This window comes from Chiloscyllium punctatum, chromosome 12 (genome assembly GCF_047496795.1).
Source record: "Chiloscyllium punctatum isolate Juve2018m chromosome 12, sChiPun1.3, whole genome shotgun sequence".
Taxonomy (NCBI): domain Eukaryota; kingdom Metazoa; phylum Chordata; class Chondrichthyes; order Orectolobiformes; family Hemiscylliidae; genus Chiloscyllium; species Chiloscyllium punctatum.
In genome coordinates this window covers 48,237,758-48,730,408 of record NC_092750.1, presented here as the reverse complement: position 1 = coordinate 48,730,408, position 492,651 = coordinate 48,237,758, and the positions used below count along the sequence as shown (strand labels likewise).

Below are 492,651 nucleotides of genomic sequence, written 5' to 3'. Positions count from 1 at the left end.
GATCAGTCCTCAGCAAAGGACTCACCTTCATCCCCCTCCGTCCACGCATCAATGAATTTAATACACGCCTTGACGTCGAACAATTCTTCCATCACCTCCGCCTCCGAGCTTACTTTCACAATCAGAACTCCTGCCCACCTTCCGAGGACCCCTTCACCCACCTCCAACACACTGCATCCACCTGGACACCCCGCGCTGGCCTATTACCTGCCCTCGACCTCTTCATTTCCAACTGCCGCCGGGACATTAACCGCCTCAACCTGTCTACCTCCCTCCCCCACTCCAACCTCTCACCCTCACAACGTGCAGCACTCCAATCCCTCTGCTCCAATCCCAACCTCGCCATCAAGCCAGCGGATAAAGGGGGCGCACTGACCTCTACACGGCTGAAGCCAAACGTCAACTCGAGGACACCTCTTCCTACTGCCCCCTCAACCATGAACCCAACCCCCTTAACCAAACCATCCATCTGCCAGACCATACAGAACCTCATCACCTCAGGAGATCTCCCACCCATAGCTTCCAACCTCATAGTCCGGGAACGCTGCACTGCCCGGTTCTATCTCCTTCTCAAGATCCACAAGCCTGACCACCCTGGCCGACCCATTGTCTCAGCATGCTCCTGCCCCACTGAACTCATCTCTACCTACCTTGATGCTGTCCTATCCCCCCTAGTCCAGGAACACTCCACATACGTTCGAGACACCACCCACGCCCTCCACCTCCTCCAAGACTTCCGTTTCCCCGGCCCCCAATGCCTCATCTTCACCATGGATATCCAATCCCTCTACACCTCCATCCGCCATGACCAGGGCCTCCAAGCACTCCGTTTTTTCCTCTCCAGACGTCCCCATCAGTACCCTTCCACCGACACTCTCATTCGTTTGGCCGAACTGGTCCTCACCCTTAACAATTTCTCCTTTGAATCCTCCCACTTCCTCCAAACCAAAGGGGTAGCCATGGGCACACGTATGGGCCCCAGCTATGCCTGTCTCTTTGTTGGCTACGTAGAGCAGTTGATCTTCCGTAATTACACCGGCACCACTCCCCACCTCTTCCTCCGCTACATTGATGACTGCATTGGCATCGTGCTCCCGCGAGGAGGTTGAGCAATTCATCAACTTCACCAACACATTCCACCCTGACCTTAAATTTACCTGGACCATCTCTGACACCTCCCTCCCCTTCCTCGACCTCTCCATCTCCATTAATGATGACTGACTTGACACTGACTCCCAAACCCACCGACTCCCACAGCTACCTGGATTACACCTCTTCCCACCCTACCTCTTGCAAAAATGCCATCCCGTATTCCCAATTCCTCCGCCTCCGCTGGATCTGCTCCCAGGAGGACCAGTTCCACCACAGAACACACCAATGGCCCCCTTCTTTAGAGACCACAATTTCCCTTCCCACGTGGTTAAAGATGCCCTCCAACGCATCTCGTCCACATCCCGCACCTCCGCCCTCAGACCCCACCCCTCCAACCGTAACAAGGACAGAACGCCCCTGGTGCTCACCTTCCACCCTACCAACCTTCACATAAACCAAATTATCCGCCGACATTTCTGCCACCTCCAAACAGACCCCACCACCAGGGATATAATTCCATCCCCACCCCTTTCCACCTTCCGCAAAGACCGTTCCCTCCGTGACTACCTGGTCAGGTCCACGCCCCCCTACAACGCACCCTCCCATCCTGACATACCCCTGCCACCGCAGGAACTGTAAAACCTGCACCCACACCTCCTCCCTCACCTCTATCCAAGGCCCTAAATGAGCCTTCCACATCCATCAAAGTTTTACCTGCACATCCACTAATATCATTTATTGTATCCGTTGCTCCCGATGCAGTCTCCTCTACATTGGGGAGACTGGGCGCCTTCTAGCAGAGCGCTTTAGGGAACATCTCCAGGACACCCATACCAATCAACCACACCGCCCCGTGGCCCAACATTTCAACTCCCCCTCCCACTCTGCCGAGGACATGGAGGTCCTGGGCCTCCTTCACCGCCACTCCCTCACCACCAGACGCCTGGAGGAAGAATGCCTCATCTTCCGCCTCGGAACACTTCAACCCCAGGGCATCAATGTGGACTTCAACAGTTTCCTCATTTCCCCTTCCCCCACCTCACCCTAGTTCTAAACTTCTAGCTCAGCACTGTCCCCATGACCTGTCCGGACTTGTCCTACCTGCCTATCTCCTTTTCCACCTATCCACTCCACCCTCTCCTCCCTGGCCTATCACCTTCATCCCCTCCCCCACTCACCCATTGTGCTCTATGCTACTTTCTCCCCACCTCCACCCTCCTCTAGCTTATCTCTCCACGCTCCAGCCTCACTGCCTTTATTCCTGATGAAGGGCTGTTGCCCGAAACGTCGATTTCGAAGCTCCTTGGATGCTACCTGAACTGCTGTGCTCTTCCAGCATCACTAATCCAGAACATTGTGGGTGCACCTACACATCAAGGACTATAGCAGTTTAAGAAGGCAGCCAACCAGCTCTTCTCAAGGGTAAATAGGGAGGAACAATAAATGCTGGACCAGCCAGCAACGTTCACATCTCTTAAATTACATGCATCCAAAAATGGATTTGCATATTGAAATGGCATATAAATCAAACATAGGACTTAAGAGCAAGAATAGACAACTAAATCTGAGTGAATTATGAAATATGGGAACAGAGATTGTCCATTGCTTTACCTGTTTAGAAGGCCCAATATGAGGATTATGGAGCTTAATTTTGAGATGTGACCTTGCGCATTCAATTTGAATGAGAAATCAGCAACCTCGGTACTTGCAGGATATTCACTTTAGTTACCATACCAATGCAAAGAGAACCAAGTACAGGACCTTCAACAAAATTGATCAGAAGAAGTTGTAAGGCTTCAACTCGACACACTTAGCCCAGTTGTTCCTCAGTTTAATTTATATGAGCAATTGTTCTTAAATAGGCCGTTTGCTATCAGCCTTTTTTTGTTATCAGTGAAGAACACCACTTAGGTAATGAAGGTAATGATCCACAATGCAGCATTCTTTTTCGGAATTGGTATAAATTTACATTAGTGGCACAATGCTGAAATGGGACATAGGGTAGAGTGACTCTAGGCACACAGACACACAAGGCAAAAGTGAGGACTGCAGATGCTGGAGACTAGAGTCAAGAGTAGAGTGGTGCTGGCAAAGCACAGCAGGTCAGGCAGCATCCAAGGAGCAGGAAAATCGACGTTTTGGGCAAAAGCTGAATGGCCTTTGGGACGGTGCTGGGACAGTATTATGGGCCAGGAGGTACAGAAGTCCCCACTGGTTAGGAACACTTTACTGTTGGTGGTATCGGGGGTACACAATCTGTTAAATAGCACATCTAAGTTTTAACGGGGATACTGCAGGTTCCCTGATTGAGAGATACAAGGCAGACAGACAACGGTTGACAGAGCAAATGAAGAAAAATGAGTGCCTTCACAAGTAGGTGAAGAAAGGACCAAGAACAAGTTAAAGAGCTGGAGGATAGAATACAAGAGTTGGAGCAGGAGTTAAGAAGAGTCCACAAACATTCAGACGTGGATTCGCTTCTTCCTTACGAGACCGTCCAGCAGGGACCAACTGCTCCCTGTGTTGGACGAACAAGAGTATAACTTAGCACCAGTTACTTGAGGAGGAATAGACTTACAGCCCAAAGTGAATTATAAACCTTTCACCACAAGGGAGAGGCAGCAGATTATGGCCTCCCTGGGAATATTACAGACCTCGAGCACAAACACCAGATTCTGGGAACCGCTGGATAGTGTACGGGCAGGGCACCAACTACATCTGACAGATATACACCAGCTGGTCTGGGCAGCTTGCCCAGCGGACAAGTGGAGACAGGTAGCTGGTGGACCCGATGCCACAGCAGCCCGAAACTTTAGGGGAGGATGGTGGACACCTTACAGCTGAGATAGGTGTCCAACAGGTCCCATTCACCAATTTTAAAGAGGAAATCCAGAGTGTGCTAGGAAATGCTCACATGAGCTGGAGCAAGATCACTACCAACTTAAAGGGGAAGGAGCCTCTGAATATGGCGAACAATTATTTATGGTCTATCAGGAATGCTCAGGGCAAGCAAACCCAGATATGGGGGGACCGGACATTCATCCAAGCTTTTAGAAATGGGCTCTCTAGCGCCCACCAAGCCATCCTGAAAATGGGAGTAATAATGTCCCAGGATTATGATGATCTAGTTGAGTGGGCTAGCAGGATGCAGGAGGCAGAAGCTCCTGTGATAAAAGCTAGACCTGACAAAGCAACCTCCCGGGATAAAGGTGAGAGTACAATAAAACTATCCTGCCACAACTGTAACCAACAGGGACACTTTGTTAGAGAACATAGGGCCACATGAGCAGAGAATACTGCAGGTGGAGGCCCGTAGGGTACTACTCAACTACAGAAGGGCCAGTAGTCACCGGGTTGCCCAGGTGCATAGCAGCCTTAGACTGTGCTGCTTGAGCCATTAGGGTTAGCAAGCCCATAGCAATGACAGGGAATGTCATTCTCCACACTAATCACACCATAGTAGAGATGCTAAACACAGGGAAACTGAGGGCCGTTTCCAATATGAGAAGGGCAAAGTGGGAGGCAATTATTTTATCCCCCAAGTCGGTCCATGGTAATAGTTCAGGATACAGGAGAAAACCCAGCTGAGGGAATTCTAGACACAGCGAAACCACACAACAGTGGGGTTATAGATAGGGACGAAGATAGGGGGAGAGTAAAGGAAACCCCCTAGACACAGCTGAGGAGACCCTTTTCGTGGACGGGTCATGAAAATACGTAGCAGGATCACCCTGAACAGGATAGGCTGTGGTAAATGATAAGTTATGTCCAGGAGGATTGATGGAAGTTGGTCCACACAAGTAGCAGAACTGGTAGCACTCACCAAAGCACTGGAACCAGCAAAAGGAAAAATCGTGAATATATATACAAACAGTCAATATGCCTTCAGTGTAGTCCACAACTACATGGTGGCATGGGGTAGAAGACGGTTCACTGCTGCAAGGGGAACCCCTATCAGACACCAGTTAAGAACTCAGGGACTATTGCGTGCCAGTGAACAGCCAAAAGATGCTGCAGTAATAAAGATAAAGGCCCATCAAAAGGAGCCAGCAAAAGAGAGCCCATGTTGGCTAAAATTCAAAGGAAACTAGGCAGCAGACTGAGCAACTCAGAAAGCCCTAGAACAATCAGCCATTGAGGAGGCTGCAATAGCCACTATTGAATTAGCAAAAGATGCTATCCAAATTCAGCAGCTACAGAAGGACTCCCTGCAAGAAGAGAGAGAGAGAAATGGGAACAGCAGAGGGCATTCGAAGGAAAGGATGATGTCTGGAGGTGAACAGGCACAGTGGTAGCAAAAAGTGTGTATATAGAACACATTGCTTGACCTGTACCATGGACTCTCCCATAGAGGTAGAGAGGCAACGATAGCAAGGGAGAGAGTGGTGATGGAAGGGAATGGGAAGAGATGTGGCCAAGTACTGCTGCAGATGCATGGGTTTTGCACAACATAACCCAGGGAGACCCATAAAAGTTAGGATGGGACACCAGCCCAGACCTAGGGAACTCTAGGAACACCTTCAGATAGATTTTACAGGGCCACTACCACCTTCCTGTGGGAAAACATACTGCCTGGTCATCATAGACCAATTCACCCGGTGGGTCGAGGCATTCCCGATTTAAAAGCTGCACTGCGGCCACTGTAGCCAGTTGGGGGGGGGGGGGGGGGGGGGGGCGGTGTCCCTCCAGATCGAATCTGACCAAGGGACACATTTTACAGACAAATGCATGTAGACTGTCTGCCAATTAGTCAGCATTAGACAAAAATTTTACATCTCCTATCACCCCCAGAGCTCAGGGATGGCAGAGAGAATGAATAGAAGGCTTCAAAATACTTTAGCTAAGGCTATGCAAACCTCAGGCAGAACATGGGCCAAAGTGCTGCCAGCCATACTCATGAAATTAAGAGCCACCACAAATCAGGCAATTGGGCTAACACCATGTGAATTAATGACCGGGCAAGCAATGCAACTGCCAGAGACAATAACCACAGGTGGCACCGATGTGGGTCCACGAAAAGACAAAATTCAGCGGTATGTGATAGAATTAAACAACCAATTGAAAGGGATGCAGAAATCTGTAATTGATAAACAGGACAAAAAAGGACAAGGCAGGGGAACTTGAAATCTTCCCTCAGGTCCCAGCAGCAGGAAGCCGTGTCCTGGAAAGAGCTCTGCCCAACAAACCAGGCTTTGCCCCAAAATGGAATGGGCCATATGACATGGTAATAAGTGGGGACACCTGTGCCTGCACAGATATTAAAGGGAAAGGCACATGGAAGCACTGGACCCAACTAAAACCATTTCAAGACTTCTGTGACCAAACTGATGTCATTGACCATTCCACAGGTGCAGACAGGAACGGTGGACAAGATGGTCACCCCAGGGTAGGGGAGCAGTGAAACACAACAGAATAAACCACACAGAAGCACGACAGCACCTCCTGACGAAAACAAAGACTTTGACTGATAATTTTATTTAACTACTAAAATGTATATACCTGTATGTATTTTGCTGTGTTTAAGTATCGCGACTGTCAGGAGCACATCAGGATTTGAAGATAACTGCTTCTATAAACCCACCTAAGTTTGCATGGGAACCAAACTGTCTGCTACCCGCTGGCACAATCAGTAGGATCCCTATTTGTGGCCACCCCGATGTGGACCCCTCATGACCTGTATATAATAGACACCTCGAGGGGACTCCAGAGTCGATGTGTGCAGCTGGGCAGGACCACTGGCCGATGGGGCCAGGTTCCCCAACCAAGGGAAGGGAAGACCCATTTAAAACCCGGTAATTACCCAAGGTGTTTCACAGGGCAGGGATGGGGGATGAGTTTATGCCTTGGTTCCCAAAAATGATTCATGCACTTATCAGCACGGTACAGTCACCAGGGGACAGTTTACCTGCACCTGCAGCAAGCAGGCATGCTCGAATGTGACCGAGGGCAGACAATTCATATGTGGTCAGTGCAACGGCACCCAGGCCAGCTCTGCCACATGGATGTACCCGTTAGGCACTTACCAGCTAGAGGGGGCACCCCGGGGGATCAGGGGCAACATGGGTGGACAGACTGATGGAAGGACAGGACGATATATGTTACCAAGTGGCAAAGGGATTTGTTTTTCTATTTAAGGGGACTTAAGCGACAGGCACTCCTGACCTCCCAAACCTGTTCATGGTAGGGACAATTGCATCCCTTACTGTACCATGCCCCAGTGGGGGACACATTGGGAGGAGGATAGTGATCCGCTCCACTTGCCAGGTGTACTGTACTGACTGGCAGGTCCCCACCAATTTGAAGCCATCATTGGGATATGGATTCTTGGGATTTCTATCTTTGGGAGGCACAGCAGGGGGTTGTCAGTGCTAAAAAATGAAATTACCTTGTATATGGCCTGACTATCTTCGGCACAATACATCAAAAGCTCTGGAAGTGATAAATACACAGAGCCGGCTGAACTCAGTCTCTACTCACAGCAGACACGTTACGCAGTGGATTATCAATTGGCACAGCAAGGGGGAGTTTGTACAATTATTGGTGGCAATTGTATCATCCATGTTATTGATGTGTCTTGTAACATTACAGAAGCTATCAAAAATATCCGAGACCAGCGAGATAATTTTCGACAGTGAGCCACAATTACAGACAGCTGGCTAAATTGGTTGATAGGTAAATCATGGGAATCCTACTTGGCACACGGGATAGTTCTCCTCATTGCCCTCATGCTGGTATTCTGTATGGGCCTCAGGTGTTTGAAGCTCTGCCGGAAGGCACCACTGACGTGAACTGCACCAGCAGCGAGTGTCACCACAGAAGAGCCCCTAACGAAATTGGCACTCCATGAGCCCCCTCCAGAGGAGGAGCTCCTACAGATGACCCACCTCTACATGTAAATTGGGTGGTCTGCGAGAGATCACCAACGTTGCCTCCTTAACCACAAAGGGGAGGGTGTGAAGTGGGAGATGGCACAGGGCAGGGTGACACTCGACACTGGGACACACAGGATGGCTGCTGAGTCATAAGTTGGCCACTTGACACATGAGATGGCCGCCAGACCACAATATGGAGAGAGACAGCACAGCAAACACAGGGACCACCAGGATGCCAGCACAATGCACTCACAACCTAGTTGATTTGTTTAATGTGGGTGAGGGAGAGAATACACATGAGTAATGTATACTGTCTGCTGAAGTTTCTGGGTCCAGCCAACACCTTTGATAGAAATGCTAACACTTTGATACAGACTCAATACAAAGTACAAATAGTCAGGGCTGCAGTAATCATGCTCCTTAGGAAGAACGATTAGCACCCATTACTACAGCAATGGACTTCTGCGCAGATGCTGAAATTGACAATGTTTGCGCTGAAACTGACAATGACGACGCTGAAATTAACAAAGGCTGCGCTGGAACTGACAATGACTGCACCAAAATATCAACGATTTTGCAATGTTTACAACAAACAAGCAATGTCACAGAGACAGTAACCTCATCACTGATCTATTATATTACAAAATGTATAGAAGAATCTTGACATGTGCTCCGGGTGGAGATAAGACTCGCAGCTCCAGCATTTCATTGTCCAATAAACTCTGTCGCTGAACCCTGAACCTGATTCTAAAGCTGGTGACTTTCCCCACAACAATACCAACAAAAGTCTCTCCCATTAGCATTTTTTTTTAAAAAAACTTCCATTTCTACAAAACTAAAATGAACAGGTCATTTCTCCTTGCTCCATAATAAAGTAGTGGACCTTTGTGGATCCAGACTCATCATCGCTCATTTTACAACGCAATTTCACATTTTGTTACACCTTCTGAATCTGTCACCCTGGATTAAAATCAATCCGGATGTCTGCGTTTTCGAGAACAAATCACTATCCATTAGGTATCAGGCTCGAATCAATTTTCCAATTTACTGCAATTTTTTTTTTAGAAATGGATCATCCACAGTGCAAAATAAACTACTCGCAATAAGTGACTTTGCCAATTAGAGAATGCTAATGCGTAAAAGCCAGCCAATCAATCTCAGAAAGCAACTACACTGGCACATATCACATGGAAACTAAATTACTCCTTTAAGTAAACTCAGTGTAAACCTTTTCACTTATGTAACAGAAAAAGGAAAATACACAGTGGATAAAATCCACTGAGACTGATTTGTCTTCTGCTTTGCAGATAGCAATGATTATTTCCCAAATGAAAAGCAATGGAAAAATGTTCCAGAATCTTGTGATAGAAAGTTCTGCAATCTGAAAAAAAAAAGACAAGTCCTACACATTACTGTGCCAGCAGGGTCTGATATGGAGTTGGATGGCTTTAGTGTCTGTTTTTGTATAGGAACAAGAATGACCATAGCAGTCGCCATACATTTCATTCCAGATTTCATATTAGAAGCAGTTGGCTTTCATCATGACCTACTTTGCCAAGTATGACATTTGTAGTAGAAATGTGCTATCAATATCCAATTTTCATCATCTTAATGTCATATTTTCATGGACTAAAATGGTTTTAAAATAATCAGACACCGACCTAAAATGGTTGCTGTGATCACCTGATGACAAATTGAGGCAAACCCAGAATCCGTATGAAATAATTTAAACTGGCTGCATTAGATTAGCATATCATCAAAACACTGAAAGCAGTCAATTGAGTCAACAACAAGAAATTTACATACTTTCCTGATATATTCAAATACCAGGAAAGAAGAAGCTTGCTGCAGCGCATTCAGTTTGGAAGGACAATTGAACAGACTCAGGAATTCACAAATAGAGCAACATCAACAGCTGCTTCAAGCAGCAAAGCAAAACGAGGAAGGAAAATGAATCAATAAGAGACTGGACATTGCAAGCTTCTCTCTCCCTGTCTCTCCATCCTCAGGCATCAGCGCTCAGTGGAAAAGCGAGACATGACAGCAACTATTCACCTAGAACTCAAGAATATCTGCAAAATTTGCCAGTACTGAGAAAACAAGACAATAGTTAAGCAACAGTAATCTCAGGTTTTGTGCTCACAATTCAGGAACTCTAAGCACTTTAAACAATTACCTGTATTGCCTTTACCTTCTTTTTTTTACTCGACACCCTATCCTTTCCCTCATCTTTATAAACTTAATATTGCTGTGTGTTTTGGATTGTGCTTCTTTATAAATTTTCTTAGGATTAGTTTAATAAAGTTCCTTGTTCTTTCACTCTAGAAAAGCTTGTAATTTGTCTCCTGCATTGTGTTCTGGTTAATTATATTTTAATTAAAGTGTAATAGCTGTGTGTTAGGAAAAAAATTGGAACTGACCCGAGAAGGGTTTAGAAAGAAAGAAACCGATTGCCCCTGCTCACCTGATCATATTGTGGAAAGTTACATTAATGAAAAATAACCTACATGCAGAGATGAGGATGGATTAATTTCAGATGAACCAAATCAGAAAAAGCACTTTGCGTTTTACAAAATGACCTTGGGAAAGTCTTGTGTACTTTACTAGAATCACAGTCACAAAACTACAATGCATCTGCTATACGAGAATATATCTTTAACTTTACCAATCTGGGTAAAATGGCGAGCTAAAACTTGTTCAGGCTGTGATTTAAAATACAATCCATTTTAGTTTATTTTAATTCAATTATAGGAAGTGGGCACCACTTGCTGACCTAGCATTTATTGTCTGTCCCTGTATGCCCTTGAGAAGATTCAAGATGGCAGCAGGGGAGCAGGGCCATATGTGGGCACTTGCCCAGGGCTCATCCTCTCCCACATGCTTTTTTTTTCTTAAGAGGGAAATCAGCAGGTCAAAAAGGGACATGAGATAGTTTTGTCAAATAGAATTAAGGAGAATTCAAAGGGTTTTTACAAATACATTAAGGACAAAAGGGTAATTAGGGAGAGAATAGGGCCCCTCAAAGATCAGCAAGGCAACCTTTGAGTGGAGCCGCAGGAGATGGGGGAGATACTAAACGAGTATTTTGCATCAGAGTTTACTGTGGAAAAGGACATGAAAGATATAGAATGTAGGGAAATACTTGGTGACATCTCTAAAATGTCCATATTACAGAGGAGAAAGTACTGGATGTCTAGAAATGAATAAAAGTGGATAAATTCCCAGGACCTGATCAGGTGTACCTGAGAACTCTGTGGGAAGCTAGAGAAGTGATTGTTGGGCCCTTGCTGAGAGACTTGTATCATCGATAGTCACAGGTGAGGTGCTGGACGAGTGGAGGTTGCGTAAAATGGTGCCACTATTTAAGAAAGGTGGCAAGGACAAGCCAGGGAAATATAGACCAGTGAGCCTGACGTCGGTGGTGGGCAAGTTGTTGGAGGAAATCCTGAGGGACAGGATGTACATGTATTTGGAAAGGCAAGGACTAATTCAGAACAGTCAACATGGCTTTGTGCATGGGAAATCTTGTCTCACAAACTTGATTAAGTTTTTTGAACAAGTAACAAAGAGGATTGATGAGGTCAGAGTGGTAGACGTGATCTATATGGACTTCAGTAAGGCATTCAACAAAGTTCCCCATGGGAGACTAGTTAGAAAGATTAGATCTCATGGAATACAGGGAAAACTCACCATTTGGATATGGAACTGGCTCAAAGGTAGAAGACAGAGGATAGTGGTGGAGAGTTATTTTTTCAGACTGGAGGCCTGTGACCAGTGGAGTGCCACAAGGATCGGTGCTGGGCCCATTAATTTTTGTCATTTACATAAATGATTTGGATGTGAGTTTAACAGGTGAAGTTAGTAATTTTGCAGATGACACCAAAATTGGAGGTGTAGTGGACAGCTAAGAGGGTTACCTCAGATTACAACAGGATCTGGACCAGTTGGGCCAATGGGCTGAGAAGTGGCAGATGGAGTTTAATTCAGATAAATGCGAGGTGCTGCATTTTGGGAAAGCAAATCTTAATAGGACTTATACACTTAATGGTAAGGTCCAAGGGAGTGTTGCTGAACAAAGAGACCTTGGAGTGCAGGTTCATAGCTCCTTGAAAGTGGAGTCGCAGGTAGAAAGGAAAGTGAAGAAGGCGTTTGGTATGCTTTCCTTTATTGGTCAGAGTATTGAGTACAGGAGTTGGGAGGTCATGTTGCGGCTGTACAGGACATTGGTTATCACATTTGCAATCTTGCGTGCAATTCTAGTCTCCTTCCTATTGGAAGGATGTTGTGAAACTTGAAAGGGTTCAGAAAAGATTTACAAGGATGTTGCCAGGGTTGGAGGATTTGAACTACAGGGAGAGGCTGAACAGGCTGGGGCTGTTTTCCCTGGAGTGTTGGAGGCTGAGGGGTGACCTTTTAGAGGTTTATAAAACCATGAGGGGCATGGATAGGATAAATAGGCAAAGTCTGTTCCCTGGGATGAGGAGTCCAGAACTAGAGGGCATATGTTTAGGTTGAGAGGGGAAAAATATAAAAGAGACCTAAAGGGCAACTTTTTCACGCAGAGGGTGGTGTGTGTATAGGATGAACTGCCAGAGGATGTGGCGGAGGCTAGTACAATTGCAACATTTAAAAGGCATTTGGATGGGTATATGAATAGGAAGGGCTTGGAGGGATATGGGCTGGGTGCTGGCAGGTGGGACTAGATTGGGTTGAGATATCTGGTCAGCATGGATGAGTTGGACTGAAGGGTCTGTTTCCATGATGTGTATCTCTATGATTCTACTTCAGTTCATTTTCTTTCAGTGTTTCCTTATTTTCTTCTCTTTCCAGCTTTTTGCAGTGGGTTAGTCCGCAAAATCGGCCTGTCAGCCAGAGTGGGCTGTGGGCAGAATGCTGGCTCCTCCCGGTGGTCAGAGGCAGTGGCGGACATGGCTCCTCATGGCAGCAGCAGGATTGTCCTCCCAGCATTCAGGGCTGGTGGTGGCAAAGCTCCACCAGCGATCAGAGGCAGCATCAGCGGCAGATGTCACATTATTGCGGCACCGGCAGGGCGGCATCTCAGAGGAGAGCAGCCAGTGTGGGACTCTTGGTGAGATGGCAGCGCCAGACTGGTCTGGCAGTGGAGTGAGGGAGTCCTGGTTGTGGTAAGGCCCAGAGTGGATACTCCTGATATTGGTGAGGCAGCAGCGTGGTATGCCCGCAACTAGGACTCCTGGCATCATCGAGGTGACAGCAGAGTCTGGTTGTGGGTCTTTGTGAGCTCAGCATAAGACCGGGCATCGGCATCAGAGGTGGTATCAGTGAGGTGGGCCCAGTGGCAATGAGATGGTACCTAAAGACTGGCGACTCCCATGTTGGTGGGTTTGGCAAAGGCAGCGGTAAGGCTGGTCGCAGGGGTGGTCGCACCGGCGTCGTTACTGAGCCTGCTTAGGGCTCAGGGCTCTCTTTCCATTACATCTTTTATCTGTTTTATTCTTAAACTACTCAAAATGGTGCTAGATTGTGGTGATTGTTGAAGCTTTTCACTATACGTCACTGTATTTATTAGACAATAGACAATAGACAATAGACAATAGACAATAGACAATAGACAATAGACAATAGACAATAGACAATAGACAATAGATGCAGGAGTAGGCCATTCTGCCCTTCGAGCCTGCACCGCCATTCAATATGATCATGGCTGATCATTCCTAATTAGTATCCTGTTCCAGCCTTATCTCCATACCCCTTGACTCCACTATCTTTAAGAGCTCTATCCAATTCTTTCTTAAAAGAATCCAGAGACTGGGCCTCCACTGCCCTCTGGGGCAGAGCATTCCACACAGCCACCACTCTCTGTGTGAAGTAGTTTCTCCTCATCTCTGTCCTAAATGGTCTACCCCGTATTTTTAAGTTGTGTCCTCTGGTTCGGCACTCCCCCATCAACGGAAATATGTTCCCTCCTGCCAGAGTGTCCAGTCCTTTCATAAGCCTATACGTTTCAATCAGATCCCCTCTCAGTCTTCTAAACTCAAGGGTATACAAGCCCAGTCGCTTCAGTCTTTCCGTGTAAGGCAATCCTGCCATTCCAGGAATTGACCTCGTGAACCTACGCTGCACTCCCTCAATAGCCAGAATGTCTTTCCTCAAATTTGGAGACCAGAACTGTACACAGTACTCCAGGTGTGGTCTCACCAGGGCCCTGTACAGCTGCAGAAGCACCTCTTTGCTTCTATACTCAATCCCTCTTGTTATGAAGGCCAGCATGCTATTAGCCTTCTTCACGACCTGCTGTACCTGCATGCTTGCCTTCATTGACTGGTGGACAAGAACACCCAGATCTCTCTGAACAGCCCCTTTACCTAATTTGATACCATTGAGGTAGTAATCTGCCTTCCTGTTCTTGCCACCAAAGTGGATAACCAGACATTTATCCACATTAAACTGCATCTGCCATGCATCTGCCCACTCACCTAACTTGTCCAGGTCACCCTGTAATCCCCTAACATCCTCATCACATTTCACCCTACCACCTAGCTTTGTGTCATCAGCAAATTTGCTAATGTTATTGCTGATACCATCTTCTATATCATTTACATATATTGTAAAAAGCTGCGGTCCCAGCACGGATCCCTGCGGTACCCCACTGGTCACTGCCTGCCATTTCGAAATGGAGCCGTTAATCACTACCCTTTGTTTCCTGTTAGCCAACCAATTCTCTATCCAATCTAGTACTTTGCCCCCAATCCCGTGCGCCCTAATTTTACTCACTAACCTCTTGTGTGGGACTTTATCAAAAGCTTTCTGAAAGTCCAGGTACACTACATCCACTGGATCTCCCTCGTCCATCTTCCGAGTTACATCCTCAAAAAATTCAAGAAGATTAGTCAAGCATGATTTCCCCTTCATAAATCCATGCTGACTCTGTCCTATCCTGTTACTATTATCCAGATGTGCCGTAATTTCATCCTTTATAATAGACTCCAGCATCTTTCCCACCACTGAGGTCAGACTAACTGGTCTATAATTTCCTGCTTTCTCCCGCCCACCCTTCTTAAAAAGTGGCACAACATTAGCCGCCCTCCAATCCTCAGGAACCAACCCCGATTCTATTGAACTCTGGAAAATAATCACCAGCGCATCCACGATTTCCCGAGCCACCTCCTTCAGTACCCTGGGATGCAGGCCATCAGGTCCCGGAGACTTATCAACCTTCAGACCTAACAGTCTCTCCAACACCAAATCCTGGCAAATAGAAATTCCCTTAAGTTCAGGTCCTTCAGCCACTGTTACCTCAGGGAGATTGCTTGTGTCTTCCCCAGTGAACACAGATCTGAAGTACCCATTTAATTCCTCTGCCATTTCTTCGTTCCCAGTAATATATTCCCCTGCTTCTGTCTTCAAGGGCCCAATTTTTGTCCTAACCATTTTTTTGCCTTGGACATACCTAAAAAAGCTTTTACTATCCTCCTTTATATTCTTGGCCAGTTTACCTTCGTACCTCATTCACTGTAAAGTTGCGAGTGAGAATGAATAAACCATCCATTCAAAATTGCAGTGAGTCACCTTTTTGAACCACTGCAATCCTTGTATTCAGATAGTCCCACAATGCTATTAGGCTGGGAATTCTGGGATTTGAACCCAGTGACATTGAAGGAATGGTGATATATTTCCAAGTCAGGATAGTGAGTAGCTTGGAGGGGAACTTGCAGGTGGTGATGTCCCCCCTGTATCTGTGTCTTTCTGGATGGGAGTGGGTGTGGATTTGAAAGGTGCTGTCTGAAGAGCCTTGGTGAATTTGTGTAGTGCGTCTTGTTGTTAGTATACACTGCTGCCACTGAGCATTGATGGTGGAGGGAGTGGATGCTTGGGAATGTGATGCCAATTAATCGGGTTGCTTTGATCTGGATAGTGTCAAGCTTCTTGAGTGTTGTTGGAGTGCATCCATCTAGGCAAGTGGGGAGCATTCCTTCACACTTCTGACTTGTGCCTTGTAGATGGTGGACAGGTTTTTGGGAGTCAGGATACAGGTTACTCACTGCTGGATTCCTAGAAGTTTATACTTAAATATTATTGCGCCATTCCATTTGTTTATTGTTTTAATAAACATTTTTATAAATTGGCACCAGTGGGACCTGGATTATGATGTTTGATCAGATATTCCAATTGATCAGGAGGTCCACATAATCAATGTAAAAACACACATTAAGTAATAGAAAAGAATGGAGTGAGTATACACATCACTGTTACACTTTATTTACAGCATAAATCACTTAAATGATAATGCAACTTTGCCTTAGATAGAACTTAACAGCAAGAGCCTTTTCACTCATGGATATATGAATAGAAAGAGTTTGGAGGGATTTGGCCGGGTGCTGACAGGTGGGACCAAATTGGATTGGGATATCTAGTTGGCGTGGACAGGTTGGACCGAAGGGTCTGTTTCTATGCTGTATATCTCTATGACTCTATGACTATGACTATTTGGACATTGCAGAGATCACAATAGTACAGTAAACTTCTGGTATTGAGGGTTTTTTTTATTTGCCGGTTTATCAAGAGTACTGGTTCATTGTGTGCAGGTAAAACAAAGTTTGCCGTATTACTTATAGAAAATCTTCTGAAATTCAGAACTTCTTGGGAACTAGATGGTGCTTTGATCCCTGTCACAAAACATTGTGGTCCAGCAAGACTTTCTAAGTTGATTTGAAAGCTAACTTCTTATTTCCAATGATGATATACTTTAACCTCTGTACTCATAACAGTGAAATATTCCCTGTATCAGGAGATTTGAGCTCAATGTTGCCTCATTGAGATTAAAGACTTGTACAGGTTACACTGTGTCAAAAATTTGTTCCCTACAGCTTCATAAATCACAGATTGGAGCAGTTCAGCTGGGAAGAGGAGTATACCATTGTATCTGCTGTATCAAATTTGACACAGGAGGATACTTTATTTGCATGGAGTCAATACAACTTAAAAACAATTCAATTTGCTTTTAAAACTCAACCATTTATTTTTTTCTGAGATAATTGTTTACTAATGAACAAGAACTTTTCCTTGAATTCTTCACAATTGAATGCTTGCATCAAATTATATGAATATTTACAAAAGGAAATCCATTTTTTAGCTTGAAACCATTTTAGATTTCAGTGGACCATGACAAGTTAACCAACTGTCTATTAAATTTGGAATAGAAAATTCATATGACATTTAAATTCTCTTCCTAAACATTCACAAACAAGCTGCTATCCAGCTCATCAAGTCTTTCGTAAACTGAATGATATGGATTTTAATGCTGCTGAACGGCAATTTTTACATCAAGTAGTATTATGCAATCTAATACGAACCAGGGAAGCCCATTCAACATCAAATTTATTCTTTGAACTGCAGATTAGTACCTGGATTCTTACATGTCTTAGCCTCATGTCCCTTAATACCCCACAGTTTTCACAGTGGTTTATTCACGTTAGTCACCAGGATTAAGCCAATGATACATCATTGTCTGCGGCACATTATATAGGGAAAATAGAAGCCTGCAGTATTCTCATCATTTAAAGAAAATACAATAATATAAAAAATCTGGAAGGATGATTCATAACATCATAAATATTTACAGCCCACAAGGAGACCACTCAATCCATTGTGACCATGCCAGTCAAAAAAAAAACTCACTACACTAATTGCATTTTCTAGCTTTTGACCCATAACTGTGGAGGTAATGCCAACACAAGTGAATATCTAAATACTGCTGAGATCTCTGACTCAACTACCCCTCAGGCAATGACTCAAACCACTCAGAGTGAAAAGATTTGCCTTAACTCTTCTCATAACTTAAATCTATGCCTCCTGGCTATTGGTCCTTCTAGTAATGGGGAAAGCCTCATCCTAGCCTTTCTATTTTTGACTCCCAAAATCATATACACATTATCAGGTTGCCTTTCAACCTTCACTGCTCTATGGAACACAACACAACCGTTTATAATCTTTCCTCTTATCTCAGACCCACCAGCCCAGGCATATTCCTGGTAAATGCTCTCTGCTCCATCTGTTGTATAATTATATCCTTTCCTTTAACGTGGTTACCACAACTACACACAGTGCTCCAGTTGTGGCCTAACCAGCATTTTTTGCAGTTCCAGCAGAACCTTATTGCTGTTGTATTCTATTCCTCAGCTAATAAAGGAAGGTATCCCATATACCTCCTTAACCACATTATCAATCTGTTTGCTACCTTCAGAGATCTGTAGATATGCACATCACGTTCCCTCTGATCTTCAGTACTTTCAGGGATTGCTATTCAGAGTGAAACTCCTTGCCTTGTTTGCCCTCCTCAAATGCATTGCCTCACACTTTCCCTTTAAATTCTATTTGCCACTGCTCTGCATTGCTGACCACTCTATTGACATCCTGCGGTTGACAGTTGTTCTCCTCACTATTTCCCATCTTACCAAATTTTGTGTCATCTGTGAACATTTTGATCATACCCCCTTCACCTAAGTTCAAATCATTAATACAGACCACAAACAGCACTGAGGCCTCTGAAATGCCATTAAAAACAGACTTCCCATCACAGAAACATCTCTTTACCATCAACCTCTGCTTCCTGCCTCAGTCAACTTTGTGTTACATTGCCTTGGATCCCATGTGCCCTTATTTTCTTGACAGGTCTGCCATAAGGGTTTTCATCAAGAACCTTGACAAAGACTATGAAGTCCACTATTTCTTTCCCCAGCTTTGCTCTAGCTCTTTAGAGACTTATAAAACTCTTTGGGTCTTTCTTTATTCTACCCACCAATGCTTTCTCATGCACTCTCTTGGCTTTCCTAATCTCCTTTTTAAGTTTCTCTTAGTTTCCTGGTCTTCAGTTTCTCTCAGACCTCTGCCATATTGGGTTCTTGGAGTCTTGCCATAAGCCTCTTTGTTTTTCTTCATCATGACCTTTACGTTCCTTGACATCCAGGGTTCTCTAGCATTAGCACCACCTTTTGTATTGATGGGAACATATTTGCCTTTTTTTGCCAAATTGGTTATTTCGTTCTTGAACACCTCCCATTGCTCTAACACAGTTTTATGTGCAAGTAGCCAGCCCACCTAGCCAAAGATAACTTAGATTCATAAAATTAATCTTTCCTAAATTTAGAAGCGTTAATTCCAGTTCATCCTTATAAGTCCACAAGAAATAGAAACAAGAGTAGCCCGTTTGGCCCTCAAGTCTGCTCTGGCATTCAGTATGATCATGGCTAATCTGACATTCCTCACATCCACTTTCCTGCATTGTCCCTGTAACCTTTGGTTCCCCTATCTTTTCCATAATGATCTTAAATCTGACTGAATTATGGTCACTATCTCCAAAATGCTCCCTATTTTTCCCTAGATCACTCAGCGGAAGAAGACATGGCTGGCTGGCCAGCATTAGAGAGGGAAATTCAGAACTTTGACCTCATGACATTGAAGTAAGAGTAACTTATTTCCAAGGCAGCATAGTGTGAGGCCTGGAGGAAAGTTTACTATGCATCTAGCCTGCTGAGGTTCATTTTGAAATTTTAGGTCCAGGAGTGCCCTCTCTCTTTGTTTGGCTTCTGGGCTTTCTAATATTAGCTTAAAAAGCTTTCCTGAATGCAATGTAAAAACATTGTTCCCTCCCTACCATGCACATTAAAATCATTCAAGTCAATATTTAAGTAGTTACATTCCACAAATATTATTGCATTATTATTCTTACACTTCTCTGAAATTGGATTACATGTTTGATCCTCCCTGACGGAACAGAATGATTTAAACAGAAGGATCTCCAAGAGTTCATATTGTCAGAGGAGAGGGCTTTCAGCTCAACAGAAAGCCTTTTCAAGAAAAGAACCAAAGTTCTGCTAAAAGAGTCCAGGCAATCTGCAAATGTGATAACTGCAAAACACTCTCTAATGCTTGTTCTGCCAGCTATTAGCAGAGGCTATTGCCAGCTTCAGTGGACTTTAGGACACAGAGGTACTGGCCTCTGATTGGCCTCTTACTGAGCTAATTAACAGGCAATCATTGCCTTATCTGACCAGTAGATATGGCGTGTTATAGAATCATAGATTCCCCCCAGTGAACAAGCGGGCCATTCATCCCATCGAGTCCATGCTGACCCTCTGAAGAGCATCCCACCCAGACCCACCCGCTACCCTATTCCCGTAACCCTCCATTTTCCATAGTCAATCCACCTAGCCTGCACATCTTTGGGCTGTGAGAGGAAACTGGAGCACCCAGAGAAAATGCACGCAGACACGGAGAGAATGCACAAACTCCACACAGTAATTTGCCTGAGACTGGAATCAAACCTGGCTTCCTGGTGCTGTAAGGCAGCAGCTACTGAGTCACCAGGCCAGCCTGTGCTAGTCACCAACTGTTTACACCCACTCTTGGAAAAAAATGGAATATCGTGTCCAATATTGTCTTACTTAATGTCACTTATGAATAGAGTACCTGCCCTCTAAACAGCAAAAATAGGGGAATGCTGGTCACGAATCTGACATTAATTAAAATAAAATAATAGATCTTCTTTCTGGCTTGCTGAGAGAAAATTTATGGGCTGTAAATGGTGCACAATGATCTGAGTGTTGGCCTCCACTCAGCTTTCCTGGACATTATACCCAAAACAGTAACTCTGTGTTAGTGATTTTTGAGAAGATTTGCAGCTCAGGTTGATGATAAGTATGTTAGTTAGTTCGTTGAGCTTGAAGGTTTGTTTTCAGATGTTTTGTCACCATACTAGGTAACATCATCAGTGAGAATCTCTGGTGAAGCGCTGGTGGTATGTCCCACCTCTCTATTTATAGGTCTTGGATTCTTAAGGTGGGTGAAGTCATTTCTGGTTCTTTTTTCGAAGGGAAGTTAGATAGGATCTAAAACGTTATGTTCATTGATGGAGTTCTGGTTAGAATGACATGCCTCTAAGAATTCTCAAGCATGTCTCTGTTTCGCCTGTCCTAGGACGTGTGTTGTCCCAGTCAAAGTGGTGTCCTTCTTTATCAGTATGTATAGAAACTAATGATAGTGGGTGTCTTTCAGTGGCCAGTTGGTATTCATGTATCCTGGTGGCAAGTTTCCTGCTGATGTAGAGTTTTTTTTACAGTTCTTGCATGGTATCTTGTAAATGATGTTATTTTTGCTGGTAGTATCTAATGGATCCTTCGGGTTCATTAGTTGCTGTTTAAGTGTGCTGGTAGGTTTGTGATCTACCATGATGCCAAGGGGTTTGAGTAGTCTGGAAGTCATTTCTGATAATTCTTTGATGTAAGATAATGTGGCTATAGCTTTTGGTTGTGTTGTGTCTGCTTGTGTGGTTTATTTCTGAGGAATCAGCAGATTGCTTTTATTGGGTACCCGTTTTCTTCTTCAAAACATTGTATAGATATTTTTCTTCAGCTTTTTGTAATTCTTGGGTGCTGCAGTGTGATGTAGGTCGTTGACTCTGTGTCTTAATTGTGACTACAAAGATGAATTCTGGAACTTCTTCTAAGTTTAAGATATACTAGTGTTACATAGTCCTTATTAATAGTGATACCTTGAATAAGTTACCAGAGGATGTGTGTTACAGCAATTTTATTCTAGCCTTGGTTCAGCAGTTTGAGAAGGGGATGGAGGTAATGGGATAATATTTTTGTTTAGAGCTGTTTTCAATGGAAGCCAATTAACTTAGTCTACATTGCTGTCATGACACCATCATTTTTAAGAGGTCTATTTTGTCCTTTTTTTTCAAGAAAGGTTTTAAGGCCAAGGTAGCGAGAGGTCTATTGAAAACTTGTAAAGCAAACACCTTATGAGACTTTGTATTGTTTTTAAAGTTGGAACAATAGAAGCAGCATGAATGGGTGTGGTCAAGCTCCCACCAAACTAGTACTTTTAACTTTCAGTAGTAACAGTTGTTGCTGGATCTGTCACTGCAATATATCTCTCCCTGCTATACTCTCTCGGAGTTCTCTTGATGTTCTTACTCTTGGGCTGCTGGAGTTGCACATGAGACAGTCTGTTTTCTGAATTTGCCTTTTGCCAAGGGCGTGTTTGTGGGATGCTACAACATTGGAACAGTTGCGGTTTAAGTGGCTAAATAAACTATTATTCTGATGAGTTACAACCAAGCCTGTTCTTTTCTTTATTCTTTCTTTTGTTGTATTTTAACTAGAGAGTATGAATAAACTGTGTTTTGCTTCAAATTTGTTTGACCAATCGAATATAACACCTTAGACTTGCCTTTATAATAAGAAAAAAGTTCAGATCCAGACTATCTTCATAATATATTTTGGGTGGTCTAGTCTGGTCCATAGCATTGCTACTTGCAGTCTTTCTTTGCCAGCAATGCATCCCTCATCAAGCTAATTAATCTAGGGTGATGTTTGTCCTCCAAACTGATTTTCAAAGGAGAAATACATTCTGCTAGCCTTCTTTACCCTTGAAAATAAGACTTATAGATTTTTTACAAAATGTTACTTTATTATAGGAACAAGAACAATGAATGTTTCCAAAACTTCTCTGCTCTGGTCCCTAGACCAGAATGCAACACCAGCTGTACCTCTCAACAGAAGCAATTCATAAGATCCACTTATATTGAACTAACCCAAACTGTAATAACAAGCAGGCTCCACTGGAGCTGTTGAATTCTCCAACTTAATTAACCTTTTGCCTAGATAGTGAAAAAAAGTCTCCTTGTTACTTTGGTTGCTTTTTACAGGACATCGCTTGTGATTGATTAGAGAATTCTGGACTTTTACACCATTCAAAAGCTACCTTCACTATTTTTGTAAAGGGATCATATTTTTACTGAGCTTTCTCGAGTTGTACAATGTTCAAGAAGGGAACCCACTGAACAAACGTTTCTCATGTTCTCGCTGAGATTCAAGTTCAGTTTATGCATTTTTAAAATTCCATGCTGGTACACATGCTTGAATACTTATACATGTTCAGCTCGCTCTTCGATAAATTAGAAATGGTTAGGCACTTCTCGCACGAAGACGAGCAAATCAGTTTTCGCAAATGTCTCAGGAATTATGTTGACAAAAAATTGTGGAATGCAATTGAAACAGCAACACCAACAGGAGGAAGCTCTGTACTTCTATCCATAGGTTTGGCAGAGCATTCAAAAGGTGTTTTCATATGAAATAAATAACTGAACAAAAATTGGTTTCCCACAAAGAAAATCATGCGTGTTTCAGAACAAGAACATTTGAATCATTTGCCATGTTACGTTTAGAGTTAGTGACTTCAAGCAATATGGAAGAGTCATTACTGAATCTGTCAATATCTGTACCTCGTGATAATCGACATTACGCCTTAACTGACAGAAAATGTGGCAAACTATGAAGGATGGAAAGCATGATGTCTTTTAGAATTGACTAATTGATATGAAGTTGTCCAGAAAACTGAGTTTACCAGCTGGGTACACAGCAGGATCCAGTCAGTTCTTGAAGGTTTGAATGTCCTCTAGGCTGACCTAAGTTACTGGTTGTGCCTGAAGTAAATCCTCCCATCGCTACTGGAAACTCCAGCAAGGAAAGGGATGGGTACAGAAGAGCCTAGGGCTGACAGTAAGAATTTTGAGCTTTATTTGTTTCAATGATGAAGTACTTTCCAATCTCCTTTGAATATCTTGATGCTGCTCAATTACCAAATTACCTGGTCAACACACATTTAAACTTCATTCAATATGCATCTAATTAACATTGTGGAGACAGAGATTTCCAAGTGGAGAGTATATACCTTTTAGCTGCTGTAGATGGTCAAAGACTATGGGAGGACTCTTAAGGGAACCTGAACAATGTGAGGTATGATGAGAATTGTGACAGGATTGTGTGAGACATCCAGCAACACTCATCTCAATGTTAAGAGCAACTCACCGCACTTTTTTCAACAAAATTCCAGACGTTGAGGCAAAATACTACACATTATGGTGACACAGTCACATCTGGGATCAGATCAAGACTCAAACAGATGTATTGCAAAGAAACAAACATTTATACGAGCATGGGACTTAATATAAAATATGTTGCCTGTGCCACCAGACCTCAAAAGGATTTTTTTTCTTTTTGTTCCATTACATCTCAGTGTAGTCTCAGTATCTACAGCTGGGGTGGATGAGGAATGCTCAGCAGTGGTGCCCTATGGCACTGGAGGTTTGATCAGGCATTTTCAGGAGCTTTTGTGTCATGATGGCCTAGATTTGCTGAGGGTGTCCTTGAGGCTCTCCTCAGCTTGAGTTTGATTTTATTGTCACATATATTTTAGAGTAAGTAATAAAACACAGTGAAGAGCTTTTATTTTTGGTCAAGAAACATCACCGTTTTGAATAATTTAAGAGTATGGGAAAAAAAAAGATAAAGCTTGAAGAGAGTCCATCAGTCCCATCACCATCACCATCAATGACATCGGCACCATCATCCCTCTACACTGGATCCAACGAACATTGAAGTTGCTGATCCTCAGGCGCCGTCTTTCGCTACAGGGCATACCTCGCCATGACATCTCCGCCAACGTAGCAGCCACCAATTCAGGTCCAGTGCTTGCTCCGAAAAAGGAAGGAAAGGCTCACTCTCCTCCATACTGGGCCTGCTTGAGGTCCACTGTAGGCCCACCCAGGGTCCATGCCCTGGGCCCGGCCAGAGAAATAAGTGTGTCACTTACAGTGGCACAGCAGAGAAGATCACAAAACTTCTTGCAGCTCTGTTACTCAACCATCCTGGCTGAAGATATAGCACTGACTCAGGTGCCAACCTTGGACCATTTTTGCTGCTTCTGGTGGCATGGTCTCATCTGTTGAATACCTCCCCTATGCACTAATTTGTCCCCCAAGACATCCATGACTCTGTCAGAGAACCATAGTCTCATTTTCCCCTTCTCAGACATGTTTGGAACATTGCGGGCATTGGAACACCAGTGGTGGGTAGAAAGTAGCCTTTTACAGATGGAGAGGCACCAGGGATGTCAGTCTGTCAATGCTTATTCAGTGAATGGTGAGTTTTTCCAGGTCACCATATTGGCAAGGTAGATAATTAATGGGGAAAGTTTGGAAAGATGCAATGAGAATTCTTAGGCAAATCAAATCATAAGACTCAGCTCTGTGTTCATTTTAGAAAGCTCAACTACCACAGCTAGGATGCCTTACACATAATGTAGGTCGAATAAGACATGTCATATTCGAAGAGATTTACCACTTCCCCACATAGTTTAGAATTTTGAGTGTTCCTATTGAACATGAAGTAATTTACTTTCCTTGGTACAATATTTTTAGAATTTAAAGGAATCCAGCAATCCCAACCACTTATTCCAGCTGTTGGTAACACAGCATTAATTTAAAAACAAGTCATTGCAAGTTATGTGTTATGTATGACTTTTCAAGTAACTGTGCATATATGATGCCATCTAGTGGAATATGATAATCTATGATATACTAATACAAGCTTTTTTATGAGACTATTTGTAGGAATTGTTATGACTTGCTCATCCTTCCTATCTGTGTCCTTTAAAATAAATAAGCAACATTTCAAAAGTGCTTAATATTCCAGTACTAATCACCGTTGCATGTTCCACAGAAAAGGCTTGATAACTACTCCAAACATATTTGAGTTGAGAACAAAGGGAATCACCAATTATTCAGATTAATTGCCACCACTCTTCATTACCACACACAGAGGAGTGGAACTTTCTTTGCCAATGAGTGAAATGTGACAGACAATTTGACAGACAAAGGGAAGAAGCCATATTTTTACAGATTCTCCCAGAAGGTTCTAATACAAGACCAATTCCAGGATTTGAATGTAGGCTCGCACAGCAGTCCTCTGCTGATGGAATGCTATACTGTTGGAGGTGCTTTCCTTCAGATAAAGTGTTCAACCAAAGTTCCGTATGCCTTCTCAACAGACCATAGAAGAACCCCTGGCACTAACTGATGAAAATCAGGGAGTTCTACTAGTTTGCTGAGTAGTATTTTCACTCAAACAGCACCACCAAAACAAATAAACTGCTTTTGGGAGCTTGCTGTGCACAAATTGGCCAGGACATTTGAATACATTGTAAAAGTGACGACACTGCAAAATTAATTAATTGGCTGTGAGTCACTATATTGTCTTGAAGGAATAAAAAGGGATTCGTTCATTGAAGGTGTTTATTTACTAATTATCTCATGTTATTTAAAGCACAAAGTTTTTTTGGTAAAAATGGTAAAACTTTAAAAAGACATTCAATTCTGAAAAAGCAATAATACTGCTAATAAATCAATGAATAGAAGTTAGTATTACCAAGGTCACAAGAATGGTAGGAGAGGAAAGCAAGATTATTTTTCATAATCAAACAAAAGCCTATTGAATTGATGCATTATATTATAATTTACTAGGCCTATATATTCAGCTATTGAATGGCTTTGAAATTTGCAAGTAGATGTGATAATATGTTAAAAAATCATCAGCATTTTGGAATACAGGCTTATCTTTAGGATTACTTGCTAAATTAGATTTCTGTAAAATGCCTCGATGTCTGTAAAGTTTCCTAACTGGTTTGTGACATTAGCAGAAATTGTCTTTGTCATGTCAAAGCATTTTTAACTCATCAATTGATTAAAGTTCAGTGACGTGATGTTAGGAAATTAAAAAGGAATCCAGATTTTTCTTTTACAGTGACCTCACATAACCCCAATCCTGCTGTTCTTCATTGAAATTTGCCTATTGGATTTCATTGCTCACTGTATCTCACATTTGTCAAATTTGAGTGCAAGCCTATTCCACGAAGGAAGGTATCACAATAAAAATCAGACTGTCCTCATCTCAACATCACGCTCATATTTGAATTTTCCACAAAGGTCATCAAAGAGCAATTGGGAGTAGGTTCCTACTTTAATTTGTAGGATTCAGTCAGATACATAGATAATGGTCAGGTGGGACAGTCATGGCTGAGATACTGGATTAGTGGTGCTGGAAGAGCACAGCAGTTCAGGCAGCATCCAACGAGCAGCGAAATCGACATTTCGGGCAAAAGCCCTTCAGCCCTGTGGCTATTCCCCCGTCAGACAAGTATATTGTTTTGATATTGTTAGGGGGCATGAACTCGTAGAGGAATGCTGCAGCAGCCAGATCAGAGGCATTGTGATTTGCTCTGTTATACAGCAGGGAGATCAAAGTGTAGGTGAATAGTAGTGATAAAGGACTATATAATCCAGGGCACATTGAAAGTTACTGTGGCTGTGAGCGAGACTCCAGGATGGTGTGTTACCTTCTTGGTGCCAAGGTCAAGGATGTCTTTAAATGGGTGCAGAGCATTCTGGAAGGAGATGGTGAGCAGTTACAGGTCATGGTCCATATTGGTACTAATGATGTAGGCAGAAAGAAAGATGAGGCCCTGGGAATTAGAAATTTGAAAAGCAGGACCTCGAAGGTCATAATCTCAAGATTACAGCCTGTGCCACATGCTTGTGAGGCCAGAAATTGGAAGATAATACAGTTGAATGTGAGGCTTAAAGCTGGTATAGGAGTGAGGGCCTCAGATATGATTAGATTAGATTCCCTACAGTGTGGAAACAGGCCCTTCAGCCCAACCAATCCACACTGACCCCATGAAGAGTATCCCACCCAGACCCATTTCCTTCTGACTAATGCACCTAACACTATGTGCAATTTACCATGGCCAATTCAACTGACCTGCACATCTTTGGACTGTGGGAGGAAACCAGAGCACCCAGAGGAAACCCACGTGGATGCGGGGAGAATGTGCAAACTCCACACAGACAGTCACCCGAGGCTGGAATTGAATCTGGGACTCTAGTGTTGTGAGGCAGCAGTGCTAACCACTGAGCCACCGTGCTACCCCATCTGGATCATTGGGATGGCTTCCAGGGCAGGATGGACCTATACAAGAAGGGCAGGTTGCATCTAAACTGGATGGGTACCAAGTTAATTGCCAGGAGGTTTGCTAGTGACCCTCATGAGGGTATAAATTAGTGTGGTAGGGCATGGGAGCTAGACCAGCAGGTCAGCCTATGGAGTGACTGAGGAGAAGGTGCAAGTTAATTCAATGAAGTCAAACAGGAAGAACAAACAAGGTTAATGAATGCAGCAGGACTGGCAGTCTGAAGTTTATTTAGACAATAGACAATAGACAATAGACAATAGATGCAGGAGTAGGCCATTCTGCCCTTCGAGCCTGCACCGCCATTCAATATGATCATGGCTGATCATTCCTAATTAGTATCCTGTTCCAGCCTTATCTCCATACCCCTTGACTCCACTACCTTTAAGAGCTCTATCCAATTCTTTCTTAAAAGAATCCAGAGACTGGGCCTCCACTGCCCTCTGGGGCAGAGCATTCCACACAGCCACCACTCTCTGTGTGAAGTAGTTTCTCCTCATCTCTGTCCTAAATGGTCTACCCCGTATTTTTAAGTTGTGTCCTCTGGTTCGGCACTCCCCCATCAACGGAAATATGTTCCCTCCTGCCAGAGTGTCCAGTCCTTTCATAAGCCTATACGTTTCAATCAGATCCCCTCTCAGTCTTCTAAACTCAAGGGTATACAAGCCCAGTCGCTTCAGTCTTTCCGTGTAAGGCAATCCTGCCATTCCAGGAATTGACCTCGTGAACCTACGCTGCACTCCCTCAATAGCCAGAATGTCTTTCCTCAAATTTGGAGACCAGAACTGTACACAGTACTCCAGGTGTGGTCTCACCAGGGCCCTGTACAGCTGCAGAAGCACCTCTTTGCTTCTATACTCAATCCCTCTTGTTATGAAGGCCAGCATGCTATTAGCCTTCTTCACGACCTGCTGTACCTGCATGCTTGCCTTCATTGACTGGTGGACAAGAACACCCAGATCTCTCTGAACAGCCCCTTTACCTAATTTGATACCATTGAGGTAGTAATCTGCCTTCCTGTTCTTGCCACCAAAGTGGATAACCAGACATTTATCCACATTAAACTGCATCTGCCATGCATCTGCCCACTCACCTAACTTGTCCAGGTCACCCTGTAATCCCCTAACATCCTCATCACATTTCACCCTACCACCTAGCTTTGTGTCATCAGCAAATTTGCTAATGTTATTGCTGATACCATCTTCTATATCATTTACATATATTGTAAAAAGCTGCGGTCCCAGCACGGATCCCTGCGGTACCCCACTGGTCACTGCCTGCCATTTCGAAATGGAGCCGTTAATCACTACCCTTTGTTTCCTGTTAGCCAACCAATTCTCTATCCAATCTAGTACTTTGCCCCCAATACCGTGCGCCCTAATTTTACTCACTAACCTCTTGTGTGGGACTTTATCAAAAGCTTTCTGAAAGTCCAGGTACACTACATCCACTGGATCTCCCTCGTCCATCTTCCGAGTTACATCCTCAAAAAATTCAAGAAGATTAGTCAAGCATGATTTCCCCTTCATAAATCCATGCTGACTCTGTCCTATCCTGTTACTATTATCCAGATGTGCCGTAATTTCATCCTTTATAATAGACTCCAGCATCTTTCCCACCACTGAGGTCAGACTAACTGGTCTATAATTTCCTGCTTTCTCCCGCCCACCCTTCTTAAAAAGTGGCACAACATTAGCCGCCCTCCAATCCTCAGGAACCAACCCCGATTCTATTGAACTCTGGAAAATAATCACCAGCGCATCCACGATTTCCCGAGCCACCTCCTTCAGTACCCTGGGATGCAGGCCATCAGGTCCCGGAGACTTATCAACCTTCAGACCTAACAGTCTCTCCAACACCAAATCCTGGCAAATAGAAATTCCCTTAAGTTCAGGTCCTTCAGCCACTGTTACCTCAGGGAGATTGCTTGTGTCTTCCCCAGTGAACACAGATCTGAAGTACCCATTTAATTCCTCTGCCATTTCTTCGTTCCCAGTAATATATTCCCCTGCTTCTGTCTTCAAGGGCCCAATTTTTGTCCTAACCATTTTTTTGCCTTGGACATACCTAAAAAAGCTTTTACTATCCTCCTTTATATTCTTGGCCAGTTTACCTTCGTACCTCATTTTTTCTCTGCGTATTTCCTTCTTACTAATCCTCTGTTGTTCTTTAAAAGCTTCCCAGTCCTCCGTTTTCCCGCTTATCTTCGCTAAGTTATACTTTTTCTCTTTTAACCTTATATGTTTCTTTACTTCCCTTGTCAGCCACGGCCGCCCATGTCTCCTCCTGGGATCTTTCTTCCTTTTAGGAATGAACTGATCCTGCATCTTCTGCATTATACACAGAAATATCTGCCATTGTTCCTCCACGGTCTTCCCTGTTAAGGTATTAAACCATTGAACTTTGGCCAGTTGCTCCCTCATAGCTCCATATTTCCCTTTATTCAACTGAAATATTGTCACTTCAGATTTTAATGCAAGGAATACAACAAGTAAAGCAGATGAACCTAGAGCCTGGATTAGTACGTGGAACTATGATGGTGCAACCATTCCAGAAACTGGGTTGAGACAAGGGCAGGACTGGCAGTCAACATTCCGGGGGCTAGATGTTCCAGGTCAGATAGAGAGGAATGTAAAAGCGGTGGGGGACTTGCATTACAGATTAAGGAGACTGTCACAGCTGCACTAAGAGCATTCAGTAGGGTCATAGAGCTATAACTCAGGAATAAGAAAGGTGTAAAAACAATGACTGCAGATGCTGGAAACCAGATTCTGGATTAGTGATGCTGGACGAGCATGGCAGTTCAGGCTGCTCCTTGGATGCTGCCTGAACTGCTGTGCTCTTCCAGCACCACTAATCCAGAATAAGAAAGGTGTGATCACTATGATGGGGTTATACTGTAGACCTCCCAATAGCCAGAGGAACAGATATGTTGGCAGATCATGAAAAGATGTCAAAACAACAGAGTTGTTGTGGTGGGTGATTTTAACTTCCCCAAAATTGCATGGAACTACCTTAATGCCAGGAGCTTAGATGGGACAGAATATTTTTTAGGTGCAACCAGGAGGATTTCTTGAAACAATATGTAGACGGTCCAAGTAGGGAATGGGCCATACTAGACATTGTATGGGGAATGAGCCTGGCCAGGTGATTGAGGTTTCAGTGGGGGAAGCGTTTTGGGAACAGCGATCATAGTGCCATAAGTTTTAAGATTGTTATGGATAAAGATAAGCCTGGCTCTTGGGTGAAAGTGCTAAACTGGAGGAACTCTCTTACAAAAGTATTACTCAGGAATTGAAAAAGGTAGATTGAGGGTGGCTGTTTTAGGGTAAATCTGTATCTAACATCTGGGAGTCTGTTAAAGACCAATCGATCAGAATTCAGGACCAGCATGTTTCTGTGAGGATGCAAGTTAAGGATGAAAGTTTTAGGAACCCTGAACGACAAGTGATATTGAAAGTCCAGTCAAAAGCAAAAGAAAAGTTTAAGGTTTAAGAAACTGAAATTAGACAAAGTCCTTGAAGAATGTAAAGAAATTAAAGGGAAGAAATTAAACAAGGAACTAAAAGGGCTAAAAGGGGTCATGAAGTGTATTTGGCAAACAGGAGTGAAGAAAGTACCCAAGGTCCTTTATACATATATAAAGAGCAAATGGGTAGTCAGACAAAAGATAGGTCCACTCAAGGACAAAGGAGGTAATTTATGCATGGAGCCAGAGCCAGAGGTCCTTAGTGAGTAGTTCACATTGTTATTCACTAAGGAGAAGGACATGGATGATGACAAGGAAGGGGCATGTTAATACTCTAGAGCATGTCAATATTAAGAGGGAGAACATGTTAGCTGTCCTCCTTGAAAAATAGCTGAAAATGTGTTGGTGGAAAAGCGCAGTAGGTCAGGCAGCATCCAAGGAGCAGGAGAATCGACGTTTCGGGCATGAACCCTTCTTCAGGAATGAGGAAAGTGTGCCCAGCAGGCTAAGATAAAAGGTAGGGAGTAGGGACTTGGGGGAGGGGCGTTGGGTATTCGATAGGTGGAAGGAGGTTAAAGTGAGGGTGATAGGCCGGAGTGGGGATGGGGGCGGAGAGTTCAGGAAGAAGATTGCAGGTTAGGAAGGTGGTGCTGAGTTTGAGGGTTGGGACTGAGACAAGGTGGGGGGAGGGGAAATGAGGAAACTGGAGAAATCTGAGTTCATCCCTTGTGGTTGGAGGGTTCCTAGGTGGAAGATGAGGTGCTCTTCCTCCAGCCGTCGTGTTGCTATGGTCTGGCGATGAAGGAGTCCAAGGACCTGCATGTCCTTGGTGGAGTGGGAGGGGGAGTTGAAGTGTTGAGCCACGGGGTGGTTGGGTTCATTGGTCCGGGTGTCCCAGAGGTGTTCTCTGAAACGTTCCGCAAGGAGGAGGCCACATCGGGTGCAGCGGATGCAGTAAATGATGTGTGTGGAGGTGCAGGTGAATTTGTGGTGGATATGGAAGGATCCTTTGGGGCCTTGGAGGGAAGTAAGGGGGGAGGTGTGGGCACATGTTTTGCATTTCTTGTGGTTGCAGGGGAAGGTGCCGGGAGTGGAGGTTGGGTTGGTGAGGGGGTTGGACCTGACAAGGGAGTCATAGAGGGAGTGGTCTTTTTGGAACGCTGATAGGGGAGGGGAAGGAAATATATCCCTGGTGGTGGGATCCGTTTGGAGGTGGCGGAAATGACGACGGATGATACGATGTATATGGAGGTTGGTGGGGTGGTAGGTGAGGACCAGTGGTGTTCAGTCCTGGTGGCAATTGGAGGGGTGGGGCTCAAGGGCAGAGGAGCGGGAAGTGGAGGAGATGTGGTGGGAGCATCGTTGATCACGTCTGGGGGGATATTGCGGTCTTTGAAGAAGGAGGCAATCTGGGTTGTACGGTATTGGAACTGGTCCTCCTGGGAGCAGATGCGGCAGAGATGAAGGAATTGGGAATATGGGATGGCGTTTTTACAGGGGGCAGGGTGGGAGGAGGTATAGTCTAGGTAGCTGTGGGAGTCGATCGGTTTATAGTAAATGTCTGTGTTGATTCGGTGTTGATTCGGTCGCCCGAGATAGAAATGGAGAGGTCTAGGAAGGGGAGGGAGGAGTCTGAGATGGTCCAGGTGAATTTGAGGTGGGGTGGAAGGTGTAAATATTAAGGTAGATAAGTCCCTAGGGATTGATGGGATTTATCCCATGACTCTGAGGGAGTCAAGGGAGGAGATTGCCGGGGCCTTGACTGAAATCTTTGTATCCTCTCTAGCCAAAAGTGAGGCCCCAGAACATTAAAACATAGCGAGTGTTGTTCCCTAGTTTAAGAAAGGAAACAGGGATTAACTAGGAAATTAAAGGCCGGTGATCCTTACATCAGTAGTAGGGAAATCATTGAAAATTCTCAGGAACAGGATTTCCTTGGATTTGGAAATAATGGACTTATTAGGGATAGACAGTGTGGCTTTTTCTGGGGGCTGTCTTTTTATTACACCAGTTTGATTGAGTTTTTGAAGAAATGACAGAGATGATTGATGAGGGTAGGGCAGTGGATGTTGTCTAAAGCATTTGACAAGGTGCCTCATGGTAAGTGGTCCTCAAGATTAAGACACATGGAACCAATTGTGTATTGGTAAGTTGGATACTAAATTATCTTTGTCATAGAAAAGGGAGGGTGGTTGTGGAGATTCTTTTACTAGATATCTGTGATCAATGGAGTCCCACTGGGATCAGTGCTGGGACCACTGTTATTTGTAATATATATAAATGATTTGGATGAAAATCATTAGTAAGTGGTCTGATTAGTAAGTTTGCAGATGATGCAAAACTTGGTGGGGTTGTGGATAGTGGGGAAGGTTATCAAAAGATGCAGCAGAATATAGATCAGCTGGAAAGTTGGGTGGAGAATGACAGATGGAGTTTAACCCAGATGAATATGAGGTGACGCACTTTGTGAGGTCAAGAGGAAAGTATATTCTGAACAGCGGGACCCTTAGGAGCATTGATTCCCAACATAATCTCAGGGTGCATGTCCATTGCTCCCTGAAAGTGGCAACATAAGTGTATAAGGTGGTTAAAAAGGATGGCAAGTCATGTTGCAGCTGTATAAAACCTTACAAAGGCCACATCTGGAGGATTGCATTTCTGGTTTCCACACTACAGGAAGGATGTAGAGGCCTTGGAGAGAGCACAAAAGAGATTTGCCAGGATGTTGTCTGGATTGGAGTGCATTAACTATAAGGAGAAGTTGGACAAACTTGAATTGTTTTTGCTAGAACATCAGAGACTGAGAAGCGACTTGATAGAAGTATATAAAATAATGAGAGGGATGGATAGTGCGAATAGTTGGAGTCTTTTTCCCAACTAAAATGTCAAATTCTTAGAGGCATATGTTTCAGGTGAGGGGGGAAATTTGAAGATGAGTAATGCACATTTTTCACACAGAGGGTGATTGATGCCTGGAACATGCTGATATGGGACGTGGCAGAAGCAGATATGATGGCAATGTTTAAGAGGCATCTAGACAGACACATGAACAGGCAGGGAAAAGAGGGATATGGACTATGTCCAGGCACATGGGATTAGTTTAGAATGCATTATGGTTGGCGCAGATATGGTGGGCCAAGGGATCTGTTCCTTTGCTGTACTGTTCTATGTTCTATTCCGAGATTTATGACAGGGTTACGTAATAACTGTGAGCCCTAGACAGTTACATACTCATCACTTTGTATCAAGTGAGAAGTTCCGTTAAATTATTTTAAAGATATTGTGACTGATGTTGAAATGCCAATTTTAATGTCAACAGGTAACAGCCTCAAAATGGAGTTCGTAACTTCACTACTACATTAATCCCAGAGAATAGCATGCTGTGCCTTTGCAGAGCTTTTCAATTAGAAAGCTGAAGACCCTGTTTGAATTATTGTTTATTTATTTGTTTGTGGGATGCGAGCATTGCTGGCAAGGCCAGCACTTATTGGTCATCTTTAATTGCCATGATTAGCCATTTTGAACCACTGCAGTCCATGTGGTATAGAGTGCACTTAGACAGGGAGTTCCTGGATTTTGACTTGGTGACTACATTGGTACACTGGAAAAAAGAATATCAATATATTTCCAAGTCAGGATGATGGGCTGACCCATAGAAGAAAAAGGGTGGTAGTATTCATCCTGGACTCAGTGACCAGTGGTGTTCTGCATGGATTGGTTCTGGGACCACTGTTTTTTATGATATTTATAAATGACTTGCATGAGGAAGTAGAAGGGGTTGGTTAATAAATTTGGTGAAGTGGTGGATAGTGTGGAGGGCTGTTGTAGGTTGTAATGGGATATTGACAGGATGCAGAACTGGGCTGATAAATGGCAGATGGAATTCAACCTGAAAAAGGGTGAAGTGATTCATTTTGGAAAGTTAAATTTGAATGCAGAATATAGGGTTAAAGGCAGGATTCTTGGCAGAGTTGAGGAACAGAGGGATCTTGGGGTCCATGTCCATTGATCCCTCAAAGTTGCCACCCAAGTTGATAGGATTGTTAAGAAGGCATATAGTGTGTTGGCTTTCATCAACAGGGGGATTGAGTTTAAGAGCTGCTAGGTTATGCTCAGCTGTAGAGAGCCCTGGTTAGACCACACTTGGAATATTGTGTTCAATTCAAGTCACCTCATTATGGGAAAGATGTGGAAGCTTTAGAGACGGTGCAGAGGGGGCTTACCAGGTTGCTGCCTGAACTGGAGGTCATGTCTTATGAAGTAAGATTGAGGGAGCTAGGGCTTTTCTCAGTGGACCAGAGAAGGATGAGAGGTGACTTGATAGAGGTGTACAAGATGATAAAAGACATAGATAGCATAGATAGTTAAGGACTTTTTTTCCCCAGGGTGAAAATAGTTATCACGAGGGGCACACTTTTAAGGTGATTAGAAGAAGATTTGGGGGGAGATGTCAGAGGTACATTCTTTACACAGAGAGTGCTGTGTGCATGGAATGCACTGCCAGCGGTGGTAGTAGAGTCAGATACATTACAGGTATTTAAGCGACTCTCGGATAGGCACATGGATGATAGTAAAATGAAGGGTATGTAGGTTAGTTTTATCTTCAAGTAGGATTAAAGGTCAGCACAACACTGAGGGCTGAAGGGCCTGTACTGTTCTATGTTCTATGTCTGCTACCTTTGCTTTTCTAGATGGTAAAGATCGTGAGTTTGGGAGATGCATTAAGGACTCTTGACAAGTTGCTAGTGTGCATCTTAATAATCACTGATGACATGGCCTTGGATGTTAATCCCTTTTCAACATATAGACTGGGGTGTTGTTGCAAAATAAAATTAGCTGGATCTTGGGCAACTCAGCCCAAACCAACAAACTACCCCAATAAACACATTTGGGACTACAGTGCTTCTAACGAGAGCTGGCCTTAAAATACTGCTTCTCTTCGACATAAAAACCAAAAGAATTGCGAATGCAGGTCTGGCAGCATCTGGAAAGAGAAATCAGAGTTAACATTTCAGGTCTGGAAGGGTCATCGGACCCGAAACATTAATTCGAATTTCTCTTCACAGATGCTACTAGACCTGCTGAACTTTTCAAGCAACTTCTGTTTTCGCTGCTCTTTTACCACTGAAATGAACCACAGGCTGGTCACCCAAAAGTTAAACTCTCTCCCATCATGCTAACAACCATCTGAACACAAATAAACGCATCGACACCTTTTGCAATAAACAGGCAAGACAGTTGATGTGATAAGGGAAAATTGAACTTTGACTTAATTTTAATTGATTGCATTACAAATATCTGTCAACAAATCAAATTGAGTTGATTATCCTAAGTTCTGGTAAATCAGCAATTTTAAGCTTTTAATTATTGTTTGTGAAAAAATGTAGAAACGGAACACCCTGTTTGACTGGAATGAGAAACCCAGACTCAGCAGACTTCTGGCGTGTGGCCATCAGTGTCTTCAGAAATCAGGAATGTGCAGATTTTCTGTCTTTAAAACTCATAAAACACAATATGGCATGAATTGAGAAAGTAAGATTGTATGCAAGTGAAAATCTTCAGCAAAAGAACTGCAAATATCACTTTTGTTAAGCTCGGCAAGAATACAGACTTACTTCTTCCTTCAATTGGGTTTAAAGTATAAACAGCAGCAACTGCCAGAAGCCTGAGGCTATTGGCTCACTGCCTACAAGAGTCTAAATAAACACTAAGGTGAAGTCCACAGTTTTACATTGCATAGTATCTGAAAAATAAGCTTCCAAAGTATGCAGAAACAATGAGAGTAGTGCCCTAGGGTAATGTTTGAGCACTGGCATGTTTTATTGATTTAAAATGAGTGTAGTTCTGTTAGTGTTAAATTGGGACACTTTAAAAAAAGTGTGAGGGAGTCACACCAAAAGAAAGGAAAATGCTGCTGCTACAGGTATGCTCTGTTGGCAATAATTTGCAGTGACAGAAATACACTCCCCTAAGTTCAATGCGACAATAGTTCATTGATAAAATGGTACTCGTTTGTCCTGTTATCCACGTTCACACCATTGTTACATTTAAGGCTGAAGTCCCTCTATAATTAGACCTTATTTGCTTTTTTGGGTGCAATTTGTCTTGATAGGTTTTGAAAGCAAAATGGAACCTTGTTGAAACCATTAGCCACATTTGAATCTATTTGAAGGAACAAAATTATAATTTCATAAATCATTTTGTATAATAACACTTTTTTTTAAGAAATCTTAGCCACTTTAGAGTAGCAAAATCTCCACAAACATCAATATTAAACACACTTGCGCATTGTGCATAATGCCAAAAAAATACAGCTTCTCCCTTGCAGTTGTTCCAGCTGCTTGAGGCCTTCTTTAAAGTGAAACCATGTGAGCAATTTATGCATTCTGGCAGGGTAAGCATTTTCAATTGTTTGTTTATGACAAGCCACCCACAAGAACAATCTGTGTAAAATAAATTTAATACATAAGGTCTTTGTTGTTCTCTTTGTAATGTCTGGGTGTATAACACATGGTGCACACCCTATCCAAGGCTGCATAGATACATCAAATGTGTTAATCAAAAAGAAAATTGTGCTACCAACATTTCAAAATGAGTTGCCTGATTTTTACACATAGACTACTTACCAAAATAGTGGCACACACAATCTTTTGACATCTTTGGAACAACAAAAACTGAAATATGACTTCAATACATTTATTCAGTTCCTACCCTTGTTCTACTCTAGATTTTGAATCTACTTAAGCATCAATATTGATCTTCAATATCTGGGAACTATCTGCATCCCACAGGGATTCAATTCACCTCATCCTCTCACCAAGCACATCTACATCTTCTTTTCAAGAACAATTAGCAAATATGCATGTCCTACCTCCACACTTCTGAAGGCTCACTTACTGATGCAACATCCCAAAAGGATGAAGTTACTTTTCTTATCATACCCTATTAACTTCAAATAGCTGTTCTACCTGGGAATAGCAATTTCCTGTTTCTCGGTTGCACATGCTTATGTAGCATTTGAATTTCAAGTGAATTTTTAATTTTGCTGATTTTTCTTTCTCACATCTGTTTTAATGAATGAAATAAATACATTAGATAACTCTTACAGATATTTTTCACAAGTGTGTGGTTAATATTGTATAATTGGGCAGAGGCAATAATAAAAAAAAGCCTTATTACAATAAACCACCACTTTGTATTTGCAAAGCATCCAAAATTAACTTTATAAGAAACTAAATTCGCTTCTGGTTGGTGGCTGGAATAAGAAGGCCTCATTCATATAATGACATTTTTGTAAATCACTGTGTTCCAGGTCAGACTTAAAGTACTGGGTGGATGGTTTATTGTTTTAAATCACAGGGAAATATTTTCTTTACACATTACAAGGGAAGTTGAAGCATAGGTTTAAAAAATAGAATAAACCTCAATTAAATGCAGCGATTAAACCATAATCAATCAAACAGTAATTGTTCACTGATGACCATAAATCAATCTGATGACTTTTCGGCTTCATTTATGCACATATGAATCAGTGCATAGAAGATGTAAAGCAATTAAATTATTGCTTAGTTGTACCTTTTTTTTAAAACCTTAGATATACAATTATGGAATCTAGTTGAATTTAGATGACTTACAACATGGGCATTGCTCCTTAATGTTGTTTCTTGAATTAATCATAATTCTGTTTGTTACTTGAATGGCCAAAGTTTGAATTATGTCTATCACATCTCATTGTGAGTGCAGAGGTGAATTTCTACAGGGCTTTTCCCACTGTCCACAGTAACATTTATGACAGATCGACAGAAACTGCAAGCAATGGTCTGAGTTGTATGTTATTGGGCTTTCTCCAAATTCTCCACCAATATTATGGCCTAGGAATGGGAGAACCATTGCAGAAAATTACTGCCTCAACTATGTTTGGTTTAACTACTTGGCTTTAATCTTCAGATATCTTTGATATTAAAAGGAGTTTTGTTTTAATTGATCTAGATTCCTTTGGCTTGAATTTCAGAGTTTTCCAGTGCTATAAGGAACAGGGTCATCATAATTCAGATGATGAATGAGGATAGGATTCACTTGTTTCTACCTAAATTAAGAAATCTATTTAGCTCAGGCATTATGCTCCAGGAGACAGACCAAGTACAGTGACCATACTTAAATCTGGTGACAGGGTGGACACAGGCCATTAGGATAACTAGTGGTAGAATCTTGTTTCTCTGAGACGAGTGTGGAGATGGATAGAAAAGCAGGAGGTCCTACCACTCAGTGCTCAGTATGATTGCATTCCTCTCAGCTAATGACATATCCAGGTGTGGGTAAAATGCCAGGTTTGGTGTATGGTCAGGCAGAAAGTTCTGAAGCCCAACAAGACTTTCTATGTCCCAATATTCTTACATCAATGCCCTTGAAGCATTGCTGCAGCATGCCCAGGACTGAAGGAATGTACTTTCTTTGAGACATGGCAACAAGAGATCATTCTGAGTGACAATGACTGCCCAAACTGCAGAATTCAGCAGCCGTGGATGTCTGAAGAGAGACAGGATGCAGGGTTACATGAGGACAAATGATCCGCTGCATTGGCTACTGAAAGTTTTCTGCTGCTATGTGTAAAAGGAGCTACTGCACTCAGCATGTCACATGCAGTCAGGTCACCGACCTTTCACCACAACTCAGAAACTGCATTTCTGAAAGTTTTACACCAAAGGCTTGTGTGAGACGAGATCACAAACACAAATGTGCCTTTGAGGTAAATACCTCACAGAAATATCAGGCACATATAATATTTGAAGCTTGATTCATTTCCATTAGCTCTTTGATAACACTTGTTAAAGAACACTTTAATGGCTAACTGCCCCCATATTTGATTTATTAGATTCCCTACAGTGTGGAAACAGGCCCTTCAGCCCGATAAGTCCACACCAACCCTCCAACCCTCCAAAGAGTAACCCACTCAGACCCATTCCCTCTGAATGATGCACCTAACACTATGGACAATTTAGCATGGCCCATTCACCCGACCTGCACATCTTTGGATTGTGGGAGGAAACCAGAGCACCCAGAAGAAACCCACGCAGACACAGGGACAATGTGCAAACACCACACAGTCACCCGAGGCTGGGATTGAACTCAGGTTCCTGGTGCTGTGAGGCAGCAGTGCTAACCACTGAGCCACCATGCCACCCATAAATATATATTGTGCTTATAAGAGAAGATGGTAAGACTATAACACAGAAGCAGAAGTAGTCCATTCAGCCTGTGTCCACCCTGAATGGCTGAATGCATTGCCTCACATTTTCCTCCATCTGCCAAAATTTTGTCAGCTCACTTAATCTTTCTATATTCCTCTGCAGATGTTATGTCATCCCAGCTTTTGCCGTCCCACCTATTTTTGTGTCATCTGCAAACCTGGCCATATGTCTTGTAATCCAGACTTTGAAAAAACCTAGTAACTCGAAACTGAGCATTCCTGAGGTGCTGTGTGGCATTGGTAGCAAGAATTGTATTCAACCACAATCAGTAACCTCATGACCCAGCATATTCTGCCCTCTACCATTATCATCAAGTCAGGAGATCGGCCCTCACTCAAAGAAGAATGGAGGAAAGCATCACAGATTCTTCAACTAATTTGATTCACTCCAGATTATATCAAGAAATGATTGAAGGCACTGCATACTAATGGAAGGTGTTGTTGACAATGCTATAATGTGGCACTTACTAAGGAATGAAAATGCTTATTGATACTCAGCTTTGTTCTACTAATCTACCTAGCTTCAGCCTACATTGCAAGTAAGATTAAGGAAGAGTTAAGCAGCAGAGGTGAGGTGAAAGTGATTGCTCTTGACATCAAGGTTGCGTCTGACCAAGTGTAACATTAAGGAGTCCAGCAAAACTGGAGTCAAAGTGTATCAAGGGAATATTCTCAATATATTTGAGTCAAGTCAAGCACAAAGGAACATGGTTGTGATGGTTGGAAGCCACCCACCTTAGCCCAAGTATACTTCTGCAGGAATTCCTCAGGGTAGTGTAATAGGTCCAACTGTCTTCAGCCGCTTCACCAGTGACCTATCCTCCATCATAACATCAGAACAAAGGGTGTTCGCTGATGATTACACAATATTCAGCATCATTTACGACTCAGATACTAAAACAGTTCTTGTCCAACAGTAAGACTTGGAAAGTAACCAGGTTTGGACTGGTGGAAAGTAACATTCATGCCAAATAGTTATCCTGTAATGGTAATCTCCAAAAAGAGAAAATCTAACTATTGCCTATATATGCATCTCTAATAACAGCCATTGAATCCTGACAGTGTGGAAGTAGGCTCATCAAGTCCACAATAACCATTCAAAGAGAATCCCACTCAGAAGCACCCCATCCCTGTTATGCTGAATTTCCCATGGTTAATCCACATCCCTGGATACTATGAGCAATTTAGCATGGCCAATCCACCAACATCTTTGGATTGTAGAAGGAAACTGGAGCACCCATAGGAAACCCACACAGGCACCAGGTGAACGTGCAAACTCTGCACAGACAGTTATCCAAGGCTGGGAGCAAACCTGGGACCCTGGTACTATGAGGCAGCCAAGTTAACCACTGAGCCACTATATAGCCTGAAAGTCAAGAGGCTTAACACCATGCAGGACATAGTAGCCTACTTAATTGATACTACATCCACAAACATTCATTCCTTTCACTTTTATCCCACAGGAGTAATAGTGTGTACTATCTAAAGGATGTGCTGTAGAAATTAGGTAAACCTCCTTAGACGGCACCTTCCAAACTCAATGCTACCATCATCTGAAAGGATAACACAGCAGATAAATGGGAACACCACGATCTGCAAGGTCCCCTCCTAGTAACTTACCATCCTGACTTGGAAATGTATCACCATTTCTCCACCATCACGCGATCAACCTCCTTTAAGTCCCTCCCTAAGAGCAGCTAGGGCCTCTCTAATGGACTGCAGTGGTTCAGAAAGGCATTTCACCATTACTTTCTTCAGAGCAATCAGGGGTGACCAATAAATGTTGGTCTGTCAGTGAAGCCCACAGCTGCTAAATTAATAGAAACAAATTGTCGATCCGTTCAGCATGAGCATGAGGATTTTCCACGGATGTCATTATTTTTGCTTTCTGGGAGTACCCCACATCGCTCACAAGCCAACCCTGGACAGAATGCAAGGGCAAATTTTCAAGGAACTGTTGAATATAGATATCCTAACATTGAGCTGTGCAGTTGGCCACCTAACAGCAACTAAATGGTGAGCCAGAATGTTAAAGAAAATGTGATGGGAGATTGTCAGAGGATTAACATGGTACTTTTTATCAATATATGGACTGGAAAATCTGATGCTGGATTAGTGGTGCTGGAAGAGCACAGCAGTTCAGGCAGCATCCAATGAGCAGCTGCTGCCTGAACTGCTGTGCTCTTCCAGCACCACTAATCCAGTATTTGGTTTTCAGCATCTGCAGTCATTGTTTTTACCTTGGAAAATCTGATGGGCAATGCAGGAGGAATTCATAGAATGTTTTCAATTTAGATTTTTACAACAACATATCCTAGCCCCATCCAGATAGCAGGCTGTACTTGATCTTGCATTGACCAAAGGGATAGGATTAATGAGCTCATGGTTAAGGTGGCCCTTTGTAGTAGTGATCATGATATAACTGAATTTTAAATACAGTTTGATGGAGAGATGAGTGGGCCTAAACTTAATATTTTAACATATGTACTGTAGCCAAATTTGCAGATGACTCAAAAACAGGTGGAAACACAGGTTGTGAGCTGGATACAGTTTACAGAGAGATATTGATAGACTAAATAAGTGAGCAAAACATGGGAAAATAAACCGAAATGTGAGAAAATGCGAGATTGTTCATTTTGGAAGGGAGAACAAAAGAACAGAGTAATACTTAAATGGAGAAAAACTGTAAAAAGCTGCAACACAAAAGGGACTTGGAGATATTTCTGCATGAAAGTTAATACATGCGAATCAGGAAGGCTAATGGAGCATTGGCCCTTCTTTCAATGGATTGGAGAATATGGGTAGGGAAGTCTTACTGCAACTGTATAAGGCACTGGTGAGATCACATCTGGAGTACTGGGAGCAGTTTTGGTGCCCTTGTTTAAGGAAAGATAATATTTCAATGGAAAAGGATTCACTAGAATGGTCCGTGGTATGGAGGGATTGTCTTAAGAGTAAAGGCTAAACAGGTTTGGACTCTACTCACTGGAATTTAGCAGAATGAGAAGTGATTTCGTTGAAACATAATATATTTTTAAGGAACTTGACAAGATAACTGCTGAGAAGATGGTTCCCCTCATGAGAGAGTCTAGGATCAGAGGACATAGTCTCAAAATTAAGGGGCGCCCACTTAAGACTGAGATGAGGAGGAATTTTTCCCAGCGAAGGTTTGCGAGTCTTTGGAATTCCTTGCCACAGAGAGATGTGGGAGCAGGAAACGTGTACTTTAAAGGCTAATGTAGATACTTGATCAGGAATGTAAGCAAGGGTCACGGGAAAAATGCAGGGAAGTGGACATGAGAAATGTTGGATCAGCCACGACCTTATTGAATGGTGGAGCAAGTTCAAGGGGCCAAACAGTATACAGCTGTGCTTATTTCTTATGGTCTTATAGCCTAAACGTAAGTAAGGACAAGGTGAGGGCATGAAAACAAAGCTAGCAAAAATGAACTGGCAATTTAGGTTAAGGAATAGATTGTGATGATAATACATAATTTGTATATGTATGTTTACAGACTGGTACCAGTTTTAGAGATAAAATTTTTTTAAGAAGTTGCATATGGGCATTGTTTAGTTTTATGAAGGGTTTTCTTTAAAAGTAACAAGGTCAGAGAGGCCTTCCAGAACTGTGACAAAATCCAGCATTGCTCAGGAAGCAAGTGGCTATAGATCATTTTGGCGTGTTAATGGAGAATTGTTTATAGTATGGTAGTTTACTACAGCTTTGAAGACCAGTTGCTTCTTTTCAGTTCAGGATAATTAAGGATTGATTTTAGTTCTGGAAACTCAGAGATTCAGACTTTTAGGGCTGCTCAGAGGAGACCTGACTGAGGTCGGAAACAAAAACAATATCCCCCCTAGAAAAAAAACCTTTCAGAGATGTTCAGGGAATAATTTGCCTCAGTGGATGTTTAATGTTTGCAGCTCCCAGACCAGAAATAAAGGCAATTACAGAGTTATGAAGAAAGTGATATCTAAAGCAGTCTGGGAAAATAGACTAAGGGATAAGTCAGTGCATGATCAATGTAGATATTAAACAGATATTTCATAATGCTCAGCAAAAATTTATTCCAGTCAAAGAGGATTTGACAAGAAGGATGAATCACAAAGGCAGTCAAAGAGAGAATACAATGAGAAACTAAGTTAAAAGTCACACAGCACCAGGTTATGGTCCAACAGGTTTTTTGGGGAGCATTGACTAAGGCATACAAAGTGACAAAAACTTGTGGTCGGTCAGAGAACTGGGATTTTTCCTTTTAGAAACTAGCAGCAGATGACTAAAAAACTAATAAAGTGAACAAAAGTTAATTATGAAGGTAAACTGGCAAGAAAAGTAAAAATTAACCACATTTATTTCTGTAGGCATATAGAAAGAAAGTGATTTGGAGGAGCTGGTGTGGACTGGGGTGGACAAAGTTAAAAATCACACAACACCAGGTTATAGTCCAACAGGGTTATTTAGAAACACTAGCTTTTGAAGCGCTGCTTCTTTACCAGGTGGTTGTCAGACCAGGTAAGGATGGCAGATTTCCTTCCCTAAAGGACATGAGTGAACCAGAGAGTAGCTAAAGTAAGTGTGGAACCCATGAAGGATCCAACTGGTGAATTGATAGCAGGAAAGAAGGAAATAGATGATAATTTAAACCAATTTTTGTATGGGTCTTTATAGTGGAACACTACAAATATCCCAAAGATATCAGATAAGCAAGTTGCTATTGGGAGGAAAGATCTTGTAACAATCTCTATCATGAGAGAATAAGTACAGAGGAATCTCGATTATCCACCATTTGATTATCCAAATATCAGATTATCCCACAAGATTGCAAGGTCCTGATGTTTGGCTAAACTATGTTATCTGACATTTGACTATCTGGAATATGATTAACCAAATGAAATACTCACCGCCGGTGTCCTTTCGGATAATTGAGGTTCCTCCTCATTTGGCAAATTAATAAGACTAATTTCAAGCAAGTCACTAGGACTTGATAGCCTGGCTTTAAAGAATAGGGGTGGAGAGATATTGGAGGCATTCATTGAGATATCCAAAAACTCCCGAGACTTTGAGAGGGTTCCAATGAATGGAAAACCGCTAATATGATGCCCTTTTGAAGAAGGGAATTCCAAAGGCTTATAACCCTCTGCTTGTCTGTATTGGTCAGGATTGCTGAAGTCAGTCTTGAACATGCTAGTGAACCTGGTCAACCTTCATTCCTAGCAATGTTAGCATTTAACTACAATAAGGTAATCTGCATTTAAGTGTGAATTTTCATGAACTGCTTCACCCTGAGCTGTCACCTCTTACATAGCTCACCTGAGCAAACCTGAAAACTTCCGACAGTGCAATAGCAACAGCAACATTTAAACTCCCTATTAGGAATTTCAATTTCTTCCTTCCACCCAATTAATCTCATTGACCTACCCACCCTCCTAAAAGGTTTTGTCCCATATCCTGAGTTTCCTTTCCATTTAAATTAATGGAATCTGTAATCTAGAACAGCGTAAGGTCCTGTAGGAGGTGGCAATGACCTAGTGGTATTATCACTAGAATTATTTAGAATAATTCATTAATCCAGAAACCTAGGCAATGTTCTGCAGACCCAGGTTCTAATCCTGTCATTGCAGAAGGTGGAATTTGAATTCAATAATAATCTGAAAATAAGAGTGCGATGATCACCATGAAGCCATGGTCAATTGTCAGGAGAAACCCATCTGGTTCACTCATGTCTTTAGGGAAGGAAATCTGCCATCCTTACCTGGTCTGGCCTACATGTGACTTCAGACCTGCAGCAATGTGGTTGACTCTCAACTGGGCAATTAGGGATGGGCAATAAATGCTGATCTAGCTAGTGATGCTCATGTCCTTTGAATGAATGAGAAATATGCATACAGTAACAATTTAATGAAAATTAATTCAGAAAGCAAAGATGCTTTGTTAGCTGCTTTGAGAAAATGACAATTTGAAGGAATTGTGGTTGGCCGTATGATGTGGTGTACTTGTCATTCCAATAATAAAGATCTGCATGAAAGCCTTTTAATTAATCTAAATGTGGTGGAGATTTAGTGCAAATCATTGGAATGGATAAGGAGTGGCTGCATTGGTTCAAACAATAAGCATCGATTAGAGCAGTTATGTCATCAGAATGAGGGAAAAGCATTAGTGTGGTGCCTCAGGGCTTGGTGTTGGCATCCTTGCTGGTGTGAATTTACATGAATGATTTGGATTCAGAACCTCAATGGAAAATTATCAAATTGTTATGTGATGAAACCAAAGTTGGAGATGCAGCGAAATAGGAAGACGCAGTTCAGAAATAGCAAAATATTTAAGTAGGCTAAATAAGAATAAATGGAAGCATAAAGTGGTGAGAGTAAGAAGGCAAAATGTGCACAAATATTGAACTAGCTAAGTTAAAAGCTGTGAAAGATGCAAGTGTCTTAGATTTGACACAAAAGATGTAGTAGCCTTGCAGAACAGCGAGCCAATAGAATGGTAAACTACACGATCAAAGTAGTAAAATGTAAATCAGAGAAGTTATCAAACTTTAAATGCAGCTCAGAGCACATGTTGGATTCTGCAGCAAGTGCCGATTCCCAGAGATACTTTCAAGTTCTGGAAACAATACAAAGGGAAACCACAAAGCTGAGTCACACTCTCTGATGTCTGAGACAGGAGTCTAGGGGAACTTGACTTTTCAGTTTACAAAGGGGACACCTGGCAGGCTTCTCCAGAAGAAGTTCACATTGTATGTCAAGAACATTTTGAAATAGAGGGACAGATCAAACTAAATTAGAAGCCACGTTCGTTTGGAGCAATTAATTAGCCATTGCTTGGTGATTATAATTATACTTTTTGCAATTTAGCATTTGCCATTTGTTCTGTTTTAATACACTATCAATGGAATGTCCTCTTCTTCTCTGCACTCTCTAATTTCTCCTGCCGCTGCATGGACCTTGGAGTAGATAGGTGGCTGCACAGCTTGGAGAAATGATTGCTCCTCACCTGCCCACAATGTCATTGCTAGTGGTTCAAAGGCCAGTGACTGTTCACCACTTCCTCATAATTTATAGCGTGTCCTTGAGCAAAAGCAACATGGAGTTGAATTTTTCCAGTTCTGAGTGATGGCAACACAGCTTATGGTGACCCAGTGACTAGAGTGTGGACCTGCATTAGGATAGCACCCCCCCCCCCCCCCCCCCCCCCTCACTGTCCCATGCTGGGGAAAATTCCTCATTACTGTCCCACTGCTGCGGAAGATTTGCTACATCCAGACCTCAGATGAGGTTCCTCAATCGTTTAGAAAAGATACAAGTGCTGCCTTGCCGTCTTTATTCACCCCACCTCTCAATTGGTCACAAGAAGGTTAATTTAAACAAATCAAAGAACTGCTGGTGCTGGAGATCTGAAACAAGCAAAACTAGATTTTTTTGGAGAAACTCAGCAGGCTAGGAGGCACCTGTGAAGAGAAAGCAGTGTTAACATTTTGAGTCCAGTGACTGAGTTCCAAGTCTGAGTTCTGAAGAAGGGCCACTGGACTCAAAACGTTAACTCAGTTTTCTCTTCACAAATGCTGCCAGACCTGCTGAGTATCCCAAGGTTAATTTAAAAATGGGTCCTTCCTCCTTGCAGATACATTATTTCCTGAACTCAAATGAACCTACTTTTAAAAGGTATCTATTTATCGTGGCTTTCTTGAGTTAACAAAGGGTTGGACACAGAATGGGAATCCTGACCAGTGGTGGGTTAGTTATGAGGAATCTACTCCAGCAGTTTTTAATTGAAGTATGATAGATCTGTGTACTAAAATTGAATTAAAACATTTGTTTTGACTGGCCAAGGTGGTTAAGAAGTGGGCTAATGATTCACCCATCTGCACTTAATCATAAGAAGATTGAAATCGATTGCAACCAATACGTAAACTTCTTTGATCCATTTAAAATCCAGAACAGATCAGCATTTCCAATGCAAATATATTTATCCATAATGGCCACTCTGCTTTATACAAAAGAATAATTGATTATTTTTAATCTGAAGAGGCTCACAGAATATTTTTTAACGATTTGATTAATTTCATTTTAAAGCAATGGTGAGAATTTTATTGTGAATTCTCAATAGCTTCACTATTAACACCCAGTGAAAGTGAGAGTAAGCAATGTTCATGGTGCAGTTCAAAAATAAAATTACCCCGTTGGTTTCTTTTATGAAATGCATATTGTTAGAATGAAAACTGTTGGCTCAAGATGTTTATGACAGTGGGATGGAAGTTAGGAAAATATTTTGGACACATGGTGCTACTCAGTTTAGTGTGGAAGAAGAAAGGAAACCAAGGACATTCAGGCATGATCATTCCCTATGAACTATACCAATGCACACTGTAGCCATAAAATAAATTACCATCTGAGTTAAATACTTTGCTAAGAATAACAGCATTATTTCCCATTCTTTGTTATTAGTGGCATGGGATATTTATCACCTATAAGCTACCACAGCTTGGTAAGACCTTAATGAATTTGAAAAACAGGGCGGCAAACAGGAATATGCATATGTGTGTTTCTTTCCAAATCTAAATGAGCATTAGTGTCCTGATTTAGCAATAAGGACAGTTTGTACCTGGTCTTCACTGATATTGGTACCATTGTTAGATTAGTAGTGATTGAGTGGGGGTCTGCAGGAGGAGATATGATGGTAGTTTAAGATCAAACCCTAAAACATTTGGAACCATTATCTCTCCTTGGACCCTATTAATTTGTCAGAAAGAAGTAGAGTGTGTTCTCACTAGTTTCTTTGACTGGGAAGTTATATTATTTGCAAAATATTTTTGGTGTAGCCAAGGTCTCTGCTTCAACCTCACCACACCATCACCCATCCCTGCCCCACTCCCACCTAACCATTACCTTCCCAGCAACTTCTACTGCTGTAGTCAGCAGTCAACTTATATCTCCTCATCTGGGCAAGCTACTCATGGAGATTGCATCAAGTATGCAGTTAAAATCTGAGAACAAATCTCCATCATTTTTTTGATTTCATTATTCAGGAACACAGTGCTTATGCAGCACTGAATCTGGGATTACTGGACTATTTCATGTGAGTGCTAATCAGTTATATCTGTATTAGAAACAAAAACAGCAGTTGTCACCAAAAACACTCAACTGATGAGATGGCACATGTGTTGAGAGAGAACGTCTTAGGTCTATGATGTTTCATTAGTTTTTATTTCAGATTTCTAAGCATCCACAGTATTTTGCTCGTTGACATCTATATTAGATATGTGCTGAGACTCCCCCAGAGAAATAAGTCCTAAAATGTAAACATATGGTATAAAGGCAACACCCCCACTTCGTGGCAACATTGTGGCTTGGTGGTAATGTTACTATGGCAGCTGGTGGAAGTTAAACTTAATAAATGAATCTGGAATTTAGTTTTTAGAAAGCTTGTCTAAGTAATGGTGACTCTTGAACTATTGTTGTAAAAGCCCAACTGATTCTTAATGTTCTTTAGGAAAGGAAATCTGCCACCTTTATTTGTTCTGACCTAAATGTTACACCAGATTCATAGCAATACAGATGCCTCTTAAACGCTCTTGGAAATGGCCCAGCAAGTCATGTGGTTGTATCAAACTACTGCAAACAAAGTGTCAAAAGAAGAATGATGTAGGAGTTGCTCCCTGGCATTGATCTAGGCAATGGGAATGACAACAATACACACATAAACACAGTGTCATCAACCCCACAAAATCCTCCTTAAAAACATCTGAATGCTTGTGATGGGAGAGCTATCCCACACACCAGCCTGACATAGCCATACTCATAAAACCATGCTTTTCAGATACCACCATTACCAATTCTAGGTGTACCTTATCCCACTGACAAGCTGTGGCAGCACAGTGGTATGCATGCAGGAGAGAGTTGCACTGAGGATGTGCAATATTGACTCTGGACCTTGTGAAATCATATCCTTCAGTTCAAACATGAGCAAGGCAACATCCTGCTGATGATTATCTACCACAATTGCTCATCTTCCCTCATTCAGCGGCTGATGAATTTGTACTCCTCCACACTTGGAAGAAGCACTGAGGGTGGCAAGAACACACAAAATCTACTCAGGATGGGTTACTTCAAAATCCATCATCATGAGCATCTCAGTAGCATCATTACAGAACAAACTATTCAAGTCCCAAAGGACATAGCTGCCAGATTGGGTTTACAGCACATAGTGAGGGAACCAATAAGACTGAAGATAAACTTGCTTGACCTCTTCCTCACCAATCTACCTCTCATAGATGTGTCTATCCATGATAGCAATGATAGGAGTGACCAATTATTAACCATTTTGGAAATGAAGTCCTGTCATTGCATTGAGGATGCCCTCCATTGTGTAGATGACGTTAGCAAATTGCGAAGAGGCATGATCTACTAACTCAATCTTTACCTCTATGAGGCACTGTCAGCCATCAACAGTAGCAGAATTGTACTCAACCACAAGCTGCTACCCCATGGCCCAGCATTTCCCCAAGTGTACCATTCCAAGCATGGCTGAAGGAGCACCATTTTCATATGCAGAGACCCATCTTCCTTTCCATCTCTTTAAACAGACTGTCTTTACAAAACTTGAAATGATTCCCCCCTCCCCCCCATTACACACACCAACAACATGATGGTGTGGGCACAGTGATATTGGGACCAATTGAGCTTTCAATGAGCTCAATTAATTCTTTATATTTCTTTAAATATGGAGGCAGAAGGGCATCAAAATCAGCATATCATGCAGGTCACCTGATGGTAGATGGTGGGCTTCATACGCTGTATGCTTTGTACCCCCTGCCACAATCCATCCAGTGGGCATTTGTAAGGTCCAGTCCCATGAAACTATCAATTGTTGCAAAAGCTCAGCTGATTCACTTTTAGAGAAAGAAATCAGCTGTTCATACATGGTCCAGTCTAAATGTAATGTCACACCTACAGCTATGTGGTTAAATCTTCTGCAATTGCCATTCAATTCAAAGACAATTAAGTATAGGCAACAAATGTTTGATGCAATTCCTACATCTTACAGAATAAAAAGCTGGGGATCAATGCTAATTCACTGAGCTGTGCAGATATGAAAAAAACACCAGTTATACCTGATAATAAGTATCATGCAGGTGCAGCTAATAACATGACTACCGACATGCCAAGCAGTATAAGCAGTATTCAATAGACAGAGTTAAGCAATGCCACAACCCGTGGAGCATATTCAAACCTCTGTACATCCATTCATGAATATTGGTGGTTAATTGAACAATGGACAGGAGAAGAAGACTTCACAACAACCAATCTGTTCCAATTCATCTACAACTTTGATCCAGTCAACATAGTAAAACATTATTTTGATATGTCCCGTCCATAAAAAAAAGCGAGGCACTACACTGTCAGTCTATTCTCAATGATCAGCGAAGCAATGGAAGATATAATTTATACTGCTATCAAGCGCTCAACAATAACTTGGTAACTATTGCCCAGTTTGGGTTCCATCAGCCATGACCCCATGGTGCTGGTGCAAATGTGGACAAAAAAGCTGAACTCCAGAGGGTCCTGGCATTCTTCCTCCAGGTATAAACATACCAGTCACATACCAGAACTGGTGAAACAATGGTTCTTCATTTGAAGGTAGGACTATAGACAAATATAGTTTACTAGATTGCTAATAAGTCCAGCTGATATCTATTACTGCTTCTTCAGACTGTCATCAAATCATGGGATATCAATTCTTGTTGGTTGACAGTGGTTGAATTTACAGCTTCTTAATGATTTATGCATCATATCACAACAAGGGTGACTGCCTGGCAAAAATAGCATCAATGGCAATGAGTGGGATAAAGCTCCAGTGGCTGGAGTCATATCTTGCTTATAGGAAGATGCTTGTGGTTATTAGAAACCAATCATCTCAGCCCCAGGATATCTCCACAGGAATTCCTCATTATAATTTCCTTGGCCAAAACAAGCAAGAAGGCGGTATTTAATTTATGTCAAACATTAAGTTAGTCTCAGAAACAGAACTCAGTTCTGAGAAAGGGTCACTGGAGTGGAGGTGTCAACTGTGATTTCTCTCCACAGATGCTGCCAGACCGACTGATCATTTGCAGCAATTTCTGGTTTATGGCATCCACAGTTCTTTTGGAATTTACTAACTTAGTCCCTTTCTAGAAGCAGTTATTTAAGAAGGATGTGAAACCTCTTTAGAGTGTGGAAACAAAAACCACAAGAATGAGTCCAGAGATGAGGAACTTCAGTTATGTAGATTGATTGGAGAAGCTAGACTTGTTTTCCTCAGATAAAATAAATGACTGAGAGGAGACTTGGTAGAGATATTCAAATTCATAAGTAATCTGTACAGAGTAGATAGTGAGAGGCTGCTCCCACTTGTGAAAGGATCATGAATGAGAGAGAAGAGATTTAAAGTAATTAGTAAAGACAGTAAACGTGATATGTGAAAAAGCTTTTGCCCACAGTGACTTGTTACATACATACAAACAAACATACAAATTCAGAGCAGATATAGTGGCTTGGCTTCTCAAGCATCCTCTACAATTCGACAAGAGCATGGCTGATCTGATTACTCCACAATTCTATGTACCCGAGAAACCTCTCACCCCTTGCTTATCAAAAATCCGCCTACCTCTGCCTTAAAAATATTGAAAAGCTTTGCCTCCAATCCCTTTTGAGAAGACAGTTCCAAAAATGCATCACCCACTGTGAGAAGAAATAATTCCTCATCTCTAACTGAAATGAATGACCTCTTATTTTTAAATAGTGCCTCCTAGGTCACAAGTTTAAATATTCACTTGCAACCTATCAAGATCCCTCAGGATCTTATATGTTTCAACTGAGTTGCTTGTTAGCATTCAGCGAATACTCCAGCAGACAAAGTCTAGTCTGTCAAACCACTCCTCATATGAATAAGCCTTCTCTGAATTGCTTCCAATACATTTATATTCTTCCTTAAATAAGGACATCAATACTACACATAGTTCTTCCAGATGGGGTCTCACCAATGCTCTATATCTCTTGGGCATCTACTCCCCACCTCCGTATTCAATTCAACATTCCATTTGTTTTCCTAATTACTTACTGTACCTGCATGTTAACTCCTTGCAAATCATGCACGAGGACACTCATATCCCCTGAAATTCCTCTTCTCTGCATCTCCTTGCATCTCAGAGCTTTACAATTCCTCATTGTTTAAATATTATGCATTTTTTGTTCTGCCAAAAAACGGTTCAAATAATTGCTCCTAGTGTTTGACATAAATTGAATACCACCTTTTTGCTGGCTGCAAATGATGAACTGCCTTCGTGTAACGTAGGCACACTAATGGTGCTATTACGAATGACGAAAATTGAGAATTTCACATTTTCCCACAAGGTGCATAAGGTGTGGAATGCATTGCATGAGAGTCTGTTGTTGGTAGGTTCAATGTATTGAAAGGAGAACTGACAGTTAACCAAAAAAGGAAGAATATGCAGGATCATGAGGTGAAGATGAAAGAATGGCTACAAGTGTGTTACTCAATTGGACCGCCAATGCAGACTTGATGAGCCAAATGACTTCCTTCTGTGCTGTAAAAATTCCATGATTCTCAAGGGCTATTAGAGATGGACACTGAATGCTGGCCTACACAGTGAGACCCATACCCATGAAATAATGAAGCTTTAAAAGTATCAAATTATAGAGTAGCTTTTACTACAGTACAACCTCAACAGTGAAGATCAAGTTAATTTTGCAGAAAAGAGTTAAAAATCACACAACACCAGGTTATTTGGAAGTACAAGCTTGCAGAACGCTGCTTGTTCATCAGGTTGCTACCAAGTAAACCTGCTGGACTATAACCAGATGTTGTGTGATTTTTCACTTTGCTGAAAATTTGATTAGATTAGATTACTTACAGTGTGGAAACAGGCCCTTCGGCCCAACAAGTCCACACCGCCCCGCCGAAGCGCAACCCACCCATACCCCTACATCTACCCCTTACCTAACACTACGGGCAATTTAGCATGGCCAATTCACCTGACCTGCACATCTTTGGAATGTGTTGCTGGAAAAGCGCAGCAGGTCAGGCAGCATCCAAGGAGCAGGAGAATCGACGCTTCGGGCATGAGCCCTTCTTCCTGATTTTTAACTTTGTCCACCCCTGTCCAACACCAGCATCTCCACATCATTGCAGAACAGACGCAAACCATTTCTACAAGATGCCTTAAATGCATGTCAAAACACATTGCAAATATAAGATTCTTTATTAATAACATCTTGATAATATAAAGAGGGCCAGAACGTGAAGTTATTTAAGTTCAATTTTTCAACTGTGAATGCATGGAATATGTTGCCAGCGGTGGTGATGGAAGCAGAGTCATTAGGGACATTTAAGTGACTGATGGACATGCACATGGATAGCAGTGAGGTGAGGGGTGCGTAAGTTAAGTTATTATATTTTACATTAGGATTAAACCTCGGCACAACATCGTGGGCCAAAGACCGTGTTCTATGCTGTACTTTTCTATGTTCTATGTTACACTAAAAATGGCAATAATACTTAACCATAGTAGGAACCACAACTGTTTGAAACTGACAATAGTTACTGTGTATAAGTTCAGATCTAGAGACAACATCACATGTATTTATAAAAGTACACAGTTGTTTGATTTCTTATCACTATATTTGATAAGGTGGCTAGTTGAAATTTAACTAATCAAACCCTGTCGGAGTCAACCGTCTTGGCATTAAATATTATGTACTCTCACCTTTATAAAATTTTAGCACTGCTTATCCTAGAAGTATTTTCAAAACTAAAGACTTTTTAAAACCAAACTTGAACTATAAGTACTTTAGCCCGACTGGAATCTAATTGGGGCCTGACCCTGGTTATCTTTTTTACCATTATTTATAGCCTAATTAAATTGTACCACTCTGTAAGCAAAGCTAAAACAATGTACAGATGACTTGAAATATTTTGTTACTGTTGCTAGCCATGATAATCTTGATTTAATATAATGTCGGTCTATTTGCAGTATAGTTGCACTCTACATATGGATTTCATTAGATTTGTCAGTGTTAAAAATAAGCAACTAGCTACTACCTATCCTGTTTATTTTAAGTGTTCTTATAGTGCAATTATATGATTATTTTTCTTTACCTTAGTGCAGTGGGAAAGAATTTTAGATCTGCAAGATTCTTTACATATATAGAACAGTATCTCTGCCCATGTTTTCATTTGTCTCACTACTGATGGATATTTTAAAAGTAATGGTATGCTGGAATATAGAAATTTACCAAATTTGAACCATTAACATTGAATATAAAGAATAACAACTGGTATTGTACATCAAGAGCAAATATTGGACCAGGTCTTGCAATGGGAAGATAGTCACTATGGCAGCATAGACTAACGTCATACATTGGAACCATGCAGAAGTCCCAACTCAAATTATTCCACAGAATCACCAAAGAAGCTGAGAGTTCTGATGTGCAATTACCGATTGTTTGGAACTTTCCAGCAAACCCCAATTCTGAGTTAGATTCTGAGACTTTGGTAGGTTCTGACTTACTTATGGAATAGTTAGCCAGGAAAAGTAAGCAGAATCAAATCTGCTGTAACTACTAGTTAGCCATGAAACTGACTGACCCATCAATTCACCACTGATCCTGCTGACTACAACTCCCTGAGCCACCAATAATACCCAACCAACTCATCCCAACCTGATGCCTGACTTCATCTTGACACCACCATCCACTCTCCATGGACACTTCAGATCCAGCATCCTCACCCCCCCTGACTTGACACAACTCCCATTTCCTACTTCAGTAATAGTATTGGCCTGATAGGGCATTGACTCTAAAATTTATCAAGCTTAAACTTAATGGGATGCGCATTGACAAAACTTTTTCTATGAAACTTAAATTGTTTGGATCACCAATCTCCCCTGAGAATTCTATGGAAATCTTTTCCAGTTGTGGAATATCATCAAATTCACATACTGTACCCTTTATTTTGAAAGGTCTGGTGGATTAATTGCATTAACATTTGTATGAGGAAATATTCGGCTTTTTTTGTTGCTATAAGACTGTGCCCTAATCCTGCACATCTCTGGAGCTGAACTATAATGTAACAGCCGTTGCATTCTTCTGTCATGGCTTGGAATTGCTGTGAGATTTTGTTGCTCCAGTGCACTAGCACTAAGTCTTAGAATCTGCTTTATGGCTCACTCTTTGTGTTCACTTATCATGTGCCTTTTAAGGTCTATACTTTATCAAATGAACATGTTCGGTAGTTCTCCAGACCTAACGTTGTTCATCTCCTCTCAGGATCTTTTTATGAGCCTTTTTGGGTTTTTTTTCCTTGTTATGGACCAGACCAGATCCCCCCCCAACCAAAATATTTTAAGAAGGTAGCCCGGATCCTCACTTTTTCTTATTTTGAACGTAGATGTGGAGTGCTATGTTCCCGATGAGATGCAAATGATCAAGTGACTTGACATGAAGCAAAACATAATTTATTTAACACTGTAGTTAAAATAGAAACAAAAGAGAAAGGAAGTCAGAATAACTTAATTATTGGAAAACTTAACCGAACAATCGACACAGCACCAATTACTAATTAACCGTTCCAATACAAAAACATTCCATAAACACACCTCTTGGCAAAAAAGGCAAATTCAGACACAGATTCTTACATGCAGTTCTCCAATGCAGGAGGAAGTAACATCACAAAATAAATTCAACCAAGGAACACTCACTGAAGCTCCAACTTTTGTGAGACTCCAAACAGCTTTTCTTGCTAAAGCTGAAAATAAAACTAGAAAGACTGTTCTTTGAGAGCTGGCCACAATCAGGCCCCTTCCATCACTGCAACTTTTAAAAAAAAACACCCAATGCCGCACCAGTTTCCAGTACAGTAGCTCTGCCTTACAACGTCTCTTCAAATCAAAAGGCAGGATGAAACAATCTTTTAAAGTGACAGCATCATCACACCTGTACAATTTGAAAAGATTTTTCCCATAGTTAAATCTTCCTTGGACTTTAAGAATATCTGATAAATGTTCATTAGAATTCCAACAACATTTCTGTATTCCTATGAATTCTGAATTGAATTGAATTGAATTTATTGTCATGTGTGCCGAGGCACAGTGAAAAGCTTTGTCTTGTGAGAAATACAGGCAGATCACAGAGTTAAGCAGCATAGATAAGTAAATAATAGGTAAACAGCAGCAAAAATAAAAACATAGGTACGGGCGAATGTTAGGACTTTGTGAGTCCATTCAGTATTCTAACAACAGTAGGGTAGAAACTGTTTCAAGACCAGCTGGTGCAGGTGTTCAGGCTTCTGTACCTTCTCCCCGATGGTGGAGGTTGTAGAAAAACATTGCCAGGGTGGGATGGATCTTTGAGAATGCTGGCGGCCTTTCCTTGACAGCAGGTCAGGTGAATGGATTCTATAGATGCGGGGGTTGGTCTTTGTGATTGTCCAGGCCAAGTTCACCACTCTCTGTAACCATCTCTGATCTTGAATGGTACAGTTGCCATACCAGGTTGTGATGCATCCAGACAAAATGCTCTCGATGGTGCACTTATAAAGATTGGCAAGGGTATTCACCATCATGCCAAATGTCCTCAGCTGCCTGAGGAAGAAGAGACATTGTTGGGCCTTTGTAACCAGTGTGTCCACATGAAGAGTCCAAGAAAGCTTGTTGTTGATGACCACTCCTAGGAACTTGACACACTTCACTCATTCCACCTCTGTGCTGTTAATGTGTAGGGGGCATGAGTAACATCCCGTCGAAAGTCAATAATGAGTTCCTTGGTTTTGCCGCTATTGAGAGGTAGGTTGCTCTCAGTGCACCAATTTTCCAGGTCTTCTACCTCCTGTCTGCAGTCTGTTTCATTGCTATCTGAGATTTGACCGACTGTGGTGGTGTCATCAGGGAACTTGTAAATGGCATTAGTCTGGTATTTAGTGATGCAGTCATGGGTATACAGTGAGTACAATAGGGGGCTGAGTATGCATCCCTGGGGGGCTCCAATGTTGAGTGTTAGTGAGGATGAAATATTCTCCCCAATCTACACTGATTGTGGCCTGTGGGCCAGAAAATTGAGGATCCAGTTGCAGAGAGTGGGGCTTAGTCTGAGATCACTAAGTTTAGTAATCAGACTCGAGGGGATAATAGTGTTGAATGCTGAACTGTATTCAATGAGTAGTATTTTTATGTAGCTGTTCTTAGTGTCAAGGTGTTCCAGGGATGAGTGAAGGGCAAGTGATGTGGCGTGGATCTGTTGGTCCAGTAGGCAAATTGGAGTGGGTCCAAGAGTAGTGGGGAGGCCTCGAGTTGATTAATGCCAGGACCAGCCTTTCAAGGCTCCACAAAGCCTCTCATTTCAAAGCTCCACATGCACAGTTTTCTATTAACCTATAAAATTCATTAATAAAATGATCTCCCATACCTCCATATTATGGTTAGTTATTTTTAGGCTGTAAAGATGTTTATAACCTGTCTTTTCATATTCTTGCATGTAATCAATGCTACTTTAATCTGTTACCTTATAGTTTCTTTATTTTTCAAACTCTGCGTAATAGCAATGCTACAGTATTTTCTTTGTCTGCACACTCTTAAATTCTGCATTATAATAATCCACTGTATAATTCTTCCAAAAGGATTTAAATTCAGTTAATGAGCAAACTTGTATTTGTTCAAACTTTAAGTTATATTAAATAGCAAGACTGTATCTCTATATTCTTTACTGGGCTTTCCCACCTTCTGAAGCCAAGGTTTCCCACATCTTCAGGAAAAAATTATGTTTACCCACCTTTCATGAGCCAAACCACAATGCATATTCCTTTGCAATCTTTCAAAAATAAACTTCTTTGGCTTGGCCTCTTCCCACCGAAATCAAAATTTAAGCCATGTGTATCAATCTTCTAGAATTCTTAATATTCTTCAAACTTTCTTCTTTTGCTAGATTCTTCCTTTAAGTACTTTAAATTTGCCTTTTTATACTGAAGAGGGAGATGGCACGGTGCAGGGTGACACTAGGAGCATGAACACACAAGATGGCCACTGAGCCATCAGTTGGCCAACTTGACCCACAAGATGGCTGCCGGATCACAATATGGAGAGAAACAGCAGAGCAGATACAGACACTGCCTGGGGCCACCAAAATGCCAGTGCAATGCACTCATAACCCAGTTGATTAGTTTAAGGCGGGTGGGGGAGAGAATGCACATGAGTAATGAACACTGCCTGCCGAAGTGTCTGGGTCCAGCCAACACCTCTTACAGAAATGCTAACAGCTTGATACAGACTCAATATGAAATGCTAATAGCCAGGGCTGCAGTAATCTTCCTTCTCAGAAAGAACGATTAGCACCCATTACTACAACAATGGAGACATTGAAACTGACAGTGACCACCAATACCCACAACAAAGGCTGCGCTGGAACTGACAAAGACTGTATCGAAACTAGCAACGATTCTGCAATGATTGCCATAACTGGACTAGTGGTGCTGGAAGAGCACAGCAGTTCAGGCAGCATCCAACGAGCAGCGAAATCGACATTTCGGGCAAAAGCCCTTCATCAGGAAGCAAACTATGCTACAAAGACATAATAACTTCATCACTGACCTATTGTATCACAAGGTATATAAACATGTCTTGACACGTGCTGTGGGTCGAGAGAAGACTTGCAGCTGACCAATGTGCTGAAGATGTCTTTCTCTCCCCGGTGCTCCAGTATTTCCTTGTGCAATAAACTCTGTCATTGAACCCCGATCCTGACTCTGAGACTGGTGTTTTTCCCCACAACAATACCCTTTAATAAACTCACAAGTTTACTAGTACTGCAGCCTTCATACTAATTAATTTTCTGGTCCTGACACTATCCATTGCACCCAGGCCTCATGGAGTTTATTTGCAATGGCAGCAACATGCATTTTGCAGGCCCAATAATCCTTTCCCCTTCTATCCTTCCCAACCTTGTCTTTAATACTTTTATTGTGAAGTGTTTCCTCCCTTACCATTAGGAATCTCTATCTTTACTCGTAGACCTCTCAAAGTGCTGCTGAGATAGTTTCTAAATCTTCAGAGATGTTATGATACATCTGAAGCACCTGGGACTTGAAGCCAGCATAACTAGGAGGCTGCTGGGCAAACAGGACAAAGATTTGGCCAACCAAATGGAATATGGGAATAAAGGGGCAGCATAGTGGCTTTGTGGTTAGCACTGCTGTCACAGAGCACCAGGGAACTGGGTTTAATTCCACCTCAGTTGACTGCATGGAGTTTACACATTCTCCCTGTCTCTGTGTGGGTTTCCTCCAGGTGCTCCCACGATCCAAAGGTTGGGAGGATTAGCCATGCTAAAATGCTCATAATGTCTAAGGATGTGCAGGCCAGATGTATTATCCATGGGATATGTAAGGATACAGGGTTATAGGAATAGGTTGGGAGGGGAGGATCTGGGTGGGATGCTCTTTGGACTCAGAAATGTAGAGTCATTGGACTCAAAACATTATCTGCTTTCTTCCAGGAAAGGTATACAACACTGGATTTGGCCTCGGGTAAGCAGCAGGGACTTCAGCAGGGGCTGAAGATACTCAAGGTGAAAGGAAACACGTCCTAGAGAATTTAATTGAGACAGAGAGAGACTGTCGACAGTCAAGAAACCCCTCCTCCAACGTTAACCCCTGTGTGTGACTACCCTGGCAAAATAACTGTGGATTCCCATACCTGGTCCTATTTTAGCTCCAGCTATCGTTTTAGGTCAGCTCCAGCCATCGTATTGGCCTCACGTCATTTCTTCACCTGATTAGGTTTTTAGATTACTTACAGTGTGCAAACAGGCCCTTCGGCCCAACAAGTCCACACTGACCCACTGAAGCGCAACCCACCAAGACACATTCCCCTACATTTACCCCTTCACCTAACACTACGGGCAATTTAGCATGGTCAATTCACCTAACCTGCACGTTTTTGGACTGTAGGAGGAAACCGGAGCACCCGGAGGAAACTCATGCAGACACGGGGAGAATGTGCAAACTCCACACAGTCAGTCACCTGAGGCAGGAATTGAACCTGGGTCTCTGACGCTGTGAGGCAGCAGTGCTAACCACTGTGCCACCGTGCCGCCCATTAATCTCACTTATCACTTTTGTAACTTGATAGGACAACGGATTCCACCAGCACCTTCATGTTGGTATCCAAAATCCTGCCTCCCTGTGTTTTTGGAGACCCTTGTCCATAGGTGTCTGAGTTCACAAAACAAATACTGTGATAATCAATAAAGAACCATAGAATCACAGAATCCCTACATTGTGGAAACAGGCCCTTCGACCCAACAAGTCCACACCAGCCCTCTGAAGAGTAACCCACCCAGACCCATTCCCCTGCCCTATTACTCTACATTTACCCCGACTAATGCACCTAACCTACACATCCCTGAACACCTAATCTGCATATCTTTGAATTGTGGGAGGAAACCAGAGCAATCGGAGGAAACCCACGCAGACATGAGAAGAATGTGCAAATTCCACACAGACAGTCGCCCAATGCTGAAATCGAACCCGGGTCCCTGGTGCTATGAGGCAGCAGTGCTAACCTCTGCTAAAGACCCCAGGGAAGCTTACAACTTAACCTCTTAAACCTTTTGTTTCATATCTCCCGACTAAAGGTGGCCCTGGTCATTAATTTTCACTATTCCACCCTGCAATAAAGCCCTCTGTTTTTCAAATAACTGCACCTCAAACTTGTTAAGGTACAGACCAGAGAACCAGAGAACCCTCCAAAATACAAAATTTATGGCCTCCCTCTGCACCAGAAGGAAAAGGGGGAGGGGGGTGGTGCAGGATGATGATAAAGTGTTATTACGGAGTGGGGAGGAGAGCAGCAATGGGAAATTACAAAAATTCCAACTTCCTATTGATACGTTCAAAGGGGACCAAGAAGTCAGATATTGAACAATGTTATTTGCAAAAACTAGCCTTGTATCATTTTCAGGTGGTATGTCTGAGGAAACTCCATGAAGCAACGATGGATTTGATTCATATCATCTCATTATATTTGTGCATGAGTAGTTTTGCTTTGTGTCAGTGTTGTTGCACAGATAAACAGGAGACCAAATTGCACAACCCAACCGATTAAAGGATGGGATCCTCTGAGGTCTCCCCTCTCCCACAAAAGTGGTCATTCTTGGTTGCAATAACCAACTTATGGTATATAAAAAGTCTAAGGGGAGTTCTACCCTTTGCTACGTAAGTATTGGGATCACAGATGATTGATGGGCATTCTCCACAAATGAGTGTATTGTGGTAAGATGGCTAGCCCACAACCAGGGAAAGGGTTGGAAATAGGCAGACAGTCCCTAGGAAAGCCAAGTCATTGGGAGAATTCCAAGAATACAAAACCAGACCAAAACCAGCAATGAGAGTACTTCTAGTTTGTCCTAAAGTTACACCTAGTCCACAAAATAGACCGGTGTTAAAACTGCAGGCAAAATTCTGTTTGATGACATCCACCACAAATTGTTAGGTTTAACAGGGATCCAATTACACAGTGTGGTGCCTGACCCAACCTGCTCCTGGCCCGTAGAGTCATGGAGCAGGGAACAGAGAAACATGAAGGCAAGCCTAGACGATCTCCAAGCAGTGGCAGGCCTTATCATTTTGCTGACTTCTCTGCAATTATGTATCCCTTTTACATAATCTGATATTCTTATTTGGCTTACAATGTCACTCAGTATGTGAAAAATCTCATTTATTCTCCCATTAATACACTCTAGCTGATGATTAACCATCACAGACCTTCTACACACATGGGTAGTTTTCTTGAGAGTCAACTTCTCTCTGTAGATGTACTCTCATGCCAAGATTTCTTAAGCCTAAGACAATCCTATCTCTGATGAGATTGTCTTTCAGTTATCCAAACACTTCGGATTTGGGTAGAAATATTAGCACGTACTGGTCAAGAGTTTCCTTCTCCACAAGCTCTGATGCTGAGCAAAGTAAAATTAATCTGGGGCTCAAAGTGTTTTTATTAATCTTTTAAAAATTTCTCCAGTCAGGCTTTCCTGCTTTTCGGTGAGACCTCGGCTATAATGTAATGTATAGTATTCTTTCAAACACACTAATAGTAGGGCTGCCACACTTATTTGCTCAGGATTTTAAAAAATTAACATTGTAGCTATTCGGAGTTTGCCACAGAGACGGGGCTATCATGGAGCAGTGCTTTTCTCCACTCAGAAAACATTGGCCATTTTGGTGTAAGATCTTGCAAACTATTGATTTGTTTGGTTGATCAAACAAGGTAACAGCATCTAACAGTCAAGAGCTTGGTGCTGGAAAAGCACAACAGGTCAGGCAGCATCCGAGGAGCAGGAGAATCGCCTTTCAGGAAGGGCTTATGCCCAAAAGGTCCATTCTCACTAAACTCTCGACTCTGATCTCCAGCAACTGCAGTTCTTACTTTCTACTAATATCATCTATATGAATTGTCTTTTCATCCAGTCTGTTCCATTCACAGTTCACAATGTGGTCTCCTGTACATTGACAAGACCAAACAGAGCCTGGGTGAATGCTTTGCAGAACTCCTCCACTCTGTAAGAATGACACAAACCTTCCAGTCATTTGCCATACTATTGTACTCTCATGCTGATATTGCTGATCTAGACCACTTGCAATGCTCTGGTCAAGTCCAACACAAGTTAAAGGAGCTGCATCTCTTTTTGTCATTTAGGCATTTTAAACCATCAGAATTCAATACTGAGTTCAACAGTTCCAGAACATGATGTCTACATTCCATTTTGATTAAAGCCCTTTCCCCTCCACAATATCTTATTTGCAAAGCTAAATTAGTTTCTGCTATTCATGCCTACCATGATCACCTGTTTTGCATCTATATTACTCTCCTGTAGTACCATTAGCACTTCCTTTGTCTCTTGCTCTGGCCTTTTTATTCCTGATGAAGGGCTTTTGCCCGAAACGTCGATTTCGAAGCTACTTGGATGCTGCCTGAACTGCTGTGCTCTTCCAGCACCACTAATCCAGAATTTGGTTTCCAGCATCTGCAGTCATTGTTTTTACCCCTTTCAATAGATTGCATTGCTCCTCCTTCTGCATCTCCCACTTCACCTAGAATTTCATAGAATCCCAACAGTGTGGAAATAGGCTCTTCAGGCCAGCAAGTCAACACCGACCCTCTGAAAAGTAACCTACCAAGACTCATTCCCCAACACTATTACTCTACATTTACCCCTGACTAATGCACCTAACCTACACATCCCTGAACACTATGGGCAATTTAGCATGGCCAATACATCCAACCTGCATATCTTTGGATTGTGGAAGGAAACTGGAGCACCTGGAGGAAACCCATGCAGACACGGGGAGAATGTGCTAACTCCACACAGACAGTTGACCGAGGCGAGAATCAAACTCGGGTCCCTGACACAGTGAGACAGCAGTGCTAACCACTGAGCCACCATGCCGCCCTATGAAGGAACAATGCTCTGAAAGCTTGTGATTTCAAATAAACCTATTGGACTATAATCTGGTGTTGTGTGACTTCTGACTTTGTCAACACCAGCGCCACCACATCATGACCTCCTTCTTCTATGTTAATGATATTTTTAAAAATGATTTTTCAACACTGTTCAGTTCTGATGTTCAGTTCTAAGCTTAAAGTTGTATGATTTGATTATATTCATGTTCAGCTGGATTATGTGCCAGAATGATTAAAATTAGCGTTCACCTTAGTAATCACTAAACAGTAGTCTTTATTCTGGAAGTGTCTATTGGGTCTGGTATAGGAATTTGTGTATACCAGAAGTGTACTTTTTACATTAAGGAGTATATGATAATCATTTGGTGGCCCCTGACAATGGCATAAGGGAAGGTCTTTCTTGAATGCTTACATGACTTATCCCTAGATCGTCCACTTTCATTTTCAAAGTCTGCAGATAGAAAGATATACACAGAGGTTGCCAAGCATGTAATTACAGTTCTCTTTGCAAAGAAACTAACAATGGGCAATAGAATGCAACTATAAAATCATGATAAATTCAGTAATTGAAGCAAAAGCGTTCAATAAGGTTCAATATACAACTATTTACCACAGCCACTTGACTCCATTTTAAGACACATGACCTATATTGGCTGAATAGGCCTACTGTACAATTTTTTATTCCGAGTTTTGATCAGCTGCAGAATATTTAGGTTCTGCAAAATTATTGACCATCAAATAATTCGTAAAATTTTCAGAGCATTTCAAGTCTAGTGCATGCAGATGCACACATCCTCAGCCAGCTGGATTTTCCACAGAGAAACTTGGTACAATATGCACATCGCCCATGCAGAAAGCCTTGACACCTCGTGCTCATCAACATTGTTAATACATAAATTCTCTTCTCAACTTCAGTATATTCTTAGTTCATCAGATTCCTCAGCAAAATTGGATCTTATTGGCACAATGCTCAATTGCAAGAATAAAATCCCGAAACCAGCAGCTGTTCACTTTTCCACATTAGAAAGATTTATTCAATACAGCCAATCTGCTCTAATATAAGAAGTAATGCTTGAAGCTCCATCTCTTTGAATGTTTGAAGTATTGCTCAGTGGCATATCATACAGATAAGTACTTTGATGTATCAAGTCTCAGCTGGCCTCATGAAAGAAAATAAACCTGTGACTGACAAACAAATGTAGAAAAATCCTGCAGACTTGTATCAAAGAGTTAGTAGTTCAGAAGCTTGATGTGCCCATGTTGCATTAGTATTTATCACAGGGCCTACATCTTTCATACACTATCAAATACTGAAACCATACCAAGAAGAAGAATGATATGGTTACATTCAGAAATTGATAAATGGTTTTTTTTTTCATTTACATGTTTTGAGATATTCAAATTGTAAAAATATATCAATCAGAACGGGAAATTACTAAATCCTGTAGAGCAAAATGCGTATTAGAGTCTAATCAATAATGATCACTCCAGACTTTTCAAATTGAAGCTTTAATGAATTCAGTCCTTATAAAAATGTGCCACATGTTTGCTTTTAAGTGTTTGTCTAGTTTTATTGTTTTAAGTGTTAATTATGGCAGTGGTAAAATCTGCCTTGTGGTATTTTCAGTTAGTAGGCCTGAGACTTTCATTATAAATCTGACTCTCTTTGTTGTTTGCAGATCTACCAGTCCTTTCTTTCAATTTTTTAAGTAAGTGATGTGCCTTGTATGCTGTTCAATGCCAGCAATCTTTACGCAGCTTGACACCAACGGACAAATAATTTGATTTTTATTTGTTGCGTATTGGTTTTCTGTCATCAAAGTGCACAAGTGGGATTTACTGGAAGAAAAATTAAGTGGCAAAAACTATTCTCCCCACTACATCATCTTTACAGACTGTTAGCAGGTGAGGATTTTTATACTGACATGGAAACACAAATTGGCCGACACAAATAAATACATTAAATCAACGCCAAATAACATGAAAAAATAACTTTGTGACTACTTTGGCCTTTTTGCTCTCCCACATGATAACTTATTACCTATTTTTGAAAACTACAACAAACTTTGATTGCATTAGTGCAGGAGGGCATTCTCTTGCCTTCTCACTATATCCCTGCTCATTGCTCCTTTTCAAACAGGGGAGTTCCTCTGTTTTGACTGGATCTGCCTCTAGCACAGTTTTTGGCAGTACACTCCTGATGTATCAATTCACTATGTGAAAAAAATGTTTCTTCATCTCAGTTCTGTTTCTTTTGCTGATCACTCAATACTAAAAATACTTTAATTCATATACCATTTGCGAGTGATCATCATTGCAATGTATTGATGCAATGCACTAAGAAGCTGTTCTGTGAGTGATAGAATCAGAGTGGATGCCAGTGATTTCATAGTTACTAAGTTATTGTTCTTGATAGTCGAATCAAATGAAGATGATGATCAAAGGCAAGGAAATAGCTCATGGTTAGAGGGGAAAATTAGAGAGTTACTCAAGCTGGTTTCATACAGATCCTCAGTACCATCTTTTCAGAGAATGACAATCATGGGATTGAGAAACCTAGGAACAAGTTACCAGACAATGCTCTGAAATGGCACAGGAATAGTCTGCATCACATAAATTAATTAAAGCATATAAATCAGTGCACTCTACATATCGTTTTGATCACTTCAAATAAATCATATTATAGATAACAACATCAATTGTTAAATTCAACATAAATTGTCAATTGTGGTCCCTGAATTTAATCTGTAAAATAAATTAGCTATTCCAGATAGGAATACATCTACTAAATAGATGATGTTTCATCAGAGTTTAAAGCAGAAAAACTTCACTGATTAATTTTTGCTGTTTTCTCAGTGAATTCTCCCTAAAATTTTGTAGTCATGTTACTATTTTCTGTCCATTTAGATCATTAGTCTTAACTCTCTTTCCTCTACCAATTCCACTTTGCTGCTGCAGACACAGCAGTTGGAAACAACAACAAAGTTATAACTTTCCAAATCTAGAAAAATCAGGCTGCATTTACTTTTATCAAGAGCAAACCAATTCTGATAGTATGAAGGGCACTGTCAACAAATATTAACAGAGATATCTTCCTCCTTACTTTAAAATAATTCGCTGGTATTAAGAAGTCATGCATTTAAAAACAAATACTGTGTACTTACTAGCTGAAACCACTGATTTAATTTCAAAAGAGACTAAGGCAACATGTAAATGACTCAGAACTGCAGTATCTAAGATGGCTGAATGTTTGCATCACTGTACCTGACAAATTCCAAAACCATTAATTGGAACAAATCTGTCTGGGAGAAGTTATCAAAGACAACTTCCCAGAATGTGTAGGCTCAATGGGTTTTTGGGAACAAATATTAGACATAATCACTTCAGACAATGGACTCTGGCTGAAAAAAGAAATCACCATAATCTAATCAATTTATAACTGGAATCTATTAGCCATGAACATAGTTAGGTTGCTGACCAGTTGGAGGCATCATGTGATAATCCAGCTAACTCTATTTTATGTTTAAGAAACTATTTTCTCAACCTACATGCAGAAGAAGGAAAGATACCAAAATTCCAAGGCCCACATGTGGACCAGATTTTCTATTCACCCATCTCATAGACTTGAAACTTACCTATTGTTTGATATCCATGTGCTTCAGCCAGAGATTTAAACTAATTCATCGCAGAAACTGCTGACTACAAAAAAGAACAGTTAAATGGTCCACTTACATCTTTAATCCACCTGAGCACTGAAAGCAGAAGAACCGTTGAATCAAGCCTGGATTTACCCAAGACATTATCCTATAAGAATTTTACTACTTCACTCTTGAAATTGTCACTTGATTTATTCTCCTTCTCCACAACTTATTGATGTCTCAGTGCACGAGATTTGAGTGTGAGTGTGTGGGTGGGGGCGTGGGAGTTTTTCTTATTTTACAGAGTTACGTAAAATAGGTACTATTACTTTTTAACCATTAAAAACTCAAAAAAATTTTAGTGGTGGCCAATCAAACAATGAAAAACCCTATCTCTCCTCAATGACAAAACACACAGGGAAACCGGCATGGAAGCTAGATGACTACAATTTAGAAAATTGAGCAGTTTCAATGTTTTTCAATGGTTACAGTTTGCAAATGAAATGACTAAAGTCAGACGAGCTCTATCATGTGCTGGAGAAACCCAAAGCTTCCTACTTCTGCTAATGGCTCATTGGTAGTGAATCGAAGGAGGGTCATGTTGTTCAGCACCTTAGAGCATATTTCTGTAAAATTTCAGAGGTAAGCAGCATGAATGGAGCGCATGAACCCCTGCCCCACTTGAAACCAAATCAGAAAAAACTTCAGTGGCATTCCACAGTACTGTAAATGTCAAAATATTTTTTGATAAATATATGCGTCTTCAAACAAAGCATAGACATAATGTAAATGTTCATCTGTTGTGTGTCACAAGGAAACAAGTTGTAATACATAGTTTGAGTACTGATCCCTTTGCCCCCTCCACAACATTCCTTTAGTCAACAGAAACAAAATGGCAATTTACATCAGGGATCAATAATGTCAGGCATATTGCATTTTATATATCACATTTTACATGTTGCGGGAGAAATATGCAAATTAATATGAAAAGAGACAGCAAGCATCAGGACATAGATGTTATTTTGTATATTTGGGAAATTACTCATTCATAGACATTGCTTTCAGGCCAATATCACTTAGGGTCATCAGAACAGTACCAGGGATGAATGGTGGTTCAGCCATACCAAAATAACTTTCAGGATCAGAGGGTATAGCCCTTCTGTTTTGATCATAAAATGTCAGAGCAGTTGGAAGAAAAATCTGAAAGTAGAGCATCAACACGTGGTAGGCAAAAAGTAATGTAAACATCCTATGTACACTTTTTAAATTACTCCCAGAAAATTTATTTTACAAAATTGCTGCATAATAAACTAGTTTTATAATGTTACTTGGAAAAATCTTAATTATATTGCTTTTCTTCTCAAGGTGAATTGTCCTGAGAAGACATTACAGCCACATTTGCATTTCTCAGAATACTATGTTGAGTACTTTCATGTCCAGCTTGAAGACCAGCTACCTGAAAATTTAATTAATGAGCTTAACGAGAATGAAGATAGCAAGAAAAGACAGAGTTTTACAATTTTGCATCCGACATTAAAGTGTCAATTTACAGACAGGAGATTGACATCTTACTGTACATCATTCAGAGGTGGTCAATAGCCTATTCTATGAAACATTAATATCAGAATGGCCTTCAAAGAATTCATTGCAACTTGTAATGTATTAGGTAACACTGCATGGCCAGTGCTGCCTTTGGGGAAATGAGGTGCATAAAGTATTTGACACACACCCGTAGGAATGGCATTGTCTGTAACCACAGGACTTTAATAGCAAACATACACCCAAGGAGATTATTTTAACCCACCTTTCATAATAGGAGTTGGGAAAAGGGTCCATTAAAATTGATTGAGTTGGCTGACTGCCCTATTTCTGCTACAATTAATGAAATGAATAGAAAGAAAACTCGGGTGATGTGCATGACATATGGCTGACTCAGTACCAACCATTTTAATCCTCTGCTGATAGCATATCTGTGCAGGTAGTTAAGGGCATGTCAAAGAGTAATTGGCTATAAGGATGAGAGAAGGAGTCAACAAACACCACAAACAGGACATTGGAAGTCAGGTTCACAATACTGCTAACTGTAAGCTCATTTGCAGCTGAAAATTTTGTGGGTTTCTGAGGTTTAAGTCATCATGTTTTACTCTATATCAAGAGATTTTGAATGGCAAAAGATTAATCATTAAAAATAGCAAACAGGTGATTTTCACAAAAGACCTACAAATACTTTCACTGGTCATTGGACCCGACAATTGGAACTTAAAGAAACAATGTCATGGCTTTTCCAAAATTCCAAATTCATGAAATAAGGCAGCTGTTCTAATGACAGATTAATTACAAGAAGTTAGGAAACTACAAAGTATGAAATATTTCTCTCTGAAAGCATGGCACTGAGGGGTAGCATAGTGCTCATGCATCCATTAAAAGCTTTCTTCTCCAAAGCAAAAATCACTGAATCTAGTATTCTCGATTGCAATCTGGAAATGAAATTTTAGATTGCTTTCTCTTTATTATTTCTGAGAAAAGAAGTTGGAAGATGGAAAGAAAGTATAATGCAAGTATAAGAAGTCATACTCTGTATCATTTATGCACTGTTCTCTGTTACTAAATTCTGTCTTATTTCAAATGTAAGTCAATAGTAAGCACAAAAAAGAACTGAATTAGGAATGGTGTCTCTCAATGAGAAATATTGAAGTAAACTGATAAAAGCAGCTCATGTTTGCACATTGCAGCTGGATCAGTTACAGACTTGTCATTAAATCAAATTGGTGATGATGAACAATAAATTAAAGTCACTATTGTACCTTTGTATTGTAATTGGACACAGTGCAACAAAAATATTTCTAAAGCTTCAAAAGCATGTACGGACTTCTCTGTACTTTGGGGGAAAGAACATTAAAAATAAACTGATTTCCCAGTGTAAACCTCCATTTATCTAAATACCATGTTCTACAGGAAAAAAAATCCTTTAAATGTTTTCAGCCAAGTTTATATAGCAGTGACACATTTATATCAAAACACTTAATCATCACTGATCTTTTACAAATATTGCCTAAACAATATTCCTCTTTCAGAAAATGTTGCCTTCCTTCTCTCAGTGCTTCTTGTAGTTCTCATTCCAATGGTGTCTCCATAAATAGATGACCTGCTTTCATGCCGTTGACAAGGCAACCTTTGTATCAGATAGAAGAACAGGGATATAAGAATATAAAAACATAAGAACTAAACCATTTGGCCCCTCAAGCATGCCCCACCATTTAAAAAGATCGTAACTGATCTGCCCTAAGCATCAACTGCTCTTTTTCTACCATTTCAGATTAGCCATCAACTCCTTGATATTGCAAAAATCTACCCATATTCTCTTAAGTACTTTCACTGAACTAATCTCTACAACTCTCTGGGGTAGAAACTTTTATTCATTACCCTCTGGAAGAATAAATTTCTTTGCATCTCAGCTTTAAATGAATCTCCCTTGTTCTGTAACTATGTTCCCTAGTTCAAGATTTCCTCATTAATGAAAACATCTTCTCAGTATTTACCCTGTCAAGCCCTTTCAGAACGTTGCATCTTTCAATATGATCACCTGTTATTCCTCATAACTCTAATGAATAAAGATCTAACCTGTTTAGCTGTTCTTGATAAATAAATCTCTTCATCCCAAGAACCAGCCTCATGTATCTCTTCTCAACAGCAGCCAACACCAGTATATTCTTTTCAAATATAGGGATCAAAACAGTTCATTGTCCTTCAGATACGGCCTCACCAACGTCCTGTAATGGTAACAAGACTTTCCTGCAATTCCTATAAACGGCAATCTTTTAACAATAAAGGCCAAAATCCATTTGCCTTCTGAATTACTCACTGCACCTGCATGCTAATTCTTTGTGTTTCATTGAGATGACTGCTATTAAAATTTTCACAGCTCTAAAGCATATATCTAAGACATCCTAGAAGTGTCAAAGGAACACACAATGTAGATTAACAAATAAAACCAATTCCCTATCAACCTGTGATAGATCAGTAGACAAGACATTGTATAATAATATGGCATCACAGGTTCAAAACCAATACCCAACATAAAATTTTAAAAACGCCTTTTCCCCTAAATTATCTAAATCTAAATACAAAGCTGTCATTTCTAATCCAGAACATTGTGATGAACACTATAAAGTGGGATCCTATTGAGGCATCAGCGATCATTTCTGCCAATGGACAGCTGAGGCAAAAGACCTGCACTGCCTCTTTTTAGGAAACAGTGTAGAACTACAACCCAATCAGATAGGGCCACCAGCAAATCTTCCCTGGAATCAAATCAGCAGGGTCAGAAATTACACTGGCTGAGAGCTGTTAGTTACTTGCATCTGTTGTTCTCAGTAGGCCATGATTGCAATGGATACAATATCTATCGGAGTTCCAGAATTATGGAACAACCCAGGACAGGCAATTAATATAGTAGGGGGTTCTTTTGCAGGATGGGTGTCACGGAAAGAGAAATATCGGGTGTGTTGGCACCAAGAGAATAGGAGTGGCTCTCAGCACCCAATGCCCAATCCCCTCAATTAGATACTTAGTGTCTTTGGTGAAGAAAATGTCTTATTCCTGGTCGCTAAGATGCACACACAATGTCAGCTGCCATATATGCTGCATGCCAACAAAACCTGCTATGGTAAGTTTGATGCCAGCAGCAGCAGACTGAGACTCCTCATTCCAGCAGAGGCAGGAAGGCTGCAGGGTTTTTCTTTGCCAACATGCCACTAAATCGCATGCCCGTCCCGTCACCCAGCTTAGTAGCAGCAAAATCAGAAGGTACTGTCAATTGTTTCCATGTTTTTAATGCTAAAAGCCTAAGATGTATAAGGTGGAACATTCTCCCAACAGCTAAAACTACAGTTGGTTGACATCTCAAGAGATCTGGGTAAAAAAGGCACAGACACAGTTTTAAATAATTAACGGACAAAATGCCATGTTTTACTTTTATTTAGTTCATTGCAACATCATTTTGTTTCCAAAAATTTGATTACTTACAGTGTGGAAACAGGCCCTTCGGCTCAACAAGTCCACGCCGACCCGCCGGAGAGTAACCCACCCAGACCCAATCCCCTTCACCTAACACTACGGGCAATTTAGCATGGTCGATTCACCTAATCTGCCCATTTTTGGACTGTGGGAGGAAACTGGAGCACCCAGAGGAAACCCACGCAGACACGGGGAGAATGTGCAAATTCCATGCAGACAGTTGCCTGAGGTGGGAAATGAACACAGGTCTCTAGCGCTGTGAAGCAGCAGTGCTAACCACTGTGCCACCGTGCCATGCAAAATCTTTTTATTGTATGAATTTTGATGTTAAAAAGTGAGGTACACGACTGTTAGAAAATGAGACACTTTCTACTTTGAACTCTTATTGTCAACATTAAGCATTTCAAGGCCACATATATCATATCACTGAAATAGGGTCCCACAAATATATCTCACTGCAACACCTGAACACTCTTCAATCCCACAGTGTGGCATTTGCATTTATCACAACAGTCCTGTGACTTCCCACAGTGAGATTGCCAGATCAATACCAAGTTAGGGGAAGCATTGAGTTGTGAGAACCCATCCCCAAGGAACTGTTTAACTAGCTATTACATGGGTTTATTTCAAGGCTGCTGAATCTAATCTACCCCAGATCATATTGACCTACATATTACTAAGCTGTATTGTTACAAAATCAACAAGAAAAGATAAGTCAACTTAAATTGGATTTTTCTTATTCACTGAACAGATTTAAGCTTCATAGTTATAGTCTATACATAACACAAAAACAGACCAACCCAATTTCTATGCAACATGTGAAAAGTTGCTCTGCTCCCAAATACCCACCCTGTTCCCAAGTCTCTTTATATCTTTTTCTTCAAGCATTGATACTTTTTTTTGCTAAAGGCTCCTAGGAAAGAACCTTTTCATTCATAAAAGTCTCTCTTCGTGAAGACACACGTTTCAAAATCTGAAGGAACAGTTAGGGTGCAAAGCCAAAATTTCACTCTCAGCCAATGGAAATTTGAAATCATAATTCCAAAATAGATTAAAGAATAGCTTCTTTCCCTTCAGTTATTAGACTTCTGAAAGGACCTCTCAAATTTTAAACTTAGTGTTGATCTTGTTCTCTGTGCACCTTCTCTGCAGCCGTAACACTGTATTCTTTGCTCTGTTCTATTACCCTATGATCTGCCTGTCCTGCATGCAGAACAAAACTTTTCACTGTACCTAGGTACATCTGATAATAATAAATCAAATCAAAGCAAACTACTGGATATTCTCCAGCAGTTAATTTTGAATTCTGGTGTAGGGGGAAGTACAGATGTTAAGTACAGGTACTCTGAGAATTTCTTCACTCTCATGTCAGAATACTAATGATGTCTTTAAAGAATTCCCAAACCTGGTTTAGAGAATGGTGATCAATCCTGAAGGTAATCAATTATATTACCCTGAAGTGGTAAATTCTTTTCTGGAAGCAAGGAGTTTTTCTTCCATCCACATTTCTTCGGTACTTCAGGCAAAATGTCATTTGCAGGGGATGTGTTTTAGCACCCTAACGCAGAATCAACACATCCACCCCAATTATGAAAATTATCTCTCAGGATTTGGTTGGTGACCCTAACTTTTGAAAAGGTCATGGGGAAGATTTACCACTCTGGTGGGGAAAGACACAAAGCATTTGGGATAGATTACTATGACTATTTTGTTCAAAATGGATTCACTTTAAAATTGTGTTAAATTTGGGGATTTTATTTAACCGGCCTTTAGCAGAACCATACAGGTTATTTATTTCCTTGGCTGCAGTTTTGATTGCCCTATATTTTCTGCTGTCCCCTGATTTCTACTGAGCCATATTAATTACAAGTAAGAGAGAGGCAAACAATACTATATCTGACCTATCTCTAGATGACACAGAGCACTAGATGACTCTTCGTCCCATCTTCCTTCCCCGACACCACCATACCAGACATCATCATAGGGAGAGAGCAGTCATGCATTATTAAATTTACTCTTTCAAAGAAGATGGGACACAGAAAGAGATTTACAGACTTAATGAAACCATGCAGAGCATGATGCAAATGCAATATCATGTAATTAATACCTTCTCAGTATTCTAGTCTCTGCTTACCTGTTCATATTTTTGTTCCCTGAATTCTCATGACAAATTGAAAATAATAAGTTAAATGTCTCCTAATTATTCAAATTACAAACGTATCCAGCCACCACTCTCAATATATTACAACTCACATTTAGTTATTATTTTGGGATATGGAAGACTACATTGAGGTCAATGGAACAGTACTGGGTGCTGAACATGAATTGATATGATAAAACAAAGGCTTTTTAGATAAAAAATGAACTTTGCTTCTTCAAGCAATGCATCACTCACAAGAAAAGCATTCATTCAAAATACTTTTATCTAACTTTCAGTGGAAGGAGACTCAGGTCTTTTCTACCTCAGTCAAAAACATCTGCAGGCTATGACTGGTAATATAGTAACAAATTGATTCCTGCAGCATCTTAAATAAATTCAGGAGAGGGACCTAAGAGATATGTTGTTGAGCATAATTCAACACAGTTAATACAGCATAAGTCCAGATAAGATTTCTTATTTACAGCTAAAAAGTCAATCTTTGGAAGTGACGGGCAAGAATGTGAACAGGCTCCAAAGCTGAGCAAACCAAATCTTTCCCTCTTATTTAAAATTTGTATAGAAAATGTTCTTTTCATAATAAAGACCTCAGAATCATAAACTCCCTACGGTGCAGATAGAGGCCATTTAGTCCATCAAGTCTGTGCCAACTCTCCATAGAGCATCCCATCCAGATCCACTTCCCCACCGATCACAACCTTATCACTGTAACACCACATTTACCATGATTAACCCACCTAACCTGCACATCCCTGGACACTATGGGGCATTTAATGTAGCCAATACATCTAAACTAAACATAACCTGAGGCCATGGTTGATAGTTAATTGTTAATTACATCAGCAGTAGGGAATATTGCTGTTATCTTTTAGTTGTTGGCTTCTTGGTACTTCTTTTCAGTCAATTATGTCATTGACTTTTCCTTCTGGGGGACAGAGAGAGAGGGAAAGAAGCTTTTCCACCTCATTGCAGCACTGGTGGAGTAGTAGACAGTGAAGGGGACTGTCAGGGAATACAGCAAAATAAAGATCGATTAGAGAGTTGGGCAGACAAACGGTAGATGGAGTTCAATCCAGATAAATGTGTGGTGATGCATTTTTGAAAATCCAACTCAAGAGTGAACTACACAATAAATGGAAAATTTCAGGGGAAAATTGATGTACAGAGAGAGATCTGGGTATTCAGGTCCATTGTCCCCTGAAGGTGGCAATGCAGGTCAGTAGAGTGATCAAGAAGGGATATGGCTTGTTTTCCTTCATCAGACGGGGTTTTGAGTAGAAGAGTTGGCAGGTCATGTTACAGTCGTATAAGACTTTGGCCACATTTGGAATACTGCGCATGGTTCTGGTCACCAGATTACCAAAAGGATGTGGATGCTTTGGAGAAGGTGCAGAGGAGGTTCACCAGGATGTTGCCTGGTATGGAGGGTGCTAGCTATGAGGAGAGGTTGAGTAGATTAAGATTATTTTCATTGGAAAGAAGGAGGTTGAGGGGGGAACCGGATTGAGGTTTACAAAATCATGAGCAGTATAGACAGGGTGGATAGCAAGAAACTTTTTCCCAGAGTGTGTGGTCTTGTGGTAGTGACTCAATATCTGGGGTAGAAACTGTAGGGGTCACGAGTTCAAATTGAGAGGGGAAAAGTATAGGGGAGATATGTGTGGAAAGTTCTTCACGCAGAGGGTGGTGGGTGCCTGGAAAATGTTGCCAGCGGAAGTGGTAGGGGCGGGAATGATAGCATCATTTAAGATATATCTAGGTAGATACATGAATGGGCAGGGAGCAAAGGGATACAGATCCTTAGAAAATAGGCAGCAGGTTTAGATGGAGGATCTGGATTGGCACAGGGCCTGTTCTGTGCTGTAATTTTTCTTTGCAGTCAAAAAGTCATCTCCTCTCTGCAAACGACAACTTCTTGAAATATGGATTTGACTCTGCATTCTGCCTCTGTCATCATTGTCTGAAAAGAAGTACCAAGAAACCAAGAACTAAAAGATAAGCATTATTCCCTTCTGCTGATGGAATTAACAAGCCACCAACTGTGGTCTCAGGTTAAATTCTTAAGTCTCAAGGAAACTCAAGAGACTCTATACGGTATATTATTCTTTTTTCTTTTTACATTGAGCACTATCCTATTTTTTGAGGTGGGTGTGTGTGTGTCTATGTGTATGTGTGTGTGTGTGATTTTTACCATTTATTGGACATTTCGTCTTTATTATTTACCTCAAGGTTTGAAGGTAACAAACTTCTATTAATTCAAGAAAATCTTGTAATTGACTTCTTACTATTTCTGGTGAAAACAATTGATGATATTTTGGTTGGAGTAAGGTATTGCCATGTGCTGAAAATAGTTTCAGTCATTAAATTTAATATGGAAGGTTGAAAATAAAGAGGAGCTGATCATCCCTCCTCATATGACCATAACCTTACTTTTTGAAAACCCATCAGCTTGAGGAGCTCACAGTTCCCTGCTGCTTTCTCCAAGGCAACTACTTAAACAATCAGTGTCAACTGCCAACCAATCAACATTCTCATCCCCTCTGTTGTAAATTGTTATTTCAATTTTACTTTGGAATTCTTGCATTTGTCCTGAGGATGCAACAGAAAAACCTTCAGCAACATGTCTATCTTTTCAGCAATATACTAGAATCTATCACCTTAAAACTACCACCATTATTACCGGACATGTTAATTTAAAACAGCATGATCACATCGATTCCTGCCTCAGATGCTGCCAGTCATGCTAACTGGCTCCTGCATTTTGTGGTTCTGTTTCATAGCTGTACATCTGTGCTGCATTTGTTTTTAGAACTTGCAACAGAAATAATCTGAAGGCTGACTTGAATGCCACTATAAGGATGGCCTTATTAACTCCCAACTGAAAACATTAACAGTGACTATGAATAAGGTGCAGATGATCAGACATTCCATTCAGAGTACAGATTAAGCAATTAATTAAAATTAAATTCACAAAATCTCGATGCAGCACTTCAACTAATCCAGAACCAAGACTGGTCACATCTAGATGGAGTCACTACAACACAAACCACTATTTTGTGTTTTTAACTAAGAATTCATCTTTAATGCCTGAGATGATTTTAGATTTTAATGGCACTTATATAGGAGATGTTTCAACAGCTATAAATCTACCATTAGCCCTTGGGAGACTCAATAGGTCTTTCCCAAGGTCTGCTCATTTCGTTAATAACAATATTGCACCCAACACTGAGGGGGCCAAAGATGGAAAGATGGAACTGGTGAGGCAAAGGATATTGTACTTTTAGTTAGCAGAAATTAACTTTGATAATTATGTCTTGAACTTGCTTGGGAAACGCTGAAGACATGGGAGCATTTGGCATGTGTGTGGTCTTGTGGTAGTGACTCAATATCTGGGGTAGAAGCTGTAAATTCATGTTTTACTTGACAGGCAGGGAAGGTGTGTCATAACATGGCAAATGTTTGTTTATCAATCTACAAATGCAGCCAATATGTCCTTGACCGATTTCTTCTTTCGCTAGGAAGGCATTTCCTGTACCATTCCCCCAATTCCAACATTGGTAGGTGTCCAACTTACATCTTTCAGAAAGGGAAGACAGGAAACTTATTGCTGACTTTACATAATTGGAGGTGTATGTTCCCAGAGGTCCATTGTGAGATATGTTGGAATGACAGACAGACATAATTTACAATAACTGGGTCAGTGTGATGCAGTACCTTCAATGGCACATTTTTGAACTTTAAGGTATAACATTAGCACTCAGTTCTTATCAGATAGAGTTCTACAGGATGTTTGGTGTGCACAACTCTATGATAAAGATATAGCTAGATTCTTAGATGATTTTCTCAAGCAGTTTATTATTTATACTATATTAACTATAAAAGCACAGCTCTACAACAGATCTAAGCTATTGTTCCTGCTGTAGAGACCCATCATCAACATTTGATCATGCCATCATCAACATAGCTTCCTATGTACAAGCTCAGGAGTTAACCTTTTTACACCACATCTCCTCTCTAAAGTTTTATCCCACATTTGCTCATCCACTTAGTTCTCGCCTACCCCAGTCTATATTTTCACAGAGACACCCTTTGTTGTGGTTTCATCCAAGCTTCACAATCCAGTCTGGAGTTCTCTTTGAGGTTGTTAAACATCGCCATTGTCCCAAATTTGCCATTGTTTTCTGAGAGTCACTTTTTCCACTTTCAGTGAGTTGTAGTTCTTTAGTTGTGCTCTTCCTCTGGAGTTCTGGGTAATCTGATGTTTTCTGTTGAGCAATATCAAAATACTCCATCTGCACCTTATGATAGCATTCTCTGTTCCAAGTAAGGATGATCTTTTCCCCGATTGCTTGGGGCTGACAGTTTGTGATCTCTATGACACAGGTTAAAAGTGCAAGCCTGTCCTATTCGATACTCAGCTTCGATTTTCAGGACTTGATTGTGGTCATGTCTAGTGATGCCTGGTGTCAATATGTGTGTAAGGGAATTCAAACAAATCCATGCCTCAATGTTCCTATGGCCTAGATGACAAAAGAGAGGCCAGAAGTAATCCTTCCTTCTTTCATCTCTTTATGACAAAGAAGTTACATTGCATGCCTGTCTTCTCATGATCATGATAGGCCTGGTCATTGCACAGAATGCTGTGCCTTTGTTCTCTATGTGATGATGCCTAGGTGCCCCTAATGAATCTTCTAAATGATTTCAAGGTGGAGGGTTCATGGAACAACCAGTGTCATATTATAAACTAGGAGAAAATCATGCTAAGGAGCCTGTGCTGCTCAAAACATTGTCTCAGAATAGGGGTGTTGGGGACACATGCTGGCCATTATCAAGACAGCATGTATGGATCTGCACACATTCCTCATTTTGCTTCTGTGTGTGTGTAGTGTCTTTCAGCTTCAATGCTATTACAAGCAAGCAATCAGTGGTTGCAAATATAAAATCTTAAACCTTTTATGAAAAGTTCAATGTCTTTCTGATGCATGTAGTCAGCAGGAATTCTCAACAATTTATCAATAGTTTTATACTAACAATACGTGACTTCAGTATCAGAGGAGATTCTTTGGTAATATCATCCCTGCATATCTGGTCCAGTTCACTTGCAATGTTATACAAATGTTCATGGAGCCTCAACTTTGCTGTTGAGAGCATTATTTCAACCTTTTAGCAAATTATTAACTTGTAGCGCAGCGTAAAATGCATGTTATTTGATATTTACACAGTCACAGAAAGTACATTGTTACACCTGTAATCTCATTCCTCTCAATGATTCTTAAAAAGTGTGCAATAATGTTCATTTCTGGGCAATGTGCAAATATATGGAGTAGTAACATAAATATTTAAAAATCAAAATTTATGAAACTACATATTCTTCATGCAGTAATATTTTCTCATAAACAGAAGCAATTATTTTGAGATAAAATAAACATTTTTTCAATAACACAAGCACATGGATTTATTTCTGGAACACGTATACATTTAAAATATAAATCTTGAGCTCTGCCACATGTTGAGCTAATAGCCATGTCAGTGGAATATGTGAGCAGTGTTGCTGCCTGCTTCAATTTAGGCAGAGACCAGGGTTTGATTGTAAACAGCAAGTAATTCAGAGTTAGTGAATTAAGTTTGGTTTGACATAATTCAAATTGAATTGAATGCAGTAAAGTAAATAGGGTCTTACACAGTTATTCTCCTGTTGTCGCAATAAAAACCATCATGGTGGGTAAGGGGGGGGTGGATGGAGGCGGGGGTGGTGGTGAGGGCAGAGGTCTTATAATAGCACAAGAAATATTAAATTACCCTCTGTGCTGAATAGTTGCTTTGAGATTTGATACATACATAATTTTAATCAATTGTGTCCAGGATATAATCAGGATATAATCAAAGTATAAAATGGGAAATGATGAAACATACAATTTATTCCACTTGTAATAAAGATCTTCATAACCTATTTTCCACTCATATGTTATGATTTATTTTCCACTTGTAGAATGAACTGTTGTCCAATTTCTAACGTTCTCCAATAAAGTACTAACTGTGGCAATTTTATCTCAATTTTGCACCTGCGACGTATTTATAATTGGACTTCAATACATTTTTGTGCACACAAATTTTAAATATGCATTTTATTAAGATGCAAATCAATAATTTGTTACATGATTTATTTTACAAAAGGGAGTATGATGGCAAAACCAGCATGTGGTAGATGCATCACAGGTGGGAAAACTGATGTATTATTCGTACAAAGTATTTTAACCTGTCAATGTCACAAAATACAAAAACATGGCTTGTAGAACTTCAAGCACTTCAACTTAATTTGAAAAGGCACAGTGCATGCCTCAACATAGCAGAATACTACCTAATTGTGATCTGAACAATTCCATTTCAATACAAATTGAAAAATGTTGGCAGCATTTACACATACATTGTAACACAGGTGTTATCCAGGCAGGTCTATACATAATAGCAGAAACAAAGCTGTTAACTCTTAACAGACAATAGTATTTTTCATCATCCGATTTTATACATCTTTCTAAATTTCAGACAGAACACACAATGTGACTTGTGACTTAAATGCCATACATTTAAATCTCCTAAATGTATAAAAACCCATGGATGCCATCAATATTATACATTACTTCACATCTCACGTTGTTGATTTGAAATTAACACAAGGATTTTGAAAAGCTAAAAACAATGACTGCAGATGCTGGAAGCCAGATTCTGGATTAGTAGTGCTGGAAGAGCACAGCAGTTCAGGCAGCATCCGAGGAGCAGCAAAATCGACGTTTCGGGCAAAAGCTCTTCATCAGGAATACAGGCAGAGAGCCTGAAGCGTGGAGAGATAAGTGAGAGGAGGGTGGGGGTGGGGAGAAAGGAGCATAGAGTACAATAGGTGAGTGGGGGAGGGGATGAAGGTGATAGGTTGGGGGGGAGGGTGGAGTGGATCGGTGGAAAAGAAGATAGGTAAGTAGGACAAGTCACGGGTACAGTGCTGAGCTGGAAGGTTGGAACTGAGGTGAGGTGGGGGAAGGGGAAATGAGGAAACTGTTGAAGTCCCCATTGATGCCCTGAGGTTGAAATGTTCCAAGGCGGAAGATGAGGCGTTCTTCCTCCAGGCGTCTGGTGGTGAGGGAGCGGCGGTGAAGGAGGCCCAGGACCTCCATGTCCTCGGCAGAGTGGGAGGGGGAGTTGAAATGTTGGGCCACGGGGCGGTTTGGTTGATTGGTGCGGGTGTCCTGGAGATGTTCCCTAAAGCGCTCTGCTAGGAGGCGTCCAGTCTTCCCAATGTAGAGGAGACCGCATCGGGAGCAACAGATACAATAAATGAAATTAGTGCATGTGCAGGTAAAACTTTGATGGATATGGAAGGCTCCTTTAGGGCCATGGATGGAGGTGAGGGAGGAGGTGTGGGCGCAGGTTTTGTAATTCCTATGGTGGCAGGGGAAGGTGCCAGGATGGGAGGGTGGCTTGTAGGGGGGCGTGGACCTGACCAGGTAGTCACGGAGGGAACGGTCTTTGCGGAAGGCGGAAAGGGGTGGGGAGGGAAATATATCCCTGGTGGTCGGGTCTGTTTGGAGGTGGCAGAAATGTTGGTGGATGATTTGGTTTATGCGAAGGTTTGTAGGGTGGAAGATGAGCACCAGGGGCGTTCTGTCCTTGTTAAGGTTGGAGGGGTGGAGTCTGAGGGCGGAGGTGCCGGATGTGGACGAGATGCGTTGGAGAGCATCTTTAACCACGTGGGAAGGGAAATTGCGGTCTCTAAAGAAGGGGGCCATCTGCTGTTTTGTGTGGTGGAACTGGTCCTCCTGGGAGCAGATACGGCGGAGGCGGAGAAATTGGGAATACGGGATGGCATTTTTGCAGGAGGTATGATGAGAAGAGGTGTGATCCAGGTAGCTGTGGGAGTCGGTGGGTTTGTAAAAAATGTCAGTGTCAAGTCAGTCGTCATTAATGGAGATGGAGAGGTCCAGGAAGGGGAGGGAGGTGTCAGAGATGGTCCAGGTAAATTTAAGGTCAGGGTGGAATGTGTTGGTGAAGTTGATGAATTGCTCAACCTCCTCGCGAGAGCACGAGATGGCGCCAATGCAGTCATCAATGTAGCGGAGGAAGACGTGGGGAGTGGTGCCGGTGTAATTACGGAAGATCAACTGCTCTACATAGCCAACAAAGAGACAGGCATCGCTGGGGCCCATACGTGTGCAAATGGCTACCCCTTTGGTCTGGAGGAAGTGGGAGGATTCAAAGGAGAAATTGTTCAGGGTGAGGACCAGTTCGGCCAAATGAATGAGAGTGTCGGTGGAAGGTACTGTTGGGGACGTCGAGAGAGGAAGAAACGGAGGGCTTGGAGGCCCTGGTCATGGTGGATGGAGGTGTAGAGGGATTGGATATCCATGGTGAAGATGAGACATTGGGGGCCGGGGAAATGGAAATCTTGGAGGAGGTGGAGGGCGTGGGTGGTGTCTCGAACATATGTGGGGAGTTCCTGCACTAGGGGGGGAATAGGACAGTGTCGAGGTAGTTAGGAATGATTTCAATGGGGCAGGAGTATGCTGAGACAATGGGTCGGCCAGGGTGGTCAGGCTTATGGATCTTGGGAAGGAGGTAGAACCGGGCAGTGCAGGATTCCTGGACTATGAGGTTGGAAGCTGTGGGTGGGAGATCTCCTGAGGTGATGAGGTTCTGTATGGTCTGGGAGATGATGGTTTGGTGATGGGGGGTGGGGTCATGGTTGAGGGGGCAGTAGGAAGACGTGTCCTTGAGTTGGCGTTTGGCTTCAGCGGTGTAGAGGTCAGTGTGCCAGACTACCACTGCGCCCCCTTTATCTGCTGGCTTGAGGGTGAGGTCAGGATTGGAGCAGAGGGATTGGAGGGCTGTGCGTTGTGAGGGTGAGAGCTTGGAGTGGGGGAAGGGGATAGACAGGTTGAGGTGGTTAATGTCCCGGCGGCAGTTGGAAATGAAGTGGTCGAGGGCGGGTAATAGACCAGCGCGGGGTGTCCAGGTGGATGCAGTGTGTTGGAGGTGGGCAAAGGGGTCCTCGGAAGATGGGCGGGAGTCCTGATTTTGAAAGTAAGCTCGGCAGCGTCTATTACTGTAACAGCACCTTATGTCACTTTAAGTATGGTTACTGAAGTTGAGTATGTTGCATACATCATTGTATACACCATACCAATAACATTATTTAATGAGCAAATGTAAATGCAAGTTTTTTTTATTTGGAATAGTATCAGAGCTCAAACTGGCTCAGCATAGCACTTACAACTTTTCTTGAGCTATACGATTAAAGTTAAGTCCAAATAATAACATTTGATTACAGTGTGCAAGTTCTTCCATGTGGCTACTTTCCAAATACAAACCTACACTTACAATGAACTTGAGTTACGTGTACAGTAGTTTCAACTTCGTTAGAGATGGGAGCATTTCGTTGTTGTGATCAAGTGTAGCAGTTAGGACATTATTGCTTTGCAACAAGCTTGACCAAGGTTTTGTATTCAACCAAATTATCCAATTTTTGTATTCTCTTTCTGACATATTAATGCACAATTCCTTAAATGTAAGTGATCCACAGAACATCATTCAAGTAGCCACGCTTCATATACTTTTTTAATACACTTATGGGACATTGGCATCTCTGATTGGCCAGCGTTTATTACCTATTTCTAGTTACCCTTGAGAAGGCGATGGTGAACTGCACTCATGACCCACTGCAGTCCATGTGCTGTCAGTAGACTACAATGCCCTTAGAGGGGGAATTCCAGGACTTTGACTCAGGGACGGTGAAGGAATGGAATATATTTTCAAGTCAGAATAGTGAGCAGCTTGGAGGGGAATTGCAGATGGTAGCGTTCCCATGTATCTGCTGTCCTTTGTCCTTCCAGATCAAAGTGTTGTGGGTTTGGAATGTACTGTCCAAGGATCTTTGGTGAATTTCCCTTAATGATAGTTACTGAGCATACAACTGGGTCTAATCCTGGTCTCACAGCCTGGATCTTCCAGTCTCTGGATAGTCAGAAACCATACTCACCCTGACAAATGCGTATTTGGACTTCTCAGAAGTTCCAACACACTAATTATAGGTCTTGCTCAGAAAGTTTAAACTTTGGATGGATAATTACACTGCATCCAAAACAACCTCTTAAAAAGACTCCAACTCTGAGTTAGCACTAGAGAGTTTGAAGAGTCCTAATTCACTTATGACAATTACCCAGAAAAATATAGAGCATTAAAATCTCTGAACACCTACATTCTCTCTAAGTGTTTCTGCCACTGCCACTTGTACACAAACGAAACAGGGGAAAGAGGGCAACCTGGCCTAATTTCACACTAACCAAGAAAACTTTCAGATTCTGATTCATTGATGCTTGTGTATAGCAGCTAACCTAATTGTAGAATCCCACCCCTAACCATTTTGGTGCGCACTCCTACCCAGTGTACGACATTTCTTTAAAATTGATGGTCACCTGATAAGACCCATATCCAGATGCTGTACGTAGATTAGATTACTTACAGTGTGGAAACAGGCCCTTCGGCCCAACAAGTCCACACTGACTCGCCGAAGCACACCCACCCATACCCATTCCCCTACATTTACCCCTACATCTAACACTACATTCCCCTACATTAGGTGGCCAATTCACCTAACCTGCAAATTTTTGGACTGTGGGAGGAAACTGGAGCACCCGGAGGAAACCCACGCAGACACAGGTTGATCATATCCCTGAGTAATACAGTTCTAATCAGGTTGGAGCACCAACTCCAGTTCAGAAATAAGCAATAACCTTGGACAGAATTTTGTAATGCACATGGATCACCAGTCTCTGATTTGCACTCTCTTTCCCTTCTGCTTGTAATAACATTGCACCTCAATATTGCACCTTGAACCTTGACGTGGCAAGGTGGAATGACACAATTATCTATTTTGTGAGCTATGTGAAAGTCAAAGGGCTTTCAAAAAAATCTCTTGAAATGAACCAATTATAATTTTGTACACGGTGACTGTGGTGACTGAAGATATATGAATATGTATTCCTTATGCAAATGTGGAATCCACAAACATATAAAATTAGGAGCAGATGTGGCCACTCAACTCCTTCAGACTGCTCTGCCATTACATAAGATCTGATCTGATTATTATTCTACATCCACACCTAGCCTTAACAAATTTGCAGCCGCTTGATAAGTAAAAATGTGCCTTTGAATTATTCCAAGACTCTATTGTCACCACCTTTTGAGGATCAGAGATTCAATGACTCATAATCATCTGTGAGAAAACTGTTTTTCCTCCATTTTGACTTAAACAGATGACTCCTTATTTTTAAACATGATCCCTGGTTTTAGATTTCCCACAAAAGGAAACACCATTTCCAGTTTCTCATTGCCGGCCAAGTCCCCGCTGGATCTTATATGTTTCAGTTAAGTCACCTCCCATCTTCTAAACTTCAGCAGATACAATCTAGCCTATCCATCCTTTCCTCATTAGTGAATCTAATCTGAACTATTACTGACACATCTACATCTATTACTGTAAACAGTATTCCAGATGTGGTCTCACCAATGCCCTGAAATAACCTTACTTCTGTATTCAATTCCCCTCACAATAAAACATGACATTCTATTAGCTTTACTAATTCCTTGCTGTTCCTGAATACTAATCTGTGATTCATGCACAAGAACACTTAGATTTCTCTGTAGCTCAAAGCTCTCCAATCTCTCACCATTTAGATCATAAACTTCTTTCGCGTCTTCTCATATTGTATTGATCAGACTTTTTCCCACTCTCTCATTCTATTTTATCCCTTCATAATTACTTAGGATAGCTTTCAAACTTACTGTCCTATCTATATTTATGTTGTCAGCAATTAAACAACCATACCTCTAATCCCTTCATCCAAGTTATTGATATAACTTGTATTAAATTGTAAGAAGTTAAGATCCCTGTGACACGCCACTAATGATGTCTTGCCAACCAGAAAATGACTACTCTCCATTTTCTGTTAGCCAACTTCTATTGATGCCAAATGTTCACCCATACACTATTAGCTTCAATTTTCCAAAATAACCTTTGATGTGGTACCATATCAAATGCCTTCAGGAAACCTTTATACAGTACATTCACAGGTTCCCCTTTGTCCACAGCACATACTAATTCTCCAAAGAAATCCAATAACTTGTAAAGCATGACTTCCCTTTCAAAAAATAAAACCATGCTCTCTTTGCCTGATTACCTTGAATCTTTCTAAGTGTCCTATTGGAACATCTCCAATAATAGCCCCTACTATCTTCCCTGTAATGGATGTTAAGCCAACTGCTGTAGTTTCCTTCTTTCTCTCACTCCCTTTTTGAATAAAGGAGCTATATTTGATCATTTCCATTTTGCAGAATTTTGGAAAATTAAAACCAATGCATCAAATATCTCACAAGGCATTTCTATTAAGATCTGAGTATGAAGTTTCTCATGATATGAGGCCTGGTCCACACTCAACAGTACCTCTTCCATGATGATTTAAAGAGTTTTAAAATTCTTCCTCCCTTCAATTTCCCGATTTCCAGGTATTTATGGGACGTTGCCTGTCTCCTATACAGTGATGAGAGTGGTGCTGGAAAAGCACAGCAGGTCAGGCAACATCCGTGGAGCAGGAAAATCGATGTTATTTGCCGCTATAATTTAGAATCATACAATCAAACTAAAGGAGGGGATATTTGATCGCTGAAGTCTGCACTGATAAAAACCATTAAGTCTATACTAGTTTCATTTTCCAGCACTTGACCGATAGCCTTGAATGTTATGAGCACTCAAACACTGCTCAACAAAGCATATCTTAAAGGTTGTAACATTTCCAGCCTCAGCTACCCGCCCAGGCAGGGCATTCCACCAACCTCTGGACAAAAATAATATTCCACAAATTCTCTCTAAACCTTCTGCCTTTCACATTTAATGTGTGACCTGTTGTTATTGACCCTTTAACCAGGAGGAACAATTGCCTCCCATCCACACTGTCCATGTCCCAAATAACCTCATCCACCTCAATCAGGCAACCTCTCAGCCTTCTCTGCTATAAAGAAAACAACCCAAGCTTATCCAGCCTCTGATTATAGCTAAATTGATCATTCCCAGATAATGCATCATACCCTGGCTATAGTGTGGTGACTAGAATAGTACACAGTACTCCAGTTGTAATCTAACCAAAGTTCTGTACAGCTCCAACAGAACCTCCCTGCTCTTATAATCGATTTCATAACTGTCTCATTTGCATATTTAACTACTTTATTAACCTGTCTTGCTGCATTCAAGGATCTGTGGACAAGAAACCCAAGATTCCTATGTTCTCTGATCTTCCTAGTATCCCAACGTTCATAGAGTATTCTTTGTCTTGTTACTTCCTCCTACATGCATCACCTTATACCTATCGTTCAGTCCCGATGAAGGGCTTTTGCCCAAAATGTCGATTTTCCTGGTCCTCAGATGCTGCCTGACCTGCTGTGCTTTTCCAGCACCACTCTAATCCAGACTCTGATTTCCAGCATCTGCAGTCCTCACTTTTGCCTACTGGATATCGGCCTCCAGTTACACAAACAGCCTTCTACCACCACTCTCTGTCACCTCTCACTAAGCCAAATTTGGATCTAGTTTGCCAAATTACCCTGGATTGATGTTCCACAAACATACTCACTAAAAGACCAATGTTCACTTTGTTAAATACTTTTCTTTTTTATATATGCACAGGAACTCTTACCATCGCTTTATATATTTCTCATTGATTTCTCTCTCATATTCTACTTTTAGCCGTCTTCCAATCCTTTTCATCAATCTTTGGTGTTTTCTCTATTTCATCCAATCTTCTGACCTGTTACCTATCATTGTGTAATCATATACCTTTTCTTTAAGTTTGGTACGATTTTCGACATTTCTAGTGAAAGCCCTTGGATCGCTTCTTCCCTCTTTGGAATGTATCTATTCTGTGAATTCTGAAATATCCTTTAAGTGTCTGCCACTACATTTGTATTTGTCTATCTCCTTTCCTAATTTGCCAGTTACTTTTAGCTTGCTCTGCTTTCATGCCATCATAAATACCTTTACTTAAAATTAAAATGCCATGTTTTAAAGCCTCCTCTCCCCAAACAGGATTTAATATTCAGTCATTTTGTGATTGCTGCTAGCATTCAGTGCTTTCACTACAAGTTCATTAATGAGTTCTATCTATAGTCCACTCACTGGTCAGCTTCAGAATGCATTGTCCCAAGAAACTATCCTGAATATATTCTGTGAACTTCTCATTTACATATCGTTTGCATATTTTATATTTTCAGTCCATATATAGATTAAAATCCCCCTTGATTATCACTGCTTTCTGAAAAACTCCAAGTATTTATTCCATCGTATTCCATCCCAATGTGTGGTTACTGATAAGGGCACTGTATACCACTTGTGCAAAGTCTTGCCTTTATCATTTCTCATCTCTAGCCAAACTGTTTCTACATCCTGGTTTCCTAAACATGGGTCATCTTTCTCCATTGAGAGATAATAAAGTGAACATGATCATTAACACAGCCAACCCTCCAACTTTTTCTAGCCTCCCTTTTTCTTAAATGTCCTGTACTCTTCAAAATTCAGATCTCAATCTATGTCATCCTGTAGTCATGTCTCTGTAATGGCAATTAGATCTTTTTATATTTTTATTGGTGATCTTAGTTCATCTTTTTTATTGAAAATATTATGCCTGTTCAAATATAAAGCCTTTAGTCTTGTCATTTTATTATTTTTGTAATCTCTAATCTTATCTGTTGATTCACTTTTCGATATGTGTTCTTTATTCCTTCCTGTCATGGTCTATTTATCATTTCCCACATTAATACCTTTCCCTCCTGCCTTGCCACTATTATTTGATTTACTATCTGATTTGATGCCTTGCCCTTGCTATTTAGTTAAAACCCTCTCGATTTTCCTAGTTATGAGATTTGCTATAATACCAGCCCAGCACTGTTCAGCTGTAAACTATCCCAATGGTATCGATCCCATTTTTCCCAGTACTGGTGCCGGCACACCTCAAATGGAATTTGACTCCTCCACATAGGTCTGTGAGCTTGGCGTTTATTTTTTGAGTTTTATTTCTTCCCTACCTATTTTCTCAAGGCTCCGTAATCCAGAGATAATTAACTCTGAGATTCAACAATTTAATTTTGTGCCTAACTCCTCAAACTGACCATGGAAAGCTCTTGCCTTGCCCTTCCTATGTTGATGGCATCCACATGGACTATGGCAATTGGATCCTACCCTTCCCACCACAGGTTCCTTTCCAGCCCTGAGAAGATGTTAGAAACCATGGCACCAGGAAGGCAAAGTAGCCTTCTGGATTCTCACTCTTTGCTGCAGAAAACTGGGTTAATTTGCTTCACTGTCCTGACCCCTATTTCCATTACATTCATTTCTGGCCCCCCAACTCCCATCATTTGAATGGCTCCCTGTACCATTGTGTCATGGTCAGTTAGCTCATTCAAACAGCAGCCCTCATTCTCATTGAAGCTATTCGAAAGTACCTCAAATTTGTTGAATAATTACAAAGGCCAAAGTTCCTCCACCTCCAGGGTCCTCATTCCTGCCTCACCTACTGCCAAACCTTCCTGGCCTTAACATCTGAATAAATTAGAAAAACCATGTCCAAAGAGGTGTGCTTACTGCCGACAACGAAGTGTGCTGGTAAATATTTCCTCTCCCTGGTAAGTTGCAGCTTCTGCAGTTCAGTTTCCAATTCATAACCCCTGAGCTGATGTACCTTAAACCACAGACACTTCAGATCTGTTTATCTTTATCCTTGACCACAGCAGCATCCAGGAGTACTCACAACTGCAGTCACAACACTTCATCTGCCTTGCCATTTTTTATTGAGTCTTGACTAATGTATTTTTATTCTTTAATTTAGAATTGATGACACCTATGACTCCAAATAAGATTTATTTAACAAACTCTCACGCACTCCTCAAAATAAAATGCACCGGGTAAGATAGGAATTGTTGATCTTTCACCAGCCATTGGTATCAGAAACCTCCATGATGCTGTTATCTGTGTATTAGAACATTGTCTTTTCTTAACTTGAATGAATGAGTGATCATTGCCCTGAAGGAGGTAATCACATTGGGATCTTCTATCCAAATCGTTTGCTGCCATCAGTCTTCAGTGAGAATCCTCTGTGAGCCAGTTCATGGTAAAAAGATCACCAATTTTTTTGGGAGGGTGTTGAGGTGTGCATATATAGAAAATGTTGCTCTGCCTAATCCTACAAACTGCTTAGGAAATTTAGGATTTAATGAATTCTCAGTTTCTAAGGAAAGTACAAACTGAAGGCAAGTAGTTTTCTTATACGGAGCAATCTTTATGATTTCTTCTTAAACATTTCCACTATATCAACCAGACAGGAATATCATTGAAACATTTGACGTAAGTGAAGATGAATCGTATGTGCTGCTGATAGCATTTTGCTAAGTGACCTGAATGCAGTTAAACTTTTTCACATAATCACCAGCCTGTATGATACTCATTATTTTACCGCACCTCAAATGCTTGAGCAATTATGATCACCATAGAACTCTGGGGCATGTAACTCACTGTCATGGGCCCATGACTAGCAGAATTCTCCATCCCAAATACTATTTTGAGAGATCAAGTCTATCTTCTCTCAACAGTATCCTTTACAATCAGTTCCCCTTTAGATTGTAAAATAATATACCACACGTTCAGAAAATTCAACTCCGGCATTATATATTTCTGTCAGTTTTCTCCAAGATGTTGAACATCTTCTCCCATCACTTGTCATAATCCTTAACATGTTATTGTCTCTCGGATCCATTCCTTTCTTTCCTGGAACTCTAAGTCTGAATCTCTACAAAGAGTCTGTGGCCCTTCTACAGTACAGAAACGCGCTTAAAGTCACAAAATGACATTCTACGCAATGCGTCAAAGTTAAACTTTCCCTTCTGTCCTTCTGTTTATATACTACTTTTGTCGCATTTGGCCATGCCATCCTCCTACAAAATCATATCATTTTCATCCTGTTGGGTGGAACAGACCAATTCTAGTTCCACTGTTATCCTTCCAATCATAATCAGAGAGTCTTGCTGCTGCTGCCACCATTTCATCTTGTGGCCCTCAAGAATTCCACCTTTGGCTGCTTTTTAAATTTTTCATCTACATTTTGCCCTTTGATAGCACTGTGGTTCAGAGGTTAACACTGCTGCCTCCCAGCACCAAGGACCAAGGTTTAATTATACCCTTAAGTGACTGTGTGAAACTTGCACGGTTTCCCCATGTCTGCGTAGGTTTTCCACCACAGTCCAAAGGTGTGCAGGTGCGGTGGATTGGCCGTGCTAAATTTCCCATTATGTCCAGGGATATGTAGGCTAGTGGATTAGACATGGAAGCATAGGATTCCTGGGAAAAGGTGGGAAATGTGTACCATGCTCTTCAGAGGATCGGTGCAGAGACTCAATCGGCCGAATGGCTTCTTTCCACATGGTTAGAATTCCATGTATAACTACACCTGAAGGTGTTCATTTTCACTTGTACATTGACAACATCTAGCTCTACCTCACCACTATCTCTCTTAACTCCTCCACTGTTGCCAAATTATCAGATGGCTTATCAGAAATCCTATGCTTGGTAACCAGAAATTCCTGATGAAGGGCTTTTGCCCAAAATGTCGATTTTCACCAACCAAAAATTACCTCCAATTAAATATTGGAAAGACTGAAACAATTATTAACGGTACCCATCTAAATTCCAGTCATTAGCTCCTCCCACCATCCTTCTCCTTGGAAACAGATTGTGCACAATCTAGATGATTCCAAAACGAACTTCTGATCATCCTTGTGCCAGTATGTAACATTGTCCAAATTTACCCCATCTCACCTCACCTACTATAAAACCCTCACCTACATTTTTGTTTAGCTCCACACTTGATTATTCCATTGCATTTCTGGCTGTCTCAAATTCTTCTTTCCATAAACTTGATGTCATCCAAAATTCGACCATCAATGTTCTAACATCAAGCCTCATTCCCCCATCATCCCTGTGCTCATAGATATACATTGAATCCTGGTCAAACAACATCTTGATTTTAAAAATTCTTGTCTTTATTTCATAGCCTCCTTTACCCCTTCAGTCCTACAACTGTCTGAAATATCTGTACACCTCTAATTCTAGAATATAGTTTTGCCTTCAGACGTCTGGACTTTGATATTAGAGTTTCATTCCATACACCTCTCTGACCTTACTTTTCTCTTTTGAGGCATGTTTCCAAATTTAGTTCTTTTACCAATGTTTTTGGACTTTTCATACTACATATGTACAACACATATAGATGCATTGAGAAAAAGTTTCACAACACTTTCCCTCATCTGGTTGAACTTGAAATATTGAGCATTAATAAGTTGTTTTGGGCTCCCATGTTCATTGACCATGTGAACTAACCTTTCACAAGTTTTGTCTGTGCTGGGCAGAAGCAATCAGATTCTTAATAAAGATTTACTTTGCAGGTTCACAGATACGTAGCAATTCAGTGACAAGCTAGACCACTATTTACATAAGGAGGGGTGTATGTGTTCAATCTTTCTGATGATGCATTGTCCTTTATTCTTGTCGCCATTGCCACGTCCAATGAACATTCAAATTGGTGTGGTAATAAATGGCTGCTTTCCATAGTTAGACTCTCAATTATTATTAAAATGTGTTCACTCTCATCACAAGGTCATTTTTGTTCAGCTGACAAAATATAAGTACCATAAAAAACACACAGGTTAAGGAACTCTCACTAACCTATCCATCTTCTGCTAGGTAATTACTTTCAATTTACCTCTTAAGCTTTTATACTGATGTGTAATTGCTTTTCAAGGCAACAATTTATACCCTGCAGACTCTGTAATTTTGGGATCCTTGTTAGACAATAAGCAACTGACTGACCTGCTTGGCATCACATTCACCAAGAGTGAAGGAGAGCATGCTAGAAGAAGCACCAAGCATACCTAAAAATAAACTCAAATCCTGATGACACTACAACACAGGGCAATTTGCATGCCTAACAGTAAAAGCAGCATGCAATAAATAGAGCTAAATCATCACACAACCAACATATCAGATTGGAAATCTGCAATCCTGCCATGACCGGTTGTGAATGGTAAGTAATTTGCTGGAAGAGGAAGGTCTACAATTACCCTCAACCTCAAAGATGGAGAGCCCAGCACATCACTGCAAAAGACAAGACTGAACTATTTGCAACCATCTTCAGCCAGAAGCTCCAAGTGGGTGATACATCTCTGCCTCATCCAGTGGTTCCCAGTATCACAGATTCCAGTCTTCAGCCAATTTGATTCATCTGGGTAATATCAAGAAGCAGATAAACACACTGGACACTGCAAAGGCTATGGGTCTTAACAACAATGAAGACTTGTGCTCCAACACTGACCATGTCATGAGCTAAACATTTCCAGTACAACCTCAAGACTGGTACCTAATCAATAATATGGAAAATGTCTAATAAAGGCAGGACAAAATTCAACCCATCCAATACTGTCCATCAATCTACCCTTGATTATTGACAAAGTGCTTGAATGTTTTGTTGTCAGTATCATCAAGCAGCACTTGCTCAATGACAACCTGTTCACTGTTCAAGTTGAGTTCCACCAGGCGCTCTCTGCCCCTGACTTCCTTGCAGATTTGGTCAAAACATGGAGAAAAGAGCTAAACTCAAAAGGTCAGATGAGAGGGGCTGCCCTTGACATCAAGGTATTTGTGTGTGGCGATCCGTAGCCCCAGCAAGGGAATCAATGGAAATCAGGAAGAAGTGCTCCACTGATTGGAATCATATTTGGGATCAATGAAGATAGTTGGGGTTCTTAGCTTCAAGACATCTCAGCAAAGTTCATGAGGGACAGTCCTAGGCCTACTCACTTTTAACTGCTTCATTAATGATCTTTACTCCACCATAAGGTCAGAAATGGGAACAATCACTGATGATTGCACGATGTTCAGCACCATCACATTACTATTTTGAGTCAAAATTATTGGATAGTTATTTGACTAATCTAGCAATATTACTGCCTAAGCAACATACAAAAATGTCTCCTGAGGGGTTGAAGAAAGAATCTATTTAGTTAGAGCTACGAAACTCTATTCAATGTATGCCATAGACTGCCAGTTAGTGGGAAAGGTATAGAAGAGCAAATCTACAGGGACTTTACAGAGAAGTGGAAGAACTGTGGAGTATTAATGATGGAGTCTTTAGTTATCCTTATATAGGGTAGGATAATAATAGTTTAATGGTTTCAGCAGGAGAAAAGTTTCTAAATTGTGCTCAGGTGAATTTTCTTGAACAGCACATATCCTATCCAATGAAGAATGGAATTGTTGAATTTAGTACCAGAAAATGAGATGAGTCAAATTGATTAAGTGGCAGAAGAGGAACATTCAGGGAATAGTTATCATAGCACGAGACATAGATTAGCTATAGAAAAGTACGAGGCATACAACCTAGAGTAACAATGTTTAATTGAGGACAGCAAAATTCAATAGATTGAGAACAGACTCTCATGGGTAAATTGAGATGAAAAATTAGTAGACAATATTCGGGAACAATGGACTGTCTTTCAAGAGAAGGTGATTGAGAGACATCTGTATAAAGGGGAATTGTAAAATGACCATAGCCAGAATGCGCTGGATGTAAGAAATTGAGAGAATGATGAAGAAGAAAATTAATATATCTGTCAGGAGATATTATAAGTGAGAGTCAGGCTGCACATAAAACATTTAGAGAGTAAGTGAGAAATTAAATCAGACAGGCAAAGAGAGGGTATGACAAGGGACTGGCAGCAAACATAACAGGGAATCCAAAAGTCTTCTATAGACTTAGAAATATCGCAAAGGTTGCAAGAGGAGAGACAAGCTGATTGGAGACAAAAAGAGGATCTACACATGGAGGCGGTAGGTAATTGGCAAGGTGACAGATAATAGGCTTGCCAGTAAAGATCAAGACCATGGATTATAAAGAGCAGTGAAAATATTGGAAATATGGTGATCAGAGAGAATGATGGTAATAGGTTTTAAAAGTATATGGGCAGCCTAATAGAATGGATACACATGTAATGGATGAAATTTAATGTAGAGAAGTACCATGTGATACATTTTAGTAACAGGAAGTGTGATATTAAAGAGTTAATTTGTGCTGCAGACCTGCAAGAAATAAATACCCAGGGGGCAGGGTGGGATGTCTCTGTTCTACAGGTAGACTGAAAGTAAATGTACATGGCCACCCCCTTGCCATTCAGAGAGCCATTTGCATCATCACCTATTCAGAATCATTTAGAACATTGCAATTTAAAGTCTGACTGCACCCTATAGTTACAAAAAAATACAATTCACACCAGATCTGGCCATTAAGAATGATTTGCATTACATTGTTTCTGGAGTTGAGGTGGTCACTGCATTATGTCTTGAGTAGCATGTGACTGTGAGGAAGTGGCTGGGGTTGTCTTGAATGGCATGTGACTGTGAGGGAGATGGTTGGGGGTTGTCTTGTGGGCATTGTTAACTATGATATAAAGATTTTGTATAAAGGAAGGAATGTTCCTTTGTTCACAGAGCTTCCCTCAACACGCCTCGCAAGCAATGTGAAGTGTGTTCAGGATTTATCCAAAGCTTGTATTGTACCGTGCTTAATAAATTTTGCTTGTTCATAGAAGTTGGCATGTTGCAGTTGCATCAAGTGTGTAAGGGTCGAGAGTGTGGTGCTTAAAAACCACAGCAGATCAGGCAGCATCCGAGAAGCAGGAAAATTGATGCTTTGGGCAAAAGCCCTTCATCAGGTTCCTAATAGAGACCTCAGGGAAAAGAACTTAACAGAATGACAAGTGGCAATATAAACCAGAGTTCAAAGTGCTATTGAATTTGGGATAACAGAGATATTCGGGGTTAAATGTACAAAAGAATTGTACCTGACAGGGCAGGTTGAGAAAGTAGTCAATAAAGCTTATACAATTTTGAAGTTTATTTAAAAAACGTTTAGAGGACAAAAGCAAGGATATTGTGATGAGCCTTAGTAAGATAGTGGTCTGGTCTGAACTTTGTGAAGAATGCAAAGGCTTTAGAAAGAATGAAGAAAAAGTTATGAAAATAGTTCCAGGGATGAAGGACTTCAGTTACACGGAAAGACTGAAGAATGTGAGGCTGTTATTGTGAGAGATGGAAGGCTGAGAAAAGATTTGAGAGAGGTGTTCAAAACTGTAATGGGTTTAAACTGTACAAAGAGAAGTATTACCTTTGGCTGAAGTACTGCTATGACTTGGAGGCAGACAACAAACTAAGTCAGCCTTTCTACTCCTATATTTGCAAAATAGTAAAATTGAAACCCTCAAAGACCCTCAAAATTGACCCCAATAATTCCTGAATGGATTTTTGAATAAGGTTCCTATAAAAGTTTGATAGTGGTTGCTTTATTTGTGGGTATGTTCACCAAGCCAGGAAGTTGATTTCCAGACATTTTGTCCCCTGTCTCAGTGACATCTTCAGTGCTTTGGAGCCGCCTGTGAGGCACTGTGTCACAGTACAGCAGCACTTCACAGGGAGGCTCCAAAGCACTGAAGATGTCACCTAGTCAGGGGACGAAACATCTGCAAATCAAATTCCCAGCTCAGCAAACATACCTGCAACTATGGACTTGTGAACAACCAATTGCAGAAATCGAATACTCAATTCTGGACAGTGCTTGTATCTTAAACAAAAGATTTAGAAACTTACAAATATCATAACTTCAGCAGAATAAAATCAAATGCAAAAATATTTAAATTGGTCTATGCTTTAAACTCAAAAACCTTGTTTCAGTTTCAATCACACAAAAAAGCAACACAGTTATAGGATAAGTAAAAAGAAAGTAACAAAACTGGCTAGATTACTTAAGTGGTTTTCACTCATTAATGACCAACTTCTGATAACTAGTTAAACATAATGCTCTTCCTTGGTGAAGAAATGTCCGCAAAGCCTGCTGATCAGGCATCAAACTGCAACGAACTTCCAGGCCTGGCCTCATGAATAAACAAAAGCTTGTTTGGTTTGTTTTCTTCTTAACATCAGCTGGTGCCCAAAGTCAAAAAGTCATTTTTAGCTCACATTCCCTGTTCACATCACCAAACCAAAAGAATGAAAAATCAGTGAAGGTTCTAACAGTATCTAGAAACAGGCGACATTGATTTACTTCCTTCCGGTTCATCAACCAAGCCCTCAAGTGCCTCCTTCAATTGAAATGCTGATTGAATTTCAATTCTTTCAATTTACTAACTGTGTTCGTCACTCATAATGTGAATTCCTCAACACTGGGAAGAACAAATGCAGATCATGTGACTGCTTTGGCCATGCCTCTATTCAATCTGCAAACGTGAGCCTAAGTTTCTAGTCAACTCTCATTTAAAATCTCCCTCTTGATCCCTGTTTAATTTCTCAGTTCTCAACTTCTACTGTTCCATTGAATCTTAGTGTAAATGTAAGGAACAACACGTGTGCTTTCAGTTAGACATTTCACATCCTTTTTGACTCAATAGTTTCAGTTAAGATACACACTTTTTTTCAATTTTGTTTTGTGCTGGATGCTAACTGTTAATGAAGGCTGCACAGTCCATCAGTTCTTTTGTCTTCTAATCTCTTTTCTTTCTTTTCAATCATAGACCTTCCTGCCTCTTCTTCACCTCCATGCCCACCTTTTTCTTTGCCTCTGGACCTATTTAAAACCTGTTACAGCACTAACGTCAAAGATCATTGACCTGAAACTGTTAATTTACTTCCTTCTCCAAAGATGCTACCTGACTTACTAACTAATTGCAGTAATTCCTGTTATTACTTCAGATTTCAAAAACCATAGCATTTTGTCACTGTACTCAAGCAATGACAAATGCCAGAGATTACAAAAGCTAGACAATGTGAGGGTCAGGTAGTTCAGTTGGCTAGAAGACTAGCAGGTCACGCGCATTAGTGGGCGGCACGGTGGCACAGTGGTTAGCACTGCTGCCTCACAGCGCCTGAGACCCGGGTTCAATTCCCGCCTCAGGCGACTGACTGTGTGGAGTTTGCACGTTCTCCCCGTGTCTGCGTGGGTTTTCTCCGTGTGCTCCGGTTTCCTCCCACAGTCCAAAGATGTGCAGGCCAGGTGAATTGGCCATGCTAAATTGCCCATAGTGTTAGGTAAGGGGTAAATGTAGATGTAGGGGTATGGGTGGGTTACGCTTCGGCGGGGCGGTGTAGACTTGTTGGGCCGAAGGGCCTGTTTTCACACTGTAAGTAATCTAATCTAATAACTAAAATGGCTTGGGTTCAATCTTTGTCACCCACTATGGTAATTCATAAAAACCTGCTTTCTTGCCTTGCCCCAGGCTTGTTTGGAGTAATGCCTCCTCAAGCAATATACCCATTTCTAGAGAGAATGTCTATGGTCCACATGGACTGTGTTGAACAACCTCATGGAATAAGCACCTAAAGGAAGAAAAAGTTGCAGGAGGACTCGGTGGAAAGCTGGAGGGACTACCCAAAGCACAAATGCAGTCAGCTGGCAAGCCACACAAGACGAATGACTCCTTTCTGTACTGTAACTATTTTATTAGCCAAGAACTTTCAAGCTAAAATAAAGATTCAAATAAGAATATTTCCTAAGCAGTGGAATTCAATCACAAATGCGTGGAGTTTCCCAAGTAACTATCATCAAATATGTTTGAACCAAATTTGGATTGGAATATCCCAGATTAGTTTTTAAAAATTCAGGGTAACTACATCTAGTACTTGTAACGGGTGTTTTGGGGAATCGAACAACATTTGTAAAACAGATGCTCTTTTACATGTGTTAACAAATGAATTCTAACAGTGCACATAAAAATTACATATGAACGTGACAACACGTTAAAAGTATCACAGAACAATTTCAGTCACGAGAGATTTAATGTTACAATGAATATTTGGATCTCTTAAAATAAGTTTCATTTTTAATTAAGGACTTCTATTTGTAGATCTACTTAAAATAAATGTCACAAAATAATATTTTAAAAATGATACTAGACAGCCAATGTAAACAGTTTATTTTTATCAGAACATGCAGTTGGATTGAAGTTGGTTTTCCAGTTTTATGAATAATACCTTAACTTTGGGACGTTAGTTAAAAGGAATTAAATGAATTACCTGAACTCGTAGCTTGTCAGTTTTTGTGTAATCCTGTTGTGAATAATTTCCAACACTTTCCACGCTAACAATGACTATGAATATCATGTGAGATGGCATGGCATGGGGTCTATGTTCATAGATCTTTGAAAGTTGCCATTCAGGTGGATAGAGCCTGTAAGAAGGCCTATGGTGTATTAACGTTCATTAGCAGAGGGATTGAATTCAACAGTCATGAGGCGATGTTGCAATTGTACAGGACCTTGGTAAGGCCACATTTGGAGTACTGTGTGCAGTTCTGGTCGCCTCATTTTAGGAAAGATGTGGAAGCTTTGGAGAGGGTGCAGAGGAGATTTACCAGGACGTTGCCTGGAATGGAGAATAGGTCGTACAAGGATAGGTTGAGAGTGCTAGGCCTTTTCACATTGGAACGGCGAAGGATGAGGGGTGACTTGACAGAGGTTTGTAAGATGATCAGGGGAATAGATAGAGTAGACAGTCAGAGACTTTTTCCCCGGGTACAACAGAGCGTTACAAGGGGACATAAATTTAAGGTGAAGGGTGGAAGGTATAGGGGGGATGTCAGGGGTAGGTTCTTTACCCAGAGAGTGGTGGGGGCATGGAATGCGCTGCCTGTGGGAGTAGCAGAGTCAGAATCATTGGTGAACTTTAAGCGGCAATTGGATAGGTACATGGATAGGTGCTTAAGCTAGGACAAATGTTCGGCTCAACATCGTGGGCCGAAGGGCCTGTTCTGTGCTATATTGTTCTATGTTCTATGGTGATCACCACCTTCTCAGTAGCTTTGGAATACAGTTCTGTGTTAAAGGTACTATATAAATGAAAGTTCTAGGTACAGTAATCTGTATTTTACAGCTTCCTTTGAGACATGAATACCTGCATGCATGACGTTGTGAAAAAATACATGTTGAAACTGAATCTTCACGAAACTGTGATGGCTCATTTAACCAATGCACTGCCAGTGTGACACTGAGGCAGGCAGAACAGAATGTTCACAGATTTATTGAAGGTAGCTGAGGAAGGTGATGAACTCAGTGAGAGTGGCTGTATCAGCAATAAAGTCAAACTGAGGGCTCGGGACCAGGCACCATCAAAAAACAAAGCCAGACTATCTGTTCCTGAGTAGTTTCTGGATTAGTGGTGCTGGAAGAGCACAGCAGTTCAGGCAGCATCCAAGGAGCTTCGAAATCGACGGTTCAGGCAAAAGCCCTTCATCAGGAATAAAGGCAGTGAGCCTGAAGCGAGGAGAAATAAGCTAGAGGAGGGTGGGGGTGGAGAGAAAGTAGCACAGAGTACAATGGGTGAGTGGGAGAGGGGATGAGGGTGATAGGTCAGGGAGGAGAGGGTGGAGTGGATAAATGGAAAAGGAGATAGGCAGGTAGGACAAGTCCAGACAAGTCATGGGGACAATGCTGAGCTGGAAGTTTGGAACTAGGGTGAGGTGGGGGAAGGGGAAATGAGGAAACTGTTGAAGTCCACATTGATGCCCTGGGGTTGAAGTGTTCCAAGGCGGGAGATGAGGCGTTTTTCCTCCAGGCGTCTGGTGGTGAGGGAGCGGAGATGAAGTAGGCCCAAGACCTCCATGTCCTCGGCAGAGTGGGAGGGGGAGTTGGAATATTGGGCCACGGGGCAGTGTGGTTGATTGGTGCGGGTGTCCCGGAGATGTTCCATAAAGCACTCTGCTAGGAGGCGCCCAGTCTCCTCAATGTAGAGGAGACCGCATCGGGAGCAACGGATACAATAAATGATGTTAGTGGATGTGCAAGTAAAACCTTGATGGATGTGGAAGGCTCCTTTAGGGCCTTGGATAGAGGTGAGGGAAGAGGTGTGGGCGCAGGTTTTACAGTTCCTGCGGTGGCAGGGGAAAGTGCCAGGATGAGAGGTGGGTTGTAGGGGGGGCATAGAGCTGACCAGGTAGTCACAGAGGGAATGGTCTTTGTGGAAGGCAGAAAGGGGTGGGGAGGGAAATATATCCCTGGTGGTGGGGTCTGTTTGGAGGTGGCAGAAATGTCGGCGGATGATTTGGTTTATACGAAGGTTGGTAGGGTGGAAGGTGAGCACCAAGGGCGTTCTGTCCTTGTTATGGTTGGAGGGGTGGGGTGCGGGATGTAGACAAGATGCGTTGGAGGGCATCTTTAACCATGTGGGAAGGCAAATTGCGGTCTCTAAAGAAGGAGGCCATCTGGTGTGTTCTGTGGTGGAACTGGTCCTCCTGGGAGCAGATATGGCGGAGGCGGAGGAATTGGAAAAATGGGATGGCATTTTTGCAGGAGGTAGGGTGGGAAGAGGTGTAATCCAGGTAGCTTTGGGAGTCGATGGGCTTGTAAAAAAGTCAGTGTCAAGTCAGTCGTCATTAATGGAGATGGAGAGGTCCAGGAAGGGGAGGGACGTGTCAGAGATGGTCCAGGTAAATTTAAGGTCAGGGTGGAATGTGTTGGTGAAGTTGATGAATTGCTCAACATCCTCGTGGGAGTACAAGGTGGCACCAATGCAGTCATCAATGTGGTGGAGGAAGAGGTGGGGAGTGGTGCCGGTGTAATTACGGAAGATCAACTGCTCTACGTAGCCAACAAAGAGACAGGCATAGCTGGGGCCCATACGTGTGCCCATGGATACCCCTTTGGTCTGGAGGAAGTGGGAGGATTCGAAGGAGAAATTGTTAAGGGTGAGGACCAGTTCGGCCAAACGAATGAGAGTGTCGGTGGAAGGGTACTGTTGGGGGCGTCTGGAGAGGAGAACCTGGAGGGCTTGGAGTCCCTGGTCATGGCGGATGGAGGTGTAGAGGGATTGGATATCCATGGTGAAGATGAGGCGTTGGGGGCCGGGGAAACGGAATTCTTGGAGGAGGTGGAGGGCGTGGGTGGTGTCTCGAATATATGTGGGGAGTTCCTGGACTAGGGGGGATAGGACAGTGTCGAGGTAGGTAGAGATGAGTTCAGTGGGGCAGGAGTATGCTGAGACAATGGGTCGGCCAGGGTGGTCAGGCTTGTGGATCTTGGGAAGGAGGTAGAACCGAGCAGTGCGGGGTTCCCGGACTATGAGGTTGGAAGCTGTGGGTGGGAGATCTCCTGAGGTGATGAGGTTCTGTATGGTTTGGGAGATGATGGTTTGGTGATGGGGGGTGGGGTCATGGTCAAGGGGGCAGTAGGAAGAGGTGTCCTCGAGTTGGCGTTTGGCTTCAGCATTGCCCTCCGGCCACACATCAATGAATTTAATACACGCCGTGATGGTCGAACAATCCTTCCGTCACTTCCGCCTCTGAGCTTACTTTCATAATCAGGATCCTGCCCACCTTCCGAGGACTCCTTCGCCCACCTCCAACACACTGCATCCACCTGGACACCCCGCGCTGGCCTATTACCTGCCCTTGACCTCTTCATTTCCAACTGCTGCCGGGACATTAACCGCCTCAACCTGTCTACCCCCCTCCCCCACTCCAACCTCTCACCCTCACAACACGCAGCCCTCCAAACCCTCTGCTCCAATCCCAACCGCACCATCAAGCCAGCAGATAAAGGGGGAGCAGTGGTAGTCTGGGCACTGACTCTACGCCGCTGAAGCCAAACGTCAACTCGAGGACACCTCTTCCTACCGCCCTCTCAACCATGACCCCACCCCCCATCACCAAACCATCATCTCCCAGACCATACAGAACCTCATCACCTCAGGAGATCTCCCACCCACAGCTTCCAACCTCACAGTCCAGGAACCCCGCACTGCTCGGTTCTACCTCCTTCCCAAGATCCACAAGCCTGACCACCCTGGCTGACCCATTGTCTCAGCATGCTCCTGCCCCACTGAACTCATCTCTACCTACCTCAACACTGTCCTATTCCCCCCTAGTCCAGGAACTCCCCACATACATTCGAGACACCACCCACGCCCTCCACCTCCTCCAAGACTTCCGTTTCCCCAGCTCCTAATGCCTCATCTTCACCATGGATATCTAATCCCTCTACACCTCCATCCGCCATGACCAGGGCCTCCAAGGCTTTTCCTCTCCAGACGTCCCCAACAGTACCCTTCCACCGACACTCTCATTCGTTTAGCCGAACTGGTCCTCACCCTTAACAATTTCTTCTTTGAATCCTCCCACTTCCTCCAGACCAAAGGGGTATCCATGGGCAAACATATGGGCCCCAGCTATGCCTGTCTCTGTTGGCTACGTAGAGCAGTTGATCTTCCGTAATTACACCGGCACCACTCCCCACCTCTTCCTCCGCTACATTGATGACTGCATTGGTGCCACCTCGTACTCCTGCGAGGAGGTTGAGCATTTCATCAACTTCACCAACACATTTCACCCCTCCAACTGTAACAAGGACAGAACGCCCTTGGTGCTCACCTTCCACCCTACCAACCTTCACATAAACCAAATCATCCGCCGACATTTCTGCCACCTCCAAACAGACCCCACCACCAGGAATATATTTCCCTCCCCACCCCTTTCCACCTTTCGCAAAGACCATTCCCTCCATGACTACCTGGTCAGGTGCACGCTCCCCTACAACCCACCTCCCATCCTGGCACTTTCCCCTGCCACTGCAGGAACTGTAAAACCACTGCCCACACCTCCTCCCTCACCTCTATCTAAGGCCCTAAAGGAGCCTACCATATCCAAAGTTTTACTTGCACATCCACCAATATCATTTATTGTATCCGTTGCTCCCGATGCAGTCTCCTCCACATTGGGGAGACTGGGCGCCTCCTAGCAGAGTGCTTTCGGGAACATCTCCGGGACACCCGCACCAATCAACCACACCGCCCTGTGGCCCAACATTTCAACTTCCCCTCCCACTCTGCCGAGGACATGGAGGTCCTGGGCCTCCTTCACCTCCGCTCCCTCACCACCAGACGCCTGGAGGAAGAACGCCTCATCTTCTGCCTTGGAACACTTCAACCCCAAGGCATCAATGTGGACTTCAACAGTTTCTTCATTTCCCCTTCCCCCACCTCACCCTAGTTCCAAACTTCCAGCTCAGCACTGTCCCCATGACTTGTCTGGACTTGTCCTACCTGCCTATTTCCTTTTCCACCTATCCACTCACCCTCTCCTCCCTGACCTATCACCTTCATCCCCCTCCCACTCACCCATTGTACTCTATGCAACTTTCTCCCCACCCCCACCCTCCTCTAGCTTATCTCTCCATGCTTCAGGCTCACTGCCTTTATTCCTGATGAAGGGCTTTTGCCCGAACCGTCGATTTCGCTGCTCGTTGGATGCTACCTGAACTGCTGTGCTCTTCCAGCACCACTAATCCAGAATCTGGTTTCCAGCATCTGCAGTTATTGTTTTTAACCTCTGTTCCTGAGCAGTGCACAACGTCTCTTTAATGTATACACAGACAAACGTCAATCAAACAAAATATCAAGCTTGGCTATAATTCTTAATAAATTGTTGTCAACACTTGTTGTCTAGGCTTAAACATGCCATTTAAAACAAGCAGCTAAGGTCAGCAGGTGTCAGGATAAACTGAGGGCTGATATGAACTTCAGCGATCTGTACTATTTTTAAAAAAAGAGAAAATCAATCTTCTTGCTTAAACTGGACTCCGAATGATTTATGGAATAGATGGTAGGGCGTGTTTGAAATTATTTTAAATAGAGGTGCATTTTTCACTCTTATTCAGTCTAGTATGCATTTGCCTGAGGACAGATTTTCAAACAGCAGCAATTCGACCAGACCTTATTTTGTAGGTGGTCAAGGTAGCCTCTGATACGAGCACGGGCCACATTGAAGTATAACACTGTGCCCACATCTAGTCTTATTCCAAAAATGTGGATTTTAACAATTAGTCGTTGTGTCGCATCCTTTGAGCTTTTTAAAACACTACTGTAATAAAGTGACAGAAGGAGTGCAGCAACATCACAGATGCTGCAGGCCCACACTCACATACTTCCCAACCAGTTGTCTGGATCTTCTCCTCCTCCTGATCGCCCCTCACTCTCCCATGCTTACTTGTGGCCCTCTGCAAGCATTGGAGTTATCTAAAATTGGTCAGACTGTCAATGACAAACTGTGTTGGACTTCCCAATTGTTGTCTGCAGCTCACTGTAATTGTGATAAAGAGGCCGGAAGGTGAATTTGATATGGTGAAATATTGCCATACCTGAGCATGTGGAGTCAAGTGAGCTAAGACTTTATTCAAGCATAAGCAAGGATATAGGTCTTGTCACCTGAAAGCCTCATTCGATAACTACAGCACATATTTATTGTATTAATGTTCCTGTTCCCCCATCTGACCATTTTTTGGCTAAGTGTCAAATTTTGTCAAGGTTTACTGAAGGGTTCTCTCGAAGAGGCCTGCTGAGATTTGTCATAATATCATCCCAAACTCACCTCATTAACAATTTACCATACTGTCATCGTGCCCCTTTCATCCCATGCTAGCCGATTCTGCATCTCACTGCACCAGGGAGAAATCACCACTGCCCAGATCCAAGGGAACACCACCGTCTGCAAATTCATAATACAGAACATAGAAAATTACAGCACCCTTCAGCCTTCAATTTTGTGCTGACCTGTGAAACCAATCTAAAGCCCATCTACACTATTCCATTATCATCCATATGTTTATCCAATGACCATTTAAATGCCCTTACTGTTGGCGAATCCACTACTGTTGCAGGCAGGGCATTCCAGGCCCTTGCTACTCTCTGAAGAAAGAACTGACCTCTGATATCTGTCCAAAATCTATCACCCCCTCATTTTAAAGTTATGACCAGTCATGTTAGCCATCACCGTCCAGGGAGAAAGGTTCTCACTGCTCACCCTATATCCTCTGATCATCTTGGATGCCTCTATTAAGTCATCTCTCAAACTTCTTCTCTCTAATGAAAACAGCCTCAAGTCCCTCAGCCTTTTCTCATACCAGGCAACATTCTGGTAAATCTCCTCTGCACTCTTTCCAATGCTTCCACATCCTTCCTATTATGCGGTGACCAGAACGGTATGCAATACTCCAAGTGCGGCCACACTCAGAGTTTTTTTATAGCTGCAACATGACCTCATGGCTCTGAAACTCAATCCCTCTACAATAAAAGCTAACACACTGTACTCCTTCTTAACAGCCCCTTTTAATCTGGGTGGCAACTTCCAAGGATCTGTGCACATGGACATCAAGATCTCTCTGCTCATCCACACCACCATTAGCCCAGTACTCTGTATTCCCGTTACTCCTTCCAAAGTGAATCACCTCACACTTTTGCACATTAAATCCCACTTGCCACCTCTCAGTCCTGCTCTCTACCTTACCTACGTCCCTCTGCAACCTGCAACATTCTTCTGCTCTGTCTTCAACTCCAGCGACTTTGGTATTTTTGCAAATTTACTAACCCTACCTCTTGGCGTTGTGGGTCAACCCACAGCACATCGATTGCAGTGGTTCAAGAAGGCAACTCACCACCACTTTCCCAATGGAAACCAGGGATGGGTAATACATGCTGGCCAGCCAGCAACACCCACATCCTAGAATGAACCAAAATCCCGTACTACCTTTAAAAGGCCATGTGTGCCAGAAAAGCACTGTCAATCTCGAGTTGCTCTGCACAATTCCTGACATTTGCTCCGGATGTGGCAGATAAGAGGAAATTGCCCTGCTTTATGAACAGTGACCTGAAAGTGCTGATGGATGGGGTGGTGCTGAGAAAGGATATTATCTCTTATTAGAATATGAAACTGGAGATTAATGCTGTGAAATGTGTAGTTAATGCAGTTATTAACAATAAAAATTGCCACTCAATGGCATGAAGCGGCATTTTCTGCTCCTTAGCGAGAATTATGCCTTGGCATCCGAAATCTGTTTAAAATACACCAAGTTACGTTCAACATCAAGATAGGCCTTGTCTGACTTTGCCCAAAGTTGCCACCCAGATCAGTGTGGTCTCAGGCCTCTGGAGAATTGGCCAGCAGTATAGGAAGAAGGTCAATTACCTCCTCCTCTTAGCCAGGGGAATTGCCCCCATCTTCTCACTGCTACCTCACTCACACTCATCCATCTGTCACAAAGACTCAAGCTCTCTTCCTCTCACTATTACCTACAACATCTTCCCTTACTCACTATCACACAGTCCAACCTCCCTCCCTCCTAACTCTCTGTGCAGACCTCTCACTCACTCAAGATTGCTCACCACCTTTCCTTCACCAGAATAAGTACTAACTGCTTTACTGCCCACTTCTACTCACACCATCCCTCCCATACCCTTAGCCCAGGAGAGAACAGCCCTGGGGTGCAGCCTAGTCCAATCAGTGAGCTGGCTGCCTGTCCCAGCATACCAAGTATGCTTACAGCAGCATTGCAATGCTAGTTGCCACTGCAATCTAAAGTGCCACTTTAAAATACAGAAGTATCCTTTAAATGGATCTAAGAGGTGCTATGAGGATTCTGACAGGCTTCAGGTATCAGATGCCAGCATCCATGAACAAGGGGTGCAGGTGACTGAACCCCTGGAGTGTGCGTGAGGTGTTATTGCTGAGTGTCCAAGATGGCAGCCCTGAAGAACAAGTGGTAATCTGAAGTAGTCAGGGAGACTCTCTGACTTTCATGTCAGGAATTGTTGATATATAGTTTCCTTGCAGCAGGTGGTAGAATAGGAAATTGAATATTAAGATGTTGTGAAACTTGAAAGGGATCAGAAAAGATTTACAAGGATGTTGCCAGAGTTGGAGGATTTGGGCTATAGGGAGAGGCTGAATAGGCTGGGGCTGTTTTCCCTGGAGTGTCGGAGGCTGAGGGGTGACCTTGTAGAGGTTTACAAAATTATGAGGGGCATGGATAGGATAAATAGACAAAGTCTTTTCCCTGGGGTCAGGGAGTCCAGAACTAGAGGGCATAGGTTTAGGGTGAGAGGGGAAAGATATAAAAGAGACCTAAGGGGCAACGTTTTCACGCAGAGGGTGGTACGTGTATGGAATGAGCTGCCAGAATATGTGGTGGAGGCTGGTACAATTGCAACATTTAAGAGGCATTTGGATGGGTATATGAAAAGGAAGGGTTTGGAGGGATATGGGCTGGGTGCTAGCAGGTGGGACTAGATTGGGTTGGGATATCTGGTCAGCATGGACAGGTTGGACCAAAGGGTCTGTTTCCATGCTATACATCTCTATGACTCTCTGACTCTATTGAGATTAAAATTGCATTTAATGCAGCCATTCATAGGTGTGAAACTTATAGGCATCTTTCCCCTCCGTTGCGAAAACCTCATCTTGGTGTCCAGAACTCTAAAAATGCAACAAGTTGATCTTGACATCTAGAAAGGCTTCACCCAAGCTTTCATGAGATTCTCCCAGATTTCTCACCATTTGCCCATATTATTCAGGGATGCTAATCATAGTTTCACAATTTCACAAACTGTCAGCCATCTGAAATCATTTGGTTGTTTTGGTATAATGTTCTGGGACATTCTGTCCTGTTTCCTTCAAGAATCACTGACACTGTGACCTGCACACCTTTGGAAAACATTCTGTTGTGCACATAAAAAAAAACCTTCTGGCGCATTTGTGGTGTACATGTTTCCCCATTTAAATTCAAGCAGCAATGATCTTAGTCCACGTTGAGATTTAAATCTGATCTGGTGCAATAACCTATTTGCCTCCAACTTAGGTAAAGCACAACTGAGACGGAATTGCAATGCGAGTGAATGGATACACTTATGTTTTTTTTTCAAAAGGAGATGATTTATTAAATCAGACTTCAGTCTAGCATCACTGTGAGAAAGTACATGCTAGGTGAGCACTGGAGGATTGCTGCTGCAAATCACACACATTCTGTTAAAAAGTGAAATGCACCCAGAACGTTGCTCTTATTAAACAGCATTTTCAAAACCAATCCCATTATTGATATGTCATTGTTGTGTTTGACAGTAGGAATAATTCTGCATTTTATACAATTTGTAATTCACAAATTGCATCTTTTATTTCAATGCCTGAACAAACATATTCACACAACTGTGCCTAATGAGGAATTACCTTAAAATTCATAGGCATGACAATGACAGAGTCTCAAGCTGCCAAATCCTGTTCATTAAGGTGGCATAAATACATTCTAAGCATTAATAAAAATTCTAACTTTTTGATAAATTAGCATTTCAAGAAGCATGTGACACCTTGGTTAACATATTCAACCTCAATTATATTTCCCTTCAGCACCGTGTTATCTTGAACCTTTGCTGGCAATCAGAGGTGGTGTTTTCAGCAGCCAATTTCCTAGATAATGTGGCTTATCAACACTGTATGTAAACTTGCCAATGGAAATCAGACTGCAATGAACCACAGAGTAGCTAATTGCATCCAGTTTTATGCATATTTACAGACTGTCACTTCAAAGAAATCACCAGCCCATAGAGGCTCCCAGTTAGCAGAAGAATTGCTTTTGCTAATGAAAATAGGCAAACAAGCTACTGATAAATATAAATGAACAAAGCGTTTGAATGTAGCTTTGTTCATGGATTTAATTTAGCCCCCACTTATTTTCTAAAGTAAACTGTAAATTTATGCTTGCACATCAGCAGGGGTCTATGAGTACACCACACGCTTCTGGGAAAATAAAACAATATGCCCCATATTCTTCACAATGATACGTGTTCATACAGTAAGCTGTCTTTATGAATATTTTCCTGAAGAGGTGAATGTAAAATGGGTGATGAAAATTTAATTTTGTTTTTACATTCTGGGCGCAGATTATTTTAAATTTCTCTACAAATAGCAAGAACCATTTAATATGGTTTGCATAATTCAACAGTACACCAATGTTACAAGCTACAATTCACAACAAAATGTTTAAAATTTTCAAGTTAAATTTAACATGAGGTATCTTCCAAGATATTCCTTTTATTTAAATCAGAAAAGATTATGCACGCTTATCTCTCAGGTTTAAACACTTAAGCTTTTTGTATCTGATACAATAGACTATTTGAATCCTGATAAATGCAAAACTAGTTTTCAAAGAAATGTTATGCCTCGATCAGGATCATGCTTGGATCAAGATTCATATAGGCTGTACATAAAAATGAAAAATTTGCAATAATTTTCCTCAGCCCATGTCTGCATTAATTCAACCACTAAACTAGAAATCTTTGCAATATTAATCCCCCTCACCATGAAAGATGCTGATGAAAATAGTTGTGAAAATCATTTAAACCTGTCATCATGACACATTCAGCACAAAATGAAATCTAATGTCACTGAAAACTCAATGCCCCAATGTGTATTTTTCTGCTTCTTGCACACCATTTTTAACAATGTATCGTGTACCCATTGTTAACTGCTTTACTACTTTTATTCAACTGCAGATACACCTTTTTCCAAAACTAAAAGATATTTGGTATGAACAAAAAGATGAAATGAAGGATTGGAATACTGTCACAGTTTGCTAGACTATAGCTCAAATTTATCATGCTTATTCTAAATCTGTAGAATAGTCCATTATCTCTAAGAGCAAATTATTGAATCAAGTGCTCCAAATCACTTTAATGCCTTTATATAATTTATTCCTACTTACTTTAAAGATTCTTTCCCTTCCTTTAGGATGTTTGTTGCGATACTATAGGATGCATACTATCACTGAATGATATATTTTCCAGATTCCTCCAGCACTACAAATTGAATATGGGGTACAAGTCCTGCATTGTATTCTCAGGTTCGAGTTTACACTCTTAACATACGCAACTTACGTTTTGTACAAGAGTCTCATTAAGCTGCATGGTCTCTTATTGACTAGATCTAGAGAAAAGGTAAAAACAATGACTGCAGATGCTGGAAACCAGATTCTGGATTAGTGGTGCTGGAAGAGCACAGCAGTTCAGGCAGCATCTGAGGAGCAGTAAAATTGACGTTTCGGGCAAAAGCCCTTCATCAGGAATAAAGGCAGAGAGCCTGAAGTGTGGAGAGATAAGCTACAGGAGGGTGGGGGTGGGGAGAAAGTAGCATAGAGTACATTAGGTCAGTGGGGGAGGGGATGAAGGTGATAGGTCAAGGAGGAGGGTGGAGTGGATAGGTGCAAAAGAAGATAGGCAGGTAGGACAAGTCATGGGGACAGTGCTGAGCTGGAAGTTTGGAACTAGGGTGAGGTGGGCGAAGGGGAAATGAGGAAACTGTTGAAGTCCACATTGATGCCCTGGGGTTGAAGTGTTCCGAGGCGGAAGATGAGGCGTTCTTCCTCCAGGGGTCTGGTGGTGAGGGAGCGGCAGTGAAGGAGGCCCAGGACTTCCATGTCCTTAGCAGAGTGGGAGGGGGAGTTGAAAGGTTGGGCCACAGGACGGTGTGGTTGATTGGTACGGTTGTCCTGAGTTCCGTTAGCATTCAACTGCACATCTAAACTTTGCAATTCCACAGTGTGTTTATTAGCATGTAAACAGTTACTGAACTCATCTGAAAAGAAAAGCATTTTCCTTTAACAGACATATTGATTGACCTGTTTTTATAATTTGATAAAAATCTTCTTAAAAAATGAGATGACATATGAAGAAAATTCATCAGAAAATCTTCAAAGTTTTTCTGCTGTCAATTTGCAAAGAGCAATTTCAAGAACGAATTCTGTAACATACAACTTACAAATAAGAATATCAGCACGTTAGCTTTACAGAAAATGATATTCGATAATTATTTAATTCATGAAAATATTATAATGGATGAATGATATGATATTTACCATAGGATTGTATTTTGCGATATCAATTTTCAGGATGAGAACTGCTCAGTATAGAAAATTAGAGCTACATAATGGTGACAGAACCCACCTGGGGTCTGTCAAAATCAGAATTCTACTGAGCAGAATTAATCCAGGAGGGTTCCAAATTAAGATTTTTATTTTGGTTTCATTATTTAGTTCAATAAAATTGTGAGGTTACAGCAAGCTAACCACGCTGCATCTTTTTATTTTGTTAATTTAAAGTTGCTTTAAAACACCTTTAAAGGTAATATTAATTACAAACCATGACAGCCACACTACCAGAGTAACTTACCATTTTAACATAACATTTTTAATGCCTATTCATTTCATATTATAAAGCACTGGGTGCGTATGCTTAATTAGAGTAGTTAGATTGTGAAGTTACCATTTCAATTGTGCATTTTTAAAATCGTTGCTATCCAGTAAGCAGACAGTGTGGAAACAGGACCTACTTTCAACATCGAGGCCAGATGAAAGTAAAATAATTTAAGATGTCTGACGTCAAGTTTATTATTAGAATAAATTTGTTACGATCAAACAGATTTTAAAAATCAAAATTAAAATTAAAGAGAGATACAATGGAGGAGCAAAGAGTGCGAGGAAGAAAATGTTGAAGAAAGATTCCTCATCTTTATTTGTTTCAAAACTGAGATTGATTTATTACATTGTTTAATGTTAATGGACAGAATTTTACAAGCACCTGCTGTGGGTATGCAGGTTAGAAATTATAGAATACCTACAGTATAGATGCCAGCTATTTGGCCCATCAAGACCATACTGACCCTCTGAAGAGCATCCCACCTCGACTCAACCCCCTCGCTTCAACCTTGCACCTACCATGGCTAATCCACCTAGCCTGGATACTATGGGCAATTTAGCATAGCCAATCCACCTAATCTGCACATCTTTAGTCTGTGGGAAGAAACTAGAGCACCAGGAGGAAACTGGAGCACCCGGACAAAATCCATATAGACATGGGAAGAATGTGCAACTTCCACACAGACAATGGCCCAGGGCTGGAATTGAACCCGAGTCCCTTTCGCTGTGAGGCAGCAGTGCTAACCACTGACCCACCATGCCACCCATATTTAAGCTCTCATTTCCTGACCAGGAATTGAATGTGGACCATGGTGGTGGAAATGCCAAAGCCTAACCACTACATGACCAAGGAATGCCCATGAAATTCCTTGGGTGACCTCTCCACACTGATCCTACCACCAACTTGAGGGTTGGTTGAGGCCCTGATCAGCTGTTGCACTCTCACCCCAATTTAGTTCCATTAATCACCAAGTAATGTCCATGAGAAGTTATCAGGGACATGGGAATGTAGACGTAGTGGGGGTAGGGCCTATCAGGTCAGCTGCTCAATCCTCAAGGGGAGTGGTACAGTGGAAACATTTAAACTGGACTGTTTCTGAGGATTTATCTCTCCGTCACCAACAGGGTCCTTTCTGCACCTACTGTCTCTCCATCTCTTTCCCTTCTGCTTCCACCACACCATTGCTTGCACTTATCTATAACTTGACTCTGGCACTTAGACTCTTGGGACTTCTTGTAGTTGCAGGAATGGCCATTTCTCCCCATGGTGTTGCAGGACCTGCAGGATCCCAGCCAGTCAGATTGTCCAGTTGTTCTCGGAGTCATGACTTCCTCCTGGGTGAGAGATTATTGTTCCATCTCCAGCCTCTGAATGTTCCTCAAAGCATTAAGCAGTTTTGAGGTTGATGACATCAGTGGAGATGCATTCTTTGCCAATCCTTCCTGTAGCGAGGTGGAAAATTACACCACTCATTAAATTCTGCCCAACCTATTTCAACGTTCTACAGTATAATCATGACTACACTTCAAAGCAAAACTTTATTGGCAGTAAAACAATTGCAATTTAAAACAAATGTCATCTCATGGAAACAGATACATCCTCAGAGTTAATGAGGAAAATTCGCAATGGTGTCTTCACATAATTACTTGTGCTAACTTCCTAACATGATTACCATTAGTCTGTTAGCCTCCAACTCTCTCTGTTTAACCCAAGGCCATGATTCAGATGACCTGTACAATAGAATCTAGAATCATGAAATTCCTACAGTGTGAAAATAGAACATTTAGCCCAACAAGTCCACACCAACCCTTTATAGCATAACCCTCCCAGACCCATTCTCCTACCCTATTATTCTACATTTACCCCTGACCACTGGACCTAACAACAGGTCAACTTGGCACAGTCAACACAAACTCAAGTTCCAAATATATAAACCAGACTAATTCCTCCATGCAATTTTGACTAAGTAGAAAGGGAAATTAGTAATTTATTTTAAAGGTCCATGGAATCTCCAATTACTTTTACAAATGCTTGAAAAGGACTTTTAAGAGTTTACATAATTTGCAAAGGGATTAATTGAATTCTCATGCATAATGAGAAAGATTGCTCCAGATGATCTGGCAATCTTTTTCCTGGAAGCAGTGCCACCAGGTAGGAAGTTAAGAAAGAAGCAATGTGGTAGGCAGATACAGCAAAGAGTTACAGATATAATTAAAATCTATAAGCAAAGGAGCTGGGCACAATGCACAAATGCAGACACAAAGAGAATGCAACAGAGACAGAAAGAGGTCCGCATCAAATTGTGGTGAGGAAACATCCTTTTTCACCTTTGGCAGAAAAGCAGCAGAATATCCTCAAAGTAACATGAGAACATGCCAAAATGACTTAACAACTGCAAAATCCATTTAAATGGCTTGGAAACACTAAACATGAAATTAGGTGATATTAGTTGCACAACTAAAAATGAAGAACAAAAAGCTACAGCATCATGCAATGGCCAAAATGACCCCAGAGAGTTCATAGAACTGTACTTTACTGAATATGATCATATCTATGAATGTCAAAGGTGAAAGCTGTTGTCAGACAGAACTCCTGACCCACCCTGTGTGAATAAATAGCAGCATCTTGTGGAATTGTGTCGCAATAGAGTGCCGCATTTGTCCAGGGAGTAATGCAGGTGCTTGTTGATATACAACATGTGTTGTTGTCTTGATTACTAAAAGCGAAATTTACCTTTTTATCTAAAGGATTTGCCAATTAATTTAGACATTGTTTATATCAAGTCTCGTTCATACTAAATTAAGAGCTGCAAAAAGTACAATATTGTTCCTCTTCATGTTGGAGTCATTCAGTAACCTTAGTTATTTTGGCTTATAGTTATGCAGATCACAAAAAGGTGAAGGTATGATGATCAATGTTGGACAATGTCTCTCATGTGACATTCATACACAAATTGGAGATCGACAACAGACATTTGAAATGGTAATTGGCTTATTTCTTTCATTCATATCTAAACTTAGTGTCATAAGATATTCCTATTTTTGCTGGAAAGGCCTAAGTTTGAGAATGGCTATTTCAAATGCAACACTTGGAATAGGACATATTGAATAATGGTATATGTAATCATTTTGAAATTTAAAGATATTTTGTTGCCAAGGTTACAAACTCAGACTGCACATTGAGCTAATAACTTTCGGGATGTTTCATACAGAAGTCTGAATGGAATGAAACAGAGAAATAGAAGGATTATAATGTATGAAGTTTACATAGAACGTGTCTTTCATTGGCATGTCACTCACTGAGTAGCAAGTAGAATAATATGCTGCAGTAGCAATGCTACTTTTTTTTTCATCTCCTCTCATTATTTTCACAAACTCCTCATTCTCAAGTTTGTTTTTAGGACGACAACATCTCACGCTGTGAAAATATGGTATTGATGCATACATAGCTGAACTGTGTATGATAAGGTGAAATTGGAAAGGACTCTTTACATTTCATCTTTGGCCTCTAGGGACAGCAGAACTAGTTTGCAAAATGAACCCTTGCAGCTTGAGGGTGAGTTAAATTAGAGATAGAGGAGCAGAGGGAGTTGAGAATTTATAGCATTGAGGACCAATAGATCTCAAGCTGAATTATTTAAAAACTCACAGGACAATTGCTGCCAACATAACATCTACTTATTAGAAGTTTGCAATTTAAAGTACCCTCCTTCCCATTTAATGAATCTCATTAAGTATAAATTAAAGTGAAGAAAATTAATGTTCTTTCTTTCATCCACCATGTTTCATCACAAATTAAAAGAGGAAGAAACCAAATTCAATGTTAACCGCTATAATTTCTTTTTATTCAATTTACATGATGTTATGATTGACATGCTTACCATGAATTAAAAGTTCCACAATCCATACTCCAGGTGAACATGAATGTAGTTTTAAAAAATCATGTGGTCAATTGCAAATTATAGCTGGTTAGTAAGAAAGAGAATCCACAGAATAATTAATACAGGAACACTTTAAATTGACCAATGGAATGATACTGGGTCATCTCAATGCCTCAATTTACAATTCACTAAGGAATTCTTCTCTTCCTTAAGGGATACTACCAGCTTGTGTGACTGGGACAGATAACTCTTGACATTTATGCTATCAACCATTCAGTTTATTCAGTTCTTTGAAAAACAAAATCAGTGCTAGTCCATGGTATCAAAAGTGGCAAAAGAACAAATTTCTACAAATAATGTGACACAAGCATGTATAATTCTAAAAGCAGTGGATCACCCGAGATGGGCACAGTAAATTGATGCTTCAAATCCTCTTGGTGATATGTTAGTGAAACCTACAGAGTAGATGGTAAGTGTTCATTTTAAAAACACCACAATAATGCTGAAACAAACTTCCTTTCTAAGTACGCTTCACATATTGACCACATAAGTAAACATTGATATGTGATAAGAAATTCCTGTAATGTAGATTTGTAAAGGAAAGGTAAGTTGAGTTCAAATTTCTATCAACAAAGTCAAAGTAAAATTTCAGACCAGATGGAAATATAAAAGGCAAAGCAAGTGTACACTTAACATAAAATTTAAAATAGCACCTCTTGATCACTATAAATAATGAGGAATAAAATACAAAGACACAAGTGAACACAAATTAACTATCCTCTCAAAGGACAATAAAATGCTGTAATATTTAACAGATGGGTATGGAATCACTATTGTACAGTTTGCAATAGATATCATTTTATAGCTTCAAAACATTTTACTTAACTATCTCTAAAATTAATGTCTTCCAACTAAATAAGGCATCATTTGATTTTTCAACCTGTATTATAGTAACAGATGTCTTGGCTGGTACATGAGGTCCTCAAGGAGTATGTTTTATGTAGGTAATTGATCAATTTTTACACTGGCCTTTCTATGAGGTTTACCAGCATGCGACTAGTTTCCAGATTATCTCAGCAGTTGGGAATCCAGCCCATATGTCACAATTGTCCATCTGCCACTTAAAAGCATTGCTGAAGACTAAGTTCACTGTTAAAGCAGAGACACCTGTTGGTCATGTTCTGAACTATAATTGAATGAAAATTCCACAGGTAAACTGGGTTATACTAAAGGCCGCTGATATTTTAAAATAAATATAAGGCAACATAGATATGTGACTAAAATAAGGCATGATTCCTAACCCTAATCCTAATCCTAACCCAATCGTTAATTCTTTAAAAATTTAAAATTTCCTTTATAGTTGATATATTGTGGCTGGCACGGCATTTGCAATTATAGTGAATACAGATTCCCAAATTTCTCAATTCACTATATCTGTTCAACCAACAGTCACATTCACATGTCCTATGTAAACTGGAAGCATGAGCATTTTGGATCTTAAGCTTCCTCATTGGAAATCAAAGTTGTTTCATCCATTGCATTCTGTTTGAACTCAAGCCTGAATTTAATAAGGTGGCAACTACTCTCAGGATTTGGGTGGAAAGCTAATTATTGTTTCAATGGCCGTATTATTTTCTGAGGCCAGTGTAATCCATGTTGAGAGTGTGTTGCTGCAAAAGCACAGCAGGTCAGGCGGCATCCGAGGAGCAGGAAAATCGGTGTTTCAGGCCGGAGCCCTTCATCATCATTCCTGATGGAGGGCTCTGGCCCGAAACATTGATTTCCCTGCTCCTCGGATGCTGCCTGACCTGCTGTGCTTTTCCAGCAACATACTCTCAACTCTGATCTCCAGCATCTGCAGACTTCACATTCTCCCACAATAATCCATGTATCACCCTAAGCATCGGGTTTGCTTGTGCCTCTCCCTTGGTCATATTCCCAGATCACTGTACTTGTCTCCAATGTTTGCTTGCATCATTGTTAATTAGGAGTTTTCTTTCCCCTCATTGACTCCCGTAGAAACAAATAATCGAGCAGAAAACAGGCCGGTGATTCACCACTGTCCATTTAACACAGCCATTCAGAAGAATTTCACCTCTTTATGTCTTTTCCTGGCATCTACCATAATCTCAATGTTCAAGTTTCATGACTATGAATCCAACTGCTGAAAAGGCCTGTCTACTCACTGTGAATATATATTCTACCTGGTATTAGGCATGTATTGGCAAGAAACTGGGTAAACCATCTCATGAACATGGCACCAAGAAACTCCTTCAATTTTTCTGACTGACTGTTCAAGAAAGTGTACCTATCTGAAAGCTCACAGACAGGATGACAATCAACAATTTAATTCAAAGATGTTCTTGTTTTGGTGCTGAAATTCACCAGAAGTGCACAAGATACTTCAATAAAGTATAAGCTGTTTAAGAGGAATTGATGGAAAAAATCACATTGCAACAAAAGCACTACAAAAATATAATACTTATGGTGTAAGTACAACCAATGAAACAGTGACAAGATTTTATAACTAAATATATGTTGACAGGATAGTTCTGAAAGCTTGTACTTTCAAATAAATTGGTTGGACTATAACCTGGCGTTGTGTGATTTTTAACTTTATCCACCCCAGTCCAACATCGGCATCTCCACATCATTATTACATCCAATACAACTTGAACAGGCTTTGTCAATTCATCCAATTGAAATTTTACAATGGAGGTCATTTACATAGTTTGAAGTTTATAGAAATATCAGGAAATTATCAACACCTCAAATACTGTAGGTGTATATTTGCTTCTACCAGCTGTCTTAATAGTGACCTAAGAATGCATCTACATGTAACTTTCATTTTGATGTAAATGTTACTACACAACTATCTATCTACTGTATATAAATGTTAAGAGTCCATGTATTACTTAAATTACTGATGCAATTGGATCCAGAAAATGCTGAAATAATGCTATTTTCGACTAGATATCTAGGACTTATTTAAGTCTATGAAAACTTAAACACTAAATATTATGTCTTGGTTTACTGATTGAGTGAAAGCTATAATTTTTTCCAGATTATTCCATTCAGCTGTCCATCTGAATGTGTATTTGTGAATGTGTGGCAGGGAACAAACCTGAAAGATGGGAGGTATGCACAGTTTGGTGTCACTTTAAGTATTGTACATATTAACAATAAGCATGATTAAGCATTTTGCATATCTCAGCAAGAATTATATTTTAAGTTTCAATGCTAATCTCTCCGACTCTAGAAATCTCAGTTAGAAAAACATCAGGGACATTGGGTCTATGCTGCATTGAAATTTTTGAATGTAAAATTATGTTGGAATATCATTTGCATAGATCAAGGAAACTTGCATGAGTTTTCTTTATTTTGGAAGCAGAACAACGTAAATACTTGGTATGGGAATTTCACCAACTCATGCTAATTTCGAGATAATTTGCTCATTGAGATATTTCAGTGCAGCTACAATGTACATCAATAAAAACAAAGTAATACCACTACAGTTACAATGAAACCTGCACATAAATTATAGAAATTGTTTAAAAAATAAGGAATAGTCAATACTGTCAGAGAAAGGCTCCTTCTCTACTTATTTTCCTTTGTGATAATAATTCTGTACCATTTCCAAATAAGTAATAGGTTGACAAAAACATAATTGTTTTGATTCAAGATGCTGATTACATTACAGACATACAAACCAAGCAGCAACATACAACACAATCACTCCTAAAAATCTAATACATTAGCACAGGTATTGCTGTCTTCCATTGGTAGTTTTGTTCAGATTAGGCTGCTCTCAAATCGTAGTTTTTCTGACAATCTGCTCTGAGATAGAAATCGACAATTGAATTTTTCCATTTGCTGCACTGCTCAAAGTGGACAAGAGAGAATGGATAATAGCTGCATTGTTATCATTGTTCTGTTGAAGTTGCTTAGGGTAGTAACAGTATCCAAATAGACTCTCCTTAAATAACTTCAAAACCTTGATTGTGAGCTAGATCAAACAGCTTAGATTTTTATCTGGCCAAGAAAGACCGGTCACACAGACTTTTGTGACTGTTTACTTGAGTCGGCATAGAAACAAATAGAAATTAGATCAAGGGGTTTTTTATGTGAGTCAACAATATCAGCTGCGGTCTACTGTTACACTGTATAATGGCCGGTATTCTCTGAATGTAGACAATATCCTGTTTATCATGGCACTAACTATCTGCTCAGACTGACATTTTGATGTAAAATAAGATGGCAGGCCTAAGTGTAGTTTGAAAAGAATATTTGGGATACAAATTAAAATACTTTTCCTTAAAGATAATTGCCCATACAATTGTGTGACTATTACCCTACTGCAGATTTAAAGTCCAATCTGACTGAATAAATTAAAAGAACTTTAATTTTATTTTTCATGTTCAGCTAAGCATAAAAGCAGAAGGTCATTTATGCACAAAAGCGTGTAGATTATAATATCAGCAGACATCTTCTCTCTATTAAATGCAATCACAGAAAGTCTTGGTCAAATGCAGTACATCAGCGTATTATGAATTTTCCTTTGGAACCCAGACGTAAATGCAGGGTAAATGATGGAATTAAAATCCTCACTTTCTCTGGGAGTTCTTCCAAGTTTAGGGCTATAAGGTCCAAAAATCCAGAATGCAAAATGGACATAAGTGACAAGAATCAGCTTAAATAATTAATGATCAAGACAGAACTAACATAATTCTCTTTTAACTATGAAAATTTAAACTTACTTTATTTAACTATCATTCATGCACATCAGGAATTGAATGTTTAGAACTTGCAATTTAATAGTTTAAATTTAAATGTGACTTATACCGTAATAATACAAACATACAAAAAAAGGCATGCGTCCCATTGAGAATTTTTTTTTTAAACTTAGAAAGTGTATTAAGATTCCAGAAAAGTGACTTTCTATTTTCTGCTGTTTTTGAACTTCATTGGGCCTGAAAAGCAGGAAGTTTCAGTCACAAAATAGAACTTCAAGCATTACCTCTGTAATTAACATTCGATATATGAACAATTGCTCTCAGCTTCACAAAGTTGATTAAACTTGAAATTAAACAGAAAATTGTTAAAGATAGACTTTTCTGACTTGTAAAGCATCTCAATAAGAATGTTATAATCCAAATTATTGTTCAATTTTATTCGATTCATTAAATAGTCACCACCCATTTAATGCAATAATAAAGCTTATTATTATGTAAAATAACCACAGCACGACTCTCTATAATGCATATGGTTGGTTTTAATTAGTGATAGGGAGACTCGTTGGCTGTAAGATTGGGCTCAGTAGCGTCTGTAATATCATTGCTATATGTGTCATTTTGGTGCAAGAATGGTGTTTATGCTATATGCACACACTGTTCCAGTATAGTTTACACTGAACACAATCTTGGTGTCAGCGTTAACATTGGTGGGAGGTATTTACAGTCGAACTATACAGTGAATGCAGGTCATCATTTCAGTCATAGTCATACAGTCATGCAGCATGGAAATGGACCCTTGATCCAACTCACCCGCACCAACCGGACATCCCAAATTGACCAAGTCCCATTTGCCAGCATTTGGCCTATATCCCTCTAAACTCTTCCAGATGCCTTTTAAATACTGTGAATGTACCAGCCTCTACCACTTCCTCTGGCAGCTCATTTCATACTTGCACTACCCTCTGCATTAAAAAGTTATCCCTCAGGCCCTTTTTTAAATCTTTCCCCTCTCTGTCAAGTTTGGGACTCCCCTACCCAAGGGAATAGACATGTGCAATGCTAATTTGCCACCACCTCTGTCATTTTTAAACTTGTTGTTCTCTCAACACATTCAGTAGCAGGACAAACATTTCCTAATTCCATCCCCCCACCAACTCCCCACCCCACCCCCACATCAGTATCTTTTAAAGGTATCACTAATTGGAAGTCTAATTGCTGTTTACCATCTAGTATCTCTTTTTCAGTTTGTAGGTGTACTTGGTGAATTAAGGAGTTGGATATAGTTGGTGATGTTGAGACAGACTGCTGCTGCATGTAGAGAAGACCTTGTAATTTCTCAGGTTCTGTACCCAGTCTTGGGTGCTTGAAATGAAATCTTCCATGGCTAAATCATGTGTGTGTGTGAGAGAGAGAGGTAGAACACATGAACAGAACGGATTAGCTGCTCATAGAGGGAGGAGGAGTGGAAAAAGATTTCTCAATAGGTGGTTATCCAACTGGACTCTTTTAACTCTTGCCTTATCTACACCTAAATAAAGTGCAATTAGTACCTGTCATCATCTGCCATTTATGAAGGAGGTGATCATTGAAATCTCCAACTTCCAACCAGAACCAGTGACAGGGCTATCAATTGCTATGAAAGTGACTGTGGTGCTGAATATCTTCATTTATACTGAATCAACATCACCTATCCAGGAACTTGAATGCGGGATACACCTGTAAAAACCACCTTCAGAGATATTGATGTCACTCAGACAAAGAGAGAAATACCCCGATCAGAACTCTCGAGAAAGTGTCCAATCATTTAACTTGCACAATTTTGTTTATATATAAGTGACATTAATTCTTCAGGGGTATCTGATTTGAGCTATACGAGTTCCATACCTTTGGACTAAACTTTGGACAAATTATCTAGGATTTAAATGTGATGACATGAGCAAATGTGACTTTTATTGCATTGTTTGCACTGGTTATTTTAAGGTCCTTCCTGTCTCAAGCAGGTAAAATGAGTAACATCTTTGCGTTTGGCATCCACAACAAATGTTCTTCAAGCCAAGAGAAGAAACTATATTGTGTTCTCTGAACAAAGCTAGCAGCGGATACTCATGGCTTTACCAGAAGAGCAGACCTTTCCATTGTGAAGGATGCCATCACTATGATAAACATGTGATAAGATTAGAAAATTTACCCTACTTCAGGTGAAGGCCTGATTAACATTTACATACTTTAGCTCACCTAAGTCAGTGAACTTCCACCTACACCAAAGCCAAATCCAAAATTGCTCATTTTATGAACAAACACCTAGACATCTTAAACAAACAAACCTTCAACCCCTACAGTTCAAACCTATGAGGCACGCTTTGGGATATTCCCAAACAAAAAAGCAAATTAATTGTTTTACCTCTCATACTACCTTCGATGCTAAAGCCCATATTATGTAACTCTAACGGAACATTATGACCCCCTTTCCTAAAGACATTTCCAGTTAATAGCTAATGATAGACATTCTGGATATATCAACAGATGTAGAAATGGGTCATCCATTAGTCAGTGTTTACAATTTCTAATTTGGACTGTGCTTGAAGATGAATGTGGGTTAGTTTTTAATTGTAATTAACACTGAGCTTGGTTAAATTATATGTTCTTCATTGTTACTAAACAGCTTTGAAATCAGATGCTGCCAGTTATCTGCAGTTAAGGCGATAATTCCTAAAATTAGTATCTCCCACTAACAGGCCTTTATAACAGCACAGTCTTTGTCTCAATGATTAGAGTGAGAGGCTCAAAAGTTGGATGACGATTCAGTAACACACCCCCACCCTGCCAGGCTGTCTGTAATCATCTCATTCAATGATTATCTCATTCACAAACAGAACTTCAAAATCCCAATGTACAATAGTAGCACACATTACTATTCCTCTGTTATGACCCATCACAGTGTTCCCTTGGGTCACAATGCAAAAATAAAGGCCACCACAAAACAACTATTCTGTAAACTGAATCATTCAAAGCACAAGGACAACACTCATCCTTGTGTATTCCCCTATTGGACTATTCTTGTAAGTACATGACCACATACTTCCCTGCAGTGTTAGCCCTGAGCCTGTCATTTGGCAGAAGGTTTCCATCTTTCAGTGGGGAAGACTGCAAGTGGCCTTGCAGGATACCCGCAAACAGCTCTGGGCCTAAAAAGCCTAGCTTCAGACTGCACCACTTCAGCACCAGTGGCAGCACTCTTGACTACTACTGAAGCATGGACCATGGTAAAAGGACACATGTTATCACCCTGAGCAGTCAGCAAGTTCATGCTCCAATGAGCCACTGTGACAGCAGAGCCTCAGCAGTAAGCTGTTGGAGGACAGTTTGCCGGATTGCTGTGAGATTCCACAAGCGCCTTTGAGCACCGGTGTCTGTAGCCACAACAGCAGCAAGCAAACTCTGCTTGACAGGAAGCTATTTCATAAAAAGGTGACTGCAATTTTCATGCTGGGAAGGGTGGACTCCAGGTATAATGCACTGTGCCAAACTAATGCCAAATCTTTCCTGCTCCTTAATAGTGCCACTAGGATTTCTGTCAACACAGTAAGCATGCCAGAGTACCTAGTCATCAGTATATTTCTCTATATCACTGCATCAAAGTTCTCAAGCAGCAGATTTTGTGTATGAACTATCCTCCCAGCAAGCTAGCCCATTCACTACCTGTAGTGATTGTAATGAGTTCAACCAGGCGGACCTCATAGAATATGATTTCCCTGATTTGGGTTGTTAACCAGGTCCTATCTGGAAGCTCTGGCTGACAAATTAAACTGGGATGTCAGACACCTTGTTCACACTGAGAGTCAGCTCTCGAAACTGACCAGTGTCAAGTACTATGCATATGTAAACAAAGGGTGACTTGGTGATGGGATACCGGCCTCTGTGGGGTTACTCCACTATCCTTTCACTCTGCCCTAGAATCCACCTCCTGTACCAAGGCCTTCAGTGTTGTACCAGGAAACCTTAGCACACAGTTCCTGGCCTACTGCATCATTTACAATCTTTTCCCTGCTCATGAACTCCTCATTAATCAGTTGCATCATTGGTTCCAGTCAAAATGCATTTTGCTTTTAAGTCCAGACGGTCTTTAATTGGTGTGAGTTAGTTTTAACATTAATGCAAACCAAGATACTGCAGATTCCTAAACTCGGAGATAAAAGCATAAATTACTCGGAGTACTCAACAGAACTGGCGGGATCAGTGGAGAAAGGATAAAAAAGCCAATGGTTCAGGGGTGACCCTGCATGAGAATTAGTATGTGAATACTATCATTATCCAATTTTTACACCTTTGTAATTTTCTTGTACAGAATTAAGATGTTCTTTATATTGACAGTTAATGATTCTGAGCACATACACTGGTAAATATTGATCCTGAATGCAGAGTTATTGATTATAGCAATCATTATGGTTAGACTATCGCTTGTCCAGCTCTCTCACTACCTAAACTGGCAAATTTCATTGCAATTTCAGAATTTCTTTCGCATAAATCTTGTTCTATGTGTTAGAGAGATTGGAATTATATTCTATTCTGCAGCAGTATTATAGATCACAAAGTAAAGACTAAATAATATGCTTAACTGAAAGTATTAATACTCTTATTGTATAATTTTCAACGAGGCACAAGTAATTTAAATATATGCAGATTTTTCTTGGCATAATAGAAATAATTCTAAGCTAATCAATCAACATGCAATCCACAACATGAAGAGGAATTTTCCATTTTTACACTTGTCCCAGTAGTGACTTCAATGGACTGGGTGAAAAATCAATGGTGCATCGGTCCATTCAGTTTTCTAACAGTAAGTTAAGTTAATATTGCCCACAAGCATCTGAACTGTTCAATGACAGGAAACTTGCCTGTATAGCACTCACCTATTACTGAGCTTCTTATAAAATGGATTTAGTTTGTTACAACAGGTGTTTATAGAACATATTCAAAAAAGGGCAGTTATTTTGACTGATGTCTTATGATATTGCAATAAACTACAATATCTATGCTTGATTTTGAAAAATTTGAATGCTCAGCAGTAATTAATATTAAGTCAAGAAGGTAAATTATGTAGAACAGTTTCTCATCACCCACCTATTAAACTTGCCAAAAATGCAGTGTTAATTATCTTTCCATATCCTTGCTTCAGCATAACACATCCCGCAGCCTCTGACAGAACTTTTGCAAAGACAAATTACTGCTTCGTGAACATACCAATATTGGCAGGATAACAAATTACAGTCCACCCTCTTCAGGTGGGTTATACTCTTGTGTAAGGAAAGCACCCACTGTAATACAACATACCCTTCAGTCTTTCTGTCAAATGCAGACATAAGCATCATGTTGCTGGTTCTTAACAATTAATTTCTTCCAAGTAAAATAGTCAACAATGTTTGATCATTTTTCCTCCATTTCTGCATTTCCCCTTTATGCTGCACTTCTGGAGCAACCAAATCACATGTCTATAACCAAAACTATCTACTTTTGTCCATGACATCAGCAAAAACAAAACTAAGAACATTGGGCCTAATGCCAATTAATCCATTGCTGAAATGCTGCCTTTTAATTAGATGGACATAAGTCCAAGTCCCAATTAATTGTCACAATAAGGATAGTTTTGCTAGTTCCTTAGTATGTCACTTTTCATTGGAGTGTGGCATGATAGTCAGAAATCTGGAATTTTTTTTTTCACTTGACCCCTGAAATTAGCTTGTCTCTTCTAGAGATTGCTTGATAGAGGATGATGGCACACTATTGGCTATGGCTGGAATGTTGCTGCAGGCAAGTCCTTTCTGGTCTCGCTGTTAAACCAGAATACAAGGAAGCCATTTTTTTTGGAATGAGGCAGGCAATAAAGTTGACAAGTATTATAGCTCCATCAATGCAGCATTGATCTATTTATTTCATTAAGGTTTAAATACAGAATGCCCCAGTAGCTATGCATAGTTTAATAATTGCTAAATACTGTTCAGCTGAATTCCAGTTTCACAAAGATATATCCTTCTTTGTGTAGGGCAGGCTATGTCAATATTAAAAGCCAAATGTCCCAATTCTTCATATACATAGAAATTTAGAGAATATAGAAAGAAGAAGCATTGTCATCTGCACAAACCTGATCAGCATTTGGTTACATCATCACTGTTTTATATCTCAACTTCATTAATCCACCTTGATAGTATAACTCTTAATATCCAATTATACATATGTCTATTTATATACAGTGTCTGTTTTAAAATCTTTATTTGCTGTAACTTCAACAGTTTTTGGAGGAGAGGGTTCCAATTTTCCATTATCCCTTGTGTGAAGAAGCATTTCCTGATATGATTTCTGGATGGCCAAATTCTAATTATGAACTTATGTCCCTTTGATCTGGATTTGCCCCCTAGAATGAAAAAATACTCTGTGCATACTAACAACTTCTTCAATCTTATTAAACATTTCCCATTATCCACCCCTTTGCCTTAAAAACCAAAGGGAACGAAAACTCAGTCTACAACTAGTCTTCATAATCTAACTCTTTTAATCCTAATATCATTTGGTAAGTCTACCTTACATCTTCTGTAAGACCAAAGTACCTATTCTGAGGTTTGGTTTCCAAAACTGAATACATTGTTGGGATCTAAACAGAAATTCAGCTGTAACACATTATGTTTTGCATTCTGTCCCATTTGAGATAACGAGTAGCAGGCCATTAGCCTTTAATGTTTCTTGGTACCTTCCCATTAGATTTTAGTGATTCATTACTTGGACTGCAAAGTCTATCTGTTCCTCCATTGTTCCAGTTTCTTGCCATTTACTTAGGTCAATCTTTCTCAGATATTCTTGAACTTATATTTAAGTTTTAAATCTTGAGTTATCCTACTTGAAATATTTAGTGTTCAGTTGCAATGAGAAAAAGGATGGTAATGAAATTCAGCCTTGATGAGACAGAAAATTCACATCAGTGCATCCTTTGAATCTGTTGCCCATTGAAGAACCTATACAATTTTATTACCCACTGCATTCATTAGAAAGGGAAATTGTACAATGTCTATAATGGGTTTCCACATGTGTTCTTGCCATTTTCCCCAATATTATTCATTCCCCAGTCATTCTTCAGTATGCTGAAGTGGTAGCTATTCTCTCAGGTAGAGAAAATAATGGTTATTAAAATCTGTCAGAAATTCCAATATGGATTGCACATTGATTCTCATGAGTTATGGATAGAAGAGTGCTCAGCTACAGAGACCTAATAAAATGTGGTTTGTTTGACTACACAGTTGGCAGCAAGAATCATCCTATTATAGAAAATAGCGATTAGATTGAAAAGCTGCTGTAACCACAGCATTTCATATAAATAAAATGTTCCAATGCATTTCACAAATAGTTTCAATAAAAATTAATGCCAAGTCTGGAAAAAAAGAGGGGAAGGTGTCGCAAAATGTTTGGTCAAACGAATGAGAACAGAAGTGATTTCTTAAAGGTGGATAGTGTCATAAAATGACTTAGTGAGTGCTCCAGAAAGTAAATGCAAAGCCACTGAAGAGCTTTTCCACCAATGATATGCCAAAGAAGGGCTAATCTGATGTCTTAACTCAGATATATGGAGAATTGGAGGGTGTTGGGTGGAGCTGAAGGGCTGTGAAATGGTATATAGGCATATAGACCTTGAGGAGAAATAGATCAAGACAACGGTTGGATTTATAAATTAGGACAAGGCATTTGAATTTAGCTGTTTTGCATTTGGGAACCTCTCACAGGTCAATGGAGATAGGGATGATGAATGTGTGGGATTTAATGTAGATCAGGATGTGTGCAGCAAAGCTCTTGGAAATGGTTGACTCATGCAGGATATTTCCCAAGACTGGAGTTCAAGCACCAATTGAGGGAGAATACAAACAGTCTCAGTATGTGCCGTTCTTGAAAAAAAAGGTACCCATTCTTGCAAATACTTGTCTTTACAACAATTCCACTTGGATGAGACCAAATATTTACTGTATAACTAATTGACAGGCTTAGCATAAGATAAATTTCGACAGCTGAACTTTCAAGTTCTAGTACACTGTGAGCATTCAGAAGAAAACATTGAATAATGTTTCATAGTAACCTACAGATCAGTTTAAATCTTACCATTTAAAATTCCTGAGTTTTTAAAATTGCTCATCTCATTTAACCTTTCTTGTAATAACTTGAATCATAATTCAATTAACTTTTAAACATAACAAAAATGAAGTTTATTAAACTCAGTTGTACTTATCCACAGGTGTGGTGCCTGGGGCAAAAAGAAAGGTCTCACCTTTGGCCCACACAAAAGGCTAATGCATTGTACACACCTGGCAGCCCATAATTACTCCTCATGGATTGACATCAAAAGTCTTGCCCCACTTTGCAGACAGCATCTCTTCTCTCACTGAGTTCATGTTTATTCCTGCATTGTTGCAAGCTGTGTGAAGCGTGCCCCATTTAACCACAGCCGTATCAACCATCTTTCTCACGTCCTCAGGCTTGCCTACATCTGCTGCAACTGCCACACACTGTATACCTGCAATTAGGATTAAAATTAATTGCTCGTCTAATGGGGAATTTGGAAACGAAGGAGGCAGCATTTCAGAATATGCAAATATTTTCAGTTAACTGATCTGTATGGACCCAAGGGCTTTCTTCATTATAAATGGTTTATGTACGAGGACCTAATCAAGCAAGAACATTTTTCTCTTGAAAACTTTATTTCAAATTATTTCCATGATAAGAGCAGACCACACTTTCACGTTTTAACATATATACACACATTTGCATATCAATCTAAATGTTTGAGCAACTAATGTGTTCATGACAAAAACAAAAATAATTGTATGGATGTTGTAAAAGTTGTTATGAATCTGACAATAGTTCTGGTCAACAGTAAAAATCTCTACTTGTCCATCAGAGATAAATCATATTTACTCCTGCAATATCTCAAACTTAAGTCATTCAAAAGTAGTATTCACACCTCTTTAAGAATAAAGGAAAAGAAAACATCATCTTCACCTTGTCATAATAATGATAAAATGCTTCAGTAAGAAAAAAATTTGTAAGACTTCAATATCTTATAATTAACTTTTTGGTTTAATTCTAATGAAGGATCCCAATCAAAGCATTTTGCTCTCAGATGCCAATCGACCTAACATGCATTCTCAACAAAAGCACTTCTCATTTCAGATTTCAGGCAATTGGAGTATTTTTCTGCAGTTTTCTCTTCACTGTATAGATGAAAGTCTTTGCATTGATAAGTCAATACTTAATCATCATCATATGGATCAGCATCCAAATATTGCTGGACCATAGTGCCATTGCAAGGTGACTTTTATCACTAATGTACAAAATGTCATATTTTCAGCCTAGGAAAAGAATGTCATGCACATTATTTATCAAATTAATCTTTTCCCTCACCAAATTTGTAATATTTATTAACTTTCTCTCATAGCACCTACAATTTTAAAAAAAAACATGTTAACATATACACATCAGCAGACATTAATTTGGCTAATAAGATATTAGGATCTCATTCATTACTTAGCACAATGGTGCTTTTTTGTGTGCATTATTTTGTACAAAACAACAAATAAAGCATGTAATTGACTCAAGAAATTGCACAATGAAAAATATTTCTGTTCACTTTGACTATTGTTGCCAAGGTTAAAATACTGTGAATGTAGCACCACCTAGTGGTAAAATATAAGTGTACTTTCCATTGTTGAAATTTGTATGTTCCTCCCCAAAATTTAAAATTCAATTCACTCAATTAAGATTGTTAACTAAAACATAAACTGGGAATTTCAGCAGTGCCCTTGTGTATCATGGCAATACGGAAGGCTATAAAAGTCATTCACTAATGTCAAATTACATTAAATGGTCATGGATGTGTTTTCAAATTTATAAACTAAAGGTGCCTCATTTTCTGATGGCAGAAATACATTTCTGTGCAACATTGACCATGAAGCTATAGACATTGTGACTAAGTGAGGCAGGATAAAATGCCCAGCTGCTTTATCTTGTCCAATTCTTTCATATGTTTATTTGTTTATCAGCAGAAATTTAGCTTCAAGAAAAGTGAGTAAAGCAAATAGGCACAGCATCCACCGTACATGTCATCCACAATACATGTCATCCACCATACATGTCATCCACCATACATGTCATCCACCATACATGTTTCAGGCTGTTGTTCTTGGCCTTCAATCCAAACCACTTCTGAAGGAGACTGCCAGAACTTGCAAAGAGTGAGGAAGTCTTTTAACCGTCCTATTTCTCTGGACGCATGTATGTATTTTACTGTCAGCTCAGGCTTCTCACCAACCTTGTCTCCCTTTCACTTTCACTTCTAGAACATACCTATAAAGCCAGACAGATTAGGGAGAAGCATCAGGCCACCTCGAATGTTTTCACAGCACACTGCCTGAATGAGGATGAGGCCCAAAGCCCAATTTAAAATAAAGCTAGGGTCATGGTCTTCACATCATGCTGCCCAGATGAATTTCATCTTCTCTGAGTCACAGCATGATCAAATGTGGCAATGTCTGCTACAATCATTTTGAGGTGTACTCATAACCAAATACAATTAACTTACATGTTGAGTCCTGTAATTCCTACATTTGGCACTAGATCATAGGTCCATTATAAATCTGATAATGTAGAAGACACGCAGTTTCGAACATGATAATTTTCAATAGAATGCCACTAGAGAAAGTAATGACTTTTTTGATAATTACGGTGATATTTATAAGTTATACCGATTATACTTGATATTTCACAGACTCAAAACTACTGTTTTAACTAGATTTTTAACTAGATTTTAACTAGATCTTAAAAAATTAAAGTTATAAATTTTACTGCATACTTATTGGAGGTAGAAATAATTTTCTCAGAAAACACAATGGCAATCAGGTTCTAATACAAAGTATTTTAATCCTTTGGTTGCTTACCATGTATTGCCTTTGTCTCATATATAAGGGCAGCAGAGATAAAGTCAGGCAACATGGTTGGATAGTCAAGGATTTTCCCTAGTGTCATGCTTTCTACTTGTTTCATCAAGTCAGAACAATGTTGTACTTTCCTAAATTAAAACAAATCTTAATTACATCAAAAGCAATCTACAATGAGTGCATCAGCTTGATTTAATTGGTCGTGATTTTACCTCTGAATTAGAAGCTTGGCATTCATATTTTTGATTATGCCAGTAAAGCAGCTTCAAACTTTTTTCAATGGTAAAGGTGCTATATAAATGCAAGGACTTTTTGCTGGTTGTGGTATGTCCCCCATAGTAGGATATAAGCTCATAATTAAATAGTAACAAAGCACTCCATTGCTAAAGGTTCCAGGTTTTGGATAAGATATTAAACTGAGGCCCTTTTCCACTTCCCAGTTTAACATAGAAAAAAACCCTGTGAATTATTTAAAGAAGAGCGGAGAACTCTCCTGGTTTCTTCCCCAACAATTCTTGTTCAACGGTACTAAAATCAGAATATGCACTCATTCATTCGCTGTTTGCAAAGCCTTGTTTCATAAAATTCACTGCTGCATTCCAACAATTAAAATGCAATCAATTTTGTTGTAAAGTGTTTTGTGACATCCGAGGATGAGTTAAGATGCTATATAAATCCAAGCACTTCCTTTTTTTCATTGTTGATGATTAGGAAATCATTATAGAGGGTATGCCTTCTTTAAAGGCTCATTTCTCAATCGTTCATTTATTCTTGGACTGACATTAAGTGACTTCAGAAAAAAAACTATTCTCCATGATTCATTATGCTATGCAATGTCTCAGAACATAATTCTGTCCATTTGATTCGTCTGCTACTTTGTGCTGTCAAATAAACATTAATGATGCTGTTTAAAGGCCCTCATTTCAGATGGAATTTTCAACAGAGATCAAGAAGAAAGTTGTCTTATATGCCATTTTACAAATTTTGGAGCCATTCTGTTCCAAAGGTGAAAGAGCAAGAGAACATTTTAAAACTAAAACGCATAATAGCGATGCTAAAGAAATATTTGTTTCTACAGTGGCTTCTGTCATGGGAAAATCATTCCTCCAATGAATATGTACAAGCCTCTGGTCTAAGACAGGCTTGCATTATTTCCCATTATGTCTCATTCTCTTCTAGTCAGTAATAACCGAATTCTGACACAGCATAACTGTATATGAGATACAACCTGCAAAGTGAGGCTGTATATACGTGCTGCCGGTTTTCATTGTGTTGATGTACTCTATAATTATGGACAAGCAAACTATGTATGGCTTCTTTAAATTGGTGACAGAATCACAATCAGTTGTGATCCTCTCATCAGTTTAATTGGCTTGTAATTCTCACCTTCTAGATTGCTATATAAAAATGGCTGCCTGTTAATGAGAAGAAAGCTTCATCTTATGCACTGTGAACTATTAAGAGATGAATTCCAGGCAAGAAGAGGATAAGAAATGTGCAGAACATTGGCATAATAATGATGCAATTCTGGATCCTGAAATAATATGTTGCTACACGTTGTAAAACTTTGAGTATAATGGCATTTTCGTTGATCCAGCGCATTACGATTCAATTGACGTCTATAGGCCTAAAGCAGAAAACCTGCAAATAAACTCTTCCAAAAAAGATGAACATGACCTTCAATCTTTTGCGTTCAAAATTCAATCTGTGAATTCTGATTCCTTTTTTCTCACTTCGATCCACTGGCTTTTTGCTAACCACATTCGCTTGGACATCACTTGTTACAGGCCTCAATAGGTATTTGACGTAGCCAAAAGAGTTACAATTAGAATACTAAAAGGTTTTATGGTTCACTACCAGGACAGTTCACAATGTCAAATTCCTAATAGTCTCAGCTCAGTTTAAAGAGAAGCCAGTCATTTATCAGGCCATCCAAAAGCTGTAATCAGTAAACATCTAGAGAGCATTTCTTTTCATGTAACTCACCCATCTTACAAGTCCTCAGTGATTGTAATAAGGTATGACAGCAATAACATGAAGGGATATTGTACTAATTAGCCAACATTTTTGTCTGGTTTGAAAAATATTTTTTAGTCATATAATTGACTATTCGATGAAATCGCGCATGTAATGAGACCTCAGTACTTTAAAGGGGAATATGAGTACTATTATACTTTAGGCAACGTTCCTCAGAAAATATTTAATTATTTATACAGAGAGTAAACTTTGTGCTAAAAAGGTTTAGGATAAGTCTGCTATAGAATTGTTGAGCAGTAAAGCATTAAAATGTCTCTTTTTTCACATTTTGTCGTGACAGTTAAAACCAAAACTTCACTTTATTTAAAAGAGTAACATAAACTCATAGAGATGTACAGCATGGAAACAGAACCTGCATTCCAAGGTCTCTTTGTTCAGCAACACTCCCGAGGATTTTACCATTAAGTGTGTAAGTCCTGCTAAGATTTGCTTTCCCAAAATGCAGCACCTCACATTTATCTGAATTTAACTCCATCTGCCACTTCTCAGCCCATTGGCCCATCTGGTCCAGATCCTATTGTAATCTGAGGTAACCCTCTTCGCTGTAGCCTAGCAGCCTGTTCGCACATAAGAATGGGTGCATGATGGGGTGGTTCATGCCTCATAATTGGCTGTTCATAAGGGTGTACTAACCAAGCAAAATTTGTGCTAGAGCATACTGCCAGCCCAAAATCTCCTCCTTCTTGTCTCTTGGCCTGTGTAGGCCTGAGAAAGCTATGTAATGATAATCAGCTGCTTCTTAAAGAGCACTGCATTCTGCTGTAGAGAGCAGGAAAATGCCAGATGGGAAAGAGATCCAGAAAGGACAAAATGGATTGGTGCAGACAGTGGGAAGTGCTCAGGTTTGGTGCAATGGTATGATAAGAGTTGGGGCAGAAAAGGCTTCAAGCCATCGCTCCTCAACCAGCAGAAGGAAATCACTGAACAGGTCAATGCCAGGAGCTTTGCTGCAAGGATGCAATGAGAAAAGAAATCTAACAATTGCAGCATGTTAGTCAGGTAGGAACTCAGTTCCCACCCCATTTACTCTCTCCTAGCATCTGCTGCCATAGTACTTACAATACGCCCTATTGTGACCTCCTTTACTCTCCTATGTTGACTGTATCACATATGATTTCAACATCTCCTCTCCTTATTATGCACAGTTTCCACCTCCAATTTTCATCAATAAATCAATTCTCACTTCCCCACGCCTCGCATTTTGTAGTTATGCACTATGCACTCATAACTTCCTTCTTTTTTTTGTCAGTCCTCCAGGGTCAAGGGGGACTTGCTCCTTTTCTGGTGTTTAGGGGGAGGGAAAGGGCGTTGGAATAGTCCAACCCTGGAGCTGCAGACTCTGCTGTTGTTGGACAGGTGGGGTTTAAGGTAGATGAATGGGTGTGATGCTCTGGATTCTAGTCGGCTCCTTCCCCTGCTTACATTTGGCCTTCACATGCTCCATTAGTGGTGCGCAAAGTGATTGGTATCTTCGCAGATGTTTCTCCTCCAGTTTGTGTATGTTCTGGTGTAAGTAATTCGCACACGTGGGTGGTGATGTTGCATTTGTTTAGAGAGGCTTTCAGGGTGATCTTGTAACATTTCCTCTGCCCTTTTAGTAACCTATTCACCCATAGAACACACACACATCCCCAATTCAGTTCACCAGGTTGGCACTCACACTTTTATTTTCTTGTGGGGGAAAATTGCACAAAACGTCATTCAGATATTTGGTGGCAACTGGAGAAGAGCCATCCGCCCTGCATACCTTGAGGTTGGGGGATGATGGCCATTGGCTATGACAACTGGCAGGACTAGTGAATGTGTTGCGTCAAATCTCTTCACATCCCTAACTCTATTTCCCTTTTCACTTCTATCCTACGAGGTACAGTCTGCATGACTAACTGTAGAAACTTCCTGCTGCCATATATCTCTCTCAGGCCTTCATTGTAGCTAAAGTTGCACATCTTCCTCACATTTCAGGTGCCAAATGTGTTGAGATCTCTGTCCAATGTCAGGGAGAGTGAGTGAGCCATCCTGAAATTGCAGCATTATTTGACTGACCATAACTGTATCAACCTGAGCTGAGCTCACATCTGCCTTCCACTGTCTGACTTCCTGAAAAAGGACACAAATCATGGTGAGGTTACTTATCTGCTGTGATGGAGAACTAAGCTGTAGTTTAATGGAAGGCTATCCCTTCCTACTGAGAAACAATATGCTAAGCCAGTGAAGGGGACAACACAAAGTAGTCAGTAACACCCAAAGAAATTCTGCAATGCAATTTGAATTCTGATGCTCACTCAGACTGCTTGCCTCTGTCCATTGTCACTTTGATAGGTATACTTCTGGTGTGGAACATGGTGACCTACCTGATCCATGAATATAGAGTAAACTAGGAAACGTCACTGTAAACATCACAGCATTACTGAATTTCTAACCCCATGTTCTGAATTTGTATCTCCAACGTAATTGTAAGATGATTGCCATTTTTGTTACATTGGATACTGGTTTTGCTATATCCTGTACTGCATTTCTGTTAGTTGCCAAACTGACCAATGTTGAGCAGTAAATAATAAAAACATTTACATATTCTACTAACTAGCGTAGATTCAAAATAGGATAGGAGCAATGTCGCTTTGTTTATCAACAAACTGGAATACACACAACCAGGTATGATCATAGTTACTGAGATCGTGAAATTGTTGTATGATGTTTCAGGTTTATTTGAGACTATACATACTGATAAATATCTATATTTTGTATTAACCTCAGGAGGTATCTATATTGTGGGTGCATGATTCTATGAAGTATTGTAATGAAATGGCACTGAGTCAGTCCATTGATCTGATATGCTAAAGCATAATGGTGCATTGTACTCACTTCACTCCAGAGTTATGGTAAACCTGAAAATACACAGAACCACAAAATTGCAGAAATGTAAAAGCATCATAACTTATTAAAAAAAAAGTGACAAATTCCACTCCAATTCACACACCACCTTGACTTAGACGTGCATTGCCATTCTTTCATCATTGTTGCTGTGGTGTATATGTACCTTTAAGGGCGCCTCTCTTAAATCACTGTTGATCACAGAAAGTGATGTAGAACGCCATGACTCTGGAGGTGGAACACAGCAGCAATTCTCTGGCCCCAAACAAGATCATTCTCAAACTTTCTCCTTCAATGACACCTTTCTTGAATAAAACTGTCCCATAAAGAACATTTATCCATATAACATTCTATGTGCAAATTCTCTCAGACTGCTCTTTATATAAGATTTCCTTCAGAATATTAGACAAGTACACCCCAATTTCTATTGCTTCTACTGGTGGGCGTGTCCCTGCTGCTCAGTTGCTTTTTAATTTTTCAGCTTCTTGAACTAATGGATAACATTTTCCATTCTTTCTCACCAAAAATATGATAAATCCTGCCACATTTGAATATCCAGCTGGAAGATTGGCATGTGAAACATGGCTAAAAATGACTAACTTCATAGTGTAAGGATTATATTTTAATTTTTTGCATTTTGGATTGTGGACTGAAATAGCAAATTACTGCTTTAAAAATGAAAGATCGTAATAGGGATTTCTGCACTTTTAAGAGCAAGTTATTTGAACTTATTGTAACAGCGAGGTGCACTGCAATTTGTTTAAGTTAATTAATTGCAGACAAACTGGTGCCAGACAGTGTGTACATAATGGAATTCTATTGGCAACAGGTAGCTGTTTGGTCTGTTGAGTAGGTGACTAGTTGTTGGTGATAAAGGCCTTCTGTCTGCCAAGAGCTATATGTTTTAGTCCCAGGTAGCTGAACAATTTGGTGGTTATGAAGAAGATAGCAGAAGTTATTGGACCACCACAAAGGAAGGTACCATCCTTTTTTGTATAGTTGAAAACACCTCAAGCCTGAAGAAAGCCAATTTAGTGACTTTTAAACCAATAAGTCAAAGATTTTTTTAAACATGAGCTAGTCACCCTGCACTTTCTGCAAGCAAGTCAAAGTATCTGGAGAAGGAATCTCAATGGGCAGCATGACCTAACAAGCCAAAAGGATCATCTCAGTGAATCCTATGGTCCAGGACCATTGAACTGTCATCCCTGTCTTTCCTTTGACAAGACATATGGGCCAGGTGCTGGAAAATAGGATTGGAATAGTGAGGTTGTTGTTTTTGACTGACACAGACTTGAAAGGCCTTTTTATGTACTGTAGACTACATGATTCTGTAACTCCCTATATGTTCATAGCATCCATGTTTCTTGGTGGCTGTGTGTGTGCATGTGTAGGGGGAGATTTATAAAAGGATTAGAGTTTTAACTAGTAAAACTGTATGTCGACAGTTCATAATATTTCCATGTAGCTAATAATATTCAGAGTCACATCTAAAAACAACTGTCGATCATTCTTGGTCTATTCTTCGATTTTGTAGTCCCAGTACCTGTTGCCTGTCATAACTACCCAAGATTCCTTACCAACACAGCTTCTGGTTATGATCCTGTTTTTACATTGATGCTTGAGTCTTATACCTGAACAGTCTTAAAATGTTGAAAATAACTAAATCCTCAATATTTAATGTGACTGCTGAATGTCCCATTTGTACATTGAAAGCTGGTGGAAAGTAATGTTTTCCAAGTTTTTTATAAAGTTTGTGACATCTGTCCAGAAATTTAATATGATGTTCAACATCTCAGCACAATCCAATAATTTGATGGCAAGCACTGGGTTAAGAATCTCCAAGCAGAACATATGTAGCCTTGCACATGATCTGTTAAATTCCATGTTATATTCTTGCATATAAATATCCATGCAGCTTGTCAAAATTTATCTAAGTCTGATCATAAATTTTAATAGAATCTCCAAATGTTTAACAGTGCCCAATTGTTGAGGCCCTATCTCAGACAATAATTTACATCTGGTCTTGCTTCTAGTCAGAAGCAAAATGCCAAAGCCATATTTGACATTTTTTTCTTGATGAAGATATCCACATATCCATTGGATTGATCAGCAGGCTCAGTTTAAAAAAAAATTAAAAATACAAAAGACAGGACTAGGCAGCCCCAGCACTGGATCCTGCCCTCACCCAATATTGAGCGCAACATACACCTTCCATCACTTGCTTCACCAGCAGACCGTCACCTAGTACCAAAAACCATCTTCCCTCACCACCAGACACAACACCCTGCTACCAAACCTGACAGCATCCAATCCAACAGCCTTACCTCCCTGCCAGACTGAATAACCCCTGACCACCGCTAACAATCCGAACCACTCCATCACTTACCTGGCTGCAATCACACCTGACAATCTATCCACCAAGCACTCACTCCACCTCTCACTCACTCCACCAAACACTCACTCCACCTGACACCTTACTCATCTGGCAGCCTGGCACCCTACCCTCCACTCACTTGGCAACCTGTTCATCTTGAACCCTAACCACACATGGCCTTACATAGCTCCTCCTTTCATAAGGGTTGACTAGGTGTCTGTCTGTATTGCTGGACATTTAAATCACAGAATTCAGCAACTCTTGGTATGGAAAAGAGGCCATGTTTTCACTTTCCCCAACAATCCTGTACCGTGAGGAACCTGTCAGATTTAAAATATGCCCCACGTTTCTGAGGAAACCCTAACCAGAATCTCTCGTCAGAAATGTCAAGCTGTTTTGTAGTTTTTAAAAAAAGCAGCATAATGTCAATTGATGCCACTCCTTCGAAAACCTGGCCTAATACTTAATAAAAGCAGTATTTGTTCTGGTAATTCAATTCAGGCAGTCAGTTCGTGATACTGGTTGATTGAGCACAGATTTCTTGTTCTGGTTTCCGGACTTAAACTCTTCTCACATTTTCAGTTTTGCTTTTCTGCAGAAAACCATTAATGATCAATGTTTATTAGCCCTTGTGAACCATTACCTCGTGTCCATGATCTCAGGCATCCTGAACTCGAATCTTATTATTAAAACATGCAGTTCATGCATCATCTTGCATTGATAGATGGTGTCTGCTCAGTTCCTAACAACAAGGCCACATCTTTTCATTTCCTTCCTTTCTAGACTGAACTAAATAAATGCTTTAAACCAAGGAGACTGTGCAAAAAGATCACTGTAGTTTTAAAAAGTCATGCTTACTGTAACAAATCATTCATATACAGAATTAAATTTGGATTGCAGTATGCAGGAAGTCATAGTTTTGACCAGTGTGCAAGAGAAATGCAGGTAAATTCTGTGCAGTGAAATGAACATAATATCATAGAACAAACTTTAATAGTTCACAAGATAATATCATTGTCCAGTGAAGGAAAGGCTGAGCATTTGTCAATATCCCTGATAATAGAACCCAAGATAGTTATTGAGCCTTCTGCTATAAAATCACAAGTCATGCGGATTATATTATTGACACTGGAATGCTACTGTATTTACTTGAATCAGAATCACAGGAAGACTCTGATCTGAGAGTATTGACATGGAATTCCAAGTAACTCAACGTAATTTTAGATACTGATATGGTGAAATTCACTCCGGAACCAAGTGAACTTGCTCTTTTATTCTGTTTCACCTGAAGATCTGGATACAGGATTTTTTTATTCTGAGTTAACATTATTTTTATTTAGAGTAAACGACTGTCTGCAGTAAGCCAGCAGAACGTCTTGATTATAAAAAATATTTTTATTGAAAGTTTTAAATCTCAAAATGTAAGATTGTTCAGATGGTGACTATTGAATCAATCATCCAACGTACAACCCTGTTTACATTTTGAGTAAAGATAATGTGATTGTGGATGCCTTGTCCTGAGTGTTGGCTAATGGAATAAGTTAAGGATTTAAGTGATAATAAAATATTCCAGGAGACCTGAATAAGGAGAGAATGAGGATAAATGGATGAAAGCCTTTCTTTTGTTGGCTGTGTGAAACATACTCTGTGATAAAATTAATTTTGAAGTGACATTTCATTTTTTCCCCAAGTTTGAAGCATGTAAAGACCACATATTTTTATTTCCTTCACTTTTTTGGACAGTAAAAAGGAGAATACTGCTTTGAACCAAGGAGACAAAGAGGTGGTTGCAATTTTAAAAAGTCATGCTTAATGGAGCACATTGTCAGTTGTATACAAAGTTGCATTTCCCCTGAAACAGTGAAAGGAAGAGCTAACACCAAGGAATCGATGGATGCTGAGCTAAGGCACTCTGATTATCTCATGATTAGATGACCATGACTTGTATGGAGCCAGTGTAGCAGAGAATCAGCCAGCTTGTGAATACAAAGCATCAAAAAACCTCTCTCTGTCTTCCATGTTGAGGAATTAGAAAATCTCCAGAATAGGTAGCTGCCTCCCACTCACCTTCCTGTGAATATCTCCTGTTGAAGAAGGAATTAAATATCTTTAAGGACAGTGAAAAAAATCAGCAAATAAAAGACAGAATTGGTATGCAGACAACCTCATCTCAGTTATCTCATTGGATAGTTTCATTACATCTTTTCACATTTACAGCAATAATGAGGCTTGATTTCATCTCAAGACCCCAGCAAATCGCGAGACTATTGGCTTCTTCAAAATGAACTCTTATCTGACTGATATCACTTTGTACTTACATCATTTGACATGGAAAACATTTTGTAAGATCATCCTTTTCATATCAGGTTGTCTCTCTTACATTACCAAATCTATATGCCATGACCAAGATAAAATGGCACCAATGAGATAGTTTAAGTGTCTGCTTAGAGAATGTATTGCCATACCCTAGTGATTAATTATCAACCTAAATGTCCCAATTAATACATCTAAAATGATCCAACAGCTTCAAGAGTATCAAACTCATTACAGAACTTAATTCCAAAGTTTTATATATCCAGGAAAATTATTTTTTAAATTATTATTCATTCTTAGGATGTGGATGTCACTAGCTAGTTTTGACAATGTGATTAATCAGACATTAACAGACATAATCTTACCAACCCTTAAAATATGATTGGTACATTTGTGTTAAAGAGAAGACTTTAACAGCCATTGGATCAAAAACCCAGAATGCACTTCCTAACAGCATTGTGGATGTACCTGCATGATTAGCACTTTATAAAACAGCTATCTAATTCAAGGACACCAGGCCAACATACAGCTTCAGAGGAATGCCAGCCCAGTTTAGTTCAGACCCAGTCCAGTTCCTATGCTCTAAGGGAGAAAATAGAGTAAGAATTGAAAGAACTGGAAATGTTATCGTAAAGGTTAAACAGTTTATGCCAGTAATACCAAGGGCAAATGATAATGTAAGATTATGTGAAGATCATAAATTGACTGTAAATCAGGGACTCGAAAAACGATGCAGTCAGAAAGAGAGTCATGATAGGATTCAAGTGAGAAAAAGTAGTCTGAAATGGAACTAGAATGTTAACATGAATGAATATCACATTCATGAAGAATAATCCTTATACATGCTTAGACCGGATGTTTGGTATTGAAGATTAGGTTGGTAGATGTAAATTATACTTTTGACTTCCAAGGTTCCATGAAGAAGGAGGAAGTTGGCCAAAAAAATCAATGTAATCTTATAGCTGGACAACAAGCAGAATGCCAATAGTTACTCTGATAAAAGTTGTGCATGAAACCTGTTCAGGTCCAAGTCTGAGAGACATATCTGATGAAAGAGAAAATGCAATTTAATTAAAGTCAAGGGAAAATCAATTCTTGTTACAGAAAACTTCTCAGTCTCAGGCTAAGATGATCAAGGTCCTTCACTGGATGTTTGAGTCACGAAAGGAAATATTGCCTTGAGAACAGGAAACCAGGAGTTAAGATAGATTTGCAATTGAGTGGAAAACAAGAGTCTTATTAATGTTCTATAACATTTTGAATATTGTACAATATCCTCATTAAGGAGAGAAGACTGTAATATCACTCCCTTATGACCAATTTTTTTAATGCAAGAATAAACTGGTTTTAGTTTGGTGTTAATTTTTCATGCGCTCCACTTTGTTTTAGTCTGCAAAGATATCAAAGAATCTTGTCACCACAATATTTATGTTAACTGATCAGTTGCGTTTAGAAACAGTGACTAGTCAATATTGATTGTGGGGAGCAAGTCAGCAGCAGAAATGCCATTAAATGTCATAGGGAGATGAACAGATTCTTGCTTGATGGAAATGGTCACTACTTGGCACTGAGGTGGCACATATGTTGTGTTCCACTTATTAGCCCAAATATAAATGTTGTCCAGATCTTATTGCATATGAGATGCAGACTATTTCATGATCTGAGGAGTTGCAAATGGAACTGAACATATGGCCTTATTATATAGTGAAAGTCATTGATGAAGCAGTTGCAAATGGGTGGCTTAAGTCTGCAACCCTGAGAAACTCATACAGTGATATTCTGAAGCTAAGATGATTGGCCTCCAACAACTATTTTCCTTTGTGCTAGATATTAGTTCAGCCGGTGAGGGGTTTTCTCCGGGTTCCCACTGACTTCAATTTTATTTGGACTGCTCACTATCCTGCTCATCAAACACAGCCTTGATGTCAAGGGCTTTTCTGTCGATGTTTACTCCAAAAGCTGTGACATAGTCTGGAGCCAATGAACTGTGAACAGCTCATTCAGAGCTTCTATTTTCAGTCTGACTAGTGAAGCTCCAAGGCACTCTTTTGAAGATTATTCATTGAAGTAATCTTGCTGATCAGCTTCTTCCGCTGTGGAGTTCGGGTGACTCAGTGTCTCATGCTGTGATCAATTTCTTAATAGATTGCTTATTGATGTGTAAATCAATGGGTATAACATTGCTAGGATTATATATCACATTCTTGCTCTATTTCTTTATTCTGCTTTTTAAAAATATACAAGACAAAACATTTTCCCACTACTCTTGACATTTTACTATTTATGGCATGATGTTTCTTGCTTAAAACCAAAGCTTTATAAAACTTTTTTTTTAAATTAGCTATAGACTGCAAATATCAATGAGAATGAAGATCTGAATGGTTCAGAATTTGCAAGTTAATAAGATGGAATGATTAACAATTCTACAACACAAGGGTAACATTCTCTCAGGTGGTATGGTAATAATGATCAGAGCATAATAATTGCTTTGGGAGGCAATCATCATGTAAGTGAGGTATATGTGAATTAGTTCATTTCAATTAGCCCTGCAGATACAAAAATCTTTTTTTTAAAAACTAGCACCTAAATTAAATGTATTAGTTATATGTTTACTTTGACAAGCCTAGCATACAAAAGATAAATCTCTTTTGACTGAAGCCCTGTATGTCAACATTACATTTTCGAATGTCAAATCGATGGTAGTAACTCAAGTTTTAGCTTCTCTAAGTTCATGCAAAAGCTCTACCAAAGCCCTGACCTCTTCATGTTGTTTTGAATGTTTCTCCCACAGGTCTAAGATGAGCATGTAGAGCACAGAATATGTCATCTCTTGCCATCCCTTTCCTTTGTTAGAGTGTAAAGATCAAATTTCTGAATCACTGTTCACTGAAGCAACAAGAACTGCAAAGAAATTACTTAATTAATGAGGACTTCAGCATAGCCTTAACGTTTAATTTTAGTTTTCTGATGAGTGTTAGAAACTAACCAATAATAAATCATGTTGAGTTTATGAATAAGCATAAACATTTATGGTAAATATTGACAAAGTCATACATCTCCTGCCTGCGAGTTCAGAGTTTGGTCAATTTGAGCTCCAATGCAAAGACTTTCATACACAATCCAGACTGTCATTACAAATAGTACTGAGGAAGTCCTACACCATCAAATGTACAACCTGATCAATTCTATAAAACCAAAGTTTGCCTGTCTGTCTCAGGCTGGATGTAAACATTCTCATTGCAACATTTCACAAACAGAAGGGAGATCCTCCTGATGTCTTGAATGGTTTTATCCTTCAACCAACATTTAAACAATTACTCTGTCAGTTGTCTTATTCCAGGTTGTGGGATCATCCTTGTATAAATAATTTACAAAGGTCCTATATATTCTATATCTCTGTTCATTGTTCATTCTTCATCATAAAGCTGGATAACAAAGACTGCTTTCTTGCCCAGTCTGGAATCCCTCCTGTCTGACAACTAGACTCTCTTCTTTAGGAAGAATCTGTTCCAAAACTATTTTTCATACCTAATATAATTTACTAGAATGCGTTCTACCAAATCTGCCTTGATTATGGTCATCATGGTATTTATAGAGTGAACAGCAGAGGACTTAAAGGAATTCCAATCACAGGAACTTCTAAGGAGTGAAGATATCATATTCAACCTCAATCATTTTCATTTGAATACCTGAAGACACCTCTGCTTCTTGACAAGGTTTTCTGCACCTCCTGAATCCTGTTGAGGAGTTGGCCTTCAGCATCTTGGTGACGACTACAAATCAACTTATAGCCCTTAATGACACTGAGAACATTGCACATGGTGGCTTTTTCCTGCCTCGTGCACCTTCTCAATTCCCAACTCACCCTTATAATACTTCCTGGAACAATGAAAATGATAATAGTAGCATGATTTCTTGTTTCCCACATCACCTCTCTTCCTTTACTCCAAACCTTTTGGATTTCTTGCTTTCAGAAACTCAAAACCGGCTGCCTGTCTAGCTACAGCAGTCCCAGGAGCTCAAGTGAAAGACCACCAGCACAGACCTCTTCAAAATGACATGTTGAACACGGATTCATTAATGGCTGCAGCAAAGCCAAGGTTAAACACTGATTTGTGTGCCAACTCACCAGAGGGCAAGGCCACAGATGAGTTTTGACAGAGAGGACACAAATGAGAAACTGATGGCCATGAGCATCAAATGCTGGGCACATTGGCTGGTGAAGTCTCATGGTTCTCCTGCCCACTGTCATCACTAATGCCTTTTGTGCATATTCATCACCCTGAAAGTCTCTCTCTTTGCTGCGCTATTCACTCTACGACCATCTCAATTGTAGCAATATCTATCAATGCAAATTCCCCTTATCTCAATTTGAACATACATACTCGGGTCACAAATTGTGATACTCATCCAAAGAAAAAGGCCAACCTAAGTTTCTGTTCAATGGGTTTGACCTGGCTCATTCAATTGATAGTGATCACATTGGTGTTTTAACCACATTCAGGGAAGAAAATATACTTCTATTTGGAATGGAGATATATGTTCACATATTAACAGTGATTCAAAGAGCCCTCTCCCTGCAAGTTTTATTATATATGCCAGAATCTCTTTTGAAGCCAAGTGCAAGACCAGAAGTCATATGTTTAGGCTTCTGGTACATAATTAAATCCTAATGACACTCATTCCATTTTGAACTAGAACAATATTCTTCATGTATACCATGTATACCATGGCATGTTCAAAATGGCATAGATTAAGCCTTCATCTTAGTGTTTTGAAATAATGAATAACTATTAATGCCAGATATTGCAGAACCATCATGATTCATCCAGCTTCATCATGAAATTCATTTTTAATTTCTTTGATATATCAATTTTTTTTCCAATCGCTTATCATTTTCATACAAACTTAGAAATTGGTAGATTTCAGCCTCAAAATAAACACCTAGTGTTGGTACAGCAAAAACAGAGAAGATATTTTTTTGTGATGATGCTGCTCCTTTAACAAGGTTGTGTTGCCCTTGTTATTTTTTCAGAAGTGTTTTACAACACAGGTTCTGAAATGTCTGCCGTGATCTATTTGGAGAAGCTTTTAAGTTTAAACAAAAACACTTGTGCAATGAAAGAGGAGTGGCCAGTTCTCCCAGCTCAGCTTATACCCGGTTCTGTTTGGTTTGGGGTATTAGCAGTCTGGCTGTTTAGTGCAAGCAGTCAGTCAGTTTTGAGGCTGTTGGTCAAAGAAACAGTGACATGGAAGAAAGTGTTCCATGTGGAATATCCATGCCATCTCTCTCTCTCTCTCTTGTAAGATCCTGTGTTTGATTTAAACTTTATTGCCAAGGGGTGTTTATGGGGATTGTTACAAGTAGTTGGAACAGCATCATTATGTTGGGATAATCTGTTGGATTTTCAGATAGGTTAAATTACTCTGCATTCTGTTCTCTTTTGTTTGTGTTTCATTCAATGATCTTGCAAATAAAGTCTGTTTTGTTTAAAACTAGGTGGTTGGGCCAGCTGCATCTCTCATAGAATATCCACTGTACACCTGCGTAAAAAAAACTAGCAAAGTTAGGGTTCGGGCTACTTTCTTGAAATGTTTTGAGGCAGTCTGGCCTGGTCCATAACATTTTAGAGGTCATTCATGTCAGCATTAAGTAAAATTTAAGTATCATTTAATATTATTGCGAAGGTACAAAGTGATGTTCTGTCTTTACGCAATTATAGAATTGTTACAATGTAGAAGGAGGCTATTTGGCCTATCCTGTCTGCACCAGTTCTATTCATGAATGTTAATCTTCTGCCTTTTCTGTATATTCTTGCACACCATTTCCATCCAAAAAAAAATCACCCCATGTTCTCTCAATCGCCTCAATTGACCTGTCTGCACCACGTTTCAAGTGCAGTGCATTATACACCCTAGCTTCTCGCCATGTAATATTGAGTCATAGAAGTCTGCAACACAGAAAAAAGACCTTCAGCCCATCTAGTTTTTTCTCACATCACCCTTGCTTCTTTTTCACATCACTCTAAATCTATATTCCCTGTTCTTTTTTCTTTTTATGATCAGGTACAATTTCTCCCGTCTATCTGTTCCCACCTTCTCATGATTTTGAAAACCACTACATTGAGTACTTCTCAGCATGCGCTAAGACTTGCTGAGACATTAAAAAAAGGAAAAGAGGAGACCCTCGAAGGTAAGTGAAAAATAGCAAGTGTTTGCCAGGCCCCATGAAGGGAATGTAAAAGAAAGGGAATTGTTACTCACATTTCACAACCAGCAAACTCTCTTGGAATGTCTCCCCCATCCCAGTGGCTTGCCTTGATGCTGTGGGCAGCCTCAAGGGCCTTTCAAGTCAGCCTGCCTCAGGTCACTCTGTGTCTCTGCAGCTGTTTCAGGCATCTGGTTAGGGGGATCAAAATATGGCTTTGTCAAGTTGTTAACCAATGCATCTTTTGGAGGTTTCTGGTGGGAAGACTGTCCTTATGATTCTTAAATTGTTAAAATTCACACTAAGGGTAAAATGCTTAATGCATTTCAATAAAAAATTTCCCCTCCCTGCTATATTAGTAAAGCTAATTAAAACTAAATGGATAAACACCTCTGAAATAATGTAGGAGGGATTTGCAAACAAGCACTTTAAGTATTGGTACACTCAAACTGCATGGTGTGATTTCTTTTGCTGTTTCTCTTCATCTATTTTTGGTGCAGTCATAAGCATAGTAAAGCGAATTGTTTGTAATTATCCCACTTTGAATTTTCTATGCACTGCCTCATTTTTCCCATTAGGACAGCGTTTTGCAGCTAGGATTCAGAATGACACTGCCCTAATGGTGCAAATTAATCTGTTCATTCAATTACACAGTTCAATTGTTCAAGAATGGCATTTGTTCAAAACTTGATTACATGATGTTTTCTGAATTTAAGTCTGTGCATAAAGTAGAAATCAGTTATATTATACTAATGTCTGAATTGGAAAACACAGGAAATGTCATATCACCTCATTATTTTAACTTACCTGTTATATACGTGAGTCATGCAGAACCAAATCATCACATATTCTCAGCGCTTGGCCATTTTATTTAATGTGTTCTTGCACATACAGAAAAAAGCCTAAAAATTCAGGAGATTGCTGTCAAAGACGAACTTGCTATATTCAAGGAAGCTACCTTCTCAGCACCAATGACATTCTCTGCAAACTGTGCCCTGAAAATGCACAGCCCCTTTGGAGGTAAATTAAATGAAGCAAAATCATTCTGCAAAACATCAGTACACACATAAGCTGCATAAATATTTAATTGTTCACTTAGAATATTAAACATCTTGTAGGAACTTTCATCAGAATATAAACATAAACAATTAAACAATAAAGTGCAAGTGTACTTTTATTGTCCTCTCTGTTTAATAACTATGCATCAACAATAGCAGCTTTAAATTTAGCATCTATTTGCTATTACTTCTAAACTTGGTTCAAAGGTGCAAGTACAATTTTCATGTAAGGTTTAGTGTGTATCTTAACCCAAGGTAGCCATGGTTATGCCTGGTCCAGATCTGAACTCGTATGAAGCTTATTCAAAAGTATTACAGACACAATAGACAAAGGTAGTGCAGATTTCACAAATCATGGATGAGTAAAGCAACAAAAGTCCAGTATTAAAACACACAATATAAATGACTACCTGGAAAGTTGATCAGAATAACTTTAAGGAACAGTTGGAGAATTCAATTTTGTAAAATATTTCAAAATCGCATTATTTGGATGGATTTGAAAGGAACAGTGTTTGAAATGAGAAAGGGACTACAATTATTTTACAATATAATGGAAGTGATTGTTTTTATATCAGAGTTTTGGTAAGTGGTGTTGAGAGTGTGGTGCTGGAAAAGCACAGCAAATCAGGCAGCATCCAAGGAGCAGGAGAATCGACTTTTCGGGAAGTATTGGCCCTGCTAAATTCCCATTCCTCACTATGACAAAGTTTTAAACTAAGAAAAGAAACAAATCAAATAGACATAGTCAACTGATGCAAATGCATAAAATTAGAACGATAAAAATTATTCATATTTCATCCACTTAAAAGCTATACGAATTATTTCTCATTTGTTCATGGCACTAGGGTGTCCCTGCTGGGCCAGCATTTATTACCCACCCTGGAGAAAATGGTGGTGAGCTGCCTTCTTGAAGCACAACAGTCCATAAAGACAACTGTCACCACTGACAGTCTGAACAAAAAAAACTATTCTAAGACTTTATCTCTATAGCACAATTCAGGACTTTATAACCAGTGGAATACATTTGACATACAGTTACTGTTGTAACATGGGAAGTATGCAAACAAAATTGTGCATTTGAAATTCCCAGAAATGTAACGATTTAAATGACCAGACAATCTGTTTTAGTGAGGGTTAAATATTGACTCGGATACCAAAGTAAATTCCCCCATTCTTCTTCAGAAAAGAAGTATGGAATCTTTTAAGTACCTTATATTTAGGCAGGACCTCAATTTAACATTTCATCTCGAGTACACCTACTGTAGAACCAACAGTGCAGCAGGCTGTTGGTATGGCATGCAAGTGCCAGCTTAGATGTTTGTGCTCAAATGTCGGGGGGGGGCATGAACCCAGGCCTTCTGACCCAAGGGTAAGAGTGCTACTGAGGAATTAATGAATATTTTTAATGGTTTTTTTTCAAACACTTTGATAAAGTTCAGTGTCTCAATAGCATTGACTTTTATTGCCTTTTATTTTCTTTCCCTTGCTACAAAGTATGATCTGAAAATTTGGACATTTTAATTTTGATATTTCACATCCCTGCATATAAATATTATAGCGATGACAGAGCTAATCTCTGCAGAAGTTCACAGCATGTCAAAGTGAATCACTACCATTAATCACTATTGTTTGTTCCCTTTCAAGGGAATAACAAGACTTTGGGGTATGTTCATGAGAGGCAAAGTAGCAGATGATGGAGGAAGAAAAGAACCCATGATGAAAACGTTATGGTAAAGTTTATTCCAATTTACAATGTACTAGTATTGGTGTGCTCTTCCGATTTGTTAAATAGGTAACAGATGTACCAGAGACTATTGACAAAACAGATATTAGTAAAGAAACAATGGCTAATTAACAAGATTGCTTGAATATTCATAAGGAGGAAGCAACAGAGGAAACCATGGCTAACTTTTTTTTGTTGCTCATTAAATACAACTGTGTCACCAGAGGATTAGAAAATAGCTGATGTCTGTTTTTTTATATAAGGTCAGAAGCATGAACCTGCAAATTTATGGGGCTGCATTTGACATCTATTTTAGGAATAACATAGTGCCTATTATAATGGTAATATGCTTCATAAGAATGAAAGCAAGAGTTCTAAACCAAAATGGGGACTGAAAAGGCAAGTCTTGCCTCATAAAGTGTATTGAATGTGTTTAAGAATATGTATTTGATGGGATACTACTTAGGACCTTTATGGCAAAAGTCTGAAATATTCGCATAAAGTAAAATATCGCAAAATGAATAATAATCTGCCAAAACAAAGCCCTACTGCTGTCTCTGCAAAGTAGAGAAGGAGAGGTATCCCCAGTTTCCTTGCCAATGTTCATTCAGCAGTTAAAATTATCATTACACACGAGCAGAACTTTATCTCAATACTGTTTGTAGGAGCTTTCTGTGTGCAAATGGATACTGCATTTCCCATATTGCATCAGTCAAATTACTTCAAAAGTGCTACATTATCTATATAGTATTTTGTGACATGATGAAATCATGAACGGCACTATATAAGAGCAAGAGTGCAAGGTTTTTTACCTTTTCAATAATAGGAAACAAATAATAGTGGGGGAATTGCTGTACTTTAGATTGACTGGTTATGTCCAGCGATTAGACATCGGACCTGTAAGTACTAGCGTGAAAATATTTTAATTTCAGAATGGAGCTGGTGTACTTCACACTTCTATCATTTTTTGAGCATTCATTTTTATCTGAAAGATGGGGTGGCTATTACTGATAAAGAGTATGACAATGTCAGTTCATGAGGTAATGGACAGCCGAAAAGCAATAATAGCTTCAACTTTCCCATTGAAAAAATACAAGGCTCTGAATTGGGAGGGGGAAATGACAGCCACTATCTCTCCACCTAACAGCTGTGAAAAAAGTCTACTTCATCACATTTTTGGGGACAATTTTTGTCTTGACTAAAAGCAAATAAAGAACAAATTATATTGCACTAACACATGCATAGGTCAAAAGAATAGCAGCATGCCATAGGCTAATGCAATCTAGTGCAATTAAGATCAGCAATGAGTTTTAATTACATTTGAGATCTAAACAAGTAATTACAACATTGTAGCTTTTAATTAAATAATGACAACTCTTCAAATAGATCTTTAACGATTCATTGTCCTCTGCAGGTTGTAAAGGAGCTGGATCCACAGAATAATAAACAGCTTCGTAGAAGAGAAAAGAATCGTTTTCAACAGGAAATGTAAGACATCAGCCTAGGAATTGCTGTTGACAGTAGTAATGCGCTTATATTTAATACTCTCCTGTGACAGTTGTTTCTCTCCTATTTTAACACAGGTTTATTGTGCTATTTATTTTAAATTATTGAAGATCCTACAATAAAATAACAGACAAAGAAATTCTTTACATGGACAGGTTTAACATTTGTCAGCAAATAATACCAACAGCAATTTTTAATGACACCATACATCCACTCAGATTATCACATTGGTTTATAATTCTCAGCAGAACAGCTGCCCCCTTAATTAACCATTAACAAATAAATGCTGTATACAATGTACTGATTCCAATAAAACCTTTCCTTTTACTCACACTGGGGTTGAAATTTGTTGTGAGCTCATTTACATGCTCATCTCATTGGTTTTTACTTGTTAATTTTAACCAAGTTTTTAATTTATGTCAAATTGTTAGTGGTCTCAATCCACTCCAGTTGGAGTGAGACTTTCCTTGAAAATAATTATGCAATATTGAAAAATTGGCTAAAATAGTTTGTGAATCACAGCTTTCTACAGCTTTCAGTTTACAAACAGACTGCTATGCCTGTGAAAAATAAGAATTTCAGTTGAAATTTTCATTTTGCAATGGAACAAAAACATATGTCATTGTAATCTTCTAAGGTTCATGATTTCTGGAGGGCTTTACCAGGGATCTCACTGAATAATTTGCATACAAATATAAGAAAACACAAGGAACTTAAAAAACCACCCTTTAGCTCAGTTATGATTATCCTTCTAATATCCCAACCAAGTTTTACACAGACAGAGTCAATCATGCCTGAAGCATCTTATTTGTAACCATCAATAGGGAAGTTCAGTCCATCAATAGATCCCAAAGAATAAGGGACAATGTTCCAGATTATGTACCACTGTATCATAATTTAATAAACATTAGCAACATTACAAAGGTAGTATGAAAATATTAGGGTCACTGGACTTGAAATATTAACTCTGCTTTCTCTCCACATATGCTGCAAGACCTGCTGAGTTTATTGAGCAATTTCTATTTTGTTTCTGAAAATATATTAGAGCTCTATTTTTCAGTTACCTGTCCACTGGAAACTTGTTCGACTTTATGTTCTGCAGTATAATTACAAGAATTCAAAACACAGGGACACAAATAAAATCAGTACTCCTAGAGATTATTAATAAGTGGCGACATAAAAATACCGAATGAGAAACAGATAGTATTCGACTGACAGTACAATACAAGGTACAACATTACACACAAATTGGTATTTGCAGCAAATAAAATCAGAAAACATGTAATTTCAACACATTTAATTCAGTGCAGGCTTTATTTGAAATATTATTGCTACAAATCATAAATACTCACTTCAGCATTTCAGATCTACAAAATTAAAAAGAAAAGCAAGGATATCTTTACATTAGTGGGAGTTTTCATTGAGCCCCGATATTGCAAGGTAAATAGATGAACAGATTTGTCAACATACTTCAAAGGCATGTAACAAAAATAAAATCAGAAGATTAGTGGATAAATGGAGAAAAGCATAATGTTCAGGATTGGGAAGGTGAAGAGCTTCTGATAATTGTGCATGGAAAACTTTCTTGATCAATATATTCTCAACTCAATAAGGAATTGAAGCTGAGTTGAATCTAGTTCTGAGAAATGAAGAAGCAATGAAGAACTGAAATGTGTTACAGTGGGAGCTCGTCCCGATGTCTGGCATCATCTACAACACAATTTGATTTAAAATGACTTGAAAAGACAGTCAGAAATGTCTAAGGTCAAAATGTTCAAATGGGGAGAAGCTAATTTTAATCATCTTAGAAGGGAGTCAACACAGAGAGATCGAAAAACAGATTTTTTTTTAACTTGAGCCAAGTAGATTCAATCCAAGAACTGTACCATAAATGCTTTCTATTTAACAATATGCATGCATCAAACCTAATCAATACTTTTTCGTTCTGTCACCATCCTTCTTGCATAGTTGTTAAACAGAAATATTTGAAGTGAATCCTGCCTTTCATGTATCTGTTAATGCAGCCTCTTTCTTCATAATCCCATGGAGCTATTTGTCCACTCGGTCCTGAACTTTACTATTTACATGAAGGACATCGACAAATTTACAACTGAGTACTTCTTTGAGTCTTCATTATTTTCCTCAACTTGCGCTCTGCAATGTTTTGCAATAGTTCTAAGCAATGATCAAGCACTGGAATGCATTCACAGAAGAGATGCTTCTAATACAAACTTGGTACATTCTTTTGAAGGGGAAATGTGGAGCATCCAAAGCAACTGCTTAAACTTAACATGAATCCCTACTCTTGATGGAAATGAACTAAAAGTTAAAAAATATAGATAAAGAGACTTCATGCTCAAATGTCAAGAACAAGATTCAATTAATAATCAGGAACATCAAGAAAACTACAAAAGGGAATTGAAATTTGACAATGACTAGCAGGGAATATTAAGTTAAGTGCTCAAATATTTTATAAATATAGAATGAGTAAAGAGTCTGATATGATAATGATTGGCGCTAATAAGGACGCAAAGGTAAAGGGGAAGGACATAGATGATGTACTAAACTTTATACCTGTCTTCACAAAGGAAGCATATTGTGTAAAGGTTACACTAAAGACAGAACATTGATGGAGTGGATACTAATCAAAAGAATTTAGGAGGAGGAGTAAATCATTTTTACATCAGCCATTCAATAAGATCACAGCTGATTTGATTCTATTTTCAGCTCCATTTTCTTTCCACCCCAAAAGAAAAGCCTCAACTCCATTGTCTACCAAAAATCCACCCACTCAACCTTGAATAAATTCAATGCCTCAGCCTTCACGGTTTCCTAGAGAAAAGAAGTCCACATACTAATGACCCCCTCCCTCATCTCCATCTTGAAGGGAAGACCTTCTGACTTAAATTGTATCTCCGGATCTGGCTTTCTCTCACTTGAGGAATCTTCCTCCTTTTACCAAACGAGGGACTCAGAGGACAGAGCATAGAGATACCATTAGTAAAAATTTAATTAAAGAATTAGCTCGTTATTGGTCGGTTTATTCTCAGGTTTTCACATGGTAGGGTTACATTGGTTGGGATCCAGATGGTAGATGGGAAGATAGTACCTCTCGAAAATAAAGGGCAGTCCAAGGAAACTGAGTAGTCTGAAGAATGCTCACAGAGTTCTCCAGAGATGCTAAAAGCCACAGAAGGTTTAAATGTGAGGGTTAAGGAAGTCAAAGAAAAACTCTTGGAATTAAAGAAGATACAACTAGCTAGCTATATTGAAAAAGGATCAGAATGGAACCCAATGAAGGTAAAAGAAGGTTAAATCTTAGCCAACAGAGTTAAAAGAAGTCAAGGATGGACTCATGGACTTTAAATGCCTGCAAGGACTGAACCAGAGGTTAAGTGAGCAACATCATCTTTCCAGATGTAAATAAAATCCAGAGAAGTTCCCAAGTAGGCAAACAGAAAGTGAGGGAAACACTGCAGTTTGTTGAAGAGTCACAGGGGAGTGCAGCGGGAGTTGGATAGCCAACTAGAGGCTATAGTATCCCAAAAGATATGGGGCTGTTAGGGAAAGGTCCATAAATAAAGGGGAAAGGGAAGATAACATATCCTAAAATAACCAACACCCATACAAGCTACAGGTAGCATACAAGTGAAATCCTTGTAAAATTATTCACTGGTGTATTAACTCTGCAAGTTGAAATCTAAACCCAGCAAAGATGTAAATGTGGAATTTATTGAAGATGAAGCAAACCTAAACACATTGACAGTACTTAAAAATCAAGTTACATGCCACTCACGCCTGAGAAGTAGTTGCCCAGTGTACCAGAAGCAAACTTATTCAATTCATAGACTGTGGAGATAACCAGTGAAAGCAATGACAGGTTAAAACTTGTAACCACACCTAAATGCATGAAGAACATTTGCATAATACAGGAAAATCTCCATAGAAGCTTATTGGCCACAATTCAACCTGCAGCATTAGCAACATGGTTACATTTTAGCTCTAAGTGCGAGAGAACATACAAATCCACAAATGATTCATTATTAAATTTAAAGAGAAAAGTTACTTAGCACCAATACCTGACCCCAAAAGTAATCAATGAGGTTGAGAACCTGAATTAAATACTAAAAAGCCTTTTTACAACTGCGACCAAGAAAAGGGGAAAAAAATGTTTATCCAATTAATTCAACTTACTCTTACTCAGTTAACCAAACAAATCTACCATACAGCACGCCATAATAGTAAAGTTAAAAATGTGTATGCAAGTGTACATCCATGTGTTGTTTTTTTTTGTCACATTGTAAGGAAACATACCTACATGTCATGCTTCAGTCCTCATGGTGTCATGAAGATGTGCTACATTATAGATTAATTTTTAATTTCATGAATTGGTTTCACAGATTATAATTTTCTAAAAGCTACTTCAGCAAAACTAAATGACTTTGAATTAAAATGGCTACTTTGCTTCTATATAACCACATTCTATTTCATACAGACACAAAGTGTGTGTAAACCTCAACAGAGATATCGATTGCCCATCAGGTGTGAAGAGTTTAGTTCCTACTTCATGCAGATTGAACAATGAACCATTCAGGGGTAAATGCTGGAGAACATTAAACATTAATTATCTAAGCTTCCCAATAGCTAAGACAAGCTATACCAGACATTAACCAGTTAACTTCACTTTAGAAGTTACAACTTATGTTTGAGCTGCTGTTGACCAAGTTGGAGAGGGGTCATATCACCCAGCTCTTTGTATGTGGATGCTGGAACTGGAAAGGACAGAGATATATTATCTGCTGCAGTGAGCAAGTTGCCTCTCATTCTTTCTCTCTCAACAACTTTTCGTTTAGGTTTAGAATCCTCTTTATTGAGTTTGAGTCGTACCTACATTCTAGAAAACAAAGAAACTCTGCAGAAGAAAGCCATTGGATTTCTACAAGGAGAAAAATGGAAATACCAGCCACAAAGTAGGAATACAACTGCCTCAGTTTACCCCCTCCAGTTCCCATGATCAGACAATTAGAGATGAATTCCCTTCCTTTCCTTTGCTGCCATATGAACTTTGTGTCAATTTAAGAACCCTTTTACATTGCACGTCCATTTAATTAATTGTCCATTCTATGTTGAACCTCCTTTTGAGTTCAGACTACTTGCCTGTCTTGCTTAGGTTTGCTTGGTTGAACCAGTGTGGCTGTCTCGATTGGGTAGTCTAGTTAACCTCATTAAGCCTTCACCCTAAAACTGTAATCTGATAAATTGTGGGAGTCTGAGCTCCTCTGACTGAGCTGTTCAATGTACTCAGTCTTCATCAATACAAAGTCTGTGTAAAAAGAAAGCATGTCTTTGAAGGAACCAAATACAGCCAACTACTCACTGGGGCATGGAGAAAACAGTCCATGTCACCAAGTATATCGAATACATACAGCTTGGTTTGCGGATTTCTAGGTTTGCTGCCTATGGCGAACATAAATATATGTGCAAATGTCATTCCATTCAATTGGGGTTTTAATGTGTTGCCATGACAGGCTATTGAATGGGAAAAGGGCGTGCTAATCTGCCTGAAAGCTCCTAAATCGAACTATCAAAATTGTAACCTGCCATCAGGAAATTGATATTTTTCTCCCCCTCAAATATGTTCTTCCACCATAAAGCTATGGACAGGCTTGAAGAACTACACCTAAGCCACTGTCAAACTGTTGGATGTATTTATCAAGGCCAGTCTAAAAAGCCAGGTACACATCAGGCCTACTGTCAAAGAAGAACAGTTATCTGCGCCCACTTTGGAAGATGAAAAGCCATTCCCCATCAAGTTATTTGTGATCATTTTCATAACTTCTGCTTTTTTCAAAAAAATGTAAACAATTTTTCTAATCAACCTGTTCAGACATATTATTTACACACTTCTGGAGCAAGTGGGACTTGATTCCGGGCCTAAGCAAAAGTGAGGACTGTAGATGCTGGAAACCAGAGTTTAGATCAGAGTGGTGCTGGAAAAGCACAGCAGGTCAGGCAGCATCCGAGGAGCAGGAAAATCGATGTTTCAGGCAAAAGCCCTTCATCAGGAATCCAGGCCTCCTGATCCAGGTGTGGGACACTACCATTGTACCACAACAGTACCTCATAATTTTGGTTTAAGTTGTACTGAAATAGGGGACACCAGTGGGCGAGTGGAATGATAAAATGATAATGCCAGTGAAAGTGTTCAGGAAAGGGTTTGTAGAAAGGGTTACCATAGTTACTCAGTTACTTTGCATATGTATTATGTTCTGGAAACACTCTTAAAAAATAGGCATGATCAACAGTGGTGTTTTTTCACAAAATTGCCAAACTTCAAATTGAAGTTCAAACAGAACTCCAAACTTCTCTTCTTACTACCCACAGAGAGATCTCAAAGCAGCTACCAGCTACAAAATTAAATGAGCTAAATTACGATGTATAATGACAAGATTCAAGAAATTCAATGCCATATTTCATCTGCACAGCGAATAAACTCTAATGACTGTTAAATATTGAATCCTGATCACATAAAGACCCTAATGTAATGACTAATATGTTAATTTGCTCTGCTCTGTCTATTTTACTTTTGCATTTTAATATCTTACTTGAAAAAATGATTGTAAAATGTACCTCCATTTGACCCTTGGCCATAATAGCAAATGATTTAAAAAAATAAACCTTTGATGCATGAATGAATAAATAAGTAAATAACTACTAACGTGAAAAATAATATTAGGATTTCTTGAGTTAATAAATTGAGGAGTACAATATTAAAAAATATCACACTAGAACTTTAACAGGCCAAATGGCCGCCTCCTGTGCTATAATTTGGGCCAAAACTTACCAGAAAGTGTTATTGTTGTCAAGTTTCAAGGTTTCCTTCCATGAAGAATAGCAAGATTTCTCACACTATTATCTCAAACTTACTGTATTAATTAGGTAGCACACCCTATGGTGCCCCAATCATCTATGCTGGGCCAATTCTCCTCCTCACAACAGGCAGAAGTAATCACTATTGCCAGAATATCTGATCCCTCGTTTCAGTGCCATGTTCGAAGTCTGGCCATAAGCCCAGTCAAGTGCCGGCAGTCCAGAATTAGCCTTCATCGTGCACTAGATGAGGATATAATCACAATGCTTTTCAGTGTACATAGGTAGCTAAGCTGATGCATTCCTACATGCATTGTTGTTCAAGCACCAGGGCACACAGCCTTCCTGTGCGTAGGTACATTGTATCATACAACCCTGTCTAGGTTTCTGCTACTCTTTTCTCAAGGTTTTGAGGTGTGGATGATGAGGCTGTAAGCATCAAAGCCGGCAGAACTGAGTACTGAGAGAATGGCAAGCAGGCCCAAGATGGTCCTGTCCCATACTATGTGCTGGGTGCTTATCCCTGAGCACCAAGTACCCTTGCCTCAACATTGCAATGGAAGGTGCAGGTGTGCTGCAAAGTGCAACATTGAAGTGCAGCAGATTGGAGATGTGCCATTGTGATGCTGTGAGAATCATACATGTTAGATGCCAAGTTTTGTGAATGTGGCTGCATGTGATTGCTGCCCATAGAGTGTGCCCTGAGGTATTGGTGCCAGGTACCCAAGATGGAAGCCAGGAAAAGCAAGCATTGAGCTGGAGTGTTCAGGTAAACACTACTTCCATGTCAGAATGTTTGGCTTCAAGGTTCTAACCTGTGAATGGAGAGAATGGGAAAGTATTAATGATGCAAGATTTGGTAGTAATAATGGTGATAATAAGTGATAATTCATGTAAGCAGACTTCTTGTCATTCACTTGTGAGAATCTGGTCTCGCTGTCCAACATGGTTGGAAAATTGGACTTTATGATCTCAGCATCAGGAAGGTCCTCACTGAACATCTCACCCCATTTCTCCAATGTTCACATTATGTCACCCATCATTCAGGTGGTCAGAAAATTTCATCTTAATATTCTATGATATAAAAGCCTTAAGATTATTGGCCATTTATGATAATTTGTCTTCATTAACAGCATTTCATGGCATTTTTAAGTTTCTCTTTTATTTTTCAGTTTTCCAACACTATTTTCAGAGGGTTATTAATTGGAAGTCTTCTCTTCAAATGTTGCTCTGGCAACATAGTTAGACAAAATGGATTTAAGGACCTCTTTAATATTTTCTCTAACTTTTCTGTGATCAACCCCACTAAATTACCATGATGAATTCTGGAACCAGTCACAGTATGATTATTGAGTGGAAACTCTTCATCATCGACCAGGCTTTGCTTATACAAGGAAGAGTTAGGTTCCACCTAGTTCCAGTGTTATTAATTTGGGAGTAGATTATGACGGACTGCAATATTACATCCAGTGCAGTCTATTTCCAGTCCATTTGGTGGGGGGTGCTTAAAAATACAGAAAATATGTTGTAATGATGTTATTGTTGAATTTGAAACCTTAGCAACTCTGGTCGCATGGGACTTTTGCATGTTCTTGGACTACAAAGATAGGACAGCAGATTCATTTTAAATTGTAAATTTTAAATTGTAAAAGACAATATTTGCCTACTGCCAAATATTGCAGAGCAATGTATTGCTGTAAGGAAAGTAACCTCTCAAAAGATTGTCAACACTTCAAAACTTTTCAGATGGCAATTATTTATGTTGCAGTTAGACACTGTGGAAGTTGTCTGTGATCTGTCCGGTTAAAGTTGAAAACATCTGGCTGATGAATGTAAATCCCCTTGATGCTTGATGCCAGAAAATAAAGATGGGATTAAGACGATAGCTATTGGAAAGGTAAATGTATGTTCCCATCCTGACCCATGTTAGCTCCAATAGGCCACTCACAAGACCTTAACGGCAGTTTCTCATTCAAAGATTATAATAGGCTACCACAAAATAAACTGCACATCTTGTAATCTGGGTCCCAGGTTGTATAGCCCAGGGTAAGTAATTGCTAAGTTTATGAGAGTCTGCATTATTGTGAGTAGAGCAGTATTGTTGCTTTTTGATTTAATTAAATCAGCGTAGCATGCAATTCCATCTTCCAAAAAAATTGTATTCGTAAATCACAATTTTTATTTTGAAGTTTCTTCATTCTGTAATCCTCTGATTGACAAAGAACACTACTGGCTCATTTCTGCTTTTCAATGAAGGTAGAATAGTTCAGCAAACTGAATTAAATTGTTGTACTGCCTGGTGCCCAATAATGCAAACTTTCATAATAGTTTCCTGAGAGTTAAATATTGCAGATAGTTGAAGGAACTCTTCAAAGTTCAATTGTGCAACTTTTAAAGTTTGGCTGAGCTGATCACCTGAATAAACGTAAGATGGGATAATTTGTTTGCAGCTGCAGGTTTTTAATCATGATCAGTTTGAACAAGCATTCCAAATTTATGCCTTTCTTCAGGGACCTCAATCTCATGAAACTGGGGAAATCACTGTCTTAATTCTTTTAAATGTAGTTCTTCAGATTTACACAATCACTCTCAGGGCAATGAAACCTCATAACTAATGTAAATAGCTTACTTAATTTTAATATTGTCTATTAGGTTAGCGAGTTTTGAGAAGATTTGAAGCTCAGGTTAAGGTTCTGACTTCAGGTTTGCTCACTGAGCTGGAAGGTTCATTTTCAGACATTTCATCACCATACTAGGTACCATCTCCAGTGAGCTTCTAGATGAAGCACTGTTGATGTTTTCTGCTTTCTATTTATATGTTTGGGTTTCTTTGGGTTGGTGATGTCATCTCCTGTTCTTTTTCTCAGGGCGAGGTAAGTAGGGTCCAAGTCAATGTGTTTGCTAATAGAGCTCCAGTTGGAATGAACATCAACTAGCCACAAAACGACATGATCCTCTTTCACTAGTATCCTTACATACAGATGAGGAAGGACACCACTTCGACTGGGACAATCCATCCATCCTAGGACAAGCCAAACAGAGACAAGCACGAGAATTCCTAGAAGCATGGCATTCCAACCAGAATTCCATCAACAAACACACTGACCTGGACCCCATTTACCACCCCCTGAGAAAAAGAACAGGAATTAACATCACCATAGGAAATGACATCACCAACCCAAAGAAACCCAAACAGATAAATAGAAAGCAGGAAACATCAGCAGTGCTTTGTCTGGAGGCTCACCGAAGATGTTATTGTATGGTGACAAAAACGTCTGAAAACGAACCTTCCTGCTCAGCAAGCAAACCTACATCTTGTCTATTAAGTATCTACCATTTACCATTAATCCTTCCACTTCCTTTCTGCTCTCAGTGCCAGGGACACTTTTGTTGATACTGACAACATTGCTTTATACTGACAAACCCTTCTTCCCTGCTGCATCTCTTTCTATCAGCTTTCCTTCTGATCTTCTCTTCTCACAGGTGGTGCACCATTGCTGCGAATAACGATATTCTTTGCTTAGGGGAGTAGTTTTGAAAGGTATGATTAGATTTGGGAACAGGGTTACACTTGGGGCTTTAGGCTCAGGACACGGTGGATTTGTTATTCCAATCACACTGTAGTCATTTCTTATGGCATTCATTGATGAAAGTGAGCATCTATGACTTTCATGGCTGTGGGCCAAATCTAGCAGCACAATGGTTGGATGATTGTTGGCTTACATCTAGGACTTCTAATCTTGCAAGGCCTTGTTCAGCTTTCCAAGGGCCTGGAGTGGTAATTAATCAGATATATTAAAACAGCAGGATTAAAACCAGCTTTAGTTGAAACAATATGGCAGGTGTTTTTTTTTTACTAACTTCATTAGACAATTGAAATAGAGAGTAATCCAAGTTCCTTTTCAGATGAAAGTAAGGACTGCAGATGCTGGTGATTAGAGTTGAGAGTGTGCTGTTGGAAAAGAACTGCAGGTCAGGCAGCATCCGAGGAGCAGGAAAAGGAGCCCTTTCCTGATGAAGGGCTTTTGCCCAAAAAGTCAATTTTCCTGTTTCTCAGATGCTGCCTGGCCTGCTGCGCTTTTCCAGCACCACACTCTTGACACAAGTTTCTTTTCAACCTAATTTATGATTTCCTTTTGCAAAACATTCAAAAGGTAGAGTAGTTATTTCCACAAAGATGGAATGGTACCGAGACATATAACGGAAACATGCCCTGATACAATCAGTATCTGCACTAATGTTTGAAGATGATACCTCCATAATACATCACACTACTCTGGTATTAAAGGGTCATTCAGATGACATAACAAAATAATGAAGTGTTTATTTTTGTTTATTTTATATGTTGATTGGCTAAGAAAGTATGGAATCATACAGAAAGAAATCTTACCTACATTACTGAAATGGAAAAGAGAGTTGTTTGAAGATGAAACATGTTCTGTCGAAGCTTGTTAACCACTAAATGTATACTCTCTCAATCATAGCCCAACTTACAAGTTAAACCTATATTGCCAAAATTAAAATCACTGTTTAATCATAGATGATGTTACTTGTTTTATAAAATACCTTTGATTAGATTAATGTAAAATGTTACAGAGGGTGCAGCTTTCAAAAAGACTGAAATATGAAACATGGCTATTGACATGTACATTTCAGAAGTTATACTTGTAAAACTATTTGACAAATTAAGACAATTTAAGAACGTATCGTTCCCCTGAGAGAAAAAATTGCTCTTTGATTGTTTCCGAATGATTCCAGATATTTGCACAGTATGACAAGTATATGCACAGGATGGTCACTAGAACATTTTGTTCCACACTCCAAGCACTTTCTAGGAGCTTGTGGACAGAAACTCTTCATACTTACAAACACCATTCTATTGAATACAGTTTATATGCATCGCTTGAATTGAATCCCAGGAGAGACTTGAAAGGAAATGCAATTTCTGGTAATAACGGCTCATAGCAGAGAATACTACCTACTTATCCCAGCAATTTCCAGCAATTTCTGACTCCTTTCAGAATTAACCTTTCATATCAAAGGAGCAATTCTGCACACAAGAGACAGCAGCGCAATTTCATGCATAATTTATTCGCACTGTTCAACACACAACACAAAGTCCTTGACTTTGTCAAGGTGGATTTTACTGGCAGTCCTTCCAGCCAAGAGAATATAAGTCTGGGCTGTGTAATGTAACCTCTTAACCCACGCTGATTTGACCATAAAACGGTATTTACCCAAGAAAGCCAGGCTAATATATATTTTAACAAAAATGACAATGGGGCTTTTATTATTAATCATACCTTGTAATACATTATCGTAGATTGTTTTAATTTGTAATGTTCTCTTTTTTATAAGAGACATTTGATGCTGATTTCACTTGCGTCTTGTTCTTCTATGATACTCCATTATTTTAATATACACACAGCATATCCTAAATCTATGCAAGCGCCAGACTAAAGACATTCAAAACTATATCTGGGATGATCACACTTTAAATGTATGTATGTGAAAAAAAATCGCAAAATCTCCCTTGCTTGATATTTGAACAGTAACTAGCCTTCTGATATAGGAGTCCAAGAATATGCTTTCTCTGGAACTAGATTTAGAGTGAAATTTTCCCTAATTTACATCAAATGTCTTTTATAAAATGAGTCTGTATATAGCATATGCCCAAGTTCTATTTATGCTTTTATTTTAGCAAGTTTAAATGTTCGCATATGCATTCACAATAGCAAAACATTGGGCACCAAGTGATATCTTTATGCATGTATAAAAGATAACGAGGAGTTCATGAAAAAAGAATATGATTGAAAAGTCAAAACAAGCTCAGTATTGTTAAACTGTCACAATGATAGAAGGCTCAGTTATCAAATGTGAATCAATCTCCCCAGAGGACCAGCAAACAATCATGTTTATCTCATTCACACTAAGCAAGATCACTATTAGTTTCTGCAAACATTTTTATGGCTCTTGAAGATTTCAATTATATGAGCACAAACAACTTACAAGTTCTTAATAATCTTTATAAATTATATTTTTGACTCATGTTATAACTAGCTGTAAAACATTATCATTACAACTGTCAAAAAGAGATGACAAACAAAACTATTTTTGAATCGAGAGATTTATTCCTACAGTCTGAGCTTCTTTGGATATTAATTTGTTCATTCACTGCAATTTTGACTTTAAAAAATAATCATCTATTTGCAAAGAACATTCCTCATAAATTTAATTATTAGAAGTGGGCATAATGTGGGCAAATACAAACTCAGAAATAGACTAAATATCTGATTATTTGAAATGAAGATGAGACAATAATACCTTCCAGTCTGCAACCTTGCCTTAATTTGTTTTCTAGTTAACTGAAAGCATACCATGCAGAAAAATAGGTCTAATCTATAAAGATATCATTTTGAAGTGGTTATGCTCTTTAACACCATTGTGACTGCAGCTTGGAAGGAATATCAGCATGGTAAATCCTACCATTCATTACACAATTTAAAAGGAGACATCTGGTATACAATGGAGTTTTGAATACCAAGGCTCAGATCAGACTCGCAGCCCTGACTGTTTCATTTAAAATAATGGAAAACTCTCCACTGCAACAAAATTTTGCAGCTATGTGAGCAGCACCATCCTGTGGATGACAAAAGCCTATACAATGTGACCAGCAAGTAGAAATGAAAAGTAATATTTGGTTCTGAAAGTAGTGCTAAATACTTGTCAGTACAGAAAGCAGGAAACAAACATCCCTCAATGAAGGAAGAATGATATTGAGGTGCCCCTACTGATCAATAACAAAGTCTTTCGTCAAGTTGAGTGAGATGAAGATGTAATCAATGTACTAAAGCAAATGCTAGAGTGCATTGTAGAACATAGTTAACTTTAGCTGTTTGAAATTACCTTATTTCTTCATAATAAAAGATAATAATTGAGGATCACAAGTGAAGTTTGTGTAATATTCCATTTGGGAGGAAATAGCATGACTGTTAATTGTTAGAGGGCTTTTATTCTGTCAGAGAAAATTTAGTACCATTCAATAAGGATGAATTTATGAATCAAACAAAATAAAATTCTTCAATCATTTTGGCATTTTAATGGTAACAGAATGACCATTCAAGGAAATGCCGGTAGAAGTAGTTCTCGCAACTTGTGCACCTTTAAGTGCTTCATGAGACATTCTCTACACGTTATGAATCAGACTATGATTTCCTTGCTGAGGTCACACTGGCCTCTTTTGTGGGATTGTATATGCCCTCAGTGGGGTTGTATATGCAAGTTTCTTGGTTTAACTTTGTGATTACATTTCAGGTAAGCTCAAGTTTAATTGTAAAACAACACATAATTAAATTTGAAATTTTTATACTTTGAAGACTCTGGAAAATGTGGTCAGTTATTTCTGCATGTTTGAAATTATGTTTTCAATTTTATTTTGTAGTCATTGCTGCTGAAATGCAGAATTCTCCTATTTTTTAACTTCTACTGAGTCAGAGTAAAACCCTAATAGATGTTACCCCTTCCTGCCCTACTTTCCCACCCTCACTTAACTCAACTCAGGAGCAGGCACAGACTTTATCATTCTATGCCGTTATTATTACTGAGGAGCAAGATCAGCAAAGACAAGAGTCAAAGAGAGTCAGCCCACCAGATATAACTTATACTCATACATTTTCAGATCCTGAGGGCAGGCATTGGATCTGGGAGATCCTGAAATTCAGAGAGCAGAAAACAAGAAAAACATCCCTTCTGAGGTCCTCATGAATATATACAAGGAGCCCAAAAGGCAGTTATTCTCAGAAATCTTCTCTTCATGACTTTGGATACTATTACACATCAGTTTTATCTCAGCTAATAAACATCAGCGAAGTGAATGTTAACAATAATTGAGATTGAGGTAAAAACAATGACTGCAGATGCTGGAAAGCAAATACTGGATTAGTGGTGCTGGAAGAGCACAGCAGTTCAGGCAGCATCCAACGAGCAGCGAAATCGATGTTTTGAAGGGCTTTTGCCCGAAACTTCGATTTTGCTGCTCGTTGGATGCTGCCTGAACTGCTGTGCTCTTCCAGCGCCACTAATCCAATAATTGAGATTCTCCATTCCTGAATAACCGTAATCTCCAGGAAGATTAAAACACATTTTAATTTAGAATAATAAATTGCAGAATGCAAATGAATATTTACTTTCTTCTCATTAACATGTGACTTATCCAGGAGCCAAGACATTCCTTCCTATATATTGTGCTCATGCTCCTTCCAAGGACTTCTCAGGGTCTATGTTACAGGGCACATCTGTCTCCTCATGCTTTACAGAAAGATCCTGGGGCTAAAGCAGCCCTAATCAGTCAGCAGCTAGACCCTAGTAATGAAATGGCAGTGGCTGCATCTCAGGAGGGTGTACATGGACAGGCTAGTATCACACCCCACATTCCCCTAGCAGAGTACTCACTTCACAGTGGAGCACAAGGCCCAAAACCTGGTATGTACTATTCTTTTGACTGATAACAGAATGGACTCCAGCTAAAACCAGCTTTACTGGAGTCTCACTGATCAATGGACTATCTATTTCATGGCAATTATCCAATTCTTAATGCCATATAACATAGCAGTTCCCTGCTCAGAAAGTTGGGTTTTCTGTGGGCTCCAATCTGCAACCTATTGTCATGTTGCAGTCATGTTTCCAGAGAGTAGGAGGCACCTTGTGGTCTCTTGCTGTATCTATCTGGCTAGCTGCTGAGGAGATCAATTCACTGGTGCATGCAAGGAAGATAAGGTATTGTTACAAAAGAAAACAGCAGACTCAGCAATCACATTTGTTATTTACTCTGCGTCTTAAGTATATATTTGTAATGCATTATATTCAAACATTCATTGCAATCCCCTTAAACAGGGTTCAGTGAGGATGTGAAGTTGTGAAAGCCTGCTTTTAAAAAGTGCAGAATATCTTAGTGATCAGAGTTAGAAAATATGAATGGACAATGTGTCAGTGGTTTCATTTGCCACCTCAATCAGTTGACTAAACTTCTGGCTGCACGGTTCTTCAGTCCTGTGGTTGAGGGAACAGTTTCTTACTGGTAGTGCCACCTCTCATTAGGAATTATGGATTACATTGATACAATATGATCAGCCTTACATCTCAAATGAAACAGAAGATTTCCATGAACTTTTCTTGGCTTTGTTATGAAGATAAATTCAAGGACTGTTTTTCTCTTAATGAGTAAAATGTCATTGAGAGATTTTAGATTCTTAAAATGTTTTTACAAGCATAATTAGATTCTTGAATTAGAGACCCAGTATTTAAAAAAGGGTTACAAAATTAACAAACTTCGATATGGTTGTTTGGCAGTCATAAGAATATCTAATGCCATAAAAATCCATTGTTGAAGGAAGGCAAATAGAGATGACAATGGTCACACATTCTGTGGATCAATATTGATGCTTTGGCATCAGAGTAGCCGTGCAAATTAAGATGTTATCTGCACATTCTGAAATTCTTACTTTGAAGAAATTTGAAAGGAATTCCCTGCCATTCTTTTGGATTGTACTTATCATTATTCACTTTGCATGGCAATTAGTTACATTGAGGAAATTTTATGGTATTTCAAATTGTACTCTCCCTAGTAGAGGTCATGCTTAATAGACCAAATGGTCCACTTATGTTCTGTAGTTTATGACCAGATTTGGATTTACTGTGCTTTGTCTATGGTTTCTATAGAATAGTTTGAGGGATTTGACATGAGCCATGACCTGATTGGATTCTGGTTTACCTTAGAAGTCTAAAACAGCAAAGACGGTAACTGTACAGGTTCTCTCTCTCACTCTCTTTCTTTCTCTTTCTTTTTCTCTCTCTCTCTCTCTCTCTCCTGCACTGTCCTCACCATGTGCTTCCTTTGTCTGCTCTTCTCCCTTTTAAAACTGCTGTTGTTTTGACTTTTTTTTTCCACAGTTCCAAAACAATGCAACAGCATATAAAACAGTAATTGCTGCTCCTGGAATTTGAGGAAATCACCTCCAACACCTAAAATACCTCAAACAGAGGAGCAGTTTTTACAGCCAGAAAACTTTCCCGTCCTCCATCTTGGATTACCCAAGATCAGGTGTATCCTAGAAATCTGTGGGAAGCTAAAGAAGTGATTGCAGAGCCTCTTGCTGAGATATTTGTATCATCGATAGTCTCAGGTGAGGTGCCGGAAGACTGGAGGTTGGCAAACATAGTGCCACTGTTTAAGAAGGGTGGTAAAGACAAGCCAGGGAACTATAGACTGGTGAGCCTGACCTCAGTGGTGGGCAGGTTGTTGGAGGGAATCCTGAGGGACAGGATGTACATGTATTTGGAAAGGCAAGGACTGATTAGGGATAGTCAACATGGCTTTATGCATGGGAAATCATGTCTCACAAAATTGATTGAGTTTTTTTGAAGAGATACCAAAGAAGATTGATGAGGGCAGAGCAGTAGATGTGATCTATATGGACTTGTTCGACAAAATTCCCCATGGGAGACTGATTAGCAAGGTTAGATCTCATGGAATACAGGGAGAACTCGCCTTTTGGATCTGGCTCAAAGATAGAAGACAGAGGGTGGTGCTAGAGGGTTGTTTTTCAGACTGGAGGCCTGTGACCAGTGGAGTGCCACAATGATCAGTGCTGGGTCCTCTACTTTTTCTAATTTACATAAATGATTTGGATGTGAGCGTAAGAGGTACAGTTAGTAAGTTTGCAGATGACACCAAAATTGGAGGTGTAGTGGACAGCGAAGCAGGTTAATTCAGATTACAACAGGATCTTGACCAGATCGGCCAATGGGCTGAGAAGTAGCAGATGGAGTTTAATTCAAATAAATGTGAGGTGCTGCATTTTGGGCGGCACGGTGGCACAGTGGTTAGCACTGCTGCCTCACAGCGCCGGAGACCCGGGTTCATTTCCCGCCTCAGGCGACTGACTGTGTGGAGTTTGCACGTTCTCCCCGTGTCTGCGTGGGTTTCCTCCGGGTGCTCCAGTTTCCTCCCACAGTCAAAAAAATGTGCAGGTCAGGTGAATTGGCCATGCTAAATTGCCCGTAGTGTTAGGTAAGGGGTAGATGTAGATGTAGATGTAGGGGTATGGGTGGGTTACGCTTCGGCGGGGCGGTGTGGACTTGTTGGGCCGAAGGGCCTGTTTCCACACTGTAAGTAATCTAATCTAATTTTGGGAAAGCAAATCTTAGCAGGACTTATACACTTAATGGTAAGGTCCTAGGGAGTGTTGCTGAACAAAGAGACCTTGGAGTGCAGGTTCATTGCTCCTTGAAAGTGGAGTGGCAGGTAGATAGGATAGTGAAGAAGGCGTTTGGTATGCTTTCCTTTATTGGTCAGAGCATTGAGTACAGAAGTTGGGAGGTCATGCTGCGGCTGTACAGGACATTAGTTAGGCCACTGTTGGAATATTGTATGCAATTCTGCTCTCCTTCCTATCGGAAAGATGTTGTGAAACTTGAAAGGGTTCAGAAAAGATTTACAAGGATGTTGCCACAGTTGGAGGATTTGAGCTACAGGGAGAGGCTGAAGAGGCTGGGGCTGTTTTCCCTGGAGGGTCGGAGGTTGAGGCGTGACCTCATAGAGATTTACAAAATTATGAGGGGCATGGATAGGATAAATAGACAAAGTCTTTTCCCTGGCGTTGGAGAGTCCAGAACTAGAGGGCATAGGTTTAAAGTGAGAGGGGAAAGATATAAAAGAGACCTAAGGGGCAACTTTTTCATGCAGGGGGTGGTACGTGTATGGAATGCGCTGCCAGATGATGTGGTGGAGGCTGGTACAATTGCAACATTTAAAAGGCATTTGGATGGGTATATGAATAGGAAGGGTTTGGAGGGATATGGGCCGGGTGCTGGCAGGTGGGACTAGATTGGGTTGGGATATCTGGTTGGCATGGACAGATTGGACCACAGGGTCTGTTTCCATGCTGTACATCTCTATGACTCTAAATCAAGCTACCAGGAAGTTTCATTTGGCCTGAGAGAGAATACAGTAAATGGTAGGTTAAAGTACAAAAGTTTAATACCTTCCAACACATAACATATCTCAGTCTGACAGTGATTGCATCAAGAAACAACAATCAAAGCAACAATGATTCTGCTGACAGCTTGATTCAACATTGTTTATTAAGCTCAAATCTTAGGCTGCCTGCTCTAACAAACATTTGAAGGTAATACATCTGTTATTTGGTCGCCTGTACCTGACCTGAAATAGGTCATTTTACACAAAGCTCAAAAGATAATTGATATCCCTTTTTTCAACATTAAACTCCCATTTCCATGACTTGTGATTTGTGTAATGTGTATATAAATAAATGAATGTTAGAAAAATGAATAACTGAAGACAAAATGCTTGCTCTTTTATTAACATGAAGATTTAACGAGCCGTGTCACTATGCCGAGTGCACAAAAAGCATAGAGTATGAAGGGTCACTAATGGGCAGAGCAGCTCCCAAGTCAGCCAGACTTTAGACAGGATAGCTCTATACTGTCAGGTTTAATTCAACAAGCTATTTTAAATAATAAAAAGTGACTCAAAAGGCAACTGGATGAATTGAACATTTATTTTATGGTGGAAAACACTTAACGTAAAACTTCTTTATAATATGCACACTTCATGGAATTTGAAAATAGAAATATGAAGGGATATGTTCCAGAATATTGATTCTGCACATAATGCTGTTGTATAAATGTTTAGATGGACGTGAAACATCAAATCAGTGCCACATTCCCTGCCATCTCAAACAGGAAATAAAAGATCTTGAACATTGCTAAAAGGAGTTGCAAAATCAAAGCTACGTAAAGAATTTAAGGAAGAATGTAACTGCATTGGAATCAGTTCAGAAGAGGTTGCCCAGAATATTACTTGGAAAGGACAGGTTGTCTTACAAGGAAAGGTTAGATAGGCTAAGCTTGTATCTACTGGAATTTAGAAGAATGAAACACAACTTGATTGAAACATAAAAGGATCTTAAATAGGGTAGATTTTGAAATGGATTTTCCTATTCTGGGAGAATTTAGAATTTGTAGTCATTGTTAAATAAATAAGGGTTATCCATTTAAAACAAAAGTAGAGTATTTCATTTTCTTTCGATGGGTTGTAAGGGTTTGGCACTCTCCTAAAAAGATGAGGAAAGTATTTGAATATTTTTAAGGCAGTGGTAGATAGGATTGTAATCTCAAATCTATAAACCTATCATCTGTGCCCCTATTAAAAAGGCTGAGCCGACGCATGGAGCTGCCTAGTATTCTTGTTTGTTTTGTTCACATGAAACTATTTATCTTGTACTCATTAGGACTGAGATACAAGAAACAACCTTGAAAAAGGAGTCATCAATTTAAACAGCATGAGAAAATGGTGCTGATTGGTTGGGCCATCAATGGCGTAGGACTGTAGCAGGAACAGTTCACTGTCAGTCTTAGACCACAAACCAGGCCCTGATTGGACACCATGTTATCTTGGGGAATGCAGTAGAGATTAGCAGTCCCTATGATCCCTTTCTCAATGCTAAAGTTGTAGTAGATGAATGAATTCTTCATTAAAACAGGGTCTTGTGTGTTATGTAGCTTACAGCACATTCAAATGCATGGCAATGTGAGCCCGACAGATAATCGTAAATTGTTTTCTGGTGTACTTCATAGCTCAGTGCTTATTATTTGGTAATTATTATTCAATAACAGAATCACGCTTAATGTTAGGAATGATGTTCTGAGGTTTTCAAGCATGGGCTGGTTGAGCAAGATCGGTGTGTTGCTGGCTGCAAATGGTCAAGGAAACGTGTTGCTTAATATGGTCTGCCAGCCAATGGGACATTGAACCTGCAAACCAGCAATCACACTGGAACTCATAAATCACATTACTATTTGTGCAGAAGACAGAACAGGTCTTTGATTAGGTGGCTGTACTCTGCTAGTGGGGAAAACCACTTGTGGATTCACTACAAAGCAGCAATACAAAATAGCCAGCTTCACCTATTGTTCAAATGTTTGCAATTCTTTCCATTTCCAGGGTGATCTGAGTTAGACTGGGCACTATTCATTGCCAGAGGTCGTGGACATAAACCCTTTTATAAGTTTGCACAATATGGAATGGGTGACGATTTAATCAGGGTAGCTATTATCATGAAAAATAGTTTTTACCTGCCTTATCACAGCATCCAGCTTAGACACTGAACAGATGTTTGGGGGCCTGTTCACAAATTTGCCAATAAGCTTCCCTTGTGCTATGGGAGTCACTGTAAAATTCATTGTGTTTGTATTGACCAGTGTGCGTAGGCTTCTGATAGATCGCTAGCAGAAGCATGATTGACAGGTTTTTCAACTAATTAATTAAGAAAGGGACCCCAATTGATCTTTGCATTTCAATGGTAATTCTGATGCAATTTATTACTGTATGTAAGAAGTTATTTGATGCAGCTATGCATTCAAATATCACAGACGTCACCTACTCAACAGAAATATGCAAGGAGTAGGAGGATAGGAGAGGTAGTGGTCAGTTCATTAAAGATAAGCTTGTCACAGTGCCCGTAGAAGATGTTAACAAAAATTGGAACAACAGGGGATCAAATGGCAATGTAATCTTTTTGAGAAGACATGGTGTCTTTGAAACTGAGCTCAATTATGTGGCTAAGCTAAAAGCCCTTTTTTTTGGATTGGAATACCAGAGATGGTGTAGCTTGCACATTGTTCCTCAACAGGCCTCAGCTGGTGTTAGCAATTGTCCTGACACATTGATAATTGATGCAGAAGAGCTTAGAGTCTCTCATCAATATTTTTCTGCTTGGGATCTTTCCATTCAGCAGCTTTATACTGGCTTTAGTGAAAGATGTCTTGGCTCAGTTGAGATAGCTATGCACTAACATATTGTGAGCAGCAATTAATGGCTTAATGTTCTCTGATGGACCTAAATTTCTATGGATAGCTGTCCTGCTAGGCAGTTCTTAATGTTATCTGTACGTCAACATGTTGGATGTCTCCATCAGTGGCAAACACCTTGCCCTCATGAATCTCTGATTACTGAGCAGGATCAATGAGGAAGAAGGAATATGCCTGTCAATCAAAAGGTAAGAAAAAATATCTATTTTATTGCACTAGACAATACAATTTAAAGTAGCACTAGTGTGAAGGACATTTTCTTTACAGTCTCTGCAGGCCACTCCAATGCATTTCTCTTCATAAAATTATTCCCAGACCACCTGCCCCAACCCTTTGTTCATTTTAGCCCAATTAATAGTGCATAATATATTCTTTATTTAAAAACTGAATAAGCCAACTGTTAGATTAAGTAGGAAAAGATGGGTAATTTCAAGGTAAAGAATGGAATATTTGAAGTAAATAAATGCAATGATTCACTATTTGCTAAAAGTACTCAATCTGAAATTGTTGGCAACAGTAACGAAAAACTGTTGGTGTTCTTGAGACTGAACACCAGTCTCAAGATGGTGTTCTTGAGACCATCTTGAGACTGGAAGCTTCTTGAGTCTGAAATTCTACACTAATACAACATAGCATTTGGACATAGATATTTGTTATCGGGAACATTGTCTGTGAAAATACTTGTTTAATATTTTTAGTCACATCAGAAATTATGAAACCATGCTCTATATCAAAAACTGATTTTTGAATATATTGGCTAGAAATTCCTAATTAATTTTTTAAAACATGCTAAAACAACAATCCAACACTTCAAATTCATCAGCAAATAACACAATCCTTTTACATTACTGTACCTTCTGCATTCTAAATACATTGCAATGGACATGACCTGAAAAACAACTTCAGGAATAATATTCTTGAAAGATTGGAGATGGGGCATTTAATTTTCTATCAGCACAACTGGGTGGACACCAATCTTCAGACAAAATCACCGAGCAATGGACTTTAGTCAATTTCTACACTGCAAGGTTCCATCAATAGCAATGTGTGATAATGACTAGGTAATCTGTTTAATTATAATGCTTGAGGAATTAATATTGGCCAGGACACTGGGGAGATTTTTCCTTCTTTTTGAAATAGCACCAAGAGAGTTTTTACGCTCACCAGAAGGGATAGACATATCCTTGGCTTAACATTACAATTGAAAGTCTGACCCTCCAACAGTGCAAACTCGCTCAATGCAGCGTTAGAGTGTGAGACTTGAGAATTTGAGCAGAAGTCCCTGAAGTGAAACTTGAACCCATGACCTCTTGAGGAATCTCCATTCCTCACTGTTACTGAGTCAAACTCTTGGAACCCTGTCTCTAACAGCACTGTCGGTGTACCTATGTCGGTGAGCTACAATTGTTAAGAAGGCAACTTACCATCACCTTCTCAAGAGCAATTAGAATGGGTAATAAATGCTGGGGTAGTTACCAATGCCCACATCCCAGGAATGAATTTTTAAAAAGGATCAAATTATATTCTTTAAGCTTTGGAAGATTGTTAATAGAACATGAATTATGACATTTCTGGAGATTTCACAGTATTGTTCAGTTTCATCTTTCTGAGTAAGAATAGAATGGCTAAATGATAAGTGAGGAAAGAGAACACTAGGGGAGGAAGAAATGGGGACTCTAGTGAATCAAAGTAATTCTTTTCTGACTGGATCCAAGAATTCTGGCAAAATATAATGATGTAGTCATAACAGTGAGTTTAAATCAAACTGTCATACTTAATTAACAGTAAAAGCTATTTTCATTAAGCTTTCAGTTGAATGCAGTCCACTGAAGTCACTTAAAAATAATTACACTGTACTTCGATTTGATGATGCATCAAAACAGAGAGTTCTTCCAGTTTAAATTAAATCCTCACAGCTCGTTAACAATAAAAGATATTTGCATCAAAATTTCAATAGAGTGGTGCACTGAAAGTTCAATTAGAAACAGTTTCATGCTACAGTTCATTGCCATCAAAGCAGGGAATTAATTGGATAATTGACTAATCTGGATAATTGATTACCTAATTGGATAAACTGAATTTTAAAAACTAATTGATAAACTCCAGCAAATCTATATCATCCGCCTCTAAACATATTCACCTAAGCTGATGTACAAATAAACATTTAGTCTTTATGTTGATTCAAATTACAATAAAATATGTTTTATGTCTGTCCTTAAAAGCCACAGCACTCAAGGGGGCAAAACATTCTTTCACAAACATATAATTTGGTTTATCAGTTGAAAGTTACTGAGATATCTCTCCCCAGTACCATCAGGATACAGAAGCAGAGTGAAATAGAGAAACCTCCTAAATGGAATGGGCATTGCTAATAAGGCTGGCTCTATTCTGTCCCTATTATTAACTTACTTTTCAAGTCTCTGTGTGATTTGGGTCTTGTTGGACAAGGAAGTTGTTGCTATTTCTTAGTACTTGCATGATAGCATATTTAATTACTGTAGAAAGTGCTCCATCTAGTCCTCTAGATTGTTCATGCAGGGAAAAAAAAACTCAAATATGAATGTGCACAGAGTACCTCAACATGTTCTTCAAAGGGATAGGCAAAGTTGGAAGCCATGCTGCTGCCCAAAAGGATCCTTTTTATTTGGAGGAAGTGAGTGAGGACAGCAGAAATATTTTCAAGACAGAACTAGGATTATGGTGGAACTGCTTCAACCACTATTCAAGGAGACATCATACTAGACCCTTCTGAAACATTCATTTTATTAGGAAGAATATTGTAAAGTATTCTAATTGAAACAGCATGATTCTAAGCAGTACACAGGGACAAGAGGAAGCAAATCTTGAACAGTGACAGACAAGTTGAGAAGACTGTTTTTTGAGACTGTCAGAACTCATGTATTTTAAAATAGAGACATAAGGTGAAATGTTTGAATTGAATCTCTAGTAGAACATTAAGACATGTAGTGGATCAGGAATCCAATTGTTACTGGAATAGGCTTTGCCAAATCTGCTGGGTTTATTATTGTCAGCATCCAATCAGAGAAGGCAAAAAAGATGTCTGTCAAAGGAAGAATTTCTCATCAAAGGGAATCCCAGAAAAGGGCAGAATAGCTGAAGCAAGCATTGATTTCAGCAACTACTGGACTGAAGAGAAGATGTGGGAAGGATGCCATAAGTTTCTTCAATGTTACCTGAAGGCCCTACTGCAGGGATCTGGTCTGAGAAATTGCAATGTGGTGCACACTACCAAGGGCTATCATAGAAGACTTAGCTGATAGTATGCAGGACAGTCTGGACAAACTGTTAACTCTGAATGCATAACATATGTCAGATCCTGAGAGGCGAGTGAAACTCTGGGATAAGATATTTGAATGGCAGAGTTGTATGTGAGTCTGTGGGACTGGATTGACCAGGACCCTCTGGATGTGTACAGCAGTCTGTATCTAGCTGGCAGTTCCCACAAGGAAGGACATTATTACTGCCATCTACAACCAGAAAGAGAAAATCAATTACTCCTTTCACTCTTAATGTGGATCACTACATTCTGTTCAATGTAATCGTCAATTGAGGCAAACCTGCTCTGGTGGTTTTAAGGCACACTGACTAGAGTGATGTACAGAGACCTCTGAGAATCTGATACTACCCAGGGATACAAGTTTCCTATTTGCAGAACATGGGGTAGGCACCTGTCTTTTAAACCTGAACCAGGAGATCTAGCACATGTTGAGAGGATAATATACAGTTAACTCAGCTGATCTGTGATGCACAATGACGCCAACAGCATAGGTTCAATTCCTGCATCAGCTGAGATTATCATGAAGGACTCTCCTTCTCAACCTCTCCCCTCACCTGAGACATGGTGACCCTCAGGATAGACTCACCAACAGTCATCACTCTCTAATGAGAGAGAAGCCCAATGGTCTGCTAGGGCTATTGTGATTTTACCTTTTCCTGTGAGAGAATGGGGTGTACAAGCAAGGGAGTGTCCGCGATGCTGGCTAAGTGCCATGAGCAATGTGGCTTTGTTTCTGCTGCGTCATTATTCAACAGATTGTCCACACTTGTCTGGGTACACAACAACCTCTCAAACATGTTATCGATGCAAGGAATGCTGGTCTTTTGATAGATATCCAGTTAGCAGTGGGTTGTTCCAGGAACAATATGCAGTGAGATGGTGATAGAATTGGACATGGTGGATGTCATAGACAGTTTGGGCAGTTACTGAGGCACATTTAATAAGATATAATGAGGAATCTCACTGGACAAGGACTAATTCAATTTACCTATTTATTATTGGTCTGCCAGTTCATAATGAAGCTATACAATTTCCAATACTACAGACATGGGGTTAGTTAAAGTTTATTTGCCAATTTTCACAAAGAATCATTTCCTGGAATGAAGCTTTAGACCTCTCATGTTTTGTGAGGGGGGGGGGCAGCTAAGAACCATCACCCTAACATTATTGTCAACCTCCAAAATCCCATTTCCATGACCCTTGTTTTGTTATGGGATTTTATGCCTACATCCATGTGCTTCAGTTTAAGACAGACAAATCTTGTAGAAGAAAAGATTAAGAATTGTCTTCAGGCTTGGGCTTCTTTTCAAAAGTTCTAAAAACATATTAAGAATGAAAACTACAAAAAATGGTATTCAAAGATTTACCAGCTTCTAACTTTACTGTTATATTATCAAAAGACTAGATTAGATTCCCTACAATATGGAAACAGGCCCTTCAGCCCAATAAGTCCACACTGACCGTCTGAAGAGCAACTCACCCAGACCCATTCCCCCACCCCATCATTACCCCTGACTAACGCACCTAACACTATTGGCAATTTAGCATGGCCAATTCACCTGACCTGCACATCTTTGGATTGTGAGAGGAAACCAGAGCACTCGGAAGAAATTCACACAGGCACAGGCAGAATGTGCAAACTCCACACAGACAGTCTCCCAAGATGGGACTTGAACCTAACTCCCTGATGCTGTAATGCAGCAGTGCTAACCACTGAGCCCCCATTAGAATCAATTGACTTTCAATGCTTCTCTTTTGTCTTTCTTAATTCCATTCACACTCTGCTATTTATGTCTAGTGGGGAGCAGTACCATGGCATTATCACAGGGTTGCCCCAGCTTCCTAAAGCCTCTATGCAAACATCCCTACCCCAGGAAATCCCTCCTACCGCATTCTCTGTGGCCAGCAGTAACCAGGCCTTCCGCTATGGCACTGTTGTTCAAAGGAGCTGCCAGCGGTCTTCTGATTAGCCAGCAATCCTCGGTCAGTGAGGTTTCCCTTCCCAGAGTTGTTGATCTCAAGTAAAGCTTGCTAATTGTCACAAGTCCCTGATTGACACTTAAGCCAGCTGGTCTTCCCAGAGGAGGCAAAGAATAATTCTTGCCAGCTCACTAGTCAGCAGGTGGGGTAGCATGTTGGCTCAGTGGTTAGCACTGCTGCCTCACAATGCCAGGGACCTGGGTTTGTACGTTCTCCCCATATCTATGTGGGTTTCATCTGGGTGCTCCAGTTTTCTCCAACAGTCCAAAGATGTGCAGGTTAGATGAACTGGCCATGCTAAATTGCCCAAAGTATTAGGTGCATTAGTCAGGAGTAAGGGAATGGGTCTGGGTGGGTTACTCTTCAGAGGTGCGGTGTGGACTTGTTGGGCCGAAGGGCCTGTTTCCACACTGTAGGGAATCTAATCTAAATGCAGTTCAAGGTGAGACACTTGAGACCTCAGTAGGGATGCGGGAAAATAAAGGAGAAATGAAAATATCACAGTCAATTGTGTTGGTACATAGGCAAACCTGGCATTTATTTGCAACCACCACAATCCCACAAATAGCAATGAAATAAATAACTGAGTATATTTGTTTTGTTGAAAGACAAAATGTCACCTGGTACATTACTACATTGAAGTTTCAGCCTAGATCATGTACTTTAAACTGTGACAGGGACTTGCATCTTTGATCTCTGACTCACAGTAAAGAGTGCTACCACTATGTTAAGGCTGAAATGCAGTGTAAGGAAATCACCAACAGAATTAGCCTGAACAGCTACAACCATAGTCATCCATTATGGGGCTCAAGGAAGAATGAGAAAAGATGTGTTAATGCTCCATATACTCTTGATAACTGTATGAAAATGGATGATCAATTTTCATCAGTTTTACGGGAGCACTTTTAGCAGGGACAAAGCAGAACAGAATGTTTTGTATTCCAGTGAAAAAGCTGAAAATTATGCAGGCTTCTTAATTCTTTTTGGTTTCACATCATTGTTAATGCTTTGTTTTATGTACCAGAACTAATTTGTTTAATGTGAGCTCGCTTCCAGTGTCCTGCAATCCCATTATCCCTCTATTCCTTTAATATTTCTGCTGAGATCATGCAACATTTAAGATCTCCATGGCATTATCATATTGGTGTTAGAATTATATTGTAACATAAGTGAGCATTCATTTCAGTGTAGTTGGTACAAACAGATTTTAATGACTGCTACAGGCTTAAAGTCTATTGGACTCAGGGTCACGAGCTTTATGAAATAACCATCCTTTAAATGAGACAGTTGCAGAAACTGTGTGGCACAATAAATTTAAGTTATGCTTTTTCTCTTCTGGAACTTGTTTTTGAATCCATCTCAAACTGTTTGAATGCCTCTTTCCTCTGCCGAACCAAATAAATGTAGAGAAATTGTAACATAAACACGAGTGAACACGCCATCTAATTATAGACTAACTAGCATCCAATTATTTTGAGTTTGAGGTTTTAAGGGTGAATGGTTAAGAATTGAGATTTTTTTGATTGATTCATGGATATGGGTGTCACTGGTTAGGTCAGCATTTCATGCCTGTCCTTAATTGCCGTATTGAAGGGGGTGGTGAGTTACTGACTTTGGGTTATAAATGCAGTGATTTTAGGAAGGGAATTCCTGGAATGACACAGTGCAGTCCAAGTCATTAGCCTCCTTGTGGTTTCAGTGCCTGTTGTCTGATCCATGGATCCTGTGCTGACACAGGTAATGCCTCCAGACCAGGCTGACAGCATCTGATGCCATGTTCTCCATCAGAATTCCTGGAGAAAGATTATGGCCCTCCTCTCAATGACCCTGTCCAACAGGACTCTAGGCCCTGTCAATGAGACTCTGTATCAACTTGCCTCCCACAATCATGCTGTTGTCAATTGTACACCAACACATTATGGCCAATTCCTAGCTCACAACATTTGAAATAGTGTGAAATTGTGGATTGAATATGGCACTTATAGAGTCATAGAGATGTACAGCATGGAAACAGACCCTTTGGTCCAACCCGTCCATGCCGACCAGATATCCCAACCCAATCTAGTCCCACCTGCCAGCACTCGGTCCATATCCCTCCAAACCCTTCCTATTCATATACCCATCCAAATGCCTCTTAAATGTTGCAATTGTACCAGTCTCCAACACTTCCTCTGGCAGCTCATTCCGTACCCGTACCACCCTCTGTGTACCCTTAGGTCTCTTTTATATCTTCCCTCTCTCACCCTAAACCTATGCCCTCTAGTTCTGGACTCCCTGACCCCAGGGAAAAGGTTTTGCCTATTTACCCTATCCACGCCCCTCATAATTTTTTAAACATCTATAAGGTCGGGAAATTTGCTAGAGCTGCTTGCGAAGATTTAAACTGTGTGGGACCCAGGGAGATAGTGAGGAAAGACATCAGAGACTGCTACAGTTGAGAACAGAAATGAGTCAAACAGTCAGGGCAGGCAGGGACAAGGTAGGACTAATAAATTAAACTGCACTTATTTCAATGCAAGGGGCCGAACTGGGAAGACAGATGAACTCAGGGCATGGTTAGGAACATGGGACTGGGATATCATAGCAATTACAGAAACATGGGACCTGTGGCATGAATGTCAGGAAGTCCTGGCACCTACCACCAACCTGCAGACTTCAAGATTGCACGAGAGTGACAGCACAGGGACTGGATTTATGGTTAATGAGGTGAACAGTAGAGAGTTGCATGAGAAAAGACTGAAAACCTCCATGAAATTCCCCAAAATTGACACTTAGCCAAAATATGCGAAGACTGAGCCTGATGTTCTTATTCATTCCTGAAGGAGATTGATCTTTATCCTCCAGAGGACGGCCAATGATTATTGAAGGGGAAAACAATATCTAAATGAAGTACTTGAATGATTTCCATTTAAAATCTAAGGGTTGGAATGTTACCAGGAGCCAGGAACATGCCAGAACCATGCGAGAAGTCTGGGGAGCTCTTTCTTGACATCAGGAACAACTCATTGCATCTTACAATGAAGCTCAGCTGTTGAGGCAAAATTCTCATGTGGGAGTAGTGAGTCTCCAGTGAAGGGGTAGTTTTGATGGGTTAACAACCTTATTAACTGCGTACCTCACCTCATTAATATGCTCTTTATTTTTAGTGTACCACCCATCACAAGCAACGTGGACACTGAGAACTGTCAACATAGAATTCAGAACAGGCACTTCATGACTTCAGCTCTCTGCTTGTTCAAATTGACCTTCATATTATTGAATAGTGGGCACCAACATCTCAGAGCACACTCCATTGGCACAGGCCACAATAACAAGTATACCGTTTTGGATACTGTTGGGGGGAGGGGGATGACTTACCGGGGTAAGCCATGGGTCACATGTCTCTGGCACAGAGTCTGTCTGTGTTGGTCTGAAGGGAAGGGGGAAGAGGAGAACTAGGGACTCTATAGTTAGGGGTACAGATAGGAGGTTCTATGGGAACGAGAGAGACTCACACTGATGTGTTGCCTCCCAGGTGCCAGGGTTCATGATATCCCAGATCATATTTTCAGGATCCTTGAGAGGGAGGGGGAGGGGGAGGGGGAGCAGCCCCAAGTTGTGGTCCACATAGGGACTAATGATATAGGTAGGGAAAGGGATGGAAACTTAAGGAAGAGATTCAGGGAGCTAGGGTGGAAGGTTTGAGCTATAACAGAGTTGTTATCTCTGGTTTGTTACCCATGCCAAATGCTAGCAAGGCGAGGAATATGGAGAGAAAGGAGTTGAACATGTGGTCACAGGGATGGTTCAGGAGGAAGGGTTTTTGATACCTGGATAATTGGGGCTCATTCTGGGGTAGGTGGGTCCTCAACAATAGGATGGGCTACACCTGAACCACAAGTGTACCAATATCCGGGGGGGGGGGGGGGGTGCGAATTTGCTAATGCTCTTCAGGAGTGTTTAAATTAATTCAGCAGGGGAATGGGACCTAAATTGTAGTGTCAAGGAGATTGAGAGAAGTTGAGGTCAGAAATTAGGTTTCAAGGTTGCAAAAGTGCACCAGCAAGCAGGAAGGTGGTTTGAAGTGTTGACAGTGTGGTGCTGGAAAAGCACAGCAGATCAGGCAGCATCCGAGGAGCAGGAGAATCAACATTTTGGGCATAAGCCCTTCATCAGGAATGGCTTCTGCCCGAAACATCAATTCTCCTGCTATTCAGATGCTGCTGGACCTGCTGTACTTTTCTAGCACCACACTCTCAACTCTGATCTCTACTATCTGCAGTCCTCACTTTCTCCTAGATAGTTTGAAGTGTGTCTACTTCAATGCGAGGAGCATCCAGAATAAGGTGGGTGAACTCATGGCATTGGTTGGTACCTGGGACTTTGATGTTGTGACCATTTCGGAAACATTGATAAAGCAGGGACAGGAATGGTTATTGCAGGTTCTGGGATTTAGATGTTTCAGTAAGAACAGAAAAGATGGTAAAAGAGGGGGAAGTGTGGCATTGTTACTCAAGGACAGTATTACGGTGACAGAAAGGATGTTTGAGGTCTATTCTACTGAGGTAGTATGGGCTAAGGTTAGAAACAGGAAAGGAGACGTCACCCTACTCGGAGTTTTCTATAAGTCTCCGAAAAATTCCAGAGATGTAGAGGAAAAGATAGCAAAGATGATTCCGGATAGGAGGGAAGAGTAACAGGTAGTTGTTATGGGAGACTTTAACTTTCCAAATATTGACTGGAAATACAATGGTTTGAGTACTTTAGATGGGTCAGTTTTTGTCCAATGTGGGCAGGATGGTTTCCTGACACAATATGTAGACAAGCCAACAAGAGGTGAGGCCACATTGGATTTGGTTCTGCGTAACGAATGAGGCTAAGTGTTAGATTTGGAGGTAGGTGAACACTTTGATGATAGTGGCCACAATTCAGTTATGTTCACTTTAATGTTGGAAAGGGATAGGTATATATCACAAAGTTATAGCCGGGGAAAAGGCAATTATGATGTGATTAGGAAAGATTTAGGATGTATCGGATGGGGAAGGAAATTGTGGGGGATGGACACAATTGAAATGTGGAGCTTATTCAAGGAAGAGCTCTACATGTCCTTGATAAGTATGTACCTGTCAGACAGGAAGGAAGTGGTCGTGTGAGGGAGCTGTGGTTTACTAAAGAAGTTGAATCTCTTGTTAAGAGAAAGGCGAAGGCTTATATTAGGATGAGATGTGAAAACTCAGTTAGGTGTTTGAGAGTTACAAGCTAGCCAGGAAAGACCTAATGAGAGAGCTAAGAAGAGCCTGGAGGGGTTGTGAAAGTTGTTGGCAGATAGGAACAAGGAAAACCCTAAAGCTTTCTATAAGTATATCAGGAATAAAAGAATGACTAGGGTAAGATTAGGTCCAATCAAGGACAGTAGTGGGCAGTTGTGCGTGGAGCATGAAGAGATAGGAGAAGCGCTAAATGAATATTTTTCGCCAGTATTCACACTAGAAAAAGACAATGTTGTCAAGGAAAATACTGTGATACAGGCTTCTAGACTAGATGGATTGAGGTTCACAAGGATGAAGTGTTAGCGATTCTGGATAATGTGAAAATAGCTAAGTCCCCTGGGTCAGATGGGATTTATCCTGGGATTCACTGGGAAGCCAGGGAGGAAATTGCAGAGCCTTTGGCTTTGATCGTTATGTCATCATTGTTGACAGGAATAGTGCCAGAAGACTGTTGACGAGCAAATATTGTCCTCTTGTTCAAGAAGGGGAGTAGAAACAACTCTGGTAGTTATAGACCAGAGAGTCTTCCTTCAGTTGTGGGTAAAGTGTTGGAAAAGGTTGTAAGAGATTTATAATCAGCTAAAAAATGAATACGTTGATTAAGGACAGTCAACACTGCTTTGTGAAGGATTGGTCGTGTATCACAAACTTTATTGAGTTCTTTGAGAAGGTGACCAAACAGATGGATGAGGGTAAAGCAGTTGATGTGGTGCATATGGATTTCAGTAAGGTGTTTGATAAGGTTCCCCATGGTAGGTTATTGCACAAAATACAGAGGCATGGGATTGAGGGTGATTTGGCAGTTTGGATCAGAAGTTGGCTAGATGAAAGAAGACAGAGGATGGTGGTTGATGGGAAATGTTCAACCTGGAGTTCAGTTCCTAGTGGTGTACCGCAAGGATCTGTTTTGGGGCCACTGCTGTTTGTCCTTTTTATAAATGACCTGGATGAGGTTGCAGTGGGATGGGTTCGTAAATTTGTAGATGACACTCAGGGCTGTGGATGTTGCAGGTTACAGAGGGACATAGATAAGCTGCAGAGCTGGACTAAGAGGTGGAAAATGGAGTTTAGTGTGGAAAAGTATGAGATGATTCACTTTGGAAGGAGCAACAGGAATAAAGAGTACTGGGCCAATGGTAAGATTCTTGGTAGTGTAGATGAGCTGAGAGATCTCAGTGTCTATGTACATAGATCCCTGAAAGTTGCCACCCAGGTTAATAGGGTTGTTAAGAAGGCATATGGTATATTGGCTTTCATTGGTAGAGGAATCGAGTTTCAGAGCCATCAGGTCATGTTGCAGCTGTACAAAACTCTGGTGCAGCCTCACTTGGAGTATTGTGTACAGTTCTTGTCACCGCATTATAGGAAGATGTGGAAGCTTTGGAAAGGGTTCAGAGGAGATTTACTAGGATGTTGCCTGGGATGGCAGGAAGGCTGAGGGATTTAAGGCTGTTTTCGTTCGAGAGAAGGAGGTTCAAAGATGACTTAATTAAGATATATAAGATAACCAGAGGGTTAGATTGAGAGGATAGTGAGAGCTTTTTACCTCAGATAATGATGGCTAACACGAGGGGACATAGCTTTAAATTGAGAGGTGATAGATATAGGACAGATGTCAGAGGTAATTTCTTTACTCAGAGAGTAGTAGGGGTGTGGAATGTCCTACCTGGAACAGTTGTCGACTCGCCAACTCTAAGGGTATTTAAATAGTCATTGGATAAACATATGGATGAAAATGGAGTAGTGTAGATGGGCTTCAGATAGGTTCCACGGGTTGGTGCGGCATCAAGGACCAAAGGGCCTGTACCAAGCTGTAATGTTCTATGTTCTAAGTCTGGAGAAAGTAGATCAGGAGAAATGGTAATTCACTGATGTAAGGGTGAAGAACCAGAGATCATTGTTTCAAGATAAGCGACGAAAGAATCAAAGGTGAAATGAATCATAGAATTTCTACAGTACAGATAGAGTCCATTCTGCCCACACAATTTCACTGACTCTCTGATGAGCATCCCACAACTCCATTCCTACAAACCCACATTTATTCATTTACTATGGCTAATCCTACTGGTCAACACATAGCTAGAGACTACGGGCAATTTAAATTGGCCAATCCACCTAACCTGCACATCTTTAGACTGTGGGAGGAAACTGGAGCACCCTGCAGAGACTCATACAGACATAAGGAGGACGTGCAAACTCCACACAGACAGCCACCCAAGGCTGGAATCGAACTCAGGTCCCTGGTTCTGTGGTGCAACACTGCTAACCACTGTGCCATTGTAGTTTTTATGCCATGAGCGGTTTAGATCTGAAATGCATTGCCTGACAGGACAGTGAAAGTAAATTTAATCTTGGCTTTTAAGACACAATGAATAATTATCTGAATGAAAGAAATCGCAAGCTTATGGGAAATGGGCTGGTGTGTGGGATCAGCAAAGGTGTTCTTGCCAGACTGCCTCCTCCTATAATGTGAGCATTCCGTTATTAATTTTCCAACGCTCTACTGCCCAGAATTGGAAGCCAACTGTTTCCTGTAACCCTGAATCTCAAGCACTTATAGGCTTATGAATAGGTGATAAAAAAGGCAGATACAATACCTTTGTATTATAACTAAGTAGCCAAGTGTTACAATCTCTGCAGGGAAACCATAGGCCAAATTTACTAAACCAGCCCCAAATGAAGAAATGACCAATAAAATTCCACTATCTGTAGCTATCACTTTAATTTACTTTTGTTCTGGTTAAACAAGAATTAACAAGTAAATAATACTCAAACAGAAAGGTAAATTTCATTTTAAATTGTTGATACTTCAAAGTTACATCGCAGGGACCCCATCATTTGACATACAAATGTGCATTACGTAGCACCATAATTTCGTAAGATATCGTTCTTTATTCACACAAGGTAGGTCATGAGCTATGTGGTAAAAACAATGACTGCAGATGCTGAAAACCAAATACTGGATTCGTGGTGCTGGAAGAGTACAGCAGTTCAGGCAGCATCCAACGAGCAGCGAAATCGACGTTTCGGGCAAAAGCCCTTCATCAGGAATAAAGGCAGTGAATAAAGGTCATGAGCTATATCCAGCAACAGCTTTCACTTTTCATTTTCAAAGGTTTGATTATTGTCAGCAAGTCACTTCTACTAACGCTGTCTCCCTCTGGTCATGGCTGTTCTGATTGTGTATCTTTTTTTCATCTGTTCTGAAGCATTTTGTACTGCATTCTCAGTTTTAGACACCTGCAGCTAGCCTTAAACAGTACAACTCCAAGAATTCCCATCTATTTCTACATCAAACAGAAGAATGACCTCTCCTGGAAAAAAAGATTTCTTTCTTCCCCTCACAAGAAATTCTCTGTGTTCCTTTTCTAGTCTCTGCTTTCCCTTTATGTCTGCATCGGTGTTCAGATTGCTTTTGCCCTCCAGCTCCTCTGCTTGTACCTCTCTCTTGCATTTGCAGCCCTCCTTCAAGCTTGCTAGTTGTATCACCTCTTCAGCAACTTCATTTTAATTGTTATTGCTTCCTAGTCAAGAGTTACTAGGTCACAAAGTCCAAAACCTCTCATTATTGAAGAATATTATATTGGAATTGATGTGAAATTTTAAACATCCCCTGTAAGCATTCTCAAAAACAATTAGATTCTGCATACCTTTCAAAGAAATTGTAAGATTTCCATTATTAGGTTAAAAGAATGGTAACCTGTCATATTAGGCAATCTGCAAATATGATGTTCATGTGCTAGGGGATTGCAGTTTGGGCAATGTTTGAGGTGTTGTTAAAGCCATAAAAGAAAGAGGAGCCATGACCCTAATGGCTAGAGCTACTGATCATCTCTTTGATTTTCAGTTTCCTCTTCAATTATTCAAACAACCACAAAGGTTTGGTTAATTCTGTACATCTGTGACAGATCATGAAATTTCCCTTCAGCTGATAAACTATCTTGCTTATTGTAAAATTGAATTTTCTTTCAGTCCTCTGAGTTCATTGTGAGCAAATCTTAAGCTAATTAGCAGCAATATTTGTATGTGTGTGTATGTGTGTGTATACGCATATGTACTCATTCAATGAAATCAATTCTAAACAAATATGAAAACTTTCCTCATCAGAATGTCACAGTGGGAACACAATTATTTTGAAAAGGCAGGTACTCTAATATTTTCTCCTAAAAGCACAAATGTGGAAAATAATTAGCATCTTAAATTCTATTCAGGACTCCAGTCCAGTTGCCAGAATGACTTAAGGAAGCAGTATGCCAGAAGCTCAGTTGGAACTAGCTTGTAGCAGGCTCAACATAGATAAGCATTCCTAAATTAATTAGAAAACAGGACTGTGGAATCTCCTTCATTTACCATATCAAGGTGATTATACCTACTGGATATTGGAAATTTGTTCCAATTGAAGGATCCCATCATTGGGTTTGCAAAAGATAATTTGTCATGCAAAATAAACCAACACAACTCAAAGTGAATTTATTCCATTTTATTTCACAAGGGATTTTGGATTTAGATGGTTGTGAATTTAATCTGAAAACTCAGTTTTTTTTCAGGGAATCTCTTATTTTTTGGTGGGGAGGGGTGGAATCTACTCTGTACAGTCAATGCAACCCCATTTAGATTTGGTCAGGGATGATGGCAAACAGCTCAAACTTTTTTCCCCTCAAGGGCTCATCTTTTTCCAAGATTACCTTTGGTTTTCAGGGGCTACTTTTCATTTTGATGAACTCATTTATTAAGTGATGCAGTCAGATACAAATACCTTCTGCATTTCTATTAAATTATGGGTTACACTCACATAGAAACAGAATTAGAAGAATGAGTATTCTCAATAATTGTTAACCTTCTATTAATCTTAATGCCACGACTAACAAGGAAAGCACTAAAGCTTTAACATCACAGTATTTAAATTCGTGCATGTCAGAATAGGTTAGCGACAAAAGTTTTTCCCCACAAATTAACTGATACACTTCTACCATATAAAATGTCATCAACCTAAACACAACGTCCACATATCGTGAGGTCACTGCTCATTAGCTAATTTCTTACACATATGCACAAAGCTGAAACATTTTCAGCAGACAGCTATGACCTATTTTATTGTATCTCAGATTTCAATCTCTAACTGTGATTTAATAGCTGACAAGATTCTTTACAAAAGCATCCATCACATCTATTGCAATATTGTAGCTTCTGAACATAGGCAGCTTTTAGCGAGAGATTCCACATACATTTATAAAGAATTCATTAGCAAAGTCATTTGAAATATTCCTAGCTTCCACTTAGCCGAATACTGTTTCAGGATTAGCTTCAAAATTGTTCTCCTTCTGCGGCAGTCGCCCTTTCCCCCACCCTTACAGTTTCCTTTTACCCTGCCTCCTTTTCAGTCTCCTTCTCTCCCCCACTCACACCTCTTCAAGTCTTCTCAACAATACTTTGACCCTCTTTCAGCGCATCCAACCTCCAAAGCACACACCCATCCACATCAAGCCTGGGAGACTAAACTCCTGACAGCTTCCTACCCTTGGTTCCTTAGCATAAGGTCTCACCTGACACACCCCCACACCCTCCCCCTTCACCACCACCCCAAATCTCCCCAACTTGGTTCCACAACAAGGCTTGCAAGCAAATGTTATTCCACCTTCACACCCGGCCAACAAATGCAGCAAAAGGTTTCCCCAATTTATTCACTTACTTCTTTACATTCCCACTCACTGTCTTTCCTTTCTAATTATCCTGCTTGCCTTTCAGTCAATTGTAGCTTGTTTCTCTGATACTTTCACTCACAAGTGAGGTTATCAGCAGCAGAGCAACAAAGTCTGAGAGATTCTTTCCATTCAACCCAGAGCAACTTTTCTCTCATTGTCACCTTTGGTGTTGAATTTTTTTGGGTGTTTTGGGGATTTCAAGGTGAATTCATCCACTTCCCCAAGTATTTTAAAGTGAACTGACACATAATAGAAATTTAATACGCATAATGATAAATATAGAAACCAGAAAGAAGTCCATCCTATAACTGAAAGTCTTTAATATATCACAATGTCTGACTACACAAAAATAGAAATGAACACTAGAGGAGAAAGACAATATTTTGATGCCCTTTATTTAAATATGTTGGTAACTATGTTATTAATCATTTCTATACATTAAGAATGTAAATTTTTTGGCAAAAAGTAAAAAGTCTGAAACTTATAAACTAACCACAGGTACTATTCCATCAAATGTACTTACAAATATATTTACAAAAGTAACAATCAGGAGTTGCAGTTTCAGTATCATTAAATGTTGTCACAATATATTGTGTATAATTTATGTAACAGAGAATCTCAGAGAATCGTCTCTGAACCTGGAGTCTATATAGAGGTGCTGAAGCTATAAAGAAGCCTTTCAAGCTTTTCTTCATAAATGGCAACTCACACCTTTATTTACTGTGCTTTTTACCCTATTTTGTGCAATTTGAAACTAACACATATTTCATAATTTTTAGACTTACTACAGAGTTAATTCCAGGTGGAAATCACTATGTAAAGAGAGATATTCTGGATAGGAGTACTCTAATTAATTCTACAAAAGTTATCACTTGTACTATCGCACTGGATTCTGACACTATGGAGGGATCTCAGGAAAATAGTATTCAAGTGGTTCATTTCTTAATCCACAAGCAACAAAGTTGTAAAACAAATAAAGTTTGTTTGCATTCTTCACTTACTGTACTTTCTCTATGACACAAAAGTACAGGTAAACATTCAATAATATTTTGGGAAAATGTTGATCTGTTTTAATTTGGTAACATAATGTTATGTGACTGTTCACTCAGAGGTAAACAAATATAAGGAGCCAGAAACATTGAGTAATGTTTTATGACATGTTTTGTTGTTGTGGCTTAGGTCCAAGAGGCTTAAAGCTGAGTACCATCACATTTGCATTTCTCAGATGATGAGGTTGAAAGATAGCCAGTAAATAGTTGTGTTGAATGCATATTACTTTAGATTCATAGGGTCCTTTGCATGGCACAATAATTGTGGCAAAAATATGAAAATTAGCCAAAATATATAGAAGATACATAACTGTCAGATGTAGTGTATTTTTAAAAATTTGATCATGGGGATATGGAGATAATTGGTAGGTCAGCTCATCTATTGACCACCTAATTACTGGTGAGGTGGTGGTGATGAAATGATGACTCTTGGACCACTTAATTTCACATGGTCTAGGGATATCCAGGGAGGGGGTTCCAGGATTTTGTTCCAGTAACAGTTAAGGAACAATAATATTTTTTAAAGTCAAGATATTATATGTATTGGAAAGGAACTTGGCGGTGATGCTCCCATGTGCCTTCTGTCCTTGTTCTTCCAGGTGATAAAGAGCAAGATTTAGCTTGGCTAGTTTGTGATGCAGACTAACACTGCAAGCATGAGTTCAATTCACGCACTGGTTGAGGTTAGCATAAAGGTTTCTCCTTCTCAACCTCTGCTTCCCCAAAGCCCCGAGGCACAGTGACCCTCAGGTTAAACCAACAGCAGCAGAGAGCAGTCCTGCAGTCTGGTGAGAGTATGATGATTTTACTTTAAAGACTAGGTTTGAAAGGTGCTCTCAAAGGACTCTTGGGAACTGTTGGAGTGCGTCTCACAGATGATATCAATGATAACTCAGGTGACACATCACTCTGTTGGTAAGGAGTGAATTTTAAGGTGGTGGATGTGGGCTGCTTTATCCTGAACATAATTAGGTTACTAGGGTATTGTTGGAGCTTTGGGTAACCAGGCAAATGTTTACTATTTCAGCACATTCCTGACTTATGCCTTGATATCAGACCTCCTCTTTGGAGCTAGAAAAATAATCATCACTTATAATTCCTCATTTCTTGCCTGCTCTTGTGATGGCAGTATTTATATGGCTGCTTCAGTTACGTTTCTTGTGAGTTGTAATCCTCAGGAAGTTCATTCTGATTGATGGGTAGCTCAGTGATGGTGCTGAATGGCAAAGGGAAATGCTAAGGTTCTCTTGCTGGCTCATTGCCTGGTACCTTTGCAAAGTGAGGGAAAAGTGAGGACTGCAGATGTTGGAGATCGGAGTCGAGAGTGTAGCGCTGGAACAGCACTGCAGGTCAGGCCGCATCCGAGGAGCAGGAGAATCGACGTTTCGGGTGTCAGCCCTGATAAAAGGCTGACGCCCAAAATATCGATTGTCCTGCTCCTGGGATGCTGCCTGATCTGCTGTGCTTTTCCAGCACTACACTCTCGACCCTTTGTAGCGTGAACACTATTTGCAACTTATCAGCGCAGTATTATCCAATTCTTATTAAATGTGAGTTAGGAGTTCTTCCTTATCTAAGAAATTGTCATTGGAACTAAACATTTATCGTCAGTAAGCATTCCGAATCTGGCCTTATGGCAGAGGGAAGTTAGCAATGAAGCATCTCGAGATGTCTGGACAGCTCTAAGAGTGATATCCTGGAGCTGAGATGACCAAAACCAGCTTTATTTTACAGTGTGTCTTTATTAACCAGATATAAAGCTGGTCATTACAATGAATAAGTAATGATGGTAAAGCGGTTAGATTTCCTTATGGAATGAAATACATCAACCACAACCAATAATTGTGTATCGTCTATGATAGTAAGGCCAGGGTTAAAAGATTTTTTAAAAGTCTGTGATTTACATTCCAATGGACCACACACAAAGCATGCTGCATCTGGCAGCAAATGAATATCACATTACAGTACCAATTAGCTCATTAAAAGGCAGTATTTTAAGCTACTTTTTTCAAGAAACACAGGTTTTATAATTTGTTAACAGCTAAAACAACAGTCTCCCATCTATCAAGTGCATCTTTTATTTCAAATCACATCTCCGTAAGTGCATGGCTGTTGTGCTTATCTTTCATTATTTTACCTATTTTTCTCTCCACTTGCTGTTTTGAAAAGATTTAACAAGAATTATTGCTTTCAACATAACATTATAGTATTGCATACTTCTGTCCCAGGATTTTGGCAGAACAAGGCTGTGTAGTCAATTCCCTTCAGATTAAACTTAAAAGCAGTCTCTTGAGGTTAGTTACACAGAAGAGTGGCACAATGTCAATAAAACATTGAATCATATCATCAAAGAAACTGGAAGGTCTCATTCTGAATTCACGCAGCAAGCAAAGTCATATATACTTGTACACAGGCCAAACCTTCATGTATTACCCCCTTCAGTCAGTGCATATCCAAAAGACTTAGCAATCGATTTTAAGGCACTTCATTCTGAATTCATGTTTCGCTGCCACATACAGTACATTGTAAATTTAAAACCTATTTAAAAATTCTTCACTTCATCACAGCTTTCACACAACTAATGGTATGAGTGTAAAACAATTACCTAGGCACAGTTCAATGCAAGTACAGCTACTGAAATTGCATAGATCCACAACAAAGTAGATGATGTAGCTTCATATTTCTACTGTTACAACACTGTTGTAGTTAAAATAGGGTTATTCCAATCACTGTGAGATCAGTTGATTGATTTACTTTGACAAAACGCTAGTCTTTTCTTGATCACCACTATAAATCTGTTGTGGCAGAGGTGAGTGGAGTACATCACAAAACACAACGGTAAATAATTATTCTCACTGAACATTTCCGTACATTATAATATACAACCGTAAAACTGTGAAACAGATCATAGTAGGGCACACAATTTATCTTATTCAAGAGTAAGATTATCTACACCTATTTCAGGCATAAAACCCTGTGAATTAAAAATAATTTTCACTCATGGAACAAACTGTGTGTCACATCATAATTCCCTCCTCATGCTCACTTCACAATGCAACACACTTTATCTCCTCTGCTTCTTTCACTATGATGATCGCGGTTAATGAATACCCTGCACTGGCCATCACCTTGACAGACATCATCAAACAATCAGAAAGATTATCCAAATAACTTCATCAGGAGCAAGTACATTATCAAGTAATGATTTCATAAGCAGAAAGCTGTTTTCTTTTTTTAGCATGCTGCAGTGCTGAGGGACTTAACATGTAGATCTACTACCATAAGAGGTATCATTAGAGAATAAAAAGGTAGAGTTTCAACTACATACAGCACATTTTCTTCTAATAGTTACTCTCACCATTTAAAAATAAAATAAATAGCACATCAAGTTAGCTCCTAAAGCATCACTTTAGATATATGTACTACAATCATGTTTTCTGAACAAGTAATGCTCTCATTTTCAAAGTTAATTTAAAAACATGTCTAAATAAGATTGGGTTTAGAAATACAAAATATGCAGACACTTCACGAAAAATGTCTTGTCCTGACTTCAAGTGTCTGTGTCCAATGCAACAAACTCTCCACTAAAAAACATCCTGAAGAAATATTAAGTATTGCCCTACTGAATGCCAGTACCCTTCAGCGTATGCATATTCATACAACTACTTACTCAAATAAAAAATAAAAATCTGAAAGGACTAGCATGAAAACAAATCAATGAGTACAGGTCATGCAAAATCAAAACTTGCCGTAAAAATGAATTAAAACATATGTAAATATTAAGAAACAGATAATAGAAAATATTTGCCCAAATTAAAAGGTACATTGATTTTGTTTCTCCTACATTTACTTCAAGGCCTTAAGTGACTTCAGAATAAAATCAACCATCTACATTCCCAAATAGTCTTCTACTGTCTGAGTATCATCATTGCCTTCTCCGCTTACCTGGCAGTGCAACAGTTTCCTGCCTTTCCACAGACAGATACAGTTCTGTTTTTCCAATGCTTCCATTTATTTCTACTAACTCTGCTGACTTTATTGGACTGATAAATAGGTCTACAGTTGCAACACAAGATCTTTTTAAGCTAAATAAAAAAAAACACAAAGAGAACTTTAAGGAAAAATGAAGTATCAGATGAAGAGTTAAAAAAACAATTTGCGCGCTAACACCCATTTTCGCTATCTTCCACGCTCATGCTACTTCGCCGACTGCTTGTCTTTGAAGCACCAGGTGATACAGATGAGAGGAGTGGGTCAGTTGCTTCCCCAGGTGACAGAGTATCGTCCATCAGAATATCATCTAGCTTGGAACCCATTTTTGTGGGAGCACTGTAGGTGCCAGCATGTCCAAGGTTATCATTGAAGGTGAGAGTTCCATCAGACAGATTCAGCGTAGTAGCAGCAGTAGTGCGAGAAAGGTCTGAGTGGTGTTGTAAGCTATCGCTGTGGCACTCATCAGTTACTGGTTCTAGTTTAATGTTCCGTCCAGTTATATCAGGTAAGCAGAGGCCAGAAGGGTTAACCAGTGGTAATCCATGTGCACGGGCTTGCATTTCAAGTTCCTGAGAGTTGAACACAATAACAAAGTCCAAATATACACAGATTCTGTTGAAATATAGTTGTTTTCCCGACTCAATGCACCCTTTAAAATTGTACAGTTCCCAGATTCCTTGAAATTTTAAAAATTAGTTATAAAAAATATTTCACTAATTCTTTCTGACAATGATTAATTATCTTGTGGTGGTGTGGTCAGTGCTAGCTTGCAACACAGTTCAGCTGTGTGTTCAATTCCATGGAGTGCAGCTTGAACTCTAAACCATCTGATGCAGGGAAGTGAATACTAACACTCTAAAGACATACCAAAAATTATAACACATGGAATTATCGGCTGCATGGATCGACAGTGTTTGAAGAGCAGGAATCGAAGTGACTTTTGGTTGTAAGGTAGGCATGCCTAAACTGGAATCAAGATGATTGGAGTTATACAGGAATTTCTTTTTGGGAGGGCTGCTCATGTTTATTTGGCCAAAGTCAGGAGTTCAGATTTAAAATCTGGGGAGTAATGGAACCTTGGCGTGCTCATGCAGACACCATTAGGACGATGCAATTGAATAAGGTCTTAACAAGGAAAAGCCAAATCTAAACCTATAGGTTAAAAACATAAAGGGGAATGTCAAATACATACAAGATCTTAGATAGGCCGGAGTATTGTATAGTTTTAAGCACCTTATCAGACAAAGGACATAAAATCAATGGAAATGTTGTAGCACAATATCAGTAGGGTGTACAACTGCAAGAGTTTACAATTAGGAAAAGACTTTTATCAGAATTTGGGACATTTATCAATATTTCTGAAAGTTTAAGAGTGATCTAATGCAACTCCTCAAAATTATGAAAAATTATGATAAGGAAATTAGTTAGACTTTAGTAAGGCATTCAACAAGATTATGCATGGTAGACTGGTTACATCACAGGGAGAACTAGCCATTTAGAAACAAAATTAGCTAGAAGGTAGGACACAGAGTATGGTGGTGGAGGGCTGCTTTTTGGACTGGAGACCTGTGAGCAATGGTGTGCTTCAGGGATCAGTGCTGTGTTCACTGTTTTTTTCTCATCTATACAAATGATTTGGATGTGAATATATGAGGAAATGTCAGCAAATGTGCAGATGACACAAATTGGTGGCGTAGTGGAGAGTGAAGAAGGTTACCTCAGAATACAGCAGGACCTTGATCAGATGGGCCGATGGGCTGAGGAGTGGCAGATGGAGTTTAGTGGATATAAATGTAAGGAGCTACATTTTGGTAGGGCAAGTCAGGGCAGAGTGTATACATTCAATGGTAAAGTCCTGGAGAGTGTTGCTGAGCAAAGGAACCTCAGAGTGCAGGTTCATTGTTCTTTGAAAGTAGAAGCACAGGTAGACAGGATAGTGAAGAAGGCGCTTGGTATAGTTGCCTTTATTGGTCAGTGTATTGAATATTGGAATTGGAAAGTCATGTTGTGGCTGTACAGGACACTGGTTAGATCACTTTTGGAATTCTTCATTCAGTTCTTGTCTCCTTGCTATAGGCAAGATATTGCTAAACTTGAAAGGGTTCAGAAAACATTTACAAGGATGTTGCCAAGATTGGAGGGTTTGAGCTATAGGGAGAAGTTGAACATACTGGGACGATTGCGGAGTGACCTGATAGAGGTTCATAAAATTATGAGTGGCATGCATAGAGTGAATAGTCAAAGTCTTTTCCCTGCGGTTGGGGAGTCCAAAACTAGCGTGCATAGGTTTAAGGTAAGAGGAGAACTTTAAAACTGATTTGAAGAGAACGGACTGTCAGAGAAAGTGGTAGAGGCAGATTCAATTACAACATTTAAAAGGCATATGAATAGGAAGGGTTTGGAGATTAATTTAGGATAGCTGTTTGGCATGGACAAGTTAGACTGAAAGGTTTGCTTCCAGGCTGTACATCTCTATGACTAGGGATATATTCTTTCCACTGTTTAGTGAGATTGCAATGAGACAGCACAAATTAGAAAATAGTTGTTTCCAATATACGGAATATACGGAATGCCCAATTATCTGACAAAAACAATTAATTAAACAACATGTGTACTTCTTTTTAGAGAATTAGAAAGCGTCTTGGCAAAGGGGAACAGCTAAGAGCATGGGGAGAAAAACTCATTGGATGAATGGTTAGTTCCTGAGCATAAACATTTATGTTTCAGTATTCAAATACATTTTAAATGTATTGATTTGATTAAAATTGGAAAAAGCCTGAGAAGTAGGGGATTTCTTGACTGAGCTATGAAGCAGAGAAAAATAAATGGAGAAAGGAATAAAGTATTAAGTTTGCTGAATGAACCTGTATCCTCAGTATTAAGTGTCTGTTGGCATGTTCCAGTTTCTTCTGTCGTGTTTCAAAGTCTTTTGCTCTGTGTTGCTCTTTTTGAAGCCTTCGAATATAATCCACAGATGCCTTTAGAATAGTGCCTTTGTTCCAACGCATGTCCCTGTTAAAAAGATTAAATATTAGGCAAAAGATGCTCGAGGCAAATTTAGATTACAGTAAAAGCTTGGTATGAGTAACTATCAGTAAACAACAAAACTATCTTAAAGGGTAACCATAGTGTAACCCTACCTGTTTCAAATTAACTGTAAGATGATGTCAAAAAGTTATTTTAATATATGGTTTAAATCTCATTGCATCAACATAACGTAATCACAAATTATAGATCAAAGGCTGCCATGTGGGAGCAACTGCTTTGGTGTAAAATATATGTTTTTTCTTTTTTATAAGATACTGACAAACTACCAATATTAATTAAAATTAATTCAAATTCCCTAGATTCAAGAATGGACTCAGTGGATTAGAAATTAGTCAACATTAAACATCTGTTAAGAAAGGAAGGAGCGAAAAATGAAGAAAGTAGAGGAGAGTTGGCCAGATATCCGTTATCATAAAAACGATGGAATCCATTAATAAGCAAGTCTTATTAAGAAAAGTATAGTTTTACCATATAAAGTGGACGTAAGTTTATGAAAAGGAAATTGACAAATTTGAGATTAATGAGGGTGTAACTTGTAGGATAAAGGGATTGATAAAGGGAGCCATGTAAAAGTATTAATCTTGGATTTCCGTAAGGTATCAATAGGTTCCATACAAAAGGAAATACACACAGAGTGAGGGATAATTTATTATTCTGGACAGAGGTTTGGCAAACAGACAAACATATTTGAATATGCACAATCAGGTTGACAGACTGTAACAAGTGCAATGCCACCAAGATCAGTGCTACAGCCTCAGCTATTTACAATCTATTTCAGTGACTTAGTCAAAGAGGCCACATTATGCTAGTAATGCAAGCATAGGTGATAACATAAGCTGTGAGGAGGTAACAAGGAGCTTCAGAGAGATTGTACTCCTTATTGAGCTCACTTAAAGTTAGCATACAGATATAGCAAACAATCAAACAGTTAGGAAAGCAAATGACAGGTTTGTCGAGGTTTGTCCCGAGCAGTGCCATGACGCGGGGCTCCGTGCTCTACGGTCTGTTCCCTGGGACGCACACCGAGACGAACATCAACTGTGCCTGGAGCATCATCAACTCGGTGAAGGACGCTCTCTGGGCGGTCCGAAACCTGTTGATCTTCCAGCTGAAGGAGTTGACCCCAACTGAGTGTTGCAGACTGGCACATTCCAAGGTCCAGGACTATGTGTTGAGGGACGTGCTGAAGCTTGGGGCAGCTGCCGCCAAGGCGTGGTGGGGAAAGACCACCATGTAACATCTGCCTGCCTAAGAAGAACAGGGGGCCCACACAGTCACTTGGGCTCTGCTGACGCCTCAGCTAAGTATATGGACATATGATTGATAAACATACAGACCTGTATATACAAATGATAAATTCTGATCTCTGTATGTAAATGTGTACGTATGTATGGCATGACCAACTGTACAGACCATCAAATTTATTTTATGAATAAAGTATATTGTTGAAATATTAAAAAATCTTGGCCTGGATTACAAAGCGATTGGAGGAAGTGAATATGGAGATTATGCTACAATGAGACCATACCTGGAATGTGATCTGCAGTTTTGGGTCCCATATTTAAGGTACAGCTAACACTCACCAGACTGCTTCCAGGGTTGAAAGGATCAGTAAATAGGGCTACCCCCAAGGATAAGGGGGTAAATACACTGGAATTAATGAGGCTTGCTGGGATAGATTCCTAGAGGTTGCTCCCCAAGGCTGAGAAATCTCAATCACAGGGATACACAGTCTCAGAATAAATAAGTTAATCATTTATGATACGGATGAGGAGAAACAACTTCATTTAGACATCTATGATTCTTTGGAATTACCTATCACAGAGGGTTATGGATGCCCCATATTGAGTATATTTAAATCTGATGTAGACAGAGTTTTTGTTCTCTCAGGAAGCTGAGGGATATGGGAAGCAGAGGAAAGGTATGTTGATGCTGAAAATCAGGCATGATCATACTAATCATAGAGCAGATTCAAGGGACCAGGTCGTTTACTCTTACTCTCAGTCCTCACTTCTAATAAGAATAGTTTGCTAATTGTTAGTTATACAATACATTTTAATACAATTAATTAAGTTAATCAAAAAATGGCAGGCTCCCTGAATTAATCAATTCTCTGGTTTTCAATTTATTTTGGACCTATCTGCTTGAATGAAGGGGTCAAACTCTTGCATCCAGCTCATTCCAGCCTTGGAGTGCTACTAAATTCCTCCATCTAAGTATATGTAACAACTACATTCATTTCTTATGCTACTGAACATGGTTCATCTCACAATAGTCTCAAAGAAATTGATGTTACAGGGAAGAATCTGTCTTTGGCAAGAAAACAGTATTAAACAATCCCAAGCTCTGTCAAGTAGAAGTGACCTACAAATAAATTGATGTTCCAGATAAGGAAATCTTCCAACATCATGTTGATTCAATGTTATAGGCTGCTTATGTAAGTTACAAAATGAAAATAAGATCCTTTCTATTAAAAAGGTTAGCAGGCTTTAAATGACTCGATTAGTTGAATGCTGGGCAGAAAGCCAGAGGTATGAGTTTAGAATTTGATAAAGTTAATTCATTCTTCCCCCTTTTTCATAAGATTGATGAATAAATTAAGTACAACATATTAAGAAAATGGAAGACTGCATGAAATATAAAAGGCTGTAACAGTTCTCACTGTATTGTTAGCACTAACGTCGATCAGGATTGTAAGATTTTGATAATTCCATCAAATTCTGGGATAATATTAACAAATTGTAGGATTCTACAATGGTTTGAAGTGACATTTTAAGATTTGCCTCAGCTCCTTGTTTTAAAACAGGTCTATATTCAATTTGTGTTCGCAAGATAATTAACAGAACAGCTGCTTGTAAGCTTGGTTTTGATGACTTAAAAATATCAAAGAAAATAGCTTTAAGCAATTGAAGGTCTTTTGCCCGAAACACCGATTCTCCTGCTCCTCGGAAGCTGCCTGACGTGCTGCATTTTTTCCACAGCCACATTCTAGAATTTAAGCAATTGTATCAGTTTTGATTAAACAAGGTGTAATTGCAGGTTTGCTTCTCAGTTATAAAGAAATAAGCAAGACGTTTGAAGTCAACAGTTTGAATATGATAGCTGTTTTTAAACAAGAACAATGCTTCTGAGTAGGTTTCAGGTTGTTAACTTGATTAATTAATTGCAACACTAGAGCAAACCATGTATATTATGAAGTCATCCTGATGTCCTGTTGGAAACATTTGTTCTTCATTTATTTAGGATTTTTGGGGATGTTGAGGTGAAACATTTATAATACTTTGTATGACTGATCAGGGGATGTAAAGTTGTCTCTCCAACTTTGCTGAATCTGAAAGGATTCTTTATTTGTTCACACAATTTGTTCACACTGGACCTTAGGGAAAAAATGGAGGACATTTGTTCTACCTACGTGACCTCTCGTTACAAAGGTTGGGAGACACCAAAAGACTCTCATTTTTAAACCAGAGAGTTAATTTGAATAATTTTCTAATAAAGAGCAAGAAACCCTTGGAATTAGGAATGAAAGCTTGGAATTCAGTCTCTTATGGAACAGTATACTGCAGCTTCTCTTGCATGCTTCTTCTGAGTAACACAGTTTAACATAATAGTACTCGAAGAGCAGAAGAAAAGCATAACCTGTAGTGACAATATTCAAGGAATCCTGGACTGGAAGGATAAGAAACTTCCACATTGTCTTCACTGCATTATTCTGTTAAGTACTTATAAAATCCTGATTCATAAATGTTACTTGATTTATACATACCATTTTTATTAGGTAAGGCACAACGAAAGTTTTATTGTTATAAATTAAAATTTTGGCATTAGAATTTGTAAGTGAGAGAGTTTTATACCTCAGAACTCCTGAACTCTTACAGGATGCCATGTTTCCTTTTTTTAAGAACAAGTAACTTTGTTTTAGAATAATCAGAAAACACAAAGGTAAACTTTGAAGAGCAGATGTAAAATCAATAATAAGTGATATCTTTCATCATGGCCGTATCTGTTGGATACTTTGACTATCATTAATGAAGTGCAATTTACTTTGTTGTTGCAGTCAGTACTGAGTCATTGAAGTGATGGTGCTTATGAACAAGGTAACTGCACTTTCAGGATGTGAAAATTAGTCAGTCAACACCTATTTTTGCCCAAACAATCTGTGTGCACTTAAAACACTGTAAACACAACTTTGTAGTTTACAATAATGGAAAGGAAATGATAAATACTTTTTAACTGATCTTGGTCTGTGCTGTTTTTAGCTGTTGGTAACAGAAATGTGCATCGGCATTTGATGGTTACAACACAGCCTTTATCATTCTCTTTAGATAAAGACAGAAAGGCTGTATTCATATGACATCTGCAGCATTAGAGATGCTAGGGCTGTAAAAATGCATAGCAGAGTATCTGCAGCTGAGTAAAGGGATCATGCTTAAAATGTCACGTTTTTAATTCAAGCATAAATTGTGGATTGACTAATGTTGCTGATGAGCATTACAACTAGTAAAGAGTCAGATAAAAATAAATTATGGGCTGTAGTTACTTTGGCAGAAACATATTAGTAAGTATATTATTTAGGATCTTATTATTATTTAACATTATTTTGGTGCAGCCTAAATTGAAACAGGTGATCATTGGATTTTTGCTGGAAAATTTCACTTCACTTTCACCCTTCATTGTAAAAGTAATTGCATTGGTAATAAGATAAAGATCAAATCCTGTTGAACCTGTGTTACACTTATATTTCCTGTCAGTATTTCTACACTTTCTAATTGGCTTTACTTTAAATTTCAATGGAGATTTGTTATAACAAACAAGAAGGTAAACAGTCAATAAGAAAAACCCAATTATTTAGTGGCAAAGTTGCAGCCTGCCCAAAAATTAATTATTTCATTCAAACAGAAAGTATCCCCAAGATGTCGAAGATAAACAGTAGTTTATAATTTTCAAAGGGGGGGAGGTCAATAAATAGCTAAAAACAAATTCTAAAATTTAACTGAAGCTGTACTTACGGGTCATTGGACTTTGGGATTAACGTACCCAGTTCCTTTATACGATCATTAATGTTGAACCTCCTCCTCCTTTCAACTTAGAGAAAAAAAAGTAAAGAATCTCAGTCCAAGAAAAAAAATTTATTCAGAAACAATAAGCCAGTTTTTCCAGGGTTTGGCAATCTCATCCAGATTACCACTTCGCTATTATGAAAGAAAGGGCTTCTACATTTCTGAGGGGAGATTCTGATTAGGGCTCCCTGGGTAATGCAGAACCAAACTTTTATTTTAACAGTTTGCCCAGTAGCCCAGAGCTTTTAGAGGAAGACAAACCATGTCTACTTTTGACAGCAGTCAGCTGCTGTATTCTGCAATGTAAATGCCCTGACAGCCACTTTAACAGCTGCTGTCAAAGATAATGTAAAGTAGGTAAGTGTGACTTTAGAGTGCCACATGGACAAGGGAGGCAGTGTGCCAAGTAGGTATCATGCCAAGGTAAGCAGAGTGCCAGCTGGAGACAGGGTAGCGTTTCAGGTGAAAGAAGGTCTGATGGGCATGGAATAGGGTGCCAGGTAGGTTGGATGCCAGGTGGGTGGGAGCATAAGTAAATGTTGAGACAGGTTGGGTTGGGCTGGAGAAGTCAGGTCTGGCAGGGGATCGGGAGGGTGCGTGTCAGTTCTGAGGTGCTCTGGCCTGGAAATTGTGCTGGGTTCAGCAGATGAAGGAGTGGGTTGTGATAGGGACTAGTTTGGATTGAGTCTATTCAATGTGGGGAGGGATATGGCTGGTCAGTTTGGCAGCAGGGGTTAGGTCAGGTCTGAGGGTGATCTTGGTGAGTGGTAAAGGGTATGTGGTGGGATTTGGGGAGTGGTGTTGTGTCGATTCCTAGGTGGTATTGTCATGCCTTGGAAATGTCAAGTCTGGAAAGCGTAAGTGGTCTGGGGAAATAGAGCTGGGTATGTATGAAGTCTGCAATACCAGGCTGATAGATGGAGAGGACAGAGCAAGCCCTTAAGCCATCTCCCTGCTCCAAAAATCCATTTAATACAAACACTCCCACGTTCGGGAGATATCAGCGATTAAACTGATAAGAACAGAAACTACACATATTCCGAGCCAAAAGGCCGAGAGAAGTCTGTTGAATAGTTACTCAGATATTATATTATGTACCTAATAGTCTAACACTTTTGAGTCACTATTTTACTTAATTCCATCAGAACCACTCGAGGTCTCCAATTTTTCTGGAAACTTTCAGGCAATTCCACCACAAAAGAATTGTCCAGAGGAAAATTCAATTCCCTCAGCAATTCCTTTGATGGGATTTCCTCAGCTTTGCCAGGTGAACTTCCATCAATGCTGGAATAACGACTGCCTGGCTATCATAAAAAGCACCTCAATAAATATGATTTGGGGCACAACAGTGGACTGGCAATGCACAATATAAATAGCAAGACATACGCTTAATCCGGACACCATTCATGTTATCTACTAAATAAAAGCAAATTACTGCGGATGCTGGAATCTGAAACCAAAAGAGAAAATGCTGGAAAACCTCAGCAGGTCTGGCAGCATCTGTAAGGAGAGAAAAAAGCTGACATTTCGAGTCTAACTGACCTTTTGGTCTCTTATGTTATCTACTAAGTTGCCTCCAGGATAAGTCAAGTAGATCTCCTTGAAAGAACCTCACTGCCATGAGAGAATAAAATGAAATGCTCAAATCCTTGCACTTTAAAAAAAAAGTTAAGTATATTTTGAATTGGATAAGTAACATGTGTAACTATTTTGTAATGTGATTAGTAAAACGGAAATAGAGAAAAGCGTACTCAAGTTATGATTGTCCTTCTTCTGCCTTTCCTTGGCTAGTGCTCTGGCTTCAGCTTCTGAAAATAAAAATTTCAAGTTTAGAACAGAACTGACGACCTGTGCAGGAGCAACCACTGCCTTTTGTTCCAAAGCTCAGCGGTTCAATTTACACCAGCATAAGAACATCAAATAATTTGGACGACACAATAAAATATATTTTTTAAACTGAAAGAATAGTGCCACTGAGTTACAATATTATCAGCAGCATTTCCTGATCACACACAAACAATAATGGCTGTTGAAGTGTTGAATGATTGAAATAAATTCTGGGTATCAGAAACTTGCCTGGTAATAGAGCATTATGCATTTTCATAGAGGGACTTTTAAAATGGAGTTCCATGCCTGCAACCATTGATTCTGTGAATTATATAGAAAACAATTTATACTACAAATAACATTTTACTATTTAATAAATATAGGGCTATTTTAGCAATCTATAGTGACTGAAACAGTGAGATGGGCCCTACAGTAACATGATTAACCAGCACTGTTACCAAGTCCCTAATGTGGTTAACACTCATTAACTTTTCATCACTGAAATGATTTTGTTTTGACAAATAAGTCACATAGTAATGTCAAATTCCACAACTGTGAAATTTTCTATCTTAAGGTAATTTTTAGCACGAGATTAAGTTGTACAATTGTTCTAACCTTTGCTGTTTTTGTGATCCCTGGGTCAACCCTTCTTTTATAAAGAAAATAATCCTGATAGGTAAAATTTTAAAAAAATAGACTGAATTGAACAGTCCAATAAAACACTTGCTGAGACATGATGTTGAATTAACCCAAATCCAATAACTGCACTGAAGGTAGTGCACAAGGTTTGCATTACGTGCCCAATGATCTCAGCAGCTAGCTAGTGTTAACTCGAGTATTCATATCTTATTGCCCTCCCCTTCCACCCCTCCCATGCCCTTCCCCCGGCTGACACATTTGTATGATGTGAGTGGCGAGCACATCTGAAAGCTGGACTACACCATTCAAATAGAGTGTATAAGAGGCTGCAGCAGGTTCCGGAAGTCATAGACTAAGAAAATCTGTCCTGGGAAAAAGTGAGTATTAGTTTAAAAAAAGGGCAAGTACATGTGTTGAGGTTTATCCAGGACTGCACTGGAGATCTTGTGAAAGGACATGGAAAAGATGAAGTGTTGTGTTTTAGGGCTGTGGATGGGGTGGGGTGAAAGGGGCTTGGAGTGGTGGGAAGAAACCCTCCAAATTTTCAGAAAACTGTAGGATCGGGTTGTCGGGAAGGTCAATATCTCGAGTCAATCCTCAAGGACTTGGATGCAGTGCTAAAAGTAGTTTAACATACTCAATGAGGTCAGTGAATGCACCTTTAAATGGCATAACCATATCAACTGCACAAGTGGATACCACTCATGTCACTTTACTCGTGCCAATCACGTGTCAATTATAACTCATGGCTAACAAACATACGCTTGTACTCAAAATCACATACTTATTCATCTACAAGATTCAGACCACATCACACACTGCCAAATATTCAACCACGACAACCACATCAGCTAAACTCACTTAAGAGCGTATACTGGCATATTTCCGCTTTCATGTTGTTGGTTCGCAACTGGCGACAGCAGGAGACAGAAGGGCCTGCCTGTCCTGAACCCAAGGGTGAAGACAATGCTAGCCATTTTCTTGATGCGCGTTGCTAAGACATAGCCAAAAGCTGGATTGGAACCTTCACAGATGATAGCAGCCTCCTACCCAATACTTCTGTTACATTCCACTTTCCCTGAATGTCTCACCCCATGGTGGCTAAAAACTGTAGTCAGTGTATAAGTGTATGGCTCTTATTTCCCTTAATTTTCACACCATAACCTTATTCTGGCACCATTTTTCTTTCAGATATCCAGAGTGTTTGGGGAAAAAAGAACAAGAAGATCATTAAGACATACCCCCATCACTAGATTGTATTCTCAACATCAGTTCAGACAGTGATTCTGCAGAAATCTGAAGTAAAATATTAGTGGTGTATCTGCATATGGTGAGACACCAGGCACAAAAAGCCCACAGACAGAACAGGAGGAAATAAGAGTGAACAATACCAGTTAACTGCAGAGAATAACTTCATCAAGCTTATGTTAAAGAGGACTCAGATGAGCACTTCAGTGGGGCATGGTGGTTGTATTACTAGATAAGTGACTTAGAGGCGTGGTATGAAAGACATGAGTTCAAAACCTGGGGTACTGAGGAAAATCTGGGCAACTGGGGAATTTAAATTACTTAATTCAATTAATTACATAAATTTGGAATAAAAAGATAGTCTTGGTTATGCTGGCCACAAAACTGCCAAATTGTTCTGAAAGAATCCAATTTCTTGATAGAAATGTTTGAAGTGACTGGTGGAAAGTAGTGTGGGAGCATTGAAGTGTAGGGGATGAGTTCTTGTTGGTATTGCAAATAGACGAGGTTTCTATGGCCAGCACAAGCAGAAAACAGCTAGTGAGTTTAATGCCACTCTTCATTCAAGTCAAGTGTTTGCTGTATTGCTGATGGGTAAAGCTGTCTCCTCACGATTGGAGGCTGTACAGTGTGAAGCAAACTGCTACACATCCTGATACCTGCAGTGTTAGTATTTGTAGAACACCTCCAGAAAGCATAGCATGGTTTCAATTCATCAGTGGTCTGCTCCGTCATATTTCGCGTTGCAGCATGGCTTCTTGTATGCATGCTGCATGTGTGTAGGTCTGAAAACATTCTGACTATTGCCAGGATATCAAACATTGACCTGGATGATTCATTGCCAATGGTCACACCAACTGGACAGCAAAATAAGAGTACAAGATAGATTTGCAGATAGCAGTGTCTGTAGTAAATAGCAACCTGCAATACAAGGACATCTGTGATCTTGGTGAAGCTGGTGCTTGCTGTACCTTCTCATCTTTGATGTTACAAAGGTGTGCTGGTGTCAAACATTAAAATGAAACTTTACCGGCTGTTTCTGTTCATTCAACTTCCTCAAAAAGGCAGTTTTTAACTGAACTGAAGTTGAGAATACAATCTAGTGATGGGGGTATGTCTAGTGATGGGGGACAGTTTTTAACTGAAAATCAACTGAAATCTAAAATGGTAAAACTAACTTGTGTTATGTGTTGTCACATAACATCTCCTTGGGATGGAGCCAGAGGTCTTGGCAGAGACAATGACCCCCTCTTCTTGTATCAAGATGGAGAACTGATCATTCAAGAAGTTAATGATTAGAAGCTTTAGAACAAATCACCTCAGCTATGAAACAATGGCTAAATGGAAGCAAAGTAGACATGAGCTTGTCCTCTATGTTCTTCAGAATATGGAACTGACACGGAGAGAAGTCATAAGATACATCCTTTTATGTGTGTTTTTGAATTTGGATTGTGACAACAAAAATTGCTGGAATCCAAAGTAGAGAGGCAGGGGGCTGGAAGAAAAAGCAAGCCAAGCAGCATCAGGAGGTGCAGAAGTTGATGTTTCGGATCTAACCCTTTTCAGGATTTGAGCAGACAAGACAGCTGCTGCCAAGGGAGTACTTCTTGGAAGAAAACTGTGAATCTTGTCTGTGGTTTGAAAACTAGCCTGAAAATGCTCCTGGCTGCAGGCAGAGAATTGTAAAGGAAAGTTTCAATCCAGCAACAGTCATTCTATGAAACGAGGATACATCAATCCTACTGTAAAGTAACTGCTTCACTGAGAACCAAAACGTTCAGGTCAGTGAACTATTATTGACTTTACTGTACATTTTATTTGGCCAAATTTAAACATGGAATGCTCTGTATTGTTTAGCAAGCTTGGGTATGAGATTATGTCTTCCTGCATTACTTTCCTATATATTTTTAGTAAGTTTAATACTTTAGCCTGAATGGGTCTTAGCAATAAAGCTAACTCCTTACACTCAAGTTTAACTTGAGTTTAACTCAAATAAACCTGTCAGGTTTATTTATTTGCAAGATGTGTACATCCTAAATTGCCAACCTAGCAAATTTTTAAAAGTTCAATAACCTGTTGAGGTCAAATGAGGAGTGGGAGAAAAGGAAACCAGTTACTCCACTTCACCTGGTCATAACACTGGCAAAAGGAAACAAAACATAGTTAGGACACCTTGTAAGTGACCTCCTTCTCCAGCAATGAACAACAAACATGAAATATTAAAACATCATCTGGAAGATCCATAAGACTTCAAGACCAGGTCCAACTTCACAACCATTAATAATGCAGTCTCTATGCTCTCCTATGGTTGCAATATTAGTTACAATATGTTGCAAACTGCAGTGAGGGGATCACTTCTGAAGCACAAGCATCACAATATACCCCCAGAGAAGAACAAGGAGAATTGCCGCCTGACCATACACAGTGAACACCCTGGGGAGAGTCTTTGTCACCCTTATCCTCCTCAATATTCCAGCATCGTGTTCTTCTATTTTTATTTTCCAAATGCTGATTCCCTTTCAAAGAGAGTGATAACTAAGTGGTCTGTGCAGAAACCTTCAAGTCAGCCAAAAGTCCCTTATCACCTCCACACTAGTGGAAATAACTAAAGAAAGCAGCAAACTCATGTAAAATCCCAGCAAAGGCCAAAATAAATCAACCAGCACCCAATCTGCAAACATTTACAAATCCCTATAAGCACTGCTGGTGGGATGTGCTCCATGCTGCTCAACTCGAACTCAGCTGCAAATAATTTTAAAAGGATGCTGGTTTTGGAACTCTGTGCTCCAAAATGGCACTATGGGCATTAAAGTTATGTCAGACATCAAAGTCACAACTGCCTTGCCCTGCATACCTCTACTGAATGTACACTGCATATACATTAAGACAAGAACCAATACGGTCTCAAATACAACTCATCCTATAACTGTGCAAATGTCGCAAATGCCATTTTTGAGCTCTCAGAGTATTTGCAATACCTGAAAAGTTGTGACTGTTGAGTACAATTTCTCACCCCAAGTCTGTAAACGTTCTAAATAAAAACTGAAAGAACAGTGGATGCTGTAAGTCAGAAACAAAAACAGAGGTTGCTGAAAAAGCTCAGCAGGTCTCGCAGCATCTGTGAAGAGAAATCAAAGTTACCGTTTCAGGTCTGGTGAACCTTTCTCAGAATCGGACCCAAAACACTAACTTTGATTTCTCTGTGCAGAGACTGCCAGACTTGCTGAGCTTTTCCAGCAATCTGTTTTTGTTTCTGTAAATGTTCTGATAGGCATTGAATTGACATAGAAATAACATAACCTGTATTATATAGATGGCTTTAAATTGACAAGTACATAATTTATTACATTTTAAGAGAATCTAATTTTTTCATTGAGATGCCAATTGGGATTGACCAATTTTCATTACATGATCAAAGAAGCCAGGGAAACTATGGATAATACTGTAGACATCCCTACAGTAATTTGCCTTCATGCAGTGCAGTCTCAATCTACAGATATCTTTAATTATCTCCTGGTCATTGAATAAGAAATGCAAAAAAAACCTCATGGAATGATCCAACTAATTGTAACCATGTTACGCTAACCTGTGACAAATCCTCAAATATTTGCTTCATGATGTGAAGTTGCCAATAACCTCTAGCCTAACACTCTTGTACAAAAGTTTGAGTTCATTAAATTGTGTTCAAAAATGCACAAAATCTCCATACACAATGATAAAGAAGAAACATTTTAATGGGTTCAAGTTAAGAACACAGAATCTTTAGAAAAAGCCAAAATTTTAGTTTACTTTAATCTACTAATTTTAACAAAAATGATGCTTGATATCAATAGTGAGGCTAGGAATGGAATAATATTTCTTCCACTCACCAATATGCAAAGTTTTCAGATAAATTATGTTGATGAACCTGACTTGTGTATGCTTTTAAAATTGCGGAATGAATCAATTTTTACAAAGCCACGTGCCTTGTTTCAACAACACAAATGTTCTTTTAACTTCGATACTTAACTTCAAACTTTCCACTTGCTCAATATAAACGTTGAATTTCTATGTCCTTAATATTATTTGTTCTTTGCATTTGAGTTGTGACGATGGTGTGCCTTTTAAGAGGTTATTATGTCCTGGTTTCTTTCTGAAGAGAGTTTGAATGTGAGGTGCAGAGCTAGTTACTAAAGACCACTTGAGTAAACAGCTGGGGATGCTATTGTTTTTTTTAAATGCAGCCTGAATAGGTACGACCAGCTCTCTCAGATCACGATTTCTGAATACCACAGAAGCTACTTAGCACAGTTCGAAGCTTCAATGAATGCCTCCTGGCTGCTACTCTCTCTGAGTTTTCTCTTGATGTTTCTTTTCCTCATGGATCACAGAACTGCATGTGAAAACCTGTGTCTGAATTTTACTTTTTTGCCCACACATGTATTTATGGGATGTTACTATGTTGGAACAGTTAATTAGTAATAGTTACTGTATCTATTGTTCTGTTAAGTTTTCCAATAGAATTAAGTTATTCTAAATTCATCTTTCTTTGGTTGCATTTTAACCATAGTGTTTAAACAAAGTGTGTTTTGCTTAAAGTTGAGTAGTTTGACCAGTCGCATTACATCAGGGACAGAATTTTTTTTTAAAAGGCAAATAAAAAGTAAGAAAAAGTTAGCATCTAGGTTACCTTCTTAAAATATTTTGAGGGAGTCTGGTCTGGTCTATAACAGGATCAAAATAAATAAATATTGATCAACGGTAAATTTTAGAGAATTCTTTCCTCTGCTAATTAGAATTGCACATATGGAGCAATTATGTAAATATTTGTGAGAGATACTCAGTATGGAATTTGTCAATTAAAACAAAATTGTACTTGTGCACTATGAGGCACTGAAGCACTTTAGAAGCAATTAGGTATTTCAGTGTTCAGAAATGAAGGAAATGCAGCAGCAAATTTGCAAACAGATAAACAGTAATCTACTTATTGTGATGTTGCTTTGGGGATAAATACTGGCCAGAACAAAGGGGACAACTTCCTTCCCTTCTTTGAAATTGCTCCATGGTTTTTGTTTTCTTATTCAACTGAGAATTTAGATTAGGCTTTTTGTCTGAAAGATGGTACTATTCAATATTACAGCATTCATGCAATACTGTACTGCAGTGGAACTTGAACAAACAACGATCTAACTCAGGTGAGAATCTTGTCCATTAAGCCATGAGGAAGCCTTACTATTTGGCTTAGCATGTTATTGCCCATTGCTGTGTTATTTTGTTTTTCTACCAATGCCAAAAACTTATACGCAAAAACTTGACAGGAAATGTCAATGCACAACACAACCTTGATGGAGTTGCTGCAGATTGTGATTTGCATACTGTAATCAAAGAATCCCACTGGATATTTCCCCCACCGCTAAAAATTTTTCCCACATATTTTATTTGAGTGAAAGTGAAATAGCAAATGTAGATAAGTTGTTAATTAACAATATTTAATATCCATCATGTTCTTGTCATTTTGGAAACATCTGTTCCTAGCACATATTCTGATGCCGTCAACATACAACTTCACCATACACAATTAAGGGCACAATTTAACACTAGTGTAAGATGGCAAGTGGCTGGCAAAATAACCATTGTGACCAACGCCAAATAACCATTTAGGCTTGCTGAGCAGGTGACAGGTACACCCACTCAGAACCCATTCTTCACAGATCATGCTCTGATGACATCATTTGGTCTGACTTCAATTTTGACATTTGTATTCAGGGTTTTCATTTGATGGGTTTAAAAACAAACCATCTATGTTGTTCTGGTAGCAAGGTTAGATCTCACGGAATACAGGGAGAACTAGCCATTTGGATACAGAACTAGCTCAAAGGTAGAAGACAGAGGGTGGTGGTGGAGGGTTGTTTTTCAGACTGGAGGCCTGTGACCAGTGGAGTGCCACAAGGATCGGTGGTGGGTCCTCTACTTTTTGTCATTGACATAAGTGATTTGGGTGTGAGCATAAGAGGTACAGTCAGTAACTTTGCAGATGACACCAAAATTGGAGGGGTAGTGGACAGTGAAGAAAGTTACCTCAGATTACAACAGGATCTTGACCAGAAGTGGCAGATGGAGTTTAATTCAGATAAATGCGAGGTGCTGCATTTTGGGAAAGCAAATCTTAGCAGGACTTATACACTTAATGGTAAGGTCCTGGGGAGTGTTGCTGAACAAAGAGACCTTGGAGTGCAGGTTCGTAGCTTCTTGAAAGTGGAGTCGCAGGCAGATAGGATAGTGAAGGCAGTGTTTGGTATGCTTTCCTTTATTGGTCAGAGTATTGAGTACAGGAGTTGGGTGGTCATGTTGCGGCTGTACACGACATTGGTTAGGCCACTGGTGGAATATTATGTGCAATTTTGCTCTCCTGCCTATCGGAAAGATGTTGTGAAACTTGAAAGGGATCAGAAAAGATTTACAAGGATGTTGCCAGGGTTGGAGGATTTTAGCTATAGGGAAAGGCTGAACAGGCTGGGGCTGTTTTCACTGGACCGTCGGAGGTTGAGGGGTGACCATGCTGTTTTCCATGCTGTACATCTCTATGATTATAATGAACATGTGTGAGAAAAATATACCTTTTTATATACATGGCGGATTTTCTCAGCTGAAAAAAGTTCAGAACGAACAGAACAAACATTAAAGCAGAGTGACTGTTTTTGGAAAAAGCAAAACTTGTTTTGGAAGATAATGGCAATAGCAAATAGTCAGAAATTAATTCAGTGAAGATGATAACCTGACAGGTACATGTTATTAATGCAGAGATTGCAAACTGTACAGAAATTGCAAATTAGTTCATTACCTGAAAGCTTCAGAATGCTATTCTCTGACAAAATAAACTGCATAATGACACTTCTTTGTCAGTAAATATATAAATTCAGAATTGGTCATTCCACTGACTAAGTTACTCTTCAATTGGTTTCAGTGGCAATTCAATACAAAATGTGTTTTCTCTGGGGCCAATCTGAAGATCCTGTGAAGTGAGTGCTTTATTGTAGAATTATAGATATCCCATTACAAAATGGCTACTTGAGCATTAATTGTCTATTATATATTGGATAAACTCCAGATTTATACCAGAAGTATATTCAGTGAAACATTCAGAAGTGTCACTCATCCTGTTGGTTCACTACAGCATTGTGAGTACTGCACTTCTCTCTTGCACTTCACCTGGGTGTGGGATGGTGTGATGACAGAGGAAGTGTCTGTCTGGCTAAAAGTGGTCTTTAATTAAATTTCAAGAGGAGTGACTCAAAACTGCTGCACAGGTTCTTGAGAGAACGCATGAATTTAGGAAGCTGCCATCAGAACTTCTTTAATTCTATGTCAACAAGCCAAATGCTTGAAAAAACAGAATTAGAATTCAGCCTTAGGTATTATTAAGATTGTTCATAATATTTAATGAGTAGTGTTGTATTTTCGATTTTAAATCAGTGACAAACAAGCATTAACAAAATTCACTTTGCTCAGTGCACAGAATGATAGCACTTAGTCTTTTACAAAAGGGATAATATACCAACCATATGTCAATTCACTGATACTAAGGTTTCCTTCAAAAGCACATTCAAAAACAAAACTTGTATAGCACCTTTAATGGAGTTAAACATTCTTCACAGAAGTATTATGAAACAAAAAAAAGGACACAAGTGCACATATACAGGTACTAGGATAGATGACTGATGTTTAATCAGACAGGGAGATTTTAAAAAGCATCATAAACCAGGAAATCAAGATAAACAGATGGAGAGGTTTAAGAAGTTCTGAAGGGAATTTCAGAACTTAGTGCTTAAACAACTGAAGGCATGGTCATTACTAATAGAGCGATTAATACTAGAGATGCATAAGAGGTTATAGCTGGAGTATTGCAGAGACTTTAAAGGATTATAGGGCTGGTGGTAAAGGCACAAGACATTTGAAAAGAAAGATCACCTTTTCAAATCAAAGCATTGTCAGACTGAGATCCAATGTATATCAGTGAACATAGCTGTACAGGACTTGAAGCGAATTAGGATATGGGTAGAGTTTTTAAATAATTTAAGTCTATGGAGGATGGAAGATGGAAGGGTGACTGGGGGAGCATTGGAATGAGAAGTAATAAAAGCATTCATGAGGACATTCATCTAATGTTCAATTACTGCATATTCTAATAGGTAGAGAAATGGCATGACATCCATAATTTCAAATGTGTATATCCATAATTCCCAGAGAGCTGGTGCAAACTGTTTGGTGAAAATTGAATGTAATACTTCTCAGCCAAGAATTGGGCAGAAATTTGTAATTCCCTCATATTCTTAGTCATTTCTTTCAATACCACATGGTTTAGAAACAAAATACTTACACGAGTAATATTTTAATCTACATTTCTATATAGAAAATCAATCTATGTTTGGTCATCAAATCATAGAATCCTTACAGTATGGAAAGAGACCATTTGGCCCACTGAATTCACACTGAGCCTCTGAAGAGCATCACACCCAGACCTAGAACCAATCCCTGTAACCCCTCATTTACCTCAGCCAATTCACCTAACCTGCTCCACTTTGGACTGTGGAAAGAAACTGGAACAGTGGAAACCCATGCATACAAAAACAGTGCTGAATGCTGGAACTGAACTCAGGTCCCTGGTGCTGTGAGGCAGCACTGCTAACCACTGAGCCATCACATGAACCATAATTGTAGGAAGGCTTGAGAATTCACGTGGAAATATTGGGGAATCATTGAAACTGCTACATTATCTTAGCTCACCCATGCTATTGGTTTATTAGTAGTATTCACTGGATACAGCATAGAAACTTGTACAACATTTTCTTCTATTTTTACCAAGACAAAGCAACATTTGAAATTACACTCCCTACTTGTCCACTGTACTTATTCTGTAAAATGATACCAATTAGTTACATGCACTTCAAAAGAAAATCAACTTTTTTTCTGGCTAACTGGGCTCCACTGTACCTGTTAGTTCCCTTTTAATATTCGGTAGGTTCGCAGGACAGGAATTGCTGATGGTAATGGCAGGAGCTGCCATTCCTGGATTATTGTAGACATCTAACATGTTGCCAGGCACAGGTAACTGAAACATAAAAGAATGACATGAGTTTTGTGCATGTATAATAATCACTCATTGTTACTAGGGGCAAAATTAATTGGCATATGGAAAAGTATCAGCTAATAATGAAAGTTGGTCAACTTTTAATGAAGGCAAATTGCAGATATTTAACCTGATTAAATACTTTGACTGCATAATGGAAAAGCTTGATGAGAGTAATGCAATCAGTGTGTATATGGACCTACAAAAGTTTGGCAAATGGTCTCGTAATAGATATTCAGCAAAATTAATGCCCATGGGATTACAAGGACAATGGGGCAAGGATAATTGGCTAATAGAGAAAAGACAGAAAGCAGTGGAGAAAAGTTCTTCTCAGATTGGTGAAGAAAACTGCAGGATCCCCCGGAGGTCAATATTAGAACCACTGAAAATTCCCTTTTTTTTTAATATCTAAATCTTGAGCTTTGCAAACTGCCGAGTTCTTCTTTCACTGCCTTCAACTCCACATCCATTTCTTTGGCTGGGACTCTTCAATTTCAAAAGACAACAGTTCAAGCCATCTCACTTCCATGCTCACAACCATAAACTAGCCACCTCCCAGGCCTTTTATTGGCTCCAGACCTTTTCTTTAGGAATTGCCATTGTGTCATTAGCAGTCTTTTTTTGGCTTTCCTAACTCACTTCAGTGTGTTTTACTCTGAATTTGCAACACCCCTCTCCCACCCCCAGATCCAACCCTAACACTTATTTTTTGAAGGGAACCTCACTGCATCAGACCAGCGTCATTTCTTGTTGTATCTTGCCAAATGCACCTCATTGACTATCTGCCTGACTCTGTGACAACCCTCACACCTGCCTCTCACCCCATCTTATCATGCATAATTTTGAGAACAACTTGCCACTCACCAGATTTTTGCTAAAACGCCAGCATCCTTGGCACCCACACCACAGTTAATAGTCCACTGTGCACCCGAGGAGCAATGGCATTCCGAAGTTGCCCTGCTCAGTCAAGGATAGATTCTAAAGTTGACCGAGAAGGGAAGGATAGCATTGTGCTTCTCGGTCAGGGCTCTGGAGTTCCTGGTCAAGTGAGTGGTTTACACAGTCGGAGTCCTCTTCCCAGAGCACCTGCAAAGGAGACCAAGCCACGGGTCCCAGGCAACCTGGTCCAAGGTGTTCAGCAGGGTCAGTATGATGGTGTGAAGGAACAACCAGCAATGTCATAAGAAGGTCAGTGACCTTCTATTCCACCAGGGCAAGTTCTCTTTGCTACCTCACATTCATTGCCTTTGTTACTGCACTCACTGAGGCACATGTCTTCTACCACTCTCAATAGTGCCTGCAACTCTTTGCCTCCCTCACCACTGGCCTCTGCATGCCTCCACACCTTACCGTATTTCACCCAGCGCTAACAGCTATTCACCTACTTTAAACTCACTCAATCCCTCCCTTTCTCTCATTCCAGAAGACAGCCACAAAAGGGTCCATGTGGGTAAGGTGATGCCCGGCACTGGACTCCTCATCCTCCAAAGATTGCATCTTGGCCTTCACAGCGGAAAACCAGACTGCCCCTGCGGGGTGCAGAGACTTCAACGTCGCTCCACTGCATCTCTCACATGACCCTGCGATCTATCTCATTCACTGCCTTCAAAACACTGGCTGTGATATCTTCTCTCTCTTCTATCTTGCAGGTACTGCAGCATTTCCTCAACCTCAGAGGAGAAGAGTTCCGATGTTGAGGAGAAGACACCAGCAAGGCTGTATCCTGTACTCCCAACCAGCTTGGATGCTGGCACCTCAATGAGAATGTCACATTTAGAAAGAGTGGGAGTACCTCACTCTTCCTGCACTCTCACTGATCTCTCTGTCTTTGGGCTACAGTGATGCATCAAAGCTGAATACAAGCTTGAGAAAGAGAACCATAACTTCTGAATATCTATTTAACAGTCTTGCATTCCCAACAGAGTTAAATTTCAGACCATTACCTCAGTCCTCATTTTGTTTCTTTTTCTTTGCTTATGTTCATTTTACTTTCTTGTTTTTCTCTTTAGCTCTTCACCATTCTGCCATTCACACATTTTCTAGACATATGTTTTGTTTCTTTACTTAGTTTATTACTATTTCCTTTGGCCATCAACACCTTTTGCCATTTCATTTCTCCTGTTTTACATCCTTTTGTTCCTTTCCCTTCCTTCCCCCTTTTCACTTGGTATTAAATATGTTTCTCCACAAATGCTGCCTGACCAGTTGAATATTTCCAGTATTTGCAGTTCTTATTGTCTATTATTAATGACCTGGATTTGGGTATACAGTGCATAATTTCAAAATTTGCACAACCCTTGTAAATGTAGTAAGCATCAAGCTGCAGCAGAGATTTATGGGAAAGTTAGAAAGGATGAAGAAACGAAGGAAGCAGGGATTATATTTCAAGCACAGATGGTCAAGAAAGAGACTTCATTGAAGTGGGCAAAATTAAGAATGATTTTGGTATATTCATTTATAAGAAACCATTTCCTGAAGATGATAGAATACAGATGTAAAACAACTGGCAAAGTTGAGAGGCAACTTGAGGAAATTTTTTTTTAAAGGCAATTAGTTTTTGTTATCTGGAATGCTGACTTAAAAGGTAGCGGAAGCAGATTCAATGTTAACTTTCAAAAGTGAATGGGTTAAATCTTTAAAGGGGGAAAAAATACAAGAAAGAACACAGGAGTGGGATTTATTGAATAGTACTATTAAAGAGCTGGCACAGATACAATAAACGAAATGGCTTGCTTTATAGTAACGTTCTACTGAGATAGTGAGATCTTCACAAAAAAAACCCAAAAGGTTTCTGTGACAGGTAATCAAAATAATAGAAATTTTTCAAACAAAATAGCTATAAATCTATGTGGACACAAACAGATGCATCGAAACTCAGGATACTGCTTGAGATGACTGGCCTGCTACATTTTATGAGGTACTTAAATTCGTTATGTCAGAAACACAGATAAATGTAAGTTTCAACAGTGTTTCCATCAACCGCAATTCTTTTTTGCAACTATAAAGGCTTTTATTTAAAAACAGTCAGTCAGGCCACTAGAATGTACAGAGGTACTTTCAAAGGTAGCTTTGATTACTACCACATTAATGTCCAGTTAAATTGGATTTTCCAAGTATTATCATAATTTATGCAGCCTTGTTAATCACAAATCTGAGCAGTTTGATAAATATATTGACAAGCCTTTCACAGCATGCAAAAAAAGCCTGTGTATTTGCACAGTGCCACATCATGAGTCTTCAAAGCGCCAAAGAGTGTTTCAGATACAAGGAATTGCTGTGAAGTTCCGTCATGCAATTCTATGTGTGTCAGCAAGTGGCCATTTTTGCAGACCATAATATCCCGTAAATAGTATTAAAGATAAACAAATAGATCATTTACTTTTTGACATGACTTCAAAGTTATAATTGTTTTGAAGCTGTTAACATTTCCTGCTTTTGGAAACAACAAAATGGATAAGCTCCATGCAATGTGGTTATGACACAGTGTATTTCTTCACTCATTATCTGACATTACACTTCAATATTTGTGTGTCTCAGACTAGTGTTGTTGTACTTTAAATGTCATGAAATAAAAAGAAGTACAACACAATCATAGATACTAAATTATTTTGTTATTCTATGTTTGAATGATGAAACATTTTTTGAACTTAATATTTCACAGTAAAAGAAAAATTGTACACAAGGACTATGCGTATTATTGATGTAGTACTTTGTTCAAAAAAGGCATTTAATTGAGGTTTTCTCCTCAGAAGCATTCATGAGGAAAAGTTAGTATCCTAAGTAACAAGTGTTACAAGTGGCAGTATTGTTTCCTGGTTGGCAGGATATGACAGGTAATTTTTCATGTGATACGTAGCTTCCAGCACAATATTACATGCATTACATATACATCAGAAATTTAGAGTAAGCCCATACACAAAACAGAACAATGGCCCCAAACTTAGTTAAATGCATTCTACACATGAACTGGTTTAAAAACAAAAATTCTGATAATGCCAGTTTTCTTTGTCTAGAGAGACCTCGATTCCAGGCACCAGAGCGAAAATGTAGCAGCATATCAGAAAGCTAACGGAAAGGAGAAGAGGAGAACAATAAAGTGCTTCATGTGGGGAATGAGCTGCCAGAGGATGTGGTGGATGCAGATACAGTTACAACATTTAAAAGACATTTGGATAAGTACACAAGTAGGTGAAGTTTGGAGGGATACGAGCAGGCAAGTGGGACTAGTTTGGGAACATGGTTGGCGTAGATTAGTTGAACGAAGCGTCTGATTTCATGCTGTATGATTCTATGGCTATGACTCTAATCCAAATTGATAGGAGGTACAAAATTACCGTATTAGCCATTGGAATTCCTGGGTCCATCAGTCCAAGGATGTCATCATTATAACTTGACTCTAGGCTAATAATGTCATCGATGACATCATCCATCTGTACCAAGCAGCAGGAAAAGAGCATATAAGAAATAAAGGCCTCAGATCTGCCAGGATATAGTGATTTTTAATTTTAAAATCCTTTGAACTATTCATAGTAATATCATTTTTCAAGCAGATTCGTTTATAGCTTTGAGAGAAAAATGTGAGATCACACTAAGCTTGGTTCTCTCATCTTAGGACTCGTTAAAATTATCACCATCACAGCCATCTGTTACATCAGTGTTCTTTTTATGAACAGAAAATTATAAACCTAATTTTAACATTAGTCATTAGTCATCGGGCTTGCCAAATCATTGTTTGCCATTCCATTAAAATGCTAGTTCTCTCCTAATGATAATCTGTTAATTAAGTGAGTTTCAAACTTTATGATGTAGACTTCCATTCTTACCCCAGTATTCTGCATCAAGTTAGACTGACCTTGATAGAATTCAGTCCATTTTCATTCTACTGACTATAAATGGCAAAGAATTTAATTCTCAATCGGATTTAGATAAAAGCACACATCTGAAAGGTGAAAGGCACATTTTGGTAATAGTAGGTTATATTTGAACCTGAACTATGATCCTAAATGTAAAGGGGCTCTGTATGAAAACAGCTGAAAAGGTGTCAATTGATTCATAAAAAGTATGGTACCCCACGTGATTCTCTGCAACTTGCAGTCCACTAAATAGGCGGGTAAGGAAAACTGGTCATTAACAAAAGGAGAGTTTTAGAGGACAGGCTAAACTTTCATGAAAGTGTTGCATTTTGAGAAGGATCTTAAAATGAGAAAAATAAAGATGGTAAGGCATGAGGAAGGCGTGAAGGCATGATACCAGTATGAGGCGAACAAAAAATGTGCCATTCATTGTTATACATTGCCAAACCAAAACCAGTCCTAAATGATAACATACCTCACTGTAATGAGAGGTCACCAACCTAAAACATCACCCCACTGCCGGAATTGCTGATTGTTCTTCTGTTTTTGCCTCACATATAATTATTTATTTTTAATACATACATTCTGATATGAAATGGCAAACTCAAAATAATTACAGGTTTTAACAACTAATGTAAGGCAACACATACAGTAGGTTTCACTTAAACATTAACATTTGTAAGTTACTTTTATTACCATTTTCATTTCCGGTAACCAGACCTGCAAAATAAAATAAAAAGTATTAGATATTCTGTGAAAACTCCCCAAAGACTTGGGGTTGTAGTTAATTATATATATTTAAATTATAATACAAATTCAGATAATTAACACTTAGCATTACCTAACAAGCCTCGCAAGAACTAAAGCACAATACAATTAACATCAAGACAACCTTTAAAAGCCTCGCACAGAGAAATTAAATAAATGCCTTTTTTTAAAATTACACAACCCATTGAGGAAACTGAATACCATACCCAACCTTTTGATATGTAACTTAAAAATGTAAAGAGGTGAAGTGCAAAACTTGTCAGTATATTGCAAAATCACAATGTTATGAGTAAAGGGAAATGTAATATGGGGTTTCCACTAGGTTGTGCTGTTCTCTTCCGTGTAGTTCACGTGAAACCAGTGCAAAAGATTAAAGAATTTCAGGCACATAACACAGGCAGTGCCAATCGAATTTCTGACAGCTATTGTGCAATACCCTGGTCCCTCCCAAAACAGCCAATTCCCAAAATTAGATGAAATACCATTATGAATTTCTGTTAATTGCCTCTCTTTGGTGGGTCCAAGGATTGTGTTCAAATTATTTCCAATATGGATATTTACAGATAGTGAACTAGACTGTGATGAAAATGCTTACCTTTGAGATTAGCCCATGTTTGGCTTTAGTAATCAAACTGCACCAACTTAACACTGAAATATTTATGTTATATATTTTTGTATATCAAAAAATATATTTTCGAAAGCAAAAATGTATACTTATGGTGTTAATACTTTGTCTAATTCTGTTGGTTTATGGCAAATATTGAGAAGGAGGAGAAGGGTTAACTCCAGAAAACCAATGCAATTTGGATGCAATTTGCACTTGGATCATCAATTATGTCCAAAATAGACACTCCTTACCTAGAAACACATGTAAATAAGCTTTACTGTTGCTGTACTGTAAAGCATTAACAAATTTAAAATAAACAGTCCACTCAGCTATTGCAAACAGTGCAGTAGGATGTCTTCAAACACTAAAACTATCTTGTGTAGAAAAGTATACAGTGCTGATCTATAAACAGTAGATCCTCCTCAGCACTTTGTTTGTTCTGTTTGTCATCTTTGTTGGGCTTACATTTGTTTCACAGAACAGTCCTTATATGTTAATTTCTTTTAAACTGTTCATTGCACTGAATGGCAACTGGTGCATAAACTCATTTATAAATTTTGGCAAAGTTAACATTGGCTTCAATTCCATTGCTAGTAAATCATTATATTTGTGTTTTTATCTCTTCATATTGCATTTTCCATAAGTTTAATTCTTTATTTAAGGACAAAATATTTCACAGATGATAGCATTAAATAGCGCATGTATGTGCTAATAAGCATTCTGTAATCAATACATTAAAAATAAGATACAAAAGCATTTAATGTAATTAAGTAGAACATTCAATATTAATTTTCAAATCAACCAGAGGTGATATTGGTAAACAATGTTCCTCTTTTACAATACTTTGAATATTGTGTATACTTTAAATTAACAAAGTAGGTATTGGATGTTTAATAGTCTGTCACTTTCTACAAATTATCACTTAACAGTAATGATCCTCTAATCATGGGCTGTTCTATTAATGGTTGGATTATTTCCTGATATAAATAGACAATATATTGATACAGATCATATATAGATTAAAAGGTTAGACCTCTAAAAATACCATTTTCATTATAGGATTACTGAACTCCACTGGGAAATTTTCTGCAGAGTGATTATAATGGATTGGTAACAGTGAGTAATTTTAAAAACCTGTACCGCACAGGTCAGTTTGGGCTGTCTAGATGCTACAGAAACTTGGAATGGGTTGGTCAGTCATCTTAAATCATGGACAAGGATGAGCCAATATATACTATTGTTACATTTCTTGAGGACAGACTTTTTAAAAAGTGCAAATCGACAGTATGCCACACCCTCAAACAACCAATTTTGCCACTGCAGGTATTTTACCAGACATAATTGTAATGGCAAACATACATGTTCAACCCAGTGAGATTTACTGTGTGAGCAGCAGTGCCAAAAATATAAATATTTTAGAAACACAATGTTTTACAGTGACTAAAATCCTGAGGTAGCTTTAACAATTTATTTTTTGCAACTTCATGTCTATACTTAACATCAAACATAAATTATGTTCAGTTAAATTATGTGTGGTCAGCACTGCTGCCTCACAGTGCTAGGGAACTGGGTTCGATTCCACCCTTGGGCGATTGTCTGTATGGAGTTTGCATGTTCTGCCCATGTCTGTGACGGTTTCCTCTCGGTGCTCCAGTTTCCTCCTACTGTCCAAAGATGTGCAAGTTTGGTGTATTGACCATGCTAAATTACCCCATAGTATCCAGGGACGTGCAGGCTAAGTGGGTTAGCCAGGGAAAGTGCATGGGATAGGATAGGGGGAATGGGTCTGGGTGGGATGCTCTTCAGAGGGTCGGTGTGGACTCGATAGGCCAAATGGCCAGCTTGCACTCTATAGGAATTCTATGATAAAAGCTGAACTGTTTTATGATGATTAAACTTTGTTAGAATGAGAATCACTAATCTACAATGCTGTCATTTTTGATACATGCACTTCAATAAGAGGCTTTCTCAACTTTGGGCCCCCACATTTGTACAAATTTGATTTTAACATTTCATTACGTTTTCATTCTTGTATTCAAGGAGGCAAAATATTATTAATTAACATAAATGTCACAATATCAAACTGCAACAAAAAGTACAACATTTTCAAGATAATTTTATCTGAACTATGCAGGGCTGATTTTAAAAGATGAATTGATAAACAAACACTAAACGTTACCTTTAAGTCAATCATACGCTGCTTAATGATTTACTTTTTAACTATTAACTCAATATTTACTGTAAAAAGATTTTAAGATTACCTCTTTTTCACAGTTTGAGCTGATGTTTAGCATTGCCATTGGGCTGTTAGGTGCACTGCTTCCAGTACCTGGAGGCATGGCATGATCACTTGGTTGGTTAGAGCAGGGCATGCTTAAGGCTTGGTTTGTCAGCTTGTTGCCCAGAGTGGTTGACAGATACTGCTTTACCTGCTGCCTTTGGGCTTGCTGAATGTGGTATTTGGTTGGGTTTTCAAGGTGGGTTTGCACCTGCATGTAGAAGAGAATTTCTTTTAGAAATCAGTCTTATGCTTTTATTTGTTGCTATTATTAAAGCGTAACATTGCGCACAGTTGTTGTGGTTCTGTTCGCCAAGCTGGGAATTTGTGTTGCAGATGTTTCGTCCCCTGTCTAGGTGACATACTCAGTGCTTGGGAGCCTCCTGTGAAGCGCTTCTGTTATCTTTCCTCCGGCATTTTTATTAGTTTGAATCTGCCGCTTCCGGTTGTCAGTTCCAGTTGTCCGCTGCAGTCACTGATATATTGGGTCCAGGTTGATGTGCTTGTTGATTGAATCAGTGGATGAGTGCCATGCCTCTAGGAATTCCCTGGCTGTTCTCTGTTGGGTTCATCCTATAATAGTAGTGTTGTCCCAGTCAAACTCATGTTGCTTGTCATCTGCGTGTGTGGCTACTAAGGATAGCTATCCTTAGTAGCCACACACGCAGATGATAAGCAACATGAGTTTGACTGGGACAACACTACTATTATAGGACAAGCCAAACAGAGAACAGCCAAGGAATTCCTAGAGGTATGGCACTCATCCACTGATTCAATCAACAAGCACATCAACCTGGACCCAATATATCAGCAACTGCAGCCGTCAACTGGAACTGACAACCGGAAGCGGCAGATTCAAACCACTATAAATGCCGGAGGAAAGATAACAGAAGCGCTTCACAGGAGGCTCCCAAGCACTGAGTATGTCACCTAGACAGGGGACGAAACATCTGCAACACAAATTTCCAACTCGGTGAACAGAACCACAACAATGAGCACCCGAGCTACAAATCTGCGCACAAACTTTGAATTGTGCACAGTATAACAAAAACCTACGCATAACTGTGAAGATCTTCCTGGCCAACAAGTGAGACACTGAGGAATGAAACAAAATGGCAACAAAAATTCAAGAGTATGTTCCTTCAGAAAACATTATTAGGAAGAAACTTCAAAGTAGTTACTTTATTGCAAAATTTTAGAAGAGCATCACAGTTTGTGAATCTACTCTAGTTGAGCTACAAGAAAGGCTGCAAAGCTGCATATAGTCTTACGATTTTACTGATTTCAAAAATGTTCCTTCAATGGGATAACAAAGAGCCTTTAACTGCAAAGCCATACAGTTTTCACAATCATGAAGCCAATTGTCATATATTAAGTTACAAAATTAATTTACATTCTAATTCAATAAAATGCCTATTTGCTGATAGTTCAGCTGCAAGTAACTGTTCAGCATTGATGAGCAGTTCTTTCATGAGTTGTATGCATATAAAATTTGTTACCTTTATTAGTTCCTTTGGAAATTGAAAAGGCTCTGCAACAGATACCATTAACTATATATAATTAGAAGATAAGTAAGTCAGGAATATCAAAACTGAGAGTAATAAAAAGTGAGTAATGTCGCTTTCAAGGGCTACTGGAACAGCTAATTCAAAACAAAATACACTGACCATTTAAAACACTTTTCTTTAAAACTTACCTTATAATGATTAAGTTCCAACATTTCAAGTATGATGAAACATCTACTAGAATTTTAAAGTAATCAATATGTGTTAGAAACGCAGCCACACTTACTCCACTCAAGGAAAGTGATAGCTTTTGACTATGATGAAAAGATGGTTTATCAGTGGCCTAGATTAAATTGAAAAAATAAGCCAATGGTCTTATAAAACGAAAGCTCCCTTAATTAGTTATGCATATAAAGACATCAACAGCACACAGAAGCAGCTTTCAAGATGCCATGGTAGTTAGCCATATAAATTAAAAATGATTTGCCATTAGCTGTTTTTACACAGCTTTGACGTCATTGTTTTTATGCATAAAATTGGTTCTTTCATGGGAGACCATGATTTTTTCTTGACTGATAATTGCTTCAAGGCTAATTCATTTTCTCGTTCCAGTCCCAAATTTGTAAGTCGATGAGTGAACAATGATCACAAAGAAACCTTTTATCAAAAATAAAAAGAAAACGCTACAATGAATAAGTTGGGCAAAGATCTAAATATTATGAAAAATGTTCAAATAGATGCACAATCATCTCCAAAATCTTTTACTTGTCCTTTTACTTTGTTCATCCAAGTTTACCCATTCTTTTTTGTCCCATTACAAGCTGTCTGTTGGTTTGTGGACTGGACAATCTGACATGGAGATTTTACCAGAACTCAGCACTATGGCCTGTTATGTCAAACTGAATAATATCAGTTTTTCTTTATCTTAAAATTACCTTGATTCTCCCTGTCAATCCACCTTAAATCTCCACCTTGAACTTGGAAAACCAAAATTAATCAGGTGAGTCAGATGAGTAACAGTAATCTAAATAAAACATATTCATGTAGTTTGACAAATTGTTTATTGCCTCTTTATCAGATTGTCAATCTTAAAAATAGATTTTATTGAGGAAACTTCTGATTTTGGAAACTACTTTTTGGTTTTCAGAGGCTCCTTTTTCTTTATCACTAACTACTTTATTATGTGATACTATCACTTAGTAACAATATCATCTATATTTCTGTTGATATAGATTCTGTGGATTTGGACTCACACAAATTTATCCCCAGTAATTATCACTGTTCCCACTGAACAGAAAGCCACAAGGTACATGAATTTTTTTAGACACTACAACAGTTAAATCAACACAAGACAACAGGCATACAAATGTTTAAAAAAGACTGACACATTTCCATGGAAATAAACACTACTAAATAAATATTTGTAAGACTGAACCATTGTCCTATGTTCTCACAACAAAATTGCTCACTCATCACTAACTCCATCCCTCTCCCTGACAACTGTGAGAGACTGAAACAGATTGTTTGCAACACTGGCAATACATCTGATAAGCTTTGGGCGAGCTTTCAATGTCCCTTATCCACATCCCCACTAAGATTGTTTATTGCATCTGCCCACTTCCTCAGCCCTTCTGCTGATGAGACCCTTTTCTACCTCCAGCCATGACTGATCAAATTATTTCTAACTGATTACCTTTATTCTACCTTCATATCTTAATGTCATCCAAAACTCTTATCAATATCCTAAAATGATGCAAAAACCTATTCACTGCTCACCACCGTGCTCATTGGCCTACAACCACTCTGACTTGAGCAACATATATTTCAAAAGGGGTGTAGGTTTGCTCGCTGAGCTGTAGGTTTGATATCCAGATGTTTCATTACCTGGCTAGGTCATCAGTGGTGACCTCCAAGTGAACGAAGCTGTTGTCTCCTGCTTTCTATTTATATCTTTCTCCTGGATGGGGTTCCTGGGGTTGGGTGATGCAATTTTCTGTTCATTTTCTGAGGGGTTAATAGAAGGCATCTAGATCTATGCATTTGTTTATGGCGTTGTGGTTGGGGTGCCAGGCCTCTAGGAATTCTCTGGCATGTCTTTGCTTAGCCTGTCCCAGGATAGATGTGTTGTCCCAGTCGAAATGGTGGTTTTTTTCATCCATGTGTAGGGCTACGAGGGAGAGAGGGTCGTGTCTTTTTGTGGCTAGCTGGTGTTCGTGTATCCTGGTGGCTAACTTTCTTCCTGTTTGTCCTACGTAGTGTTTGTGGCAGTCGTTGCATGGAATTTTGGGTCCGCTACGTAGATAACACCTTTGTCATCACAAAACAAAACAAGATAGAAGAGACATTTAACATCATCAACAACACCCTCACAGGCATAAAGTTCACCAAGGACAAAGAAACCGACAACAAACTCTCATTCCTGGACGTCACAGTTGAAAGAAAGGACAACGGAGAACTACAAACCTGCGTATACAGAAAACCGACAAACACTGACCAAATACGTAACTGCACCAGCTACCATCCCAACACACACAAACGAAGCTGTATCAGAACACTATTCCAACGAGCCACCACACACTGCAGCACAGATGAATTTCGGAAAACAGAGGAGAACCACCTATACAACATATTCAAGAAGAACGGATACTCAAATAATACAGTGCGCAGATTCCTCAAGAACAAACCACAACAAGCAGACTAAACACAGCCAGAAACCCCTAACTACCTTACCATACATCAAAGAAGTTTCAGAAATGACAGCCAGACTACTAAGACTCCTCGGAATCCTAGTAGCTCACAAACCCACCAACACTCTCAAACAAAAACTAACAAACTTAAAAGACTCAATACAACCCATGGACAAAATCAACGTCATCTACAAAATTCCAGGCATCCAGAACGCCTCTTTTTCCCTTTTTTCTCCACCATTGCCCACCTCTTAGGTAGAACAAAACCAGCACACGAAATCTCTGAGAAGACAAAACTCTTATTCAAGTAAAAACTTAGGTCCAATTAGCTAGCTAGTGAATTGATCCTCTTCTATCACATTGTTGTCAATGGGATAGCCAATAGAACAATGAGAAAGTCAGCTTCTTCTGCTCTTGAAGATTGGACTCTTGATCCACAGAATTTGTTCTTTAGCTTATTTTTACTTGGTTTCTATTTGTGAGGCTTAGTGGTTTACTTGCACTATCATCCCAAACCAACACATTAACTATCTACCAGAACCACTACAGCTCCCTTCTCACCCAATGTCACCCTGACTTTTCTATTTGGCGTAGCCAGATGTTTTTGCCATTTACAGGAAATCCTGAAATAAAATAACATCACTAGTACTATGCCATATTCAGAAGGTCTCTGTGCACTTGGGAAAGCATTGTGAATCCAGGGGTATCCTGTGTGCTGCACATAGCTTGATTGGTGTGATAGCAGACAAGTCCTCTTCCTCCAAGATCATCAGAGAAGACCACTGCATTAGATTTTGTCAGCTTGGTTTCAGCTTACCTCCAGATTCAGTTCAATCTCCATGGTTTGAAGCAACACCCAAGAGTGCAAGAAGAAAGTCACTAACCTACACTGCTCCGCTGGGGTAAGTGGTAGGGTAAGTGGAACCATATTCACTCAGCTACCTCGCAGTCACTACCTCTGCCACTGCATGCACATCCAAGCTCTACTCTCATTGTTGCACTCAACAACTTCAGTCACATGCTTTCACTCACCTCAACATTCCTAAATACTGACCCCACATGCCCTCTGTCCTGCCTTACCACTCACTCAGGACACATCACCCAGCTGCACCAGCATAATCCAATGTCATCTCGCTTAATCTCTCCCTTTCTCTCATTTCAGGAGAAAGGGTCCATAATAAGGGAGGAAGAGCCAGGACAGGTCGTGGGATAACCAACATTGTGCTCCTCAGTAGTTGTATTTTAAACTATTCAACAACACAAATAACATGCTAGGAAACTAAAAGAGCTGGAATGCAAAATTCTCAAGATTCTGTTCTTGCAACCTGTGATATGGTTTGCCATTAAAATTTGCTGGAATCATAGGATCCCTTTGCAGAAGCTAGAAGATTTATAGATCCAAGACTGAAAAACTGTTTATAACATTAGGCAGAAAAGAAAAGTTGCAGATACTGGAAGTCAGTAACTGAACAGAAAATTCAGGATACAGATTCAGAACCAGTCAGTCAGCAGGTAGAGAGGTTGACGTTATAGATGTTGAGCATTTTTCAGATCTCTACTCCACACCGGACGCAGTATCCTCATCCAGCTCCATTACAGGATACAGTCTTTAACAAAATATTAAATGGTAGAAACCAAAACACAAATGCATAAAGAAAAGAGAACACAAACTTTACAAAAAGGATGAAAAATTAACTGCCGTCATATAAAGAAAAGGCTGATAACATTAGCTCAGTTTCACTCTTAAAGACCCTATTTGCTTGATTGTTTCTCTGGCTTTGCACATTCATAGATGCTCTCTTCACAGCACTGAGAACAAGTTGAACAGATGAAGAAAGGTTGTTTATTCTTTAATTAGTACACTCCACTCTCTCCTTTGATAAGAATGCCCAATGTACCATCTGCGATCTGAGCTAAAAATGGGCTGTGGGATGCTATTTAAGGCAATTTAACTTGGCACACTTGTGCTCTCCAATAACTAGTGTTATAATCCAGTGATTCATGGTTCTGTCTAACCTGATCCCATTTCAGTAGCACAACCCTACCCAATTTCCAATGCATCGGATTAAAATTTAAATCTCAGCTACTTTTAGAGTCATAGAGTCATAGAGATGTACAGCATGGAAACAGAACCTCTGGTCCAACTCATCCATGCCGACCAGATATCCAACCCAATTTAGTCCCACCTGTCAGCACGCACCCCATATCCCTCCAAACCCTTCCTATTCATATACCCTTCCAAATGCCTCTTAAATGTTGCAATTGTACCAGCCTCCACCACTTCCTCTGGCAGCTCATTCCAAACACGTACTACACGTCCAAAGATGTGCAGGCCAGGTGAATTGGCCATGCTAAATTGCCCATAGTGTTAGGGAAGGGGTAAATGTAGATGTAGGGATATGGGTGGGTTACGCTTCGGCGGGGCGGTGTGGACTTGTTGGGCCGAAGGGCCTGTTTCCACACTGTAAGTAATCTAATCTAATCTAATCTAATCTCTCTGTGTGAAAAGGTTGCCCCTTAGGTCTCTTTTATATCTTTCCCCTCTCACCCTAAACCTATGCCCTCTAGTTCTGGACTCCCGGACCCCAGGGAAATGACTTTGCCTATTTACACTATCCATGCCCCTCACAATTTTGTAAACATGTATAAGGTCACCCCTCAGCCTCCGACACTCCAGGGAAAACAGCCCCAGCCTGTTCAGCATCTCCCTATTGCTCAAATCCTCCAACACTGGCAACATCCTTGTAAATCTTTTCTGAACCCTTTCAAGTTTCACAACATTTTTCCGATAGGAAGGAGACCAGAATTGCACACAATATTCCAACAGTGGCCTAACTAATGTCCTGTACAGCCGCAACATGACCTCCCAAACCCTGTACTCAATGCTCTGACCCATAAATGAAAGCATACTAAACGCCTTCTTCACTATCCTATCTACCTGTGACTCCACTTTCAAGGAGCTACGAACCTGCACTCCAAGGTCTCTTTGTTCAGCAAAACTCCCTCGGACCTTACCATTAAGTGTATAAGTCCTGCTAAGATTTGCTTTCCCAAAATGCAGAACCTCGCATTTATCTTAATTTAACTCCATCTGCCACTTCTCAGCCCACTGGCCCATTTGGTTCAGGTCCTGTTGTAATCTGAGGAAACGCTCTTTGCTGTCCACTACACCTCCAATTTTGCTATTATCTGCAAACTTACTAACTGTACCTCTTATGCTCGCATCCAAATCATTTATGCAAATAACAAAAAGTAGAGGACCCACCACCGATCATTGTAGCACTCCACTGGTCACAGGCCTCCAGTCTGAAAAACAACCCTCCACTACCACCCTCTGTCTTCCACCTTTGAGCCAGTTCTGTATCCAAAAGGCGAGTTCTCCCTGTATTCCATGAGATCTAACCTTGCTAATCAGTCTCCCATGGGGAACCTTGTCGAACGCCTTACTGAAGTCCATATAGATCACATCTTCACTCTGCCCTCATCAATCCTCTTTGTTACCTCTTCAAAAAACTCAATCAAGTTTGTGAGACATGATTTCCCACGCATAAAGCCATGTTGACTATCCCTAATCAGTCCTTTCCTTTACAAATACATGTACATCCTGTCCCTCAGGATTCCCTCCAACAACCTGCCCACTACCGACGTCAGGCAGACTGGTCTATAGTTCCCTGGCTTGTCCTTACCACCTTTCTTAAACAGTGACACCACATTAGCCAACCTCCAGTATTTGGGCACCTTACCTGTGACTATCGATGATACAAATATCTCAGCAAGAGGCCCAGCAATCACTTGTCTAGCTTCCCACAGAGTTCTAGGGTACACCTGATCAGGATCTGAGGATTATCCACCTTTAAGTGTATCAAGACATCCAGCACTTCCTCCTCTCTAATATGGACATTTTGCAAGATGTCACCATCTATTTCCCTACAGTCTAAATCTTCCATATCCTTTTCCACAATAAATACTGATGCAAAATATTCGTTTAGTATCTCCCCCATTTTCTGTGGCTCCACACAAAAGCCGCCTTGCTGATCTTTGAGGGACCCTATTCTCTCCCTAGTTACCCTTTTGTCATTTGTAAAAACCCTTTGGATTCTCCTTAATTCTATTTGCCAAAGCTATCTCTTGTCCCCTTTTTGCCCTACTGATTTCCCTCTTAAGTATACTCCTACTTCCTTTATACTCTTCTAAGGATTCTCTCGATCTCTCCTGTCTGTACCTGACATATGCTTCTTTCTTTTTCTGAACCAAACCCTCAATATCTTTAGTCATCCAGCATTCTCTATACTTACCAGCCTTTCCTTTCACCCTGACAGGAATATACTTTCTCTAGTTTCTGGTTATCTCATTTCTGAAGGCTTCCTATTTTCCAGTCATTCCTTTACCTGCGAACATCTGCCTCCAATCAGCTTTCGAAAGTTCTCGCCTAATACCGTCAAAATTGGCCTTTCTCCAACTTAGAACTTCAACTTTTAGATCTGGTCTATCCTTTTCCATCATTATTTTAAATCTAATACAATTATGGTTGCTGGCCCTAAAGTGCTCCCCCACTGACACCTCAGTCACCTTCCCTGCCTTATTTCCCAAGAGTAAGTCAAGTTTTGCACCTTCTCTCATAGGTACATCCTCATACTGAATCAGAAAATTGTCTTGTACACACTTTACAAAATTCTTAGATTTTGATGATCTGTATCACCAGAGACAAATACTGACTAGGGAAATCAAATGTCAGACTATTGTCAACTTTAAAATGTACACATTCTCAGAGAGGACAACATGACGTTTAACACTAAAAATGAAGATCTCCAGGAAAATGACTATGGTATCACAAAGGTCAGACAGCAGCAGAAATAGCAATATTAACAAATGTAAATATTTCAGATAACCACACACATTTCCCACCAATTTGGCAGAAAGGTGAAAAACTATCTCCTCAACTGAGTCTGGAAGTGGGTGTTAGATCTGGCAGAGGAGCGACCATCCCCTATTTTTGTTCCAACGTTGCACTGCTACTTCTGAAGCTTTGGTATTTTTCCTGCATTTCATGAAAGATACCAGCTGTGTTCAAGTTCAAGGTATTGTATGGCCTTGAATGATATAATGTTTCAGCTTTCATTTGAAAAGTTGTGGTTTCCTATCTCAACTAACCTCCCAGACAGTGCATCCCAGATTCACATTACAGATTCCTCCTTCTCCTGCCTTTCACCTTTAAATTATGCCCCTTGTTATTGGCCCTTCAACAGCTACTTCCTTTCCATACCGTTCAAGCCACTCAATCTGATACATTTCAGCTGAGTCCCCACAAATGTCACATTCAATTTCTTTTCTTTGATGCAGCTGTTTTATGAACAGAAAATCATTATATTCTAATCAGAGACATTCTGGTCCACTCTTCTCATAATCTAGTCTACTGTGTTCACTGCTCACAATGTGGTCTCCGCTAGTTTTGCGGAAACAAAGCATAGACTGGGTGACCGCTTTGCAGAACATCTACGTTCCGCCAGCAAAAAAGAACCTGAGCTTCCAGTTGCCTGTCACTTTAACACACCACCCTGTTCCCTGGCCAACATCACTGTCTCAGGCTTGCTACAGTGTTCCAACAAAGCTCAGCGCAACCTGGAAGAACAGCACCTCATTTTCCACTTGGACCCTGCACCCTCTGGACTTAATATCAAGTTCAATAATTTTAGGGCCTGAATTCTCCTGCATTGTAGCCCCCAACCTAACCCACCAGGCCTTGTTGTCACCTAGTCTGCTATTACACACTACCTATTGTTAGCCATTAACAACTATTCATCCTCCCAGCCAGATCATTATCCACTTCTTTGTCTGCCCAACTGTTTGTCACTTTCTTTGGGCTCTATCCCCACCCTTGTTTATTCCTTACCCCTTCCCCCCCCCCTATCATCTGCATATGAACTGACATTTTCCCAGCTACCAACATTTCTGAGTAAGGATCACCAGATCAAAAACTTTGATTCCTCTTCACAGATGCTGCCAGAACTGTTGAGATTTTCCAACAACTTCTGTTTTTGTTTCTGATTTACAGCATCTGCAGTCCTTTTGGTTTTTATATTCTAAAGTTGACCACGATAGAATCATCTGCCTTTATAACTTTAAAAAGCACATGCCTATTTTCAGTCCTTCATTCATTTAAGACAATGTAATTTGACATAGAATAAATAATGAGTGGTCATTATTTTTCTTAAGTGGCCTTTATTTTTGTTTCTGAATGCTTCAGAAACACTTCGGTTTAGATTGCTAGTCACTGTTTTTTTTCAAAAAGAAGGTATGCTTACAAAGATAGGTTATAGGTTTTTTCCAATTAATTGAACTTAATTGGAAAATATTACATTACTTAGAATGAACAAAGCTCCTCAGATGTTTGATAGCCATTCTCTTGTGCTATTTTTAAGCTGTAATATCATGTGGAAGATAGGAAAATTCTGTTGCAAGAATTATTCTCTGTGGGCAGAACGTTTGTCACAAATGTTAAATTCACTACCAACATGAAAAAGGTCTTTTAATATTGTTCAGTTATTGTGAATGATGTACACATAAGGGGACTTTAACTTGGTGTTGGTATTTTGCATTTTCTTTCAAGCGATGAACAATTTCCCAAGGCGTTGTGCACAATGAGTCACAGGAAAGTGCAGCTTCAAGTAGTTATGGATTCAAGGTCAGAGGATAAGTTAACCCCATGGAAAGAGGTAGGAAGAGGAAAGTGACATATGGGAAGGAGAAAGAGGGAAAGGTACAGGGAACAAGGGGTGGTAAAGGGGAAGAGGGCCTATTTTCTTGTTTAGTGGAAGAGGGAGCAGTGAAGGTCATTGCTATGTCAGAGAATTCTAGATGTCATTATGTTTCTGAGTGGCAATGGAGTTATTGAAGTATATTACCTGTTATTTTATTACTCAGGGTGGAAATTGGTAAGTCCCATTTTACTGGTCAGAGAGGTAGACGAATGAGAGGATGAAGCTTGAACTTTGGCAGGAATCCTTTACCAAACAACACCAAAACAAACCACTTGCAAAACATTTGACTTTGAGAGGCTGGAAATTCTGTATTGGCTGTGAAGAGACAGACTAAATAAATGGAACTGGGCTCAAAGAGGAAATGTGGGTGTGACGTTTGTCCACTAAAATTAACATAACTGATCAACTTATTAAAACATCTAACATTTATTTTCAATTTATATAGAGGCTACCTGTTATAGTAAGTATAAGTAACTCCAGGTAGACTTGGGGGGGAGGAGGGGGAGGGGGGATAGATTTGGAACAGGTATCTTGCTCAGTCATGATCGACACCCTGGCAGCCAGGGGGAGGGGGGGAAGGCTAAGACCTCAGTCAACTAGGTGACTGGTGCAGTTCCACTGTCTCCGAGTGGATCCTGGAAGTGGTGACAGCCAATGAGAAATGGTGCTATCAGGCTAACACGCAGAGTCTACAATGTAACAAGGAAGACCTGACAGTTCAATCAGGGAGCTTATATCCTAATAAGTAAAAGATCCTTAACACAGACCTCAGGGAAAGGTGCCTTGGGATTCACACTCAAAGTCAGTAACAGAGAGAAGCCACAAGTCAGAAGATCTGGAAAAGGAAGGATCTACAGAAACCAGAAGGTAAGAGGGTGGGAAAGAGGATCAGAAGTGAGTAGGAGGTACTGTAACAATAAAGGAATGTATTTACTTTCATATTTTAATGTATTTTTTACATATTATAATTTACCAATTTAGGAAATTAGCAACTTACAACATATGTTTTGTTTTTTTCTGTCATACAAGCAAAGCCAATCAGGAACCAATTCCAATTTTAACACTGATAATTTCACACTATTTAATATTTGGAAGTCTGATCTATATAGCAACGCAAAACTGATGTAAGGCCGAGAACTTCCCATTGGAAGTTTTGGAACTTTGGAATTTGAGGCCCTACTAGGGGCAATTGCTGTCATCTTGCAGCGATTCAGTCATGCCATCCAACTGGCTTCGATTCACATTCACCAGCAGGACATTCATTGTCTAAGAATGCACATTAAGAATCAAGTAATGATCATTTCACAGTATGCTCTGACTCCTTGACATACAGCTAAGCGAATGGAATCAGAGAACATACTTAAAGCATTGCCTTTTCTTTTCAATTCAGAAACACTGGAAGGCAACATTTTGCAGCTGCTAAATTTGCACAATGAACTGTAAGTATGTAAGACTACTGTGTGTGATTTGCAAGAGGATGTCTTGCCGTTGGGGGAGGGGCTAACATGGTTGGGGTACATGATGTGCAGGTGGCGATGTTGGACTGCAGTGAACAAAGTTAAAAATCACACAACAGCAGGTTATAGTCCAACAGGTTTATTTGTAAGCACAAGCTTTTGGAGCACTGCTTCTTCGTCAGCTAGCTATCTGACGAAGGAGCGGTGCTCCGAAAGCTTGTACTTCCAAATAAGCCTGTTGGACTATAACCTACTGTTGAGTGATTTTTAATTTTGACTGGAGGAGTAAGAATTTTGCCAATAAGCAACGCAGCGTGAAAATCTTTGGTGGTGCAAGAATAGCAATTGCCAGTGTGGCTTCCACCCTCCTGTCAGATAGAGGGGGAGCAATAAATATATCACCATTCCTACACAGTGGCTAGGTCAAAATTATGAAATTTCCTCCCTAACCGCATTGTGGGTCAAACCACAGCACATGGACTGCAGTGATGCGAGAGCATTGTTCACCACTGCCTTCTCAAGGACAACTAGGGACAGGCAATAAATGTTGGGCCAGTCAGCGGCACTTACGTCGCATGTATGAATTTCTTTAAAAGTGAAGATCCACCAAGGAAGCAGAGGAGAGTGATCGCAGGCTACTCTGTCAATTTTCTCCAGTTCTCTGAAAGGTGGTGCAGATGCTGATTAAGCATGTCCCAGGCCATTATCACTGAACATTGTCATTTCTTTTGGAACAGGACTTGTGCTCAGAAAGACAGAGTAACAATCCCATTTCAATGACCATCAAACTCACAGCTGCCCTAAATGTTTATATCACAGGCTTGTTTCAAGAAGCAATTGTTGGGACCTGTGTGGCATCTACTAATCCTCAACCAATAAACGTATCTGGGATGTGACTGATGCCAGTTTCTCCAGATCACAACTCTATCTTTCCCCCATGAGGAAGTGAGTTAAGCAGTGCAGACAATGGATTCTCTCCCATTGTTGGCTTCCTCCATGTGCAGGGAGCTATGGACTGCGTTTTTACAGCACCCGTTCACCAATTGACAGAGTTCATCAACAGAAAGCGTTATGTGGCCACTGATGCAGGTCATGACTCTTAAAAATTACAGAACTCTCAGGATCCTGCCTCCTTCGAAACATGGCTCATAACATTGTTATGAAACCCTCAAACTGATGGAGAATAATAGATACAAGACTGCCCACACTTCCATCCAGGTCATTGGCTTCTATAAGAAAAGATTTCAATGCCTGGATTGCTCTAGCAGTGCCTTACAGCATAGGCCCCGAAATGATGTTTTGTATGATTAAAGCATGCTAGAGCTAACAGCAGGGCTAGGGAGGGGTTTTGGGGATCTTTGATACCAATGAAATGGAGGAGCGACAGCAATCTTCTGAGGATGAAGATGAAGATGAGAATATTGACCACTGCACATGAGAAGCCTGACAGAACCTATCTGAAACCCGCTTCCAGGTTGAATGAGCTAGGTTTGGGCTTTACTTAACACTTCAGCAAACAGCCCCTGCTTAGAACAAAAGACATGAGGACCTCGTTGTTACAGTTCTTGACCTTAGAAGATCCAAGTAGCGCTGAATAATTTCAGCTCTCCTGCTAGACACTGCATGAGAAGAATGCAAAAACGCCCAGCTGCATAATCAATAAGGTGAAAGTTTAAAGATTGGTGCTATGAATCTCAATTGACCAAACACAAACTGAAAATAAAAAAAAATCCCCAACCCCCGAATCAGTTCTGCAGTGGTAGCACCAAGTTCTCTTCCACTAACAAACTGAAGCTTTCCAAAATTCAACAAGCTAACCATAACACCCAAATTCAAACAACAGGGTGAAAGTTAGGACTGTAGATGCCGCAGATCAGAGTCAAGATAGTGGTGCTGGAAAAGCACAGCAGGCCAGGCAGCATCCAAGGAGCAGCAGAATTGACATTTCAGGCATAAGCCCTTCATCAGCATTCCAGGAATGCTGATAAAGGGCTTATGCCCGAAACATTGATTTTCTTGTTCCTCGGACACTGCCTGGCCTGCTGTGCTTTTCCAGTGCCACACTCTCAACAAATTCAAATACCAAAAATTTATTCAACTACAAGTATACATAGTACAACTACTTTGCTGCAGCATAAGGACTGGGAGCAGCGAGAGCATGGACCCAGAGGCTGTCAGGAACATACGTTTTCCTCTTAAACATTTACCTCAAGAATAGGCAGAGTGAAGGTTCAACTGGAGGGGATGCCAGCACGGGAATTGCTGGGCATGTGAACTGATATATTCAGGCTGTGGCTAAACCTGAAACTTCTCTAACCAAAACAAAGACCTTGTGTGGAAGGTTGTTAAGGTAAGGCTTTTTGTTTTGCTTTTCCTTCATTTATTCATTCTCACTTGGCAATGTAGAGCAGAGGGGATGGAGGCTAGGACAGTTGCATGCTCCTCTTCCAGGATGTGGGAGGTAAGGGTCACCACTTGTGTCCCTGCTGACTTTGCCTGCAAGAAGTGCACCTACATTCAGCTCCCTACAGACTGTGTTGGGAATTGGAGCTTCGAGCTGGATGAACTTTGGATCATTCAGGATTCTGAGGAGGTGATAGAGAGGAGTTATAGGAAGGTAGCCACACCTAAGTTAGAGGAAAAAGATAGCTGGGTGACCATCAGGAGAGGGAAAGGAAATAGTCAGACAGTGCAGGGACCCCCCTGTGGCCATTCCCCTCAATAACAAGTACACTATTTTGGATAATGTTTGTGTGGGACGATCTACCAGGGGAAGGCCACAGTGGCCAGGTTTCTGGCACTGAGCCTGGCTCTGGGGCTCAGAAGGAAAGGGAGGAGAATAGGAGAGTGGTAGTGATAGGAGATTCAATGGTGTGAGGAACAGATATGAGATTCTGTGGTCACGAGTGAGACTCCCAGAAGGTATGTTGCCTCCCAGGTGTTAGGATCAGGGATGTCTCAGATCGATGGTCCTCACCCTTAATAATTTCTCCTTCAAATCCTCCCACTTCCTCCAGACCAAGGGGTAGATATGGGCACCAGCTATGCCTGTCTCTTTGTTGGCTATGTGGAACGGTCCATCTTCTGTAGTTACACCGGCACCACTCCCCACCTCTTCCTCCGCTACATTGATGACTGCATCGGCACCACCTTGTGCTCCCACAAGGAGGGTGAACAGTTCATCAATTTCACCAACACATTCCACCCCGACCTTAAATTCCGCGGAATCAACTCTGACACCTTCCTCCCCTTCCTAGACCTCTCCATCTCCATGACTCAACACTGATTTTTTTTTGACAAACCCACCGAATCCCACAGCTACCTGGATTATACCACCCCCCACCCTAGCTCCTGCAAAAATGCCATCCCATATTCCCAATTTGTCCACCTCCACTGCATCTGCTCCCAGGAGGACCAGTTCCACCACAGACCACACCAGATGGCGTCTTTCTTTAGAGACTGCAATTTCCCTTCCCACGTGGTTGAAGATGCTCTCCAACGCATCTCATCCACATCACGCACCACCGCCCTCGAACCCCACCATTCCAACCGCAACAAGGACAGAAAACCCCGGTCCTCACCTTCCATCCCACCAACCTTCGCATAAATTGCATCATCCGCCGACACGTCCACCACCTACAAACGGGCCCCACGACCAGGGATATATTTCCCTCCCCACCTCTATCCGCTTTCCGCAAAGACTATTCCCTCTGCGGCTACCTGGACAGGTTCACACCCCCTAACAAGCCACCCTCCTCTCATGGCACCTTCCCCTGTCACCACAGGAATTGCAAAGCCTGTGCCCACACTTCCCTCCTTACCTCGGTCCATTCTCAGCTACCTTCTCCCCAGCCCCACCCCCCTCCCATTTATCTCTCCACCCCAGAGGCTCCCAGCCTCTTCCTGATGAAGGGCTCTGGCCCGAAACGTCGATTTTCCTGCTCCCCGGATGCTGCCTGACCTGCTGTGCTTTTCCAGCAACACACTCTCAACTCTGATCTCCAGCATCTGCAGACCTCACTGTCTCCGTGTAGAACATCGAGTCAAGAGGAAGAAGGAAGCTTACTTAAGTTTGAGGAGCTTTAGAGGGGTACAAAGTAGCCAGGAAGGGAGTGAAGAATGGACTTAGGAGAGTGAGAAGGGGACAAGAGAAAACTTTAGCAGGTAGGATTAACGAAAACCCCAAGGCATTCTACATTTATGTGAGTAACAAGAGGATGGCCGGAGTGAGGGTAGGGCCAATTAGGGATAGTGGAGGGAACTTGTGCCTGGAGTCAGTGGAAGTGGGGGTGGGGTGGGGTGGTCCTTAATGAATATCTTGCTTCAGTATTTATTATGGAGAGCAACCTTGATGTTTCTGAGAACAGCACGAAAAAGACTGATATGCAAGAACAGGTTGATGTTAGGAAGGAGGATGTGCTGAAAATTTTGAAAAACATAAGGATAGCTAAATCCCCGGGCCAGACAGGATCTACTATAGGTTACTACAGGAAGCAAGGTAAGAGATTGGTGCGCCATTGGCAATGATCTTTGTATCGATCTTTGCATCCTCACTATCCACTGAAGTAGTGCCCAGTGTTTGGAGAGTGGCACATGTTATTCCCTTGTCAAGAAAGGGAATAGGGATAACCCTGGGAACTACAGACCAGTCAGTCGTACGTTGGTGGGCAAAGTATTGGAAAGGATTCTGAGAAACACGATTTATGATTACTTGGAAAACCATAGTTTGATTAAAAATAGTTATCATTAGTTTGGGAGGGGCAGGTCATACTTCACAAACCGTACCGAATTATTTGAGGATGTGACAAAACACATTGTTGAAGATGGACCAGTGGATGTGGTGTACAGTGAGGCATTTGATAAATTTCTCCATGGTAGGCTCATTCAGAAAGTAAGGACACATGGGATACAGGAAAATCTGGCAGTCTGGCTACAGAATTGGCTGGCCCACAGACGATGTTCCGCAGGGATCGGTTCTGGGGCCTCTGCTCTTTGTGGTTTTTATAAATGACTTAGATGAGGAAATGGAAGGGTGGGTTAGTAACTGGCTAGTGACATGAAAACTGGTGGTGTTCTGGATAGCGTGGAGGGCTGTTATAGTTTACACTAGGACATTGACAGGATGCAGACCTGGGCTGATGAGTAGCAGATGGAGTTCAACTTGGAAAAGTATGAAGCAATTTACTTTGGAAGGTTGAATTTGAATGTAGAATACAGGGTTAAAGGCAGGATTCTTGGCAGTGTGGAGGAACAGAGGGTTCTTGGGATCCATGTCCATAGATCCCTCAAAGTTGCCACCCAAGATGATAGGGTTGTTAGGAAGGCATACGATGTGTTGGGTTTCATTAGCAGGGGGATTGTGTTTAATGCCTGGGAGGTTATGCTGCAGCTCTATGGAGCCCTGGTGAGACCACACTTGGAATATTGCGTTCAGTTCTGGTCACCTCATTAGAAGAAAGATGTAGAAGCTTTAGAGAGTGTGCAGAGGAGATTTACCAGGATACCACCTGGACTGGAGGGCATGTCTTATGAAGAAAGGTTGAGGGAGCTAGGGCTTTTCTCATTGGAGCAAAGAAGGATGAGAGGTGACTTGACAGAGGTGTTCAAGATGTTGAGAGGCATAGATAGCGTAGTCAGCCAGAAATATTTTCCCATGGCGGAAATGTCTATCACAAGAAGGCATAATTTTAAGATAATTGAGGAAGGTTTAGGGGAGATGTCAGAGGTAGGTTCTTTACTCAGAAAGTGTTCAGTGCATGGAATGCACTGCTGTCAATTGTAGTAGAATCAGATACATTAGGGGTATTTAAGCGACTCTTGGATAGGGACATGGAAAATAGTACAATGAAGTATTGTCAGTTAGTCTGATCTTAGAGTAGGATATAAGGCCAGCAAAATATTGAGGGCTGAAGGGCCTGTGCTGTAATGATCTGTGTTCTACATACTTCAGTACAAATTCAGATAAACTTTTGAATGTAGCATTTATAAACTTACACAAAATTTACTGCTGAGGGTCATAAAGATTTAAGCATGCGGTATCAATGTGAGAAGTTTAGTTCAATAAACCTTTTTACAAATCTTTCATCAGCTGCGTTTCAGATACCACATGATGAGAATTCCCCACTGATTGAATATTCTTAAAGTCAGAATGTTCTCCAACCACATCTGTGGAGCATTTTTATCATAGAAGTATAAAGTTGTGCTAGGAGCATCTTTTATAGATTAAATGAAGTACATTACTATCTTGACACTAATTTGGGTGTTACCAACATTACTTATTGTTAGTTGTTACATGTGCTTTAGCTGGGTATACAGGTGGAGGGGTTCATTAGAGGACAGACAATACCTAGCTCCTAAAGGGGAACTGCACTAGCTCCACAGACAGCGAGGAAGGCTCAAACGTTAGCAGCATTGCTGGAAGTTGCATGGAGCATCAACTTCCAGGCTTCTAATTCTCAGTTACATCAGCAGAAACTCTTTTTTAGGCAGAAAGCAACCTACAGTACACTCAGAAAGATCTTCTGCTAATACATGCATTAACTCTGCAAAGGGCTGCTTTCGGAGGTCAACATCAGACTTCAATAAAATACAAAGATACAAATTAAGAACAGGCTGTTTGACCCCAAGAACCAGTCCAACCATTAGCCTCAACCCCACATCACCACTGGCTTCTGATAATCTTTAAGAATCAGAGGATCCCGACACTGTGGAAGCATCATGTCCACATTGCTCCTCCAATGAGCATCCAGACCCATCCCACTACTCTATCACTGTAACCCAGCATTTCCCATGGCTAATCCACCTTGTTTGCATATCCCTAAACACGATACACAATTTAGTATGGTCAATCCATCTAAACTGCACATCTTTGCACTGTAGGAGGAAACTGGAACACCCAAAGGAAACCCACACAAACACAGGGAGAATGTGCAAACTCCACATAGACAGTTGTCCGCAGCTAGAATCAAACCCGGGTCCCTGGCACTGTGAGGCAGCAGTGCTAACCACTTTGGAAGGTCGAATTTGAATGCAGAATATAGGGTTAAAGGCAGGATTCTAGGCAGTGTGGAGAAACTGAGGGATCTTGGGCTCCATGTCCATATGTCAACCCCCATTTGTTAGTCAAGAATCTACGTCTGCCTTAAAAATGTTCAATGATTCTGCCTTCACTACTCTTTCAGAAAGAGAATTTCATAGACACATGATCATTGAAAATAAAATTGTCCTCATTCCTGTCTTTAATATAAGACTCTATTTTCAAAATGGGTTCCTTAGTTCTTCTCTCTTCTGTACAGGGAAACATTCTTTCAGCATTCACTCTGTCAACTCCTCTCAGGATTCTCAATAAGAGAATAAGAGAAAATAAGTGTGTCTGAATAAAATAACTCCTTATTATACTCCAATGGATGCAGGCCCAGTCTGTTTAACTTCTCTCATAAGATAATCCACCCCATCCTAGGTACCAGTTGAATGGACCTTCCCTGAGCTTCTTTCAGTTCAGTTATTTCCTTTCTCAAATCACAGTACTCTAGGTGTGGTTTCACTAGCGTCGTGTTCAACTATAGTGAACATCCCCACTTTTATACTTCATCCACCTAATAGTAAATGATAATATGACATTTGTATTCTCACTAACTTACTGTCCCTGCATGTTTATAACTTATGCATCAGGACATTCACATTTCACTATACCACAGAGTTCTCCAATCTCTCACTATTTAAATCACATGCTGCTTTTCCATACCTCCTGCCAAATTGGGCAAGCACACATCTCCGACATTATCCTCCGTGTGCCATCTTTTTGTCTACTCACTTAATTTGTCTAAATCCTGTTTGCAGGTTTTTTGCATTCTCTTCACAACGCACATTCTGACCTATCCTGGAACTTACAGCAAATTTTATCAGCTATGGATTCTTTCATCCAGGTCATTTTGTTTTATTCATTCACAAGACGAAGGGGTCACTGGTTTGGCCAACATTTATTGCCCAGCCGTAACTGTTGTCAAGAAAGTGGTGGTGAGCTAACTTCTTGAACCAATGCAGATCATGTGTTGTACGTAGACTCATAATGCTAGCAGGGAGGGAATGCCAGGATTTTGACCAAGCGACACTAAAGGAAAGGTAATATATTTCCATGTCAGAATGGTTTGTGGTTTGTAGAGAAATCTACAGGTGGTGGCACTCCCACATATCTACAGCTGGTGGTAGGGAGGTCAAAAGTCAGCAAAGGAATCTGAGATCTACTGAGAGCTGTTGTTGGCCGAAATGTGAGGTCTTTCGTCAGAGTGGCCTTTTTTGGGATCTGGGTGTTATGATCCTGGGTGGGGACAGCAGCCAGAGGGAGGGAGGAAGGGGAGAAGTAGGCTGTTACAGAAGGATCTAGAACAGGAGATGGAGGATACAAGGGAGAAGGGAAAAAACCTGTAAGAGAGGTGTTTGTAGGAAGCGAGGCTGCAACACACATGAGGAGGGAGAAGGGAGTTGCAAGAGGTGTATGGGGTAGAAGAGGAAGACTGCAAACATGGGGTCTGGAGAGTGGGATGGTAAAGGAGGGGTTTGTAGAGAAGGGACGGTTGCAAGGAAGCAGTGTGAGAAAGTGGGAAACTAAAGGAGGGAGACAGTTTTAAACCTGTCAACAAAGGAACACACTCAGCAAACCGGGATCTAAGCAAAATTTTAATCACCGAGTTAATGAGTTCCTTGCAAATGAGCCTGGAATGTCTGATTTAGGGCTACGTACGTTTGGTAGCTACCATACTTTGTAAAACTGTAGTGGATCTTGCTGCAACAAACTCTGCCGATTGTTTAAATTAAAAGTGATATTGAAATCTGAAATACTGTAAGGACGGTTGTAACTGCCTAAAAAGTGTTCCAGCTTTATGCATGTGTGTTGCATTAGCTGTGAGCTCAGCAGTCTGTGTTAGCTTTTTATTTGCAAAGGTGTATACCAGTTATTTTTGAAAAAAAAGCTTGTTAATCTATGCTTGTTGCCTTGTGCATAAATTTAAGTACTGCGTTTTCTAGGACATGAATGCTTTCCTTGTGCGTTGTGGGTTTAGTTTAATGGAGGATTGATCACTGAGAGTATTATTTAAATCTTCTAATTCTGCTTCTGAGAGAGTCCATATATCCAGTAAGTGATAAGGAATAGCATCACAGCTGTGCTGAGGGAGGATATTACTGAAAATACATCCAGGGAAGTTATTTGGGTGGAACTGAGAAATAAGAAAGGGCTGATCACCTTATTGAGATTGTATTATAGACCTCCTAATAGTCAGAGGGAAATTGAGAAAGAAACTTGTAAGGAGAACTCAGCTATCTGTAAGAATAATAGGGTGGATATGGTAGGGGATTTTAACTTTCCAAACATTGACTGGGACTGCCATAGTGTTAACAGTTTAGATGGAGAGTAATTTGTTAAGCGAATACAAGAAAATTTTCTGATTCAGTATGTGGATGTACCTATGAGAGAAGGTGCAAAATTTGACCTACTCTTGGGAAATAAGGCAGGGTAGGTGACTGAGGTGTCAGTGGGGGAGCACTTTGGGGCCAGCGACCATAATTCTATTAGATTTAAGATAATGATGGAAAAGGATAGACCAGATCTAAAAGCTGAATTTTTAAGTTGGAGAAAGGCCAATTTTGACGGTATTAGGCAAGAACTTTCGAAAGCTGATTGGAGGCAGATGTTCGCAGGTAAAAGGGTGGCTGGAAAATGGGAAGCCTTCAGAAATGAGATAACGAGAATCCAGAGAAAGTATATTCCTGTTAGGGTGAAAGGAAAGGCTGGTAGGTATAGAGAATGCTAGATGACTAAAGAAATTGAGGGTTTGGTTAAGAAAAAGAAGGAAGCATATGTCAGGTATAGACAGGAGAGATCGAGTGAATCCTCAAAAGAGTAGGATTATACTTAAGAGGGAAATCAGGAGGGCAAAAAGGGGACATGAGATAGCTTTGACAAATAGAATTAAGAAGAATCCAAAGGTTTTTACAAATATATTAAGGACAAAAGGGTAACTAGGGAAAGAATAGGGCCCCTTAAAGATCAGAAAAATGGCCTTTGTGTGGAGCCACAGAAAATGGGGAAGATACTAAACGAGTATTTTGCATCAGTATTTACTGTGGAAAAGTATATGGAAGATTTAGACTGTAGGGAAATAGATGGTGATACCTTGCAAAATGTCCAGATTACAGAGGAGGAAGTGCTGGATGTCTTGAAACGCATAAAAGTGGATAAATCCCCAGGACCTGATCAGGTGTACCCGAGAACTCTGTGGGAAGCTAGTGATTGCTGGGCCTCTTGCTGAGATATTTGTATCATCGACAGTCACAGTTGAGTTGCCAGAAGAATGGAGGTTGGCTAACGTGGTGCCACTGTTTAAGAAGGGTGGTAAAGACAAGTCAGGGAACTATAGACCAGTGAGCCTGATGTCAGTGGTGAGCGAGTTATTGGAGGGAATCCTGAGGGACAGGATGTACATGCATTTGGAAATTAGGGATAGTCAACATGTCTTTGTGCATGGGAAATCATGTCTCACAAACTTGATTGAGTTTTTTAAAGAAGTAACAAAGAGGATTGATGAGGGCAGAGCGGTAGATGTGATTTATATGGACTTCAGTAAGGCATTCGACAAGGTTCCCCATGGGAGACCGATTAGCAAGGTTAGATCTCATGGAATACAGGGAGAACTCGCCATTTAGATACAGAACTGGCTCAAAGGTAGAAGACAGAGGGTGGTGGGGGAGGGTTGTTTTTCAGACTGAAGGTCTGTGACCAGTGGAGTGCCACAAGGATCGGTGTTTGGTCCTCTACTTTTTGTCATTTATATAAATGATTTGGATGTGAACTGTACAAGAAGGACGGATTGCATCTGAACTGGAAGGGGACCAATGTCCTTGGTGGAAGGTTTGCTCGAGTAGTTCGAGAGGGTTCAAACTAGTATGGCAGGGGGGTGGGAACATGAGCTGTATACCGGAGGTGAGAGTTGATGCAGATGAGGCAATAGCAAGAGGTAGACCAGCTAGTGGGAAGGATTTTCCTGGGAAGGAACCAAGGGATCAGTTAAAGTGTGTTTGCTTTAACATAAGGAGTATCAGGAATAAAAGTGACGAACTTAGAGCATGGACCAGTACCTGGTGCTATGATGTTGTGGCTATAACAGAGATATGGGTTTCTCAGGGGCAGGAATGGTTGCTGGATGTTCCAGGGTTTAGAGCATTTAAAAAGAACAGGGAGGGGGGAAAAAAAAAGAGGAGGGGGTGTAGCACTACTAATCAGAGAGGGTATCACAGCTACAGAAGCTTCCATTGTTGAGGAAGATCTGCCTACCGAGTCAGTATGGGTGGAAATTAGGAACAGCAAGGGAGCAGTCACCTCGTTAGGGGTTTACTACAGGCCCCCAATAGCAGCAGGGAGGTGGAAGAAAGCATAGGTCGGCAGATTTTGGAAAAGTGTGGACGTAGTAGGGTTGTTATAATGGGTGATTTTAACCTTCCCAATATTGATTGGAACCTCTTTCGAGCAGAAGATTTGAATGGAACTGTTTTTTGTAAGGTGTGTTCAGGAGGGTTTCCGAACTCAGTATGTTGACAGGCCGACGAGGGGAGACGCCATTCTAGACTTGGTGCCCGGAAATGAGCCGGGGCAGGTATTAGATCTTGTGGTAAGAGAGCATTTTGGTGATAGTGACCACAACTGCCTCACATTCTACATAGCTATGGAGAAGGAGAAGATTAGGCAAAATGGGAGGATATTTAATTGGGGGAAGAGGAAACTATGATGCGATTAGACGTGAGTTAGGAAGCATGGATTGGGAGCAATTGTTCCATGGTAAAGGCACTATAGACATGTGGAAACTGTTTTAGGAACAGTTGTTGCAAGTGATGAATAAATATGTCTCTCTGAGACAGGCAAGAAGGGGTAAGACAAAGGAACCTTGGATGACGAGAGCGGTGGAGCTTCTCGTCAAAAGGAAAAAGGTAGCTTACATAAGGTGGAGGAAGCTAGGATCAAGCTCAGCTCTAGAGGAGTCTCCTCTACATTGGGGAGACTGGGCGCCTCCTAGCAGAGCGCTTTAGGGAACATCTCCGAGACACCCGCACCAATCAACCAAACCGCCCCGTGGCCCAACATTTCAACTCCCCCTCCCACTCTGCCGAGGACATGGAGGTCCTGGGCCTCCTTCACCGCCGCTCCCTCACCACCAGACGCCTGGAGGAAGAACGCCTCATCTTCCACCTCGGAACACTTCAACCCCAGGGCACCAATGTGGACTTCAACAGCTTCCTCATTTTCCCTTCCCCCACCTCATCCTAGTTTCAAATTTCCAGCTCAGTTACTGTCTCCTTGACTTGTCCGACCTGCCTATCTTCTTTTCCACCTATCCACTCCACCCTCTCCTCCTTGACCTATCACCTTCATCTCCTCCCCCACTCACCCACTGTACTCTATGCGACTCTCTCCCCACCCCCACCCTCCTCTCCATGCGTCAGGCTCACTGCCTTTATTCCTGATGAAGGGCTTTTGCCCGAAACGTTGATTTCGCTGCTTGTTGGATGCTGCCTGAACTGCTGTGCTCTTCCAGCACCACTAATCTAGAGGATTACAGGCAGGCAAGGAAGGAGCTCAAAAATGAACTGAGGAGAGCCAGGAGGGGGCACGAGAAGGCTTTGCAGAACGGATTAGGGAGAACACAAAGGCATTTTACACTTATGTGAGGAATAAGAGAATGGTCAAAGAAAGAGTAGGGTCGATCAGGGATAGCATAGGGAACTTGTGTGTGGAGTCTGAGGAGATAGGGGAACCCCTAAATGAGTTTTTTGCTTCTGTCTTTACGAAAGAAATGACCTTTGAGTGAATGAAACCTTTGAAGAGCAGGTATGCATGCTGGAATGGATAGAGATTATGGAAGCTGATGTGCTGAAAATTTTGTCAAACATTAAGATTGACAAGTCGCCAGGCCCAGACCAGATTTGTCCTTGGCTGCTTTGGGAAACGAGAAATACAATTGCTTCACCACTTGTGAAGGTCTTTGCATCCTCGATCTCCACTGGAGTTGTACCTGAGGACTGGAGAGAGGCAAGTGTAATTCCTCTCTTCCAAGAAAGGAAATAGGGAAATCCCCGGCAATTACAGACCAGTAAGTCTCATGTCTGTCATCTGCAAGGTGTTAGAAAGGATTGGAGGGATAGGATTTGTGACCATCTGGAAGAGCATGGCTTGATTAAATGCAGTCAACACAGCTTTGTGAGGGTCAGGTCATGCCTCACAAACCTTATCGAGTTCTTTGAGGATGTGACTAGAAACGTTGATGAGGGTTGAGCTGTGGATGTGGTGTATATGGACTTCATCAAGGCATTTGATAAGATTCCCCATGGTAGTCTCATTCACAAGGTCAGGAGGAATGGGATACAGGGGAACTTAGCTGTCTGGATACAGAATTGGCTGGCCAATAGAAGACAGCGAGTGGTAGTAGAAGGAAAATATTCTGCCTGGAAGTCTGTGGTGAGTGGTGTTCCACAGAGCTCTGTCCTTGGGCCTCTACTGTTTGTAATTTTTATTAATGACTTGGATAAGGGTTTTGAAGGATGAGTCAGCAAGTTTGCAGATGACACAAAGGTTGGCAGTGTCGTTGACAGTATAGAGGGCTGTTGTAGTCTGCAGCGGGACATTGTCAGGATGCAGAGATGGGCTGAGAGGTGACAGATGGTGTTCAGCCTGGATAATTGCGAAGTGTTGCATTTTGGAAGGTCGAATTTGAAAGCTGAATACAGGATTAAGGGTAGGATTCTTGGCAATGTGGAGGAACAGAGGGATCTTGGTGTGCAGGTACATAGATCCCTTAAAATGGCCACCCAAGTGGACAGGGTTGTTAAGAAAGCATATGGTGTTTTGGCTTTCATTAACAGGGGGATTGAGTTTAAGAGTCGTGAGATCTTGTTGCAGCTCAATAAAACTTTGGTTAGACCGCACTTGGAATACTGCGTCCAATTCTGGTCGCCCTATTATAGGAAAGATGTGGATGCTTTGGAGAGGGTTCAGAGGAGGTTTACCAGGCTGCTGCCTGGACTGGAGGGCTTATCTTATGAAGAGAGGTTGACGGAGCTCGGACTTTTGTCATTGGAGAAAAGGAGGAGGAGAGGGGACCTAATTGAGTTATACAAGATAATGAGAGGCATAGATAGAGTTGATAGCCAGAGACTACTTCCTAGGGCAGAAATGACTAACACGAGGGGTCATAGTTTTAAGCTGGTTGGAGGAAGTATAGAGGGGATGTCAAAGGCGGGTTCTTTACACAGAGAGTTGTGAGAGCATGGAATGCATTGCCAGCAGAATTGTGTAAGCAAGGTTATTGGGGACATTTAAGAGACTACTGGACATGCATATGGTCACAGAAATTTGAGGATGCATACATGAGGATCAGTTGTTGGTACAACATCATGGGCTGTAGGGCCTGTTCTGTGCTGTACTGATCTATGTTCTATGTTCCATGTTCTATAAGAGGTATAATTAGTAAGTTTGCTGACAACACCTACATTGGAGGTGGAGTGGACAGCGAAGAGGGTTACCTCAGATTACAACAGGATCTGGACCAGATGGGCCAATGGGCTGAGAAGTGGCAGATGGAGTTTAATTTAGATGAATGCTTAGTGCTGCATTTTGGGAAAGCAAATCTTAGCAGGACTTATACACTTAATGGTAAGGTCCTAGGGAGTGTTGCTGAACAAAGAGACCTTAGAGTGCAGGTTCATTGCTCCTTGAAAGTGGAGTGGCAGGTAGATAGGATCGTGAAGAAGGCGTTTGGTATGTTTTCCTTTATTGGTCAGAGTATTGAGTACAGGAGTTGGGAGGTCATGCTGCGGCTGTACAGGACATTGGTTAGGCCACTGTTTGAATATTGCATGCAATTCTGGTCTCCTTCCTATCAGAAAGATGTTGTGAAACCTGAAAGGGTTCAGAAAAGATTTACAAGGATGTTGCCAGTGTTGGAGGATTTGAGCTATAGGGAGAGGCTGAACAGGCTGGGGCTGTTTTCCCTGGAGCTTCAGAGGCTGAGGGGTGACCTTATAGGGGTTTACAAAATTATGAGGGGCATGGATAGGGTGGTACGTGTATGGAATGAGCTGCCAGAGGAAATAATGGAGGCTGTTACAATTGCAACAGTTAAGAGGCATTTGGATGGATATATGAATAGGAAGGGTTTGGAGGGATGCTGGCAGGTGGGACTGGATTGGGTTTGGATATCTGGTCGGCATGGACGGGTTGGACCGAAGTGTCTGTTTCCATGCTGTACATCTCTATGACTCTATGACTCAACATGAGTACAGAAGTTGTTCTTATTTCACAACAACAGCTGACAAATTTATTAGTGAGAATCAAGAAATAATCCCCAAAAATTAATAAGTCGTCCCCAAAAAAATCAAAAGTAGTGCTTGAGGATACCTTAACAGCAGCTCTCAAAGTAAAAGTATTGTGCCCTCTGATCCATGTTAATATGTTGCTCCCCACACCATGAGTTGTTATTTTCCACAGTAACCTTTAATATGGCACTTTGTCAAATGCCTTCCAGAAATCTAAGTATAACACACCTGCTTCATTCGCATTGCTTGTTACTTCCAAATAAAACTCCATTGAACTAGTCAAATATGTTTTATTTTTCACAAATCTTTGTTGACTGTATATGATTCATTAAGCCAACCAGTACCTGTTATATTTTCCTTCGTGAAGGTTTCCAGCATTTTATGATAGATGCTAAGCGAACTCACCAGTGGCTTCTTGCTTTCTGTCTCCTGATCTTTCTTTAAATGTGAAAGTACATGAACTACTTTTCCAGTCTGATAGGACCTTTCCTGAACCTAAGGAATTTTGGACAATTAAAACTAGAGCATCCACTATCTCAGCAGCCACTCCTTTCAAGACCCAAGAATGAAATCCATCTTGAATTGAAGACTTGCCTTTTCTTTGTTCCAACAATTTTCTCAGTATCCTTTCGCCTATGAATGTAATTATTTAAACTCCCCCTTCCTTTCTCCTCCTGGCTCACAATTACTTCTGAGATGTAATTTGGCTCTTCTAAGATGAAGACAATTGCAAAATATTGGTTCAATTCCTCTGTCATTTCTTCATGTTCTATTAATTCTCCAGACCCTCTCTTCAGAGGAATAGCACTCATTTTACTTGGTTATCTGTTTTTACATTATCAGCATTCTGAATTTTCCCTTCTTATTTATCATTTGGCCATTCTTTGCTGTTCTTTACATTCTGTCCAAACTTCTGTGAGTAAGTAGCAAGAAAACCTACATATCAACTACCTTAGCCACGCATGCTGTATCCTTCCCTTAGAGACTTTTTTCCTTACTGGAATATATCTTTGCCTTGCATTACGAAATATATCCCTTATGTCTGCCACTGAATCGCCACTGAAATATTGTGTATCCTTATCTATGAGTTCACTTTAGCTAACTCTATTAACATTCCCACATAACTGTCATTTTTCACATTTAATCACTGGTCGTAGTCCCACTCTACTCTCCCTCAAACTGAATGTGACATTCAATAATGTTATGATTACTTTGACCTAAGGATACCTTAACTATGAAGTCATTAACTAATTCTGTTACACTGTACATTACCAGATCTACATAGCCTGTATCAGTTCTATAGCCTGCTTTTGGACTGGACTGAGGATATGCAACTGGGAATAAGAGACTGATCTAAAATCACTCCATGACCTCATCATCTAGGCTACCTTTGCCAATCTGATTTGTCCAAAATATAGGCAGATGAAAATCACCCTTAATTATTGTTGCACCTTTCTTGGAACTATCCCATTTTTTTTCTTCTTGCACACTTTATCCAAAAGTGTAGTTTCTACCCAAACTAATTCTATATCTTGATCTCCAGAACTAAGACAATCACTATCTACTGTACTAATTCACATTCATAGCTCCACCCCTTACCTAAATTACACTTGCATGTACCCTCAGACATTCCATCAGACTATAAGATGTTGGTGCAGAAGGCAGCCATTTGGCTCATCTGGTATGCTTCACAACTGAATGAGATCATGGCTGATCTGAAAATCCTAAATTCGCTTTCCTGCCTTTTCCCCACCACCCTGATTTCCTTACTGTTAAAAATCTGTCTGAGCCTTGAATACATTTAACGATATAGCTTCTACAATTATCTGCAGTGAATAATTCCATAGAATCATACCCTCTGAGATAAGAAATTCTTCCCCATCTCTGTCTTAATCAGGTGACTTAGTACATTTTCCAGCAAAGACCATGTCAAACTGTCTAAGAATCTTCTATTTCAATGAGGTTGCCTTCTCATTCTTCTAAACTTCAATTATTACAGCCCACCCTACTCAACCTCTCCCCATGAGACAATACCTCCATGCTAAGCATCAACCTAGTGAACCTTCTCCAGACTGCCTCCAATGCCAGTATAGTTGCATTGATTGTATTATCCCAATTCTTATACTCCAGTCCTTATTTTTCAACTTGATAATATCTTTCATTTCCTTGGGTAACCCCTTCAAAGAATCTTTCTTTCTCACTGGGATATATCTTAGTTGAGAGTCAGGGACCATTTGTAAAAATCATCTTTTCTGCTGAACTCCCTTGGAGTATCACAGAATCATAGAACCTCCACAATATGGAAGGCTATTCAGCCCATTGAGTCCACACTGACCTTCTGAACAGCAACCCACCCAGATTCGCCCACTCTATCCTACCCAGTTACCCTGCATTTCCCACAGCTAATCTAGCCTGCGCTTTTCTTGACACTTTGAGTAATTTATTGTGGCTAATCCACCTAACCTGCACATCTTTGGACTGTGGGAGGGAGTCAGAGCACCCACAGAAAACAGCTGCAGATATAGGGAATGAATGTGCAAACTTCACACAGTCACCTGAAGGTGGAATCAAACTCGGGTCACTGGCGCTGTGAGACAGCAGTGCCAACTACTGAGTCATTGTGCTGCCCTCTATCCTCTCATCAAACCCTGCTGTTATTCCTTTGAAATCACCCTTATTTATGGATAGCACAGTTGTTTCAAACCCTTTTCTCACTCTCAAACGGAATGCTAAATTCTGCCATCTTACTGTCACTATTTCCTAGAGGATCCTTAAAGTCATACAGCATAGAAACAGGTCCTTCAGCCACGTCAATGCCAACTCACAAACACTAAACCACACTAACCCTATTTACCTGCAATTGGTTTATAATATACTATGCCTTGACATTTTAAGTATTCATCACGTGCTCCTTAAACGTTGCAAGAGTACCTGTTCCACCACCCTCTCAGACAGTACATTTCAGATTTCTACCACCCTCAGGTGAAAAAATGTTTTATCTTTTCTAAACCACTTGCTTCTCACTTTAAATTTATGCCCCATACCCATTTGCCACAGGGAAGAGCTTCTCACGATCTACTTTGTCTGTATCTCTCATAATTTTATATACCTCAATCAAATACCCCTCACCTCTTCTGCTCCAAGGAAAACAAACCCAGCCTTGTACAGTCTTCCCTCATAACGGACACTTTTCATCCCAGGCAACACCCTGATGAGTCTCCTCCGCACTGTCTCTAATGCAACAACTTCCTTCAGATAGCATGGTAACCAAACCGGCACACAATTTTCTATCTGTGGCCTAGCCAGTGTTTTATCAAATTGTTCTAAGACTTCCTTGCTCCTACATTCTACACCCCAGCTAATAAAGGCAAGCATCCCAAATGCCTTCTTCATCACTCTGTCTACCTGTGTTAACATTTGCTGAGATCTGTGGACTTGTACATCAATCTTACTCTAAGAAAATTTATTAATTGTTTTCCTCATTTCAGATTACCAGCCCCAGAATAAGCCAATCTCTAGATGGATCTGCAATATATTTTTCCAGGAAATGTTCGGAATTTACTGTATGAATTCTTCCTCATAGATACCTCTCCCAATTTGATTTCCCAGCCTACAAGAGGGTTAAAGCCACCCAAGATTAATGTATTTCCTTTTTAAAACATGTCCTTGTTATTTCCTGATTTATGTTCTGTCCCACCCCACAGTATAGCAACTGTCACAAGGACAATAGACTCCTCTCAACAGTGTTTTCCTCCCTGTGTTATATTCTTACATTTACCCATATGGATTCTACATCCTCTGATCCAAGATCATTTGTTGCTATGTACTTATTCCAACACATTTTAACAATGCTGCCCACTACCTTTTCCTTCCTGCCTGTCCTTTTGCAAATTTACAGATTCTTGAATGTTTAGTTTCCAGCTTTGATCTTGTCATTACCATACTTCTGGAATGCATGTAAGATCAAACCCATTAACCTCTGTTTGTGCCATTAATTAATTTATTTTGTTCCAAATACTACATACGTTTAACTAAAGAGCCACTAATATTGCCTCTTTACTGTTTTTCGCCCTTCGACCCTATTTGCTGCTGTTTAAAAAATGTTTACATATCATGTTCCTTCCTGTCCCATTCTGAGTATCATCAGCTAAATAGCTGTCCTATGTTCTTCCATATGCCTTTGCTTTGAAAGTGTATGTATCCCATCTCCAAACCATTGCCCTCTACTAATTAGTTTAGAGCTGTCTCTATAGCCCTAGTTATTTGATTTGCCAGAACACTGCTCCCAGTTTCATTCAACTGAAGCCCATCCAACCAGAACAGCTCCCTTCCACCCCCCGTACTAATGTCAGGAACCCAAGAATTCCCACAACAATCTTGGAGCCACACATTTAATTCCTTGATTTTATTTACCCTTTACCAATTTACCTATGAGTCACATTGCATTCCCAAGATTACGACCTTTGAGGTTCTGACAGTTAGGTCCTAAATGTTTGAATTATTTCAGTAGAGACTCCTTTCTCGTTCTATCAATGTCACTGTTACCAATGTGGGCAATAGCAACTGCATTCCACACCTCCTGCTCCAAGTTTGCCTCCAGCACTAAGGTGCCCTTATTCATGACACCAGGGAAGGTAACCAGACTTATCCCCCTAATTATCTTATGAGCATTCATATCTCCTTCATTCCCAGAAATTAGGTTCTTCTGGGATTTGATAAAAACTTTATACAATAATCCACAATGCTCATTATTACATCATGGTATTCATAGCTTTACTCAGGTGGGACTCTTTTAGATCTTACAGTCATGTCTCTGTAATGCCTATCAGGTCACAAAGCTCACTATTAACAGATTGGTTTTGTTATGAAATAATACCTGCATCAGACAAAATGTCTCTACTATTTCTATAATTGCTTTTACTATTTCTATAATTTCCAGCCTTATCCGCTAGTGTACTCTTGGGATTGCATGCTCAAATTTTAATTTTCCATCTTTCTTGACCGGCTTTCTTTATTCAATTTACCACATATTTGCAAATTTGACCTCTCACTAAACTGCTAGTTTAAAGCTCTCTCTAGCATTCACATCATAAGACTTGCCAGAACAGTGGTCCCAGCCTGGTTCAGATGAAGACCATCCCGGGGGTACAGCTCCCACTTGCCACAGAACTGGTGAGTGTCCATGAATTAAAATCCATTTCTCCCACAGCAATCTTTATTACACACATGTGTGCATGTAGCTCTTTAGTCTTTACCTACTTGCTTATGGTGAAGATAGTTTCAAAGCTGCATTGCAGGTTGAATGAGCAAACTGACCATGGCATCGTGGTACAGGAAGCCAGTCAAGCAGGGAGAACTAATTGGAATACAATGGGAGTAAGCAACATTATAAGCAGGGATTTCAACATTGGACTCTGCAGAGCCAATAGTAACCCCTGAGATAATTTAATTTGAGTTTCTCGCTTTTAGTTTAATCCATAGCTGTTCACACTCCCTTAGCAGAATCTGTTTCCTAGTTCTACATATAGTGTTGTTAACTATGTCAATCATGATAACTGGATTCTCCCCCGCCCACTCGAGCTCTTTCTCAGCCCTGAGAAGAGGTCCTAACCCCCAGCACCACAGATCTCTGAACCTGGACTCTCAGCTGCAGGGTCTGGTGTTGAAATTTCTGCCTATAATGTCGCCTTCTCCTACTGCATTCCAATTAATTCCTCTTGCTTGAATGACTTCCTGTACATAGTGCCATGGTCAGTCGGCACGGTAGATCTGTAATCCTGCTTTAAAACATACAAGGTACAAGACCTTCTAACCTATTGCAAAAACTGAGGCTCCTGTCCTACATGGTAGGTCTTCTTGCAATCACATTCTCCTGTCTCTGACCACAGTCTAAATCAGAAGCCCGTACATTGACAGGTGTAACTGCCTAATGGAACAAAGTGCCAGGTAACTTTCCTGCTCATTAGTAACTCTCAATGTGTGCAGCTTAGCTTCTGGCTCATAAACTCTGAACAGAGCTACAGATACTTGGTACATATACTTTTTTCTCTGAATCACAATGGCATCCAGGAACACTCATGTTCTGCAGTCACTATAAGTCAACTGTCGTGCCATCTTTGTTGTGCCTTAATTAATCGATTTCTATTTTAAATTACATTAATACATCTTCTCACTCCCACTTACTGCATTAATTTGAAACTTAATAATCCAACAAACCTTACCACTTAAGAAGAAGAAAAATCATGAAATCACTTATTTTCTTACTTCCCATCTACTAGTGGCATTTTACGAAAAATAAGGTAGGTATTTAAGGCTGGCTTGAAAAAAAAATTAAATTTTCCTCAACTTCAATGACGTATATACACTCTGCCGTGAAGCTTGCTCTTTATTGAATTGGCTCCAAGAAAGATGTTTTAAGTGAATGCCTCTTGGTAAAGGCTATATGACTATAGTAAACCAAAAGGCACATTGGTACAGTATTGCATTTCTACCCTACACATAGAAAAATCAAAAATAGAAGTCCACCATTCAACATGATCATGGCTGATCATCCAACTCCGTACCCTGTTCCCTTTTCTCCCCATATCCTTTGATCCTTCTTGCCCTACAAACAATATCCATTTCCCTTTTGAAATCATTTAATGCTTTTCACCTCTAGCACTTACAGTGGCAGAGAATTCCTCATGCTCATCAATCTGTAGGTGAAAAAAGTTCTCACCTCAGCTTTTCATCCCCTATCCCACATCCTTAAACTGTGAGCCCTTGTTCTGGATCTCCAGTCATCAGGAACATCCTTCCTGCACCTGTCCTGCACCTGTGCCTGTTTCATTCCTGAAGAAGGGCTTATGCCCGAAACGTCGATTCTCCTGTTCCTTGGATGCTGCCTGACCTGCTGCGCTTTTCCAGCAACACATTTTCAGCCCTGTCCTGCCTAGTCCTGTTAGAATTTTATAGATTTTTGTGAGATCCCAAATAGCCCTCTTTTCATATAAAAATGATTTCCTGCATTATCACACGCTCTGTGAATTACTGGAGTCCTCCACTATGTTTACAACTGATTTCATGCATTAGCAGCTCTTTTTGTTGTACTGCTTTTTCATCTGTTGAACACTGCATCACTGCTACTTCTTTCACCCTTTTGGGATTCAGGTGAAGGCCTTATGTTGTCATCACATGATCTATGTAATTGATTTCCAGCAATTGTAGTTTCTTCTGTTTCAGATTCAACTGTTATTTTCATCGGTCTCTACACAGGTATTGCACATCTCTTTCAAATAGATATTAATAAAAATGACTATGTTCACAAACAGAGACAGTGGTCAAGCACTGTTTCTGATCAGAGCATAGTATTGTTCCATCAGCATTAACACCCTGAATGCAAATGCAATCCATTCTCCTTGCTGTATTCATTTGATGTTCTCCTTCTTCAATCATCAGTCGAACAGTCACTATCCATTTTCTATTTTACCCTGATCAAACCAGCTGACTGAGTGGTGGAGAGTAATTCAGCAAAATCTTTAGGTGACATCTTTCTAGAGGCCATCTGAGTCTGTTTATGTGCTTTCTTCTAACTTGTCCCCATGCTAGACACGTTTCCTTTTCCTTTGCATTATGTATCCTGCAGTTTCTGCACCCTACTCTTTGTGATCTCTGTTGCATTTTTAAACTGGAATATCAAACAGTACAATGCAAAATCCAATCCATTCTGCCTCAAATATACTCTAACTGCTGATTAGCAACGTCAATGTTTATGCATATATCCATCACTTTTGTGAGAGCAAAGTTTCTCTTGTTTCAGTAAACATGTTCTCACTGCAGGATCTGTCACGGCTTATACAGTCCTATCTTTAAATTAGATAACTTTTTTAAGCTGTTCAAATTCACAGGATTTTGCTAACTGTGTTATACAGTCAAATTTTGGTCAATGGACTCTTTTTCATCTTGGAGTCTAATACTGAGCATGGATCACTTATCCATTACGATAACACAGGGTTCAAAGCATGTCTTGAAGGCTTTCAATATTTCTGCCATCTGTTTTATTCTATTCATAGGAGAAATTTAGGACAGAATGCGCTTTGGAACATTTCCTCTCCAATAGTGATAAACTGTAGCTCCTCTGGCTTTTAAAGTAAGCTATCACAATCTTTTAATTTAACCACTGCGAGCGGCAAAGCTAGAAGTTCTGTTTTATACTGCCTTTCATTTCAACCAACCCCAAAAGATAGAAAGTAAAGTATAAAATGTTTCTGCCACTTTATAATGCTAATATGTTACTTGACCCAATTGAAATTATGCCCATGATGTTGCAGGTGAGGAAGCAATCATTGACAGTGCTGTGGAGTACTTGTTTAACACCCTGCTCATTAACATCCAATTTTGGTTCTTCCAGGGCCTCTCAGCTCCTGCCATAAATATAGTTTTGGTGAAAACATGGGCAAAATAACTGAACTTCATGGACGAGGGAAAGATAGCCATTTTTGATATCAAGGCAGCATTTGGCTGAGTTTGGCATCAAGGAGCCTGAGAAAAACTGAAGTCAACCAAAATCACCAAGGCTTCTTCCACATCACCTTCCAGATACATGACCTCTACCACTATGAAGGGCAAGACGAGCAGATACACAGGGACACTACCAACTGAAAATTCCTCTCCAAGCCAGGCACCATCCTGAATTTGAATTATATCCCTGTTGCTTGAATTCCCTTCCCAACAGCACTGTACATGCTCCTCCAACCCAATAACCACAGCAGTTCAAGAACACAGTTCACAGCTCACCTCTCTATGGCAATCATGGATGGGCAGAAAATGCAGGCCTCGCCAGTGATGCCCACATCCCAAGGATAATTTTTTTGAAAAATGAATGTTTAGGTTATTCAGTGAGGCTTCTGTTCAAATTAGTTTTTTTAAACCAAAAGTAACAGAAAATATCCTGATTTGTGAATGAATTACACAATTTTCAAGAAAGGGATAGAAATGGCATGGGAATGCAAGGTGAAATGTTAGGGAAACTGTTTTATGTATGAACTCATTCTTAGATTTGGAGGTCTTTCTTAATTACATCATAGTTTAAGCTTCTTGAAGGTACAAAACTCAAAAACCCTGATAGTAGGTGTTTCAAATTTGTTACATGATTATAGAAAATGCAAATGGCAGATGTGAATTGGATGTCAGAATTGGCAATGTCCTTCTGCTTCAGGGTTTAGCCAGTTAAGCTGTGCCCACAGTGAATATGGCTACAGATAACATGGAGCAGAATGTTGTTGCCCATGCAATGCACTTACAATATAGCATTTTAAATGCTGAGTACAATGGGCCTTTTATGCATAAATGTTACATGCTGCACTTTTTTTGACCTTCATCAGCAATTGTAAACGCTTCACTGGTTTAACCTATTGTACAATAAGACAGACTTAGGTAAGTCATTTGTCAAACTGGCGCTGCACATGGCATATTGCCTGGCTTTAGATGTCGTGCAATTTCTGTAATTTACATGACCTATTGAATATTTTAATTAGCTTGCACCTGCGATACTTGAGCATTCTACTTTTTTTGGAGTCAAATCTCTTAATTTCAAACTATGGGAAGTCTTTTCTTCTTTTATATATACCCAGAAAAATGAAAGTTAATAGATCAGATACCTGGGAGGAAAATTAAGAGACCTATGTTAAATGAGCATGTAGTCTGATGAGCATGTACAGTTCATGCCAACAACAGACCATTAGCACATGCCTGCCATCATTAATCTGTAACGGCTTTTAATCTTAACACTTCATATAGGGAGATAACAGAACAACTGGTGTGGTGATGCTATGTGGAGTGGAGAGCGTTTCTCTGTAACATGCAATGTCATGGTGAGCGGCAAATCATCAATTCAGACACTAAGTACTTAAAAGGAGAAAGTCCTAAACCTTAAAAAAGGCAAATAAAATCATACTCCACCTCACTTCTGTACGAAAATGCAAATATTTGCATTGTTCAAATCCTAGCTAATTTTATAAGAAAATTGTAGCACTTGTTAATCACAGAATAATCTGAGAGCTATCTCATACTTGCCGGGAACTTTTATAAAACCTTTTCTGTATACAATAGGCAGGCTGTCTTAGCAGGAAGGTGATGATCTTTTCCCCTACTAGATGATGCCTAGGAATGTATCACATGATTATAACAGAGCCAGGGGCATAAACCATTAAAGTGAAGTGGCCACAATATGTAGTCAGTGAATTCGTACTTTTAGATCTTTGATCACACTCCCAGTTTCTTCTTTAAACAAGCTCAGGTTTTTTTAAACATAAGATCATTTTGAAGAGCCTTTGCACTGAAGCTTTCCCCAAGATTATTTACCACCTACTCTTTTACTATGACAGCTAATACTTTTTCTCAGCTGTTATACTTTGAAAAATGTTTCAAAATCTTCAGCGAGCAAGAAGAATGTAGTGAGAAACATAATTCACAGTTTTGCAGATTCAACACTAAATCATAGTAGACATATCAGAGCTAATTGCTGGAAATATGGGTGCATGTTATATTCCTTGTATTTGTTTTAATGAACTGAAAAGTCACATGCTACACACCCACGATCTTCAAGGAATGCAGATTCATGCCTTGTTAGCATTGTAGGTTTTATAATAATGTTTTAGGTCATTAAAGCAGAATAGCAAATGGAAGAAACACTGAGAAATAACGCTGTGAAAAAATGGCATGCAATAGGTGCAGGCAAAGCAATTAATTTATCGCAAGAGGAAATTCACAGTGATAATGTAACAGAAAACAAAAGTGCCTTCAAATTATACTTATTTGGTTTCTAAAGGAATGTACTTCATGTCTAACTGAGTGAAATTATTAACGATATGATTTCCAGATCAGTATTCTTCCTGTCCGAAGCAGTACACAGCTAAAAAGTACAAAAGCAATGGAGTATCATGAGTCAGGATATAACTTTTACAATTAATTTGCTGTGATGTTATATACCTTTACAAGTTAAAACACAAATGTTCGGAATTTACAACCTGAATTATCCTGATCAGTTTCCTATAATTGTTACTAAATTGATGAAGAACCATAATTGATTAGCTATGAAATATTCAACAACACTTATGACTCAGTAACCAACTAAAATACCTTCAGATTAGTCATGACAAAGAAGCCAATTCTATCAATCTTGCTCAATTGGGATTAGTTTGAATGGAAGAATTTTGAAGTAACTTAAACAAATTAGCATGGCAGAGGCAGCAGACTCACAATGTATTGGCACGGTTGAGGACACATCGAAATGATGATACTGGAAATTCTAGTTCCATATGTAATATCTTTGGACTTATAAAATGCTGTAAGATCTTTCTTACACAAATTACTGGTTGCCTTGTTACATGACAAGAAGGAACAATAGGACTAAATTCAACTATTTAATTTCATTTATAAATGTCGTTACAGGACGTGAAAAAGAATTGGCTTTAAAATGTTATTCTTACTTTTCCATTCAATCTTTTTCTTTTTTTTAAATTCGTTTCTTTTTCCTATTTGTTATTCCTCCTTCTGCACATGAACTGACTCTAATTCTCCTTTCCCAATCGTTTCTTTCAATTTTCAAATCTGAGTGGTTAAGGAAATGCACTGTTGATCCTCATGTTCAATGAAACTTCCACAGTCAGAGGCCCTGTTGCCTTCAGTTCCCCCTCAGTTCACACTTCCAAAAAATTGAGATGCAGAAGATTTAGGCTAAAGAGTTCAGAACAAACTTTAGCCATATTGCATGCTGTGAGATGCCCTACTCCAACAAACCTCTGTTCAATGTGCATAATGAAGGACAAAATGCTTACAGTTTAATAGACTTTTCAACAAAAACACACAAAGAAACTGTCTCAAGGAAACTGTGTTTACTTTAGCAAGTGTGATCTAGGCTTTCAAGGCTAAATGTTGTATATAAATATATTGTGAGGTCAAGTAGAAAAAGGTTAATGTCTCAAAATAGCAATAGGTAGACGTTTAAATCTTTATCTCCCCTCTCATTCAGGGCCATGGTATCAAAGACAACAAAGACAGGCATTTCTTTACTTAATCCTTCTGTTGTAACTAAGGGTAGGCAATGGCCTAGTGGTATGATCACTGGACTGTTAATCCAGAGACTTAAGTAATGTTCTGGGACCCGGGTTTGAATCCTGCCATGGCAAATGGAGGATTCTGAATTCAGTAAATATCTGAAATTAAGAATCCAATGATGACCATGAATCTATTGTCAACTGTTGGAAAAACCCAAGTGGTTCACTAAAGAGCTTTAGGGAAGCAAACTGCCATCCTTACCTGATCTGGCCTCCATGTGACTCCAGACCAACAGCAATCTGGTTGACTCTTAACTGCCCTCTGTGCCATGAGGGTTAGGCAATAAATGCTGCATAGCCAGCAACACCCTCATCCCATGAATGAATTTTTAAAGAAATGATTGAATATCATGAAAATGATATTTGAGTGATACAGATACCCTGTGACAGCAGACATCAAATTTTCATACTTCAAATGGGTCACTCAGACATTTTCAATTGTGACAGTGGTAACCTTACTATCTAAGTATCTCTGTGGATATCATTTCAAATTATTCAAGTGACAGTCTGGTGAACTTTTTTTTAATGCCTTTAAAGACACAGTCTTGCAGGTATATTTACTTTAAATTTAATCAGAGGTGACATGGATTTCTTCAGAATCAACCCAAAGCTAACTAGGTAAATGATGGCATTGAGAACGTGAACAGATTTTTAAATTAGTAACAAGTTACAAGGTTATCGAGAGCAGGAAGGGAAGTGGCATTGAGGCGGAGATGAGACAAGTTATGATTGTCTCAAATGGGAGAGCAGACTCAAGGAATTGAATTGCCTACTCTTGCTCCTAGTTCCTATCTTCTTATGATAACAAATGCTAAGGTAGTCCCCTTTTTTTTCAGCAATTGATTTAGCATTAGGTAAGACAAATACTGAAGTACTGATTTCTAAAACAATATAATTACAATATATTAGCAATCATTTACCGAGTTAGCTTTGAGTTGACTCTGAAGAAATCCATGTCACCTCTGATTAAATTACGTAGTTTGCACATTCGCCCCATGTCTGCGTGGGTTTCCTCCCACAGTCCAAAGATTGCAGGCCAGGTGAATTGGCCATGCTAAACTGCCCATACTGTTAGATGCATTAGTCAGAGGGGAATGGGTCTGGGTGGGTTACACTTCGGAGGGTCCAAATGGACTTGTTAGGCCGAAGGGCCTGTTTCCACATTGTAGGGAATCTAACCTAATCTAATCTAATCTAATCTAAACTGTGCTCTTGGGTTGTGAATTCCACAGTTTCACAATCTTTTGACAGAAGTAATTTCTTCTCATCTAAGATGCTAGAAATAGGAAAAAAAAAGAGAAAATATTGGCGAAACAGGTCTGGCGGCATCTGTGAAGAGAGAAACAGTGTTAAAGTTTTGTGTTAGATATGAGCCATCTTCAGAACTGAAGGACCATCCAATGGATACAAACTTAAACTTGTGATGATGCTGCTCCGTTAACAAGGGTATGTTGTCCTTGATTTTTTTTTCAAAGAGGTCATAAAGACAGAGTTTCCAAAATGTCTGGGGTTGATCTACTTGAAGGATCTATTAAAAAAAACATTTGTCCAATGAAAGGGGAGTGGCCAGTTCTCCCAGCTCAGCTTTACTCAGCTTTATTCTTTAGCAAGTAGAGTTGTGAAGCTGCTGGACCCAAAGATCCTCCCTCTCTCTTGTAAGAGCCTGTGTAGAATTTTTCCTTTTTTTGTGAAAGGGTATTTATGAGGATTGTTGCAAGTATTTGGAACAGCATCGTTAAATTGGGATAATCTGCTGGGTTTTCGGATAGGTTACGTTATTCTGTATTCTCTTCTCTTTTGTTTGTGTTTCATTCGGTAATCTTGCAAATAAATTCTGTTTTGTTTAAATCTATGTGGTTGGGCCAGCTGCATCACTCCTGGAATATCCACTACACTTCCGCTGAAAACAACTAGTAAAGTTAGGGTCCGGGCTACTTTCTTGATATGTTTTGAGGGGGTCTGGCCTGGTCAGACTTGTCATTAAAAATGATGCGCATTTTTTTTTTCAATTTGGTCACATTTGTTCAAGATAACCATGCCAATCCCTTTATCAGGTTTACTGTACCAAATGCCTAGGTTTGCTTGAGGCCCCACAATACTGCCAGACATTCCTGTTGCATGTAAATAAATTAAGAAAAATCATTAAAGTCCCTCAATATGCATACGTTAAATCAGCTAGCACACATTTGAGGATTCACCATCTTCAATGGACACCTTGTGTCAGGATAGCTGGTAGCAGAGGAATTCATACTCAGCAAATAATCCTTCAATCTTCATGTGGGATGAAGGCATGTCAAAATTCAAACTACGTACAAAGACAAACCTCTCACTTTTAAATAGTACGCAGTCAGAGGTAATTAGTCCACATTTAGTGGCATTGTTAATTGTGTTGCAAAACCACTTCTGCTTATAGTGTGCACATGTTTTAAATAAGTACTGCTTATAGCATGGTCACCTTATCAAGTAATATAGTGGTATTAATGGAGCAAATTTAAATATGAAAGACATTTGTGCAATGCAGACCAAGTGTAGCATAGGGTACAATGTAAAATAGTCATCCAATTACCAATCTGATTCATCTCACCATGCATAAATACCAATTCAACCTTAAAACTGTGTTTCACTATTATTGATTATTCTGGAAATGAAAACCTAGGCATTCACTCGACAAAATATGTGGTATCCAGTGTAATGTTTGACTAATCAGAGTCAACCTGCCTGGTTTGAAATGTAAAATTAATCTGTCAGTTAACTGTCAATCACTATTAACTGCTACAATATCCACTTGTAACACCACGACCAGAGTCTGCTTGCCAACCAATCAGCACTCTCATTACAAGTCCTTGTTTTCCCTTTGATATTTTTTGCAAACAGTCACAGTCAGTGCAAGGTGAAAAGGTTTGGTCAAACGTATCTTTCATTCAGCAATATTCAGTGTGTAAACAGCTAGCATACAATAAGGCACCACAGAATTTAGTTTATGCTGGCTTCAAATGATACTGCTAAAGCACTCTATGAATGTCATTAGAAAGTGGTCCATGATTTTTGAGTCTGTATAGCTTGTTTAGTCCCCTCTTTGTCTGAGTGTTCCAATTTAAATATAATCAATATCAAATCTTTGCTCAAGTTAAAAACTGCAGTGTACTTTGTAACTTTTTAAAATTCCTTTGTAGTGATGTGGAGGTCACTGGGTAGGGCAACATTCATTGTTCATCCTGAAATGCCCTGGATATGGTGGTGGTGGGCTGCCTTTTATTTTTACTAATTCATGGGATGTGGGCATCACTGGCTGGGCCAATATTTCTGGCCCATCTCCAGATAACCTTGAGAAAGTGATGGTGAGCTGTCCTGCTTTTTTAGTGTAGGACAAACCTGAGCAATTTTCCACACTGTTGGGTAGATGTCAGTGTTGTAACTGTACTAAAACAGCTTGCTTAGGGATGTGGTTAGACCTGCATCACAAGGCTCTGGCATTATTGTTGTAATATTGTCAGGGAACATAGCCATTAGTTATGCCAGACCCTGGGCAAAGTTTCCCAAATTGTTACAGCTCCAGTTGGGAGATACAAAACATTAAGGTACGAGATGAGGAGGAATGAATTGGCTTGGCCCCTTAGTTTGTCAGAACAAAGTGAATAGCTGCGTCAGAAATTCGGATTACCTAATGGAGACCTCTTTCGACACTTCCAAATTCGAGATTATATACAGAAGAAGACTACATTATTAGATAGTCTTTATAAATCAGATAGAGAATGTAGAGTACTATGGCCAATGGGGGTATCTTCCATCAGTACTATTTATCATTTGCTACATGATGAAGTACGGGAGATATGGATAATCTGCTTAAAACATGGGATCAGGATTTGGGACTAGAAATCTCTATAGAAACGTGGAATGACATTTAGGAAAACGCCAGAAGAATCACCATCTGTAACAGAACTCAGACTATCCAGCTGAAGATACTTCATAGGGCCCATATAGCACCAGATCGATTGGCAAAATTTAAGGCAGGAGCATCTCCAATGTGTCCCAAATGTAAAATAGAGATGGGCACTCTTGTACATTGTCTATGGAACTGTCATAAGATCCGTAGATACTGGACTAAAGTAGCAAGTACCCTGACAGAAATTTTAGGAACGGAAATTAAAGTGGACCCTGTATCTCTCCTTTTGGGCTTTTCGAACTTACCCTCCCTGGACATGTACGGGAAGAAACTATTTTCTATTCTCTCTTTCTGTGCAAGGGAAAATATTTCGGTAAACTGAGTGGCTGAGGGCCCCCCTGGACTTTCAAATTGGCACAGATTAATTATGGAATGTATTCCCCTTGACGTCCTTACAAATATGGTGCACCAAAAGACCGAATTATTTCATAAAATATGGCAGCCCTTCTCGAATGATATGAATATAGATATTTCGGCTATCCTAACAAGGGCATTTATTTAATTGAGATTACGAACCTTGCTGGTCCGGGGCCCCTTGGGAGAGGAATCCCACACGAATACCGGTTTTGTTACATTTGATGTGAACACATTCCAAGCATGTATCTCACTACCCAATTTCTGTGTTATCCGTTGGTTTTTTTTCCTTTCTCTTATTTGAATAATGTAAGAGACTTAAATATACACTCTGGTTAGTTGTAGGTTAGATTAGTAGTTAGTTGAGTTTTGTTTTTTTTCTTTCTCGGTATTTTTCTTTTGTTAAATTTTGGTTATTATATATTTAAGATTTAATTGTATATCAATGTTTGTACTTGAGAGTTTTGTTTATTTTTGTAAACTTGTAAAAATGTTAAATTTCTAATAAAAATATCTATAAAAAAAAAGAACATGCTGGCTTTTGCAGTGGAAGTTACTGGTTGCATTGACCTTGGTACTTGAACAGGACAAAAGTGAGGACTGCGGATGCTGGAAATCAGAGTTGAGATTCGAGTGGTGGTGGAAAAACACAGCAAGTCAGGCAGCATCCGAGGAGCAGGAAAATCGACGTTTCGAGCAATAGCTCTTCATTGGGATTAAAGGCAGGGAGCCTTCAGTGTGGAGTGATAAATGGGAGGGGGGTTGGGCTGGGGAGAAGGTAGCAAAGAGTACAATGGGTGGATGGGGGTGGGGATGAAGGTAATAGGTCAGAGAGGAGGGTGAAGCAGATAGGTGGGAAGAAAGATTAGCAGGTAGGACAGGTCATGAGGATGGTGCTGAGCTGAAAGGTTGGAACTGGGGTAAGGTGGGGGGAGGGGAAATGAGGAAACTGGTGAAGTCCACATTGATGCCTTCGGGTTGAAGTGTCCCGAGGCGGAAGATGAGGCGTTCTTCCTCCAGACATCGGGTGGTGAGGGAGTGGTGGTGCAGGAGGCCCAGGACCTGCAAGACCCGGCAGAGTGGGAGGGGAAGTTGAAATGTTGGGCCACAGGACAGTGGGTTGATTGGTGCAGGTATCCCAGAGATTTTCCTCAAAGCACTCTGCGAGAAGGTATCCAGTCTCCCCAATGTAGAGGAGACTGCTTCGGGAGCAATGGATACAATAAATGACATTAGTGGATATGCAGGTAGAACTTTGATGGATGTGGAAGGCTCCTTTAGGGCCATGGATGGAGGTGAGGGAGGAGGTGTGGGCGCAGGTTTTGCAATTCCTATGGTGGCAGGGGAAGGCGCCAGGACGGGAGGGTGGGTTGTTGGGGGGCGTGGACCTGACCAGGTAGTCATGGAGGGAATAGTCTTTGCGGAAAGCGGAAATGGGTGGGGAGGGAAATAAATCCCTGGTGGTGGAGTCCGTTTGGAGGTGGCAGAAGTGTCGGCAGATGATGCGATTTATGCGAAGGTTGGTAGTGTGGAAGCAGAGGACCGGGGGTTTCTGTCCTTGTTACAGTTGAAGGGGTGGGGTTTGAGGGCGGAGGTGCGGGATGTGGATAAGATGCGTTGGAGGGCATCTTTAACCATGTGGGAAGGGAAATTGCAGTCTTTAAAGGAGGAGGCCATCTGGTGTGTTCTGTGGTGGAACTGGTCCTCCTGGGAACAGATACGGTAGAGGTGGAGGAATGAGGAATACGGGATGGCATTTTGCAGGAGGTAGGGTGGGAAGAGGTGTAATCCAGGTAGCTGTGGGAGTCGGTGGGTTTGCAAAAAATGTCAGTGTCAAGTCGGTCGTCATTGATGGAGATGTAGAGGTCCAGGAAGGGGAGGGAGGTGTCAGAGATGGTCCAGGTGAATTTAAGGTTGGGGTGGAATGTGTTGGTGAAGCTGATGAACTACTCAACCTCCTCACGGTAACTTCCACTGCAAAAGCCAGAACATTCAATAATCCAAATACCACAAAAATTGGTATGTCAGAAGTGGAGATGAACTTGCACCTCCTGACATACATCATCTCAAATCCACTTCTTATCCCTTACTGTGCATTTAAGCTACATCTGATTGAAAAGATACAAATTAAATAGATGGTTCCTTTCAAAGGGGCAGTCCAACGATACTTCTATGGCTCACCTTTACTTTCTTTGCATCTTCTTTATAAAGGGATGATGGACCATTCCTTTATAATGCACCATTATCTCTCAAAGTTTCAGGACACAGTAACACTTTTTGAACAATGGTATTGTGAAAGATGCTTCAAGATACATCCAGATGCATCCAGAGACTAACTGGATGGCTCTTTCAAAGAGCCAGATCCTGCATTGTGGGCCTTCTTTATGCTCTATGATTCTTTCAGGACTAGTACAGATTTAGTCAACATACAGGGTAGCAACAGCCTATTGATGTTATCTCTAGACTATTCATTCGGAGATCCAGAAATGTTCTGGGGACCTGTGTTCAAATCCCACCATGACAGATGGTGGAATCTGAATTCAAATAATAATCTGGAAAAAAAAGGGTCTAATGGTGACCATGAAATGATTGCCGACTGTAAGGAAAAAGCCACCTAGTTTATTAATGGGAAGGAAGTTTGTCATTCTTACCTGGACTGTCCTACAAGGTATGGTTAGTAAGTTTGCAGACAACACCAAAACTGGAGGTGTAGTGGACAGTGAAAATGATTCCTCAGAGTACAAGGGGGACCCTGGTCAGATGGGCCAATGGGCCAAGGGGTGGCAGATGGAGTTTAATTTAGATAAATGTGAGGTACTGCATTTTGTAAAGGGAAAACAGGACAGGATTTATACACTTAATGGTAAGGTGCTGGAGAGTGTTGCTGATCAAAGAGACCTTGGAGCGCAGTTTCATAGTTCCCTGAAAGTGGGATGGGACAGTGAAGAAGGCGTTTGGTATGCTTTCCTTTATTGGTCAGTGTATTGAGTATAGGAGGTAAAAACAATGACTGCAGATGCTGGAAACCAGATTCTGGATTAGTGGTGCTGGAACAGCACAGCAGTTCAGGCAGCATCCAAGGAGCTTCGAAATCGACGTTTCGGGCAAAAGCCCTTCATCAGGAATAAAGGCAGCGAGCCTGAAGCGTGGACAGATAAGCTAGAGGAGGGTGGGGTGTGGGGAGAAAGTAGCATAGAGTACAATGGGTGAGTGGGGGAGGGGATGAAGGTGATAGGTCAGGGAGGAGAGGGTGGAGTGGAAAAGGAGATAGGCAGGTAGAACAAGTCCAGACAAGTCATGGGGACAGTGCTGAGCTGGAAGTTTAGAACTAGGGTGAGGTGGGGTAAGGGGAAATGAGGAAACTGTTGAAGTCCACATTGATGCCCTGAGGGTGAAGTGTTCCGAGGCGGAAGATGAGGCATTCTTCCTCCAGGCGTCTGGTGGTGAGGGAGCGGCGGTGAAGGAGGCCCAGGACCTCTCTGTCCTCAGCAGAGTGGGAGGGGGAGTTGAAATGTTGGGCCACGGGGCGGTGTGGTTGATTGGTGCAGGTGTCCCGGAGATGTTCCCTAAAGCGCTCTGCTAGGAGGCGCCCAGGTAGTCATGTTGCAGCTGTATAGGATATTGGTTAGGCAGCTTTTGAAATATTCTGTGCAATTCTGGTCTCCTTCCTATTAGAAATATGTTGTGAAAGGGTTCAGAAAAGATTTACAAGCATATTGCCAGGGTTAGATGGATTAAGCCATAGGGAGAGGTTGACTAGACTGGGGCTGTTTTCCCTGCAGCATTGAAAGTTGAGGAGTGACCTTGTCGAGGTTTTGTAAAATCGTGAGGGGCATGGATATGGTGAATAGCCAAGGTCTTTTCCCTGGAGTAGAAGAGTCCAAAACTGGGGGGCATAGATTGATGGTGGGAGAGGAATGATTTAAAAGGGACCGAAGGGGCAACATTCTCGTGCAGAGAGTGGTACGTGTATGTAATGAACTGCCAGAGGAAATAGTGGAGGCTAGTACAACTATAACATTCAAAAGGCATCTGGATGGATATATGAATAGGGAGGGTTTAAGAGGAATATAGGACAAATGGTGGAAAATGGAACTAGATTAATTTAGGATATCTGGTCATCATGGATAAGGTGAATTGAAGAGTCTGTTCCCATGCTGTACAACTCCATGTGACTCCAGACACACAACACACTGGTTCTCCCTTAACTGGCCTCCAGGCAATTAGGGATGGGCAATAAATGCCAGCCTAGCTAGTGACACCCTCATCCTGTGAATGAATTTTTAAAAAAGCAAGATTTTAGAATGCCACACATCTTGTAGCTTCTTTCTGCTTTTCTTAGTTGCATCGTTATATTATTATGTTGATTGCACGTCAGACAACAACAGACATACCAACCTGTGTTAGACTTTTCCCCCTTAACATCGATTAGAAAGCATATCACTGAATTTTTAAAGTGATAATCACATACTGCATTCTTCTTCTTTGGAAATTAAAAATTCATCTGCCCAGCTAATGAAACAAGTAATGAAAACATGGGAAAAAGTCAGTTGACTTTGTTGAAAGTTATTGTATTGACACTTCAATTTCATTTAAATGCCTTTAATGAATTCATGGTAGCAGTAAAGCAGTGTAAATTATTTCTTAAACAATGACACAGAAAGAGACAGTGAAAAAAGACCAAACAAGAGATCTTTTGTTCTGCGGTGAGGCTAATATTCTCCATTTGGTACCACTGAACCCCATTTTAAAGCAAACTCGACATTTGACGTCACAAATATGCTCGGCACCAGAAATGTCCACGATCTTTCAAAGGAGCATTATTTTCTTGTGCATCAGAATATCAAACATAGTGGGTGGAAACATGGAGCTGGGGGCATTCACGTCAGACTGAGATCTGATATTGCTTGTATACAATAAAGATCACAGATTCCTCCTCCTCATAGGTGACAGTGTTCTACCACATTTTTGGCTTAATTCTAGCAATTTTCATGTAAGGAAGTTATTTTTATTCAGTGCTGGCATTCATTTTATCATGAAAATTCCAAATGAATCACAATATTAAATTTGCAGAAGTTCATTGTAAAATAGAAAAGCTGTTCTTGAGTCAAAATGAATTAACACAAACATTATATTTTATTTTTAATGGAATTAAGGATTGTCAACTTTGCATTACGAGGTTGTAATTCTCAACACATTTATCCAGAAATGCTCAGGAAAAACATTCTTTTACAGGGAAACACTTATACTCTATTCCACATAAACATAAAAACATTGATTTTCTTTTTTGCACATGATTTGAAAGAAACTTTTTGCCTAAGGGTACAAACGTGACATTTAAGTTGGTTATATTTTTAAACTATGTCTTTTAATTCAAGGTAAAATGGAGTAGTAAGAAGGAATTTGTGACTTATTGCCAGTTTTACTGCTAATGTGTAGCTTGACTGAAACTCAGGTCCCAGCTTTCACATCTAAAACACAGTTAAGTCAAAAGTCATACAATACCAGGTTATAGTCCAGGTTTATTTGGAAGTACTAGCTTTTGTAGCATTGCTCCTTCATCGGGTGGCTGTGGAGTCTGAGAACGCTCTCTCGCTCTCTCTCACACCTACAGACCCATACACTCTCACAGACACTCTCTCATACAAGCAGCCTCTCACAGACTTATACCCCTTTACACTCAGACACATACATAAACTCTCTCATAGATACTCATACCACACACACACACATTTGTGGGGTGAATTTGTACTTGTAGAATTACATTTTATTTTGCTCAAAACAACTGCATGAATCCATCTAAGATTCTGTAAACCCTTTTTTAGAAATAGAATCAGTCTGAACACTGGGGCACAGACAGCCTCACACAGGGCACCTCACACCTTCAATGCATTATCTTAGCTGACATGGTATATTGTTAAAGTTCAATTGAGAATGTAACTTTAAAAAAAGGTTCTTGGATTTACACATGAAAGAACTGAAATCAATGTGGTAATTCTAAAAGATGGGAGAATTAACAAACAAATTTAAATATATAATTTCAGTTGCATCACACTGTAAACTTTTGCTATAAATTCTGTGTCCTACAAAGTTCTACTCCACAACCACCTGATAAAGTAGCAGCACTCCAAAAACTAGTGTGCTTCCAATTAAACCTGTTGGACTATAACCTGGTGTTGTGTGATTTTAAACTTTGTACGCCCCAGTCCAACACCAGCACCTCCAAATCATGAACACAAAAGAGGTAGCAATTGGCCTTACAGTGGATAGATTTACAAACGCTCAGATTTACTGACTCAGGGAGACTGAAAAATCATGACTGCAGTGAACAGTGGAGCAGTAGGCTGTTCTCTGTTCATCAATTCAGATACTGCTGGAAGCGCACTCTCTGACTGAAGAGACAGGCCAGTGGAAATTTAAAAACTGCAAGATTTGTGCTGGCATAATAAGGAGTTGCTGGAATAGTCTTGCTGCTGGAAGTCAGTTCATGGATTCTCAGAGAGGAAACAACCTTCAATGCACACTAGGCATTGCAACACAGCAAGGGGGAGAGAAATTAGCCAATTGGAGGCAAATTCAAACTGGTTTCTGTAAAGGTTATAGATCTGATAGGAGTATATTATTAAATAAGTGCAGAATGGCGGTGTTTCAGTTGTGTTGAGAAGTTAAAGTGGAGTATCTTTTCTGCAATTTAGTGTTATTATTAACTAAGTAATGTTTAGTTGGTCTCAATTTTAATTTGTAGTATTGATAGTCTTAAATTGTGAAATCCTGTCATGAGATTTCTTGAATCGGTCACTGGAATTTCAAATTTCTTTTTTAAAGTTATCAGTCTATACGAGAATTGTAGCATGACACAAGTAATAATTGATAAAAGTGAAAACATAGATTTTGGAGGCAAGCTATTAACTCAGGAACTAGCTAGGAGGTAGGGCAATATATTAGGATTGATGAGTACAGTATATAAAGTATACTTTAATTAACAGGATATAATTAACAGTGTCCCAAAGGGATTGGACTGTGGATCCAACTTTCACTGTCTTTATCAATGGCTCAGATGAAGGACTGGAAAACCATGTAATCCAAACCCAAATTCATTGATGACATTAAATTAAGTTGCATATTAAGCTTACAGATAGATGGTCATGTAAAGCTATTAGAACACTGACAGATTAAGTGAGTGAGAAAAAATGCTGGCAGATGGTGTTCTGTGTTGAGATGTGAGCCTATGCAATCAAGAAACACAGATCAGAGCATTTTCTAAAGAGAAACTAGGATCTACAGAGAAGAGGAGAAACTCAGGGACAGAAATCACCAAAAGGTTGCAAACCAATGGATAGATATTTAGAACATCGAAAAGACAAAGAAATATTAGCTCAAGGAGACTGGAATGGGACCAATCAATAATCATGTTCTAGCAGTAAGCAGCTCTTTGAGATGCAATCTGACCACTGTTTTCAGTTCTGGCATCAAAACCTAAAAGAAATATTTTGGCCTTGGAGAGGGTAGAGCACAGATTCACTAGATGATATTGGGCTAAACTTCAAGTATTAGTTGCACAGATAATCTTGTATTCCCTTGACTGTGAAATATCCAAGTTAAATGTTTAAGATGATTAAAAGGGTTTAATAGGAAAGATGGAGAGAGATGATTTTATTCTCAAGCTAACCTAAAATTAGGAGGCCATAAACAAAGTGGAAGGAACATCTTAACATAAAAGGCAATGAAAAGTACTTGGGAGTGCATAGTAAAATAGAACTGAGACAGCATAGCTTCTCCAAGGGGAGATCATGCCTGACAAATCTAATGAGCAAATTAGATAAAGGAGAGCCAGTGGACATGATCTATTTGGATTTCCAAAGGCCTTTCAGAAGGCATGCTAAATAAGAGCCCACAGTGTTAGGAGCAAGATACTGGCATGGATGAAAGATTGGCAGAAGGGGGAATAAAGGGGTGTTTTTCAGGATGGGAGCCGGTGACCAGTGGAGCTGCACAGGGGTCAGTGTTGTGACAACTTTTCATGTGGTACATTAAAAGTTTGGATGATCCAGGGGCACCATTGCTAAGTTTGCAGATGACACAAAGATAGGTGGAGTAAGGGGGGGGGGTGTTGAGGAAACAAGTGGACTGCAGAGGGACTTGGACAGACTAGGAGAATATACAAAGAAGTGGCAGATGGAAGACAATGTGGAAAAGTCTAAGGTTATGCACTTTGGGAGGAAGAATAGACTATTTTATTAATTAAATGGGGAAAAACTTCGGAAATCTTAAGCACAAAGGGAGTTAGGAGTCCCAGTTCAGGATTCTTTTAAGGTTAACATGCAGGTTCAGTTGGCAGTTAGGAAGACAAATGCAATGTTAGCATTCATTTCAAGAGGGCTAGAATACAAGAGCAGAGATGTACTGCTCTTGGCATAAGGCTCTGGTCAGATCACATTTGGAATACTGTGAGCTAGGCTGGGAGGAAGTCCAGAGGAGGCTCTCAAGAACGATACTGGGGATGAAGGGCTTGTCCTATGAGGCGCAGTTGAGGACTCAGAGTCTATACTCGCTCGAGATTTTAAGGAAGAGATCTCATTGAAACTTACAGAATTCGCAGAGGCCTGGATAGGGCAGATGTAGAGAGATGTCTCCACAAGTAGGAGAGACTAAGATGCGAGGGCACAGCCTCAGAGCAAAGGGATGACCCTTTAGAACAGACAGAGGAGAAACTTCTTTAGCCTGAAGGTGGTGAACCTGTGGAACGCATTCTTTCAGAAGGCTGTGGAGACCAAGTTATTGAGTGTAGTTAAGATTGAAATTGTTAGGTTATTGATTAATAAGGGAATCAAAGGTTATGGGGAGAAGGCAAGAAAATGGAGTTGAGAAACATATCAGTCATGATTGAATGGCAAAGCAGACTCAATGGCATCGTTCTGTTCTTATAACGTATGCACTAAAATCTGAAACATTCTTGCATAACATGCTGTTCAGGCTAGATTAATTCAAAAATATAACACTAATATTGAAATTTTTTTGCTACATAAGGGCATTTAAGGAATATTGGGCCTAAACAATTAAATTAAGTTGCGGTCAAAATTATCCAGGATAAAACCGAACAGAAGGACAGGTTTAAGAGGTTAAATAAGCTACATCTACCCTAGCGAGCTCATCAAGAGGCTGACACTTTGCTCTACATATCAGTTTTCTCAGTTAAGCTTCTACTTCTTGCGTATGTTTTGTCTAGAAACGTAAACATCAGACAACAAAACAAAATTAAAATAACCTTTAGGCTCCTGCTTTGACAGTGCAACAATATTACATTCTGAAATTGCATCCTTTCATTGCTCCAGCAATCAGAGAAGCAGCATAAGCTCACTGAATGGAGATCACGCATTTGCAAGTGCGTAGAGTGGACCAAAGTTTAGGGTAAACAACACACTGCAAACACTGCAAAAGGTTTAAGGGTTGACTATTTTTAATATACAACTTGTTGTTGCACAAGGCAATTGGATTAAAAAGGTTACCTCAGAAGCTTTGGAATAGTCCCATCCACTGATAGGTAAATAATTGTTTCTAGGAAGAGCAAATCAGTTGTTCGAGTTTGTACTTAATGGTTAGTCATTTCTACAATTTATAGCTAGGTAACCTAGATTTAGTTACTAGCCTTAAAGAAGTATTAATGTCTCTTACTTGGACTTAACGTACTTTACCAGTCTTAAGCAGATGTAACATGTTACCTCACTATTATGTAATAAACCACTTATTTTTCAAGTATATGCCTCTGCCACTGATGATAATTTACCAGTTAATTCTTCACCACTTATTAGTAAGTGCTATAGATCGGTATTAGGAGGAGAGTTGGTGGCAGACAATCTTCCCAGCAGAACCAGGTATCAGTTGCAAGCATTTATTAAAGCACTTGTCAACCTTTTGGTGGGGCTCACAGCCTAGCCAGTGGACCATCAACAACATTAGAATTGGCAAACAACTATGTTTTAGTGAGACTCTCTCTTGTAAGACTTCTAGGTAAAACAATTAATTTACCAAACAGGGATAACTCTTTAATAGGAGCAACAGCATGACAAAGGCATTATTATTGGTAAACAATTGAGCCACATAAAATAATAAGACATTGTGGTACAAAATGTGGCTTAGTTCCAACTAATCAATTATGAAAGTTATCTAAAATTTGATGGTATACGTGGCTGCTCTCCCTAAATAAAACATGCTCTTGTACAAGTTGCAGAATTATCAATACCAATTAAATAGAAACCTTGCACTGCAACATTATCATTTGGATTTTCATGTGGAGGTAAAATGGATTTGTGATTTCAGTTTTTGGAGAATAACGTTTTTTTGGAAAAGAAGGCACAAATTAATTTAGAACCGTGAACTGACAACCTAATTTCCAAGAAAACATGTTATTTATGTGCAGTGCCTTGATCAGATAGATTATTAACTGATGAAGTGTTTACAAAGTTAAACTTTTATGACATATAGAAAACAGACCAAAGGCCATTAGTAGCTTGAATTCAGTTCAGAAGAACAGCTTCATGTCAGCAGAAGGGAATGCTAGATTGTGAAGTCTCCAAACTGTGAGGATTTGTTTAGAAATGTTCAAATTGCCAAAACTGAAAATAAGTTGTCTATTACAACTGGAAAGTCGTCTCAAGGTCATCAGAACTGAAAAAGACTCCAGCTCCTCAGAAACAGAAAGAAATACCTACACCATGAAAACTGAAAAGAGTCAGTTCAGTAAGAAATCAAAGAGTTAATTAAATAGTTAACGGGATTGAGTATCTGTAAAGAATTTCTGGAAGAAAGAATAAAACATTGTTTTGCTGTTTACATTGAAATCTTTCTAATTTGTCTTTCACATTTTTTTCTCTGTGTTCTTTTGTTAAAGAACACTGGCATGTGATTATGTTTAAAGACTAATCATCATGGTAACCAAAAGCAGAATTTCAACTTACGTTCCGTCAAAGCAGGTTTCAGTTTGGGATCTGATTTGTCCAATATTACCATCAGCTGGGATCATAACAATATATTGGTCCTGATACAGACTACTTTTGACAGGCCTCAAAATGATCACCTATAAATTATAGCTTAAATGGAGACAAATCAGTTGTTTAACAGCAACTCAAGATAACCATTCAACTGATAACAACGTTGAGGTTTGTATAGAAACCTGAAAATCTAGAGTAGTGTTGCAATCTCAAAAATCAATACAGCATAACAATGGATTTTAACCAGTGTGTCTCATCTAAATGGGAAGAGAGTACAAAGCAGCTATTGACTATTTTGGCTTCCGGTGACCCCGACGTGATGAAGACGGAGAAGTAACGGAAAAGAGAGAAAAATAGAAACAACGGACAACTGACGTCTGATGACAACAACAAGCGGCGCCGCATAAAACAAAGGTGAGCAGACACCTATTTATATCGAAGTTCTGCAATTGGAAATGCTAAATTGATTGTTGTCATTATACTGCAAGTGTCCTAGTAATAGTAAGTGGATAAAGTATTGATATAGTACGTACAGGTTTAAAGTCCCATGGGATTAGAGTCCCCATAAAAGCAATAAGGTACATATGGGTTTAAAGTCCCATGGGGTGAGAGTTCCCATAAAAGCAACAAAGTTTAATACGTACAGGTTTAAAGTTCCGTGGGGTTAGAATCCCCATAAAAGCAACAAGGTACATAAGTGTGAGGAGGTTTAAAGTCCATTGAGCAGGATCTCATAAAAGCAACGCTCACAAATTGTGGTGTATGATTGTGTTGTATGTTTTAAAACTTATATTGGGGAATGTACAGAGGGTGGCAGAAAAGCCAGTAGTGTCTTGAAGACAGGGATGGTGGTGTCTCAGCGAGAGAGAGTTAGCAGTGGAAACCTAACGGTGACAACAACGGCACTGCTGATAAATCTCGCTGAAAGGGTCAGTTGCTCGGTTGTACTCCATACAAACTGACTGGCCACCGGATTTGTCTCTGATTGGGTTAGCTGCTCGGTTATATTATATCCAAACCAACTGACTGCTAGACGGGAGGATTAAAACAAAAATACGTAAAATGGAAGGGGAATTTGATAAAGAGTGTGAGGAATACGGAGGATGTTCTTTCGACTTAATGTTGCCCGTAAAACAGCAGTAGGGTAAAGCTAGAAGTCAGTTAGTCAGTGGGCTTGCAAAGGGCAAACAAAAAACAATGATGGAGAAATATGATAAGATTTGGGAAGAATTACAACAACAGGGCAAAGTCCCTAAATATGAGGAGAGGGAGAAATTGTCACCGTTTTTAGGAAAAGCAGAAGACCAAGCTAAATTAGAAGTTGAAGAGCACATGAAGGGAAAGAAAGGGTCAATATTAGTTCGAAGAAAGTGGACAAAAGAAGGCGAGGAGAAAGAAGAGAGGAGGATTCGTCTGCACAACATGACGTTAGCCTGTATGGTGGTAGAAACATTACAAAACTGGTGAAGGAGACAGAAAGGCAGGACCATCCGCGCCATTATATTCTAAATCGCTTGGGGTACAATCACCGCCCCCATATCCTGTAACACAAATGCCACTCATGTATGTTCAAGAAGGGGTGTTGGATGTGCAAGAAGTAGGAACAAGAGAGTATGAAGCAGTAAAAGAGAGACTGGTGGAAGCAGTAGAAGAAAGCATCAGAAAGGTAGAAAAACTAACACTAGAAGCTGAACAGAGAGTTAAAGAAGCGGAGGATTCAAGCAGGGTGATAATGACGCACAGCAGGAACAAAGAACAGCCAAAACAAGGGAGACATTCATTATTGGAAGAGCCAGATGTTCACTCGACACCATATAGTGTTGAGAGCGAAAGGAGGGGAAGATTACATAGCTCAGGTCAGTTATTAGATGATGGGTTCTCAGACAGAAGGAGAGATTTAAGGGAAGAACGAGATAGAGACAAATTGGACGGGGGGTGGGGGGGGGGTGGGGGTGGGGGGGGGAAGAGTCTAAAAATAGTACAGATATTGAGGATGAAGACTCCCTGACAGAGGATGACCCACACACCTACCCCGTCACTTTGAAAGGCTCACTCACAATGCATACCGAACATGGCCCTCCAATGAAGCCCCTACCTGAACTAAGTTACAACCTGCGTCACAGAGACACATTACAACAACCCATACAGTATCAGCACCACCAAATGTCATTAGTATACAGAGGCTCTTATTTGGGGGATGTTTATCAGCCCTTTACATTTACTGACATGAACTGCATCCTGGATAAAATGCCCCCACCCATGGAGAAGTGGACCCTGGATGACTAAATTTTGCCAATATACACAAGGGCACAAGTTAGTTATGGGTGATTGGAGAGCATTGTTGGGCAAGCAATTGAATATGTGGGAAATACAGCAGATTGAAGCGTCTGCGGGGACCACCTTCCTACCTGATTCGGAACCATTTGTGCAGCATGCTACCTGTGTTGGAAGGGCAATGAGGGATAGATTTCAGATTCCACCGGGAGCGATGCACTCACTCACCTTCACAATGAAGGAGGGTGAGGATATGCCTGACTTTTTGGCTAGGTGTAAGGGCACGTGGACAGATACTGTGAGGAGCCATCCAGGGTCGGGTCAGTTACAGACCACGTTATTTAGGAATGCTGTTATGGCAGGGATGCCTAAGGAAATAAAAGAGGCAATGGAGAGTAATCCTGATATCCCAGGTTGTTCTACAGAACAGTGGGAGAAACATTTGACGCAAAACATGAAGTGTTACAGGACAAAACAGGATGAAGATAAACAGAGCAACGAGTCAGCTCAAGTGCAGTTGCTGAAGTTACAGCTCGATGAGGCTAGGAGGAAGGCTAATGATACAAAGAAGGCCTCCCAAAAGATGACTAATCAGATGGTTCAGCGGCCGTTGCCACAAAACAACCTCCCGAGTCTAGACCCAACACCTGATTGGATGCCACCCTACCCCCACTATGGGGGCAGGCCTATAGGTGTTTCAGGAGGAATGCGTGGTAGAGGAAGAGGCCGCGGAGGACCAAGAGTTCAGGCACCCAACACCGGTTTTGAACGTGGCCAACCTGGGCATTGGAGAAGGAATTGTCCCATGTTGTGGGGACCCCAGGGAGGCCAGGGATTGATCCGAGGACAGTATGTCCGCTCAAGTCAGCCTCCTTTTCAACAGGCTGCTCAGCCTTACCAAGCCCCAAATGCAGCTACAGCCCCAGTGCAAGGACAGTACCCCCAGACTATGCCAGAAGGGCAGGGGTACGAATATTGACGGGACCCAAGAATCCAGGGGCATGTGGGGTTGGCAGACCCCTATATGCAAATGAGAGTAATGGACAAGAATCTGTCTTTTTTGGTTGACACGGGTGCAAGATTTTCTACCATCACTTGTGATATACCTCGGTCAAACATGTCATCCTCCAGCGTCCGGTTAGTAGGGTTCTCGGGTAAACCAAAAAATCTGCCTTTGACGTTGCCACTGATCATATCAGTGGCCGGATAGACCTTTCGTCACTGGTATATTTCATCACCTGCATGCCCTGTGAATCTGATGGGCTGTGACTTGCTGGTGAGATGTGGGGTCTCGGTTCTGTGCGGACCAGACGGACTGGTAGTGACCTTTCCGAATGGTTACTCTGTCAACTGTTCTATGACAATGATTCATTCTGGATCCCAAATGATGCTATCACCGGACACATCACCAATGGCAGAAGGACAGTGGGCAGATATATACTGGGGACTCCTCGAACCCGAAAACAGGCAGAACAACGATATACAGTCTTTTATACAGCCAATGGCGACCCTGGGTTCAGATGCTGCATCCCTATGCTCCTCCTGCAGATCCCTTTCATGTTACCTTGTATTATGATCGTGATGATAATGACATTTATCAGCATGCATTCTATCAGCATTTAGAAGGGACTCAATGGGATATTTCCTCTAGTTGTATTCTCATAGGGAAAGAAGGTGTGGTGGGTGTTGTTGAACAGTTGGAATGGTATGAGATGTCTGAAGAAGCTATCCCTCATGGCACATTGGCCGTGCATGCTAAATATCAGGCCAAGGATCTGGGACCTATCTCCAAACGTTTGATGACGCTAACTGATTGGGTTTGGACTCAGATACCCGGTTTACAATATTCACCATCAGAGGAAGCCTACAGAATTATGTATAGGACAACTGACAAGGTACTGCTGGAACATAGGCAGATTGAAAGGTTTCATGGCAGGGAAAAAACAGACCATCCACAGGCTGCAGCGATGCTTGACACTCTACTAGATACCTTGTGGTCAGCAGGTTCAACAGTCACTGTAAACACGTCACAATAATCATATTCGATTTAATAGACCACACTCCAATTTGGCAGAGACAATATTTACACAAACCAGAGGCTGAAGCTGGCATTGCCGACACGATTGAGGATTGTTAGCAGCAGGGGTGCTAGAACCCTCCCGGTCAGCCTGGAACACTCCTATCTTACCTGTAGAGAAGCAGAATACAGGTACATAAAGGATGGCGCATGATCTTAGACAGATCAATAGTGTTGTTTCTACTCCAACAGTTCCAGTTCCAAACCCCTACACTGCGATGTCTGTGCTGACCCCTGACCATAAGTGGTTCTCGTGCATTGATCTGGCCAATGCGTTTTTCTGTTTGCCCCTAGCTGATCATTTGAGGGACATTTTTACGTTCACCTATAAAGGCCAACAACTACGTTACACAAGGGTCCCTCAAGGGTTCATTTTGTTGCTAGGGGTGTTTAATTAGATACTGAAACAGCAGCTGAAGGACCTAACATTCCCAAAGGGGGTGGTATTGATCCAGTATGTGGATGACATTCTTTTGGCGGCACCCGACCATGTTTCTTGTCTGGCAGCCACAAAGACTTTGCTGCTTCGCACGTATAAAGTCGGTTTCAAAGTCTCACGGGCTAAATTGCAATGCTGCAGACAAACGGTGTCTTTTCTGGGTAGAGTTATTTCCGCTAAGGGAACAGGTGTGTCTCCGTCTCATAGATCCTCCATTCTGCATCATACCAAACCAGTCACTGCAAAAGACATGCTCTCATTTCTTGGGTTGGCAGGGTACAGTAGACAATTTATTGCATCATATGGGGAGCTTACTTTCCCTCTCAGGGCCATGGTAAATGAGCAATGCATGAAAAATTTGTCGGCCCATTTGCAGTGGACCACGGAGGCAGACGTAAGTTTCATATCTCTTAAACAGGCCTTTAACGGTCCCGGATTACAAAGAGCCATTTTTCCTCGATATTTCTGAAAAGTTACGCACAATAAATGGTGTTCTTTTTCAGAAAAAAGGGGGAGGCAGGAGGTGCTGATTTATGTAAGTGTTACCCTTGACCCAATAGAGGACAAACACCCACCATGTACAAGAAATGCAGCAGGGGTAGCAAAAATTCTCCAAAAGGTAGCACATATAGTCATGGGCCACTCACTAACGGTACTGACGACACATAGTATAGTGGCCTATGTGAACTCGACAACCTTTACAATGCTGTCACTGCGGCAAACCAGGTTAGAGAAAATCCTGAACGCAACACATATAACTTTTACACACGAAGGAATTAACATGGCTGACAACATGGGAGAAGGAGAGCCACATATGTGTGAGGAAAGGATACAGAGAGACGTCAAAGTTAGGGCAGACTTACAGGCAATTCCACTAGTAGACCCAGAAGAAGCTGTTCACAGATGGTTGCTGTTACAGACATCCAACTGAAGGACTTAAAGCAGCCTATGCAGTGGTGCGACGGACAAGTAAGGGATTTGAGGAAGTGTTGACAGGAAAAGCGACAGGCAAAGAATCAGCCCAGTTGGCTGAACTACGGGCAATGATTGCTGCGTTAGAATGGTCAGAGGGAAAAAGAGGAAATATCTACACCGACTCTGCATATGTGGCAGGGGCTATATAGGTAGAACTCAGTCAATGGATTAGAGCAGGATTCTTAACAGCAGCGAAAACCCCAATTAAACATGAAAAAGATATGAAAAGATTAGCGGAGGCCCTAATGAAACCTGCAGAGGTGGTGGTGGTCAAGTGTAGAGGACATGATAAAGCAGACACAGTAGTAGCGAAGGGCAATCAGGAAGCAGACTCAGCAGCAAAGAAAGCAGCAGGGTATACAGCACAGTATATAATGATGCAAACAGGAAGAACAGTGTATGACCTGCTGCCTGCCTGTGATGCAAATGTGTTAATCAGAGCAGCAGAAAGCCTCTCCTCATGAACTGACAGTTTGGAGAGAGAGAGGGGCGACAGAGTCAGAAGGGATTTGGAGGTCACTGGACGGTAGACCAGTGCTACCCCCAGGTTTGATAGCTTCCATGCTCCAGGAAGCTCATGGGTAGACACATTGTGGAAAAACACAGATGCAGAGGTATCTGACACATTGGTGGCATCCGTTCTTGCCAGCAACGATTGAAAATTATATCAGGGAATGTAGAACGTGTACAGAATACAATGTGAGACCAACAGTAAACCACACGAGGGAAAATTCCCTCTCCCAAGAATGCCAGGTCAGGAAATAGTGATCAACGACACTGACATGATAGAGAGAGTAAACGGATACCGGTACCTTTTAGTAGCAGTGGATGCATACACTGGTTGGCCAGAAGTGATACCTGAGTAAAAGAAAGACGCAAAGACAGTGATCAAATTCGTGATAAACCAATACATTCCAATGCATGGGTTTCCAAAGAAAGTCAGGTCAGCTAATGGCACACATTTCAAGAACAAAGACCTGCAAGAAGGTGAAGCAGCTTTAGGACTGAAACATGCGTTTGGAACAGTGTATCATCCTCAGTCACAGGGAAAAGTGGAAAGAATGAATCAGTCCATAAAAGGAAAAATAGGAAAAGTGTGTGCCCAAACAAAGTTAAGTTGGGTGGAAGCCCTACCCTTAGCTTTACTGTCCATTAGAAGTTCAGTAAACTCTATCACAGGGTTTACCCCATACGAGCTAACAACAGGGCAGCAGTTCCCAGGACCAGGAGCTGGAATACAATGTTAGTGGGAGGAGGAGCCTCTCTAAGGTATAAACCTTACTATGACCAACTAACAGCTTTGGTGTCAGCTTTCTCCAAACAGGTTGGATCAGCAAAGGGGGAACCTACAGAGCCAGCCGCCATCTACCACGGATTGGGTCCTGTTGAAAGTCATCAAACGGAAATCGTCAGAGCCAAGGTGGACAGGACCTTATAAGGTCGTGGAGAGGACATCTCATGTGGTCAGACTACAGGGGAAAGGAGAAAGCTGGTGCCATTGGAGTCAGTGTGCAGTCATGGAACCGCCAGCGAGAACTCTAGAACAAATAAGAACAGAAAAAGAGTAGAAGGGTCTTAAACTTTTAACTCTTGCAGGAAGAGGGTTCTGGAAAAAGGTCTCTAAGGAAGGGTTTTTCTGGTGAGCAAAAGTGAGGACAGGACTGGAACACAAGAAGAATTTGTTTAAAATATACAGGAAGGTTGTGTAATGGATGTAATGTTTATCTTTGTAAGAAGCCCACACTACCCTCGGCTGTTGAGGTTTTTGCTATTCTTTTATGTATAAGTGTTAAGCCACTGTTAATAGAGGTATTAACCACGAGGGACAAACACACAGGTGAGGGAGAAAGTCCCAGGTACAAAAGAGCAATAGGGCAAGAGGTGGACAAATGTTTAAGGAAGGTGGGAGCCAGGTACACATCAGACATGATAAAAGCCATGGTATAACATACCAGTTTGACTTATGCGAAGTAATTGACTGTGGCCACAATCCAGGGAGCTGGAGAGGGTATGTTGTATACCTTTGTGTGCAATTACTATAGATGGTGCCCGACGTGGCATCATGTACTAACATGGACTGGGGTAAGATGGACGCCCAAGAAGTCGCCATCCTCAGATAATAGATGGAAGGGTCGAGACCATGTGAGCCTCACTAGGGGGCAACTCGATCATTCCTCAGAAATAAAAAATCCACTTTTGTTAACCCTGACAGGATTCACCATTAGCCCTGGTCCCGAAGAAGTATGGAATCAGTGCAAAATCAATGATAACAGCTTTTACTTTGTAATAGGTGTTGATCAATTAGGAAAGGATACCATGGGACTAGTGAATGTAACCTTGGTGGATCCTCCTATGCACCAGCCGAAAACCGAAAACACAACAAGCGTGGAGTTAGAACAAAGTTCAGGAGTTGTGGTGATAGATTGCAATAACATTACAAGAGATGACATTATTAGACTAGCTACCGGATATGGTGATAGGAACACGTGGCTGGACTGGATGACAGCTACCGCACCCTCAATGAATATGAGTAATTGTGTCGCATGTTCCTCGGCTAGGCCAACCCTTTTTACTACCCCAGCCCCATTGTTCTCTAATATAGACCCAGCAGGATTTCACTGCATGATGGCCCTCACCATGCAGGCAGACCCTCCAAATTGTACCACCTTAAGTGCTATTTTCCCACCTGTAAAGAATTCCATGTTACCTCCAGTGTTTACCCCAAGGGCCAACGATTACACTTGTTTCACTCGGAGTTCTAATACAATCTTGGGAGACATGCCCGCTGACTGGTGTCAGGACACGATTGATGTAACTGGCTGGCAGAATACTAGCTCAATGGTCTGGGCCAGAGCTAATCTATTTTGGTACTTTGGAGATAGAACACTACATGTTAGTCTACCTCCAGATTGGTCTGGAACCTGTGCAATGGTTCGGCTAGGGGTACCCTTATTCCTCTTAGGAGAACGACAAAAGGGAATAAATCCACATGTACGAACACGCAGGGATTTGTTTGATGTCACATCTGGCTCAACCACTGACATAGATGCAATAGGTGTTCCCCGTGGTGTACCTGATGAATATAAATTGGCAGACCAGATAGCAGCAGGATTTGAGAATCTCCCAATTATCGGTGCTCTATTCCCAGTCACGCCGAATAAAAATGTCGACCGAATTAATTATGTACATTACAATGTACTCAGGCTAGCCAATAGAACTAGAGATGCAGTGGCAGGACTTTCTGAACAATTGGCAGCGACCTCATTGATGACAGTACAAAATAGAATGGCCTTAGATATGTTGTTAGCAGAAAAGGGGGGAGTATGCTCTATGTTTGGAGATCAATGTTGTATGTTCATCCCCAACAATATGGCACCTGATGGCTTGGTAACCAGAGCCCTGGAAGGACTAAGAATCTTGTCTGAAGAAATGCATGAACATTCAGGTATTGATAACCCTCTAGGAGGCATTTTCAACTCATGGTTTGGGAAATGGAAAGGATTAATTGTGTCTGTGTTTATGTCCCTCGTTGGTATGATCATTATGTTAGTGTTGTGCGGATGTTGTGGTATCCCCTGCATTAGATCTTTGTTGAACAGGGTAATTATTACAGCAATTGAAGGGAAGGCTCCTCTGACCTACCAGATGTCACAGATGGAGATGGAAACCATGGTTCTGGCAAGAAGGGAAGCCTATGCATCGGAGAGTGAATGTGATGTATAAAACTGGTTTGTTGGTCTCATTTTCATGAGACCAAAAGGGGGACTTGTAAATATATGGCTGGCTGCGAGTGTAAATACACTCGGCATTCGGAAGCCTTTGGGGATGCTCCGTTATGCGTGCATGCAGGAGGAAGTCACGTGGTACTCCGTTTCGCAGGCAAAACAAGGTCACGTGGGGTCGGACATCCGGGAACGCAAGGAGGCGGAGAATTGAGTCAGATCAACAGCCAATCAGAAGACAATCCCACCTCAGTGATTGCATGACTTTTTTATTATATAAAAAGACTGGGTCAGGGACAGGAAGGTACTTTCTGAACTGACACACTATATAGTTTGTCAGGGACAGAAAGGTCTAGACCCAGAGCTCTGCATGCTTTATCCATTTACTCCTAAAATAAATTAAGAGTGTGAGACCGAATATCTTCTCCTATTGCTTCATTTAAAGAACACGCAGGACTGGGCTCACACAGAGAAGAAAGTAAGTTGGTAGATTGAGCCAAAGTCCGACACTTCTCATTCTATCGTGGCAACTTTCAAACCGATTTTACCTGACAGTCACAGCTACTTCCTCACTCCAGCTTAAGTCAAAATACAATCGAGGTGCTCTTAGGTAATTGTGACTGATTCACAAAGATTCATGAGTCTACAGAGCTGCGTAGGATCTAACTGCAAGCTGTGGAAAGTGGATAGGTAACACTCCTCATGGAGGCAACATAATTACAACCCTCTAAATGAAGTGAGTGGGGGAGGGGGTAATAACCTGCCTAACGTCTCCCTAATCCTGATCACCACCTTTATGGGGACTCCATAAAGTTAGTATGCAAAAATTGTCACAATGTGCTGAAGTTCACAAAGGATGAGTTTGAACATACTGCCACAGAAGGCTCTACTTAATTGGGCTGCAACATACAATACAGTGCATTTTGTCCCTTTTTTTGCCTCATACAAAAGCTTTTTGCTCTAACCAAAATATGAATGAAAATATGTTTGGATATTTCCATCTTCTAACTTGTACATCAACTCTGCTGTCTAATTCTACAAATTAATTACCAAAGTGCCTGAACCAAAATCTAAATCATCACATTTCTACTGCCTTTTTCCAACTTATATTACATCCTTATTCTACGATAGTCAGACAGCATACAGCCTAACAACAAGCCCTTTGGCCCACCATGTCACTGCCAACAAACACTAAACTACACTAATACAATTTATCTGCCACAGCTATGGCATTTTAAGTGGCTCATCCAGGTGCTTAGTAAATGATGCAAGAGTAGCTGCCTCCACCATCCTCTCAGGAAGCACATTCCATTCTTCTACCACCAATTTCTACTTCCATTCTATTGACTGGGACATTGGAAAATTAATACTAAGCTGTTTATGTAACCAAAGGTAACATGGAGGAAACAGATGGAAAAGTGCCCTCCTTACTTCAAACACCCTACCCACCTATACAACTATACATTCACATGAACACAATGAAAAGTTCTGCCATATTTAAATTTTACCTACCAGTATATAGTAGCTAGTGACTTAAAAAGTGGCTTTGGTCTCTGCACAAATTCTCTGCATTGCTCCCTATAAGAAAACCTGCACTGACTGGGATATGAAGGATTGTCTGTTAGAAGACTGCCCAAGACAAAAATTGGAGCAAGGCAAGTAGGTCTTTTCTTTTAGCTTATTCAGTGAGGATCTGATAGCTCATTCTGACCCTGAAGATTTAGGCCACCATTAGCACTTAATAGAACTCTTTCTGAGGAAGGAGGGATTTATTCTATTAAGTGGTAAATTGTAAAAATTGTTAACTTGTTGCATTGTTGCACAAAAGACTAAGGAAGCTGAATGATCAACAGACTTTGTTATTTTGCATAAACATTATGAAGTGCAACATTGTGTTTTCATAACAAATAAACTGGAGCCTCTTAATGCTGTTTGTTTATCCATCTAATGTGCCTTTTGATGAATATGACTCATTCTCTCTACTTTGCAGTTCAAATCAAGCATGCCAACAATGAGACTTAACACAATGAAATCCAATGTTACGTTTCAAAGCATAACTACTCAGCCAGAAAAGACCACAACAGAACTTTTGCCATCAGTTAGTGCAATTGCATACACTGTGCTTAAATAAAACTTTCAACAATGGATGTTATAAATGATTGGAAAATATCTGGTTGTCATGTGCTTTGTAATATTTGAGAATGAGTCCATTGTAATTACTGTGCTGGATTAGTTGCCATACAGGTTTTGAATTTGTATCCCACAATGGCACATTGAGAATAAATAAAGATGGTTATTTGCAGATGGCAACAGAAATGACCTAAGAAAAATTCAGTTTTATTTTCAAAACTGAGCTGATTAAAAGAACATCCTTCTTGGGGAATTTCTCCTGGCCAACACTAGATGGTTTACTCTTAATACTCTTGGAATGACTCCCTGGGCCATAAATATTCTGCTTAGACAGTCTCTTTGGATGAAAGATGATGTGCTTTCTCTCAGTTGGATATATTTCAAAATAGCTGAAGTCTAATGCTTAGCTCTGCCATATACAGGTCAGGTGGTGATCCAAGGGTTCGGTAGATGATTGTTTAGACATTTGTAATTCTAACTGGGGAAGAGGGGAATTACAATGCTATTAGGCAGGAAGTAGGGCACCTAATTTGGGAATAGATGTTCTCAGGGAAATGCACAACAGAAATGGAAGGCTGTTTAGGAAGCACTTGCTGATAGTGCTGGACAGGTTTGTCCCACTGAGGCAAAGAAGCGATGGTAGGTTGAAAGAAACTCGGGTGACAAGGGATGTGAAACATCTAGTCAAGAAGGAAGCTTACTTAAAGTTGAGGAAACAAGGATCACACAGGACTTTCGAGGGTTACAAGATTCGCCAGTAAGGAACTGCAGAATGCACTTAGAAGAGCTAGAAGGGGGTATGAAGAGCCTTGACAGGTAGGATTAAGAAACACCCTAAGGCATTTTATACTTGAGGAAAAAGAGGATGGCCAGAGGGAGGGTAGGGCCAATCATGAATAGTGGAGGGAACTTGTGCCTGGAATTGGAGTAGGTAGGAGAGGTTTTTTAATGAATACTTTACTTCATTATCCACTACTGAGAGGGGCCTTGATGTTTCTGAGGACAGCATTAAACACACTGATGCTAGAACAGGTTCATGTTAGGAAGGAAGATGTGTTGAAAATCTTTAAAAACATAAGGATAGATCAGTCCTCTGGGCCAGATGGATACACCCTAGGTTACTACAAGAAGCAAGGGAAGAGATTGCTGCACCTTCGTTGATGATCTTTGCATCCTCACTGTCCACTGGAGTAGTGTCAGATTATTGGAGGGTGGCAAATGTTATTTCCTTGTTCAAGAAAGGAAATAGGGATAATCCTGGGAATTACAGACCAATCTTACCTCAGTGGTGAGCAAAGTATTGGAGAGGATTCTGAGAGACAGGATTTATGATTACTTGTAAAACCATAGTTTGATTCGAGATAGTCAGCATGGTTTTGTGAGAGGCAAGTCATGCCTCACAAACTTTATTAAATTCTTTGAGGATGTGACAAAACACATTGATGAAGGTAGAGCAGTGGATGTGGTGTACATGGATTTTAGCAAGGCCTTTGATAAGGTACCCCCTGATAGGCTCATTCAGAAAGTAATGATGCATGGGATACAAAGAAATCTGGCTGTCTGAATATAAAATTGGCTGGCCCATAGAAGACAGAGGATAGTGGTCGATGGAAAGTATTCAGCCTGGAGCTCGGTGATCAGTGGTGCTCCATAGGGAACAGTTCTGGGATCTCTGTTCTTTGTGATTTTTATAAATGACTTTGATGAAGAAGTGGAAGGGTGGGTTAGTAATTTCTGATTACATCAAGTTTGGTGAAGTTGTTGTAGGTTGCACAGGGACATTGACAGAATGCAGAACTGGGCTGATATTTTACAGATTAAATTCAACCTGGAAAAGTGTGAAATCATTCATTTTGGATGGTCAATTTTGAATGCAGAATACAGGGTTAAAAGTAGGATTGTTGGCAACACAGAGCAATAGAAAGATATTGGGGTCCACGTTCATAGATTCTTCAAAGTTACCAGCCAAGTTGATAGGGTTGTTAAGAAGGCATATGGTGTGTTTGCTTTCATTAGCAGGGGGATGGAGGTTAAGAGCCACAAAGTTATGCTGCAACTTAAGTAAGTCCTGGTTAGACCACACTTAGAATATTGTGTTCAATCTGGCTGCCTCATTGCAGGAAAGATGTGGAAGCTTTAGAGAGGGTGCAGAGGAGATTTACTAGGATGCTGCCTGGACTGGAGGGTACGTCTTATGAAGAAAGGTTGAGGGAGCTAGGGCTTTTCTCATTACAGCAAAGAAGGATGAGAGGTGACTTGAGAGAGGTGTTCAAGATGTTGAGAGGCATAAATACAATGGATAGCCAGAGACTTTTTCCCAGGGCGGAAATGTCTATCATGAGTGGGCGTAATTTTAAGGTGACTGGAGGAAGGTTTAGGGGAGATGTCAGAGGTAGATTCTTTACACAGAGAATGGTGACTGCGTGGAATGCACTGCCAGCAATGATGGTAGAGTCAGATATATTAGGGACATTTAAGCGATTCTTGAATAGGAACATGCAAGATATTACAATGAAGGGTATGTAGTTCAGTTTGATCGTAAAGTAGGATAAAAGACTGGCACAACATTGAGGGCTGAAGACCCTATATTGCGCTGAACTGTTCTATGTTCTATATTTGTACACCCTATTCAATTTAGTGATTTTAGCTTGACATATTGCAGATTAGGTCTCTCAATGTGGTTGCTGCCGTCCCAAAAGAGTCTTCCACATTTGAGTTAGCTAGAGGCCAGGGTTCCCCATTGATGGTGGGGGTGTATGCCATCACTTCAGGGCTGCTCTGATGATTATCTCAGAGCTATAAATAGCACCTGGTCATGTCAAGCACATTGGTTTTAATTAAACTAAACTTTAACAAAAATCTCTCTTTGGGAATTTCCATATTCATTCAGTATTCTTTGAGAAGCTAGGCCATTATACAAAATAATAAATCTATCACCCCCACATCCTTAGAATGAAAATACTTCCATCCTAAGTGCTTTTAACAAAAAAAGCATGCTGGTAGGACAGTTAAAAGAATTATTTAATGATACAGAAAATGCAGAGTCAGAAACGTCACAACAAAGGCAAACTTGGCAAATCAATTTGACCTAGAAAATTGCTTTTTGATTAAAGACCAAGAAACCAATTGGTTCTGAAAATTTGTTCTCTGTTGATAAATTATGTACATGTTCATTGAATTCCACAGAAGAGTTTGTTCCCAGGGCATTTCTCATTTATCTGAATGAAAATGTAAAGCTAATCTAGTCCATTGGAAATTCTTGACTGCAGCTAGTCTTGTGAGTTTATACAAAGGCCCTTAGAAGTGCTCAAAGCAGTGCAGAATCCTTCACCTTACACTAATCACTGACAGAATATTGATGAAACAGAGTTTTGAGGGTCCTTTATTCAAAAAAAAAGCTTCCTTCAAATGTACTATATTCATAACATTATGATCTTCATAGAGACCAATACATTTTAAAAAGAGATTGAAACTACCAATTAAAAGTTGAAAGAGTAACTCAAATGTCATATTTTAAAACTTTTACTATAACAAATGAATATTGAGTATAAGCTGTTTCTTTTTTTGTGGCAATTCTAAGTAACATCTACAGTCATCACAAACTGCATTGTCCTAAGTTACAATCCTTATAACCAACAGCCCAAAGTTGCCCCCAGCTTTGAATGGATTCCTGAATTCCTGGATCTGTATTTCAATGAAGAAGAACTTTGAGTGATTGTCTCTAGCCCTTTTCCTCCGTTTTCACTGTGTTTTTTTTACATTAGCAACAGCAGTAAAGCCTGTTTCAAATCATGTACTTCTCACTTGCCCTGACATAAAAAAAATCACCCAGAATCCATGGAGCAATTTGTGTCTCTTCGACCAGAGACCATCTCTCCCCCATTTTTACCAAATCATCATCATTGCTGCTAACTGTAAGAAAACCTGTTACACAATCTCAAAAATGGCCTCTTTTGCCTTCTTCATCAAAATTAGGTGAAAAAACATTTATCTTTCTTCAATAAATGCTAATTTCGCCAATGTTGCTACTAAACATTCATTCATCTTGGAAGTAAACAGAAAGTTTAAACCACAACTCTATGCACTCTGATACCAATTCCACCCTGCTGCAGATTTGGTAGATTCATTCCATTGTGAACTCATCTCCAAGTGTCTTCTTCCCAGTGAAACAATTTCAGTTTTTCTTTAAACTCTAACAATCAAACACCCAGATATATTTCAAGCAGACTGCAGAAGTAGTGAGACAACTTCCTACATTTACCAAAACTCTAAAGAAAAAGTCCAAAAACATCTCAATATTATAAAACACAACTGTAATATTGTTAACATTGCAACACATCTGAAGAATTCCTAAAAGCATTTTACATGGAATCATCAAAGTTAATCAATGAGATCACCTTCAGTTTAAGGATTGCTTGATGACAATGGCCCTCTTGTATATCTCAACTCATGTTCTCACGGTAAGGATAAAGCTCTATGCATATATTTCCACATTAGAGAGACTGCTGGTTAGATCAGTTGGCTGGACGGCTGGTTTGCAACGCAGAATAATGCCAAAAGTGTGGGTTCAATTCCTGCACCATCTGAGGTTACCATAAAGGACTCTCCTTCTCAACTCTCCCCTTGCATGAGGTCTGGTGACCCTCAGGTTAAATCACCACCAGGCATCTCTCTCTCTCGCTCTCACCCTCACTCTAATGAGAGAGCAGTCCTAAGGTCAAATAGGTCTATGGCAATTATACCCTTTACAAAAGAGTAAAGAAGTGCACCTGGTCATTTAACTATTAACTGTAATAAAATATTTCCTGTTCATACTTTCAAAGTAATTTAAAAACGATTCCATGCTAAAAAGTTTAAGTTCAAAGATTTGATTTGCCAAGACTTCTTTTTGAAGAGTTCTTATAACTATAAACTGTATAAAACCACTTGCAAGAAATCTTTACCTCCGTCTTTAGTTACTGTATATAAAAGTCAATGTGTCTTCATATTGATTTGATATTGGCAGTGTATGGTAATAAATAATTTTACAAATGTGTAGAATATCAATTATTTATACAGACCTCTGAATGTTAACAAGGTGAATAAATATTTTGAACTTTTTTTTCCAATACCAGGTTCTTAAATTAGGCATTTCAAACAGTAATGTACAGAAATTAAGAAAACAAGCTATGGATAGTGTATGTGACAAGTGTAATCGCTAAATGTAATGAAGACAGCTCAGGAAAATCCTAGATCCAGCAAGAGTGGTGGTAAGGGTGTCATAATTGCACTCAATAACTGTGTTTGTGATTATGTATGGGCATATATAAAGATATTTTTATGAATAAAGTATATGTTGACATAAAAAAGAATCTGTTTCCTTGATATGCTACTGTATAGAACCAAAAAGCACCTGTGACCATATATAGATATACTTTTTTAAAAAAAATCCAAATATGATTGAAATTTTTAAAACTCACTCAATCCCTGAGCTTGAGGGAAGAAAATTCCTTCCCGTAACAAGCACCAAATGTCTCTTCTTGCTGAAATAATTTAGGAATGTGAACATGTGGGTGGCACAGTGGCTCACTGGTTAGCACTGCTGCCTCACAGCGCCAGGGACCTGGATTCATTTCCGGCCTCGGGCAACTGTCTGTGTGGAGTTTACACATTCTCCCCGCGTCTGCATGGGTTTCCTTCGGGTGCTCCAGTTTCCTTCCACAGTCCAAAGATGTGCAGGCTAGGTGAATTGGCCATGCTAAATTGCCCATACTGTTAGGTGCAGGGGTAAATGTAGAGACATGGGTCTGGGTGGGTTGCTCTTCAGAGGGTCGGTGTGGACTTGTTGAGCCGAAGGGCCTGTTTCCACACTGTGGGGAATCTAATCTAATCAGATGAAGTTGTCCTTGTCTTGGCTATAATGTCATTCCTACATTTTACCTGCGATCATTCAAATGCCAATAAGTTACACAACATATAGTGTATTTAAAGTAGTAAGACATCCAAAGGCATACTTTCAGACAAACATTTGACTCAGAGACCCAGGTGATGCAAGAACAAGTGAGCAAAAGCTTGTTCAAAGGTGCAGATTTTAAGGAGCATGTAGATTGAGAGACAGGTAGACATTCAGACAGGTTTAGGGAGAGAATTCCACAATTTCAGCAGATGAAAGCACTACCATCCATGAGGGAACAATGGAATTCAGAGATGCATATGAGGCCAGAGAGATCTCAGAGGGTGGTTAAATGAGACAAAGAAAGAGATATGGAGGGATAAAGCCTTGGAGGAATTTGAACACAAGAATAACATTTTAAATCGGAGATGTTTCTGGACCAGGAGTGAGTACTAAGGAAATGGGTCAACTGAACTTGTACAATTTAAGGTACGGCAGCTGAGTTTCCACACAGCTCACTTTATGGAAAGTGCAAGTTGGGAGGTTATGCAGAAGGATATTGGATTTGTTGAGCCTGGAAGTGTCAAAATCACAGTCAAGGGGATTTGCAGCAGATGACATAAGGCAGGGTGGAAATGGACACTATTACATATCCAGAATTAGGTAATCTTAAGAATGGCAGGAATGATCAGAGGTCCCTTTAAGGTCATATAGTAAACCAAAATTGCAAAATGTCTGGTTCTACCTCTGATACTGGTCAGTGAAAGGGATGGAGATGGTGGTGAAGAGTTTACCAGAAGTCACATGACACCAGGTTATAGTCCAACAGATTTATTTGAAAACACAAGCTTTCAGAGCACTGTCCCTTCGTCAGGTAAAGTCACCTCACCTGATGAAGGGGCAATTATCAGAGAGCCGTGATTTCAAATGAACCTGTTCGACTATAACTTATTGTCATGTGACTTCTGACCTTGTCCACCCCACTTCCAACATTGGTACCTCCACATACTGGTCTTCCCAAAAGTTAACTGCAGGAAATGTTTGCTCACCATAGCTAGGTGTCAGACAGCAGTGTAAAAAATCAGAGACATTGGGATGAATCCTCGGAGGAGACACAACCACATTGGAAAAGCACTGCCATTCCTTTCTACTGAAACCTTCCCAGGACCTTGTATTTCTGGCTCAAACATCTGTAACGCCTCTCAGCGAGTACACAATCAACACGGCAGGCCAAACCATGACCCACTTTTTACAGCAGTAACAGCCATTTTCTGGTGTTTAAAGATCCAAAGCCTGTTTGACAGAGAAAGAAGGCAAGTCTGTCAGGTAAGCAAGTGAAGAGGGTACACTGCCAAGCGAGTAGTGAGGTAGGGTGACAGGGAAGTGTCTGATGGTGTAAAGTATAGTGTGTCAGCTCAACAAATCCAATATCCTTCTGGGAGGTGATGGAGTTGGGCAGCAGGTAGGTTGGCAATGTATTAGGGTGACAAGTGGGCAAAAGGGTAAAGATGGAAGAGAAGTAAATAAAGGAGGGTAGGTCAGGCTTTGAGAGAGAGGCTCGGGTTAGGGGTTCCAAGGTTTGGGTGTGCCGGAATCGTGTTGAAAGAGTTCTGTGGTGATCTGTTTTACAGTAAGCCAGAAGCTAAGGCAGCTTTTAATTCCTGTCTAACTATTCATAAGACTAAGTCCAAATCCTCAAAGTCTCCAATTCAGAATTCAGGATTTTTTTTTTAAGCGGTTTCAGACGTTGAGTGTTTGCTCATCAAACTTTCAAAGTAATACCATGGAGTCAGTGTATCAGGATTTCTAAGAGATCATGCAGTGCTTCCGTCAGATGTATCTGAACTATCTAGGCCAATGAAGAAGTTAGGGAAGTGGTGCTGAACGTGAGCTAGGTGCAGCTTGTGTATGTGTGTTTTTGGATGATATCCCAAAGCAGCAGCTTGTCATTAAGAAAAAAAATTGGGAGTTGGGGGATAAAGGTAGATCCTTGAGCTGTCAACATACGTGGAGAACTAAATCCCAGAATGAGTCAGTGATTTCAGGAGGGAGGCTTCAAGGTTAAACAAGTACAAATGAAGGTTAGGAGAATGCGAGAACAACTTATCTAAAAATGTAATTTTTGTTTGCTTTATTAAACAATAGTGAAACATGTAGAAGGCATGATGTCTGATCAAAGACAGAGAAGCTGGCTTGCTTTAACTTCAAAAATGGAGAGCAAAGTATTTTTCAACCTCTGACTAATGTGAAAAATCTGCTGAAAATTCAGCCAATTTGTTAGATCAAATACAGAGAACTAATCAAGGAAAGACTGCAGTTATACTATTTTTGTAATGGCAAAGAAAAGACCAAACCTAAGCAGCCAAAATCTAATAATAAATGAAAAGTACCGTGAATCACATTGAACAATTCAACACTCAATCTGACGTTTCAGTAACAGCAAAAGAAAAGCTTACAGTAGCTGATACATTTTTCACTTCTAGATTTTAGATCCCAAGAAAAGCAACCCAAACATGAATATTCCAGCAAAGTTGATGTTTGAGTGCTAATCTCCCAATTACTCAAAACTGGGAGGGTTGCAAAGTGAGGAAGTTTCGACATTAGATAAAACAACAAAGGTTTGCAGCTGACTTTTAAGGTGAAAAATAAGTTCAGTATAGCACAACACAAGCGATCATGTATTTTCTGCCCATTTTAAACCATACATGGCTCACCTTTCTGTTTACTTCGGTGTGTGTAACAGATGGCTAATCCATTAGTGCCCATTTTGTAACCTTGCCAAAGTTCAATTTTAACGTCTTTTAGCCTCCCAACAGATTCCATGAAATGCTCCACTGTTTTTCCTGCAGTGTTATTTAGTGAATGCTATACTGGGAAATCCAGGCCATTCTGTGGATCACAATCACTCATTCTGAATTGAAGTTACACTTCAGTGTAAAAATATCTTCTCTGTTATATTTTATACTATTTTCTGTACAATCCAACCAGCTTTTAGACACATTGAGTTTCCACTCTGGATTAAGTAGGTCACCTTTGCTGTCACAAATAGTCATCAATCTGGTACAAGTTCCAAACTAATTTATTGATATTGTCAGTGCTTTCTTTCATGGTTTTTGTCATACTGTCAACAATGAAACAAATCTTAATGCAAGAAACCAATCTCACTGTTTAAATTGTTAATTTATGCCTCATCGAACTTAAGCAATCCAAGCTATTTTCATACTTGTTCCCCCATGCTAATTCGGAAATCTAATGTATTCACAATTGCTGAGTTGTTTTCTTGTTCAGGGACAGAAACCATTTTGTGTACATCTTAGTTACACTTACATGAAATGGAAAACACTAAATCATTCATGACATGAGCCTATCCAAAATAGCCAGAACTGAAAAATATTAAATTCTGGATTAGTGGTGCTGGAAGAGCACAGCAGTTCAGGCAGCATCCAAGTAGCTTCGAAATCGATGTTTCGGGCAAAAGGAATATTAAATACATGATCAGATAGAGTTAGTGATACTTTTCAAAAGGTGATAACTCAACAGGTAAATATTACCTCAGAAAATTAAACGGACAACTGAGGGGATACCCAGTTTGTCATGAGCAAGTGAAATAGGTGCAAAATGGCAAGTTGCACACATGAACCTATCAAAAGTGTTGATTTTTAAATTTCCATTTGAATAATGATACAAATTGTCAGCTGGCTCTGTATCTATTTTTATTCATTCTTTTAACATGCACCTTGTTCAAGGAGAGCTTTTGATACCCATCCTAAATTGCTTGACAAGATGGCGTTCACCTGCTTTCTTGAATGACAATAGTCAATGGGGTTCAGGGAAAGTCCTCCAGTGCTGTTAGGTTCAGAGTTTCAGAATTCTGAGATAGCAATCAAGAGGAACAATAGTACATTTCTGAGTCAGAATGGTATGTGATTCGACAGAAAACCTGCAGATGGTGTGTCCACATGTAGAGTCATAGAGTCACAGAGATGTACAGCACAGAAACAGACCCTTCGGTCTAACTCGTATATGCTGACCAGATATCCCAACCCAATCTAGTTCCCACTGCCCACACCCAGCCCAATTCCCTCCAACCCTTCCTTTTTGTATGCCCATCCAGATGCCTTTTAAATACTGTAATTGTACCACCTTCCACCACTTCCTCTGGCAGCCTATTCCACACATAAACCACCCTCCACGTGAAAAAGTTGCCCCATAGGTCTCTTTTATATCTTTCCCCTCTCACCCCAAACCTATGCCCTCTAGTTCTGGACTTCTCCACCCCAGGGAACAGACTTTGTCTGTTTACCCTATCCATGCTCCTCATGATTTATAAACCTCTATAAGGTCACCCCTCAGCCTCTGACACTCCAGGGAAAACAGCCCTAGCCTATTCAACCTCTCCCTATAGTTCAAATCCTCCAACCCTGGCAACATCCTTGTAAATCTTTTCTGAACCCTTTCACGTTTCCCAACATCTTTCTGATAGGAAGGAGACCAGAATTGCATGCAATATTCCAACAGTGGCCTAACCAATGTCCTGTACAACTGCAACATGACATCCCAACTCTTGTGCTCAATACTCTGACCAATAAAGGAAAGCATACCAAATACCCTCTTCAGTATCCTATCTATGTGCGATTCCACTTTCACAAGCTATGAACCTGCACTCCAAGGTCTCTTTGTTCAGCAACACTCCCATTAAGTGTATAAGTCCTGCTAAGATTTGCTTTCCTAAAATGCAGAACCTCACATTTATCTAAATTAAACTCCATCTGCCACTTCACAGCTCATTGGCCCATCTGATCAAGATCCTGTTGTAATCTGAGGTAATCTTCTTTGCTGTCCACGACACCTCTAATGTTGGTGTCATCAGCAAACTTACTAACTATACCTCTTATGCTCACATCCAAATCACTTATATAAATGATGAAAAGTAGTGGACCCAGCACAGGTTCTTGTGGCACTCCACTGGTCACAGGCCTCCAGTCTGAAAAGCAACCCTCCACCACCACCCTCTGTGTTCTACCTTTGAGCTAATTCTGTCTCCAAATGGCCAGTTCTCCATTTATTCAATGAGACCTAACCTTGCTAATCAGTCTCCCATGGGGAACCTTGTCGAACGCCTTACTGAAGTTCATATAGATCACATCTACCACTCTGCCCTCATCAATCCTCTTTGTTACTTCTTCAAAAGACTCAATCAAGTTTGAGGGACATGATTTCCTATGCACAAAATCATGTTGACTATACCTAATCGGTCCTTGCCTTTCCAAATACATATACATCCTGTCCCTCAGGATTCCCTCCAATAACTTGCCCACCGCCAAGGTCAGGCTCACTGGTCTATATTCCCTGGCTAGTCTGTACCACCATTCTTAAACAGTGCCACTACATTAGCCAACCTCCAGTCTTCCTGTGACTATTGGTGATACAAATATCTCAGCAAGAGGCCCAGCAATCACTAGCTTCCCACAGAGTTCGAGGGTACACCTTATCATGTCTTGGGGACGTATCCACTTTTATGCATTTCAATACATCCAGCACTTCCTCCTCTGTGATATGGACATTTTTCAAGATGTCACCATCTATTTCCCTACATTATATATCTTCCATGTCCTTTTCCACAGTACACACTGATGCAAAATACTCGTTTAGTATCGCCCCCCTCTCCTGCAACTCCACACAAAGGCCACCGTGCTGATCTTTGATCCCTAGTTAACCTTTTGTCCTTATTGTATTTGTAAAAACCCTTTGGATTCTCCTCAATTCTATTTGCCAAAACTATCCCATGTCCCCTTTTTGCCCTCCTGATTTCCTTTAGTATACTCCTACTGCCTTTATACTCTTGAGGATTCAGTCGATCTCTCCTGTCTATACCTGACATATGCTTCCTTCTTTTTCTTAACCAAACCCTCAATTTCTTTCGTCATTCAGTGTTCCTTACAGCTACCAGCCTTTCCTTACACCTTAACAGGAATATACTATCTCTGCACTCTCGTTATCTCAGGTGCAATCCATCCTTCTTGTACAGGTCACTTCTACCCCAGAAGAGATTACAATGATCCAGAAATATGAATCCTTCACTCATACACCAGCTCCTCAGCCATGCATTCATCTGTTCTATACCCCTACCCTCACTAGCTCGTAGCACCAGGAATAGTCCAGATGTTACTACTCTTGAGGACCTCCTTTTTAAATTCCTGCCTAACTTTCTATATACTACCTTCAGAATCTCATCCTTTTCCCTTCCTTTGTCTTTGGTTCCAATGTGTACAACGACCCCCTGCTGAGCCCTCTCCCCCTTGAGAACATTCTGCACCCTCTCTGAGACATCCTTGATCATGGCACCAGGGAGGAAACACACCATTCTGATTTTTTGCTGCTGGCCACAGAAACATCTGTCTGTGCCTTGGACTAGAGAGTCCATGCTATATTCCCCTGAGAATTCATCACCCCCTACATTTTCCAACATACTTGTTTAAAATGGGGATAGCCACAGAAGATTCCTGCACTACCTGCCTACCTCTCTTACCTTTCCTGGAGTTAACCCATTTATGTGACTGTATCTGCGACTTTTCTCCCTTCCTATAACTGCCGTCCATCACACCCCCTTGCTCTTGTAATTCCTCGTTGCCTCTAACTGTTGCTCCAACCAATCTATTCAATCTGATAGGATTCGCAACCAACAGAATTTATTGCAGGTATAATCCTCAGTAACACATAAACTGTCCCTAAACTCCCACATCCAACAAGTAGAGCATATCACTCTACTAAAGGCCATTTTTGCTTCCAATTTGCAGACCCAGGAAATAGCACCATCTTATTCCTCTTCAAAACACTGCTCCAGGCTATCTTAATACGTATGGCTTATATGTTTAAATTTAATCAACAGACATGTCTCAGTAAAACATATACTCAAGAAAGAACCCACTCTACTCACGATTACAGACTTACAGGAAGGCTATACTTAAAACTATTTACTTAGCTGTTTCTGTGCTGTGACTTCTCCCAAACAGGATCCTCCAAGATCAGTTGTGAATTTCACTGTTTGTTCATTTTCCCAGATGCACTCCAATGTCTAGCAATACATGAATTCAACAGCAAAGGCAGCAACTGTTCCTCTCCCTTTTAAAAGTGCCATTGTTTTGACTTTTTTTCCCACCAAAGTTACTTCCAGCTTTACCTCTTCTAAGGGAGCCCTGGCAAAATGTGACAGTATATCGTGCTGATAGCGTACGTTGTGCCAATACTGGACGGAGTAAATGTTTAATTGGTGTACACAATGTTAATCAGGCTGTATTGTCATAGAGTCATACAGCATGGAAACAGACCCTCCAGTCCAACCAGTCCATGCCGACCAAAATCCCAAACTAAACTAGTCTCATCTGTTTGCTCCTGGTCCATATCTCTCCAAACCTTTTCTATTCCTGTACTTATCCAAATTACTTTTAAACATTGTAATTGTACCTGCAATTATTTGAATGTCAAGTTTCTTGTGCCATTGTTGGTGCTAAAGTCATCCAAACAATTTTTTTTTACATTCATGGGATGTACTGACTGGGCCAGCTCAGTTCTAACTGCCTAGGGAGAAGTTAAGAGTTAACTACATTGCTGTGGGTCTGGAGTTACATGTAGGCCAGACTGGGCAAGGATGGCAATTAACTTCCCCAAAGGGCATTAGAAAACCAGATGAGACATGTCAATCAACAATGGTTTCATGATGATCATTAGATTCTTAATTCCAGAATTCTATTGAATTCAAATTCCATTGTCTGCTGGGGCAGGAATCAAAACTAGTCCCCAGCCTATTATCTGGATCTCTGTATTACTAGCTCATTGATAATACCACCAGCACCTCCCCCACGTGGAAAGCATTTCATCATCCATCTGACCAATGGCCATGGATGGTACACAGACTTTGGGGAGCCAGACCTTTAATTATTCACTACAGAATGCCCAACCCCTGACCTGATCTTGCAGCCACAGTATTTATATGGCTGATTCAGTCTAGTTCAATGACAATTCCCAGGAAGTCGATGCTGTGGGATTTAATGATCATGATACCATTGAATGTCAAGACAAGATGGTGAGACCCTCTCTTGTTGGAAATGCTTATTGCATGGCACAAACAATATTGACATTTCATAAGTGTGATTTGAAGATGTGGGTGTACTGTACCTTTAAGAGAGTTAAAAGCTTGCAGAATTACCTGACAGCAGCAAGGGTTCTGAATAAGGTGACAATATAACACTTGGTCATAAGCCAGATTAGCTGGTTGCCTGGAAACAACAAAATAGATTCCAAACAAGTTTGAATTTAATATATTGACAAACTTAAAAGCTGATGCTTTGAGAGTAAAAGACTGGGGGAAATTGAATAGTTGGGAGGAGAACTGACAAGCCAACTTCACTGGCAGACTACCTGGAGAATAGCTCTCTGACAAAGGTACCTTTTAAATCAGTAACCTGTGAAACAGAAATCCTTAAGAAGAAAAGATGATCCGACATCTAGCTGTTTTTTTTTGAAAAGTTGAATTTTGGCAAATCTTAATCGGGGGTTTTATCAGATGACTATTACAGAAGGGAAGGTAAAAGATAGGTTAGAGGAAGGAGTTGTAAATAGTTGTTAATTAATTATTCTCTGCCATACTTTAAGAAATAAAGTTGTTAATTTTTTACTTTAAATATTTCTTGGCCTCTCAAATTTTCACAGATTACTGCATGGGATAAATGTTTTCTGTGTTGTTGGTTTCATTAACCAGAAGGGTTTACCATGTTGTAACAAGCACAAACCTGAATGTTGTCTAGGTCTTGTTGTATGTGGGTAGAAACTATATAATTATCTGAGGAGCTGTACAAGATACTGAAACCTGTGCAATTAGCAATGAACACCTGTAACTTCTGGCCCGTACTGGAAGAACATTCATTGAAGGAACAAAAGATGGATACACTTGGGATACGCTCTCGAAGTCTCCTACAACAATATCTTGGAACTAAAATTATTGTTCTCTGAACCACAAACATCTTCCTTTATGCTAGTTTCATGCCTATGATTAATAGATTTCCCCTGATTCCTATGAAGTTCAACTTTGCCAGTTGGTCCTTGAAGCCATACCCAGTCAAGGGCATTCACTCTCACCCATCTTCTGGAATTTAACTCTTTTGTCTCCAGTTGACTAAGCTATAATGAATTCAGCAGCTGCAAATTATTTCCGAGTAAGTGCTGCTTGACAGAACCACGAACAATCTCTACTATAATGTCGCTTATGACCGAAAGAAGACTTATGAGGTTGTAATTGGCCAGGATTGGTTTATCCAGTTTTGTGTGGATCGGACATACCTATGCAACTTCCCATATTGCTTGTGGATGTCAGTGTTGTAGCTGTACTGTAGTTTTTTTTCCATAGTGTTAAAAATTGTGCCGTTAAATAAACTTGGCTTCTGAATGAAGAGGCCAAAATACAAAGTACTTAGGTGCCTATTTCTTTGAAAACAAGAGAAAATATCTTTTATGAAAAGAAATCAAGACCAAAATTTAAGATAGGAGATTAAAATGTAAGTAACAGGTTGCACTTAAATTCTATTTCCACCTTGACCAACATGTATCTGTCATTATATCCAGTACTTGGCTGTATATACACATTGCTATAAACTTGATATTCTATTTGTTTCAATTAATTTATAGTTCTTAAGTGGAGAGCAGATTAAACTTAAGTATTTGAAACCATTATTGATTCATTAACCACCATGTTAGATTTTCAAAATATTGAACCATAAGTTTGCTAGCTAACGAAAGCAGAATCATTTGAATTCATGGATCTTAAATCTTTACCCACAATTCAAATCAAGTCGGATGACCCAGACAAATACAAGAAATCGAGATTATGACCTCCATAAAGATATCAGGGATGCCAAGAGGTAGTACAGCACCAAGTTAGAGGCCCATACCTTGCAACAGACACCTGCTGCCTATGGCAAGGCCTAAACAACATAACGCGATACAAAATGAAGCAGAGCAAGATAGTGGACAAAGAAACATCTCTCCCTGATGCACTTAATGCTTTCTGTGCTCGGTTTGAGCAGAATGCCAGTGGCACGGTGACGCCTGCCTCGACAATGCCGGACACCTGTTCTCTCAGTCACCACTGCAGACATCAAATCAGTTTTCCTGGGAGTCAACCCACGGAAAGCAATGGGCACAGAAGGGGTCCCAGATGAGCACTTAGATGCTTTGCAGACCAACTAGTGGAGATATTCACTGACATCTTCAACCTCTCCCTCCGAAAAGCCAAAGTCCCACCTGCTTCAAGACCACCATCATCCCAGTACCTAAGAAAGCACATGCAACATTGCTTAATGACTACTGCCCAGTGGCTCTGACCTCCATAATCATGAAGAGCCTCAAGAGGCCAGTCATGGACCATATCAACCCCAGTCTCCTAGCCTGCCTCAATCCCCTACAATTTGCCTACCGATGTAACAGGTCCACAGAAGATACTTTCTTCCTAACCCTGTACTCACCCTTGGAACATTTGGACAACAAGGCCACTTTTCTCGGATTCCTGCCCATTGATTACAGCTCCACTTTAAACACCATTATCCCCTGCATCTGATCTCAAAACATCGTGACCTCAGTCTTGGCTCTGCTCTCTGCAACTAGATCCTCAGCTTTCTGACCTACAGACCACAAATCAGTGAAGATAGGTAACTGCATCTCCTCTACACTAACACTCAACACTGGAGCCCCCCCAAGGATGTGTTCTCAGACCCCTGCTGTACTCCCTATATACCCAATACTGTGTTGCCAAATTCCAACAACCGTCATCTAGTAGTTCACTGACAACACCACTGTACTAGGATAGATATTTAATAATGACAAATCAAAATACCAGAACTGAGAGAGAGGGCTTGGTGGTGTGATGCAATGAGAACAACCTCTCTCTCAATGTCGGCAAAACGGAGGAACTAATTGTGGTGAGTGAAATGTTACACCCACAAATTCAGCACAACTCAATCTGTAGCACCTACTACAGAAAGATTTTGACTTGATCGGAATACTAAATTTCCTTTCCATTTTGGACAATGTACAGCATGCAATTCCATCTTCAACTGCTTCCATGTAGCCATCAACCTCCAATCATTGGCCATTGTGATCTCTAAAACAAATGGCAAACGTAACACAATGCAGCCCCTACCTTCTCACATCTTGTAAAATGCCAAGCCTAGTTATATACTTAATTACGCTCCTGAGAGTTTTAAATTAATACCCTGATTGGGGGTAGGGTGCATGGAGATATTTGATCTGTCATTTCTAATATTTCACTGAACCTTTTGTGGAAGTGCCAGATTTAATATCTTCATATCATTAATCCAACTTCTAGACCTGGCTAGTTTGATGCTATCGTTCTCATCACTCTGTAAATGTTCTGACTGTACACGTTTTGCATTTTGATGGCATGTCCCAAATATGAAAAAGCAGTATGAAAAAATATACAGATACATTAAGCTACAATATTGCATTCAATATAACACAGGAGAAAAAAGATAGCATTGAGCCAGCAGAAAGTGAGGACTGCAGATGCTGGAGATCAGAGTCGAGAGTGTCGCACTGGAAAAGCACAGCAGGTCAGGCAGCATTCGAGGAGAAGAATCAACATTTCGGGCATCGGCTGATGCCCAAAACGTCAATTCGCCTGCTCCTCAGATGCTGCCTTACCTGCTCTGCTTTTTCAGATAGCATTGAGCTGAATGATATTAGTTGCAATACATGCATCTCATGTTGGAAGAAATCAATGTGGAAGCATATTAATGTAATTAATTTAAGTTGAAACATAAGAGCTGACCCAAAAGAAATGCAATTAAATTTAAAAATAAGAAATGAATCCCTCAATGATTCTCATTTTCTTGCACAGACATCTTTACTTCGACACACACTCGGTGTCCTGTTACTGTACAAAGATTAACTGCTTCTTGTGTACACAATTAATAATTTAAACCTCATTATCTTTCTCCTTGGGTGGTTCTGCTCACCCTGATAATACATTGCTATTTAATTAGAGTTACAACATCATCTCTTCTTCTGAAATGATTCACTTATGTTCTGATATCAATGCACAAATACCAGCAGTTCTCTGACACTTTGCTCAAGTTTCCAGGTTGCAAAGGTGAACTGAAAACTACCACATCAGTAGAATATTTGGCTGGGGACATCAGAGCTGAACTTTATCCAGTCCTCATTGGCACATATACCAATAGGGTTCAATGATCAGCAAACAAAAAATAGTAGTTCTGATTTAATTTTTTTAAATGTACTCCAAAGATGTGCAGGTCAGGTGAATTGGCCATGCTAAATTGCCCGTAGTGTTAGGTAAGGGGTAGATGTAGATGTAGGGGTATGGGTGGGTTACGCTTCGGCGGGGCGGTGTGGACTTGTTGGGCCGAAGGGCCTGTTTCCACACTGTAAGTAATCTAATCTAAAACAGAGACACGAAACTGAAAATGTGTTGCTGGAAAAGCGCAGCAGGTCAGGCAGCATCCAAGGAGCAGGAGAATCGACATTTCGGGCATGAGCCCTTCTTCAGGAAACGTCGATTCTCCTGCTCCTTGGATGCTGCCTGACCTGCTGCGCTTTTCCAGCAACACATTTTCAGCTCTGATCTCCAGCATTTGCAGTCCTCACTTTCTTCCAGAGACACGAAGGTCAATTACCAACTGCCCTGACTGACAGCAACTAAATTGTAGAGAACACAAATCAAACCTAGAATCTCCCTGGTAATGTGCACTGCAGTATGTGCATTTATTGATTGGACAGCCTATAAATTATCACTTCATTTTTGTTCTTAGTTTTTATCAGCATTAAAAGCACCAGAAACTATTAAAAATATATACTTGTGTTCAGGATGAAATAATCAAGTTAACTATTTGAAAAAAAAGCTGAACTAAATATAGTTATCAACCAAGATTAACTGCCAAGAGAAAATTTCATTGTGAAACTTTTTAAGCTTTACCAGAAACATTCACATCAAAGTATTTTATACAGATTATGAAGAAGTTCAGTTCCTGTTTTAGAAGATTAATGTTCCACTTCAACTAAATGTAGCTGGTTTTGCTCGTGAAATTTTAAGTTCAAAAGTCTTCAAATTAACACTGATGTCTTATGCAATAGAATAATTTCAAATAATTCGATTCAAAACATTGTACAGTACCTCAATAAACAAAGGAATTGCACAACTGCTTTAGTCCATGTCTGCACATTACACACATGGAAACTACTGTTCGTCACACAATACGCTTTTGTTTAACGGTCACAGTTCAGCTTTAAACTTGTGGTTAATGAACTTGTAGACATTATTTCAAAGTAACCAGTTTTTTTTAAAAAAACACAGCCAAGGAATGAAAGCAGCAAAGCTAATTATCAGCATTCCTTCATGTATTAGTGTGTGTTGTGCACTAAATCTCTGGGAGGCTTTGTCTTGATCCCAGAAATTATCCCGTGCTTATTCCTGAGAGGCTAGAGGTCATTTAGCTAATTAAAGCAACAATCACATTAAAAACAGAATCACCCAAGATAAATGTTTTCACTTTTAGGGTTTAAAAGCTCAACTGAGTAACATTGCTAGCCATCAGCTCATCTTGTCACAGGCATACCATATCATCCAGATGGTCTGATCGTTTTTTTTTTGTTTCTGTCTTACGGCCTGGAAGAAATTTCAATTAAGCATTCCGAAATCCTGGAATGAATGACAAGAATTTCAATGATCTATCACCACCATTTTCATTTCATGTATTTCACCTTACATGGTATAAACTGCACACAATCATTCAAAAAGCTATGAAAATGTATTAAGTCTTTTAACATATATAAGCAAATGTGACAAAAAGAAGGAAAGTTGGGACTGTAGAGCAAGATATCCCTAGAGAAAATACATTAAGGTTTCTGAGCCTTAATCTAAGGGGTTAACCAGACCCTCCACAAAACGTTGTTCCAACAGAATTGAAACAAAATGTAACTTCCCTATCTATGGAGATAGAATGCAGTCTGAGAAGTTCACTTTTATAATTCAGTTCTTTACACCATTCCATCGATCTCTTTAACAGAGAAATAGCACTCCATCATTAGATTTATGTTGTGACGGAGTGCTGTTATCCCTTCTAAAGTGACAGTTTGAAGAGGTGAGAAAACAAAAAGATTTGTTATTTCTTTCTCATGATCATTTTGAAAAATCATATGAATGCATCAGACAGATCATGTCCTCCCTTTCACCTCTTACCTTGAAGAACCACTACTAATGTAATTCTGGCATCTAACAGCTCCTTACCAATTTATTACATAGTCCCGTCTCATCACTGGTGTAACAAATCCACTCAATTATTCTCTGCTCTACTGTAGCCACAGAAACTTTCCCTTGGCAATGGTATCATCTTCAATCTCCTGGTTTTCCCCCACTGCCGTGAAGTTCTTTCTTCCTTCTGGATTCTTAGATGTTTTTGCTCTTTGGCCAGGAGAGATTTGGGGTAATACATACCTTAAATTGTTAAATGAAATTCATTGTACAAGTTAAATTTGTGTAAAACACAAGGTGTAGGCATTGAATCCAGTAGTTGACACTGGATGAAGTCTTTCACATAATCGTGTTCCTCATATGTAACATAAATTGGGACATTTTACTTTGCCAAAATCATTGGCAGAATTCTATCTTTGGGTGCAGGTGGGGCAAGTTAAAGACCAGAAAGTGGCCTCAGCTCAATACCTTTGCCTTGTATATTTAGTCCAGGCTGTTCTACAGGTGAGCTGGAAACCTTCATACAACTATTGGAAAGTAATTTCATTATGCAAACTGTCAATAACCTGAGGATCTAAACCTACAATTCCAAACCATCATCTTTTCCCCCCTCCTGATGTATTCAATCTTCTTCGGCCACTGAATATTGATTCAAAAAGTCTTATTCTTGCAGCTCACTTCCATCAATGACTGCTTGGTTCAAAAATTTGGTCTCTTCCTCTATCTTTAGCGAAGATCACCTTACTCAAGTGCCATAGATCCAACAACTGGACATACACATACAAATGAAAGATCAAGTGAAAAAGCTTGCCTATTACATAAACATGAGTTGCTACTGTAAGATCAGATGGCTCGTGAGCACATTCAGGAGCAGAATTAGGTGCAATGTTGAATGGATTCAGAATGACGATGCCTACATCCCATGAACATATTTTTACAAATCCATTTAATGGTATTAGCTGAATAGGTCATTTTACTGCTATTGTGGTTAGAGGTTTCTGGTTCAGTATAAGTGAAAATATTACATTGTAGAGTCAATTCACTTGTCTGTCAACCATGGTTCAGTGGTAAGCACTCTTGCCTCTGAGATAGAAAGTTATGGGTTCAAATCTTACTTCAGAGTTTTAGGGAAAAAAATAACTCAAGCACAGGCACATATATAACTTATAAGTATAGGCAGTATGATAGGATAGGTTCTGAATAAAAAGCAGAACTTTTAAGATAACAAGCAGCTCTGGAATATTATCTGAATTGTGGGAAAATTAGTATAGGATAGAAAAGGTTAGAGAGATAAATACGTGGCTCAAAGACTAGTTTGAGAGAAATGGATTCCGTGTTGCGGGGGACAAACACCAGTACTGAGAAACATAGAGGCTTTACCATCAGGTCAGAATTCACTTGAATAGTGCTGGGGTTGGCTTTCTCACAAGTCATGTAACTGGAGAATAGAAAAGGCTTCATACAGTCATAGAGATGTACAGCATGGAAACAGACCCTTCGGTCCAACCCGTCCATGCCGACCAGATATCCCAACCCAATCTAGTTCCACATGCCAGCACCCGGCCCATATCCTCAAACCCTTCCTATTCATACACACATCCAAATGCTTTTTAAATATTACAATCGTACCAGACTCCACCACTTCCTCTGGCAGCTCTTTCCATACACGTACCACCCTCTGCGTGAAAGGTTGCCCCTTAATTCTCTTTTATATCTTTCCCCTCTCACCCTAAACCTAGTTCTGGACTCTTTACCCCAAGGAAAAGACTTTGTCTCCTTATCCTACCCATGCCCCTCATAATTTTGTAAACCTCTATAAGATCACCCCTCATCCTCCAACGCTCCAGGGCAAACATCCCCAGCCTATTCAACCTCTCCAACCCTGCTCAAATCCTCCAACCCTGGCAACATCTTTGTAAATTTTTTCTGAACCCTTTCAAGTTCCACAACATCTTTCCGATAGGAAGGAGTCCAGAACCGCAGGCAATATTCCAACAGTGGTCTAATTAATGTCCTGTACAGCTGCAAGATGACTTCCCAACTCCTGTACTCAATACTCTGACCGATAAAAGAAAGCATATTAAACACCTTCTTCACTATCCTATCTACCTGCGACTCCACTTTCAAGGAGATATGAACCTGCGCTCCAAGGTCTCTTCAACCTAAGTAAGATGGAGTGGGGGTCAGACGGGGTGAAGGTGGGGCCACACCATACAGGGGAAGCTTGATCTATTGACTTGCATATGTCTTTACCCAATATAATACTAAAAGACAACGATAATAGAGTCTGGCTGGCAGGGACAGTGCTTGCAAATTTAAGATTGTGCCAGCAGATAGTGCCAGAGTTCACAAAAACAGTGAAGAAGGCTCAGTATCTGAAATCCTGAAACATTCCAAATAAAGTTAATGAATTGTAAACTGAAACAAAAATTCATATGCAGGAACTGTTCGCCATTACAGAACCATGGCTGCAAGAAATCCAAAGCTGGGATCTGAAAGCCCAATTACAGCAAGATAGGAAGTGGGGAAAAGATAGCAGAGTGACTCGGATAATTAAAAAGAACATTAGTAAGTTCAAGATAAAAAATTATTTTGGCTGGAACTAAGCAGCAGCAAGGGGCAAAAACTGTGGCAAGTGTTGCTTATCAACAACCAAACAGCAGTGATAATGTAAATCACATGTGCATTTAACCAGGATTATTTGGGATTTCAAACTACATATGGACTGGATAAAACCTAATTAACACCAACAATGTGGAGGATGAATTTTTGGAATGTACGCAATATGGCTTTCTGGAGCAGGACATTTAGGAACCAATAACACAATGTGTCAATTTAGATTTAGTCTTTATGCAATGAAAAAGAGCTAATTAATAACGTTGTTGGAGAAGAGCCTTAAGAGAGGAGTGATCATAACAAAACAGCAATTACATTAATTTGAAAGCAATGTAATTCAATCATCTTACATCTGGACAAAAGAAATGACAAATGGTAAGGGTCAAATTGGCAATGATGGATCCTGAAGCTATATTCAAAAGTAAGATGGTAGAAAAGCAAAGGGTAAAACTTACAAAACTAATACATAGTTTTCAAAAACATAATTTTACTGATGTAGGAAAGTCCAACCAAGGCTAATGAAGAAATCAAGGAATTTATTAGATCAAAGAAAGAGGCCTATAATGTTGCCAAAAAATGCCAAGTCTGAGGATTTGGTGCATTTTTGAATTCTACAGAGGAGGTCCAAGAAAGGACCAAGAATGGTATATTAGAATGAGACAGAACTAACAAGGAAGATCAAAACAGAATGTAAAAAGGAAAAGATAATCAAAACAAATGTTGGTCCATTGCACGCAGCGTCAGAAAAACTTATGGTGGGGAGTAAGGAAATGGCAAAGACACCAAACACATATTATGTTTGAATGAAAATGATAAACAAAACCTCCCCAAAAGTAATACAGAATCTATAGACTAGCACAAATGAAGAATGGCAAGTTATTAAAATTAGTATTTTTAAAAATACTAGATAAGTTAAGAAAGAAAGTAATGGAATTTAAAAGTATATAAATCCCCTAGACTTGATCTACATCCCGGAACATTTAAAGTGATAACAGGCATGTTATTTCAAAACTCTGTTGACTCTGGAATGCTTGCTATAAGTCAGAAGGTAGCAAATGTAACTCCACTATTTAAGGAAAAGAGGGAGAAAACAAAAAAACTATAGACCCACCAGCCTAATATCCATTGTAGGGAAAATACTGGAATATATAATAAAGGATTAAATACAAGATATTCAGAAAATAACAGAAGGATTATGCAAAGTTCACATGAAAGTGACATCACGTTTGACAAACTGTTGGAGGTCTTTGAGGATATAGTTAGTAGAATTCGGATAGTGTAACCAGTGGATGTGATCTATTTCGGTTGTCAGGAGGCTTTTGACAAGGTAAGTTAGTAAACAAAATTAGAAATCATGGGATTGGGATAAATACATTCGCATAGATTGAGAATGATTAATGGCGGAAAAAAAACAAAGAATGAATGGTTCATTTTCAGGTCAGCACTTTATGACGAGTATCATACTATAAGGTTTGCTGCTGGGGTTCCAACTATTCACACTTTTTTTTAAAAATTCAAAGTGAAGACTAAGTGTATATTCCCAAGTTTACAGTTAAAACAAACTAGCTGGATGTCTAAGTTGTGAGGAGGATGTAAAGGTGCTTCAGGTGGATTTGAAGAGGCACAAATGTGGCAGATAGAATGCAAAATAGAAAAATGGGAGGTAATTCACTTTGGTAGAAAATATAGCCTATAGTCTCAGGCTTTGGAAGAATTTTAAGAGAGCCAAATAACCATTTCACAGGTATACTTTAAACAGTCCCTGAAGTTGATGTTTGATTTTTCCAAACCCAGTAAAATACCCCAGGCCATTGAAAGTCAAAAGGCATGTTTTCCCCCCCCCCTTTTGGGGATAAGACCATAAGAAATAACGGAAGTAGGCCAGCCCCACTTAATAAGATTATGGGCAATCTTCAACTCCTCTTTCATGGCTGTTCATCATAGTCTTCACCTCCCAATATTTCAAATATCTACCGAATTTCTTATGAAATACTTTCAGGTATTTAACCTTCACAAGTCTCTAGAGAATTCCAGACATTCATCATTCTCTGGGCGAAGAAATTCCTTCATTTCTCAGGTTTAAATGACTGCCCTCTTATTGTGTAACTATGTCTCCTGATTCAAGATCTCCCAGTAAACATCTTCTCAACACCTACTCTGTCTAGATTCTTCAGAATCTTATATTTCAATAACATCAGCTCACATTTCATCTAAATTCTAATGAAATAGGCATAACCTGTTTAACTGTTCTTGATAAGTCAACCTCTTCATCCCAGGAATCAGTCTGGTGAGTTTCTTTTGATTGGTCTTCAATGCCTCTACATCTTTTCTTAAATGCAGAGTTAAAATTATACACAGTACATTTGGTGTAACCTCACTAACAAACTGTACAATTATAACAAGACTTCTCTATTTTCAAACTAATATCCCCTGACAGTAAATACTCAAATTTCATTTGTCTTCTGAAATAGTTTCTGCACCCACATGCTAACTTTTTTGTTTAATGCACAAGGAAACCCGAAGGTGCCTATGCTGCATTTTGTTGGCGTCTCTCTTCTTTTAATCAGTCTATGTTCTGATTCTTCTTACTTTATATTTCCCAACATGAAATTCCATCTGCAAACTTTTTACCCATTCACTTAATTGATCTTTCCCCCTTTGCAGATTCCCAATGCTGTCATCAAAACATGCCTTGCCCACTTACATCTTTATCATACACAAAATTGAATACATTAAAGTTTATTACCCTTCCTTCACCAAGTCATTAATATAAATAATAATGAATTGAGGCCTCATGACTGATCCTTGAGGCAGTTCACTAGTTAATTCTTTTCAACATGAAAAAAATCCATTAATTTTGACTCTCTGGATTCTGTATATAAAACGATCCTTAATTTATGCAAACACATTACCACCCATACCGTGAGCTCCTTTCTTCTGCAATCACTGTTTATGTGGTAACTTATTAAATGCCTTCTGGAAATCCAAATACATTACATCTAATGTTTCCTTTTGTCAACACTGCTGGTTATATCCTCAAAGAGCTCGAGCATATTTTTCAAACATGAATTCACTACTTAAAACCATGCCAACTCTGTTTAATTGTTATGTTTTTCTTCATGTTCTGCTATGTCATCCTTAATAATGGACCTTAGCATTTACCCAATGACAGATGTTAATCTAACTGTCCAAGAATTCCCTGCTTTCAGTCTTCTTCACTTCTTCAAAAGGGGTCTAAACACTACTAGTTTTCCAATCCACATGTACCATGCCAGAATCTTGGATATTCTGCAATATTTCAACTGTCTCTGTTGCCACTTCCTTGAATGCAAGCGTTAGGTCTTGATAACTTGTTTGCCTCGTATCCCACTCATTGGCCAAATACTTAGTGCTTTGTGTTCAAGACTCTTATAAGATCTTTCCTCCATTAGCACCTTGCTCATCCATAATCTTTGGGATATTTATAGTGTCCTTCATCATGAAGACCACTGCAAAATATTAGTTTAAATTATCTGCCATTTTCCCAAGTCACATCTTCCAATCGTATCAAATCTTACTTTGACTACACTCTTTCTTAACAGATATTCATGAAAGCTCTTTCTGCTTGTTTTTCACATTTCTTGTCAATTTACCATCTTAATCAACTTGATTTCTCTTTAATAGCTTTATAGTCATCCACTGCTAATTCCAAAAAAAATCACAACCCTCCAGCCTACCATTAGTTTTTGCCACTTTGTATTCCTTAATTCTTAACTGGATCCACTTTTTGATTGCCTTTGATAACCATGGGTGCTGGATTCTTCTCATCAAGTCCTTCCTTTTGACCAGAATAAAATTTTCCGGAAATACCTGTTAAATGTCTACCACAGGTCAACCACCAAGATTCCCCGGGTCTGTTTTCCCATCTGGATTTCGTTGACTCTTTCTTCATACCTCTGTTCTTGCATTTATTGAAGTTAACAACATTTAGTTTGAGTCCTAAGTCACTTGCCCCAAACTGAATTTTAAATGCTACCATGTTGTCATCTCGACTCCTCGAGGATCCTTAACTATAAAATCTTTTATTAATCCTACATCATTACATATGACTAGATCTAAAATAATCAGAGTTGGCTCTGCAACGTACTGCTCTAAGTAATCCCTGATGTACTCTATAAATTCATCTTCCATGTAACCTTTGTCCCTCTGATATATATAGGCAGATTCATATCAGAATGGGACTATTTGGCGCCGCCCTTTTGGCGCTGATCATTTGGCCCTGCCATTTTGGCTCTGAGCTGTTTTGGCGCTCATTACTTTGGCATTGAGCTGTTTTGGTGGCAATTCAGAATAAAAAAAGTCTTGTTTGGTTAAAGGACAGAGGATGACTCATGACCCACTTGTTTTGTAATCATTCTCTCATTTAACAATTGTTAATAGTCACCTACTGCCTTAATGATACTTACGCCCTTCTGTCTTCATATTGGAAAGCTGTAATGCAATTTTCTTTCTATTTTCTTGTAGAGCCCATACCAGAAATGGCTGAAGACATTCTAAGCAAGAGAGACAAACCAAAATTTTCACACGATGGTTATCTAGATGTGTTTGATAAATGTAGCAAAAGCGACTGATCTTTAAAGTTTTGGAGATGTGAATTAAAGAACGAGTGGAAAGGTCGCATTCACACTAAAGACCATGAAGTAGTGAAATAAGTGAACGGGCATTCTGACGGTGCTTCAGCAGTAAGTGTGTAAGTTGCTACCATCAAAACAAGTGCAAAACGTAAAGCTGAGGAAAGTTTTGAAGTGCCGTCATCAGTTATAAATGTTTGCATTGAAAATAGTTCTCAAGCTGCTCAGGCAGCACTTCCAACTTCAGACGCTATGAAAAAAATCATACGAAGAAAATGAAATCAAATCAATTCTACTCCTCCAAATCCTGTTAGTTCAAAAGAGTTAGCGATCTGTGACGAGTACAAATTTTGTGTGACGAGCAATGGTCAATGTGATGAGTTTTTAATTGGCACTAGTGGTCAAGAAGATGAGAGAATTTTATTTTTTGGTAGAAAGAGCTGGGTAGTTTTTTTACGTGATTCAGAAGTCTGGTATGTCGATGGGACATTTAATCAGGATATGACAAATGCACCAAAACAACTCAGTGTCAAAGTAATGAGCACCAAAGCAATTTAGAGCCAAAAAGTGGTGCCAAATGATCGGCGCTCAAAGAGCGGCACCAAAATGTACCCGACCCGATTAATATCACCCATGACAACTGCCTCCATTATTTCCTGATTTATACTTTGTCTTAATTCCTTCTATGACTTCTTTCTCTGCTTTACCTTATTTCCATCTAAACTGATTCTTCATCAGGATGTATTTCCCTTGTATCACTACTCAACGCTGAACTGATACCTTCCTTTTTTAAGGTGGAGAAAGTGAGGACTGCAGATGCTGGAGATCAGAGCCGAAAATGTGTTGCTGGAAAAGCGCAGCAGGTCAGGCAGAATCCAAGGAGCAGAAGAATCGATGTTTTGGGCTTGAGGCCTGAAGATTCCCGAAGAAGGGCTCATGCCCGAAACGTCGATTCTCCTGCTCCTTGGATGCTGCCTGACCTGCTGCGCTTTTCCAGCAACACATTTTCGGCTCCTTCCTTTTTTAACACAACTACACCACTTTCTTTTCTCCTATTCTTCCAGAATATAGATACCACCACATTTCCACAATAGCTATCAAGTCACATAATTTGTGCCTATATGTGTCATCAACATCTATTTATGCCATCGAAAGACCTCGCTTTAATATTAAAGTCACATCACTCAGGCCCATTGCTAAGCAGACTTGAGTAGATCACATGACCTCTTTCACTGACTTGGAATAAATGAAGTTGAACATACACTCGGAAAAAGGCCTCATAAGCTTCATAATTAAAATAAAATGCCAACTCCCTATCAAGTTGCAATGAAACCATTGATTCCAGTATTCTCTGTTATACAGAAAGATTCTTTATAATACCAAGACAATCTAAATGCATGGGGGAACCTGGATAAGGCATACTCATTGACCTAAGAGGTTTGTTGTACGTTCTCTCTTGGAACCATTTAAGTTTGACTTTTGGAGATGCTCTTGGGGTCACATTTATTCAGGAATTCCAGGAGGGATAAAGGAATGCAATGGTCAGACTGATGTATAACTTGGAGCTTTCTTGGTTTTCAAAACATTGCTGCTCTTGTTTCCCTTGAAGGGAAAGAAGGTGGTCTTGTAAGCTTTATGATTTACAGAACGTAGCAACACACAAACACTGGTATTTTTCACTATACACGTTCAGACATGGGGTGAACATTCAACAGTACACCTGATTTCAAATTTGTAGATTGTGAAACAGTTTGCAGTGGTTAGAAGGTGAGCCAATGATTACACACCATGTCTTCACTTTTGTACAACAATGTTAAGATGTTGGTCTGATTCTTGTCAGTGGTGACCCGCAGGATGATGACAATGGAGGAACTCATTATGGTATTGTAATTAAAGGTAAGCTTATTTAAGATTGTCATTGCTTGCAATTAAGTGGCACAAACATGCATCTTATCTGCATCTTGTTTCAGATAGGTAGGTGCTATTTCAATAATGGAGCAGCTCATGTTGACAATAATTAGCAGTATGGTAATATCACTGATGGCCGACACATTAACATACAATATTCTAAGTGAATAACTGACTAAGGATTGTTTGTAGTAAAATAGACTTTTGATCAGTGTTTATATATTGCTTTGAATGAACCATGCTGCAGCAGTGAGCATATATTATACAAATTATCTGAACAACTATAAAGGCCCATAACTCTTTTAAATTGTTATTTGTCATTAAATGTGACTTGAATGACTTTGAACTGTCTCAGGAAAAAAAGTTCCAAAGGAAAGTTACTTAGAATTGGATAGAACAACAAACTTCACTTTTGCATGGTACTTTTCCACTGGTTGGCATAAATCCAGAGACTCCTGCTGACTGCATGCTAAAACGTTCTCGGTGAAGCTCACAGATAGGGTTCCTTAAAACACAGGGAATGGCAGGGTCACATTTTATAATATTTCTCAAGTAATGGAAAACTACCAATGAGCCAAAGACATCACAGCCAGCTTTTACTTATCAACTACAGCCAATCATTTGATACTGGTTAGACTTGTTATCTATATTATCCTAATGATAGGGGCTGCGAAGATGATTTAATTATCTTCAATTATTATATTAAACTTTACTTATGAATAGTGAACAAAAGTTAACAATTTGAGAGTGGTTTACATCTGAATTCATGAAATTAAATTTCTTATGCAAAAATCAGAGCTAATTTGATGATTGAAACAGTGGCTTTTGCAAATATCAGTGGCTTTCAATTTAGGCTATCAAAATCAAGTACAAAGGTATCAGTATTGACATAAAACACTGAACAAGCTAATATATATTTTGTGGCACACAGGACAGGAATGTCAATGATATCTATATATAAGTAATCTACAATACTTAACTTTCCAGATTAAAATTTTAAAAGCCTGCAGTTTGGATATACATTAAAATCACTTACCTTTGAATAATGTACAATCAGTTACGTTTTTGTGTAACTGTATTCAAGCAACATTAATTGGAATCTAGTATCTGTGCTGATTAGCATGACTTATTTCTGAACTGAACTAATAATTAAATTGCAAATCGTAAACACAACGAAGAAACTTAATGAATTGTGCATTTTATTGCTTGTTTACAAAATTATATCTCCATTCAAGTTATTGTATTTAATAAAAACGGTAGCAGTTTGATTCAATGATGAAGTCAAATATAGACTACAATTTATGACAAAATTAATGCCAACACCTCACACTATAAATATTTAACTCTACACTAGGACACAGTGCTTTTACTTTTGGAATGGAGGATGAACACAGGCAACAATAAAACTATTTTCAGTCTTTCTATTTCTGGCAAGGAACTTTGTTAAATAAATTCGTTCTCATTACCTGTATACTTGCTCTCAGAACACAATGCCACATGGTAAAGCATTTTTTGCAAAATGTATCCAAGCTTTTAAGGACATTAATTTTTAAGGCAGACTCTTGTGAAAAGGTCTCCCTTATTGATAGGGGACTTTAATAATTCTAATTACAGGGAATTTATATTTTGAAACAATACCACTGCAGAGAAAGCAGGAATGGGTCTCAAGTTTGGCCTGAGGGCAACTTCAAATCTTAATACAGGCTGACAGTGCAAATCCTTCAAAGTGAAGTGTGATTTCCCAGACTGAGAAAATACAAGTGATTTGTACATATGAAATCACAGTATTGCCTCTCCATAATTGTGATGGACATTCCAAGTTGTCTCATTAAATGTCACTCAAGTAGTTTAGCAGGGAATTAATTTTTGGTTAATGCACTCCACTTTGGATTTAAGGGAGATGTTTTTAAAAATGTGAGCAAACTGAAGATATTAGGGCCTGGCAATTCTGATACCTAACCAATTTGAATATTGAATATGTTATTGAAATGAATTCGCCTCTAACAAGGTGTTTTACCTGATGCAGTAATGTTCATCATACATTCTATTACATAAGAAACTTAGTGTGGGTAGTGTGGCATTGAAGAATCCAATAGAATCCAAGTCTGATGTCTAAATATTACAGTCCTCAGGTATCTAGACATCCAAGCAAATGTTAAACTATTAGGTTACAAAACAAGAACAAATTTCTAGTAAAGTATCATGTGGTTCCAGATAAGGTGATGTGAGATCTTCATACCCTCAGGTCACATGCTATTATACAGTAGTGATATTAAAAAAGCATTTCTCTTAGAGGGATACTGACCATGAGACATAACATAAGAATTAAGATTCCTTGAGAGACTCATGACGTGTAAAACAAAATTAAAACTTCCAATTAGTAGCCGGGAACAACAACATGACTAGAATTTACATTTTAAAATTACTAAAAAACTTCTGACTAAATATTGTTTCTACCAGCAATCCATAATTCAATTTTAAAGAAAGCAATGCTCCTCATTTAGATATACCATAGGTCACACTGTTCTCAGAATTACAGTCCTTGCAGCAAAATGTCCAACATGACTTCCAGCTTCCAACATTTTCCTGTTTCACCAAGTAGGAATTTCAACCATTTACAGATACTTCTGTTAGATTTTGAACAGTTTTCCAAGTCCATTATCAGCAGTAAAACTTACTTTAATTATCCTCCTCATGCCGTCCTATCTGGAACTGTATTGCTGATTCTTCAAATGACTGCAGAATGCTTCCCACTGCTTAGAGACAGTCTTACTCCCTCATCCCTTCAGTATCTTGCAATGAAACTACAACTTCTTCTTTCAGCTGACCAACCAACTGCTCCTTTCCTCTCTCTCTATTCCTTCTTTACCAAAACCTTAGAAACAGCATGACTATTAACTATTAGTATAGCGGCCAATGTCCTTTGTTCCCAAGTATAAGAGCTTGACATGCTCTCAGCCAGTCCTTCAACGAAGCCAGGCTTGTCGTCAGACTGAACTTACAATAGCTACATCACTCTTTCATTTTTAATTGAAGATCAAAGGTACAGTCCAAAACATAATAATCATATATTCTCAATTGTAACAGATAAGGTAGCACATAGATATAAAACATTTCAGATGTACACAATTGAGATTTACAGATAAGTTATCATACAATAAACCAACTACTGAACTCATTATATGGAGTCAGCAAACAAGTAGCAGAATGAATAGCTAGCTAGTTTAAAGGCAGAAAGCAGAGATGGTCTCAAGGGTAACTATTCAGAAAAACAGAGGTGGGAATGTGTTACTGCAGATTGAATGCTGAAGCCAGTATTGTTCACAATTTAACAATGCAAACTTTGGAATTAAAAAGAACATTTTCACATTTCGGAATTACAGTAAATTTGAAGGTATATTGGCTGAAGTGAACTAATTACAAGACAGCATTAATTAATGCATTAGGTAGATAACTGACAAATGAGTTTCAAAGCACAAGTACAAGTTATTGTGTTTTGATTAAAAAAAAAGGACATGACATTTTTTAATCAATAAGAATTTATTGCTGTAAAGCAGTAAATGGATAAACAGGTTAATCTTTTAGCATTAAACACCGGTCTATACGATGATAATGAAAGGATAGTGACTAGTGGAATTCTGCACAGATCTGTCTTTGGACCACAGCTATTCATGTTATACAATAATGACCTGAATAAAAGAACTGAGGGCATTGTTGCTCGAATCACAGTTGACGCAAAGAGAGATGGAGGGACAAGTAGTGTTGAGGAGTCAGGGAGATTGCAGAGGACTTGGACAGGCTAGGAGAGTGTGCAAAGAAGTGGCCAATGGAATACAATGTGGGAGGGAGTGAGGTTATGCACTTTAGTAGGAAGAATAGAGGTGTTAACTATTTTCTATATAGGAAAAGGCTTCAGAACTCTTAAGTACTAAGGGATTTGGGAGTCCTAGTTCAGGATTCACATGAGGAAAATATGCATGCTCAGTTGGTAGTTAGGAAAGCAAATGCAATGTTAGCATTCATTTCAAAAGGTTGAGAATACAAGAGCAGAGGTATACTGCTCAGGCCATATGAGGCTCTGGTCAGACTGCATGTGGAATACTGTGTGCAGTGTTGTGCCACATATCCAAAGAAGGATGTTCTGGTGTTGGAGGATGTCTAAAAGAGGTTAACAAGAATGATCCCAGGGATGAAGAGCTTGTAATATGAGTATTGAGGACTCTGGGTCTATACTTGCTAGAGTTTAGAAGGATGTGGGGGGTGGGGGGGGGGGGGGGGGGGAGATCAGATTGAAACTTATAGAATACACAGTAGTCTGGGTAGAGTAGAGACACATTGAAGATGTCTCCACTTAGTAGGGACGTGACCCTTTAGAATGGAGATGAGGGGGAATTTCTTCAGCCAGAGAGTGATTAATCTGTGAAACTTATTGCCACAAAGGGCTGCGGAGGCCAAGTCATTGAGTGTACTGGAGACAGAGATAGATAAGTTATTGATTGGTAAAGGGATCAAGGGTTAGAGGGAGAAGGCAGGAGGATGGAGTTGAGAAACATAGTAGTAAGATTGAATAGTGGAGCAACTTGATGGGCTGAATCGTCTTATCCTGCTCCTATATCTTATGGATTTATGGAGGTAAACTGAACACTAGAGTTTATTTACAGAATTGAAAAGTAGACAAGTTTTGCTAAGTTGTGTAAAATATTGTTTAAAATCATACTAAAAGTATTACCTACAAACACAGTTACCACATCAAGAAAGGATATAAAAGATGCAGTTGAGAAAACCAGACTGTACTCTTTTGAATGTTCTGAACTTTCCCAAATTGATCCCCAGCCATTGAAAACAAATTCCTCTGCTCTTTTTGTGATATGAAAGCTCACCATCTCTCTCTTGGTTTCCCAATCTCCCAGTTGCCACTTCCTCGTTGCTTACTATCTCCAACCCCATGACCGAGGACTCAGGAGAGGACCACTAAGATCAGAGGAAGTACACAAGGAAGGAGGCACAAAGCAGGACATAAAAAAAGACAACTTGCCAGAAAGTAGAATGACAAATAACACTCGATCAAACTCAAAGCAACAGATGAAGGTTATGTTGCATGACTTTAATCTTATGATAATCAACCAAATGTTTGCCCAAAGCATGCCTGGGAGTTGTAGCTCTATTAATGTGGCCTATTTGAAGATTTGTCTCCACAGTGATCATTACATCAGAACAGGGAAGTTCACGATCCTAATTGCCCATCCCACAGCTCATGGTTTGGGAACTTCATGTGCAGAGATGCTAGGAAGGATGAAAATAGGAATTAAAAGGGTAACACAAGAACAGAAAGGATATAGCTATATGGAAAGAATAAATCAGCTGCATTTCTTTTTTCTTCTATGGAAGGGTGATATCATTGAGATTTTAAAAATTATGAAAGATGTTATTGAATAGATACGGAGTACACTTCTGCCTGTCGGCAAAGCAAAATTGGAGGCCATCAATATAAGAAAGTTACCCAAGAAATCAAATTAACAACTTGCATCAAAATGATGCCTTTAATTTTATAAATTGTCCCAAGGTCTTTCACACAAGCATTCTCAAGCAAAATTTGACAGAACTGCATAAGGCAATATGGGAATGGACAGCCGAAAGGAGATGAAGTTAAGGAGGATATTAAATGAGGAAAGAGAGTCAGAAAGCTTGGAAAGGAATTTCAGAACTTGGTGTCTACAAAGGTGAATGCATGATACCATGGTCGAGCAATTAAAATTGATGATGCTCCATAATTAAAGGAGTGCTGATATCTGGGTATGGGGTGGGTGGTGTTGTAGTGCAGGAACAGAATACACATAGGGAAAAACAAGACCATGAAGGAACCTAAACACAAGAGAAAAACATTAAAGCCGAGGCACTGTTTAACAGAAAGCAGTGAGCACAGACTTGATGCAAGTAGGCACATAGTCATCAGTATTTGGATGAACCAAGATTGAGACAGGCACTTCTGTGGCTGTAAACGAGACTCCAGGATGGTATGTTGTCTCCCTTGTGTTGGGGTTAAGAATGCCTCAGAGCAGCTTGAGGTCATTCTAGCAGGAGGGTAGCAACTTATTGTGAAGGCATAGGTGAAGAAAAGGATGAAATTCTGAAAGCAAAATATAAAAGTTGTAAAGTTGAAAAGTAGGACCTCAAAGCTATTGATCTCAGGATTACTTTCAATGTCACAGCATCAAAATAGGAGAATCCATCAGATGAATATGTGACTGAAGAGATGGTACAATGGGAAGGGTTTCAGATTCCTAGTGCTCTGGGACCAGAACATCGGGGCATTACCAGTACTGATGTCCTTCGGGCAGCATTTGCTGCAGTAACTGGGGAGGCTTTAAACTAAGTTGGGGTCGGGGAGGTTGAATGGGATCATGTGCAAGCAGTCAGGGAAAGAGGAATCAAGGACAAGAACAAAAGATAGAAAGGGGAGAAAAGCAATACAGAAATTAAGGGCCAGGATCAGAATGGGACTCGGGTGAAAAATAATAGTAACAGGAGAAGTAATGTTAAACAACAAACTTTAAGGCTTTGTGCCTTAATATGCAGAGTATGTATAATAAAATGAATGAATTAATCACATAAATATATGAACATGTTAGGCTAAGGGAAACATGGTTGCAGGTTGATCAGGGATGGAAACTGAATAACTGGGACATTCAGTATTGCAGAAGGACAGATAAAAAGGAAAAGGGACGGAGTTGCTTTGCTGGTTAATGAGGAAATTAACACAATAGTGAGGAGGGATATTAGATCTGATGATGTGGAATCTATATGGGCAGAACTGAAAAACACCATGGGGCAAAAAACATTACTGCAGATTGTATATACACTCCAAACTGTAGGGGTAATGTTGATAATGGCATTAAACAGGAAATTAGAGATGCATGCAAAAAAAGGGACAGCTATAGTTATGGGTAACTTTAATCTGCACATAGATTAGACAAATCAAATTAGTAACAATATTGTAGCAGAGGAATTCCTCAAGTGCATATATGATGGTTTTCTGGACCAATACACTGAGGAGCCAATTAGAGATCAAACCATCCTAGACTGGATATTATGTCATAGAGAAAGGAATAACTGGCAATTTGGTTGTGCAAACTCTTTTGGGGATAAGCGAACATAGTATGATAGTATGCCTCATCAAGACAGAGAGTGATGTAATTAATTCTGAGACTGATGCCCTGATTCAAAACAGAGGAAACTAAGTTGGCTATGATAACTTGGGGAATGTAATGTAAAAGGGATGACGATGAAAAGGCAATGACAAATATTCAAAGAGGGCATGCCTAAACTGCAACACAGTTCACCCCAGGGTCTCCCAGTGAGCAAGGACCAGGTAGTATTGAGGCTGAGCCTGTCCACTCCAGGCTGGCTGTATTCTTTTTCTCTCTCTCAGTTACATCTTCTTTTATTCCTTTTTCTTCATTTTCCCTACGTCGCAGGGAGGCTGAAACAGTACAAGTGTGCGCTTGCAACGAATGTATAAACTGACTGTAAAAGTTGTAAAAGATAGCTTTGAGAAGATAAAAAGTTGGTGAAGACAAATGTAGTTAGGACCCTCACAGTCAGAATCAGGGGAATTTATGAATTGGGGACAAATAAATGGCTGACTGACTAAGTATATAAAAGAAGACACAAATAACATACCAGAAAGGTTGGGGAATACAGGGTTTAATGAAAGGTAGGAGCTGAAAATCAGTATTAGTTGGGAAATGGTGTTAGTGAAATTGCTTGGATTGAAGATCAATAATTCTCCAGGACCTGATAATCCACATCCTGGAGAACTGAAGAAAGCGACCCTTGGAATAAAGGCTGCAGTCAGGGTCATTTTCCACAATTCTCTAAATTCTGAAACAGTTCCTTCAGATTGGAGAATAGCTAATATAACCTCCCTGTTTAATATAGGAGGTAGAAAGAAAACCAGGCATTATAAACCAGTCAGCCTGATTTCAATAATGAGGAAAATGAGAATCCACAATGAAAGAAGTAATACTAAACATTCAGAAAATAGTGACAGGAATAAACTGTAGCATAAGTTTATGAAAGGGAAATCACGCTCAACAAATCTACTGGATTACTAATTAAACCAGTCGACTTGATGAGGGGAGCCATAGCTGTGAATTTATTTGGACTTTCAAAAGGCTTTTTGACAACTTGATGTCAATGAACATTTGTCGGCATGGACCAATTTTGGTCAAAGGGCCTGTCTCCACGTTGTAAGACCCTATGACTCTGTATACGAGCAGAGGTTAAATCATTAGATTGCTGGAGTTCAGAAGGATAAAAGGGAGGATCTCACAGAAATCAACAAAATTCTAACAGGACTAGACAGGGTAGCTGCAGAAAGAATGTCTCCAGTAATGGGAGAGTCCAGAAACAGAGATCACGGTCTAAGGATACAGGGTAAACCATTTAGGTCTGAGATGAGGAGAAATCTCTTCACCCAGAGAGTTGTGAGCCTATGGAATTTGCTACCACAAAAAGCAGCTGAGGCCAAAACATTGTATGATTTCAAGGAGATGAATGTAACACTTGGGGCTGAAAGAATTAAAAGATATGGTGGGGGGGGAGCTATTGAAATGAATGATCATCCATAATGAATGGCAGGGCAGGCTTAAAGGGCTGAATGGCTACTCCTGCTTCTTTTTTTCTTTACTTTCATATAATGTAGGAGGCCAAGAGTGCATTGGAAGAGTGACATTTATTGGCAACATTGAAGTTTTTAGTAGCAAAGAGATTGAGGAAGCATCAGACAATGTTCTGGAAGTTAGACCAGGTATCTAGCTAGTACCTGACTTCAAAGACATATCCTTGCACCTTGACAAGTGAATACTGCAAATGCATTGTACCCCTTGTTGGTCACCTAGATCTTCTGGGGTCAAGCATAGCTTTTGAAACCAGCCTTTCTGCGTATACATGCCAAAGGTTTTTTAGTGCCACATACTTCGCTGGTGCAAAGAAAAAACATGGGCAGTTTCTGCGTTATTGCAACACCTGTGACAGATCCGATTGGTTTGATGCATTTTGCTAACGGCAGCAATTGTGCTGACTGTAGTTAAAGCATGTAATTAATATTGGCCTGCCATTATGACCCCAAAAGGCATAAATTGTTTGGTCCTTTTTCTTGCCCAGATCTTTCCTATAAGTTTTAATCAGAGTAGAGTTGAATACCAATTCAATTAGTGTCCCTGCAAGGTCCTCTTCGGTGAAATCACACTCATTCCCTTTTCTATGGCACCTGGTGACAAAGTCATCAGCAGACGTTTGGGATTTCAGTTTATATAATACGGGTTAGAGATTGTTAATCAAAAGTTGATTTGCACCTTGAACCGGTCCTAAAACTATCTCCTCTTTTCTGGTGCATGTATTTATTCTTCGAAGCCCCTACTTGCAGATAGCAAGCACAAATTTCAGAGTTCTTCTCTCTGGATCTGTTCATTAAAGATGCATGTGTTGCTTAATTCAGTGAAGATATCACTCACTGTCCAATCCATAATCAAATACCTGCTTTCTATTTCTTACTGAAGGTCTGTGGTTTTCCTTTTTATTAAAACAGAATGCAGAGCTGGTTTGTTCATTTTTTTTTCACTTGGTTCCCTGTTCTATCCTTTTATTTTTCAATCATTTGCTTCTACTTTATTTCATTTTTCATGGTTGTGGGCTCTTTAAGACATTTTGCTGACTGTGAGCCTATGCCTTTAAGAGACAAAGGTCTCTTATTGCCAATATGAATTAAAAGCTTGCAGGAAATACTTTAGCTTCTGAGGTTGTTTTTAAACTCATGAGAAATCTTCTTAACAACTGTAACATTGCTGTTTTGTCAGGAAGAGGCTGAAACTTGTCTTTTATTGTTATAAATGAGATAAGGGGCTTCTAGCTTGATAGGTCTTGAACTTCAACTTAAGAAGAAGGTGAATCTGCCCCTTGGCTATTTAAATTGGCAATCTGCATGAGCACAAACATAGTATACTGGATTAGTGGTGCTGGAAGAGCACAGCAGTTCAGGCAGCATCCAACGAGCAGCATAGTATGGTCAGTCATCCAAGTGCTTTACAATCCAGGGCAGACTAATCTGCAGCAAGGATTCTTTTTCAGGCAGTTAGTGGCACTTATTACTGCACTGTCATCATGCCATGATTCATGTTGATAGGTAATGATCTTCAAATGCACTTATATTCACACCATAACACACAAATGAGATGTGGGTTACAAAGAATTCATTGAACTTTTATTCCAACACCTGGTATCTACACATGTACACAATAATCATTAGCACTTGTACATCTGGCCTTAAGCTTAACAATTTAGGTATAGTGTTGCATACCTCCCTCAGCATCCTATGCTGCAGTGGACTCAGTAAGATGGAGACTGAGACGGTTACACCATAAGTTCACACATTATCATTCAGTGATGACATCACGAGCATGTCCCTTAAAGGTATATTACATATCTATTGGAATGCTTGACATAACACAGGGACGTCGACGATCCCACTTTGTTTTTCAAAGAAGGACAGAAGTGTTCTTCTAGTATCTCGGCCAATATTTAGCCCTTGACCAACATCAGTAGGACAGATTATCTGGTCATTATTCACTGTTGTTCATGGAACCATACCATGTGTTGATTCACTGCACACTGTTCCCATTACTGACAACATTTCAAAGGGGCTTCATTAGCTGTAAAGGATTTGGGGACCTTGAATAGAGGTTATGCAATCACAAGGTCAGAAGAAATCCAAACCATACAAAAGTCAAAAGAATTGTTACAGTATACTTTACAGAAATATATGACTTTTCACTAACATAAAAATTCAGGTCATGCCACCCTTTAAAATCAACTACTATCAGAGAATAGTGCCAAGCATACAATAACTATCGATCCAACACATGATACAAAAAATAATATTTTTAAAAAATAGGGTGTCTCATTTACAAATATTGCTAATGAAGTAGCATAGTTAACTTTTGAAAATCAAACAGCAAGGAACATTTGAAAAGGTAGACTGGATTATCTGCTATGTTTTATAAATGCAGTTGAAGATGTGAAATGAACTGAGGAATGATATTTTTTCTGGCTCTTGTTAATCACTGGGACTTTCTGCCAAAAGTTAGCACGTGTTGTGCAACTATTGGCTGGGCATCCTGCATTATAATTCCATCAATGTTGCAATTATAATGTCCCGCAGATGCAATGGTCACTAAATTTGAAAAACCAGGCCTAAAGAAGCTTTAAAAAATGAAAAGAATAGAGAAGAATGTTTCAGTGAGCATGCTGAAGATTGCGAAAGTCTTTTCCTGGGCAATGCCACAGAAGGAGAATAAATACTCAGCTATCTTTACTGATCACTATTAGTGAGCAACAGTGAATCAAAGTATTTCCCAATAGGTGAAAGCAAACTAATTTATCATGCTTTAATTTTCATTCTGTAGATTTAATTTTTAAAACTTTGCATTTAAGACAGTAAATGATCCAGTAAATTTACACACAAATAATACAATATCAGATTTCCTAGAGAGCACTGATAGAAAACTACACATGCCTTCCAAGGATGAAAATAAAAGATGTTAACAATTTTATGAACTGATCAACACATCCAACTGTCTACTTCAAAACTTTGGACAGATAATGCACCGAATCATTTTCAGACAGAGCATGGCTTAGCAATGATATAATAAGTTGTTATTTATACAGGCAGCAGGTCTAAGTGAAGGATGCTAATGATGGGGACAGCAATCAGGGTCATTTCATGGTTGGAAAGGATAAGGACTAAGCACAATAGGAGTTGTTTCTTCAAAGGGCCTGAATAATCCTACTATTGGTTGCACTGAGGAATGTTTCTAACACCTTGCTTAATTGACATATATTAATGAGGTTTCTGAGTCAGCCAAGTGCACTGACCACCTACAGAAATGAAAAGGGCCGAATGAAGGTGTGCCAGTGGGCAGAAATGACTATGAAATTGTCCTTTGGTCAACTTTATAGAAATCTGTACAGATTTACATGTTAATAAAACGCAAACAGGTCAATGCTCAATACATAGCAACACACAAGAGAAAGTTGCTATATTAAATTAGGGAAAGCAATGGCCTCATGGTATTATCACTAGACTATTAAATCTAGAGATCTAGGTAACATCCTGGGGACCTGGGTTCAAATTCTATGACAGCAGATGGTGGAATTTGAATGCAATTTTTAAAAACTGGAATTAAGAGTCTAATGACGATCATGAATCCAGAGCTGATTGTCATAAAACCCCAACTGGTACACTCATGTTTTTTTAGGAAGGGAATCTGCCATCCTTACCCGGTCTGGCCTACATGTGACTCCAGACCAATTGCAAAGTGGTTGATTCCTGAACTGTCCCCAAACAATTCAGGATGATCTCATCCAGTGAATGAATAAAAGAAACAAAAAGCATAATTGCTAAAAGTTCATAGATGAAACAAATGAAGCTAGACAAATAAACTTATTCATAGAGAAGAAAACATCAACAATTTATTTATTTGTTAAACACTTTCAAAACATGTTGGTGATTATCATGCTATACAATGGATCACTAGGTAAGATATCACATCTCCTTGAACCTTTCACATACAACACACAACATAACCATGAAAACCATCTATTCCACGTGACATTCTGCAGAGTTTTAAGACTCCTGTTCAGCTTGGAAAATGTAACCAACTTTCACAAAGTGCTTTTCCTCTTCTTTCCAACTTTCCTATCCCCAGTTCCTACTGCAGAATATTTCCACACATAGCTTATGTCGTACCCAAGTAATCCATTTCAAGCGTTGCTGTAGCAATCAACAATTTGAGTCTGAAGCATCTCGATTGCAACTGATCATCTCCTCATTCAATATTTCCACATTGTCCCTTCAAGCAGGAAACAGTGGATGGCAATTGACTGCCCAGATTCTCCTCAACAAACACCGCCTGAGCTTACCTGGACTAAATTAATTACGTGGAGCAGCCAAGTATTGTCTGAATCAGCTGGGCCACCACAGCCTCATGCACCATCCTGGGAATTGTGTTAGAACCCAGGGTTGAATTTCTGGGCACTGTCAAGGACAGGAATGGTGATAGAATACAAAAACACTGTTACCAGCAATTTCCCTGCACCATTTCCAATGCCAGTGATTTTTGATAATACAGGTTCAGGGTCTTTGAGGAAGGCAGCTAATTAGATGCACTGAGGAATTTGATAATGTTGGTTAAAGGAGATGGTGGATTTCCATTTAGTTCCACTTTCTTGATCCAGCAGAGGCCAGATTAACTGGCTGAAGGAGGTAACTAGTCCTTCCTGTCGACCAAGATGCAATTCAGTTAAATGCCATCCTATCTACAGATTCCATGCTGCTTGCACCCCACACCTTCCCCTCTTTGTTTCCAGCCCACAGAGAGAGCCTGGCTACTGTATATGATTTTCATCTTCAGAAAAATGTTGGATAAACCACCCCTTCATATTGACACCCACTCTCAGCAGCTAGGCCTCCAGCTGTCCCTCAAATTTGGCAAACCTACCTTTCACACTTAACTGGGCAGGGACCATAACGACTGACTGTCTTCATGCTCCCCCCCCAACTATCCCACTACATCCCTACCATCTTTATACCTCACCTCCCCCTTGGGGGGTGGATCTTCACGAACCTGGCAAAATCTAAAACATGGACCTGAACAGAAAAATCCAGCTTTGAAACTCAAGTCTAGACAGTCTCAATTTTTGTCAATAAATTTCCTATTTTAACCATTTCTACATGGACTCTCAAATTATTTACTCCAATTCCATGATAGTTTTACTGAAACAATTGCAGATTTACACCAAGGGAAAGTTGAAGTCCCACTACTTACAGACAGAGCATTAGGCGAGATTAGATTTTAAACATCATTTTGCTCAACCTATGATCAAGTACAATTGAGACAGAAGTAACACATTTGTTTAAGAATTCAGATTACAAGCATTGATCAAATTATACCAATAGGACTGATTTACAGGACATGTTCCTAGAGAACAAAATGAAAATTACTGCTTAAAAAAAACTCAAAAAGAAGCAATGCTGCTTCATGCAGTTTCCCTGTTTCATTCATACAAATGGAATAAACCATTTTGAATTTTATAAAATGGAATGCAGGTTTTGCATCAACGGAAACAGAATAATTTAACATTAAAAACAGACCAATATTACTTAAAAATGAAACTTTCATATCTTTCAAAACACTTCATTAAGAATGCACCTACATAAAAACAAACAGGTGAAGAGACCAAAAGGATGCTTCTTGTTTTTTGACAAGTTTCAGTAACCATAAAGATGATCAAAGGCTTGATACACACTATAGATAAATAATGAAACTATTACTCAGCCACTGTGAAACTAACTATTTTATATAGTTATTCTTTATTTGTTTTTTAATGTAACGTAAGGAAAATGAAGTAAATGATCAACATATGAACACCGTTCGAATATTTGAAGCAAAATGCAGATTCACAAGAAAAATCATAATTCTTGTATTATTCAAATTGAGATCATGCCGTAATTAGGAAGGTATTCACTATATCCCACATAATAGGGAGATACTAACAAGCTCCTGCAGTTCCTTGTTTGATGAAGAATCAGGCCGATTAGAAAACATCAAACTTATTGGAGGAAATAGGATTAAATGTGACCACTGGCAAAGAGTTGAAAACCCAGCGTGTATTAGATCATTTCTGTGATGAGCTTCAATTCCAGGCATCTGACAAAATGCTCTTTTGAAGAAATAACTTTTGAGCTGTTGTTTTCATTTTAAATTTACCTTGCTGTTGCTTTCAAAGAAAATGCATTGTAGAGACCACATATATACTTAAGACTTCTCAAAACCAGTCATTGTAAGAACTGAAAAGTATTTGTACTGTACATAATTCTGCTGCTGCTGATGTGACTACGCTAAAGTAGGGAAAGTAATATCCTCTTGATAACCTCAATAAGTCTTATCGCATGTAGTACACAAACAAATAAGGAATATAGACATAAAGGTTAAGCAATACCTTGAGAACTTCCATTGGCACCTGGGTATTTGTGGGTAGACTGGTGGGGACGCTGACGTTGATGGCCTGTGTCTGGCTGACTGGCACTCGCTGCTGAATGAACTGTGCTGCCTGCTGCTGCTGCTGCTGTTCTCTTCGTTCTTGCTCCTGCATTTGCTCGCGCATGAGCTGCTGCCGTAGCAGTATTCGTGACGTCATATTGGAGGAGGTTAATGGGGGTTTAGCTGATCCTTGCTGCTCTGATGAATTGCTGTGGTGGAAACCAATAGTGGAGAAAACAGACTTCTATTAGAATCCAACACGAGATGAGCAGGAAAAGAAAAAAAAATGCATTTTAACAGGAGGATACTGCTGGCAATTCAGAAAATTTAACTGACAGAAAATTTAAAAGCTGGCACATAGAGTTTGACAATATGCAATCTATACACTTCCAAGGCATTTTTCTTCATTTAAACGATGATGACGAATTCCTTTACAAAGTACAAGTGGCAAAAAAGCTCAGCACGAAATCACAACGACTAAGTACCAAGCTGAAAATGCTTGAGGGATTTACAGAAAAAAACGTTATGAAGTGGTGACCATTCTAGTTACGTGATAGGTAATATTCTCAGCTATACATGACATAAGTGGAAACATTCAGTTCGCAAACAGTTAAACCAAGTATTAAACAGTTCTGGGCAAAATTTTAAGTCAATTGTCAGGCTGGCATCTGTCATGTCATGGGCAGCACGGTGGCACAGTGGTTAGCACTGCTGCCTCACAGCGCCAGAGACCCTGGTTCAATTCCCGCCTCAGGCGACTGACTGTGTGGAGTTTGCACATTCTCCCAGTGTCTCTGTGGGTTTCCTCCGGGTGCTCCGGTTTCCTCCCACAGTCCAAAAATGTGCAGGTTAGGTGAATTGGCCAAGCTAAATTGCCCATAGTGTTAGGTGAAGCGATAAATGTAGGAGAATGGGTCTGGGTGGGTTGCGCTTCGGTGGGTCAGTGTGGACTTGTTGGGCCGAAGAGCCTGCTTCCACACTGTAACTAATCTAAGCTAAAACTGCAGACAAAGAACAGATATTAAATTTAGTTTAAAAATTCGTACTAAAGCTAGATAAGACAGATTACCAATCTGCACAGACATGGCTGTCAACATTATAGATATATGGTACAATTTGAACTCTTCGACAGCACTGCATTCTGGGAAATGCAGCAGGAGAACTTAACTTTAGCATCCATCAAAGATCAAGAAGTAACTCCCTAGCCTTTAGAGTTGTTTGGTTCAGAGGTAACCACACGGCCCTAGAATAACTCCCCCCCCCGACACGAGGAGATGGTTAACTTTAGAACCTACACCCCTATCCCACAGAAAGCCTTTGAAGCTCCTCCATTTGGACTTCCTCTCATGCCCAGTTCAGCTCTTCCCTGGCGGGAAAGCCAACATCACTCTTCAGTTTAGTATAAAAGCAACCAGGCCTCAAGAATAAAATATATCAGATTAAAGAAAAACCTCAGGGTGCTCTGACAGATGTTTTCACGATCTACAATTTAAAATTGCAGCCAACCAGACTAAGGCAGGGAGCAGGTGTGAACAGGTCCCCTGCCCCTTTTTGAACAGCACCAAACGCAACCCATTTTCAAGGGAGAAGGTTGTAATTTTCCCCAATAAAATTTGGCCTCAAATATTCAAGGAATGATCCATGGAGTGGAAGACATATAGCCATGTCTGTGTTTCTCTAATCCAAGTCAAACTATCAGAGGAATATGAAAACAAAACATGCACTTCCAAAAAGATGGCAGGGTAAATAGGAAGGCAACATGACCTGGTACTGTATCACATCACCTATTGGACAGTAATGGTGATTGTAAAGTATCATTAATAGAGCTATGCAACGACACTTGCTCAGCAATGGCCTGCTCACCAATGCTCAGCTTGGAGTCAGCCAGGGGATCCAGCTCCAAACTGAGTTACACCGGTGAGTGCCAGAGGTGAAAGAAAGTGACTTCCCTTGACATCGAGGCAGCAACAGAGGGAGCGTCACTCAAAGGTTCCGTGCCCAGCAATCAGTGTCAGCACACCTATCGCAGCACAACCTACCAGTTCCAGAAGTTGCTATCACGCACACAGACCTTTGACCTCAGCTGGAAAGAAATTTCAAGGGAATGTGGAGTATGACATAATTTCTGATGAAAGTTCATCTTGAAATATTAACTCTTATTCCCTCTGCTGCCTGGCCTGTCTATTTCCTATTTTATTTTTTGTGTTTTCTTTTTCAAATTTCAAGGATTTAATGGAGTTCTAGTAACATTCAAGTCAATGGAAATCAGGAGAAAAACTGCCCACAGGTTGGAGTCATCTCTAGCACAAAGGATGATGGTTGTAGTTATTGAAAGCCAAGCATCTCGGCCTCAGCACACTGTTCTGGGACTTCCTGAGGATGTTATCATAGACCCATCTAATTTCAGCTACTTTATCAATGACCTTCCCTCCATCATAACATCAAAGGTGGAGATATCTATTGATGCATGCACAATGTTCAGTACCTTCTGCAACTCTTCAGACAATGAAACAGTCACTGTCCATACGCAGCAAGATCAGGACAACATTGAGGTTGGAGCTGATAAGTGATAAGTAACACTCTCATGTAAGTGCCAGGCACTGCCCATCTCCAGGAAGGGAGAATCTAACCATTGTCCCTTGACATTCAACAGCATTACCATAATTGAATTACCTAACATTAACACTCTGGAGTTTAGCTTATCCAGATACAAAAAGGAACCCTGATTATCCAAAGGGCACAGGCAGGGAGTATTTTGTTCAGTTAATCGAATTCCAGACAACATAGTTTAGCCAAGCATCAGGGCCTTGTGACTTTGCCGGATAATCTGATATTCAGATAATCGAATGCTGGATAATTGAGTTTCTACTGTACGTACTGGCCCATATAAGTACTTGCTGAAAATGTGTTGCTGGAAAAGCGCAGCAGGTCAGGCAGCATCCAAGGAACAGGAGAATCGACGTTTCGGGCATAAGAAGCTCTTCAGCCTCTCCTCTGCACAGAAGCTCTTCAGCCGCGAATCCTCCATATAAGTACTTGATCTACAAAGGCAGATCAGAAAATGGCTAACTCACTAGATGATTTCCAAAAGTCTGTCCACCATCTATATAGCACAAGTCAGGATTGCAATGGAATAGTCTCCACATGATTGTATTTGTATAGTTCAACAAACACTCAAGAAGCTCAGAATCATCCAAGACAAAGAAATCTGCTTGATTGTCACCCAAAGGTCCACTACTGGTGCACATGTGTAACATCTACAAGTTGCACTACAGTGGCTCACCAAAGCACTTTCGAAACAAGCAAACTCTGACACCTAGAACAAGAAGCATGGAAAGACTACCACTTGTCCATCCTCCTCCAAGTTACAAACCCACCTCCTCCAAGTTACAATCCATTCATGATCACTGGATCAAAATCCTGGAATGCACCACCCAAAAGCATTGCTGATGTACCTCCACCTCACAAATGCAGTGTTTCATTAAACTGGCTCAGCACCAGATTAGAAGCAATTTAGGATGCAAGACGTACTCATGCTACCATTGATATTCACACCTCACAAGTGGTTAAGAAAAAGGTGTGATCAACTGATCCCTGGGTTTAGGTTACTTTATTTGCCCTGTCAACCAAGGAATCTTGCATTCTTTGAATAAAGACTTATTTTTTAAATGTAGAATTGGAAGAGGAATAAGAGTGAAATGTAACATTTTCGCCAAACTGAACTAGCAACTATTTTTTTTAAATTACCAAGACTTTTCTAGAAAACTTCTAATATATCAAGCACGTATTCCAAAGAGAAGTTAGCCTCTATAATAATTCATCGAAAAGATCTATCACCCATCTATTGAACTTCCCAAGCAAGCCTCCAGTAAAGAAGTTGATATTTATGTTATGAACTGTATGAACAATTCATTCAAACTATAACTGCTCAGCAAGAATTTGAAATGGAATGTATTTTATTACGCATACTGGGAAAATACTAGCTTTGGCATAGTAGTCCATTTAAAATATAACCCCTTATGAAGTGTTCATTCCTTATCGGTATTCAGTAATTAAATCAGAAACTTAAAGACTTGCATGTATAAAATATTTGATAACTATTAAAACATGCATCAAATGTCGACTTAAAGCTTTTCCTGGCCTAGCCCTGCACACTAATTACAGAGTAAAATAAAGAATTATTTTTCTTATAATATTTTATAGATATTTGCTGATCCATTTTTGAAAGCTGCAAACTCTTTCAGGCCAGATGATTTGTCATGTACAGCATATTGTTTCACATAAATCATTTCCTTTCAATGCCACAGTCACCATAACAGACTTCAAGCACTGCTCGGCATTTCTAATTTTAAAGATGACTGCAACAGCAAAATAATTGGAAGTATTCTCCTGTGGTCAGTTTCTACTTGGAAATCTGTAAAAGAAAACCTACACTCTATAGCAGTGAAGTGAATTTATACATCTGATAGGCTAAAGTGTTAAAGGTCATAAAGGAAATGTCACCGCATATATGCAATTTTTAAAAATGCTTTTACATAACACCTTGAATTAAATGGAAAATATTCAGTTCATCATGTAATTCTGTTAGGTTGACATGCAATAATCAAGCTTATACTCATGGGACACTATTTATAAGTAGACAGAGGTGTTGTAATGGCAGTTGAAGTGGCTTAAGAACTCAGCAAAGAGGGAGTTCTGGTTGGCAGTTGGAAAAAATCAGTAAATAATGATAGTTATATATTACCATAGAAGTGTGGAAACTGCACATCTTGAAGAGGATTGGGACAAAGATACAAAGAGATACACAGAGTGGAAACAGTGGGTGAAAGAAAAAACCTAGTGGGTGAAAAAGAAGACAGCATGATTTGAGAGGGAGGATGGTGTGGAAGGGAAGACCAGTCAGTTCTGTTGGGAATGTGATCCAGTGATGATGAAAGAATGGCAATCTACCGGTATTTTCAAGTCGGGTTGGAGGGAAACTTTGAGGAGATACATTTCAAACTGGTGGTCCTAAAAGAGGTGTTAGATCTGAAATTTCCAGTGTGGAATGCTTATTTGAGTTAGGTGTTTGCACATCTGGTGACAATCAAAGTTTAGCTTGCTCTATTCACAGTCTTGTGTTTTTCTTCTATTAAGCAATTAAGAAACTAAAGTTGCAGCTTTTTTTTAATCTATAAGAAACCAATGTAACAATATATTCTATTCCACTGTCAGTTTTTAAAATACAGTCTTATCTTCCAGAAAGCAAGACACACTTGTTTTTTTGGTGCACACCACATACAAAAATATAACCTTTCTTTCTATTCAAGGTCTGTGAGTTCAAAACATCCTGAGCCATTAATCCTTTTAACAAAATGAGAAGAATACCTTTATGCCACAACAAATACAGCTGCTGAATGATCAGACTAATTAGCTCCTAAATCAGTGCATACATTATAGTCTCAAAGTGCTTGACACTAATACTGTTGATTGTCAAACAAATCAAACTTACTCACAAAGTTATTAATTTGAAATTATGATGTTTGACCATTTTCGTTTTAGTATGGATGTCATGTATGACTGTGCTTTAAAAAACCACATGTTTTAAAGTTACAGAAAATTATAGTGACAGCAAAGGCATTATTTGAATCCATATTACACATAACTTCAATACTCCAAATTCTTGTGGAATTATTTTCTATCATGCTTAAAATAAATAATTTTCAATATCTGACTGATCTACTTAAAATATTCTGTAAAATATATTTTAATCTGCCTCTGGTGGCAGATAAATAGTATTCCCAGTCATATTTATGACATGATATGGTATCAGAGCATCCTTCAGTTCCAATATTAATGTTCCAAAGCAATCAATTGTGATTAAGAAAATTAAACAACACTCGCACAACTCTAGCCTTATCAGTTTCTTCAACATTCATGTGCAGAAAAGAACAATCTTTTGACTAAGATGGGATAAAGCAAAGGCTACACATCAAGTAAGTAACAAGAGCTGACTACTACCATCATATTTGAAGTGTGTTAAAAACAGAAAAGGATTAGAAAACTTTCTATGTCCAAAATAATAGAAATCAAATGTGGGGATCAACTAATCTCCAAAATAGTGAATACAATTCAATTCTTCAAGGTGACTTAATACAACAAAAGACAATTCTGAACAAGTGAAGATTGAAATGTTGTATACACTGAAGATTCATTTAATTAAAAAATTCAAATAAAGTAATACTTCATTTGCAAAACTGATATGAATGCTTTTTAACTCATAATGAGCTAAGGTGTGTCTTTTTTTACTCCAGATTTCCACTGATTCTTCTCTTTTTAATCCAACACACTGCTGGATTAAAGCCATATTGTCATATAGATTATATAATTAGTTTCATTGAGACAAAACTAGAATATTATTACAAATTTTGATCTAAAAACTAAAAAAGCTCTGTTTTTTTTCAAAGTAAATCTACTTCCTATGTCATTTAATGTTGTGTTCAGTATTGTGTTTCACAAGGTAATTTTGATTTTTCATAACTTTAATACTGTCGTGACAGGATCTCTACTCCACTGAGTTTTTTTTATTACTGTTTGTCCCATAAAATAGAATAATTCTTTGCATTAATGCAAAAAGCACAAAACTGAGACCACAGAAACTTGACCAAAAAAAATTACAGAAAGTGCACACTGGAGAACAGGTAGAACAGTAAATCAGAAACAAATTGCTGGTAAAGCAATTTTTGTTTTATTTTTAAATTACTGTTCGAAATTAACCTTGATGAAGGGAATACCAAAGCATTTCTTTTCAAATGGCCTGAGATGTTATTTTTAGTATCTCTTTGTTGTCAATGACAAATTATTGTCAAATTTTCCTTTTTACCTCTTAAGTCTCATCTTAGTGAACTCTTGACTTTTTAATGTATTGCCTGAATTTCTTCTTTAATCCCTTGTGTTAATATAATGCCATACTTATCTCTACTCCTCTTTGCAAGTCGTTATGTCTTCCCAACATGCCCTACTACTTATCAAGGCTGCATTCACATACATTTGGGAAACATGGCTGTAAAACATATTAAATGTGGGTACAAGATCCATTTTTCCAAAAGAAATCAGCCCAAATAATATTCAAAAATCTTTATTTCTATTTCACCTCATATAGCAAGTTTTCACAACTGTACTGCAGGAGAACTTTCACACAGGACTAGCCACTATCAAAGGCCTATAATGTTCAATTATTAAAAACTGCAAATGGATACCACAGCAGCTATATGTGGTAAAAAGACAAATGCATGTGCTAAAATGGGTATTTTGCAATTGTTTGAAAAAATGGCTTTGGTACATGCTTTTGGCTGAATTGCTGCTTATCACAATTTGAACTTGTGTAGAGATGCCATAACAGAGAGACACAGAGTTAGCCTTCAAGTACGAGATGCAATATTCATGGAGAACTATAACAAGGCTGCAATTCAATTATGCACCTATTTTCTATGTTTTTATCTCCACTACAGGTGGCTGGCACACAGCTGCACATTTCAGGACAGGGTGAGTGTTAGAAGACACACAGCCTCTCTGACATGGTAATGGAGGTTCAAGGGTTCAATTATATTTGCGAGGCAAGAAATCTTTAGCATTTCCAAAATAACTGTTGATTGCAAGACTCCACTGTCATTTGAAGTCTTTCAATGGGTTTCAAAAGCCCTCTTTGAAACATCAGCAGCAGGAGAACTGTTAACAGTTGATTAAAATTTAAGGAAAATTCCATCAAAATCCTCAGTGACAACTTGTTTGCTCCCAATCATCTGGTGGCTGTTAGAATTGGTGTTAATTTGAATACTAACCACCAAACCTCCACACAGCCTCCTTATCAAGCACTAGCGAGCAAATCCAGTGACATTAGCCATTTAACAATCCTCCAACTATTCCTCATAGATAGCCTGTTGTGCAAATGAGACTAAATCATTATTTCAAATTACAACTCAAAGGCTCTTTAGTCCCGAATATAATCAGATAAATTCAAATTACTGCCTACAAGGCAATTTTCATTGCATTAAAAAGTCTATGAATCCTGGACAAGAAGCTCACATGCATTTAATTAGTTTAAAGGGAACTTCAGTATAAATCTTAACAAAATGCAATTTATTGATAAAGCCAGCAGTTTTGAGCTTTTCAGAAAGACTAACTTGATTGCTGTATCATTTAATTATTTATACAATCAAATAAACTTTTCCCAAAACAGCCTTATTATTTAAATCATGCGCAAGATGGATGAGAGTGTCACAGGCAAGGCCAGTATTTATTGCCAATTGCTAATTGCCCAGAGGGCACTTAACAGTCAACCACATTGCTGTGGTTATGGCATCACATGTAGGCCAGATCCTGTAATGATGGCAGTTCCCTTACCTAAGGGACATTAGTGAGCCAGATGGGTTTTTCCATCAAACAAAACTATTTCTTGGTCATCATTATTTAATTCAAATTTCAGTATCTGCCATGGCTGGATTCAAACTAGGGTCCCTGGAATATTATCTGGGTCTCTGGATTAATAGACTAGCAATAATCCTATGAAGCCATTGCGTCCTCTGTAAAATGCACTACATTTTTGAAGTCAAGCACTGACAAACTGTTTCTTGGATACCTAAACCAAATATAAACTAAACTATCATACAAAAGTAATATGTATAGCCCTGTTACATGCCATACATTATAAATTATATACAAGTGGTAATGTCTACCCTCTGAGCCAGGATACCTGGATTCAAGTAACCTCATGTCCACCCAGAAATTAATTGAACTATAAGTCTGAACGGAATACTCACAGAATACGTCCAACAATAAACTAAGAAAGTAACAAGCCTTGTGGTGCTATGGTAATAGTCCTACTTCTGGACTAGATTCAAGTCCCATCTCTAGATGTAATGGCCTTAGGAATGTGTCATATAATGAGTTAAACTAGTTTAATTTAAAAATAAGTTACGAGAAATAGCTCTCAATTCACTATAATATAAATTGATCACTTTTTTTCAGTTTTTCACCTCTCACAATAATGGTAATATCAGGTTGAAGACATTGTCAGGAAAAAGATCCAACAACAGAATATCTCCCTAAATACTCTTCTGTCAACATAAAACTGAGAAATTTCATCATATATTTTTACTTTTAAATGCAGTTACCCAATAATTTATTGTTTCAGTATCATGCCTGAACTCAGTTTTCATTATTCATCAGCAGTAGCTGTGATCTATATGGACTTCAATAAGGCATTCGACAAGGTTCCCCATGGGAGACTGATTAGCAAAGTTAAATCTCATGGAATACAGGGAAAACTAGCCACTTGGATACAGAACTGGCTCAATGCTAGAAGACAGAGGGTGGTGGTGGAGGGTTGTTTTTCAGACCAGAGGCCTGTGACCAGTGGAGTGCCACAAGGATCGGTGCTGGGTACTCTACTTTTTGTCATTTACATAAATGATTTGGATGCAAGCACAAGAGATACAATTAGTAAGTTTGCAGATGACACCAACATTGGAGGTGTAGTGGACAGCGAAGAGGGTTACCTCAGATTACATCAGGATCTGGACCAGATGGACCAATGGGCTGAGAAGTGGCAGATGCAGTTTAATTCAGATAAATGCGAGGTGCTACATTTTGGGAAAGCAAATCTTAGCAGGACTTATACATTGAATGGTAAGGTTCTAGGGAGTGTTGCTGAATAAAGAGACCTTGGAGTGCAAGTTCATAGCTCCTTGAAAGTGGAGTCGCAGGTAGGCAGGATAGTGAAGGCAGCATTTGGTATGCTTTCCCTTATTGGTCAGAGTATTGAGTACAGGAGTTGGGAGGTCATGATGTGGCTGTACAGGACATTGGTTAGGCCAGTGTTGGAATATTTCATGCAATTCTGCTCTCCTTCCTATCGGAAAGATGTTGTGAAACTTGAAAGGGTTCAGAAAAGACTTACAAGGATGTTGCCAAGCTTGGAGGATTTGAGCTATAGGGAGAGACTGAACAGGCTGGGGCTGTTTTCTCTGGAGCGTCATAGGAGTGACCTTATAGAGGTTAACAAAATTATGAGGAGCATGGATAGAATAAATAGACAAAGTCTTTTCCCTGGGATCGGGGAGTCCAGAACTAGAGGGCATAGGTTTAGGGTGAGAGGAAAAGATATAAAAGAGACCTAAGGGGCAACTTTTTCATGCAGAGAGTGGTACGTGTATGGAATGAGCTGCCAGAGGATGTGGTGGAGACTGGTACAATTGCAACATTTAAGAGGCATTTGGATGGGTATATGAATAGGAAGGGTTTGGAGGGATATGGGCTGGGTGCTGGCAGGTGGGACTAGATTGGGTTGGGATATCTGGTCGGCGTAGACAGGTTGGACCGAAGGGTCTGTTTCTATGCTGTACATCTCTATGACGCTATGACTATAAGTATGCGTGGAGGAAACAAAGTTAACTGCTTAACTTCAAATTTGGAAAAACAGATGCAATCCTACATGAAATATTCAAGCAGTTAAATAATCATGTAACTGCTAGCTATTAACAACTAGATGGAACTCAAACCTTAAGTTTGAAGCTTTTTATATTTTTTGATGATGGCAAAAGGCAAAGAACTGCAACCAAAAACGTCATTAGAATTTGAAGGTGATAAGGATAATTTTCCAGACACATCAAACTTCTCCTTTTCTCTCACTTTCTTCAAGTTGTTCCTTTCAATTTCTTTGTCGACTTTAGTTACCTTCTTAAAGTATGTGTGTATGTGCTTCTGTGTCAAATATTGTTTGATAATGTTTCTGCGAAGCATTATATGATGTTTTGCAACATTAAAGGTAAATAATATAAGGATTATTTTGAACTGGGTTCAAAGGTCAAAAGAAAGAGAACTGAGTCAAACATGGACAGATGTTAATAGGGCTAGATGTGACATTGGAAATGCAATGTAAACACAAATTTCCTTTTACAATGGCAACTGGGTGACACCTCCCAGGAATAATGCCTAACATTTGTCGAAAGGATATTGAGAGGCTGGCTAAAAGCAGCCAAAGACAGGAAAATGTATTTTAGTCTTTAAAAACTGTTTCTCCACTAGCCAAACTATTAACAAGCAATCATTTCCCCAACTGCAGCAAGTTGTTCTTGATGGCCAAGACATAACTGCAGACCTCAAAGATCGAAAGCTTTTTTTTTGCTTCTTCTGTGACTTCAGGCAAGTCCTTCATATCTGTCTTTTGTTACCTGAAGACTATAATACTTGAATATTCTCCAAGCCATCCACAGACTTTGGGTCAATCCGAAGATATTGAAATAGTCTTTACTGCGCCTTTATAGTACATTACTTACCAACCTGAGCAATCCAGACTACCCACATCATGATCACTAAGTTAGCACCACTGACCTCTCTGTCCAACTACCTCAGTTCATGCTTTTCTGATATCTAATTTATAAAGTTCTTATTCTTGTACTTTATTGCTTCACCCTTTCTATGGCTATAATATCTTTAATTCTCGCTCTGCCCAAGTTTTCCTTTATTCCATATAATTTTATTTCCCACTTCTCAGTTATTGTCTTTCATGTCTTTAGCTTCCAAAATGATTGCATTAACTCCTGTGCTTTTCCACCATTTAGTCTTTCACATTCTTCTGTAACATCTACATTTTTGAACAAGCATTTGATCAATGCCTGAACTGGATTAGCATATATGTTTCTCCTACCCCAGTGAAGCATATTTGACCATTTTCTACTATTACTGATATTCTACAATGCTTGCTGTTGTCATCATTGATATTCCAATGTCAGCTCTTTATTGCAGGATAGATACACAGTGTACATCTCTTGGGTTCAGACAGCAGGTGAGCAATGTTCCTTCATTATTATTGTCAGTATCTCTGAATCAACTGCTCTTTCTCAGGTGCTTCATACCTTTGATCAGCTTTTTTATCATTAGTTTTTCCTCCAGTCCCTTCCCAGGTGAGGAAATGCTGATCTGATGCTGTGCAGGATGTAACTTATTCAGTCTTTCACAGTCAGGAAAAGAATTACACATAGAGAGAGAAAAAAAAGTTTTTTGCTTAGCAGAACATCTGGCACCAAATTCAACTGAAGCTGCTCGATGTAATAATTCGGCCTGGAGAGGGAGCCAGTAAAAAGGTTAGGTCTAGCCTCAGCCATCAAGTCAATGAATGATTCTCACACACAGTCTGAAATACAGCCACAGACAGACAGCTACAGAAAAGAAGCTACAAGTATTGTAGAGACAATGAGGTGCAAACTCTGTTATAGTAATAGAGCTAAACATTGTAAAGCAATCTGAAGAAAAGGAAATGTACATGTATTACAGTAACATGGCACAGAAGAATGAAAAGATAGAGAATTAAAAGAAAACAGAATTTGCTTAAATATCCCCAGAAAGATGTGTCATCAGGATCTGATATCATGAACAATACCATCACATCAAGAGTTTGAAATTCATCAAAGCTCAGATGGCCATTTATTGAAGTGGGTGTACTGATAGGACAAATGCCCAAGACAAGATACCCAGATGTAACCAGACATAACACTGGATGCACCCAGGCCAGGTTAATACATTGCCTCAAGTGCAAGGCTCTTGGCAGCCAGATCTTTACAGCCTCAAATTCATTATTGTGGTCTGTCAGTATCTGTGTGTTCCCAGGTGTCAAGCTTAATCTGCAATATTTCAAACCAGTCTTTACATAGTACTCTGTTTATCCATTTCTGATCATTCTTTTAAGTTGAACAATAGGTACTTCCTTCCACTGAAAATAAATCTTAATACATTAAATAGTTCTATAACCTTCACTGACTCTTTTTAACTGATACCAATTTCTCTATGAACTTTTCGATTGACTCCAAAGTAGCTACTTTCTCAAGATTTAATTCCAGTTGTGCCTCTGAGTCTGAAAGTCGAGCCCTCAAATCCCACGTGGATACAATTATCTCCGTTTATTATCAACAATTATCTGCAATTATCACAACAGTGCACATTGAGGGAATGCTGCACTATCAGAGGTGTTTTTGAATATTAAACTGAAGCTCCAGCTATTCTGCTTTAAGTGTATGTTCCTTCTGCTAGCACCTTTAGATACTTCTCTTAGTACCTCTGGATTGTAGGTACATACACTGTTCGAGGTTGATCCCTTTCACAGAAAAACATGCAAGGTAAAATTGCCACAGTCCTACTGGATCCTGAGAGGGAGACAACTGGTGGTGGTTTAACCTGAGGGTAACTGCACCTTAGCAGAGGGGGAGGTTGGTAAGGAACGTTCCTCACGGTAACCTCTAAGCCATCCTTATCTTAGAATAAGGCTCTCTCACTCTCTTCAATACAGTGTTTAAGAACTTTCTCTTTACGTTTTTCTTCTCAACTTTCTTCTCTGTTGATCAAGTCAATGTCACACTGTTGTTTAAGGGAACACTGTGTACAATTTAGCTGCTGCATTTTCTATATTATAGCAATGACTACACTTCAAAAGAATTTTATGGCTGGAAAGGACTTTAAGGTGTCTTAAAGGCACCTCAGTGTAACATGCAGAATGAGTGTTATCCTTTTTCTGAATCAACACAAATTGCTGGAAAAGTTCAGCATGTCTGGGAGCATCTGTGGAGAGAAAGCAAAGTTAATGTTTTCCAGCCATTGACCCTTCTAATATAGAGAATGGAAGCAAGTTTGGAGATCAGTTGTATTCCCGTGTGCTTGACACTCTTGTCCTAGCAGATTGTCAGAAAATTCCTTTTCTCTCCAAGACCAAACTAACACTTAAGGTCATGGCACTAGATTTACACATGGATGGCTTGATCTGCAACTTTCTTCTGATAATTGACAATTTCCTGACTTAATTACACACAGGTCTCAGAGATATTGCTTGGATTGAAGGGTTTGAGCCTTTTAGGTCATGCCTCAGCCTCCAATGGTCCAGGGAAAGAAAGCTCCAGCTTATTCAGCCTCTCCCTAAACTATATCACATATACCAGCATTACTGAGTTAAAATATTGAAATTCCATACAGTATAGCATTGTGGGAGTATCTTCACCATATGAACTGCAGTGGTTTAAATTGGCAGCTCACCACAAATTTCTGTGGATGGGTAATAAAAGCCTGTTTATGCCAATGACATTATCTGATCTTCACAATGAATATTAAAAAAAAACTGGGCTGGCTTTGCACCCCTGTGACAATCGCAAAAGAACCATTAAATAGCCATGAAAACCATGGGGGTTGCCAAATAAGGGTGACAGAAATTTATTTTCAAATTTCAACAATCAAAATATCTGCTTAATAAGCAAAAATAAAAAAGAACCATTTATCTTAGCACATTTAATGTATGTGACAGCATCATAGGGAAGGCCTGCAATCATTTGTGTTTAATCTAAGCCACTTCTGGAAAGAACCACTTATATTGAAGTCACAGGGCAGTGAAGCCATAGATATCTGTGTCTGTTCCACAAGAGGAATGTGGTTAGCTTTTAAAAATACAACATACATTGATTTTATGCAGAGTCATAGAGATGTAGAGCATGGAAACAGACCCTTCGGTCCAACCGGTCCATACCGACCAGATATCCCAACCCAATCTAGTCCCACCCGCCAGCACCCGGCCCATATTCCTCCAAACCATTCCTATTCATATACCCATCCAAATGCATTTTAAATGTTGCATTTGTACAGCCTCCACCACTTCCACTGGCAGCTCATTCCATCTATGTACCACCCTCTGAAAAAGCCATTTTGACCATCCCTAATCAATCCTTGCCTTTACAAATACATGTACATCCTGTCCCTCAGGATTCCCTCCAACTACTTGCCCACCACCGACGTCAGGCTCACTAGCCTATAGAACCCTGGCTAGTCCTTACCATTCTTCTCAAACAGTGGCACCACGTTAGCCAACCTCCCGCCTTCCTGCATCTCACCTGTGACTATCGATGATACAAATATCTCAGCAAAAGGCCCAGCAATCACTTCTCTAGCTTCCCACAGAGTTCTAGGGTACACCTGATCAAGTCCTGCGGATTTATCCGCCTTTATGCGTTTCAAGACATCCAGTATTTCCTCCTCTGTAATCTGGATATTTTGCAAGGTGTCAGCATCTATTTTCCTACATTCTATATCTTCCATATCCTTTTCCACAGTAAAGACTGATGCAAAATACTCGTTTAGTATCTCCCCCGTTTTCTGTGGCTCCACACAAAGGGTGTCTCGCTGATCTTTGAGGGGCCCTATTCCCTCCCTCTTTTGTCCTTAACATATTTGTAAAAGCCCTTTGGATTTGCCTTAATACTATTTGCCATACCTATCTCACGTCCCCTTTTTGCCCTCCTGATTTCCCTCTTAAGTATACTCCTACAGCCTTTATGCTCTTCTAAGGATTCACTCAACCTATCCTGTCTATACATTACATATGCTACCTTCCTTTTCTTAACCAAATCCTCAATTTCTTTAGTCATCCAGCATTCCCTATACCTACCAGCCTTTCCTTTCACCCTAACAGGAATATACTTTCCCTGGATTCTCGATATCTCATACCTGAAGGCTTCCCATTTTCCAGCCGTCCCTTTACCTGCGAACATCTGCCCCCAATCAGCTTTGGAAATTTCTTGCCTAATAACGTCAAAATTAGCCTTTCTCCAATTTAGAACTTCAACTTTTAGATCTGGTCTATCATTTTCCATCACTATTTTAAATCTAATGGAATTATGGTCACTGGCCCCAAAGAGCTCCCCACTGACACCTCAGTCACCTGCCCTGCCTTATTTCCGAAGAGTAGGTCAAGATTTGCACCTTCTCTAGTAGGTATATCCACATACTGAATCAGAACATTTTCTTGTACACACTTAACAAATTCCTCTTCATCTAAACCCTTAACACTATAACAGTCCCAGTCTATCTTTAATATTAGAGATCAATTTTTAAGATAAGCATTCCCCTTCATGTGCGTAGCTGCAGAAAGTAGTAATGAGTATACATTTCGAAACATATGCATTCACAGAGACTTAGACAAGCAGTCTCATTTAAACAAGATTGCATTTGTCAATGATTTTGCAAAGGCCTTCCATGTTAACATTATTTTACGTTCAAGGACAAATCTCCTGCAGAACTAGACTTCCAGAATTCCCAGAGTGCAAAAGCTTTTGTTGAAGGTCACATTGTTCCAAGTTGTAGCTTCCAATATTTATAGTATTTACACTGCAGCCAATACGAAGGTCTAACATTATAAAGCAAAACACCATAACTGCCAAGAAATGTTTACACATTGCTCAATAAAACAAGCTGGAGTCCTACTGTAAGTACAAATAGTATAATTTAAGTATGGCTACAAAAGTATTATGTTTTTGAAACACTACCATCACAAAGGAACAAAACATAAAATTTTTTGACAGCATAGTTTGGATGATAAAGTGTATTTGTGTCACATGAACCTGCAAAACTGTGCGCACCTTTCAGTTTACTTTAGCAAAAAAAAGGAACATACAGGGTTAGCTCTTGTATATCTCATGTATTTAAAACCATTACTTTTTATTTGATTATTTCATGACAAAACCCCACTTAATTATAAGAAATTTTGATTGTCAAGGACAATATTGGAATAGTGATGAACATTCCTTTCTTTACAAATAGGTAAATGTTGAAACTAAGGTGGCACACTTTCATATTTTCAAAACACCACCTTCCCATGCATCCATAGCCTAAAACAGTCACAACTCCCAATGCAATTCAATATCAGAATTTGTATTTCATGCAAGGTATATTTCTCAGGTATGTTTGAAACAAATGAGAAACATGCATTCTGTTAACTGAGATATCTGACCTCAGCTTCGCTTCACTGAGTTCAGGCTGGGCCTCTAGCACAACTAAGGTCAGCACCATATGAAAGCCAACTGCATTGTTGCTGAATCACAATTCACATCAAACAAAACGTTGCTTAAAATGAATCAGACTTGGGACTCGGTTTTGTCAGGTATCATTATTGACTCGCGGCAGGATTTTACTCATGACCCCTACGCATTAACAGCACAGAGGTGGAATGAGTGGCCATCCACAACAAGCTTTCTTAGACTCTTCATGTGGACACACTGGTTACAAAGGCCCAACAACGTCTCTTCTTCCTCAGGCAGCTGAGGAAATTTGGCATGACAGCGAATACCCTTGCCAACTTTTATCGGGGTGCCATCGACAGCATTCTGTCTGGATATGTCACTAGCTGGTATAGCAACTGTACCATTCAAGTTCTGAGATGGTTACAGAGTGATGAACTCGGCCCGGGTAGTCACAAAGGCCAACCTCCCATCTATAGAATCCATCTACCAGGCCCGCTGTCAAGGAATGGCCGCCAGCATTCTCAAAGATCCATCCCATCCTGGCAATGTTCTTCTATAACCTCTACCATCGGGGAGAAGGTACAGAAGCCTGAACACATGCACTAGCCAGTTTCACAACAGTTTCTACCCTGCTGTTGTTAGAATACTAAATGGACTCACAAACTCTTAACATTTGCCTGTACCTGTGTTTTTGTTTTTGCCTCTGTTTATCTATTATTTACTATCTGTGCTATTTAACTATATGATCTTCCTTACTGCTGACAAGACAAAGCTTTTCACTGTGCCTCAGTATACGTGACAATAAATTCAATTCAATGCTCTGGAAGTCTTTCTTCCATGTAATTTTGAAAGTATACTCATAAATTGATCGAATGTACATCTTAAATGTTTTAACTTGGAAGGCGGATGCTACTAAATGATTCTTTTTGGATCTCTCTTGACTATACAAATAAAGGGAAATTAGTAGATTGTACAGATCTTTGCAATATTCAAAACAATTTAAAACAAATTTTTATTTATAAAAGAGAATAAGCAGGTCAATCATGTCTTACTGTTTCGTGTTTTATACATACAGAAGGAGAGTCTGTATGCACTTGTTTCTGGAGCATAAAGTGACTCAAAATCCTGGAACAGTCATGGGACAGCAGACAGGTTTGCCAGTTGAGACTGCAGCAGCATTCCCTATTCCATATTATAGAGGATACAAGTAACAACCCAGAAAGATGAAGCAATGGAAATTATGATTGCCATATATGCTGATGACACAAAGACAGGTAAGAAAGTAAGGTGTGAAAGAATACATAAGAATGCAACAAAGGGTTAAAAATAGATTAAGTGAATGGACAAAGATCTGACAAATGGAGTATAACATGTGCCAATGTGAAAGTGTCCTTTTTAGCAGGATGAATAAAAAATAAGCAAAGCATCTAAATGGTGTGGGATTGCAGAGCTCAGGAGGTGCAATGGCATTTCGACATCATCGTGCATAAACCATCAATTGTTAGTATGAAGGTTTCACTAGGTAATGAGCAAGCCAGTAGAATATTATCACTGTTGGAGGGACACTGAATACAAAAGTAGCAAGATTGAGCTTCAGCTGCAGCAGTTGGGTCACTTTATTTAAGTAAGGAGGTAAAAGTGTTAGGAGCAGTTTAAGGGTTTGCCAGACTAATGTCTGGAAGGAGTGGGTGACCATATGAGGAGAGTTTGAAAAGGCTTGCTATATTTGCTGGTGTTTAGAAGAGTAAAGGTGACTGGTGTGTCTAACTATAAGAAGTGTTAGCAAGGACTCATCTGATGTCCTTTCCATATCCCAATTTATCCTCAGTTTTTTTTACAAAAGGCAAAAACTGAGGGAGCAGAATATGACAGACTGAGCATGACATCTTCCATGTGAAATTTAAGAGAAATTTCCATATCACAAAATGACCCAGTAAAACAGTTAGAAACATATTATTTTTTTCCAGTTTAAAATTTTCAAGTCTAATTTACTTGGAATAGTAGAACTCACTTTTAAGTTTATTATGTGTGTGTGGGGCGGGGAGGGGGGGATGGTGACCACTGATGGCAGAAAGGAAATTCAAAGGTGGATTTTCTAACTTATCCCAGGAAAGAAAACCAGCTTGCTAGCAATTCTTTCTGAGCTTCTTTCAGTGAAGTCCTTCTTCTGAATTGTGCTGTTGCTGGAGCACATCTGGACAGATTAATGAAAGAATGAAGACCAGGAATGGGACTATCTAAATTGTACTTGCAAAAAACCAGAAGGTCCTCAACTGCTGGAATGTCCCTTGCTGAGGTTCTGTCACATTTATCCAATATGTGTATTAAAAAGGCAAAATATTTTAGGCTTTTCTATGAACAGGGGCAAATATGTTTCAACTCAACAACAAATTTGTCGTGATGAGGTCAACCAGGTGGGCCTCATATAATATGAGCTCCCTGACTGAACCAGGTTAACAGGCTCAATCAGAGAGCCGTGGCTGACAAATATAAACAGGAATCTCAGAAAACAGAATCGACGTTTTGGGCATAAGTCTGATGAAGGGCTTATGCCCGAAACGTCAAGTCTCCTGATCCTCGGATGTTGCCTGACCTGCTGTGCTTTTCCAGCACCCCACTCTCAACTCTGGTCTCCAGCATCTGTAGTCCTCACTTTCTCCTAGGAATCTCTGACAACTATTCACTCTGACAGCTGGCTCTGAGGAAGCTGGGCCAGTCTCTCTGCTTAGCTGATGGGAAACTGGCCTCTGTTGATTTATTTCAAAATGCATTGCTGCTTTTTGTCATTTTAGCAATTTCAAGGTCATTTTAGCAATTTCAAGAATTCTGCAGTTCCACAGTTTTTTTAACCAATACCACACTATTTCCAATTGTGTTTCTATTCACAGCTGCCCACACTCATCCTGATTTGAAATGCAACTTGAATTTTTTAATGTTGTTGTGGTAAAATATGATTTTTGTATATTTGCAAAGGCTCAGTTTTGTTGTCATATTCCTCTCACTGTCCCCAACTGGATTCTCATGCATAATTGAAATTATGTTTCTATAAAACAGTAAAAATAGCAAAGTACTAAGTGGAAAAAGTCACTGTATGTTGTTTCAATTTTATAGAAATTAACTTGCATTCAGTTTTAGCCTTTAAATGGAAGCAACTAGGTTTTACAGGAGCTCCAGCTGATATTAACCAGATGATATTATTCTTACTACCATCTCAACTATTCGACAGTACCATTCATGCCCCATATTGGCAGACTACCAAAACGCTTTTTAAAGGAGGTTGTGAGAAACATATGTGCAACATAGAGGCTGAAATGAACACAAATAGAGGTCCTCAAGAGAAAGACAACTTGAAACATAAAAAGGCAAAAATAAACCAAATCAGAAACATGGACAGTCAAGAAATATCAGAAGGGAAAATCAAAACAGAAAGTGGTGAATCACTACTTGGTGAAAGTGTGGTGATTCTTACCTTTAATGTCTGGGTTCATTAGGGGCTTATGTGGTTTAATGTATAGAAGGGTAGCCTCCTTCTAGTTTAACAACAGAAATCTTGGGCAGCACAACTCATTGTATGTCTTCAACTCTTTATAGGTTCGCATTACTCCAAAGGCAGTTGGAAGGACCAAGCTTTAGGCAGGACTCCCACAAAATCCCACTTTTCTCTCCCAAGACCTAATGACATTAGCGCGGTGGATGATGCTTATTGCACTCAATTAGGTATTAACCCTCTCAGATCCTTCCAGAACTTAATACAGCATAACTGCATGTAGTAAAATATTTTTATATGGAAGGTGACTTCTAAGTCCTTAGAAAGCATTATTTACATAGACATTGGCTTAGTAAAAAAGTAATCCAACATGTACTGGTTTTCACAGTGCTCAGTTGTCGCCCGCAGTTTGGAAAGGGAAATTACAGCAGTGATCATCAAATCATGAACACTACTGACAAATACCACTTTATTAATGATAAGCCAATCATGACTTGCTTGTTATAATGATCCATTACCCTTATCAAGAGGACAATTAACAAGTAGAACATATTATGTTATTTGCTGAGAATGGATAGCAGGCTTCTAGTAGCAAAGAGTTAAGTCTTAATTGAGAAAATGCCAGTTTAGCGACAGGTTCCATGCACTCAACCCAAGTTTTCTTTGCTACTAACAGAATAGAACATGAGTAATGTTAAACATCGACACTGATGGCAGATTCTACAAATCAATTTCAGTATGATCAAATATTTCCCCACACAAAACCATAATTATATATAATTTTTTTGCATTCAGTGGTATGATTTGGATTTTCCAATTAATAACAAAGCAAGTGTGTTCACAGCTGACCTCAGCAAAAGCCTCATCAGGAGATCTTGCATCTTGTAGTGTGCAATGAATTCTAATGGGGATTCCCAACATGAAGCTGTGGTGATTTCATCAGGATATGCAAGGAGTCAATTACATTAAAGAATCCTTGCAACTAGATAACCAGGAATTGGAGAGGAAGAAAAATAAATTAAAGAAAAATCATGCTTACGCACTGAAATTTAAAAAAAAAGGATTTGAGAATTGATAATCATAATATGCAACTGTGCCATAGTTTCTATATCCTTGGAAGAGCTTTTAAACAGAAAACCAGATTTATAGAGGTATCAGATAAACTTGCTGCACACATAAATCATTTACTAAGATGATTACAAAGAGAAAAATGGTATTGAATTGTGAACAGTAGCAGTCCAAAGGTGAGGGTGATCAACCAATGTGGGTCAAATTATTGCCAATGACTTAGCTCAGAATGAGATTCAAGTCCCAGAAGCAAACTCCAGGGAGCTAGGGAGGAGATCAAAAGCAGTAACTTCAAGATTACTGTCATCCCAAGTTTGAGTAAGCATAGAAATAAGAGAATTGAGCAATTGAACACTTGACTGGAAAGCTGCTATATGACAGTAAGCATCAGATTTCTGGCAATTGGAACTATTTATGGGGAAGGGGAGAATTATACAAACCAGACAGTCTATAACTGAACAGGATTGGGATGAATATCTTCACAGGGAGATATGCTGTTGATATTGGTTTAGACTAGATTGACTGGGGGATGGAAAGCAAAAACTGAACAAGTGAATCTGAAAGACAAAGGCTGCAGAGGAATCTCAAAAGGTAAGCATGTAAGCTGAAGGTGTATGACAAATAAAGCCAATGAACTGAGGGCAGAAATAGACACATGGAAGCATAATATTGTAGCTTAAAAAGGCAAAGGGACAAAATTAGCAGCTCAATACTCTTAGATATAGAAATTTCAGGCAAGACAGGGAAGGGGATTAAAAAGTGGGTCTCATGCGAGAAACACACAGAAAAGTCTTCACCACATCACTGACCAATTCACTGATTGCAAGCCTTCACCAGTTTTAATATCTAATGTCATAGTCAAGCAACCAATCTTTAACCAATTCGCAATGAGTTCTTGGATGCCCTTTGGTGCGGTATAGTTTTTGTTGAAAGGGTAGATGGTGATTCAAATCTCCCTTAGGAATACATCTTTATTCTCCTGCAGCAGACGTCCTCTTTGAAATTTGATGTAAATGTGTAGTGAATGGAAGTGAGCTCAAGTACTCATGTCAGACTATTAAAAAGATCCCTTATTAAAAAGCAAATCTCAGGTCAGGTCTGTGCACATGATGGGGAATAGCATAGATTGCATGTACTACCAAACTTGCGTTGTATTTGGATCTAGGACAGATCCTTTTAAGGAACCGATGTCATACTTGACTCACATAAAACTAAAATAGATTCCAAAACAGTAACCAGTTTGATCAACAAGCTATCAAATTTGGTTTTCCAACTCTTTCTCCAATAAGTTTTGTTTTATTCGCGCGCAGAATGTGGACATGACTGGCAAAGCCAGCATTTATTGCCCTGGAACTGATAATCTTTCCAAGCCATTCGTAGGGCATTAAGAATCTGCCACATTTTCTTGGTTCTGGAGTCACATGTAGGCCAGATCAGATAAGGATGGCAGATTTCCTTCCCTCAAGGACATTAGCGAACCACTTGGGTTTTTACAACAATCAACGATAATTGTCATGGCTATTTACTGTAACAATGGACAGAATTTTCCCATCCCTGGTATGGCATGGGCTATGCCAAGAAAGCAAGGATAACATCAGAATCTCCAAGACAAAAAAAATTTGAATTTCCCCTTAAGCTTTAAATGCTGATTTCAGAATTTCACTATTTAGTGGCAACTATCTTATTTTCATACATTTGCATGCCATTGATAACCCAACTTGCATTATTTACACACCATTTTCAATTCTCCTGCAATGCCTAAGAAACTAGGCGGCACAGTAACACAGTGGTTAGCACTACTGCCTCACAGCGCCAGAGACCCTGGTTCAATGCCCGCCTCAGGCAAAGTGCCTGTGTGGAGTTTGCACATTCTCCCTGCATCTGCGTGGGTTTCCTCCCACAACCCAAAGATGTGCAGGTTAGGTGAATTGGCCACGCTAAATTGTCCGTAGTGTTAGGTGAAGGGGTAAATGTAGGGGAATCGGTCTGGGTGGGTTGCGCTTTGGCGGGTCGGTGTGGACCGAAGGGCCTGTTTCCACACTGTAAATAATCTAAACTAAATAGTGTGACTTCCATCACACAAATCCAAATTGATATCTGGCAGCATCAACGTGCAAGGTGCATGTACTAGCCATTGTCCAACTGCTTCTTCATCCCAAAGATGTTCCTCAACGCTCTGTACATCCTCCCCAACTCTCATCTGTATATGCTGGCAGTGAAAAACCACCAGCCTTACCACATCAACATGCCTGCTCTTGTCCAACGTACATATCACTTCAGCCCTTCAACACTTGGAGCTCAAAGATGCCCGCACTTTGTTTGCTCTCTTGTTCACACACACACTTCACATTGCTTCTTCACACACTCTTCAGTACTCAGTTACTGGTTGCCAACCTCTGTAGCTTCCATCGCTTTTTCAATAAGGAGGGAGAGCCAGGCATTTTTTCACTGTAAGGAGAACTCTGCAGTCAAAGGGTCATGGACAGGTTGCTGTTTAACACCATTCCACATCAAAATCACGTGTTGATCACAGTGCCAGCAACTTACATGGCAACCACACTGCATGTTCTTCAAGCAAATTGCCATGTCTGAGAGTTAAAGGAAGGAGTTCCAACTGCAGTCAAGAGAGGTCCATGGACAGTTAGGAGGTAGCGTTACAGTCAGCATGTGGTTCATCTGTTTCCAGTCCAGGAACCTGACCACAATCAGTCCTGCAGATCAAGTGCAACTAGTCCAAAGATTACAGGTAGCAATTTTCAGGGTGCTGTGGAAAGAGCAGTCCAGTGAATGGGCTGTTTTCTTTTCTTGCACTGAGACAAAGGGGGGAACTGTGTATGACAGAATTGGCAGGAAGAACACAATACACAAATAGCAAAGATGTTGAGGTGTCCTCGGTGTATGTTTAGGAAGCAGAGTAGGCTGGACAGGTTAGTTTGTTTGGGAGGACAAAGTGGGTGAGCGCTGTTGACTGGGCAGGATGCATGTTGTAGTGAGAGATAATGTCCATGAGCCATGGTAAATGTATGCATAGTGGCAGAGTTAGAGTGAATCATGGCCCTGATAGTGAGAAGCCAGAGAAAGATGAAGATGGCCCCTAACCTTGCAGGGTGCAGAAGAAGTTCCTTTTCGCCCAGGCCACAACATTGACACAGGTTGCTTTTGAGCTCCAGTCTGACTATGTTTATTGGGGTGGCCTCTGCAGCCACCAGCAGAAAAAAAAACTTGCCTCCTCTCGACCACTCCACTCACCAGCAGCTCCAGGTCACTGTGTATAAAGCAGGGTCGAGAGGGTGTTGCTGGAAAACCACAGCAGGTTAGGCAGTATCCGAGGAGCAGGAGAATCGACATTTTGGGCATAAGCCCTTCAGCAGGAATTCCTGACGAAGGACTTATGCCCAAACCGTCGATTCTCCTGTTCCTCGGATGCTGCCTGACCTACTGTGCTTTTCCAGCACCACACTCGTGACTGATCTCCAGCATCTGCAGTCCTCACTTTCTCCCTGTATAAAACAAGGGGTAAGCTTTGCTCTCTCTGCCATGTCCTCAGTGATAATTGTCAAGCAACACAGTTGTACAAGCAGTTCTGCCTCGCAATGTCGGAATGCTTCTGCAGCTGGCCATTAAATATGGTGCCAAGTTTCAATAGTGATGAGCACTTCCATCTCTTTAGCTGCTCAATTCTACATGAAATGCACCCAAAAAAAAGCAAAGAATTGAAGATTTCATGAGAAAGGTCAGTGGAAGACATGGAAAATCAGGCACCAAGAATCGCATTGGGAGATGATGGCCTAGTGGTATTATCGACACGTTGTTCATTCAGAGATCCAAGTAATATCCTGGTCACCTGGGTCTGAATTTTGTCATGGCAGATGGTGGGATTTGAATTCAATTTTTTTTTAAATCCTCAAATTATGAGTCTAATGATGACCATAAATCCATTGTCAATTGTCAGGAAAAGTTCGTCTGGTTCACTAATGTCTTTTAGGGAAGGAATCTGCCATCTGTATCTGGTCTGGCCTACATGTGACTCCAGACTCAGCAATGTGGTTGACTATTAACTGCCCTCTGGGCAATTAGGGATGGGCAATAAATGCTGGCCTGGCCAAAGACGCCCTCATCCCATGAATGAATAAACAAAAAAACTTCAGCTCTCTACATGACCAAACTCACCAAAAAGCTCGACATTGGTTTTCAAGCCAAGGTTTCCCAAAGTGGGTAAATGGCAAAGTCAGCTGATACTTACTTTGAGGGAATTCCATGATAGACAGCACCAATATCTCAGGGCACAATCCATGAGCACCCCACATCCAAGTACATTGGCACAGATCACGTGCCAGCTTCTAAGAAAGCTCAAGGCACATCTCCAGCTCAGGATAGCTCAGGAAAGATGGGGGAGCAATGAGGGATAGCAACAAAGTTTCACCAAACATGTTCCTGGAGTGAAGTCTTTGAAGAGAGGTCAGGCAAAGTAGCCTAAATGCTCCAGAGCTTCAAACAAATTAAAAGGTGTTCTCATTGAAACTTACAAATACTTAAAAATACAACACAGTAGATGCAGCAGAGCTGTTTCACCTGGTTGGGCAGTGTAAAACTTGGGGGCACAATTTACAAATAAGGAGGATACCACTTAAGTCCAAAAAGGAGAGAACTTATTTTACTCAGAAGGCTGTGCTTAGAATTCTCTATCTGTAGAAATTCATTCTTTGAGTAAGTTTAAGGTATAGATTAATTGATTTCTAATTACAAGTAGCGTACAAGGTTACAGAGATGGAGCGAGTAAAAGGCATAGAAGTAAAAGGCATTGAATGGAAGTTTAAGCTCAATGGGCTGGACGGACTACTCCTGTTTGTATGTTCCTATTAAAATTGAATTTGGTTTAGTGGCAGTATAACGAATACTGGGTCATGGATCAAAATCATTTCTATTAATATTTTCTTTAGCCAGGTGTCCAATTTTGGCTTTATATCAATGGTTTCTGCTCTGATTGTGACAACAAAAGGTTGAGTGAGTGTAAAATTTGATGCACAGATGCCATTGCTTTCATTATGCAGTTATTTACAGAATAAGCTCTGATTTTGAATCACTTCTATACTAACACAATTATTGATTTAGTTTGGATGGTTATTGCTGTTGCTTAGTATGAAAAATAGATGCCCGACAGTATAAAACATGTTCTTTTAAACTCTATGATTTAATTTCAAATGTTTCTTCAGTGTTATCATGTAAAACTCTCTGGAGAACAATCAACATTTTAAAATTGGACAAATATAATTTAGATATATAGTGCAACAGAGTGATCTCACATCAGTTGCCTATTATGCAGCTCAATCGGTTTGACTTGAAAAAGTGAGGAAAAGACAAAAATCGATTGTGCCTGGAGGACCATCAATTCAGCGAAAGATGCTCTTTAGTCCACCTGAACAAGGAGTTGACTTCAACCAAGTGTTACAGACTGGCACGTTCCAAAGTCCAGGACTAGGTGCTGGGGACGCACTAAAGCTTGGGGCAGCTGCTGCCAAGGCTCAGTGGGAAAAGATTGCTGTTGGGGGTCTTCCTGCTGAAATTAGGGGTTTGATCAGTTATTGGACCACCCTCATGCCTCAATGTATGTAAATATAATCTTGCATGTATAAGAGTTTTTGGATTGTTGGGATAGAGTAAACTCAAATATTTGCTTATCTATTTGATATGTGACAATGTACAGAGATTTTTTTATGAATAAAGTATACTTTTGAAATAAAAAAGAACAATGAGGGATAGCTGATACACTTGGCTTTTTTTAGAAGCAAACTATTTTTCTACTACCCAATATCAAACCTATGAAATGTAAAAACTGCTATTCATCCAGCATCATTACTTAGGTAATTCAAAAATAAAGGCTAATAGTTATTCTATATGTGATCTTAGTACCTAAATCAGGTTTGATTCTAGGGTTAAACCAGCAACTTCAGTGAGAAAACAGAGCTTCAAGTTCCATGCAACAGGCGAGATCTTACCAGAGTCTAAGGCTAATTCATTGACTCTGCCACTTGGAACTTGAACAGATCATATGACTCAGCATAGCAAAATATTACTTACATATATCCCTTTCAATGTTAAGGAGATGCAGCCCCTTAAAATGCTACGTAGTAGTTCAGAAGATAAAAAAAAAACAAAAATATTGAAGTTTCAGGTGAAGTCATTAGGATAGAAGCCAACTCAATGGCCTTTGACAGAGTCAGGTGGGCAACTGATGCTATAACAAAGCACTGGGAATTTCAGACGTATAACTATCTGATGTAGCTGGAAAGTTTGCCTTACTGGACATTCTAAAGTATCCTCCGCAGTAAATGGCACTATGCTTCTTTGAAGGTAAAACTAGGCTTAATTTCAATGACTCCAAAACCTGAGAATGGTAGGAAACAAGAGGTGGAACTCTTCCAGCCCGAAAGCAGCATGGGCAATAGCAAGAAACTTGGGAAGATACGGTGAGAAAATTTTATTCCTGAAGTCAATAAAAAAGTCCAATTTTCTCAGTAAGGTTTCAGCAAGAGTTCTGAATCTTGCTAATTAGTGACAACTGCCTTACTTCCATGTAGTGGCATCTCATGATAACCTAATCCCATTTTACTTATTGTGTTACGCAGTACACAATTATTCAAAGTTATAGACCTAACCAAATCCTGTCAAAACATATTAAGAAGATAGTCTAGACCCTAACTGTTTCTTATTTTAAAGATAAATATAAGGCATTACGTTCTAGATACGATTCATTCAAACTACATAACTTCAAGCAAATACTGTAGGGAATCTAATCTAATCTACAAAAAACACATTAGTTTTATACAATTTTTATACACTGTACTTTAAAATAATAATAAAAGAACTGGCTTCACTATAACTGTTGAAATGCTTAACAAAATAGTGTGCGTATGTAGATATAGATATATACATTAAGTACTACTAATTAACATTCATTATAGTAACATCCCATAAACACACCCTTAGCAGAGGCAAATTCAGTAAAATAGATTGTCTCACAAACACTTCGAGCAGCAGAAAGAGAACCCTAGCATTTAGCTGTAACAGAGAAAGGAATAAAAGCTTCCACATCCAGCTTCAAGATCCTAACAACTGCTGAAAGCTAAAACTAAAATTTCTAGTTCTGTCAGAGCTTGACCCCACCCATTCAGGTTGCTTCTATTACTCCAACTTTTAAAAAAAATCCCAAGGCCTCTCAAGCTGTTTACTTTATTGGTCTTGAGTAGACCACTCGGACCCTCTGCCTCAACCTTTCTTCTTAAAAAAGAACAGGACAAAATACACCGCTTAAAGCCAATGCATTGTGAAGCAACTAGATGATGCTAATTCCCAACTTGAAAACCGAGCAGTTATCCACTGGATACAGCTTTTTATTTGGGCCTCTATCTCAAGGACAATGCACCAACATCTCATCGCATGCTCCTTGCGTGGCAATGCCTCCACACTTCATCCATGGGAGTCAGCATGACTCGCCACAGAATCATAACCAATCTTGGAATAACTCATAACTCACTTCAACACTGTACCTTAGTGCCTATGGACACCTTACATTGTGATACTCTCAACAGATCACTCTGCAGGCATCTCATGCGTCTGCACAGGATATATTTTATGCCTCTCCATTTGCTTTCTTGGCATTCGCTTACTTTGTTCTTACTTGGTCACACACAGCATCTCACTTACCTTGCACTTTAGCATTTTAATGAGAACTTTCAGAATCACATCACTTCTGGTTTGACTGGCTTTTTAGTGCAGACACAGAAATAGGCAGAATGTCACAGCTGTCAGCAATGAACAGTCAAGTCTGTTGACAATACTGTACTGCACCATGCTATACCAATATCACACCTACAGCACTTGGCAGCAGCTTATATGGCAAACATACTGCATATACTTCAACCGAATGGCCATGTCTAAAAGTCAATAGGGAATGGTCTTTGGTGGAGTAAAGGAGGACTATGATCAGTCATGAATTGACACATCAGTCAGTCAAGGAAATTGTCAGATCTCAGTACAGGGAATTGGTCAGGCAATCGATATGACAGCGGTCCCGGGTCTGAGGATTCAGAGGTGGTCAGTCCTGCAGACCGAAGATTGCAGATCAGTCAGTCAGGGGACTGTGGAAATACCAGTTCAGGAATAAGGCGGTGCTTAGTTGGAACAGTCCATATACATGATACCTGGGGATGAGCCACAATCAGTGTTCAGTGTTGCAGGTTTGGTCAGTAAACATTGAGGGGGCTTATCCAAGAGTAGCCCATGCACTGCAGTGGAAAGTGCTAAACCCCATGGGGGGGGCTGCCTTATGCTCTGACACAGAGAGAATAATGACAATAAAGATGGACAACTCCAAATATAATGGTGAAATCTGACAAAACACTGGAAGGCACAAAGTACTGAGGAACGCAGGAAAGAGATGGCATTTTACAAGTGCCCATCACCCTGGCTTCAATGAAAGACAATGGATAGCTACTATGGGGAGAGGAATGCAGTACAATAAGGGCTAAAGTAAAAAAGAAAGTGCCATTTTCAATCAACTTCAACTATGCTGTAAGAAAAATGGTTGCCAACACATTCACAATGGACAGACTTTCACATTTCTTTTGGTTTTTGAGGTGAGAGTGCAAATATTTGGATTATGAATGAGTGTGCAATCCAACATGAAGCACAAAGATAGAAGAAATATTTGTCTACAAAAGAAGTGTGCATGAATTAATTAATATCAAAGTGGCAGCTAACACTGGCAATGGCATAAAAGTTGGGTAGCAATGATGCCCTTATCAACCAGTGGTAGCAGTATCCTTAATGTTAACTGTTGGTTGTAGGTATTCTTGTTACACATTTAATGAGTCAAATTGAAAGGAAATTGTATCTGCACACTAGTCCAAATATTTGCTGCTCTAAAACTTCACTTGAAGACATTTCTCATTCAGTAAAGTGAAGGATATGAAATAGTCTTTGATTAAAATTTTGGAAGTAGAGAAGATATCTAAGAAAGACTTTAAAATCATTATATATGTCCTATTTATTTTAAAATTAAGACCTGTGGCAATTTCAGAGCTTCTTAACACATGACACCACTTGTTTCAATATGAAGCAACAAAGGAAAGAAAAACTGAAAATGTTCTGCATTTAATTTGGAGATTTAATTAGGTTATGACTGCAAGTACTGCAGTCCACCAAATGCAGAAGTTAGCTAAATTGCACCTAGTGGAAAGTAGGAACAGTGTCTGCTGTGTAATTCTGTGTTTCTGTTACACCAATCATACAGTGGCTCATGCCATGACCTGATTCAAATTTTTCTTTTCAAAGAATCAATGCGCCAACTGTTCATCATGAAAAATATGGAGTTTTGAAACTGAAAGTAACATGAAAATGTCTTTAAATCATAAAGACATTAAAATTGTTAAAAAGTTACAAAGAAAAATGATATAGTCTCCATTAAGTTATTTTTTTAATCACCTCAAGTCCTCAACAAAAAAGTGTCAATAATATAACAATTTTCATACCACTAAATGAATCTCAAGAATAGATCACGTGAAAAATATCGACTTCATGAAGTCTGAGTTCAAGAAAAAATTCAATTCACTTGGATTTTAAATCCTTCATTTTGATAGAGCTTAAAAAAAAAACAGAAATAATATTATTAATGCCTTCATTTGGTTGAAAAGACATCTTGATATCTTACAATATCAAATGAAAGAATGGCTGTTAAACCAATAAACAACTGCTGAAACACAATAAAGCTATCTGGTTATTTCAGCAGACAAAAGAATTTCAAAGTTTCAGTGTCTACACAGACTAAAAAATCAACAGCAGAAAGATATTTTAGAACGATGGCAGGGAGATTAATAGTCACTGAGAATAATCTGTGGAAGCATATTTAAAACAGTTGCAGACAAAAAATGGCATTTTTACACTTCCATGTAGGTGACTGAAAACAATTTCACTGTTCAGCAAAAGGGGTTGCTAATGAAACAGCATTCACCAGAGAATAAAAAGGTAACATATTCAGGTAAAATGCCTGAATCTTTACTATCAAATCCTCCTAGAAACTGCATTCAACCCACTGGTGGTGTATTAAGTACAGCACAGGTGAGGACTCAATTCTGGCCTGATTCATTCAAGATGAAAATTGTACACAGCTAATACCACTGTGTTACTCACCTTTGAATAGTACCTGATCAATTACATGAAGAATTAGCTTAAATAACGCAGGTTTGGGATAAACTCTCTACCAAACAAGAAAGTAAAATTTGAAGGTTTTCATCAATCATGTTTTCACCATTAAAAAAGGTTCACAAATGTAAATAGAAACAATGATTCACTATAAGTGGCACAAACAACTGAATAGATATTGAATTCTAATTTTACAGTTCTACAAGACAGCATGTGACATTTTCCTATGAATTACAATTCATGTTTAAGTTCATTTTTGACAACTGTTTATTTAGTAAGCACTTTAAACATCATATCTTGCCTTCTGATAAGTTCCACAGCATCAAAAAAATCTAGATAACAATGGCATGCTTTTATTTTACGCAACCTTTAGATCCAAATCCTAACGGAGTTACTGGGGCTATACTACCATAGAATTATGTTAATTCAGTTCAAGAAAACCTTTGCTTTTGATCCATGACCACTCAGTAAATAATTAATAAGTTGTACTGCTGGTTTTTTGCTTTGGTATGAACTTAATAAATGACCACAATAATGATTCGCTTCAGTACTCTTTTTCTGAAAGGAATTTTTTTCAAATTTCTAAACTCTAGCAGCGTGACTATTAAAATACACTTTAAACCCTCACATTATGCCATGAGTGTACATTTGACAACACATCCTCCAATCTAACCGATAGTCATACTTTTGCTGCTATAAATCTCCAGTTTTTATAACTTCAATGTTTTACCATCTTGTACAAAACAAAGGCTTGAACTGAACTCATTAGCAGACATTACACTACAGCCAACTAAAATGTTTGAAATTTTTGAGCTCACACCAATGTATTTAAATATTTATATTTAGCTATGTTCTCACTGACAAATGTAATGTGTTGTGTACAGACACATTTACTGGACAGTCCAAAAGATTTGGGAACAAGAAGTATTTGTAAATTGGTAATAGTCATGAAAAAAACAAAACTGCGAAGGAGCCTTATTTAAATACCAAAATATCTGTTCGCAACACATTACCAAGCAAGACTGAAAATAATTATACATGCAAATTCTAAGTGATTTTTAAATTCTCATGACCTGTTTCTATGTAAAGCTCTTGCCTGAACATATTTCTAAGTAGTTATTTTTGATTTTCAGTAAGAAATTTCTTAGGTGTTGCAAAGTACTTACATGTAAAAGTTCTGGAATGGACATGGTCTGAACATTTGCACTCCAATAGCCTCCATTTTTTTTTCCCTGAAAGGTGTTCTGCAAGCCCTTGGAGAACAGTGAAAGTCAAACTCTACGGCTGTGTGTATGTCACTGGGGGTGGCTCCAGATAAGGCCCTGGCAACTCCAATCCTAGCAGAGCTCTGTGCCTACTGTCTGTCTGCAGCATTCGACCTGTTCAATCCAGCACCTGCATGTAACACAATGGGCTGGCTCTACTAGATTACAAATTTATGCTTGCAAATATCATCAGAAGAATAATTTCACACATCACCACTGCCATTTAACATATAAACATAATACTAGTCAAATAAATTCATATGTAAACATAATACTGGTCAAATTATGCTCATTTTAGTGTATGCATCTATAGTATCCTAATCAAGTTCAGAGCTAACACTGCCGTAAACTGAGAAAAGTATCAAGTTTTCTAAGTATGGCAAATCTTCAATCCAATGTATTCTGTATTTTCATGATCTGTGCAAGCATCTAGTTAGCCAGCTAAATTCTACCACTGTCATCACAGATTGGGAAAAAGCAAGTTTTGATAACTCGACTAAAAGATTTTTTCAACTTTACGCAACAAAGTGTTATTTTTAATAAATAACTACACTATTACCATAGAGTTGTTAAAGGGAGGGAAATCAAAAGTACTGAACTTGAAGCCTGAACAGAAACACATCTACTGCTGGATTTTAATGTTAATTAAGTTCAAGCAATTGATTTTTCTTTCTCCTTTTCCACAGTCAGTAACATAGCATGGTGAACGAACAAGCTTGGGTAATTTTTACAAGGCAAGTGGTGGAATCAAGATTGGGCAGCAAAATACTAATATAGAAAATGAAGGACTGAAAATAGCAGGAATGGACGAGTGAAGAAACCAAAGAACATACCAGCAATCAAGATTTGATACTACAAAGAACACAAACAGAAACAAAACTAAAGGCTCTAAATCTGAAAATGCACAGCATTTGCAACAAAGTCAATGAGTTGTTAGCACACACAAGTGAATAAATATTATCTGATAGTAATTAAAGGGATGCGGCTGCAGGACGAAAAGGATTAGTTGATGATTATCCAGCTGTTTAAAACATTCAAAAATGAATAAGAAGCAAAGTTAAGTGGAGTAGTAGCATTCACAATTAAAGATGGGATTGGTGTTAAAGTTAGAAATTATCTTGGTTCTGGAGATTAAGTTGTAGAATCTATTTGGGTGGAGATGAGGAATAGTAAGTGGGAGAGACTTTCAAGCCAATGAAGGATGTAGGACAAAACAAACAAAATAAAATTTTGAATGTTTGCGATCAAGGGATGGCAATAATTAGGGGTGATTTTGATCTACACATAAACTGGAAAAATCAAATTGGTCAAAGTCGTCTTGATGAGGAGTTCACAGACTGCATCTGAAATAGTTTCTTAGAACAGCATGTTCTTGAACTGACCAGAGAGTAGACTATACCAGACTTATTATGATGTGTTGTGGTGTGATAAACTAATGACCTCAGGAAAGGCATTTCTGAGTAGCAGTGATCACAATATAATTGAAATTTACATGACCTCAGGAAAGGCATTTCTGAGTAGCAGTGATCACAATATAATTGAAATTTACATTTAGCTTAAAAGCAAGAAAAGTGGGTTCTAAGACTGGTATTTTAAAATTTAGAAAGGTTTCTAAGTGGGCATGACAGCTGAGCTACCTGAAGAGAACAAGGATATTTGGCTAGCAGATAGAAGTAGTGGCAGACACATAAGGGACATTTCAAAATACTCCGTAATTATATTACTAACTTAAAGAAAAATTCCAAGGAAAGATTCATCATCTGTGGTTAACTAAAGAGCTTGAGTATCAAGCTTAGCGTGGCAGATTAGATAACTGGTCAGAATACAAAGAAAGACAGACAATGACTAAGATAATCAGCACTAATAAATTAACACAAGAAAGGAAGTGAGCTAGAAAGTAAAGCAGACAGCAAGAGTTTCTATAGTTTCCTAAAAATGATAATAAATGTAAAGTGAATGTTAAGCCTGTGGGTAGGGTGGGGGAGGTGGGGGTTAGGAATGTGAGTTATTAGTGGATAATAAAAAAAAACATAAGTAATTAATAAATACTTCGCTTCTGACTTCATGAGAGAGAATACAAAAACCAACCCAGTCATACTTGTAAAACTGGGGGTGTAAGGTAAGAGAAATTGGTGAAATTATAATTACAAAGGAAGTGGTACTAAGCAAATTGAAGGAGCTAAAGATTTAAATATCTCCAGTTCTTAATGGAAGTCTTAAAATACGTTTCCAATGAGGCAGCAGATGAATTGGTGTTAACTTTTCAGAATTATTTGGATTCTGGAGAGGTTCCATTTTAGTGGAAAATAGCTAATATAATCCCTGGAACTGAGGCAGAAAATGAGAAACTATAAGCCAGTTGATTTAACATCTGTCATGGGAAAACTGTTAGCATTGACCATAAAGGAGGTTATAACTAGATACTTTAAAGAACTCAAAGTAATCAGAAAGACCCCGGGTAGTTTTATGAAAGCAAAATTATGTTTAACTAATTTATTGTAATTCCTTGAATGAGTGATGTGTTGTAAATGAAAAGAAGCCCATTTGATGTACACCACTTTGATTGTCAAAAGGCATTTGACAAGGTTCTATGTCAAAGGTTATGCACAAAGTAGGAGTTCATGTTATGCAGGCAACATAACAGCATGAATAGGAGATTGGCTGGCAGGCAGAAAACAGAGAACATGTATAAATGGGTCAAGTTAAAATTGCCAGCAATGTAGCCAATAGTCTACACTAGGCCCCCACTGTTTTACAACTTATATCACTGACTTAGATGAAGGGATTCAAGTCACGGTTGCTAAATTTGTAGATGTCACAAAGATAGGTAAGAAAGTACCTTGTGAACATGACCTAACAAGGACGCAGACTGATATGGATAGGTTGAGGGTAAGTGGGCGAAAATCTGGCAGAGGGAGTTTAATGAAAGAAAATGTGAAGCTGTTCACTTTGGAAAAAAAATTAAATGCAAACTGACAACAGAATTGTAATGTTCACAGTGATCTAGGTACTCTGGTATATGAATCACCAGAGGTTACCATGCAAGTGCACTACATAAATCAGGAAAGATAATAGATGCTAATTTTTAATACAAAAGGAACTGAACATAAACAAGAAGGTTCTGCCTTAGTTATACATGGCATTGGTAAGACCACATCTCAAATATTATATATAATTTTGGTCTCCTTATTTAAGGAGGGATGTAAAGTCATGAAAGGAAGTTCCCTAGATTGATACTGAAATGAATGGTATTCTTAAGTGGAACATTTGGACAGTTTGTTTCTACTAGAGTTCAGAACAGCAAGGGATGATTTAATTCAGGTTGATAAAATCCCAAATGGTCTTGACAAGATAGACATGGAAAGAATGTGAAATCTTGTAGACAAGTCCAGGACAAGCGGACAATATATTAAAATGAGATGTTGCTCTTTTAAGCAAGTGATGAGGGTTTTTTGTTAACCCTCTCAAGAATCTGAGAGACCTTGGACCTCCCTGCCTTAGAAGTTGTGAAGGCATGGTCTTATTTTTAAGGTAGAATTATATTAATTCCTTTTGGCAAGGGAATTAAAAGGTATCTAGAGATGGATGGGAAAATGGAATTCATAATGCAAATAAATAAACCATTACCTTGTTGAATGGTAGAGCAGGCACGAGAGACTGAATGGTATATTACTGCTTCTAATTCATATGTTTGTACACTTACTGTGCATTTCAATGTTTTATTTAATTCTCAGATTTTCAGATATTTACAATTATTATTTTAACTTTTTATCTTCCTATTATGTAATTTTCCACATCCGCATATTCTCCACCTAAAACTCAAATAATCACAGTCAATTTACTACTTAAGTTAATTTTTAAAATTTAGAGCACACCCAGGTTTATGACTATTTTCACAAAATGCTACAATATTAAGCAGACTAAAGTAATTAAGAAGAATTAATCTAAATTGTACTGACAGGGCAGTTTAGCCTCATTCAAAACATTAAAATTATGTTGAGATCTGAATTTACTAGAGGCCGTCTTGTGGCGAAGTGATACTGTCCATACCCCTGGACCAGGAGGCCTGGGTGTAAGTCCCGCCTGCTCCAGGAGGTGTGTAATAACATCTATCAAAATGCTGATTGGAAAAAAATGGTTAAAACATCTTAGTCTGAAACAAAAATGACCCATAATTATCCACCTAATGCCTGAGCAAAAAAAGATAGACTTTTAGGAAATAAATTACCTTATATAAACGAAAACTGTTCAGTTCAAAAGCAGTTACGATTATGCAACTTTTTAAAATTAAATGCAAATCTTCAACATCACTTAATTAATTTTAAAGAAGTGTGTCCTTAATTGATACTCGCAATCTTTACATTTTGGCTGCAAATTAATTGGTGCTTACTGTTTTCTACGATAATTTTCTAATATTTTGTCAGTGAGTGATGAACATATTTTGCAGGCACAACATCGTTTTAATATGTTATATATTCAACAGAAGGCATTGAAAATCATGTGTTAAGAAGTGATGAAATTTTGAATGTTGCCATTTAATGTTGTTATTGAAATATTGATAGCCTTTATGCAGACATATATGATTAATGTATATATTTCATCTTTTGTAAAGGCATCATAGGGAATACAAATGGCAGCAACCTTCAAGCATGAGCAGAATAAATGTGATAACAACAAATCTGGTCAAGGGATGAAGCAAAACAATAACAAAACTATCATTTGAAGCTGAGCACAAATGAAGACAAAGGGTCATAAATGTGAAAATTTCAGCATAATTGAGCACCACCCATAGATCTATTTTAAAACATGCTTTTCAGGCAACCAATCCAAAAAATGTACACATAACAAAGATATGTTTCTTCCTGCAATAGATTTTGATCAGAATAACTACAAGATACTAAAGCATTTTAAACTGCATTTTTGCTTTATGTTCAGCAGTCACAGAATGCTGAGCACTACATCAGTGCCTCCAAATTTTCTACTGGAAATACACATAACCAAGAGTGTGGCATTGGAAAAGCACAGCAGGTCAGACAGCATCACAGGAGCAGGAGAATCAACATTTCTCACTTTCTCCTGGAAGTACACATACATTTTTACAGAAAGACTGAACTTATTCTACCAACTGGCTTTATATCAAATGTTCACAATATGTAAACATAATTTTACTTCCATAAGTAATGAGTGATAACATGAACTAACATACATTTCTTGAAGACTTGAGTCAAGTTCACACATCAAAAATCAAAAGTTTGTTTTATAAAACAAAAAGGTGTTAAAGCGGCAGCATAAGTGGAACCGATATATCAGTTTATTTGGAGAGAGATAAGTACTGACGCCAGTACCATACGTATAAACTTTGTCATTAAAAAGGTTAACATTAAGAGAAAGCAAACATATGCAGAAATAATACGTAGGTTGGTAGGTTTTACAAGTAACAGTACAAATGCAAGAGGCTTTAATGTTTGAATGATTTTTAAATATTATCCGAACACATAAACTAGCTAAACCTTATAACTAATTTTAACTTCGAACTAATGAGCTACAATAGTTCAAACTGTAAACCACTGATGTCAAGTTCAAGTTTATTAATTTCACTATCATGTAATTATGTAGGTTATCCAAGGAGTTATGTATATTACATAAAAACTTTGTTTTTACTCATTCAGATAATGTGGGCTTCACTTGCTGAGCCAGTATTCATTGTCCCGCTCCAATTTCTCTTGAGAAGAAGATCATCGCAGCTTTCCTGAACCATTGCAATCCATTTCATGTAGGTATATCCATAGTGCTATTGAGACAAAGTTTCAAGACTTTGATTCAGTGACACTGTAGGTACAGTGATATATTTCCAAATCAAGATAGTGAATGGCTTGGAGGGGAACTTGCATATGGCTGCGTTCTCATTTACCTGTTGGCCTTGTCCATCTAGATGATTGCAGTCATGGGTTTGGAAGATGATCTCTAAAGACCCTTGGTGAATTTCTGAAGTGCATCTTGTAGATGGTCCACACTGCTTTTACTGTTTGTTCGTAGTTTAGGGAGTGAATGTATGTTGAAGTAGCGCTAATCAGTTAGCTGCTTTGCCCTGAATGGTGTCAAGCTTCTTGAATGTTGTTGGAGCTACACTCATCCAGGCAAGTGGCAAGTATTCCATTACACTTGTGACTTATGCCTTTTAGTTGGTGGGCAGGTTTTGAGGAGACAGGAGTGTGAGATGGTTGCTGCAGGATGCCTATCCTTTTCCTGTTTTTGCAGGCACAGTATTTAAATTGATAAGCCAGTTAAGTTTCTGGTCAATGGTATTCCCCAGGATGTTGATAGTGGGAGATTCCGTGATGGCAATGTCATTGAATGTCAAGGGCAATGGTTACAATCTCTCCTGTTGGTAATTGCCTTATATTTGTGCATCACTTATGATATTTGCCACTTACCAGAGTGAACTGATGGGGCATTATTTGGCCTGGTTGGACTTGTCCATTTTTCTTTGTTTACAGGACATACCAGAGCAATTTTCTACATTGACAGGTAGATGTTATATCTATCCTGAAAAGACTTGACTAGGGGTATGGCAAGTCTGGAGCAAATCTATGGCAAATCTAATCTAACAAAATCTAATTTAATCTAATCTAATCTAATCACAGGTTTTCAGTATTATTGCTGGAAGATTGTTAGGGCTCATAGTCTTTGTGATATTCATTGCTTTCACCCATTTCTTGAACTCAGGTGGAGTGAATCAAATTGGCTGAAAACTAACATATGTAAAGCTGGCAATCTCTGGAGGAGGCCAAGATGGATTTTCACTTGGTTCTTTTGGCCGAGGATCATTGCAACTACTGCACCCTAGCCTTTTGCACGAATGTACTGAGTTCTCCCATTGTTTAGCATTGGGCTTTTGGGCAAACTCTTCTTCCAGTGAGTTGTTGATTCAATCATATTTGGAAATGAAATTGATGTATCTTAATGATCGCACTCTGTGGTAATCTGATTGTCTGAGTCAAGGCATTCAGAATCAAGATCATTGTTCTTAGCATCCCATGACGAAGTGTAGAAAGGACACGGTCATCAAAATTAGGATTTATTCAAGGAATTACACCAATTTATAAAGTTCTACACTCAAAAGAACAGGAATGGAAGTAAGGGACAGGCTACAATTTCTCTCCTACTGTCCTCACTCAGTATCCATGCACATGAAATTTCAGCAGTTCGGTGAGATCTCAACAAATCTCCCAGCACTCACTTGCAATGTTGACACCGTAGACTAACTTTCTGAGTATATACTGCCAAAAGAGAACATCTACATCAAGGAATATTATACATTCAGCAATGCATAGTTGATGGAGTGAGTTCAAATCAATGGTGTAGTTTGGCAGTGGGTGACATTCAGGATATCGGCGCGCAAGTTAGAAAATGACTCTTATTCCATATTGCTTGATTGCTGTAACACTGGTCAGCTGATTCATCACAGAAAGTCCAGCTAATCATCAACAAAGGCATTTCCCTTTTTAAAAACCTGCTTACAAATGATATCACTAGGTCATAATTCAGATTGTTAATTCCACACTGCCTAGGAAGTATCAAATCTGTTTTGAAATTTTTATTATTAGTTTTTTTTTCTCTTTAAGACTTACTGCACTCATTTTTAATTCAACTCATTTGTTGAATTTAAAAAAAAGTTCTGACTATCTTTCAAACATTTCTGGAGCATCATAATATGTTATTTGCAAAAGATACAAAAACATATACTGCAGACATGCTAACAATCAGAAATACTGTATTCAAAAAGAGTCTAAATGAAATTGCACTTTCATGATCTGGAAGGCATAATTTTGGGCTGAAATACCGAAAAAGCCAGAGGCACATTTTCTCATCTTTAGATAAATGTAACACCCAAGGCTCCGACCAGTTAATTGTTTTCAAAAGAGAGCAAGTATTTTCGAGAAAATGTGGGCAGTTTCATTTGAAATTGATATTTCCTGTGTAACAAACACCGGAAATTATTTTTTCATCACTTTATTTAAAATATTTAAAAAGTAAACATTTTCTTGGAAGCAGTTTAAATGGATAATGGAGTAAATACATACATACATTATGATAAACTGTTACTCAAGCTTCCAGGTAAGAAAGTTGCAGTTTAGTTTCAAACAAAAGTTGCTTTCATTGGCTTTACAGAGTTAATTACTGCCTTGGTTGTCCATATAATCACTCAAGCGATTGAAAACCAATCCTAGAGCACTGAACCATAATAGCCAATGGCCTGTATAAACCAGTGATAAAGCAACATCTCACCTCCCCCCCTCCCCCCCACCATCCCATCTCTTTCCTAGAACCAGCCTTCTGCTTAGAGGAGAAGAGAATCCTGTAATGGTGACCAATTTAGCAGTAACTAAAATTTCTCAATAGTCTGTAACAGCATTTAAATTTACAATAAGATCAAACTGTCTGCAATTATTAAATTCTAGTCTGAAACACTTTCAAACAAAAATTATGCTAAACAAAAGTCTTATTATAAAAAGGTACTTGGATTGAATTTTTTTAAAAAATTCAGTTCTCTGAGAAGAATTGAAATTACATTGAATAGCTCACATTTTTGTGTAGGTCACGTGAAACGTTTTGCAATATTTCATTAGAAATTGCAAAAGTTGAAGTGGACATTTTCATGACAAAATGTTGGATTAAAATGATCTCTGGTCATAAAGCAGTAACTGGACAATGTTAAACATGCAAAAGTGTATCACTGTGTCATTTGCCTGAAATGTTGCTAAGACAAGTTCACCAATGTATTTTCACACAATTACTCATAAAATGTCACAAACATATTGCATTAACCCTACAGGCTATTCATTTACCTGAAAAGGAGAAGATATGACACCAGACCTTTAGTTTTTTTCGTCTAAAGTTACAACACGTGGAATTTTCTGCTGCCTGAACAGTATCAGCAATGGCAGGAAAACTGGGGCATATGTTGAGAATGAAAAAGTTGGACTTTCAATGTCAAGAAACAAGTTACCTTAGGGTTTAAATGCAGAGTTCATTAATGAGTGGCAACTACCTTATTTCCATGTATTTGCATCTCATTATTAACTAATCTCATCTCATTTCTATGCAGCTCCATATTTGCCCCTCCTTCCCAGAGAAACTAGACAATGTCAATCCCTACCATGAAAGTCAGAGCAGTAACCTAGTGACAGAAGCTTGACACTTGCTTCTCTGGCATTCATCGAGCTTCCCTGTCACAAGTATTTCCCTGCATGCTTGATGGATACTGCCCTCTTCTACCCTTCATCCACTCAAGCGGGCATCACCAAACCACCAAACTCACCCACATCACCATGAATGCTTTCAGACCGACTCTGACATCACTTCAGCCCTTCAGAACTTCATGTTGGTACTCACGAAACTTGAGACTTTTATGCTTCTGTCAGATTGCCTTGCATGCAGGAACAATGAGACAGAATGCACATTCTGGCTCTTCGCTTCATTTCTACATGCTCACCCCTTTGTACTGACCTGGACAATGCCCGCCACCATTGCTTTGTTGCGCATATGCTCTTCACCACTCACTTGGGCTACCAACCTCTCTGGCTTGCATCGATTTTTGACACTAAGCAGTGAACAATCGGGGGGTAGACATGTTGCTGTGAGGCACCATGTTACGTCATTACCCACAGACGTTATTGCAACGTTTGGACTTAAGAGTCTGCTTATTTTGATAGCAATTCTTCATTATTGCAATTACAAAATTGCACTTGCGGCAGTAAATTAGGCAGTCAAAATCGGTTAAGTACTCCTCAACTATCATATCCTAAGACATGCACTCATTAAGACAAACCAAACTAACCTTTCAGCACACACTTTTATATACAAAGTTGTGCTTTTGAGGAGAAATTACATTAATATGTTTCACAGTGCTAAATATTTATCATCATTCATTCTATAAGTATACTACTTTAGACATGATGTAGAGATGCCGGTGTTGGACTGGGGTGTACAAAGTTAAAACTCACACAAGACCAGGTTATAGTCCAACAGGTTTAATTGGAAGCACACTAGCTTTCGGAGCGACGCTCCTTCAACAGGCAGTAGTAACCTGGTGTTGTGTGATTTTTAACTTTGTACTTTAGAAATGGTTGTGATCTGCATTATTAATTATGTTGAAAAGAAACCCCCATAATTATTACATTTTATAATATGATTTAAAAGTTCAGTGAACATTAAATTTCATTAACTTTCTAAGGTGCATTCTGTTTATAGTATATACTGATAGAGTTAGATGGGAGGGGGAGGCCAATGTGATTCATTAATGTTGACATAGATCTTCTGGACATGATTCTACACTTTAACTACTTTGTAATACAGTAAAATATGAAGTCTCATATGCAAAAAACACCAGAAACACTGAGGCTACATAAGACAAAACCATCCTACAGGACTAATTCCAGCAGTTCTTTTTTTTAAATGAAATATTTAGCCTGAAATAGTAATGTGCATGAAACATAAAGGATATTGACGCCTGATCAGAAAACAAATCTCAATTTAAAATGAAAATAAAAATATATTGCAATTAACTGCTGATATTATGTTTCAAATTTACGAAAATTTGAACTGCTTAGAATACTATATTCCTCCAAGACTCCATTTCACTGCTATTATGAGTCCCACTGTGAAATCAACAAAGATTTTTCTCACACAGCTATAATGCTGTTGTCAGAGGACCTCTTGAAAAACTGACAACAATAAGATGTATACAGGAGTTGCTGATTGCTAAACACTGACATCAAACAGCACCACCATGCCTAAGTAATCCGTATACTGTGGTGTAAGGTTCTCACGTTACCATACATCTGTTGCAGGTCAGTCTGCATTGTATACAAAATACTACTGTTTGAGCCATTGGGTAGTTTTGCACCTTAAAGCAAGTGCATGTGGAATTCAGAGGAAAACTGAAGACCCTTGAGACGGATGACTTCTTACAAATCTCTCAATACTTCCTTATGGAATCAGTGAATTGGACAGCACGGAAACAGAACCTTCGGTCAAACTAGTCCATGCTGGACATAATCCCAACCTAAACTAGTCCCACCTGCCTACTCTTGGCCCATGTCCCTCCAAACGTTTTCTAATCACATCCTTATCTAAGCGCCTTTTGAACACTATAACTGTGCCCCCATCCACTACTTCCTCAGGAAGCTCCTTCCTCACGTGAACCATGCTCGCTGTAAAAAAATTGCACCTCGTGTTTTTTAAATCTTTCTCCTCTCACCTTAAAAATATTCCCCCCCCCCCCCAAGTCTTAAAAGCACCTATCTGAGGGAAAAGTCACCTACTATTGGCCATATCGATACCCCTCGTGATTTTATAAACATCTATAAAGGTCACTGCTCAACCTTGTACGCACCAGTGAAAAAAATCCCAGTCTGTCCAGCCTTTCTTTATAATTCAAATCTTCTATAGCCTACAATATCCTGGTAAATCTCTTCTGAACCCTCTCTACCTTAAAATATCCTTCCTATAACAGGGCAACCAGAACTGGACAGAGAAGAGGCCTCACCAATGTCCTTTATAACCTCAACATGATTTCCGAACTCCTATACTTAAAGGACAGAGCAAGGAAGGCAAACAGCTAATCACCCTGTCAATATGTCACAAACTTCAAAGAACTATGTACCTGAGCCCCTTGATCTCTTTATGAGAAAATTGCTACCAAAGCAATCTTCTCTGTATTCTCTTTTCCCAGAGATACTATGCCATTAGATAGCAAATGTCCAATCATAAATAATTTTTCTGCAAAGCCTAAGAGATAAAGTGCCTGTTAAGTTAGAAATGTACGATTTTAATTAGACACATACAGTATGTGGACTATTTTATTGCAAAAGAGTATTATTAGTATAAGTGGAACAAAATCAATCTTGGTGGTTATCAATTACTTTTAACTGGAAATAAATAAGCATTGATACTAGTACACTCAGCATAAGTGTCATCATTTTTAAAAAGGCAAAGCACTCAGAGAAAGCAATTCCAATGAGAATATGCAGTTTGGAAGTTTTCCAAAACACTTTCACAAGCAAAGAGTTCTAAAGTTGAAATGCTGTTCAAATATCATCTGAACAAGCAGGCTGGGTTAAGTTTGCAATCTGCTTTATCTGAAACAGTATATACACTGTAACAGTGGGGAGCGATAGTATAGTGGCATATTCCCTGGATGAAAATCCAGAGACCTATGGAATGTGCTGGGTTCTAGCTTGGAATCCCATCATAGCAGATGGTAGAATTACAATTGAGGAAAAGAAAAATCAGAGCTTAAGAAACTAATTTGGCCATGAAACCATTGTTGGCTATCATAAAAACCTATTAGATTAGCTAACCAAATCTGTCATCCTTACCTGGACTGAGCTATATGTGACTCAAGACCCACTTTAATGTGGTTGGCTCTTAATTCTCTTCAATTAGCTTTGCAAACCACTCATTTGCATTGAATTGAGTTTAAAAAGTCTCAAAAAGGAATGAAATTAGACAGATCACCTGGCATCAATTGAGGCACTGGAAACAACAATGGCAAAATCAACCCTGCCTACCCTGTGAATTACTGCTTACTAATGTCTTGGGGAGGTGCTAGTGCCAAAATAGGGGCAGCTGTCTCACAGACAAGTCATGTGGCCATTTGACATAGACATACTCATACATATATATCTCACAGACAAGGTCCCAGTTAACATCATCACCATGTCCCGGTATGTCCTACCCCACCAGCAGGAGAGACCAAATGGATGTGGCAGCACAATATTACAGAATTGGGAGGGAGTTGCCCTGAGAAACATGGACCAGGGACCTTTAAGTATCATAGCGTGAGGTCAGACATGGGCAAGGAAATCTCTTGCTTCCCACTACATATTATACCCCAGTGACCCTTGGTTGATAAATTGGTACTCTTCCATATTGCGCATCTGATGGAGGACCCACTCATGTGTTAGAGCTGGGGGTGAGAATGACACTCCCACTATCAACATCCTAGGAGATTACCATTAACCAGACAGCGAAAGAGACAAGCCATACAAATACAGGGGCTACAAAAGCATGTCAGATGCCTGGATGAGTGCTTCTCCAAAACACAAGCAGCTTGACACCATCCAAGACTAAGAAGTTCATTTAGTTGGTACCACAGCCACAAACATTCATTCCTTCAATTCCGCCAATGTTCAGCAGCATCTCTACAAAATGCATTGCAGAAATTCACTGAGTCCTTAGCCAGCACCTTCCAAATCCATGACCGCTACCGTCTAGAAGGACAAGGGCAACAGATACATGGGAACACCACCATCTGCATGCTCCCTTCCAAGACACACCATCCTGACTTAGAAATGTATCAACATTCCCTCACTGTTGCTCGGTCCAAATCCTTGAACTCCCTCTCTAACCACACTGTATCTAAACACAATGGATTGTCGTGGCTCAAGAAGGAAGCTCATCATCACCTTCTCAAGTAACTAGAGATGGATAAGTGCTGGGCCAGCCAGTGAAGCCCACATCCACTGAATGAATGAAAAAAACGTATCATTCAAACTTCAACAAATGTGATGACTGGTTGTAGTTGAGTAATTATTTGATACAGCACGAATGTTCAAATCATTAACATTAGCCTCAATTATCAAACCAACTTTTGCCATTTTGATCACTATCTAGTGTTGTGGATTATGGACATTATTGAAAACCAGTTTTTCAATAATACTCCATCCTTGGCCTGTTATAATCTGCAGATACTTGGGACAATTTTTAATACCAAAAAGCACTGTGCCTGGTTTTGTCAAGGCAGATCTAATTGGCATCTTTGGGAAATAACGAACACTTATGAACAAAAGTTGTGGGAGCTAAATATGGTATTAGAAAAGACTTTTTGCTAAGGTGCCACACTTGTTTTCCTATCCTTGTATCATCACTGACATAAGATGAATAAGACACATGATACGAGAACAAAGTTGCATAGACAGAGATATGAAAAGGAGTTAAAGAGTAAATAGATTATTGAAAAATTGCAGAATGTGCGCAATGATAATGCCCTAGAGATTTGCCCTGCGACCTCTTATTCTCTATTTTTATTAATATAGATACAAGAATGATGTTGAAATCTATTAGTGAGGCTAAATTAAAGGCTTCAGCAAGCTGAGGAAGAATGCAGGAGACTGTGTGAAGACAAATAGATTAGCAATGAGGATGGATAGGTAACAAAAAACTCAATGACCTGACATAAGTCGTTAAGATCAATAAATGAGTGTATAAATATCATACTCCAGCAATAATATGTTCCGCATCGACTAATCTTTCAGTTTTTATTTGGTAGAAATTGTTATTTGGTAAGTGATGGTGACATGGACCATTGGTTCACATTGTTGTTGGTGGAATACGATATTTCAACATACTGATCTTGACTACTGTGTGAGGCCACTCCGTTTTTTGTAGCACTGCATTCAATTCCTGGAACCAGACTCCAGGAACTGTCTGTCACAGGTATCTGGTCCTCTTTCCTCCAGCGCCACCCCCCCTCCCATTTATCCCTCAGCACCACACATCTCCCCCCCTCCCCCACCCCCACACCCCACAAGCCTCATTCCTGATGAAGGGCTCATGCTCAAAGTGTCGATTCTCCTGCTCCTCGGACGTTGCCTGACCTGCTGTGCTTTTCCAGCACCACACTCTCGACCTCCATACCTAGTTCTGTCATGTCACAAGGTAGCCCATGTTAAGATCATTCCTAGATAAAATTCCATCATCTGTCCAGCCAAAATCCACACCCCTTTAAGAGGTACCATTTGGATTTAGGAATTAAAGCCCAGATTTAACTCATATACACTCACATGTTATTGTGCTTGTAGCAAATTGTAAAAATTTGGAAGACAACACTAAACTTGTGTCCTCTCTGCATGGGAAGGTGCAGAGATAAAATAATCCAAAATCATGACCCTGCCAACCATTCTCATGCTCTGGGAGAAAGTGAGGACTGCAGATGCTGGAGACCAGAGTTGAAAAATGTGGTGCTGGAAAAACACAGCAGGCCAGGCAGCATCCAGGAGCAGGAGAATCGACGTTTCGATGAGGTGCTCTTCCTCCAGGTGTCGTGTGGTCAGGGTCTGGCAATGGAGGAGGCCAAGGACCTGCATGTCATTGGCGGAGTGGGAGGGGGAGTTAAAGTGTTCAGCCACGGGATGGTTGGGTTGGTTGGTGTGGGTGTCCCAGAGGTGGTCCCAGAAACATTCTGCAAGTAGGCGGCCTGTCTCTCCAATGTAGAGTAGACCACATCAGGTGCAGTGGATATAGTAAATGATGTGTGTGGAGGTGCAGGTGAATTTGCGATGGATATGGAAAGATCCAATAGGGCCTTGGAGGGAGATGAGGGCGGAGGCGTTGGCGCAAGTTTTGCACTTCTTGCAGTTACAGGGGAAGGTGCTGGGAGTGGAGGTTGGGTTGGTAGGGGGTGTGGACCTGACGAGGGAGTCGCGGAGGGAGTGGTCTCTCCGGAACGCTGATAGGGGTGGAGAGGGAAATATATCCCTGGTGGTGGGGTCTGTTTGGAGGTGGCGGAAATGACGGAGGATGATACGATGTATCCGGAGGTTGGTGGGGTGGAAGTTGAGGACCAGTGGGGTTCGGTCCTGGTGGCGATTGGAGGGGCGGGGTTCAAGGGCGGAGGCGCAGGAAGTGGAGGAGATGCATCGTCGACCATGTCGGAGGGGAAATTGCGGTCTTTGAAGGAGGAGGCCATTTGGGTTGTTTGGTAGTGGAATTGGTCCTCCTGGGAGCAGATGCGGCGGAGGCGAAGGAATTGGGAATATGGGATGGCGTTTTTACAGGGGGCAGGGTGGGAGGAGGTGTAATCTAGGTAGCTGTGGGAGTCAGTCGGTTTGTAGTAAATGTCTGTGTTGAGTTGGTCGCCCAAGATAGAAATGGAGAGGTCTAGGAAGGGGAGGGTGGAGTCTGAGATGGTCCAGGTAAATTTGAGGTCGGGGTGGAAGGTGTTAGTAAAGTGGATGAACTGTTCAACCTCCTCGTGGGAGCACAAGGTAGCGCCAATACAATCATCGATGTAACAGAGGAAAAGGTGGGAGTTGGTGCCAGTGTAGCTGCAGAAGATGGGCAGTACCACATATCCGACCAAGAGGCAGGCATAGCTGGGGCCCATGCGGGTGCTCACGGCTACTTCTTTGGTTTGGAGGAAGCGGGAGGATTGGAAGGAGACGTTGTTAAGAGTGAGGACCAGTTCAGTCAGTCAAAGGAGGGTATCAATGGAAGGGTACTGGTTGGGTCGGCGGGAGAGGAAGAAGCGGAGGGCTTAGAGGCCTTCGTGATGGAGGATGGAAGTGTATAGGGACTGGATGTCCATAGTAAAGATAAGGCATTGGGGACTGGGGAAGTGAAAATCATGGAGGAGGTAGAGGGCGTGGGTGGTGTCCCTAACGCAGAGGGGGGAGTTCTTGGACTAAGGGGGACAAGACAGTGTCGAGGCAAGCAGAGATGAGTTCGGTGGGGCAGGAGCAAGCTGAGACAATGGGTCGGCCGGGGCAGTCAGGTTTGTGGATTTTGGGCAGGAGGTAGAAACGGGCGGAGCGGGGATGTGGGACTATGAAGTTGGAGGCGGTGGATGGGAGATCCCCTGAAGTGATGAGGCTATGGATGGTCTTGGAGATGATGGTTTGGTGGTGGGAGGTGGGGTCATGGTCAACGAGGCAGTAGGAGGAGGTGTCCGCGAGCTGGCGTTTAGCCTCAGTGGTGTAAAGATCGGTGCGCCAAACTACCACTGCACCTTCCTTGTCTGCTGGTTTGATGGTGAGGTTGGGGTTGGAGCAGAGGAAGTGGAGGGCTGCACGTTGTGAGGGTGAGAGGTTAGAGTGGGTGAGAGGGGTGGAGAGGTTGAGACGGCAGTTGGATATGATGAGATCGAGGGCGGATAAGAGGCCACCATGGGGTGTCCAGGTAGATGGGGTGTGTTGGAGGCGGGAGAAGGGGTCGTCAGAGGGTGGGCAAGAGTCCTGGATGAAGAAGTAAGCGCAGAGGCGAAGGCGGCGGAAGAAATGCTCGATGTCTAGCCGCGTGTCAAACTCATTGATCCAGGAGCGTAGGGGGATGAAGGTGAGGCCTCTGCTGAGGACAGATCGTTCATCCTCAGAGAGGGGGAGGTCTAGAGGCGTGGTAAAAATACGGCAGGGCTGGGAGCCAAAACCTGGTGTGGGGCTGGAGCTGGGAGTGGGGGTGGAGTTAGGCATGGGGCGGGGTTAGTCACGGGGGTAGAGTTGGTCGCAGGGGCAGAGTTGGTCATGGGGTGGAGTTGGTCGTGTGGGCAGAGATCGATGTTGAGGCGGGGATCGACGTGGGGGCGGGGATCGGTGTGGGGGCACGGATCAACGTTGGGGCGGGGATCGACATCGGAGTGGCGTAGCGTGCAGTGTGATCCTTGTGCAGGTGAGTGACGTCACCGGGGGCGGAGATTGCTGCGGCGACAGCAGCTCCGGGGCGGAAGTAGCGCGCCGGACAGAAACGGCGCCGGTCCTGGTAGCCATGGATCCCGCGGCAACCGCATATCTGTCGGCGATGGTATTCCTGGCAATCATGGAGGTGGTTATCTGGGCGGCGATCGCGGAGGCTGCATGGTCGGTGGTGGCTGTTGTCCGTGTGGCGGTGGGGGCGGAAGTGACGTCATCGTTCGCCACGGCGGTGGTGGCTGCAGCAGCCACGTGGGTAATGGCGCCTAAGCGGTTCCAGAGGTCGCAAGAAGGTTCAGGAACGGTCGAGGAATCCGGAGTGTGGGAGTGAGTACATGAAAGTTTTTTGTACTTACTTCCTTTGATGTTCGATATGGCTAGGAAAAAACGTTTGTTCATGTATGAATTCTTCTGAGGATGAAGAACAGCAAAGGTCCTTTGCAGGTCTGAGAGAGTGTTGTCCTGAGCTGGGGCAGAGCTGACTGCAGAGAGTGTAGGTAGTGGCGCATGGCTGCGAGCATAGAGCGGAGGACCCGGAGGGAGGTCTGTTGCTGGAGGCTTTGGATTTGTTGCAGGTACTGGTTGTCCTGGTTGGGTCCAAACTGTGTTGGTCTGAACGTAGTCCGGAGTCCATGCGGGGTCAGTCGGTTCCATAGGCAGGTTCTAAAGAAAGAGATGTGGCCGTGGTAGCGAGTCTGTTTCAGGAGATGGCTGAAGAGCTTCTGGGCAGAAGAGATGACCTGGGGGGGGGGGGGTGCAGTGAGAGAGGGACTCACTGAGATCCTTGTAGAGGGAGGAAGAGAGCTTCTTCAAAGTAGGCATCCTTGCAAGAGGATTCGCAGTAGGTTAAGATCAACTAGGAGAAAGTGAGGACTGGAGATGCTGGAGGCCAGAGTTGAAAAATGTGGTGCTGGAAAAAAACAGCAGGCCAGGCAGCATCTGAGGAGCAGGAGAATCGATGTTTCGGGCATAAGCCCTTCTTCAAGAATGAGACTGGTGTGCCAAGGGGGCTGAGATAAAAGGTAGAGCGGAGGGAATTTGGGGGAGGGGCGCTGAGAATACGATAGGTGGAAGGAGGTGAGGGTGAGGGTGATAGGCTGGAGAGGGGATGGGGGCGGAGAGGTCAGGAAGAAGATTGCAGGTCAAAAGGGCAGTGCTGAATCCGGGGGTTGGGACTGAGATAAGGTGGGGGGAGAGGAAATGAGGAAGCTGGAGAAATCTACATTCATCCCGTGTGGTTGGACAGTTCCTAGGCGGAAGATGAGGCGCTCTTCCTCCAGGTGTCGTGTGGTCAGGGTCTGGCAATGAAGGAGGCCAAGGACCTGCATGTCCTTGGCGGAGTGGGAGGGGGAGTTAAAGTGTTCAGCCACGGGGCGGTTGAGTTGGTTGGTGCGGGTGTCCCAGAGGTGGTCCCTGAAATGTTCCGCAAGTAGGTGCTTGTCTCTCCAATGTAGAGGAGACCACATCGGGTGCAGCGGATACAGTAAATGATGTGTGTGGAGGTGCAGGTGAATTTGCCTACTTGCGGAACGTTTCAGGGACCACCTCTGGGACACCCGCACCAACCAACTCAACCGCCCCATGGCTGAACACTTTAACTCCCCCTCCATAGGTAGGTCTTCCCGCACACCAGCCTCATTCCTGAAGAAGGAACGTTATGCCTGAAACGTCGATTCTCCTGCTCCTCGGATGCTGCCTAGCCTGCTGTGTTTTTCCAGCACCACATTTTTCAATTCTCATGCTCTGTCTAAGTTTACGCCTAAATCTCTAAAGAAAAAGCATTTGTATACCAAGTTAAGATCCCAGTAAATGTGCTATATCTGCACTAGAGGGTGCTATATTTTTAAATTTAAAATGCCAGTGTCACCTTTGTTTCACCTTCACAAAACAGAAATGGGTTTATTTGGGCGATGGTAGCATGGTAATGATATTACAGCAATAGTAATCTAGATACCTGGACTAATGCTACACAGTTAGGAGTTCAAATCACATCCACTGGGGATTCTCATTTCAATTAAGAGTTAAATCAATTTGGAATAAACAAACAGCCTTATTAAAAGCGATAATGAAACATTCATACTATCATAAAAGGATAGTCATCAATCCGTTAAGTAAATCTGCTGTCCTCATGTAGTCTGGCCTACATGTGATTCCAGGCCCACAGCTATGTAGTTCGTTCTTAACTATCCTCTGAAAAGGCTTTGCAACCACTCGGTGGCACCAAACTGCTTTAGAAAAGTTGAAAAAGAAAAATTTGTCACAATAATCAACCCAGGCTCTGAAAGTGACAGCAGCACCTATCCAACTGATCCAACAAAATTATTCTCACTAAGATTCGTACCAAATTTAGAAAACCTGTCCCACAGACGTATCAAGAAAAAAAGCATATAGTTATCCTTACCAAATCACACTTTACATGACATGTTCTGAACTGCTATGCGACCATTCTAAGTTATGTCATGTCCCAGCACCAATGCAGACCTACCAGAGGTGGCAGCACAGTGGAAGATGCTGTTCTCAGGTCATTCTCACCATTAGCGCCAGAACCCACAAAGTCTCATGGCAGCAGACCAACCATGGGCAATTACATTATTGGGAAGGCTTTAAACTAATTCAGCAGGGATGAAGTAACCTGAAGTAATATCAAAGAGAATTATCTCGACACATAAAATATTCCAAGAGAGAGATAGCATTAAAATAGAGGATAGTAAGTTAACAGGTTGGGTCAGAACAAGGGAGAAAGTAATAAAGTCTAAATGGCTTACTGCATATGTAAGTGAAAGTACAGAGTGTGGTTAAATAATCTTGGTTTGTTGCAGGAACAAATTTTCAAGTGGAAAGGTGTTGCTGTGGCTATAACAGAAACATGGCTCAAGGAACAGCAGAACTGGATGCTCAATATTCCTGGATGTAACATGTTGAGACAGCAGAACACAAGGTGGTGGATGGGTGGCGGTTTAAAGAGATATTGCAGTCTAGAAGGAGAGGAGGTCCAAGAGGGTTCAAGTAGGAGAAGGTGAGGACTGCCCTCTTGACCTGCAATCTTCTTCCCGACCTCTCCGTCCCCATCCCCGCTCCGGCCTATCACCCTCACCCTCACCTCCTTCCACCAGTGCCTCCTTCCACCACTATTCCCAGTGTCCCTCCCCCAAATTCCCTCCCCCCTACCTTTTATCTCAGCCCACCTGGCACACCAGCCTCATTCCTGAAGAAGGGCTTATGCCCGAAACGTCAATTCTCCTGCTCCTCGGATGCTGCCTGGCCTGCTGTGTTTTTCCAGCACCACATTTTTCAACAAGAAGGTTCAAGGATAGGACTGATTTGGGTAGAACTAAGGAACAAAACTAGTCAATGTCTTGTGGTCTACAGACCACCAACTAGCAGGAAGGATGGAGAGAAAAATCTGCAAAGAAATTGCAGAGGTGCAAAAATTGGTGTCATTATAATGGGGCTCTTCAATTCTCTAAACATTGTTTAAGGGCTCTAATGGTGTAGTCATGGTGTCCCCATCTCTGAGTCAATTCAAGTCCTATCTGTTCCAGACATGTATAAATATAGAATAATAGAAAACATCTAGATTGGGTTAGTACAAGTTTAAATGGCAGAGAGGAGGCAACAGTTTTTAGACTGTGTTCAAGAGAATTTTCAACTGCAGTATGTTTTCAGTCCAACAAGAAAGGAAGCACTACTCGATATTGTTGTACGTGTCCCTTGCCTTTAAAACATTTCATCTTTAATTACTCCACATGTTGTATGTATACAATGATACGACTCTGTCGTACAGTTCCATTCCTATCTGTTTTCAAATGGAACACCCATAAATCAGTTGGTCTACTCTAATGTCTGTTTTATTACTTTTAAGATGTTAATAAACTAACCCAGAGTGAGTGACCAAGTATTAAACCATTATGAACAATGCAGGGAAACATGCTGATGAGTCCTACTGAACTTGAACAGCAAACAAGTTAATTTGCAGGTGATACATATGGACATAAGTTTTAAATGATGCTAAAATGCATGAGACAACCCTCAATGCCTTTGCTCATTAGTGTTGGAGTGTGTTGAAAAAATAGAGCTTACTCAGAAACAGATAAATTCCTATCCAGAGATCAGTTCAACCCATTTGATAAAGGCAGTGTGTGTGCTGGAACAGCAGTAAGCAAGGAAAGGTCAAAAGCACATCCTTAGAATGCCTACAAATTCTTTAAGTAAACAGAACTTTATATGTTTAATTAGAATTTAATCCTGATTTATCAGTGCCTGATGCAGCAAATCATTCCATTCATATTGGAAACTCAAGTCCACACAAGTGTAATACATCAGGAATAACAGCTAAAGACCTAAAATGAGCTTCAACTGACATGGATCATATAAGAATTTAAGAATGACATTAACCCTCTGTTTTCATCAACTAGAACTGCAGCCATTTGGGTAGAAGCCTACAAATTCAAAGAACACGTCATGAGCAAATGCAGAGAAAAGGTTTCATTAAGTGAGTTTTCAGATGAGGAATGAACAAACAGAACTAAGTTGGTGACCGAATTCACCTCCGTGAAAGCTTTTCAGTGAGATTTGCTACACAAATTGAAAACAACAAAGACTTCTGGAGGATTGTCACAAGTACAACAATCCTTGCAGGCCAATGAAGCTTACGCATCCAAAATAGAACTTTGACAGTTGATACAATCACTGAAACACTCAAGTTTAGCAAGATATGTGGAAGGTGTGGCCTTCTGCATGCACCAAGGAAATGCCCAGACTTCAATCAACATTGCAAGTCATTTAGCAGAAAAGGCCACTGATAGAGTTAAAGAACCAGAATATCTTTCAGATACAATAAAGGCAATAAAACCAGAATGTGGCAATGTAGGAGGGCAGTGAACACATGTTTTCCATGTTAAACAACAATACCATGGCGGTGTCCAAATAGTTCTCAAAAATTCAAATTATTTGTCCTCAGAAAACTGGCATATATTCATTGTTGGCTAAGATTGATACAGGTGCCAGTATACTATCACTTTGAATCGAGGTACCCACATAAAAGAGAAATGATGAGAAAACCTACAAACTTAAAACTTCTAATTTACAATGCATTACTAATTCTAGGTTGAAGGTCAATACTGATGAAGTGCAAGTAGAATAAATCTGCATGGACATCACAGATGTTCTACTTCGTAGATACTACTGGACCAGAAATTGCAGATATAGCAATACACTGTGACCTCCAATTCGTCATAAGCCAAGAAATAAGTCCAACCTCAGAGATAACAGAAACAGCAACAGGCTATTTAAGAAATACTTGCAGAACTAAATCTGAAAGAAGAAAGGAATGGTTAATTTGCTTATGAATTAGTGTAGCTGAAAACTCAGCTGACAAAAATGATACAGGAGCTAGAAAAGAAAGAAAGGAAACAGAATGAAATACAAGCTTCATATTAACACGCCAATTAAAACATTGCTGGCTTACCTAAAACAGATCAAGCTCAGCAGGAGCTACTACAGGATCATTGGCTTGAGATAAAATCAAGCTGGAAAATATTACAGAATCGTAGAAACAAAAGTAGATGTATGGTACAGTCAAGAAGGAGTTTGAATGAAACAGTCTGAAAGAAATGAATGCCTGCAGTGATATTCGAGTTAAAGCACTCATGCAGACATGGCAAAAGACAAATAATCACTAAAGCAGAAAGTGGAAGAGGTCCAAGTTTCAAAGGAAACAAAAACAGAAAAAAGCATGAGAGGTTTGACAGTTATTAGATGTAATGAAGAAGATATATTGGACCAAAAGTAAGCTAAAACTATGAAAGAATTAGAAGAATCAACGATATAAGACCTGAAGTTTCAAACTTTGTTTGAGCTTTTATAGAACAAAACAATAAGTGTTAAATTTGCAAAAGGCCGGGGAGGATCTTGTGTGTGAATCTTGCTTTTCAGAAAGTTCACCTTTAAGAATGCATATACAATGTTGAAATTCTGGCGAGCAGTTAGTTGGATTTGTGTTTGCAAGCTGTATACCCGCAAAATCAGTTAGTTTGCTGTAATCTCCGCTTCATTATTTAAAACACTACAACACATAAGTAAGCCAACTCACAAAGTTAATCAAACCGTGATGAATGATTGATTATTAGACACAGAACAGGTTCTTGGGAGAGAGGTTAGGCAAGTGAATCCCATATGCTAGTGGGACAATACTTTACCATATGGTTTAAGGTGCTTTTAGTAAAGGGATAATGAACACTCCAAAGTCTTCCAAAGAAATGTAAATAGTAAAAAGGCAATAAAAGGAAAGTACAGGCTGATGAGGAATCCACAAATGGAGAAAGAGGTATGGCAGAAGAATTAAACAAATATTTTGCATCAGGTCAGGCCATGGCAAACAAGAAAGAAATTCTAGGTAAGAAGAAATAAGGTAATAGGAGAGGGTGGATCACGGCATGTTGTTGACATAGTGTACATGGACTTCTAAAAGCATCTGACACATTGTTTGTACAACCGCCTGGTGAACAAAATTGGAGTTCATAATACAAATAGGCTGAGTAATAGAAATCAGAGGGTAACAGTTAATGGATGTTCTTTGGGTTGTTGGGGGCGGTGGTGGGGGGGGGGGTGAAGGTTTGTAATTAAGCTCCCCAGAGGACATTGTTGGGACCCTTACTTCTCCTGACATTTCTTAACTTTCCAGACCTTAGGGTACAGGGCACAATTTCAAACTTTGGAAGCATTGTGTCTCCGAGGAAGATAGTGTAAAATGACAAAAGGACATCAACAAGTTGGTAGAAAGGGTGGATATTGGCAGAGATGACATTCAATTGGCGCTGATACATTTCGATAGGAAGAACATATAAACACAATATAAGCTTTACAGTGGGTATGGAAGCAGAAAGATCTCAACTTATGTGCATGGGTTTTTAAAGGTGCTTGGATATGTAAAGGGAGCTACTAATAAAGCACAAGCATCCTAAGCTTTATAAATACAGGCAAGAGCACAAAAGTAAAGAAATTATGTTAATCTTCTATGAAATACTGGTTTAGCTTCAATTGGAGTATTGCATCTAATTCTGGAACCACAGTCCATTCATGATATGAAGGCATTGCAGAGACTGCATAAGATGTTTGCAAGTGTAGTTCTAGTTATGAAGAATTTTGGTTATGAAGAAAGATTAGAAAGCCAGGCCTGTTTGCCTGGGAGAAGAAGGCTGCAGGAATATCTTATTCAAGTATTCAAAATCATGAGCAGTCTGAACAAAGTAAGTAGGAAAAAAATGTTCCTACATGTGAAAGAATCAAGAAAGTACAGATTTAAAGTAATTAGTAAACAAAGCAAATGTGAAATAAGGAAAACATTTTTCATGCAGGAAATAGTTGTGGTCTGGAATACACACCTGACAGAGTTGTAAAAGCAGGTTAAATTGAGGCATTCTAGAGGGCATTAGACAATTATTTGAAAACAAATTATGTGCAGGGTCATGGTGAGAAGGTAGGAGAATGGAACAAGAGAGAAAATTGGAAACCCAGTGTAGACATGACCCAATTTTCACTCTACTTAAGTGAATTAGTTTTCAGCAAGTTAAAATTGGACCCAATAGAAATAGCTTTGAAGCTGAAATACTGACCACCAAAATTCAATAAACTCCCATTCAAACATCAAAAGTCTTGAAATGACTGAATCCTAACTCTGCTCTTCAACACTCATTGCACATTATTGGAATACATGCAAAACTGCTCAAAGACTTGCTAATTAAGTTCTAAGCATGTTCAATAAAGCCGTATTTTATACATGCAATATTTCATCTCGTAAGTTACTATCTCAATTGTATTATTATAGGTCAGATGTGTGACTTGATTATGCCAAAAATGGAGGAAGCTAGAAAGAGTTCATCTCAGTGTGAAGTTGGTAACTACTAAATGCAGACTTTTAATATTATTAACAAGTAGTTTTGAAATACAGTCCTTCCACTAACGATTAATTATCCATGTTCAACAACATTTGAAGCTACTTTTATAAACAAGTTTGACCTGGCTTCTGTTTCGGTATAGATATTAACAGACAGATTGACACAGCTTGGGTGATATATTGAATAATTACTCAAGCCAAGTTGAAAACTGTGGAGAGAACATTTTCCATTGCACACATAATAAAATGGAATTATTGTAAACTTCCTAAGAGGACAACAGAATGGTGTAGGTAGAAATCTAAAAGCAGGACCCTTGAATGTCTTCTTTTCACAAATAATCTTTGAAAAAAAAATTAGAGAAGAGAAAGGAAACTATAAAAGCTTGGCAAGAGAGATGGAATAAGAGTTTTGGATGAATGAAATTTAGAGAGACTAGTGAGCAAATTGGGGAACATTGTAACAGACCAGTCAAAATGTGACAAAGTTGTAGATAAGCATTGACACCACAGATGGTTTAGATAGAGGCAAAGATGAGCAAAGATATGAAACTTGAAAACTATATTCTTTGGAGAAAAATAAGGGGTTAAGTACTCAATTTTGGATCCAACAGTAAACAACTTCTAACAATAATTTATTTCCACCTGAGAAAGTGGCTAGGGAAGATTTGGAATTGATGATACAGGCTGAAGTTTGTGATGCAGACTTTGATACAGGGACCTTTGAAATTTTAATGCTACAAAATTGTGGTTAATAAAAAGATTTAAGTTGGAAACTGAAACAATGATGACAACTTCAAGCTTCATGACAGAGATGAGTGAAATCTTTGAAATAGAGATCACACTCAGCTTGTTTACAATATCTCTAATCAGCAACATTCATCATGACAGGAGTTAGTGTGCAACACACAGCCTCAGCATGCATTTCAAAACTTAAAATGGCTGAAGTGGTTATGGATGGCAAGATACGAGAGAAACACGAGAAGGGAACTGTCTAGAAGAATCTGCTGGCAGAGTAGTTTCAAATACCATCATTTATATGAAACAAGCAGCTGTTATTCGCTGTGCAGTCAGTGTTTACAAAAAAGTTGGGCTTTGCCAGTGAAGGTAAAAGCAATACTTACTTTTTCCATGTCACTGGCAACTTTCAGACTTGGTTGGTATAATCTTAATTTTTTTTTAAATTACTAACTGCGTTCCTTAGTTTCCTAAGCAAGATTGTGATGAATTACTGTGTGTGTGTGCACCTGCTCCAGAGCAGCAGATAACAATATCAACAAGATTCTGCTTGGCTTATGTTCTAATTTCCTTAAAAATATCTGCTCAGGTGGATACATTTGCACTTTTTGCGTAGGTGGCACATCCTAAACATGATATGATTGTTCAATATTGCTGTTGCTTAGTCATCTGAAATCAAAATAAAGGTGTCAACATCATACCATGATGTAGGATTTAAACAGAACACAAGAATATTAAATCTCCCTTGCAAAACCCGATCCAAAAAAAAGCTATTGACATTGGAGGGGAGTAAGAAGCAATGCAGAAACACCATTGGACTAAAGGAATAAACATGAATCTAAAACAGCTGCAATGGTCACCTGACCACAGGTTAACGTAAACTGAGAGATTTCCACATAGAATGAACAAAGCTGACTGCAATGAAGCTATGAATTTATTTAAAGACAATCAAAGCCAGGTTACTGAATCAGTGTCAAGAAATCAATATCTCCTGTTTTAATTCACATTTGTATGGTAACTTCACATACTGGGAGGTGCCAACCTGTCAGTTAGCCAGCTTGAAAAGACAATGAGTTCGACTCAGGAATACACAATCAAGTACATTGCTCTGGTGTTGAAAAGCAGCTGTTGCAGAGAAAAAGAACATGAATCAGAAACTGCAAAGGCTAAAAGACTCCCTCTACCTCCCTGCTGTTCTCAGCATCTTGGGAGATAGTGTATGATGAAAAATCAAATTGGGAAAATAACTATTAGTTGAGAACGTAAAAATATCTAATAACTTTGCCACAGCTGAGGACTCCAGTCAACAATTAAATATCTGTGGTCTCAAATTAAACACTTCAGGAACTCTAAGGACGTGTAAACTGTATTATATCTTTATCAGTCACTCCCTTTTCAAACTTATTACCTATGTCTGTGGTTGATATGATGATTATGTTATTTTCATCAGAGTGAGAAATTAATTAGGATTGCTCCTTCTCTCCCTCAAGGAAATTAATTTCTTAATTTTGTCCTAGTTAAATATACCTTTAACTAAACCTGTAATAGCTGCATGTTAAAAATAAAATTCAAATATTCGTTATGACCATCCGTGGGCACTTTAAAAATAAGGAATCTAATTCTCCCTCCCCATCTGTCCATAACACTACTCAAAGTATTTCTCCCTGTGAAGAGACAGTCTGGGTGTGGTTTTGTTACGCAATTGGTCAGAACTAATTTCAAAAGAATTGACCCCTCATTAACATATTCAAACCTAACTCCTGGTTCAAGCCTTACTTGTGATATGAAGAAAAACGATCATGCTCAATTTTAAGAGTGGAACTAAAGCCAATGCAGATGACTGCAGGCCACCACACTGCTAAATTGATATGGGGTAAAAACAATGACTGCAGATGCTGGAAACCAGATTCTGGATTAGTGGTGCTGGAAGAGCACAGCAGTTCAGGTAGCATCCAAGTAGCTTTGAAATCAACGTTTCGAAAGGGCTTTTGCCCAAAACGTCGATTTTGAAGCTACTTGGCTGCTGCCTGAACTGCTGTGCTCTTCCAGCACCACTAATCCAGAATGCTAAATTGATATGGTTTACAACTATTTAACGTCCAAAACCAAGTGCACCACAGAGTTTAATCCCTTACCTCATATGTCATGTCCAGATGTCCTTTCTTACCAAACTAAAGTAGTTACCATTTGTTACTATGTAAGAATTGTTCTCCTCAATGTTTTTCCTCTATTTTAAATCAAGGCAGCTGGTGATAGCTCAGATGGGGACACAGTACTTGGGCCCAGTAGTTATTGTTTGCCTGCAATTCATAATATTTTACCTTTGGCAAGCCTTTCCATATTAATTTTCCTCTTTTGATGACCTTGATGATTACATATTGATTGAAAAAAAACCCAGAAAGGATAAGAGATCATTGGTGAGCTTGTATGAATGATTTTGGAGGTAAAAGAAAAAAACTTTTGTTTCACAGCTTCAAATGACAAGCTTAAGATCCAAATTACTGCCAGCAATTTTCATTTCTGTGATATATTTATGTTATGTGCATTTGGTGAACAAAATTGATAGCCAATTATTGGATTGTCCACATTAATTTTATTCTCACCAACTACTGGGATGTATTCACTGCTGCCTGATGTGTCACTGGAGTCCATGAAATAAAATTGCTTTTTCTGTAAATAAGTCAGACAAATGTTTTTCAGTTTTGCTTTTGTTTTTACATAATATGATTATCAATCAACTTTGTTTCAAAACTGCATTCATTTTGCAAAATTTTGAAACTTGTACAGCTCAGTAAAGCTTCCTTCGCTGTCTTTGACCCTTCTTGGGCTTGAAAATTCAACATCCTGTTAGTAAATCAAATGTAATATAAATCATGTGAGATCCATCAAAACAAGCTTCCTGCAATACTACAACTCCATTTTTTTCAATGACTGCAATAAAGAAGTAGAGCTTTTAAAAGAGAACGTTATGCTTTCAATATATTTCAAGGTTGTCAACTTGCCTCATCTTAGGAGCAAAGCAAAAATTCGAGTAAAAGTTTAAAGTATAAATAGTATCCATTTTACATTTTCTTCTTTCACAAGGTCCCATTGTCTTTTGTAAAAATAAGTAAACCAGCCATCAAAATTACTATGCTGCTCCATTGGGTTCAGTATCGTGTCCCCCGTCAATAGACTCAATACCAAAATCAATGTAGTGATGTGAAGTCACCCTCTATAAAAAGTAGAGCTGCTGTACTCACAGAAGTCACCAAGTCTGAAAACAGCAGAAATGATAATCACTGCCAAACAAACTCTATGACACTAAAAAATTAATTCTATAAAATGTAGAGATTCAGTGCTACAAAGCCTGAGGAAATTTAGTGAGTAGTTGTCAACAAAGTGAATAGCCAAAGTAACTTTGACCATAAAAGTTGGGTTTCCCTTAACAGGAATCTAGATAAACACACACATAAGAAAGGAGAAGAAAATGTTGATAGGATGAAGAAAGAAAGATTGGGAGATGGCTCATGCAGTGTAAAAACTGTTAGATTGAATGACTGGTTTCTGTGCTGTAACTCCTAAGAAATAAGTAAGCATCATTCCAGAAATATGTTTTCCAACCTGCTTAGTTTGCTTAGTCTCACAGTTGACTTTCCTTTTAGAGACAAGTGATATGATAATTGCTGTACTAATAAAGGGTCAAAACTGAACTCCAACTTTCTTTTATGTTGATGTTCAATATTTTCTGTAATGTTTTAAATCACAATAATTCTTGCCTGACTTCACTCACTACAGCATGCTCAATCCATTTATATTACCAGAGTTCATATCAGAAAGAGCAAGTCAGATGTTTTAACCATGTAGAATATGTCCCACTAGTTGAGCTTGTTCTAAGCAAATCAATATGGCCTTAAACTTTCATTTGTACACTGTATGGACCTGCCAAACCATGTATTCAGACCTCAAATCAGGAAAACAGCTTTATCCTCTTGGGGATTGTTTTTATATTTACCTCTGAAAATTTGACTGTTTTATTGTAGGTTATGTACCTCTGGCCCATCGTTTCCCAGTCTCCCTGACAATTAAGCACACAACTATGGCAATACCCATCATTTATCAGAAGTTTTAAATTCACATGGATTGCTTTACTGAACAAATATTTCTGGCCTTAGCTCTGCGGAGTATGATACTATAAATAGGAGTAGAAGATTTTTGACAGGAAGCCAGGATTAGCAGTAATAAGGTATGGAAAATCATCAGAGAATTACAGAGGCTAAAAAAAAATACATGTGCAATAAAGAAGTCAACAGTAAAATTTGGTCAGCAGAATGCAGGGGTCCTTTCGATTAGCCACACAACTATTGTTTCACCAACATACATTAGTAATGCCAGAAAAATTTTAACTAATTAAAATTTTAAAACCATTACCATTAAAACTGTTCCTCTTCTGTTTTGCTATTATTGCTATTATAATACTGCCACAAAATATCACTTTGTCTGACCAAACAGTTTATAAAGTAAGAACAAAACTTAAAATTATGAGGTTACTTCGAAACTGAATTCAAAAGAATTATTTGGTGGAGGAGAGTATAAATGAAGCATATGGTACAGGCTATTGTAGTTACATTATGATCTCTGAAAGTTGGATAAATTCTTCAAAATTACTACTCTTCAAATAAGATGTATAATTAGGACAAACTTCCATACAAAAACTATTGACTTCCATCAATATCTTAGACAGTCTAAAACTACTAACATTCCATGCGACACTACAATACCAATCAAATCCACTCGGTATAGATTGGAGCAGCAGTGCAGGTAAGTATCAAGCTTGGCTCAGGGCAACATGTCTTGATTCAGAAAGGCAGGGGTTTCAAGCTGCACTCTAGCAGGTTGAACACATACTCTCAGCCAGTACTTCAGTATTGAACCTAAAGAACACTGTATGTCAGAATTGCTACGTTTCAATTGAAAATAACAGCAGCAAAATTTCTCCTAATGTCCTTCAACCAACACTGAAAGCCTATGACCTGGTCAAATTGTAATGATTGTAGGAGCAATTGACCATTGCCTTTCCTACATTAGAAGTGTTACAACACTTCACAAGAAATACTTTAGTGGCACAAAGTGCTTCAGGGTGTTGAAGTCTTGAAGGATATACAAATGTATTTATTTCCTTCCTTTCACTCTTCTTCTGTGTAGGTCAATAATTTCTGCACCAAACTCATGAGCTGTAGTCTTCAACAGCACACTGTTTGGGAACCATGATTTGACAGGAAATATTACTCCAGCCTGCGCCTTTGTAAGGCAGTGTAAGATCACCAACATTATTGTGCTCCATCTTGGGCTCAACTCAAAAAACTCTCTCATGGCTCCTTTCTCCATTCTCAGGCAAATTGTGTGTCTGGAAAATAAAAAAAGCAGAGATCCACAACGATGCAAGTATTAAAAGTCAAATTAACTTAACATTATCTTGATATGCTTTAGAACATTTATTCCTGCTTCCAAATTTCTGTCCTCCTTCCTATCAGAAAGATGTTGTGAAATTTTTTTTTAGATTACATTAGATTAGATTAGATTACATTACATTACAGTGTGGAAACAGGCCCTTGGGCCCAACAAGTCCACACCGACCCGCCGAAGCGCTACCCACCCATACCCCTACATTTACCCCTTACCTAACACTACAGGCAATTTAGCATAGCCAATTCACTGGCCTGCACACCTTTGGACTGTGGGAGGAAACCAGAGCACCCGGAGGAAACCCACGCAGACACGGGGAGAATGTGCAAACTCCACACAGTCAGTCGACAGAGGCGGGAATTAAACCCGGGTCTCTGGCGCTGTGAGGTGTTCAGAAAAGATTTACAAGGATGTTGCCAGGGTTGGAGGATTTGCGCTATAGGGAGAGGCTGAACAGGCTGGGGCTGTTTTCCCAGCGTCAGAGGCTGAGGGGTGACCTTATAGAGGTTTACAAAATTATGAGGGGCATAAATAGGCTAAATAGGCAAAGTCTTTTCCCTAGGGTTGGGGAGTCCAGAACTAGAGGGCATAGGTTTAGGGTGAGAGGGGAAAGATATAAACGAGACCTATGAGGCAACTTTTTCACACAGGTACGTGTATGGAATGAGCTGCCAGAGAATGTGGTGGAGACTGGTATAATTGCAACATTTAAGAGGCATTTGGATGGGTATATGAATAGGAAGGGTTTGGAGGGATATGGGCTGGGTGCTGGCAGGTGGGACTAGATTGGGTTGTGATATCTGGTCGGCACGGATGGGTTGGACCGAAGGGTCTGTTTCCATGCTGTACATCCCTATGACTCTAATGGTCCATTGAATACGTTATGAATAACAAACTTGCTAAAAACTTTGTTTTTTAAGACGTTCAATAACTAGAATAAAGCTATATCCTACTGCAGTGTTTATTTGAGCATGAAATCTCCTCAACCTGCACATTGAATAGAATCTTTGATTCTACAACAATGAAATTGACTAGAATGGAATGTAAGACTGTCTTTAATACTCCCTCAATGTGTACTTACAACACTAATTTCAATTCCACTCCAACACAAAATTGGATACTTTAATTCCTTGTATTCTTATCGACTTTTCAACAAGGAATATTGAATCATTCAATCCTTTTCAATTCTTCCATAAGTTGACCAAAAGATACAAAAACCTTTGATAAACTATAAATTACTAGTTTTAAAATGCAATACTTACATTTTTATTGCAAATTGCAACAAGGTTCTATTAACTCTACAACCACACAGATAATTGCTGCAACCATGCTCCAATGTTGAGACCAACAGCAAATAAACAATTTCCCTCATTTTGGACTAGTTGAATTTTCATACCAATCGTGCTTTCAACACTATTAAAACCAAAATCTATAACCAGAAAGACTAACACTATTTGAATAAAATGCATTAAACTATCTGGTTTAAAGAAATAAGTTGTGATGAGTAAAAAAATTGAAACTAGTAATTTTTATATGAACAATTAGGATATACAGCCAGTTTTCTGCAGCTGGCACGGTGAAGCTTTATTGTCAAAAGCTTTACTGCTTTTGATACTGAGCATTGAAGGTGGATGCTTTATTTGCACAGGGTTCTACTCACTTCCTGGTTTCTTTTTAATGATCAGAATATGCATACACCACCTCTTATCAACATTATAATCATTGAAAAGCTAAACGTATCAATGTTCCCGAAGTGCAACAAATAACCAGAATACATCCTTGTGCTTGTCTAGACTATACTGTATCTAAATGTTTTCCAAAGGCAAATTGGGATATGGTCTTAAATACACTTTAGTCATAACTCAGTGATTAGCACTGCTACCTCACAGCGCCAGGGACCCAGGTTCAATTCCCGCCTCAGGCAACGGTCTGTGTGGAGTTTGCACATTCTCCCAGTGTCTGCGTGGGCTTCCTCCGGGTGCTCCAGTTTCCTCCCACAGTCCAAAGAATGTGCAGGTGAGGTGAACTGGCCAAGCTAAATTGTCCATAGCGTTAGGTGCATTAGTCAGAGGGAAATGTAGGACAATGGGTCTGGGCGGGTTGCTCTTCGGAGGGTCGGTGTGGACTTGTTGGGCCAAAGGGCCTGTTTCCACACTGTAGGGAATCTAATCTAACTTAGGGCGGCACAGTGATTAGCACTGCTGCCTCACAGCGTCAAAGACCCGGGTTCAATTCCCACCTCGGGCGACTGTCTGTGTAGAGTTTGCACATTCTCCCAGTGTCTGCATGGGTTTCCTCCGGGTGCTCCGGTTTCCTCTCACAGTCCAAAAACGTGCAGGTTAGGTGAATTGGCCATGCTAAATTGCCCATAGTGTTTGGTGAAGGGGTAAATGTAGGGCAATGGGTCTGGGTGGGTTGCTCTTCAGAGAGTCGCTGTGGACTTGTTGGGCCAAAGGGCCTGTTTCCACACTGTAGGGGATCTAATCTAAAATAAGATGGTCAATGTATCAACTGTGTATTAAACAAAGAAAAAAAAATTTTAAAAGCATCAAAACCTAGATTTCTTACTGCAGCTGGTGGCAGTTGGTTCACTCAGTCTTCAATTCAGCTGGAGAGACAGATGACGTGATGAGCCAATCGTATCTGTCACTGATTCATTGCTGCCTGGAAAACAGGCTTCAGGCAGATAGGAAAACACAGCTGCTGACTAAGTACACCCAGTTCTTAAAGACAGAATTTATCTGGGTAGCCTCACACTGGTTCTAGTTCTTTTTGTAATATGCATACCTTCGATAGATTATTGATGGTAGGATCCCTGTAGCAACAATGCTATCAAAATACCAAATGAAGGCAGTATTACACAAGATTGGGAATTTTAAAAAAACAGTCAACACGTATGACAAACTAATAATCAATTACTACTGATAAAAATGGATTTCTAGTTTTACGCAATTGATTTTCCAAAACACAAGTATTTTTGACACAAAAGAAAAGTTATCCATCATCAACTTTTGAATGTCTGACTTAGATTTTAATTCCTTTTTTTGATCAATTGACTACCAAAAATACAGATTAGTTTTTAAGCATTAAGTAGTTAGCCACAGTATTTATTCATTTGTTTTCCTGTTTATTCATAATGCAAGGTAATAGCCCTTCGTTCCCAAGTAACTGAATAAAATTAATAACTGGAGACTGAAGTATTATAAGCTCTTGCTTTATTGAAACAAAATAACATTAAAAAGGGGGAGTGAAAAAGAGGTAATTGTTCACCAGAACTAAGTTGCATAGCAACAAACACAGTGGAACTAATGCAAATAAGTAATGAAACTCTTTGTTCTGTGTTTAGAAATGGCTAATTTTAGGATGACTAAGCTAATTCCTTACATTAAGCAAATTTCTTTCCTTTCCAGAATTTATAAGCTACAGCACTAAAGTTTACTGCAGCTCAAAGACAGTCACCACAAATAACTTAAATAACATGATAATATCTTATAAATTCAGATTAATTGCTTTTACCTATGAACCCTGCACTGAATCCAGTATGGCTTCTATAATGCAGATTAATGAACCATCGAACTAAACATTTCAACAGCCCTGGATGAAAATACAACAAATATATATGTGGCTTGAAGATATACCACCCAGTGAACTGCAACTGCAAACATATTAACATATGACTTAGGAGCAGGAGAAAGCTCTTTAGTCCCTCAAGCTTGTGATGATATTTAATAAAATCATAGCTGATCTGATTGTAATCTGAAATCTGCTTGTTCACCCACCAGTTTAAGGTTAACAGCTTATGACAAGTATTGCACCTCAAACGTTATTCTGATGCAATCAGCATTCTAGTGCAGGATTGTTGCCATGTAACATTAAATCTGTTTCATTTTCCACAGATGCTTCCAGATCCACTGAACTATAAACAAAAACAGAAAATGTTGGAAACACCATGTTGGAGGAGTAGGCAGCTCCTAACCTAACCAGTACTCCATGCTGAAACCTGCAATACAGTATGTCACAAAAACATAAAGTATTGGATTTAGTCTGTAACTAACAGAGGAACATTTGCTTTTTAAACTGTCAAATTTATTTTGGAAGGAAAATTCTGACTTCTGATTGCAGGAGCACATGTTGAAAATAGAGTGAGAACATCATTTTGCAGCCCATTCTCCTATTGAGCAATTTTCCACATCAAGAAAATAGCATTCCAAAATGACCACTTTGTAAAATATTTTAGTCATTTTTAAATACTTTAGTCATTATTTATTATTGAACTGCAATCACGTCTAATTTTAGTACAGATTTGCAAATAAACTCGAGTGGTCCATAAAAACGACAAAGTGTCAGCCTATATTATGTATTCAGGCCCATAGGTGAGTTCAAAACCTGCTGATTCAAAGGCCAGAGCGTAATACTTTAGCATATCTTTTACACTGCAAAAGTAAAATTTGTGTTAATATTGTACAAATAATAATTTGTTAGCACAGAACTTCCAGACTGCCAATCTTTCAAGAGTCTACATCCAGCATCACACCAGCACTGAAATTCATCTACCATGTTACTCATTTGTGTGGCACGCAGAACATCTTTCTGGCTTGACGGCAGCCTTTTGTTAATGGCAAACACCACTCAGGTTGCCACTGCATAGCAGAAATGTGAAACTACTGGAATACTGGAGGTTACACAGGACCCTGTTCTTTGCTTTCAGCAAGAACACACATATAAAATGTGTCTGTTTCAGTGCAACAAAATAGGGGACAGCCATTCTCTAGTTCATTTACGAGGACGCTGTCTTAACCAAAGAGTCAACCTGACTTGTTTAAAATTTAAACAAAGCTTGGCAGTTAACTGCCAGTGATCATTAACTGGTGTATTCACCATGGTAACACCACTACCAATCAGACCCCACTTGCTAACAAATCAGCACTCTCTTCTCATAAAGTATTAATAGTTTCCTCTTTACTTTCATATTTTGCATGAATTGCCCTGATAGGTACAAGCTGAAAAACTTTGACAAACTGTATTTTCCAGCAACACATTATTGTACAGATATTAACAATCACTTCCCTCAAAGCTCTGACTGATAACTGTAGAGAAATATAATTGTCAGTGTCCTTGACCTACAGAATACTGCTGGATAGTAAATTTATAAAAGTTATGTCAAGATAAAAATCTAGCTATACTATGGGCAGAATCTTCAGTATGCCGCATCACCCTAGCATGTTGTACTCTGCACAGCTGAAGTTGGCAAAGAGGGGATGTGATATATTCTGACAAGTTGGGACAACAGTAACCTTTTTCTGAAGAAAAAGATGAAGACTTGACAAGGAGAAACATCTCATTCATCATGGTAGAGCACAGTGGCACAGGTGCAAGAAGCCAGACAAGACTGAATTGACACCCATTTCCAATATGAGAGACCTGGGAGCAGTTATCACTCATTGACACCAATTTGTTTCTGCTCAAAATACAAACTGTTGATGTCCATTCACATAAAGAAATAAAAATTTTGTTTTTTGTTCCTTTACTTTTGCTTTCCTGAATAAAAGTAAGGTTTGGAAAGTTTTCCAGAATGTAAAAAGCCCTACACTGAATAATGTTACACTGGATAATAGTAGCAAACCCTTAGACACAGTTCAAAGATGGAAAGACACTTACGATAGGTAATATGTGTAGCTTGAACCCTAAATAGAGAGAACTCCTGAAAAATGTTACAAGGGACAGAGAGGGAAACCCTCTGTAAAACTCAACAAAATTGACACGAAGTCAGTTTCAAGTAAAAATTCAGCCCTATGATATTCCTCTATCAGATCTGAATAACTGACCAACAATATCATGTGTGAAGATTAGATTACTTACAGTGTGGAAACAGGCCCTTCGGCCCAACAAATCCACACCGACCCGCTGAAGCGCAACCCACCCAGACCCACTACCCTACATTTACCCCTTCAACTAACACTACGGGCAATTTAGCATGGCCAATTCACCTAACCTGCGCAGACACTGGGAGAATGTGCAAACTCTACACAGTCAGTCGCCTGAGGCAGCAATTGAACCCGGAACTCTGGCGCTGTGAGGCAGCAGTGCTAACCATTGTGCCACCGTGCCGCCCACTGTGAAGAATGAGCATTTACAGAAAACACCAGATAACTGCTGTCATCCACTGAACCAGAACTCCAATATGAGTCCACTTCACAAAGGAAGAAAAAAGTAAATAAGAGCACAAAATAAATTACAGCACATCTTTCAGTAGTATCTGATAAACCATTGCTTGTTAAAAACAGAATACATTGCAGGTTTTGTCCAAAACAAGCAAAGACATGCAACATGGTCAGAGCTCTGAGCTACACCATTGGCAATCTGCCAGATTAGGCTACAGTAATAGAAAAACAGGCATAAAATCAAATATGTTAATCTCTAGTGGTTAGAAATGGGCAACCACTCTGTTTCAATTAATGAAGTTAGGTGTTGCTTTATGAATAAATTGAATAGTACCTGAAGGCAATAAAATGTCTGGACAACCTTTTTCCAAACAGTGCTCTAGAAGGGTTTCACAATGTTCAATGTGCTCCTGTAACTGAAATGTAAAACATTCTGTTCTTGTGATGGTCAATGTTATTTTGACCAATAATGACAAAGAAACATGTAAACTTTTTACTATACATTCAATACGATTACATCTTTCCAAAGCGAGGCAGCTGATTCAACAATTAAGCTATGTTTACCAAAAAGTAGGGCAAATCGAAGAATAAAATAATTAATATAATCAAGGAAAATGTATATTGTTACCTTTGTAAACTTCATGATACTATTTGTCAGTTAATCGCATCACCTCTTAACTGAATGATTCACAATAAACGAAGTGAAAACCAGAATTGTTGACTCATATTTACCAAATTTAATTGCTGGAAATTGACCTCATTACTCCTCCTACTTTCCAGCTCTAATTCTCAGCAGTTTATGTTAGTGTGAAATAAGCTAAGCAGAAATGTTGCATTATTCTCTAACAAATACATGAAAATAGTTGGAATTCTGTTCCCTATTTCTTCAATTCAGATGCCAAATGCTTGGCTTTGGTGGGAAGCAAGACTGTAAAGGAAGGTGGAGGGGGGAACTCCCTTTCTTGTTCGCCATCCTCTGCTCACCCTGTCCCAGACCTTCTCATAACCAAACCTTTTGTGAGTTACATGCAGTGGGTCAAATGTCAAAATTAACAGCAGAGCACCTTATAAATTTATGGTTGAATTTTTATAACTCTGCCTTTTAGAAGTTGGCCAAATAGAGCTCAAAAATTGCTGGCAACAAATAACTGTCCAGTTGACACCATAGCATTACTCAGCTAGCCCTAATGCTGGACACCATAGTAGGGCCTGGAGGGAGGTAGAAATCCATTGAAAATAGAAAACAAAGTTCCAGGACGTTGCCAAGAACTCCACTGTCATTTTTGCATTGAATAAAATGGAACTTGTCCTTTGTACCTTTTGAGCAGCATCAAATAATGCCCAAGTTATGATCATGTTGCACAGCTACCTGATGAAGGACCATGCTCTGAAAGCTAGTGCTTCCAAATAAACCTGCCCAAATTAAAGAAGATAGTAATTCTTTAGTTCAACCAGGAAGAAATTCTCCAGCTGCCACTGAGTAGCCTTAATGAAAGCAGTTTCATCACATCCCTTTGACCCTAACCCTCCACTCCATCTATGTCCATATATTGTCCATGTCCCTTGGAATTCCTTCCTCACTTACTATCCAAAGGCTGGCATCATGCACGGGGGAGCCTGACCATCCACTGTAGCCCATTATCCTGAAGGCTCTGGCAATGGATCTGGCCTCCCACCGTTATACTGTTAAAAATCACACAATGCCAGTTAAAGTCCAACAAGTTTATTTGGAAGCACTAGTTTTCCAGATGCCTTTTAAATGTTGCAATTGTACTAGCCTCCACCACTTCCTCATGGCAGCTCATTCCATACAAATACCACACTCTGCGTGAAAAAGGTTGCCTCTTAGGTCTCTTTTATATCTTTCACCTCTCACCCTAAACCTATGCCCTCCAGTTCTGGACTCCTCCCACCCCCAGGAAGAGACTTTGTCTATTTACCCTATCTATGCTGCTCATGATATTATAAACCTCTATAAGGTCACCCCTCAGCCTCCAACACTCCAGGGAAAACAGGCCCAGCCTATTCAATCTCTCCCTACAGTTCAAATCCTCCAACCCTGGTAACATACTTGTAAATCTTTTCTGAACCCTTTCAAGTTTCACAACACCCTTCCGATAGGAAGGAGAGCAGAATTGCACGCAATATTCCAACAGTGGCCTAACCAATGTCCTGTACGTTATACTCTGACCAATAAAGGAAAGCATACCAAACACCTTCTTCACTATCCTATCTCCCTGTGACTCCACTTTCAAGGAGCTATGAACCTGCACTCCAAGGTCTCTTTATTCAGCAACACTCCCTAGGACCTTACCATTAAGTATATAAGTCCTGCTAAGATTTGTTTTCCCAAAATGCAGCACCTTGCATTTATCTAAATTATACTCCATGTGCCACTTCCCAGCCCATTGGCCTATTTGATCAAGATCCCCGTTGTAATCTGAGGTAACCTTCTTCACTGTCCACTACACCTTGGTGTCATCAACAAACTTACTAACTATTACTCTTATGATCACTTCCAAATCATTATCCAATTATCCAAATACCAGTTATCCCGAAATAGGATTATCCGAAGGAAATCTCGAGGTCCTGATGGAAAGACTACATCAAAGACGTGTTTCCAACAGTGATCGTGTCTTTTGTTTACAGTGATGAAACAGGCACCGTCTCCAAATGACTGACCTCCCACCCTCTCTCTCTCCCCACACTTTCCCTGGAGTTCTACAGAAGGGTGTACTCTAACCTCCCCTCCGCCCCTGCATCCCAGGAATAAGCTCTCCATCATTGACAAGTACAGGGCAAACGTGGAACCTGTCAAAAGTTTGCAGTAAAAAGTTGCGTGTGTGCCTGTGGCTGTGTCTGTACCCCACAAAAGCAGCTGCTGCAACAGCAACAGTCTTGTTGGTGTACAGTCCAGCTGTGATGTAAAGCGGTGGGCTGTGTTGGAGGCGGGGGCTTGCACATTTTGTGTTGGGATGCAAAGGATGGGGTTGTACTGGGTTTGGGGGTAGGTTGGGAGAGAGGGGCAGGGTTGGACTGGGTTTGGGGTGGAGGGCGGGTTTGGACCGGGTTGGGGGGCAGGTTTGGACCAGGTTGGGGGTGGTGAGGTGGGGTCTTGCATGCTGTGTGCTGCTGCTAGTCTCCTGAACGGAGAGCAGACTTTAAAATTCCGAGCCCCAGAGGAAAAGCACTCAATCGATTTTCCGAATAATTGATTATCCGAACGAAATAGTGCCCGCCCATCTCGTTCGGATAATCAAGTTCTCCATGTATTCCATGAGATCTAACCTTGCTAATCAGTCTCCCATGGGGAACCTTGTCAAATGCCTTACTGAAGTCCATATAGGTCATATCTACTGCTCTGCCTTCATCAATCCTCTTTGTTACTTCCTCAAAAAACTCAATCAAGTTTTTGGGACATGATTTCCCACACATAAAGCCATGTTCACTATCCGTAATCAGTCCTAGCCTTTCCAAATACATGCCTGTCCCTCAGGATTCCCTCCAACAACTTGCCCACCACTGACGTCAAGCTCACTGGTCTATAGTTCCCTGGCTTGTCCTTACCATCTTTCTTAAACAGAGGCACCATGTTAGCCAACCTCCAGTATTCGGGCACTTCACCTACGACTATCCATGATACAAATATCTCAGTAAGAGGCCCAGCAATCACTTCCCTAGCTTCCCACAGAGTTCTAAGGTACACCTGACCAGGTCCTGGGGATTTATCCACTTTATGTATTTCAAGACATCCAGCACTTTCCTCCTCTGTAATATGGATATTTTTCAAGATGTCACAACTCAGCACTAAAACCTGCATTTAAACAATATGCTGCCAAAAGAAAATTTATGTCTTAGTTATAAAATTGTTCCACTGCTTTTGCACACCATGTGTATTATTTTGATTAATGTCAGCCAGAGTTAGAAGTAAAAGGACAAGTCCACTCACAGTTGCTGAAACATGTCCCATTTTCAATTGCAGTACTTCATTGCTTTTCCTTCACAGAACACAAAAACATTTGATGCACCAGGGTAGATTTTCTAAATGTTTCATTGGATTTCAGCAGTAAAGTGGATATAACCAACTGGAAAATATTCTGCTAGATGCCTGACAATCTTTCACTATCCGATGAAATACCACGAATTTTATAGAATGAATAAACAACTGTCAGTTTGGGTGGCCACAAGTACCTGAAAACAAAATTTAATAATGACCATGTTTATAATTTTCCTTCATCACTGCAAATTGCTAATTCTACAAACTACTCAGCTAAGCTGGCATCCAAAAGTCAAGTTTAAAAACCTAATGAAGCCACATTTTTTTCCTTAAGTCCAAGTGAGTTATTTAACTATGTTAGAAGTATTAATTCCATACTCAAAACCCATCGGGTGGCTCCTGTGAAAAAAATGTCAAGCACTTATTTTAAAATCTAACCGAAGGATGAATCAATCTCAAAATGTTGCATAATTCAAATGCATCATCAGAAGATTACTAATTAGTTCCACAAAACACCCCCAGTCGATTACAAATCAAACAGATTCTCAAACTTCACTGAAAAGGCAAATACCAACCACAAAAGCAGCAGTGGAGCTGCAACTGACCTTATGACTCTAGATAGGCAAGACCTTATATAGAAGCTGAATTGTAATTTTTTTAAAAAATCTGATCAAAGACCTGAAATCTTAATTCCACTTTGATGTCCACAATTCTTAACCGGCCTTCTGAATGCTTCTATTATTTACAGTTTTGAGTTCAAATTTTCAGCATTTGCAGTCTTTTACAGTGTGATATAATTCAACGAGCTCACAAACAACTTTTGGAGATGGAAATGTAGCATCCCTCTCTGATCTGGTGGGTGCACACTTCTCCTTAATCTCAGTTGTACAGTCACTCCAAAAAGTTGGCCAATACCAATAATCCCTCAAATTTCTTTTCTTGCCTTTTTATTCCAATGAATAATGCCTTTGTTTTTACACATCTGCAGGCACATAGACATGCTGCAAATTAAAGGCAGTAGCAGGTCAGCAGCTTATACTATATCTTCTTAAAATGCACAGTTGCTTTGCATACAGTTCAGAGACAGCAATGATTAGTTATCGCATTGTCAACACAACTTAAGTTGGGCAAAAAACGTACTCTTGTCAACATCACCCATGTCCCAAAAAAAGTAAAGAAACCTCGTCTTCTTGTGTTGGACATAGTTTGTGAGGATGGTAAGGGCCAACAAAAATAATATATGACAAGGTGCATCACTATCATCAAGAGAGAACGCCAAAAGTAGGAGTAGGGAGTAGGGGTGTGTGGAATGTGCAGTCAAGTGGGAAAAAGCTAATGTTTCTTGGAACACACAACAGATTTCACACTTTGGCATTCCTTAGGGCCACTCATACATAAAACATATTACAGTTCACCATTCACAAGGTGTTCCCATCAGAACCAGGGCACGCTGGAAAACACTCAGGCCAAGCTGCATCTGTGAAGAGAAACAGTTAATACTCAAATCAATGACCCTTCATTACAGCTGATGTTGACTTAGCCTCCATTAACATTGTGCTTGCCTTCACTGTATCCCACTTAAATGATCACTACATTTTATTTAACTTCACAGAATTAAAAACTGTAAGTTTAAATTGAGGGCAGCAGGAAAACACCACCATGTTATGTTAAGCTGTAGAGTCCAGGTCTCATGTCCTTTTAGTGGCTTATTTTCTGTGAATTTATCAGGAAAGTCAAATTACGTTCAACTGTACTTGCAGAACTAAATGAAAACAGCCTCCTTCAGAAAGAAATGCCTAGGATCCCATGGACATAGGATCATTCTGAAAATTTAAAATGACAAAAGATCTACTGTTTACACAGATGGAGCTTTTGTCTTCCCTGAAATTCTTCTTGAAAGCACCCCTTATAGTCAGTTGCACAACATGAAAATGTTTACATTTTTCCCACAGGCATCAACAAAAGCAGCTAACAAATTGCACCAGTTTGAAATAATACAATGCACTGTGAACCAATTCTAATAGCTTGGTCATAATTGTTGGTACAACAGGTGCTTTGTATGGAAATGTTAGGTGAATGATATACTGTACATATAGATTTTATATTAACAAGAGAGATGTTGGCTCCTGTTATAATACAAGTTCAATCTTAGTTATGCAATTATTGAAACTGTTCACTCACTGTTGGCAATTTCCATAATTGGTTCCTTTTGTTGATAATGCAGAATGTACCTGGCCTAATGTTAATATTGAGCAGGGACAGGTTATAGGCTTTAAGTGGAATTTTGCAAATAGTAACTTTGTTGTTTTGAAGCATTAGACCTAATTGAAGTCTGAAGAATTATTTGAATCCACATCATCTTGAAGCTCTGCCTTAGTTTCCAAAATTCAAGGACAGCTCAAGCAATGGTAGAACTGTTTATTCCATCCAGAAACATACTTCCTGATCTCCTGTGGTACTCCTAATCACTTGTGCCAGATCTGTATAGCAATTCTCAAGGTAAATCTGTTCTTACTTGGCTAGACCATTAAAAACCACACCTCAACTACTGAATGTGGGTATTTTCTAATCAACCTGTTCAGGAATGTTATTACTCACCTCTGGAGCAGGTGGAACTTGAACCCAGTCCTCCTGGCTCAGAGGTAGGGCCAGTACCACTGCATCCCAAGAGCCTGACTAACTACTGGATGTTTTGAAATGCTTCAGACAAATGCAACCTGAGGTCAATTAGATACTAACTGTTGGTTATCACTACCTTGGTAATTGCTTGTAAATTAGATGTATGGTGATCAGACCATTCAAGTTTAATTGAAAATACTTTCTTATAGGAGCAAGTACATGTATTTTGTTGTGATTTGATGTTTCATGAATATGATTATTAAGCTAATTAGACAGAGCTTGAATTCACACTTTGCACATGTCACATCTTCAAACGAAGATTCTTATTATAGGTGCTAACTGATCTCCTGTGTCTTTATTATGATTGTGATTTTTCAGTTCTAAAAATGCAGGATAAGAAAACAGCCTAAAGAAATTTTTGAAATTTATCAAGAACAGTACAACAAGATGACACAATCTTTGCGCTCATATACATGCACACTACACCACAAATAGGACAGAATCTATATGCAGTGAGGCTGACAGAGAAGCTTCTGATCACACCAAGAAAGCTCCCAAATGAAAATCAAAGAGCAATCATTAGACAGCAATTTAAACCATAACATTGCAACAACTTCTTCATTAATAAATTTACTCAAAACTATCATTAAATATTTAAACATAACAAAATAATCAGATTAGTATTAGACCCAGACTAAATCATTGTTTCACATCTTATTCAGGAGAATCTTGCTTTCCATTAAATCTCTTCATTAAATGCACATTTTGCACTTTTTACTGCGTGGGAAAGTGATAATTGAATTCAAGTTTGAGAAGAAAATGTTTTAGTCCTGACATGTTATGCTCTTATGAATATACCCTTGTGATGCCAGAGCATGTTTATAGGAGATGCACATTTTAATCCCCATCAACAAGGTATAAATGTCAGTTCCATACTTAGAGTCATAGAGTCATAGAGAAGTACAGCATGGAAACAGACCCTTCGGTCCAACCTGTCCATGCTGACCAGATATCCCAACCCAATCTAGTCCCACCTGCCAACACCTGGCCCATATCCCTCCAAACCCTTCCTATTCATATACCCATCCAAATGCCTCTTAAATGTTGCAATTGTACCAGCCTCCACCACATCCTCTTTCAGCTCATTCCATACACGTATCATCCTCTACGTGAAAAAGTTGCCCCTTAGGTCTCTTTTATATCTTTCCCCTCTCACCCTAAACCTATGCCCTCTAGTTCTGGACTCAACCCCAGGGAAAAGACTTTGTTTATTTATCCTATCCATGCCCCTCATAATTTTGTAAACCTCTATAAGGTCATCCCTCAGCCTCCGATGCTCCAGAGAAAACAGGCCCACCCTGTTCAGCATGTCCCTATAGCTAAAATCCTCCAACCCTGGCAACATCCTTGTAAGTCTTTTCTGAATCCTTTCAAATTTCACATCTTTCTGATAGGAAGGAGAACAGAATTGCACGCAATATTCCAACAGTCCTGTACTGCTGCAACATGACCTCCCAATTCCTGTACTCAATACTCTGACCAATAAAGGAAAGCATACCAAATGCTGCCTTCACTGTCCTATCTACCTGTGACTCCACTTTCAAGGAGCTATGAACCTGCACTCCAAGGTCACTTTGTTCAGCAACACTCCCTAGGTCCTTACCATTAAGTGTATAAGTCCTGCTAAGATTTGCTTTCCCAAATGCAGCACCTCATATTTATCTGAATTAAACTCTATCTGCCACTTCTCAGCCCATCTGGTCCAGATCCTGTTGTAATATGAGGTAACCCTCTTCGCTGTCCACTACACCTCCAATTTTGGTGTCATCTGAAAACTTATTAACTGTACCTCTTATGCCCGCATCCAAATCATTTATGTAAATGACAAAAAGTAGAAAACCCAGCACCGATCCTTGTGGCACTCCACTGGTCACAGGCCTCTAGTCTGAGCAGAAAGTGGTACTTTCCATAAGCTCCAAAAGAAGTAGGGTTAGGAAGTTCACTTTGAGTTCAAGAAAATTATGTTTAAACAAGAGAGTTAAGCAGAATGGTTCAACTTCCTCTTTCTTGTAGTGTTTTACAACTTAATGCAAAAATGTTGTGAAAACCTTTTGCTCATAATAAAATGTTTATTGAATATTGCCATAATGACCTGAAGTTAGATACTGTATATAAATTTCATTGATAAACAAAATTGCTGAGAAAGGGAAACACAAGAAACTATCTGCAATAAGACCTTTATCCTGAAACTTTCTGTCACTTCTATTTTGAACAACTGCACACGGATATGAAATTGCATATTTTCCCTAAAAGTGGTGGTAAACTAGTTCTATGAAGGAATCCATTTGCTCTGATGAAAGTTAGCAAGAACTTGTCTGAATTACAGTTAAATCTAATTCCAGGAATTTGGGCCTCCAGTGCAGGACTGAGGTGCTGTCCTTTGGATGAAACTTTACTGAAACATTATTCAGAGGGCCTGTTGTCCCCTCAAAAGAAACTAAAAGATTTCACAAAACTAGAAGATCAAGGGCACAATCCCTCATGCCTTGGACACCAGTCATCTCTGAATCAACATTGTAACAGAATATTTTTATCAGTATTACATTGTGGTTCATGGGAAATGCCTGTGCAAGAATCTACTTCTGCAGCCAATTTATGCATTACCATTTACAACTCATTTTCTAGCACTTATGGACAGTCCTTTAAAATGGGCATCTTTTGTAACTAGAAAACTGAACAATAATCTCAAAAAACAAACTCATATTTGAATCAAGTCCTTGCCTACTTGAAAACTGAAAAACCTTTAAAAACTGTGGATGCTGTAAATCAGAAACAAAGACAAAGGTTGTTGAAAAAGCTCAACAGGTCTGACAGCATCTGTGAAAAGAAATCAAAGCTAATGTTTTGGATGCAGTGACCCTTCCTCAAACTGATGGTAGCTTGGAAAATGTCAATTTATATGCAGAAGATAGGGTAGGGGCGAACGGGGTTAAGGAATAAATTACAGGTGAAGATAGAATCCAAAGTGAGAGAAGTAAATTTGAACAGACAAAGGCGTGCATAACAATCTTGCTGGAAGGGTGAATAATGGCAGACTATACATGTTATCACATTGTCTGCCCATTACATACAATCTATTGTTAGCCACTAACAGTCTCCATTACGGCTATTCCCTTTCCCAGCCAGATCATTTGTCTTCCCAACTGCTCTTTTCTCTCTTTGGGTTCTATCCCTACCTATTATTTGTTCCTTACTCCCTTCGCCCACCCTATCTTCTGCATGTAAACTGACATTTCATAGCTACCATTAGTTCTGAGGAAGGGTCACCAGACTTGAAACATTAACTTTGATTTCTCTTCACAGATGCTGCCAGACCTGCTGAGCTTTTCCATCACGTTCTGTCTTTGTCTTTGCCTATTTGAGTAGGGTGGTTCCATCTGCTCCATTTACTGCCCAAATAAAAGCAAAAGTATGCAATAATCCAGCACAATGAACATAATCATTAATGAAGTGACGGAAGGATCATCGACAGTACAATCAAGTGGCATTTACTCAACATCTTTTAACAACTGCATCTTTCAACTCCTGGGCTTGACAGTTTTGTTGCTTCTTTGATTTTCTGAATATCAAATAACTCCTTTCAGGTTTCTAACCAAACACTTCTGATTTGGAATCTCCAAAATAAAACATTTACAACAAGGTAACCTATGTTTTAACGGTTCATAGATCTAACTTCCACCAGGACTGCTGCAGGACCTTTGCAAACTGAAAAACAAAAGCTTTTCAAAGATTTATGGGTTTCTCCCCAAGCAATAAAAAACTCTAATCCTTCACAACAGAAAACAATCTAACACTCCTCTGTTTGCTCATAAAACTCTCCAAATACAAACAAGTCTTCATTATCACACGAACAACTTCTTCTCTCATACTAGTTTTAAAGAAAAAACGTGGCTCCAGAAATATTGGCAAATTCATCACTCAAATTTCTTATACATATAAAATCCGCAAGCCACGAGTTAAAACTCCAAACACTCTCTTACAAATCACACATCTTACATCAAACCTTGCAAAATAAACTGAAGGGTACTGTCTCACTACAGCACAAGGCTATGGTAAATTTGGGGCATTTGGATGCTCCTGTTGATCAATACTACACAGAACTTTGGCAATGGTTTGAAAGCAGGACAGCTTTCTCTTCATTCAGCATTTGAGCTGTGTGACACAAAGGACCTGAGGAGTAATGAGAGAAGAAACTGCAGTTGTACTATCAACCATCTCCTCGATCTAAACACATGTTAAATACCCACAAAACATTTTTTCAATTGTTCTTTACTGAACAAATACAAAAAGAATCAGACATGCTTACATTCACATTTCTGCTTGAAAATCACAATGGTGCAATCAGAGAAAAAGCCAAGAAAAAGCCACAGCCTTAACCTTGATTTATTGTGAAATATTGAGTGGTCAGAAGGGTTTAGTCAACAAATATCTTATTGCAACTTTCAGCCACAGTGGCATGCAAGCCGTGCAGTTACAGATCGAGAGATAACAAGTAAATAAGATGAATTGTTCTTTCTTTTCTCCTGCAGTGCTTACTGCTACTCGGAAAAAAGAAAAATCTTTGAAAACATCAAGACATGAACATTTTACTGAAAAAGTACAGCCTTTTGGAGGAACGTAACCCTTTAAGTACAAAAAATATATAAAATATTGCTGATTAACCACCTACAATTATTCACGGTGGCTCAGTGGTTAGCACTGCAGCCTCACAGTGTCAGGGACCCGGGTTCGAATCCAGCCTTGGGTGACTGTGTGGAGACTGCACATTCTCCCCGTGTCTGCATGGGTTTCCTCCGGATGCTCCGGTTTCCTCCCACAGTCCAAAGGTGTGCAGGTCAGGTGGATTGGCCATACTAAGTTGCCCATAGTGTTAGGTGCATTAGTCAGAGGGAAATAGGTCTGGGTGGGTTTCTCTTCGGTGGGTTGGTGTGGACTTGTTGGGCCGAAGGGCCTGTTTCCACACTGTAGGGAATCTAATCTAAAAAGATATACATTCTGTTCCAATCAAGGTATCACACTTCTTCAAATAGATTTTCTTTCCTTGTACATTCAATTATTTCTAGCATTCTCCAAAATTCCGCCTTAAAGTCTGCTCAGAACCCAGATGCTCAGTCACACTAGCTGGAAGCAAAATACTAACTGCGGCATGTGTAGCTTCAACACCTACATTACCCCTCTTCCTTAAATAGCAACACTCAAGCTTTTCCTGCATCTTCCATGTGACAATTCAATATCAAGCTGTCGGTCATCCAAACTGTCTTCAAGCTCATCAACGCAGAAAAAAAACCAATACATCTTATGCCAGCATCTCTGTGGATCGTTTATCAATTCATCAGCTTCAAAAACTACATTTTCCAGCTAAATCCTGGTACTGTACAGCACAAGTCATGCTAATCCTTTATTTGGTCTTCCTATCTGCTATCTGCTTTGTCTCTAAGATCATACTTTGTCATCTCCATTGTACCACCTCCCTGGATTCCTACCTCTTTCACAACTCCTAGAAATCTTAATCCATACCTTTAACACCTCACAACCTGAATTTTTCAATGGTCTCATCATTAGCTTCTCCTGCTTCACCCTCACAAACATCTATGAATCTAACTCTGATAGCCTACTTTTAATCCCACCAAAACAAAAAGTCTTGCCCCTGTACCTTGTGACTTTGGGTACAAATTCCAAAATCCTCAGGCTCAATTTAATTCACTCATTCCCAAGTTTAGTCATTCCTCTCTAAATATATAGCCCTCTTCATGTTCTCCACTTTTGATTACTTATTTCCACTTGGAGATTTCAATCAGAGGCTGATTAGTCATGTTGGCTATATACCTTCACTGACACAGTTTCAAAATGCAGGAAGGATCTATGGTCAGAAAACCTAAACACGTGGGTTTCACTGAAACCAAGGAGAATGGCTGGAGGAGTCATGGGCACAGCGTGCAGGTGTAGTGTGTTCACAGGGTAAACCTCTAGATTAAGGGTATGTAATGATCTGCCAGAGGAAGTGGTGGAGGCTAGCACAACTGCAACATTTAAAAGGCATTTGGATGGGTATTTGAATAGGAAGGGTTTGGAGGGATATGGGCCAGGTGCTGGCAGGTGGGACTAAATTGGGTTGGGATATCTGGTCGGCATGGACGGGTTGGACCGAAGGGTCTGTTTCCATGCTGTAAATCTCTATGACTCTATGATGGTGGGTAGCCAAGGGAAATCAAAACACCTCTGCTCCTTCAGGCAGATAAGCAGAACTGGGAAGGGTCTGTAAGAGGCAGTTACCATCCGGAGATCCTTTTCACCACCTTCTGTCTGATAAGTTTTCCAAAGCCCAGAAAACACAAACAATATGTACTAAAAAAGTAAAGTGGCTTCTTTTAAAGGTTTGAACAAACCTTTCATTCAACCAAGCTCTCCTATTTTCCTTACATCCCTTATCACTTCATTTTATGACTTCCCTTCTTGCCTTTATAAATTCCCAAACAAACCATTTGTTTGACCATATCTTTGGAAACCTATGAAATTGTCTCCTCAAACTTTCAAGTGATTAAAGAGTTACATTTGAACTTGAGTTACTATTGTGATAAATGTTACCAGAGAAATAAGTTTTTAAAATATTACAAATTGTAACAGCTGATAATTCCTTAAGTGAATGTAAATGGTGGAAAAAGATTCCAAGTCTCAAGGTTACAATTTGTTGTTAAATGTGGCTTTTACAGAAAAAGTTTAATAATGTTACAGGTTGGAGCACAATTATTTGTTAGTGACTACATTGCTTATACCAAGCTGCAACAAATTCCTGTTAGGGATATATTTTTAAAGGTAATTTGCATGGTTTTGCATTTGGAGCAAACAGGGGGGGGAAGTATCAGATAAGGAGTACTTATGGAGGTATGGTTTTCTGAAGTCCAGGAACATATATATCATGGGATAAAAACTAAAGCACTGTTAAAAGTAAGGCACAAAATCTCTTTAATAAATTTCCACAACTAACCTACCTCCTGAGCAAAATCTTTGCAACGTTTTTTTGTTGAGCCATCCAAACCTTGATGCATGGTGTCTTAAAACATATGACTTTTGCATGGCTTACACAGTAATGCCTGGGTTGCCACCATTCATCTTAGAGGGAACACTTCTCTTGATGGGAGACTGGTCTAAAACTCAGCCTATATTAAAACCAAAAAAGTGGATAGATCCAAGTCAGGATGAATTGCTATTTCTGACTTAATTCTTCTAAATGGGTGAGGTTGGAGGTTAGATGTTCAATAGTTGAAAGAAATCTTTCCTCATTGTGCCATAAATCTTTACATAAATTGCTTAAAATCCATTCCCCTGGGTTATGACTGCTCTGATCAGGTGAATGAGTCACCTTTATCCTCTCTATGCAGGCCTCTTAAAATTTTATATCTCTCACTTAGCTCACACCTCAATTTCCTCTATCCCATGAAAAATAATCCCAGCCTATCTATTCTTCCTCAAAGATGAAATATTCTAGTACTGAAAACATCCTCATAAATCTCCTGTGCACCTTCCCTTGTGCAATGATACATTTCCTGCAATATAGGGAACAGTATAGTACGCATAAGGCAAATCACTGTCTGGTGTTCGACCACATGCCTCTGTTCATATGTTCTATATCTCAGCAACCAAATGGAAGCATTCTGTTTGCTGTCTTATTCACCTCATTAATATGTTGCCTTTAAGAATCTATGGATATATACTCTGAGGTCCCTCTGTTCCTGCAGCAATCTCTCATTTAATGTCTATTGCCTTGTCACCATCTCCCAAAGTGAATTCTCAAGCTTGTCTGGATTGAATTCAATTTTCTATTTTTCTACCTAACTAATTAGGCTTATCTTCCTGCATCTAAAGTTTTCTTCCTAGTTTTTAACCACATAAACAACTTTTTCATCATCTGAAAGCTTCTTTACCATGACCCCTACATTTGATTCTAAATTATGACAAACTATGGGAAATGTATTTAATCTTTTCAATTTTCTGATAATATACAGGCAAAATTATTTTTGGTGGCTAACAAAAGATTGACTGTTATATGTTTAGACATTTGTTAAGTATTGCTTTCAGAATGAGCAAAAGACCCCACATCCTGAACAAGTGGATAATTCAAGGTGGTATGGGCAGCACACTTCAGTTTATGATTATACTTCCCAAGTGTAGCCCTCTAAAACAATCTGAAAAGCTGAGAGAGAAAGGAAAAAAACTGATAATGGTAAGATTAAGATGAAAGCTCAACTTGCTCATAACTATTCTTATCACAGTCATTACCTGAAAGATATATGCAGTATATAGCCTATCCCTATTGTTCCATATCACAATTCCAGTTAGATAATTACATTTTACTACCTAATGACATAAAGTAGGTAATCATTATACTTGTGTACTAAGCAAAATTGCAAGTTTGGAACAAGTGGTATACCTTACCATATTATGTTATCAACACTGTCACAATTTTTGATATTGAAATTTATGCTAACAGTACATTATATCTGTGAAAAATTTACTGAAACAATTAGTCACTTCACAATAAACAGACAGTAAACCAATCTGGTATATCACAACAATGCTTACATACTTTGAAGTAAATTGCACATATAATGTCTAATATAGTGAGGCCCTGAACTTTTGCTCTATTCATTTCGATCATTTGGGAGCCATGGGCAAGGTCAGTATTTATTTCCCATTGTTAACTATTCTTGAGAAGGTGATAGTGAGCCACTGCAGTACAGACAGTGAATGGGCTGGTAGGAAAGTGGTAATGTTATAGCCATGAAATAACATCCAAGTCTGAATGCTGTGCAAGCAGAAAGGCAACATGGGGTTGATGGTGTTCCTATGAAACCAGCTTTTGTCCCTGCAGGCCATGCTGTTGATGAAACTTTGTACTACATCCTGGGCAAAGCACTAAGCTAAAAAGACTTTCTTTCATGGAGATACAACTGAAGAACAATTCAAATCCTTCCCACTCTTATGCTCTGCACAGTAGTAGACAGTCCAGGAGCAGATCACCTCGTATCATTTTATTCAGAATTTGTTCACTGAATTTGGCCCTGGTAACCTGATCATAAATTAACTATTCAAATTAGCAAACTGCATTCAGAATGGACACTTGTAATTGTTAAAATGCCAAATTACGGCATTGGGAATGATCATAAGAACATGAAGACAGGAATACCATCAATTATTTTGGGATTGTATGCAAAATAGTTGTTGAATGAGCTCGTGTTATGTATCAATAACCAAGTAGTACACAGGTCAATCAAAATTAAGACAAGATTTTAGTTTGATCCACCAATATATTGTGAATTGTTAACACACATGGTTAATAATATTGTATCATGAAATAATCTATATTTGAGTTGTTGCACTCTCATACAAAGAAACATTAAAAACATTGCATTTTGTGTTGCAACAATGGTGTACTTTACCCTTTCACAATGCAATGAAATACACTGTAGTGTCAAAGATCTATACAACTGAGAGATAAACAAGTGTGAAAACCAATGCAGTGGTCCATGTAGAAAGAAATGCTAAAAGCCAGCTGCCCAGACAAGGGGAGAATTAAAAGCAGATAAAACATGATTGAGTTTCATTGATTGTGCCAGCTACCCACTCATTCTGCAGCAGTTAGTTTATGGGAATTTCAAAAATGAGGCAGAACCTTTAGAAAATAAAAATGGCTATCTTATTCTCAAGAGGTAGTGTACTGTACATTAAAAAAATATAAAACATCACCATCCAAAGTCAGTTTCTCTGGTTATACACAATTAATCCCATCTGAAGCTGAGGGAATGAAATGTAGGTGTATAATGGCTTTACAAGCAAGACTATGATTCAATTTTACTACTTCTCTAGAAATGTTGTACTTTGTCATGAAATGTTGCAATAATTGATGTAGGGAAGAACTGACACAGTCAAAAGGAGCAAATTAAAACAGCAACCATGGCTACACAATCAAATTGAAATCTATAAATGGGAATGCATTGCTTTACTGCTGGATTTTTCATGACATTGAGAGCTTCTTTAAAAATGGTTTCTGATTTCACTTTGGAATATTAAAGTGAAAATTGCAATGTACATTTTCTACATGAAACAGCCATTTATCAGGCAGACTGGCTCGCCCCAGGCTGTCATTTTTAAAAGGAGTCTTGTAAAGCCACTTTACATAATAAATACAAATAATCAATGACTTTAGTTAACAATATTTTATTTATCCATTCCAAGTGCCTCTAATTTACTATTTTGTTTTAAGTCTTAGTCTAAAATGGAAGTGACTTTCCCAACAAGTTCCTGCAATTACACAGGGTCTTTGAGAGATCACTGTAGCAAAGGGATTCTGTGTTCAGTTTGATCTCATTTTCTGTGAAAGTAAGTTCTGGTTATGAAGGGAGTGCAATAAAGGCATATCAGACTGGTTCTTTGAATGGCAGGACTGACATATGAAGACAGAATGGATCATTTCAGACTATATTCACTTGAGAGAGGATGAGGGGGCAAATCTCATTAACTTATAAATTTTAACAGGTCTAGACCAGGTAAACACAAGGAGGATGTTCTTGATAACCATGGAGTACAGAACCAGAGGTAACCGACTAAGGATATAAGGTTAGCCATCTAGGACTGAGAAAAGGAAAAAAATTCTTCACAGAGAGAGTGGGGCCTGTGGAATTCCCTCCCACAGAAAGGAGGAGTTAAATATAGCTCTTACAGCTAAAGGGATCAAAGGGTATGGGGAGAAAGTGAGAATAGGGTATTGAATTGGGTGATCAGCCATGGTCATGTTGAATGGTGGAGCAGGCTTGATGGGCTAAATAGCCTTCAACTGGTCCTATTTTCTAATTTCTATGTGTACATTAGCCCAGTTTCTGCAAAGGTAATGTCACAAAAACTATCAACTTCAGCCGTCAAATGGACATCAGCGTCTGGCATCTAAACATGTGCAGTTAAATGTAGAAATCACTTAATTTAACGAAGTCCCATTAATAGTCTCATTGTAGAAATCCTTAAATAGTTACACCTGACTCGGTGAGATGTGATCAGGCTTTTAGAAATGAATGAGATTCATAATTTCTCACCAGCCCTGAAACAATTAGTTTCTATTTGCAGAATATCAAACATCTCTATTATATAATAACATTTTTATTACATTTTTTTAGAATTGAGATTTCAGTTTTTCTATTAATTGTATGTGGATGCATCAATCTTCATTTTGTTTATTCATTCGTAGGATGTGTTGCTGCTGGATGGCCAACATTTATTGCCTGCCCCTGAGAAGGTGGTGGTGAGCTGATTTCTTGAACCACTGCAGTTCAGATGCAGTATGTTGGCCAACAATGCTCCTTATGGAGGGAGTTCCAGAATTTTGACCCAGCGATAAAAAAGGAATGTTGATACATTTCCAAGTCAAGAGGATAAGTCACTTGGAAGGGAATTTATAGATGGTAATTTGCCCATGTATCTGCTGCCCTTGCCCTACAAGATGGAAGTGGTAGTAGGTGGGGAAGGTACTGTTTAAGAATCTTTGGTGAATTTCTGCAGTGCATCTTACAGATAGTACACACTGCTGCTACTGAGTGTCAGTGGTGGAGGGAGTGGATGCTTGCAAATGTGGTGCTCATCAAGTGGGTACATTTATCCATGATGGTGTCAAGCTCTAAGTGTTGTTCGAACTGCACTCAACTGAGCAAATGGCAAGAATTCCAACACACTCCTGACTTGTGCCTTGTAGATGATAGGCATGCTTTGAGGAGTTCGGAGGTGAGCTACCCTCTGTAGTGTTCCTAGCTTCTGAAATGTTCTGATTGCCATTGTATTTGTATGGTGATTCAGTTCAGTTTCTGGTTAATGATAACCCCAAAGATGTTGATAGTGGAGGATTCAGTGATGGTAATGTCAAGGGGCAAGGGTTAGGTTGTCTCTTATTGGAAATGGTCACTTGTGTGGCACAAACATTACTTGCCACTTGTCAGCCCAAGTTAGATATTGTCCAGATTTTGTTGCATTTGAACTTGGACTGCTTCAATATGTGAGCTGTTGTGAATGGAGCTAGGCATTGTGCATTATCAGCGAACATCCCCAGTTCTGACTCAATGATGAAGAGAAGGTTATTGATGAACCAGTTCGAGATGGCTTCGACTTATCCTGAGGAATTCTTGCAGAGATGTCCTGAAGCTCAGATGACTGACCAACAATCACAACCATCTTCCTACGTGCCAGAGTTCACTTTCTGATACCTATTGATTCCAGTTTTGTGAGGGCTCCTTCAATATCATATTCAGTTGAACGTGGCCTTGATGTTAAGGGTTGTCACTCTTACCTTGCCTCTGGAATTCAGTTCTTTAGACCATGTTGTAATGAGGCTGTAATGAGGTCAGCAGCTGATTGGACCTGGCGAAACCCAAACTATGCAACACTGAGCAGGTTATTATTAAGCAGGTGCTGCTTCATACCACTGTTGATGATACTTCCCTTCACTTTGCCTTTAAAATGATTCAAAAGTGAAGACTAATTAGTGCTTTTAAATCCCTGGTTTGTTGTGCAAAGCTTCTTTTATTGGACTGGCCACTTAACTTGCTTGATAATACCACTGTTGTTGGAGTCCACTTGAACAGTCTTCAAACTAAAATTTACACTATAAAAAGAGAAATCTATACCACTGAGGTCTTTATGGGTAACTGCAAAATGCAGATCATTGTACATAGATCCTTGTCACTATGGACACAAGACTTCTTTCATTATGCTTACTATTCCTGCAGAGTTTTAATCAATGGGACACGTTCAGCGCAAAGAACACGAGAGAAATTTTGATAGCTGATTGATAAGAATACATATATGACACCATGTGCCTCAGTTCATCGTCACTCCAACAATTGTTCAGCAGAAATAAAATTATTTCTTCTACCACCAGAAGCAAATGATAGCAACCCAGCAGACAAAGAGGAACTGAATGCAAACTTTACAGAATGACTATCAAGGAATGGAAGAAAAATTTTATTAGGGGATATTTTGTTATATTGATGAGTAATTTGAAAAGGAACTTTTCCACTAACCTAGAATGGCTTTGCAAAAGTATTCACGGAACATGTTATTTGCCTACTCACTTTCATTTCTCCAAGTACACTGACAGCAAACTGAACAGCTCTCCAAGATGATGAAATTTTCTCCAGAATCTGGCAAAATAACACAATGCTTGCTTACTACATGACAGGGTGGAGAAGGAAGCTGTTTCAGCCAAATTACAGAAAAGGAAGAGAAAGAAGCTACATGCTTTTATGCACACAGTACTGCAGATATACTCACATCAGGAGTTAGTCACTTAGCGATGTTGCTTTAAAGAATTCTTAAGTTTTACTGCTAATTTACTGTTACATTACATCAAAATACAAAAAATCATTTCTACTTGATAAAAATGGCATTAACAAACATTAAAAATTTGATAAGGAGAAAAATAGTAACTGTTAAGCCATTCCATTACCAATTGGCCAGGAATTCAGGACTACATCTCTTCAATTCCCACTACCTACTCTCCCACCTCACCCCAACCCACCCATTGTCTCCTTTAACCACCTTGGAGAGGCAAAGTGACCAATATATTAATAAATGCAGAAGACAGAGCACTTAGAATCATCAAATGGCTTACAGAGCAGAAGTCCCCACACTGCCCATTATATAGGTGCTGTCGCTGTGAAAGCTGGGGTGTCAGTTTGCTTAGTAGGCTGCATGGCTGGTTTGTGGTGCAGAGTGATGCCATTGGCAATTCCTGCTCTAGTTGACATTAACATAAAGGTCTTGTCTTCTCAACCTTGCCCCTGGCCTGAGGTGTATTGAGGTTAAACTCATTGGTTGCACCTTTCTTGTTCTCTCTCTTTCTCTCTCTCTCTCACATATAAGAGAGCAGCCCAATTACTGTCTGTGAATATGGCTACTTTATCTCTGTGAGATCAAATTACCTTGTGCCGCAATTTTTCCCCAAAGTTCTACAAGTTTTCTCCTTCTCAGATAGTGATCTATTTCTCTTTTGAAGGCCACAGTTGAATCTACATCCAACACATTCCATATCCTAATTATCCGGTGCATATAAAAAGCTTTTCTTCATATTACCTTTGATTTAACATGATTGGGGAAAGCAGCAATATAATTTGATTTTTGATCTTTCCACCTATTAAAGTTCCTCCTCATGCACCCTTGTTGAGAACCTTCATGTTTTCCAGCACTTCTAGCAAATCCCCTTTCAACTTCTGCAAAGAGAATTGCTCCAGCCTCTCCAATCTATGAAATTATCCCTGAAACTACTCTCATGTACCCTTTCTGCACTGTCATATACATCCTCAACTACGTCTCACAGATCTAGATACAATATTCTAGTCGAGACTGAACCAATATCTTAAGCAGGTTAATTTCGTTCCTTAAATACAGTATGCTCTTATTTATAAAGACCAAGTTCCTATATGGTTTTTACTTTAATTTTAATTTGCTCTGCCACTGGAAACGATTTGTGTTCACATACCACCAGGTCCTTCTGCTCCTGCACCCTCTTTAGAATTTTACCCTTTTAATTTGTATCACTTGTGTTTGTTCTTCCTGAAAAAAAAACTCCACAGAGGCTGAATCCTGTCACCAAGTCACCCTGCATTTACATGCTGAAACGCTTTGACTCTGGCTTTGACTCATCACAGTCAGCAGCCAGACTGTCAGACTGCCTGGCATTCCTCGTTTACCTGTCAGTCAAGGCTCCCTGATTGAACCAAGGTAACAGCCCCAATCAGTGACTGCATTACAATTGTTACACTTCCCACCAAAATAAATTGCTCCACAGTTTACTCCACTGAATCTCATCTGCAACTTGTCTGCTAATTCCAACAATCCATCTGTGATTAATACCAATCTTCACAACACTTTCAAGTTTTATATCATGCTCAAATATTGAAATCATACTCAATATGCTGAAGTCCAGGTCATTAATACTGATAAGGGACAACGGCAGTCCTCATTACTGACCCCCATGGCACTCCTCCGCTGATTTTCTTATAGTCAAAATCAAATCAAGCTTTCTTCAATGTTATGTTTGATGTCAGTCCATTGTATTAATGTCAATTTTGCTCTATGAGCTCCAGCTTTGCTTAAAAGTGCCGCATAACAGATTGGAATCATGTGCCTTTTGGAAATCCATGCCCACCAATGAAAAGTATTACTGTCATCTGCCCTAAGTCACCGTAACAGAAAACTCTTTGTTTCCAAAGTAACAATTAATTTTTGTCCACAAATATCATTACCAAAAGCTTCCCTATTATAAATGTCAAGCTGAGTTGTGACACCCCAATATCTATGAAGAACTGAAAAATTATGGTCGGTACAGCTACAATCTGCGCTTTTGCTTCCCTTACTAGTCTCAGGTGTATCCCATCCTGGGCTGTGACATATCTATTTTACAGCCAGCCTCCTTAATGCCTCCTTCTAACCTATTTTAACTTCATGCAGAGTATTAACTTAGTCACTCACACATATCCTCTGTATAAATGATCCAAAGCTAGGTAATTCAGTAGTAGAAAATCTATATTCACTTGTTAATGACATGCCAAATGGATAGCATGTTAAATGCGTAATAAGCTTTCTTTGTGGAGTTAAGAAAGGTCCATTAATTGGCTTATGCTAATACATAAATAAACTTTCTTTTCCTCTCCAGCATGAAATATTGCATAATTCAGACTTCTGATATTGTGGTGAGTAATGTTTACCTCCATTTCTTTGCTTCTCATATTCATGTCCACCTTTCCCATGAATCCATGAATGAATCTCTCTAATCAGGTTCTCCAATGAGCCACAATATAGAAATGGCCATTGTTAAAGTCACAAATTACATGCTTTATCGCTGTGATCCTGATAAATGCTCACCTCTCAACCTGTGTGCAGCTTTGAATTAAGTAGACCACACTACTCTTCTCCAATGCCTCTTCTGTGTTGTCCAGTTGGATAGAACTGCCCTGTTCAATTCTTATTTCACTAAATGCAGTCAGACAAAAACATCTTAACAATAAAGAATTAAAAAAAACTCACAAGACAGTTTCCTCTGTGGGACAATCTCGAATTAGGTCTCAATGATTAGAAATAAAAGATACCTTCTATTTAGGATTGGTTTGGAGGAGCCAGTGTTGAACTGTGGGCAAAGTTAAAAATCACACAAAATCAGGTTAGTCCAACAAATTTATTTGGAAGCACTAACCGTCGAGGCACTGCCTCTTCATCAGGTGGTTGTAGAACATGACCATATGACACAGAATTTATAGCCAAAGGGTTACAGTGTCATGTTCTGTGTGCACGTGCAAGAGGAACTGTGTGTGGTTTATACACACACATCCAATGTCTCTTCTGCACGCGCACACATATGAGTTTATGGGGTAAATTTGTATTTGCAGAATTACATTTTATTTTGTCCAAAAACTGCATAAATCCATTTAAGGTTCTGTAAGCCCACTTTCGGAATAGAATTGACTCAACATTGGTACAGACTTTACCTTCACACATTAATGCATTGTCTGAGCTGAGCTGACACCTATTATTAGATAAGCCGATGGCACCTTGAGAATGTAATTCTGGGATTTACATATTAAAGAACCAAAACCACCATATCCCATTCTAAAAGATGAAAGACTTAATCTTAATTTGTTCAAGAACTATAACCTGGTGATTTTTAACGAAAGTTGTTTAATATATCATTACAACTCCATGACACTGTAACCCTTTTGCTATAGATTCTGTGACATATGGTCATGTTCCATAACCACCTGATGAAGAGGCAGCACCTTGAAAGCTAGTGTTTCCAAATAAACCTGTTGGACCATAACCTGGTGTTGTGTAATTTTTAACCTCTGTTTAGGACAGACATGAAAAGAAATGTGTTTCTCAGAGTGAGTTGAGTGTCTGTGGAACTCTCTTCCCCAAAAGGTGGGGAAATAGAGTCCATAAGTACTCTTTACACTGGAGTTCGATTCTTGATATACATTGGGGTGAAAGGTGAGAGGGCAGGCAGAATTGTAATCATGAAGGTAAAAACAATGACTGCAGATGCTGAAAACCAAATACTGGATTAGTGGTGCTAGAAGAGCACAGCAGTTCAGGCAGCATCCGACGAGCAGCGAAATCGACGTTTCGGGCAAAAGCCCTTCATCAGGAATAAAGGCAGTGAGCCTGAAGCGTGGAGAGATAAGCTAGAGGAGGGTGGGGGTGGGGAGAGAGTAGCATAGAGTACAATGGGTGAGTGGGGGAGGAGATGAAGGTGATAGGTCAAGGAGGAGAGAGTGGAGTGGATAGGCGGAAAAGAAGATAGGCAGGTCGGACAAGTCCGGACAAGTCAAGGAGACAGTTACTGAGCTGGAAGTTTGAAACTAGGATGAGGTGGGGAAAGGGGAAATGAGGAAGCTGTTGAAGTCCACATTGATGCCCTGGGGTTGAAGTGTTCCGAGGCGGAAGATGAGGCGTTCTTCCTCCAGGCGTCTGGTGGTGAGGGAGCAGCGGTGAAGGAGGCCCAGGACCTCCATGTCCTCGGCAGAGTGGGAGGGGGAGTTGAAATGTTGGGCCTGGGGCGGTTTGGTTGATTGGTGCGGGTGTCTCGGAGATGTTCCCTAAAGCGCTCTGCTAGGAGGCGCCCAGTCTCCCCAATGTAGAGGAGACCACATCGGGAGCAACGGATACAATAAATGATATTGGTGGATGTGCAGGTGAAACTTTGATGGATGTGGAAGGCTCCTTTAGGGCCTTGGATAGAGGTGAGGGAGGAGGTGTGGGCACAGGTTTTACAGTTCCTGTGGTGGCAGGGGAAAGTGCCAGAATGGGAGGGTGGGTCGTAGGGGGGTGTGGACCTGACCAGGTAGTCACGGAGGGAACGGTCTTTGCGGAAGGCGGAAAGGGATGGAGAGGGAAATATATCCCTGGTGGTGGGGTCTTTTTGGAGGTGGCAGAAATGTTGGTGGATGATTTGGTTGATGTGAAGGTTTGTAGGGTGGATGGTGAGCACCAGGGGTGTTCTGTCCTTGTTACGGTTGGAGGGGTGGGGTCTGAGGGCGGAGGTGCGGGATGTGGACGAGATGTGTTGGAGGGCATCTTTAACCACGTGGGAAGGGAAATTGCGGTCTCGAAAGAAGGAGGCCATCTGGTGTGTCCTATGGTGGAACTGGTCCTGCTGGGAGCAGATACGGCGGAGGCGGAGAAATTGGGAATACGGCATGGCATTTTTGCAAGAGAAAGGGTGGGAAGAGGTGTAATCCAGGTAGCTATGGGAGTCGGTGGGTTTGTAAAAAATGTTGGTGTCAAGTTGGTTGTCACTAATGGAGATGGAGAGGTCCAGGAAGGGGAGCGAGGTGTCAGAGATAGTCCAGGTAAATTTAAGGTCAGGGTGGAATGTGTTGGTGAAGTCGATGAATTGCTCAACCTCCTCGCGGGAGCACGAGGTGGCGCCAATGCAGTCATCAATGTAGTGGAGGAAGAGGTGGGGAGTGGTGCCGGTGTAATTACGGAAGATCAACTGTTCTACATAGCCAACAAAGAGACAGGCATAGCTGGGGCCCATACGTGTGCCCATGGCTACGCCTTTGGTCTGGAGGAAGTGGGAGGATTCAAAGGAGAAATTGTTAAGGGTGAGGACCAGTTCGGCCAAACGAATGAGAGTGTCAGTGGAAGGGTACTGTTGGGGACGTTGGAGAGGAAAAAACGGAGGGCTTGGAGACCCTGGTCATGGTGAATGGAGGTGTAGAGGGATTGGATATCCATGGTGAAGATAAGGCATTGGGGGCCGGGGAAACGGAAGTCTTGGAGGAGGTGGAGGGCGTGGGTGGTGTCTCGAACTTATGTGGGGAGTTCCTGGACTAGGGGGGGATAGGACATTGTCAAGGTAGGTAGAGATGAGTTCAGTGGGGCATGAGCATGCTGAGACAATGGGTCGGCCAGGGTGGTCAGGCTTGTGGATCTTGGGAAGGAGGTAGAACCGGGCAGTGCGGAGTTCCCGGACTATGAGGTTGGAAGCTGTGGGTGGGAGATCTACTGAGGTGATGAGATTCTGTATGGTCTGGGAGATGATGGTTTGGTGATGGGGGGTGGGGTCATGGTCGAGGGAGCAGTAGGAAGAGGTGTCCTCGAGTTGGCGTTTGGCTTCAGAGGTGTAGAGGTCAGTGCGCCAGACTACCACTGCACCCCCTGTATCAGCTTGCTTAATAGTGAGGTTGGGATTGGAGCAGAGGGATTGGAGGGCTGCGCGTTGTGAAGGTGAGAGGTTGTAGTGGGGGAGGGGGGATGACAGGTTGAGGCGGTTGATGTCCCGGCAGCAGTTGGAAATGAAGAGGTCGAGGGCAGGTAATAGGCCAGCGCGGGGTGTCCAGGTGGATGCAGTGTGTTGGAGGTGGGCGAAGGGGTCCTCGGAAGGTGGGCGGGAGTCCTGATTGTGAAAGTAAGCTCGGAGGCGGAGGCGACGGAAGAATTGTTCGATGTCACGTCGTGTATTAAATTCATTGATGCATGGACGGAGGGGGGTGAAGGTGAGTCCTTTGCAGAGGACGTGGACGGAGGGGATGAAGGTGAGTCCTTTGCTGAGGACGTGGACGGAGGGGGATGAAGGTGAGTCCTTTGCTGAGGATGCCCTCCAACGCATCTCGTCCACATCCCGCACCTCCGCCCTCAGACACCACCCCTCCAACCGTAACAAGGACAGAACGCCCCTGGTGCTCACCATCCACCCTACAAACCTTCACATCAACCAAATCATCCACCGACATTTCCGCCACCTCCAAAAAGACCCCACCACCAGGGATATATTTCCCTCCCCACCCCTTTCCGCCTTCCGCAAAGACCGTTCCCTCCGTGACTACCTGGTCAGGTCCACACCCCCCTACGACCCACCCTCCCATTCTGGCACTTTCCCCTGCCACCGCAGGAACTGTAAAACCTGTGCCCACACCTCCTCCCTCACCTCTATCCAAGGCCCTAAAGGAGCCTTCCACATCCATCAAAGTTTCACCTGCACATCCACCAATATCATTTATTGTATCCGTTGCTCCCAATGTGGTCTCCTCTACATTGGGGAGACTGGGCGCCTCCTAGCAGAGCGCTTTAGGGAACATCTCCAAGACACCCGCCCCGGGCCCAACATTTCAACTCCCCCTCCCACTCTGCCGAGGACATTGAGGTCCTGGGCCTCCTTCACCGCCGCTCCCTCACCACCAGACGCCTGGAGGAAGAACGCCTCATCTTCCGCCTCGGAACACTTCAATCCCAGGGCATCAATGTGGACTTCAACAGCTTCCTCATTTCCCCTTCCCCCACCTCATCCTAGTTTCAAACTTCCAGCTCAGTAACTGTCTCCTTGACTTGTCCGGACTTGTCCGACCTGCCTATCTTCTTTTCCACCTATCCACTCCACCCTCTCCTCCTTGACCTATCACCTTCATCTCCTCCCCCACTCACCCATTGTACTCTATGCTACTCTCTCCCCACCCCCACCCTCCTCTAGCTTATCTCTCCACACTTCAGGCTCACTGCCTTTATTACTGATGAAGGGCTTTTGCCCAAAACGTCAATTTCGCTGCTCGTCGGATGCTGCCTGAACTGCTGTGCTCTTCCAGCACCACTAATCCAGAATTGTAATCATGTCAGCTATGATTTTGTTGAATGATGAAGGAAACTTAAGGGGCCATATCGTCTTCTCCTGCTTTGAATTCATACAATTCTACGTATGTCCATGCATAATGACCTGCATTGACTCCTCTTCCTCATTTACTATCACCCCTGGAGTCTCTCAAGCCTTTATGACCTCTGGGCTCCAGCTTCTTGAACAACCCAGCGGCACCATTGACAATTTTTAGCAAGATTGGCTTGAAACTAGGGAATTATCTACTTAAAACCTCACAACCCCTCCAATCTCTCTCTCCTCCTTTAAATCTTACTTCTTCGATCAAGTTTTTGATCATCTTTTCTCATTTTACCCTTTTTTGGTTCAATTTATTTTCCTCCATACTGCTCTTGTAAAATACTTTTGAATATTTAAATACCTTATCTAAATATATCCCTGTTTGCGAGGTACAGGCTTAAAAAAAAGATTTCTTTTTGGGTGGAAAAGAATTAGGACTCAGGCAATTTATACAAATCTAGGTACAGCTTTACTGAAGCTCACTGATCACTAAAGGTGCTACACATTAAAACTTTCACCTTGTAACATCTTATGCATAACTTTCTTTTAATTTTCTATCTAAGTTATTCCATAATCTATATGATGGTAAATATAATGCGAACCTATCTGCAATATTCTGCAAGTACCTTATAAATTGAATCTTCAAAAAACATCACTATGGTGAAATGCGCAATTACTCCTTTCTTAAATAATTATTTATCTGAACAATAATCATAATTTTATATTTTTATAAATGTGCACAAGAACACTTCATACTTTATATGATAAAGCTCAAACGCTATGTCATTATCCATGGAAAATTTGAATTTGTGGTTAAGTGACAACCATTTTAAATGCTGCAACTTCTTAAAGAACTAAATACCTTGTTATCAAGCTATTGTTAAGAATTATGTAAACATTTAAACTAAAATTTCTTACTAGGCAGTTCAATAACACTCATGTTAGATGCCACAAAGCTGATTAGAATCTGAAAAAGCCATTTTCATATCCTGACTGAGCATTACATTTATCATCATCTAGCTGATTCCACAGTTCTGATATTTTAAAAAAGAGACAGCACAGAGGTTTTATAGAGGGAAACATTTTAACATCTAACACCTTTCGTCATCAGTGAGTTTCTGTAATATTGTAGTTGGCTGTATAAATTGGTGTAAACTTCCTGAGACACCTAATTTCTCACAATCTGAAAAAAAAGGTTTTTTAACGCACACAGCTTGCATTTATATATTGCAGACAATAAAGTAAAATATCCAAAAGATCCATGAGCAATATCAAGACAAAAATATATTGACAGTGATCAATAAAAGGATCTTCCTTAATTTTCCAGACTGTGACTTCTCACCATAAGTCAAGTTATCAGGGTGTTGAATAAAACCCAACCGAGAAGATGTTAAATTGATACTACATACTCCCCCACAGGAAAAGGGAAATAAAAAGGAGAATAAGTAGAAAGGACCTATGGTGTTCAGGACCATTTTTTTCCTATGTTAGGTAATAAGTGAAGATAAATTCGGAATAAAATAACTTGGATCTGTTAAATGTGGTACATGGTGCACAGATTTAACCAATGATTCATTCGACAGAAATGTGAATGCAGAACCAGTGATTGCAGATAACACACCTGTCAATATCAATCATATTAATGAGACCACCATCATAAACAAGAGTGTCAGTTCCAACCTTCTCCTGAATCTGTAATTCTAAAACAATATTGTTTATCTAGAACATAATAAATAGGAAAAGGAGTAGACTGTTCGGTCCCTCAAGCCTGCTCCACGATTAAATACGATCATGATTGACCTGACATTCTTTATGTCCACTTTCCAGCATTTTCCCTGTACCCCTTGATTTCCTTACTATTCAAGAATCTATCTATCTCAATCTTAAAAATACATACTGCTCTCTGTGGCAATACTCTTACCTTTCACTGCAGCACATTCTCTTCTTGCCCACATTCTTCCCAGTTCTACAGGCTTAAAAACTCTTGCTCTGATCAAAGTTCTTATTTCTGTACTCAGTGGCATTAACTCTCACCCTCCATAACATAACTTACCAACAGTAAAATAAATCACAAAATCTTCCACATCATCAACCGTACCCACAATATCACCCACCTCACATTCCAAACAAAATATACTCCCCACTCCAGTGCTCGTCGGAGACAGAGGATCAACTCCGGTGCTGTCTGGAATCGGCTGATTGGCCATGGTCAAACAGTCCACAGGTACCTTAGACGAGTACACCACCACCATCACAGACTTTATCAGCAAGTGTGTGGAGGACTGCATACCAAGGAAGTCAATTCAGGTGTTCCCCAACAGGAAATCCTGGATGAATCAGGACATACAGAACCTGTTAAAAACAGGCATAAGGCCTTCAGATCAGGAGACCCACTCAAATATAAGGAATCCAAGTATGACCTTTACAGAGCCATTAAGACAGCCAAGGATCAATACTGATCCAAACTAGAGACCCAGACAGAAACCCGGTGACAAGGACTGAATGGAGTCACAACTTCTAAAAGAGACAGTGCAAGATAGCAGACAATGACATATCCCTTCCAGATCGTCTCAACGTCTTCTATGCTCACTTTAAGCAGAGTTTTGGTGGAGAGGTAACACCTATTCCGATAAGTCCTGACGAACCTATCCCAACAGTCACTGCATCAGAGGTCAGGTCAGTTTTCTTTCGTGTGAATCCACAGAAAGCGATGCAACCAAATGGAGTACCAGGCCGTGCGCACTCGGAGCATGCGCAGATCAACTGGCAGAGGTCTTCTCAGACATCTTTAAGCTCTCCCTTCAACAGGCCACTGTCCCTGCCTGTTTCAAGAAGGGCAACATCTTCCCTGGGCCTGAGAAGGCTCATGCAGCATGTCTCAATGACTACCGCCCAGTGGCCCTAACTTCGCTAGTCATGAAGTGCTTTGAAAGGCTAGTCATGGCATTAATCAACTCCAGCCTCCCCACTACTCTCGACCCGTTCCAATTTGCCTAACGGACCGACAGATCCACATTAGGTGCCATACCACTTGCCCTTCATTCCTCCCTAGACATTAACAGCACAGAGGTGGAACGAGTGGAGTGTATCAAGCTCCTGGGAGTGGTCATCCACACAAGCTTTCTTGGACTCTTTCATGTGGACGCACTGATTACAAAGGCCCAACAAAGTCTCTTCTTCCTCAGGCAGCTGAGGAAAGTTGGCATGACAGCGAATACCCTTGCCAACTTTTATAGGGAGCCATCGAGAGCATTCTGTCCGAATGTACCACTACCTGGTATAGCAACTGTACCATTCAAGATCGGAGACGGTTAAAGAGAGTGGTGAACTTGGCCCAGACAATCACAAAGGCCAACCTCCCATCTATAGAACCCATCTACCAGGCCCGCTGTCATGAAAAGGCTGCCAGCATTTTTTAAAAATCCATCCCACCTGGCAATGTTTTCCTACAACCTCTATCATCTGGGAGAAGGTACAGAAGCCTGAACACACGCACCAGCAGGTTTTGCAACAGTTTCTACCCTATTGTTAGAATACTGAATGGACTCTCAAACTCTTAACGTTCGCCTGTACCTGTGTTTTTTTTTGCTACTGTTTACCCATTATTTACTATCTACGCTACTTAACTCTGTGATCTTCCTGTTATGCTCACTGTGCATTGGTACACGTGACAATAAATTCGATTTCTCCCAAACGTCAGAATCCAAACACATCTCCAAATTTCTAATTAGATGACATCTCTTCTGAAACAAGGAGTAGGTTGAGTGGTCAGATTTAAATGAGCCTCAGCCATTTGAATAGTCAGAGCTTCATTTCCAATGTATCTTATCACCTACCTACCCAACGCTCGTTTGGAGATTTTTTTTTAAATCTCAGGTCTCAAGATGTCGTAAATAGATTGGTATGACTGGTCGGCGCAACATCGAGGGCCGAAGGACCTGTACTGCGCTGTAATGTTTTATGTTCTATGTTCTAAATGCTTCCAAGAAATGAATGCAGTTATGAAAGTTCAGCATTTTCCTCAAACAATTCGGTTTCAACTCATGGCTAGATATCACGTTCCATAATCAAAAAACCTTAGTTATGAACAAAAACTAGTGTGCTCATACAGCATGTGGGATAACATGACTATATACAGCAAATTCCTTATAACAATATAATCGTTCACTGAATATACCCCACTCGCCATTACTTCAACAGGTAGATGATGGCAAAACAATCAGACCAAAGTTACTTGGTCACAACGACTTGAAGTTTAACCAGGGGATAGTAGCCATTCAGGCCGCTGAGTCTGCCCCACCATACTATAATAATGCTTAATGGAACAATTTAATGCCTTCTGTCATTACATCCCATAAACCTATACAACAATGATAATTAGAAATCTATTAGTCTCTACTTTAAACATACTTTAAACAAAGATTGGAGCAACTGGGCTTGTATACCCTTGAGTTTAGAAGACTGAGAAGGGATCTGATTGAGACGTATATGATTATTAAAGGATTGGACACTCTGGAGGCAGGAAACTGCTGATGTTTCTGCTGATGGGTGAGTCCCGAACCAGAGGACACAGCTTAAAAATAAGGGATAGGCCATTTAGGACAGAGATGAGGGGAAACTTCTTCACCCAGAGAGTGGTGGGTGTGTGGAATGCTCTGCCCCAGAAGGCAGTGGAGTCCAGTCTCCGGTTTCGTTTAAGAAAGAGTTGGATAGAGCTCTTAAGGATAGTGGAATCAAGGGTTATGGGGATAAGGCAGGAACAGGATACTGATTGAGGATGATCAGCCATGATCATAATGAATGGTGGTGCAGGCTTGAAGGGCAGAATGGCCTACTCCTGCACCTATTGTCTATACTCTAAGACTGAGTTTCAACAGCTCTCTATGATCAAGATCATGTTCACAACCCTCTGAGAAAAATTAATTTCTCTTCATTTCGCATCTAAGTAGCATTCCACTTATTTTTAAACCATGTTCCCTGGTTTTAGATTCCCCAACCAAGGGAATTATCGAACCTGCATCTACACTGTCCACCACTTTAAGTGGTTTGCAGGTTTTAATAAGGTCACCCCCTCATTCTTCAAAACTGCACAGCAGTGGTTCCATTTTGGTATCAATGTACGCTTCAATTTCACAGCACACGCTCTTTTTTCAGCTGATTTAATTGCTCATAAACGTCACATTTACTTCCAGTTATTGTAGTTACAACTTTGCCAGAGAGGTTTCTACCACTGTGCATAAAACAAAGTAAAGTAGGATTAAAAGTATTAATTTTTCAAATCCACTGGAACTAAAATAGTCTTCAACTGTGAGCACAGGCATATTTAAAATCTACTCAACTTACTATTTGCCAACTTCTCTCTGTGGGTAAGATGTTCAAGTAAGGGGCAAACAGCATCTCCAGTTTATGACAATCCAAAGGCCAGATAGCTTTTATTGTAATACCTTGGAACGGTCTTAAATTATTTTTTTATTTGGAATTCAGAGGTTTCAGAAACATATTCTCTTTTGATAACAAACCTATCCATTTCATCTTAGGACCTATTCTAAGATTTAGATCAGTAGCTGAACAAAACAAAATTCCACCTTAAAATCTGTGCTCACAGTGAAATTGGTCCAAGCAGCCAGACCATTTCAAAAGTCATTCATCAATTGCCTGGGTGCCTCTTCACTGTGCATGCCCAGTTTCTTCTCATACCGGAAGCATGATCCCAGATCATTGTGCATGTTCGGACCAAACATTTGGGCCTGTGCCTTTGCAAGCAGACTGTATAACAGGCAGATTTTGTACCTTTCATGAATGCGTGGTGACAAATGCCCCTGCACAAGCAGTATCAAAAGCTTACACAAAGTGATGCTACTTTCTGAGAATTTGACAGCACCCTTTTCACTTGGCCTCATGGCACACTGATTGAAACCCTCTGCTCTAGAGCATATAGGCCCAATTTGTCCATACTCTCTTCATAGAACAGTGTTGCCATCCTAGGACCAAGTCTGTGGAAGCTTCATTGAATTCAGTCTTTGGCAATAATGTCCTTCTTCAGATAAAGGAGACCAAAACTGTCTGCAGTTCTTCAAGTGCAGATGAACCCTGCTGTTATGCAACTGAAGCAAGCCTTGACTATGTTTGTGTTCAAATCTTCTTGCAGTAAAGGCTAATGTTCCATCAGCCTTCCTCATAGCCTGCTGCACCTGCCTGTTAGCCTACTGTGACATAGTGGCAAGGACACCCAGGTCTCTTTGTACATCTACACTTTCAAACCTCTTACTATTTAAGAAAGACTCTACACATCGGCTTCTCATATTAAAATGGATAATCTCTCCTTTCTCCACATTATTTCCACCTGCTACATTCTTGCACATTCATTAAAACTGCCCAAAACTTTCTGCAGCTGCTTTGCATCTTCCTCATAACATTTATTTCCACTTACAAAAGATTACACTTGGTTCCAAATCATTCATATATATTATCAACAGTGAGGGTCCCCACATACTGAGCCTTTTCCCACTAGTCACAGCCTGCCAATGTAAGAATTACCCATTTATTCCTATTCTTAATAAAAGGCAAATACTGGGAATTTGAAACAAATACAGAACACTGGAGAACTCAACAGTTCTGACAGCATCTGTGGAGAGAAGGACAGTGAATGCTTCGAATCTGGTATAGCTCTTCTTCAGCAAGAAAGGTTAGTGCTTCTGCAGTCTGTTGTCTGAGAGAACAGATCCAAAATGTCATTAACCTGGCAACTACCAAAATAGTTTGTACTGAAATAAACACCCCAGCGAGATTAGATTAGATTACTTAAAGTGTGGAAACAGGCACTTCAGCCCAACAAGTCCACACCGACCTGTCGAAGCGCGCCCACCCATACCCCTTCCCCTACATTTACCCCTACATCTAACACTACGGGCAATTTAGCGTGGCCAATTCACCTGACCAGCACATTTTTGGACTGTGGGAGGAAACCGGAGCACCCGGAGGAAACCCACGCAGACACGGGGAGAATGTACAAACTCCACACAGTTAGTTGCCTGAGGCGGGAATTGAACCCGGGTCTCTGGCGCTGTGAGGCAGCAGTGCTAACCACTGTGCCACCGTGCTGCCCACGAAGTTCAAAGTCAGTCAGAGAAAAGCATCAGAAACCCATTCTTATAGAAGAGGTGTTTAAGGAAAATAAGTTAAGTTATAACTGAGTTGTGTTAACAGTTTGTTTAAGGATCTCATGAAGAGATGTTAACTAAAGGAGAGAGCATTGACATTTACCAAAACAAAACTCAACATAGCCAAGCCCACAGAACAAGAATTTGACAGCAGTAAGAGGGTGATCTTTCACTGAGATTTGAGTATCTGTAAGATTGTTGCTGAGGATAAAACAACTCATATCTTTGTTTTTGATATTGACACTAAGACCATTTGAAATGGCTCTTACTACAAGGTCAGGTCATCTAAAGGACCAACATGTATAAAACCAATGTTTTTCTTCATCAAAAAAATTGACGCTCATTTGTTAAAAGTCCATTGACAGCCTCTTGTGGATATGTTCAATAATAGACCACCATGATAAACAAATTGCAAAATTAAGACAAAATTTCAGGTGTATCAAGCGAGGTTTCACTCTGGAATCCGACTTGTCCAGTATTAACATCAAATGGGATTATGACAATACTCACAATATCACATAGTTTCATCTTTTAGCAAATCCTGAAACAAATCAGACTGTTCTCGCTGTCTGAGACTTACATTTGACACATCTAATCTTGAGATTTTTTTAAACTTTAAGCACATTGACCAGTATTTTGAAATACACCATAGTAACAAAGACTGACACATTCTCTTTATTTGCAGTTCACCTGTATTCGTATTGTGTTCTGAATTTCAATTAACCTCCTGCAATCAGTGCTTTGATAGAGTAAACTAACAAATTCTCCTAGCATCTGGATTAATTTGTCCAGAGTCCAGCTTCAAACAAACTGAACTGTCCTTTCATTGAGTCAGAAACATAACAGGTGCTTTTCTTTTTTGAGTTTAAGTTACTCCAGACTGATAATGGCATTGCAAGACAGGGAGAGGAAACTTGAACAGTAGCATTGGCCAGAAGCAAACAACAGGTTGTCTGCACACTCCCTCTCTGGAAACCTAATATTGAGTAGCCCTAGAAATCCAGAAAATAGCAAAAAGGAGAAATATGGAATAACATTCAAACATGACTTTATCACAATCAATAGGCAAGCAAGATTGCACACAGCAACCCATTCAAGTAAATAATAGATTTCAAAACTGTCATTAGAGATTCATCAAGTGTCTAAGTTTCCAACCACATATTCCCAAGGTATTCCCAACTCACCTGTTACTATATTATCATCCATGTTATGATTCATATCTATATTTTCGATCATTTCACAATACAGCGTCTATTTTGTCACAACAAATTCTAATAAGAGACTTTTCTTTTCAAATTTCCACTTAAATGAGCCCCCCCATTTATTTATGAATAAAGGCATATTCAATTTATCACACTGAGCAATCCAATCTGAATACAAATAACAGTGGAACAGAACTTTTTTATTCAATAAATAAACTGCCACTTTTGTGCGCCATTCTGAAAAGTCAGAAATCTGATCAAATCCAGTAGAAATAGTCCCCAAGAAAAATAGATGTTAGTTATCAGTTCAATGTCATACAAAAAACTCAAAACTATTACAAATATAATCATTTCAAAATATCACATGACACAACCAAAGGGATTAATGTTTGCGTTAAACAAAATACATGAATAATTAATTTGTGAATTAGAAATTGAAAATAAGAAAATTCTAATTTTACATCACATCATACAAAATATGCACTATTTACATTCTATTTACAGCAAACCACTTCATTTTAGTGAAAAGCAAAAAGGAGGAATATGGAATTTCACTACTAAAGGCCATCTCAGTCCCCTCTTTCCCTCACATATCCTCCTGAGACACATGGGAAAATTAAGGAGAAGCTCATTTCCCAATCTCTCACACAGAGGACGGCACACTGGATTTAGAAAGAGGCCTACAGCCAAAAATAGTTGCTAAGACAAAAAGTTCAACTCTAATGTATGTTCAAACCATGCTTTTCCAAAAAGCAAACAATCATCAATATGCAAATTCTCCAAGATTTCTCTTTGCACAAATTTTATACTTTGTGCTCTTTCAGAACCTGATCAATAATAAAACTTATGGGGTCAACCTTACAATAAAGATCACCTTAAGGACTGCCAAATCAATTTCAATCAATCATAAGCAATAGTTAACCACACAAAAGCTCTGTAATGACTACCTCTAATAAGAGACAATCTATCCACCACATTTTGACATCCAACGGTGTTACCATTACTGAATCTCCCATTACCAACATCCCGGGAGTTAACATTGGCCAAAAGCTCAAATGGATTTGTCATATAGGTCAGAGGCTATAAGAACAAGTCAGAGGCTACGAATACTGCAGCAATTACCTCACCTCCTGCTTTCCAAAAGCCTTTCATCATGGACAAAGGTACACGTCAGGAGTATAATGGAATACTCCCACCTTGACTGAAAGAGTGCGGCTCTAACAATGGTCAAAAATCTTGAATGCAAACTCAGGTATGAGCAGAGCTTTTAATCACAAAATTAATAGTGTGTGAAAAAGGCAGGCTAGCTTGAGAAAGACAATTCTGCTGCTAATGAAGGTGCATTGTGGTTTTCATCAACTGATGAGTTAAGAGATGAGCAAAGTCACATAGAGTATCTTAGTGGTGTTAAGCATGTCTTCTGTCAGTAGCTTATCTAGGAGTCAAATATGGCACAAAGGTTGCAAATACTTTTGTTCCAGCTCAGACAGTTTTGCTCAGCTAAGGCACAAAGTAGGTATAAAATAATTCAAAAGTTTGCAAATGAACCCATGTTATGTGATAAATATAGCCATCAATGTGTCACATATTGGCTTGCAGAGCCATTTCCACAAAACCCAACCATTAAATTTTTTATGTGTTGTCTTTGGTGGTCATCTTTGATGTGTTATGGCCTCAGAGTAATAACACCATTCAATTTGATGATAAATGTTGCTGAAGTACATTTACTTGTTATTTGATTGTTGTACCATATATTTTCAGTCAAACCAAATTCTATTTTGCTTTGCCTTCTCCAACAATGACGCTCAAAATCTGTGATACAAACACAATGTACAACAAATAGTGCCCACACCAAAACAGAAGTCAATCGATCCTAAAATTGCCACATATCTGCTTAATGCAATGAGTGGGATGGCTTTGTTGAGGAGGTAAGTGCACTATTAAACATTCTTTTATGAACACTTACATTGCTTATTTCATGGAATATGTCAAATCATTCCAAAATGCTAAGCTTCCAGGTCACAGACCTTTATTCCTGATGAAGGGCTTTTGCCCAAAACGTCGATTTCGAAGCTCCTTGGATGCTGCCTGAACTGCTGTGCTCTTCCAGCACCACTAATCCAGGTCACAGAAAGAGCCAACACGCCCAACTGATTATGGCTAATATAAACAGCTTGTAGAAATAAATTAGTTTCTGCACAAAACTTAGACAGTCACCTTCACATACCAGGAGCTAAAGGCACATTTAGGAGGAATTTGAGACATTTTGAACAAAAAGTACTCAACCTTAATTCAAACAAGATCGCACATTACAAAGGAAAATGTCTAACTTTATTGCAATGGATTTGGAATTCCGTGGAATAACAAAAAAATGCAACTAAAGTCTCAGTTACAGCTAACCATCCAAACTGTTCACTTCAAAATTCTAAGTAAGCATCCACTTCCGGTTCTGCTTCTAATGAGATGCATTTTGTTAGAAGAAACAGAGCAAAAAAATTAATTATTGATCAGATACAAAGGGGGAGCACCTGGATTAGGACTGTTGGCCAACACCGTTGATTGGGTTAAGCTTCAATTGATTGTCAGTGCTTTGGTATTTGGGAAATGCTGGAAATAGGTGTTTTTATTGCTTTTTCTCCCCTTGTGAGGGATTTGAAAGAATTCCATGCAGACGGTAAACTTCTTGACGAGCCCTCAATCATGGAAGGTAAGACATTGATTAATCATATCTTAAATTCTGGTAGTGAAAGATGTCTGTCAAAACATATTCGGTTGGCAAAACTCTCAGTAAGCACGCCTCCCAACGTGCAAAAAAATTTAACTCGATCTCTCTGCTGCTTCTCTGCATCAGTTTCCTACTTCTCCATAAGCTTTACTCTCCAGCAGAATGGCAGATCACAATGAATGCTCTCTGATAATCACGTACAACAAAGGATCACAAATCTGGAACCTTGCTCATCCTCTCATTTCCTGCTCTCCTCCATCTACCTCTCCTGCTCTTGTTTCATCTTCTCCTTCCATTTCTTTTGTAAAACTCTCATGACCAAGCATTGACACCTCCTGGACTGGAGTAAAATATACCTCTTACTCAATTTAGATGAACTTCTTAGTGAAATTGAAGAACAGGTTTTGATCAAGATTTGAATTCTTGATCAGATCAAGTGTCCCAGAAAATCTCCCAACAAATATAAATAGTCCTCTATGAATGTCATCAGCTGATCACCAGCAACAAGTGAAATAAGGAAAGCTGAGAGTGGCTTTAATTTGAACTTGCAAATTCTCACCAATAATTTCCTTACGTTGTTCCACTTATTTCTGTTACAAGATTCGAGACAATTGCAATGGCAGCCAGTGAGTGTTTGTAGCCTCTTCGAAGGAGGCCTGGCTACCAGCTTTACCAATCAGAGCTTGAATTATTGACCACTTCAAAATCATTTACGGAAATGGTATCAAGCCAAAACAGATTAACTAAGCATTACAGCACAAGACACTATCTTGGCTACATTGGAGGTTCTTCAGTTCCAGAACTGAATTACTATGGGCTTAACTAACTTCCAGACAAAGGAAATTGGAATGGCATAACTCATTGTCAGCATAACATTCCTAGTTAGCCACTAAACTTAGTCAATCACCTTCACATACCAGGAGCTAAAGGCTTATGGAAAGGACTGCAGCAGTACCTTTGTGAACAATCCTATGACAGGGTTAGGATACCTAAATATCCAACATCTAAATGTTTAATGTACATGGACTTGCTGTACACTGGTTTATCTGAAGCATTAAGAAGAGCTAGTCCAGACACAGCGATTATTTTGAAGTCATTACAATTGCTTCAGCTTTAGAAATGTCTTGCAGTCTTCCCCATCAATTCATTCATATATGTTGTCTGCCCAAAGTCAGGTCTGTTGCTCCTAATCTTCATACTGACCCATTTCTCTTGGCAGTTTTTGCTAGTGGTGGCTTGCAGTTGCCTTTCACTCTCAAAAGCAAGGCAAAGAGACAGATCACAAGTCTATCTCAGCTGGAATTGAATCACTATTGATATTAATCTAAAGCACATGCGAGCCATCATACCTACTGAATATCTGGCCATTCCCTTCCAATGATTAATGAAAAAATTTGGTCAGGATTTCACCTATGCCCCAATATTTGCCAGTGCGACCAAAAATTAGAAATCCTCATATCCAGATGCTTTTTCCTGAGGATGGAGGGCAATATGGTGGCATTGGAAGGAACAGTGATATTCCTATACATCTCAAACTTAGCACCACTGCATATAGTTCTGATATGAGCACTGATTGCAATACTTATGACTTAGTTACTTACCAAAACAGAATTTGAATTATGTATTGCTTCATGATCTTTAGATACTGTCAAAAAAAAATCCAATGTCTAGCAACAGAAACAGTTTAAACATTTAGAGATCATAGCGGGTCGGGCATCATCCTACAGAAAGCAAACAACATTTAGAGTCTAGATGACTCTTCTTCAAAGTCACCTAGACTTTCTCTTCATGGATGCTGCCTGAGCTGTGACCTCCAGCACTTATTGTTTTCAGTTCAGATTCCAGCATCTGCAGTAATTTGCTTCAACATTTAGTTTAAATATTTGGCAAGAATTGAATGATCTTATGCATCTAGATATGTATTAGCATGTTTTGCTCTGAGAATACGTCAATGCACAGGATGCAGCAAAAGCTATTTTTAAGTGGAAAGGGTTTCATATAAATTTCACAAGCATGTTATATTAATAAGCAGAAATATTACCTAAATACAACATCTTGCTGGATCCAGGACCACTGAATGCTTCACCTGTGTACAACAGCATCAAATCCAATGAGCAGCGAAATCGACGTTTCGGGCAAAAGCCCTTCATCAGGAATAAAGGCAGAGAGCCTGAAGCGTAGAGAGATAAGCTAGAGGAGGGTGGGGGTGGGGAGAGAGTAGCATAGAGTACAATGGGTGAGTGGGAGAGGGGATGAAGGTGATAGGTCAAGGAGGAGAGGGTGGAGTGGATAGGTGGAAAAGAAGATAGGCAGGTCGGACAAGTCCGGACAAGTCAAGGAGACAGTTACTGAGCTGGAAGTTTGAAACTAGGATGAGGTGGGGGAAGGGGAAATAAGGAAGCTGTTGAAGTCCACATTGATGCCCTGGGGTTGAAGTGTTCCGAGGCGGAAGATGAGGCGTTCTTCCTCCAGGCGTCTGGTGGTGAGGGAGCGGCGGTGAAGGAGGCCCAGGACCTCCATGTCCTCGGCAGAGTGGGAGGGGGAGTTGAAATGTTGGGCCCGGGCGGTTTGGTTGATTGGTGCGGGTGTCTCGGAGATGTTCCCTAAAGCGCTCTGCTAGGAGGCACCCAGTCTCCCCAATGTAGAGGAGACCACATCGGGAGCAACGGATACAATAAATGATATTGGTGGATGTGCAGGTGAAACTTTGATGGATGTGGAAGGCTCCTTTAGGGCCTTGGATAGAGGTGAGGGAGGAGGTGTGGGCACAGGTTTTACAGTTCCTGCGGTGGCAGGGGAAAGTGCCAGAATGGGAGGGTGGGTCGTAGGGGGGTGTGGACCTGACCAGGTAGTCATGGAGGGAATGGTCTTTGCGGAAGGCGGAAAGGGATGGAGAGGGAAATATATCCCTGGTGTGGGGTCTTTTTGGAGGTGGCGGAAATGTCGGTGGATGATTTGGTTGATGCAAAGGTTTGTAGGGTGGAAGGTGAGCACCAGGGGCGTTTTGTCCTTGTTACGGTTGGAGGGGTGGGGTCTGTGGGTGTAGGTGCGGGATGTGGACGAGATGCGTTGGAGGGCATCTTTAACCACGTGGGAAGGGAAATTGCGGTCTCTAAAGAAGGAGGCCATCTGGTGTGCCCTATGGTGGAACTGGCCCTCCTGGGAGCAGATACGGCAGAGGTGGAGAAATTGGGAATACGGGATGGCATTTTTGCAAGATATAGGGTGGGATCTCTTGCAAAAATGCCATCCCGTATTCCCAAATTCTCTGCCTCTGCCGTATCTGCTCCCAGGAGGACCACCCCCCTACGACCCACCCTCCCATTCTGGCACTTTCCCCTGCCACCGCAGGAACTGTAAAACCTGTGCCCACACCTCCTCCCTCACCTCTATCCAAGGCCTTAAAGGAGCCTTCCACATCCATCAAAGTTTCACCTGCACATCCACCAATATCATTTATGTATCCGTTGCTCCCGATGTGGTCTCCTCTACATTGGGGAGACTGGGCGCCTCCTAGCAGAGCGCTTTAGGGAACATCTCCGAGACACCCGCACCAATCAACCAAACCGCCCCGTGGCCCAACATTTCAACTCCCCCTCCCACTCTGCCAAGGACATGGAGGTCCTGGGCCTCCTTCACCGCCGCTCCCTCACCACCAGACGCCTGGAGGAAGAACGCCTCATCTTCCGCCTCAGAACACTTCAACCCCAGGGCATCAATGTGGACTTCAACAGCTTCCTCATTTCCCCTTCCCCCACCTCATCCTAGTTTCAAACTTCCAGCTCAGTAACTGTCTCCTTGACTTGTCCGGACTTGTCCGACCTGCCTATCTTCTTTTCCACCTATCCACTCCACCCTCTCCTCCTTGACCTATCACCTTCATCTCCTCCCCCACTCACCCATTGTACTCTATGCTACTCTCTCCCCACACCCCACCCTCCTCTAGCTTATCTCTCCACGCTTCAGGCTCACTGCCTTTATTCCTGATGAAGGGCTTTTGCCCGAAACGTCGATTTCGTTACTCGTTGGATGCTGCCTGAACTGCTGTGCTCTTCCAGCACCACTAATCCAGTATTTGGTTTTCAGCATCTGCAGTCATTGTTTTTACCTAGCATCAAATCCAAGCTGCTTGATGATTAATTGAACATGCAGCCATCAGATTCTTTCAACCCAAGGTCAGTGCAGTCAAAATTATTCACAGGAAGGTGAAAGAAAAACCTAAACATTGGCAGATATCTGAATAACTGCAGAATTTTGAAGCCACAACCTCTGTGCAAACCCTTATTTCCAGACTGCTGAGATTATACGATCACTACATTCAACAAAGAATAACCTGCTTGTCAGAACTCCACTACCAAGTATTAGGAATAAGTTCTTTTTCATGGTTTCAATTTCATATCTAACAGTCCTGAAACAAGAATATTCAGGACATTTCTAAACAAATAATGTTCTAAACAAATTGTACAAACCAAGCATCAAAAATCACCAGGATGATCGATTCATTCTCCTGCAACATCAGAAATCATCAACACATTTGACCCTTCCTTGACAAAACTTGCGCAGGTCTGTCCAGTCCAAATAAGCCTATAGCCAACTGTGGAATAAACCTTTGAACTTCATATTCAACAGCATACATTAGGCCACGGGAAACAAAGTTTTATCAGTAACATTTATTCATTTGCGAGAAGATGTTTGTCCTTCTACATAAGATACTAAAAAAAACCTAAAACAAATTCAAAGCATCAAAAATAAATTTAAAAATCACCCACTGGAAAATCTTTGTTGGTCATCACATGGGGTATCAATGAGACTTGGAGTGAATCGTGACTGTAGCACTGGACAATTTCTTGATGCAAAACAATGATCTGGCATTGTTTTGAAGTAGATTAGGCTACTTTGCAGTTAATCAAGTGCTCGAAACATGTTTTGCACAAAGCAGGACAGAAGCAAGAGGTTGATTATAAGTTGCTGGCCAGACTCGAAAAACAGTCAAAAACAAAACTAAGGAGTGCTTGTCATCTGCACAAAAATGTTGCATAACAATCCGTATCCCACTTTCTCCATTGGAGTACACTTAAAAAAATCCACTAATTTCACAGCTTTCAAGCACCTTTCTGGATTAGCATTGTATGCTTTTCAAACGTACATGCACTGAGGCATATATTATTGCATACCTTAAAAATTACAGAGGAGGTTCTATCATTACTGCATACATGCTGTGTTTGCAGTGACAGCATAAAATTTCAGTTCTGAATTTAAAACACTATACCTAGCTTTTACATTATAGAAATATTTAGTGTATGAAATCGACTATAATAAAAGTATTTTTCAAATAGACATTGGAATACCAAAAACAATGCTATGCTTGGATTAGCACCTTTTTGGTGACTCAAAACCAGATGGAGCAGGATACATATGGTTAACTGAAAATAAAAACTGTGGAGATCACAGCGGGTCAGACAGCATCCCTGGAGAGAAAACAAGCTAACATTTTGAGTCTAGAAGACTCTTCATCACAACTGAAGTGAAGTGTGGAAGGGATAGCATTTATGCAATAGTTGGGAGGGGTGGGACAGAGAATGTGGTTGGGAGTGCTGTTGGAGAAAAGATGTTGATAGTTGAGATTAAGTGATTGGAATGTGAGAATGGTCAAACAATGGTGCGTCTGTCAGACTGGAAAGAACGCGGTGGGGTTCGGGGAAGTGTGAAGAGGATGTAACAAGTAAAGCAGTAAGTGAAAGGAGTGAGTTCACAGTTAGAAGATGCTGAACTCAATACTGAGCCCAGAAGATTGTAAACCGCCTAGTCTTAAGATGAGACGTTGCCCCTCCAGTTTGCATCGAGATTCACTGCAGCATGTCGAGGACAGACAAGTGGGCATGTGAGTAACAACCAGTTTTAATTGCCTCCTACATCTTATAATTTAGTCTTGAAAGCAACAGATTGTTTTCATATTTGCAACAATACAAATGTCAAGTTCATTTTGATACTCATCGACTGAATTTTGTAGGGTTCTTTCTGGATCATGGAATTCAGGAGTATTTCTAATAACCAGATTTGCTTAAACTTGTTTAGTTCCTTTAAAGTAATTAAGCATACCAAGTTCCTTCAAGGGAGCATTAGCAAACAAAGAATAGCACTGTGCTACATAAGGCAACACCAGGTCAAATGACCAAAAAGATGGTTAATAATGTCAGTCTTAAACAAATTAAGTCAACACAGAAGAGCAGAGAGGTGCAAGAAGGGGTATTCCTGACTTAGACAGATGAAGACACAACATCAATCATGGAACTACTAAAATCAGGGATACATACGGCCAGAGTCAGAATGACCTCATTCCTGATAAAGGGCTTTTGCCCGAAACTTCGATTTTCCTGCTCCTCGGGTGCTGCCTGACTCGTTGTGCTTTCCCAGCACCACACTCTTGATTCTAATCTCCAGCATCTGCAGTACTCACTTGCACAGTCAGAAAAGTGCTGATATCTCCAAGTTTGTGGTTCTGAAGAGATTACAAGGGTTTGAAGGGACAAGGCCAAGGAGGGATTTAACATTTTTAAAGTGAAGACATCACTTAACTGGGATTTGATTTTGGATGACATTAAGTTTATGGAGGATAGAATGTGAGAGACTGGACAGAGGTTCACATCAACAGTTGATAGTGGAGGTAGTGATGACATGAATGATGATTACACCTGGAACAGGGCAGAATCAGGCAACATTACAGTGGGAGAGAAACATGGTCTCAATGAGGGCACAAATGAGGTTAGAAGCTCTTCTCAAGATCAAATGTGACACCATTGCTGCGAGCAGATTGGCTTAATCCCAGACTGTTACCAGGAAAACGGGCAGGGTCCGTTGTTAGAAAAAAGAGATTTGGAGCATGGACAAAAAGAAATGGTATCAGTTCTCCAAATATTTAATTGAAGGGAGATTTTTTTTCTGTCAAGTACTGGATGTCAGATAAGCAGTCTCTTTAACTAGCAATAGGCAGAAGTTGAGAGGCTGAGTAAAAGGACATAGAATTATAGAATCCCGACAGTGCAGAAGAAGCCACTCGGCCCATTGAGTCTGCACCAATGCTCCGAAGACCTAGTCCCCTAACCTTATCCCTGTACCCCAGAATTTCTCATGGCTAATCCACCTAACCTGCACATCCCGGCACACTACAGAGCAATTTAGCATGGCCAATTCATCTAGCCTGCACATCTTTGGACATACATCTGAAAATAAATGCTGTATCTTTGAATGATGCCATGAAGAGAAAGCATGTAGGCCAGAAATAGGAGTTAGATGTTTGGAGTACACCAGAGCCAACAGTGCAGGAACAGGAAGATAAATAATTACATGTGATAATCTCGCTAGATAAGAATGGACACTAGTGAGAATGGTATCAACCCACTTGGATGACAGTGGTAAGGCAATGGAAAAGAATGATGTCGTCAACTGTGTCAAAGGCAACAGACAAAGTTTACTATACTCACACAGGATGTCATTTGTGATTATGATAAAAGCTGTTTGGTACTGAAGCAGAGGTTAGAGATGTGATGGTAGTTTACCAGTATGATGGAATCAAGGAGAAAGTGCAGCAACAATATTGAAGACAGAGAGCCACTCACAATACTGATTATTATGAGGATCAGGAAGGTTAATGAGATATTATTAGTATTGTGGGAATGGGATTGAGGGAAGAGCTGGTGGGACTTATGAACAAGATAAGCTGAGAGTCAGCACGAGGCAAGACACGAGAGAAACTAGAAAAATATGAGAGTTCAGAGCTACAGTAAAGTGATAGGGGGAGATTTTGTGGCAAAGTGGCAGTTTCCCAATCTCTGAGCCAGAGGTTTCATGTTCAAGCCCTGTTATAATCCTTCATCTAAGGCATACTGCCCATCAGGTTTAACACCATCAGTTATCTTGGTCTAATGAGAGCCACCATACAATCTGTTAAGACTATGGTGACTCTACTTTACTGTGCAGGGTTAGGTGGGGATGAGGCAGAACATCTTTAAATCTTATGAAATATATACCTATATGCACAAGTCTGCTCATAATTATATTTGCCTTATGAATATAGGAGAAAAGAGGTCCTTCTGAAGCTGTACAGGGCCCTGGTGAGACCACACGTGGACTACCATGTGCATTTTTGGTCTCCAAATTTGAGGAAGGACATTCTGGCTATTGAGGGAGTGCAGCATAGGTTCACAAGGTAAATTCCCAGAATGGTGGGACTACCATATGTTGAAAGGTTGGAGCGACTGTGCTTGTATACATTTAAGTTCAGAAGGTTGAGGGGGATCTGATTGAGACAGGTAAGATTATTAAAGGATTGGAAACTATGGAGACAGGAAACATATTTCTGCTGATAGGTGAGTCCAGAACTGGAGGACACAGTTTAAAAATAAGGGGTAGGCCATTTAGAACAGAGTTGATGAGAAACTTCTTTACCCAGAGGTGTTGGTTATATGGAATGCTCTGCCCTCAAAGGCAATGGTGGCCAAGTCTCTGGATAGTTTCAAGAAAGAGATGGATAGATCTCTTAAAGGTAGTGGAATCAAGGGTTATGGGGAAAAGGCAGGAACGGGATACTGATTGTGGATGATCAGCCATGAACATAATGAATGGTGGTGAGGGCTCGAAGGGGTGAATGGCCTACTCCTGCACCTATTGTCTATTGAATGTAACTTGTACCTGATAGCTATCATGCAATAAACTGCATCGTGTTAAGGCAGAATCTTTTCTTCTTAAGAAGTCTTGTTTAGACTCATTAGCAGTTATTCCCTGAACATCGTAAAACAAATAAACCCTTCATCTTAGTCAAGGAAAGAGGAACAGGAGCAATAATTCGCTACTCACAAATATCACATGTTTCTCATACCATGAAATTTGTTAATTGGAAAGAATGGCACAGCATAAAATTTCCGGGAAGGTTTTTATGGCATTAAATCAAACTGCTATACGGCTCTGAAAGTACTACATTGACAACTACACCAACTATTGACAAAATTATGTTAAAATTAAACTGTTTAGGGAATAGCCTGCAGTTTAGTTAAACGAAATGCCCATCAACATTGAACTCTTGGAATCATAACAACCTCAACAAAACAATACTCTTCTCATGATGCTGTTATTTTAATATCTTTCTGGGCCTATGTCAATTTAGTCCATTCCATCTGAACAATTAGAAAAATGCATCTGTGCTATTTGATATATAAAAAATGTATTAAGAAATACAAATTTGATGCTTAAAACATCATTCAAGGCACTGCCCTAATGTATGGAAACAAAAGAAGCACTGTATGATTCATTATCTCATTGTTCGTGTTAAGTTATTAAAGAGAGATCTTAGAGTAGAAACTCTCTCATACATTCATTGTCAGAAGATGGCATCACTGATGTTTCAGAGGTGCCTTAATTACATTTTGATTTATTAGATTGATGAGAGTCTTTGGTAAGTTTTAAAATGCAATCTTAATCTGTTGATTTTGCAACAAGGAAGAAAGCATGGCAAATTATTTTTCTTTCGACCAAACCAAAATTTAGGGGCACTCCCCATGTGTATTTTCTTTTTTTAATATGTATACAAATTGATGTTGACATGAAATGTTGTCAGTAATTCAGTAAACCAGGTAAGTAAATTGAAATTTTTTTTTAGATTAGATTACTTAGATTACTTACAGTGTGGAAACAGGCCCTTCGGCCCAACAAGTCCACACCGCCCCGCCGAAGCGTAACCCACCCATACCCCTACATCTACCCCTTACCTAACACTACGGGCAATTTAGCATGGCCAATTCACCTGACCTGCACATCTTTGGACTGTGGGAGGAAACCGGAGCACCCGGAGGAAACCCACGCAGACACGGGGAGAACATGCAAACTCCACACAGTCAGTCGCCTGAGGCAGGAATTGAACTCAGGTCTCTGGCGCTGTGAGGCAGCAGTGCTAACCACTGTGCCACCAACTCTAACTGTCACTGGTGCTTCTTTCCAAATGGTAATTCCATTACCAGTGTAAAAGATAATGAGGTCAGCTGTGCCATTTTTAAAACAAAACATCTGAATACAAAGGGCAACTTCTCGCACAGTTCAGTTAAAGATTTATTCTAAAAGTACATCCTCCAAATGCTACAGCTCAATAGTGTGACCACAGTTATGAATTACCAACTCAAACCAACTCTAACGAAAATATGTCCAACTATGTCACTGTTCAACTATTCAGGTTTAAAGCTAAAGCAGCACTTCTGCAATGCAAGCACTGAACATGTCAAATCACAGTCAGGACTATTCCAACCACACCTTGTTATGAACATTGTTTATTTAATCATGTTAAGCTCATATACTGATGGTATTTTTTTTTAAATCTGACTACACACAATTTAATTTTCTATCGGGGCTGACCTCAATTTACACAAGTTAATTAAATGAATACAAGAGACATATTTTCCATGTTTGTCCACTTTGCAATGCTGTTCTGTGAAGGTACAAGAATGAAATCCAAACATATTATATAACAACTTCAACAGGAATAAATATAAATACCATAAAAAATTAATACAAGTAGAATTACTCCTACAGACATTGAATTAGATCTCTGAGCATTTGCTGTCATTGGTAATTTTGTATTGTCACTGGTGCTTCTTTCCAAATGGTAATTCCATTACCAGTGTAAAAGATAATGAGGTCAGCTGTGCCATTTTTAAAACAAAACATCTGAATACAAAGGGCAACTTCTCGCACAGTTCAGTTAAAGATTTATTCTAAAAGTACATCCTCCAAATGCTACAGCTCAATAGTGTGACCACAGTTATGAATTACCAACTCAAACCAACTCTAACGAAAATATTGCATTTAGGATAGAATCACACAAAAAGGAATTCTGTCTGCAACAAAATTATTCAAAAGAAGCAGTTATTTCAACTATGTAAGAATCCTCAAGATGAAAAAAAAAACAAAATTATAAGTTTATCACTCTCTTAATAAAATTCTTGAGCAACTGCCATACCGAAGTGGACTAGAGCTCACCGATTAGTTCTGTTCCGACATTTATCATCACTTTTTCTCTAGTGTATATGTACAGATATAAGATATGCTGAAAGGTATTCATTTATAAAGTATTTTACAAAATCAAAGTCCACTCTAGCATTAGATGTTAAGTGTTACACGTAAACTCATAAAAGCTTAATACAAGAGTTTTACAGCAATAGTGCCAGTTGTCATTGGATTAACAACCATCAAAATTTCAACAGCTTTCACAAGAGTACAAAGAGTACACAGGTAGGGTGACCAGCATAGATACATTTTATTGAAGTCACTGAAATGTACACTTAAATTTATATTTTATGAAGGTACTGTATATTTTGAATGCATGCTGGCCTTGCAAGGGGTTTACTGAAACGTCCAGATTTCTTGGAATGAAGAAGATTGTGCTGAAAGCAATGTTTGCCACATTTGCACAAACTGTTTTGCTCTTGATTGCAGAGAATTGTTCAAGTTTGACGGTGAAGAACAAGACACAAAGATTCACAGACATTGTCAATTTTGGTCTCTGCCCACTCATGTCAAAATGAAAAGGATTTAAAGATTTCCATACATGTTAAATAAAATTTGAATTTTCTGTTACAAGTTAGTGCATGTTTACTGGGAATGTGTTAATTATAACAGTATTATTATAATGTGTTTACACATACTTTTAAAACTTATGATAATCATATTGCATGCAAAGGTGCTGTTTTACAGAAACAGTTCAGTATAAAAGATAAACACTTCCCAACACAGTTGCATATAAAAGTATAGTATGTTTTCTTATGGTTATGTATTTCCACTTTAAGGTCTAAAAAAGTGATGGTCCCAAAGAAACATATGTTTAACAATGGGATAAACAATTAAGTCAAGGTCAAAGTAATGAAGCACAAGCATTGCTTGCTGTCTGCTTATTTAAATTCTAGTAGAACACAATTTAGGACTAAATGTGCTGCTGAATGGTTAGGTGGCGTACATGTCTCTCAAAGCTCATCCAAAGCTACCACTACTTAAAGCTGCCTGAATTACTTTATTGTGACTGCAGTAGGCACTGAGGTTCTTGCAGAACAGTGTTTGGCCAACTGAAGATTCGTGGCAGCACAACATATTAGTGAGCAGAAGGTCAGACACATTTGCATTTAGATTGAACTTTCCAGAAAACTGGGGATCTTAAAGCACTTTACCAGCAATGAAGCACAGTCACCATCCACTCAGATTTCCCAATGTCAGCAATGTCATTAAGGACTTGGATGTCGCACTGAACTAATTTAGATTACTTCCCACAAGTGGTCAAAGCCACTGAAAATTTTTGAAAATGCTATTTCCTTACAAGTGGTCTAGTAGCCTCGTACACTGTTCAATGCGCTGCACACCCAAGCAGCTACCAACATTCTCTATCAAATATAATTTATAGCTCACATTCACAGCTGCACTTCACTGTCATACATTTGGCACTGCTGCCATCTTCACACCCACATCTCAACATGTAAACACTGTCAGTCATATTACCCACTTACTCTGTTAGAGAATAAATATGGTATTTATTTCTTGCAGAACCAGGTGGCACACATTCACAAGTGGTATCTAATAAACAGGACATGGGCACAACTACACATCCTGACCCTCTCAGAAAAGAGAGGGTAGTCATCAGGATTAGCTGTCATTTAGAAGAGCCAGCAGAGCTCAGATCATAGAAGATAATGGTATTTCCCACCTAACCCAATATCAATATACACTGCACTCATACAATCTGTTCCAATTTTTCTGCTCAAGCTGTAAATCGTGCTTCACTTGATTCCCTATCTCATCCCAGCACCTTGCGGAGTTGGAAATCAAGAACAACACATCAAGACTGGTAACAGAAGTCACTCATTCTCATGTCTGCAATCACCAACTCAGGAACTAGCACTGCACATATTTCACAGTGGCTTGTAATCTTTAAAAAAGGTTACAGGGATAGAATTGTACAGTTCCACCTCCAATGGGATGGAGAGCTGACGGGGCTAGTCATACAAGAGTTCAGTTTAGAAGTCTCAGATGAGGACTTTGGCAAAACAGTCTGAAAATGAAAGCTAAATTAGCATACCCAAGGAAGTGCTTAGTTTATTGACTATCCTGCCAGGATAGTCTTGGAGCATGGAAGAGTCTAGCGTTTCAACTTAGTAAAAGGTTTACCATAGGAACACTTGCAGCTCTTAGCCTGCTGCACTATCTGATGGCCAATGCCTGACCACCCACTGCAAGATGAGAAGAAGCCGCCAATATCCAAGTGCTGCAATCAAAGCTCAGACTGACGTCATGAAATCGCAACCTACTGCCAAAAATGCTCAAACTGCTGTCAGCCAAACCTAAGATGTGTTACAGGAGTCCATCAATCAGTGCTCTTTCAGACTATTAGAACTGCTGAGACACTGACCCAAAGCAGTGGCAGTGGATCTGCGAAGGACAAGCCTATTATCCACTCTTGGGATGAAAACATTTGTACTATCACTGTCACTCCACTGGTGACCCTAGAACTACTTGTCAGGCAACCAGTCTAGCCCGCTGCCTCACGTGTCAAAGATGGAGGAGTCCAAGTTCTCAGGGGCATGCCTGCAAGGCCATCTACAACTTTCCAATGAAAACAAACCACCATGCTACAGGTAGCACTTAAGCAGCAGTCAGCCAGGCAAAGTATTCCCAACCTAGGTACTAAGGGAATGCAGAAGGTTGATTTTAAAATGGAATTTTGGATGTTTTGGCGGAAATAACTTTATGTTGTTTTGCAATGGATTTTATTCTCAAATTGTAGAATACTGATGGTCCCTAACCTGAGAGGATGTAGGACACTCAGAAGTTGAAGAATCTTCTGTGCTTGGGTTCAAGACAAACCCGAAAGAAGATTTGAGGAAAACTTGGTCCCTTCCATCTCCTAACACAGTCACCAAATCTCAACCTGTGTCTACTTGATGACCAGATTGTGGAGGATGAGGCAGTCAACTATGAATCAGGGTACCAAGACAGAAAGGACCAGGAGACTCCTCCAGAGCAACTAGGAGAGCAGAGCTGTTGCTTAAGCACCCCAATAATCTCTTCAGTGATTTTCTCAAAGTAGCATGATATATGCTGGTTACATGTGACTGATTTGTAAAGTGGAGTCATGAACTAATATGAAGTATATATACACACTCTGGGTTTGATATCCTGGCTAAAAGACTGAAGGAAAAGTGAACTTATGCAAACATCATGAGGCTGAAGGAACAGACAGGATTCACCAAAGCATTGAGCTGTGGACAACCATACACAACTGGACAGTCATTTTGGTATATATCAGCATTCAGCCAAAATATTGATGGAAGCCTGCTATCCAAAACCGATTTCCTGTATTTTGAAAATCTTCCACCAGGGGAGGAAACTTTCTCTTTTGTGCTTTTCTGGGATCCAACCCACTATGTGCAACTTCCCAATTCACAGAAAATTATGGCCTTTGTTAAAATGGTGCATTATCCAGAGAAAAACACAACACGTTTATTAACTTACCTGTATTTGGAATGTTAGGAGCATGCAAAGTAATAAAGATTCATGATCCAAATTGTCTGGACCCCAAGTAGCTGAAGCAACTAAGAATGCAAATGTTAGTGGCTCTGGCCAAAATCTTCGATTTCTCTTTAGATATGGGAATGAAACCAAAGGATGAGGGGATATATTGGCATTGGAGGGAGTACAACATAGATTTACAAGAATGATACCTGGACTTTAGGGGTGATGATGGGATATTATACAAATTAAGCTGGATTTCTCTAGAATTTTCAAGGTTAAGGGGTGAACTGATCGATGTTTTCAAGATATTAACAGGAAAAATAAGCATAGGTAAAGATAAATTATTTCCACAGGTTGAGGATTCTAGAACTAGGGGCATCGTCTAAACATAGGACTAGACAGAACAGATGTTTGGAAACATTTCTACATACAAAAGGTTGGTTACAGTTTGAAGATTTCTTTCACAAATGGCAATTGATGCAAGATCAGTTGTTACTTCTAAATCTGAGATAGATTATGTTTTGTTACACAAAGATATTAAGGGATATGGGCCAAAGGCAGATGTATGGAGTGAGACCACAATTCAGCCATGTTCTCATTAAATAGCAGAACAAACTCAAGGGCCTAGGGCTGTTCCCATGTTCCTAAGTGTTACACTTCTACTCAAAAATAGACAAGACAGTGGACAGAGTAAGGACTAAATCAAGTAACTGCAAGCCACTTTGCCAAAAATCAGTGGTGAGGGAATATCCAACAGAAAATAATCTGGAAATTAATTGTCACTTGGAAGTCCTGGGTTAATCAATAACAGCCTGCAGAGATTACCATCTGTATCAACAAATTAGATGGCGGGAACAAATGCACAGTAACTAAACTTGTCAATGACATCAAGATAGATAGGAAAGCAAGTTGTCAAGAGGAATTACAGAGATTAGATAGTTAAAATAAATGCCAGACGTGGTTTAATTTGTGAAAATGTAATTTTTTTTCCACTTTGGCAGGAAAAATAGAGAAGCTATGGAAATGTGAAGAAATTGTAGAACTTAATAGTCCAGCGGGGCATGGGTGTTCTGGAATGTGAATCATGTAAGTTGCTATGGCACAGTGAGTGATTAGCAAAGAAAATGAAAGCTTGATATTTATTGTGAGGAAAATGGAGCATAAAAGTAAAGATGTTTCACAACCTCATTTGGAAAAAAATACATATTTACATGAGAAGCAGCTTAGAAGTTTCACTCAACTCATTCATGATTTGGTATTCATGATTTGGAGATGCCGGTGTTGGATTGGGGTGTACAAAGTTAAAAATCACAACACCAGGTTATAGTCCAACAGGTTTAATTGGAAATACTAGCTTTCGGAACACTGCAGCGTGATTTTTAACATTCTTGGTATGAAGTGCTTAGCTTATGACAGAAGGATTGAAGTTATTGGACCTGTGCCAAATGGAATTCAAAACGTTGTGGGTGATCATATTGAAGCATGCAAGATCCTGAGGTGACACGACAGAGTAGATATTAGGAAGTTGTTTTCTCTTGTGGGGGACACTAGAACCCACAGACTTTAAAAATGAGAGAACTCCCTTTTAACAAACAAGTAGTCATTTTTTCTCTGTCAGAAAGTTATTATTCTATGGAATGCTTTTCCCCAAAAAATGGGAAATGCTGAGTCACTGAATTTATTCAAGGCTGAGTTAGATACAGGGAGCTGATGATTAAGGGGAAGCAGACAAAACGTGGAGTTGAGGTTACACAACCAGAATAGCCGTGAATTTATTGAATGGTGGAGGAGGCTCAAAAGGACCAAAAGAGGTTCTCTGGTTTCTAAAAGCTATGTCCCTTGGATTCATGGTTATTAGTTTTGTTGTGTCATTTCATACATTCTATATATAACTTTCAATAGATCTATGGTAAAGTACCACACAATAGAACTATTCAAAATCTGAAGTCTGTGGAATAAATGTGGAGAAGAAACAGAAAGCAAAGAATAGCTATTCTTCAGATTGGAGCGAAACATATTGTGATACCCCCAAGTCTGTACAAATGTTAAAGGGGGTGCAGGAGTAGCTCCACATATAAGGTTTATAAATACAAATTGTTGAAGGTGGCAGGTGATGTTATGATGACTGGGGTGGGCAAAAGGAGCACCTGGAGACTGTCGAGACCCTCACTAATTTCTTTTAATTTTCTCACATTTTTCGAGGAAACTAAAAGTTGAAGTTGAGGTTAGTTGAATTTTGAACAGCAGCATGTTTTCAAAAAAAAGATAACAGAATCAGATGTTTGCTATTGCCAACTGGAAGATAATGTAAGTTAATTACTGAAATAATGAACACTGTGAATGATTGTGGCACTGAGTGTGTTGCCAAACCAAGGACTAGCAGCTGATTGGATGTCATGTTGGTCAATCGAAGGAATGATGCTAAGCTGCCAACCACAGAAAATTGATTTTTAGAAAGAGAGAGAGAAGAAAGCCTGTTCAGACTATATTTGACAAGTGCAGAGCAATTTTTAAAAAGCCTTGGGATTGACCACTGATTTTTTTTGTCGTTCTCCGTCCAGTTAAAGAATTGTTGAATGTTCTGAGAAAAGTATCCCAGCCTGTAAGAAATCATTAAATAATTATGGAAGTCTACTGAAATTGTTCACATTCACTTCTAACTTCAAAATTAGATATATAGTTGTGCCTGTGAATAACTCATAATCCAAGGATTGCATGAAAACTTGTCAGTCATCATTTGAAACTGTTTATAGAAATGGTAAATTATAATTCTTTTATTTTTCTTTAAAATTTATCCCCAAATTGTGTATGCCAGTCTGTCTGTGTGTCAGTGAGAATTATGATCAATGGAGATTGGATTTAAATCATACATATTAAATTACATTGCTATTTAACTTTGTTCTGCTAATGTGACAGAATTAATTCTTTACTCATTCACAGGATGAGGGTGTCATTAGTCAGGCAAAATTTATTTGCCCAGAGGCAAGTAAAAAGTCAATCACATTGCCGTGGGTTTGGAGTCACATGTTGGCCACACCAGGTAAGGATGGCAGTTTCCTTCCTAAAGGACATTAGTCAACCAGATAGGTTTTTCAACAATGGATTCTCAGTCATCATTAGCCTCTTAACTCCAGTTTCTTTTTCCTAATTGAATTCAAATTCCACCATCTACCATTGTGGGATTCAAACCCAGCTCCCCAGAACATTATCGGAGTCTCTGGATTAACAGTCCAGTGATAACACCACTAGATCATCACCTCTCCCTAAATACTAAATCATTAATTATTGTCTAAATTATAAACTCAGCATCCAGCGGAGAAAGCTGGAACTGCGAGAAACCTCTTGACAGGTGGAAGAGCTGAGCTTGAAAGAAAATCAAGTAACGTAAGAAAACCACAAGTTTATTGGTGAGGAACAGGGGAGCAGATGCAGTGGCTCATGGATGAATATAGCTATTGAACCATCTTTAAAGTAAACACTGATCTTTAATTTAGATTAAGTAATGTTTAAGGTATTATAAAGAAAGTAAAGTTTCTGGTATAATTTCATATTCTTTAAACTGGAGCAAGTAAATGGAAAGGAGTAATGCCAGCTGTAATGTCTCTCTTTGTGGTACAGGAAACTATAACACTTCCAGTATTCATGATCTCTATGTGTGCAGGAACTATCTCCAGCTGCAGATAACAAAATCTATATTTCACATCAGGTGTAATGGCTGGAGTCTCTTGAGGCATCTTGAGATCTTTGTGGATAACATACATAGTAAGGTAATCATACTGCAGGTAAAGATTGTGTAGGCAGAAAGGGAATGGGTTAGAATAATTATAGCATCAGGTAAGTAGTGCAGGAGCCCTGCAGGCCCACCTCCCTCTCCGTAGCAGATTTTCCATTTAGGATGCTGCTGAAGGGAAGTCAGTGAGAGCCAAATCTGTGGCACCACACTTGGCTCATCTGTAAGGGTGAGGGGAAGAGAATGTAAGAGCAATATCATTTCTATCACTTGAGGAATAGATAGGCATTCCTGCAGTTACATTATGACACCAGAATGGTTTGTTGTCTCCCTGGAACTAGGGCCAAGGATGCCACTGAGCTACTGCAAGACATTCTGAATGGGCAGGATGAACAGCCAAGGTTATGGTCCATGTCAGAACCAACATCAGAAACAGAAGGGGTGAGGTACTACACACAGAACATAGGAAGTTAGGAAATAAATTTTAAACCAGGACCTCAAAAAAAGGCAGTAATCTCAGGACTATTCCCAGTGCCACATGCCAATGAGACCCAATACAGGAGAACAAATTGGATGAATGTATGGTTGGAGAGATGGTGTATGAGGGAGGGATTTTGATTCCTCAGACAGTGTGACTGTTTCTGGAAAAGGTCGAACATATGCAAGTTGAATGTGTTGCATTCCAGCAAGTGCAAGGCCAAAAACCTCACAGGAACATTTGCTCGCACTGTGGAGAGGAGTTTATAAACTAGAGTGGCACAAGGATGGGCACAAGAGCAGAGAGACCGAACAAAGTAAAATAAAGTTAGGAATGAAAGATAGGAAAATAGAGGGCAAAAGTCAAAAGGTAGATGAAACAAAATTTAGCAACAAATAAGAGTATTAAAAAGAGTATAAGCTTTAAAAAGGCAAATCTAAATCAGTACTGCATCTGAACGCACACAGCATTTTCAATAAGATTTTTTTTAAAAATAACAGTGCACAAACCTGTAAACGGATACTATATGGTTACAATTATGAAGACCTGGCTGCAGGATGACCAGAACTGGGGACTGAAAATGCAACAGTATTCAATATTTAGGAGGAAAAACAAAAAGAGAGGTGGGGCACGGTTGTGAATAAAGGATGAAATCAAAACAAAAGGGCATCAATTCCATATTAACATTTTCTGAATCAGTGAAGGACCAAAAATGGATCAACAATATTATTGGATGTTGTCTAAGGGTCTTCAAATAAGGTAGAGAACAGAAGTAATCAGATTTTAGAGATGGGTGTAACAAGGGCCCAACAGTAATCATGGGTGACTTAAATTTACATAAAGACTGGGCAAACCAAACAGCCATAATATGGTAGTGGATGAATTCCTGAAGTATGTGCTTTTTTTTTATTAAAAGAACAATACATTGAAGAGCCAACTAGGGAATAGGCTGTCCCAGATTTGGTATTGTGCAGTAAGGTGGTTTAATTAATAATCTTGCTGTGAAAAGTGTGACCATAACATCTTATAATTCTCTATTGGGAGAGAAAGTGGTGATCCAGTCTGAAGCTAGAGTCCGAAATCTAAACAAAGGAAACTATAAAGATACAAGATATGAGTTGGCTGCAATACACTGGGCAACTTTACTAAAATATATGGTTGTGGAGAGGCAGTATTTAATAATTAAGAAATTAATGCATGTGTTACACATCCTTATCAGGTGCAAAGTTGCAAAAGGAAAAGGGGCCCAATTATGTTGAACAAATGTAAGTAAGAATAGTATAGATCCAAAAAGGAGTCATATGAAGTTGCTCAAAAACGTAGCACGCCACTAGTTGCAGGTTACCATCCTGAATTGCCCCCTCTTATCCAACTATGACTTCTATTAGTTAGCCAATCCTCTATCCATGGAAACATACAACCCCAACACTATAGAGTTTTATCTTTTTAAGTAGCCTTGTTAATGGTATCTTATCAAGTGTCTTTTGGAAATCCAAATAGATTACATCTGCTGGTCCCCCCCCTTATCTATCATGCTTGTTACAGCCTCAAAGAATTGTAATAAATTTGTCAGGCATGACTTCCCTTTCACAAAGCAACGCTTACTCTGCTGGATCATATTACATATTTCCAAATGTTCTGCTGTTACATTCTTTATAATAGAATTACAGTTTCCCAATAACAGACAGTAAGCTAACTGAACTAGATTACCTAGTTTTTGTCTCCTTCCTTTTTTGTTACATGGGCAACTTTCCAATCCTCCGTGAGCTTTCCAGAATCTAAGGATTCTTGGACGATTACTACCAGTGCATTCAACACCTCTCGAGCTACTTATTTATTCTCTAGGGAGACATCTCATCAGGTCCAAAGAACATATTGATCTTTAGCTCCATTTGTTTCTCTAGCAGTTTTTCTCCAGTTAGTTGTGGTGTTTATTTCTTCTCCTTTTTATCCCTTGATTATTTAATATTTTTAAAATACTATTGGTGTATTTTACTATCAAGACTAACACAAAGTACTCATTCAATTCCTTTGCCATTTCCTGGTTTTCATTATTTTTCAAGACTTGTTCTAAAACAGGCATATATTCAGTCTAACCTATCTATTTCTTTATAGAATCATATAATTCCTACAGTCTACACTGACCCTCTGAACAGCATCCCACCCAGACCTACCCCCGTAACCCTGCATTTACCATAGCCAATTCACCTAACCTGTAGATCTTTAGACTGTAGGTGGAAACTGGAACCCTCGGAGGAAACTAACACAGACACAGGGAGAATATGCAAACTCCACCCAGAGTGCCAGAGGGTAGAATCAAACTCAGCTCCCTGACACTGTGAGGCAGTAGTGCTAATCACGGAGCCACTGTGCTACCCTAAATAAGCTCTTGCTGACAATCTTGATATCACTTGCAATTTCACCCTTATTTATTTTCCATCTTTTTTTTGGTAATCGTTTGTTGGTTTTTCAAACTTTTGCAATTTTCTGGCTTACCATTAATTTTGCAACATTAAATTTGAAAATAAAAGTACAATGCTACCCTTAATTTCCCTGGTTAACATGGTTGGCTTATCCCCTTCTTAGAATCCTTCATTCTCAATGGGATATATCATCCAAAGAGCGAACGCAGTAGAAAAGAACAAACACATGCTCTTTGCAATATGATTCACATCAAGATGCCATAATCTAATGAAAAAATAATCTATGGTTTAGTTTTAAATAATTATATCATTACTTATTAAAAACAACTAGACCTGCATATAGTTCCATTCAGATCCAAAACAGAAAGTTGAAAAGATCCCAACTAAAACATACCTTTTGTAAGGTAAAGCTGTGCGATTGCTATGTTTTCAGAGACACACTTAATATCCTAAAATAGTCCAGATTGGGAAGTGAATGTAACTCAGTGTGTGAACAATCGAAAACTTATCAAGCATCTCTGCTGTTTGTCCCCAACCACTTCAATGCCAAGAATTTGCTGATACAGCCAAAATGAGAAAAAAACAGCAATTTCAGCAAAAGTACTGCTAAGTACTAGCCTATATATCTTTTTCTAATTTAATAAGCAAAATTTTATATATAAACATAGGCATGTCAACTAAAAATAGAATTTGTCAGCATGTGTTCTTTTAACAGCAGCCAATTTACCAGCTGTATCAAAGAGTGCAAATAAACCTGGCAGCTATTTTTATACTGATTACCACAATTGATAACTACTCCCCATCTGTGGAGAACCAACATTATTTCACACATTCTGTCATTCCCCCCAGTCAAAGTGTTTATACTAGAAGCACAAATATTGTTATGAAAGCCTTCATGCACCATTCACATCATATAGAAATTGAACAGAGCCCAAAAGTAAATATGATCCAATTCACATCCAAGATATTTGTGGCTTGCATTTGTTAATAGCTGGTGAGGAACATCCTGTTCAGGTCTGTATGACCTGCCTAAACTCTGGTGCATTGGCAGCTAGTCAAACACTGGCACTTTGCTGAGTGCAATAACTTGGAGTGAACAGAAGCCTGGGATTTCTGAGTTCAAACATTAACAATCACTTTCTCTAGCAGCACTAGGTTCAGCTAGCAAAGCAAGTAACCACTGCAGCTAACAAGGAAAACAGTTAAAGGATATTAAAAAGAACTAAACGGAATTAAAACAGGAAGACAAAAACAGTTAAGAATGAGTAAGTGTGGTATCAACTATTTAGTGTCATTTCAAAGCACTATTTAAAAGTTAAGTGCTGCAAAAGCAATAACAAATTGCTGATAACTCTTTTGGTTTTTACGATGGGATTAGCAAAAACATTCAGGGACAGTGCATGCCGCACGTACACATCGAGAACACAACTGAAATATAACAAAACAGGCTGCCGCAAAACTTAACTGGTTTAATATTATGCTACAACAAGTAAAGAAACAACTAGAAGAAACTCTGCATATTGTTACTTATTGTGTCAACAAGAAAGCTATACAAAGCGTTTTCTAATATGGAGCCAAGATAATAAATATTTATAATAAATACAACATGCATCTAAATACTGGTAGTTTATTGTTCTAGTCATTCAACTATAGTTTGTGCAAAATACTATATCAATTTATGTAACAGAATTCATTCAGTTATATAAAGTGATCTAACATTTTGCACAATCTGAATTCATTCAGTTATCAAGTAAAACCTGAAACCTAGTGTTTTTGTTTTCAAAATGTACCATAGCTAACTATGTATTATAATCTAGCTTGTCAGACAGACATTTAGAGTAAAATCATGATAAGTCAATTCACAGTGGGCTCAATCACAAAATGTGTTCAGTGGATCTTTGATATTGCGAAGAAACTCTTATGCAATGTGCCAACATATACACTCCATGTCAAAACAAAATGAAAACAGTAACAGAGTAAATCTATTTTTAAAAAGTCTTCATTTTTCAATTTGTTCATACCTTATAATGGCCTCACTTTTACAGAAAAAGGCACTGAAAAATGTCAGGAGCTGGCTCTACAAAGACTGCAATGATTTTCAGCTTAACATGTTGCTTTCACATGAGTGGGATAGAATCCCCCATATTGTAAATGAAGTTAAACACATTTTCCACATTTTTATGCTAAAATGCAAACTCCCAGAGCATCTTATGGCCTTGGCAGCTTCAGAAAGGGAAACAGAAACAAGAGTGGGCAAGCGTTCATTCGACTTTTCAAGGTTATTGGCTTCCTCTAGCCCATTGGTTAAAGAATGCTCTGCATCTACAAGTATCTCATTTGCTAGGTTTCATTGTTCAGTTTATGATGTCATCTACCTGACATACATTCCCAAGTTGTCTTCACTGAAATTTGCACAATCAGTCTCCTACAGGCAAGCAAAACGTCTGATCGTCGGAACTGCTGTCTTCACTAAATTCCTCATTCTCAGTGTTTTGTACAGTTTAGCCTGTATAAATGCAGTGTGACAGAAGCAGTCGGTGACTGTAGCTTCCATCATCATCTGTTACAGTACTCCATCATGGTCATGACTTCTAGAATATTTGGGCTGTTTCTTGACCTTATTAATGACCTCAACAGCCTGAGTGATTGGTAGTTTTTTTTAAGTTCCTAATTTCCTCCTCTGGCTGAGGTCTGGCCAATGTCAGCTTGGCACTTAAGGTCAGTGATGTTGAGACGCACCAGGCAGTTGCGTGTAATGATGCCAATCTTTATAGATCATTTTCTTCTGCTGTTATATTTTTTTCCCCTTTCCTAATCCACATCTCAAAAACATTGGATGTCATCCAGCTGGCATTGCTAGCCTTATATTGCAGCAGTAGCGCCTTGACGTTTGCAATAGCTTCTTGGACTTTCCTATCACAAGAAGCAGCCTTTCAGTGTCATCCATGTTGGCACAGACTAGCGCACTGACAGGTTTCTTATTTCACTTTCCACCATAGATGAAACACATAAAAGAGCAATCTGGTATACAGTCTGGTTTCATTAGCATTAGAAATCATGGTGCGCACTTATTCAGGACGCGAGCAAGACCGTTTTGCAGCCAATCATCTATCACTGTTACTCTAACTATCGAGCTTACTGCTTACCACATGGAAGACATTGCCCTGTCTGGAATGAAATCAGACTATTACTGCAGGTAAACCCCTTGTTGCCCAGTCACTCTACCAGGACAACTGCACTTTCCTGCAGGTTTGAACCAGGAATGGGAATGTTCTTGAACCTTGAATTTTTCTTGAAATGCTCTTGCCATGAACCACATTACCAAAATTTCTTCAATGGTCGATGATGGAATCTCCCCACTCCTTAGCGATGTCTAAATTTTGCTTTCTAGCTTGGCAACTCCACTTCAGCTGGTTGGAATGGTCATGTGGTGAGTGTGCACTAGTTTGACTAACCAGCATTACCAGCACAGAGCAGTAGCCAGTCATGGACACTGGGAATAGCTGACAATTTCACCAACCACCTCACTTTTATTATCAACTCGATGTTTGTCAGATACATCATATTTATTGCTCCATCTATTCTTTCTTTCATTATCCAGGGAGTCTGGATATGCTCTCTCTTCCCTTTTCCCCTTGTGGGGGCAAACTAGACCCAGTTCCTCTTTAGAGGCAACCAATGTTTTGTTATTGTATTGCCTGCTAATGTTTTGATTGCTACTTGCCAGAGTTGAACGTGTTCTCAGCACATTGTAAAATGACAGGGAACAATCTAGATTAAAATATTTTACTGAGGAAGGGACAATTTCAAAGCTAACCTAAATCTCTTGTGATGATCACCACTGCATAAATGCACCCCTACTTACATTTGATCCATTCATTTCCTAGAATTTCCTCATTAGCACAGAAATATACAAAATTTTTCTGAATGTGCTTCAGAAGCCTCCCCCCACCCAGCCTTTACTGTATCATTTAGCACTTCATTTACGATAATTCAAATCTGCATTATAACCACCTCAGTATTTGCAATAAACTGATTTCCTCAAATCTGTTCTACTAGTTGATCACCTATAGAATATGCTCAGTAGGTTGATAAATTGATTGCATTTGGTTTGAGTTAATAAACATTCTTTCTTTAACGCTTGCCATGCATCCTCCCTCTCCAACATTGTAATATGCTCAATGATCAACATTGTCACCTCCCTCATTCCTTCCCCATTTTAGTTTCTGAAAAATTTGTACTGGAATCTCACCTCCCAATGAAAGCAGCGATTTGGTTTGCAAAGTTTTGTTTTGTAAACAGGAGAAATAATCTTTCTCTGCCTTCTGAGTCTACAGCATTTCAGGATGGTTGGGGGGGGGGGGTCTTTGCATGAGCGTGAAAATGTTTAATGTGCAAAATGCCCAAGGGTCAAGTGAGGACCACAAAGAAAATTGGATTTCCTCACACACACTATTTTGGAGTTAGGCCACAGATCAGCCACAATCTTATTGAATGATGGAACAGGTTCAAAGGGCTGAATGGCCTATTGCTGTTCTTATATGTGCGCTGGCATAGCTTTGGAAACCCTTATAAGAAGCATCTCTTTAAAAGGATTTGTAGGAAGGGGAGTTGAGCCTTCTAGGGAGTCTGAGAGATGCTGACAGGAAACTGTAAAATAATATGACACCTTAAAAGGTCACCATAAGATGCTGTATTCTTAAGTTTATCTGTTTTGAATGCCATGATTAACCATTGGACTCTGTCCAGCAAAGTGAAGTTGATATTCAACAGCACAGTACATGTTTTCTCCATTCATGCAATTGCCATAATACACTTAAAGTTGTAAAAGAATTGGATAGGAAACTCTCCCTTTATGTTTGGTACTGTTATTTAACTGTACACAATGCTCAAGCTTTCAGAAAAGTACCTGCCCTACTGCTCATGCAAAGACAATCTAACCACCTGTCACTCTCCATTGACTGGCAGGCTATCAGCATTGAAACAAAAATATAACACCATCTAGTCTTTCAGTTTCAGGGTCTTAGAGCAGAAAGCTAGCAACTTGACAGCTGTGGCCATTATGAATATTTGGCTGAGTCCCAAATGCTGTAGACTACTTAGCTCAGCAGATGGTGTGCTGGCACAACTGTTCAGTGGAACAGCTGAATGTTTTAAGAGGCTGGAATAACAATTTAACTTTCATATAATTTCAAATTAAAACGATTGGTTCTTTAAACAAACGAATGACTACATAAAAGGATGAAACTTTTTTTGCAGAATCCTGTACGTCTTTTCTTTATAGTTCAACAACTATTGTTTTAGAGTTTCATTAGACTATAACATGTTTAAATTTCTTTCACCTGCAATTAAAATAATTCCTACAGTTATTACATAGGTCCTGAGGACTATGCATATTGGACAAATGGTAAAGGAGATCTAGAGGCCTGATGGATCTAAAGAAGCATGGAGGTGGCATACAGACATTATTCAGAACTGGTAACCACCTCAGAGAACTAAGGTGGACTTTTAATCAGCCTGCCTCAGGACACAAATTCAAACCTGAAGTTTGGATGGAAAAAACAAAACCTCAGACCAAGATAAGTTATGAGCTGGGTGTGTTTTGCCAGTTAGAAACACTGGCTTTTCTCAAGCATAACACAAAAACACACCCCTTATATTAGGAATATTTAGTATCCTGTCTTGCCTCTTTTTGACCCATGTCGGTTATCACCACAGCATTATATTTTTAATTGAGCTATCTGTAGCACTAAGTCTAACTACCATGCTTTGTGCATTAATACTCATGCACTGTAGCCCTAATTTAGACCTTATTACACATGCTGTAACTGCAAATCCATCTTTTCTCTGAATCCTGTTTTCAAGAAAGAGTTAAATATAGTTCTTAAGGCGAAAGGAAACAAAGAGTATAGGGAAAAAGTGGGGATAGGCTGCTGAAATAGTCAGCCAAGAATGGCAGAGCAAGCTCAAAGGGCTGAATGGCCACTTCATCCTCCTATTTTCTTTGTTACTATGTTTCCTTTCCCCTTCTCCCTTCTGGTGTTATACTACTACTCACCTGCCAAATTAGTTTAACTTCTCCCTAGCTGTATTAGCAGACAACTGCACAATAACATTATCATTCCACCTTCTTAGATCCAGTCCCAAAGCTCCAGGAATCTAAAACCCTCTCTCTCGCACCAGGCATGCATTTATCTACCTGATCTAAACTTCTAGTTCTGTATTCACTAGTATATGACACAGGGAGCAATTTGGTGATGATTAGTTAAACTAGTAAGCTGCCAAAAATTAACAGCTCAATGAAAAAACCAAGCAAATCAGACTCTTACAGGGTGCTTACAGGGAAATGAGGAGACACAAGGAGGTTGGAAGACAGCTTATGTAAGCAAGTGAGTGACAAAGAGGGATTGCGAGTGAGCATTTGCAGCTTAAGCAGGAAAATAAAATTTATAGTAACGATTCACATGCGCTTATTTTTGTCAAACTTGTAGAAATATTTTGTCTTTATGTTGTATGATCCCCAAAAAGCATGCCACAGAAAGAGAGCACTAACTTAAATTTACTTACATTCATGATAATTTTTGTTTCAAACACGGACATAGAATTTTGTCCTAAATTGGGTCATGCTTCACCATTCTATTGCATGCTCAAACTAATCCATTGAAGTGGATTTTCCACTCATCTATCATTACTGCATTACCATGCCTTTATTTGGAGCACATAATCTAATTTGTACACTATGCTATTTGAAAATACCCTCCTTTCAACATTTTAAATTGAATTTCAGACGACTGACATCTCAACTAGTTTGGACAGACAGGAACTAACAGCACTTCAGTCATGCAAGTAACTAGCTTATTTGAGATTATTCCATCAGCGACTGTTATCACAGTGCAGAGTGCCAAAGCACAAGCAGAGAGAAGTAAAACAAGATTTTACAAGAAAGAGGCTCCAATACAAATGGTCAACCTGAGTGTTGAATAATGCAGGTGGAAGCCCTACACAAAGGACAGCAAAACATCTAGTAGCCTGGTGAACAGAATCTCTGTGCACTGACATACAGCATAACTAAATGGTAAAACACTAATTCCAATAATATCTCTGACCTGTGTAGAATGGTTTTAAGAAAATCTGAAGACACTGGTTTTAATTCTTGGTTTAGTCTGAATTAATTTACCTAACGTAATCACAACTACTCCATTGGGTTGGGATGGCAAATGGAAGGAAACATGTTCTGAGCTCTAATTGTCACTTACTGGCCTCAACCTTTGCTGAATAATTCATGTGTAATAGAGCAGTTAACAGATCAGGCTTTGTGATGGCACTTCTCAGGTTGATGTAGCCTGCCAACACTCCCTGTGTAACCTCATAACAGCCACTAAGTTAAGGTTCTGGATGACAGTTTGTGCCTGAACAATTACATAACACCGAGCATCAGTGCCTTCAGGTGAGTAAAGAAAAAGATACTTCCTACGTCTGAGCCAGGAGGCCTGGTTTCAAGTCCGACCTGCTCCAGAGACATGTGATACATCTCTGAATGGGCTGATTAAAAAAGAAAAGGACATGTATTTATGTAGCTATGCTCATAGTCCTGAAGTCTTTTAAAGCCTATAGGATTTGTTTTCTAAATGTAATCATTGTTGTAATATAGGAAAGGCAAAAAAAAGAAGAAATTTGGAAAGGGACAGGGAGAGAAGTAATATTCTTAATCAGAGGAGCAAACCAAAATGCGAGAAGTAATGGCAATTGAGTTAATGATGTACATTACCCCTATTTAAATATTCAAACAAGTTTTCAGAAAATCAAGGAAAACAAAGTAAAAAAAAATGAAATTCTGAATCCAAGCTGTTATTTCACTGAAGGCAAGTGATAAGTGAACTTGCCAGACTGTTATATGTCTGAATCAAGATGGTTTGTCTCCCATGATAATAGAAAACTGTATTCAGTAACAATCAATTTTTTTAACAATTCCAAGAGTTACATTTTGATTTAGATGGTACAATGTGGAGGAGGAGTGACAGTGGAATACAGAAAACATTCTATATTAATATTTAGAATTGTGGCTCACTACAATTAGATTATCACAAATTAACATCCTTGATCCCTCGGTTGCCACATATACTGAAAGTATCAAATGTTACTGATAGCAATGTTCTGGAAATAGATTTTTGCCACTGCATCTTCTCACACTATTTACTCACTGACTGGTAACAATGAAGCAACAATGACAAGAAACGCATTCTGCCAAAGATCATGTCAGGAGGCTTCTCATAAGAACAGCAAAAGCACTAAATAATTTTAAGATCCTTAAATACTATCTCAAAGTCCAACACAGGAGAGTTGCCAGACAAAAAGCTTGATCCCAACTCACAAGAAGGCAGAGTAAGACAAAGTGACCAGAAGTTTAGTCAAAGGGAAAGGTTTAAGCGGCAATTTGAAGGAAAAGATAGTTGCAGAAAGGCAGAGAATAGTAGAAACTTCAAAGTTTAGGGCCTAGACAACTAAAGCCACAACCTCTAAAGCTGGAATAGTAGAAATCTTGGATTCCTAAGAATCAGTGGCATGTTTAGTTCAGAAGGTGATGGATCTGGAGGAGGTTACAGACATTGGGAGGTATGGAAGCTCTGAAAGTATTTAAAAAGCAAGATGAAAATATTAAAATCAAGATTTTATCAGATCTATTTCATTTACCTTCCTCTCCTTTTGATATTTCACTATAAAGCAAATGGCAGCTCAGTGCACTAAGCATAACAGTCCCTCACTGTCTGCCTCACTCATTCTCACCTTCAAAATCACCACGTTGAGTACAGCCTTCAATAATATTGACAAATTGAGGTAAAGGAGGTCCATTGGGTAACAGGCAACATCTGGAGGTAAGAGACAGATTCCCTCCTAGAATGCTCGGTCAACAGAAATGTACCAAAGAATGCATTCCGAAAACATTACAACCTGGTTCACAAAAAGAAATATCTTACTAACAATATGAAATGCCTGCAATGAAAGGGAGAGGTTAAAAGTTAAAAATCATGAGCACAACATCTAAGTACAACATGATACCTGTCACTGTTCTCACTTTCCTGGATGATGAGGAGTTTGCCTCTCCTGGGGAACTGAATTTAAATTGAACAGCTGCAGGCTGTATTTCGCAGGGTTCAGAAAGCCCAAGAATGGAATGGAGGCAAACAGAAACTGACAGATCCAGCATGTAAATACTTTAACAGAACTGCTAGAGGTCAGGAACAACCAAACAGCTCCTTTTCAGCCTCACCTCAGTATTCTGGCGTTGGCCCCATTTCTTCAAGCCCTGATCCATCCTTTCTTTCCAATGGCTAGTCTCTAACTAGGGCTGCAACATCCCTTCTGCCAAAAAGCCATGACCCTAACAAGATCTAATCTCTCTTGTTTTTTCAAGATGATCCATAATGGGTGCCAACTCTAGCTTGTAACTTTGCATGGCTGCCAGGCAGTGATCAGAAGTGGACAACAATAATAAGTAGCAACAGGACCTCCAAATGAAAAGGACCTGTGGGTTTCCCCATCACTACCTCACTCTTCACACCCACCAGACTTTTGTTCATGAATAAATGTGTATCTTTCAAGAAGCCCAATTGTGCATTACCTTGGTTTTAGAATTAGTGCAAATAACAAATTTGCAATTATTATTTATACTTCTAATGTCAAAAAGAATACCATATAATGACAAGACTCTGTAAATAATAAAATTTGCTAAGGATTTTAATAATTTCTCCTCAAATCTGATTTCTGGATTTTAAATAAAAGCAAATTTGGTTCTGACAGCAAACAGTAAACACGCTGACCTCATTTTTTTTTGGCTATACCTTCAGTCTCACTGGTATTTGATATAATCTATTTAATACAGCAATTATTTAATTACAATTCTTCAGCAAGATCCCTCTCATTGCCACCTTGGTAATGAAAAAGTTAAATTGCTGTAGTTATCACTATGTAGAAAATATGCCAGTGTACAAGCTACCAGCTGAGACTGGCCAGCACTAGCACAGTTGAGTTCAGAACCCATCCTATTTTGACAAATATGATGTCTGAAGGTTAAGAAGGATATAACTAACATCTTGTATGATTCATTTGCAATGTTTGCACATCTATGCACATAAGGTGCACATGGAATTTCAAACACAATCTTTATTTGATCTAATGACTCAAATAAAATGTAAAACACACATAGCGAAAATATACATAGTGCCTCAGAGCTCAAGCCAATGTCGAATCAAATTCATTTTTAAACATACAATGAATTGCATTGCAGCCAAAAATCCTGTGAAACAATATCATTACTTATGCCAAATCTACATTCGCCAAGAAGTTTGCAAGAGTATAAAACTGCTTTTCGGGTCTGTCCAAATAAAGCCGCTCAGTCTACTGATGGCCAGAAATATGACTGACTCCCAATATTAAGGCACTTAGCTTTACAGTTTACCCCAGTGTAGCTGCTCCCTTTTGAAGCAGTTGTGACATTCTCATTGACTTTACTGTGCCAAAAGGAAACACCATTAAAATCAACTGACTGCAATTTTCAACTTCACCTCAAGCACGTACAACCATGTATTCCTCAAGTTAGGAAAAAGGCAAATATACCTTTACTATGCAGGAACAAATCATGTCTCTCTCAGGAATAGCTACACACTCAAGGAATTAATTTGAAAGTTTCATCAAACAAAGAGCTATTTTAGCCTGCAAGATTCCACACTAAACAGTAACATGGATGGCCAACCACAAACCAAAACGTAACTGAAGGAGAAATGAAATTCTCATCAAGAATTCCTTGCTGAATCAAATTGCATCATGTGGGCTTTTTGGCTGACTGACAGACAATCCATCGAACATGTAGATTAGACTTTAGTTTAACACCCCATCAAAAAGACAGCACTATTTATAATTCGATTGGCAATCTCAATCCAATCAGAAAGTCTCATTGCACAGAACTGATCAGTAAAATTGCCAAAAAACTGGACGTGGAATTAAAAATGGGACAAAAGAGCCAGCAAGCAAAGTTGCTACTCTCCTAAACTCGCACTAACCCTGTAGAATGAATCAACTAAAGAAAAATAAAATCCAATTTTGAGAATGTATTTGTATTTATTTCGCATTTTAACTGTGTAGATCTTTCAAATGGCTGAATGGCCTCCTTCTGTGCTTACTAATGTTATACGGCGTAGTTCTGTCATTCCCTGAACGTATACATAACCTTTTCTTTTAAATGTGTAGTTGACTTATGTTTTCGGTTATTTCCTTACAAACAAATTTTAACTAAAATATCTGAGAACAATCTGAAATCAACCAAGAAACTCCAATGAGTCTCAGCATAAACCTCTGAATACATGTTTAAAAAACCTTGCACAATATATTCAAAAATGTACTTCACTACAATTCAAATGCAAAATAAGCTTTGGGGATTGTATAAGATTCTCACATATTTTCTAAAACAGTCCTCAACGTTGTGCAGAATTGTGTGTTTCTCAGCATGGAAGTGTTGAAATGTCCATTTTATATCAGGGAATAACTAACTGACGACAAAACTCAGCATCGAAAAAAATTCCAATCAATCCTGATTAGTTTGCATAAGTTGCTATTTACTGCACTGCCCAGGTTAGGCTACAATTTGGGAATCCATAACTGAACTGTACTATGAATTTTGTAGATAATTTTCTGTCTTTTATTCAGCACAGTAAATTAGATGTGTATTGAAAATTGCCATAGAAGTTCTGATACTTCATAGCATTTCCCTATGGTCAGAGAAAATGTCAGCCTGCTCAGGCATTTTGCAAACTAATTTTGTGCTGCTTGGTTGCCTAGAGATTGAAGATAAATCCAGATAACCTTCAATCTTAATTTAGCAGTAGGTGTTACATCATTTGTGTTAGTCTCTAATGTTTCATTTAGTAAAAACAAACATATACACAGCATAACCTTTAGATAGCTGTATAAAATGAAATTCCTCAAAAGCGAGCAATAAGTAAATGATTATCTATGAACAACTGTAAAATATAAGATTCAGTACCAAACTGCAATGTTCTACCTATTGCTATGTTTAATAACAAACTGTTTAAACACAGATAATTATAATATTTAATTTTTAATGCACAAACATTTTCATGAATGATTGTACCTTAACATGCAAAAGTCTGGGGAATAAAACTCCTACATCTGTAAAGCTGCCCAAACAGAAAGTAGACCAATATATATTGCTGTTGCAGAGCATGTATTTGTTACACATGTATTTCAATATTATAACTTATATTTTATGAAAGAACATGAACAGAGAATTTTGTCTAAACCACAGATTTTCACCTAACTGGAATTAAGTGAATTCATATCTAACTTAATATCATAACTTCATACTTTTAATTAATTTGCTCAGCCTAAGAAAAAGCCACATGGTGGCTAATTCATACAACTGCAACACTTCTTGACATTCAATAACTTCTGCAGTTCCACTTAGACAGCACTTTATTTAAGTGATCATGCAAAGGGATGATGCAAAATAATCTTAGAGGGTTAGAGGGGAGCACATGACAAAAAAGGGCATAAGAAGATTTCCAAAGAGATGGAGGGAGATATAAACCTGGAGATCTGACAAGGTCCCGAAGACTAAGTTGTCAGAACAAGAGAATTCTGGAGTAGAAGATTGTGCATGGGCAGGGAGAAAGTGAAGAACCTGGAGAGTGATGGTATTGGTGACAGTTGTATGTGAGATTGTTATTTTTAAAGCAAGCTTTCCATCTTTTCAGAAACAAAAATGATGATAGGCCTCACTTTGGGTGACAACATAACATAGTGCACTCTGAATGGCTGGTTGTTTGAAGTGGAATTTAGAGAACATCTGAGAAGCATGATTTAGGGATTTGGCAAAAGAGGGACAGAAGTGGTGGTGAAGACAGATAACTGTGGGGAAAATGACAAAGTGCTTTCACTGGCAACTTAAATATTAGGGAGGTCAACAAAGTAAAATGAATTCAAATCATTGTTCAGAAGTTGTTAAAACTAACTGTGAAGGCGTTTTTTTACTCAGACTCTCCAAGATGTTACTGTAATGTTAAATTTGTTAAAATGTATTTTCACAGAACAGTTTCAATTGACTGAATGGATGACTCATGTTTCAATGCTCTACAAGCTGAGTGAATGAATCTAATATCATTGTTAAACTAGACAATACATTTCCATAGGTTACGTTGCTTTTCCCTTCACCAAACCTAAATGACACTGACACACTAAATCCTTTTAGTTTTACATAATTTGCTAGGGTGTATTCTAACGATGCAAAACACAGCTCACTGCTGCAAAGCTTTACTTTAAGAACAACAAAACTGTTGCCACCAAAAGATTATGCTGCCAGAAGCAGGTGTAGAAATACCTGGAAAAGTACATCTGTCCCCAGAGACAGGTAGAAGCAAACAATCACTTGTGTTAATTAATCACATCTGTCATAGAAATAACTGAAATCATCTCAGATGTACAGATCTATTGGCAAAATTTCACCAAAATAGCACAGCTTTTTAAAACCCAATGTGATCTGATCTGCAGCGGAAAACATTATTATACTGCAGTAATTCAGGCTGAGGGTAGATCGCAGCTTTAGTTCTCAGCTCTCTAACATTTGGCTACAAACTGATTCCTATCAAAGCACAACAGTTTTAAAGGAATGAGTACAATGTTCCCAACAAGAAAACCTTTATAAATAAGCAGAACCAGAAAAAGTTACTTGTAAAGTGGCAAACTGGCAAAAATAACACACGCTGCTACTTTCTACAGCAAAGGACCTAGGCAAACTCGTATTTGTGAAGCATGTCCTTTTTTATTCTTGCATGCAATATGGGCATCATGGACAAGGCCAACATTTGCTCGCCTTGAGAATTTGGTGAGTTACCTTCTTGAACCATTGCAATCCACCTAGTGTAAGTACGGTGGTGTGAGGCATTGAGTTCCAGGATTTTCATCCAGTCACAATTAAAGAATATAGCTCCAAGTCAAGATGACATGTGGCCTGGGGAAATCTTGTAGGCAGTGATCTCTCTGGAGAAAGTGAGGACTGCAGACTGCAGTGATCTCTTTATGGATCTGCTATCCTTGTCATACTAGGAGGTAGAGGTCATACATTTGAAAGGTGCTGATGAGGTAGCATTGATGAGTTGCTGCTGTGCACCTTGTAGATAGTAAACATTGTACACCGGTGGTGAGCAAAGTGAATACTGAAGGTAGTGGATGAGAGTCCAGTGAAGTATGCAGTTTCGTCCAGGATGATGTCAAGCTTCTGGTGTTGTTGGAGCTGCATTCATTCAAGTAAGTTGAGAATTCCACAACTCTGCTTATTTGGAGATTGAAGGTGGTGGGGAGGATGTGGGGAGTCAGGAATATATTATTCATCCCTGAATTGATCTATGGACACAATATTTAAATGGTTAGGTCAGTTCAGTTTCTAGTCAATCATAACCACCAGGATGACAATTGAGGAGAATTCAGAGATGGCAATTATACTGAATGTCAAAAGAAGCTGGTTAGATATATTTATGTTGGAAATGGTAGTTTCATAATACTTGTGGAGCACAACTATTACCTGTCTATTTTAGCCACAAGCCTGAACTGTCACCAATATCTTGCTGCATAGAGACAGATATAGCTTCAGTAACTGAAGAAATGCAAATACTGCTGAGCAATGAAATCACCAACAAGTGCCTCTACTTCTGATCTCACGACAGGAGGATTGCTAACCTGAGGAACTCCTGCATTGACGTTCTGGGACTCAGAATGATTTGACATCCAACAACAACTTTCCTTTGCATTAAGTATGACTCAATCAACACATTTTTAAGCCCTGATCTCCAGCATCTGCAGTCCTCACTTTCTCCCAATGGAGCTATTACCCTGTTTCCCATTGATTTCAATTTTGCCAAGTCTCCTTGATTGCACACTTAGCCACATGGTGCACTGGTATCAACGACAGTCACTCTCAGCTCTGAGTTTACCTCTTCTGTCCATGTTTGGAATATGGCTGTAATGAAGTCTGGAGCCCAGGGGTCCTGGCAGAACTCAAACTAAGCATCAGTAAGGCAAGATATTGCTGAATAAGTGATACTTGTAGCACTAGTGATGACACTTTCCATCATTTTTCTGATTGAATGGTGGCTCAGTAGTTAGCATTGCTGCTTCACAGGACCAGGGACCTGGGTTCGGTTCCAGCCTTGGGTGACTGTTTTAGGTGTGGACTTTGCACGTTCTCCTCGTGTCTGTGTGGGTTTCCTCTTGGTGCTCCGGTTTCCTCTCACAGTTCAAAGATGTGCTGGTTAGTTGGATTGGCTATGCTAAATTACTCATAGTGTCCAGGGGTGTGCAGGCTATGGAGATTAGCCATGAGAAATGGAGGGTTACATGGATAGAGTGGGGGAGTTGTAGGTGGGATGTTGTTCAGAGACTTGGTGTGGACTCAATGGGCCGAATGGCCTGTTTCCACACTGTAGGAATTCCACTATTCTTCTATGAAAGTAGACTGATAGGGTGATAACTGGCAGGGTTAGATTTGTCTTTTTCTTTGTAGACAGGACATATTTGATGATTTTTTTTCACTTGTCAGATATGTGTCAGTGTTATAGCTGTACTGAAATAACTTGGTTCAGGACATGGCTAGCACTGGAACACAAGTCTTCAATATTATTGATCAACAGCCTTTGAGGTATCCAGTGCAATCAGTTGTTTTTTTCTGAGAGTGTGTATGTTGCCAATGCCAAGACAGCAGGCAAAGGTGGCCACTGGCAAGCTGAATTTATGCAGATGGTGGCATTGACATCACACCACCATAATACTGTCTTCTTGCTGCTCGCCATTGGACATCCCTTAATCACTGAATGTCCACGTACTCTTCCCCCAGCCGCAATCACTGATGGGCACACACCTCATTGCAGGGCTTGGCACTTCACTTAAAAAGAAAACCACAAATGAGGTGGTGGGTTAGACAGGACTGAATGAAAATGATTGAAAATTAGCATCTGTGATGTTGGCGAGCTCAGGTGCCAGACAAGGTGGATCATCCATTCCATACTTCTAGGTGAGGATGGCTGCGAATGTGTCAGCCTTGACTTTTGCACTGGAAGTCCCCTTCATCGAAGATGGACATGTTTGTAAAGTCTCCAGCTCATGTTGATGTCTAATTGTTCACCACCATTCAGCGATGACATGACAGGGCTAGACAAATACGATCTGACCCACTGATTGTAGAATTGCTTAGCCTTGAATAAGGCATAATACAGTTTTGAATGTTCCCTCGCAACCATCCAAAGATATGACCAATGATGAGATTGAGCCACAAAGAACCAGTGACAACAATTTTTTTTTAAATGTCAATCCTGAAATTGGCACTTATGTTGAAACAAGATGAACACTCATTCTCAAGACTCCAGTAGGGCTCCTCTTTTTGTTGTGTTGTGTCACCTGAACAAATAAAGTAGCTCTTGGAAACATCCTGGCTATACATACATTAACCCCTAGAGGGTGAGTCACAGCATCTGTGCTTGCCATATGGTTCAATTGTTGGTTCACCCTGGTAAATATTTCGGTAGCGTATAACATGAATACTAAAAATAAACTGTGCAACGTGTTTACAAGAACGCATTTCTTAAAATCCATTTAGCCAATGTTTTTACTATCACGTCTAAACCTGCATACGAGACCAGGTGAGGTATACAACAGCGTTGCACATATGCAACGTGTCCGAATTCCATTAGTTAAAATCTGACAGTTATTAAATGCCAACCAATTATTCGACCTCTCAGATCTGACTTCCCCATTTAATTAATGTGCACAACAACAACAAAATGCTCCCACAAGCCGATCAGCGGGGATTTTCTCCCCTTGTTTATTTTTTAAGGATTAAAAGGGAGACCTTGGAAATTATTGCGCTTTAAACGCTGCACCGAGGTTCTGGTTCAGAAAGCGACGCCAAGCTTTTGCACTGGACTGTATTCTTGACACAACCTCCACGATCAGTACTTGGAAGGGCAGAGAATTCTTGCCCATTCGGTACACACCCCGCTAAGAGAGTCCCTTTTTTCAAAAAAAAATTGTTTCTTTTAAAAGGCTTCTCAGAGCTAACACGCTGCTCACATAAATAAGCGTAACTACCGCCGGCACAGTACGAGGGGGGTGGGATGTGTTGACATTTGGGAGCAGTCCGAGGAATGTGCGGAGTGTCAGTGAATGAGCATCTGCCCACCCAGCCCTGGCTCATTCCCCTGGAGTACCAGCACATTGTCCTGGCCTGGGGAGGCTTGTTGCAGCTGGAGATGGAGCAGCTCATGGACAGCGATCAGCCCAGCCCAGCTCACCCCCTGTCCCCACTGACCTGCGGCTCAGAGGCTGACTCTTCAGCTCGTAAAACGTTTTCGCTTCTTCATGAAATTCCTCCCCGACTTCAAAATCCGGAACGATTCCCGACTCAGACTGCATTGGGGCGAGACGCAGCGCAAGGGAGAGAGTGTGTGTGTTGGGTGGGAGGGGAGGGGTTGGGGAGATGGGGGGGGGGGGGGTGGTGAACTGTACAAAATTAAATCGGGATTCTTCACAAAAGGAGTGGTGCCGAAATGAGCAAAAGAATCCGAGCGGCGGCGGGTGGTGACAATAAATGTCAACAAGACACACAAAGTTTCTCTGAGTGACAGACGCTGTGAGCTTCGCCACCTCCTCCAGCCCGGCTCCACTGCGAATGGGCCGCCGGGAGTTGTAGTTCCGCTGGGCCCGGCGATTCCCTTAGCTCAGCCGCCGGCCCCCGGAGCGCGTGGACTACAACTCCCAGAGGCGACCCGCGGCGCACTGCCTGCCGCTGGGGAGAGCATGTGCCCTTGGCTGACCGGCCGGCTTGCTGCTCCCGTACAGTGTAATGTCAGCAGGTTTTATTGGCTGCTGCAGCAAACCACCACAGTAAATTCTACTTTCATTTGTTTGCATCAATCCGGCCAAAGGGTAAACACTGGAAAATGCTGGGGAATACATCGACTGAAGTGTTGGATATGCTTATTTCAACGCATTGGAATTGCCTGCTTTGACCAATTTCTCGCTTTGCAGGATCGCAATCTGCCCGTCTTGCCTGTCATTTTTTTTTAATTTCATGTCGATTTCTGATGTCCCTAAGCTTCAGCGTGTGCATTTATATTTTTTGTCTCTTAATGCGCTTTGATGCGTCAGCAAACGTATTGTGAACTCAGGATGATCTTGCAAATGGGGTTAAGCGAAGGAGACCGTATTTTTGTTCTTTCGTTTCACCTAGTAATTTACAAATAGATAGTGCAATTACAATCTAATACAGATATAGGAAAAGATTATCCCAAGGATATGCTTGAGAGGTGGATTTCAACATTGCTTTAGTGATGAGGGAGGTCATCTGACGCCAAACAAAATTGAAGTATATTTTCACATAACTGTTCGCGGGCATGACAAACATTATGATTTGGACAAACGTCCGGCTCAATTATACAGAGACGCATAACCATTCATGATATGAAATAATGTAATTTTAATAATACCAGCTTAAGAACAAATTACTGATGAAAGTGAAAATCTGAAATTAAAAACGAAAAATGTAGATCAGGTATCACCAATGAAAGACTTGACGTTTCGAATTGTTGACCTTTCACGACACATGAAGGAAATAAGATTAGTTTTTGTTCATTTGCGGGATGTAAGTATCATTGGGCCTGTACAGGACATACCTGGGCAATTTTCCACCCTACTGTGTGGATGGTAATATTACAGCTTGGAATGGCATGGCAAGGGGAACAGCTTGTTACCGTGCATAAGTCTTCAATACTATAGTTAGAGGAGGAATGTTGTCAGAGCCTTTGGAGTGTCTAGTGACTTCAGTCATTTCTTGACATCTGGGAGTAAATTGAATTGACTGATGTCAGGCATCTGTGATACCGGGAACCTCAATCTGAGGCCTGGATGAATTATGGTATTGACACTTCTGGATGAAGATGGTTTCAAATGATCCCTCCCTTCCTTTAGAATATCATGCTGGGCCCCATTATTGACGATGAGGGCATTTAAGAAGACCCTTCACCTGTTGCTTCTTTAATTGATTACTGCTGTTCAGGAATCAATGTGACAGAGCTGCAGAACTTTGGTCTGATCCCTTGGTTGTGCGATCACTCAGGTTGCATTTGCTTCCACTGTCTATCAAACAGGTAGTCCTGTGTTGTACAGCTCATTTTTGAAAATACCTGCTTCTGCTCCTAGCAAACCCTCCTGTGTTCTTCATTAAACCAGGATGATCTCCCAGCTGGTTAGCAAGGTTAAATCTCATGGAATATAGGGAAAACTAGTCATTTAGATACAGAACTGGCTCAAAGATGGAAGACAGAGGGTGGTGGTGGAGGGATGTTTTTAAGACAAGAGGCCTGTGACCAGGGGAGTGCCATAATGATCGGTGCTGGGTCCACTTCTTTTTGTCATTTACATAAATGATTTGGATATGAACATGGGAGGTATAGTTATTAAATTTTCAAAATTGGAGGTGTAGTGGACAGCGAAGAAGGTTATCTCAGATTACAATGGGATCTTGACCAGATGGGCCAATGGGCTGAGGAGTGGCAGATGGAGTTTACTTTAGATAAATGTGAGGTACTGCATTTTGGGAAGCAATTCTTATCAAGACTTAGACACTTAATGGTAAGAACCTCGGGAGTGTTACTGAACAAGAAATTTTGGAGTGCAAGTTCATAGCTCATTGAAAGTGGAGTCGCAGCTAGATAGGATAGTGAAGAAAGCGTTTGGTATGCTTTCCTTTATTGGTCAGAGTATTGAGTACAGGAGTTGGGAGGTCATGCTGTGGCTGTACAGGACGTTGGTTAGGCCACTTTTGGACTATTCTGGTCTCCTTCCTATCGGAATGATGTTGTGAAACTTGAAAGGGTTCAGAAAAGGTTTACAAGGATGTCGCCAGGGTTGGTGATTTGAGCTATAGGGAGAGGTTAAAGGCAGTTAAGGGCTGTTTTCCCTGGAGTGTCGGAGGCTGAGGGGTGACCTTATAGAGGTCTATACAATCATGAGGGGCATGGATAGGGTAAAGAGACAAGGTCTTTTCCCTGGGGTGGGGAAGTTCAGAACTAGAGGGCATAGATTTAGGGTGAGAGGGGAAAGATATAAAAGAGACCTACGGGGCAACTTTTTCATGCAGAGGGTGGTGCGTGTGTGGAATGAGCTGCCAGAGGAAGTGTTTCCATGCTATTCATCTCTATGACTCTAAGCAAAGCCAAGGTAGGAAATATAGATTGTGGTTGAATGTGACTGCAGCTGCTGTTTGTGCACGAACCTCATAAATGCCCAAATTTGATTTGCCTGATCTGATCTGAATCTACTCCATTTAGTATAGTCATAATATATAGCATGATGAAGTGTAATTTTAAGGTGAAGAAGGTACTTCATCTCCAGAAGTGCCAAGTACACAATGACTATATGGTGGTCACTCCAACCATATATTGCTCCATGGAAACATGCACCTGTATTGGTAGAATGGTGAGGATGTGGTCAAGTACTTGTTTTCCCTTTAACTTGTTCCCACATGCCACAGATTGAATCTAACAGCTATGTCATTTGATTCAGCCAGCTCAATCAGTGGTGGTGTTATGGAGCCACTCTTGCTGACGGACATTGAATTCTCCCACCCAGAACAAAATCTGTGCCCTTGCCATCAAATTTCCTCTATTTTGACCTCCAAGGCCCATGTATGTCAGCACCTTCTTGAAGTGGCATCCAATACATCTGCATATTTATCAGTATGCAAAGAACCTCTCAGTGGCTATACAGCAGTGTAGCCTAAAAGCCTTCCACCATTAGTGCTTCTTCCAAGCACTGTTCAATGTGGAGGTGTACTGGTTCATCAGCTGATTTGGGGCAGCATAATGTAATCAGCAGGAAGTTTTCCTGTCCATATTTGACCTGATGTCATGAGACATCATGGGGTCCACAGTCAATGATGTGGACTCCCAAGACAAATTCTTCCCTATTCCCTGTATAGCACAGTTCTACCATGTCCGATAGATTTGTCCCCCAAATGGGACTGGAAAAACTTAGGGATAGCATTAAGGCTTTTGGGGATATTGGCTATCTGGTATAATTTGGTGAGTAAGAATATATCAGGCTACTGCTCAATGAGTCTGTGGGATAGCTCTCCACATTTTGTTTTAAGTTTTGAAAGGGAGGACTTTGCAGGATTTGCTATTTTCTATTCTGGTGCCTCAGTCAGTGCCAAGTAATCTGTCAGGTTTTATTCCTTTTGACTATTCCATTGTGGTTTAGCACAATTTAACAGCTTGCTCGGCTATTTCAGAGTCAATGTGCTCATGTTGAGGGACAGGCCCACAGTGCTGGAGTCAGAGGTCAGACAGGTGAGGGCCAGGGCTAGGGACCAGGACTGTAGTAGCACTGGGGTCGGTGATTCTAGGGGAGAAAGTGAGGACAGTAGATGCTGGAGATCAGAGTCGAGAGTTCGGCCAAAACTTCGATTCTGCTACTCTTCGCATGCTGCATGACCTGCTGTGCTTTTCCAGCACCACACACTTTCAACTCTGTGATTTATATTCCAGGCCCTGACTTGAGTTGATCAATATATGATAGTCACCAAGATATCCAGTAGGTAATTCAAACAATATTTCTTTACCCAAAGCATGGTTCGCTACAATAAAGAATGGTTGCAGTGAATAGTGTAAATGATTTGTGGGGAAATGAGACAAGTATATGAGGGAGATGGTTATATTGGTGAACTTGCATAACAAAAGATATTTCAAGTGGCGTATAATCACTAGCGTGGTTGAGTTGGACTGAATGGCATGTTTCTGTGTTGTATAAACTATGTATGCAAATGTGTTGTAAGCATAGATTCATACAGCAGGGAAACAGATCCTTTCGTCCAACCAATCCATGCTGACCATAATCCCAAACTAAACTAGTCCCACTTGCCTGCGCTTGGCCCATATTCATTCAAACATTTTTTACTTATGTACTTATCTAAATGTCTTTTAAACCTTGAAACTGTACCCACATCCACCACTCCCTCTGCAAGTTCATCCACACACAAACCACTATCTATGGTAAAAAAAAATTACCTCTCATGTCTTTTTTTAATCTTTCTCTTCTCACCTTAAAAATATGCCCCCTTGTCTTGAAATCTCCCACCCTAAGGAAAAGATACCTGCCACTAACTTTATCTATACCTCTCATTGTTCTATAAACCTGTAAAAAGTCACCTCTCAACCTCCTACACTCCAGTGAAAAAAAGTTGCAGTGTATCCAGCCTCTCTTTATAACTGAAACCCGCTATTCCTAGCAACCTCCAGGTAAATCTCTTCTGAAACCTCTCCATCTTAATAATATCTTTCCTATAACAGGGCGACCAGAACTGCACACAGTACTCCAGAAGAAGCCTCACCAATCTCCTGTACATCCTCAACACAATGTCCCAACTCCTATACTCAAAGGTCTGAGCAATAAAGGCGAACATGCTAAATGCCTTCTTAATCATCTCACCTACATGTGATGCAAATTTCAAAGAATAATGTATCTGAATCCATAGATCTCTCTGTTCTACAACACAAACCAAGACCCTACTTTTAATTATATAAGTCTTTTCTTTGTTTTTCCAAATTAAACTCTATCTGCCACTCTTCAGCCCATTGACCCAACTGATCAAGATCTGATTGTAGTCCTTGACAATCTCCATCACTGTCTACAATACCACCAATATTGGTGTCATCCACAAACTTACTAACCATGCTTTCTATATTCTCATCTAATCATTTATACAAATGGCAAACAAAAGAGGACCCAGCCCTGATTGCTGAACACAGGTCTCCAGTCCAAAAAACAACTGTCCACCGTTACTCTTTAAACTTTACCTGTTGATGCTTCAAAAAGCTCAGAAATGATGACCTCTGTAGCTGTGCGTTTTTCTATTAAAGCAGATGCATGAAACCACAGCAACAAAAATATTGACCAAGAAAACAGTTTTCTAAATGTTTCATAATCTTCATGGCACATCAATCACCAAATCAGATGCTGTCATTGTGCAGTGTTAGTACTTGTTATTTAACTGAAAGAAATTACTGTGGCACAAGCAAATGATCTAGATGTACAGTTTTACAGAAAGTCAATCAGGGCAGCTAACTGGTTTTCATTTAGTCCCTTCTAACAGATTAATTAACTCTATTGTTAGAAATGTCTAAGTAGAGGGGAAATAGTGTTGTGGGTAGCTATACTAATAGACTGCTGTGTCTCAGTTTAAAATTATTGATCCAGATAAAACAATTGAAATCAAATGAAACTTACAGAACATGAGATGGAGAGCATAGTGTTACAAATGTGACATATGAATAGGCATCTGATGAATAAATATTGGCACCTCAACACCACCTAGTCAACAGTATGCTGGATAACTCCAGATAAGTTCAGTCTCAATGTTTACAGAATTGCCTTGTCGCCTTGTTAACAGCATCAAATTAGACAACTGTAAAAAACAAAGAAGTATAAGATTAGAAATGGCTTGCAGATAGATGGTATGAATTCTAACAAATTGTAAACTTTAGTTACATATCTAAGCAGTCAATGTCGCAAAATGCAAACCTCCCTCAAAACAGTTTGAACAAACTGCTACCCTTTGAATCGATCAAATCATATACAGAGCTAAATCACTCTGAGTGAGGGTGATAAGACAACAATCACTATCAATATTTTGTGGTCCAAAGCATTATTCATGGAAGTAAAGATTTTTGGCATTAATTTTGATTCCATTTTAAATCACAAAATTGAACCATTTAGCTTTCAATTCAATTGCCAAACAAAATTAGGCCAAGGACCAAGAATAAGATCACAGTTTTTTTTAATCCATCATTGTTCACCATAGGTTTTTCAAACGGTTTTATTTCCCTCAATGCAGTCCTAAGGGAGTGCTCCACTACTGAAGGTGTGGTCTTTTGCATGAGATTTTAAACTAAAGCTCTACCTGCTCTCTCAGGTAGACATAATATACACCTTTTAAAGAATGGAACAAGTGGGAAATCCAAATTGTAGGTGCAAACAGTGTGACATCACTTTGAGGCATAAAAAGTTTGAGACAGAAAATGGTGTCTTCCTTGTTTTAGTTCACAAATGGCCGCAGATACAGAATAACAAAAGGAGCATTATCAGCACTATAGTGTATAGCCAAAAATGCAAGACTCAGCAAATGTAGCTTTTCAAAAATAAAGCTGGTTGTGCACACAGTAAGAAGATGGATGGTTTCCTGCTCCACTTACTTCAAGGTTTTTCATACATGTGGGAAAATTAAAACACATTTTAAAAATGTGCAAAATTATAAATCTTAGCTGATGGTGTCCGTTCATCCACAAATTGATTATTATAATTTGAATTTATATCTAATCCCACATGTATTAGTTCACCTTTGGATAAAATTTCTGATTGAACACCATTAGCAAACTTGGTATAAATAGTAAAAGGGTGCAAATGGCACCCAAACCAATACCTGTTTGAAAAGTAGTTTTTTAACTCAAGTTTTCACACAAATTGCACAAAATCTTCAATGCACCAGCATTTTCAAGCAAATACCCCTGGATATATATAAGAAAGATATCATGCAGTTTGATAAATACCGCTGAAAAATAAATCTGTCACACAAATAACTTCTCAGCCATAATATTATTCCATCGTCTATGTGTAACTAAATTTTAAATGAGTGAAAATGACTTTTCAAAAGTATACAAAACTGTTCCCTAATTGTATTGGAGTACAATAATCAGTTTATTAGAAATTGTTTTTTAAAAACTTATGCTTTCTAGAGTATCTTGGCCCAGAACTTTAGTCTCTGGTTTGTCATGTATGACACAAGATGCACCTCGAGATCTTGCCAACATACTAACGTCTTTGGATATGGGCTGAGAAATTTGAACTCCTGATGAGCAATTCATCTATTTCCAAGGCTGTCCAAAAAAGTCTCCAACTCTGAGTGAGATTGGATACTTGGACAATTCCACATATTTTTCACATAGTTACCCAGGAAATGTAAAACAGAAAAGCCTCAGTTTTACTTTTGGATAATGACATAACTGAATCCCTAATCACTCGTACTGATACTTCTGCAGGCTCCAACTCTTTACCCCCACCCCCTCCCCCACCCTCCAG

The 492,651-nt window shown here is 39.8% G+C and overlaps 2 protein-coding genes and 1 pseudogene across 7 annotated transcripts; 1 reads left to right on the top strand and 2 right to left on the bottom strand.

Moving 5' to 3' along the window:
- Positions 1-192,089: 192,089 nt before the first annotated feature.
- On the bottom strand, positions 192,090-485,130 carry LOC140483843 (microphthalmia-associated transcription factor-like). Of its 6 annotated transcripts, XM_072582542.1 has the most exons (12): positions 484,829-484,845; positions 427,634-427,702; positions 337,277-337,526; positions 226,155-226,382; positions 223,215-223,238; positions 222,000-222,095; positions 217,530-217,647; positions 206,922-206,993; positions 206,597-206,653; positions 204,795-204,870; positions 199,602-199,749; positions 192,090-197,306 (listed from the first exon to the last, which is right to left on the bottom strand). In XM_072582542.1, the coding sequence occupies exons 3-12, from the start codon at positions 337,472-337,474 to the stop codon at positions 196,908-196,910; spliced, it is 1,416 nt and encodes a 471-aa protein (XP_072438643.1). In that variant the 5' UTR covers positions 337,475-337,526; positions 427,634-427,702; positions 484,829-484,845; the 3' UTR covers positions 192,090-196,907. The 6 variants fall into 6 exon arrangements, with proteins under 6 accessions (XP_072438643.1, XP_072438640.1, XP_072438641.1 ...); XM_072582539.1 differs by lacking the exon at positions 427,634-427,702 and having other exon boundaries at positions 484,829-485,129; XM_072582540.1 differs by lacking the exons at positions 427,634-427,702; positions 484,829-484,845 and adding an exon at positions 370,047-370,144.
- LOC140483995 (U2 spliceosomal RNA) lies at positions 205,736-205,910 on the bottom strand (annotated as a pseudogene).
- Positions 280,849-293,019, top strand: LOC140483842 (uncharacterized). Its single transcript, XM_072582538.1, has 2 exons — positions 280,849-281,732; positions 288,394-293,019. The coding sequence occupies exon 2, from the start codon at positions 289,094-289,096 to the stop codon at positions 290,804-290,806; it is 1,713 nt and encodes a 570-aa protein (XP_072438639.1). The 5' UTR covers positions 280,849-281,732; positions 288,394-289,093; the 3' UTR covers positions 290,807-293,019.
- Positions 485,131-492,651: the final 7,521 nt, after the last annotated feature.

Coding starts and splice junctions, on each gene's coding strand:
- LOC140483842 (XM_072582538.1), top strand. CDS start 289,094: ATGTTGTATACCTTTGTGTGCAATTACTATAGATGGTGCCCGACGTGG.
- LOC140483843 (XM_072582539.1), bottom strand. CDS start 484,932: ATGCAGTCTGAGTCGGGAATCGTTCCGGATTTTGAAGTCGGGGAGGAA. Junction 223,239..226,154: donor GCTCAAACTGTGAAAAAGAG/GTAATCTTAAAA, acceptor TTTATTTTGCAG/GTCTGGTTACCGGAAATGAA. Junction 199,750..204,794: donor ATCCCAAAGTCCAATGACCC/GTAAGTACAGCT, acceptor TCTTTTTAACAG/GGACATGCGTTGGAACAAAG.